The 576,716-nt window shown below is 43.4% G+C and overlaps 1 protein-coding gene and 1 long non-coding RNA gene across 8 annotated transcripts; both read right to left on the bottom strand.

Moving 5' to 3' along the window:
- Positions 1-114,647: 114,647 nt before the first annotated feature.
- Positions 114,648-539,727, bottom strand: pde4ba (phosphodiesterase 4B, cAMP-specific a). Of its 6 annotated transcripts, XM_051932712.1 has the most exons (16): positions 539,622-539,727; positions 523,749-523,987; positions 330,659-330,853; positions 330,087-330,123; positions 298,561-298,631; positions 294,692-294,741; positions 151,052-151,164; positions 123,929-124,022; positions 120,740-120,918; positions 120,339-120,437; positions 118,058-118,222; positions 117,136-117,235; positions 116,566-116,720; positions 115,985-116,107; positions 115,522-115,704; positions 114,648-115,261 (listed from the first exon to the last, which is right to left on the bottom strand). In XM_051932712.1, the coding sequence occupies exons 1-16, from the start codon at positions 539,661-539,663 to the stop codon at positions 114,884-114,886; spliced, it is 2,223 nt and encodes a 740-aa protein (XP_051788672.1). In that variant the 5' UTR covers positions 539,664-539,727; the 3' UTR covers positions 114,648-114,883. The 6 variants fall into 6 exon arrangements, with proteins under 6 accessions (XP_051788672.1, XP_028666799.1, XP_051788673.1 ...); XM_028810966.2 differs by lacking the exons at positions 523,749-523,987; positions 539,622-539,727 and adding an exon at positions 477,333-477,997; XM_051932713.1 differs by lacking the exons at positions 523,749-523,987; positions 539,622-539,727 and adding an exon at positions 364,043-364,203.
- Positions 401,434-402,983, bottom strand: LOC127529393 (uncharacterized). Of its 2 annotated transcripts, none has more exons than XR_007936072.1 (4): positions 402,874-402,983; positions 402,101-402,199; positions 401,746-401,794; positions 401,434-401,541 (listed from the first exon to the last, which is right to left on the bottom strand). It is a non-coding gene; the product is annotated as an uncharacterized LOC127529393 (long non-coding RNA). The 2 variants fall into 2 exon arrangements; XR_007936071.1 differs by lacking the exon at positions 402,874-402,983 and adding an exon at positions 402,678-402,831.
- Positions 539,728-576,716: the final 36,989 nt, after the last annotated feature.

Below are 576,716 nucleotides of genomic sequence, written 5' to 3'. Positions count from 1 at the left end.
AATGACATACCTGTGGAAGCATGGAGGTGTTTAGGAGAGATAGCAGTGGAGTTTTTAACCAGATTGTTTAATGGAATCTTGGAAAGTGAGAGGATGCCTGAGGAGTGGAGAAGAAGTGTGCTGTTGCCAATATTTAAGAATAAGGGGGATGTGCAGGACTGCAGTAACTACAGGGGAATAAAATTGATGAGCCACAGAATGAAGTTATGGGAAAGAGTAGTGGAAGCTCAGTTAAGAAGTGAGGTGATGATTAGTGAGCAACAGTATGGTTTCATGCCAAGAAAGAGCACCACAGATGTGATGTTTGCTCTGAGGATGTTGATGAAGAAGTTTAGAGAAGGCCAGTAGGAGTTGCATTGCGTCTTTGTGGACCTGGAGAAAGCATATGACCGGGTGCCTCAAGAGGAGCTGTGGTATTGTATGAGGAAATCGGGAGTGGCAGAGAAGTACGTAAGAGTTGTACAGGATATGTACAAGGGAAGTGTGACAGTGGTGAGGTCTGCGGTAGGAGTGACGGAGGTGGGATTACATCAGGGATCGGCTCTGAGCCCTTTCTTATTGTTAATGGTGATGGACAGGTTGACAGACGAGATTAGACAGGAGTCCCCGTGGACTGTGATGTTTGCTGATGACATTGTGATCTGTAGCGATAGTAGGGAGCAGGTTGAGGAGACCCTGGAGAGGTGGAGATCTGCTCTAGAGAGGAGAGGAATGAAGGTCAGTAGGACCACCAAGACAGAATACATGTGTGTAAATGAGAGGGAGGTCAGTGGAATGGTGAGGATGCAGGGAGTAGAGTTGGTGAAGATGAGATGGATGAGTTTAAATACTTTGAGTTTCAATACTTTGGATCAACAATACAGAGTAATGGGGATTGTGGATGAGAAGTGAAAAAGAGAGTGCAGGCAGGGTGCAGTGGGTGGAGAAGAGTGTCAGGAGTGATTTGTGACAGACGGTATCAGCAAGAGTGAAAGGGAAGGTCTAAAGGACGGTAGTGAGACCAGCTATGTTATATGGGTTGGAGACGGTGGCACTGACCAGAAAGCAGGAGACAGAGCTGGAGGTAGCAGAGTTAAAGATGCTAAGATTTTCATTGGAGGTGACGAGGATGGACAGGACTAGAAATGAGGACATTAGAGGGTCAGCTCAGGTGGGATGGTTGGCAGACAAAGTCAGAGAGGCGAGATTGTGTTGGTTTGGACATGCAAAGAGGAGACATGCTGAGTGTATTGGGAGAAGGATGCTAAGGATAGAGCTGCCAGGGAAGAGGAAAAGAGGAAGGCCTAAGAGAAGGTTTATGGATGTGGTGAGAGAGGACATGCAGGTGATGGGTGTAACAGAACAAGATGGAGAAGACAAAGATATGGAAGAAGATGATCCGCTGTGGCAACCCCTAACGGGAGCAGCTGAAAGAAGAAGACATTACTTTCCCTCTCATTGGAGTTTCATTCAATGCATCAGTTCATTGAAAGGGATCCTCGGGTTAAGATGAACGTTTTACTTACCATATTGCTTGGAGGAAGTGTCGCTGTGCCCAACGGAAGCACTCGCACAAGGTCGCTGTATAATTTAATAGAGGCCTCGCAGGGGTATGTCATACGGCACAACTGGAATGTGTCCGCCTCAGCCGTGACTGGATGACTGTAGCGCTCCCCAGTATTAAAGCAATTCCTGCCTGTAGGGGTCATCTTTCTGTCTTTCAACTGAGTAGAGAGGGAGGTAGTAACACTGCAGGGCATTTTGGAGTGCAATCGTTGATAACAGCTTGTGCCTATTTTTGTGTGTATATACATATAAGTGTATGTATGTATGTATGTATGTTTGTATGTACAGTATATCACATATTCCTTGTACTACTTTTTTTGTGGTAAGGATACGTCTTCTATTCACTTGTGCAAATTCTCATGTCAATCTGGAAGTAAATCAAAACAAAACCAACCATGTAGCCTGAAATGTTTGCTGGGATTTGGTCTGTCGGGATGAACATGCAATCCACCCACCCACCCCCTCGAGGGAATGAAAGGTTTTCTAGTGCTGAGCTCTCGCACACAGCTGCTCTTCTTTTAAAATGGACTATTTCACAATATTATTATTTTTTTTTTGTTCTAAAATGACATGTAGAATCTCACCCCACCTCTCAAGTCAGTGGGGTAACCGAAGTTCTATACTACTTGAAATTGGGGGGAAAAAAAATCAAATTCTCACTTAGAGGCTCCCCTCCTTATCGTGGTGGAGGGGTTTGCGTGTCCCAATGATCCTAGGAGCTCTGTTGCCCGGGGCTTTATGCACCTGGTAGGGTCACCCAAGGCAAACTGGTCCTAGATGAGGGATGAGACAAAGTGCGGTTCAAAAGACCTTCTATGATGAATAAAAAATTTGGACGGCATTTTCCCTCGCCCAGACGCAGGTCACCGGGGCCCCCCTCTGGAGACGGGCCTGGAGGTGGGGCTCGATGGCGAGCGCCTGTTGGCCGGGCTTGCACCCATGGGGCTTGGCCGGGCTCAGCCCGAAGAGGCAACGTGGGTCCCCCTTCCCATGGGCTCACCACCTATGGGAGTAGCCGAGGAGATGGGTGCAGTGTGTGTTGGGTGGTGGCCGGAGGCGGGGACCTTGGCGGTCCGATCCTCAGCTACAGAAGCTGGCTCTTGGGACGTAGAATGTCACCTCTCTGAAGGGGAAGGAGCCTGAGCTAGTGCACGAGGTCGAGAGGTTCCGGCTAGATATAGTCGGGCTCACCTCGACGCACAGCTTGGACTCTGGAACCAATCTCCTTGAGAGGGGCTGGACTCTCTACCACTCTGGAGTTGCCCCCAGTGAGAGGGTCCGAGCAGGTGTGGGCATACTTATTGCCCCCCAACTTGGAGCTTGTATATTGGGGTTTACCCCGGTGGATGAGAGGGTAGCCTCCCTCCGCCTTCGGGTGGGGAGACGGGTCCTAACTGTTGTTTGTGCGTATGCACCGAACAGCAGTTCTGAGTACCCACCCTTTTTGGAGTCCCTGGAGGGGGTGCTAGAGGGCATACCTTCTGGGGACTCCCTCGTACTGTTCGGAGACATCAATGCTCACGTGGGCAATGACAGTGAGACCTGGAAGGGTGTGATTGGGAGGAATAGCCCCCCCGATCTGAACCCGAGTGGTGTTTTGTTATTGGACTTCTGTGCTCATCATGGATTGTTCATAATGAACACCATGTTCAAGCATAGGGGTGTTCATATGTGCACTTGGCAACAGGATATAACTTTTTTTTTCATAACTTTTATGGACAGAATTTCTAGGCGCAGCCAGGGTGTTGAGGGGGTCTGGTTTGGTGGACTCAGGATTGGGTCACTGCTTTTTGCAGATGATGTTGTCCTGTTTGCTCCATCAGGCCGTGATCTTCAGCTCTCTCTGGATCGGTCCGCAGCTGAGTGTGAAGCGGCTGGGATGGGAATCAGCACCTCCAAATCCGAGACCATAGTCCTCAGCCGGAGAAGGGTGGAGTGCCCTCTCAGGGTTGGGAGCGAGATCCTGCCTCAAATGGAGGAGTTCAAGTATCTCGGGGTCTTGTTCACGAGTGAGGGAAGAATGGAGCGTGAGATCGACAGGCGGATCGGTGCGGCGTCCACAGTAATGCGGGCTCTGCATCGGCCTGTCGTGGTGAAAAAGGAGCTGAGCCGCAAGGCAAAGCTCTCAATTTACTAGTTGATCTATGTTCCTACCCTCACCTATGGTCATGAGCTATGGATAGTGACCGAAAGAACGAGATCGTGAATACAAGCGGCTGAAATGAGTTTCCTCCACAGGGTGTCTGGGCTCTCCCTTAAAGATAGGGTGAGAAGCTTAGTCATCCGGGAGGGGCTCAGAGTAGAGCCGCTGCTCCTCCCTCCGCATCGAGAGGAATCAGATGAGGTGGCTCGGGCATCTGATCAGGATGCCTTCTGGACGCCTCCCTGGTGAGGTGTTCCGGGCACGTCCAACCGGGAGGAGGCCCCGGGGAAGACCCAGGACACGCTGGAGGGACTATGTCTCCCGGCTGGCCTGGGAACGCCTTGGGATTCCCCCGGAAGAGCTAGAAGAAGTGGCCGGGGAGAAGGAAGTCTGGGCATCTCTGCTCAAGCTGCTGCCCCCGCGACCCGACCTCGGATAAGCAGAAGAGGATGGATGGATGGATAGAGGATCTGTTCAAAACATTTTCAAAACAGGGCAGGATCTAATCAATAACATTTTAGAATAAGCTTCCATTTTGGGAAAAAGGATACACTTCTTTTCTCTCTCCTTTTATAGAGTAGCTGCAATTGCTGGCTCCTCTCTCTTTCTCTTGGGTAAGGGTCGAATCTTGCTTTGATTTGTTAAATTTGACTTGATTGTGTGGAATGTTATCTGCCATGGCTTCCAAAATCAATGATATTGGTAAGGTTTTAAGCTTTTCCTCCATGCCCCATAGACAGGGGTCACCAGCTCTGGTCCTGGAGGACCACCGTGGCTGCAGGTTTTCATTCTAACCCTTTTCTTAATGAGTGACTTGTTTTTGCTGCTAATTCACTTCTTTTGAATTCATTTTAATTGACTTGCTCCTGAAGACTCAGACCCCTTAATTGTTTCTTGTTCCTTAATTAGCAGCCAAATAATAATGAGATATAAAATGAGCCAAAATAACTGGCGCCCATCATACAATATCTGAAAATAAAGAAAGGTGAAGGGCTCAGGAATGTTGATCTTCTCGGCTCCACAAAACATTTGAAGAGTGCTCTTAGCAAATAGAAAATCAACGATTTCCCAAATGTCTGTTAATGCACCACGAGAGCAGCAACATTCATCCATCCATTATCCAACCCGCTATATCCTAACTAAAGGGTTACGGGGGTCTGCTAGAGCCAATCCCAGCCAACACAGGGTGCAAGGCAGGAAACACACCCCGGGCAGGGAGTCAGCCCACCACAGGACACACACACACACACACACCAAGCACACACTAGGGACAATTTAGAATCACCAATGCAACTAACCTGCATGTCTTTGGACTGTGGGAGGAAACTGGAGCACCCAGAGGAAACCCACGCAGACACGGAGAGAACATGCAAACTCCACGCAGGGAGAACCCGAGAAGCGAGCCCAGAGCAGCAACAAAGCCACAAAATTAAAGAACGGGTTTAATTAATGACAAGAATCGGCACCTCATTAAGCAGCTGGTTGGAGTGAAATTGGTTGGAGTTTGAGGCGCTGACTTAGTTGGTCTTCACTTGGCTCACTCACTTCACGTTTCACTTCTGTTTGGGTGCCATTTAAAGAAAGAAATGAAGCAATTCAGGGGAACAATTAAGAAATACAGGCAATCAAATCTTAAAAAAGCAATTCAATTAAAATGAATTCACAAGAAGTTAATTAGAAGCACAAACAGGGCACTCATTAAAAAAAAAAAAGGGTTAGAATGAAAACCTACAGCCACGGTGGTCCTCCAGGACCGGAGTTGGTGACTCCTGGACAATAATGTAGAGCACCAATGTAGAAAAGAGGTTTTTCTTTTTTGTAATTTATGGAAAACACTTATGTTTAGGATACAATTTTGCATGGGAAATACATATACAGTGGAACTTCGGTTTGCGAGCGTAATTCGTTCTGGAAACGTGCTCGCAGTCCAAAGCACTCGTATATCAAAGTGAATTTCCCCATAAGAAATACTGGAAACTCAGATGATTTGTTCCACAACCCAAAACTATTCATATAAAAATGATTAATACAAAATATAAAGTAAAAATACATAAAACAAATTAACCTGCACTTTACCTTTGAAAAGAATCATGGCTGGTGTGAGTGAGTTTCTAAACTCTTGTGGGATTCCACCCAATGGGACGACACGCAGAAGAGCGTCCCAAAGCAATCGCAGTCTCCCAGCGCTGTAGCAGTTCGCCGTAAATGCGAATCTGAAAAGATCGCGGACATGCAATAAGCGCCTACCGTCGATGGGTGATACAAGGAACAAGGAACATTATAAATGAGCAGGGCACAGTATTACTTGGCCACGACCCTGTCTGACTGCTGTGTCTGTGTATAGGAGAGCAGCAGATCCCGCTACAGTAAATAACTGCGCTGTTGCTGTTTCAAGCTGAATAAAGTTGGTCTTGCTAAAGTACTGAGACTCAGCTTCGTGTTTTGGGGTGCAAGACGGGGACTCGCATGTCACAACACACACACACACACAGTCACAATGCTGTAGTAAACATTATGCGTTCGTACAGATGTTGACTATGAGTGAGGCACGCCGACTCAGACGGAGAATAGGAGACGATTACCCACAATCCCGCAGCGAGAGAGAGAGAAGAACCATCAGCTCAGTTGTGATCACATGACGGTCAGCAGACAAAGCGTATACATACTACTCGTTTATCAAGTCAAAATTTATTAAAAACTTTAGCTCGTCTTGCAAAACACTCGTAAACCAAGTTACTCGCAAACCGAGGTTCCACTGTATAATGTGTTTGTGAAGAAATAAGTTTGGTATTTTTCAAGTCAAACTTCTCCTTTAAGGGTATTGGATTCCATAAATAAATCTAAGGTATTAGATGTGCTATTGAAAGCATCAGCTTTATCCTTCCATGGCTTTAGTAGATTCACAAGGTAGACCTCTCCACCTTTTCGGCACTCTAACGGTGTAATCTGCTAAACCCTTGTGCTCTTTTATCTCATAAGGTTTCTGCCAGTGAGCCAGAAATTTGAAATGGGACAGGGATAGCAGTACCATCATGTGGTCCCCTGCCTAGAATTCCCGGAGGGTTGTTCTGCAGTCTTACAGGCTTTTTGGGCTGTGTTTAATATGGTTCTGGTCAATGGGCCGTATTTTATTAAATTGTTTGCACAACTGCTCGACATACTCAAGTATATTTGTTGCCCGATTAATCCTGGTTTCCCAATCCTCTTTAACCAGGTCCAAATTACCCCCCGGCTGTCTCTCGCAGAGCAGCTCAAACAGAGAAAACTAAGTAGAGAGTTTTGGGGCACACATACAGGCAAAAAGAGTGAGAGGGCTTAGTTGATGCTGGTCTCTCCCGTCTTTGTGGACAACCTTTAACATCTGTTTTAGTGTTTGCTTGAAGCGCTCAGCCAGCCCGTCCATTTTGTAGGTGATAAATGTGTTCTACATGGGGATGAGAGTTCTTCAAAAAAATTTTGGAGGTGAGAGCAGTTCAATGATCTGTCACCATCTCCTTAGGGATTCCCACCCAGAAAAACACCCCTAGGAGTTCTTGAGAGATAACATTTGTGTTAGCCGCTGGGATGGCCTCAGGGTATCAGGTAGTAATAATCCTTAAGGACAAGAATATATTTGTGGCCCCATGCAGAGGGCCCTAGTGGCCCCTGACACTCAAAAGGCATGTCTATGATGGGTAAGGGAACGAGGGGGGCTCTTTCATGATGTGGAATTTGGTGTAACTGACACACAGGACATGAGGCTCGAAAGTGTTAGACTTCCTCCACAACACCAGGGCCAATAGAATCTCAGTTTGATTCTGCCCAGTATCTTCTCAAAGCCTAAGTGGGTTCCTATAAGATTCGCATGTGCAGGAGCTGGTGTAACTCTCCTTGGTGATCCGTCACACGATACAACAGAAAAGTGGCATCGCTGTGGTCTGGAGTTATTGGTGGGTGTTCCATTAACTCAAGCAATCACATTTCTGACATACTTAAGGGGATCTTTGTTCCATTGTTCCCATTTATATAGCCAGAGGTGTGTTGTATTAGAATTGAAGTGCATCTAGTGGATCTGGCAGCTGATCCTCAATATGATCTTAAAGGTCACCACCATGCTGTCAGGTCGATCATCTTGGACCAGAGTTGTGGTGACCCTGTCACATTGTGTTGTTATGCCTTTCGTGACCCTTTTGGCCGCACAGCATTCCACCCATGGAGTGGGAGTTGTTTGGCTAAAACCGACTTCTTCTTTGCTGCTTTGTTACAAACATAGTCACACCTACTGCTGTTATTTTGTGACCAGTCTCGCTTTATTAGTAATTTATAAGGAGGACTGGGCAACACTACCATGGGGAGCACCTTTTTGGTGACTCTGAACTGCTCGTCTCCATGAAGTCTGGTCTTTTGGTGAGCGTAAATACTGTTGTGGTAAGACAAGCTGGCCAGCAATAATGATTGTGTTGCTGTCAGAACCAAAAAGAGCCATTGCCCATTTCTGGCTACGTTTCATATGTAAAGGTGTCCTTGCCTATCCATACTGCATTGACTCATCTGTGAGGGCAGTTGATCAAGTAATGTCAAAGTCCTCCACTCTGGAAGCAGCAAGGTTGGGGCAGAGAAAAGTCCTTGCATCAGGTAAGGACGTCTGTCTCTTCAAGTTAGTTTCAGAGGGAAGTGTCGGAGAGCTCTTGTGTTTTTCCACTTGTCTGGTTTATTTGTCCCCATGGTGGTCCAGTGTTGTTCTGTAATTCTGACCAGTTTTTCCACATCTGGCAGCATATTAACCTGGTAAGAGTATGTGGGGAGTGCATTTATGAGAAACTCGCAGGCCGCACCTTTGAGCTAGACTTTTCTCGGAGTCGCCGTGTGGCATAGCGCCTTAGCGCTACACCAAAGTAGAAGCAGTCAAGAGAAGCCTAACCATTTGTAGCCAGCATATTCAAATGTGAATATGAGTTAAAACGGTGCACTTAACTTTTGTTTTTTTTTATCTTTGCAGGATAGGGGAGTAGTGCACAAGATGTACTGAGAGCATCACCAGGTGGTCCTGGAAAAAAAGCATTTCGGGGTGGTCAGCCTTAACATGAGACGGGAGGTAAGTGCAACAGTCACCTCGGCACAGTAGCTGTCATGAAGCTGAGAGAAACGTAAAAAGTAAGTGCAGGGGCCCGGTGTGTCATTTTTCAGCCAACATATTCCCCCGGCCGGTGTTCAAAGTTGTGCTTCTTGTTGGATTCCTGTTATTTTATGTCATTCACTCCTGTTCCAACCTGCTATATCCTAACACAGGGTCACGGGGGTCCGCTGGAGCCAATCCCCTCCAGCACAGGGCGCAAGGCAGGAACAAATCCCGGGCAGGGCACCAGCACACATACACACACCCACCACCAAGCACACACTAGGGACAATTTAGGATCGCCAATGCACCTAACCTGCATGTCTTTGGACTGTGGGAGGAAACCCACGCAGACACGGGAAGAACATGCAAACTCCACGCAGGGAAAACACGGAAAGCGAAACCCAAGTCTCCTAACTGCGAGGCAGCAGCATTACCCACTGCGCCACCATGCCGCCCTCATTTATTTGTTTTGATGTTTATTTTGTTTATTATGTACATTGTACTTCGTGTCCTTGGTTATGTCCCTTGTGTTTTGTGGGTGGTTCCCCAAGGGGCGGGGCCACCTGCCAATCGCCACAAGGAATGGCCCTCCAGGCTATTTAAGGGAGGGCCTCCCATGGTTCCTGGTGGTTCATTTAACATGCTGGAGTGGAGAGTGTTGTGGTGAGTTACTGTGCTTTTGCTTTGCTTTGTGTTTTCTGGATTTTCGACCCTGTGCTTTATTTTGACTTCACCTCTTGGATTATTGTATAAGTGACTGTGTAACTGAGTTTCTGAATCTCTGCTCCGTCTTAAATTTTTGGATACTGTACTGGGACTCTGTTTTCTGTGTTTACCCTTTCTTTTCAGGCAACTCTTTTTGTGATCTTCGGAGCTTTGTGCCTGCAAGAAGCTTTTGTGGAAATAAACCTTTATTTTTATCAAGATTTGTCTCCTCCGTTTGACTTTCTAGCTGAGGTATTTTGACAGTGTTTTCCCCTTCTAGTGGGCCATACTGGAAGTGTTTTTGCAGCTGTGTTTTTTGAACTCTGTCAGTTCATGACATGCTGGAGAAACAAGCCGCCATGATACGAATGCAGTGTAGTACTGCAGATATGGAGAGAGTGCGTGCGTGAATAAGACTAAGCTTTATAGTGGTTTTGGGGAGGTCAACAAGACATAGACGCAGCCAGCATGCTGCATGAAACAGGATAGGGTGATACCCTAAAGCGTCACTCGCTATTGGTCATTAAGGACACCCCTCACATTTTTGTAAATATTTTATTATATCTTTTCATGGGACAACACTGAAGATACGACACTTTGATACAATGTAAAGTAGTCTGTGTCCAGCTTGTATAACAGTGTAAATTTTCTGTCCTCTCAAAATAACTCAACACACAGCCATTAATTTCTAAACCGCTGGCAACAAAAGTGAGTTTACCCCTAAGTGAAAAATGTCCAAATTGTGCCCAATTAGCCATTTTCCCTCCCCAGTGTCATATGACTCGTTAGTGTTACAAGGTCTCAGGTGTGTTAAGTTTGGTGTTATCGCTGTCACACTCTCTCTCTCATACTGGTCACTGGAAGTTCAACGTGGCACCTCATGACAAAGAACTCTCTGAGGATCTGAAAAAAAGAATTGTTGCTCTACATAAAGATGGCCTCGGCTATAAGAAGATTGGCAACACCCTGAATCTGAGCTGCAGCACAGTGGCCAAGACCATACAGCGGTTTAACAGGACAGGTTCCACTCAGAGCAGGCCTCGCCATGGTCAGCCATGGAAGTTGAGTGCACGTGCTCAGCGTCATATCCAGAGGTTGTTTTTTGAAAATAGACGTATGAGTGCTGACAGCATTGCTGCAGAGGTCAGCCTGTCAGTGCTCAGACCGTACGCCCGCCGCTCACTGCATCAAATTGGTCTGCATGGCTGTCATCCCAGAAGGAAGCCTCTTCTAAAGATGATGTACAAGAAAGCCCGCAAAAACAGTTTGCTGAAGACAAGCAGACTAAGGACATGGATTACTGGAACCATGTCCTGTGGTCTGATGAGACCAAGATAAACTTACTTGGTTCAGATGGTGTCAAGCGTGTGTGGCGGCAACCAGGTGAGGAGTACAAAGACAAGTGTGTCTTGCCTACAGTCAAGCATGGTGGTGGGAGTGTCATGGTTTGGGACCGCATGACTACTGCCGGCACTGGGGAGCTACAGTTCATTGAGGGAACCATGAATGTCAACATGTACTGTGACATACTGAAGCAGGGCATGATCCCCTCCCTTTGGAAACTGAACATGAAAACGACCCCAAACACACCTCCACGACGACCACTGCCTTGCTAAAGAAACTGAGGGTAAAGGTGCTGGACATGTCTCCAGACCTAAACTCTGTTGAGCATCTGTGGGGCATCCTCAGACGGAAGGTGAAGGAACGCAAGGTCTCTAACATCCACCAGCTCCTTGATGTCATCATGGAGGAGTGGAAGAGGATTCCAGTGGCAACCTGTGAAGCTCTAGTGAACTCCACAGCCAAGAGAGTTAAGGCAGTGCTGGAAAATAATGGTGGCCACACAAAAGAGATCCCTCTTGTATATAAAGTGGTGGGAGTCGGCAAAGAGAGTGAAAGATGAACCAGGGAGTTTGTGCTGGCAAAGCCTGCAAAAAACGTTTTAAATATTTTTTTTATTATTATACTTTTGGAAGAAGGTTTTCTTGCAGCGGATTAAGGAAGAAACTTTTGCATTTTTTTTTTTCAATGCTTTAGTCCAGAACTTGTACATATTGTAAATAGCATCACAGTTTTACTGCCTCGTGTATTTATTGGATTTATTTTTAACCAAGTAGTTGTGGACATCAATTTTGGTTTGCTTTTACATGATACCCAACTTTTAATGTGCACTGGAACAATCGTTTTTGTAATAAAAGGTGTAACTTTTGTATTTTCAAGAGTCTATCTTGCCTTTATCTCACATATCTCTGATTTCAACTCGGTTATGAACTACTAAGGGGTCCCATTACCAAGGAATTTCCTTCTTGACCACAGAGTAATCAGATGACATTTGTTAATCAAGATCATAATAAGTTCTCCGATCTTCTCCCGTTTAAAGGGGCAAGGATTTGCGCAGACTGTCGGTGGCCAGCCCTAATGGTCTGCAGTGTGCCTGAACACGAGCAGGTAAGATTCAGTATCATCGCCCCTTTTTAATGGAACAATCACCTGTGACCGCCCAAGAGTTTTCCCAGGTTGATGGTTCTTTGAGCAGTATGTCTTGCTTCTGCTTCCACAAAATCTGTGTGGTGGTCCATCAGTTGAACCTGTAGTAGCTGGACTTTTGCCACCTGGTCTTGTACAGTCATTCCGAGGTTCATTGGTCATCTTCTCCCACAAATCCTGCTGACTACGCCACTGTAAAGAAAATGCATACAAGAAAATGATGGGGGAGTCATGGGCGGGGGAGTGAATCCGTTTAATTACTGATCTCTGAAAAAGCAAAACAAATAATAGTGATAGCAGTGCCATAATCGTGTCACTCAGTCACTGTCTGGTATTAGAGACAGAAGGAATTGCTTTCAGAGGCTCAGAGCTCCACATTCCTCCTTAGTGGGTCCTTGAGTGAACCCCAGCCTTGGCTGGAACTGGTGTGAGTGGGAAAGAGTGTGACTTTGACGGTCAGGGAACAAAAGTTAAGGGCAGTATCACGCTCAAGTTCCTTCCCATATTGACCCAGCACAAGCCTGTAAATCCCTCCCTTTTCCCCCATGTCTGATAGTCCTCCTTAATAAAAGGACAAGTGTCTGTGTGTGTGTGTGTGTGTGTGTGTGTGTGCATGCGTGTGTGTATGTGTGTCTGTCCAATTGCTGTGTCTCAGTTATATGCCATTTGGTATGGGACTTGAAAAAGCAGTGCTAGAGTTTGGGATGCACCATTTGTTGGAAAGAAAAATGTAATGTATTTTATTGTTAGATGCATTTCAAAATACATGTACAGTGAACCCTCGTTTATCACGGTTAATCCGTTCCAGACTCTACCGCGATAAATGAATTTTCGAGAAGTAGGATTCTTTATTTATAAATCAAATATTTTCACAGAGTATAGAAAACCTGTTTCCGACCTCCTAAATACGTTTTTAAACATTATTAGAGCCCTCTAGACATGAAATAACACCCTTTAGTCACCATTACACTCGTATTACCCAATATATTAGACAAAATAAGAGAAAATAAGACATATTAGACGTTACAAATATCATATTATTATTATTGTACTGTACATTTAATTACACACACACAGTTGTTACACACAACCACTAACCTATGAAGGCACAAACTCAGTAGGAGAGTCTTCAGGTGGTGCAGTATCTTCATCAGGTGCGTCGTTGTCTTCTTCTGCTGAAGGAGTACTAGGAGTAGGCAATGGGTGTCTGGATGCGCGGCTGAAGAACATCTTGATAGGCAGTTACTGGTGCTGTCTTTTCATATGCGTGAGGAGGCTTTTGTAGGGTATTGCCATCTTTGATCATATCCAAGAGCTTCACCTTCTCCTGGATGGTAAGCATCTTCCTCCGGCGCTTAGTTTCATTGTCAGAAGGCTTAGAAAAAGCAGCACGTTTACGAGCCATTGTGGGGCTTAGAGAAAAGTTCTCAGAAAGCGCACGCGTAGTGACATAAGCGTGTATGAGAAAAAATCGCGATAGAGTGAAGCCGCGAAAGTCGAAGCGTGATATAGCGAGGGATCACTGTACATTCCAATAGATGGTGCATTGCAAACATTACTGCTGAATATGCTGAGGTCTATGTTGCTTAGGTTCTTAGACAGGTAGCATATACATAGCAAGAGAGTGAAAAACCAGATAAGAGGTCACACAAAGTGTTAGGGTCTCAGCGGATGCCGCATTTAAATATGAACATATGAAGGACAACAGAAAAGCCTGTCCATGACTGAACACATAGAGTTCCAGTTCATTGGAAGGGGCGGGGCTTGAGGCATCACAACAGAAGTGACTTCACGCATCATCTGGAGACTTCCAGGAACAGAAATGGAATGTGTGTTAGTGACATCACAATACTATTAGTCTTCCCCTCGTGTTTCCCTTTATCATCCCTTTAGGCGGAGTGGTGGCTCTGAGGCTAGGGATCTGCACTGGCAATCTGAAGGTTGTCGGTTCGAATCCCGTAAATACCAGTAGGGACACTGCTCTGTTGGGCCCTTGAGCAAGGCCCTTAACCTGCAATTGCTGAGCACTTCGAGTAGTGAGAAAAGCGCTATATAAATGTATAGAATTTTTAATATTATAATCATTTATAGCACACAAAGGGAATGCGGTTAACACCCCGACTGGCAATGAAACTGTCACACACTGATAGAGTTGTAATTCTAAAGGAGTTGTTTATTTGCTGGTTGGTCCATGTCCACTTGTTTATGTAGGAAAAAATGCGGCAGAAAATGAAAACCAGTATTACAGAACATAAAACAAACATGCGGTCCCACGATATCCAATGTTCAGTCTCCCCACATTTTACAGGTGAACAGTACATGTTTAAAGTACACAGTTTTTGAAGCTGTACATCTGTTTCCAAGAAGGGGACATTTCAATCCTCAATTATTACAGTGTGCATCGTACTGAATCTTTAACCTGAACTCTTATAGTCCACATGGTTGAAATGAACTCTGGGAATTGTGCTTCTGCTTATAAAGCTCCTAACTGTACTGTACAAACTTTCATCTTTGTTCCCGCACGCATTTTGGTTACCAGGATGTTGGTCGGTGTACCGGACAGGTAAACAGCATTTTATCTTCTGTAAGTTCTCACGAGGAAAGAAGGGCATCCTGCCCGGGATGGAGGATAATTTCTTGCCTGGATGGAATGCCAAAATGGAAGGACAGACAAGCTTGACAGCTAGGTGAGGAAACAACTTCATGCACCGGCCGGAGTAAGATAATTGATGGATCAGCACAGGGGTGGGCAATGTCGGTCCTGGAGGGACGCAGTGGCTACAGGTTTTCATTTCAACCCAATTGTTTCATAAGAAACCAACCTTATTTAATGTTATGGCTTGTTAGTCTGCAATGCTAGACTCTTATATCATAGATTTTTTTCCTTTGCAAGGATGTCATCCAAATGATTTGAAGCCTAAAACGTTTGATTTTCAGTCTGTCACATTTTTCTATTATGTGTTTTATTAAATCAAACAGTGTATGATGAACACACAGGTATATAAATGGAAACAAGCTAGATGGAGAACTGCTGGTTGCTTTGTCATTTACATCTTATTGTTAATAAGGAGCCATTAAAACAGTGAATGCAGCTATTTAAGATTGAAATAAGCCGTTAAGGGTTGGGAACCTTAATAAGCGAGACCACTCAAAGGAAGCATCAAAATGTCACTGTAAGCAATAAGAGCTTCATCAGCAATAATTGACTTCTCATAAAGAAACTGGGTTGGAACAAAAACCTGCAGCCACTGCGGCTTTCCAGGACCGACATTGCCCACCCCTGGACCAGCAGAAGCTGGGAGCAGTTGCATACCCCATATGGTGGGTGGCAATGGTCCTCTTGTAGCATCCCAGTTTGGACACTTGCAGAGGTACTTGAGAGTTGGAGTCCAGCAGGGCAACCCTTTTGGGGTCCTTGGGTGCCTGTAGAGTGCGCTGTTGCTTTCCATGTGAAGTGGAGGTGCTTCCAACAGCACTGGATGCAAAAAACTCGTCCGGCTTGAAATTGAGCCCGCTGCCTCACATCAGGGAGTCACAGTCTGGCAGTGGGCAACACTCGCTGGAGGCAGGAGGAGGAAGACATGTATTTGCTTTGGGAGTGTTTTGGCCTGCAGTGGTGTTCAAAAGTGTTGCTGAAAAATTTAAAAAAGAAAAAAAAATTATTTGAACCCGGACCTGTGTTGGGTAACCTTGGATCTGAGGTGTTTGGGGTTCCGTGGCCCCCTCTTGTGTTCACACTGATTATTTTCTCATTTGGCTCCTATGATTACTATGTGAGATCTCTGTTTATTTATTTCACTGCTAACACATTGCATTGTTCCACTCACCTGTACTGGGAATGGTGTTGAGGTCTTTTCTAGTGTCTTCACGTAAGCACCTGAACGTATGAGGCCCTCCTGTGTTTCTTGTCTCAGGTTACCAGACTTCTCCTTTTTGCAGATAATGTGAGGGTAACTGTTACAGACATCTTCTGAGAAAATGTTGAGGGCTGCACTACAAAGGAAAAGCATATTAGGGAGCTTTTAATGTCATATGTGTCCTCTGCTTGTTATTTGACATTTATATGACGTTGTGTGCCTGAACAGCCTGTTTTGATAAACTTTATTCGGCCCACTTTAAACCTTGAGGAAGGGGGTTTCCCCTGAAACGTGTAGGTTGTTTTCTGTTCTCTGTTTTCCTCTTCTCGTTGTGGGCTTTACTGTGTGAGAAGATTAGCATCTCTAGTGACTTCATGTGGGTGTTATTAAAAAGAATTTGTTTTAATGTCAGTTACACCCGCTTTCACATTTTTTTATGTAGCTTCCTTTATATAACCCGTTGACTTGTTTTTGGTTTCCTTACTATGATATTGATTTCCCTTGGTTTGATTATGTTGTTTATGATTTTTTTGCTTTAATATGTGTCACATTTTCTCAGGGTGGGCCATAAGTTTCCATACATATGGTTTTTAACATTTTATTTTTTATACTTCAGATACCCTTAACATGCATTTGAATAAAGAGCAACGAATTCAAATCATACTGATGGCCCACTTGATTTTTATCTTTGGTGGCATTTAAAGGCCATGGTGTATCAGGAAAAGATACGAAGCATAAATCATCTTAGGGAACGTATCACCAATACCATTACAAGCATAACTCCAGCTTTGCTAATACATGTTCATCAGCAGTGGCAGACACATATTGAAATGTGTTTTCAAAACAACGGCAGTCATGTAGAGTATATTATATAAATAAAAATGGTTTTTCATAAAAAAATGTTTATTTTCCTATGTATGGAAACTTATGGCCCACCCTATATATATCTTCTTCTTCTTGTTCTTCTTTCAGCTGCTCCTGTTAGTGGTTGCCACAGTGGATCATCTTCTTCCATATCTTTTTGTATTGTTGTCCGCATATTGATTTTGCAAAATTTTACACCGGATGCCCTTCCTGACGTAACCCTCCCCATTTATCCGGGCATGGGACCGGCACGAAGAAACACACTGGTTTGTGCATCCCTATATATATATATATATATATATATATATATATATATATATAAAATAAAAAAAAATCTTGGGTCGAGACGTGATCTTCTCGGACAGACACTTTGCCGTCACGCGAGACTAGACTTTACAACCTTTGGAAACGAGACCCGTTATCAGGCATGCGCAACCTTTCCGCTATTGACGGCCGCACTACAGACTTTTTACTTTAATAACGGCCGCACTACAGACTTTTTACTTTAATAACGGCCGCCAGTAAGTCCAAGTAAACTTAATAATGTTTTATGATTTATGTAAAAATTTACAGATTACACATTAAAACAGAGTATGATATATCTGATAATATTCAATTTACTGGTCTACATATGTAAAAAAATGTCTACGAAACGTCATATAGGACAAAAAACCTTTACAGCAATTGTTTCAGGAAGTTTGGAAAACATCGCCATTAATGGCTTCCTTGCTCTTGCATGTTTGCAGACAGACTTGCAAAGTCAGGGGACTCGCTGGAGACCATTAGCCGTATTCCAGACTCTAGATTGCTGTCTACCAATCGGGTTCGGTACTTGTTTTTCAGATATTTCATTCTGGAAAATGCTGCTTCGCACAAATAAGTGCTTCCGAAAAGAACGAGAATGTTCCTGGCCAGTTCTCGTAGTTGTGGGTATTCTACTGCTGATTTCCACGTATCCAGCAGGTCGCTTTCTTCCGTAAACTTTTTCACAAGCTGCTCATTGTTCTTCAACTCTACTAGCTCCATTTGTAGATGTAACGGTGCACTCTCTGTCTCCACCAGATGAGGAGAAGCAACGAGTCTTATTGTTGCTGAAATCTTTTCGAAATCTTGAAAACGGTTAGCGAATTCCTGCAACAGCCCGTCTAAAGTGCCCGAAAAACGGACGGTAGGAATTTGGTCAGGCTTTCGGCGTCACCATACCGACCCGGCCGACAAAGATTCCGCGGCGTTGAGACCCCTTACTCGCTGGAGTCCAGAGACCCTACACCTGCACGGCCGCCATTACGTACACTTTAATATACACGTCCACGGCCGCCAAAGTCCTTGCTCACGGCCGCATGCGGCCATACGGCCGCAGGTTGCGCACAGCTGCGTTAGATGGTGACTTTTGCACGTCATGCCCTACTTACAAACAATTTAAAACAAGATCACGGACTTCCAACCCCTCAGATGTTGGAATGCTTTTGGCAGACACACTTCATGTGCTCCCAGCTCTTAAAAATGTTACACGTTCTAGATGACATGTCAACGACTAAGTGAAGAAGAAAGAGCAGCGCATCATAAAGAGACACGAAAGCGTTGGAGAGAAAAGAAGGCAAAAAAGAACAATAATAATCTATGTGCAAATTCAGAAAATAAGGAAAGTAATAATCAGCCCGGACCAAGTGGAATTGAAAACCTTGTAGGTCTAAACGGGGTCAGAAATAAGACTTCATAAAGACGTTCAAAAACGTTGGCGCGATACACATGCAGAGCAAGTTAAAGAATTTGAAAGTAGGAAAATTCGAAAGTATCAAAAAAAAGATAATAAAGATCGCATTAGCACAAACAAACGGAAATTTTAACTCAGTGAAATAACGGAACAGCAAAAAGAAATCAAATATATGGGTATAGGTGATATGTCAGAAGCATATAGATATTGTTCGGCTTTAAACTTTAAGTTGGAGACTTGTAAATCGTCTAATTCGTGTTGCCATCAGGGAAAAGTAGTGTTGCCCCCCAATGAAGAGGCCTATCCCTGAGAATTAAAAAATGTGTTATTTGGTGAAAGTGAAATCCACAAACATTACAGGCAAAATATCCGAGTCTACAATAAACTTCGCGTTTGCATCATTCAATGCCCAAAACATAGATTTACACCATAATGGACCATACGCTATGAAAATCTCTGATCCTACAACAATTAAAGCTACGACAAGTTTAATTTCAAAGAAACCACAATTCGGACAGGTGTATATTTATGATCACGGAGAAGTGATGCAACATAGAATTGAAAGAATATGTAACAATTCCCATGAAAATAACAATCTCTTCAAATTGTATATCCAGATAACCAAACCCGGGAATCACACTGGTACTGTGAGTGCTGTGCAGAGTGGAGGCAGAACCTCTATGGCGGAGTGGTGGCTGTGAGGCTAGGGCTCTACACTGGCAATTAGAAGGTTGCCGGTTTGAATCCCGTAAATGACAAAAAGGGACTCTGCTTTGTGTTGGCCCTTGAGCAAGGCCCTTAACCTGCAATTGCTGAGTGCTTTGAGTAGTGAAAAAAGCACTATATAAATGCAAAGAATTTTTTTTGTGTGTTTTTCCCTGTTGATTCTGGGGTTCGTCAGGGGTGTGTTCTGCTCCTACTCTGTTCAATGCTTGTATGGACTGGGTGTTGGGCAGGGTCGTGGGGTCCAGCAGCTGTGGGGCATCTGTTGGTGAAGAAAGATTCACGGATCTTGACTTTGCTGATGATGCTGTGATCTTTGCGGAGTCAATGCAGCCTCTTATCGGGGCTCTCGAGAGGCTGAGCGAGGAGTCTGAATGTCTGGGCTTGTGAGTGTCCTGATAAAAACCAAGATCAGGCCTTCAATGACCTCTTGGGCACGGCCATCAGCAGTGTGTCTGTCTGCGGAAAGAGTGTCGACCTTGTCGAGAGGTTTACTTACCTCAGCAGTGACATTCATGTCTCTGGTGACTCGTCCTATGAAGTCAGTAGACGGATTGGGAGAGCATGGGGGGTCATGAGGTCTCTGGAAAGGGGTGTGTGGTGCTCCCGATATCTATGTAAAAGGACGAAGGTCCAAGTCTTTAGAGTCCTGGTGCTTCCTGTCTTGCTATATGGTTGTAAGACATGGACGCTATCCAGTGACCTGAGACAAAGACTGGACACCTTCGGTACTGTGTCTCTTCGGAGAATCCTTGGGTTCCATTGGTTTGACTTTGTGTTGCTTATGGAGTCCCAAATGAGGCACATTACCCCTGCATTGTGAGGCAGCGTCAGCTACGGCACTACGGCCATGTGGTGTGTTTCCCAGAGGGTGATCCAGCTTGTAAGATCTTCATTGCTGGGGACCAAAGTCGTTGGACCAGGCCAAGGGGTCACCCATTTAACACCTGGCTGCAACAGATAGAGGGTAATTTCTGGAGGGTGGGACTGGACCGTGTGTCTGCCTTGGGGTTTGCAGACTGGAATCCCAAGTTGTTTCATCATATAGTGGGTGCGGCAACGCACTGTACCAGTGCATGCTCCCCAACTTGACTCGACTTGAAATCTGGGAGTGGGTGAGCGAAGCGAACAGGGGGCAGAACCCCCTAGTATATTATTTATATATTGTGATATTTGCCCGGACACCACCAGTCGGAGACCACATCTTTATACAAAATACTTGTTTTATTTTCCTTTTCCACAACACAACACAGTCCCGCACAACTCACAGTGCCTCTAGCCTCAGTCACCCTTCTCCTGGGCCTTCTCTCTCCTCGTCACTGGGCCACCTGTCCTCTCTCTCCAGGAGCTTTGTCCTGCTCCTGCTCCCGACTCCAGCTTGGTGATTGGAGGGAGGCAGCCCCTCTTATCCTCACCCGGATGAGCTCCAGGTGCTCTACCTGACGTCACATCCTGGTGTGGCGGAAGCGTCAGGAGAGCACCCGGAAGCACTCTGGGTGACCCTGGAAGGATCGTCCTCCATGGGTGTGGCGGAAGTAAATAAGTCCCGGGCTCCATGAGGCTCGGGGCGCCCCCTGGCGGTGGATACGGGCCTCCACGGACTTGAGCCTCCCTGCTCCCCTTCCGTGGCCCTCTTCTGCTCCAGGGCGGTTGCCCGGAGGACAAATATGCCACCTCTCAGTCCCTCCAGGTGTCCCGGCTGGGTCTGACCCCCAGCCATGTACGACAATATATATATATATATATATATATATATATATATATATATATATATATATATATATATATATATGGTTGAAATAGTTTACTGTCAAATAAATGCAAAGAGTACACGACACGTGTTTCGCCCTCATTCTGGGCTCATCAGGCGTACACACTCCACTGCACTCCCTCTCGGGAATTGAACCTCGGACGTCAGCGTCAGAGGTGATGCCCCTAACGTTGCGCCACGGCGTGTGGTTCGTTTATTTGACAGCATGTAGATCAGGGTAATTACATTCACGGCATTCGTAGTCTGTGTCACAATCTGATTGTATGGGTGGTTACCTACCAGGTAACACTTGTGGTTGGCCAGCAATCTGCTATATATATATATATATATATATATATATATATATATATATATATATATATATATATATATATATATATATATATTGTGGCAAGCAGCTCGGGGCGGTACCTAGCCGGGATGTCCGGAAGGACCGCTCCTGCGGACCATGAGAGGGCAGCCGCCCTGGTTGGTATGGGGACCACGGGAACAGAGCATGGAAGCTCAACCCTATAGGGGTCTGTGGTCACCGCCAGGGGGCACCCAGATGCCTGAAAAGCCCAGGACGTCAGCACTTTTGCCACACCTGGAGGTGCTGGTGGAAGGATTACCAGGGACACCCGGAGCGCTTCCGGGTGCTCGTGTGGCACTTCTGCCACACCAGGAAGTGCCGCAGGAAGCTCATTGGGAGGCACCTGGAGCACATCCGGGTGGACATAAAAGGGACAGCCTCTCTCCATTCGTCAGCTGGAGTCAGGTGGAAGAGGACAGAGCTCGGAGGAGAGGAGTGGAGGCGATGAAGAGAGAGGCATTGTGAGAGTCCGGACTTGAGGGTGTGTGGTGCAGGGGCAAGGGTTGTGCGTGTGATACTTGTACATAGTTGTAAATATGAATAAACCATGTGTGGTGTTGAGACCTTCGGTGTTTGCCTGTCTGTGTCCGGGCTGGTTCCCACAATATATGTACAGTACTGTGCAAATGTTTTAGGCAGGTGTGAAAAAATGCTGTAAACAAAGAATGCTTTCAGAAATATAAATAATGATTGTTTATTGTTATCAATTTACAAAATGCAAAGTGAGTGAACAAAAGAAAACTCTAAATCAAATCAATATTTGGTGTTACTACCTTTTGCCTTCAAACCAGCATCAGTTCTTATAGGTACACTTGCACAAAGTCAGGGATTTTGTAGGATTCTAGTCAGGTGTCTGATCAACCAATTCTACCAAACAGGTGCTAATGATCATCAATGTCACACGTAGGTTGAAACACAGTCATTAACTGAAACAGAAACAGCTGTGTAGGAGGCTTAAAACTGGGTGAGGAACAGCCAAACTCTGCTACCAAGGTGAGGTTGTGGAAGACAGTTTCATGTCATGGCAAGATTGAGCACAGCAACAAGACACAAGGTAGTTCTACTGCATCAGCAAGGTCTCTCCCAGACAAAGATTTCAAAGCAGACTGGGGTTTCAAGATGTGCTGTTCAAGCTCTTTTGAAGAAGCACAAAGAAACGGGCAACGTTGAGGATCGTAGACGCAGTGGTCGGCCAAGGAAACTTAGTGCAGCAGATGAAAGACACATCAAGCTTATTACTCTTCGAAATTGGAAGATGTGCAGCAGTGCCATCAGCTCAGAACTGGCAGAAACCAGTGGGACCCAGGTACACCCATCTACTGTAGTAGATGTCTGGCCAGAAGTGGTCTTCATGGAAGAGTTGCAGCCAAAAAGCCATACCTCCGACATGGAAACAAGGCCAAGCGACTCAAGTATGCACGAAAACATAGTAACTGGAATGCAGAAAAATGGCAGCAGGTGCTCTAGACTCATGAGTCAAAATTTGAAATATTTGGCTGTAGCAGAAGGCAGTTTGTTCATCGAAGGGCTGGAGAGCGGTACACTAATGAGTGTCTGCAGGCAACAGTGAAGCATGGTGGAGGTTCCTTCAATGTTTGGGGCTGCATTTCTGCAAATGGAGTTGGAGATTTGGTCAGGATTAATGGTGTTCTCAATGCTAAGAAATACAGACAGATACTTATCCATCATGCAATACCATCAGGGAGGCGTATGATTGGACCCAAATTTATTCTGCAGCAGGACAATGACCCCAAACATACAGCCAAAGTCATTAAGAACTATCTTCAGCGTAAAAGAAGAACAAAAAGCCCTGGAAGTGATGGTATGGCCCCCACAGAGCCCTGATCTCAACATCATGGAGTGTGTCTGGGATTACATGAAGAGACAGAAGGATGTGAGGAAGCCTACATCCACAGAAGATTTGGGGTTAGTTCTCAAAGATGTTTGGAACAGCCTACCAGCCGAGTTCCTTCAAAAACTGTGTGCAAGTGTACCTAGAAGAATTGATGCTGTTTTGAAGGCAAAGGGTGATCACACTAAATATTGATTTGATTTAGATTTCTCTTTTGTTCATTCACTGCATTTTGTTGATTGATGAAAATAAATGATTAACACTTCCATTTTTGAAAGCATTCTTTGTTTACAGCATTTTTTCACACCTGCCTAAAACTTTTGCTCAGTAATGTATATAATATATATATAAAAGCGTGTTCCTCTTCCTGAAGTCTTTTACTTTTTGTAGGTCACAAAGTTAACCAGTAGAGGGCAGCAGTCCACATGACATTTCTGCTCTTTGAAAGTCTTTTTTTTTTTTTTTTTTTTTATTCACTGCCTAACAATGCGACTCCTCATAATAATCAACAAAATATTGAATTCTTAAACCAGGGCCTAAATTCTTACCAAAACTCTTCTTTTACTTCATTGTATTTCCAAGCTGAGGTTACATGAGAGAGACAAAATGAAGGCATAACTTGAAGCAGAGCTAATTGCAGATGCGTTTGTCCTTTCAGCCTCATGAGACCTTGAACAGTAAAAGTGTAATAAAACAGTAAAATGTTTTTTTAAAACATTTTATTTTCCTCCCGGGCAACGCTGGGAGTTTCAGCTAGTTACAACTATAAAGCACAAAATAATTGATGGAATAAGTGCTGACCTCCTTCAAGTCCGTATCCTGTAGATGGCAGCCATGACAGTCTTGTCCTTTGCATGCACAGCTCTCTTGATCAGCTTTGCACGTCTGGACTCTGCTGTTTCTCCCCATTCTTCTTTCCAGATCTGCTCAAGCTCTGTCGTGTTGCACGTTGATCGCGATTGGTCAGCTTTTGTGAAATTCAGCCACAAACTCTCAGTTGGATCGATATTTGCGCTCATATATGTCAAGCGACTCAGTGTAAGAAGAGAGTCTTAACTGACTTAAAAGTCTCAGTCTGTAGCTTTTGCAGTATTATTGATTTGGGTAGGTCACAGCCAAGCATTTCTCAAATTCTGTATCAAATTTTGCACGCCCTCACGATGTATGAGGTAGCTCACACTGATTTACATTTCTCCACCACTCCACATGAGGTACTGCAATGTTAAAGCAAGCTGCAGGGCAGGGACATGAAGATCAAGTGTGGAGGAGCACACAGATGTGAATCTCAAGCAAATTTCACAGCATTAACACACAGGCGCTCATGGATGCAAACTGTACTGCAGTAGGTCCGCATATTACCCTGAACATGGGCGGGGCCGGATGTGTGATTGACAGAGAAATGTCACACAGGTACACTGAGCCTTGCATTACATGGAAGCCCCTGGAGCGCTTGGTTTACACTTTACAATGAGGAAGACTCCCGGGGCATTAGATATAGAGTTCCTCCAAATAATTGGGGGGGGGGGGGGGGGGTGGGGTCACAGGGTTGGACACAGATACGGTGATAATCAAAAGAGTGAACACAGCTTTAGAAACGGCACAAGAAGAGCGGTGGCTAGTTTTAGTAATTGTTGTTTTATGAGGTGTTTCCTGTGGCCATAACAGCAGTAAGGTGGCCATGCTGAAAGCAGCACTATGGATCATTCATTGTTATAAAACGTTCTTAAGTTTCAGCTTTACTGTCCTTTGGCGTGCGTGTCTCGGCCGCCCCATCATGTTGCTCATTGCAGTTTTTTCTTGATGGTGTTCCAAAGTGGCAACAATTATGTGCAGCTTAGAGCAATTTGCTTCCTATGTTTTCCTGCTCCTTCTTTTATTATCTATATATATAATTCTCTAAGCCGCCGCCAGAGCGGGCAAGACATCTATGAAAGCACGCAGGAAGGAGCCACGCCCACCAACTCTAAGACCATTGGATACGACGAAAACTCACAGAACCACGGCCACCAACTCGGACGCGACGCCTCATGAAGAAGAGAGAACACACTGGTGAGCTCGGGAATCACAAAGGGACTGGTGGGCTGAGGAAGACCTCCACTGCTGATGATGGAAGAATCCTCACTATGGTAAAGAAAAAAAATACACAGTCTTCAGGGGGCTGATATGTGTGTGTTGATGTGCGTGTGTGTGTGTGTGTGCTTGTGTGGGTGTGTGTGTGTCAGAGACGACTATATGCAGAAGACATCATGAACAGAAACACAGAGGCTAGAGGAGTCGCTAAAATGCCAATACCATAAGGTGACCAGAATTTTTTGGGCCAATCCGGGGACATGGGGGGGAGAGGGGGGGGGCTAGAATCTACAGATCACGATTAGGGACTCTAAACACTACAGAGTACAAAGCGAAAGCTTCTCACGTGATTTCTCGCCAAAGTTGCAAGATGCGGTAAAGCATAACCTCCGTCAAAACACCGCACACGTGCGCCGAGTTAAAATTATCGTGGTGATGAGATACATTCAAAAAAGTGAACCAACTGAAACCGGGGACGAAATCTTAAACCGGGGACATGTTTCTGAGTGAGGACAGTTGTCCGAAAAAGGGGACTGTCCCCGGAAAACAGGGATGGATGGTCACCTTAAATACCACAAAAGTCTACATAGGATTTACAGATGGGCGAAGCTTTTTGTAACCTTAAACAAATTTCCACGCCATGTTTGCGTTTCATAAATCCCGACTTTTGGATAAGAAATGGCTTATACAGGTTTCTGACTGCAAGCAAATGTTTTACATGAGGCCCCCGGACATTCACATTCTTGTTTTGTAGCTTGGTCTTCATGCTTTAGTTTGTTGTCTTGCTGGAAAACAAATCTTCTCCCAAGGTGTCGGTGTCTTGCAGACGCCATCAGGGTTACCTCCAGGATTTTTCCATATTTGCATCTGGTAGGCATTCACGAGCCTTACCAGAACCTGCCACAGAGAAGCGTCACCACGGTCCGATGCTGCCACCACCATGCTTCACAGTAGGGATGGTGCGTTTATGATGATGTGCAGTGTTCAAACATGGTGTTTAGTCTGTTGGCCAAAAGTCTCAATTTTAGTCTTATCAGACAACAGAACTTCTTCCAGCTCTCCCATGCAACTTCCGGAAATCTCTAGCTGACATGTCCTGTGCATTTTTTTTCCTCTTTGGCATTCTTCCATTCAGCTGCAACAGGTGAAGCACAGTTGTTGTCTGTCTAATCTGAGGTATTGTAGCTTGCCACTCTTTCAGAGTTTTCAGAGGTCTCTTGTTGGCCTCCCTCCATCCTCTTATTCAGTGTTTGTGGACGGCCTGCTTTAGATTTTCAGACTCTTTCCATTTCTTCATGACTGATTTAACTGGATATTCCATTCAGTGACTTGGGTATTTTCTTGTCTCCTTACCCTGACTTGTGCTTTTCATGGAGTTCCTCGGAGCGTTCTTGTGTCTCCATTGTGTAGGATAGCCCACCGTACTGACTCACAACACGTTGGTGGTTCATTCAGGTGACAGTCAAGAGAAACTCCCAGACAGATGACCTCCATTGTACTACTCATGTGACATGTAAAACCAAGTGGCTGTGCTAGTGATGACTTAGGGGTGTCAGGTTGACAAATGAGGTCACACAGGAGTCTTTGTGGACTGTGATGTTCGTGGATGACATTGTGATCTGTAGTGGAAGTAGACAGCAGGTTGAGACGAACCTGTGGAGTTGCGCACTGGAGAGAAGGGGAATGAAAGACAGTAGGAGTGAGACGAGTGCATGTGCGCGAATGAGAGAAGAGGTGGTGGAAGGGTGCGACTGCAAGGAGCAGAGGTGGTGACAAATTTAAATACTTGAGTTCAACAGTCCAAAGCAATGGAGAGTACGGCATAGTGGTGAAGAAGAGAGTGCAGGCAGGGTGGACTGTGTGGAGAAGGGTGGCAGGAGTGATTTGTGGTAGAAGAGAACCTGAAAGGGAGGGTCTACAGGATGGTAGTGAGACCAGCTATGGTGTATGTTTGGAGATGGTGGCCCTGAGGAAAAGACAGGCAGAGCTGGAAGTGACAGTGATGAAGATGTTCAGAGTAGCGAGGGTAGGCAGGGTCAGAAATGTGAGTATATCAGAGGGTCAACAAAGGTACGAGAATTTGGTGACCAAGTGACAGAGCCATGATTGAGATGGTTTGGCCGTCCTCCTTGAGGAGGAGAAATGAGGGGTACATTAGGAAAAGAATCCTGAGGATGGAACTTCCAGACAAGAGGAAGGCCAGGAGAGAAGGTTAATGGATGTTGTGAAGGGAGGACATGAAGGCAGTTGGTGTGGCAGAAAATGATGTCAAAGACAGGGAGAGATGGAGATGGATGATCCACTGTGACCGGTTTCCGGTGTCCTTTAAGTGGTGGTTTGCGCCACCACCACCTAATCAAAGCACTGTGATGTTCCAACATTGATGGATTAAAAGCCATAAGTCTGCATGACCATCATCATCAAGTCCTTCCGTGAGAACCCTAATTACAAAGAGGACTATTTCATTTATGTTAGGTAGAATGCCTAGAGGGGACTGGGTGGTCTCGTGGCCTGAACCCCTGCAGATTTTATTTTTTTCTCCAGCCGTCTGGAGTTTTTTTTTTTTGTTTATTCTGTCCTCCCTGGCCATCGGACCTTACTCTTTTTCTATGTTAACTAATGTTGTCTTATTTTAATTTCTTATTTTGTCTTTTATTTTTCTTTTCTTCATTATGTAAAGCACTTTGAGCTACTTTTTTGTATGAAAATGTGCTATATAAATAAATGTTGTTGTTTTGACGACCCCTAAATGGGAGCAGCCAATTGAAGAAGATATTAAAGGGAGTGAATACTCGTACAATCAATTATTGTAATGGCTAACACGGTACATCACCCTACCACTACAGACGTATTTTATATTTAAATTCATTTAGACCTCTTAAAGATTTTTTTTTTATCTGTTGCCTATTGTCAAATACGCCAAATTAAATCCGTTGGGATTCAGTGCTATGTAACAGTCATCCATCCATCCATTATCCAACCCGCTATATCCTAACTACAGGGTCACGGGGGTCTGCTGGAGCCAATCCCAGCCAACACAGGGCACAAGGCAGGAAACAAACCCCGGGCAGGGCGCCAGCCCACCGCAGGGCACACACACCAAGCACACACTAGGGACAATTTAGGACCGCCATGGCATCTAACCGACATGTCTTTGGACTGTGGGAGGAAGCCCACTATATAACAATCAAATGTGAAGAAGTCCAAGGGGTGAATACATTTATCAAGTCAAGTCAAAATGTATTTATAGAGCACATTAATAGCCACAGAAGTGGTTTCCAAGGTACATGAAAATAAATAAAATCAAAGACTGATAAATAAAAACAAACAGTTGACAAATAACAATTACCAGTACATAAAAACACATCCTGAGGGACTAAAAGCTAGGGAGAAAAAGTGTGTTTTCAGCAAAGATTTAAAAACGGACTTAGATGGAGTAACTCTTCCCTGAAGTGGTGGGCTGCTGCAGAGCCAGGGAGCCATCACTGCAAAAGGACAATAATAATAATAACAGTACAATTTATTTATATAGTGCCTTTCCCATGCTCAAGGTCACCGCATGTCTTGTGGAAGCTGGCCTGGACACAGACAGGCGGACACCGATGGTTCACCCAACACACGTTTATTATACATATTTACAACCATAAAGTGCACACATCCCCAAAACTCCCCCAAAGTCCAGGCCTCAACAACGCCTTTTACTCTTCAGGCCACCTCCTTTCCTGTCCTCCTGAGCTCTGTCTTTCTCCGCTCCCAACTCAAGCCATGGAATGGAGGGAGGTGGCCCCTTTTATCCCCACCCGGATGTGCTCCAGGTGCCTCCGGATAATCTTCCGCCGGCACTCCCAAGTGTGGCGGAAGTACCGGCTGTACACCCAGAAGCACTCCGGGTGTGCCTGGTCGTCTTCCCACCAGCACTTCCGGGTGTGGCCGCCCCCTGGCGGTGACCATAGGCCTCTATAGGGTTGAGCTTCTAAGCTCTGTTCCCGTGGTCCCCAAAACCCCCAGCCGCTTGCCACAGTCGTTAAGCCTCGATTGTAGTAAGGCTATTAACTACTGGTCAGATGATGTCAGGGATCGAGAAGGGGCATAAGAGACAAGGACATCAGACAGATAAGCTGGGGTAGGGCCAGAACATTTAAAAATGTAGAAGTGTGCAATAAAATTTTAAAGTCAGTTCTAAGACTGAGTGGAAGCCAATGAAGTGAAGCCAAAATAGGAGTGTTGTGCTCACGCTTAGGAGACCCCGTTAAGAGCCCTGTAGCAGAGTGCTGGACCAACTGCAGGCAAGTTTGACTGACCCCACTGGACGATGAGTTACAATAGTCAGGATGGGATGAAACAAGAGCAGGAACAGCGCTTTCCAAATCGGCAAAACAAAGAAAAGGCTGAATTTTTGAAATGACTCTTAACAACAGCATGACGACATTTATTTCAGTAGCACATTTTCAGACAAACCATGTTGCTCAAAGTGCTTTACAAAATGAAATAAAAAGAAGTTAATATGTAAAACAAGATTATGCAATAAAATTATACAGTATGTAACAAAGAAAATGATAAGGGGCAAAGGAGGATAAAAAACAAAAAACCTGCAAGGGTTCCAAGGCCAAAACACCACCCGCCCAAAAACTGGCCATTCTACCTAACATAGATGGTCTGAATCAGTCCTTATGGTTTTCAGGCTTCCCATGGAAGAAATACAGTAGGTGATGATGGTCATGTGGACCTCTAGGACACCCGCCATTCAATCCATAAACACAGGGGGCAGCATGGTACCTTGATCAGGGGGTGGTGGCACAGATTGCCCCGACAGAAGAAAAGGAAAAGACAGAGAAAAGTGGAGATTAGTACGGAATTGCAGGACCCAGAGAAAAAGGATAATTCAGTGCCCTTATAGACTAACAGGGATACAACTAAAATGTAGCTACGCAAAATCCATTTTAAAATACAGGTAAAATTCCGTTACAACGAATATCCCTACAACAAAATTTTCATTACAACCAAGTATTTTTATGGTCCCAACAGTTTCCTCATATGACACGAGTCTATAGAAATCTCGTTACTACAATGTAACGGCCGACTTCCTACTCAGCTGGCAGCCGCACTACCAAGACCTGTGGCCTGGATGAATTACTGAGAATAATCTATCAATACCAAGCCATACCTCTAACAAATAATAATTTTCCCTCCTCCCCATTTGACGGTTAAAGACTAGTAAATGAAAGCAAATAAGTAAAAATAAGTGTGGAATATATTAAATACAATACAATGACAAAAATACAAGAATATAAATCCGCAATGTAAAATATACCTACTTATATATATATATATATATATACAGTGCATCCGGAAAGTATTCACAGTGCATCACTTTTTCCACATTTTGTTATGTTACAGCCTTATTCCAAAATGGATTAAATTCATTTTTTTCATAAAATTTCTAAATACAACACCTCATAATGACAACGTGAAAAAAGTTTACTTGAAGTTTTTGCAAATTTATTAAAAATAAAAAAATTGAGAAAGCACATGTACATAAGTATTCACAGCCTTTGCCATGAAGCTCAAAATTGAGCTAAGGTGCATCCTGTTTCCCCTGATCATCCTTGATATGTTTCTGCAGCTTCATTGGAGTCCACCTGTGGTAAATTCAGTTGATTGGACATGATTTGGAAAGGCACACACCTGTCTATATAAGGTCCCACAGTTGACAGTTCATGTCAGAGCACAAACCAAGCATGAAGTCAAAGGAATTGTCTGTACACCTCCGAGACAGGATTGTCTCGAGGCACAAATCTGGGGAAGGTTACAGAAAATGTTCTGCTACTTTGAAGGTCCCAATGAGCAAAGTGGCCTCCATCATCCGTAAGTGGAAGAAGTTTGAAACCACCAGGACTCTTCCTAGAGCTGGCCGGCCATCTAAACTGAGCGATTGGGGGAGAATGGCCTTAGTCAGGGAGGTGACCAAGAACCCGATGGTCACTCTGTCAGAGCTCCAGAGGTCCTCTGTGGAGAGAGGAGAACCTTCCAGAAGGACAACCGTCTCTGCAGCAATCCACCAATCAGGCCTGTATGGTAGAGTGGGCAGACGGAAGCCACTCCTTAGTACAAGGCAGCCTGCCTGGAGTTTGCCAAAAGGCACCTGAAGGACTCTCAGACCATGAGAAAGAAAATTCTCTGGTCTGATGAGACAAAGATTGAACTCTTTGGTGTGAATGCCAGGTGTCACGTTTGGAGGAAACCTGGCACCATCCCTACAGTGAAGCATGGTGGTGGCAGCATCATGCTGTGGGGATGTTTTTCAGTGGCAGGAACTGGGAGACTAGTCAGGATAAAGGGAAAGATGACTGCAGCAATGTACAGAGACATCCTGGATGAAAATCTGCTCCAGAGCGCTCTTGACCTCAGACTGGGGCGACGGTTCATCTTTCAGCAGGACAACAACCCTAAGCACACAGCCAAGATATCAAAGGAGTGGTTTCAGGACAACTCTGTGAATGTCCTTGAGTGGCCCAGCCAGAGCCCAGACTTGAATCCGATTGAACATCTCTGGAGAGATCTTAAAATGGCTGTGCACCGACGCTTCCCATCCAACCTGATGGAGCTTGAGAGGTGCTGCAAAGAGGAATGGGCGAAACTGGCCAAGGATAGGTGTGCCAAGCTTGTGGCATCATATTCAAAAAGACTTCAAAGTATTGAGCAAAGGCTGTGAATACTTATGTACATGGGATTTCTCAGTTATTTTATTTTTAATAAATTTGCAAAAATCTCAAGTAAACTTTTTTCACGTTGTCATTATGGGGTGTTCTGTGTAGAATTCTGAGGAAAAAAATGAATTTAATCCATTTTGGAATAAGGTGTAACATAACAAAAGGTGGAAAAATTGATGCGCTGTGAATACAGTCCGGATGCACTGTATATATATATATATATATATATATATATATATATATATATATATATCCCTCCACCAAAGCAGCTAAGTGAAACAACACCTGTACAATAACAAAACCTCCCTTGTCCCTGCAAACGTATAACAAACGCAACACACAAATAATAGTGATGTATGAGTACTGGATGACAATGAACATGAAAGTGAGTCCAGGTAAAATCACTGTCCAGAATACGGATGACTGATCAAAATGGATGTGTTTGAATCTCCCGATAAAACAGAACGACCTCACCGTGCTTTCTCGGCGGATGGTGGAGTATAATGTCCAATCCCGGGGTCTCTTGACGATGATGGTGTTGATGATTTTGGCGGAGTGAGAATCAAACTGGAACCAGGCACGATGAAGAAAATAGCAGAATGATGTTGATTGATTGTCGGTACTTGGAATCTCCGTCTCTTTCCCTGTCTTCTCTTTTTTCCCTCCTGCTGGTTTTAAATAATGATGAGCCGGATGTAACTGTTAAAATCCCGGTCCTGACGTGTCCACGGGGCCCCTGCTTCCCTGCAACACCCTTCCCCGTTTCTTATTATGGGGACGACATTTAAACAAACACACATTAGTTTAAACGGGGTGCTGAGACCAGACGTGACTGGGTGCAACACAATGAACAACAATACCTGTGGCCCCGCTACAACGAAGTACATTCAGCAGATACTTTCATCACAACGAAGTGCCCAAAAGTCCTTGAAATGCCTGAATGAATCATCCACAGAGCAGTTAGTTCTTCGAACTTTCCTTTTCTGTTTTTGTTTTCGGTGGTTTTCAGTGATACCTTTCGCTTATCGCTCGTCAACGTTTAAAAAACATCCATTGGAATTTAACTCATTGTCACCCTCCTATAGAAACGGCAGACATGAATAAACGATAACAGTTCATATTAGAAAATAAAAACTTTATATTTTTGCAGCTTTCGATTGCGGCAAAAAGAAAAAAGATGTTGCCAGTGAATTCGGAATTTCGCCATCGACACTGTCAACTTTCTTGAAAGGCCGAGCAAAAAAAGAAGAATCTGGGGTTGCAAATGTATGCGAACTGCTGCATTAGAAGACGTCGTAAAAGCTGTTTTTATGTGGTTCAGTAATGCTCGTTCAAGAAACATTCCTATTAATGCGCCACTCATTCAAGAAAATGTGAGGTTTCTAAACTCTCTTGAGACCTCCGTCAACGGGACAACACGCCGAAGAGCCTCCCGAAGTGCGATCACCGTGTCTGTGGGAGACAGTTCATCCATTGCCGGGGCAACAGCAGGCTCACAGCTGTGATGCGGCTCTTCACCGAAGCAAACAGAAAAGATCTCGATGGGTGATGCAAGGAACATTGTAAATGCAGGGAACAGGATTACTTGGCCACTAACCTGGCCACAACCCTGCCTGATGCTGTGTCTGTTTATAGGAGAGCGGCAGATCCCACTACAATTAATAACCGTGCTGGTCCTGTTTCAAGCTGAATAAAGCTGGTTTTGCTAAAGTACTCAGCCTTGTGTTTTGGGGTGTAAGTTAGGGACTTATAGTGCGACCCAAATCTTTTAGGATTTGCTTCTGTGGCGCCTCACTGCAGCGCTGTGAGCCTGCTGTTGCCCTGCCCCAGCAACAGACAATCTTACACAGCGTGACCGCGCTTCGGGACGCACTTCAGCGTGTCATCCCGTTGGGTGGAGGGTGGGGCCCAATGGAGTTCAGAAACCTCACAGTATGAAGAAAAAGAAAAGGATGATTCGGCATCTGATTGATAACTGTGCTGCCCACAGCATGCTTCCACATTTAGATAATGTTTACGTTGAATTCCTCCCACCCAATTGCCCAGCAGTGCTTGAGCCATTGGATTTAGGCATCATTCACACCCTGAAAGCATATTATCACAAGGAAATGCTGAGAAAAATTCTCGTCAGCATAACTTATAGACAGGAGGAGATTAAAATTAACGTGAAAGAAGCTATTGAAATGATTGCAAACGCCTGGACGCAAGTTAAGAAAAGCACTATAATGACAAATACAGAATCTCATTACAACGATATTTTTTAGGTCCCTGGCAGTTCATTGTAACAGAATTTTACCTGTAATGTGTTTTTAGCAGTTTTTTAAACTGTTCTAGAGTATTAGCCTGGCGAATTTCTATTGGTAAAGTATTCCAAATTTTAGGTGCGTAACAGCAAAAAGCCGCCTCACCACTTCTTCTTTTCAGGCTGGCTTTTGGAATTACAAGCAGACCTTCATTTGAAGAGCTGAGGTTACGACTTGAAGTGTAATGGGACAGACATTCCAAAATAAAGGACGGGGCGAGATTATTTAAGGCTTTGTATACCATTAATAGTATTTTAAAGTCCATTCTAAATGACACAGGTAACCAATGTAACGATGCTAGGACTGGTGTGATGTGCTTAGATTTTCTTTTTCTAGTTAAGATTCTTGCTGCTTCTTTCTGCATTAATTGTAACTGACTGATGTCTTTCGTAGTGCATTGCAGTTGTCTAGTCAACTGAAAACTAAAGTGTGAGCTCATTTTCTCAATATCTTGTAAAGTTAACTGGAGAAAGCAGCTTCTTACAACAGAGTTTATCCGCTTACCTTAGGATAACACCCAGACTTTTTGCAGATGTCTTGTAATCTTTCACTAGTGGGCCTAAGTTAGTGTCAAGCACACCAAACTCCCTGGATGGACTAAACAGCACAATCTCAGTTTTACTTTGATTTAAGTCAAGAAAATTTGACAACGTCAAACTCTTTAAATCATCTAAGCAGACCAGAAGAGACCCCAGTGAGTTGTTTCTAAGTGGTATATAAATAGTTTAAAGAAACATTTTGCTTATGAAAAACAGAGCCAAGAGAAAGCATGTATGATGAAAACAGAGTTGGCCCAAGTACAGAACTTAGTGGCATCCCATATTTTAGTTGAGTATGGGAAGATGACAACTCACCCAAATTAACTTTAAAAAAAAAAAAAAAAAACTCACAAAAATATGAACAAAAGCAATTTAGAGCAGTAACTTGAATGCCAATGACGTTCTCCAGACGATAAAATAAAGCATTGTGATCAATGGTGTCAAGAGGTGCAGTCATATCTAAAAGTACAACAGGTGACCCAGAATCAGAAGACAATAAAATATCATAAAGAGCTGGTTCAGTGCGGTAATGTTGTTTAAAACAAGTCAGGCCAGGTTTGGGGGGCATGCACTGGTGCAGCACAATGCGTACCCATCAATCAACAAAACGGCTGAGGATCCCAGTTGGCAACCCCCCAGGCAGACACGCAGTCCAGTAAATGACATGACTATCTGTCTGCCGCAGCCAGATATTACGTGGGCGTCCCCTTGGCCTGGTCCAGTCCTTTGGGTCCTTAACAATGAGGGTCCTGTGAGCCGGATCACCCTCTGGGAATCGCACCATATGGCCATAGTGCCGTAAGTGACGTTCCTTCACAATGCAGGTAATGCGCCTCATTCAGGACTCCATGAGCAACACAAAGTCAAACCAGCGGTACCCAAAGATTCTCCAAAGAGACCCACATGAAGGAGTCCAGTCTTCATCTCAGGTCACTGGATAGCGTCCATGTCTTGCAACTATATAGCAAGACAGGAAGCACCAGGACTCTAAAGACCTGGACCTTCTCCCTTTTGCAGTGATATCAGGAGCACCACACACCCCTTACCATCTACTGACTTCATAGGAGGAGTCACCTGAGACATGAATGTCAGTGTCGAGGTAAGTAAACCTCTCGGCGAGGTCGACACTCTCACCGCAGACAGACACACTGCTGATGGTTGTACCCAAGAGGTCATTAAAGGCCTGGATCTTGAGTTTTTATCAGGACCCTCGCACACTCAGACTGGAGAGTCTGAGAGTTTAAACCCATATTTCATGTATGTGATTATCCTAAAAATACCGGCTCTATTTGCTTCTATCAGCATGTTGAGTGTGTTGAGCTGTATCTGGTGGTGTTCTCCTTCAGGCTCGTGACACACCTACACACTCATTCAGTTAGACAAGCAGCCCCTTGCACCACAGGCAAGTTCCAGGATGCCCTTCCATTTCTCCCTGTCCCTTTGATGGGTGCAACTTCAGATCTCAAGGACGATTTCACCCCCGCATCTCCTGAGGCACCACAACAAGGCCTTCACAGGGAGGATGAAACTGAAGGCAAGCTGGAGCAGGCGTCCCAGCGTGGCTAAGGGGAATGGCGGGGAGCAGCAGCAGCAGCAGCAGCAGCAGCATGGGCCTCGTCAAAGAAGAAAAAAGAAAACAAAAAGCCAAGTGTGAAAGGAGCGGAGATGTCGGTATCGGGTGGGGCGCTGAGCTGCGTAAACATTTCCAGGACTCTTTTGTTAAACAATTTATATTATGATGGAGTGCCGATGTGCCACTCGGCCCAAAAGTTAGACTTCCACACACCAAATTGCACGTACGCTTGCCTCACCCGCTATCAGCGCCATCTCAGAGGGAAGTGTCTGTTTTCATTTCATCCTTGAGTCATAACAAACATTTATCTGCACATTTAAGTTTATCCGGGGAGCCAGTGGCACACACACACACACACACATAGAAAAGAAGCTGGGAAGGCATCTTTGTTAAAAGCGTTTCCCACACTGCGTGCTCACTCACACCACACTCCTCCAGTTCCGACGTCACTGTCCTTCCCGCTTCTTACTCTCCAGTTGTAGGGAGGACAACTCCAGATAGACAGGGAGCAGGAGCGCTGCTGTGAGTGATTTCTTGCCAGTGAGACCTTTGTGCCCGGCAGTGTTTTAAACTTTAGACAGTAACAAAGGCCAGAACTCGCAAACAGTCCAGGACTAAAGCCCTTCCACAGTCTAAGGGACAGCAAGGTGACGAGCACATTCTGATTTCTGGACTTTTGAGCTTTAGATAACCTCTTAGTTAAGCTCTACAGTTTCTTTTGACTTCCACACTTTGACTTTATGTTCTTAAGCATCAATCTTAGTTAATTGCAAAAAAGGACATAGTGAGGGTATCAGAAGTAAACTGGATCCCTTGGGCTTAAAAGTCAAGTCGGAGGTAAAGAATTTAGGGGTATCTAATGACTCTTTACCTAAACATTAAATCACATTAATCAGATTACTAGGACTCTATTTTTTCACTATATTCAAGAAATATAACTAAAGCTAGACATCCTATAACTTTACAAGACGCTGAAAAATTCACGCTTTTGTTTTCAGTCGACTAGATTACTGCAATGCACTCCTTACAGGACTACCTGAGAAAAGACATCAGTCAGTTGCAGTGAGTGCAGAATGCAGCAGCAAGAAGCTTAACTAGAAAAAGAAAATCTGAGCCCATCACACCAGTCCTAGCATCATTACATTGGTTACCCGTGTAATTTAGAACTGACTTTAAAATACTGCTAATGGTTTATAAAGTCTTAAATAATCTCACCCTGCCCTTTATTTTGGAATTTCTCTCCCGTGTGGCGGGACGCCCCTTTGACACTGGATCCAGGGGAGCAGCCATGGGATGCACACTACGTCCCCCGGAACACGTGGTGGCAGCCCTCCTGGGTTACATTGGGGCCGCAGGCATGGGACTTCAGGGCTCAGCCCTATTGGGCTCCGTGGCCACCACCAGGATGAGCTGCATGGCTTATCGAGCCCATGTGGGCTGGAATGCAGCCACACCCAGAAGTGCAGCCTGAATTAGGTTAATATCACCTGAAGCACTTCCGGTGGGCTATAAGAAAAGCCTGCAGCCTCTACTCGAGGCACCAGAGTCGGGAGGAGGAGAATGAAGCTGCCTGGGAGGAGTGGAGGAAGAAGAATATTTTTGACTTGTTTTGTGTGGTGCTTTGTGGGACTGTGCTGTAGCTGAGGGATACGGGGAAGACATGACCCCCAAGCGGAAGAAAATAAATCTTTTGGTTTTATTTTTACCCGTGCGGTCCGTTGTCCGTCGGGTCGGGCGCCAATATAGCACCTTTCACACCCGTTACACTCCAAGTCGTAACATCAGCTCTTCAAATGAAGGTCTGCTTATAATTCCAAGAGCCAACCTGTAAAGAAGTGGTGAGGCGGCCTTTTGCTGTAATCACCTAAAATGTGGAATACTTTACCAATAAAAATTTGCCAAGCTAATGCTGTAGAACAGTTTAAAAAAACTGCTTAAAACACATTCTTTTAAAATGGATTTTTCGTAGATACATTTTAGGTGTATCCCTGTTAGTCTGTACGGGCATTGAATTATCATTCTCCTCTGGGTCCTGCAATTCCTTGCTAATCTCTACTATTCCCTGCTGTCTTTTCCAGATCTTCTGTTGGGGCGAGCTGCACCACCACCCCCTGATCAAGGTGCCACGCTGCCCCCTGTGTTTACAGATTGAACGACAGGTGTCTCAATTCAGACCATTTATGTTAGGTAGAATGGTCAGTGGGGGCTGGGTGGTCTTTTGGCCTTGGAATCCTTGCAGATTTTGTTTTTGTTTCTCCAACCTAACGGGAGATTTTTTTTTCTGTCCTCCTGGCCATCCAACCCTTACCTTTATCTTTGTTACATACTGAATAATATTATTGCCTAACCTTGTTTTTTATTTTTTATATTAACTTTAATTTCATTGTGTATAGCACTTTGTGCTACATTGTTTATATAATAATGTGCAGTAACACTTTACATTAAGTGTCCATAATTACACTGTAACTACTATGTAATTACCTGTATAAGTACAGTGTAACTACGAGTTATTACACTGTACTTACTGTGTAATACAAAGTAACGCTATAGTTAATTACTCAGTTGTCATTGTTATTCCACAGTTTCTATAATTACAATGTAACAATTTATCACTGATCCAAAAACAAATGTACGTACATAGTTACATTGTATCTATACTTTCAAAATGTAATAAAAACATCAGGGTATGTAATACAACTATGTAACAGATGTTCCATGGTCTGAAGTTGCCCATGGACCTACAGGTATGTTCATATATTCAATCTCTTTTTGCTTGTACCTTTTTGTCAATATCGCATTGAATTCTGATTGCGTGTTTGGAATTACAGCGTGACAATGCAACATATAACTGCCCAAGAGTGAATATCGTTTCTTTCTCTCTACAAGAAATGTGTCTGACAATAGCATTCACACAAATGAGAAACGATTTCTCTCGCGGAATTTCACTTTTACCAAACAACAAATCTTTTAATTCTCACGGATACGCCTCTTCATTGGGAACAAACACTACTTTTTATTTCCCACGAATTATGCGACTTATCCGACTTAAAGTTTAAATCCGAACAATATATTTGATCTCTTTTTGCTGTAATAATTTGCGTTTGTTTGCACTAATGCGATCTTTACTATAATTTTTTTGAGACTTTCGAATGTCAGTACTTTCATTATCTCTAACCTGCTCTGCATGTGTACCACGCCAATGTTTTTGAATTCTTTACGACGTTCTACTTTGTTATCTACTCTTTGTCTTTTATTTCCGGCCCCGGGCCTGGTTAACTCTCTTGGCACAAAGTCTCATCTCGCGGGACGTGAAAGTGTCTCTCTGAGAAAGTCACATCTCGTCGCCTTCCAACCTTCCAAGATTTTTTTTTATAATAGAGAGATGTTTATTATAGAGCTGCTGATTAATCACTGTTAACATGTGCAGTTGACATATTTAAAAATGTAATTGCAAAACTTTTTAATATAACCTCAAAATGCATTAATTTAATCCAGTCAATTTGGCCAAGCTTCATACTTAATGAAATGGCACAAAGTGAATTAGTCTATTATTAATCTATTCATTAATTATTAATGTCATTTGATCATTTCCTGCGTTACTTCTTGGTAATGGTCATCAGCCTTACACACCAGTAGACTCTACTTTTCTCCTTATAATATGAGATTGTCCCATATTAGAACATAAAACACAGTGCACCATATTGAATCAGTAAGGGACACGATTAGACCCGTAGTTTCATGCACATCGTTTCTTCCTTTTAATTTTCACTAATGTCCTCAACTGTGTGATTTACTCTTACATTGAAAGAATTCTGATGGATCTACTTTAGTGATGGCTTTGAAGATTTTTGAAGACCTGGATTAAGTCCCCCTACAGCATTCTATACTTGAGACTACACAGTTTTAACTCTCCGAGTCTGTCACAGTAGGCCATGTTCTTAAGTCCCATGATGCACTTGGTTGCTGTCCTCTGCACATCTTCAAGTGCTGCTATGTCTTTTTTTTTAGTATGGTAATCAGAACTCCTCACAACAGTCCCGATGTGGTCTCACTAGTGTATCACATAGTCTGAGCAAAATGTCCCTCAATTTACTGTACATTAAACTGTTTTATGGTCGTCCTTAATTTTTAGAGTATATGCGGGCACTGTGGCATAGTGGTTGAGGCCTTGGACTTGTGGGTTCAAATCCCGCCAGTGACACTCTGTGACCCTGAGCAAGTCACTCCATCTGTCTGTGCTCCAATCAGATAAACTAAAGAAGTGGAGCCAATTGTGCCAAAATGTTACAAGTCGCCTTGGGTAAAGGTGTCCGCCAAATAAGAAAATGTATGTATGTGGGGTTGCACAGTGCCAGTGGAAAGCCACAGTGGCTGCAGGTTTTCATTCTACCATTTTCTTAATTAGTGGCTAGTTTTTGCAACTAATTAACTTTATTTAATGTATTTCCTATTTAAGACTCAGACTCTTTAAATCCGGGCTGAGCAACGTCGGTCCTGGTGGGTCACAGTGGCTTCTGGTTTTTGTTCTAATTCATTTGCTTTATGAGAAATCATTCATTGCTGATGAAGCACTTATTGCTCAAGTGAAATTCTTCTGCTTTATTTTTTTGGTCTCGTTTGTTAAGATTTTAAAACCCTTAATTGCTCATTTTAGTCTCAAACAGCCATACTCATTGTTTAAACTGCTTCTTATTAGCAATAAAATGCAAAGGAACCAGCAGTTCTCCATCTAACTTGTCCACCCGTGTGTATTCATCATTCATTATTTGGTTTAATTAAGCACTGAGAAGGAAGCTGAAGAGAAAGTGAAGAACTGAAAGTTGCTCATTCGTTTTAGGCTTCAAATCACTTGGATGATACGTGGATCATTAGAAAGATCTACGATTTAAGAATGAGCTGACATGGTACAGTTAAAATACTAACAAGCCATGAAATTAAATAAGATCTCTTATTGGTGAGGTTTGCCGTCTAATTAAGCAACTGGGTTGGGACAAAAACCTGCAGCCACTGTGGCCCTCCAAGATCGGAGTTGGCCACCCCTGATATATACAGAAGCTCTTCAAACTACAGGGAATAACATGAGAAGAATTAAAATCAACCCAGTTATACAAGCGGAGTTAATGAGTTTCATTTTCGTAGCTCACTAATGTTGCAGACAGACAAGCATTGCGCGCAGAGTGATGACGTGTGTCATCTTCATCCTTGCCATTATGCTGCGTTTACTAGGGAATCCATTCCCAGGAGCCCGGGATTCCCGGACATTTCCCATTCCCAGAAATGAAACTGCTGGAATTCCCGGCTGAACGGGAACAGCCAAGCTCGCATATATAGCGTGTAAAAATCGATCAAGAAATAACAGTGTTATAGTTGAAAATAATTAAGTGGCACGGTTTTTTGGCCCATGGTGTAGTGTGTTGCTCATTAATTCAGTCAACAACAGACCAGCAGCAGTCAGTCTCCCGGCTCCCACTAAGACTAAGCACAGTGGACTGGGAGGTGTCTGCACTCTGCAGCTCATGAATGCCGGGACGGGGCAGAGTTCATTGACGTCTGTGCTGTTGACAGCTTTGAACAGCAACTTGAAATTGCAATGCGTCGGTCTGTTGCATCCGCATTATCTGTGACAAGAAACTGGATGCATCAGTAAAAGCTGAAAAGGCGGTGTTTCAGAGTAATGGCAAGCGTGGGTGTTGTTTAGAACAAGTGTATCGGTATCTGATGACTGTGCCGCCTACTTCAGTGGAGGCAGAGCGTGCTTTCTCAGCGGCTGGCGTACTCTGCATGAAGGTGCGCTCTCGACTGGACAACCGCACGCTTGACACGTTGTGCTTTCTACGCTCTTATTACCGCAACTAACTAGATACATGTACTTATATGACGGCATGAACTGCTTGTAGTTAAGGTTAGTCTTTTATTGGTGTCAACATATTGCAGTAGTTTTATTAAAAATAAGTGTCGCTCGCTCGAAAACCGTTCACATGTGAGATGCCCGTGCACTGTGTCATTCCCGGGAGCTCGGGATTCCCGGGAATGACATGTGGGATTCCCGGGAATGGATAAAGCCGTCCAGGAATGGATTCCCTAGCGTTTACACATTGACGGCGAAAAAAACCAAAAAAAGCCACTCTCATCATTCAGTATAGCAGATCAAGTCGCTATACGTGCAGAGATTTCTGCTAATCCAAGGCCAACTGTCCAACATAAGAGTCTGTTGAGGTATAGTCTGAGCGGGAGGCGCTGTGTCATTGGGTCAGCCTCGTCCGTGGAGATGAATATGTTTGAAGTCACCAATGGAGGATTATCTGACCTGAAACAGCATGGTGCAGGTGCTACTCTTGTCCAAGCAGGTGTCTGAGTGAGGTATAAGGAATCGAGCGATTCCACTCTGACTTCTCTGACGCAGATATGGTATGCTGTTGTTACTGAATTAATTGTATGTCATTGAGTGTAGCTTACTGTACATTATAATCTGCATTAGCTGTTCTTAAATAAATTAGGCGATAATAACTTGAATCCTCCTGATCACACATTTTTATATAATGGGATTATATTTGCTAGCCTCCAGTTTTTAGGAGTTACCCCAAGGTGCAGAGATTTTCACAAAATGAGTGCCAAGGATTTCTACCTGTACTCACTGACATCCTTAAGCACTGAAGGAAAAATGAATTGTTAGATTTCAGACAATTTGATCCAAGCAGTACTACTTCAAAGAATTTTGATTGTTGACTGTACACATATACACTCACCAGCCACTTTATTAGGTACACCTTGCTAGTACCCGGTTGGACCCCCTTTTGCCTTCAGAACTGCCATAATTTCTTCATGGCACAGATTCAGCAAGGTGCTGGAAACATTCCTCAGGGACTTTGCTCCACATTGACATGATAGCATCACACAGTTCCTGCAGATTTGTCAGCTGCACATCCATGATGCGAATCTCCCGTTCCACCACATCCCAGAGGTGCTCTGTTAGATTGAGATCTGGTGACTGTGGAGGCCATTTGAGTCCAGTGACCTCATTGTCATGTTTCAACAAACCAGTTGGAGATGATCTGAGCTTTGTGACATGGTGTGTTATCCTGCTGGAAGGAGCCATCAGAAGATGGCAGTCATAAAGGGATGGACATGGTCAGTGACAGTACTCAGGTGGGCTGTGGCATTTAAGCGATACTCAGTTGGTACTGAGAGGCCCAAAGTGTGCCAAGAAAATATCACAGACACCATGACACCATCCATCACCGTTGATACGAGGCAGGATGGATCCCTGCTGCCATGTTGTTGACACCAAATTCTGACGCTACCATCTGAATGTCACAGCAGAAATTGAGACTCATCAGACCAAATGATACTGTTTCAATCTTCTGTTGTCCAATTTTGGTGAGCCCGTGTGAATTGTAGACTCCGTTGCCTGTTCTTAGCTGACAGGAGTGTCACCCACTGTGGTCTCCTGCTGCTGTAGCCCACCTGCTTCAACGATCAACGTGTTGTGTGTTCAGAGCTGCTCTTCTGCACACCTCGGTTGTAACGAGTGCTTATTTGAGTTCCTTTTGCCTTTCCATCAGTTCAGACCAGTCTGGTCATTCTCCTCTGACCTCGGGCATCAACAAGGCACTTACGCCCAGAGAACTGCCGCTCACTGATATTTTCCGTTTTTCAGACCATTCTCTGTAAATCCTAGAGATGGTTGTGTGTGATCATCTGATCAGCAGTTTCTGAAATACTCAGACCAGTCTGTCTGACACCAACAGTCATGCCACATTCAAAGTCCCCTTTCTTCTTCATTCTGATGCTCAGTTTGAACTTCAGCAGGTTGAAATGCACTGAGTTGCTGCCATGTGATTGGCTTATTTAGATATTTGCGTTAAGCAGTTGAACAGGTGTACCTAATGAAGTGGCCGGTGAGCGAGTGTGTGAGTCTATATACACACACACACAAACACAGGCGGGGGGGGGGGGGGGGGGGTTGAGAGGACCCTGTGAATCAAAATCAATTGAAATTTCAAGACTCCCATCTCTACTTTAAAGACAGCATTTCGTTTTTCTGCACCAATTTCACTCTTCAGTCCATTTGGACTTGAAATGAACCTCACACTACGGATTGTTAAAACTGTACACTCCAACTTCACAAAGTACTCATCGCACTTGCTGACTCTGAATCAATTTGAGTGAGTCTTCAGTTTTCCCAGAAACCTCTCTATAGGTGATGATCTGCCTTTACAATTCCTGGCCTATGGGGGGCGCTCTCTCTACAGGAGGCTTCATTGGCTCATTATATTCAGATATTTCTCAAAGCCCTGTCCCTTTTCGGCCCTCTGTATGTTTGTGATGCGTGGTTCTGCTGTGCTGTGTTCTCATCTCATTGTTTTTCATCATGTTTTTTTGTTTGGTTCTCTGCTGTGTCCTAAAGTATTTTGATAGTTTGTTATGAATTCTGTCCTGTACTTCATTCTTGTGTGATTTGCAAATTGTTTTCTGGTGATGCTCACTGCGGAAAAGAAGCTGCATAAAATGTGGGTGTCTATAAACAGTGTTCACCCCCTTGGGACTTTCACATTTTGTTATTTAACATTGAATCGGTGGCACAGTGGTAGAGCTGCTGCCTTGCAGTTAGAAGACCAGGGTTCATGTCCCGGATTCTCCCTGCATGGAGTCTGCATGTTCTCCTTGTGTCTGCGTGGACTTCCTCCCACAGTCCAAAACCGGCCAGTTAGGCAGATTAGTGATGCTAAATTGGCCCGTGTGTATGTGTGTGTGGTGGGTATAGTGTGTGAGTGTGTTCACCCTGTGATGCACTGGCGCCCTGTCCAGATGTTGCTCCTGCTGTGCGCTCTGTGCATGCTGGGATTGGTTCCTCAGAATTAAGCAGGCTTTGAAAATGACATGGCATAACGATGGGTTAGATTTGGCTTTTTTAAAACTAATCAACTGACAAAGACTTTAATGTCAAAGTAAAAACGGATTGCGTCAGAGTGAACTTAATTACAAATATAAAAGTACTTAATCACTGATCTTGTAAGTAGTCACCCCCTTCAGGTCAGTGTTTAGTGGATGGCAGTCTTGATTGAGTGACTGTGCTCAGGTCTGCCTATCAGCTCTCTCATTTTTTCTCATTCTTCTTTGCTAAACTGCTCACCTCTGTCAAGTGTCATGGAGATCCTTTGTCAAGTCCAGCCACAAATCCAGATTTGGACTCCAGGACATTCACATTGTTGTTTTGAAGCCATTCCTGTGTAGCTTTGGCTTTAGGGTTGAGCTCATTGTCTTGCTCGAAAACAAATCTTCTCTCCAGGATTTCCCCATATTTTGCTGCATTCATTTTACCTTCAGAAGCACTTCCATGGTCTGCTGCAGAGGGGCGTCTCCAAAGCCGGATGCCACCACCACCATGCTTCATGGTGGGGATGATGTATTTTTGATAAAGCGCAGTGTTCAAACATGGTGTTTAGTCCGAGGTCCTCATCACACCATAGAACCTTCTTCTGGCTGACGTCAGAGTCTCCCATGTGTCTCCAGCTGACAAGTCGTGTGCATTCATTCTCAATAACAATGGCTTTCTACTTCCCAACAAGTGAGGCACCTGCCAGCAGTTGCTGTATGCGCAGTACGGCATAGCCAGTCTCAGGCACTGTAGCTTGTAACTCCTTCAGAGGTCTCTTGATTGCCTCCTTTACTCGTCTTCTTCAGTTTTTTGTGAACTCCTTCACTCTTTCCATTTCTTCATGACTGATGTAACTGAAATCCAAGAATATTCCCTTGTCTCCATCTCCCGAGTTTTGCTTTTCACGGAGTTCCTTAACACGTTCTTTTGTCTTCATCGTGTAGGTTAGCCCTCCATACTGACTCAACACAAGCTGGCCCTTCCACATTCAGGTGCATTTCGATGATCATCAAGTGGCACCACCATACTGGTGGTCTCCATTGAACTAACTCTGGGACTTCTAAAGCCTGGGGGCTGCCCCAGTGAGGATTTAGGGGTGTTGTATTAAAGGGGGGGGGGGGTTAATTAGTTTCTGTTGTGTATTTTTAAAGAATTTAGACCACTTTCCAGAGATCTGTTTTCACTTTGACCTTAAAACCTTTTCCTGCTGCGGTGTCAAAAAAAGCCAAATGGATTCCACTAGGATTCAAGGGTGTATAACAAGAAAATGTGGAGACGTCCAAGGTGGGGGTGAAGACCCTTTGTAAACCCTGCATTCATTTCTTGAGAGCTAAAGGGTCAATAACTCCAAGTCAGGGCACCCCCCCCCCTTCAGGTCAGCCTTAACTTGAACCCTGCACTTTGGCTGATTTAAACTTCTTTTTTATTTTTATTTTTTTAATGTAAGTAAACCAAATCCCATTTTTTTGTGTACCTTTCATTTTGGACGTTTTTCCACACATTAAGATGGATTTGTAATCAGAGATAAAGCAGGCTGACATTGTGGAGCAGCTCATGAGTGGCTGAGACGCCCCTTCCTGTTGGCTGGCTGTTATCAAGATGAGGAAGAACTCGAGCCAAGGCCAGCGACGCCTGGGATGGCACGTAACCTGCCTGAGGCGAGCAGGACACGGTGCGCTGCTACAAGTCCATGTGCGGAGCCAGACGCTTGTCAGCAACTTATTTAAAGACCTGGAAAAGACACAGAGGAACTGGGCATCCCAGCAAAGGTCAGTTTGTGTGGCGGCTCACGGCTGCCAGGGCTTGAGATTGGAGGCACATGCACTGCGGGCCTTTACTTCACAGGGGGCTCCACAGAGCTTATCAGAGGGGCTTTGTTGAATAAAAGTGCTTGTGGTAAGTTCTAACAATGAAAAGAGGACAACAAGCAATGGAATACTGGACAGTGATGTCTAGTGGCTGCAATGTCCACCTCTGGTATACTGTTAAAGGAATGGCACTGGTGGTGGACAAGGTGCCAGACCCAGTACAGACTGGAGGGATTATACAGTCAAGTGAAACAGTAAATACATCCCATGGAAACTGCATGAAATATCTGAAAAGGCAAACAGTAGATCTTCAAGCCATCAGTGCCCAAAATAAAAAAGGTGATATACTTGAATACAGACACAATGAAAATGTGGCTTCTCACTGATTTACTCGGCAAAAATGTCAATAGGTGGAATGGTCTACTGGGGAAAAGCAAGCCCACCCTTGTCCTCAGAAGCAGGCGTTGCCCCCTTTAGCTTAAGTGACTGCTTGTCAGCGTTTTACATGACTGACCACCAATCTCTGACATCGACTCGGTGACATTTTCATCCACTCCTCCATGTAAAATTCCATCAGTTGCAAGTTGGTTGTGGATTTTCTTGCATGTCCTGCCCACTTCCTATCCCCAAACAACCTTTCACTAGGATTCAAATCAGGGCTTTGACAAGGCCAGGCCATAAACCTCTGTTTCTTCTTTTTCACCCCCTCCTTGGTGGCTTTTTGTTAGTGGGCTCCAGGAGCCTCATCTCCTTGAAAGGTTCATTTGTGATTCAACTGGCAGGCTTCGGCCTACACAGACTTAAAACAGACAGACTGGTCGTGTATAACACATTTGTGTCATTTTGTCCATGGGATTGCTTTGTCAATGATGATTTGAGGGCACTAACAGCAGCAAAGGGGGTGTGGAGCCTCTAATGGACCCACAAAACCAAGCCAGGACCTTCCGTCGCCTGTTTAGAACAAACCTCACTCTAGACAGCAAATCTGCCTATATAGTGCCTTTCACATCTATCTATCTATCTATCTATCTATCTATCTATCTATCTATCTATCTATCTATCTATCTATCTATATCTATTATATAATGCTTTTCACATCTATTTATTATATAGTGCCTTTCACATCTGTCTATCTGTTATATAGTGCCTTTCACATCTATCTATCTATCTATCTATTATATAATGCTTTTCACATCTATTTCTTATATAGTGCCTTTCACATCTATCTATCTATTATATAGTACTTTCACATCTATCTCTTATATAGTGCCTTTCACTATTTATCTATTATATATTGTGCCTTTCACATCTGTCTATCTATCTATCTTGTATTATATAGTGTCTTACTATTATATAGTGCCTTTCACATCTATCTATTATATAGTGCCTTTCACATCTAGCTATCGATCTGCAGTATGTAGCTATCTGTCTATCTGTTGTATAGTGCCTTTCTCTATCTATCTATCTGTCTGTCTGTCTGTCTGTCTGTCTGTCTGTCTGTCTGTCTGTCTTTGTATTATATAGTGCCATTCACATCTACCTATCTATCTATCTATTTATTATATAGTGCCTTTCACATCTATCTGTCTATTATATAGTGCCTTTCACATCTACAGTATCTATCTATCTATCTATTATATAGTGCCTTTCATATCTACCTATCTATTTCTATTTATTATATAGTGCCTTCCACATCTAGCTATCGATCTATCTAGCTATCTATCTATCTTCTATATAGTACCTTTCTCTGTCTGTCTGTCATTCTGTTTTATAGTGCCTTTCACATCTATCTATCTATTACATAGTGCCTTTCACATTTATCTATCCATCTATCTATTATATAGTGCCTTTCACATCTATCTATCTATCTATCTATCTATCTATCTATCTATCTATCTATCTATCTATCTATCTATCTATCTATCTATCTATCTATCTATCTATCATGTTTTACCCTGCAGGTCACTGTGACGGTCACAGTTTAATATTTAGGCAGGCAGAAGTGGGCTCCTGAGCTGAAAGTGAAGAGGCAGAGCTAATAAGCCAATGAAGAGGGAGGAGCCCGAACTTCAATTGTATCCTTGGGTAATCTTGAAGGGGTATTTGTGTGAGTGTGAGTCAGGGGACTGGGGACTCATTGTGTGCCTTACGGAGTCACAACCACTAACACCATCCACCCTATGAGGGTCAAGTTCTGGTCATTGTTAATAAATGATTGCAGAAGTGCTAATGCAGTTTCAAAGGGTGCTCTAATAGATAATAAGTCCTTACACGTGACTAATTAAACATAACCTTTGTTATTTGACCATTTGAACACTGAAGGAATGTCTGCTTTATTATTCCCTATGTGAATAATAAATTAAAAATAAGTCATTTCAAATATATCAATATCTTGGCTGTATTTTAAAATCAATTTAATGGTGTCTAATTTCTGTCATACATTTCTGGGTGTTTCTCAGCTTTTGACTGGTAATGTATTTCAAATATGTGTGTTATTTTGTCCATGGGACTGGCCTGTCTCTGAGATGATTTGAGTGCACAAACTGTAGAAATAGGGGTCTCAAAGCTAGGCCCTGACCTTCCCTATCCTGTATTGAACAGGCCTCACTCTAGGTAGCCTAGCCCCAAACTCAACTGGCAGGCTTCAGCTTATACAAACCCAAAATAGAGGATGTGGCATCAAAAGTTCAAAATATCAGAAAAGTTTTCAACACAATATACAAACCTGCCTCACAAGGAAAAAGGACCATGAAAAACTGTTGCTTGGGGAGAAGTTCAATATAATATTTTTATAAATACTGATTAGGAATGAGACAAAACGCTTAACCCATGATACAATGCATACATTTGCATCTGTGAAACTAATGAAATAAAAGTGAGGGTGGCATTTGAAAGGCTGGCTTCTGCCCTGGGATATGTGGCACAGTGCAATGACGTATTGCTTGGTTTTTCCTTCTCCTCCTCCCTGCCTGGCGCAGAATGTGATATTATAAGTAGACATCTGTCACTTTAGCATGTTCAGTTAGCCATTCTTTCAGTATCGCATGTCACTTGCTGCTCTTTCTTATTTTAATCTGAACATAAACACAAAGTAACAGCAAAGTCGGCAAAAAAAAAAAAAAAAGGAATATCTCCGCTTTAAGGGAGCCCACCGTGAACGTGGTCTTCTCAAAGCACATGGGCCATCTGCGAAAGGAGCAGAGGACCTCCGAGGAACATGGAGGGCAGCTTCACAAGCAGCTGTGAGACACAAGATTAACTAGCTAGTGATGAGTGACGAAGAAGGGAAAAAAAAACTTTACAGGGAATCGGACACCCATCTGAAAATGATCCTCCGCCCGCTTACAGGCTGAGTAATGATGGAAACATTTCACTAGCAATGTGAGCGCCGGGCAGCAGTGAGACCAAAGACGTGAAGCCTTAGGGCAAAGGAAGGCCGAGAATGAATGAGGAGCGGATCCATAAATCAGGCGCTGACGTAAAACACGGAGGGGATTCTCTTTCCTCGGGGTTTAGTGGGCTAAGAGGCTCATGTTTGGCTTTTTCATTAAAGTCACAGGGCTGAGTGATGCACCATCCTATTCTGTGCAGCCGTGCATTTTTATTTAGTGAAGTGATAATATGACATGCATGTAGTCCAATTCAGGGAATTTTTGGGTGTGTCAGCCCACCCAGGCAGCATTAGCAATGGAGAGAAAAAATCCTGTGACGAGACAGATATGGCAGGATCTAATCAATAACATTATAGGATAAGCTTCAATATCGGGGAAAAGGATACCATTCCTTCCTTGCTGCTGTTAGAGATGTGCTCTCGGTGTTGGCTCTTCTCTCTTTCCCTTGGGTGGATTGAATTTTGGTTTGTTTAGTTTGCCTTGATTGTATGGAATGTTAATTGTCTTTAATTAAAATCAATAAAAATGAAAGAAAAACCTGTCAAAAGAGTTACTTTAAGTAAAGTTAACTGCCATTAAGTAGAGATTTGCACAAAAGGAGTGCAACCATCGAGGGATAAGGGAAAAACAGGAACTGCTGTCGTATTTATAATATCACATCGTGATGTAATCTGCTTGACGATAGCACCTGCCAGACGAACAAATAAATTTAACTGGAAAGGCATCAAAATAAACTTTATTAAACATAATCTCTCTCTCTCTCTCTCTCTCTCTCTCTCTCTCATATATATATATATATATATATATATATATATCCATCCATCCATTATCCAACCTGCTACGTCCTAACTACAGGGTCACGGGGGTCTGCTGGAGCCAATCCCAGCCAACTTAGGGCACAAGGCAGGAAACAAACCGAGGGCAGGGCGCCAGCCCACCACAGATATACTGTATAATATATATATACACATATACATACAGTCATATGAAAAAGTTTGGGACTCCCTCTCAGCCTGCATAATAATGGACTCTCCTTTCAACAAAAAAGATAACAGTGGTATGTCTTTCATTTCTTAGGAACATCTGAGTACTGCGGTGTTTTCTGAACAAAGATTTTTCGTGAAGCAGTATTTAGTTCTAGGAAATTAAATCAAATGTGAAAAACTGGCTGTGCACAAATGTGGGTCCCCTTGTCATTTTGCTGATTTGAATGTCTGTCACTGCTCAATGCTGATTACTCACAACACCAAATTGGTTGGATGAGCTCATTAAGCCTTGACCTTCATAGACAGGTGTGTCCAATCATGAGATATAAAGGTATTTAAGGTGGTCAATTACAAGTTGTGCTTCCTTCCCTTTGACTCTCCTCTGAAAAGTGACAGCATGGGATCCTCAAAGCAACTCTCCAAAGATCTGAAAACAAAGATTGTTGAGTCTCCTGGTTTAGAGGAAGGCTACAAAAAGCCATCTCAGAGGTTTAAACTGTCAGTTTCAATTGTAAGGAATGGAATCAGGAAATGGAAGGCCACAGGCACAGTTGCTGTTAAATTCAACAGATCTGGCAGGCCAAGAAAAATACAGGAGCGGCATTTGAGCAGGATTGTGAGAATGGTGACAGACAACCCACAGATCACCTCCACAGACCTGCAAGAACATCTTGCTGCAGATGGTGTATCTGTACATTGTTCTACAATTCAGCGCAATTTGCACAAAGAACATCTGTATGGCAGGGTGATGAGAAAGAAGCCCTTTCTGCACTCACGCCACAAACAGAGTCGCTTGTTGTATGCCAATGCTCATTTAGACAAGCCAGATTCATTTTGGAACAAAGTGCTGATGAGACAAAAATTGAGTTATTTGGTCATAACAAAAAGCGCTTTGCATGGCGGAAGAAGAACACCGCATTCCAAGAAAAACACCTGCTACCTCCTGTCAAATTTGGTGGAGGTTCCATCATGCTGTGGGGCTGTGTGGCTAGTTCAGGGACTGGGGCCTTTGTCAAAGTCGAGGGTCAGATGAATTCAACCCAATATCAACAAATTCTTCAGGATAATGTTCAAGCATCAGTCACAAAATTGAAGTTATGCAGGGGTTGGATATTCCAACAAGACAATGAGCCAAAACACAGTTCGAAATCTACAAAGGCATTCATGCAGAGGGAGAAGTACAATGTTCTAGAATGGCCATCACAGTCCCCTGACTTGAATATCCTCGAAAATCTATGGGATGATTTGCAGCAGGCTGTCCATCAAATTGAACTGAACTGGAGAGATTTTGTATGAAGACTGGTCAGAAATACCTCCATCCAGAATCAGACACTCAAAGGCTATAGGAGGACAGCGTCTAGAGGATGTTAGATTAGCAAAAGGAGGCTCAACTAAGTATTGATGTCATGTCTCTGTTTACACACCTGTCTAATTTTGTTATGATGCATATTGCATATTTTCTGTATTTTCTGTTAATCCAATAAATTTAATGTCACTGCTGAAATACTACTGTGTCCATAAGGCATGTCATATATCAAAACGAAGTTGCTACTTTGAAAGGTCAGCCAATGATAAACAAAAATCCAAAGAATTAAGAGGGGTTCCCAAACTTTTTCATATGACTGTATGTATGTATGTATATATATATATATATATATATATATATATATATATATATATACACACACATATATATATATATATATATATATATATATATATATATATATATATATATATATATATATACACACATATAAAATCCTAAGCCTAAAAGTACAACGATTTTCTGCAAACATTTTATGTCATTTTTTTGTCATGCTTTAATTTGGGCTTATTTTAAAACCTACATATATAGGTTTGGTTTCATTCTTTTCAGAATTTGTCGAACTTTAATGTGATGTTGTTAGATTTTCAGATTCTTATTCCGTTTTTAAATTATAAACTAATAAATATCAAGAACTCACGTCCTGTGTGATAAGACTTTGTGCCAAGAGATTTAACTATGCCCAGGGCCGGAAATAAAAGAGAAAGAGTAGGACAGCTGCTGTACAGGCTTTTAAATGTTTGAAGTGTCGTGTTGCAGCAGCAGCTGATCGAGCAAATAGGAGGTAAAAAAAAATAAAAACTGTAGTTGTTCCCCATTGTATCACCGTTTAAGAGGGGGTTTTGGAGGAGCGACCGCATCTCCTTGGGGTGCATTCAGCCCCACTCTTCACAACTCATGCAGCAGAGGCTCAAAGAGGCTGGAGCATAACACAGGCCATGGGGGTTGGCGAGCAAAGTGAGCAGGGGAGAACCCCCTAGTGTATATATGTATGTATTTATGTATAGTGGAGGACGGCCGGGGTTGATGCCTGGCCAGGACGCCCCTTTGGTATATGTTCAGGAGGAGCAGCCATGGACTTTGCAATACCTCCCTCTGGACGCTAGATGGCAACCCCCCTGGGTTGGATTGGTGCCTCGGTTTCCCGCAGGGCTCCATGGGAATTGGAGTTTGGTGCAGCCCTGTTGGGTCCTGCAGGCACTGCCAGGGGGTGCTGCAGCTAGGACTCCTGAGCCCTTATGGGCAGTGTATTCGCCACACCCAGAAGTGCAGCCGGAACTCGGCAATCAACCACCTGGAGGACTTCCGGGTGCCTGATAAGAGGGGCCAGCAGCCACCACTTGGAGAGCCTGAGTCAGGAGGAGGAGGACTACGCTTGCCGGGAGCAGTGGTGGTGCAAAGAAGTACTGTGTGGGTTTTGTTTGGTGTGCTTGGGACTGTGTTGTGCCTGTGGGTCACGGGGAAGACGTGCCCCACAGGTGAAGAAAAATAAGTTTCTTGAGTTTTATTCGTGCCTCCAGTGTCAGTCTGTGTCGGGTCGGCGCCTATAAAGCACCTTTGTTACAGTATATATATATATATATATATATATATATATATATAATATACAGTGCATCCGGAAAGTATTCACAGCACATCACTTTTTCCACATTTTGTTATGTCACAGCCTTATTCCAAAATGGATTAAATTCATTTTTTCCCTCAGAATTCTACACACAACACCCCATAATGACAACGTGAAAAAAGTTTACTTGAGGTTTTTGCAAATTTATTAAAAATAAACAAATTGAGAAAGCACATGTACATAAGTATTCACAGCCTTTGCCATGAAGCTCAAAATTGAGCTCAGGTGCATCCTGTTTCCCCTGATCATCCTTGAGATGTTTCTGCAGCTTCATTGGAGTCCACCTGTGGTAAATTCAGTTGACTGGACATGATTTGGAAAGGCACACACCTGTCTATATAAGGTCCCACAGTTGACAGTTCATGTCAGAGCACAAACCAAGCATGAAGTCAAAGGAATTGTCTGTAGACCTCCGAGACAGGATTGTCTCGAGGCACAAATCTGGGGAAGGTTACAGAAAAATTTCTGCTGCTTTGAAGGTCCCAAGGAGCACAGTGGCCTCCATCATCCGTAAGTGGAAGAATTTCAAAACCACCAGGACTCTGGCCGTCCATCTAAACTGAGCGATCGGGGGAGAAGGGCCTTAGTCAGGGAGGTGACCAAGAACCCGATGGTCACTCTGTCAGAGCTCCAGAGGTCCTCTGTGGAGAGAGGAGAACCTTCCAGAAGGACAACCATCTCTGCAGCAATCCACCAATCAGGCCTGTATGGTAGAGTGGCCAGACGGAAGCCACTCCTTAGTAAAGGCACATGGCAGCCCGCCTGGAGTTTGCCAAAAGGCACCTGAAGGACTCTCAGACCATGAGAAAGAAAATTCTCTGGTCTGATGAGACAAAGATTGAGCTCTTTGGTGTGAATGCCAGGCGTCACATTTGGAGGAAACCTGGCACCATCCTTACTGTGAAGCATGGTGGTGGCAGCATCATGCTGTGGGGATGTTTTTCAGCGGCAGGAACTGGGAGACTAGTCAGGATAAAGGGAAAGATGACTGCAGCAATGTACAGAGACATCCTGGATGAAAACCTGCTCCAGAGTGCTCTTGACCTCAGACTGGGGCGACGGTTCATCTTTCAGCAGGACAATGACCCTAAGCACACAGCCAAGATATCAAAGGAGTGGCTTCAGGACAACTCTGTGAATGTCCTTGAGTGGCCCAGCCAGAGCCCAGACTTGAATCCGATTGAACATCTCTGGAGAGATCTTAAAATGGCTGTGCACCGACGCTTCCCATCCAACCTGATGGAGCTTGAGAGGTTCTGCAAAGAGGAATGGGCGAAACTGGCCAAGGATAGGTGTGCCAAACTTGTGGCATCATATTCAAAAAGACTCAAGGCTGTAATTGCTGCTAAAGGTGCATCGACAAAGTATTGAGCAAAGGCTGTGAATACTTATGGACATGGGATTTCTCAGTTTTTTTATTTTTAATAAATTTGCAAAAATCTCAAGTAAACTTTTTTCACGTTGTCATTATGGGGTGTTGTGTGTAGAATTCTGAGGAAAAAATGAATTTAATCCATTTTGGAATAAGGCTGTAACATAACAAAATGTGGAAAAAGTGATGTGCTGTGAATACTTTCTGGATGCACTGTATACGTGCAGGAGAGCGAGATGTTGCCGAAGACTCCCAACCTTTAGATTTCAGCGGTCTTGGTTACAGATTTAGAGTTGGGGTGGGAGGCACAGAATTATGACCATTAGGAGGATGTGAATAAATACAAAACTACAAAACAGACATAAAGATTGGGAGCACAATATAAACTTCTGAAGCAGCCCCCTCGTGATGGCACTGCTGTTTTTAATGCTAGCGATTTTGCTATGGAAGCACAACTGAATGCGGATAATGTTATGCTGTTATAATGGAGGAATATTTAGGACAAAAATAAATCAGCAAAATAAATCAAACAACTGTCAAATATGACACTAAATACATAATAACATTAAATACAGGAGTCTGCATGTTTCCCCGGTGTATGTGGGGGTTTCCTTCCACAGTCCAAAGACAGGCAGATGAGGTGCTTTGGTGGTACTAAATTGGCTGTGTATGTTCGCGTGTCTGTGTGCGCATTAGTGCGTCTGTGTGCATATGTGTGTGTTCGCGCATGTGTGTGCGTAGGAGTGTGTTTGCACGTCTGTGTGCGCGTGTGTGTGCTTGTGGGTGTGTGCATGTTCACGTGTCTGTGTGTGTGTGTTTGCACGTTTGAGTGTGTTTGTGCAAGTGTGTGCGTCTGTGTTCTCGTGTGTGTGTGCATATGAGTGTGTTCGCGCATGTGTGTGCGTATGAGTGTGTTTACGCGTCTGTGTGCGTGTGTGTGCGTGTTCACGGGTCTGTGTGTGCGTGTTCGCACGTATGAGTGTGTTTGCGCGTGTGTGTGCGTATGAGTGTGTTTGCGCGTGTGTGCGTGTTCGCCTGTCTGTGTGGATGTGTGCGTATGAGTGTGTTTGCACGTGTACGCGTGTGTGTTCGCCCTGCGATGGACTGGCGCCCTATGCTGGTTGGGATAGGCTCTGGCACACCCTGGCGTCCCTGTTCAGGACTAAGAGAGAGAGAGGGGTTGGGGGCATGCGCTAACAGAAGGTGTTGCTGCTCCCACCACAGTACAAACCACCTGGATTGGGTTTGAAAATGACAGACTGACATAAAGGAATAAGGAACAAAAGGCATATTTCAAGACCCATTGAATTATCTATACTTGCATTTCTTGTTATTATTTATTAATTGCCAAATTTCACAATACTTTTATTTATTTATATGCGTATTTATCCATTCATCCATCCAGTGTCTAAATCCACATTATCTTGAGCAGAGGCAGAGTCACAGGGATGCTGGAGTCTTTCCCATAAAGCTTGTTTCCTTTTCTTTTCCTTTTTTCTTTTCTTTCCTTTTCTTTTTTCTTTACCTTTTCTTTTGTCTGTGCCAATTAAATATCACATAAATCTCATTCATCAGATTACAGTATGCCAACTTTGCCTGTCAGTTTGACACATGTGACCATGCTGGGCCGAGAAAAACCTCAACTGAAATTTTAAAAAGTCACCCATCTTGTCATCATCTTATTAAAATTAGGGTGGTCAAGTGCCATTTAACCCTTTTACAATGGCAACTGAATTTCACAGTGAAACCTATTCATTGGATATGCCAAGTTTGCCAGCCAGTTTGACCCATGAACTCACGTTGGGCCAAGCAAATCTCAACTGCAACATTAAAAAGGAATTTTGTCACAAAACTATGAAAATAAGGATGGCAAAATGCTGCACCCGGGCGGCACAGTGGGTAGCGCTGCTGCCTCGCAGTTAGGAGACCCAGGTTCGTTTCCCGGGTCCTCCCTGCATGGAGTTTGCATGTTCTCCCCGTGTCTGCGTGGGTTTCCTCCGGGTGCTCTGGTTTCCTCCCACCGTCATGACATGCAGGTTAGGTGCATTGGTGGTCCTAAATCGTCCCTAGTGTGTGCTTGGTGTGTGTGTGCCCTGCGGTGGGCTGGCGCCCTGCTCAGGATTTGTTTCCTGCCTTGCGCCCTGTGCTGTCTCCAGCAGAACTCCGTGACCCTGTGTTAGGATATGGTGGGTTGGATAATGGATGGATGGAAAATGCTGCACCACCCTCTTCAGTGCCTGTTAAATATCAACGTTAATCATTAGAAATGGGAATGGGACAAATTTGCCAGTCAATTTGAGTCAGGTAGTCACATGGGTCTGTGCAAAACTCGACTGCAACTTCACAAAGGCATCTGCATTTTTTCAAAACTGTGACAACTATGGCGGTCCAATGCCATTTAACCTTTTACAGTGCCCATTAAACATCACGGTTAATTTCCTTCATTGTTAAGTTTGCCAGTCAGTCTGACCCATGTAACTGCACTGGGACAGCAGAATTCAACTGTACTTGATTACATCTCGCCTGAAGAAGGGGCCTCGAAAGCTGGCATATTGTAATCTTTTTAGTTAGCCGATAAAAGGTGTCATTCTGCTTGACTTTTAACTGTACTTTAACAAAGGTATTCACTTTTCTCTGAAAATCAGAGTGGGTCAATGGCACCTAACCCAGTATAATGCCAGTCGAACATCACATTGAAATCTGTTAGATACATGGGAATATGACAAATTTGCCAGTCCACTTAACCTGTGTACCCAAAGTTCAACTGCAATTTAAAATAGGCATTTTTCTTTTCTCAAAACTAGTGTAGCCCAATGCTATCTAACCCTCTGCAGTGCCCATTAAGCATCTCATTCCATTCACTAGATATGGGAATGTGCCAACATTGCCTGTCAATTTGACCCATGCACCCAACTCGGATAAAACAAAGGCATCTGACTTGTCACAAAGCCGTGAAAGTGAGGGCTGCCCAATATCACCTAACACTTTACTGTGCCCATTACACATCAGAGTACATCTTCCTCATTAGATATGACAGGGTGCCAAGTTTGTTATTGAGCTGGGCAAAACTGAGCTGCCATTTAACAAAGGCACCTGTCTTGTCATAAAACTTTGAAAATCAACTTGGTCCAACTTGATTTAACCCCTCTGTATCCGATCAGGTAGAAAATGTGGAAAACTGATTTCTTCCTTTCAAATAAAGGGTCCATTTTAGTGACGCACGTTAATAGCCTTTAATGCTGCAGAATATTTCGACTGGCTCTTAACATTGAATAAGTAAGTGCTTTGCACAAGTTGTGTGAATAAGAAACTGGCTGGAAGCGAGTAACTTCAGGCACGCGTGAAACGGTCGCGTTCTCCCCATATTTCCGTGGGCTTTACGCCAGACCTCCCGAAGAATCCCATGTGAAGTAAAGAAGAGGGTCCAATGGCACACCCTGGTGATGGATTAGCATCACAGCCAGGGTTGATCGCCCACAGATGTTCACTAAAATGCTGTTAGGGAAAACTTCGGTTCCCAAGACCTCCAGTTAGATCACAAACACGCAACACAGAAGCGGCAATTGAACCGACAACCAAAACTTTAGCCTGTACATATGGAGAAGGATCGCTGTGAAACAGAACTCCATGCTTCTACCTTTGTGACACATGTGTACTAACAAAAATTGATTGTTTCTTTTTCGATAGAGAATTCCTTGTGCTTCCAATGACGTATTTTTGATAGTTTGTTCACGCTTCAGAATTGTACTTGTAACTTTCAGAAACCTGCGGTGGGCTGGCGCCCTGCCCTGGTTTGTTTCCTGCCTTGTGCCCTGTGCTGGCTGGGATTGGCTCCAGCAGACTCCCGTGACCCTGTAGTTAGGATATAGCGGGTTGGTAAGTGGATGGATTGGTGAATAACTGTGTGTGTGTGCGTGTGTGTGTGTGTGTGTGTGTGTGTGTGTGTGTGTCCTGTGGTGGGCTGGCGCCCTGCCCAGGGTTTGTTCCTACCTTGTGCCCTGTGTTGGCTGGGATTGGCTCCAGCAGACCCCCATGATCCTGTGTTAGAATATAGCGGGTTGGTAAATGGATGGATGGATGAATAGCAGTGTGTGTGTGCTTGGTGTGTGGGTGTGTGTCCTGTGGTGGGCTGGCGCCCTGCCTGGGGATTTGTTCCTGCCTTGTGCCCTGTGTTGGCTGGGATTGGCTCCAGCAGACCCCTGTGTTAGGATATAGTGGGTTGGTAAGTTGATGGATGGATGAATAACGGTGTGTGTGTGTGTGTGTCCTGTGGTGGGCTGGCGCCCTGCCAGGGGATTGGCACAGTGGGTAGCACTGCTGCCTCGCAGTTAGGAGACCTGGGTTTGCTTCCCGGGTCCTCCCTGCGTGGAGTTTGCATGTTCTCCCCGTGTTTCCTCCGGGTGCTCCGGTTTCCTCCCACAGTCCAAAGACATGCAGGTTAGGTGGATTGGCGATCCTAAATTGTCCCTAGTGTGTGCTTGGTGTGTGCCCTGTGGTGGGATGGCGCCCTGCCCGGGGATTTGTTCCTGCCTTGCGCCCTGTGTTGGCTGGGATTGGCACCAGCAAACCCCCGTGGCCCTGTGTTAGGATATAGTGGGTTGGACAATGACTGACTGACTGACTTTCAGAAACACAAGCTTAATTTTGAAATTTTGAAAGCAAAATTTTCAGAAGTGCAAGCATAATTGAAACGTGTGAAATGTACTAGGGGGTACTTAAAAGTAACCGGAATTGAAAAAAGAAAAATTGTTTTGTTAATTTTTACTTCCTGAAACTTTAGTCTCCTTCAATGTACTCCATGTGAATGAATGCACTTGTCCCAACGGTTTTCCCACTGGTGGAAACACTTTTAGAATTGCTGAAGAGGAACGTTGTCCAAGGCCTGCAGCGATTTTTCTTTGACTTCCTCCACGGTACAAAAATGCTTTCCTTTTAGTTCTTTTTCATATGCGAGAACAAGAAGAAGTTACACAGAGCAAAAGTTCAGGCGAGTAGGGAGGGTGGTAAGAACTCCCAGACACACAAGTCAATTCAGAAATCTCTTCAATACTCCGACACCGATCTTCGTAAATTGCATTGTGAATTTTTTCAAGATTTTCGTCATTCGTAATTGTGGAAGGTCGGCCGGATCTTGGTTGGTCTTCAAGTGACATTTCCCCTCGTCTGAAACGTGATAACCACTCGTAGACCTGTGTTTTACTTAAAGCTTCTTCTTTAAAAGCAGTTTCAAGCATCACTACAGTTTCAGCAGCTGTTTTCCTCTAAGAGAAAATAAAATTTAAGGCTGAATCGCCGTTCTTTATGATCACCCATCACAAAACAATCGCAGAAACTTTTAATAAGCACCAAGAAAAACCAACACGGAGTGCCGTAGGAACAACACAGAGCGACGGCATTTGGCAGACTGGCACAGAATACTGTAAGTATGTTACATGTAGCAGTGAAATTCAGAATTAAGTTGAGATTGTGTGCCAGGTACATATTCCGGTTATTTTTGGGTACCAACTCGTAAATTTGAGTTAAATTATTATGAGTTATTTTTGACATCGATATGGGGGGCATAGAGGGCCACAAGTTTTATGATGCTTATGTATGTTTCTGTATGTTTCCTATGATGTCATTAAGATGGTCCTGTGGATACCATCAGTCTGACTGTTCTGCTCTGGCAAGGTGGGCAGAACAAGAGACAGATCAGGGGACATAGACATTGTCAAGAAACGAAGAAAGGGTCAAAAACCAGGAAATGACGTTCAAAGCCTGGGTCAAAGTCAGAAACCAGGACATGATATTCATAATCCAGAGATTCTAGGGAAAGCACAAGCACCGTGATCGTGTGGTGTAGCGGGTCCACAGCTCAACTCAACATTGCCACTTTTTAAATAAATAATTGCCGCACTCACGGCTTAGAGAGGGGGTATGGTAGTGCGGCCGGAAGTGGTTTCCTAGGAGCTGCATGATGCGGATGGTCCTCGCTTAAGTGCACAGGTGAGGAGTCATCCACATCCATAATTGGTGCCGGAAGCTGCTAATTACCACATTTGATCCACATCCCCGTAATAAATAGAAGCGTGAGGCGGCTAGGAGGAGGAAAAGGAAAAGACAAATGGAAGTTGCAGGAGAACTAGGCTCGAAGCAAGTAGGGAAAGCTGGTGCAGGAGAGTGAAATGTATGCAGGCAGCTGGGAGAGGCGAGCCCGAGCGGGGTGTTTGGCTGGCACCCGAGGGCCGACAGTACTGGTCGCTCCTGCTGAGCGCATGTTGGGAGCAGGAGTGACCGTGAGAAGGTTGGCTCATCACACCGAAGGCAGCGGGAGTCTGAGATTTGGAGTAGAATCCCCAGCATGAGCGTCCTGGCTGTTGGGGGAAGCCAAGTCTCTCGGTCTGGCAGGGGCTGAACGAAGCCAGGGATCAGGAGGCCACCAGACCAGTCCAGTAGAAGAAGGTCAGCTGCATGTAGGGTGACTCCCCTGGTGCACAGCCTGGATGGGAGAAGCAGGGGAGTCGCCAGTAAAAGAAGGAACCGTGCTTTGTGTTTTTAAAGAGACTGCTTCCAGCCATTCTTTTAACCTCATTGTTTTTTGAAGGTTTTTTTTTCTATTGGATTTTAACCTCCTTGATTTCACCTCTGTTTCGATGGATTATTTATTTAATGACATATTTTTGAGACACTGCACTTCTTTATTTGAACACTGTTTTGTTTGTTGATTTTTTGCACCATCCCCTTGCTTAGTTGTGCCTCACTGTCTAGCTCACGGGTGTGTAACTCCAGTCCTGGAGGGCCGCAGTGGCTGCAGGTTTTCATTCTAACCATCTTCTTCATTAATGACCAGTTTTTTGCTGCTAATTAACTTCTTTTGCCTTAATTTTAATTAACTTGACTCAGCCCCCATAGTTGTTTCTTTTTCCTTAATTAGCAGCAAAACAATAATGAGACACAAAACGAGCTGCCCACATGACCAGCTATCCACAATATCTGAAAATAAAGAAAGGTGAAGGTCTCAGTAAGACTGATCTCTCAGATCACCAAAATATTTTGACGGTGTTCTTAGAAAAAACAGAAAATCAACAATTTTGGAAATGTCTGCTGTGGCAGAATGAGAGCAGCAACAAGCCATGGAATTAAATAATGGGTTTAATTAACAGCAAGAATCAGCTTCTCATTAAGAAACTGGTTGGAGTGAAATTGGTTGGAGTTTGAAGACCCAATTTAGCTGGTCAACTGTTGGCTTGTTTCACATCTCATTTTTGTTTGGCTGTCATTTAATGAAGAAAAGAATCAATTCAGAGGGCTGAATCCTTAAAAACAGGGCGATTAAAATGAAGGGCAAAGGAGTTAATTAGCAGTAAAAACTGGTCACTGATTAGGAAAAGGGTAAGAATGAAAACCCGCAGCCACTGTGGCCCTCCAGGCCCGGAGTTCGACACCCCTGGTCTAGCTCATCAGTGACATTACCGACGGTGTCGGGTTCAGAGCTCCCAGAAGCTGCATGGGATCATGGAGTAGAATCCGCATCATCACAGATAGGTTTGAGATGTGTCCACAATGTTGGACAAAGTGACTGTCGAGTGCAGGGGTGGCGAACTCCAGGCCTGGTGGGCCGCAGTGGCTGCAGGTTTTCATTCTAACCCTTTTCCTAATCAGTGACCAGTTTTCACTGCTAATTCACTTTTTCCCCATCACTTTAATAACCCCGTTAGAAGAGATCAGCCCTCTGAATTGATTCCTTTCTTCATTAAATAACAGCCAAGCGGAAATGAGATGTGAAACGAGCTAACAGATGACCAGCTAAACTGGGGCTTCAAACTCCAACCAATTTCACTCCAATCCCTTTCTTAATGAGAAGCCAATTCTTGCTGTTAATTAAACCCGTTATTTAATTCCATGGCTTGTTGCTGCTCTCATTCTGCCACAGCACACATTTCCAAAACTGTTGTTTTTCTGTTCTTTTTTAAGAGCACCGTCAAAATGTTTTGGTGACCTGAGAGACCAACCTTACCAAGACCATCACCTCTCTTTAATTTCAGATATTGTGTGATGGGCACAGGGGAGCTGGTCATGTGGTGGCTTGTTTTGTGTCTCATTATTGTTTGGCCGCTAATTAAAGAAAAAGAAACAACTATGGGGCCTGAGTCAAGTTAATTAAAAGACGTAATCAGCAGCAAAAACTGCTCACTAATTAAGAAGATGGTAAGAATGAAAACCTGCAGCCACTGCGGCACTCGAGGCCTGGAGTTCGCCACCCCTGATCTAGCGAGATGTCTGCTTAAAGAGTATCATAGTAGTGATGTCACATGATGCGACTTTGGGGGGCACAGCCTAGCAATGGGTGCGACCTAAAATGGCAGCACCCACAGAACAAGGACAAAATGGCATCTAACACATAAAAGGTGCCATAAAACAGTAACTCGAAACATGAGGTTATTCTTAAGAAAATGAAAGTGCGATTAGATTTCTTTATTTCAAAACCAAAATAAAAACTGGAATAAAATTAAAGAAAAATGTTTTCAGCCAAAAACAAAAATTTTAAAAACAAAAGCAAATTTAACAGAGACAATTGCCATCTCATGAGGCAACTAACGAGGCATTGCATAAACAGAAAAGCAAACTGACAACTAAAATCAAAAAACAGTCTGAATTCATGTAAGCCACATGCGTATGTGTGTTTGAAATGGGCACATTTATTTTTTTGTAACCTTCTGGGAGTGGCGGTTAGAGATCTGGGACCACCAGTAAAAAAATCAAAAATATTATCCTACTTGTGATCAACAACCCCAAAGTAGCATAAAATGACACTCCACTTGCCTGAATTACTGATCCCCAATTCTTCATAGGTTTGTGAAAAGGAGGAACATCGACCCCTCATATCCCATTAAGGGGTGAACCCCCTGGTGTCGGTTGATGTGGGGCCTGCACAGCTTCAAGTCCTCCTGATCATTTTTGGCTGAAGACACCAAATGGTTTACTCTTTAGCCTAAGGGCCCTGCACAAAACACGGTCCAAAAATTGCCTTTTTGGGTATAGAGGACCAAAATTAATGGGGAACCCCAAAAAGCTCAATGTCTAGCATAAGTAGACATCAAGACGAGTTGAGCAGTATGTTGTGGGGGTTTTCTTGTACCGGTGAGTCAGGAGGTAGGAGTAATTCTTACAAACACAATAAACATTTTAATTTCAAAACAAACTTCAGAAATGGATTCCTCAAGTGTCAAAACAACAAACTACACAAAAGCACACATATAAATCAAAGTAAAATTGGACTACACTTGGTTTGTGCTAATTTCTGGATTGGTCCCTGTCAGCAATGTTTTGTACACTTACTGACCAATTTGTTTTCATTTGGCTATCTGGACTCCTTCATGTGTGTCTCTTCAGAGAATCCTTGGGTACCACTGGTTTGACTTTGTGTTGCTCATGGAGTCCCGAATGAGGCACATTACCTGCATTGTGAGGAGGCGTCAGTTACGGCACTACTGCCATGTGGTGTGTTTCCCCGAGGGTGATCCAGCTTCTGGGGCGCAGTGGTGGCTCTGAGGCTAAGGATCTGTGCTGGCATCCAGAAGGTTGTCTGTTCGAATCCTCGTCACTGCCAAAAGACACCCTACTCTGCTGGGCCCTTGAGCAAGACCCTTAACCTGTAATTGCTCCAGGGGCGCTGTACAATGGCTGACCCTGCGCTCTGACCCCAAGGGGTATGCGAAAACTAACAAATTCCTAATACAAGAAATTGTATAAGGCGAAATAAAGAACAAAAAAAAGGCCAAGGGGTCGCCCACATAACACCTGGCTGCGGCAGATAGAGGGTCATTTCCAGAGGGTGGGACTGGACCGCGTGCCTGCCTGGCAGGTTGCCAACCGGGATCCCGAGTTGTTTCGTCGTATAGTGGATGTGGTAACACACTGTACCAGTGCATGCTCCCCAACATGACTTGACTTGCTTCTTGCTTAGTTTTTGCAAACAAAATATATCTCTCTATTATAAAAAAAAATCATGCGACGAAATGTGATCTTTTGAAGAGAGACACAGAGACACTTTCACGTCCCATTAGATGGTCAAGTCACATCATACTTACAACCTTTGGAAGCAAGTTCCATGGTGCACATGCAGAGCGGGTTCGAGATAATGGAAGTAGGAAATTTCAAAAGTCTCAAGCAAAAAAAAAAGAGAGTAAAGTTCGCATTAGCGCAAACAAATGGAAGATATTACTCGGTGAAATAACAGAAAAGCGAAAAGAGATCGAATAGTGTTTGAGGATGTCTTGGGGAGAAGAGAGACAAGGCAGTGAGACAAATGGACAGCTGCTGTACAGGCTTTTAAACGTTCGAAGCGCTGCACGAGATGAAGATCACGCGGCAGCAGCAACAAGCCAGTAGCTAATCGAGCAAAGAGGAGGTTAAAAAAAAAAACTATTTGTTTTCCATTATATCACCGATAAAGAGGGGTTTTGGAGGAGCGGACGCGTCTCCTTGGGGTGCGTTCAACCCTCCTTTATGCAACAGTGCATAGCGCTGGCGGTGGGTTTTTGGCGCACGAAGCCCCCTAGTATTATTATAAGAATCTGTTTTTGTTTGTTGGGCCAGGGGTTTCACAGTTCCCCTCTCCCTTTTGAGGTTTATTGGTGTTGGCTCTGTTTGAGTGAAGATGCTTGAGATTAACCGTAGTGCTTGCAGATTCAAGGTTGTCCTCTTCCCACATCCTTCAATGCCAAACGCTCTGCTCCAGATGTTGGAAGCCCCACCCATGGCCAGCTTGTTCAGTGTGAGACCCATGCTCAGTTTGCACTAGTGAACCTTAGTTGCATTTTTCTTGCCCAGTCAGTACAGGCCGATCTTTGAGTTTCATAGGCTCTCCTAAATGGTGTTCTGTCCGAGGTTGGTTCCTGCGTTGTGAATGACGCTGATAGAGTAGGCTTTGGCCAGTCACGACCCTGAATTGGATAGAGCAAAGCCTGTAGACCATTCCATCTCTTGGTATTTTTGCTGAGTAAATGTTTGAGAAGGTAAATTTTTGTTGTGTTTGTATTCAAGTATATCACCTTTACTGCAGGCATTGTTTGCATGAAGAAAAAAAGCAAAGGACTTCCATGGGGTGTATTTACTTTTTCACATGACTGTAACTCATTGTGACAACAGCAACAACATCCGAGCCAATGGTGACTACTAGGCAGTGATCAGGACTTCCTGGGATTTGGCTTTGCTATCTAGGACGACGTGCACCTCATGACACTTCAGCTCCATCTGTGCAAAAGTCGGAGAACATTGCCAGTATCTTCAATCAACATGCAGTAGCCAAAGAAAGGAAGCGGATCAAGCCCTGGAGCAACATGAGACTCCCATTGGCAGTAAAGGTGTGGGAAAGGACCACCCTGAATGGGCGAACACTCGGGCTAATCTCAAGCATCTTCATCTGGAGCTGCGCTTCCCAAATTGGCTGCTGCTTCCTGCTGATGTCATCACTTCTGAGATTGGCTTGTGCCCGCCGGTGTCGACAGTCCCACGTGGTGCACTTGAGTTAAGTACTTTCCCATGATAAACACAGAAAAAAATGTAATCAAGTGGAAGCCTAAATAAATAAAATGTCAGGATATTAATAACTGTGTGGAGTGTCTGCACACACGTAGCTTACTGCACACTCGAGCCTAACAGAGGCAGACTAAAATTAGAATCTCCTTTAGAGGTTTTCAGAGCTGAATTGCTCCCCTCGTTTTGGAGTGACCAGTGACCTTCTCACTGCAACAGTCCACCTGCAGGGGTGAATCAACCATCACAGTTCACTTTCTAATCCACCACCAGCACCTAGAAATATGAATCTATTATTGTGGGGAAGCCAGGGGGCTGATGTCCTCTACAAAAGCTCTACAGGTTCTGGTGAGGTGGGAGGTCACTTGGACCAGTAAACTCTCCATGTGAAGGACAAGATCATCTGAGCAAGCATGCTGGGTCTAAATCAGGGGGAACATAGAAGGGGGTTTAAGAAGTGGCCAGAGGAGACACGTGTCCATCTGCAGCTCTCATGTGGTTATGACTGAGACATCTAGCATTTTTTTCCCTTGTAATAATTTTTTATAAGCAACTCACTAATATTTTTGCTTACTTGAAACTTTGCAGGTTATGGATTCTTCATTATTTGGTTTGTTATTGATGTTTGCAAATGTTTTTATTTTACTATTCAGTGTGACAGCATTTTTTTTCTGTGATGGGCACCACCATATTAGCATGCCGTGGCCTAGACCAGTTTTCCCCAATCGTTGTGGTGTCATGACCCAGTTTTTCACATTATGCCCCTCCGCGATTTAGCGTCATCATCTGAGTGAGGGGAGTGGGGTGGTCCCCCTTGGTGAATCAAACTTGATAGTCAAAACGTGGTACTGCATGAGATTTTGGCTGGTGTGCCAGGGCTTTGGGATTTTTTAATCTGGGGTCACCAACATGATCATTTAAACACTGGCACAATGGTTCTCTCTCTGTTTAAGATAGCGGATATCCTAAAAAAATTAGTGTCTGTGACTGAAGTGAATTCTGTCTTTGAAGCCTTCAGCTACAGTATTCCCCTGTGACTTTGATTTTGGTTAACATTTAGGCTTTGCTACCAGAATTAACAGACCCTTCGGCTTCCAAACTGTATTTTTTTGCCTTAAAGACTTTAACGCATTGACTGCTGAACCATTTATTACCAGGATACCGCCTTATAGGTCTTGAGGGACGCCTCACTCCTGGACAAACTGGTGAGGAAGGCAGGCTCTATTGTAGGCACGGAGCTGGACAGTTTGACATCTATGACAGAGCGACGGGCGCTGAGCAGGCTCCTGTCAATCATGGAGAATCCACTGCATCCACTGAACAGGATCATCTCCAGACAGAGGAGCAGCTTCAGCCACAGACTGCTATCACTGTCCTGCTCCACTGACAGACTGAGGAGATCGTTCCTCCCCCACACTATGCGACTCTTACCTGCCTCGCACTCTCTACCTTGCATTTTTTAACTTGCACTGCGTTTTTATCACTCTTTAATTAATATTGTTTTTATCAGTATGCTGCTGCAGGAGATCTATCTATCTATCTATCTATCTATCTATCTATCTATCTATCTATCTATCTATCTATCTATCTATCTATCTATCTATCTATCTATCTATCTATCATATAGTGCCTTTCATATCTATCTATCTATCTATCTATCTACTCTGCTGGGCCCTTGAGCAAGACCCTTAAGCTGTAATTGCGCCAGGGGCGCTGTACAATGGCTGACCCTGCGCTCTGACCCCAAGGGGTTTGCGAAAACTAACAAATTCCTAATACAAGAAATTGTATAAGGCGAAATAAAGAACAAAAACAAAACACCTCATCCCCAACATGGAGAAAACAATCCACCCTTTTCCAGCTGAGAACCATGGCATCAGACTTGGAGGTGCTGATCCTCATTCCGGCCGCTTCACACTCAGCTGCAAACCATCCTAGTGTGTGTCTAATGTCACAGCCCGATGAAGCCAACAGGACCACATCATCTGCAAAAAAGGAGAGATGCGATTCTGAGGTCTCTGACCTGGACAACCTCCGCTCCTTGTCTGCATGTAGATGTTCTCTTCATAATAATTATAAAGAGAATCAGTGACAAAGAGCAGCCCCGACAGTGTCCCACACTCACCGGGGACAAGTGTGACTTACTGCCAGCAATGCAAACCAATGTGAATCTGGTCGTACAGGGACTGAATAGCTCATAACAGGGGGCCCAGTAGCTCGTTCTCTCGAAGACCCCCCACTCAGGACACCCGACATGCCGTTTCCAAGTCCACAAAACATATGCCAACTGGTTGGGGATACTGTCACGAATCTCGCAATTCTTTACACTTCTACCCTCAAGCATGATTTCTGTTAAACCTCCAGCTTGGGGGTCTACACCTAAATTGAAACCATTCCTAAATTTCTTTTACAGTCACAACTTGGTGGCATTTCCGACATGAAAATTGTAGTGAGGCCATCCCAGAAGTTTCCTGTATATCTGCAAACGTCTCTCACGTAAACGTGAATGTACCTAAGTAACAATGTCTGCCCCTGTTTTGCTAGTGCAAGTTGATACATTTTTAACGTCACAAACAGTGGGATTCTGGTCGCAGTGCTAAGAACTATGTGGCCTGGCATTTGACAGTCACTATGATATCGGCAAACAATTAAAAAGCAATTCTCTGTATACAAGCCTCATCTTTCCAACTGGAATGTCAGGCTGCTGGTTGTTATGCCCGGTGGGCACGAGATTTCACAGTGCAACTGGAAGAAACGGATGCCGTCAAAAAGCCGAAATGAGGGTCACAACCAGGAGAACAACTGTCAGTAACCAAAGCAAAAATTCGCGGGACGAAATCAAAATCAAGAAGGATGGCAGAGAGTTCGATAACCAGAGAAACGAAACAAAAATGTTTTTATTGAAAGGTTTGAAGGGTTTTGGGTGGGGCTGCGTATCAGCAATGATTTCCCGTTTTGATTCACGATGCCCCGATTCGATGTCGATTTTATCTTGCACTAAGATTTTTAAAGTGCTGGCATTTTAGAGATTACTTAATGATGCATAGAGAACATTAATATAATGTGACAAATTTCAGTAACACTTGAAGGGTCTCTACATAGTGACTTTATAACATATGTATAAGCATGGAATGACATTTAAGAAGCAATACAGTACACCCCCAAAATTCGCTGGGGTTACATTCCTAGAGCACCCGCGAATTGTGAAAAACCACGACTTTTGGATGTGGTTAAAAAAAATGCCTTTTAAATGCCTATTTTTATAGTTTAAACCCTAAATACAGTATGCCCCCAAAGCACTTTAATTTCGTTGCAAACTCAGCTTAATACATTAATACCTTACCTAAAAAATTACCTTAATACATTACCTAAAAACAGAATGTAAAGTTAAACCGTCTACTGTACATTACTGTACTGCTATGTCTCCCGCAGTGCTAGAATGTAAAATACAGATATTACCGCTATATGTACTGTAATTCATGCAAGAACGTTTGCTTTGGTATGCGCTGTCATTTTCTTTGTTATAAGTAAAGTAAATACATAATAATTTCATTTAATTAAAATACAGTAAAATGTACGGGTACTCACCAATGATGAATGATATTGATGATGATGAAGTAGTTGTGCAGTACGATGCACAGGATTTAAAACTCCTCGGGTGGCACCTGTTCTTCAGGCGCTTCAGGAGGTGTCGTATCTTTGGACGGGTCTTCTTCTGGTGGGGTTTCGTGCTGACTTTTCTTTATAGGTTTCAGGACCATTGTGATGGGAAGTTGCTGTCGTTGTTTCTTCATGGTGGCGAGGAGCGTTTTATATGTCTGAATGGCAGCATTGATGCCATTATTAACTGTGAGAGCCCGAACCATATAGGGATCCCATGCTTCAATCATCCCTTGTAAATCGCTTCCCATCCCTTACTGGCTTGAAAATCTTCAGGCTCTGGTGCTGTTGATGGTCCACGTTGCAGTTCTTCAGTACCTTCTAAATTGTCTCCTATAGTGAACTGCTGGTACAATTTCCGTGCTTTCTCATGGATGATGTTACCATCCAAAGGGATGTTTTTCTTCCTGCAGTCGGTGATCCACAATGCCAAGGCAGATTCCATCCTGACGATATTTTTATTCTTTACGGTCATTACCTTTTTGGCACTATCACAGAACGGTACTCCGGATTGCTGCCTCGTTCTTCTTTATGTAGCGTGCTTTCATTAATGCCATAGTGGCGCGCTACTGCAGCATAACTTTTTAGTTCCCTGAGCAAATCCAGTAGTTCGACCTTCTCCTGGAGTGTTTTACACTTCTTCTGGCGCTTAGGCTCAGAGCCAGATGTCTTAGAAGGTGCACGGCGTTTCTGCGACATCTTGTGCGTTTAAGAATAACAAAATGAAAACAATAACAAAATGGAAAACACGAGGACACTCAGCTGGAGACGCGTCACAGGGCAGCAGTCAATCAGCAGCAAGGAGAAATGAATAACGCTCTCGGATTGGCTACTTTCACCATCCCAAACCGCGTTTCCCACAGCGGTTGCTTCCTGTTAAAAAAAAATTGTGGAGGATATAGATAGATAGATACTTTATTATATATATTTGTGCTAACAATTAATAGTTAGGTTCTAAGGAAAAATCCACAAATGACTGAGTCCGCGAACCCTGAACCGCGACTTTGCGAGGGTCTCCTATACCTAGTAATGAACATCAGTATTTGCAAGATGTGGAACAAAATATTATTTGCATTTTTTAAAACGAAAAAAAATTTTTTTTGCTGCACTGCACACATACAAAATTCACCATAATTTAACTAAATTATTTAACGCCACATGAGAGTCCACACATATTATTGGGGTGGGGGGGGGGGCGCCTTGTTTTAATACAATGCAATGGTGTATACTTTATTAAACATCAATATCATCTTGTGAATAACATTGTAAAATAATCGTGTATTGCTTCATAACTCTTTTAGGGCTTGATTATCTTTTTCTTTTCTCTATTTCATATTTTATTACTTTATTATACTACTGGGGGGCGAGCCCCCCTGGTGCCTTCAGCGCCCAACCCCCAGTTGTGGCCAGTCTGCCGCTCGTGTTGTGAAGAGAGGGGCTGAATGCACCCCAAGGAGACGCGGTCGCTCTTCTGAAACCCCCTCTTAAACAGTGATACAATGGGAAACAAATACACCTCCTCTTTGCTCGATCAGCTACTGGCTTGCTGCTGCTGCTGCAGTGTGATCTGCACGGTGATTCGAACATTTAAAAGTCTGTACAGCAGCTGTCCTACTCTTTGTCTTTTATTTCCAGCCCTGGGCGTAGTTAAATCTCTTGGCACAAAGTCTCATCTCGCGGGACGTGAGTTCTTGATATTTTTTAGTTTATGATTTAAAAATGGAATAAGAATCTGAAAATCTAACAACATCACATTAAAGTTCGATAAATTTTTAAACGAATGATACCAAACAAATATATGTAGGTTTTAAAATAAGCCCGATTTAAAGCGTGAAAAAAACCCTGACATAAAAAGTCACATAAAATCATTGCACTTTTATGCTTAGGATTTTAGATATATATATAGATTAGATTTAACATATCTCTAAATATGAAATATCCAATGTTTGTCTGTCCCCTTTTCACGAGAGAACTACTTAACAGATTTAGATTGGGTTTTTTTCTAGAATTTGCTTGAACATTCCGGTTGATTTTGCAACTTCTCTCATTGTGGGTGACTATCATAGTTCGCTTGTGGCAGCAATTTATTCTCGCGATTCCGAGAGAGAGGGGGTGGGTCGAGGGGAGGGGGATGTGTGACCTCAGGAGTAGGAAGCCAGTCGGGGCCCTCCTCACTCACGTGCCAGCCTCCGTTCAAGTTGCCACGTGTTGGAGCGCACCTTACCTCCGCTTAGCTAGTGATACCTGTTTGTTCAGCAGACATTATCATCTAGAGATTCTTAAGGAGTAACGTTTGACATTCTAGAGAGACAGAGATCAGAGCTACGTGTGTTTTAGAGGGGAGCTGCTCATTTGCTGAGATGTCACAGCCACGTGTTTTTCTCCCCACGCGGGGGACGGTCTCCGTCAGAGGTGAACACGATCAGATACAGTGCCAGCGTTTGACATTAGTGTGTACCTACCTTCCACTTGGTCAGAGATACCTTGTCAACTTTTTACATTTTTGGCAAAGAGATCACAGCTACATTCTCACCCCTTATCGGAAAAGCAAAATTATTATATATCAAGAGGCCCTCGGATACAAAAGCTATCAATATAAATTCTTCTCAATACAAATTATCATTATTATTATTATTATTTTTTTTATTGATTTTTAAAGTTTGTCCTGTTTCACTGTTACACGGGAGCAGGGAACAGCTTATAGTTTTCTAAAAAGCACACAAAGGAATGGCTTTACACATAAATCAACATAAAATACTTATTTATGACAAATGTCACTCTCTTCTATGCCCCATCAGCCTCTACAGTGTGTAAATTCACATACTTATTACATATCTGTTTGTCTCATCACTCATAAGAAAGACATTTTCTGGGGAAAAAAGCAGCTACCTGTATTTCATTTTCGATGTCCACATCGCTAGCATCCAAATAAGTCAGAGTCCGATTCAGCAATAACACAAAAAATAATTAAATTCTGCTGTGGCGGAAGTGCTGCAGTCCATAGCTCGGGAACCATTCAGGCACCCCCTGGTGGCTACCATGCACCCCCACAGGGATGAGCCTCCCAGCTCTGTATCTGTGGCCCTGATGGAATCCAGAAGGGCTGCCCTCCTGCATCCAGGGGAATACATTGCTCCTCTCCCAGTCCTTCCCTGCTCCAGGCATCCCGGTTGGGCAAGGTCCCTGGTTGTCAGCCACAGTACATACTGCGGATTCAAACAGTGCGTCGGTAAAGAACCGCTGGATAAAAGCAAAGCCGTATGTGAGCTGTGTAACTCAGAAGTTAAGTATTGTTGTAATACAAAAATATTTCCATAGAAAGCCTTAACAAGCACTTTAACGACATTGCTGGATCAGGCACCCAAAGCAAAGATGAACAAAAATCCCCATATAGTAATTGAGCAGGCTAGAGTTTCACAAGATTAATGTTGAGACTTTAAGAAATAATATTGAATCGTTTCAAATTAACGATTAATCAGGAAATCGATATTTTTCCCCAGGCTTAGTTTTGGAATCTGTGCAGTCAGATAATGAAGTAATGACCTTTCATCCCTTTCCGTCGATATTTAGAGGGCCACAACCACTGAGGACACGGCCATTTCAGGATCATCCTGGCAACAGGAATCAATAGTAGCGCCGTAAAAACGATACAAGGAAAAAATCGAAATCATAACCAGAAGTTTTATTCAAGAATAAATGAAGGTAATGGATTCCTTGGGTTAAAAAGCCCACAGAGGCAAAAGTTAACATGGATAACCCCTAGGCGAGAGGATATTCAGAATAGGAGACCTTGACACTGCTGAAGTGGAAGGAGCACACATTGACTTTCAAATTTACCTTGGTCCTCCTCAGTGGTGGGGGAAATCAAGACGCAACAAATCTTGTGATCTTGTGTTGTTTTATGATTTTTTGAGGGGGAGGACAGAGGTTGCCTCAATGATTCCATGTCTTGGGTTGACTGCCTTGCCCATTGTCTGTATGAACTCTTCATGTCTTCTCCATGTATGCATGGGGTTTCCTCCTGGGACTCCAATTTTGCTCCTGCGTCCATAAAGATGTGAATGTTGGGTTGGCTAAAGATTCCAAGGAGTCACTTTGTATGTTGGCCCTGCAATGGTGCTGCCAGGAACGGCTCTTACCCTCTGCCACCCCGAATTGAATTATGCAGGGACCAGCGGGTGACCCTGCTGGGATGGGTCCTGTTCCCTTACTTGCCCAACAGGCCACGGGAAAAGGAGGACAACTGGGAGCGGTGATATCCCCCTGCTATACTAGGACGGGGGTGCCGGAAGATGCTGCAGCAGTAGCTACAAAGGGGTTTGGCGTCCCAGCAAACCCAGACGGACACCTGGATTAGGCTTGTGTACCAGGAACACCTAGGCAGTGGGTGACCGCCTGCTTTGGACAGAGCATTCCTCCATACACCAGGTGGCAGCATCCCATTTGGAGGGCCCCAGTATGGACGCCCACAGGATGGCATGGGAGTTGTGGTCCAAGTTGCCTGTCCTGCTGGGTTCTGTAGGGGAAATACTGATGGCACAAGGGCTGTTTGGGGTCCCGCCAGACATGGAAGCGCTTCCTGGGGGTGAGAAATTGAGTGCCGGAAGTACTCCCTGGTCTGAATTTGAAAGTGAGCCCACCTCCCGACTCAGCAGTCAGAGTCAAGACTTGGTCAGAGTTGGAGTCTGACGTGGAGAAGGGAGTGGAAGAGAGAAAAGAAAGTGTGGTACAGAAGGTGCTGTTGCCATTAAAACACTTTGATTGGACTTGGACTGTTGTGTTGCAATTGTGTCTGGGGTTTGGAGAGCACTGAAACGCCCTCTGGAGGCCACAGTGGGTTTTAGAATTTTATGTTATGTAGGCGTTTTGTTTTTTGTCTTTTTCTTTCTTATTCTTATTTACTATACTTGGCAGCAGCATCTTGAATTAATTGAAAGTTCCATAAAGAACGATTTGAACAGCCAGTGAACGCCACAGTGTTGTAATCAATACCACTAGAAATAAATGCATGAGCTAATTTATGAGTAATCTGCATATTTAGAAAAAAACCTGTCTTAGGCAGTTTTGTAACGTGTGTTTTAGTGTCAAAGATAACACCTAAATGACACACTGATTCAGTAAAACTAACGGTGAGTCCAACTGAGTTGAAATGGGAGAGAACGTTGTTACAATCTGTGTCATTCTCTCCAAAAAATAACAATTCTGCCTTTTTTTGTACTCTCAGAGACCTCTAAATCTCATCCATGTATTCCTTTACTTCAGTGACACAACTAATTAAGGATACCATCAGAGAAACATCATTTGTTTTAAAGGGAAGGTGTAGCTGGACCTCATCTACATACGAGTAGAAATGAATGTTTGGTCTTCTAATGACATCCCCTAACTGAAGCATGTAAAGTGAAAAGAGTAAAGGTCTGAGTACTGAGCCCTGCGGGACACCATATTTAACTTCTGAGTGTAATGTTGGAGTCTTGTCAGCACATTTCTGTACGTACTGAAATCGATTGGATAAATAAGAACTAAACCACGCAAGGATGGTGCCTGAGACCCCAACGTTACTTTCGAGCCTAAGTAATGAAATTAAATAATTAATGGTGTCAAACACTGAGCTTGAATCTAAGAACATCATTACTGTGGAATTTCTCTCATCAGAGGGCATCAGAATGACATTTACGACATGGGTTAGTGCCGTTTCTTTACTGTGAGAAAGCCTGACTGGAATTTCTCAAATAAATTGTGATGTGAGACTGGTGACTATTTTTTCAAGAATTTTAGAGAGAAAAGATACATTTGGGGCGGCACGGTGGCGCAGTGGTAGCGCTGCTGCCTCGCAGTTAGAATACCCGAGTTCACTTCCCGGGTCCTCCCTATGGGGAGTTTGCATGTTCTCCCCGTGTCTGCGTGGGTTTCCTCCCACAGTCCAAAGACATGCAGGTTAGGTGCACTGGTGATTCTAAATTGTCCCTAGTGTGTGTGTGTGTGTGTGTGCGCCCTGCGGTGGGCTGGCACCCTCCCCGGGGTTTGTTTCCTGCCTTGCGCCCTGTGTTGGCTGGGATTGGTTCCAACAGACCCCCATGACCCTTAGTATATAGCGGGTTAGATGATGGACGGATGAAGATAAATTTGAAAATGGGTCTATAATTATTAAACGTATGTGGGTCTGGCTCGGAGAGTGGCTGAACCAGGCCAGGGTGAGACACACACCCACATACACGTAACACCTGGCTGCGGCAGATAGAGGGTCATTTCCGGAGGGTGGGACTGGACCGCGTGTTCCAAGATACTTCGTCATGTGGTGGATGTGCCAACGCACTGTACCAGTGCACATTCCCCAACCTGACCTATAGCAGCCCAACTTGAATTAACTACAAATCCCAGCAGCCCCAGTAGTACTTTACTATTGGTCAGCTTCGGGTATCGCTGCTCGGGTTGTCAGGGCAAATAAAGTATGGCACAGACTTTAAAGGTGTGTCAGAAGAAGCCAGTAAGTAAAGGTAGATCGTCCATCTTTGGTGTTTCCACACTTCAGCCCACCTCTGGATTACAAGTCACCAATTGGATTTCAGTCTCTTCCAAGATTGATTTGCTTGTTCGTTTGATTTCATCTGGGTTGTTAAACGTCATTGTGCGAGGAGTGCTCCCTCCCAACTTCTATAGCTCTTCATGCAGCAACTGGAACACAATAGGAGGAAACCTTGGGAAGCTGTCCACTAGGAATTTCAGTTTTAACTTCAGTCACCTGGGCAGCACGGTGGCGCAGTGGTAGCACTGCTGCCTTGCAGTTAGGAGACCTGGGTTCACTTCCCGGGTCCTCCCTGCATGGAGTTTGCATGTTGTCCCCGTGTCTGTGTGGGTTTCCTCCGGGTGCTCTGGTTTCCTCCCACAGTCCAAAGACATGCAGGTTAGGTGCATTGGCGATCCTAAATTGTCCTTGGTGTGAGTGTGTGCTCTGCGGTGGGCTGGTGCCACAAATCCTTTAAAATAATAGAGTATGTTTGTGAACACATGGGAAATTAAATGTGCACTCACAGTCAAGTACACAATAGCAATTATATCTATTTTTAATATAATCACAATCCACCTTAATGAAAACATAAGTGTCTGTGTATCTGTGTGTCCATCCAGTTATGTTTCTGTCATTCCAACAGTTGGTGCAGCACAAACATTAACACTGATTTTACGAATCCCATACCACATGGCATATAACAGAGACCTATGCATTGCATTGGTCATTCCAACAGTTGGTGCATCACAAACATTTGTAGTAATTGAATGCATTGCATTTGTCATGCCAACAAATGGTGCATCGCAAGCATTAACACTGCTTTTACAAATCCCATACCAAATGGCATATAACAGAGACCTATGCATTGCATTGGCCATTCCAACAGTTGGTGCATCTCAAACATTTGTAGTAATTGAATGCATTGCATTTGTCATTCCAACAAATGGTGCATCATAAGCATTAACACTGCTTTTACTAATCCCATACTAAATGGCATATAACAGAGACCTATCCATTGCATTGGTCATTCCAACCGTTGGTGCATCGCAAACATTTGTAGTAATTGAATGCATTGCATTTGTCATTCCAACAGTTGGTGTAGCACAAACATTAACACTGCTTTTACGAATCCCATACCAAATGGCATATAACAGAGACCTATGAATTGCATTGGTCATTCGAACAACTGGTGAATAACAAACATTTATAGTAATAAAATGTATTGCATTTATCATTCCAACAGATGGTGCATTACAAACATTTGTAGTAATTCATGGCAAATGGCATATAACAGAGACCTATGCATTGCATTGGTCATTCAAACAGCTGGTGCATCACAAACCTTTATAGTAATAAAATGTATTGCATTTGTCCTGTGGTGGGCTGGTGCCCTGCCCAGGGATTTGTTCCTGCCTTGCGCCCTGTGCTGGCTGGGATTGGCTCCAGCAGACCCCTCTGTTAGGATATAGCGGGTTGGAGAATGACTGACTGACTTCAGTCATCATATGCTTTTGCTGTACTGGACTGTGTTTGGTTTGTCACCGTGAGGGTTTATCGTTAACCGTTTTGTGCTTAGTGCTTCATTGGATTTCGTTTGTCTTGTCTTTAGTAATTATCGCCATCAGGGTAAATGAGGAGGGACTTTGCCTGTGCATTAGTCGTCTAGTAATTATTTTGTTTTTCATTCTTTTGTTTAATATATACTTTATTATGGATTCATTGTGTGTGTGTGTGTGTGTGTGTATACCTGGATAAGGCTGGTGTTCTTCCTGGGGCACCCATAATAAAATAAACAAATCACTATTTTCTGAAGGTGTGTGTCTTAGCTTTTCACTTTTTGCTACAGTACATTATATATAGAGAGCTTTGTGTCAAAGTAGTATTAATAGAAAAGAAGTAGGTGTGAAGTCAGTTATTCAGCCTTTTGCAGTGAGTAATACATGAATGAGTCTCATCTGTAGCACCGGTGGCATAATGGGGTCTTTTTCTTTTCTTATCGGCAGGTATTAAATTAAAGTAATCCTCCTATACTTGTATGCCTTATCCCTCCATTTAGAGTACATGTCATATGTGCACACACCTGTGAAGTGACTGAATTTGTACGAAGTTTCACGCCTAGCAGTACAGGTGATGGATGCCAAACATGGGTGGGCATCCCATCTGGGATGAGTCTAGGTTCCTTACCTGGCCAGGAATCCAACTTTTTAGATGAACAAGTAGAATGGCAAGGAATGTCCTACCTTGGCCAGGTGGCTGGCAGGAGATGCCCATGTGGAGTGGGTACGATGGTTGGACTGAAGAACCTTCCCTAGCCAGGAAGTAGGCACAATGGACAGCGAAGTGGAGGCAATCTTCTCTGACCATTTACTCCCAGGGCCATCTTAATAGCTTCATAGGCCCCTGAGCAATGCAGTGCACTGGGACCCCTGTTTGGATTACAAAACTGAAACATAATAATAATAAATGAATTTATATAGTGCCTTTCCCATGCTTAAGGTATCAGAAACATATGGGCCTCTATGCTCTTGGAGCCCCTGGCCAATGGCCATTGTGCCCATAAGTTAAGATTGCCCTCCACCTGATACGGCAGAGGACAGCATTCCTGGGCTTTGATACTGTGAAAGAAAAATTAACTGCTTGCACGCTACTTAGGGTTAATAGCTGACAAAGCCATTTTGCTGTAACGGCAGGTTATTCATACAAGCATCTGTCATAGGAAAATTTCCAGTTTCTTAGGAACGCGTCTATTTGACACAAGAGAGCTGACGTTTCCTTCTTTAGGGTCTTTCTGATCAGTGAAAAAAATAAGAACAGATGGCCCATTAGCGTACTAAAATAAAATGCTTAAGCAAACGATATTATGCTTATTTTTAAGAAATAAGGGGAAGGAGGAGGAAGAAGAAATTATAAAAAGCCAATAGAAAAAAAATGTAACTTTGCTCTTCTGCCTTGCAATGTAGAATCCAGGTACTCTCATCTGTGACTGAATAAAAATCGAATTGATTGCTCTTGTCCTGTCTTCCTCTGGGTTTTTTTCTTCCACAATACCCATTCAGACACCCGCATGGGGATGCTGGGAATTGTAGTCCCGTGGAGCAGCCCTGTTGGGTTCTATAGATGTTGCCAGGTACTTACTTCTAAGGGGAGTTCTAATCCCTACTTTGTGGGATGTCCGCTTGACCCGGAGGTGTTGTCTGCCTGCATTGCCCTGACACGTTTAACCAACTGTCCTCACAGGTGGCGCAGTGGTAGTGCTGCTGCTTTGCAGTAAGGAGACTGTGGAAGATTGTGGGTTCGCTTCCCGGTTCCTCCCTGTGTGGATAGCGCTTTGAGTACTGAGAAAAGCGCTATATAAATGTAATGAATTATTATTATTATTAATGAATTATTATTAACTGAGTGTTAATCTTCCAGCGCAGTCATGTTTGCCCCTTTTTCTGTCAGCCAATAGCATGTTGCCAGAGGGAGCCCTTGTTTTCCATTCTGTTTAGTACATAAAACACGAGACATCAGACAGACGAGCTACACGTATATGTGTGAGGTTCAAAACACATGTGCGCCTTATTTCTTGTTGCTACATTCCGGGTCTAGCATAAAAAAGCCGCTCTTCCTTACTCAGGCGAGTTGGAGTTGGGGGTGGAGGACAAATACAGCTGGGAATGAATGAAGAGGAGGAGAGAAAAAGAAAGAAAAGTCACTGTGGCTGTGCTTGTGCAACATTTGAAAAGAATCCTGTTAGAAGTACAGTGGAACCTCGGTTTGCGAGTAACTTGGTTTACGAGTGTTTTGCAAGACGAGCTAAAATTTGTAATAAATTTTGACCTGATAAACGAGCGAGGTCTAGCAATACGAGTAGTATGTATACGGTTTGTCTGCTGAGTGTCATGTGATCACAACTGAGCTGATGGTTCTTCTCTCTCTCTCGCTGCGGGATTGTGGGTAATCATCTCCTATTCTCCGTCTGAGTCGGCGTGCCTCACTCATATAGTCCACATCCGTACGAGCGTATACTGTTTATTACAGCATTGTGACTGTGTGTGCATGCGCGCTGTGACGTGCAAGTCCCCATCTTGCACCCCAAAACACGAAGCTGAGTCTCAGTATTTCAGCAACACCAACTTTATTCAGCTTGAAACAGCAACAGTGCGGTTATTTATTGTAGCGGGATCTGCCGCTCTCCTATACACAGACACAGCAGTCAGGCAGGGTCGTAATACTGTGCCCTGCGCATTTATAATGTTCAGTGTTCCTTGTATCACCCATCGACGGCAGGTGCTTATAGCATGTCCGCGATCTTTTCGGATTCGCTTTTACAGCGAACTGCTACAGCGCTGGGAGACTGCGATTGCTTTGGGACGCTCTTCCGCGTGTCGTCCTGTTGGATGAAATCCCACAAGAATTTAGAAACTCACTCACACCAGCCATGATTCTTTTCAAAGTGCAGGTTAATTTGTTTTATGTATTTTTACTTTATATTTTGTATTAATCATTTTTATATGAATAGTTTTGGGTTGTGGAACGAATCATCTGAGTTTTCATTATTTCTTATGGGGAAATTCACTTTGATATACGAGTGCTTTGGACTGTGAGCACGTTTCCGGAACGAACAAACGAACCGAGGTTCCACAATAATTGATTGTAATAAACCTTGCATTTGAAACTGTGGCTGTGTGGTTGTGTTTGGGGTTTGTAGCTCTGTGGTACCCCCTTGCAGGACACAACCCATGTAGAAGTTGCTATATGCACACGCATGTCCTCGGTGTGTCTGCGCCTGTACATTGTGGCAGATGGCCAGGACCCATGCTCAGTCGGGACGCCCCTTTGACACTGGATTCGGGGATAGCAGCCATGGGATGCACACTTCGTCCCCCGGAACACTTGGTGACAGCCCCCCTGGGTTGCATCGGGGCCGATATTTTGGAACACCGGAGCTCATTCCTGTTGGGCTCCGTGGACACCGCCAGGAGGAGCTGCATGGCCTAATGAGCCCGTCTGGGCGGGAGCGCAGCCACACCCAGAAGTAGGTCAATGAGCACCTGCAGCACTCCCAGGTGGGCTATAAGAGGAGCCTGCAGCCACTACTCTGGGCACCAGAGTCGGGAGGAGAAGGACGAAGCTGCTTGGGAGGAGTCGTGGAGGAAGAAGAGTGTGCTGTGGTGACTTTCTTTAGGGGGTGTTTTTGGGCCTGTGGAGGACGGAGAAGACGTGCCCCATGGCTGAAGAAAAAATAAAAACCTTTTTGTTAGTTTTTATATGTAAACCCTGCTGTCAGTCTGTGTCGGATTGACACCTATATAGCGCCTTTGCCACAACATGTGTACCCTTGTGCACACACACACACACATACGTGTTCAGCCACATGTCCTTTGTTAGTTTAGAGAAAGCCACTTCTCTTTTTTTTTTCTTTTCTTAAACACTCAGGTTTGCCTCACGTTCCTCATTTCTCATCGGAATTTCCTTTAACTGCGACAAGCGTTAGGTTTTAGAATGCCGACACTTGTCATCTTCAGAGGATTTATTTATTTATTTATTTTCTTTTGTTTCTTGGCATATTTAAAAATAGCGTGTTTGTGGATCCGTTCCAGAGAGATGCAGATGAGCCTTTCGGTGGTTGCTATAGCAACGCTCCAGCCTGTACCTCGGCTCCCGAGGAAGCTGGGAGGCGAATTTGACAGAAATGCCACGGAATTCCATGAAGATGTGATTAACTCATTTGGCGGTTTGCTGACAGCCTTCCTTATCAGCTGCACTCTCGCGGTCTTTTCTTTAGCCAGCATCAAAGATTACATCACTGCAGGGAACCTTCCGGATCTATATTTACTGTATATAGCGCCATTTACAAAGCTATTCAAAGTCGGAGGGAATCAGGCTGTAAAGGGTCAAGAAGCAAGGATGCACTGTATATAAAATTCTTTTCGTGTTTGAAACGGAAATTACGTATGACCACGCGATATGGAAATTACGTATGACCACAGAACATATTATAATACAGAAACCAATCACTTCGTTTGTGGACGCCATTTTTATATCGTCTTTAAGAATTGTTATTATTTGTGTGAGAGTTATTTTACTGATATTAAAAAGAAGTAAACACAAACACGCCGATCTATCCCATAGAAGTGCGCCCCGCGTCGCCCTATCCCAGCCCTCCTCTCTGGACTTACAGTGCTGTGCCGTCCGCTGCCAGGCTTGTTCTGACAGAGAAGTCTTATTTATTTGTCCACGTGACTGTCACGGAAACTGCCACACTGTAACTTTTTTTTAGTTGGCAGTACTTGATAGTAGAAGAGATGAGGAAAACAGCTTTGCGTCTTTCTACTTTTTAATTGCGCCGAGCTGTAAAGAACGTGAAGACGAGACCACCTTCAGCGGCGAGGGGTCGTGAGAACAAAGTGGACGCTGGGAGACGCGGAATGTCGGGCTGCTCCGCCGGGTCGAGAGCTTCACAGTTTCAGGCAGTGTCCTCTCTTCTCGCACTGTTTGTGACACTTCAAGTGCCCCGTTGGCTCCTGGGAGAGTGGAAAACTTTGCGAATGAGTGTAATCGGTGCCATCGAAGCAGGACTCTGTTAATTGCCCTGCACGACTACTTACTGTCCCTTAAGGTGAGTTCAGGTCACTAAAACCCCAAAACATTCAAGGTTGCTTTTGTGATCAGTTATTTTAAGAAGTAAATCACAGGCACGTAGTGCAAGGTTGTCAGGCAGAAATTTGGACAATCACATAGAAAATGTAATTTCTATACCACAGTGGTTGTGTAGCGCCTTTCACAAAGGATCTACTACCGAGAGATGATCCAAATACACTTTAGCTGCTGTTAGTACTATTTACCTGTTGTGTTATAGCGCCTTTAAAATGTAGTTTACCCGAAACAACTCCAGTAGTGCTCAATGTATCTTTACTTCTTAAAATGTTAATGTTTTACTGTTTAATAACTTACAGACTACATTTTATTTTTTTCCCTTGCACTCAGTGAGCAAAGCCACTGGGTAATCAGCTAGTTTAATTATAAAAAAGTAAACACAAATTGTAATAAATGTTTAGAATAGTTTTTAATCAGCTCTTCTCTGAGGTACACCATATGGTTGAAAAATGGCCAATTTTCCGAACTAGTTAACTATGATGACTGACTGTTTCAAATTAAATATTTGTTGATGTTTTCATACATTGTAATTTATTCAAGTCAAAGTAATTTATATTCTTTTTACGCTTATTAAGAACCAGCAATAATCTTTAATTTGAAAAAAATTTAACAACAAACATCACGAAAATCACAAACAATGTATTGATGGGAATAATTAGTGAAACGGATGAGCCTGTTGTCCGCTCCATATCTTTTCAAATCTCGGAGTCACACTTTCCTGCTCTACGTTGATTTTCGCATGGTGTTCGCATAAATATGATGTCTCAAAAGGAATTAAGTTTGGCTGAGCTTTACAACTTAGCAGCGGTCAGTAAGTCAGTAAGATCCATGCTGCCAACTTTTACCTTGAGCGTATTGTCACAAGGCAGTTCAATAAGATTTTCTTCTTCTGCAGAAGTAAATTCAGATCCATGCGCATCTACGATTGTTGCCTGACGTCAGGATAAGTTTATTCAGATCTGTTCTCAAAACGATAGTATTCGGTCTCGTCAGTGGCGCATCATTTATTATGAATAAACTGATCATAGCACCGGAGGAGCACTTAACTTAGAAAAAGGGTTGGATGTTGGTATTATAACGGTGGTTTTATTATTTCTATATATTTGGAATTATTTTTGGATTTGTTATGGTTGCAAAAGCTGTCTAACATTGGAATATTTTGCGACACACAGTTTGGGAACTGCTGGCCTGGACAATCTTGGTGACCTTACCACAATGGAGAGGAAAACCATAAGCCAGTGATGTCCACCTGATATAACTGCAATTTAAAATCCATTCACTTATGTCTTTGAGGCTGGACATCACAGGACCAACATACGAAATGTAGGTGTGTGGAATTAAACTACAAGTCCCATTAAACTCGTTGGCTATCAGCGGTGCCCTAGCGATTCTTGGTGTAGATAGTGGAGAGGAAAAGCCATCAGCCATTGATGACAAAGTGAAAGTTCAGTAACAAATAGGGCCTATGGGAGGCATCCTTTCATGGCACTGTATGGAAGCACTACACTGTCCTACGGTTGGAGGTTAGGTCTGCTGAGGGACTTGGATGGGCAAACTGAGAGTTTCAGCCCAGCTGTAGTCGAGCACTTCAACTAAAGGTCAGGAATGATGAGTGACATGGAACCACGCTAAGGTTCACATGCAGCTGTTCACGAGAACTGCATTGTATTTACCATTTGAAAGTGGACATATTGAGTGACCCACATCCACACAGAAAACTTTGCACCAAAGAGAAGATGAGCACTATGCTAACCTACCACGAGTGGGCAGACATATTAAGTGAACTAAGGGCAACACTCAAACAGAAAGCTTCATGACAAGTTGAAGATCAGCACTTCACTGCTCTACCACTAGAGGGCGGACATATTGAGTGCTACACTCCAAGCTGAAGACAAGCACTACCTTGTCCTGCCACTAGAGGCCAGACGTATTGCATGACCTGGGCCACTCTGAGAGCTTCAAACCAAGCTGAAGATGAGCGCTACATTGGCCTGCAACCAGAGAGTGGACGTATTGTTTGACTTCACACTGAGAGCTTCACGCTGAACTGAAGATGAGCACTATGCTATCTGACCACAAGAGGGCGGACATATTGAATCACTCAATATTGAGAGTTTCATGTCAAGGTGAAGATGAGCGCTACACTGTCTTACCACTAGAGAGCGGACATATTGAGTAAATTCATTCTATGAGCTTCACGCTGAGTTGTCGATGAACACTACACTCCCCTACCAGTAGAGAGTAGACATATTGAATGATTTAATATTGAGAGCTTCATGTCAAGGTGCAGATGAGCATTACACTGTCCTACCACTAGAGGGTGGCCATATTGAGTGACCCTGGGGCCACTGTGAGAGCTTCATGACAAGCTGAAGATAAGCACTACACTGTTCTACCACTAGAGGGCGGATATATTGAGTAAATTCATTCTTTGAGCTTCACGCTGAGCTGACAATGAACACTAAACTCCCTTACCACTAGAGAGTAGACATATTGAATGACTCTATATTGAGAGTTTCACGTCAAGGTGAAAATGAGCGCTGCACTGTCCTACAACTAGAGAGCAGACATATTGAGTAAATTCATTCTATGAGCTTCACTCTGAGCTGTCGATGAACACTACACTCCCTTACCACTAGAGAGTAGACATATTGAATGACTCTATATTGAGAGTTTCACGTCAAGGTGAAAATGAGCGCTGCACTGTCCTACAACTAGAGAGCAGACATATTGAGTAAATTCATTCTATGAGCTTCACGCTGAGCTGTCGATGAGCACTACACTCCCTTACCACTAGAGAGTAGACATATTGAATGACTCTATATTGAGAGTTTCACGTCAAGGTGAAGATGAGCGCTGTACTATCCTACCACTGGAGAGCAGACATATTGAGTAAATTCATTCTATGAGCTTCACTCTGAGTTGTCGATGAACACTACACTCCCCTACCACTAGAGAGTAGACATATTGAATGACTCTATATTGAGAGTTTCACGTCAAGGTGAAGATGAGCTCTACACTGTCCTACCACTAGAGAGCAGACATATTGAGTAAATTCATTCTATGAGCTTCACGCTGAGCTGTCGATGAGCACTACACTCCCTTACCACTAGAGAGTAGACGTATTGAATGATTTAATATTGAGATCTTCATGTCAAGGTGCAGATAAGCATTACACTGTCCTACCACTAGAGGGTGGACATATTGAGTGACCCTGGGGCCACTGTGAGAGCTTCATGCCGAGCTGAAGATGAGCACTAAACTGTCCTGAAACTAAATGGCAAGTGTACTGAGCAACTCTGAGACAGACTGAGAGTTTCTTGACAAACTCCAAAACGGAAACCGTTCAGCATCTTGTATGCTACATCACTCATCGTGGGCAGCAGTGCTTTGCAATGGAAGGCTCCACCAAGTCATATGTAGCTTTCAAAAATGTGCATTTCAAACAGAGTCAAAAAGAGACTCTACAATGTTAGGATTGTGGAAGTGTATTTAATTAAAGGAAACTCTTAAACCCCGTTGAGAGTTAACTGCCTACACATCTCAAGTGAGGTCATGCCACCCTTAGTTAACAATCTAATTCAGGGATTGGAGGAACTGCAGTCTATACCATCAGCAGCGGGTGCAACGCAGGAACCAACGCGGACCATCACAGGGCCTACTCACACACAACGCCCAGACAGTGGGCAAGTTTAGAGTCATCAGCATAAAAATAACTTCCATGTGTTACTTGGTAAGCTGCAGGAAACTTGACGTACTAAATGCTAAAATTAAAATTTGCCAGCGTCACGTACAATATTTGCACTTTTCCCAAACCCGCAGCTGGCATTCGCTCCATGCTGATTATTTTCACCCTTTCCACATTGGGAGCAGCTGCTCTTCACTTGACACCTTGGCACTATATATGCTGGAAAAATGCAGCGATGGTGAAGACTAATATAGTGCCTTTCACAGTGAACGCATTAAAGATCAGACAAGACTAAAATAAAAAGCAATGCGTGGTTTAAAAACAAAAATAGGTTACAGTAGCAACAAAAAAAGATTTCAATTAGTCACTCTTTACAACAAAAACTGGAGACGTGCCAGAATGGCTGAAAAATACGTCACTCCACACCAAGTGAATTATTGGAGCCCATAAAGTAAAGGAGGGCACAATTGGAGGTATTTAGTTTTCAGTAAATCTTCTTATATAATACGCTACCGTGGCTGTCCATTTGAACTATTGACCTGAAATTTGGTACACATATACTACGTGACATCTACTATCCGCTTTCGGGGTGATGATTGACCTCCAAGGTTATTCCTCTTTTTATTTTTATTTTATTTGATTGTAGAATCAACTCTCAGCCGCGGCCTGCAAGGCAGCCGTGCGGCTCATGTGTACGGGCGCTGTTCTCATCTCTACTACCTTCGCCGTCACTTCCCCTACCTCTTCATGTCTTAAATCATTCTTGAGGCAGTTTGAAGACTTAAGTTCCAGCTTAAGTGAAAAATTAAGAAAAACGTAGTAAGTAATTACAACACAAACACTGACTTAATCAGTTTTAACACAAAAAGATGCCAACGAAAGAAGAGAAGAAGCGGGCCACTAGGGTGAAGAACAGAAGAGATGTTCAGAAAGCAGCAAGCAGGAACTATGAATGCTCAAGTCAAGTGTAACGTGCATTGCACTGTTACTGGTCTTTATATATATATATATATATATATATATATATATATATATATATATATATATATATAATGTTTATGGGGTGTATCGAGCAAAGTGTTCCCTGGTGACGTCCGCTGATCTCTTTCTGTTTCAGCCCCCTCCTTTCCTGCACAGCGTCTCCACTACACTCTAACCCACCGACATTACATATCCCATCCTCGCCACCAAATGTACCGTATATTGTAGACTCACAGCACAAAGCATCTCAGTTGTAAGACTTCCGCAGTGGTAAACTGCTGGTGGTCAGTGGTGAACCTGCAACATCTGGCTCAGAAGTAGTCTCTGTACAGTGTGAGCTAATAGGAGCAACTGCTTTAGTCAGCCATGTAGAGACCCTCACTGAATATTGTGAGCAGAGCATTTCCTGGTGATTGCAGTTGATCGTGCTCTCTTTCTCTGTGTCAGCCCCAACTTTCTCTGTGCAGCGGCTCCACTACAGTACATTACAAATCCCATCCTCACCACTGTGGACGAAGACTCAGACAAGACAGCAGGTGGGGTTATATAGCAGCTTTATTCTTCAGAGTCACAGTGAGCAGAGTTTCAGAAAGCAGGCAATCAATATTACTTGACAGCGTCAGGGCTCTTCTGAACCCCGTCTGTCGGGTGGGGCAAAGTTTTATACCCCTAGAACGCGTGATTTAATATCATTCCAGTCATCTCTCAAGGTTGAAGTTTTAAGCAGCTTCATTTCTAAAACAATGATCTGCTTAGCCCTCTCAAAGTACACCGTGTCCTTGACTGAAGTTTTTAAGCTTTGCAGCAAAGATATTGGTGGCTTGCAGCTGCAAAGAGAAAAATAATAAAGTAGGCAGGCGCAGGCTTTTCATGATTAGAGGAAACGGGATAAGTCAGACTCATGTTTGGAATGCTTAGACCTTGAGTCCCTTGGACAAATATTTTTCTGTTTGCTCATCAAAGCATGCTTTTACATAATGTATGATTTCGTAAAGCTTACTTCTGCTTAACTTCTCAGACATGGATTAGTACAAGGGAACGAAGAGAACATTCATCTTCCACACCACCAAATGTATATTGTGGACTCACAACACGAAGCATCTCAGTTGGAATATTTGCACAGTGGTAAACTGCCGGTGGTCAGTCGTGAACCTGCAACATCTGGCTCAGAAGTGGTCTTTTTACGGTGTGACCTAACAGGAGAAACTCCTTCAGTCAGCCATGCAGTGACCCTCACTGAATATCGCAAGCAGAGTGTTTCCTGGTGATGGCCATTGAAGTCTCTCTCTGACTTTGCCAGCCCCCACCTTTTCTGTACAGCATCACCTTGTCCTGCTTCCACCCGACTCCAGCTTCGAATGAAGGGAGGCGGCCCCTTTTATCCATACCCAGATGTGTTCCAGGTGTACACCGGCAATCCCGCGGACACGCCCCAGTGTGGCGGAAATGCCGGCTGTCCTCCCGGAAGCACTCCAGGTGTTCCCTCTCTTCTTCCCCCCAGTACTTCCGCCACACCAGGATCCTTCAGGCAGGGGGACGCCCCCTGGCGGTGACCACGGGCCCCTACAGGGTTGGGCTTCCAAGCCCTGTACCCGTGGCCCCCAATACAACCAGGGTGGGCACCCCCTCGCGGTCTGGAGGGAGGAATGAGCCCTCCTCCTGTCTTCCTGGGCGTCCCATCCGGGTGCCACAATATATATATACACATCTATGTTTTCATTAAATGTTTTCAAACACAGTACCATGGAGAAATTATTTTTCATTGTCCCCTTACTGAGACAAGTATACTTTTTATTTGTTTTCTTCTCTGAAGGTCCGGATTATAGTAGCCACTGAGAACCTGCTTAGGTTTGGTTGCACACGTTGCCCTGCCTCCCTCATAGTCAGGCCATGCACCAGAACATGATCTATGACAGTTGCTCGAATGTCATTTGAAATTACAGATCTTTTTCTTGGTCTTAGTCTTTGCCCACCACTTCTGACACGGACTCCTCTTCCTCTTGTATTGTATTGCTCCATTGTTGGATCCACTCCTGCCATTTGCATTTCACTAGGCGTATCTACTGTTTACTAATTGGGTTCACTGATTGGACACACGTGTTTTCAACTTTGAGTGGTAGTGTGTAAATGATGAAAACACTGTGTTAGTTGTGTGCACCATTCTGGGTACAAGTGCACCACACTGCTAAATGTGTTTTGTGTTTGAGAATGTGTTTAGAGTTTTGGTAAATGGGAGATTATTCAGATTTCCAAAATGTGTCCTAACCAGATAAATAGTGTTTAAGATTTTGACAACTGGGGGATTGATTTGATGAAAGAGTTTTGGTAGTTGACAGTTTAGTTTTTACAATGGGATTTAGTGTTTTAGCAATTCAGAAAAACTGTAATACGTTTTCCTTAAGCTGGCACTCAAGTCTTCAATCTGCCTCAAGAATGATTTAAGATATGAAGAAGTAGGGGAAGTGACGGCGAAGGTGGTAGGCATGAGAACGGCGCCCATACATATGTGCCACACGGCCACCCTGCTGGCCGCTGCCGAGAGTTGATTCTGCAATAAAATAAAATAAAAATAACCCTAACCCTAACCTTGGAGGTCAATCATCACCCCGAAAGCAGACAGTAGACATCACGTAGTATACAGTGCATCCGGAAAGTATTCACAGCACATCACTTTTTCCACATTTTGTTATGTTACAGCCTTATTCCAAAATGGATTAAATTCATTTTTTTCCTCAGAATTCTACAAACAACACCCCATAATGACAACGTGAAAAAAGTTCACTTGAGGTTTTTGCAAATTTATTAAAAATAAAACAACTGAGAAATCCCATGTACATAAGTATTCACAGCCTTTGCTCAATACTTTGTCGATGCACCTTTAGCAGCAATTACAGCCTCAAGTCTTGTTGAATATGATGCCACAAGCTTGGCACACCTATCCTTGGCCAGTTTCGCCCATTCCTCTTTGCAGCACCTCTCAAGCTCCATCAGGTTGGATGGGAAGCGTCGGTGCACAGCCATTTTAAGATCTCTCCAGAGATGTTCAATCGGATTCAAGTCTGGGCTCTGGCTGGGCCACTCAAGGACATTCACAGAGTTGTCCTGAAGCCACTCCTTTGATATCTTGGCTGTGTGCTTAGGGTCGTTGTCCTGCTGAAAGATGAACCGTCGCCCCAGTCTGAGGTCAAGAGCGCTCTGGAGCAGGTTTTCATCCAGGATGTCTCTGTACATTGCTGCAGTCATCTTTCCCTTTATCCTGACTAGTCTCCCAGTCCCTGCCGCTGAAAAACATCCCCACAACATGATGCTGCCACCACCACGCTTCACTGTAGGGATGGTATTGGCCTGGTGATGAGCGGTGCCTGGTGTCCTCCAAATGTGACGACTGGAATTCATACCAAAGAGTTCAATCTTTGCCTCATCAGACCAGAGAATTTTCTTTCTCATGGTCTGAGAGTCCTTCAGGTGCTTTTTGGCAAACTCCAGGCGGGCTGCCATGTGCCTTTTACTAAGGAGTGGCTTCCGTCTGGCCACTCTATCATACAGGCCTGATTGGTGGATTGCTGCAGAGATGGTTGTCCTTCTGGAAGGTTCTCCTCTCTCCACAGAGGACTTCTGGAGCTCTGACAGAGTGACCATCGGGTTCTTGGTCACCTCCCTGACTAAGACCCGTCTCCCCCAATCGCTTAGTTTAGATGGCCGGCCAGCTCTAGGAAGAGTCCTGGTGGCTTCGCACTTCTTCCATTTACAGATGATGGAGGCCATTGTGCTCATTGGGACCTTCAAAGCAGCAGAAATTTTTCTATAACCTTCCCCAGATTTGTACCTCGAGACAATCCATGTCTCGGAGGTCTACAGACAATTCCTTTGACTTCATGCCTGGTTTGTGCTCTGACATGAACTGTCAACTGTGGGACCTTATATAGACAGGTGTGTGCCTTTCCAAATCATGTCCAGTCAACTGAATTTACCACAGGTGGACTCCAATGAAGCTGCAGAAACATCTCAAGGATGATCAGGGGAAACAGGATGCACCTGAGCTCAATTTTGAGCTTCATGGCAAAGGCTGTGAATACTTATGTACATGTGCTTTCTCAATTTTTTTATTTTTAATAAATTTGCAAAAATCTCAAGTAAACTTTTTTCATGTTGTCATTATGGGGTGCGGTGTGTAGAATTCTGATGAAAAAAATGAATTTAATCCATTTTGGAAAAAGGCTGTGACATAACAAAATGTGGAAAAAGTGATGCGCTGGGAACACTTTCTGGATGCACTGTACGTGTACCAAACTTCAGGTCAATAGGTCAAACGGTTTGCGAGCTACAGGTGATTTAAAATCCTAGACAGACAAACGGGCAGCCACGCTAGTGTATTATAGAAGAAGATGGCTGGCACACAGTGTGGTGTACTGGTTAAGGCTTTGGACTGACGATGACAAAGGATAAAATCAAATAAATTGCCACAGGCAGAAAACGCATGAAAGGTACAGGAGTGCTGAAGGACCTTAGCGATTTCACAGTATATAAAAAGCTACTGTCACCTCACTACGTCTCCATCACAATGTTAATAGATTTTAATGTGACGTAGTTGTTAAGCTTTGTGGACTTCCAAAATCCTGAGTCCCACTAGTGACCATCAGCAAGTCAACAAAAGAGAGGTAACCAGTTGTATCTGAAACGTTGCATGTCCCCTTGGATAAAGGCGTCAGTTAAATGATAATAATAACGATCTCCACGTTCTCAAACCTGCCTCATCTACGGCACGTCAATGTCAATGCTTGTCAGCAGCACTGGATGAGAATAAACGCGGGAGCAGCTGTGACTCAATGCTGATCTGCCATTCTCATAAAACAAGTTTTTATATGAGACAGCCCTGCTTGTGGGTGGTTGAGGGTCTCTACCCCCCCCCCCTTTCTATTTTCTTCTAAATATCTCAGGATCGTGCGGCTTCATTGTTATAAGACCCTCTTGTGTGGCCGTCACCTTTCAAATCAGCAGCCCTTATTTACCCAGCGCAAAAATAGACCAAGGAAAAAGATCAGGGATTATTGACTGTCATAATTTATAGAGCCCAACACTTTTTCTAAAGGTGCCTCAAATCAAGTTACTCCAAAGGAATGGCTGCCCCGGAGCAACTATCCGTCATGTGATACTCTTGTGAGGTCTACGGGCGTCTCACAGAGTCCAGCAGCCACCCCCTCGCTCGTCTTTTCAAAGTGGCATACCGTACAGCAGAGGAGACGGTAATCGCATTATCTCCGGAGTCTATCTGAGAACCCCATCTAGTGGCCCACCTGTGGTTTGGGTTGCGTGATTGGGGTTTGGCAGGCCCCGTCGCCTTTGACTGTTTTGTAAACAAACTCCTCATCTCCTGGCAACGAGCAATTTGCAGCCAAGGTGGAAAAGTATGCCTGACTCCTCGGTGGGGGAGGGGCCGTTGGGAAACCGGTGCTAGGCGGTTCATTGGGGGTGGGGGGGCAGCTACTGACATGCCACGTTCTGAAGGGGATGAGTTGACACTGGCAGCCCGTATAGCACGCCACTCATTTTGTCAACCTGCAATGTTTTTTTGCTTAAAAAAAAAAAAAAATAAGCAGAAATTCTCGTACGATGGGAGCACGCAATTCCACAGTCGGGCGCCCGCTTCATTTGATTACTCAGTCATCTGTTTTTATCAGTTCTCTAAATTTACCTGCTCAGTCCATTCTAGAGGTATGGATGGCCTGATCAATCAACAAAGTATTGGCTACTAGGCAGAAGCCGACTGTTGGGAATGTGCCAGTCTATCGCTGGGCACCGACACATCCACTGGTGCCCATGAACTGCCCATCTTTGGACCGTGGGAGGAAAAACTGGACAAGGGAAAAGACCACCCATATGAACAGAAGGAGAAAGTACAAACTTTACACAGAGAGCAATCAGGCCAGGCCTGGAGTTCTGCATTCTGAAGCTACTATGCCACCATGCCAGCTGACACTGGAGTCGAGTTTTTCTTTTGGGCTTTTGATTTTTCTATCTTTTCAGTCCAAGGACAAGCTGACACATCCAAAGCCGTGTGTAACTGTGATCATCCAGTCTCTAGTTAATATGAAGGCTGCTACTTCAGCTACGAAGACATTGCCAGTGATACCTTCTGGTTCTTTGAGTTATTTAGGTAGATGCCAGAAGAAACGCCAGGCGGTGTTGTCATCAGGAGTGCCCAGCTGGACATGAGGTGGGCTTTCTGACAGTGTCTAACGGCCGAGCTTCAGCAAAGGCAGTAATAGAAGTTCATCAGGCCTTTGTAAGATTTAGGGGTCAATATGCGGACAACAATTTTGGATGATCCACTGTGGCAACCCCTAACAGGAGCAGCCGGAAGAAGAAGTTGACACAACATTTTCATCATCTAAGCATTGGTACAGAAGCTACAAAACGGCAAATCAAGTGTTAGGTTATATCATAAAAGCTGTTGAATCTAAATTGAGGGACGTTCTGCTCAGACTATATAATGCACTAGTGAGGCCACATCTGGAGTGTTCTGGTCACCACAGTGCAACAATGCAGCACTTGAAGGTGTGCTGAAGAGAACAATGAGGTGCATCATGGGACGCAAGGACATGTCCTACTGTGACAGACTCAGAGAATGAAACCTGTTCAGTCTCAAGCAGAGGAGACGGCATGAAGACCTAATGAAGGGCTTTGAAATCCTCAAAGTCACTGATTAAAGTTGATCCAGCAACATTCTACCATTTTAAGGGTGAATCACATACTCAAAGACATCAGGAGGAATTAACAGGAAGGGCATTTAAGACTGAAGCCATTAAGGACTTCTTTGTAAAGAGTTGTGGGACCAGACTACTGAGATGTGGAGATGAAGCAGAAACCGTGATGACCTTTAAGAAGGACCTGAAGGAGATATCAGAGCAGCTTAGCTATCAGCTAAACAAACAGGCCCGATGGACTGAATGGTCTCCTCTCATTTGTCAAATTTCAAGATGAGCTTATGAGACGAGTTGGCCTATCTGACACCGACAAAAGATAGAACGAAATAAATTGCCACAGGCAGAAAACACACTAAGAGTACAGGAGTGCTGAAGGACCTTCTCTGGATAGAAACGCCTGCTGTTGCCATCACAATGTTAATGGATTGTAGTGTGGCACAGCGGTTAAGGAGTTGGACTTGTGGGTTCAAATCCTGCCGCTGACTCTGTGTGACTCTGAACAAGTCACATGACCTGCCTGTGATCCAACTGGAAAAACAAAAGAAGTGGAGCCAATTGTATCTCAAATGTGGTAAGTCGTCTGAGATAAACGTGTCAGGTAATAATAAAGATAACAATCTTCACATTCTCATACCTTCTAAATATAAATCGAGAGACACCATCGTACACTGGTGAGACCACATCTGGAGAGTTCTGTGCAGTTCTGGACACCACAATGCCAACTTGAAGCTGTGCAGAGGAAAGCGCCCAAGTGCATCATGGGATCTGAGGGCGTGTCCTATTGTGACAGACTCGGAGAATTAAACCTGTTCAGTGTTAAGCAGAGGAGACTGCATGGGGACCTAATGAAGGTCTTCAAAATCCTCAAAGGCAACGATGAAGCCGATCCAGCAGAATTCTTTCAACATAATCAGGTACTCAAGGACATCAGTGGACATTAACCAGAAGTGCATTTAGGACTGAAGCCAGGAAGGACTTCTTTACGTAAAGAGCTGTGGGCCTCTGGAGCAAATTAGAAACATGGAGTTGAAGCAGAAACCTTGAGAACCTTTAAGAAGAATCTGGAGAAGATATTTGGATAGCTTATCTATTAGATATGTAAGTGGATTTGATGTACTGAATGGTCTCCTGTCGTTTGTCATATTTGAAGATGAGCTGGGCACGTATGCCAGTGAACAGACTTCTGGTGAGGCACACAATGGGACTCAGTGAGAAGGAGGAAGCAGAACCACCATGCATTAGACATCAAAGAATCGTAGCTTCCACACAAGCCAGGAGGTGCACCTGTTGTGAGGTTCAGCCTGCACCAATCTGAATCTTCTTCAATTGTCGACGAATTCATCTTTCATGTGAATTCACATCCAGAGAAACTGTAGGGGGTGGTGGTGGTGGTGAACCCGTGAAGTACTTTACTACAATCATACGGGCCATTCAGTCTAACATGCAGTGGATTCAGAAGGTCTTCACAAGCCCTTTGCGTTCTGCACACGTTGTTGTGTTCTAGATTTCATTTTGACATTTTTACCCTTCCATCTTCACTCAATAATCCATAATGACAACCAGAAAACATGTTTTCAGGGTTGTAAATGTATTAAAAATCAAAAACTGAACTTTCTCATTTAGAAAAGTTTTCAATCTCATTTTCCACATTGCATGCGACTGTGATTTGACACTGAGAAGTCCTGAGATAACAGAGAGCAAGAACTTCCAAACTCTTCCTACTCAACTTGTTCATTCCTTGGTGCTTACACCTAAATACAGTATATGAAGACACTTGTGAGGTCCTCTGTTCCTTCTCGGCCGCTCATGTCTGCTGATGAATGGCGTCTGGTGATGCCACCTCTGCATGGTATCACATCTCAGTCCAGACTCTTGTCATTGGAACTCCTGGCTGTTGGAATGGGCTGCCAACTGACTCCCTCAATGTGTGTAAGAAGGTGTTTGAAGACCCTCGTGTTTGGTGAATTTCTGTTGTCTGATGGGAGCTGTTAGGTTTTGATTATCTAGGAATTGTAAGTCGCTTGTATAGTTGCACCCAAACCCCATTACAAATTAGGGTTATTAGGAAAATGTGCAAACTTTCAGCTGTTTGCAATAAACAAATCAAACGAGAACAATTTAAATAGCTAAATACAACTAGCTGAACAGAATAGGAACAAGAACAGACCCCTGATGGACCCCAGAATCCATTGGTTGAAAAAGGCAGAGGGTCTGCCTCCACTCTGCACAGCACTCACAGTACCACTGGACAGGCCAGCTATGATATACAGCAACTTTTAAGGGGATCCCGTGAAGTCTCAGGATGTCCCACAGACAGCTCAATCAACTGATTTGAATGCTTTATGAAAATCGAAACTCTGCTGATATTCGTGTTTGCGTTCCATGAGAACCCTCAGTGCCAGGATGTGGTCAATGGTAGACTTTTTAGTCATAAAACCAAGCAACTCTGATCACTGATCCTATTGAGGATGACCCATCATGGACTTTACCCGGCACCAAGAGAAGTGTTACCCCGCTGTAAGTGCCGCAATCCAGGTGATCACTCTTTCCTTTCCAGTTAGAGCTGACCAGTCCCATTGTCCAGTCAGTTGGGATGACGCTCGTCTCCCAAATGGAGGCAAAGATTGCTTGCAATGCCAGGAGGACAGCCTTACCACCAGCCTGGAGAAGTTCACCCTGGATACCACAGATCCCTGCAGCCTTCCCTACCCTCTGCTCATTCACCACCTGTGGAAAATCTCAGTGAAAAATCCTACCCTGTTCGATATTTGCATGGACTGGGTGTTGGGCAGGGTAGTGGGGTCCAGCGGCCATGGCCATCCGTTGGTGAAGAGAAATTCACTGATCTTGACTTTCCTGATGATGCTGTGATCTTCACTTGGGGCTCTCAAGAGACTAAGCGAGGAGTCTGAGTGTCTGGGCTTGTGAGAGTCCTGATAAAAACCAAAATCCAGACCTTTAACGACCTCTTGGGCACGGCCATCAGCAGAGAGAGTGTCGACCTTGTCGAGAGGTTTACTTACCTCGGCAGTGACATTCATGTCTCTGGCGACTCTTCCTATGAAGTCAGTAGACGGATTGGGAGAGCATGGGGGGGTCATGAAGTCGCTGGAAAGGGGTGTGTGGCACTCACGATATCTCTGCAAAAGGACGAAGGTCTAAGTCTTTAAAATCCTGGTGCTGTCTTGCTATATGGTTGTGAGACATGGACGCTATCCAGTGACTTGAGACGAAGACTGGACTCCTTCATGTGTGTCTCTTCAGAGAATCCTTGGGTCCCGCTGGTTTGACTTTGTGTTGCTCATGGAGTCCCGAATGAGGCACATTACCTGCATTGTGAGGGAGCACTACGGCCATGTGGCGTGATTCTCCGAGGGTGATCCGGCTCACAGGACCCTCATTGTCGAGGACCCGAGTGTCTGGACCAGGCCAAGGGGCTGCTCATGTAACACCTGGCTGCAGCAGATAGATGGTCATTTCCAGGGGGTAGGACTGGACCGCCTATCTGCCTGTTGGTGGTTGCCAACTGGGATCCCAAACTGTATTGTCATGTGATGGGTGCTGTACCAGTGCATGCTTCTAAAAACTTCTCCAGTATAGTGTGGGCATGTGGTACATCAAGGTTAATGTCAGGCAGTTCGTCATAGACACACCTGAAGCTGCCCAGATGTTGGGGCTGTTTATTGCCAGGGCAATTGCAGACCACGCTCTTCCACTGGATTTCCTTGATCGGTACAAAGGCAGGGTAGACTGTGATCATGTACGGGCTGCTCTTGACTGTGCTGCAGTGCTTCTTTCAATAAAGCATGGAATTATGCAACTGGATAACGTATGGGGTGTGGGTGGTGGACAACGACATCTAATTAAGGAGATGAATCTGTTACTGAAAGATTACCTGGTATCTGGTGATGTATCAGAAGCAGAGCGCTGTCGGCGAGACCTTGAAGAGCCGCACTTTCATCATGAGCTTGTCTATGAGGCTGTGGTGATGGTACTGGAATCCAGTGGTGATACAGCCATACAAATGATGGTTAAGCTACTTTAGGTGTTTTGGAACACTTGACCAGATGAACAGAGGCTTCCAGCGTGTCTATGACAAACTGCCTGACATTAACCTTGATGTACCACATGCCCACACTATACTGGAGAAGTTTGTAGACCTATGTTTCCAGGAAGCAGTTATAACCAAACAGCTCAGAGATACTTGCCCTTAAAGAGGACGTAAGCGGTTTGTGAGCGAGGGAGATGGAGGTTAAAAACACAAGAAAAAAAGTTTCTAAAAACAACGAGGTTAAAACCATACAGAAAACTGTCCTTTTAAAAATCCGGTGCATCCTTCTTTCTCTGGCGGCTCCCCTGCTTCCCCTGTCTGGGCTTCTCAACAGGGAGTCACCTTACTTGTAGCTGTCCTTCAATCTCCCTGCTACAGCTGTTCAGACTGCCTTACTGACCACTGGCTCCGGTAGGCCCCACCGAACAGCGACTTGGGATTCCCCAACGACCAGGGCTCTCACGCTGGGGACACCACGTCCCAAGTCCTGACTCCTGCGGCCTTCTACGCGGAGAGTCATCCGCCGTTCATCACTGGTCACTCCCGCTACATGATCACTCAGCGGGAGCGACCACTACTACTACTCCTGGGGTGTAGATTATTGAAAAGTGGGCCCCTGGGCACACATTTAGAACACTTAGAATTGTTACTAGATGAATTACGCACATTTCACACAGGCTGTTATGGACATAAAGAGGTACAAATATTCTATAAAGACAAATATGGAAACCATATTTTACATTGATATTGTAGTATGACTGTGGTGGGCTGGCGCCCTGCCTGGGGTTTGTTTCCTGCCTTGCACCCTGTGTTGGCTGGGATTGGCTCCAGCAGACCCCCATGACCCTGTAGTTAAGATATAGCGGGTTGGATAATGGATGGATGGATGGATGGATGGATACTGAATCATGTATATTTAACTGAATGCCATGGAAAAAGACAAGCAACACATGGAAATGTTTATAAAACGTAATGTCCGTAATCCAACCAAAATACATTTAACCCTTAATCCACAGTAAAGGACGCAAAGTTCCTAATTACGAAATCGCTTGACCGCCGGTTCAGAAAGTGTGCATTGAAAGATGCCACCAACTTCTTCCATGCCGTAATCCTTCAGAACGTCGTGAGGGTATCTACAAGGTGACCTCCAGATTTGAGATGAGATCTCTCACAACATGAACTGTGCAGAACTACAGTAATCCCTCGCTATATCGCGCTTCGACTTTTGCAGCTTCACTCTAGAGCGGATTTTATATGTAAGCATATCTAAATATATAACGCGGGTTTCTGCGGACAATGGGTCTTTTTACTTCTGGTAATAATAATAATAATAATAAATTTTATTTATATTGCACTTTATATTTTACATGCTTCCTCAGTTGGTTTGCCCAGTTGATTTCATACAAGGGACGCTATTGGCGGATGGCTGAGAAGCTACCCAATCAGAGCGTGCTGTTAAGTTCCTGTGTGCTGATTGGCTCAGCGACGGAGCGCCGAATTCAATTTCCGTTGCGTTAACCAGGAAGTCTCGTCTCGCTCATTCAGCTTCAATGTGTTTCGCTGTGTAAAGAGTTAACTTTTGTGCTCTTTTGAGTTTATCTTTGTGCATAGTCAAGCCCTTCATTATGGCTCCAAAATGATCTGTTCCTGCTCCTGCTTCAGGGGCCGTGCCCAAGCGCCAACGATTGTCGAAAAGGTAAAAGGTTTGGATATGTTTTATTTAAAAAGGAGGAAAAGAATATAAGATCTACCGCCGCAGTGTCCTTTAACCAGGGCACAAAACGAGTTGTAAGTGGACGTAATAAGGCGGTAAGGTTTCTAAGAGTGTGGGAAGGGTTTATAAAGCCTTAAAATATATATAAATAATCAAATAAATATAAGGTCGCTACTTTGCGGATTTTCACCTATCGCGGGGGGCTCTGGAACATAACCCCCACGATAGGTGAGGGATGACTGTACTGTGAATTGATTGCTGCAATGAGACATTCTTTACCAATATTGTCCCACCTCTGACTGAGTGTTTTAAACGCTTTGGTGATGTTGGATTAACTGGGTAATTAGGATAAGCTGGGCACAATAACGTAATTGGGAAATGAGTCACGGGGCGGCACGGTGGCGCAGTGGGTAGCGCTGCTGCCTCGCAGTTGGGAGACCTGGGGACCTGGGTTCACTTCCCAGGTCCTCCCTGCGTGGAGTTTGCATGTTCTCCCCATGTCTGCGTGGGTTTCCTCCGGGCGCTCCGGTTTACTCCCACAGTCCAAAGACACGCAGGTTCGGTGGATTGGCGATTCTAAATTGTCCCTAGTGTGTGCTTGGTGTGTGGGTGTGTTTGTGTGTGTCCTGCGGTGGGTTGGCACCCTGCCCGGGATTGGTTCCTGCCTTGTGCCCTGTGTTGGCTGGGATTGGCTCCAGCCGACTCCCGTGACCCTGTGTTCGGATTCAGCGGGTTGGATAATGGATGGATGGATGGATGGAAATGAGTCACAGCCATGCAGATCTAGACCCTCTCAGGCCCCAGGGTGTCTCACACATATTTTACACTCTATGAACATAACATAAAAATAAAACAAGCAGGGTAGTCTCCCTCATTCATCAGTCGCTCATACATTAGGTCACGGGTGTCGAACTCCGATCCTGGAGGGCCGCAGTGCCTGCAGGTTTTCATTCTAACCATCTTCTTCATTAGTGACCAGTTTTTGCTGCTAATTAACATTTGCCTTTATTTTAATTAACTTGACTCCGCCCCCTTAGTTGTCTCTTTTTCCTTAATTAGCTGCCAATCAATAATGAGACACAAAACAAACTGCCACGTCACACAATATCTGAAAATAAAGAAAGGTGATGGTCTCGGTAAGGTCACCCGAACATTTTGACGGTGTTCTTAGAAGAAAATCAGAAAAATTGACAGTTTTGGAAATGTCTGCTGTGGCAGAATGAGAGCAGCGACAAGCCAATTAACAGCAAGAATCAGCTTCTCATTAAGAGAGTGGTTGAAGTTTGAAATCCCAATTTAGCTGGTCAGCTCGTTTCACATTTCATTTTTGATTGGCTGTCATTTAATGAAGAAAAGAATCAACTCAGAGGACTGAATCCTTAAAAACAGGGCTACGAAAATGAAGGGAACAGAAGTGAATTAGCAGTGAAAACTGGTCACTGATTAGGAAACGGGTTAGAATGAAAACCTGCAGCCACTGCGGCCCTCCAGGATCGGATTTCGACACCCCTGCGTTAGATAAAGGGGGGAGATATAAAGTATGAGTAACTGCATGTGAGGAAGAGCATGACGTACCACCGTAACAGATAGATGCTGCTATTAGATTTTTCTCGCATACGTCAAAGCCCCAGAGTGAGCATGCAGGTCACCCTGCCAGGCGTACAAAACACGTTCAGCACGTCTGGAGATAACTTTGTGAATTGGGCTTGACTGTGGGTGGGAACAATTAGACGGCTCACCGAGTGTCACATTTCTAAGCCAATCCCAGTGCATCATGAAGGCGGAGCTCAAAGTAGGGGATGTGACATGGACTGCAAAGATCAGAGGTGGCCTGACAAACAACAAGCTTCTGATTATGATGAAACGTCTCCTGTCTCCTATAAAGACCCTGTCGTTCATTGTAATGGATGGCATGCAGGGACTGGCATCCCGATCGGCATGGAACAAGGCTGGGAGGCCAGTATAATGCAAATACAGGGGTGGACCTTTTATTCAGGTTGTTTTCTTCCCCACAATGCAAAGTTTTTGGGTTACGGTTACCTCTATGGGTACCCACAGGGCATGTTGGGAACTGTAGTTCTGTGGAACAGCCCTGTTGGGTTCTGTGGATGCCACTAGCGGGCGTTGAAGGGATAACGGGCCCTGCTTTTTTGGGGCTTCAGCCTAACCCGGAAGTGCTCCTGAGCGACACTCTCCTGACACCGGAAGTGCTCTCTCGGGATCTGTATAAAAAGAGCAGCCCTGCTTCAGAACATGGAGCCAGGAGTGGTGGCTCTGAGACTAAGGATCTGCGCCGGTATCCGGAAGGTTGTCAGTTTGGATCCCTGTTACTGCCAAAAAGAGAGTCTACTTTGCTGGGCCCTTGAGCAAGGCCCTTAACCAGCAATTGCTCCTGGGGTATGCGAAAACTAACAAAATTCCTAATACAGTGATCCCCCACTATATCGCAGTTCAGCTATCGCACCCCCGCTATATCGTGGATTTTCCTGTGGAACATCTAACATTTAAGGAATACAGTAAATCATTAAATATATGTACATTGTACACTACGATAGACAGAGTTTTGTGTTACAGTACCCAGATGATTTCTTACAAGGCCCGTTATTGGCTGAAAGAGGAGACTCAACCAATCAGAGTGGGATTTTCATTCTCTTGGGCTCTGATTGGCTGCTGCTAACATGGTGTAATCTTGCAAGAACAGTGAGCGTGGGTCCCCGACGAATCTCAGTTCTACGTATCACGTACCGCGTAGATGATTGGGATCCCGAAATGCCTTGTTCCTTACCCCAACAAACAAAGAAGACTCGCCTACGCCTTCAGCGGAATTGCCATCCAGCAGCAGGAAGATAAACCGCCTGAAGGCGAACTTTGGAAGAGCTGGAAATGCTCTGGTCTGCTGTGCAGTACGTATTCATCACCTACTTCATCATCATCATTCAAGTTATTAAGTTTATCTTCACTGGTGAGTACCCATACTGAGCTTCAAATGTTTTTATTTTTACATATTCCATTACGTATACAAAGTGAGAGAGATGTGTACAGTGATCCCTCGCTATAGCGCGCTTCGCCTTTCGCGGCTTCACTCTATCGCGGATTTTATATGTAAGCATATTTAAATATATATCACATATTTTTTGCTGGTTCGCGGATTTCTGAGGACAATGGGTCTTTTAATTTCTGGTACATGCTTCCTCAGTTGGTTTGCCCAGTTGATTTCATACAAGGGACGCTATTGGCAGATGGCTGAGAAGCTACCCAACTTACTTTTCTCTGTGTCTCTTGCGCTGACTTTCTCTGATCCTGCCGTAGGGGGATTGAGCAGGGGGGCTGTTCGCACACCTAGACGATACGACGCTCGTCTAAAAATGCTGAAAGATTATCTTCACGTTGCTACCTTCTGTGTGTAGCTGCTTAGTGAAGCGACATGCTGCACGGTGCTTCGCATACTTAAAAGCTCAAAGGGCACGTATTGATTTTTCACTGTTTGTTTTCCTCTGTCTCTCTCTCTCTCTCTCTCTCTTCCTGCTCCTGACGAGGGGGTGTGAGCTGCCGCCTTCAACAGCTTTGTGCCGCAGTGCTTCACATACTTAAAAGCCAAACAGCCCTATTGATTTGTTTGCTTTTCTCTATCTCTCTGACAGTCACTGCTCCTGACGCGCACTCCTTTGAAGAGGAAGATATGTTTGCATTCTTTTAATTGTGAGACAGAACTGTCATCTCTGTCTTGTCATGGAGCACAGTTTAAACTTTTGAAAAAGAGACAAATGTTTGTTTGCAGTGTTTGAATAACGTTCCTGTCTCTCTACAACCTCCTGTGTGTCTGCACAAATCTGTGACCCAAGCATGACAATATAAAAATAATCATATAAACATATGGTTTCTACTTCGCGGATTTTCTTATTTCGCGGGTGGCTCTGGAACGCAACCCCCGCGATGGAGGAGGGATTACTGTATATATACAGATACGTTACATATTATGATGATGATGATGATTATTATGTTACTCATATCCTTAGCACGTCATCCACATATCATATGTGTTTACAAAGTGTATTTTAATAAGTTTACATGTGTTTAAAGTGTGTGGGAGGGGTATTTTAAGGCTTAAACTATAAAGAATTGTTTATTTATATGGTCTTTCTATATCGTGGATTTTCACCTATCGCTGATGAGTCTGGAATGTAACTTCCGCGATAGGCGGGGGATCACTGTATAAGAAATTAGATAAGGCAAAAAAAAACAAAAATTAGACAAAGCTGGACTGGAGGAGCGGAGGAGAGAAGGAAAAGAAACAGAAGAATTATTGTGCGTTTAGTTTGTGCCCTTTTGAAACCTTTGTATAAGATACAGTCATATGAAAAAGTCTGGGAACCCCTCTTAATTCTTTGGATTTTTGTTTCTCATTGGCTGAGCTTTCAAAGTAGCAACTTCCTTTTAATATATGACATGCCTTATGGACACAGTAGGATTTCAGCAGTGACATTAAGTTTATTAGATTAACAGAAAATATGCAATATGCATCATAACAAAATTAGACAGGTGCATAAACAGAGATATGACATCAATACTTAGTTGAGCCTCCTTTTGCTAATCTAACAGCCTCTAGACACTGTCCTCCTATAGCCTTTGATGAGTTTATGGATTCTGGATGGAGGTATTTCTGACCATTCTTCATACAAAATCTCTCCAGTTCAGTTCAATTTGATGGACAGCCTGCTTCAAATCATCCCATAGATTTTCGATGATATTCAAGTCAGGGGACTGTGACGGCCATTCCAGAACATTGTACTTCTCCCTCTGCATGAATGCCTTTGTAGATTTCGAACTGTGTTTTGGGTCATTGTCTTGTTGGAATATCCAACCCCTGCGTAACTTCAACTTTGTAACTAATGCTTGAACATTATCCTGAAGAATTTGTTGATATTGGTTTGAATTCATCTGACCCTCGACTTTAACAAGGGCCCCAGTCCCTGAACTAGCCACACAGCCCCAGAGCATGATGGAACCTCCACCAGATTTAACAGTAGGTAGCAGGTGTTTTTCTTGGAATGTGGTGTTCTTCTTCCACCATGCAAAACGCTTTTTGTTATGACCAAATAACTCAATTTTTGACTCATCAGCACTTTGTTCCAGAATGAATCTGGCTTGTCCAAGTGAGCATTTGCATACAACAAGCGACTCTGTTTGTGGCGTGAGTGCAGAAAGGGCTTCTTTCTCATCACCCTGCCATACAGATGTTCTTTGTGCAAATTGTGCTGAATTGTAGAACGATGTTCAGATACACCATCTGCAGCAAGATGTTCTTGCAGGTCTTTGGAGGTGATCTGTGGTTGTCTGTCACCATTCTCACAATCCTGCACATATGCCACTCCTGTATTTTTCTTGGCCTGCCAGACCTGCTGGGTTTAACAGCAACTGTGCCTGTGGCCTTCCATTTCCTGATTCCATTCCTTACAGTTGAGACTGACAGTTTAAACCTCTGAGATGACTTTTTGTAGCCTTCCTCTAAACCAGGAGACTCAACAATCTTTGTTTTCAGATCTTTGGAGAGTTGCTTTGAGGATCCCATGCTGTCACTCTTCAGAGGAGAGTCGAAGGGAAGCATAACTTGTAATTGATCACCTTAAATACCTTTATATCTCATGATTGGACACACCTGTCTATGAAGTTCAAGGCTTAGCGAGCTCATCCAACCAATTTTTGGTGTTGTAAGTAATCAGCATTGAGCAGTGACAGGATTTCAAATCAACACAATGACAAGGGGACCCACATTTGTGTACAGCCAGTTTTTCACATTTGATTTAATTTCATACAACTAAATACTGCTTCACTAAAAATCTTTGTTCGGAAAACACCGCAGTACTCAGATGTTCCTAGGAAATGAAAGACATACCACTGTTATCTTTATTGTTGAAAGGAGAGTCCATTATTATGCAGGCTGAGAGGGGCTCCCAAACTTTTTCATATCACTGTAATTCTATAAAAGACTGTAAAAGATTACACTTTTTGGTTAAACTGGAATTTGTGTCCGTGTAATTGTGTCAGGAGTTTGGGGAGCTGCAACGCCCCCTTGTGGTCACAACATATTAATGTGTGGCGCGTGTGTGGAGAGCACATTGCAAGTTTTAAAAATAAACGTAACGTTATTCAAGGGAAAACCCCTTTCTGTAGCCTCAGATTACACATTGGCACGCGACGGCATCAATGGGCGAGTGGCAAACGTGAACGATGTGTCGTCGCAGGTGCTGTGTGTACTTGCTGTTGTTTTACGGTTACGACGACAGTGAAGGAGTCGATCTAAGCTTCAAACAACTGCCAGCTATGCTTGTGAAAATATGAACTGCAAAATCTGAAGTAAACGGTGTGTCTCTCTACCTGAAAAGGCCCAGAGAGCGGATCAAGAGGAGCCACAGGAGACGCAGAGTTCAGGGCTCAACAAATCTGGCATGTGAATTTCCCCTTGGGATTAATAAAGTTTCTATCTATCTATCTATCTATCTATCTATCTATCTATCTATCTATCTATCTATCTATCTATCTATCTATCTATCTATCTATCTATCTATCTATCTATCTGCCCAACGACACACCAGTTGATGCACACATGAGGCAGCATGACATCCATCTTCTGACCGCATGTCCAAATAACTAATGAACGAAATCAAACAGGGCTGTCTGATTTTTTTTTTTTAAACATTTTGTTAATTTTTATTAAAATCAAATGACATTCCATACAAGCAAGTCAAGTTTAACAATCCACTGGACTTGAAGGGTTTGACTAGGAAGGCCATATTGCTACCCTCACTTTGTGACAACAGGATCATCGCCAGATATAAAACACCAGTAACGGCGCCCTGCATGATAACGTGCGGTGAATACACTTGACGTGAGCGTTCCTAATTTTCCTCCTCTTTCTCTGTATGTTTACCATTCGTTTGCTCAGAGGTTGATGCTCTTGCTGTTTCCTGAGCAGCTCTTCTTCTTTTCTCCACCCTAGTGGCCTGCTTCTTCTCTTCTTTCGTCAGCATCTTTTCGCGTTAAAACTGATTAAGTCAGTGTTTGTGTTGCAATTACTTAGTACATTTTCTTTAATTTTTCACTTAAGCTGGCACTTCAATCTGTCTCAAGAATGATTTAAGATATGAAGAGGTAGGGATGAGAACGGCGCCCGTATGCATGAGCCGCCCTCCTGGCCGCTGTCGAGAGTTGATTCTACAATAGAATAAAAATAAAAAGAGGAATAACCTTGGAGGTCAATCATCACCCCGAAAGTGGACAATAGACATCACATAGTATATGTCTACCAAATTCCAGGTCAATACGTCAAACGGGCAACAGGTGATTTAAACTCCCGGACAGACAAACGGACAGCCACGGTAGCGTATTATAGAAGAAGATCAGATACCTGCTGACTTAACAGAGGTGACTTAGGATTCTTCCAGTTGAGCAGGACAAGTCTCCGTCCGTGCCAATAGTGTAGTTGTCCTTCTCCACTTTAAGCCCCTCTGTGAGCCCACCACACACAGGTGAGATTGGGACCCCAAGGCTGTCTGATAGGAATGCAAAGATTTTGGTCCAGAATGATGATAATGTGGTGCAGGCCCAGAACATGTGGGCCAGTGAGGCTAGAGCTCGATTGCAACGTTCGCAGGTTGGATTTTGCCCTGGACAATTTGAAGCGAGACAGATGTGCTCGATGTATAATTTTGAGTTGAATAATTGTATACTTTGCACATATGGAGCTGGAGTGGATGCTCTGCATGGCTGCCTTCCACTCCTTTTCTGAGATGTCCTCTTGGATCTTTGAAAGGGAGGGACAGTAAAATATTTTTATATATTGCAGAAATGCTGGCAGAGTCCTCAAGACTGATCAAAATTTCTTCCGGTATAGAGGTAGGTGGGAGGTGAGGGAAATCGGGCCGGTTCTGTTTAACTAAATTTCTAATTTGAAGGTAGTGAAAGAAATGTGTTGCTGGAAAGTTAAATTTGGAATGTAGTTGTTCGTAGGATGCAAAGACATTGTCTGTGTACAGATCCATCCATCCATCCATTATCCACGGGTCACGGGGGTCTGCTGGAGCCAATCCCAGCCAACACAGGGTGCAAGGCCAGGAAACAAACCCCGGGCAGGGCGCCAGCCCACCGCAGATGTACAGGTCTCTAAGTGATTTAATCCCAAATGTTTTCCAGACATTAAAAACTGCTTATGTTTGAGAGGGTGGGCAAAGGTGGTCATCGTGCAGAGGTGCCACAGATAAGAGCTTCATTATCTTAAAATGCTTCCTACATTGGTTCCATATTCTGAGTGAGTGAAGCACAATTGGTATATTGGCGATAACTTGGACTTATGGGGGCACAAAGCAGGGAATATAGAGAAGTCCTGCAGGCCTGTCTAACTGGAAATGCAAACATGCCATGAGAGAATGGCCCCAGTATTTTAAGACGTTGTGAATCCGTAGACCACCGTGCGTCTCTAAACTCTGCCATATGGTGATGTGGTGGTTAAAATGACAGAAAGATAACACAGCAGAGAGAAGCCCTGCTCAGACTGTGCTGGTCTGTGTGTCTGTCTCACCCCACTGTCATTACATTTCAGCTCCAATTGGGCTCCCGAATATTATTTTATTTTATTTAAGACTTTTTTTGCTCTCTCCCTGAACCCAGACAGTTTAGCACACAGACTGAAGGAATTGGAGGGGGCCGAGTATTTTAGGAAGAAGCCCCATGAGTCAGACTTTCCTAGAAGCAGATTTCACCGCCATTCACAACTCACTTTTTAATGGGTTGTCCCCCGGTGTGTGTGTGTGTGTGTGTTCTCCTTTGACAACCCTGATGGTAGATCTGCCCTGATCTACCGTCTGCTGGGACAAGAGGGGCCGGCGGGAATCAGAGCCAGTGTAAGCGGCACAGGACGTCTGTTGTTTTGTGTGTCTGTGTCCACACGTCTGTATCATCTGCCTTGGACGATCGCCTCTTCCTGGATCACCGCCTGGATAGATGTACGGACTGGTCTTGTGCCTGCCTGCCGTGTGAGTCGGATTCACCGTCGCCATTGTTGGAGGGAGCCCACACCACCCTTCGCCACATCAGGAATGCTGGTAGGACTGTTCATACGTTTCTTCCAGGAAGTTATTCGCAGGATCGTTTTATTTTCCTTCATTCCCCCAACACCTGTTCCCGCTGCTTTTGGTCAGTTTATGGACTTGGTTGTTAGTGTTTATTGTCAGGTGTTCACAGTTGTGTTATCGCCGTAGGGGAGCAGGGACGGTTGTCTGTTTATATTTTTTTGTTTCATTTAATATACAGCTTTATTAGATTATATCCTGTTATTTCGTGTCTCTGTGTGTGAGTCGGGCCAAGGCTGGGTGCGTTCCTGGGGTCCTCATCAAACACATAAATAAACCAGTCCCTACGATGGTGTGAATCTGAGCAGCTCCAGACCACTAAGTGTTCGGAGATGGTTAGCCAATGAGAGACTCGGGATGATTAGATAGATAGATAGATAGATAGATAGATAGATAGATAGATAGATAGATAGATAGATAGATAGATAGATAGATAGATAGATAGATGATTAGGGGGCCAGAATGACTAGGCCGTGGTGGGCAATTTAGCCAGGACATCGGGATACACCCTACTCTTTAAGAAAGATGACCACAGAGAGTCAGGACGTCAGTTTTACGTCTCATTTGAAGGATGGCACCATATTTACAGCACACTGGGGCATTGGGATCGACATTCAGACCACTGCTGGCCTCACCAACACCTCTTCTAGCAGCAACCCAAGCTTTTCCTAGAAGGTCTCCCATCCAAGTACAGTGGAACCTCGGTTCACGAACGTCTCGGTACACGTACAAATCGGTTTACGACCAAAAAGTTCGCCAGTCTTTTGCCTCGGTTCACGACCACACACTCGGTATACGAACAAGCCAGGTACCCTTTTGGTTTGTACATGTTCAGTCTCTCCCTGTGCAGCGAGCAAGAGCGATAGAGCGAAAGCGCGCGACACACACACAGGCAGCGTGAGAGAGAGGCGCACGCACACACACAGGAGCGCACTACAGAGACACACACACAGGCGCTCCAGGCTCGCAAAAGAGAGACGCACGCACACACACACAGGCGCGCGCGCGAGAGAGTGAGCGAGAGAGGGAAGGACGCGTAAGGTAGAGAAGGCTTGTTTTTGTTTTCACTTCTGTTTATTTGTTTTCACATCTGTTTACAGTGATCAGTTCGTAGTGTGCATTATTGCAATGTTACTTTTCTTGGGGGTTTATTAAATTACGGATTTTTTCAAATGTTCATTTTTTTCCCTGTGCTTAAAACTCATTAAAAAAAAAATGTGTTTTTAGCGAGCGGTTCCTAGCACTATAGCACGAACTATTGCAGTGTTAGTTTTCTCTGTTGTTCAAGGTTTTCTCAGTGTTATTCAATGTTTTTACATTTAGTTTACTATTACACTGTGCATTCTATGGTTTAATTAACTATATTTGTGCTTAAAAATTAAAATATATATATATTTACATACAGTTCGTACGGTCTGGAATGGATTAATTGTATTTACATACAGTCCTATGGGGGAAATTGCTTCAGTTCACGACCAACTCAGTTTATGACCAGAGTTTTGGAACGAATTATGGTCGTGAACCGAGGTTCCACTGTACTGGCCGGGGCTGAACATGTTTAGCTTCAGGTGGATGACCTCTTCTGAGGTGCATGTGGTATGGCCGCTAGTTAAAGGAGCTTTATTTATTTTGTTTTTATCGGAAGAGATTTTTTAACAGTTTTCCTCTTTCCCTTTTTTGATATTTGCTTGCTAAAAGCCCTTTCCCCCATTATTGGGCCTAAGCAGGCCTGAAGCCTGCCTGTTGAGTTTGGGGCTTGGCTTCCAGTGGTGAAGGCCTGTTCTGGCAGGTGGCTTTGAGGCCTGCAATTTTGTTTTTCTTTTCACTTCATGGTGGAAGGACTCGATACACATATTGTCACAATAACACCTGATGGTAATCTTCACTGGCCGTCTTCCTTCTTCTCCAAACCTGCCAAATACTTTATCTGTTCATCATGCCCAGTCCCCTGCTGCAGCAGAACCAATGCACCAAACGAATGAAAAGAGCAGACAAAGGCAGTATATTCATGCTTTCATTTAATCACTTCATAGAAAAGTAGTTTAAGATTTTCTGGACACAATATACAATACTATACCATACATTGTGTGAAACGTCTGAAAAAACATTAAAATATCCACCTGGAACAACGCAGTGTTAAACAGACATACAAACCCATTGGTCATGCAGATAGTGCTATTCTGACTAACCATTTGGACAGAAATTGGACCAAAAGCTTTAACACAGATTACATTGTTATACTGACATTCCCGAATTTTCAAAACTGCTAACAAGTTTGGTCAGAAAAAGAGTTCACATTAGCACAATAATTACAGAAGATCACATTTTTGTAGTCCATATCAATTCACATTGGTGTTTAGAGAAACGGAAACATGCCGTCAGTGTCATCTTTAATCGCCGTAACGCAACGTGTCGGCAGCCGAGAATTGCTTTCTAGAATCTCTAAAGCCAGTTGGATATGTGAAGATCGTGTTGTGTATTCGGAATTGAGAATCGCTCCGAGTTTTGTTCAACACGGCAGGCTAGTAGTAAATTTAATATGAAGTCAGATTACACGAGTCTCCCCTCGATTTCGCCGGTAGTCAGCTTTCGTTAAACGTTTCAGGACATTTTGCAGATCCGTAACCTGTCTGAGCATTTCATGGGTTCCGTATGTCTCTTTCAGCAACTGTTCAGGTTCCTTAATATTAATATTGTGCAGTTAAAAAAACAACAAAAAAAAAAGAATCCTTGCTGAAAACATGACTCTAACCCCGAGTCTTCTACAGATAAACGCTGCCCGTTACAGGCAGTGTGTAAATGCATATAAATTAAAATTAATTTACAATTACATTATTTACACAAAGTAATAAATACACTGTTATAAACAGCAATGGACAAACACAAGCTCAGGTGCAGTGCTACACAAAGGATGGCACGATTATTAATTGTATGCTTCAAAAGGTTAAAACATACTAAAACCAACCAATAGGAGACAGGCTTGTGTATCAGTGTGCTGGGGGCTTGTAAGGTTCGTGTGTTCATCCCCACCGCAACGCTCATTTGATAGTGGGACGTATTGCCGCTGTAGGACACCCTGCTCTCACGGCGAGTGCGCAGTGCCCTGTACCATGACATATTCCGAAGACTAACGTACGGTAGGAGTGTGCTGGTACGCGCTCACGTTTAGTGTTCAAGGCCAAAGGACCGACGACAAGGCCAGACACTCACTCTCTCCTTTGGCTTGTCGGTACTTTGCACCGTAAAGCTTCAAGCAACATTTCAAGAAAGTCTTTTTATCTTTTTTTGTGTTACTGGAGTTAAAGGGGGAAATTAGTCACATGTGGACCTGCCACACGGGAGGTTTAGAAATCGGGAGTTCACTGATGCGTGAAATTAAAAAAAGAATATTTATACTGTGTATACATTGAGAAACGGATCAGGAGGTGGACCTGGACCTCCCAGGAGAATCCAGCTCCAGCGCCGTAATCGTTGATTTGCGATATTGTACTGACACAAGGAATGGCCATCTTAAAACCATCGGCTGAAATGATGATAGCCAGTGAAATCAAAACGTTTGCCATGGTGAAAATTTCACATACCCGTAATTTAAGTGTTAGATTTACATGGCAAAAATAATAATAATAATAATAAATCTAGGTTGGAACAAACAGAATTCAGTACTTATCGAAGGCTTGGTTCTAATTTTAGAATTAAAGGTAACATGCCCCACGCCACCCCACCTGAGATAAGGCAGAGTTCAGGAAATGGATGGAAGGATCGCTCTTTTCAAAGTCCCAGTTTGAGAAGTGTCTGGGCCCCGTGATATCTCCTGATGGCAACAAGTCAGTGCCTAGGACAAAAAAAAAAAAAAAAGGGATCTCCAAAACGATGTCATCAGTGAGATGTTGCCTACGCCAGGGATGAGGAGTTAAAGGTACGATCAAGAACATGGAAGTTGCTTTCTGACTGGAATAAACAGTACACTGTGAAAGTTTGTCCGTGTCATCTGTACTCGGGTATTGCCCAACATGAGGAAGGAAGACATTTCTCTTAGTCTAAGAAGAAGAAGAAGAAAAAAAAACTACTGCTTTTGAACTATGTTTTCGATATTAAATTTCAGTTTCAATATTAAATTGTATTTAATAAATAAAAAAAAAAAAATGTAAAAAGACAACTTTGTAAAAAAGGCACACAAGTCCTCAGACAGATGTTACAGAAAAAGTAAATGGTTCATTTTACAAATCCCTCCATTTCAGTAGTTCATACTCGACCTTGGAACATTCTATTACAAAAAGATCTGTCACTTAGTAGAAAATCTCTCAGTAGTGTCAGCAATCCCATGCTGCATCAGTAAACATTTCGAGTTGGCCCCAGCTCTTCCATTGTTATTTTTTTTTTTTTAAAAACGCTAATGAGTCAAGTTCCGATTTTCAGCAGAAAATTCCTGAGAGCTCCTTCTCCTACTCTTTTCACTTCAGCCAAACCCTCAACTCCCAATGCAAGGGTGCGAGGAAACCTCTCCCTGCTAAAGTTAGCCTCAGGCTTTACAACCCAGTGTGCAAGGCTGCTCCTTCATTCAATCAGCGAACACAACGCCAATCATCAATATCCTCCTGCATCACTATGTGTCCACGGGTGACGCGTCTTCTGTCACGATTTTGATTAGGGTCCCTTCCAGTTGTTCCTCCAAGAGCGTGTACTCATTGGACTCCATTTGGGACCCGGCATTGCTGACACTATCCTGCCCTTGACAGTCTTCCTCTCGTTCAGCTCCCTCAGAGTCTTCCTCCTCTAGTGTGAGTTCAAACTGAAATTTTTCTCCGGTGCCATGATTGTCTTTGTCTTGCTCGTAAAATGGGGGCGACGGGCTCTGTGGGATCATACTCTGATACCAGTTTCTGTTGTCCTCTAACGTGTCCAAGATGTCCTGTGCATCCGGGTGGACCAGATCTGCCCAGGTCTCCCACAGTGGGTGGACGATATAGTCAATGAATCCCACCTGTAAAGAGCAGAGTTACATGAGTACTGGTCCAAAAACTGAGCTTTATGCTTCAGTCTCTTAAAGTGACTGAATGAAAAATGACGTAGGCTAAGGAAACACCACAGAAATACAGATGGATTTGGCCAATAGCAGTAGCTTTTACAAATATTACTGAAGGTGACGGCTGAACAGATCTGAACGATAATTTCAACTTAGGATGCAAGCAATGGACTTCTTGTGAAAGAATGAAACGAGGGGTCAGGATGCTTCAAACGTACCTGTGACTTTTCAACCGAGGCAGTGTGTTTATCACACATCGGGCTGATTTCCATCCCTCTCTCCCTCTCTTTATCTCCCTGGTGGAAGAACTCCTCCATGATCCTGTCTGTCCACTGGCGGTAGAGCTCCAGAGACTTGGTTGGATTGCTCAGGTCGGCACAATGCACCATGTTGCGAAGAACCTGTCAAGACAAGGAATATGACTTTGAGGAGACTGTATGGTGTGTTCCATCTCATACACCAACCTACATAGGGTTAGGGTGGCAAAGCTGCAGCATCTACATGTTGCCACTCCCATTTGTGTCAGCCTCAATTAACCACACTCTTATTTTAAAGTAAGCTACAGGATTACTTAGAGACTGAAGACACAGAAGTTCAGCTGATGCTTTTCTCAAGCAACTAAAGTAACACGACTCAATCAAAGAGTCAAAGCAAGCTGTAAAACAAATCGGCACTGCCTACCTGGATCCTATCTGTGTAGTTATCGAGCAGCAGTACTCCTGAACTTGTCACCTTTTTGGTCTCCACCATGGTCTTCAAGTCTGCCAGCAGGCTCATGTGTTTGGACATATCAGTTGCCAAAACCTGTCATAGATAAGAGAGACATTTAGGGGACTGGGAATATTTCATGTATTTTGAGATATTAACAGAATCTTCAGTTTTCTAATAAAAGTGTGTTACCCAGTTTTGATGCCCAGCTTGTCCCCTGAACACATACAATAGCCTGAACTGGTAAGGGAGGCTGTACACACCATCCCTCTACACTAATATAAGTATAAATCAGGACTACTTTCAAATGTGCCACCCTGTTCTATATATATATATATATATAGTATATATATACTGTATGTTCCAGTGTCTGTTTCCACAAAGTAAACAGCAAATGTCAGGATTGCTGAGATGGACCCGCCTCAGTCTCTTTGCTGTTAAAAGCTGCCCTCCTACATACCAACTGAATTACTTGTGGAAACAAGAAGGAGCAAAGGGGTGGAGATCAGAAAAGAAAAGTAAGGGAATGCCCTCCGAAATACGCTGACACGCACCATGTCAATGACCATTTTCCTCAGTGACTGCCGCTGCTTCTTGCTGAGGTTCTGGAAGATGTCACAGTTTTCTTCCTGCAGCAGTTTGAAGCCCACAGCCAGGTGGTGGTTTTCCAGGACAGACTCATCATTGTACATGAGGGCCAGCTCGGAGTCTGCAACAGAAGGAACACTGTTTCAAAGATCTAAATACATTTCTCGGGTTTCACTGAAACACATTTCATCAGAGGTTCTGCCCCAGTGCTACTGGAATAGGCTGCTGTTCCAACACAACCCCTAAATTGTGTAAGTGAGCTAGGAAATGAGTAGATGGCAGGAGTATTACAAGATTATTTAAGCAATCAACTCTTGAGACAAGCAGCCAAGAAAACAAAGAGTGTGAACCTTTGTGGGCAACATGGGTTTACTGTTGCTCCACTACTTGTCACACAACAATCAGCAATAGGTATGGTCCCATATTTATGGTCTCAAATATCAAAAAAGCACTGGACTGCAAGCAGGAGGAGGTAACCACACTGCACTCAATGTTCTCTTTGGTCTAAGTGAATTTGAAGGACAGATGCTACTTACTGGTGTTGATTAAGAACTGATTAGAGACACCTGGGTGATCCACATCATGGATGGCAGCAGCAAATAGTGCAGCAAGAATCTCCAGGTCAGTGAAGACGGCCTGTAGAGACAAAAGTTCAAAAAGATTAATTATGTCATTCGCAAAGTGATGGGACGGTTCGGAATGTGCATTTACAGTATCTGCTCTGAACTTTAAATTTGGAGTGCTTCCATTTATTAGAAACATAGGGGCACCTTTCAGAATAGTGTTAATGAGAAAAATCCAGCATGAACCAGTGAAGCAGCAGACGGCTGCTGGGTATTTTTTTTTTTTAACATAATTGCCTGCATTCCTTCTAATTTAATTTTTAAGACCTGCAGCTCATTCTAAAAAGGAACCATGTTGTCCATTTAGGAGAAGTCTTTCATATCTCTAGTATGTGAGGTAACAGGGACAGCACCAAACCCCAAGAGGGCAAAGGTGAGCATATCAATCCTGAGGTACACTATGACTGCAAAGGTCAAGGCACGCAAGAGTGCTAGTGTTATACAGTAACTGATCATCTGGATAAGACATGATTACATGCTTAAAGCAGGCACGTAGCGTGCTTAGAGTTGGGAAGATTATGTGGGAGAGGCTGAATGTTTAGCCCTAGGCCACTTAGCCATTCCCATTTGATTGTCAAAAGCAGGCAAATTTGTTTTGCCTTCACAAAAATATTTGGATTATTATGTCAGTGAAGCCGCTTACGAGAAATCCATATGCCAGCCCAATCATTTCAAAAAGCATGAACTCAGACTAACAAATGAATCAGCATTCAGGGCAGGAGATGTTCTTCTCCGTTGGGTAAAATGGAGGCATATCCTAAACTAAACTGCTTTAAAACAGCCAGTGAGATAAGAGATTCACACTAACAGCTCGTGTCACAAGAGGTTCACTCACGTCTAGGGCTGGAGTTGACAGAAGAATGTGGGTTGACTGGGCCACGTCAGCAGCATGAAGACTATTGTGATAGGCCACATCAGAGTGATAGTGATCCTCCAAGGTCATCATGTAGGTAACAAGTGTGTCAACAGGAATCTTGAAGGTCTTCAGTAGGTCTCTCTCCTGTTGAAACAGAAGTCTTAATTAGTATAAACCATATAAACTCAAATTATGAACATTTTACTTTTTTTTATTATATTTGCTCATTTTGTTTCTACCTCATTCTCATCATGCCCAGTGGCATGGAGTCTTTGGTTTGAATCCTGAGTTTGTTTCGCTGTCTGTGTGAAGTTTCTTTTCACATTCCCAGTGACAAGTTCATTTATAATGGTCTCATATTATATACATTACAGTACTTTTTGAGGAATGAGACCCATGATGGGAGTTTGAGCTTCACAGAAAAATTCTAAATGCAGCAGCATATAATGTATCTGAATGTGACACCATTATTATACACTAGAATAATGATCTCACATCAAATACATTATAGGCAGCTCAGTTACAAACCGTTACATCAAACTGGCCCAGTATGAATAAGTGCGTCCCGCAATGGCGTAGTACCCTATTCGTGGTTGGTTACAGGCAACAACGACAATGAATTGGAAAAGTGGGTCATAATGGATGGATGCATGGATGCTGTGTTCTCCATTGGGATGTGTGTGTGTTTGTGAGATTGTCCTGTGATGGGCTGGTGCATCCTAATTTGAATTCAATACCCAGAAGCTGATTCATGTGATCTATCACAATAAATACTGACTCTGCCCCCACCCCACATCCATAAAGTGATACATGTGATTATGAGAATGTTTCATCATGTAATCATAAACACTTAGTGGAGACTGGGGGGGGGGGGGGGGGGGGGGGGTGCATTTAAGACTAAAGCTGGGCACTGCTTCTTCACATACAGTAGTGGGGAGTGAGAACAAACTACCAAGTTGTGAAGTGGAAGAGGAAACTTTGACATCTCTTAAGAAGTATCTGAATGAAGACATTGGGACAACTTAGATGTCAGAAAACCTAACAGGCTTGATGGACTGAATGGCTTCCTTCTAACCCTTTTTAAACTTTTCATATTCTTAATTGTGAAAATGAATTAAGATGGACAGATGACTGTGTGTATGAATGTGACTCATTTCTGCCATATATCCCCAATACTGGCCCTCTGTGACCCAGAAATGTTATAAGCACACTACAAGAAAATGGATGAATGAATATTTTGTCGATACTATACAGTGATCCCGCTGGACTGTTAATGATGCTATATGAATTAATGTTTCCCCCTCGATTATTTAGCTTGAAAGGCAATCACGTTTTGCTTTTCAGTCACAATATCTTTTAAATATATTTTTAGCACCATTGTCTGTACTCATTATGAGACATAAAGAATTGAATATCTGCTAATTAAATATCAGCCAAATCTGCTAATGTGTTGAAGCACACTGGCCATATTTAGCCAGGCTTGTCAACACATAGAGAGAAGCTTTAAAAAAGAAACACATTTCCTCAGATACAAGAAGCCTTGATTGGGAATTGAGTGAAAGAGAGCAAAACCCAAAGCTGTGTCACGGGGTGAAATCTGCAAGGCTGGGTGCCTTGTGGAGACGTACAAATGTACGCAACGTAACATTATTTAACCTGCCTAATCCTAATTCAGGATCAATGTGTAGGGAATTGGGTACTAGATGGTTAGTCAGTCCACCATAAGGCCTACTCATGTAAATGTGGGTCCAATTTACAATTATTGATTAAACTGGACTGCGGTGGGTTGGCATCCTGCCCGGGATTGGTTCCTGCCTTGTGCCCTGTGTTGGCAGAGATTGGCTCCAGCAGACCCCCGTGACCCTGTGTTCGGATTCAGCGGGTTGGAGAATGGATGGATGGATTAAACTGGAGTGCCTGGAAGTTGAAACTATATGGACATAAGAAGACTGTGCTATCAACCTTCTTGACCCCATTCATGGCTAAGGTGGGTCAAAGCTTATTCCAGTAGCACTGGACACAAGGAAGGAGCCAACCCTGGTTGGTGTACCCGTCCACTGCAGAGCAAACTCACACTCCCGCTGTGCAAATTTAGAGCTGCCAGTTAATATAACACACACACATCTTTGATTACGCGGTCACTTGGCGAACAAACAGACTCCACAGAGGCAGCAAGTGTCCACAGGATTCAATCCCAGGACAACCCAGTATTGCCTAACTCCTGCTACCCAACATACAAACGATGAGATTTAATACTAACCTGAAAGATTGCATGCATTATGCATGTGAGAGGTCTGTGATGTGAATATTCGGACACTTTAAAAATATTCAGGCCCCATTTATTTAGGTCCTCCAGTTCCTGTAAAACAAGAAAGATTTTTGTAATCAAACTACAAAATCAGAATGTAAACAGCATGGCTCTAAAAACCCCATCTCGAGTCTGTCTTTATTCAGATCTGACGCAATGCTGTCCGTCAGACCCGAGCATCTGAGGAGTAAGCACTTTATTTATTTATTTTTTTTTTTACAGCGTTCCCCCATGACAGAAGTAACATGATTCTTGCAAGTCTGCGCTTGTGAAGGGGTGAGGCTCACAAATCTTGCATTCCTGTAACCCCTTCGCCTACAGCTGAGGATGGAGCTGGGAGTCAAAGAGCTTACCTTGGAGAGGAACTCTTCGTTCTCAGTTTTGACCCCGAATCTTGAAATGCTCGTGTTGTTTAGACTGGAGCTGTGAGTCAATTTCTTCACGCCACTGATCTGAGACATCAGCTGCTGCTTCTTCTTCTTTTCCCGGCATTTTGATGTGGGGGATGGGATTTCCACATCGTTCTGTTTGTCTGTTAAAATAAATGAGGAAAAAACGTTAAAAGAGTTCAACTGACTATTGCAACTGTCATTGAAAAGCTGGTGAAGGTTCGTAGCACCGAGTGTCACAGAAGTTAACAGCCGGACATTGGTCACCTCGGCATTGCTCACTCTTTTGCTACCATTCACATATATATATGACGTGGGTATGCCAGTGTCTGCACTTAGAAGACAACTGTTTAGATGACCTCCAGCCCAAGCAAATGAAAATTTAAAACAACGAGCATTTAACACAAACAGTGTACAATGCCCTCCTTTTTCTTTAAAAACCTGCTACTTGCAGATTTTCAGGAAGTTTTGCCTTTCTTCAAAGCTCTCACTGACCCTCTTCTTTGTTACCATTAAAACAAGTGCAACAAAGGCCTTTTGTTCAAGCCCAGCTTTTGCCGTTGTTTTGACATCTCGAATTTCGTCATCTGACGTCAATGACTTTTTTTTTCTTTGCATAGGAAAACCCCCAGGTGACAAAAACAAAATCACCCCTACCCTGGGACTCAACGGAGGACAAGGCCTTTCTTTGTCCCCGTCAATCTGGACAATCCTTTGATATTAATCTGGGCCTGCTCAAGAGTCAAGTGTTTATATGGGCTGTAAATCCCATAATAATCGAGCCTTGAGAGCGAACGCTCTGCAGTAATTGGAATAATTAAATCACATGCTTTTCATGTTACCTTGATATGGCAGGTCAGGCGAGGAGAGCAAATTTAAGACGTCTGCAGCCCCTTGAGATGGACTGACGAAAGTTATTGCAGCAGATGGCTCTCTGGGTCAGTGCGTATCAATTAATATTGTAGGAAATATTTCAGTTATTATTATACAGCATATTTGAGTGATGGCACCTTACAAGATTGGGATACATTACAGATATTGTTATTGCTGCACAGAAAGATTAAGTTACTTGTTGCATGATGCCACATTGGGTTGCAAACTATGACATCCCAGTTGCCATTTCATTATTGTATAACTTAATATGGACTTTTCAAAGCTGCTTAAACCAATTAAGGGTTGCAGAGCGGGGTGCAGGAGGCTGTCCTGGCAGCTATGAAGCACCCTTGTACCCATTAGTATTATCTCCATAATAATTCAAGTCATAGACTTAATATCGCCTGAGTTATTTATTTACGCTTCAGCTTAATTAATGAATGCAGACAAAAAAAAGTAATTGAGTCAAAAGACGGCAGCGCCTGGAGCAGCACATGAAAGGAGGCAATTATTTCAAAGCATGCTGTCAATCTGACGTTAACCAGGCTTCTCCTAACTGTCAATGGTTTCAGATTCAGGGCTTTTCCCATAAAATTTAAAGTCGTTTTCAATTATTGTGTGATTCTAAATGTTTTTGGACAAATCTTCACAAAATCCTTGAAAGATCAGCACTATGTAGCGAGGTGAATCCACTGGGTGTTTTACGTACGTACTTTCTCGAACATGCCTAATCAAATCCAGGCATCGTTGAGTTCAAGGCTCAGGACAGAGTGCTAGGCTGTCGCAGAGACACACACACACATTCAAAACTGGGCCAGTTTAGTCTTTTGTGAGGGTGTGAGGCTGCAAACAGCCTGCAAGGCTGCAAGATTTGAACCTGGTATGCTGGATCCATGAGGCAGGCCATGTTAACCACTATTGGGTATTACATTCAATTAAAATACCGTGGAAGGGCAAAAGAATCTCAACTTGTCACAAGGGGGTAATGTAGCTAATCTAAAAATCATTGAATACACAGTGAGTAGTATGTGGCTAGCCATAAATTGTTTTTTGATTTTAAGATTTTTGAAATGTTCAGCTTAACTTCATAAAATGCTGAAAGAAATTCCTATCTGCTTCTTCCAGCCAGTGCACACTCCCAATGCATGAGGATATGTATATGAAAAACAAAAAAGCCAAGCAAGCTGTCACAGTTAGCAGTCTCTTGAGTGACTCACCACCAAGGCAGCTGCTTCCTTTTCCACGAGGGGTACCACCGAGCTGTAAATCCATATTTCATGATTCCCACCCCCTCTCCCCGTTGACAAGAGAATAACCTATAGGAGTGATATTCTTGCCGACCAGATTGAACTGGATCAAGAATGTGGGTGCAGATGCTTCCGCCGCATCTCAAGGAGAAACTCACGACTTGCTGGGCTTAATTAATTCTTGACTCAACTAAAAGGCTTCTGGGGGATTAAAGTTTGTCTATCATCGCTCACCTGAATGCAAAAAAAAATACATTAAGGGAAGTGATCACCATGTAGGGAAAGAAGCTGTAAAACAAAACGGCAATATGGCTGGCTCCTTTTTATGTGATACTGGGCAAGTCTTCCCAGACAGGACTAATTGACAGTGCTTGTCCAGAAGCCTTATTTATGTGTGCACTACCCTAGCTCAGCTATGAACATAATTTAAGGAACAAAAATGAGTGGAAGCATTAAAACCACAAATTTAGCAATTCATGGGCGGAAGAACTGGAAATACCACTGCTTCAAATCCACAACGTGCTTGAACTTGCAAGTAGACAAAAAGCTTTTCCGCTAGGCTGACCCAATCCACTAAGAGGTAAAAAATCAATCAAAGCTCCCGTTCCCCCCAAAACCCTCAATGAGCCTAATCCCACCACAGCACATTTACATTTTGACATGCATTGAATAGGCTGTATTTAAGATGCCTGAGTATCTTGCACTCCTCTGCATGTTAATGGTGACCCAAGAGCAGCCTCTCTGTGTTGGGCCATTGCTAGGATAATTCTTCAGTGAGGAAACTCAGAATGGTGCAGCGGAGCGCAGCACAGCCCTCGCTTTTCTTTTCTGCAACATTACGTTATTTCATCAATCATGCTCTGAGCATATTACTTGAGAGCTGCTGGAAACTGCAGGGATCTCTGGACTCTTAGGACAGCAACTCAGAAAGGCTGTTGCAAATCAGACCTTCATCATTTTTTTATTAAACTGGCTATATTAGATAATAATGTCAGGAAAATAGATGGGGGGAAAAAATGCTAAAGGTTATTACCTAAGAAGGTGTTAGAGATGTACTCCGAGACTTGATTGCCAGAACGGCTCATTTCTGACAGGTGTGTCAGTTCCCGGTTCAGCATTCTCTTGAACTGTAGGATACAAAAAATAAAAAAGTGGAAACATGAATGTCATATTTCTTTAACACACAATATCCAAACAAAATACACTCATACCTGGCTACTCAAGAGGTTTCACCAGAAATAATTTAGCTGGAAAAGTGGGGGAGAGTTTGCCCCTATGATAGGCTGGTATCAATTCCTGTGTTTGGAAAAAGTGATTTGATGGCAATCAACATATACCATGAGAATGTCGCTCACTGGTGACTCTCTGAACTCTCTGCTGTGTTTCATGAGTTTACTGCCGACCCATCTAAGGTTTGTGCCTGCCACTTGTGAGTTAGCATTGGTATGGATGTGCATAACAGTGGGCTTAATGGATAGATAATATAATACTTCAACTTCCCGGTTTACTCCTCCGTAAGTGTCAGGACAGGATTTGACACCTTGTGAGCCTGCACTGGGTTTACATAATGAATCTATAATGTATTTTAATAAAACATTTTTAAGCCCACTTAAATCCAGTTTAGAATCATGTCAGAGGTCAGAGTTTATCTGAGCAGCATGAGTGCCAGCCCATCACAGGGCTGCACGCACACCCCCTCTACTCACATGGGGCCAATTTAGGATTGTCGATTAATTTAACATGCACATCTTTGCCATGTGGGACGAAAACCAGAATAACCAAATTAAAACCCAATCAAACATACAAACTCCAAACAGACAGGGATCAGGTGTGGGATTCATACCCAGGACGCTATATCTGGGCGGCAACTGCACCATCCGTAGTTCCATTATTAATATGATATAATGCACATACATTTTCAAAACTGCACAATCAAATTCAGGGCTGTGGGGGAGCCCAGAGCCTATCCCAGCAACACTGAGCACAAGGTGGGGAAGAACGTGGACAGCCTGCTAAGTCCACTGCAGGACCGACTCATACACCCACTTCTTCTTCTTTCGGCTGCTCCCATTAGGGGTTGCCACAGCGGATCATCTTGTTCCATACCAACTCATACACCCACATGGGGGGCAATTTAGAGTCACCAATTCATATAACGTTTGGGGATGTGGAAAAAAAAACTTGCATCAAAACAGGGAGAACATGCAAATTTCACATGGACAATGACTTGGTGAGGATCTGGAACCCAGGATGCTGAACCTGTGAGGCTGCAGCTCTAAACACTGTGCCAGCAATAATAATATTATGTTAATAATAAAATACATTACAGTATGCTGTATAAGGTGCTTCACGGTCAATGCTGAGTTTGTATGTTTTCCCTGTGTACTTTTCTCTTAATGTTTTGGTTGTCCTTCCAAATTCCAGATGGATCCATGACTGTTCCCCTGAAACTCTTCTAATGTACCAATACCGGTGTCCTACTATGAATGAATGTGGATGTGTGAGTGTGCAAAGTGATGAACTGCTGCTCCATCCAGGTTTGGCACCTTGCATGCACAAAATGCCACTGGTCTATTGGAAGGTTCAGATGCCTACAACTCCAAAATTGAAATCACACAGTTAAGAAAATGTATGGAGAATACAGTATGGGAATTCTATGTTTCTTCCACATTTCAAAAACTGGGAGCGCTGGTTAATTTGTGACTCTAAAGTGGAAACATATAATTAAATGTAAAGTGAGTGCATCCTGCAATGGAGTGATGAGTTCAGACATGAGTTGTGCCTGATGCTTTTGGAATATGCACTGGTCGCACATGACCCTAGAATTACATAAAGCGTACTCAGAAAAAAGAAGGATGACATACTGTAACATAACATGACATAACATTATAATAGAACAGAATACAACTGCATGGAGCCTCAGCCAGGGCTGATTCCTGCCTTGCGCCCGATGCTGCCAGCAACGGCTCAGGCCTCTTCTGACCCTGAATTAGACTAAGTTGGTTTGTTTAAATATAGGAATCCCAGTTTCTTCTGCCACTCCAATGACATGTGTATTTGGTGAACTGGTACAGTGTTGGGGGTGTGTGCGCAGCATGCATAGCAGTAGGATAAGCTTTGGCTCGCTCATGAGCCTGTAATGCAAAGAGTGGATGGATAATAACAACATGGTTTCCCCACTACAGTCCAAAGATGAATCTTCTGATGACTCTAAATCACCCAAGTGAGAGTGTCTGCACCCTGTGATAGACTGGCATCCCATCTAGTGTTAGTTTTTGCCTTGCAATCGAAGCCACCAAATTAGGCTTCAGTTCCCTGCAAGCCTGCAATGGACAAAAAAAAATCAGATTGGCACACGGAGGTCTGCCAGTGGCCAACACCAAATGTGCACAGTCCAGTTGTGTAGTGGCTTGACTTTAATTCAACCAACCATTGCTTGTCTATTGCTCCGAGGTGATTTAGAATGTTAAGTTTGCTTTGGCTCGTCCATAGAATAACAGGAATGACGGCAAGAATAAATTTCTCATTTTTACACAAAATAACTTAAACTGACACAAACGGCTTCTGTTTCCAAATGAATTTCTAGACAGTTGCTTTTTCACGTATCCTTTTGCACATATGAAATACTATTACAAAAAAAAGAGAATTTGATTAGACTGCTGTTGCATATTTTTTAAATGCTACATCAACACAAAATGTCAATTTCACAAAACCAACGCCAATACATGCATTTTATTTTCAACAGCTGACCACCATATACAAGACACCCATGGAAGGTATTTAAAATGGTGAGTTGTGAAGTCCCACTGTGCCAAGTTGTCGACATCATCTCTGCATTTTGCACAGCCAGATACATTTTTTTTCCCCAAGCCAAACCAGACAGAATAAAAAAAGGGCCACAAGAGAAGCCTGAAACATCCGCCGTTACCCACCTTGATGTAACCCCAAGACACGGAGAGTAAATAGTTTGCCTCAGGCATTTTGGACCCCGTCGTAGCACAGCTTAAACCAGACGAAGAGGTGGTCGAAGGAATCCCACTACAAGCAATCCCGCAGTACCCTCACGTTAATGGCAGCAAGATCCCCCGAATCCAAGAACCATTCCAGTATCTGCAAGCAGGAAGAGCCACATTCTGCACTCCATCTTTGTTGTACAGTACGCACTCACTGAGTGGCAGAAGATAATGAAAGCGGAGGTCGGATTAGAAAGCCAGAATCCATGCATGCATAGGCAGCTGGCGAGCAGCAGCAGCAGCACAAGAGCTGATGAATTATGAAAAGCCTCCTTCAATGCTTTGTTGGCTCAAGGGGGTCCCCACTTCAGATTAGACTTGCTCAGAAGAATTCTACTGGAAAGAAATGCTCATCCTAGCCTAGCTGCATCAGCAATAGAATGCGGACACACATGATTTGACAGAAAATGGAGGAAGCCCTCTTCTTACATGTGATACATAAATTCAGGAGGTCCCCCTTTAGTTCACATTAGTACTGCAGCTCTAGGTATTAATGAAATATTGCGGGCGGTGGGAAGGGGGGGGGGTTTGAGGGGGACGGGGAGGAGTTTTCCTTTTCACGCAACAATGCTTGCTTGCTTGCTTTCTTTTTTTTTAATCTAATTAGTGAAATTGCATCTTGCCTCTCACTTTCAGCACTGCAGTGCCCAACAACTTGTCTCTTTGCTGCAGTACTTCAAGACACACTAAACTATAAGAGCAGCAAGGGATTCAAATTTTCTATAACCCTTCATCCCTCCTGCAAAAAAAAACAAAAAAAAAAACTGCAAAATGGAAATTCAGCTCATATCCACATGGGACAATATTTCTAAGGCTGACATCACTGTTTTATTCATGAGGAAATGTCTATGGCAGAGAAGGACGTGAAAACTGCAGGTTATTTATCCATTGACTGTAGCTTCGGGTGCAAGAAGTTGTCAAAAACAATATTTTTAATAATAATAACTATCAGTCCATCTGTACAAGAGATCTGGAGAGATGTCGGCTACAAGCCATTCACAATTTCCAATTAATTGCAGCCCCAGATTTGCAGAGCGTCAGCAAATCTGAAGCAATCCTGATACAAAAAAAAAAAAAAAAGCACAGACTCTGGCTCTTTTCACTGTAATGCGCCTTCAAGTAATTGCTTCTTTTTTTTTTTTTAATAACTCACGATGGCATCACCGAGGCGTTTTTATCCACTGGCGAGAAACCCCAGTTTGAGCCAGTCATACAGCCAATCAAATGAATACTGAAACGCCATGGCAACAGCATCACATGGCTTCTCTGGGCTGCTACTGCGAGGTTTCCCTTCGAATCATATCACCGATAAGCAGTGCATGCCCGAGCTGGGGGCGCAGTCACATGCTTAACATGAATTCCCTCTGGCTCTGGATGCAGTGCGGCTTCTCTAAAAGGCCATTACAGGAGGCCGATGTTGATTTCTATCTGCTTTACCCTTAATGCTGCCAGTGAAGGCTGTAGCTAGCATGGCATAAGACACAAGGAAAGTAAAAGGGGCTTTGTGAATGACATGCTTTTACTGGTATATAGCATCCCCCTTAATACTTCCACTTTCAACATTCATTAACCTTGAAGTCAATAAGTACTATATGAATCTCTACTAAAGGATACCTTATTCAGATTGGTCAGTTTTGGCCAAAGGGCGGTAAACAAGACATCAAGGAGCTTGGAGGCACAAGCATATCAGCGTGTGGATGTGCTTGGCATGGCAAACAGGGAGATCAAAGGTGCCCTCAAAAGTTTCTCTGCTGATCCTTTTATACTGTGAACATTTTTTCTTTCCATTTTCCATTCCTAATACTGTATGTTCTGCAAGAAGCCACTATAGAACAGTGTGCAAGACAACCTTTACTTTTTGTAGTTCCTTTCTACACCAGTGAATTAATGGCAGTATGAGTGACGCTGTCAGGGCCAGAATGATTTAGGGTAGTAGCTTTGAGATTACAGCACCTTTCCACGGTGAAGACATGTCTTTAGTTTGGGCCAGATTTGTCAGTTGGAGTTACAGCTATTAGGGTATAAGCCTACCCCACAGCATTTTACACGCAGTCTTACTCGGATCGAAGAACTGGGTTTCCCTTGGGGTTCTGCGTGAGTCATACATGTATGTCTGACGGTGGGGGGGAATCCTCCTAGGGGTTTTCTGTAAATTGTACATGTACGTCAGATTAAAAGGTGCGCACCAGAGATAAGGGGCTTAGGCCTCTAAGCCCTCCGCTCCAATGATACCACTGGTTGGAGCACAGCCCAGTGAAGTGATTCACTTACTGTCACACTGTGTGGCAATACAGTCGTGACACTTGCATAGTGTTTACTGCCTTTGTATAGTCAATACCATACCGAAGTGCCTGAACTGGTATCTTTATTAATTATGTATAGTACCTGTAGTGGAAATCGAGACAAGGTAAACTGCATGTTAATTATAGTACAACTCAACAAGAATACGACAACATATTTGGAAATGTGTTAAGGGTAAATTTTGCATAAATATTTGGAAGTTTTCTTAACATAGAGAACCAAAGATGCATAGAATAAGTTACCAAATAGTGTGGTAGACAGTCAGACTGTAGGAACATTCAAAACTCAACTTGATGATATTTTAGAGGAATAATATGGATAAGACTGGTGATGTTGGTTGGGCTGAATGGCCTGTTCTCATCAAACATTTTCTAATGGTCTAATGTAAATCACCTGCATTTACACTGTGAGACAGTAGTAAGGACTGAAGCGATGGCCTTTTGACTGTATCTAGTGCCTTGCAACAGTCAAAATGCTTGAAGTGGCATCCTTGTAATTTTACAACTGCCTCATTATATAGTGGACACGATTCCCAGGTGGTCCTTATAAGACAATAGGGTCGAAATTTATACAATGACAGATGCCTCTTTTGAGGAGACCACGATCGGGTTTGAACTGGCCGGACTATTATTTTATATAAGAAACGCAATCCCAAGATGCAGCACATTTCCAGTACAGTACACACGTCCTGCTATTTATGCAGTTGGCGCACCAGCAAGTTTAGTGACTGGCTCATAGTGACATGGTTTATACGTGAAAGGGACAAACTGTGATTTTATATAGCACTTTTCAACTATGAAACATCGTATGATGTTGGAAACAGCAGTCTTGTAAATTTATTAATTCCTTTTTTGTAGTACACACAACCCCACAGTGCTTTTGATGCACATTATCCCTATAATTTACCAAAAACAGATGCAGTGGAAGAAGTGTCTTACTAAAGAGTTCTACATGGCTGGAATTGAACTAAGAACTTTGTGGATTACAGATCCATGTTGAAGCACCTCAGTCCATGTTATACAATCATTTATTGGCAGGGATTTAACTGGCTGCTTTGTGGTTAATGGTCCAGTTTAGATATGAAGGGGAAGTGCACTTAGGACTTAAGCCAGGAAACACTTCTTTACTTACTCAAAGAGTTGTGGGAATGTGGAACTAACTAGCTACGCATGCAGCTGAAGCAGATACCTTGACAACCTTTAAGTACATAATATCTGGATGAGAAGTCAGGACAGCTAAACAAATGGGCCTGAACTGAACAAACTCCTCACGTTTGTCAAGTATATGTTCTTATGCTCAATATCTTAGTCACTGGTCCAACAAATGCAGCAGTTGCCAAACAAACCCCTTGTGGCAATTCAGCTGATCATCTTACCTCTTAACAATTCTTACAGGTGGCGCAGTGGTAGTGCTGCTGCTTTGCAGTAAGGAGACTGTGGAAAATTGTGGGTTTGCTTCCCAGTTCCTCCCTGTGTGGATAGCACTTTGAGTACTGAGAAAAGCGCTATATAAATGTAATGAATTATTATTGTTATTATATTTCAATAATGGCCTACTTCTAAATCCAAGTGAACTACATGTGTGTCACCAGCCAGTTTTAATACTTTTTTTTTTTTAACGATATTGTGTTCTACCCTTCATCCCTGGAATCAGGCACACTTCGGAATGAACAGGCAGGCGGCAGAAGCTAATGAAGACAATGTTGATAAAGGATCTCTGTAAGCAGCAGCTGCATGGCTGCCAGGCTCTCCGAAAGCCTTGAGCGAGACTCTATACTTTGTGCCCTTTTGTGCGCACCAGTGAACACGACTGTGTGAATCTCCTGTTTTACGGAGGCCAGTTTAAGTCATCTTGACAGCTTGGACTGCAGCAAAATTGTCTCCATTCAAACAGCAAATGCAGAGCGAATTTCATTCAGAAAAGCGTCGTTGTGCTACCCGCCGACTTTAGCACCCGCAAAGCTGCGTTTATCCTTGGATGATCGAATCGGGTGCTTCTGATTATTCTCATTTTGGCCATGAGCTTCTTCAAAAAAACCCGGAAAAGTGAGCGTGAATGAATTGAAAATGTGACGCGCGTCGTCACGATACACGAAGTATGAACAACCATGGATAAAGTAAAGATGAACAAATGAAGGAAATTGCAGGGAAAACTGCAACTGACCCGAAAGACTTAAGGCGCCTGTATACGCTTACATGACGCGGTGCCCTTTTAACAGGCGCGATATTTCTTTGGAGAATAAAACACCCTTATTTCTCAGGGCAATCCCGTGTATCCCAATTTTAAAAAAAAATCTCTGTCGCGTATTTTAACATAACTGAACACTTGAATACACATATACAGTAAAGTCAAACCTGCGTCATCCAATTCATGAACTCCACCAGCACCCGAGTTCAAAGTAAGGCACACATGACTAAATGTCTCATTCATATATGAGCCACTTGTTGGAGGTGGTGCGACTTGTGGGCCATTAATCGGCCCGCCACATTAAATGACCAATCACTGCAGCGCTATTCAAAACAGACAGAAGGTCTGGCCAATGAGGCTGACGGCGATGTTAACGCGCGCACTGGCAAACTAACGGCGGTATGTGCTGTAGGCACGAAACGAAGAACTTTCTCGAGTGTAAAATAAAACCCCTCGCGCAGCGAAGAAACAGTCCAGCATCTGCAATTACGAAAGGAAAAATAATATATATTGTTTTTGTAAGTTATAATGCATCTGTCAGTGATGTTGTTAGTAAGTTTGCTGTGTGGCTTGTGTATTAATTTTTTAACTTGTGGCTAGTGGTCAGTGCCCTGTTTACATTGTCGCCTCTGGTTGACGTACATAACATCTTAAAAGTATGGTCTGAGTAGCCGTAAGAACTAGTCGGTCATCTGTGTTAAGGTGAATAAACTTTAAATGAAAAAAAAAAGATTTTAAGGGCATGCTGATGCTCTGACTCCCTTAAACAACGTACAGTGTGAATTTCCCATTGGGATTAATAAAGTATCTATCTATCTATCTATCTATCTATCTATCTATCTATCTATCTATCTATCTATCTATCTATCAGTAATGATGATGTTTCGTGCGGGAAATTTATAGTTATAGCTGTGACTTGGCAAGGCAATAAATGTTGTTTTTGCCCACACATACATATACAATATAAAAAAATGTAATTACACGTACGAATCTTTGTAGACAAACCTACCGACACTCAGACGAGCACGAGTCTGGTCATCTATAGTACTTGTGTTCTGTACGAGTACACTGCGCAGTGTTCATTAATACCACTTAACTCTTTATTTTATATGGGTCCATTTGAGGCACTCACTTTTCTGCCATAATTAACTATTTTGGCTCTTGAACATTTTTACAGTACCTGGGCTCTTGTAGTTGTCACCTCATCAGGTTCCTCCAGTCATAATATGATGGATTTTGATTACCAATGCAGCCCTTTCATTCAGTAAGTGTGGAGGAAAGCATCGCTCATTTCAGATTTTACAGTGACCTCTGCTGTTATGTACACATTTTACCAGAAGGCAATCTAAAACCATTTCGGCTTTAAACATATAATAATGCCACAAGCCTTTTTTTAAGTGTTTACCACGTCAGACAATATTGTCATTTTAAACACCATGACAGCACTCTTTGTGACTTCTGTAACCAAAAACATTAAGCTACAAAAGTTCTTAAGAGGATATACATATTTGACAAGAGATATCAGTTTATGTGGGTTGGAAACCAGATGGTTAGTTAACTGATCATTACAAACTTGCCGAGTTTGAATAGTATGTGTGAGGTTTGCCTTAGTGTGCCCTGTGATGGACTGGCATTCTGTCAAGGGTTTTTTACTGGCCCATTGCTGCTAAGATTTGGATTCAGCCTGACTAAAAAATGTTACATTATTTTCAGTTATGCACTGTTTCTGTGTGGTATCTGGAAAATAATCCCTGATAATTTAAAGTTTTCACTTTGAACATTACCATTAGGGAACATGCCAAACCCTAAAGAGCTGATACACACACTTCTTTATAAAGTGAGAAAAAAACACGATAGAAAGATTCATGTTTGTAGCCACAGAAGGAGGCAAGTAATCAATCCCACAAAGCGGGGGCCGAAGGCACAAGCATGTTTACCTTTAGTACTTACAGCGGAGCAAAACACAATCCTGATTTTCAGGTCTGGGGCCCACGTTGAGTAATTACTGCAAATGTTGGGCCAACAAGTGGACAGCATATGAATTAGTCAGGGTCATAAACGTGAGTCACCGTGCTTACTTGAAGGAATCAGACAAAATACGTACGTAAGTAGAAGGATCAAAACATGCCATCACTGTACAAAGAGTCATACTGGGCTAATTACCCAAGTGCTCTTTAACTTCCTGTGAAGAAAGCAAACCAACTGACTGACGCAGTCGTTCAAAGCTTTCCTGTAAATGCCATTGTACACTCTGTCAGAAAATGTACCTAGAAGTGGAAAAATCATACATCCCCTCATACAAGTTTCAGTTCCCTTCTTTCCTCTTAACTGCAGTAACATGATTTGAGACACACTAATGCTTATGAGGTGCACTGTACATAACTGATAGATAAACTTGTACACAATACAGATATTGATGAAGAGCATTATATGAGAAATATAGATAAAAGACACTATATATATATATAGGACAGATATATACCATTTATGATATATGAAAGGCCTCATGATAGATAGATAGATAGATAGATAGATAGATAGATAGATAGATAGATAGATAGATAGATAGATAGATAGATAGGCAGTCTGTATATAAGACAGGGAGGACAGATATAATGGATGATGTATATAAGTGAAAGACACTACAGTATATATGATAGGCAGACAAAATATAAGAGGGAGAGATGAAAGGCACTATATTTGATAATCCGACTCCCTTTATCAATGGTTTACAGGTTCAGTATTGGAGGATTATCATGACTACACCTTTTTTATTCCAACCAGTTTTACAATTAGAAATATTTGTGTTTTTCCCAAACGAATAAATATGAATGCACAATATATGACAGATAGATATATAAAAGGCACTATATATTAAGAACAAATGCACAATGTTATATAGATAGACAGGTGAAAAGCACTATATTTAATAATCAGGTACTTTATATGATAGGTGAAAGGCAACGCATGGATAAATGAAAGACACTAAGTATAACAGAAAAGTTGCCGTGTAAGAAGACAGAACGCAGTATTTCAAGTCAAGAAATATTTCATTTCAGCTGGATTCACGTCTGAATGAGACCACTAAGTGTTACACAAGCCGTTAACAAATGCACCACATTTCTACTGCTGCGCTTTATAGATGTCTGTGTGGCTACCACAGTTTACTGCAGAGTTGCACACATTTCATTGCTCCCAGTTATCAGTTGCTCAGCTTTATTTTCCATAAATGGATCTGCAGAACATGCTGTCTGATGATTTTAACGCAACTGTACAAGGCGACTAGCTGATCTCTCTTGTTGCCAGATTGTTTTATGGCTCTTCTCAGTCCAGACGGTTTTCCATCATTCACTTCCTTACAACTCATCAGCCACTTGCTTTAAAACTTTGCTAATGTGAATAATAAATCATCCAAGAGGAACAATATGAGGCACTAAAATTTCGATTCTCTCATTAAGGCCCTCATTTTCCTATGTCAATGCGTAAAAAGTTTACAGTGCACCCATGTGCTCCTTTTTTCCTTAAAGCCGAGTTCAACATTTCTCCTCATTCAATGTTCTTGTTTTATCCCGTTGTTCCCTAAAACCACATTTCTCCCCTGTCTTCAGGCACAGGCTGTCCAGCTATGATTGTACAATAGTAGACGTCAGAAGATATAACGTGCCTGAGATGTTCTGTAATCAATTCTGAATCCTGTATAGGAGGCATACAGCAATAGCAGACACAACTGTACAATACTGGAACGTTTGAGGATATTTAAAATAAAAAAATGTGCCATTTTCCAGTCAGACTTGACCCCAGTATCCTTCTACTGGCAGGCTGACATTTTTCAGTTGCCCAATTTTCTTCTCAAATTTGACGAAACGGGATTAGTCTGCTTCACTCCAAAGGGAAACTGGCAAAGGGTCTCACAGGAGCAGTAGAGCACAAACACACTGGGCTTTTCTTTACCTGACTGACCACACAGTCTCCACTCTATCTCAGGCATTGAGTACATATTTTGGTTGCTTAATCTGTGCTGGACCAGTCCAGTCTTAACAAATTGCACTGTCAAACAAAGCCATGAATATCTGACCCTGCACAGAGACATGGAACGTTTGGAACTACTTTGCCATGTTGAATCAAGTCAGCATGCTGGCGCTTCATTATTACTTTGAGCGGACTTGTGTAAACACTTAGTCAACTGCTGTGTTATTAACATTGCTCTCAATGACTTATTCTTTTCATGCGTAAAGCATGGCATTTAAGACCTGCTAAAAAAACCCTGCCATGGTGAGCGATGAAAACATCTTTATGCTGGCATGATTGTGTAACGTTTATCTGATGATATGTGTGGATATGTATATACTGTACATGTATAAGTTTTAGTACTTTGCGGTTATCATAATGTAATCAGTGCAGACACACTTCACAGAGAACACTATACTTGAATAAATTCAATTGAAACTTTCTCTTAATTGCCTCTTTTTCAGAACCAATCTATAATTGCTGCTCTTTCAATGTGATCCTGATCATAAAGTTTCAGTGCCATCCTCTAACAACACTAGGTCAATCGCTTCACAAGATTCTTTTCTTTTTACATTTATTTAGTACAAGAAAAACTAAAACAAACTTAGAGACATAATCACGAGGAAAAAAAATCAGCAAAGAAGTACGTACCCTCTTCCACAACTTAACAATCCACAACTTTTTTTGCTTCTTCTGAAAGCAGCAGAGTTCCATGTCTTAGCCTGCTTGTGTCCAGGTCCAACTTAGGAGCTTAGCAGACAGGGACAGCTGTTGAAGTACAGCTCTCGGGTGATTTGTAACAATCTGACGGAAATCAGGAAATGCGATAGCACTAATGACTCACATGCACTTACGGTGCACACGTTTAAATATTCAGTGCTAGGGCCTTGGCATCAGATGTCACTCTCGCTGCGCCTCACCTCTCAGAGTAGATGGGTCCTGCCTTGCTGTTTACTGGCAGAAGGCTGTTTCGCTATAGGTTTTCTGGAAAGGTGAAACTCCCACATTGCAAAAAAGTTTTGTTTTGAGGCCTCAGGCATTTTTACCAAACAGGAAATGCAATGAGGAAACAGAAAGAAATGACCCGATGTCATTAAAAATGTGAAAACAGCTGCAGACGAGCAGGTAGACATCCAATGGACAATTTGGAGGATTTTTTTTTATCTTATTAAAGCATAATGAAATAAAAAATAACTAATTATGTTTCCCTTTTTTAACTACTGATATTGCACAGTTCAGTTTTTTTTTTTAAATTTTGATAGTGTATTATAAACTTGTTACCCCTAAAAAGTACCTTGTGATAGTGAGTGCTGTTAATGGTGCAATATTAAAAAATAAAAAATGCCTAGCACCCTGCTTCCTTTATAATAAAGCTGTGATATTAGCAGTAAAATATTTCAGGCCATAATTTTATTATATGGAATGAAATCAAAGAATTACATGTTGTAGGGAATGGATAGATAGATAGATAGATAGATAGATAGATAGATAGATAGATAGATAGACAGACAGACAGACAGACAGACAGACAGACAGACAGACAGACAGACAGACAGACAGATAGATAGATAGATAGATAGATAGATAGATAGATAGATAGATAGATAGATAGATAGATAGATAGATAGATACTTTATTAATCCCAAGGGGAAATTCACATACTCCAGCAGCAGCATACTGATAAAAAAAATATTAAAGAGTGATAACAATGCAGGTATACAGACAGACAATAACTTTGAATAATGTTAACGTTTACCCCCGGACCCCCCCGGGGTGGAATTGAAGAGTCTCATAGTGTGGGGAATAATATATGGAATATATATATATACATATATATGGAATAATAGAGTTCTTCCGCAGTCATACTGTAGTTGTGGTGCAATAAAAGAATAAGTATTTGCAATTAATGTAAATTCCTTCAAATGCATTTACAGTGTAAACTGCCAAGCTTCATTTGTCAGTCAGTCAGTCATTCTCCAACCCGCTATATCCTTCATTCAAGCTTCATTTGGACTGGGTGATTTGTTTGTTTGAGAAAAGTCGTCTCAGTGTTCTTGTACACACACACACACACACACACATATCACTTTGAAACTGGCCAACAATCAGTCTATTGAAAACACAAAGTCAACATTTTGACCCCATCACAATACTCTGTATAATGTACCAGCTGTATATGCAGTAGATACATTATATACAGGGGTGGGCAAAAGTAGGTTTACAGTGGTTTGTATGGAAAAAAGACATGCAGGATGTGATTATTACAATAGCTTTATTAACTTTACTAACTCAAAAGAATGGCACAGTGCTCTTAGGTACTATCTCTTATAGTATGCTCAAATTGCCTGCCTCGCATACTCACAACTGTAACCTAGGTTTGCCCACCCCTGTATATATACCTTTGTCGATCATATATAGTGCCTTTTATCTATATGTCTAATATAATGCACTTCATCAGTATCTGTATTGTGCATATGTTTATTTGTCTGTTATGTATAGTGTACCTCATAAGCATTAGTCAGTGTGTCTCAAATCATATTACTGCAGTTAAGAGGAAAGAAGGGAACTTTATTAACTCAAAAGAATGGCACAGTGCACAGGTACAACCTCATAAGTGCTCAAATTGCCAGCCTTCATTATTTACACATTCTTGTAGTCTACTTGTGTGTTTCACATACTTACAACTGTAAACCTACTTTTGCCTGCACCATGTCCCTAGACCAAAATTTAGCAGTTTTATTTAAAATCAATGGGCTTCTAGCATTTATGGTGCTAACAATTTTGAATTCTTTCACTCAGAATAATTCACATCCACAGGCATCAGAACCTTAGAACATTAGAACACTCTAGACGAAAACAGACTATTCAACCCAACAAAGCTTTCCAGTCCTATCCACTTAATTCTTGTAAACAAAAAACATCAAGTTTTGAAAGTCAATAAAATCCTACTATCTATAGCACTACTTGGTCACTTATTCCAAGTGTCTATGGTTGTCTGTCTAAAGAAAAACTTCCTAATGTTTGTACAAAATTTCCCCTTAACAAGTTTCGAACTGTGTCCCTGTGTTCTTGATGAACTCATTTTAAAATAACAGTCTCGATCCACTGGATTGATTCCCTTCATAATTTTAAACACTTCAGTCTGGTCTCCTCTTAATCTTCTTTTGCTTAAACTGTAAAGGCTCAGCTCTTTTTTAATCTTTCCTCATAACTCATCCCCTGTAGTCTCTGAATCAGCCCAGTTGCTCCTCTCTGGACCTTTTCTAGCGCTGCTATGTCCTTTTTGTAGCCTGGAGGCCAAAACTGCACACAGCACTCAAGATGAGGCCTCACCAGTGTGCTATAAATGCAGATAGCCATTACTATTAATTTTGTCAGGTAATGTTCAGAGAAGCCTAAGATGTGTAAACCTGTTGAGTTAAAATTATGGCTCCATTAAAACACATTTTATTAATTTACTAGACAAAGAGCCCGTTTTGACAACGTAAGATGAAACAGGCAAAGAGTTTGTGTCAGCAGTGTATGAAGAACAAATGATAAGTAACGAAGAAGTTGTTTTGTAATGATTGTAGTCCGCTTTACTCATTACTGTACAGGCTTATACTGTTAGTTGATGAATTTTCCAGGCCTATAGTATAATATTGAATGATGAATGTTCCAGTACAATATGGAATAGTAATAAGTATAAGCACCACAAACCTGATATAAGTGTATTGAATGAATGCGTAATTGAATCAGAATGCGTAATTAGGCCTCGAGCTGTAGTCAAAATCGCCTTTCAGGCCTCTAGAGCTTTAATCAAAGTCGCCTTTCTCTTTGAATTTTTGCGGCCGTAAATCCGCCACCTGCCGCGATGTTGGGGTTGAATGTTGGTGTTGTAAGGTTTTTCAGGCAGCTGCGTAGAAGGCGACTGTGCATTCGGCTTCGGACGGACGTGAGTGAGTGAGTGAAGAGGCAGGCGAATTATGTATTAAGATATGCCTATGGGAGATGCACTGTAGTTAGTACTGTAGGCTAAAGTCAACTGGACTGACTTTGCTCAGATGCAATAGGCTTCTGGTGTTTTACACTGCTAATAACTGTGCCACTTTTCACTGTGACTGATTGATTTCATTTTCGAGTTATTGTGCCACACACAAGTAACACTCCGAAAGTGGTAAAGTTATGTTCAGGGATACCTAAAGACATTTAAATCTGTTAAAAATCTGAAGTCAAAATGTTGACCTTGTCACAAGACTTTCCCCCAAATATAACTTTTGTATACAAAGTGAAAGTAATAATGATCAATTTATGGATTGAGAGAAAAAAGGTAGTAAATTAAAAGGTATGCACATTCATAAAAAACAAAATCTATATTTGTCTGTAAAATATGTAAATCAATATTTTTGGTTCACTCACACAAACTTGCTGATCATTTAGAGATAAGAATTAACTTAATTTTTTATGTGTGAGGAAGGCACAAACCTGCAAGAATACTACAAGAATGTGCAAATCGCACTTGGACAGTGGGCCAAGCAGGGAGTCAGACCCAATCAATAGTGGTAGGAAACAACATCAATAACCACTCTGCCACCAGACCACCTGCACTGATAATATAAAAGTAACAGCATTCACAAACACGCTTGATCCAAGTCAGCATCAATGAGGGTTTGAGCCTGTCCTAGAAGAATCAGGTGCACCATGTAGCCACTACTGGAAAAAGTGCTAGCCCAGGGGTGGACAATGTTAGTCCTGCAGGGCCACAGTGGCTGCAGGTTTTTGTTCCAACCCAGTTTCTTAATGAGAAATCAATTATTGCTTAAGTGATATTTTGATGCTTCATTTTAGTGGACATGCTTGTTAAGGTTCCCCACCCTTAATTCTTATTTCAATCTTAAACAGCTGCATTCACTGTTTTAATGGCTCCTTATTAGCAACAATATGTAAATGACAAAGCAGCCGGCAGTTCTCCATCTAGCTTGTTTCCATTTACATCTATATATGTTCATCATACAGTGTTTGATTTAATAAAAAAAACTTATTAGGAAAATGTGACAGACTGAAAATGATACGTTTTATGCTTCAACTTAATTGGATGACATCCATGGAAAGGAAAAAAATCTACGAACCTTACATTGCAGACTAGCAAGCCATAAAATTAAATAAGACCTGAGACTGGCAAGAACTGGTTTCTAATTAAGCAGTTGGGTTGGAATGAAAACCTGCAGCCACTGTGGCTCTCCAGGACCGACATTGCCCACCCCTGTGCTAGCCCATAGCTGTCAAAGTAAATAACTGAAAGTTAATAATTATAATGAGATTCTGCAATTGTGATGTCACCCCCAGAGAACAAAAAATGCAAACCAGTACAATGTATTATACCATTGTGCAATATTTGGTTCACCCAGCATTAATGGACAGTAGTCAGAGTGCCCCAGCCATTTGTAAGGTGGGGTTTAAAGACTGCTCCCAGTCACAGACCCTCTGATTCTTGAGTTTGGGTTGGGGTTGGGCTGGGGCAAGGATTTACAGCAGGAGGTGAACAGGCTTAGTGTGTCTGGAGAGGGTGGTGGTTAAGGAATTCATTTTTGAGCTACTGTGAGGTAGACAAGAGGGTAAAGAGGAATCGAGATCTGCTCAAAGAAGATTTACTTTATGCATTACTACTCTCTTTATACCCATCAGTTCCTAGTGTTCAGTTTTTGTGTTTATGGAGCTAGGAGACTGGTACAACATCATCACAGCCTTCTACCACAATCCATTTCATGCTCCCTTCCCTTTGGTGTTTATTAAGTATTTTAAGGGTATCAATTGATTGCTTTGAATGACTGAACTGTGAACTTGTGACGGTGTGTTTTGTGAAAGGAGCTACAGTATCTACAATGTAAAAAGTTACTGTTTGTTTGGAGTTGGTGGGGTGTAACCTTCATGCATACTTCTTGCCTGGGATTTGAATCCAGAGCTCTTCAACCCACTGAACAGCCATACATTTTAATAGCTTGTTTTTAACGGTGATTTAATGTTAAGTGGGATATGCGTCACCCACCTCTGACCCTAATCAGATAAAGCAAGTTTGAGAATTTAATGTTATTAAGACCTCAGTTCATTTGTAAGCACCTTCTATTCACGTCTGTCTAGATTTTCTCCAGGTGCACCAGTTTGTCTGCACAACATGTAGTCAGAGTGAGAGAATGTGGGTTCATAGCCACGTTTGTGCAGGAATATCATTTATAAAATGGATTTGGAAATGAGAGTTACTATGCATATATCTAAAAAACTGGAAAATATGTCACTAAAACTAAAATCTTATTTATAAAATATGGTATACACACTTTTGAACACAATTTACCTTGTTTAACTCACAATCATCTTGTAAATGTGCCTACGTGAATGCACCTCAAACCCCGCCTGGCTGCCACCTTGAAACAACCAACAACTGCGCTCATCAACCTCGTACATGAGCAATCGCAGACCTTCATTGGCTGGTATAGCAGCCTGCCCACCTGAGGCATTCTGCTGTCACGTAGAGCACCATCAGCAAGTAATCTTCCAATGCTGCTTTGACCCAAAATAATAATGGGTTGACCCAGGCCACTGAATCATGGCATTTGTCTGTCACATCTTGGGATTACAGGTGTATGGTGTGGGAGTAGGATGCTGTTTTACTGGCTGAGTACCAGAAGTAAATGGTTGTGCACAACCCAAGCCTGCCTGCTCAAAGAAGAACTCCCAGGAAACCTTATCACTTCCCTATCCCTGCACAATATTAACATGCTAGTAATTAAAAAATATCCCAGATTTATATACAGCGAGCGGCAGACTTGATACAACAAAGGAGATGCCCCCAGTGTTACATAAAACTTGCGGTGCACTCAAAACGCCCATTCTCCTCCAGCCATCTAGATACTGTATAATAAAGTGCTCACAATAGACCCACCACCACTCAAACTTGTGTGTAAAACTGGGCCCACGGCTAAGAAAATCGAGAACCACTGCATTAATGGAAAGTCACTACTTATGGTTAAAGAAGTCCCTAAAAAGCCCATTGCCTTTGTGTATGAATATTTACATAGTCTTCAAGCAGAACCAAATAAGCCATGTTGTGTCAAACCGCTAGGCTATGAATAAGCTGTAGGGCATGATATTTATAACTTTCTGTATGCAGGGAGTGAGTCACACCTGGGTTTTTACTCCACCTCGGTTTCTTATCCTTAGAGGTGACAGCTGGTAGCCGATATAAACTGGCAAAAAAACAACCAAAAAAAAAATCTTCTGTGCAAATACGCAGTATTGGTCCTCTTAAATTAGAGTCGATACATCATATTCATCATTTTTGAGGTTTAATGTTTATCATGTCAATGCACATTAAAATAACAGCTCAGTGATATGAAGTATTGTGGACGTGAGCTGTTATTTAGCTGGTTTGGCTTAATTTCCCTACTTGACCAAGGGTGTTGTCATTTTCCAGGTTACATACAAATTGTTGCATACAGATTGGTCAAATACACCTGAATTCTCCTGTCACGTTTTGCCTCGTTTTTTTTAATAAATCCCGACTTTTGTGTGAAAAGCAGTTGGCTCCACATTTCAAACCATTTTTTTTTTTGTGTGTGTGCAAATCCAAGGTTTGGCACTTGTTGTCAGTGTTATCTATGAAATCGGGTTGGAAAATGTTGGGATGATGTTCTAAAATTCCCTCTTCTTGTATAATAAGCTTATACTGTGTTAGTATTTCACAATTTTTTACCACTTTACGTCTGCTAAAAATGCCCTGTGTGCTGCAGTCTAATAATACTTGACTGCCTAATAGCTGGACATTATTCAGAGGCCTAAGGAGCAAGATATTCAGCTTTCAGGCATTGTATCAAAGACTCAGGGGCTTGGGTCAAAATGGCACCACACTTAAAATATCCAAAATTAGGAGCAAGCAGCATTAAAATGTGCTACTACTGGAAAGTAACAGTCAGCTAAGGAATCGTGAGCTATGTAGCTGTGCCTAAAGGGCTTTCATTTTAATTTACTTTCCAGCATGTCACAACGAGATCAGAAGTCAAAAAGGCATTTCGTTTCTAAAGTCAATTATCAGGGAAGTTAAATCAAAGAAACATGCCCGATCGTATCTCCTAAAAAAATAGCTTCACGACAGCAAACAAAACACTGTATCCACAGAAAACACACAGAAAATGGCAAACACAGTTTAGTACCTATCTGCTACTTTTAGAGAGTCATCTCCAGAAACAGTTTTAAACGAAATTTAAATATAATTCTTGAAAAGAAGACAACAACTTAAAAAGATTAACTTCATTAATGTACACTGAAGACTTTCTGAAGGTCCTCTTTAATCCAGTGGAAGTTGATTATTGTCTGCCAAAAATCACATTATTGCAGGTTAGAAGTTTAAACGTGAAGTATTCTAAACATTTACTAAGGTTAGATTACACAATTGGAGCATGAACATAATGAATTTTGGTAGTTGTGAACGATAAAGTTTAGCAGGTTCTGCTGCATACCAGTTTGGTAGAGTACAGTACACAGCTAGGGACATTTTAACAGTTTAATCCGAGAGTCTGTTGATAGCCTGCCAGAAACAAGACTGTCCAAGAATTCTTAAAATCAAGTTAGTCCAGTGACTTTTCTGCTAAAAAATGTTATTATGTTTGCTTACATATACAATGCCATGACCAGCTAATCAAATACAAGTTATATTATATAAAAGAAAAGACAAAAGGTATTTTAAATTAGGGATATATATATGGGTGGGCAAAAGTAGGTTTACTGTTGTTCATATGGAACAAGACGTGCAAGATATGATTATTACAATAGCTTTATTATCTTTATTAAATCAAAAGAATGTCACAATGGCACAGTGCACTTAGGTACAATCTTGTTAGTGCTCACATTGCCAGCCTCACATACACACGACTGTAAAACTACTTTTGCCCTCCCCTGTGTATATATATATATATATATATATCCATCCATCCATCCATTTTCTAACCCGCTGAATCCGAACACAGGGTCACGGGGGTCTGCTGGAGCCAATCCCAGCCAACACAGGGCACAAGGCAGGAACCAATCCCGGGCAGGGTGCCAACCCACCGCAGGACACACACAAACACACCCACACACCAGGGCCAATTTAGATTCGTCAATCCACCTAACCTGCATATATATATATACTGTATATATATATATATATACACACACATTTGCATTAACAAGCAGCCGTACCTAATAAATTGTTCACCAAGTGTATGCACTTATAGATTAGATTAGATATTCTTTATTAAAGCCCTAGGGGAAATTCAAATGCATACTGCAGTAAAAAAAAAAATATATTTATATATACAGTATATATAAAATACATAGATATCTGCTCAAAGAACAAAATAAGACAATAGAATTAGAACATAATGCAACAAATGTTGTGCTAAAAATAACTAGTAAATTGAAGTCTGTTCGATTTTCTTATGACTTCTGGCTGGATTGAAGGAAGGGACATTGGGAGGAAAAATTGGAGATTCTAATGGCAGTAGGCAGAGAGGATCCCTTGTAACAGGCGACATGATGGTAAAGTGGTCGGTGGTCTTACCATAAGGTTCGATGAGACCGGGTTGGAATCCTGGCCTGTTTAGTACCCGTGTGGCACTTGCATGTTCTCCCTGTGTCCATATTTTATTTTCTCTGAGTACTGTATCTTTTCTCTCATATTCATGAGATGTGTAAGAATAAGTTCATTGGGCATTTTATTTTTTCCTGGTGTATTGTACATGAATGTGCCCTGTGATACAGTGGCTTCCCATGCGGGCACATTTCCCACTTTAAGTACAATACTGCTTTTGAAGATTGGATTAAGTGTGTCCAGTAAATGGATGGGTGGCCATCAAGGTGGTAGTTGCATTAACTGCCAAGTTTAAAGTGATTTGTGTGACTGAGCGTGTACTGTGATACACTGGGATCGGGTGGTTTCTGCCTTGTGCACAATCCTTTGGAATATGACCACAAGTAAGTGATTCAAGATGAGCTAATTCAGTGTTAAAATTGTACTTTATGAGTCTCAAACACAATTCTCCCAAACTACTCTTGCATAATCAGTTTTCTCTCTTCAGCCCTCTGGCTCCGAGTGTCTCTTTCCATACATTTTCTGCACCTGGAAATATTGCTACAGTCTCTCCTTTTTCTGTCAGTTTTCATGTTTATCTGTCTCTTCACTCCAGAATCTCCTACTGTTTATCAGTAGGCATTTTATGACCCCCTGCCCCTCAAAAACTCCATACAGTTCCTAGTGAAAGCAATAAGCAGAGGAACTGAAAGTGTTGTTTGTAAAAATGAATTATAAAACAATCTGAGGGGTGCCATTTCCCATGCATTAACAGTGTTTCACTCTCGACTTCTTGAGTATTTCATACAAATGCTATTCTGGTCTCACTAACATCAGTTTCTGCACTTTACGAAATTAATAGTACATGTGTTAGATAATGTTTCAAAAGTGTTTGTTCTTTTTACAAAACCCCATCGCATAAAGAGCTCAGAGGCAACGATGGTCCCTTTCAGTGTCACAATTTACGAAGTTTTATAGCTTTATGCTTAATTTTCTACAGTATAGCTCTCAACATTTTCTCTATATACAAAAAGAAAAGCATGAGTCTCAAAGACCTCGGCATGCTCTTTTGTGGAGTGTCCAGCATATTAAACTGAAGTCCAAAGAGGGTGAAAGTGCAATAACCTGGGTACATTTTGTGCCCCCATATGGTGTGTATTTTTAAATGCAGCATGTACGGTCTCATATCCTATGCATTTTAGTTCTGTGTGTCTTGTCTGTTGCTGAATTGTTATTATCGCAGATTTATTTGTGAGGAGCAAAGCCACTGCACTTTAGCTATATGGCAAAACTTGAATGAAAGGACACTCAGTCTTTTATTTTTATCATATCTAGTAGAGAAATGGTTTTCTGCACTTAAGAATATTTGTAAAAGCAGTTGATCCAAAAGCACTGTTTAAACTCTAATGAAGTAAACTAATGTCAAGGTGAAACAATCTTCTTTGCAGGTTAAGGACATTAAACATGATACAGTATGTCAGTGCAGCCTCGGTCTCTACCATTAACTCACTAAGTGGCACTGGGGAGTCACATCATAAGTAAGTTCTCATAATGTAATATATATAAATGATTACACTGGACGTGTAAAGCATTTAATAAGTGCAAATATCCTATAGGCAGCGCAGCAGCTAGTGGTTAAAGTATTCCAGCTCCGTCTTTACCACTAGCACACTGAATTACCCTGACAGAGTCAATTTATTTACAAGTGCTTACAATGTAAAATGTGGAAATGATTATAGCATACCTATAAAGCATCTAATTACAAGGCATTTTAGTCGATAATTGATTGAAATGCAACCCACAAGGTTGCCATCTCAACTCTCAAAAGTAACGTACTTAATGGCCCTGAAGACTCACTTCATCTGTAAGCACCTACAATGTAAAGAATATGGAAATAACTGCAGTGTTCCCTCTAGGGGTTAATGCTCCGAACTGCAAACACCTTGGGATGGTGATTAACACATAAAAGTGCTGATCTACTAAGCACAAGATTACCAGTTTAAACTCCCTACTGACACTAAGGAAGTCCCTTCACACATCACGGGTGTAAAAGTGAAGAAGTAAATGTATTATACTTGTAGAGTGCACATCTTGTGATGATGTGAACATTCTACTGCACTGCAAATCTATACGTGGTCAGTTTGATGTCTATTACTTACTCATTATGTGACTCAAACCAAATCTGCCAATGTTCAATCTCTAGAAACATGAAACAAACTACTGTCCCTGTAAAGCAGTTTTTGACGGTGCAGACAGCATGGCCTCGGGCAGTGCACTTGACTGTAATCTTCTAGGGTTTCCAGTTCAGTTCTAACTATACTGCAAGATCCTCACCAAGTCACTAAATCTGCCATTGTAATAAAATGCAAACAATTGGACTGCATCTTGTGATGGAGGTAATATCTTAACATGGAGCATGGTCTTGTGAATAAAGCAATTGGATTATATTTCATCCCTATCTGACCCCAACTTACGATATGACACCACAAAAACCATGAAAATCACTTAACCTGACGATACTCACTTTCTAAAAATCTGAGGAAACAACAGACATACCTGAAAAGTGTCTTACAAAGCAAAGTACTGGACAATAATCCTTTAAGGTTGCAATTCAGGTGACATGAATATATACAAAAATACAAAAATGTGAACCAGTGATACTTTACATGTGTGATTTTTAAAATAAAAAATTCTTAGTTAAATATGTAAATGTTTATGTAAATATTGTAAATGTAGATTCACATTTACTCAGCTAAAATCACTCCTAAAATCACACACACACACAAAACAAAAAAAAACAAACATTTCCAGTCTTTCTCCTCTTTGGTGCCATTGTAGCCTTTCTGAGACAGCATCAGGAAAAGAGCAAGGAAGTTTGAATCACTCTCGTCAGCCGTTAGCTGGCTTGGTTGTTGGAGACATTCAGCCATGTCAGGAAGCCGGCTACAGTACAGAACAGGAACATCAGGTACCTGTGGCTACAGCTGTCTAACTGTAAAACACGAGGGGGCCATTTGATCCACTTCCCTTGTTTATGCTTAATATGAGCATACTGGTATCCTGAACACCAGTATGCATTATGAAACTGTTTTATTTCCCCCCCAAGTATAAAACTGTGATTGGATAAAACAAATGATCCACGCAAGAAGCTGTCACATAATTGGGCATCAGTTTAGGAACTATTGACCTAATACATTTTATTTTTGATCAATATAATCCTTTTATTATCCCATTTTTCAACATGTTTTCTTTTACTAACATCATAATTTTGTGATGTAAAAGATCTGCCTGACTTTGACAGTGTGAGCAGTACTCCAAGAATTACACTATATCGAATTTGACAAAACGTGCCATGCTCCCACACTGCACTGTATTGTGGTCTACTGAGAACAGTGCAATATTGAACTGGAAAATGAGAATAGTGCTATTGGCCACTCTACTGTACCGGTCACACAAAACGTATAATCTATAGAAATTAACAGTGAGATCAGTGCTTTACACCAGCCTGTACGTATACTGAGAAGTGAGTGTTATTGAGTGAGAATGTGAGCAGTGCACTATTGTGAACTTGACAACAAGACGAGTGCTTTATGCATGTTTGCTGAGGTAGGCTGTATATTGAATTTGATAGTTTGAGCACTGCTCTCAGCTGATCACCAAAGAAATGCACTGTACTGAATTTGAAAACTTAATAGACCCATTAGTGCATCACCTGATAAGTGTGAGTGACTTGGAATTAGACACTGAGAGAAAATCACACCAAACTGAATATAAAAATCTAAGCAGTGCCACCTGTGTTACACTCTCAGGGGCCAACTTAGAAATGAAAAAATCTGAGTAATGCCATAAGCCATTCTATTAGGAAGTGTGCTATGCTGAATATGACAATTTGAGCTCTGCTTTCAGTCAGTCACATGAAAAGTGTACTTTACAGAACTTGACAATGAGACCGGTGATGTAAATCGATTTAATAAGAAGTGTACTATATTGAATATGACAGTCTGCTATCAGTCTGTCTACCTAAGAATGCACTATATTGAATATAGAAACGTTCGCAGTGCACTTTACTCACCTTTACAATGAAACAGTGCTATAAGTGGGTCTATAGAGGTATGCACTATACATTGAACATGACAATTTGAGCTGTGCTCTCAGTCCATCAGGTGAGCACAGCACTATACAGATTTTGAAGATGTAAGCATCCCTCTAAATACGTCAACTGTGAAGTGCACGGCATTGAACGTAATAGTGAGACTAGTGCTTTTAGTTAGGTATAAAGAAATATGCAATGGTGAATACGACAGCACATTATTTTGAATCTACAAAATGCGCTATGCCCTATGGTCATCTTGAGGAGAAATGCACTGTGTTGAACACTTGACAGACTGGGCATGTAACTCAACCTGTCCAATAAGAGCTGTGACACTTGTATGATATATTTAACAATATCAGCTATGTTCCATGTTACATTTAAGAAAGAGGCCAGTGTTATAAGTTGGCATACTAAGAAGCGCACTATATTGAGTTTAACAAAGTGTGCAGGTCTGCTGAGAAGTGTACAACATTGAATTTAGCTTTAAGGCAAATACTCTCAGCAGGTTTACATAGTGCAGTACGTTGAATTTGTCAATAAGACATTTGGTCTTAGCCCTTGCAGTTGAATTTGACAAAGCTGTGAAGAGGTCAGCGGAGAAGTGTGCAGTATTGAACTTGACCATGTGAGCTGTGCCTGGACTGTTCACAAGTGTAGAACACTGACAGTGAGGCCAGTGTTGTATGCCAGGGTAGCGAGTAGTGCGCTATACTGAACTGGAGAATCTGAGCAGCACTCTCAGCTGTTCTGCTGAGAGGAAAACTATTCAGGATCAAAATAAACTAACATAAAATGCAGTCATTGCTGTATTTTAAGCATTGGGAGCTGTTCACGCTGCTCCAGCTCTAAGTGAAGTGCACCAAGTTGTTCTCCTGTTTCATCAGTTCTGTCACGGGTAGCATGTTTCATTTTGTATAATAAAAGATCCTGATTTCAACAAAGTGTTCAACTCTTTGGTGAATGAATTCTGTTTTAATGATGATTTGAGTGGTGGTAATGGTGGCAAAGAAAGTAGGGCTACTGCCACCCAACTCCAAAGACCTGAATTCAATGTCGGGCTGAGTTCTTTTCTGTGTGTAGTTTTGTACTTTCTGCTAGACGTACTCACTGAAGTTTTACTCTTAAACTGACCTTAATATTTTTTTTTATTCTTCTATGACGACTGTGCTAATTCTAATTCGAACATATTGCCATCTCAGCTTGTTCATCCAATTCACTGTACTGTTCTGTTGTTCTTTACTTATGTATACTGTATCCTTTATCTGCACCAGACATTTAAAAACTCTTTTTTTACTGTTTACTTTGAAATGTATCCTTGTTTGCTTTGTAAATTGCCTAGTCATGGAGTTAAATAAAATAAAGACTGATTATTAGGCGTTTCTATTGGCGCTCCCATTTTCCTCACATGGGACCGGCACACTCTGACCAAACTATATGCCTCACACTCCTTCCCGTTTAAGCACAGGTATTCTGTTCATCCATAGCTGCAGTATCCTTTAAAAATGTGCAGAGAGACTAAGCCTATTCTAAACACATTAGGTGCAATGATAGGATAAACCATGGACGGGGACGCCAGTCCTTCACAGAGCGGATTTATACTAACTCAATGTACATGGATTTCTTTCAGATAGTGTAATACCTGCAACACAGTTACTCCATAATATTAGATACATTTCACAAAACTCACATTACTTTGGAAAAAAAACTGTAAAGTTATATACATAAAAACATTCTGAAATATGCTTAATCTAATTGAGGATTGTGGAAGAACCTATAGTGGCAGCACTGGGTGCGAGGCTTAAAGCAATCCTGGACAGGTCAGCAGTCTACTGAGGCTGAACAAGTCGATACAAAATAATACATTAGTACTTAAAGATGAGCTCTATATTTAGGTTTTGGTACAATAAATGACAAACTCACCCATTCATAATGCAAACAAGAGTGTACTTTACAGCGACATGTCGATGCCCTTACCTTATTGGATGCCATCTCACTGACAGAACGATAAGTCTGTATCGTTTCAAGCTGGTCCAAACACCAGTCCAGTTCTTCCATCGTTTCCATTGCTAGCTTTTGATACGATTCCTCTGCAAACAAGCACATGGACATGTATTTAGGCTCAAGCTGCTCCATGGTGTCCATGGGAGTATCAGCAGTGCAGCCATGACCCACACTGTTAAAGTTCACACAGTGTTCCTTCATCATGAGTTTAGCGTATCCCCTTCGTCTCACTCTGGCAGAAAATAAATGTAAAGATTCCCTCCTCCCCAGAGTTGGTAATCCTGCCCCCTGGATGCAGTCAGCTTTGATGTCAATAACAGCTCAGCAGATCTTCCTTTCAGAGGAAACTAGTAGGAGGACGTCTGTCTGTGCCAGCGTCATTAAGATAAACACAGTTATGAGGTGAAGAGATTCTTGAGAAGAATAATACTTGTCCTGTTGTGTTGAAATATCAAAACAAAAAGTACTGTAAAACTTAAAAAAAATTAAAACCCACAAGGGCCATCTGTCCTCAGATATCCCTACGTTTTATTCTTTTTATTTCTCTTTTAGACAGTTGAACCTCTGTTCAACAGGTATGTGCCAAACTTTTTCTGACACCAGTGTCTGAAATTGCAGCCCCTGACAAGTTCACTTGAGGGGCAATGGTTTTCACTTGTGTGTTATAAATGATTCCCCTCTGATCTGGCAACAATCAAAGAATGGCCGTGTTTGCCGTCTGACATGAGTGTATAACTTTATTCCCTGGAACAGGAGAGTCATGCTCTGGCTTCTTCGCCAAGTATATCTAAAACTCCCCTTCATTCCCAGCCAAAGCAGGATAAAATCCCGGAATGGATTCTAAAGCAAATCAGGGCAGGGAATACTTCAGAGGAGATCCACATAATGGGGTACTGATTTAGGCGCAGGCCTTTATACAAATATGCCTGCAAAAGCTACTGACTATTTGAATTTTTAGGAGGATATTTCTGATAGTTATACGGAAGACAAAATAAACTTTTTTTTTTTTTGTAATAAATTCAGGATGAAAAATTCACTTTAAAGAATAAATCCATCAGACCATAACTTAGCACCTCTTATGGGCTTTAAAACTCTGAAAAAGAGCTAAACAGAGCCTAAAAAAATAAAGAAGTAACTTAAATAAAACGAGGTGAAAAGCAAGTCAAAAATGCAAATAAACATAAGACAAATAAGCCAGACCTGGCTGCATTGATATGTAGTGGGGTGCATTACGGATTTCCTCACCTCCAAATTCCCAACGAAACACCCAGATTTTTACCTCCTGTACCTTAATGTAGCTTCCTGCCAGCTGGGTATTCACCTTAGCCCACCTTTTCACTGCCAGTGCCTTTTATTTTCCTCAGGGGTGAGCTGGTTTTTGACGTGTGTGTGTGTGTGTTAGATTACTAAGAGATAGGCCCCCATATGAGTAAGTGAGCCCTGAATTGCCCTTTGCTTTGTGCCCAATGTGGCATGGATAGGTTTCTGCTCCTTAGGACCCAGAAGTGGATAAAGTGGCATAAAAACAGAGAGTGATGTTGGAACTTATTACAACTGTCTGTGGTAAGAAGTGGGAGTCCATATTTCTCTACAGTGGTTCTGTTTGATGACTTCTCTAAATGTCACCCATGATGAACTCCTTTTTTGTCATGCTGTTAACTGCAGGATACACTCCCCCTGGCAGTACCCGGTTCACCCCTGTCTGCTCCCCCTTCAGGTCATCCTAGTGCCTGACTAACTAATGCACTTGGCACATGACTCTCTGTAAATCCACTTGACAATGAGTTACTGTTGAATTTCACACAGTTAATTTTTTCAACAAGCATCTTGTCACACAAGTAATGATTAATGTTAGGGATGCCTTACGTTTCTTTATTGTCTTTTGTCTCACCCACATGCCATGCAAGGAAGAAAGACTTGATTTCATTTTTTTCACACAAAACGTTTCCTTTGAAGAATGAGTACGTCATACTAATAACTGGTAGACCACAAATACACACAGAGCTGAAATGCTCCGGATATTAACCACATTATAAAGTGGCCAGGCAACTCAGTTATTTAAATTACAGTTTTATGGCTGCTGTCTCCCTCCCTCCCAAATTGTAATAAACAGGCCTTATTGGTGCTGAGTGCTGTTTAAGTTCTGATAAAATGAATATAAACGAGGTCTCACGTGTTTAAAAAAAAAGTCAGCCGCTTCAATATCAGTGACAGCATACAGAAAGACATTCATATATTCACATGCACGTCAAGCACAGATCTGGTCAGATGACACCATCATGGCCTAATTTTATTAATGATTACAATGATGCGGTCTACACAGTGTGACACTGTGGCATTCCCATAAACCTTATATTAAAATAAATGTGTACCAGTTAAGAATGATGAACTGCACACTTACCAACTATCTTATGCTAAATCATCCCATTTCTAAACATTAAATCCAGCAAAGGTACTAAGTTATTATTTATGTAAGTACAGTGTAATTAGGTATTAATACCTCAAACCTACGATATTTCACAACATGACTAAATGGTGCAGTGTAGTGCAAGTAGGCGTTAATGCCATGTACATATATAAACATTATTACAGATAATTACTACAGATAATCTACAGTGTAATACATTCAGAACTACTTATGTTAGTACCATGCAGATAAGCATTATTATCATTGCTGAGGCTACACACTAAGTATTGCACACGGTAATACTGTAATGCCCTATATAAGTACTTTCTATGTAATTACACTCAATGTGAAGTGTTTTTCAGAATCGTCCTAACATGAATGGATTAGATTAATCCAGTAATACATTGTAGTTAGTGATCAGTCAGTGATTCTCACAAAATTGAATTTGCAGTAAAACTTAAGAGTTTCACTTTGCAAGAAAAAACTTTCCAAAACAAATAGTACTTTGTGGCCAATGAAATATGAGCCATCGACCCAGGAAGAAAGGTGTTTAGTCCCTATCTGGAAGTGTTTTCTTGTGTTAATTCTGCATGTGTCTACACTCTTTTCCAGTCACATGTGAACAATTTGTCAGGCATTTTAGAACATTAGAACACTCTAGACGAGAACAGGCCATTCAGCCCAACAAAGCGCACCAGTCCTTTCCACTTATTTCTTCCAAGAAAACATCAAGTCGAGTTTTGAAAGACCCTAACGTCTTACTGTCTACCACACTACTTGGTAGCTTATTCCAAGTTTCTATCGTTCTTTGTGTAAAGAAAAACTTTCTAATGTTTGTGCGAAATTTCCCCTTAACAAGTTTCCAACTGTGTCCCCGTGTTCTTGATGAACTCATTTTAAAATAACCGTCTCGATCCACTGCACTAATTCCCTTCATAATTTTAAACACTTCAATCATGTCACCTCTTAATCTTCTTTTGCTTAAACTGCACACAGGACTCAAGATGAGGCCTCACCAGTGTGTTATAAAGGTTGAGCAGAACCTCCTTGGACTTGTACTCCACACATCAAGGCGCATTATATCCTAACATTCTGTTAGCCTTCTTAATGGCTTCTGAACACTGTCAGGAAGTCGATAGCTTAGAGTCCACTATGACTCCTAAATCCTTCTCATAAGGTGTACTCTCGATTTTCCGACTGCCCATTGTGTATTCAAACCTAACATTTTTACTTCCAATGTGTAATACTTTACATTTACTGACATTAAATTTCATCTGCCACAAATCAGCCCAAGCCTGTATGCTATCCAGGTCCTTCTGTAATGATATAACGGATTCCAAATTATCTGCTAATCCACCTATCTTGGTATCATCTGCAAACTTAACCAGCTTGTTACTTATATTACTATCTAAATCATTTATATATATTAAAAATAGCAGCGGCCCAAGCACCATTCTTAATATCAGCCAGTTCTGATGAGGTTCCCCGCACCATCATCCTCTGCTTCCTGTGTCTGAGCCAATTCTGCACCCATCTACAAACATCACCCTGAACTCCCACCTCTTTTAATTTGATGCCCAACCTCTCATGTGGCACCTTATCAAATGCTTTCTGAAAGTCCAGATAAATAATATCATAAGCTCCACTTTGATCGTATCCTTTTGTTGCCTCCTCATAGAATTCCAGCATGTTAGTAAAACACGACCTCCCTTTTCTGAACCTATGCTGACTGCTTAGAATAACTCCTGTTCTTGCCAGGTGTTGCTCGATCTTTTGATCTTTTTCGATTTTGTTGAGCATATGTGTGTTGTGGTTGTTCTGGTAGTGTGATGGCAATCACAATCTTAAAGATACGTATGTCAGACAGAAGCACTATACTCAGTGTGTCCCTCTATGGCACTTGAACCATGCATATCCTCAGCTTCATCTGCATGAATAAGGAAAATGGAAGGAGGAGTTCCTGGGAGATGACAAGCAGAGAGTTTCCATGTAGTGTGCTTTCTTCATAAGATCATAGGCTCATAATGTATAATTGTAGTAATGTGTGCAGTGGTATGTTTTGATACACCTTCATGCAGAATTCATGCAGCATATCTCATTTTTATTTTCTCGCATATGAAGTATAGTGAAAGTATTGTAATCGTCCAAAAACTCAATGTCGAAATTTTGATGAATCTCAATGTTTTAGTCCACCCTGAGTCCGAAATACCATTTTTGGAATTATGTCTGTGTGTCTGTCTGTGTGTGTGTGTGTAAACACGATAACCTGAGTACGCTTTCACTTCGGTCAACCAAATTTTGCACATAAGTATTAGGTAGAAAACGTAGATTTCTATCAACTTTCTTGGACTATTTCCGTTAACCGGAAGTGGTACTCCACCTTTTATTCATGCAACTGCAGAGTCTGATTTATTCAACTTTACTTTTACAATAATTGTTCAATATATTATTAATTTGATTTGTTGTTGATGGTTCTTTAATGTACATTATATAAAAATATAATCATTGCCTTGTGGTTTACTCCTCAAATATCCATCCCCATATCTGAGTAAATGAGAAAGTCTAGGGGTGACCACTCCCGATTTTTTAAAAATGCGCTGTGTTCTTCTGTGATACTGTGAAGAAGAGCCATACTGTAAAATATAGTTGATTTTAATGGTGTGTTACAGATTACCTTCAAAATGCAGTTGTAAACAAACATGCAGAATTGAGAATCTGGAGTCTCTTTCACTTACAGTATGTCTATTTGTACTTAAAGAAAAAACACAGGAGGACACAAAGGATTTGTGAAAGCAGGCCCAGTGTTGACCATATTATAACAGTGTTTGAAAAAAAAATCATACTCAACTTTTTACATTTAATATTATAACAAGTCGCAACACATCTCCAGGAGAATGGGTTTAAATCGTGGACTTGACTCTGTGCCTGTGGAGTGTCTGCACATTCTCTCTTTATGTGGGTGGGTTTTCCTTTTCATGTCCCAAAGTCTTTTAACTGGCCAATCTAAATTATCTCAAAATAGTTGAGTGTAGCTTGGTGTGCTTGTAATGGAATGTCATCCTATCCAGAATTTGTCCCTGTCTTGTGCCAGTGTTGTCAAGATAGGTTTCAGAACCCTAACATTGAATCTGGTGAATAGATCAATAGATTATACTAGGTTGGTAGTCCAGTTGATCCAATTGACAAAGGTCTCCTAAGGCCACAGAAATGAACAAAGAGCCTATCAAGGCCCTTGAAAGACACAGGTGAGTAGAAAGAAATCATAGAAACAGCATGAGCATACAGAGTCGTTTTTGGAGATGGTAAACCTTGAGTTGGCACTACCCTAGAAGGAGATCCTTCAAGGTGCAAAAAATTGAGCAGCTGTGGTTTGCTGGAAGTACTGGTTACTATTACTCGACTGCTGAAGGCCTGTGCGTTGGGGGTGGGGAGTCCTCTACAGTGCATCTTCAACCTGAGCCTGGAACAGGGGAGAGTCCCGAGGCTTTGGAAAACATCTTCCATCACCCCAGTCCCAAAGGTATCACGTCCAGGTGAGCTGAATGACTTCCGGCCTGTCGCTCTGATGCCACATTTGATGAAGACCATGGAGAGGCTGCTGCTTCACCACCTGAGGCCACAGGTCCGCCACACCCTCGATCCTCTACAGTTTGCATACCAGGAGAAGGTGGGAGCGTAGGATGCCATCATCTATATGCTACACCAATCCCTCTCCCACTTGGACAGAGGCAGTGGTGCTATAAGAATTATGTTTCTGGACTTCTCTAGCGCCTTCAACACCATCCAACCTCTGCTCCTTAGGGACAAGCTGACAGAGATGGGAGTAGATTCATACCTGGTGGCATGGATCGTGGACTATCAAAGACAGACCTCAGTATGTGCGTCTCGGGAACTGCAGGTCTGACATTGTGGTCAGCAACACAGGAGCGCCGCAGGGGACCGTACTTTCTCCGGTCCTGTTCAGCCTATATACATCGGACTTCCAATACAACTCGGAGTCCTGCCATGTGCAAAAGTTTGCTAACAACACTGCTATCATGGGCTGCATCAGGAGTGGGCAGGAGGAGGAGTATAGGAACCTAATCAAGGACTTTGTTAAATGGTGCGACTCAAACCACCTACACCTGAACACCAGCAAAACCAAGGAGCTGGTGGTGGATTTTAGGAGGCCCAGGCCCCTCATGGACCCTGTGATTATCAGAGGTGACTGTGTGCAGAGGGTGCAGACCTATAAATACCTGGGAGTGCAGCTGGATGATAAACTGGACTGGACTGCCAATACTGATGCTCTGTGCAAGAGAAGACAGAGCCGACTATACTTTCTTTAGAAGGCTGGCGTCCTTCAACTTCTGCAATAAGATGCTGCAGATGTTCTATCAGACTGTTGTGGCGAGCGCCCTCTTCTATGCGGTGGTGTGCTGGGGAGGCAGCGTAAAGAAGAGGGACGCCTCACGCCTGGACAAACTGGTAAGGAAGGCAGGCTCTACTGTAGGCATGGAGCTAGACAGTTTGACATCTGTGGCAGAGTGACGGGCGCTGAGCAGACTCCTGTCAATCATGGAGAATCCACTGCATCCACTTAACAGGATCATCTCCAGACAGAGGAGCAGCTTCAGCGACAGACTGCTGTCACTGTCCTGCTCCACTGACAGACTGAGGAGATCGTTCCTCCTCCACACTATGTGACTCTTCAATTCCACCTGGGAGTGTAAACGTTAACATTATACAAAGTTACTGTCTGTTATACCTGCATTGTTATCACTCTTTAATTTAATATTGTTTTTTATTAGTATGCTGCTGCTGGAGTATGTGAATTTCCCCTTGGGATTAATAAAGCTATCTATCTATCTATCTATCTATCTATCTATCTATCTATCTATCTATCTATCTATCTATCTATCTATCTATCTATCTATCTATCTATCTATCTAATATTGTAGACTGGCAAACAAGATCAATTATAAGTGATGAACCATCTAAATAAAAAACAGTGTTCATAGGTGTGGCAGTTATTCAAGGCCACCACAGGATTTGATAACTTTAATTCCCAAAAACTCTATAGAGTCATCAGTTATTTTAGGGGTGACTCTGAGATGAAAACCACCATCTACCAGGCCAAAATAGAACTAGAAATAGGAGATAAGTTATAGCAAAGGCTCAGCTGTGGGTGTGTGCCGTACTGTAAATCCGAAGCTCCAATCAAGACGTAAGATATTCCTGTGGGTATAGACATAAAGGACCAAGTCATGTATGAACAAAAGCTGGAATTAATATCCTGGAAGTTTCCACTATTACTTAAGATTCACTGACATTAATGAAAGTGAAACAATCATAAGTAATGATGTAAATATGGAGGAGATCAGAAAAAAGGTTTTATTTACTAAGAAGAGTAGAACTTGGTTGTTTTCAGATTTAGCTACTGAAAAAAATGTCTGAACATTGGATGAACTGTGAAGTCCAGCAGTCTTTGTGTATTTCAGCCAAGGAGTAGACTGTCATTTGATTTTCAGTAGTATGGGATAGTGGGGCAAAAGGGCTCAACTCCTAGGTGAGAATGAGAACCTTAAGTCTGCCAGTGATGGATTACTTTTTATGCAACTTGTAAAAAGTTGTGCAAAGAAAGGAGACCCTCTACATCCCCGGAGAAAGTTAACTTGGTAATGTTCTGGACTGTCTAAACGAAAATGACTAGGGAGAGTGCATATAAGAAGAACCTGGGTTGAAGTGTTTTTGGGAAGAAGGAGGACTACCCACCCTACATAACAAACTAGTACAGACCCAGTGGGGCAGCCAGATGTCATTGAACTCTGTTATCTCATTGAGGACTTGTCGTCTTCCTTTGCTTATTATTATTATTAAGGTGTGTTCAGATGAATAATAATCATTATTCCAAGCAGGATTATATGGTAAGTGGTATTCTTCTGCTGTACTTTTGGAATATATTGAGTCAAACATAGTATCATACCACTTCTAAATACATTTCTAAAGTTTTTTATTTCCAACTTTCCAACAATGCTCATAATTCTCAGGGTGCATTAGATGATGACAGAAGTCAAACAACTGCTTTCTATGCTCATCACTCCAAGCATATTTTCTAAATATATACAATATTAAAGTACAAAGCAATTGTATTCAAGGATTATGGTCCCCTAGTGGCTTGGATTTTGGATTGTAAGGCACAAAGTCTGGTTCAAGTTACCAACACTGACAATTAACTGACCAGTAGATACCGTATATCAAAAATGACTACACTTTAGACAGAAAGGCATTCTAGTCACTAAACACAGTAATATGAAAAGGCACATTAGGAATACGGTTACTCAGCCAGTCATTCAACCAGTCGGTGTTTACCTTGTAGAAATATGAAAATGGATTTACTATTCTTTTTAGTCACTTCTATTACTGTGGCCTTCTAGTGGATGAAGACAGTAGTTCAAAAGCTTTTAGTTCAAGCCTCACCTCTGACCTGGTCATTTAACCTACTAGTGCACCCTCTGAAGAATTGCAGACAAACTGTACTGTTCTCTTCAAACAGTATAACAGTTGTGACGAGAATAAGCCGTTCAGCCCAATACACTCGTCTGTTCGGTTCACTTGGATTGTCCAAAATAAAATCAATTTCAGATTTGAAACTCCTGCTCTCCACCACACCATGTGATAATTTATTTTTTGTGTCCAAGGTTCTTTGCGTTAAGAAAAACTTTGTAATATTTTTGTGCAAAGCATGCCCTTAAGAAGTTTTGAAACATGGACCCTCCATTCTTGTTGCAGAATGTATTTTAAAGTAACAGTTGAGATCCACTGTACTAATTCCTTTAATAATTTTAAACAGTTTGGTCAAGTTCCCTCTTAATCTCCTCTTGCTTCAACCAAAAACCTTGCTTCAACTCCTTCAATCTCTCCTCATAGCTCATACTTCTCAGTCCCCTAATCAGCCTAGACTTTGTACTATGGACTTTCTCAAGTGTTGCTATGTCTGGAGACCAAAGCCAAAGACTGTACTCCAGGTGAGGATTAACCAGTGAGTTATAAAGCTTCAGCATTACCTTCTTTGACTTGTACTCTACACATCAGGGTGCTATATAACCTAACATCCTATTAGCCTTCTTAATCACTTCTGTGCTCTGTCTAGATGTAGAAAGTGATGAGTCCACTATGACTTCCAAGTCCTTCACATAAGGTGTACTTTCAAGTTTCAGACCACTCACTGTCTATTCAAATTTAACTTTTCAACTTCCTATTTGTAATGCTTCACATTTACTTACATTAAATGTCACCAGCCACAATTCTACCCAAGCCTGTATGCTGTCTAAATCTTTCTGTAACGATTTAGCTGATTCTCCATTGCCTTCACTTCCTCTTGGTTAAGCATCATCATCAAACTTAACCAGCTTATTGATTATATTCTTGTTCAGACTGTTTATGTACATTAAAATGAGCAGCTGCCACAGCACTGATCCCTGAGGGACACCGCCTAATTCTGAAAAAGTTCCCCTCGCCGTAACCCTTTGTTTCCTGTGTTTGAGCCAACTGTGTACCCACCTACACACCATGCCCAGCCTTTACACTTCTTTTAGTTTGTGCACTAACCTTTCATGTGGTACCTTATCAAAACCCTTCTGAAAGTCAAGATTAATAATATCATCACAAGTGGCTATAAACTGTAATTCGAAATTTTACAGGATGAGACTCCCACTAAGTAAGTCACTTAACCTGTCAATGCTCAGTTGTTGAAATACAAAAATAATGGCCCTTGTTAGTCACTGTAGACAGCATGTCCCTTTAGTGGCTACAGACTATAGTTCCAAGACTATAATCATAAAAAATAATATCAGAGCCTGAATTTCATTTGCGATAGGCAGGCATAATGACAAATTAGGGGGACTTAGAGGGGATTTATACATTGGCTTGATAAAAATATAGACACACACACACATATATATATACTGTATATATACACACACACATATATATATATATATATATATATATATATATATATATATATATATATATATATATATACACACATATACTGTATATATATACAGTTAGGTCCATAAATATTTGGACAGAGACAACTGTTTTCTAATTTTGGTTCTGTACATTACCACAATGAATTTTAAATGAAACAACTCAGATGCAGTTGAAGTGCAGACTTTCAGCTTTAATTCAGTGGGGTGAACAAAATGATTCCATAAAAATGTGAGGCAACTAAAGCATTTTTTTAACACAATCCCTTCATTTCAGGGGCTCAAAAGTAATTGGACAATTGACTCAAAGGCTATTTCATGGGCAGGTGTGAGCAAGTCCGTTATGTCATTATCAATTAAGCAGATAAAAGGCCTGGAGTTGATCTGAGGTGTCGTGCTTGCTTGTGGAAGATTTTGCCATGAACAGACAACATGCGGTCAAAGGAGCTCTCCATGCAGGTGAAAGAAGACATCCTTAAGCTGCGAAAACAGAAAACACCCATCCGAGAAATTGCTGCAATATTATGAGTGGCAAAATCTACAGTTTGGTACATCCTGAGAAAGAAAGCAAGCACTGGTGAACTCAGCAACGCAAAAAGACCTGGACATCCACGGAAGACAACAGTGGTGGATGATCGCAGAATCATTTCCATGGTGAAGAGAAACCCCTTCACCACAGCCATCCAAGTGAACAACACTCTCCAGGGGGTAGGCATAACGATATCCGAGTCTACCATAAAGAGAAGACTGCATGAAAGTAAATACAGAGGGTGCACTGCAAGGTGCAAGCCACTCATAGGCCTCAAGAATAGAAAGGCTAGATTGGACTTTGCTAAAGAACATCTCAAAAAGCCAGCACAGTTCTGGAAAAACATTCTTTGGACAGATGAAACCAAGATCAACCTCTACCAGAATGATGGCAAGAAAAAAGTATGGAGAAGGCGTGGAACAGCTCATTATCCAAAGCATACCACATCATCTGTAAAACATGGTGTGATGGCTTGGGCATGCATGGCTGCCAGTGGCACTGGGACACTCGTGTTTATTGATGATGTGACACAGGACAGAAGCAGCCGAATGAATTCTGAGGTGTTCAGAGACATACTGTCTGCTCAAATCCAGCTCAATGCATTCAAATTGATTGGGCGGCGTTTCATGATACAGATGGACAATGACCCAAAACATACAGCCAAAGCAACCCAGGAGTTTATTAAAGCAAAGAAGTGGAAAATTCTTGAATGGCCAAGTCAGTCACCTGATCTTAACCCAATTGAGCAGGCATTTCACTTGTTGAAGACTAAACTTCAGACAGAAAGGCCCACAAACAAACAGCAACTGAAAGCCGCTGCAGTAACGGCCTGGCAGAGCATTAAAAAGGAGGAAACCCAGCATCTGGTGATGTCCATGCGTTCAAGACTTCAGGCTGTCATTGCCAGCAAAGGGTTTTCAACCAAGTATTAGAAATGAACATTTTATTTCCAGTTATTTAATTTGTCCAATTACTTTTGAGCCCCTGAAATGAAGGGATTGTGTTCAAAAAATGCTTTAGTTGCCTCACATTTTTATGCAATCATTTTGTTCACCCCACTGAATTAAAGCTGAAAGTCTGCACTTCAACTGCATCTGAGTTGTTTCATTTAAAATTCATTGTGGTAATGTACAGAACCAAAATGAGAAAAAAGTTGTCTCTCTCCAAATATTTATGGACCTAACTGTATATACACACATATACATATATATATATATATATATATATATATATATATATATATACTGTATATATATATATACACATATACACACACACATATATATATATATATATATATACTGTATATATATATATATACACATATACACACACATATACATATATATGTATGTATATGTGTGTGTGTATATATATATATATATATATATACGTATATGTGTATATATATATATATATATATATATATATATATATATATATATATATATGTGTGTGTGTGTGTATACACACACATATATATATATACACACACACACACATATACACATATACACACAGATATACATATAGATTCTGTACATATATATATATATGATAATGATGAACTACCTGATTTATCTGACCATATGTGCATACTAAATTTATTCACTGACAATTTCTGCTCAGTAAATGAATAACAAAAACTGCTTAAAATCAAAGGTAAAAATACAAATTCAATCATTATTATATGAATGTCACATGAATCAGTGAATGCTAAGTTAATTTATTATCTTTTCATTTACACAGAGATGCCATTGTAACAACTCCAATTTCAAATCAATTTCTCATGTTTGTGATTTTTGCTATTGTGAGATTTACAGTATGTTTGCATCAATATATGAAGGAGATATTAACTTTTTAATAACACTTACGGAAGAGCAACATTCAATGGAGGGGTCCATTTTATTCACATTTCACAATAGTCAGAACTCCCAATGCTTTATTTTCTCAAATCTCTCCATCTTTTTTCATAGTTGTTACAACTTTAAGGACTACTCCATTATTACAGCACTGCTGTGCTGTTGTTTTCAAGGTGGCTCACGTAACTTATGATCCAGAATTAGCTTTTGAACTGGACCGACTGTAATGGCAGTTGTTAGTCATAACTGGAGACTAACTCCGATTTGTTCCCACTCCATTTAAGTACAGTATACATCTTATAAGCTTTCACCACATTCATCACATTTTATTTGTTATATTAATGAGTTTCATTTTGGCTTAAGTATCTCAATAAAAAGTGGAAGGCAGGTCTGTGAGCAACATGTCTGTGCCTTCATTGTAGAAATACCACCCAGTAGCTCCTATTGTACAAAATGACCAGTTTCCATTTGTTTTGCTGTAGTTTTTTCATCCCAGGTTTGTCATTTTCCCTAATTAATACCATTTGTACCTTTAACTGAAGACTGTCCAGCGAAAGAGGGTACTGAATGCCCTAAATGTTACTGTAGACTGTAGACTTTTGTCCCACTGCTAGCTATCAATATGGTAAGAATTAGATCAATGCCAGCACATTATTTAATTTCAAAGTATTTATGAAAAGGTACCCATTAATGCTTTACTCTTTCTACCATACATACTTCCTACAGTATAACTAACCTTAACTTTGCAAGTGTTCAAATACAAATGACAAACAGACTTACTGCAAACTTACTTCAGAGAGAAAGCATCCAAATGCGAGGCGTCTTCCTGCCAGGTAGGTCCTGCCAGGCCGAGGCCTCATTAAAGTTGTCTTTTTTTCCACTATGCACTGATAAAGAGTACTAGAGGAAGACATCCTTAGATACTGTAAGTGCACAAGAAAAGTGTACTGGAACATGCAGCCTGCTAAAATACAGAAGGTCCTGACCTACAACCCGTCTTGCGTCACTTTTGTCTGAATTGGCCATGCATGTATATTCCTGAATGTACTGTACTATAAATTAGACATCCGTTCTGTTTGAGAAAGTGGCATAAAAACCTGACTTTACACATGTCACAAATCCTCAGATGTGACTACAAAGGATAGTGTGAGGAACTGAGACAAAATGAAGCGCAACACCAGCAGCTTAAGCAAAACAATGATTTTACTTTTAACTCTTTCATTTTGGTGTGGGGTTTTGATGAGGGCTCTGCATCGGTCTGTCGTGGTGAAAAAGGAGCTGAGCCGTAAGGCAAAGCTCTCAATTTACCAGTCGATTTACGTTCCTACCCTCACCTATGGTCATGAACTATGGGTAGTGACCGAAAGAACGAGATCGCGAATACAAGTGGCTGAAATGAGTTTCCTCCGCATGGTGTCTGGGCTTTCCCTTAAAGATAGAGTGAGAAGCTCAGTCATCCGGGAGGAGCTCAGAGTAGAGCCGCTGCTCCTCCGCATCGAGAGGAATCAGATGAGGTGGCTCGGGCATCTGATCAGGATGCCTCCTGGACGCCTCCCTGGTGAGGTGTTCCGGGCACGTCTAACCGGGAGGAGGCCCCGGGGAAGACCCAGGACATGCTGGAGGGACTATGTCTCTCGACTGGCCTGGGAACGCCTTGGGATTCTCCCGGAAGAGCTAGAAGTGGCCGGGGAGAAGGAAGTCTGGGCATCTCTGCTCAAGCTGCTGCCCCCGCAACCCGACCTCGGATAAGCAGAAGAGGATGGATGGATGGATTTTGGTGTCGGGTAAATGAACAGACTAATTTTTGGTCCTGCAGTGGGAGAGTCCACAATTCCTGAATATGCTGTTCTCCACAAAGGAGATGACAGGACAACAAAGATCTGCCACTGCTGACCATGAACAGTAAAGTTTAAAAGTCACCCTGCACAACTCCTTCAGTCATCTGTCATCTGTTCTCTGGTCGATCTGTGAGGGCGCCACCCATCATAACCTTCCAATCGACTCTGAAGACCTGCCCTTCTCTTATGCCTTCTATACCTGCTATTCCACCGCAGCGACTCCAACTGTATTCTTGTGCTGCCCCTTCTCTTCTTGTTTTGGGTTCCCAAAGTTTCATTTTATTCTTGATGTCAGTTTCTTATTTCCAAAGTCTGGTTCTATCAACTTGACACTAGCTGTGTTACATCCTTTCTTGCTCTTTAAAGTTATCTGTGGTGGTACATGCAGTTAATGGCACTATATAAAATAAAGACTGAGTCATTTATAAATAACGTGAGTAAAATATGACGGATTAATAGTTACCACTAGGAAAGTGGGTTTGACTGCTGTCGCAGTTACTGGTTTCTCTGCATGCTCTGTTGTTGCGGTCACTGTAGTACTCTAGCTGGATGGTAGCTTAGTGGTAAATACAGCTGCCTTGCAGCTCCAGGCAACCTGGCCACTGTTTATGCAGAATTATAACATTCTCTCTGTATTCATAATAATAAATTGAACAGACATGAATGTACCCTGCAATGAACTGACACCTGATTCACCATTTACTCCTGCTTGTGGCTGATGATACTGCTGTCGCCTCCAACAGCTCTGAGTCACTCCTGTAGGATTCTGGGAAAATGGCACATAGGCATGAGACATGATTTTTGTTGTATCGAATTTCTTGATGCAAAATGCTGTCAATATGAAATGTGGCCCGGTACTGTGTATTATATGGCATTACCACATGACTAAAATGAAAAGGCAAACAAAGACGTCTCTCGTATTTAAAAATCTGATTGAAAAACGAGAGCTAACTATGTATAGCATGGCAAAGTGACTGCTCTTTGGCAGAACTGTTCTTCTGTATGATGGTGTGACGTTTTGTCAGTTGTTTCTATATTTCCCTAACCCTGGCATGTAAATCTCAGGGTCACTCTGACTCTGAAACTGTGAATTTGTGAATATATACACAAGCTTATTTGGAACATTTTCGAGTTATGTTACAACTCTTTCCATTTTCTTACAGCCTGAGTTCTGGCAGGGCAATTGACTCACTCAGGGTCAGTCTAAACCAGCGTTGGATCTTAACCTGTAGAAACTGTGATTTTTATAGTTCATTTAATTGTTTTTATATTTCTACAGTTTAAAGCCTTAACAAATGAGTTGTCTCTCTCAGGGTCGCACTGCAGATTAGTCTGCCAATCAAAATGTATTTCATATAGCTCCATTGACAACACTCATCACCGCAGGCACTTTACATGGCTAACAAGATTAAAATATAAAATTCAACTTAATATTTGAACAATTTAGCACTAGGTACAAACACACGCTTAGGGGACACAAGAATTACACCTCTGCTACACACCAGGAGGAGGAATCTGAAAGGGCTATTGTGTAAAATCAGGTCTAACGATGGAGACAGACGAAATATCATGAGGGACTGCTGCAGTGAAGTGACGTTACAGAACAAAACGAGTGAACAGTTCAGAAAGGAACAAAACAGGGAACACTGAAAAAAATGAAATGTGTGCTTTTGTGGTTTTATGCTCTTATACCATGAGCACAGGCAGGTGTGGAAGAAAAATTAGACTTAGGGGGGTCACATAGTCATTGCTGCGGTGGGTTGGCACCCTGCCCGGGATTGGTTCCTGCCTTGTGCCCTGTGTTGGCTGGGATTGGCTCCAGCAGACCCCCGTGACCCTGTGTTCGGATTCAGCGGGTTGGAAAATGGATGGATGGACATAGTCATTGAGGAATAATATAGTTACTGCGTTTTGTGTTCTGATATACTTTCCACATTAAAATATAGCATCTAACTTAGAGGTGGCATAAAGGGTTAATAAATGTCAAAATCTTGTTCAAGTGTATCGAGATACCAGATAAAAGTAAAGTGAACAATAAAGAACAAGATGGTTCTGGGTGATGATTCAAGAAGTTGGGTGACTATCATGTATCCAGACATCACACACACAGGAACTCAACAAGTATTGAAAAGTGTTGTAAGGACCAAGAATGTACTAGAAATGAGACTTTTATTCAGACATGTTATATGGGTGTGTAAGCCAACGAGAGTAAATGTCAGGTGATGTGTGTGCGTTAATTCAACACTGTTATGTAAATTCAGTTGTTTATTAATATGGACCTCTGCTCTTATTCTGCTGACACCTCTGCTCGGGGAACTTGTACCTTAGTAGATTGCTGTACTGGGTGCTCCCTCTTCATGAAGAGACCATTTGGGACACAATGGACAAGCTTCCTCCTGCCTAGTTCTTTGGTTTGATTAAGTATTTAAATACTCAAAGAGGTCCTAGTTTAGGACATTTCTTTTTTTAATATATATATTCCCAAATTTAATTTCTACCACACACAGATGACAGAATTCTTTCAGGGTCACACTCTGTATCAGTGAGGACTACATCTGAGACCTTGGTGTTATATACGACCTTACCATGGTTAACACTATGAAGGTGTGTTTTTTTTACAGTAACAGTACAACTGCTTCCATATTTCTGCAATTTAGAAACTTGAAGCCTTTGTAAAAAGCATTAATAACAATGACTGCAATGAGACAGAGACTTTATTTCTCAGTCCCTCCCCATTAAACTTTATTTTATTGATTTTAAGGTTTCATTACATATTAGTAAAATATGACAGGGTGCCTTGAGAGGAGCTGTGGTATTGTATGAGGAAGTCAGGAGTGGCAGAGAAGTACGTAAGAGTTGTACATGATATGTACGAGAGAAGTGTGACAGTGGTGAGGTCTGCAGTAGGAGTGACGGAGGTGGGATTACATCAGGGATCAGCTCTGAGCCCTGTCTTATTTACAATGGTGATGGACAGGTTGACAGACACGATTAGACAGGAGTCCCTGTGGACTATGATGTTTGCTGATGACATTATGATCTGTAGTGAGAGTAGGATGCAGGTTAAGGAGACCCTGGAGAGGTGGAGATCTGCTCTAGAGAGGAGAGGAATGAAGGTCAGTAAAAACAAGACACAATACATGTGTGTAAATGAGAGGGAGGTCAGTGGAATGGTGAGGATGCAGGGAGTAGAGTTGGTGAAGGTGGATGAGTTTAAATACTTGGGATCAACAGTACAGAGTAATGGGGATTGTGGAAGAGAAGTCAAAAAGAGAGTGCAGGCAGGGTGGAGTGGGTGGAGAAGAGTGTCAGGAGTGATTTGTGACAGACGAGTGTCAGCAAGAGTGAAAGGGAAGGTCTACAGGGCGGTAGTGAGACCAGCTATGTTATATGGGTTGAAGACCAGAAAGCAGGAGACAGAGCTGGAGGTGGCAGAGTTAAAGATGCTAAGATTTGCATTGGGGGTGAAGAGGATGGACAGGATTAGAAATGAGGACATTAGAGGGTCGGCTCAGGTGGGATGAATGGGAGACAAAGTCAGAGAGGCGAGATTGCGTTGGTTTGGACATGTGCAGAGGAGAGATGCTGGGTATATTGGGAGAAGGATGCTAAGGATAGAGCTGCCAGGGAAGAGGAAAAGAGGAAGACATAAGAGAAGGTTTATGGATGTAGTGAGAGAGGACATGCAGGTGATGGGTGTGACAGAGCAAGATGACGAGGACACAAAGATATGGAAGAAGATGATCTGCTGTGGCAACCGCTAACGGGAGCAGACAAAAGAAGAAGAAGAAGACTACATATTGTATTAGTAAGACTTTCACTGCTACAATATTCCAAATACTAGTAGAAAATTCACAACGTCTTTACCACATCAGACACCTCAGGAGTTTTCGGCTGCCCTCCCAAAGACTCAAGAACATCTATAAACCCACCATCCAAAGTATCCTGACAGGAAGTATCACTGCCTGGTTTGGGATCAGCACATTGCAGCACCACAAAGCTCTGTAGAGTACGGTACGTTTAGCTGAACATATCACGAGGTGTGCACTCTCAAACGTCCAGGGAGCTACACCAAATGATATCTGGCCGCGGCAAAGAAAATGATCAGTGATGCCAGCCATCCCAGCAAACGGTGTCTTCTCCATGCTGGGGTCAGTTAAATGGTACCAAGTCCAGTTCAGAGAAACTGAGGAGTAGCTTCTGTTCACAGTCCATCCGCATTGTGAATAAGGGAAGTGTCTAGAACTACATGATGGCCTACTGTTAACTCTCTTAAATGATATATTTAGTTATTATTTATCACATATCTAATAATCCTATTAATGATCTTTCTAAAGTCTTGTATTATTGCTCTTGTCCTTTTATTTTCTTTACTGAAAGACACAGTGCTGAGCAACTAAGCATTTCACTACAAATTGTACTCTATGTGCAATCTGTATGTGACAAATAAAAATGTCATTTGACTTGATATCTTTCTTCCTATCTGTTATTTTTACTCTGTAGCGCATATTTCAAATTGATTGTAACACACATGCTTCAGGCAGAGATTCATTTGTGCCGGAGCGGACCTCTGATTTTGAGTCGGGTCCCCCAAACCCGAGCTCCAGGACCGCAGTATATACATAAAATGTTTGCTTTTAATTTTTAAGTAAAGCTTAAATCCAGATTTACTGGATCTAGGCTGAGTGACTTGTTTTTCTCGTCATACACATTTCATTGTATGTTGACCCTGTGTTAACCTACATATGACAAATAAACCTAAACCATTCAAGTTTCCTACACACATTTTATTTTAAAATTGATAAAAGTAGCCGAGTTACTGTCATGCCTGTCGCTTTTTGATTGGCTGATGTTAAAATGAAGAATGTGTACCAACATTAGAAGCAGCACAAATCGACAGTAAATTGTCAGATCAGTGTAGTTAAAAATAAAAACCAAGAAACACGCTGGCTCTGGTGCAGTGGGTGTGGATGCTGATATGGAGACTAAGACATAAAAGGAACAGGAGGGAGGCAATGGGGGGGGTGAAGATGCACCAGACGAGGATGAGGAGAGCGAGAATTGAGATACTAGTGTGCTGCGCAGAGTGTGGGCAGTGGAACAATTCAAGATTGCATGACATCCAAGTGAAGTACTAATTTAATGTGTGTGAGTGTAAGTGCATGAACATCATTGAGTTGACGTATTTATTAGGCCGATGACAAGATTCTGAGCTAACAGAGCTGAAGGCCGGAGTCCACATTGCCGTCGCACCCCCATTCTGCTTTTGGGTAGTCACTTTGAGCTCCACCATCACATCATTTACAAATTCGGCATTCACTTTAGATAAATGAACCAAAGACATCTCTTCATGTGTTAAAATATCAGTGTAATTTGCACATTGAAATTGTAATTTTCAATATTTTAACGTCAAGATTTTGGACAGCATAGCAACAAAATGGTGTCTGCTGCCTCATGGACAGGGCCATCTTAATGCATGGGTACGCTGGGCAGTTGCCTGGGGGCCACAAGCTAATCTATGTATGTTGTGACTTGCCGAGTGGTTGTATACAGTGCATCGGGAAAGTATTCACAGCGCATCACTTTATATATACACATATCTACAGTATATACAGTGCATCCAGAAAGTATTCACAGCAAATCACTTTTTCCACATTTTGTTATGTTACAGTCTTATTCCAAAATGGATTAAATTCATTTTTTCCCTCAGAATTCTACGCACAACACCCCATAATGACAACGTGAAAAAGTTTACTTGAGGTTTTGGCAAATTTATTAAAAATAAAAAAACTGAGAAATCCCATGTACATAAGTATTCACAGCCTTTGCTCAATACTTTGTTGATGCACCTTTGGCAGCAATTCCAGCCTCAAGTCTTTTTGAATATGATGCCACAAGCTTGGCACACCTATCCTTGGCCAGTTTCGCCCATTCCTCTTTGCAGCACCTCTCAAGCTCCATCAGGTTGGATGGGAAGCGTCGGTGCACAGCCATTTTAAGATCTCTCCAGAGATGTTCAATCGGATTCAAGTCTGGGCTCTGGCTGGGCCACTCAAGGACATTCACAGAGTTGTCCTGAAGCCACTCCTTTGATATCTTGGCTGTGTGCTTAGGGTCGTTGTCCTGCTGAAAGATGAACCGTCGCCCCAGTCTGAGGTCAAGAGCGCTCTGGAGCAGGTTTTCATCCAGGATGTCTCTGTACATTGCTGCAGTCATCTTTCCCTTTATCCTGACTAGACTCCTAGTCCCTCCCGCTGAAAAACATCCCCACAGCATGATGCTGCCACCACCATGCTTCACTGTAGCGATGGTATTGGCCTGGTGATGAGTGGTGCCAGGTTTCCACCAAACGTGACGCCTGGCATTCACACCAAAGAGTTCAATCTTTGTCTCATCAGACCAGAGAATTTTCTTTCTCATGGTCTGAGAGTCCTTCAGGTGCCTTTTGGCAAACTCCAGGTGGGCTGCCATGTGCCTTTTATTAAGGAGTGGCTTCCGTCTGGCCACTCTACCATACAGGCCTGATTGGTGGATTGCTGCAGAGATGGTTGTCCTTCTGGAAGGTTCTCCTCTCTCCACAGAGGACCTCTGGAGCTCTGACAGAGTGACCATCGGGTTCTTGGTCACCTCCCTGACTAAGGCCCTTCTCCCCCGATCGCTTAGTTTAGATGGCCGGCCAGCTCTAGGAAGAGTCCTGGTGGTTTTGAACTTCTTCCACTTACGGATGATGGAGGCCGCTGTGCTCCTTGGGATCTTCAAAGCAGCAGAAATTTTTCTGTAACCTTCCCCAGACTTGTGCCTCGAGACAATCCTGTCTCGGAGGTCTACAGACAATTCCTTTGACTTCATGCTTGGTTTGTGCTCTGACATGAACTGTCAACTGTGGGACCTTCTAGTGACAGGTGTGTGCCTTTCCAAATCATGTCCAGTCAACTGAATTTACCACAGGTGGACTCCAATGAAGCTGCAGAAACATCTCAAGGATGATCAGGGGAAACAGGAGGCACCTGAGCTCAATTTTGAGCTTCATGGCAAAGGCTGTGAATACTTATGTACATGTGCTTTCTCAATTTTTTTATTTTTAATAAATTTGCAAAAATCTCAAGTAAACGTTTTTCACGTTGTCATTATGGGGTGTTGTGTGTAGAATTCTGAGGAAAAAAATGAATTTAATCCATTTTGGAATAAGGCTGTAACATAACAGAATGTGGAAACAGTGATGCGCTGGGAATACTTTCCAGATACACTGTATGTTGGGGTCCCGGTGCACTGCTTTGCCTGGTGGCCTACAATGCTTTTAAGATGGCCCTGCTCATAGATCCACCATTCTGAATTCCAATGTGTGGATTCTGCATGTTCTCCCCGTGTCTGCATGATTTTTTCAGCCACATCCCTACAGACCCATGAATTGGTTTAGTTACTGGCTCTGAAGTGTGCTCATGAACTGGTGTCCTTTCCAGGGTTGGTTCCTGCTTTGCCTGATAAAGCCCAGAATTGGATTAGCCAAGTTAAAATTGTGTGGATTTATGAAACTGCTATAAAAGTAAAGCCGGCAAGCATAGGAAAGACCATAACTCAAAAAGCCTCATGGCTGCTGTCTCACTTGACCACATGTGGGAGGTTTTAAGCATTTAAACTTTTACTACAAACTTCACTTTTTGTCTTTTTAGTTTCTGACTTTCAAATATTTATGTTACTTCCCTAAAAATGCAATGCAAAAAAAAACAAAACAGATGTTATCAAAAACTAAAAAAGACTAAAAAAAAAAGTTCACAACTCCTGCCAAAAGACACAAGCGCTTTACTTTATCGTTTACAGGCAAAGCCATAAAAGTGAGAAAGTTAGCAATGCATTTCTTATAAAAAATGAAAGCACACGTTCATACAGATAAAAGAAAAAGGGTCAAGTGTGGGCCTTGTCATGGCTGCCACCAGATACAGACTACCACCACCCCGAGTATCCACGATTCCAAATGACCAAGTGTGCTCAACTGTGCAGAATTCAAGAGTAAGAAATACCTCACTGCATCAAACGAGCGGCTGTCTGCGTGCTGCATTGTTAAAAAGTACAATCAACTCCCTGTTAAGGAGCAAAGTCACTCAGGGGCCTGTGGGGCTCATAATCGGGCCTCAGTACACGGCTACTGTTGTGGACATAGCTCTGATTCAGACAGTTAGCTCAGAATTCAGGAAGTGTGGGCAAACAAAGATAAAAAACAAAACAGAATGGTAATGTTGGTTAAGAAAGTTAGGTGAGAATGCCACCTTCAGCATTAGCATGAACAAGAGCGGGATTGTGTGTCGAGAAACAAAAGAGGTAAAATTATTAGAACGCAAGTGTGGTTGAACGTTCAAGGAAGTACTGTGGGCACATTTTTCCTTTTTACAGTATGGTTCAGTAAAGTCAAAGTATCAGCCCATGTTAAAATGTTCTTTTAATTAGAGTGGCACAGAAACGGGGATGAAATTCCAGCCTAGTAACTGTGTGCATGGAGTATACATGTTTCCCCCTCTGTGCTTGGGGTCCTTGACAGCCGACATTCTTTAAAAAAAAACTTTAAAGATTGTCTTTAAATGATTAGTTTGGTATTCTTCAGGTCAAAGTTATCCCTCACAAACATTTTATATATATACTAGCCATGTGCGCCCAACTACGTTGCGCGTGTTAAAGTTGTCTGTGAAGGGCTCCCTGTTTAAACGTGGTTGCCAGTCGTGAACTGGGCCCTTCATTACACAGCATTATAATTTTTTATAAGGGAAACAAAATTACAAAACAAAACCCTTGGACATTGATTTGATAGTAAAGGCCTACTCGGAATCACTGTCCGAGTAGTAATTATGTGGTGGTGGAGGAGCATTTCTGCTTCTCTCCGTTCACAGTCCGTCTCGTTTTCACGACGCTGTCGTTTCCTCTCACGATCTCTTCTCAACCTTTCTCCAATCTCGCAGGTTGCTTTGTGGCAATCCAAAGAGTAAGGAAGAACCAATGCTTCTTTCTTGAAGTCCAAACGCCGACTGATGGAAAATCACAGAAGTGTGTCCGACTTATATACTCTGACTGCCGACTCCAAGAAGCGGGTGAACATTCGATTTGGACAAAGTGCTGCCAACGACGGTGGATAGAAACAGAAAAAAACACTGTAACTTCTTGGTACATTTTAATATAACCAAACTTAGTTTTCTAATTTCTATATTGTTCCCAAAACACAGAACTTGGGAAATAACACATCACTTAATTAGCCCAGGAGTCCAATTAAAAACAGAAGCTGGTTGGAACAAAAACAGCCACAGGGGGTCCCCAGGACCGAGTTTGGGAAACACTGCATTAGATAATGTCTGTCTGTCTGTCTAGTATATACTGCCTTTCATATCTATCTATCTATCTATCTATTAGATAATGCCTGCCTGCCTGCCTGTCTGTCTGCCTGTCTGTCTGTCTGTCTGTCTGTCTGTCTGTCTGTCTGTCTGTCTGTCTATCTATCTATCTATCTATCTATCTGTTATATGTTGCCTCTCACATTTATCTATCTATTACAGTAATCCCTCCTCCATCGCGGGGGTTGCGTTCCAGAGCCACCCGCGAAATAAGAAAATCCGCGAAGTAGAAACCATATGTTTATATGGTTATTTTTATATTGTCATGCTTGGGTCACAGATTTGCGCAGAAACACAGGAGGTTGTAGAGAGATAGGAACGTTATTCAAACACTGCAAACAAACATTTGTCTCTTTTTCAAAAGTTTAAACTGTGCTCCATGACAAGACAGAGATGACAGTTCCGTCTCACAATTAAAAGAATGCAAACATATCTTCCTCTTCAAAGGAGTGCGTGTCAGGAGCAGAAAGACACAGGAAAGCAAACAAATCAATAGGGCTGTTTGGCTTTTAAGTATGCGAAGCACCGCGGCACAAAGCTGTTGAAGGCGGCAGCTCACACCCCCTCGTCAGAAGCAGACAAAGTGAGACAGAATTTGTTTTTCAATCAAAAATCAATACGTGCCCTTCGAGCTTTTAAGTATGCAAAGCTCCGTGCAGCATGTCCTTCAGGAAGCAGCTGCACAAAAGATCACAACATGAAGATAATCTTTCAGCATTTTTAGACGAGCGTCCGTATCGTCTAGGTGTGCGAACAGCCCCCCTGCTCACACCCCCTACGTCAGGATCAGAGAAAGTCAGCGCAAGAGACAGAGAAAAGTAAGCCGGGTAGCTTCTCAGCCATCTGCCAATAGCGTCCCTTATATGAAATCAACTGGGCAAACCAACTGAGGAAGCATGTACCAGAAATTAAAAGACCCATTGTCCGCAGAAATCCGCGAAGCAGCGAAAAATCCGCGATATATATTTAAATATGCTTACATATAAAATCCGCGATAGAGTGAAGCCGCGAAAGGCGAAGCGCGATATAGCGAGGGATTACTGTAATCATAAACTGCCTTACATAGCTATCTGTCTATTATATATTATATAGTCCTTTTCCTATCTATCTATCTATCTATCTATCTATCTATCTATCTATCTATCTATCTATCTATCTATCATACTGTGCCTTTCCTGTCTATCTCTCTGTCTCTCTGGTATATAGTGCCTTTCATGTCTATCTATGATAGATTGCCTTTCTTGTCATCTGTATCATTTTAGCTGGGTATTGTTCACAGCACTATGTGTGTGTACTCAGTGAAGAGTGCTAAACAAAAAATAAGTTGTATTATCTCTATTTATGATATAGTACCTTTCCTGTCTGTCTGTCTGTCTGTGTATCTATTATATAGTGCCTTTCCCAACTAACATCTGTCAACAGCTTTTACCCCTTAGTTGTCTGAACTCTGGCCTCTGTGCTGCCCTCCTGCCCACAGATTTGCTCCTTGAAGTTCATTTATATACAGTATATTGTTGCACCTGCTACTGCTGTTGTCTTTTATTATTAGTTGTTGGATTATCTATTACTGTCTATTTCAAGTTATTACTATCCATTCATTTACCATGTATTTATTTATTTATTTTTAGTAGAGTATAGTTCTTTACCTGTCTTGCCCTTGTGTCTTTGAATTGAGGTGGTTTTGGTGAGACATGTTTGCCTTGGAATTGCCTACTTCAGTATAAGACCTGTGAATCCTTCATAGTCACAAGTCATTTTACCAGCATATCAAAGGCAACACTGCAGATGAATAACCAGGTAACTGATGTGTCATTAGGACCAAAAGAAGCCATTGGTAAGGCCTTATTACATAACAGTATACAAGCGATAGATAGACGCATTATAGTTAGGACCCAAACTAAAGTGCTGCCAAATCTTCTGTCTTGGCTAATGATAAGAGAGCTGTCCCAATGAGGCGTTGTAAAGACTGTCGGTATGGAGGAGCCCCACAGCGTTTCTTGACATACCTCTCTTGTATAACTTGTTGTCAAGTAAGTCCTCAATGCTAGTCTGTCATGGAGTCATGTGTAGCATTGCTCATATATTTCCCCCTTGGGACCAACAAAGTTCTGCCTGTCTATCTCTTTGTCTTCATTCCCTGCTCCACTACTACCATTCATGAATGGAGAGTGTGTCCCATAATCGATCCTGCCTTCTTAATCAGCTTGTTAATTTAGTGGGCCTCTCTTAAAGTTACCGGCCCAGTACACAACACACTAGAAATCATAGAGATATAAACCACATTAAAGGAAACGAAGAGTCTTATCTTCTGTAGTTCCTCTGTATTACTAGACCAGATAGTTGACCACAGACCAGTACTATTATTTACATTTCAGGATGGTCACACTAGTCAGAACATTAGAACAATCTAGATGAGAACAGGCCATTCAGCCCAACAAAGCTCACCAGTCCTCCTCACTTAATTCTTCTAAAATAAAATCAAGTTCTGAAAGTCCCTAAAATCCTACTGTGTACCACACTACTTGGCCGCTTATTCCAAGTGCATTGTGGTTCTCTGTGTAAAGAAAAACTCCCTCATTTCTGTATGAAATTTACCTTTAACAGGTTTCCAACTGTGTCCCCTTGTTCTTGATGAACTAATTCCCTTCTTAATTTTAAACACTTCAGTCAGGTCTCCTCTTAATCTTCTTTTGCTTAAACTGTAAAGGCTCAGCTCTTTTCATCTCATCCCCTGTAGCCCTCTGAATCAGCCTTGTCGCTCTTCTCTGGACCTTCTCTAGTGCTGCTATTTCCTTTTTGTAGCCTGGAGACCCAAACTGCACCCAGTACTCCAGATGAGGCCTCACCAGTGTGTTATAAATCTTGAGCAGAACCTCCTTGGACTTGTACTCCACACATCAAGGCGCTATATAACCTGACATTCTGTTAGCCTTCTTAATGGCTTCTGTCTGGCACTTGATCGTGTCGAGTCCACTATGACTCCTAAATCCTTCTCATAAGCTGGACTCTCGATTTTCAGACCTCCTGTTGTGTATTCAAACCTCACATTTTTACTTCCTACCTGTAATTCTTTACATTTCCTGACATTAAATTTCATCTGCCCGAGCCTGTCTGCTGTCCAAGTCCCTCTGTAACGATATAATGGATTCCAAATTATTTGCCAGTGCACCTGTCTTGGTATCATCTGCAAACTTCACCAGCTAGTTGTCCAAGTAATGCCGGGGTGAGTCAGATCTGATCCTGGGAGGCCTGCAGACTTTTGTCCTAATACATTTTTGGCTTCTTGTATCACTCTGCTCTATCAACTGTCTTCTCGTCCATTTATTACTCTTCTGGAAAAGTCAATAAAATGCTACTTTTATTATGCTACTTTACAAAAAACAGCCACTTAGTGATAAACACGTATACTGCTAAAAATGGCACAGATGTACCTGACTAGCTTTGATCTCCTTTGTTTTTTGCTGCTCATAGTGAATTGCCTTCTGGTTAATAAAAGAAAACAATAACAAAATAAATAAAACTTCAAAATTCTTCAAATTCTTGACAAGCAAGTGAATTAAAATGAAACAAAACAAAACACACGTGCTCTAAGTCATGGCAGCAGCAGCGAGAGTCTTTCTGAATTTTAGTATTATTCGAAAAAATGAAGCGAGCCGTCTGATTTAACGAGGAGTTGATTTAACAACAAAACTGACATTAAATTTTGAAGCTTGAATAGAACGAAAGACTGCAGGCACGGCGGCCCCTCAGCACCAGGGGCCTCATGTATAAACGGTGCGTATGTACAAAAATGTTGCGTAAGCCCATTTCCACGTTCAAATCGCGATGTATAAAACCTAAACTTGGCGTAAAGCCGCGCACATTTCCACGGTAGCTCCCTGGCATACGCAAGCTCTCTGCTTGGCGAATGCACAGATTTATGCATGTGGATTTTTTTGTGCGTAAGCACATTTCCGCTTTTGTGCTTTCGTCATGTTATAGTGTGAGTTCTACGCACGGCGTTATGCATGAGGCCCCTGGACTGCCCACCCTAAGCTATCCAGTAGAGTAACAACTGTTGTCTCCTTCTATGGTTCTCAATGAATGTTTTCACTGCCAGTGATCCACTGGGTCAGAACAGAGTTGTAATAAAGTTGGGGATTACTCTGAGATGGCGTTTCCTATAGAACTGTTCTATAGAAAGTCAAGGTTGTTGTTTTAAACTTCAAACAGAAGTGACAGAAATTATCTTATTGGAGAAAAAACAGAATTAAACCAGGTTACCACATTATTAAGTAACCTTGCAGGTGTGAGTCCCGTAAACGGCAGAAGTGACTCTACTGTCAAGGCCCTTAACCTGCAGTTGCTCCATCCTGGGTATGACGTTAACCAGCATCCAGCCCTTTCCAACTTGCAGGGAAAACTCAGGGGTTGGTGACAGGATTGGCACTCCAGCCACCATAAAAAGCAGTGGCGGACCGTGCATTTCACACTTAGGCCTTCAGTAGTGCTCCGTCTGAATCAACCCGCCCCTCAAAAACTAATTTATGGTTATAAAAACCATCTTAATATGCAGAAATACAGTATAAAGAGCCGTTGCATCGCAGATTGATAACTCCTGTAGCCACAATAAATGCCTTTATTGAACAGACAAACCAGGGATGAACAAGTTCCTTTCTACTGCAGCTACAGCCCGTGACACACATAAAAAACATCAATAATAACTCATAAACTTGCAATATTATTTAGGAAAATCACAACATTTTACTCACCAAAAATTTGGATTATTTGTAAACAAAATCCATCTTCCTCTCTTTCCTCAAAAACAATTCATTTACTCTGTCGTACAGACTATCTGTGTGCTTCAGTTCCATCAAGAAGTCCCTTTCTGTCGCCATCGAAGCTAATGCTGAAAGTCGAACCTCACCTGTCGTATTTCTGCCATAAGTTTTAATTCGCTTTAGGGCTGAAAATGTCCGCTCGACAGAAGCAGTGGACACGGGAATGCTCACCGCCAAACATACCAATGTGTACAGCTGCCCCATGATGCTCTCATTCAGATTTTTCTATTACACCATCCTATCCAATCAATGGGTCTGAATACGGTGACGTTGCTGTACATCTGCTAGAGGGCCCTAGTGACACCAACTCAAAATCTGATTGGTTGAAGCAACAGTTTAATCAACATTTATTTTGTGTTAGAGGGCCTGCAGAACGGATTATGAAGGCCTCCTGGCAGACTTCTTTGACTTTGACCCTGCCTGGCAACAAATGATGGCTGAAATGTGATTGGTTAAATGCTTTAATACGAAAATACATGTCTGGAAGCAGCACAGCCATCGGAAAAGCTATGAAAGGAAGCGGACAGACTATTTGGAATTATTTAGTAAGTATTCATGGACAAAATATAATTAACATCAGTTTGTGATTCAGATATTTTTTTAGGCCAGCAGAGAAGGCCTTGCAGGTCCTTTTTTATTAAAAAGCCAGTGTGGTGCTGAGGTGTCACCCGCTGCACTCGGGTCCCAGTCCAAGTGGTTCGTCGTGTGGTGGGTGCAGCAACACGCTATTGGCGCATGTATCCAACCTCAACATTTCAGTATAACTGCCTACTTGCTAAGGCTAATCCTTTATTTTATATAGCGCCCCTCACAGTGTGCTTTACAAGGCAAAAAGCACTTTAAAGGAACCAATAAAAGTGCAGTTTAGTATCAATCAATGAGTACTAAGAAAAAGAAAACAACCGCTGGGAATCACAGACACTCTGAGTGGACCAAACTACGTGTTCCTTCATCTTGGGAGCCAGTTAACTGTGAATTACCTGGTGGGTCACCGGGGGGGTGGGCAGGGCGGCTCACACAGTCGTAAGCAGCACAGATAAATGGCTGTCACTGTGCCTCTGTGTTAAATACAAATCGACTGCTGCCAAGACACTGCAGCTTAGTGGCTGAGGGATAAGACTGGAAGGTGCTGGGATGTCACTTCTATCCCATTATAGACCCACTGTGTGACACTTTTGACAATTAAAAGAAAAAAAATATTACAAGTACTCCCGTGTTATTGCACATTTTCCAATTAAAATTTGATCACAAAAAAATGTGCAAATAAAAAGCTCATATTTGAGTGATTCTAGTTATCCCATGAGGCTTGCAAAAATTACTATGCAATGAAACACTACCTTAGAAATATGCCACGTGAAGTTTTATGAAAACTTTACACCCCAGTTTACGTACAGGAACTGCGTAAAGGAAACCACAGCACTGACTTACTGTGAAGTGACGCTTCAGATAAGGGCACTGCGGCCATGTCAAATCTGATAGGACCGAAAGGCCACTTTCAAACATTATGGTGCGGGCTGCCTCACGACTCAGAGGAACACAGGTTTCTTCACGGTTGACTGGGGATCGAATGTGCAGGTTCTCCGTGTGTCCACGTGGATGACCTTTCACATCAGGGAGACTTGTATGTAAAGCTCGCAGGCTTGTCCTCTTTAGAATGGGTATGCCCTGCAATGAGTGGCGTCACATTGAGGGTTGGTGCATTTAATAATAATAGTGCATTTTATATATATATATATATATATATATATTGCACCTTAGAAAAATGTACTTGGACACTTCACATTAGCAAAAATAAAAAGCGTTTTACCTGACAACAATTTGTTATGCTCCGGGTTGGCTGCAGCTGCCATACTTCTTTGAACCCAGGACTGTCTGTAGTAATAACTGAGGATTAGCCAGGCAATGGGGATACAACCAGACGACAGTATGGTCCAAAGTGCTTGGTGCTTTTATTAATAACTGCAAACAATTTCAAAGGTGCAAACAGTGTAGTGCAATCCATCCAATTTAATTAAAAATCACAATAAAACTGCGGTAACATCCACTAGTAGAAATCCATCTGAGCCCCAGTGTTTCTACTCTTAAATCCGACATTTCATCTGCTTACCCTTTGGGGTCTCTGTTACCAGAGCAAATGTTCACCAACAACTGCTGCTAACCTTCACACGGGCTTAAACCACCAACCTAGGGATTCTGTGGGGTGCCACGCACAACCCAACTTTCCCAAAACCTTCTTGAAGCATCTGTGGAATCCCTCGGAGATTGTCCTCGCTCCTGCACAATCAACCCCTTTGCACGCCTGCCCCGCACTCCACTCATTTCGGGTCATTTTCCCGACTGCCTGCTTCCTCTTCTATCTTCACTGGCTCTGCTCGGATTCTGCCATTTATTTTCACTTTTGTTTTCTTCTTCATTTAACTTGCGATCCCCTCTCTCAGTCTTTGTCGTTCTCTTCTAACTGTTTCTCCCGTTTCCTGCTGAGGCTCCTCTTTATACTACAAAGGATGCAGGTGCCCTAGCACTGTTTATAGACCGCAGAGCGCTAATTAGATAGATAGATAGATAGATAGATAGATAGATAGATAGATAGATAGATAGATAGATAGATAGATAGATAGATAGATAGATAGATAGATGTGACGTGGTCTGCAGCATTTTATCCTTTGTGTTTTGTGGGTGGAACCCAAGGAGTTAGGTCCACCGTGGCATCACCCCGTGGCACCACCCTTGACCTTTCTATTCTAGTCCTGCAGAGACTCCTTGGGAGTTGTGGAGCTCAGATCAAGTCGTTTTGTTTTTTTTAAATTATCTTTGGATTTCTGGCTTCTGATTGGGTGGACTTGTTTGCCTTGGGCCTTTTTAGCCATACCTTTTTAAATTATTTTTCTATTGTCCTTGTCAATCATTGCTTGTTGTTGTTCTTTTTCTTTGTTAAAGAATTTTTTTTTAAATATAAGGAGCATGGGCAGCATGGTGGCGCAGTGGTAGCACTGTTGCCTCGCAGTTAGGACACCCAGGTTCGTTTCCCAGGTCCTCCCTGCGTGGAGTTTGCATGTTCTCCCCGTGTCTGTATGGGTTTCCTCCCACAATCCAAAGACATGCAGGTTAGGTGCATTGACGATCCTAAATTGTCCCTAGTGTGTGCTTGGTGTGTGGATATGTGTGCCCTGCAGTGGTCTGGCGCCCTGCCCAGGGTTTGTTTCCTGCCTTGTGCCCTGTGGTGGCTGGGATTGGCTCCAGCAGACCCCCGTGACCCTGTAGTTAGGATATAGCGGGTTGGAAATTGGATGGATGGATATAAGGAGCATTGCCTGGAAGGCCAGAGGTTTACGGTTATCGCCTCTCCTAAAGAAGATTTTTTGAGCATTTTGAGTCTGGCTGATCTTTAAAAGACAGGCCTCATTTTTGTGCCTGTGAAGACAGGAAGACCTGCCTTTTGTGTTTGATAATTCTGGTCCGCTCTCTGTGTATTTTGTCGCCTGCTGACCCCTTTTTGACCTTCTTAATGTTGCAATATCACAACACACTTAAATGAAGAATGGCGTCACTACCACTCTGACTATGGCTCTGGTTCGGAAAGGATAAAAACCTGCGTCCTCCTCCTCCTCAGTGTGCCTGCCTTTCATACATTGCCAGTAACATATATACCACACAAATTATCAAACATTAAAACAGATTCATTTCAATAATTAACATAAACCCATCATGGCAATACAGCGTCAAATGACATTCTAAACAAGGTACAGTAATCCCCCGCGCTATGGCGGTTCAGCTATCGCGCCCCCGCTATATCGTGGAAAAATTCAATAAGTACATCCTACCTGTAGTGTACTTTGCAGCCAATTCATAACAAAGCATACGGTTTTCAGCAGACAAAGAGTTTCGTGTTACAGCACCCAGATGATTTCTTATAAAGCCCGTCATTGGCTGAAAGAGGAGACTCAACCAATCAGAATGGATTTTATTATCTTGGGCTCCTATTGACTGCTGCTAACGTGGTTTAATCTCGCAAGAACAGCGAGCGAGGGTCCCTGACGTATCGCATACCTTGCTTGTGGTCCGACTTTTCTGAGCAAACTTTTGTGAACTTTTCGTTTTGTTTTAAGCCCTACGATGGCTCCCAAGCGTCCTGCATCTTGTAAGCCTTCTGGTAGCAGTGAGCCTAAGCGCCAGAGGAAGACCTGGACCGTTCAGGAGAAGGTAAAACTGATGAGGATTATTATTATGTTACTCATATCTTTAGCCCGACATCTGTGTATCATATGTGTATCCAAAGTGTGTTTTAATTAGTTTACTTGTGTTTAATAATAATAATAATACATTTTATTTATATAGCGCCTTTCCCATGCTCAAGGCACTTAACATAAAGTGTGTGGGAGGCGTATTTTAAAGCTCAAACTATAAAAAAAAATGTGGTCTTTCTATAGCGCGGATTTTCACCCATCGCGGGTGGGTCTGGAACGTAACTTCTGTGATAGGCGGGGGATCACTGTACAGCCAAGTCAATGACGGAGGAGAGGAAAACACAAACCCCAGCCGGCAGCACTCCTTCCGTGACCCTCCTTCAAGTGTTTTATTTACGCATCCATTTTTTAATCCAGGGTAGGAGCCAACCCCGAATGGGATGCCAGTCTCTCACTGGGCACACTCACACACCGGGAAATGCACGTGACTGCAGTCAGGTTGTCACGTGGCCGATTACCCATTTACTGGTTTCAGTGGTGCTTTAGGGCACCGCGCGTCCTGCTGGGTCAGGATTCCTGTGACAACCTGGAGGTCAAGCCAGTTACTGCTGGGTTAACACTAGAATTACCAGAGCCTACGAAAAAACTCGTAGATCCGGTCCACCTTAAATCTGTTCGCACCTCTCCCTCAGCGTCTTTTGTCCTGTAAATGTGCCGATTAAATACAGTGTGTTTAGAAAAGAAACAAAAATTTTCAAATTTTGTTGCTATGAAAAAAAAAAATTCTGTATTTACTCAGTTGAGAAGAAAAATTTAAAATACACAAAAACACAATCACCGAGCAGGTTAAAGGATCACCCCTTCCTAAAAAAATATGTGTAAACTCAGGGAGGTGTAACTAATCTCCTTCTTGTCCATTGCACACTAAGCTAATTATTCTCATTCTGAATAGATCGGCATACAGATGGCTATTCCAGTGCTTGAAAGCAAACCATCAAGTGTGGGTGGCAAGGCACTGGCAAAAGATCTCAGGGATAAAGTTGTGCACAGGCATAAGTCAGGAGATGGATACGAAAAAATCTCAAAGGCTTTATCAACCCCTAGGTTCACAGTAAAGTCCGTAACCCGCCATATTCACTACCCCCTAGTGGAGAACTCGAAATAAAATCATCTTTCTGCGAAAGTCGGCAAGTCAGGAGGCACTTTGGGATTCTAGTTCGGTTTCTTCTGTTTTTGTTGTGTTTCTTGCTCACAATAATCCTGCAGGACTTTGTCCATATCAAACAGGTGAAAAAATATATATTTAAGACATAAAAAGCACACACCCAAGCAGTTTAAATCAATTAAGATTTGTGATTCTCAGGCCCAATTAACCTAACATGCACCTCTTTGTAAAACATCACACCTAAAAGTAGACAACATGCAGACTACGATCAGGCCAGGACTCGCACTAACTTCTGTGCCACCATGCCCCTCCACTGTAGAAGATTGCGTAACATACAGCTAAGTATACTTGAATTATGCTAAAAAAATGAAACCATTTAATGGCGCTTGAAGCACCACAGTGAGAACGACCTGGAGACCGTATGACTGGTGTGTCGTATGTCATATCTCAGCTGGACTGGACCCCCCTATTCTTTATATTTGTAAAGCACTCATCGTTTATTTTTTGTTTTTAACACACAGCTTTATTTTTCAAGCCTCAAACTTAAAATGTGGCACCCAAGTATGAGGGGGAGTCAAGCTAAAGTTAGAAAATGGGATTTATCAGAAAATGGAATGAATCTTCACAAAACTGATGTTTCGATGCACTTGTGCCACCTGCCTGGCAGTGCCCAGATTCCAGCAGAATGAAAGGTTTTGTCTCGTCCTCACAAACCACTCATCTCACTTCACGTCATCCCCGATGTTTATGTAACAGTCCAAAAAAGGTGGAAATCACACGGTGCCAAATCTGGCGCACGAGGAGGATGTGGCGATACCTCAAATTTCAGTTTCCCCGGACAAGCCTTGGTGTTCTTAGCTGTGTGTGCCATTGTCTTGCAGGAAAAGGACTCCTTGAGACAGCCGTCCCCGCCGCTTGGATCAAATAGCGGGCTTCACATTGGTCTCCAGCAAGTCACAGTAACTTGCACTACATGTGGTGACATGTAGTGTACGACAATAACATGAGTGGTGGCGAGGACAAAACCAAACCTTTTATTCTGCTGGAATACGGGCACTGCCAGGCAGGTGGCGCAAGTGCATTGAGAAGGGTGGAGACGACATTGAGAAACCACATGATCAGTTTTGTTAAGGTTTGTTCCATTTTCTAACTTTAGCTTGACTCCCCCTCGTACTTCTCACCGTTTAGGTGGCAGAGAGCTTATTGACAGAGGAATAGCACCACACTGGGTGTGATGGTGGCATGGTACGGTCAGCATGTTTGCCTTTCAACCAAACAATCCAAGTTTGATTCCCATCTGTTCCATTGGACTTTTTCTTTTAATCCAGCATTTCCTTTGCTTTTTTTGTCTTGGCCATTGGGCCGTCCAGGTAAGGCCATATTGTCTCAGAAGTTATTTGTTACAGTCTCCTTCCACCAGAAGATAAAGCCAACAATGTGGTATAAGGAAGCATCCCAATAGTTACTGTGTATACTTGCGGATAAGTCGGGACTTGATTTCATTGTATAATTTCTGGTATTTTATAATGTCAGTCGTATAAGTCGAATGCGGAAAACTCACGCTGTTGTTCCAAGGGATTACGATACACTAACGCCCACCCGAGAGAGGAAACACGGAGCACACGGCCTTCATTTTCTATGTGCGTGCAATGCGCTGTATCAGTGTGTGCTCCTAACCTCTCTCTGTCTCTCTATTGTGCCTACGTGACCACACGGTGATACCCAAACTATTCTGAAGTGACGTTTGTATCTCATACAACTTTATCGTAAGAGCATCCCTTATCTACGATGGAGTGTTCGATCAGAAGAAAATATGAAGCTGCTTTTAAATTAAACGTCGTTGAAGTAGCGAAAGAAATTGGTAACTGCGCTGCTGCAACAAAATCCGATGCGTCTGAGAAACTGATGAGAGATTGGAGGAGGCAAGAAGATGTCGCGTTTTTGAACAGGCGTATAAGTCGGGGTCTGATTTTATGATCGATTTTTCAGGTTTCAAGACTTGACTTTTACGTGAGCATATACGGTACGTACTACATGTAATGCGTCTGAGGGTACTGAAGTTTAGTAATACAGAAAATGCAATGAGTTTAACCTTTCCACTTTCTACCATAGGTAATGGCAGATCACTCAGATCACAAGAGTTCACATAGCTGGCAGTGCTAAAATCACTTAGTAACAAAGGCAAAGATGGAGCAGCGGTGAATCTCTGCTCTTCTTTGCTACATGCTCAGGACACTATCAGATGAGAAGAATCTACCAGTATGGCCCCAGCTCTGGTGACGGGAAGGTGCAGGACAGCGCAGAACGACAATTCTAACACTGAAAACCAGCTCTACTTACTGTTCTGCAAGTGCAAAACCTGCTGATTTACAAAGTTAATTCTGGTTTACCTCAAGCCCCTGACGCATTACACGTTATCAGAGCCATCAGATGAAGCAGACCCTGACAGGTCTGCCTCGGCCTTTTTTTTTTTTTTTTAAATAACACCTCACTGTTTCCTTTTTCTTAATAAAAGATTGCGGTAACTAAGAATTTTTTGTTAAATTGCACTCTTACTTCGGGGAACAAGCTCTGCTAGATCAAATAGATACTGGACAACAACATCTTGCTTTCAAAAGAATAATTTCCCAGCATTGCTGGAGGGTGGCCATGTAGCCGTCTTGGCACACACGTGATTCTTAAAGGTAGAAGAATGTAGCGATGCAAGTGCAGGAACGAAGAGCAGTCACCCCAGTGGCAGTGTGGCGTGACTAACAGCTTACATTATAATAAGAATGTAGGAACTATTACTAGCTCTTAACACGCAGGCCTAAATCTCAAAGTCAGCTACATGCAAAGGCGAGTTGACGCGTGCCACCTGAAGAGCTGCATTTGTTGTACGCCAAGCGCGCCCGCCCTCTCTCACCCAGCACAGCTCTATGGTTTCCACTCTATTTATTCTCTCCATGCACACTAAAATGCTCTGTTCTTATTCTCAAGCTGAAACATTTCCCATGACCATCCACACTGCTATTTGTTTCCTTCTTAAAACACCACAGAAGAGTTTAGCCCATCAACCCTCAATAGGCCTAACTTTGTTGGTATGTTGTTAGTTGAATCATTACAGAGGGACTTGGACATCACACACTCTTCAGCAGATTTGTGAAATTTAATGTCCGTAAATGTATTACACATCTTTCTCTCTCTATATGTATGTATATATATATATATATTCATAGCATTTGTAGTCTGAATCACAATCTGATGTGAATTTCCCCTTGGGATTAATAAAGTATCTATCTATCTATCTATCTATCTATCTATCTATCTATCTATCTATCTATCTATCTATCTATCTATCTATCTATCTATCTATCTATCTATCTATTATATAGTGCCTTTCCTATCTATCTATCTATCTATCTATCTGATTGTGTGGGTGGTTACCTACCAGGTAATGCATGTGGTTGGTCTGCCATTTGACAAACATCTGCCACGGTGCCCTTTCAGTTGCGTGAAGCAGATCATGTTATATAGTTCACTGTCAAATAAAGCAAAGAGTATGCGACACGTGTTTCGCCCTCATTTGGGCTCCTGGTAGGTTACCACCCACACAATTCAGGTCGTCGAGACTCAGTCTACGAATGCAATTAATGTAATTACTCCGGACCTACAGGCTGTCAAATAAACGAACCACACACCGTGGCGCAGTGTAAAGGGGCTTCATCTCTGACGCTGATGTCTGAGGTTCAATTCCCCGAGAGGGGAGCAGTAGAGTGTGTACGCCTGATGAGCCTAAAATTAGGGTGAAACACGTGTCACGTACTCTTTGCATTTTTTGACAGTAAACTATGTCGCATTCTATGATTTGCTTCTCACAACTGAGAGGGCACCATGGCGGATGTTTGCCGAATGGCAGACCAACCACAAGCGTTACCTGGTAGGTAACCACCCACACAATTCAGGTCGTCGAGACTCAGACTACGAATGCAATGAATATACTGTATATATATATATATATATATATATATATATATATATATATATATATATGGAAGAGAAGGTCTGTGATACGGTTTGCATATTTGCAGTTGGGGATCCACAAAGGGAGAAAAAACGAATCACGTATCATAAAATAGTTTTTATTCCTGAGCTTTCAACCCCTATCAGGGGTCTTCATCAGAGGATAATGCTTAGACTTACAAGAATCAAAGGCAATATATAGCAACACATTCGGGGGGGTGGGTGGGTGGAGGTGACTAAGTCTGTATGATCAAAAGGGGGGGGGGGATGACCAAGTGGGGCATCAAAATAGCACATAAACCCACCAACAATCTGCGCATGGTCCTGTTTAATGCTAAAAACAAGAAATCGACAGCCGAAACACGAAACGCAGTTTATAGTATTCCATGCAATTCTTGCTCAGCTGTATACATAGGACAAACGTCAAAAAGAATCTCAACACGTGTACAGGAACATCGCAACGCTGTCAGAAGAAAGGACGCACTATCTTTGATATATGCACATACTAAATCGACAGGACAAACATTCAACTGGGACAACGTGAAAGTAAAATTTAAGGCCAGTACAAAAAGCGCCAGAGAGTTGGCCGAGTCTTGGCTATCAGATGAAAATGCCATCAACAGACACTTGGACATAAACCCAGCATATGCCAACTTAAGAAGGACATATGCACTTTAATTTAACGATAAACCCCCCCCCCCTTTTGATCATACGGACTTAGTCACCTTCACCCCCCCCCTATATATTGCCTTTGATTCTTGTAAGTCTAAGCATTATCCTCTGATGAAGACCCCTGATAGGGGTTGAAAGCTCAGGAATAAAAACTATTTTATGATACGTGATTCGTTTTTTCTCCCTTTGTGGATCCCCAACTGCAAATATATATATATATATATATATATATATATATATATATATATATATGTGTGGGTATATACTAGCTGTGTAAGCCCATGCTGTAAAAAGCCCAGGGTCCTAGAAACTACTGAAATCGTCAGGAAAAAAAATTGAAATGACACAGATCAATACTCAACAACTGCCTTGCCCTGAAAAATGGACGAATTTGGTAAGTTATTAAGCTTTTCCCCCCATGCCCCATAGCCTTCACTGTAATGAAATTATTGTTTTAAATGTACAGAAAATGCTTAACTTTAGAGCACAAATTTGTGTGGGGCAAATGCATATATAGCATGTTTGTGAAGAAATAACTTTAGTGACTTCTGCTTTAATGGCTCAGTCCCCACCATGAACTTGCTGTGTCACCCTGCACAGGTCTCTGAACCTACCATGGCAGCAGATGTGGAAGCATGAACACCATTGTCATGAAATGAATGGCAGCTGGTAATTTCAATTTTTTAACTGCACAATGCAATGCAATTATGTGTTATTATTCTAATCTAATTTAATTTTTTTGTTCTTTTCTTGTAATGAATTCTCTGACATCGTGTAAAGCACTTTGAGCTGCATCGTTTGTATGAAATAAATATTGTAAAATGCACACAAGCCATGCTGCTGACTCACCGAGTGACCCTGAGCAAATCACTTTACCTGTCAGTGCTAAAAGTAAAACAATGGAAACCACTTTACTGAAGATAAGGTCACTTACTGTGTTACCCACAGTGCTCTAGGGCGCCCCCAGTGGCCATGGTATGGTACTGTGATCTATAAAGCTAACAGTTCATTCCACTATGCAACACTGAGTCTCTTCTTCTTCTTTCAGCTGCTCCTGTTAGGGGTTGCCACAGCAGATCATCTTCTTCCATATCTTTCTGTCCTCTCCATCTTGCTCTGTTACACCCATCACCTGCATGTCCTCTCTCAGCACATCCATAAACCTTCTCTTAGGCCTTCCTCTTGCCTGGCAGCTCTATCCTTAACATCCTTATCCCAATATACCCAGCATATGTCTCCTCTGCACATCTCCAAACCAACACAATCTCTCCTCTCTGACTTTGTCTCCCAACCTGAGCTGACCCACTAATGTCCTTATTTCTAATCCTGTCCATCCTCGTCACACCCAGTGCAAATCTTTAACTCTGCCACCTCCAGCTCTGTCTCCAGCTTTCTGGTCAGTGCCACCGTCTCCGACCCATATAACATAGCTGGTCTCACTACCGTCCTGTAGATCTTCCCTTTCACTCTTGCTGATACCCGTCTGTCACAAATCACTCCTGACACTCTTCTCCATTCCACCCTGCCTGCACTCTCTTCTTCACCTCTCTTCCACAATCCCCATTACTCTGTACTGTGAGCAATTTAGTTAAATGGCAACAGCTTGGCAATATGGATGCCACTATGGTCCAAATTTAATTTTGGTACATAATTTGTTGGTGCTATTAGGAGAGAAGAGAGATGAGGAGCATGCACTGCAAGTTGGTGCTACGTTACGACAAATCTATCCTGAGATTTATAAGCTAAGGAAGACAGACGTTTCATGGCTACTCACCAATCATGGTGCCAGAGAGTTGTTGAGTGGTATTTTGCTTATACTCTGTACACGGGTCACTGAGGCTGACTGCAAACCTTTAATAATTTGTATGTGAATTTCCCCTTGGGATTAATAAAGTATCTATCTATCTATCTATCTATCTATCTATCTATCTATCTATCTATCTATCTATCTATCTATCTATCTATCTATCTATCTATCTATCTATCTATCTATCTATCTAATGACAGCTTCATGTTTTAATCACAGCTGGGTGGTTTGGTCTCCATTGTGGCTCAAGTGTGTGCTGTAAGTGAGAAGATAACCAGTCCAGGCCACTCTTTCTGACCCTCTCAGTCGCTCTGAGCACGTCCCATAACCTGTCATGGAGGATCGACAGGTTCAGAGCTGGTGCATGATGGGTCAGAAGCAGGGGCCTTGTGGTTTTGTGCTGAGGTTGCCACCATCATGGTGCAAGTGTCTCTGTGTTTTTTTTAAACATGAGCACAGGCAAGTTATCAGGGCTGAAGTTGAAATGGCCACCTTGTGGTTTACAGTGTGTCGTCTCACTAGCCAACCCAGAAGAAATCCTGTTTCGATTATTTACATGAACACTCTGACCCACTAGGAGGTTACATGACTCGTTCAGAACTTCAAAGTCTGACTCAGCCGCCTTGTGGTTTCATGAAGAGCGTCCCACGGCAAAGTCAATTCCATGGCGCTTTATACATACAGTAGTTTCTGTACGGTGGTTTCTAGATTTGTACAGTGAACACAGGCAAGTTAAGTAACTTGTACAGTGATTCAGTGATGGGACTGAACCAAGAACTTTGTGGTTGATAGCTTAAAACCTTGACCGCAGGGAATGAGGTAATAAGACAGCATAGTTATTAGCTGATGAATAAAGCCGAATAGAGAGAAAGTCCTCCTCTGGTGCGTACACCTGCACAGCATTAGGAGAAATGAGCGCTTGCCATGTCAGTTTGATTAATCCTCCCAAGATCTTCCTGCAGATCTGCTCCAGGTTTTCAATATCCTCAAAGGGCATTTCAACAGACAGCATGCATCGAATGCCATTCTTTAAAGTTTCTGTTCCGCGTTCAAAGAGCTCAACTGGTATGCAGTCACTCGATAGCCAAAGTGTGCGAATAACGAGAAACAGCAGAAATGCTGCTGCACAACATGTGTGGAATCTAGCAGACAATATGGAGAGAATTTGTAGCCCCAGGGTCCAATGGACACGTTGGTTTTCTCACATTAACATACGGGATACAGTCTGTAAGGTAAATGAAATGAGCGAGTCACTTCTGATGGCACAGTAACTGGCTAGCAATCAGGCCGTGTGGCCTTGTGGTTAAGGAGCTGGGCTGGCCATTTGAAGTTCTCACAACTGTGTTGCCGACTCCAGTCCTGGAGGACCACCGTTGCTGCAGGTTTTCATTCCAACCCTTTTCTTAATTGACTTGCTCTTGAAGACTCAGACCCCTTCATTGTTTCTTGTTCCTTAATTTGCAGCCAAACAATAATGAGATACAAAACGAGCCAAAACAACTGGTGTCCATCAGACAATATCTGAAAATAAAGAAAGGTGAAGGAATGTTGATCTGCTCAGGCCCCCAGTGCTCTTAGAAACGAGAAAATCAACAATTTCAGAAATGTTTAAAGCATCACGAGAGCAACAACAAGCCACAGAATTAAAGAACGGGTTTAATTAACGACAAGAACTGGCGCCTCATTAAGTAGCTGGTTGGAGTGAAGTTGGTTGGAGTTTGAGGCCCTGACTGAGTTGGTCTTCTGTTGGCTCACTTACTTCACGTTTTATTTCTATTTGGTTGCCATTTAAGGAAAGAAATGAGGCAATTCAGAGGAACAAATCTTCCATCCATCCATTATCCAACCTGCTATATCCTAACTACAGGGTCACGGGGGTCTGCTGGAGCCAATCCCAGCCAACACAGGGCGCAAGGCAGGAATAAACTCTGGGCACGGTGCAAGTTTCTTATTGAAGCCCGAAAGGGAGAGGCCAAAAAGACCAGATCAACCAAACGATTCACTCACTGAAGATGATCCAGATGTTAAAACTTGTGCAGTCAACGTGACAAAAATAGAGGAAGCAATCGAGCCCATCAACAAACTGATCACCTATTTTTCAGATTGGCATCGCTTGAAGAAAGCAGTGGCTTGGTTCCTCAAGTTTAAAGACTTAATGCTGAACTTAAGAAATGAAAGAAAAACGTTTCAATTAGAAGTCAGTCAGACTAAAAGTGATCCAGAAGAACAAAAATCACTCATTGCAAAGCACATGAAAAAATATAAACTGACTTTAAAAACAAGTCCAATTTCTCTAGACGATTTAGTTAAAGCCGAAACGGAGCTTATCCGTCTCAGTCAACAGCAAGAATTTCCAGAAGAATTAAAGGCTTTAAAGAAAAAGACTTGTGTAAAAAAGAACAGTCAAATCTATAAACTTGACCCGATCATACAAGATGGAATACTGAGAGTTGGAGGAAGACTCTGCAAAGGTGCAATGCCCGAAGAAGCTAAACATCCTGCAATTCTACACAAGCATTCACATGTTGCTTCTCTCACATTGCAGCACATTCATAAACGAATTGGACATTGTGGGCGCAACTACGTGCTCGCACAGCTACGCCAGAAATACTGGATACCTCATGCAAACTCAGCTATAAGAAAAATAATTTCAAAGTGCACAACGTGCAGAAAATACAATGCGAAAGTAGGTGAGCAAAAAATGGCAGATTTACCGGAAGATCGCCTAGCACCAAACCAACCACCGTTTACAAATGTTGGAGTCGATTATTTCGGCCCCTTCATAGTCAAAAGAGGAAGAAGCCTAGTTAAGAGGTACGGAGTAATCTTCACATGTTTAACGACCAGAGCTGCGCACATAGCTTAGACACTGATTCTTGTATCCAAGCCATACTCAGGCTTGCAGGGCACACAACTAGGGACAATTTGGAATCTTCAATCCACCTAACCTGCTTGTCTTTGGACTGTGGGAGGAAATCCACGCAGACACGGGGAGAACATGCAAACTCCACGCAAACTAACTGCAAGGCCGCAGCACTACCCACTGCACCACCGTGCCGCCCCGAGGAACAAATCTTAAAAAAGCAATTCAATTTAAATGAATTCACAAGAGGGCAGCATGGTGGCGCAGTGGGTAGCGCTGCTGCCTCGCAGTAAGGAGACCCAGGTTTGTCCAAAGGCTTTATCAACCCCTAGGCTCACAGTAAAGTCCGTAACCCGCCATATTCACTACCCCCTGGTGGAGAACTCGAAATAAAATCATCTTTCTGTGAAAGTCGGCAAGTCAGGAGGCACTTTGGGATTCTAGTTCGGTTTCTTCTGTTTTTGTTGTGTTTCTTGCTCACAATAATCCTGCAGGACCTTGTCCATATCAAACAGGAGAAAAAATATATATTTAAGACATAAAAAGCACACACCCAAGCAGTTTAAATCAATTAAGATTTGTGATTCTCAGGCCAGACCTGGGGACCTGGGTTCGCTTCCTGGGTCCTCCCTGCGTGGAGTTTGCATGTTCTCCCCGTGTCTGCGTGGGTTTCATCCCACAGTCCAAAGACATGCAGGTCAGGTGGATTGGCGTTTCTAAATTGTCCCTAGTGTGTGGGGTTGTGTGTGTGTCCTGCGGTGCGCTGGCGCCCTGCCCAGGATTGTTTCCTGCCTTGCGCCCTGTGTTGGCTGGGATTGGCTCCAGCAGACCCCCGTGACCCTGTAGTTAGGATATAGCGGGTTGGATAATGGATGGATGGATGGACACCATATATGATTCACTCTCTAACCAACACTTTAAAGATAACTAATTCTGCCCTGTGGTTTAAATTTATAGTGACTTTGGAATGAACTATAACCAATTTCTATCAGTTTGTATCTTTTCCTACTCAAGGAAATAACAAGCCGGATGTGTTCTATTTAAATGTTAAAGATGCCTTTAAGTGTAAACTACTGGCACCTTTAGGCAGACCTGACCACGACCTGATCCATCTTATTCCCAGTTATAAGCCTGTTATTAGACAGCAACCTGCTACCACCAGAAAAGTGAGGAAGTGCAGCCTGGAGGCTGAAATGGCTCTGAACGACTGCTTCCAAATTACAGATTGGTAAATGATGTGTGAGTCGCATGGGGAAAATATTGAGGGACTCTGTTACTGCATTCACAGACAATGTTAACTTTTGCATCAACATTGTGGTATCCTCGATAAGTCATTGAGCAGTAAGGAGCTAAAGGGTCTCCTGAATGAGAAAAAGAGAGCATTGACATCTGGTGACAAAGAGGCTCTGAAGGACATACAACAGGCGCTAAATAAAAAGCTGAGTGAAGGAAAGGAAGCTTACACAGCTAAAATAGAAAACAACAAGTAAGCCCGCGATTCGCTAGTGAATCAGAAATCCAAGAATGGCAATCAGTTTCTGTTCTGTCCGATATCTGGATGGATGACATATCATGGAGGGTGGGTGCGTCTGGGGAAATGTCATTTAATTACATAAGCATATCTGTACTAAAGCGGTCTCGTCTTGTGGAGACGTGATTCCGTTGCCTTTGCTGACACCGACTGCTGGCAGAGTGGAGCACAGCAAGTTCAGCCCTGCGCCCATATCCGGTTTACGCCGTGTAGTTTGAACGTCTGGGGATTCCGTACTGTAATACTGTCATGTGATTCACATGTGTGCTGAATCCTCTCGTTTTTGTTTTCTCTGTGGCGGGCTCGTTGCAGTGAGGCAGTGTACATGCACCTCGATGCGCCCTGCGTCCATATCCGGTTTACAACCTTCGGTTAGTAATATGGATCACTCAGAATAAAATAAAGGATGCCTGGAAAAAACTGAGCATAATTACTGGACTCAGGTAATCCAGGGCCCAGGTGCTATAATGCAATGTACTTACTTAGAAGGCTGGTGTCCTTCAACATCTGTAATAAGATGCTGCAGATGTTCTATCAGACGGTTGTGGCGAGCGCCCTCTTCTACGCGGTGGTGTGCTGGGGAGGCAGCATAAAGAAGAGGGACGCCTCACGCCTGGACAAACTGGTGAGGAAGGCAGGCTCTATTGTAGGCACGGAGCTGGATAGTTTGACATCTGTGGCAGAGTGACGGGCACTGAGCAGACTCCTGTCAATCATGGAGAATCTACTGCATCCACTAAATAGTATCATCTTCAGACAGAAGAGCAGCTTCAATGGCAGACTGCTGTCACCGTCCTGCTCCACTGACAGACTGAGGAGATCATTCCTCCCCCAAACTATGCGACTCTTCAGTCCCACCCGGGGGGGTAAACGTTAACATTTAACATTATACAAAGTTATTGTCTGTTTTTCACCTGCATTATTATCATTCTTTAATTTAATATTATTTATTGTATCAGTATGCTGCCGCTGGAGAATGTGAATTTCCCATTGGGATTAATAAAGTATCTATCTATCTATCTATCTATCTATCTATCTATCTATCTATCTATCTATAAGGGAACGTGGACAAAGCTAATGCCCTGAACAAATGTTTTAACAGATTTTCCCTCCCAGTGCCAATTGTGACCAGCCCTCCCACACAACCCCTATAAAGCACAAAAGATACACAGTTGTAATTCAGATATTTTAGTAGACGGGAGCTCAGCTTTGGCCAAATTGGGGCACCAGAGAATACTGTACCCCTTTCAGGTTCAGGCATTTGACCATCTCCCATATTCTGTATGAGACCAACTGAAAAATAATAATAATAAAATCCATCCATCCATCCATTTTCCAACCCGCTGAATCCGAACACAGGGTCGTGGGGGTCTGCTGGAGCCAATCCCAGCCAACACAGGGCACAAGGCAGGAACCAAACCCGGGCAGGGTGCCAACCCACCGCAGGACACACACAAACACACCCACACACCAAGCACACACTAGGGCCAATTTAGAATCACCAATCCACCTAACCTGCATGTCTTTGGACTGTGGGAGGAAACCCACGCAGACACGGGGAGAACATGCAAACTCCACGCAGGGAGGACCCAGGAAGTGAACCCAGGTCTCCTAACTGTGAGGCAGCAGCGCTACCACTGCGCCACCGTGCCGCCCATCCATTATCCAACCCACTAAATCCTAACTACAGGGTCACGGGGGTCTGCTGGAGCCAATCCCAGCCAACACAGGGCGCAAGGCAGGAAACAATCCCCAGGCAGGGTGCCAGCCCACCACATGGCACACACACACACACAACAAGCACACACTAGGGACAATTTCAGATTGCCAGTCCACCTAACCTGCATGTCTTTGGACTGTGGGAGGAAACCCACGCAGACACGGGGAGAACATGCAAACACCTTACTGCGAGGCAGCAGTGCTACCCACTGCGCCACCGTGCCGCCCCGAGGAACAAACCTTAAAAAAGCAATTCAATTCAAATGAATTCACAAGAAGTTAATTAGCTGCACAAACAGGGCACTGATTACAAAAAAAAAAGGGTTAGAATGAAAATCTGTAGCCAGGGTGGTCCTCCAGGATCGGAGTTGGCGACCCCTGGCTTAAACTGCCTGTCCGCCTCGCCAGTTCATGACAAAGAAAGAGCGGCGCCTTTGAATGGTGTTCAGCCTCGAAAAGGGCTGCCTAAAGTGTCCAGAAGGTCTGCTTGCTTCTCAGCCGTTCCCCTTGATTTACACATTTGTCCTTCAGATCCGTGGATGTGCCAGAAATTTCAGCAAAAAAAAAAGGCCAAGCCAGATGGAGAAACAGAATCCTCCGGATTACCTCACCCTGTAAACAACTGACACTGCAAGGAATCCCTCAGCACATTTATGGCATTTTATGATCACAGCTTCTGATTCTGGCGGCCAGTGAAAGGTCAGCTGCCATAAGCCAGCAGCTACTGTGGATACCCCTGAAATCGAGTGATTTACTTTTAGGTTAGCAGCTTCCCAGAGTCAACTGCCCCATTCAAGGGTGACTGACATTTTCTTTAATAACTGGAGCCGTTTGAAATGACGCGTCTCCTGACCCTTCCTGAGGATGTGCTGATCTGGTGCTGAGGGTTTCCTTGCACCATCAGTTGTTCACAAAGTGGAGAGTATTTTCTCCTGCTTGTATGGTTTTGACTTTTTCATTTAAATTAATGGCACATTCACCAGCACATTCAGGTGGGTTTGAAGGACATGGAGGAAACCTGTAATTCAAGTGGACAGAACCTTTTCTGAGAGTCAGCCTTTTAAACTTTACGCGGTGCAGGGCTTGTGCTGAGCTCAAATCAGAAATGGCAGAGCCGGCATGCTGCTAGCACTGAAATACCACAACTCCACAGGAATGGCTGGAAAGCACATCTGTTGGTATGTGTTAACACAATCACTCCTGAAAGAGGGCAACAATCTGGGATGAAGGGGGCCGTGAAAAAACATTACTGTCTGAGGGGGCTCTGACAAACCTATCAAACTGAGCTTTGGAATATTTGGGAATGCAAACTGAATTGAACAACTCAATTGAAAGTGACTGCCAGCAAGTTTAATTGCAACAAATATTCATTTTTAACCTGCTTCATTCATCACAGGTGCCAGCAGGACCTCTGGACAGGACACCAGTTTGTTATTCACTGAATCTAAAGTCTGCCATACAGGACGTGGGAGACAAGCAGAACAACAAGGGAAGAAAATCACAGGAGGTGAAAATACAAGTTCTTTACCCTGACCAGGCTAGTGAATGAACTCCAATCTCTCACGTAGTCAGGTCAGAGTACTAACCGCTGTACCATGTGACGTCAAACGTATGGAACTGATGCCAAGTGCGACAACACTTGTGTGTAAGCATTGAGACAGAGTACAAGAGTGGGCAACAGGTAGGCACAGAATGGAGGACAAAGCAAAACAGAAGCCATTTAAAAGAAAAGAACCAGCAGTGTCTTTAATAGATAGATAGATAATAGATAGATGTGAAAGGCACTATATAATAGATAATAGATAGATAATAGATAGATAGATGTGAAAGGCACTATATAATAGATAGATAGATAGTAGATAGATGTGAAAGGCACTATATAATAGATAATAGATAGATAGATGTGAAAGGCACTATATAATAGATAGATAATAGATAGATAGATAGATGTGAAAGGCACTATATAATAGATAGATAGATAGATGTGAAAGGCACTATATAATAGATAATAGATAGATAGAGGGCGGCACGGTGGCGCAGTGGGTAGCGCTGCTGCCTCGCAGTTGGGAGACCTGGGTTCGCTTCCCGGGTCCTCCCTGCGTGGAGTTTGTATGTTCTCCCCGTGTCTGCGTGGGTTTCCTCCCACAGTCCAAAAACATGCAGGTTAGGTGGATTGGCGATTCTAAATTGGCCCTAGTGTGTGCTTGGTGTGTGGGTGTGTTTGTGTGTGTCCTGTGGTGGGTTGGCACCCTGCCCAGGATTGTTTCCTGCCTTGTGCCCTGTGTTGGCTGGGATTGGCTCCAGCGGACCCCTGTGACCCTGTGTTCGGATTCAGCAGGTTGGAAAATGGATGGATGGATGGATAGATAGATAGATGTGAAAGGCACTATATAATAGATAGATAATAGATAGATAGATGTGAAAGGCACTATATAATAGATAGATAGATAGTAGATAGATAGATGTGAAGGGCACTATATAATAGATAGATAGATAATAGATAGATAGATGTGAAAGGCACTATATGATAGATAGATAGATAGATAGATAGATAGATAGATAGATAGATAGATAGATAGATAGATAGATAGATAGATAGATATGAAAGGCACTATAGATAGATAGATAGATAGATAGATAGATAGATAGATAGATAGATGTGAAAGGCACTATATAATACATGATAGATAGATAGATAGATAGATAGATAGATAGATAGATAGATAGATAGATAGATAGATAGATAGATAGATAGATAGATATGAAAGGCACTACAGATAGATAGATAGATAGATAGATAGATAGATAGATAGATAGATAGATAGATGTGAAAGGCACTATATAATACATGATAGATAGATAGATAGATAGATAGATAGATAGATAGATAGATAGATAGATAGATAGATATGAAAGGCACTACAGATAGATAGAGGCCTACTGTATATACAAGACACACAGATAGTGATTGATTTATTTGTCCCCCAAGGGAAAATGAACAATTCACAGGATCTCAATAAAACAGAAGTAGCACAACTAACCCTAACCCTCCACTAATACACACAAGAACGTCCGGTTTGGCTAATGCCCAGCAGATCTGCCCAGTTTTGATACAGGATTATAGTTAAAGACATTTCATGTTTAAAGAGAGCAGGTCGAGCTTGTTGTTTTCTTGACAGGAACTTGACACCTAGCAATGGAAGTTTTATTTTTTGTAGTAACATCCATTACATTTTCTATAACACTGTGATAGCCAGCATGTGGTGGAGAGAAGCTCCAAATTAACAAGCTGATTAGGAAGGCAAGCTCAGCAATAGGACACATTCTGGACCCCATGGAGGTAGCATTGGAGGAGAGAAGGAAAACAAAACCGATGGCCACTATGAATAACACAGTGCATCCTCTCTCTGGCACACTAATATTGAGATGTTTTAGGCAAAGTATTATTCGGCAGAAGTGTGTTTTTCATACTTATGGCAACATGTCTTTATAATGCCTTAATGTGACTACTTGTCTTGTCTTTAGCCATGTCAGAAATTTGTGTTTCTTTTTTATAAATCTTGTGTGTGACGGAGGGGAGTTCTTATTTGTTATAATATGTGTATATTTCTTATGCTTCTGTAAAAGCTAAACTTTCCCCTTAGCACAAATAAAGTCCCTTCCTTCCATCCATCTATCTATCAGCAGGTCAGGGCCAGGGTGTCATCATTTTTTACCGAGTGAACTCCTCTTTCCTTTGAGATGGTGGCCAGGGGCCCTTTTTCTTGCCTGGTCAGGATGGCACACTTTTTACATCACACCTAACACTATGTGCCTGTGGTCTGGTGACTAAAGTGCCAGTCCACCCTGCTAAATCGTAGTGTGGCTCAAAGTCATTTCTCGGGTGCAGCTTTTTGGAGAAGTTCTGTATTTCTTGTTGCTTTTCTTTTTTTTGTTACTGAACAGACTTAGTAGTTACTGGTCTTACTTAACATTAGATTTGTTCTAGCCTTTGGCCAAATTCCCCCTTTCTCTTTCTTTCTTTCTTTCTTTCTTTCTTTCTTTCTTTCTTTCTTTCTTTCTTTCTTTCTTTCTTTCTTTCTCTCTTTCCACTATAAACATATGGCATACTATACCATGGAAGGTCTTTTGAATAAAGTGTAATGTAAATGAACTTGTTCTGTTGTAGTTTATATTCTTATTCTGACCCCACAGGCCAAGCTGGGCAGCTAAACCAGCTAAACACGTGGCACTGTCAAACCTATTTAATTAAATTCAGGATCGCTGGGGCTGACGTTTGTCAGCACTGGGCACAAACCTGGACAGAATGCCAATGGGCACGCACACTCATTCCCACAGGGACGATTTCGAGGTAATGCAACACACATGTGTTTGGGACAGAAAAGGAAAACCGGTGCCACGCATACTGTACATGGGGAGAGCACTCAAACTCCGCACAGAAGTGGTATTCGGGGCTGGGACGCTGGGCCCAGTGTGCTAAAACTGTGCCACCCTGCTGCTTGAAATCAAACGGACCTGAAAACCACAACAGCAAACTCTTCTCTCTGCTAGATTTAAACAAAGTAATGAAAAAGCAAAAATGCAACAACTAATGTACTTTATTTTCTGAGGTGAAATCCCAACACGTGATGTGGAAGGTGATTTCTGGACTATAACCCTTTTGTGCTGAGTATTTGTGTAAGTGTAAGTGGGCGCATACTTGTTTTTAGTATGAATATTTTCTCTGCCTTGCCCGCTCCAAGTTTTGTGGTTGAAAAGTGCAGCTGGGAGGATCAGCTATTCAACTTAATGGCTCCAGTGACGTCAATTGCATAATTCAGATACTTACTAGGATGCTTACTTACAGCTTGCAGAAACCATACTTGAGGAACACAGAGAAGAAGTGAAGTGGAGTCGACATGAAGGGAATGGACTGCGGCTGCACAGAGCCTACAGACGGGACACTTGCAGATAAGTGTAAGTAAGAGCACATGAAGCACAGATGGGTTTGAAAATGAGATCAGCGCTCCATTTGCAGGCCAACTCCAGTGAGCACTTGTCTACAGTGTGCTGATGAACGTTTCAGGGTTTTTTTTGGGGTATCCCTCAGGATCTCAGCCTTTAGGATTAAACCCCCCACAGCAGGCAGGTCACTGCACCCCCCACCCTGTCGTTGAGTTCACCTGTTTGACTCTCGCATCTCACCATCCAGCTGAATGGACCTTTGTAGTGATTTGTTTAGGGGAGACTTTAGCCTGGGATGTGAGCTTGATGTTCTAGAAATCGCATCCATTAGGTTATTTGGCACCAAACATCCAACCCATACCACCTTGGAGGTAGAATGCACTCGTGGGTCTCCTGACCTTGTTTTGTTCGGTTGTTCTTTGGTATATATTAATTAATTAAAGGGGTTTGTGTTTCGTCTGGGGAAGACCCAGGACACGCTGGAGGGACTATGTCTCCTGGCTGGCCTGGGAACGCCTTGGGATTCCCCCAGAAGAGCTAGAAGAAGTGGCCGGGGAGAGGGAAGTCTGGGCATCTCTGCTCAAGCTGCTGCCCCCGCGACCCGACCTCAGATAAGCGGAAAAGGATGGATGGATGGATGGTTTGTGTTTTATTTGTTGGTGTATTTTAGGGTTAGGGTTAATGTTCCAAACCTATAAGGGCACAACAAAGTTGACCCCAGTGCCAGCAGGAACATAATGGTGTGAGGGCAACCCTATGGGTAGATAGGGCACTGTGTTAGAGCATGCACTGGAAATGAAATCACGCAGAGCGCCAAGGTGGCAAAGTAACAACGAGGCACCATGGGAAGCAGAGGAATGTCGTCCAGGAACGCAGCAAAGGCTAGAGGTGCATGGAGTGCCACACAGAGAGGCACAGGGAGAGACGTTGAATGATTGTTTGCAGGCCACATCAAGTTGCAGACGTGATTGGCTGTGTATTTATTAAACTAATATTCCGTATTTACTCTCCAAGTTACAGTCTCCAGCAAGTACAGTGCCTTTAAGACCGCCTTGGACGTTGCACATTTTATTGTTATATGACACTGATTCACAGTGAATTTAATTTGGTTATTTGACACTGATCAATCACAAGTGCTCTGGATTAATTACTAATATAAAACACAAAATAACGGATGGCACAGTGGTAGTGCTGCTGCCTTGCAGTAAGGAGACCCGGGTTCGCTTCCCAGTCCTCTCTGCGTGGAGTTTGCATGTTCTCCCCGTGTCTGTGTGGGTTTCCTCCCACAGTCCAAAGACATGCAGGTTAGGTGCATTGGCGATCCGAAATTGTCCCTAGTGTGTGTAGCAATCATTTCTATTTTTAATATAATCACAACAAGGCAATCCACCTTAATGAAAACACAAGTGTCTGTGTATCTGTGTGTCCATCCAGTTATTATGTTTCTGTCATTCCAACAGTTGGTGCATCACAAACATTAACACTGCTTTGACGAATCCCATACCAAATGGCATATAACAGAGACCTATGCATTGCATTGGTCATTCCAACAGTTGGTGCATCACAAACATTTGTAGTAATTGAATGCATTGCATTTATCATTCCAACAGATGGTGCATTGCAAGGATTAACACTGCTTTTACGAATCCCATACCAAATGGCATATAACAGAGACCTATGCATTGCATTGGTCATTCCAACAGTTGGTGCATCACAAACATTTGTAGTAATTGAATGCATTGCATTTATCATTCCAACAGATGGTGCTTCGCAAGGATTAACACTGCTTTTACGAATCCCATACCAAATGGCATATAACAGAGACCTATGCATTGCATTGGTCATTCCAACAGTTGGTGCATCACAAACATTTGTAGTAATTGAATGCATTGCATTTATCATTCCAACAGATGGTGCATTGCAAGGATTAACACTGCTTTTACGAATCCCATACCAAATGGCATATAACAGAGACCTATGCATTGCATTGGTCATTCGAACAGCTGGTACAACACAAACATTTATAGTAATAAAATGTATTGCATTTGTCCTGCGGTGGGCTGGTGCCCTGCCCAGGGATTTGATCCTGCCTTGCACCCTGTGTTGGCTGGGATTGGCTCCAGCAGACCCCCATGACCCTGTAGTTAGGATATAACAGGTTGGATAATGGATGGGTGGATGGATGGAACACAAAATAACTGATGGCGTACGAATTGTAGTGAAAAACCTTTATGTAGCATTTTTAGTCTATTAAGCTTTTCAGTCATATCACTGTTTGTCTAAATTGCTCTGAGCAGGGCGAGTTCATTTTAGTGTGCAGGCCTTCAAGGTCGCCCTGGTCTTGGAGTGATGTATCACGTGTCTCTCTAGGTAGTCATATATGGACCTGTTTATATTAGAATAACATGTTGTCAGCTACGTGCTAAATATGTTTTGTATATTCATACATTATAAAGCCTTTGTCTAAGAAAGGACTGGCAGCATCCCATGTGATTACAATGCAGAAAGCATACAGCAGAGTGCCCCAAAGATGTCTTTGTTAAATACGTTTCTTATATTGTTATATTGCTGAAGAAGGTCTGGAAGTTGAACAGTTGTTTCCCTGTCAGTGTCCACCTCCTTTAATATGGCACCCCTATATCATCACTGGTGCCGTCCATTGGTTGTACAAGTCACATGGCTCTGAGGCTAGGGATCTGCACTGGCCATCAGAAGGTTGCCGGTTCGAATCCCGTAAATGCCAGTAGAGACTCTGCTCTGTTGGGCCCTTGAGCAACGCCCTTAACCTGCAATTGCTGAGCGCTTTGAGCAGTGAGAAAAGCGCTATATAAATGCAAAGAATTATTATGATTCAGTTCAATGGTGATCACCTATCTGGGGTTTCAGTTGACTGTAGTCCTGTACCTGGAAGGGGCCACGCAACTCCATGAAAAGGTGATTGAAAAGCACAAGTCAGGAAATGGAGACAATAAATCATCAAAGTCGTGTGTGTTATGTGAATATCCAGTCAAATCAGTCTTTAAGAAATGGAAAGAGTACGGCACAGGCTGTACATAATAAGAATTCTTTGCATTTATATAGCGCTTTTTTGCAGCAGCATAGCTATGCCTCTTAATACCAACGGAGCATCATTTGAATGCCTATCTAAGGATTACTGTTGACCGGGTACATCCCTGGCAGCAATGTATGCTTTTTTTCAAATGGATAATAATAATTCTTTACATTTATATAGCGCTTTTCTCACTACTCAAAGCGCTCAGCAATTGCAGGCCTTGCTCAAGGGCCCAACAGAGCAGAGTCCTTCCGATGGCCAGTGCAGATCCCTAGCCTCAGAGCCACCACTCCACTCTAAATCTGCCTAGAGCAGGTTGTCCTGAAAGAATGGGTGATCACAAAGAAGAAGAACAAGTGAGGCTTGCTACCAAGAGAACTCTGAAGGAGTTACCAGCTACAATGGATGACATTGGAGAGACAGTGCAGACGATATCTTTTGCCTGGGTGCTTTACCAGTCAGCTTTCAACGCACAGTAGAACATCTCAGTAGAAGACACATGGGAGACTCTGACATCAGCTGGAAGAAGGTTCTAAGGACACCAAAACTGAGCTTTATGGCCATCAGACCAAACTCCAAGCTAAACACTGTTCATTATCAAAGACACCCCGTCAATGGTGCTACTCTAGAGCAGGTCCTGGAAGACGTATGCGGGTAGCGGGTAAAAGGAATGCAGCAAAATAAGGTGATCTCCTGGAGGAAAACCTAATGAAGTCTGTCAGGACCTTAGATTCGTTTTTTCTAGCAAGACAACAATCCCAAGTACAAAGCCAAAGCTGCACAGAAATGCCTTCTAAACAACAACGTTAATGTCCTGGAATGGCCAAGTCAGAGTCCACATCTCGGTCCTGTTGAGAATTTGTGGCTTCACTCACAATCCCCATGAGGCTTGACAGAGCTTGAGCAGTTTTGAAGAATGGGGAAAAAATGGTAGCATCCAGATGTGCAAAGCCGATAGAGAGAGAGAGAGAGAGAGACCTGAGCACACAGACTCAAGGCCGTCATGGCTGCCATCTACTAAATACAGGGCTATTCAAAATGAAAGAGCGAGAGTTCAAAAATTTTATTTCAAACAAACTGTATAACACATTCTGCAAAATCACTGGATACAGAGAAGTTCCAAGTTTGGTCCTATGGTCCTTGAGGTTGCATGCACTCAACATGAGCACCACGTCTAGCGTGACAAACATCAAAACCATAGACCATTTCTTGCCACATACGAGTCAACTGGTCTCTAGTTACTGAATTCACGGCTTCCTCAATTCGATGTTGCAAATCTTGGAGATTAGCGGGCATAGGTGGAAGAAACACTCTCATGGATAAAAATCGCAGGGGTTAAGGTCTGGAGACCTGGAGATCTTCTTGTCCACCTCTTCCAATCTATCATCCTGGAATGGTGTCATTCAGGTAACTACATCTTGCATGAAGGTCCGGCGTTACCTGAACGACACCATTCCAGGACGATGGATTGAAAGGTTCCACCTATGCCCGCTAATCTTCAAGATTTGTGACAGGACAGGACCAGGATTGTCCAGGAGGACAAATGGGAGTGAGGACTCGGGTTAAAATTAGTGTTAGGGTGACAGACCTGATCTCAGTATGAGGAGGTCTGCACCAGGGATCTTCTTTAAGTCCTTATCTCCTAGATCTGGTTATGGATGTGTTGAGTCGTGGGATAAAAGACTAATCCCCCTGGTGCAGGCTTTGTGCTGATGACACTGTGTTGTGTAGCACCAGAAAGGAGGAAGTTGGAAGAATGGAGAAGAGCTTTCTTTGGAAGATAAGACGACTGAAGATGAATAGGAAGAAGACAGAATACCTGAGGTTTAATGATAACCAGGATTCAGAAGGTAGCCTACTGAAAAGAGTGGATTAGTTGAAATATCTGGGATCAGTGGTAGCCCAAGATGGAGATTCTGAAGCAGAGATAACCCATAGAGGTACCAGGAGTATTGTGTGATCGAGGAATTAAGGCGAAGATTAAAGGTCAGGTTTATAAGACAGCAGAAAGTCCAGCAATGACATATGGAGCTGAGACATGGCCAGTAAAGAGAAGCACACGAGAAGAAGTTAGATGTGGCCGAAATGAGACTGTTGAGATGGATATGCGAAGTTACAAAAAAGGACAGAATAAGAAATGAGACAATCAGAGGTACAACAAAAGTAGGAGAGACATCTAAGAAAAGAGAGGAAAGTAGGATGAAGTGGTATGGACATGTGAGGAGGTGAGACAATGACTATGTGGGCAGAAGAGAGATGGGAATGGAAGTACAGGCCAAAGTGGAGGTGGATGGATTAAGTAAAAGAAGATCTGAAGGAAAAGGGTCTGACTGGCGAGGAGGTGCAGGAATGAGCTGTATGGTGAAGGTTGGTCAAGCACATCGACCCCACACATAGTTGGGAAAAGATGAAGTGGAAGAAGAAGAAGGACTGCTTCTGAACTGCAGTGGAAAATAGCTGCCACTGCTTACAGGAGTAATCGGGGGCCGCCATGTCAATGATGCGATTGCTACTGTAATCGATGAGGTACGGACGTCACACACCTGGATTATCTGAAAACTACAACCAGTGTGCAATGCCTCCATTAACGTCTAAGACATAAGCACACCAGTACCTTCTAGCGCTCCTGTTTAAAGGGCGCTCAGTTACGGATGTCTTGGCCTCAGCTCATACCGGCAGGACTTGCCTTTCAGATCTGTGTTTTGAAAGACTGCTTCTTATGGGATATATATATATAATAAAAGCTTCACATGTTTCAAAGAATAAATATTAACACATAGTCCTGATATGTTGGAAAACTTGAGCTGGTATTTTTGCTTTTATTGACTTGGTAAAACTTAATTTAAATACAAAAAGTAGAAGCTTTAGTCACATAACCTTGAAAAGTTCAGCATTACATAATAATAATAACAGTGCCAATTTTGCGTTAGTTTCGCATAATATACAAAAATGAGGACACCTTTGTATGCCGGAGTTCAGCAGTGCTCATTTAACACCATTAGCGAAAAATATGTGCCTTACGTTTATGTACTAACTCTGCTACCCGTTTAAGACAGGTTGAAATCAATCAAAGCAGACCTCACTGTTAATGTTTGGAGTGCACCATGCAATGTATACATCTCTGTTATGTGCCATTTGGTATGGGATTCGTAAAAGCAGTGTTAATGGTTGTGATGCACCATCTGTTGGTAATGACAAAACACAATGCATTCAGTTACTACAAATGTTTGTGATGCGCCAGCTGTTGGAATGACAAATGCAATACAGTCAGTCAGTCAGTCATTTTCCAAATCCGCTATATCCTAACACAGGGTCAAGGGGGTCTGCTGGAGCCAATCGCAGCCAACACAGGGCGCAAGGCAGGAACAAATTCCTGGGCAGGGCATCAGCCCACCGCAGGACAAATGCAATACATTTTACTACTATAAATGTTTGTAATGCACCAGCTGTTCGAATGGCCAATGCAATGTATAGGTCTCTGTTATATGCCATTTGGTATGGGATTTGTAAAAGCAGTGTTAATCCTTGCGATGCACCATCTGTTGGAATGACAAATGCAATGCATTCAATTACTACAAATGTTTGTGATGCACCAACTGTTGGAATGACTAATGCAATGCATAGGTCTCTGTTATATGCCATTTAGTATGGGATTCATAAAAGCAGTGTTAATGTTTGTGATGCACCAACTGTTGGAATGACAGAAACATAACAACTGGATGGACACACACTTATGTTTTCATTAAGGTGATTGCCTTGTTGTGATTATATTAATCATTTAATCATATAAACATTTAATTTCCTATGTGTCCACAAACATACTCTATTATTTTAAAGGATTTACTTGCTGGATATTTTTGGTTTCATACTTATTTGTAAAGTAAGAAAAGCTAAAATAATATGTAATAAAATACAGTACTTAATAAAAAGTAAATGAATACCTTTTATTACTTTATTAAAAATTTTATTTAAAAGTAGCTTACTCATCACAGTTGACACAACATTTTCAGTGACCAGGTGGCATTCAAATTTACTGTTGTAACTACACAGTACAGTAAGTGTCTTATGTGCGTGCAGACGAGTGACAGTAGCAAAATATCAGCAATGAATAAGAAGCCACGAATACAGTGTCATATCATAATTTAACATATACGGTACAAGCCGATATGTATACAAGAAACAATCCCAAAGCTAACAGCATGAATGGCTTTAAGTTGCCTTATGGCCTCTCCTACAGTCTAGTGGTTCAACGGTCATAAAGGCGACCGTGTTGTGTTGTGATACAACAATATTCAAAAGCAATTAAAAAGGCAAATAAAATGTTTGGTTATTTGTAAAAGACATGCTGCATGTCGATTAGCACTGCAAGTAAGAATTTCACTGTACTCTGTCCATGTGACAATAGTGACACGGATAGAAATGAAGGCATGTCCTCCTTAGAAACACACAGACGCTGAGCAGAGGGCACCAAATCACCCAGAACTGAAGGGCATGGCCTGCTGTCACAGGGTGATGGAACTGAGCAGAGCAGGCTGTGTGTCGGCCTAATTGAGGTCTGCGTAACGTTAAGAGGCATTGATAAAATCAATTGATCAGAGAGAACTGCACACTCGAGGCCCCTTTTAAAAAGGGGACGTACATTCAAATTGGATGCAGGAAAGCACATCTTCACACAGGGAGTTGTGGGAATCTGGAATAAGCTACTGAGTCGTGGAGTCAAAGCAGACGCCTTGACAAACATTTCAAAAGTATCTGCATGGGCTCTTGGAACGACGTAGCCATTAGCTAACCAAACAAGCAACAGAATGGACTGAATGGCCTCCGCTTGTTTGTCCAACTCCTCATGTTGTTAAATCAGGTAACAGAAGTAACATTTTGTGCACTGCACACATTTCATTAACAGCCAGTAAAGTCGTGTAGCCGAGTCGCAGACGTCTCCTTGGACTAACCAGACTGGCAGCTCACCAAGCTTTCTGCGGGTAAGAAGCATTCAGATTTCAGAAGCTTGACGCAAATACAGAAAGCCCAGTCTCCCCCACACAGGCTCTTCACGTACGCACATGGGTGACACACGTGGCTGGGAAGTGAGGCATCTAAAGACAGGCAGCTAATAGGATTTGATTTGTTTGGGTTACTTCATTAAATTCATTCTGTTTTGCTGTATGTGGCATCTTTTTATTACATTCCCATTAATACATGCATATTATCAGTGACTGGTGTCGTCCTCTGTCAGATGTCACGCGTCCCAATGTCTCTCACTGCTCTGCCAATCCCTTTACGTCTCTGGAGTTATTCATTCTGCTCTATCGATGTGTAAGTGCTCTGACACCAGTTAGTGATAATGATGAGTGTGAAAGTATTAATGGTGAATTAATGTAACCGATACAACATTTACATGTACTCATGACAAAAATAAACTGAGCTGAATACGCACTTCAAGTGTTCGATTCCCTGGGTAGCAACATGTAAAATACAGCAACAGGAAAAATAAAAATAACAATTTAGCGGACGTAATAATACACGTAATAAATCTTGTGACTAAACTAGCAAGTGTTGAATACAATTAAAAAGAGCGCACCACTCATTTCGCTGGCAGAGCTGAGCACTGAGCCATCATGCCACTTTTCTTTTTTAATTTGAATTTACAAATTCAGAGTGAATTTACCCGAAACGGGTTTACTTTTGAGCTACAACTAAATCAAAGTACTGTTTAAGTGGACAAACTCCTTTGTGCCCCGAGAGTGTTTTCAACGTGCCTACAGCTGGTTTGAGTGAGTGCAGGTATGTATGTGCTGTTCTTCACCTTTGCCGATCACACCTGCGACACCAAGTCTTAGTCAGATGGAGCTGGACGTGTGCCACTTGAAACCATTTGTCGCTACAGAAGGAAGATTACTGTTCAGTGACTCAGTGGCGTTAATTCCAAATTCTTTACTGGCCGAGAAAAGGTAAGTTTGGCAAGAAGCGCTGAAGTAAACAGCACAATGGGTACGGTGTCATATCTCAGCAGTTGACAAGCAGGATTATCGTTTGACGTGGTGCCATGTTTGTGTGAACCAACAGACGTCACCGCGTGTCATTTTACATACTTAACATTTTCAGGAATGTGGGCTCATCAAAAATAGATGGCTGGGATATCAAAATGTAATGGGAACTTCTTTAAATATGGAACAAAATTTTTTTTTTTTTTAATATAATGGGTAGAAACTTTCTTACTGGGGTCAATGTGAATGCCACCTGGAGCAGTGCTGGTGCTGCAGCTTCAATCTGCTACCCTACTTACAAGCTCTGGAGTTTGAAAGGCATCTTCTCCTTCACGTAAATCAAGTGCATGCAGCTCTGTGCCCATTCTGGGCTTTATGGCGTGGCACTTTTTTGCTGAACAGATCCCACCAGACTGCCTGGGGACCCCCATGGACCTAATAATGCCCAGTTAGCAATCACTGTGATGACAGCATTGTGCAAGGGAGTTGAGCAAATAAATGTGAGTGTCCATACATTTTATAAACTTCACACACCAATCTGCAAAGCAGGGAAATCTATCCCAGCCATCTCATTGATTCACTATTATTATCAGATATGAAAGGCACTATATGATAGATAGATAGATAGATAGATAGATAGATAGATAGATAGATAGATAGATAGATAGATAGATAGATAGATAGATAGATATGAAAGGCACTATATGATAGATAGATAGATAGATAGATAGATAGATAGATAGATAGATAGATAGATAGATAGATAGATAGATAGATAGATAGATAGATAGATAGATAGATATATGAAAGGCACTATATGATAGATAGATAGATAGATAGATAGATAGATAGATAGATAGATAGATAGATAGATAGATAGATAGATAGATAGATATGAAAGGCACTATATGATAGATAGATATATGTGAATAAAGCAATGGTGACGAAAATCGAAAAACCATAAAAGGAGTTGAGCACTTGTCACTCACAGGGCGGCCCGCTTTCTATCGGCACTTTTAACCTTTGATAGACTCTGCCTTTTGCTGATATTTTTAAGATTTGGTTTCTATTTCTAATTTTTTTGTTTTCATCCATCAATTTTTTAAATGACAAACTCATTTTCTTTGTTTCTTATTTGTGGTGTTTCCATACACTTAAATGGTAATAAAATATTTCAGACCATGTCGTCCGCCATTTTGTATTTTCAGGATCACCTGATAGCTATGAAAGGCACTATGTGATAGATAGATAGATAGATAGATAGATAGATAGATAGATAGATAGATAGATAGATAGATAGATAGATAGATAGATAGATAGATAGATAGATAGATATGTAAGGCACTATATAATACATGATGATAGATAGATAGATACTTTATTAATCCCAAGGGTAAATTCACATATTCCAGCAGCAGCATACTGATAAAGAACAATACTAAATTAAAGAGTGATAACAATGCAGGTACAGTAACTTTGTATAATGTTAACGTTTACCCCCCGGGTGGAATTGAAGAGTCACATAGTGTGGTGTATGAACGATCTCCTCAGTCTGTCAGTGGAGCAGGACGGTGACAGCAGTCTGTCTCTGAAGCTGTCTGGAGATGATCCTGTTCAGTGGATGCAGTGGATTCTCCATGATTGACAGGAGTCTGCTCAGCGCCCGTCGCTCTGCCACAGATGTCAAACTGTCCAGCTCCATGCCTACAATAGAGCCTGCCGTCCTCACCAGTTTGTCCAGGCGTGAGGCGTCCCTCTTCTTTATGCTGCCTCCCCAGCACACCACTGCGTAGAAGAGGGCGCTCGCCACAACAGTCTGGTAGAACATCTGCAGCATCTTATTGCAGATGTTGAAGGATGCCAGTCTTCTAAGGAAGTATAGTCGGCTCTGTCCTCTCTTACACAGAGCATCAGTATTGGCAGTCCAGTCCAATTTATCATTCAGCTGCACTCCCAGGTATTTATAGGTCTGCACCCTCTGCACACAGTCACCTCTGATGATCACAGGGTCCATGAGGGGCCTGGTCCTCCTAAAATCCACCACCAGCTCCTTGGTTTTGCTGGTGTTCAGGTGTAGGTGGTTTGAGTTGCACCATTTAACAAAGTCCTTGATGAGGTCCCTGTACTCCTCCTCCTGCCCACTCCTGATGCAGCCCATGATAGCAGTGTTGTCAGCGAACTTTTGCATGTGGCAGGACTCCGTGCCAATGGTGCCAAAGGAAAGAAAGCACCCTTGTGTCATACAGCAGTGATTAGGAGGGTCCATCAAGGCAGAGAGTGATAAATGGAGAACATGGTAGGGTGGTTGGGCAGAAGACTAGTTGTGCCCATTGTTGTGACATCTGCCCTGGAAATAAATACCCTGAAGATAGTGGGAGTAAAGGCATTCAGGTGCAGTGGGCCAGAGGGGCAGCTCTGTCCAACTGGCAAAATGGGGCAGGCTGAGAGATAAGAAGAGTCAGAGTGAGAGAGTTCACTAACATCTTGACAGGTGGCACAGTGCTAGTGCTGCTGTTTTGCTTTCCCGGGTCCTCCCTGTGTGGAGAGCACTTTGAGCAGTGAGAAAAAGCGTTATATTAATGTAAAGAATTATTAGTATTAAAGAATGAACAGACCGCACTTTTAACTACAGGTCAAGCCTCAGGGATTGCGAGACGTTCAGTCCACCATGATTTCATTAACTTATTCTTGGAATTGGTTTGGTAATGAAGACCTGAAGGAGTGTTGAAGGTCCTTCCTGCCGTGATTCTAGTGACTCTGGAACTGAAGATTAGCTGAGCAAAGAGTCACTGGCAAAAAGAGCAAAGAAGGCAGATGTGAGTGAAATACGTGGATATGAGCCAACGTCGTCTTCTTCTCTCAGCTGCTCCCGCTAGGGGTTGCCACAGCGGATCATCTTCTTCCATATCTTTCTGTCCTCTGTCTCTCGTTCTGTTAACGTGGATATGAGCGAACCACCCGACTTGATAGCCATGAGGGCAATGAAATGTATGTTGAGGCCCGGTAGAGCTGCAAGACGTTTCATGTTATTGTTCACCATCTGTGCTTTGGATTCTCCTGTCATTCCTCCTTCTTTGTTGAATTTTGCTTTGACCGAAGCCTTATTCTGGTACTCGGTGACCTCCGCGGTAATCCATTCTATGTTGGTAAAACTGCCGGCAGTCCCACAAGAACATTACTGAAATGGTTCCTTTTAATGCACATGTCAGATACTAACATGGCGCACACACACACACACACACACATATGTGACCAAATTCACAGATACCACTTAACCTGACCTGCATGACTTTGGAAGGAAAACAGGAGTAGCTGGTGTCCCTTGAAGACTTACCACCGTGCCACCATCACACTGCCCACACCACAAGGGAAAAAAAACATTTAAAAAATGAAAAAGTTATTGACTATCAAGTGTATAAAGGTCAGCTATGTATTGGCCCTGTGATGGACTTGTGCCGTTGGCTTGAAGATGAATGGATGAATTAAATTGACCGTTGTGGATTTTTTACATTCTCTTAAGCTTCCTGTGGGTTTTCTCCAGGAAGTCTGCTTTTCCTCCCATATCCCAATGACATGCCGATTACGTTAATTGGTGGCTAAAAAAAATGGCCCATTGAGAAATACTGAGTGTGTGTGAGTGTGTGTGTGTGTGTGTTGTCTTCTCATAGACTGAAATCCCCTCCAGGGTTGCTGCCTGCTACCTTGTGCTCAGTGCATTTTTGAAAAGGCTATGGTCCCTTGTGATCCAAAATTGGACTAAATGGGTCTGACAGTGTCAAATTATCTTATATTACACATTCAGTGTTCACATAATTAGTTACACCTATCAGATACTGGATGAGGCCCCCGCCCTGTCCAGACCAGCCAGAATATTAGGAGGCCCAGACTTGGCAAGGTGCTGGAAACATTTCTTAGAGATACTTGTCCACACTCACTCATTGGCATCAGACAGTTCCTGCACATTTTTTGGGCCCCACATTTATGCTGGGAATCCCCCCCAACCCCACCCACCCCCCGCCCCCCGTCCATTCAAACTCATTGTGAAAGCTCTGCAACAGATTGAGATGTGGGGAGTGTACAGGCCACTGGAATAAACTGATGTCCCTGTCGTGTAGGTAGAACACGCTTGAGATGACATACGTGTTTTCGGACATGGCTCTGAGGCTAGGGATCTGCACTGACAATCGGAAGGTTGCCGGTTCGAATCCCGTAAATGCCAATAGGGACTCTGCTCTGTCGGGCCCTTGAGCTAGGCCCTTAACCTGCAATCGCTGAGCGCTTTGAGTAGTGAGGAAAGCGCTATATAAATGCAAAACTGAAAAAAAGCATACATTGCTGCCAGGGATGTACCCAGTCAACAGTAATCCTTAGATAGGCATTCAAATGATGCTCCGTTGGTATTAAGAGGCATAGCTATGCTGCTGCAAGCATTATTACAAGAACAAGAAAACACGAACACATCACTCCAGTTCTTAAATCCTTACACTGGCTCCCAGTTAACTTTACGGCAGATTTCAAAATCCTCCTTTTAACATATAAAGCATTAAATGGCCGAGGGCCGGCTTACTTCTCTGCACTTATCATGACTTACAAAGCTGAGCGCACATTAAGATCTCAAGATGCCGGTCTGCTTATGATTCCAAGGATTAATAAAATAACAGTGGGGGGTCGAGCTTTTAGTTACAGGGCCCCTAAACTGTGGAATGGTCTGCCTGCTACTATAAGAGATGCCCCTTCGGTCTCAGCTTTTAAATCCCAGCTGAAGACTCACTACTTCAGTTTAGCACACCCTGACTAGAGCTGCTGATTAACTGTACAGACTGCATCTCTGTTGTTAGTCATTAGCACTAAAACATAAGTAACATGAGAGTTAGAATTGGATACTAACCCTCACCTATTCTGTTCCTCTTCTCGGTACTCAAATGTGGCACTTGGTGCCACAGCCCACCTGCCAAGTTGTTTTGCCTGCCTAAGGAAAAGTCATCCCTGATGGAGGATTGCAGGAATCATGGGAAGGAGGGGTCCTTTCATCGGATTGGCTGGCCCAGCACTGGCGAAATGGGGGACGGCAGCTTGATGAATGAGGTCTCCAGGACTCTAAACCAATCCAAATCATATTATGGGATATCATCTACTGATGAATTCTGCTCCGTATTTGTAACATTTTTATTTTTATGCTGTATTGACGATTTGTTCTGTTCTGTGTATTGTATTGTATTGTATTGTCTTGTATTGACCCCCTTCTTTTTGACACCCACTGCATGTCCAACCTACCTGGAAAGGGGTCTCTCTTTGAACTGCCTTTCCCGAGGTTTCTTCCATTTTTTCCCTTCAAGCGTTTTTCCTTGTCATCTTAAGAGAGGCAGGGCCTGTTAAAGCCCATTGTGGCACTTCTTGTGTGATTTTAGGCTATACAAAAATAAATTGTATTGTATTGTGTGCCAATAAAACATTTACACATCGTTACACTACAACCAGCAGCCTGTACCACTGGCACAAAGTTGCCCGTGTCCTAACGTGTGTGTGTTCCAGCAGAAACAAAGATTTGTCAGACCAAGCAGCATGTTTCCAATCTTTAGTTGTCCTACTTTTTTAATTAAGTGCCCACTGTAACCTTCTAAGTTGGGCAACCCAGCATGGTGGTCTTCTGCCAGAGCCCAACAAAGCCTGATGTGTTAGGTTTCAGGGATGCTCTTCTGCAGCCCACTGTGATAGAGAGCGGCTATTTGAGTATTCCTGGCCTATCTGTCCGGTCAAATGCGTTTCCACTCTCCTCTCCCTTTTCCCATTAACTGTGTTTTTGCAAACAAAACTGCTGTTTATGGGATGTTTTTGTATGTCCCACATTCTCTGTAGATAGATAGATAGATAGATAGATAGATAGATAGATAGATAGATAGATAGATAGATAGATAGATAGATAGATAGATAGATAGATAGATAGATAGATAGATAGGAAAGGCACTATATAATACATGATAGATAGATAGATAGATAGATAGATAGATAGATAGATAGATAGATAGATAGATAGATAGATAGATAGATAGATAGATAGATAGATAGATAGATAGATAGAAAGGAAAGGCACTATATAATACATGATAGATAGATAGATAGATAGATAGATAGATAGATAGATAGATAGATAGATAGATAGATAGATAGATAGATAGATAGATAAGGCACTATATAATAGATAGATAGATAGATAGATAGATAGATAGATAGATAGATAGATAGATAGATAGATAGGAAAGGCACTATATAATACATGATAGATAGATAGATAGATAGATAGATAGATAGATAGATAGATAGATAGATAGATAGATAGATAGATAGATAGATAGATAAGGCACTATATAATAGATTGATGTAACAGGCACTATATTATAGATAGATAGATAGATAGATAGATAGATAGATAGATAGATAGATAGATAGATAGATAGATAGATAGATAGATAGATAGATAGATAGATAATGCAAATGTATATTTCTGCAACTATTATAAAAGCAACTAAATTATAGTAAGTCACAGTTTATATTAAGGGTAAGAAAAATTATTGAAAAACGCAATTCAGCAAAATAAGCAAATCTGTGAAGACTTGGAGTGAGAAGCGGGGCTCTGGACATCAGGGTTACCACAGATCTGTTTTCAGATTTGACGTGTAAATGACACCATATCCTTTGTTTGAAAAAAATGCTCCTGGTTTTAACAGCTCCGTCACATTAAATCTAAAGTGTATTCCTAAAAGAAACTGGAGAAGGTCATATTTGTATCACAGTTCATTTTCATTTAGGATATCAGAATAGATGACGTGCTGAAGGGCCAGAGATCCACAGTATGGTTCAAGACGCAAGCTGTAGAATGTCTGCAGAGAAATCCTTTCTGTGTGAGGTCACTTTAACGCATTGGCAATGCCATGTACGGTACACCAGGTAATGACATCAAGGCAGTTCACAGGTAATGCCTGAACTGAGAGTGTCTTTATTAAAATAAACTATATAACCAAATACATTGAAATGTGTAAAACCTTCAAGTACCAAATAGCCGGGATGCCTGGAAGGACCGAGTGACAGTTTATTACGTCCCCCAGGCCACGTGGAGGCAACCACCCTGGATAAGGAAGGGAATACGGGGACTGAGCCAGGAGGCTCAAACCGATGGGGCCCTGTGGCCACCACCAGGGGGCGCCCCAAGCGTCGTGGAGCCCGGGAGACCTGCACTTCCATCACACCTGGGAAGCTGGATGAAGGACCTTCCAGGGACGCCCAGAGTGCTTCCGGGTGCATGGGCAGCACTTCCACCACACCAGGAAGTGCTGCCAGAAGAACTTTATCGAGCAGCTGGAGCACATCTGGGTGGAAATATAAGGGGCCATCTTCCTACAGTCGGGGAGCGGGAACAGAACAAAGAGAGGAAAGGCGGCCCACGGACATTAAGAGAGAGACGCCCGTGAGGAGGGTGATTGGTGCTGGGAGCACTGTGTGCTGTGTGGACTTTATTTACTGGAAAATTAACGTGCTGGTGTTAGTCTGAAGATGTTTGGATCCGAGCTCACATAATATAATGAACAGCAATAGCACAAAAAACCTGAAAAAAAAAGAGTACCAACTCCTGGGGACACCCAAGGTTGTGAGTGCCATCTATCTATCTATCTATCTATCTATCTATCTATCTATCTATCTATCTATCTATCTATCTATCTATCTATCTATCTACATCAGAATAATCGATGGCAGGCTGCTACTGTGTACTACTCACTACTGCACGACGACTGCCTGGCTTACTTCATCTTATGCCACTCCACCTCTCCTTCAAGCGCTTGGCTTCTCACTTTGTGTGCCACCCCTTGATGTTCACTCCACTCTGCCACAAAGTGGGCACTTCACCCCAACAGAACACTCAAAGCCAGCATTTTATACAAGGATTGAAATTCTTCTCTGGGGCAACTGGGCAAGCCCTCCCCCTAGTGGTTCATGGATGTATTACACCTTCAGTTGCCAGATGTTTCTGAACAGCTGGGGCAAAATGATAATAAATAGCCTCCATAACCTGAGAGTCCTTTTTAAACTCGTATGTCAGTGACAGCAGGCTCTGTAAGAAGCTCACAGATAAATGCCGTTACCAGTTACATAATGAGTGCAGTACACATAAAGACACGGATAGGAAACACCAAGCAATTTCAAATTGGAAAGTGGAGCCTAATAAGATCTGTCCATTAGTTAATGTGTCTCTTTTGTGACACTCCATGGCAGCAACTTGAGCCCACAAAACATAAGCCCTCCTGATAAACATGTATGCAGTGACGTTGAGATGACAATCAGACCAAAAGACACAGGTTACCTTGAATGAACCAGGAGATGACTGAAATCAAAGGGGCATAACCAGAAGTACGCTCAACAGACAGGCTGAGGTGATCAGCGGGAATCAAAAGAACCAGCAGACAAAAACCAACACGCTAAGCAAATACGCACTCAAGAGAAACCAGGAAGGGAATTCGAAAGTCTTCTGGGTAGTGCCATTTAGCGCCCTTTATGCTGGTAAGATTACCAAAGGCAGGGCACAGCAGAGATGTGGTCAGGGACAGGCAACTGGATGGAAGTACCGGAACAGAGATAAGAGAAGCCGTCGACAGAATCAAGAAATGCAAACGCTAGACAACAAAGTAAAGAAACAAAGCAAAAGATCCTAACACCCACTTGACTACCCAGGACTATTCTAAAAGGAACATGAAGTCGTTTGCAATGAAAGAAAACAAAAACTTGGATGGCAGACTAAGTACACTGTCTTGCCTTTAATGCACGGCACTGGGGACATCAGGTGTAAGCTGATGCTGTCATGTGACTGACTGGCAAACGCTTCAACTGTGGTAAACAAAATGGTGACTCCCATGAAGCAAGTTCAAGACAATGGCAGAAATATATAAGAAGCACTTCCAAACATGAGACGTCTTCCAAGGTAATTATGACAATTTAGAGCAGCTGCACTCCAGATGTTGAGGCACAATACGAGAAACGTGCGGCCGTTCATTAAAGACGCTTGTGTGAGCAAAGGAAAAAAGAAAATCATCAACAGGTATTGAGGGAGAAAATATTGTTTCTTTAAAAGCCAACAAACAAAAAATGACTAACAGCACCATATTCAAGTAAGCTGCTGTCTTCAGCAGATCTAAGATGTGGTGTACTGTCAGTAAACAACCTACAGCAGGGACCATCAACTCGACACCCACCGGCTACTTGCGGCCCGACAAAGCCGCGCAAAGGCCTGCAAAGTATTCATTATTTAATTGATGAATAAAGAAGATGTACCACGGTGGGTTGGCACCCTGCCCGGGATTGGTTCCTGCCTTGTGCCCGGTGTTGGCTGGGATTGGCTCCAGTGGACCCCCGTTACCCTGTGTTCTGATTCAGTGGGTTGGAAAATGGATGGATGGATGGATGGAAGAAGATGTAAAGAGGGGAAAATGCACTATGCTATTTAGAATATTTTATTTCGAATATTGAAGCCATTCCAAAAATAACCTATTAAAATAATTTCATTAGGTTTACATACCAAAAAGAGGTTCTGAAGAGTCAGAAATCTGTCAGCATATTACGAAACCCGTCTGTCATGAATGGAATGTGACTTGTGCCATGTTATCATGCAAGAGTGCAAACAAACTCATAACTCTCATTTAACATTTTGTTTAATTTATTTATCATTCTTTTGTCTGATAATTCACTCTTTTCCACATGCACAATAACAAACAAAACTGCGGTCAAAGGAAAAAAAGAAATTTGGTTTAATTAATATCACATAAAAAAACAAAAGAGCACAGCAAATTTCTGCCTTGTGTGACAACAGAAAATGGATATGAATTAATGAAACAGACATTTCTTCATCCATCCATCCATCATCCAATCTGCTCTAACTAACTACAGGGTCACGGGGCTCTGCTGGAGCCAACCCAGTCAACACAGGGCGCAAGGCAGGAAAAGAACCTCCTCAGAGGTGATAGATAGATAGATAGATAGATAGATAGATAGATAGATAGATAGATAGATAGATAGATAGATAGATAGATAGATAGATAGATAGGAAAGGCACTATATAATACATGATAGATAGATAGATAGATAGATAGATAGATAGATAGATAGATAGATAGATAGATAGATAGATAGATAGATAGATAGATAGATAGATAGATAGATAGATAGATAGATAGATAGATAGATAGGAAAGGCACTATATAATACATGATAGATAGATAGATAGATAGATAGATAGATAGATAGATAGATAGATAGATAGATAGATAGATAAAGGCACTATATAATACATGATAGATAGATAGATAGATAGATAGATAGATAGATAGATAGATAGATAGATAGATAGATAGATAGATAGATAGATAGGAAAGGCACTATATAATACATGATAGATAGATAGATAGATAGATAGATAGATAGATAGATAGATAGATAGATAGATAGATAGGAAAGGCACTATATAATACATGATAGATAGATAGATAGATAGATAGATAGATAGATAGATAGATAGATAGATAGATAGATAGATAGATAGATAGATAGATAGATAGATAGATAGGAAAGGCACTATATAATACATGATAGATAGATAGATAGATAGATAGATAGATAGATAGATAGATAGATAGATAGATAGATAGATAGATAGGAAAGGCACTATATAATACATGATAGATAGATAGATAGATAGATAGATAGATAGATAGATAGATAGATAGATAGATAGATAGATAGGAAAGGCACTATATAATACATGATAGATAGATAGATAGATAGATAGATACAGTGGTGTGAAAAACTATTTGCCCCCTTCCTGATTTCTTATTCTTTTGCATGTTTGTCACACAAAATGTTTCTGATCATCAAACACATTTAGCCATTAGTCAAATATAACACAAGTAAACACAAAATGCAGTTTTTAAATGATGGTTTTTATTATTTAGGGAGAAAAAAAATCCAAACCTACATGGCCCTGTGTGAAAAAGTAATTGCCCCCTTGTTAAAAAATAACCTAACTGTGGTGTATCACACCTGAGTTCAATTTCCGTAGCCACCCCCCAGGCCTGATTACTGCCACACCTGTTTCAATCAAGAAATCACTTAAATAGGAGCTGCCTGACACAGAGAAGTAGACCAAAAGCACCTCAAAAGCTAGACATCATGCCAAGATCCAAAGAAATTCAGGAACAAATGAGAACAGAAGTAATTGAGATCTATCAGTCTGGTAAAGGTTATAAAGCCATTTCTAAAGCTTTGGGACTCCAGCGAACCACAGTGAGAGCCATTATCCACAAATGGCAAAAACATGGAACAGTGGTGAACCTTCCCAGGAGTGGCCGGCCAACCAAAATTACCCCAAGAGCGCAGAGACGACTCATCCGAGAGGTCACAAAAGACCCCAGGACAACGTCTAAAGAACTGCAGGCCTCACTTGCCTCAATTAAGGTCAGTGTTCACGACTCCACCATAAGAAAGAGACTGGGCAAAAACGGCCTGCATGGCAGATTTCCAAGACGCAAACCACTGTTAAGCAAAAAGAACATTAGGGCTCGTCTCAATTTTGCTAAGAAACATCTCAATGATTGCCAAAACTTTTGGAAAAATACCTTGTGGACTGATGAGTCAAAAGTTGAACTTTTTGGAAGGCAAATGTCCCGTTACATCTGGCGTAAAAGGAACACAGCATTTCAGAAAAAGAACATCATACCAACAGTAAAATATGGTGGTGGTAGTGTGATGGTCTGGGGTTGTTTTGCTGCTTCAGGACCTGGAAGGCTTGCTGTGATAGATGGAACCATGAATTCTACTGTCTACCAAAAAATCCTGAAGGAGAATGTCCGGCCATCTGTTCGTCAACTCAAGCTGAAGCGATCTTGGGTGCTGCAACAGGACAATGACCCAGAACACACCAGCAAATCCACCTCTGAATGGCTGAAGAAAAACAAAATGAAGACTTTGGAGTGGCCTAGTCAAAGTCCTGACCTAAATCCAATTGAGATGCTATGGCATGACCTTAAAAAGGCGGTTCATGCTAGAAAACCCTCAAATAAAGCTGAATTACAACAATTTTGCAAAGATGAGTGGGCCAAAATTCCTCCAGAGCGCTGTAAAAGACTCATTGCAAGTTATCGCAAACGCTTGATTGCAGTTATTGCTGCTAAGGGTGGCCCAACCAGTTATTAGGTTCAGGGGGCAATTACTTTTTCACACAGGGCCATGTAGGTTTGGATTTTTTTTTCTCCCTAAATAATAAAAACCACCATTTACAAACTGCATTTTGTGTTTACTTGTGTTATATTTGACTAATGGTTAAATGTGTTTGATGATCAGAAACATTTTGTGTGACAAACATGCAAAAGAATAAGAAATCAGGAAGGGGGCAAATAGTTTTTCACACCACTGTAGATAGATAGATAGATAGATAGATAGGAAAGGCACTATATAATACATGATAGATAGATAGATAGATAGATAGATAGATAGATAGATAGATAGATAGATAGATAGATAGATAGATAGATAGGAAAGGCACTATATAATACATGATAGATAGATAGATAGATAGATAGATAGATAGATAGATAGATAGATAGATAGATAGATAGATAGATAGATAGATAGATAGATAGATAGGAAAGGCACTATATAATACATGATAGATAGATAGATAGATAGATAGATAGATAGATAGATAGATAGATAGATAGATAGATAGATAGATAGATAGATAGATAGATAGATAGATAGATAGGAAAGGCACTATATAATACATGATAGATAGATAGATAGATAGATAGATAGATAGATAGATAGATAGATAGATAGATAGATAGATAGATAGATAGATAGGAAAGGCACTATATAATACATGATAGATAGATAGATAGATAGATAGATAGATAGATAGATAGATAGATAGATAGATAGATAGATAGATAGATAGATAGGAAAGGCACTATATAATACATGATAGATAGATAGATAGATAGATAGATAGATAGATAGATAGATAGATAGATAGATAGATAGATAGGAAAGGCACTATATAATACATGATAGATAGATAGATAGATAGATAGATAGATAGATAGATAGATAGATAGGAAAGGCACTATATAATACATGATAGATAGATAGATAGATAGATAGATAGATAGATAGATAGATAGATAGATAGATAGATAGATAGATAGATAGGAAAGGCACTATATAATACATGATAGATAGATAGATAGATAGATAGATAGATAGATAGATAGATAGATAGATAGATAGATAGATAGGAAAGGCACTATATAATACATGATAGATAGATAGATAGATAGATAGATAGATAGATAGATAGATAGATAGATAGATAGATAGATAGATAGATAGATAGGAAAGGCACTATATAATACATGATAGATAGATAGATAGATAGATAGATAGATAGATAGATAGATAGATAGATAGATAGATAGATAGATAGATAGATAGATAGATAGATAGGAAAGGCACTATATAATACATGATAGATAGATAGATAGATAGATAGATAGATAGATAGATAGATAGATAGATAGGAAAGGCACTATATAATACATGATAGATAGATAGATAGATAGATAGATAGATAGATAGATAGATAGATAGATAGATAGATAGATAGATAGGAAAGGCACTATATAATACATGATAGATAGATAGATAGATAGATAGATAGATAGATAGATAGATAGATAGATAGATAGATAGGAAAGGCACTATATAATACATGATAGATAGATAGATAGATAGATAGATAGATAGATAGATAGATAGGAAAGGCACTATATAATACATGATAGATAGATAGATAGATAGATAGATAGATAGATAGATAGATAGATAGATAGATAGATAGATAGATAGATAGATAGATAGGAAAGGCACTATATAATACATGATAGATAGATAGATAGATAGATAGATAGATAGATAGATAGATAGATAGATAGATAGATAGATAGATAGGAAAGGCACTATATAATACATGATAGATAGATAGATAGATAGATAGATAGATAGATAGATAGATAGATAGATAGATAGATAGATAGATAGATAGATAGATAGATAGGAAAGGCACTATATAATACATGATAGATAGATAGATAGATAGATAGATAGATAGATAGATAGATAGATAGATAGATAGATAGATAGATAGGAAAGGCACTATATAATACATGATAGATAGATAGATAGATAGATAGATAGATAGATAGATAGATAGATAGATAGATAGATAGATAGATAGATAGATAGATAGATAGATAGATAGGAAAGGCACTATATAATACATGATAGATAGATAGATAGATAGATAGATAGATAGATAGATAGATAGATAGATAGATAGATAGATAGATAGATAGGAAAGGCACTATATAATACATGATAGATAGATAGATAGATAGATAGATAGATAGATAGATAGATAGATAGATAGATAGATAGATAGATAGATAGATAGATAGATAGATAGATAGGAAAGGCACTATATAATACATGATAGATAGATAGATAGATAGATAGATAGATAGATAGATAGATAGATAGATAGATAGATAGATAGATAGATAGATAGGAAAGGCACTATATAATACATGATAGATAGATAGATAGATAGATAGATAGATAGATAGATAGATAGATAGATAGATAGATAGATAGATAGATAGATAGATAGATAGATAGATAGATAGTGATTCACTCTCATAATATCTAACTGTGAGCAGACGACCCTAACAGTTCTATCCTTTCTCCACATGGTATCCCTGCAGGGTGCCACACTTCTTCTATCGTTCCATTAACTCTGTGGCTCTTCCTGATCTCAGGTCTGCTCTGCTTCTTTAACTTCAGTCTGCAGCTCCACAGATAGTCATGTGATGCTAGATCAGGGCTGTAAGCCGGTGGATGCAGAAGATGTTGAAGATGCAGCTGTTGCATTACCTCCACCGTTGTGGCCAGTGCATGAGGATGTGCATTGTCACGAAGCAGTAAGACTGTTTTTGACAGCATTGCTCTTTTTTTGCCGCCAATGGCAGGTTTCTCTCGCTCTGCCCAAAGCTCACTACAGTGCATTGTTCAACAGTGGTGCAGTCCTGCAGTGAAGCATCCATGTTCGTTTGACCTTGGCTTCAACTAGAGTGACTATCAGCAGAGTGCCGCGTTGTGCGTGTTCCAACTACCCATAAGCCATCACAAATAGGCTGCATTCTGTTGCAGTTACTGCGTCATTTTCAAATTGCCTTTACTTTTTGATATACAGCAGAGTCTCACTTATCTGACCTTCGCTTATCTGACGTCCCACTGCAAAAAAAACCCCAAAAAAATGCATCAATCGGCAACAAGAACTGCAAGTTGTGAGCGTGAGCGTAGTCTATTTTTTGTTGCTAAGCTCATTTTTTCAGTTCATTTTTTCTGTTGTTTTGTTGTAAAACATGATTATTAGGTTCATAATGTGTAAAATTGTAACATAGTTTGATGTTAAATAGGCTTTTTCTTAACACCACCCATTATCCGACATTTTCACTTATCCGACGTTCTGCCGGCCCGTTTATGTTGGATAAGCGAAACTCTACTGTACCTTCATATTTTAAAATTTGGGGAAATTTAGCTGTATTTTTACAGAAGCTCAAGCTACAATTAGTATAACAAGAAACACCTCAGGCTTATCCTGTTGTCTCAGACTTGTCGTGAACATGGAGGTATTCGTACTTGGATTTGTTTCCGGCTTGGCCAATTGTTTAGCCAAATATGGTTAGATGGATATGATCCACAGCAGGATCAGCTCAGTAAGCTAAGCAAGAGGAGTCTGAGCACCATCTTCTGTCTCAGAACTGGTCACTGCTGCCTCAATAAACACCTCAAGAGGTTGGCTGTCAAAGATTTGTCAAGGTGTGAGTGTGGCTCAGTGGAATAGACCCTCAAGAGCAGACCATGAGGAACCATTTTTAGCCAGATGGTACCTCTTTACCAAGCTCAGGAGGCCCTCTAATGAACTACGATTGACGAAGAAGGTTAGTGGCCTTCTTTAAGTTTTTGTTTTTTTCTTTCTCCTGCTCTAAGCTCACTGTGCTTAACTTCTTTATGCACTTTCACTTGTTAGAGTGTCACCATTAATTGTGTGTCTTTTTTGGAATTATTATTATTCTCCACTTCTTTGTAATCATTTATTTTCGTTATCTCTCATGGGTGTCATTAACCAGGAGAACTGACCGTGCTCACGCTCAGCACTGCATCTGGTCACTGTGAACACAAGGCTTGTTCTGGACAAGAGCGTTCGTGAGAACATTAGACTTGGCAACTTCTTGTGACTTTGATTTTTGGTCCGTGTCTTTGTCTGATTTATTAAACTGTTGAGAATTCAAGTGTACGGCCCCTGCTGGTTAGACGTCTGTTCACTTGACCTGTCCTTAAAAGCCCAACATTTTCATCTCTTCCTTCGTCACTACAACAATTGCGTCTTCATTTGTTTCAAATGACAGTAAGCACATCAACTACAACCTTTCTGTTAAAAGTGCACTTTTGTTATTAGAGCTTTGCATAGTACAAATTTATTTAATAGACTGAAAAACGTTTTGACTGACTAGATATTAAGTATACAGTAATCCCTCCTCCATCGCGGGGGTTGCGTTCCAGAGCCACCCGCGAAATAGGAAAATCCGCGAAGTAGAAACCATATGTTTATATGGTTATTTTTATATTGTCATGCTTGGATCACAGATTTGCGCAGAAACACAGGAGGTTGTAGAGAGACAGGAACGTTATTCAAACACTGCAAACAAACATTTGTCTCTTTTTCAAAAGTTTAAACTGTGCTCCATGACAAGACAGAGATGACAGTTCTGTCTCACAATTAAAAGAATGCAAACATATCTTCCTTTTCAAAGGAGTGCAAAGCAAGCAGTCAAAAAAAAAATCAATACGGCTTTTTGGCTTTTAAGTATGCGAAGCACCGCCGGTACAAAGCTGTTGAAGGCGGCAGCTCACACCCCCTCTGTCAGGAGCAGGAAGAGAGAGAGAGAGAGCCACAGAAAATCAATACGTGCCCTTTGAGCTTTTAAGTATTCGAAGCTCCATGCAGCATGTCCTTCAGGAAGCAGCTGCACACAGCCCCCCTGCTCACACCCCCCTACGTCAGCGCAAGAGAGAGAGAAAGTAAGCCGGGTAGCTTCTCAGCCATCTGCCAATGAAATCAACTGGGCAAACCAACTGAGGAAGCATGTACCAGAAATTAAAAGACCTATTGTCCGCAGAAACCCGCGAAGCAGCGAAAAATCCGCGATATATATTTAAATATGCTTACATATAAAATCCGCGATGGAGTGAAGCCGCGAAAGGCGAAGCGCGATATAGCGAGGGATCACTGTACTGTCCATTTCTGTGTAGATCATCTTCTTCTATAATACGCTACCCTGGCTGTCCATTTGTCTGTCCAGGATTTTAAATCACCTGTCGCTTGCAAACCGTTTGACCGACTGACCTGAAATTTGGTGCACATATACTACGTAACGTCTACTATCCTGTGGTGCACATATACTACGTGACGTCTACTATCCTGTGGTACACATATACTACGTAACGTCTACTATCCTGTGGTGCACATATACTACGTGACGTCTACTATCCTGTGGTACACATATACTACGTGACTTCTACTATCCTGTGGTACACATATACTACGTGACGTCTACTATCCTGTGGTACACATATACTACGTGACTTCTACTATCCTGTGGTACACATATACTACGTGACGTCTACTATCCTGTGGTACACATATACTACGTGACTTCTACTATCCTGTGGTACACATATACTACGTGACGTCTACTATCCTGTGGTACACATATACTACGTGACGTCTACTATCCTGTGGTACACATATACTACGTGACGTCTACTATCCTGTGGTACACATATACTACGTGACTTCTACTATCCTGTGGTACACATATACTACGTGACTTCTACTATCCTGTGGTGCACATATACAACGTGACGTCTACTATCCTGTGGTGCACATATACAACGTGACGTCTACTATCCTGTGGTGCACATATACTACGTGACGTCTACTATCCTGTGGTGCACATATACTACGTGACGTCTACTATCCTGTGGTGCACATATACAACGTGACGTCTACTATCCTGTGGTACACACATACTACGTGACGTCTACTATCCTGTGGTACACATATACTACGTGACTTCTACTATCCTGTGGTACACATAAACTACGTGACGTCTACTATCCTGTGGTACACATATACTACGTGACGTCTACTATCCTGTGGTACACATATACTACGTGACGTCTACTATCCTGTGGTACACATATACTACGTGACTTCTACTATCCTGTGGTACACATATACTACGTGACGTCTACTATCCTGTGGTACACATATACTACGTGACGTCTACTACCCTGTGGTACACATATACTACGTGACTTCTACTATCCTGTGGTACACGTAAATTACGTGACGTCTACTATCCTGTGGTACACGTATACTACGTGACGTCTACTATCCTGTGCTACACACATACTACGTGACGTCTACTATCCTGTGGTACACACATACTACGTGACGTCTACTATCCTGTGGTACACACATACTACGTGACGTCTACTATCCTGTGGTGCACATATACAACGTGACGTCTACTATCCTGTGGTGCACATATACAACGTGACGTCTACTATCCTGTGGTGCACATATACAACGTGACGTCTACTATCCTGTGGTGCACATATACTACGTGACGTCTACTATCCTGTGGTGCACATATACTACGTGACGTCTACTATCCTGTAGTACACATATACTACGTGACGTCTACTATCCTGTGGTACACATATACTACATGACGTCTACTATCCTGTGGTGCACATATACAACGTGACGTCTACTATCCTGTAGTACACATATACTACGTGACGTCTACTATCCTGTGGTACACATATACTACGTGACTTCTACTATCCTGTGGTACACATACAGTGGTGTGAAAAACTATTTGCCCCCTTCCTGATTTCTTATTCTTTTGCATGTTTGTCACACAAAATGTTTCTGATCATCAAACACATTTAACCATTAGTCAAATATAACACAAGTAAACACAAAATGCAGTTTGTAAATGGTGGTTTTTATTATTTAGGGAGAAAAAAAAATCCAAACCTACATGGCCCTGTGTGAAAAAGTAATTGCCCCCTGAACCTAATAACTGGTTGGGCCACCCTTAGCAGCAATAACTGCAATCAAGCGTTTGCGATAACTTGCAATGAGTCTTTCACAGCGCTCTGGAGGAATTTTGGCCCACTCATCTTTGCAAAATTGTTGTAATTCAGCTTTATTTGAGGGTTTTCTAGCATGAACCGCCTTTTTAAGGTCATGCCATAGCATCTCAATTGGATTCAGGTCAGGACTTTGACTAGGCCACTCCAAAGTCTTCATTTTGTTTTTCTTCAGCCATTCAGAGGTGGATTTGCTGGTGTGTTTTGGGTCATTGTCCTGTTGCAGCACCCAAGATCGCTTCAGCTTGAGTTGACGAACAGATGGCCGGACATTCTCCTTCAGGATTTTTTGGTAGACAGTAGAATTCATGGTTCCATCTATCACAGCAAGCCTTCCAGGTCCTGAAGCAGCAAAACAACCTCAGACCATCACACTACCACCACCATATTTTACTGTTGGTATGATGTTCTTTTTCTGAAATGCTGTGTTCCTTTTACGCCAGATGTAACGGGACATTTGCCTTCCAAAAAGTTCAACTTTTGTCTCATCAGTCCACAAGGTATTTTCCCAAAAGTCTTGGCAATCATTGAGATGTTTCTTAGCAAAATTGAGACAAGCCCTAATGTTCTTTTTGCTTAACAGTGGTTTGCATCTTGGAAATCTGCCATGCAGGCCGTTTTTGCCCAGTCTCTTTCTTATGGTGGAGTCGTGAACACTGACCTTAATTGAGGCAAGTGAGGCCTGCAGTTCTTTAGACGTTGTCCTGGGGTCTTTTGTGACCTCTCGGATGAGTCGTCTCTGCGCTCTTGGGGTAATTTTGGTCGGCCGGCCACTCCTGGGAAGGTTCACCACTGTTCCATGTTTTTGCCATTTGTGGATAATGGCTCTCACTGTGGTTCGCTGGAGTCCCAAAGCTTTAGAAATGGCTTTATAACCTTTACCAGACTGATAGATCTCAATTACTTCTGTTCTCATTTGTTCCTGAATTTCTTTGGATCTTGGCATGATGTCTAGCTTTTGAGGTGCTTTTGGTCTACTTCTCTGTGTCAGGCAGCTCCTATTTAAGCGATTTCTTGATTGAAACAGGTGTGGCAGTAATCAGGCCTGGGGGTGGCTACGGAAATTGAACTCAGGTGTGATACACCACAGTTAGGTTATTTTTTAACAAGGGGGCAATTACTTTTTCACACAGGGCCATGTAGGTTTGGATTTTTTTTCTCCCTAAATAATAAACACCATCATTTAAAAACTGCATTTTGTGTTTACTTGTGTTATATTTGACTGATGGTTAAATGTGTTTGATGATCAGAAACATTTTGTGTGACAAACATGCAAAAGAATAAGAAATCAGGAAGGGGGCAAATAGTTTTTCACACCACTGTATACTACGTGACGTCTACTATCCTGTGGTACACATAAACTACGTGACGTCTACTATCCTGTGGTACACATATACTACGTGACTTCTACTATCCTGTGGTACACATATACTACGTGACGTCTACTATCCTGTGGTACACATATACTACGTGACTTCTACTATCCTGTGGTACACATAAACTACGTGACGTCTACTATCCTGTGGTACACATATACTACGTGACGTCTACTATCCTGTGGTACACATATACTACGTGACGTCTACTATCCTGTGGTATACATATACTACGTGACGTCTACTATCCTGTGGTACACATATACTACGTGACGTCTACTATCCTGTGGTACACATATACTACGTGACATCTACTATCCTGCGGTACACATATACTACGTGACGTCTACTATTCTGTGGTACACATAAACTACGTGACTTCTACTATCCTGTGGTGCACATATACTACGTGACGTCTACTATCCTGTGGTACACATATACTACGTGACGTCTACTATCCTGTGGTACACATATACTACGTGACATCTACTATCCTGCGGTACACATATACTACGTGACGTCTACTATTCTGTGGTACACATAAACTACGTGACTTCTACTATCCTGTGGTACTCATAAACTACGTGACTTCTACTATCCTGTGGTGCACATATACTACGTGACGTCTACTATTCTGTGGTACACATAAACTACGTGACTTCTACTATCCTGTGGTGCACATATACTACATGATGTGTACAGGGGGTTACACTGTCAGCTCAGATTCAGACAAATGGCCGCACAAGTGGTAGGAGAACACTTCACAGTACAGATGGTCAATGAGCCAAAACATACTGGGACAGCAAACCAAGTGCTTTTCAACACAAAGTAGTGGAATATTCTTCAGTGGCCAAATCAGCCCACTGACCTCAACCCCACTGGACCTGACTGTAGCTGTAAACAGGTGTGACCATTTAATGATGAAACAACTGAAAAAAAATTATCTATTTTTATCGTTCACATGTTATTACTTTTGTACATTACAAGAAAAAGGTCATATTGTCTGTCCATAATTTGCTTTTCTGTTTGATTAAACAAAACATTGAAAAAACCAAAAGAACCTTCCAAAAAGTAACGTCTCAAGTGTAACCTGACGTCTGCAGCACTGTGAAGTGGCACTGGATCAGTAATAAGAATTTGACTTTGGTGCCGAGACCAGCTGTTGGACCTCAGTACCAAAACAGTTCCAAAGCACATAGCATTTAACTCCAAAACCCAATTACTCCCCTCCCCAGTGCAGCCCGCCATTGCGCCACACTACGTCCTTCATCCACTTTTTGAAGCCGTGAAGTCCCATTTGTGTCAAAGCAATTGGGTTTAAGGACTGGTTGTGTCCATGTTTGGGGGCTTTTGGTTATATATTAAGTGCCAGTCATGTCAAGGGAGGGGGGTGAGCAGGGGGTTTAGGTGTTTGCTCGTGAAGTTCAGTTGTGAAGTGCTAACTGTGTTCAAACCCGTGGTGTTCCCCTGTGAAGTTCTGACCGCATCAAAGCAAACTGAAGATTTCTTTCATTCCATACCCAACTCCAATAAACTAATTAGAGCTGACCAACTTTGAAATTTCCAGCTATGAAAAAGCTAAACGTAAAGTACGGAATCAGAGCCCACATTTACTGAAAGAACACCAGTTCATAAGTAGCCAGTGGTGTTTCATTGTTCCCTCAGAAATCTTCCACAAAGGAATGAAACCCAAGAAGTCCAGATGTGTTTAACACAAAGTCAAGGCAGGGGTCACTCTGACCGCAAGCACACACCACTGTTGAAACCTAAAGCTTTCATAAAGCATTGATTAAAAAACAATGTGCTTTAGGGAGCTGGGGGCCGGACAGCTGCAGAAAATGGGACCAAATCTCATAATTGGGATTTTATTATTCCCCAAATTGCATTATATTGGAAAATGTTCAGCATAATGAAACAACAATAAGGTTAGAATTTAGTAAATAACTGAAGTGATAACAGTGATTTTCCGCCCACGTTCCAAAGATGTGTATGTTAGGCTAGTGGCAACTCCAAACTGGTCTCATATGAGTGACTGTGTGGATGAGTGTGACTGATGCTTGGGCACCCTGTTTGTGCCCACTGCTATCAGGACAGGCACCAGCTGCACATGATACTGAAATGGGCCACAGAAAGGATTAGAAATGAAAGACAGCGCCATACGCCTTCTTTTACAGAGCTAGTTCTATACACACATTCAGTTAAGTAACAGGAGAATCTACTGAATGGAATAAAATGAAAAACAACAACATGCCACATTATCACTGCTCACTGTCCTACGTTTCTAGGCAGGCAGTGTGGCATTATGGATATGTAGCTGGGCTGTGAACCCTAAGGCCTCCAACTAGATGTGTGACCCTGAGCTTTTGCTCAAACTGCTTATGTGGCGGAGTGGTGGCTCTGAGGCTAGGGATCTGCACTGGCAATCGGAAGGTTGCCGGTCTGAAACCCACCCATTATCCAACCCGCTATATCCTACCACAAGGTCACAGGGGTCTGCTAGAGCCAATCCCATTCAACACAGGGCGCAAGGCAGGAAGCAAACCCCGGGCAGGGCGTCAGCCCACTGTAGGGCACACACACACCAAGCACTCACTAGGGACAGTTTAGAATCGCCAATGCACCTAACCTGCATGTCTTAGGAATGTGGGAGGAAACCGGAGCACCCGGTTCAAATCCCGTAAAAGCCAAAACAGACTCTGCTCTGTTAGGCCCTTGAGCAAAGCCCTTAACCTGCAATTGCTGAGCGCTTTGAGTAGTGAGAAAAGTGCTAAATAAATGCAAAGAATTATTATTATTATATGTATGTTGGCACCTGTACTTAAGTGCTTTGGAATAAGGTGACCAGAATTTTTTGGGCCAATCCGGGGACAGGTTCGCTTCCCAGGTCCTCCCTGCGTGGAGTTTGCATGTTCTCCCCGTGTCTGCGTGGGTTTCCTCCCACAGTCCAAAAACATGCAGGTTAGGTGGATTGGTGATTCTAAATTGGCCCTAGTGTGTGCTTGGTGTGTGGGTGGGTGTGTTTGTGTGTGTCCTGCGGTGGGTTGGCACCCTGCCTGGGACTGGTTCCTGCCTTGTGCCCTGTGTTGGCTGGGATTGGCTCCAGCAGACCCCTGTGACCCTGTGTTCGGATTCAGCGGGTTGGAAAATGGATGGATGGATGGATCCAGGGACAATTTGGGGATTTAGAATGTACAGATCATGAGTAGGGACTCTAAACACTACAGAGTACAAAGCGAAAGCTTATCACGTGATTTCTCGCCAAAGTTGCAGGATGCGGTAAAGCATAACCTCCGTCAAAACACCGCGCATGCGCGCCGAGTTCAAACTATCGTGGTGATGAGATACATTCAAAAAAGTGAACCAGCTGAAAGCGGGGACATGTTTCTGAGTGGGACAGTTGTCCGGAAAAAGGGGACTGTCCCCGGAAAACGTGGACGGATGGTCACCTTATTTGGAATGACTATACCATGTTAGGTGGATTGGCAGATAATCGAGAATCCGTTGAATCAGTACAAAGGGAGTTGTACAGCAGACAGGACTGGGCAGATTTGTGGCAGATGAAATTTAATGTCAGTAAATGTAAAGAACTACACATAGGAAGTAAAAATACACAATGGGAGCTTTAAGAATTGAAAGTACTTCTTATAAGAAAGATTTAGGAGTCGTAGTGGACTTGTTGCTATTAACTTCCTGACAGTGCCATTAAGAAGGCTAACAGACTGTCAGGTTATATAGCGCCTTGATGTGTGGAGTACAAGTCCAAGGAGGTTCTGCTCAAGCTTTATAACACACTGGTGAGGCCTCATCTGGAGTACTGGGTGCAGTTTGGGTCTCCAGGCTCCAAAAAGGACATAACAGCACAAGAGAAGGTCCAGAGAAGAGTGACTGGGCTGATTCAGGGGCTACAGGGGATGAGTTATGAGGAAAGATTAAAAGAGTTGAGCCGTTACAGTTTAAGGAAAAGGAGATATGGATGAAGAGAAATAGTCCAGTGACTGTCACTTTAAAATGAGTTCATCAAGAACACAAGGGCATAGTTGGAAACTTGTGAAGGGTGAATTTCTCACAAACATTAGGAGGATTTTCTTCAGCCAGAGAACCACAGATACTTGAAATAAGTGACCAAGTACAGTAGCATGGTAGACAGAAGTACTTTAGGGGCCTTCATAACTCAACTTGATGTTACTTTAGAAGAATTAAGTGAATAGAACTGGAGAGCTTTTTTGGGCTGAATGGCCTGTTCTCGTTTAAATCTTTCTAATATTGCGAAGGCGTACAGTATAGAAAACGACTGTATAATGCCAGGCATACTCTGTGTGATTTTGGTACAATTTAAGCCAATCTGCAGACCGATTTTCTGAGCCTGGGTGAATTTCAGCTTCCTCGGCCATTGTTCCATGTACAGTATGAGAGGGGCTGCGATACCCAATTTTCATGTTATAATTGGGCTGTCGTACAATCGGTAAGATTTCTGTCATGTCAGAAATGCCAGTTGGCTCCCTTGTAGTGTGGCCAGTCTCGCGAGCCGATTTTCTGATGTCATTATAAAGTTTAATTGATCATCGATCACAGGAAATTGCACTTTGGGTATTGCCGTTGTCACGCTCATTTTCACATTTTTGATATCAAAAATCTAAATATGGCAACACACATTCAGCAAAATGGCCAAAGACAAAAGCATCTTAAGAAACCTTTACTGGAAGAACCTGACATAAGCACACACGATTGTAAATGACGTAGGCACCTCCATACCTCTTAGTTCTCTCTGTTAAATAGTGTGAAGGACAGCCGGGTCCCATGACCGGCAGGGATGCCCCTGCTGCATCTGTTCTGGGGGGGGCAGCCATGGACACTTCAATACCTCCCCCGGGACACTTGGTGGCAGCCTCCCTGGTGGACGATGATTCCCCAACCTGGCACATGGCTCCATGGGAGATGGAGTCCTCCACAGCCTGGTTGGGGGCTCGGATGGCCGCTAGGGGGAGCTGCATGGAGTCTGCAGCCCAGCTGGTCGAATCTTCAGCCCCACCCAGAAATGCAATTAGGACCAGGTGGTCAAGCACCTGGAACGCTTCCGGGTGGGCTATAAAAAGGGCCAGCCACCACCACTCGGGGAGCCAGGGTCGGGAGGAGGAGGAGGATGACTACGCTTGCAGAGGAGTGGTGGGAGAGGAGAAAGAATTGTTGGTGTGTGGAAAAGAGTGCTTGTGGGTCACGGGGAAGACGTGCGCCCACAGGTGAAGAAGAAAATAAAAGGCCTTTTCCACAATAGACAGAGCGTATTATCCGGGCCTCAGCTATCCGCATATCCAGTTACGCCTTTTTCTTTTCTGTGTACTTTCAGGAGCGCAGTACGGCACGAGTCAGGAGCGCAGTACGACACGAGTCAGGAGCGCAGCTCTTTTCTATGTTGACATTTTCAGAGCCCCGTGGCCATCATATTGTTCTGAATGGGTACAACTGTCAGCCGGGGCCATCATGTACATAAATAGTCTGAGTACCCACTTTGTGGCATGTCATTCGGACTGAACGTGTTCGTACATACTGGACATGAGCACATACACAGAGACTGGCGACTCTGCCATGTGGTATGAGTAGTCGCTTGCCCACGTTTTCTAAAAAGCGCACATTGTGTACTCGGCAAAAAAACAAGCATTACTCAGTTCTTAATAGTTCTCTTTCTCATACACACGTTAAGCTTGTTTGTGGAATTTGAGAAAGCATATGACAAGGTGCCAAGAGTTGAGTTATGCTGCTGTATGAGGAAGTCAGGAGTAGCAGAGAAGTACGTGAGGGTGGTGCAGGAGACGCACCAGGTCAGTGTGACGGTGGCGAGGTGTGTGCTGGGAATGACTGCCTGCTTCCAGGGGAGAGTGACACTGCATGAGGGATCGGCTCTGAGCCCTTTCCTGTTTGCAATGGTGAGGAACAGGTTGACAGATGAGGTCACACAGGAACCTTTACTGGAAGAACCTGACATAAGCACACACAGTGGTAAATGACATAGGCTCCATACCTCTTAGTTCTCTCTGTTAAATAGACAGAGCGTATTATGCGGGCCTCAGCTATCCGCATATCCAGTTACGCCTTTTTCTTCTCTGTGTACTTTCAGGAGCGCAGTACGGCACGAGTCAGCAGCGAAGTACGACACGAGTCAGGAGCGCAGTACGACACGAGTCAGGAGCGCAGTACGGCACGAGTCAGGAGCGCAGTACGGCACGAGTCAGGAGCGCAGTACGGCACGAGTCAGGAGCGCAGTACGGCCCGAGTCAGGAGCGCAGTACGGCCCGAGTCAGGAGCGCAGTACGGCCCGAGTCAGGAGCGCAGTACGGCACGAGTCAGGAGCGCAGTACGGCACGAGTCAGGAGCGCAGTACGACACGAGTCAGGAGCGCAGTACGACACGAGTCAGGAGCGCAGTACGACACGAGTCAGGAGCGCAGTACGGCCCAAGTCAGGAGCGCAGTACGACACGAGTCAGGAGCGCAGTACGACACGAGTCAGGAGCGCAGTACGGCCCGAGTCAGGAGCGCAGTACGGCCCGAGTCAGGAGCGCAGTACGACACGAGTCAGGAGCGCAGTACGGCCCGAGTCAGGAGCGCAGTACGACACGAGTCAGGAGCGCAGTACGACACGAGTCAGGAGCGCAGTACGGCACGAGTCAGGAGCGCAGTACGGCACGAGTCAGGAGCGCAGTACGGCCCGAGTCAGGAGCGCAGTACGACACGAGTCAGGAGCGCAGTACGGCACGAGTCAGGAGCGCAGTACGGCACGAGTCAGGAGCGCAGTACGGCACGAGTCAGGAGCGCAGTACGGCACGAGTCAGGAGCGCAGTACGGCACGAGTCAGGAGCGCAGTACGGCACGAGTCAGGAGCGCAGTACGGCACGAGTCAGGAGCGCAGTACGGCACGAGTCAGGAGCGCAGTACGACACGAGTCAGGAGCGCAGTACGGCACGAGTCAGGCGCGCAGTACGGCACGAGTCAGGAGCGCAGTACGACACGAGTCAGGAGCGCAGTACGGCACGAGTCAGGAGCGCAGTACGACACGAGTCAGGAGCGCAGTACGGCCCGAGTCAGGAGCGCAGTACGACACGAGTCAGGAGCGCAGTACGGCACGAGTCAGGAGCGCAGTACGACACGAGTCAGGAGCGCAGTACGGCACGAGTCAGGAGCGCAGTACGGCACGAGTCAGGAGCGCAGTACGGCACGAGTCAGGAGCGCAGTACGACACGAGTCAGGAGCGCAGTACGGCACGAGTCAGGAGCGCAGTACGGCACGAGTCAGGAGCGCAGTACGACACGAGTCAGGAGCGCAGTACGACACGAGTCAGGAGCGCAGCTCTTTTCCATGTTGACATTTTGAGAGCCCCGTGGCCATCACGTTTTTTCTGAGTGAGTAAAACTGTCAGCCGGGGCCATCATGTATATTGTGACACCCGCGCGTGCATGGGAGGCAGCTAAAGGGTCTAAATGAGAGTAATTCAGGTGGTGGCGGAGTGCACTCTTTTTCCTCACTTTCCTGCAGACCGTTCACGGGAAATTCCGCCTGACCCCGATGATGTCACTTCCGGTTCCGGGTCCTTGGATGATGTCACTTCCAGTACAGAACCCATGAAAGAAAAGAGCCTTCCGGTTCCGGACCTTTTGATGACGTCACGTCCGGGGTCAGAGCCTATGGAAGAGGCCCCTTCCACTTCCGCCCTTGATGACGTCATTTGCCTTTCTGGCCTTTAAAGCCGCCACGTTCAACTAACTCATCAGTATGATCTGCGCACATCAGGGCTATAAATGTATCCATTTGAAGCCTGGGAATATGATACGTGTCTCTGCTCCAAACCTTTTTTATGACTCGTCTCTGGTTTGTGTGACAATATGTATAGTCTGAGTGCCCACATTGTAGCATGTCATTCGGACTGAACGTTGTTCATGAGCACATACGCGACTGGCGACTCTGTAGTTGCTTGCTCACGTTTTTACTCAAAAGCATGGCAAAAAAAAAATGCATTAATTACCGTATATACTCGCATTTAAGTTCTCCGGCGGATAAGTCAGGGCTTGATTTTACCGTATAATTTCTGATATTTTATAATGTCGGTCGTATAAGTTGAATGTGGAAAACTCACACTATTGGTCCAAGAGATTATGATACGCTAACAGCCACCTGAGAGAGGAAACACGGAGCACAAGGACTTTTTATCTCTGTGTATTGTGCCTACATGACCACACGGTGATACCCGAACTATTCCGAAGTGACGTTTGCACTGATTTGTGTTTTTTGTATCTCACACACCTTTATCGTAAGAGCCTCCCTTATCTACGATGGAGCGTTCGATCAGAAGAAAATATGAAGCTGGTTTTAAATTAAAAGTCATTGAAGTGACGAAAGAAATTGGTATCTGCGCTGCTGCAACAAAATTCAATGTGTCTGAGAAACTGATGCGAGATTGGAGGAGGCAAGAAGACGTAAAAGTTAAGTGTTGTATTTTTGAACGGGTGTATAAGTCGGGGTCTGATTTTATGATCGATTTTTCGTGGTTTCAATACCCAAATAAACATCAAGTCGAGTTTTGAAAGTCCCTAACGTCTTACTGTCTACCCTTCTTTGTGTAAAGAAAAACTTCCTAATGTTTGTGCGAAATTTACCTTCACAAGTTTCCAACTGTGTCCCGTGTTCTTGATGAACTCATTTTAAAATAACAGTCTCGATCCACTGAACTAATTCCCTTCATAATTTTAAACACTTCAGTCAGGTCTCCTCTCAATCTTCTTTTGCTTAAACTGTAAAGGCTCAGCTCTTTTAATCTTTCCTCATAACATTTACATTTCAGGATGGTCACACTAGTCAGCACATTAGAACAATCTAGATGAGAACAGGCCATTCAGCCCAACAAAGCTCACCAGTCCTCCTCACTTAATTCTTCTAAAATAAAATCAAGTTCTGAAAGTCCCTAAAATCCTACTGTGTACCACACTACTTGGCCGCTTATTCCAAGTGCATTTTGGTTCTCTGTGTAAAGAAAAACTCTCATTTCTGTGTGAAATTTACCTTTAACAGGTTTCCAACTGTGTCCCCTTGTTCCTGATGAACTAATTCCCTTCTTAGTTTTAAACACTTCAATCATGTCACCTCTTAATCTTCTTTTGTTTAAATTGTAAAGTCTTCCCTCATAACTCACCCCCTGTAGCCCCTGAATCAGCCCAGTTGCTCCTCTCTGGACCTTCTCTAGTGCTGCTATGTCCTTTTTGTAGCCTGAAGATCAAAACTGCACCCAGTACTCCAGCTGAGGCCTCACCAGTGTGCTATAAAGACTTGAGCAGAACCCGACTTATATGCGAGTACATACGGTAGTTCTTAACAGTAATGACTCTGAAAAAGCCCCCAGGATGCCCCATCTGACAGGTGAAGTTAATAATTAATTACATTCGCTTAGCGCTTTTCCCCCCAAATCAAAGCGCAAAGATGGACTTTGTAGACAAAGACCCTTCATCAGCCAGCTCTCCATTCATCCAGATGTGAAAATGCAGAACACGCCTTACATACTTTAGCCCTAGAAGTCAAATATTAACTAATAAGTCCACCGTCTGCCTGTATACACTGCATCTGGAAAGTATTCACAGTGAATCACTTTTTCCACATTTTGTTATGTCACAGCCTTATTCCAAAATGGATTAAATTCATTTTTTTTCCTCAGAATTCTACACACAACACCCCATAATGACAACGTGAAAAAAGTTTACTTGAGGTTTTTGGAGAAAAGCCAAGCAAAATGACACCTTTTATTGGCTAACTAGAAAGATTACAATATGCAAGCTTTCGAGGCAACTCAGGCCCCTTCTTCAGGCCTGAAGAAGGGGCCTGAGTTGCCTCGAAAGCTTGCATATTGTAATCTTTCTAGTTAGCCAATAAAAGGTGTCATTTTGCTTGGCTTTTCTCTACATTCATAATGGCTAACACGGTACAACACCCTAGTACTTGAGGTTTTTGCAAATTTATTAAAAGTAAAAAAAATTGAGAAAGCACATGTACATAAGTATTCACAGCCTTTGCCATGAAGCTCAAAATTGAGCTCAGGTGCATCCTGTTTCCCCTGATCATCCTTGAGATGTTTCTGCAGCTTCATTGGAGTCCACCTGTGGTAAATTCAGTTGACTGGACATGATTTGGAAAGGCACACACCTGTCTATAGAAGGTCCCACAGTTGACAGTTCATGTCAGAGCACAAACCAAGCATGAAGTCAAAGGAATTGTCTGTAGACCTCCGAGACAGGATTGTCTCAAGGCACAAATCTGGGGAAGGTTACAGAAAAATTTCTTCTGCTTTGAAGGTCCCAATGAGCACAGTGGCCTCCATCATCCGTAAGTGGAAGAAGTTCGAAACCCCCAGGATTCTCCTAGAGCTGGCCGGCCGTCAAAACTGAGCGATCGTGGGAGAAGGGCCTTAGTCAGGGAGGTGACCAAGAACCCGATGGTCACTCTGTCAGAGCTCCAGAGGTCCTCTGTGGAGAGAGGAGAACCTTCCAGAAGGACAACCATCTCTGCAGCAATCCACCAATCAGGCCTGTATGGTAGAGTGGCCAGACGGAAGCCACTCCTTAGTAAAAGGCACATGGCAGCCCGCCTGGAGTTTGCCAAAAGGCACCTGAAGGACTCTCAGACCATGAGAAAGAAAATTCTCTGGTCTGATGAGACAAAGATTGAACTCTTTGGTGTGAATGCCAGGCGTCACATTTGGAGGAAACCATGCACCGCTCATCACCAGGCCAATACCATCCCTACAGTGAAGCATGGTGGTGGCAGCATCATGCTGTGGGGATGTTTTTCAGTGGCAGGGACTGGGAGACTAGTCAGGATAAAGGGAAAGATGACTGCAGCAATGTACAGAGACATCCTGGATGAAAACCTGCTCCAGAGCGCTCTTGACCTCAGACTGGGGCGACGGTTCATCTTTCAGCAGGACAACGACCCTAAGCACACAGCCAAGATATCAAAGGAGTGGCTTCAGGACAACTCTGTGAATGTCCTTGAGTGGCCCAGCCAGAGCCCAGACTTGAATCCGATTGAACATCTCTGGAGAGATCTTAAAATGGCTGTGCACCGACGCTTCCCATCCAACCTGATGGAGCTTGAGAGGTGCTGCAAAGAGGAATGGGCGAAACTGGCCAAGGATAGGTGTGCCAAGCTTGTGGCATCATATTCAAAAAGACTTGAGGGTGTAATTGCTGCCAAAGGGGCATCGACAAAGTATTGAGCTAAGGCTGTGAATACTTATGTACATGGGATTTCTCAGTTGTTTTATTTTTAATAAATTTGCAAAAACCTCAAGTGAACTTTTTCACGTTGTCATTATGGGGTGTTGTGTGTAGAATTCTGAGGAAAAAAATGAATTTAATCCATTTTGGAATAAGGCTGTAACATAACAAAATGTGGAAAAAGTGATGCGCTGTGAATACTTTCCAGATGCACTGTATGTGACGTGGTCTGCAGTATTTTATCCTTTGTGTTTTGTGGGTGGAACCCAAGGAGTTAGGTCCAGCGTGGCATCACCCCGTGGCACCACCCTTGACCTTTCTGTTCTAGTCCTGCAGAGACTCCTTGGCAGTTGTGGAGCTCAGATCAAGTCGTTTTGGTTTTTTTTTTAATTATCTTTGGATTTCTGGCTTCTGATTGGGTGGACTTGTTTGCCTTGGGCCTTTTTAGCCATACCTTTTTAAATTATTTTTCTATTGTCCTTGTCAATCATTGCTTGTTGTTGTTCATTTTCTTTGTTAAAGAATTTTTTTTTAAATATAAGGAGCATGGGCAGCATGGTGGCGCAGTGGTAGCACTGCTGCCTTGCAGTTAGGACACCCAGGTTCGTTTCCCAGGTCCTCCCTGCGTGGAGTTTGCATGTTCTCCCCGTGTCTGCATGGGTTTCCTCCCACAATCCAAAGACATGCAGGTTAGGTGCATTGGCGATCCTAAATTGTCCCTAGAGTGTGCTTGGTGTGTAGGTATGCGTGCCCTGCAGTGGTCTGGCGCCCTGCCCAGGGTTTGTTTCCTGCCTTGTGCCCTGTGGTGGCTGAGATTGGCTCCAGCAGACCCCCGTGACCCTGTAGTTAGGATATAGCGGGTTGGATAATGGATGGATGGATATAAGGAGCATTGCCTGGAAGGCCAGAGGTTTACGGTTATCACCTCTCCTAAAGATTTTTTGAGCATTTTGAGTCTGGCTGAACTTTAAAAGACAGGCCTCATTTTTGTGCCTGTGAAGACAGGAAGACCTGCCTTTTGTGTTTGATAATTCTGGTCCGCTCTCTGCGTATTTTGTCACCTGCTGACCCTTTTTTGACCTTCTTAATGTTGCAATATCACAACACACTTAAATGAAGAATGGCGTCACTACCACTCTGACTATGGCTCTGGTTCGGAAGGATAAAAACCTGCGTCCTCCTCCTCCTCAGTGTGCCTTCGTTTCATACATTGCTGGTAACATATATACCACACAAATTATCAAACATTAAAACAGATTCATTTCAATAATTAACATAAACCCATCATGGCAATACAGCGTCAAATGACATTCTAAACAAGGTACAGTAATCCCCTCGCACCCCTGCTATATCGTGGAAAAATTCAATAAGTACATCCTACCTGTAGTGTACTTTGCAGCCAATTCATAACAAAGCATACGGTTTTCAGCAGACAAAGAGTTTCGTGTTACAGCACCCAGATGATTTCTTACAAAGCCCGTCATTGGCTGAAAGAGGAGACTCAACCAATCAGAATGGATTTTATTATCTTGGGCTCCTATTGACTGCTGCTAACGTGGTTTAATCTCGCAAGAACAGCGAGCGAGGGTCCCTGACGTATCGCATACCTTGCTTGTGGTCCGACTTTTCTGAGCAAACTTTTGTGAACTTTTCGTTTTGTTTTAAGCCCTACGATGGCTCCCAAGTGTCCTGCATCTCGTAAGCCTTCTGGTAGCAGTGAGCCTAAGCGCCAGAGGAAGACCTTGACTGTTCAGGAGAAGGTAAAACTGATGAGGATTATTATTATGTTACTCATATCTTTAGCCCGACATCTGTGTATCATATGTGTATCCAAAGTGTGTTTTAATTAGTTTACTTGTGTTTAAAGTGTGTGGGAGGCGTATTTTAAGGCTCAAACTATAAAAAAAAATGTGGTCTTTCTATAGCGCGGATTTTCACCCATCGCGGGTGGGTCTGGAACGTAACTTCTGTGATAGGTGGGGGAACACTGTACAGCCAAGTCAATGACGGAGGAGAGGAAAACACAAACCCATCATATTCAACAAGACTTGAGGCTGGAATTGCTGCCAAAGGTGCATCGACAAAGTATTGAGCAAAGGCTGTGAATACTTATGTACATGGGATTTCTCCATTTTTAAATTTTTAATAAATTTGCAAAAACCTCAAGTAAACTTTTTTCACGTTGTCATTATGGGGTGTTGTGTGTAGAATTCTGAGGAAAAAAATGAATTTAATCCATTTTGGAATAAGGCTGTAACATAACAAAATGTGGAAAAAGTGATGATCTGGGAATACTTTCTGGATGCACTGTATATGTCCGTTTTCTTTTTCCTGAAGTCCACAAGGAGCTCGTTGTGGACTTCAGGAATGGACATCAAACCATTCTGTGTGGAGAGGGTGTCATGGAAGACCTGTCCTGGGGTGTGAACACAGCAGAGCTGGTGAAGAAGGCTCAGCAGAGAGTCCTCAGGGAAAATAACATCCCCCCAAATACTGCTGGTGTCCTACCATGGCTGCTCTGTGGAGAGTATCCTGTGCCACTGCTGCTCTTTACCCTCTCTGGATGAACTGCACAGCTCTCGCTGCCTCAGGAAAGTGGAAAACATCTTAAAAGACTCCTGACACCCCGCTCATGACATCAACACAAAGACTAAGAGACTGAAGGGCAGTTTCTACCCTGTTGCTATCAGGGCACTGAATGCCACCTCATCACCTCCAATGCAACAGTGCAATAGATGGCATCTTGTGCATTTGTGTTCATGTGCAATTAAGGACTTATGTTGAATGTTTGTGTTCTACCTTATTTCTTCTTATCCTTTATTTAATTATATTTTATTTATACTTTGACACCAAAGAGACTTCACCTAATTTCGTTGTATTTGTTCCAATGACAATAAAGATATTCTGATTCTATAGTTTGAGGTTGGTTATGACCCTGTGTGTCTGTCGCTCCCAAAACAGGTCAGCCTCCTCCAGCTCATCAGAGGTGAGCACAAGAACCGTGTCCTCAAAACAAGCACCAAGAAATACAATATTGACACCACCTCTGGACGGCTGTAGATGCAGTAAGAAGCTGTGGAATGATGACATCTCTTCAACATGAAGATCACATTGGGGAGAAACAACTGAAGTACCTCATCATCTCACCCAGCAAACATTCGCCCAACTCACGCCACGCTTTATGGATCTCAAATCAGCACAACAGTGCTGGACAGTGGAACAGTTCGATCGATGAGCGCTTCTCCTTCTCAATCTTCTTTTTACCGTGAAGCTGCCGCCACAGCAATGCCAAAGACTTTCAACCAGTAAAACAGTCAGCCTCAAGTGCAAGTAAAAGTCAAGCTTGGACCACACCGTGTCATTAGTATGAGGTGATCTAATGTTGTTGAGCTACTCGTTCGACGCCCAAGCAAAAGGCATTCCTACACACCCAACTGCACGGCAATTTACAAGGAAGGTCTTGTAATTACAAGACGGAAAAGAAACACAAATTACTGTAAAACTAGGCTGCAGCTTATGGTAAACAGGAGACTTTTTTTAAAAAGACTGCCTCAAGTACTGCAAAGCGGGTTTAATTAAATATGAATCAGGCACAAATACCTAAAGGTTCAATAAACAGCCGTAGAAACCTTAAAAACTTGAAGTCTGCGTCTAGGCCTTGTGTTATTTGCACAGGTGCCTTATGGATCTGACATTCGAGGTTCAAATCCCTTGCCCTGGTGTTGTCTATTTGAGGTCTGTACATTCTCCGTGAGCCCGTGTGGGGTTTCCCTTGCTGTACTCCATTTTTACATTTACAATTCCTGGCTTAGCAGACACTTTTATCAGAAGTGACTTACAAAAGAGGTTAACATAATCGAGTAAACAGCAGTCTGTTTAGGCACATGTGTTAGGCCAGGTTTATACTTCACACGACGCGACGCATGCTGCAGCGGACACTCCTGCTACGCAAGCGTTGTAGTGTTTATGCATGCGCGCGTACTTTACGTAAATCTGGAGGAATCCACTAGGTGGCAGTGTGAGATATCATCACGGTGAGAACAGGTTCGGCTTCTCTGTGTTGTGAATTGCCTAGAACAGCCATTAAATTGCGATGACACCTTACCGCAATATCTCTGAAAAGGATGTTTATTGATCAAATCCAAGGATGTGTCCATTCCAGCAAGCATTGGGCACGAGTGAGAAACAATCTCTGGACGAGACCTCGGCTCATCGCAAGGTGAATACAAGCACACACACACACTCGCGTCATTTTAACGGCACCAAATCTGCACATCTTTGGAAGGAAACTGGAGCACACTGAGGAAACCCAGCAGGAAAACATGGAAACTCCAGGCAGGGAATATCAGCGACGTGACTCTTGTTTGCTTCATCAGGCCGTGATCTTCAGCTCTCTCTGGATCGGTTTGCAGCTGAGTGTGAAGCGGCTGGGATGGGAATGAGAACCTCCAAATCCAAGACCATGGTCCTCAGCCGGAAAAGGGTGGAGTGCCCTCTCAGGGTTGGTGGCGAGATCCTGCCTCAAGTGGAGGAGTTCAAGTATCTCGGGGTCTTGTTCACGAGTGAGGGAAGAATGGAGCGTGAGATCGACAGGCGGATCGGTGCGGCATCCGCAGTAATGCGGGCTCTGCATCGGTCTGTCGTGGTGGAAAAGGAGCTGAGCTGTAAGGCAAAGCTCTCAATTTACCAGTCGATCTACGTTCCTACCCTCACCTATGGTCATGAGCTATGGGTAGTGACCGAAAGAACGAGATCGAGAATACAAGCGGGTGAAATGAGTTTCCTCCGCAGGGTGTCTGGGCTTTCCCTTAAAGATAGGGTGAGAAGCTCAGTCATCCGGGAGGGGCTCAGAGTAGAGCCGCTGCTCCTCCGCATCGAGAGGAATCAGATGAGGTGGCTCGGGCATCTGATCAGGATGCCTCCTGGACGCCTCCCTGGTGAGGTGTTCTGAGCACGTCTAACCGGGAGGAGGCCCCGGGGAAGACCCAGGACACGCTGGAGGGACTATGTCTCTCGGCTAGCCTGGAAACGCCTTGGGATTCTCCCAGAAGAGCTAGAAGAAGTGGCCGGGGAGAGGGAAGTCTGGGCATCTCTGCTCAAGCTGCTGCCCCCGCGACCCGACCTCGGATAAGTGGAAGAGGATGGATGGATGGACTCCCTGCAAGACAGCAGCGCTAACGCTCCGCCACTGTGTCACCCCATGTGTGTAATTATTAACAGTATTCATTATTTAAACGAAATTACCTATTTATCTGTAATATGTAATATACATACTTTAATGCATTTCATCATGAAAGTGATATCAAGTATAAAATCAAAGGATGTGCAGAGAGTTAGAATATCATACATTTAATGTGCTCAGTGTGGTGATCTATTGCTGGAGATCCGCTGCTGTCAGGACCGGAGGAAGCCCTAGAAAAAAAGGATGGCACAGAAGACGGTATGTGAGACTTGTAAAACGTATCGTGTCATTACGATCGGGAATATGTGACGCTTGAATATAAAAGCACCACGAATACATCTGTATGTCTGCATTTTGCTTCACCACATCGAACCATTTATCAAATATCAAAGCGCGCACACCGATCTCGTAGGATCCGCAAAGCGGCTTTCTGTCACATGGAGACTCTGACGTCACATTCCAAGTTTTATCACACTGGTACTGCAACTCGCGCACACGTCGCATTAATTTCTGAGGACCTGCTCAGAGGACGCGTCCAAAGAACGCATGGCAGCCATGATGCGGGTGCGTATGCGCAATGAGCGTGAAGTATTAACGAGCCCTTACAGGACAAGGGTACAACACTGAGCATGGCATGTGAAGAGCGACTTACACTTCCTAGATTATTAAAATCTAACAGCTATTATCAGTTAGACAGAAATGTACAGATCACAAGTGTCTTCTTGAATGCATTGAGGGTGTCAGAATCTCAAATGGAGGGTCGGCAGCTGGGAGCTACACATGAAAAGACTCTGGACTGAGATTTGATGACATTACCAGACACCTTCAGGTGAGTGCTTGAAAAGGAGAACAGGACCTCCCAATCATCTAGGTGCTGACCCACCGACCACTCTGTAGGTGAGCATCAAGAAACAACATAGTAATCTGAAAAGAGCAGCGACATCTGGAATCCTCTGCATTGGCTTGATAACAACACGCCAGTCTCCCAGCCAGCACAGTGCTGCAGTAGTCCAGATGTGACAAGACCCAAGCCTGGACCAGGAGTTGTGCTGCATACACTCCGTCAGATGCTTTCTGATATTGTTGATGATGTATAGAGTGAATCTGTAGGACACTTGTAACATGGCCAGTGAAGGACAGCTGGTCATCAATCACCACGCCATGGTTACATACGCACTTGGCATGTAGATAGATAGATAGATAGATAGATAGATAGATAGATAGATAGATAGATAGATAGATAGATAGATAGATAGATAGATAGATAGATAGATAGATAGATAGATAGATAGATAGATAGATAGATAGATAATGTAAGGCACTATATAATACATGATGATAGATAGATAGATAGATAGATAGATAGATAGATAGATAGATAGATAGATAGATAGATAGATAGATAGATAGATAGATAGATAGATAGATATGTAAGGCACTATATAATACATGATGATAGATAGATAGATAGATAGATAGATAGATAGATAGATAGATAGATAGATAGATAGATAGATAGATAGATAGATAGATAGATAGATAGATAGATAGATAGATAGATACTTTATTAATCCCCAAGGGGAAATTCACATGTGTCAGTGGTAATAAGCTGTGCTGAACAGAAATGGAGCGCTGAGCAGAAGGACAAGCTGGCATAATAAGATGATCCATCTTTGCCAGGTTGAGCTGGAGATGGGTTTTCCTTCAATATCACTGAGACACACAGCTAGTACTGTGTGGTCCTCAGGTGGGAACGACACATAGAGCTGCGTATCAGTGGCATAGCACTATTAAGTGAAACCATAGGACACGATTGATACGACGTAGTGAGAGAGGAGAGGTCCAGAACCAATCTTTGGGGTACCCATGTGCTTGCCTGGTGCATCCTTGACATCTCTTCTCAACAGGATACACAACAAGTAGGACTCAGACCACCTGAAGGCAGTCCCAGAGACAAGGTCAAGAAACTGGTGGTTGAATTGCAGAGGAGAGATCTAGCAGGATGAGGATATATCCCTTAAAGATGTAGGTAGAGTTCAGGTGAACTGTTGACTATAAATTGGCTCAGTGTGGATGTGTGCCCTGCGAAGGTCTGGTGCCCATTCCATGGTGTGTTTCATTATTAGCCGAGTCTTAATTGCCTCAGTGTGCCCAGTTCAGTTTGTTGATCTTGTACTGGACTGGCACTGTCTCTAGGGCATGTTCGGTTACCTGGTGGCCATAAGTCTACTCCATAGAGGTCTGTGTGTGATGGACTGGCACCTTGACCAGGGTGTCTTTGTTTAATGGGTGACTTTAAATCATCCCTGTGTGAGTGAGCATGGGTGTGTGTGTGTGTGGAGGTCTTCTATGATCGGCCATGCTCCATCTAGGGTGTGCCCAGTGTTGTTTGGATGGGTTCCAGAGCCACACAACCTTAGAATTGAGTGGGCTTAAGAATGTATGTAATTATAATACAAAAAACGAATGCAATTTATCTGAATGCGCCACTCCATTTTAACTGCCACAACCTCAAAGATGTGCAGTTTAGATTAACTTGTGAGTCTACAGTCTTGTGGATGTGTGCCAAGTGGCGGACTCTAGTGATGTGGTATCCGCCGATATTGCAGCATTTTATTCATATTGCCATTAACATTTGTGAAAACCCTGAATTCTGCGTTGGCTGACCATGCCAGGTATTTCCTGACACAAACTCAATTGATGGCTTGTCACCACAGGCAAGTCCTTGTGTTCATACGTCCGAGACTACACTGCAAGTTGAACCTAATCCCGAAATGCGTATTTGCTGCACGGTCCCGAAATGACGCGTGAATTTTTATGACATTCTTTTCCTTTTCCTCGCTCTAGTACCAGCCAGCTCTTTAATGTTCTTCTATATTTTCCAATCCAAATGCCTCCTTTATCCATTCAGCGTTTGCCTCTGAGTTTATTTATTTTAACAGGGTAGGTATGAAGGGGAAAAAAAATAACTGAGCCTTGCCATGAATATGCTTTTCATTTTTATTTGCTTTGAGTTAAGACTCGGCATGAACTGTGTCACAAACAAGTTTGTACGTTCAGGTTATTGGCCAGGAAGTTGTTTGTCTCCATACGGTTCCAGGATGTAAATAATATAAATGAACGGACTTGGAGGGTGGCATGGTGGCACAGTGGTAGCACTGCTGCCTCGCAGTTAGGAGATGTGGGTTCACTTCCCGGGTCCTCCCCGCGTGGCGTTTGCATGTTCTCCCCTTGTCTGTGTGGGTTTCCTCCCACAGTCCAAAGACATGCAGGTTAGGTGCACTGGCAATTTTAAATTGTCCCTAGTGGGTGTGTGTGCCCTGCGGTGGGCTGGCACCCTGCCCGGGGTTTGTTTCCTGCCTTGCGCCCTGTGTTTGCTGGGATTGGCTCCAGCAGACCCCCGTGACCCTGCAGTTAGGATATAGTGGGCTGGATAATGGACGGATGGATGGGACTTAGAACTTGATAGATCGTTTGTAAAAAAAAAATAAAAAAATATTTGGTTTTATAAAAATGTTGGTGCTGAAATCAAGGAGGTGCCACGGGACCTGCGCTGGCCCTTCACATTTGTTCACATACTATACACGAGATGCTGGGTTTCCGGTGCTCAGCCACATCCCGGCTTTGACGTTTTCATTATTGTGCCACCCTGTGGTTACAGCCGCATTCACCTGCAAACTCCACTGCCTCTCCAAGACCACATTGTCTTCTTGCATGAACACTCAGCTTTTGTGGACAGCCTGCTCAGGGCTGATTTCCGACTTGTGGCGGACGGCCGGCAGCTTATCCCGGCCAAGACGCCCCTGAAGTGGAAGGATGGGGGAAGGCAGCTTTTTCAGGACACTGCCTTCGACCAAAACGCTAGATGGCAGCGGTGTCCCGGATTCCCGCAGGGCATCCTGGGGATTTGGAGTCCGGTTTTATCAGCCCTGTTGGGTACTGTGGGTGCTGCCAGGAGGAGCTATGAAAGGACCTGGGGGGTCATGCTTCTCTTGCAGCCCGGAAGTGCTTAGAAGTCATGAGGACGATTGGTTTCGTCCGTTTATAGGAGATGGACGTCTGAAGCAGAGCTCCGCTAGCAGCGGCTTTATTTTCCCACGTATTTCATATTATTTAGAGGTATCCTGTATTTAACCCGACCAAGGAACTTCCACTACAATATACAAGCATGAGTAACAAGAAGAAAAGTCAGAAAGAACCGGAAAAGAAACTTAAAGCTGCTTCAAAGTCTGGACAGACTTCCGGCCTGAGTGCAAGTGCAAGGTATGGCCTCACGGAGACTGACCTGGAACAGGCAGAAGAGTGCGCAGAATTCCTGGGACCCCGCTCCATTGTATCGTCTCCAGTCGAGAGTGAAAATGGGAGCGAAGGTGCAAGTGATACAGGTCGCGAGGGATCGCCGATTTCTGAGGATCATTCGAGACTAGAAAGGGCTCTGCAGGACGTGCTCTCATCTACTCATCGCGAGCCTGTAACAGGAGCTGCATTTTCACTCGCGGAGCACGAAAGCCGAAGCGAACTGTCCGAACTGAAAGAGATGATCGCTACACTGGCCACTGCCATGGTTACGGCCATGAATGAGCTTAAGAAAGATAACACAAATGATCTTAAGAAGGTGACCATTGAGCTCAAGAAGGATAACAAAGGTAAGGAAACGCGTCTATTTAAACGTTTTGACGTGAACTTTAAAGGCATGTTGGAGAAATTAGTGGAACACATCGAAGAAACTAATTCCAAACTGAAAATGCTTGATGACCATATTAATGACGTTTCAGATCAGCTGGAAAACGTTAAGCAGGGACTCACGGCTCGAGTTGAAACAGCGGAACAACTGGCATCTAACGCCGATGAAAAAGCCACAGCTGCAAACTCCGAATGCAAAATACTTGGAGACAGACTTGCAGCCCTGGAGGATGGGTGTAGAAGAAATAATATAAGAATTGAGGGTATACCTGAGAAACGAGAAAGCTCAAGCTCAAGCCCAGTGAAATTTGCAGTAGAATTACTGTCTAAAATAATTGGAGATGACTTTAAACTCGACATTGAGATAGCCACGGCTTATCGCACAAACATACCAAGTGCCTTCAATCCTAGGTCTTTTATTGTCCACTTCGAGCGACTACAATGTAAGCTTGATGTGATGGCACTTCTCAGACGCAAGCAAGAGATTATATTCGAAAATAATCTTATTCGGATTTTTCCCGACTTCTCACCATCAACAGCTGCAAAACGCAGATCCTACATCGACATTAAAAAGTTGCTACGGAAAGCCGATATCAAATACAGCCTCTTGTATCCCGCCAAACTGAAAGTGGAAGTTCAAGATCGACATTATATTTTCCTAAGCAAAGAAGACGCTGAAAAGGAACTAAAGAAGCTGTTTCCAACACTTTTTTGAAAGTTAATAAGGAGCCGTATTCTATCAAGGCACGGGAAGGACCTATGATCTGCTCTCTGGATCCATGTTTAAAGAGACTGGTATTATAATTATACATCCCTTTTTTTTCCTTTTTTCCTTTTCTTTATCTGGACTTTATATGTTTATGTTTTAATCAGAGTTGTAGAGTTATAGACGTGAGTGTGAAAATGTGGAAGTAATTAAAGTAGGATTCGGTTTTTTTTCTTCTTTCTTTTTTATTTTACTATACCTTAAAGTAGACTGTTTAACTTCATACCCTTGGTTTATTGCTTGTTCTACTATTTATATAATTACCATTATACTATTACAGTAGGAATTACCAGGTTTATCCTAGACTAGTTTTTAAAATCATTCTCAGGGTTGTTTCTTTTTTTTTTTTTTTTTTAATCTTAATATCTTAACTTAAAAGCGGTGAAGATTGTTTCAAGCTTAAATATTGTTAATAAGAACATCTTTTGCAGATAGTATTAAGAATTTAACTGCAAAAGATATCTCTGTTTTAATTCTGTAACGCCGCTGCAGGGTGGGGTTTGTTCTGTTTTGGACGTGCTCTGTCTCTTCGTATGTCAGAGGACTGGGACATCGCGAAGTGGGATCTAGCCTCATGTGGGGAGGCAAAAATCTAAAGGGGGGAGAGAAGGAGAGCAGGTTATATCTAATCTATTCTTGTAATTCTTATAATTATAAATATCAATGCAACAATAGGCTAAAATGCAATAACTCATGGGGAATCTTGAAACTAAGATTAAAACTGCCATATTACCAATTAAAACTATAAAATGACATTAAAAACTCAGAATCAATGTCTCCATGATGGGACAGTTAACTTTGTGAGCTGGAATGTTAAAGGCCTGAATCACGAATTAAAGAGAAAGAAAGTATGCTCTCACCTAACAGGCTTAAACGCTAAAATAGTATTTCTACAGGAGACCCACTTACTAACCAAGGATCAGTTCAGATTACAAAAAGACTGGACTGGCCAAATGTTCCATTCTAGCTTTATAAAGAAAACTAGAGGGGTGGGAATTCTCATACACAGAACAGTTCCATTTGTAGCATCAGAGGTAGTGTCGGACCCTGAAGGGAGATATGTGATGGTCATGGGCAACTTATGTAACAGTAAAATGATTTTGATAAATGTTTATGCACCCAATGTTGATGATAAGGAATTCATGCAAAATCTATTTGCATCCATTCCCAATGTGAACACTCATAAAATTATAATGGCTGGGGACTTTAATTGTGTTTTAAATCCACTCTTAGATAGGACTCCTGTGACAGGGGGGACGACATCTAATACTGCAAAGATAATTACACAGTTTTTGAATGATCACAACTTATCAGACCCCTGGAGGTTTCTTAACCCAAACTCAAGAACATATTCGTTCTACTCACCAGTGCATTATAGCTACTCAAGAATTGATTATTTTTTTATAGATAATAATTTCCTGCCTACAATTAAATCATGCAAATATGACACAATTGTTATCTCCGACCATGCCCCTCTAGTCTTGGTGCTAAAAATCAATAAGCCCCTCATACTCACCTCGCAGATGCCGTCTTAACCCTCTTTTATTGGCAGACGAGAACTGCACAGAATTTATATCCAAACAAATCAGCTTCTTCCTAGAGACAAACACGTCCACAGAGGTTTCTGCAGGAACACTCTGGGAAACTCTAAAGGCCTTCTTAAGAGGACAGATTATTTCATATCTTTCCCACAGAAATAAATTAGAAACCAAGAAAGTGTCAGAGCTAAGAAATGAAATTACTAGAATAGATGAAGAACAAGCCAGGCGTCCAAATGAAGTTCTCCACAGGAAAAGGCAGGCCCTGCATACAGAACTTAACATCTTAACAACTAAAGAAACTGAACAACTTATTTATAAGTCTAGACAGCATTACTATGAACACGGAGAAAAAGCTAATAAGCTTTTAGCTCAACAAATTCATAAACAAGAAGTTCACAATGCAATAACAGTAATCACCAAAAAGAATGGAGAAGAAATCATCGACCATAATAAAAAAATGCACACATTTAGAGATTACTATAAGTCTTTATATTCCACTGAGCCCAAAGAAGACAACACACAATCTAATGCATTTCTGGATACTTCACAGATACCACAAATAGATGCTTTAAGTGCTGAGGAACTGGATAAACCTCTAACGCTAACAGAATTACTAGACGCTATAAAGTCACTACAAAGCGGGAAATCATCAGGCCCTGATGGTTACCCCGTAGAATTTTATAAGAAATTCTCCACTCAGCTAGCTCCCCTCTTATTGGCAACATTTACAGAAGCTAGAGACAACCAAATACTACCTCAAACATTTCGACAAGCATTAATCACCATCTTTCCTAAACAAAATAAGGACTTGTTACAATGTGCATCATACAGACCAATTTCACTCCTGAATAATGATGTTAAGATACTCACAAAAATCCTAGCTAGAAGGATGGAGAAAGTGCTGCCATCGGTAATATCACAAGATCAAACTGGATTTATTAAAGGCTGACACCTATCTTCAAACCTCCTACGCTTGTTTAATGTTATATATTCACCAGCAAAATCAAACACCCCAGAGATATTACTATCATTAGACGCAGAAAAAGCATTTGATATGATTGAATGGAATTACCTTTTCACTGCATTGGAGAAATTTGGGTTTGGCCCGAATATTTGTGCTTGGATCAAACTACTGTGTACCAATCCAGAAGCTTCAGTTTGTATTAATAACATTTGCTCAGACTACTTTAAAACTAGAACGTGGTACCAGACAAGGATGTCCCTCGTCGCCACTGTTGTTTGCAATCGCTATTGAACCACTGGCGGTTCACTGCCGAAACTCTTATCAGATAAAGGGGATTGTCAGAGAAGGACTGGAACAGAAAATTTCTCTATATGCAGATGATATGGTTTTATATATATATATCAGACCCAGAAAACACTGTCCCCGCTGTTTTAACAGCACTAACAGAATTTCAAAAGATATCTGGCCTTAGAATTAATCTGAATAAAAGTATACTCTTTCCAGTGAATTCACAAGCATATAATATTAGATTAGACACCCTACCTTTTACCATAGCAGATCAGTTTAAATACCTAGGGGTAAATATCACAAGTAAACATAAAGCTCTTTATCAACAAAATTTTGGCGTCTGTATGGAAAAAATTAAGCAAGACTTGCATAGATGGTCAACCCTTCATCTTACTCTAGCCGGAAGAATTAACATTGTTAAGATGAATATCCTTCCTAAACTTCTCTTTTTATTTCAAAACATTCCAATATATATCAATAAATCGTTTTTTAAACAGTTAGATTCAATAATAACCTCATTCATTTGGAACTCAAAACACCCATGTATCCGAAGAGCAACCCTACAAAGACCTCAGGCAGAAGGTGGCATGGCTTTACCTAATTTTCAGTTTTATTACTGGGCAGCAAACATACAAGCAATAAAAACCTGGACACAAATAAATGAACATACACAGGCTTGGTCCACAATAGAAGTAAAATCCTGTAGTACTTCTTTATATTCCCTGCTCTGCTCTCCAATAAATGAAAGTTATCGCAAATATACTAATAACCCAATTGTGCTTTACTCACTCAGAATATGGAACCAAATTAGGAAGCATTTTAAGATGAAAAATCTTTTGTCAGTGGCACCTCTGCAAGAGAACCACCTCTTTCAACCTTCGCAAGTATATCCAGTTTTTAATACCTGGAAAAGTTTTGGGATTAAAATGCTCAGAGATCTTTATATAGACAACATATTTACATCTTTTGAACAATTACGTTCAAAATTCAACCTCCCAGCTACACATTTCTTTTACTATCTTCAAATTAGAAATTTTGTTAAACAGAAATTGCCCGATTTCCCCCACCTTGCACCCTCCACAATGCTGGAAAAAATACTGCTCAATTCCGAGGAAACAAACACTATTTCCGCAATATATAAAATCTTATTAGAGTCCCTACCTTTCAAAAATCCAAGAGGACATTGGGAAGAAGATCTCTTAATCAATATATCAGAAAAGGAGTGGAAGGTAGCAAAGCAGAGAATTCACTCGAGTTCTATATGCGCAAAGCATAGAATTATTCAACTAAAAATTATATATCGAGCTCATCTGTCTCGCTTAAAACTGTCCAAAATGTTTCCAGGCCAGGATCCGACCTGCGAGCGCTGCAACCAAGCTCCTGCCTCACTGGGTCACATGTTCTGGGCCTGCACCAAACTAACATCATTTTGGACAAAAATTTTTAAGTGCCTCTCAGACAGCCTTAGTATCACAATCCCTCCTAACCCACTAACAGCTGTGTTTGGTGTCCTTCCAGATGGACTTGAATTGGAGAAGGACAGCAAACGGTGATTGCATTCACTACACTCTTGGCACGCAGACTTATTCTGTTAAATTGGAAGAATCCTAATTCTCCTCTTATAAGTCAGTGGGAAACCGATGTTTTATATTATTTGAAATTGGAAAAAATCTAATTTTCAGTTAGAGGATCTGTACAAAAATTTTTCAAAACATGGCAGGATTTAATCATTAATTATTTTAGAATAAGAGAAATAACTATTATTGCATTTAACTCCCTTCTCCATCTCTTATTTATATAGATATTTACTTCTCCCTTTCTTTTGTCTAATGTTGCCTTATTAAAAAGCCTTAAGCAATTTTCCTTTAGCTAAGCTCTCCTTCTCAGGGGTGGGGTTTGATTTGTCTTCAAATTTGTTGGGTTATAAATTGATCTGTTTGTATGGAATGATTACAATGAAAATTAATAAAATAAAAATATTAAGAAGTCACGAGGACGAAAGCCCCACGGTACTTTCGGGCTGATTAAAGACTTGGGATTGTCCATCTGACCCGGAAGTGCTGATAAGGAAGAGTAGGAGCACTTCTGGGTCAAGAACTATATAACGGACTGATGGAGACCCGGCAAGCGAGCCGGAGTTGGGAGGAGGGTGACAGAGCTTGCCAGGAGGTGTAGTGGAGAGAAGAATTGTGTTTTTGTTTTCATTTAATTGTGTTTTTTGTGGCTGTGGTGCTTTGAAGGCACATTATAAGGAGGCAAAAGAAATTAAAATACTTCTTGGTGGTTTTACCCTGTGTCCTGCATACTGTCTGTTGGGAAAAAGGTGGGCAACAGTGCCACCTAGTGTCCATTTGCTTACAGGCTGTGCCATACTCTCCATTTCTTCAAGTCACTGGATATGCAGTGACGTTTTCTTGCCTCCATCCCTTGATTTGTGCTTTCATAGAGTAGCTAGCTTGGCCAGTTCTTTTGTCTTTGCCAACCATACTGACTTCCCACAAGCTGGCCCTTCCATATGTAGTAAGTGAAATCCCAAACTGTTGATCTCCGTTGAACTAGTCATGTGACTTCTAAAACCAATGGGCTGCACCAGTGAGGGTTTAGGTGAGGGCAGTGAATCCCAAAGATTTGCGGGTTTAGTGACTCCAGATTGGCTCAGTGTGTGAGTGAGCCCTGCGTTAATCTTGTGCTACCATGATAGGCTCTGGCCTCCCAAGAACCAAGTTGGATTAGGCAGGTTTGACAATGTTAAGTTGCTTTGGTTTTGCCAAAGACATACATTTTTAAGTTGGCTGAGGTCTCTAAACTTGCCTGGTGTGAGTGAGGTGGCACTGCAACAGACTGGCACCTCCAACCAGGTTTGGTTCCTGCCTTACACTTAACACTGCCACCACAGGCTCTAATCTCGTGACTCTGAAATGGAGAAAATAGAAACAGATGATGAAAGGATGGTGGGGACCAGGGCTGTGGAGTCAGAGTCGGAGACGATTTTGGGTACCTGGTGCCTGCAAAAATGTACCGACTCCAACTCCTAATAAATTTAAATTGTAATGAGAAAAAATACAGCAAGTTCAAATATCCCATTTCACAAACAATAGTCCTAATTAAGTACTTCTCTGATGTAAGAATAAAGCCCAGTGCATAGTTGTGTTACTACTAGTGTGAAGTTCAGACGAGCTATTATACAACCTTACATTTGCATATTGTAATCTGAATTATGGAACTTTACAAAAAGTGTTTTCATTTTATTTCAGATATGATGTGTTTAACAAGTTAATCTGAGTGTAAACAAGTGTAAGATCTCACACACATTAAGATCTCAAGATGACAGTCTGCTTATGGTTCCAAGGATTAATAAAATAACAGTGGGAGGTCGAGCTTTTAGTTACAAGGCCCCTAAACTGTGGAGTGGCCTGCCTGCTACTATAAGAGATGCCCCTTCGGTCTCAGCTTTTAAATCCCGGCTGAAGACTCACTACTTCAGTTTAGCACACCCTGACTAGAGCTGCTGATTAACTGTACAGACTGCATCTCTGTTGTTAGTCATTAGCACTAAAACATAAGTAACATGAGAGTTATAATTTGTTACTAACCCTCACCTATTCTGTTTCTCTTCTCGGTACTCAAAAGTGGCACTTGGTGCCACCAGCCTACTGCCAAGTTGTTTTGCCTGCCTAAGGTATGATGGAGGATCGCAAGAATCGTGGGAAAGAGGGGTCCTGGCATCAGATTGGCTGGCCCTGCGCTGTTTCACCCATGGAATGGCCAAATGGGGGAGGCAGCTTGATGGATGAGGTCTCTAGGACTCTGAATAAATCCAAATCATATTATGGGATATCATCTACTGTTAAATTCTGGTCCGTACTTGTAAAATGTTTATTTTTATACTGTATTGGGGATTTGATCTGTTACGTGTATTGTGTTGTATTGATCCGCTTCTTTCGACCCCCTTCTTTTTGCTGCTTCGCAGTTAGGAGACCCAGGTTCACTTCCCAGGTCCTCCCTGCGTGGAGTTTGCATGTTCTCTCCGTGTCTGCGTGGGTTTCCTCCCACAGTCCAAAGACATGCAGGTTAGGTGCATTGGCGATCCGAAATTGTCCCTAGTGTGTGCTTGGTGTGTGTGTGCCCTGCAGTGGGCTGGCGCCCTGCCCGGGGTTTGTTTCCTGCCTTGCGCCCTGTGTTGGCTGGGATTGGCTCCAGCAGACCCCCCGTGACCCTGTAGTTAGGATATAGCGGGTTGGATAATGGATGGATGGATGGATGGATAAAGACTGATGGACTCTCACGCTTAAAAAAGCGCATACATTTGTATTACTCTTTAATTGGTTGAGAGCGTCAGAGTTAAAACGTATTCTGTAAGGTGTCTGGTCTGAAAGGCACTATATAATAAAGACTGGCTGGAACCTGTAAGTATTTAGACAAGTTAATGAGAAAAACGAATGTGTACCCCTATTTGAGGTGTCAGTCAATCGAGTTTGTAAACTTCCCAGTACGCACGGTGCTATATGACAATGACTAACTGGCTGTCACATTTAAAAAAGTGCACACCTCATGTTTTACTCATTAACTGGTTTAGAGCATCAGAGTTTAAATCGTATTCTGTAAGGTGTCTGGACTGAAAGGCACTATATAGAGGGGTCTTTTTATCGGATTGGCTGGCCCAGCGCTGACTCAGCTGTGGAATAGTTTGATGGCTGAGGTCTCCATTACTCTGAAGAAATCCAAATCATATTATGGGATATCATCTACTGTGAAATTCTGGTCCGTACTTGTAATATTTTTATTTTTATACTGTATAAGGTAGATAGATAGATAGATAGATAGATAGATAGATAGATAGATAGATAGATAGATAGATAGATAGATACTTTATTAATCCCAAGGGGAAATTGAGGATTTGTTCTGTTCTGTGTATTGTATTGTATTGACCCCCTTTTTCTTTTTGACACCCACTGCACACCCAACCTACCAGGACAGGGGTCTCTCTTTGAACTGCCTTTCCCGAGGTTTCTTCCATTTTTTTCCCCTACAAGGGTTTTTTTGGGAGTTTTTCCTTGTCTTCTTAGAGAGTCAAGGCTGGGGGGGGGGCTGTCAAAGCCCATTACAGCACTTCTTGTGTGATTTTGAGCTATACGAAAATAAACTGTATTGTATTATGTTGTAATGATGTAGGTGGAGGTGTGTGCTATGGCCTGATGTATGTTCAGGGGTTCTTGTCTTTTGTTTAAACTGGCCAATATGGTAGAGAGTCAGCTTCCTAGCCAGTAGTTCTGTGGTTAAATGACGTGTATGTTGCCTTCCTTCAATCAACATGGAAAATATATTAGCATATAAAATACAGAGGAGTCGGAGTCAGAAGTACTGGAAAGTAAGGAGTCGGAGGATTTACTGTATCTACCGACTCCACAGCCCTGGTGGGGACAGATAAAGTATGGCCTACTCATACCACAGCACTACTACAATACCTAACAAAGTAAAGCCAAGCAGCTAACCACTGGGTGTTAAGACCACAGCACTTTATAAATAACGCCTTCTGAATTTCTGAGACAATGTGACAGTTTATTGAGAATCGGACTAAAGTGAAAACATCTCTTCTGACAAATCGGACACATTCAAGCATGTCAGTGTTGGTTATGGCTCGAGTTGTCCCACCATCTGACAGGTCAATTACACGACAGGCACTGTTTCTAGAGGGTCCCTAATTGAAAGCCTTTACCGTTCAGCTACATGCCATGTCACCCATTGATGACACTTGTGTTTCAGCTGTCACTTTGATCTGCACCGTAACAGCTGTTTCTGTATTTTTTTGAAACCGGTGAAATGACTCCCTCTGGGCCTGTGGACGCACAGTCCACCATAATGGCTTCCAGTTAAGTCAAAATTCTCCTTTTGAGACTGGAGGTTGCACATGGCCTAGGCCTTCACTGGAATTCAAACAACGTATTACTCTGGCATGTCCACAATGATTATAAGATGGAGGCCTGGCTTAAACTCCCAGGACAGATGAAAGTTTAGCCACTGGGCCCCCAAGCCCTGGAGTGATCTATTCACCGGACCCCCTTGGCCTCAGGGTTTAAATCAAGGCAGAAGACTTGAGTTTTGAGCCTAGTGCACTCAGGTGAAGGGTAGCCAGTGCGGCTCTCTGTATTGTGATAAGCATCGGGATCGGATGTCTTTACCGTCTGTCCTGTTGTGTTTCATCTTGCTGTTCCATTGAGTAAGTTCTCTCTGCCGACCTTAAGTAGGACATCGGAGGGGTTGGGTGACATTAGTGGTTTAGACTTGTGCTGTATTAGACCAACATCATGCTAACAGGGGCGGCTCTAGGCTCGTGGTGGCCCTGGGCAGAGAAAGAATTGGAGGCCCCTTCGCCCACCATTGTCAATATGGTATCTTATGCACGGTGGATGGCCACGTCCATTGAGGACACTGCATAGCTGCCTCGTGCTCATGACACGCTTCTATATACTCGTGTCCGTAACTTGAAAACCAAGTGGCGGCCCACGATATTCTCATTATGGCAGAACATTATAATACTACATATAGCTTACTGCTCCGACTCTAGCGACATTAGTAAATACAGCGTACTAATTAACAAGAAACACAATGCCGTCAGCTGTTTCGTTATTTTCGCTTTCTGTTTTAAATTCAATATATATTGGCGTGGCGGCCCCTGGGATTTGGCGGACCTGTGCAGGTGCACAATTTGCACAGGCCTAAGGCCGCCCTGATGCTAAGCTCGCATCCTACAGAGACTGGACAGACGTGTGTCCTGTTATATTTCAGCCACCGTTCCTCCATCGACTGGGGGTCTGTCTTTTTTGTTTAAGCCATGATCTGGTATGATTGTGGGTCCTCAAACACCACCATTGTTAGGCCCACTTCCAGCGTTGCTACGGGCATGGCCTTTGAGGTTGTGGCCCTCACGTAATTGATGAGGACGGGATAAAAGGACGACAAAGAGTTCAAACTAGATACCAAAACTCTAAAGCAGGGGTATCCAACTCCGGTCCTGGTGGGCTGCAGTGGCTGCAGGTTTTCATTCTAACCATCTTCTTAATTAGTGGGCTGTTTTTGTTGCTGATTGACTTGTTTTGCCTTTGTTTTAAATTGACGTGACTCAGACCCCTTAGTTGTTACTTTTTCTTTAATGAGCAGCCAAACATTAATATGACACGAAACAAGGACGCCACACGACCAGCCAACCTGAAAATAAAGAAAGGTGAAAGTCTCTGTCATGTTGGTCTGCTCAGGTCAACAAAACATCTTGACGGTGGTCTTAGAAAAAAACAGAAAATCAACAATGCTGTGGCAGAATGAGAGCAGCAATAAGTCCTGATATTCAGTAAATTTAATCAACAGCAAGAATTGGTTTCTCATTAAGAAACTGGTTGGAGTGAAGTTGGCTGGAGTTTGACGTTCCAGTTTAGCGGCTCATCTGTTGGCTCGATTCACGTCTTATTTCTGTTTGGCTGCCATTTAATAAAGACATGAATCAACTCAGAGGACTGAATCCTTAAAAACAGAGCCAGTAAAATGAAGGGAACAGAAGTGAATTAGCAGTGAAAACTGATCACTGATTAGGAAAAGGGTTAGAATGAAAACCTGCAGCCACTGCGGCCCTCCAGGACCAGAATTGGACACCCCTGCTCTAAAGAACTCAAAGTTTTTCATTGTACTCTTTTCTCTTGTGTACTTTCGGTTTTGACCCTGTTGTTCTAGCGACCACAATTATTGTCTCTCATACTGGGCTTTGATTTTGTTTTGTTTTCTACCTTTGCTTTGTTTATTTTATGTGCATTTTCCAGTTCTGCTCAAAACGTTTATCTGCAAGTTCACTGACAGAACAGTTCAGGTTTTATTCTTTTGTTTCTATTAATATTGTTAGTCATTTAGTTTCCGTGTATTGTGAATGCATGTACACCTCAGGATTTCCTTCAGGGCTTAAGTAAGGCAAGCATTACCACCTTGGACCCAGAGGGGGCGCTGTCGCTACCTGTCTTTTCTCTTCCATCTACTGTATGAGAAGAACTCTGGTGCTGGCAGTTGACCCCACCCATGGAGCCCAGAGATGGCCCCGCCCCTTCCTGTTAGGCGTGGCTAAAAGGAGGTGGGCCAGGAGTAACAGGTCTCACTTTGACTCTAAACCTGCACCTAGAAGGGGCTCCCAAGCTACCTGAAGTGATATCAGTCAGTCAGTCATTTTACCAACCTGCTATATCATAACACAGGGTCACAGGGGTGTGCAGGAGCCAATCCCAGCCAACACAGGGCATAAGGCAGGCACAAATCCTGGGCAGGGTGCCAGCCCACCTCAGGGCACACACACACACACACACACTTGGGACAATTTAGGATCCACCTAACCTGCATGTCTTTGGACTGTGGGAGGAAACCCACGCAGACACGGGGAGAACATGCAAACTCCGCACAGGGAGGACCTGGGAAGCGAACCCGGGTCTCCTAACTGTGCCACCCCTGAAGTGATATTATTACTCTAAAGTTCATTTGGTAGTAAAATTTGAGGCTGGATTGGCCATATTTATTTTTGTTGGCTTCTAATAATACTTTTAATTTGTTAACATTGTAACAATTTGTCCTGACTTGGGACTATCGCTACCGCTAACCTGTCCTGAGTGGCGGCAGATGATAAAAAGATAGGCCAATATCACACAGCAACAAATCCCCCGTATATCCCTTATTCTACAAGGTTCAGTCACCCCTGATGCCAGCGCATTTATAGTCCACAAAAAAAAACAAATGGTCAATGTCTATAATCACATGAGGAATATAATACATCAAAAAAAAAATACAATCCCTTGCATATGCCCCCCCACCCTAAATAACCCTTATATGTGGTGCTACAAATATAAATACATATATATACACAATAAGAATATTCCTTCTCCCAGTTCCCCTTCCAGAGCTTCTAAATAAGTCCACAGTCCTGACCCCCGATGCCGGCAGTTGAAATGAAGAGTTCTAGCAATCGCGGACTCCTAGCAGCAATCAAATCTTCGCCATTAAAGATATACAGTCAGTCTTGAGCCATGATACAGAACAGCAAGTCCTTTGATATAGCTCACCCGAGTCCGTAGGAAACAGCGGAACGTTCAATTCCCCGGTCAAAAAGAATTACTTCCACACAAGCGACAGGACCGTAGAAGCTCGTGGACTTCATCACATGGCCCATGCAGTAGCTGATCGGTTTTTTTCGATGTTTTCCCTCGTCTTCTTGGCTCTCGTCTCTCTTTTTAAACGGTGCGCTTTATGCAAATCACTCCCCGAGAAACAAAGGAAACCGGAAGTCCCACCTCTGGGGCACCACTGTCAATAAAATATAAAATATAATATAAAATTCTATTAATAACCTACAAAGCTTTAAATGGCCTTGCTCCGGACTACATCAGTGACCTTCTCCATCCACTGAGGTCCTCTCATTCTGGTAATCTAACCTGCACTCCATGGGTGACAGCAGGGCCTTCAGCTCCATAGCACCCAGACTCTGGAATGACATCCCGAGATTAAAGAGATCAGCTGACTCCATTCATTCTTTTACAAAACAACTTCAAACTCCTCTGTTTAGGAAGGCGTCGAACTTAACTTAACACTCGGCCCCTTCTCTCAGCTTACCTCTCTGTCCAGGAGCTCAGGATAATTTCTGTGTCTGTTAAATCACAAATGAGGTTATTTGTCAGGTTTTTATTTAGTATTTTACTCTGCTTTATTGTCTGTTATTCTTTTTAATCCTTTGTTATCTGTTTCATTGTTCTATTCAGGAAAACATCTGTATCCAATGTTACATACTGTATACCCTGCTGTTTTTTTCTAAGACTCTATGAAGCACCTTGAGCATGGGAAAGGCGCTATATATAAATAAAATGTATTACAGTAATCCCTCGCTATATCGCACTTCGACTTTCGCAGCTTCACTCTATCGCGGATTTTATATGTAAGCATATCTAAATATATAACGCAGATTTTTCGCTGCTTCGCGGGTTTCTGCGGACAATGGGTCTTTTTACCTCTGGTACATGCTTCCTCAGTTGGTTTGCTCAGTTGATATCATACAAGGGACGCTATTGGCGGATGACTGAGAAGCTACCCAATCAGAGCACGCAGTTAAGTTCCTATGTGCTGATTGGCTCAGCGACGGAGTGCTGCATTAACCAGGAAGTCTCATCTCACTCATTCAGCATTAACGTGCTCCTGCTACTGCTTCAGGGGCCGTGTCCAAGCACCAACAGAAGATGCAAATGATTGCAGAAAAGGTAAAAGTTTTGGATATGTTGAAGGAAGGGAACAGCTACACCGCTGCAGGACACCATTACGGCATCAATGAGTCCACGATTCTTTTTATTTAAAAAGGAGGAAAAGCATATAAGATCTACGGCCGCAGTGTCCTTTAACCAGGGCGCAAAACGAGTTGCAAGTGGACGTTGTAAGGCAGTAGTCTGGATGGAATCTGCTTTAGGGATTTGGATTGAAGAGTGATGGAAGGAGAACAACGGCGGTGCTACACAGTCGTCTGAAGAGGCTCCTTTAGAAGAGCTGTAACGCTATCCTTTGTTGTGCAGTAAAATTAAACTCATCGTTATCGGACAAGTCGTCATGTCATTGTTGGTGAGTAACCATAATTAATTATCTACGTACAGTACTTATTACATGTACATAGTTTAGTGTCACTGTACACACATTTTACTGTATACAATTTTTCTTGCATTGTACGTATTTATTGCTGGTGGCCTGTCTGTCGTAATGGCTGTAACATATGTGATATCGGAGACGCTCGATATCTTTAAAATAATATTTAGGTTTTATTGTATATAAACTGTGTTTACATACATAATTTCAACGAATCTTACCTAATATCTAAGAGAATACAAAGGGTTTATGCTGTATAATTGTGCGGGAAATGTTTATAATATTGTGGGAGAGTTTATAAGGGCTTAAAATATATAAAAAGAACCATATGAACATATGGTTTCTACTTCGCGGATTTTCACCTTTCGCGGGGGGTTCTGGAACGCAACCCCTGCGATGGAGGAGGAATTACTGTATTATTATTATTAATCTCAGGCAGTAAGAACGATTCCCACAACACCCGATCGACAGCAGAAAAACAAATTCTATTTATGTGGCAGCGCTACAACATTAAACAGTATTGCCCAGGTGCCTCCCCAACGTCTTTTTGTGGGCTCTTGCTGGCTCTAACACTCTGTATCTGCGGTTATGTTCCGTTGTGTCATGTGGGTGATTCCGCAAGAGGCGGGGCCACCTGCCTGTCAATGCAAGGGACTACCGGCTGAAGAAAATCCACAGTCCCTTGCGGTTCATTGACTATGCTTGGTGGGTTTGGCGAGTTAGTGATGTATCAAGCTTTTATGTATTTCCTGAATTTTTGACCATTTTGCTGTTTTTTTACACTCTCTACTGGATTGCATTCTGGGATTTGGATTGTCTTTGTTATTTGCAGGCGACTCCTATCCTTTTCTGTGCTTCACAGCTCCATTGATAAAAAGAATCCTTTTTTTTTTTCTTTTTATTATTTATAAAGATCCCGAACTTGTCGTTTCCTGACTAGCCTGGGTTTGACGGTTCTTCCTCTCCCGCTGGGCATTTGTGAGGTTTTTTGGGACTCTGTTTGCTAAGTTCTTTCCAAGTTCATAACATGTCCAGGATCACGCTGACTCTGATTTGCCTTTCCCTTAGGCAGGGGCTTTTTATGTTCAGTCCTGGAGCCCCCCGTGGGTGTAAGTTTCTGTTCCAACTAACATCCCAATGAGTGAGTCACATTTAATTTTAGTTGATCTCATTATTTATTTAGCTGACTTCTTAAATGTAGGGCTGGGAGCTGGCACTGATACAGTGTTAAATGTACATTTTTTAATTGAAATGGAAATTTAAAATTATAATTTGGAAAATGTAAATTTGTTACTTGAATTAATTGTAAAGTTTTTAACTTTATAGATTTGCTGGCCATTTTTCCTTTTCTCATTTTTTAATACAGAAAAGTGCAGTAGTGTGAAATTTACATTTATAAGAAATGACTATACAGGTGCTGAATTTGGGACTTTCATTAGTTGTCAGTTATAATCATCAACATTAAAAGAAATAAACATTTGAAATACATCAGTCTGTGTGTAATGAATGAATCTAATATACAAGTTTCACTTTTTGAATGGAATTACTGAAATAAATCAACTTTGTCATGATATTCTAATTTTATGACCAGCACCTGTACATACAGTCATATGAAAAAGTTTGGGAGCCCCTCTCAGCCTGTATAATAATGGACTCTCCTTTCAACAATAAAGATAACAGTGGTATGTCTTTCATTTCCTAGGAACATCTGAGTACTGCGGTGTTTTCCGAACAAAGATTTTTAGTGAAGCAGTATTTAGTTGTATGAAATTAAATCAAATGTGAAAAAATGGCTGTGCACAAATGTGGGTCCCCTTGTAATTTTGCTGATTTGAATGCCTGTCACTGCTCAATGCTGATTACTTACAACACCAAATTGGTTGGATGAGCTCGCTAAGCCTTGAACTTCATAGACAGGTTATGAAATATAAAGGTATTTAAGGTGATCAATTGCAAGTTGTGCTTCCCTTTGACTCTCCTCTGAAGAGGGACAGCATGGGATCCTCAAAGCAACTCTCCAAAGATCTGAAAACAAAGATTGTTCAGTCTCCTGGTTTAGGTGAAGGCTACAAAAAGCCATCTCAGAGGTTTAAACTGTCAGTGTCAACTGTAAGGAATGGAATCAGGAAATGGAAGGCCACAGGCACAGTTGCTGTTAAACCCAGCAGGTCTGGCAGGCCAAGAAAAATACAGGAGCGGCATATGAGCAGGATTGTGAGAATGGTTACAGACAACCCACAGATCACCTCCAAAGACCTGCAAGAACATCTTGCTGCAGATAGTGTATCTGTACATCGTTCTACAATTCAGCGCAATTTGCACAAAGAACATCTGTATGGCAGGGTGATGAGAAAGAAGCCCTTTCTGCACTCACGCCACAAACAGAGTCGCTTGTTGTATGCAAATGCTCATTTAGACAAGCCAGATTCATTTTGGAACAAAGTGCTTTGGACTGATGAGACAAAAATTGACTTATTTGGTCATAACAAAAAGCACTCTGCAAGGTGGAAGAAGAACACCACATTTGAAGAAAAACACCTGTTACCTACTGTCAAATTTGGTGGAGGTTCCATCATGCTCTGGGGCTGTGTGGCCAGTTCAGGGACTGGGGCCCTTGTTAAAGTCGAGGGTCAGATGAATTCAAACCAATATCAACAAATTCTTCAGGATAATGTTCAAGCATCAGTCAGAAAGTTGAAGTTACACAGGGGTTGGATATTCCAACAAAACAATGACCCAAAACACAGTTCGAAATCTACAAAGGCATTCATGCAAAGGGAGAAGTACAATGTTCTGGAATGGCCGTCACAGTCCCCTGACTTGAATATCATCGAAAATCTATGGGATGATTTGAAGCAGGCTGTCCATCAAACAGTGGAATCTCGGTTTGCGAGTAACTTGGTTTACGAGTATTTTGCAAGACAAGCTAAAATTTTTAATAAATTTTGACTTGATAAACAAGCAAGGTCTTGCAATACGAGTAGTATGTATACGGTTTGTCTGCTGAGTGTCATGTGATCACAACTGAGCTGACGGTTCTTCTCTGTCTCTCGCTGCGGGATTGTGGGTAATCGTCTCCTATTCTCTGTCTGAGTCGGCGTGCCTCACTCATATAGTCAACATCCATACGAGCGTATACTGTTTACTACAGCATTGTGTGTGTGTGTGTGTGCTGTGACGTGCGAGTCCCCGTCTTGCACCCCAAAACACGAAGTGGAGTCTCAGTACTTTAGCAACACCAGCTTTATTCAGCTTGAAACAGCAACAGCGCGGTTATTTATTGTAGCGGGATCTGCCGCTCTCCTATACACAGACACAGCAGTCAGGCAGGGCCATTTATAATGTTCCTTGTTCCTTGTATCACCCATCGACGGCAGGCGCTTATAGCATGTCTGCGATCTTTTCGAATTCGCTTTTACGGCGAACTGCTACAGCGCTGGTAGACTGCGATTGCTTTGGGACGCTCTTCCGCGTGTCATCCCATTGGGTGGAATCCCACAAGAGTTTAGAAACTCACTCACACCAGCCATGATTCTCTTCAAAGGTAAAGTGCAGGTTAATTTGTTTTATGTATTTTTACTTTATATTTTGTATTAATCATATTTATATGAATAGTTTTGGGTTGTGGAACAAATCATCTGAATTTCCATTATTTCTTATGGGGAAATTCACTTTGATATACGAGTGCTTTGGACTGTGAGCACATTTCCGGAACGAATTATGCTCGCAAACCGAGGTTCCACTGTACTTTGTGAAGTTTTTCTTTAAACAGAGAACCGTAGACACCTGGAAAAAGTGACCAAGAAGTGTGGTAGACAGGAGGACTTTAGGGACCTTCAAAACTCGACCTGATGTTATTTTGGAAAAATTAAGTGAATAGGACTGGTGGGCTTTGTTTGGATGAATGGCCTGTTCTCGTCTACATTATTCTGATGTTCAAAAAACAGAAGTAAATCAAAACAAAACCAACCAAGTTTACTGTAATTTGGTCTATCAAGAGGAAACCAGGCCCCTGGAGGTGAAAGGTACTTGTGTAGGAAGACCAAGTGGTGAGCTATCACGCACAGCTGGCTTCTTTTACAATGGCTGAATCTCATAATACTGGTGTTTTTGCGTTCATAAACGACATGTATCAACTAGTTTACAATGTGTGTGTGTAATCACAAGATCTGGATTAATTGTCTTGGCTTGAAAAATGGACGTACTGTATTTGATAAGTTAATTTGAGCTTTTCTCTCGTGCTGCATACCCTCCATTGTAAATCGCCAGTGCATGCAAAATATTTCTTTAAATTTATAGAAAGTGATTAACTTTAGAACACTACTTTGTGTGGCAAATGCATATATAGTGTGTTGGTGAAGAAACTGCTTGGACTTGAAGAATACTCAACTTCTCCTTTCATGCTTTGGACTTGAAATCCACTTTCACATCCCACCGCTGACACCATGCGACTGTTGTTCCAATTGGGAAAACAAAAGAAATGCAACCAATTGTATCCCAAGTGCTGTAAGTCGCCTTGGATAAAGGCATCGGCCAAGTAATGATAATAAAAATCATTGGACTCCTCCACTACTTAAGCAAGCTGTCATTTCCCAGATTCTGTGTCTTCTCGTACCATTCCAGAAATTACAAACTGGTTATCATTTAACTACTATTTCACACTGTAATTAAAAGAAGAAATTGGTGGGCCACAGGGGGGACTCCACTTAGTAACCTTCACCCTGATGATCTCTGCTCACCAGAGGTTTACTTCACAAGGGATCTCCGTAGCCTTGAACTTTGCCTTCCAGCCCTGTGCTGCTGTCTGAGGTGCACACTCACTCGTGCCGAGTCCATTTACACACCACAGTCAGGGAGGGATAACCAGGACTCTGGATTTCTCGATGAGTTAAACGTAAGGTGTGTCTGAGCTTTCGTTCCCACCATTTCACTTTTTTTATCCGATCGGCCAGCTTTGTGCTACGCATTTTAAAATGGCACGGCCTCTCGTGATGGGCCCCTTTTGGGAGCTCTTCTTATTTCTATTCCTTCTTGCGTAAGTGAATGACAGAAGTCATGATTTCATCTTTCCTCCTGTTTTTTTGGCTTTCATATCGACTTTGCTGCTGCCACCACCCAGCCATACGACTCAAAGAGTCAAACTGGTGACATGAGGCCTAGAGAAAGAAAGCAGAATGTGCATCATGGAAACTTGCTGTTTTCATAATATTTTATTCATAAATGTTTTCCATCTGTATTTCATGGCAAATACTTCACTCCTGGCAGCCAGCTGCATCACCAGAGAATTTATATGAAACCACCTGTTTTTTTTTTTTCCCCTAGTGTTCCATTTAAAAGAAATAAATAATTGCATAATTACTCAGGAAGGAGCATTTAGGGACACCAGCTCTCTATGAAAGATGTCACTTCATGGGAAGAGCCCGGCAGCATGGGAAACAAAAAAAACAGTGGGCCGGTAAACGTTAGGGCCTGAGAAGGGCCACCGACCTGAACTCACTGAATTCTCTGTACTCTACTGCGGGTTAGATTTGAAACAAGTAAGCCCGCGATTTGCCGGCGAATCGTAAATCCAAGAATGGCAATCAGTTTCTGCGTGATGAAATATCATGGAGGGTATATGCGGTGGTGTGGGCGGTCGCATCCGGGCGGCTGTACAACCTGGCGTGCACACTTCACCTCAGGTTTAGTTCACAGGTCGTAGGCATGGTAAAGTTTCCATTTAATTCGATAACCCTATTTGAACTAAAGCGCTTTCTTTGTGTGGGCACCTTCGTTCATTAAGTCTAGTTTACAGGTGGTGTTCACCTGGCTGTGTTGTTAGGTAGATGTTTATCCATTGTGAAGGATTGCCGGCTTTCTACTCCGTCCCTCACCCCCAGGCCGCCAGGAGGAGCTCTCCCAGCAGCGTGGACATGCCCCGAATTCCAGCAGGGCATCATGGACTCTGTAGTTTATATGCACAGCCCTGCTGGATACCATGGGGGCCACCAGGAGTCGCTGTAGGGAGGCTGTCGGACTCTTCCGTGCCCTATAACCCGGAGGTACGTCATGATCACATGACAGGAAACGACGTGCCTCCGGGGTGAAGAAGAGTTTTTATATGACCCGGAAGTGTTCCTAGTCACGTGGACAGAGAGGGCGAAACACCTCCGGATCAAGGACTATAAAAGGACTATGGGAAATCCCAGACGTGGAGCTGAGCTGGGTGGAAGGGTGGCAACGCGTCTGGGAGTGAGGAGGATTATTGTTATTATTGATTATTGATTTATTATTTGAGTATTGTGGAGTGGAGGGTGCTTTGTGCACATAATTGTCTAAATAAATATTATATTTGGACTTTTACCTGGTGTCTGACGTCTAGTCTGAGGGTTCAAGGGGTCACGGAGACCTTTAATCTATCACACCATACAGGCTCGTTTTTGTATTTCCGTTACTTGAGGTGTTTCGTTTTGGAGCCGTGACTTCTTCGCTTGTGGTGTTTGTGAAGAGCGTGGTAGGTGCCTTTGTTTATTGTTTGTATCCCAAACATGCCACACAGACTGCTGGCACATACATACTACTGACTCTGGGAGGCCGCTGCATTTGACTGTGGCTTGTGGTGTTTGGGCGCCACCTACTGACTTCTGGGAAGCCGCTGCGTTTGACTCTGGGGCGCCGCGGCTCGCTGCGCATGCGTGTCGGTGCCTCCGTGCATAAATTAAAACTGTGGATTAGTAATGTAGATAATATGGCAGCTTTTAGGTAGGGTTGATACAAGTCTGAGTGTAATGGAATTACAGTTAGGTCCATAAATATTTGGACAGAGACAACGGTTCTGTACATTACCACAATGAATTTTAAATGAAACAACTCAAATGCAGTTGAAGTGCAGACTTTCAGCTTTAATTCAGTGGGGTGAACAAAACGATTACATAAAAATGTGAGGCAACTAAAACATTTTTTTGAACACAATCCCTTCATTTCAGGGGCTCAAAAGTAATTGGACAATTGACTCAAAGGCTATTTCATGGGCAGGTAAATTCTCATTTACAGAGAATGGTCTGAAAATGGGAAAATATCAGCGAGTGGCCACTTTATTAGGTACACCTTGCTTGTGAGTGGGGCGGCACGGTGGCGCAGTGGGTAGCGCTGCTGCCTCGCAGTTGGGAGACCTGGGTTCGCTTCCCGGGTCCTCCCTGCGTGGAGTTTGCATGTTCTCCCCGTGTCTGCGTGGGTTTCCTCCCACAGTCCAAAGACATGCAGGTTAGGTGGACTGGCGATTCTAAATTGGCCTTAGTGTGTGCTTGGTGTGTGGGTGTGTTTGTGTGTGTCCTGCGGTGGGTTGGCACCCTGCCCAGGACTGGTTCCTGCCTTGTGCCCTGTGTTGGCTGGGATTGGCTCCAGCAGACCCCCGTGACCCTGTGTTCGGATTCAGCGGGTTGGAAAATGGATGGATGGATGGATGCTTGTGAGTGTATAATGCACAACTGACTATCACATAGGTTTCTAAGACTTTAGGTCCCACAGAGGCGTGATTTACAATTGTACTCCATGGGAAAGGGTTGCCTACAGTTTATGAAGAGTCTTGTGATGGGTTGCTAAGAGGACGGGGACCGGGACCCCCCCCCCAAAGAAAGGCAACTCCAGGTCTCAAAGACCGAGTGGCAGAAAAAGAAGTGTACCAGTCAATCTATCATAATACTTGGTAGTTTATTCCATGTATCTTTTTGTGAAGGAAAACTTTCTAACATTTGAGAGAAATGTACACTTAACCTGCTTCCTTCTGGTACCCCTCTGTCTTCATTTTGATGAACTCATTTTGAAGTAAGTGCCACACACACAGCCTACTGATTCCATTTATAATATTAAAATCTTTATGATGTCTCTTTGCTCATCCCCCTCGTCTGTCGTCTCTGGACCTTCTTGTCATATGGAGATCAGAGCTGCCCAGAGTACAGCACATGTACTGCACGCCTGCTGTATCCCTCCGTAATGTTTGTTAAACTCCTTCCTTGAGTCTTTTATTTTGTTACTAAAGGAATACGCCATCCAAAAATATATGTGTTTTTGATCTATTATTGACTTTCTATTTACCTTTTTTTTATAGTAATGGCCAATATAAAAATTTTACTCTAACGTTTTTTTTTGGAGAATGGAGCTAACAAAGCTGCGGTGGGTTGGCACCCTGCCCAGGATTGGTTCCTGCCTTGTGCCCTGTGTTGGCTGGGATTGGCTCCAGCAGACCCCCGTGACCCTGTGTTCGGATTCAGCGGGTTGGAAAATGGATGGATGGATGGAGCTAACAAAGTTCCTGACACAACAGCCTTCTATGACTGACTGGCAATTGATCCAGCATCAGTTCTTGTTCTGCTCCAGTGCCACTGCGATAGACTCTGGCCCCTCGCTGACCCCCGAGTTGGATTAAGCAGCTTTTTAAGAGTGAACACATGGATGAAATAAATGAGTCACCTTCAATAAGTCATTCACCATCTTGAGCTCCGCCAATTCGCTTGGACATCAGACACCAGTAACACTCCATCATCTCCCCACAGCCTGAAGGCCACGTTGCCATTTATTTTGGAAACACTCAGCAATTGCTAACATAATTCCAACAGGTGCTGGGCATAAACACCCAGCTGGTTTAGCGGCGTACACTCTTAACTGTGTTTACAGCAGTGACCCACCAGCGATTACGGAAAATATCCTGAGAGTGAGTGGCAAGATGGAAAATACCACACAGTTTATCCAGGGCTAGCCCCGCAATATCTGGCAGGGAGCAATTCCAGCAATGATTCCACAGTGGACTGGAGGAAAAACAGTAATGCTGCTTTACCGTTACTCTAAAAGCCAGCCCAAGATGGTGGGGCTCTCGTAACGTTACACTTCAGCATTTTTAAATGGTTGGAATATGGAAGTCAGCTGGAGCACTCGGCAAACAGATTACATCTTTTACTGTAAATATCCAATGAAACTTTTCCGGTCCAACAGACATCTGTTTATTTATTTAAGTGCCCGTTCAAATAGGTGCTATATAAACGAGACTGACTGTGGCATAGAGACTTGAGAAAGTGTTCGTACGGCTGTTGGCCACACTGTTGTGATTGGTGCTTCCTCCACTCCCGAACAAGCATGTGCGGCTTCGCTGGGATGCTCAATCTTGGCTTGGCAGCCCTTGAAAATGGAGCTCCCGTTGAACGCTACCGCCAAGTGCGAAGTTCGCGCAGGAGACCGTCAATTTCCGACGAAACAGTCGCGAAGGTTGAGGAAAACATGCGTAAAGATCGGCGTTTGGAACCTCATCACCCACCCACCCTACAGTCCAGACTTGGCACCCAGTGACTACCACCTGTTCCCTAAGTTGAAAGAACATTTGTCTGGAAGGCGATTCTGCTCCGACGAAGAGGTGAAAGATGAAGTTCAACGCTTCCTGAAGGACATGGCGGCGAGCTGGTATGACATGGGCATTCTAAAACTACCACAGCGTCTACAAAAATGCATTGATCAAAATGGCGATTATGTAGAAAAATAAATAAGTCTTTATTTTCTATGATGTTTACATCATTTTAAAGGTTAAACGGTTGTTTGGCTTTCTAAAAAAATAGGAGACCTTAGTTTTGGGATTGCCCTCATATTATGGGATATCATCTACTGTTAAATTCTGCCCCATACTTGTAATATTTTTATTTTTATACTGTATTGAGGATTTTTTCTGTTCTGTGTATTGTATTGTATTGCCCCCCTTTTTCTTTTTGACACCCACTGCACGCCCAACCTACCTGGACAAGGGTCTCTCTTTGAACTGCCTTTCCTGAGGTTTCTTCCATTTTTTTCCCTTCAAGGGTTTTTTCTTTGTCTTCTTAGAGCGTCAAGGCTGGGGGGCTGTCAAGAGGCAGGGCCTGTTAAAGCCCATTGCAGCACTCCTTGTGTGATTTTGGGCTACAGAAAAATAAATTGTATTTCATATAATCAAGACCTGTGGTTGGCTGGCGCCCTGCCCTCGGTTTGTTTCCTGCCTTGCGCCCTGTGTTGGCTGGGATTGGCCCCAGCAGACCCCCGTGACCCTGTAGTTAGGATATAGCGGGTTGGATAATAGATGGATGGATGGATGGATGGATAATCAAGGCCAATTGACTCTCACGTTTAAAAAAGTGAACACGCTTGTTGTACTCATTAAGTGGTCTGCAGTAGAGCGTCACAGTTAAAATGTATTCTGTGGAGTGCCTAGAATGAAAGGCACTATATGTGTACAATTTTTTAATGTGTCAGTCAGTGGATTTTGTAAACTTCCAAATAAGAAAGGTGCTCTATGATCTTGACTATTGATCATAAACTCTCATTAACTAGTATAGAACACTGGCGTTAAAATGTATTCTCTGGGGTGTCTGGTCTGAAAGGCACTATACAATAAAGAGCGATTGACTCTCACATTTAAAACAGTCAAATCATTTGTTGCACTCATTAAATGGTGTAGATACTTAAGATCACAATAGCTTTTGATAGACACTATATATACTGTATATACTCACGTTTAAGTTCTCCCGCGGATAAGTCTGGACTTGATTTTACCGTATAATTTCCGGTATTTTATAATGTCGGTCGTATAAGTCAAATGTGGAAAACTCACACTTTTGGTCCAAGAGATTACGATATGCTGATGCCCACCTGAGAGAATAACCACGGGGCACACGACCTTTTTATTTCTATGTCTTGTGCCTACGTGACCACACGGTGATACCCAAACTATTCCGAACTGACGTTTGCACCGATTTGTGTTTTTTGTATCTCATACACCGTTATTGTAAGAGCATCCCTTATCCACGATGGAGCGGTCAATCAGAAGAAAATATGAAGCTGGTTTTACATTAAACGTCATTGAAGTGGCTAAAGAAATTGGTAACTGTCCTGCTGCACCAACATTCGATGTGTCTGAGAAACTGATGAGAGACTGGCGGAGGCAAGAAGACGTAAAAAAAAAAAAAAAAAATGAAGTGTTGCATTTTTGAACAGGCGTGCAAGACAGGGTCTGATTTTTCGGGTTATATACATGAGTATATACGGTATATCTATAGACTAGCTGTCCCCCATGGCTCTGCCCGCGTAGTAGTGAAACAGGACAAACCTTCAAAATCAATTAACAAACAGGTATCGCTAGCTAAGCAGAGACAAGGTCCGCTCCAACATGTGGCGACAGGTTGAGCGACTCAAACGGAGGTGGCGCGTGAGTGAGGAGGTCATGGGCCCCGCCCGGCTCCCCACTCCTGACGTCACGCTTCACCCTCCCCACATCCCGCAGCCTCTCTCTCGGATTAGCGCAAATAAATCAGTCCTGCAGGCGAACTATGATACCCAGCTCGATGAGAGAAGTCGCAAAATCAACTGGAATGTTCATGCAAATTCTAGAAAAAACCCGATCTAAATCCGTTAAGTAGTTCTCTCATGAAAAGCGGACAGACGTACAGACAAACAGACGTTGTATTTTATATAAATACTAGTCATTTAGCCCGTTACAATAACGGGCGCTAGAACAGTAGTGCATAAACATTAGTAGGAACAGTCTATATTAAATGGCAAGGGACTTTGACCTCATTCTTTTTGTTGGTTGTATTTTTCTTTCTTTCAGCCTTTCTTTTGTTGATGTTTACTTGCTGAGCTGACCGTTCTTCGTGGGCTCCCACCGTGTATTGTGTGTCTTTAATTTTCTGGGATAGTAATACTGACTTGTACATCCGCTGGCTTGTACGTCCGTAATATACCTTTAATTTTCTCTGGCGGTAATACAGGCGTGCGCGTCGGTAATATGCCTTTAATCTCCTCTGACAGTAATACTGGCTTGTATGTGGCTGTAATATGAGTCACTGTATTTTGTACCTTTAATTTCCTCTCGCAGTAATACTGGTTTGTATTTCCGTAAAACGCCTCTAACTTTCTCTGACAGTAATATCGCACATTGTACCGTGCCCCGCGCATGCGCACTTCACCAGAAGACACACACACACGGATACCTGGACACACACAGAGGATGTATATATAGTTTTACTGTCAAATAATGCAAAGAGTACGCGACACGTGTTTTGCCCTAATTGTGGGCTTATCAGGCGTACACACTCACTACATCCCCTCTCGGGAATCAAACCTCGGACATCAGCATCAGAGGCGAAGCCCCTTTACACTGCGCCACGGCGTGTGGTTCGTTCATTTGACAGCATGTAGATCGGGGTAATTACATTCATGGCATTCGTAGTCTGAATCACAATCTGATTGTATGGGTAACGCTTGTGGTTGGTCAGCAAGTTGGCTAACATCCACCACGGTGCCCTCTCAGTTGTGAGAAGCAGATGAGCCCAGAATTAAGGCGAAACACGTGTCGCGTACTCTTTGCATTATTCGACAGTAAAACTATTTCAACCATTCTATGATCTGCTTCTCGCAACTGAAAGAGGACACCGTGGCGGATGTTAGCAGACTTGCTGACCAACCACAAGCGTTACCTGGTAGGTAACCACCCATACAATCAGACGCTTGTGGTTGGCCAGCAAGTCTGCTAACATCCGCCACGGTGCCCTCAGTTGTGAGAAGCAGATCATTGAATGGTTGAAATAGTTTACTGTCAAATAATGCAAAGAGTACGCGACACGTGTTTCGCCTTAATTCTGGGCTCATCAGGCGTACACACTCTACCGCACTCCCTCTCGGGTGTGACACAGACTACGAATGCCGTGAATGTAATTACCCCAATCTACATGCTGTCAAATGAACGAACCACACGCCGTGGCACAACGTTAGGGGCATCGCCTCTGGCGCTGACGTCCGAGGTTCGATTCCCGAGAGGGAGTGCAGTGGAGTGTGTACGCCTGATGAGCCCAGAATGAGGGCGAAACACGTGTCGCGTACTCTTTGCATTATTTGACAGTAAACTATTTCACCCATATATATATATATATATATTATATATATATATATATATATACACAGTATATATAAGTGTATATATAAAGTGATTGACTGTCACATTTTAAAAGTCAGTATGTCTGACAGACCCATTAACTGGTCCAGACACCTTATGGCGCTGAAGTGCAGCTCTAAATCGGAGTCACCTGCCAACTAGGCAGGCACAGACTTGGCACTTTTGTGACTTGTCACCATTCTGCAGGCCTTAATTTAGGAAAAAACAAAGTGTGCTTCTGTACATTGACTGCACCGTTGCAGAAAAACAGGAAAAATCTGCCTTCTTTTCCTGTTCTTTCTTTCTGTCTGGACGACACAGGGGACAAGGCACAAAACCCCTACAGGAAGCAATTCCTTTCCTCTCCTGATTGTCTTTATTATGTTAAGAAAGAAACGGGAGTTTTTGGTTACATCATCACGCAAATCGCGCATCGCTCCTGAAGAATGCCTCTTTTGTTTTTGACCGTCTAGTTTAGTTTTTCATGCACAGAGTAAGAAGTAAAGAATGTGTTTTATGCAATGAGTTGTTTAATAGCAGGGTGTTTAGCTTTGCTAGGCAGGTGGCGGTGCCAAATACCTCACTGGTGTGCCACCCAAACAAGACAGACCGCATAATTGGTTTTATTAAACAGACAAAAATAAGGCTGATGATGCAGCCGGACCACGGACTTGCAGATTGCTGTGGGTGAGGAGTATAAACTTGTAGTAACACTTTATATAAAATAGTATTAACCTAATCTCTGATCTTAGGGCAGGGTGGCCTCACTGGTCAAACCCCATGACTGCTTGTCCAATTATGTCTTTAATAATAATAATTAATTACATTTATGGGGCTAGGGATCTGCACTGGCAATCGGAAGGTTACGAATCCCGTAAATGCCAATGCAATTGCTGAGCACTTTGAGTAGTGAAAAAAGCGCTAAATAAATGCAAAGAATTATTATAGTGCTTTTCTATCTACACAAAGTGCTTAGACAGTGGGGCGCCACCTCAACCACACCAATGTGTAGCACCCACCTGGGTGATGTGACGGCAGTCATTATTGCTGTTAGGTGGTGAAGTGGTAGGATAGCCAGCCAATTAGAGACAGGGGATGATTAGGGGGGCAGAATGTCTAGGCTGCGGTGGACAGTTTAGCCAGGACTTTGGGATAACCCCAACTCTTTGATGACTACAGAGAGTCTGGACTTCAGTTTTTACATCTCACCCGAAGAACGGAGCCATATTTACGTCACGAGTGTCACTGCACTTGGACACTGGGATCCACACACTGACCACAGGGTAAGCGCCCCCTGCTGGTTGACTTTCTGTGTGTCCCTAAGCAGGTTACTTCACTCGCCTGCCTTCAAAAATCCATAGAGGCAATCCCATTGAGTCTGGAAGTCGCACTGGAGTAACGGCATCAGTCACACATACAGTACGATAATCCGAGGCCGGTCTACAGCCCCATCATTCACCTGTCCTTCCCTTTTATTGACTGCTCAATGACTGGCTGAACTCTGGACTAAAGCTTTCTTTATGTTATATACGGCTACTGCAACCGTTTAATCATAAAGGCACTATATGGTTCCATTTTTTATCATGTCTTCCTTATTCCAGCTTCTCTGTCTGTAAAGGGCTCCTTAACTTGCACCGTTATATTTCAGCTAATTTGGGAAGAGATCAATGAGCCGAATAAAGAAAAGACGCGCAACTTAAGGGAAACTCCGCGCTGCTTTAGAAGGTGGCCACCCCTTTAGCCATTTTATGAAGTTGCTTTCTCTGTTACCAAGTCAGATAGAAGCAAATCTTAAATTTCATATAGTGCCTTTCCATGTGAGGGTCCTTAGCTGTCACACACTTACATTCATACACTTTTGTATAATTAGAGTGCAGGCTGATCAAGTGACACACACAAAGTGCAAAGCATCACCTGTTAAGTGGGGACCGAGCCTGGATGGGATGCCGGACCACTTAAACCCCAACAGGACCGTTTCAGGTCACTAGTTAACCTGTCTTTGGGCTGTCGGAGGCAAGATGGTGCAAACGCTGCATGGCCAGGCCAGGAGTTGGACGCATGTCGCTAGAGCCGGGAGGCAGCACTACCGCCATGTAAATGTGACGTATCCGACTCACTTGAAAAATACATTTTTTTCCTATTAACTCATCTCAACTTTTTCAGCAGGATGCAACACTCCGTCCATCTGTGTTTACAGGAAGTCAACAAATTACTCAGGGAATGCTACTGACGTAGGTTGGACATAATGATTCCCCGAATGCGGGAGCTCAGGCAGGAAAACAAACTTCAGCTTGGGCTTTTTCTTTTTCTTCTTCTTTTTGAAATGGACAAATAACAATGGCTTCTTAATGGCAGATGTTCAGTGAATGGAGCGCCAAACAAGTCAATGAACGTCACTGTCGGGGCAGATGATAGCCAAGGTGAGAAGTGAAGGAATGAAGTCGAAAGCCACCTTGTGGCTACAGAAAGTGTCACGAGAAACGCTAAATGGAGACACGCAGGTCGGATGACAAAGCATACAATCAAATAAATGGTCAGGGGGACAAAGGAGAAGGCCCGAATCCGCAGGCGATAGGCAGATAGTAGCACGCCATATATATGAGGGATGTTCAAAAAGTTTCCGCACTTTTATATTTTTGTTGGAAAAGGTGGGAGGAGTCTGAGTGTGTCATGTGACTTGCTCTGCCTGGCAAGCAGGCTGCTCTTGAAGTTTAGTATAAGAGTTGTCACCCTGTGGTGAAGATGGCTGCGAAACTTAGAAATTGCACCCAAAGAGGAACGGCGTTCTGTCGTACGCTTTTTGTGGGCAGAAGGTGTGCCGGGAGCACAATGTCATCTCCGCATGTGTGCTCAGTATTCTGTCTCGTCGTCTACGAGGGGATTGAAATGTTTGAGAATGGCCGTGCTAGTGTGACGGATGCACAGCTCTTCGGATGTCCAGCTACAGCCACGACCTTGAGGAATGAAGAAAGAACCCTGGAACTGATTCACGAAAATAGAAGAATGAGGTTGAAGAAGGCTGAATGGGAGTGTTGGACCTGCCTGTGCCAGGTGGGTACCAAAGCAACTGACACAGGAGGCGACTTTGTAGAAAAGATTTGAAATTCTGAATAAATAGAGTTTAAAAAAGTGCAGAAACTTTCTAAACGTCCCTCATATATATACATATATATATATATGTCATTTTTCATTTTTGTATACATCCCTATGATAAAGTTTAATTGATAAGGTGCACACAATAAGACATTACCAACATCCATCCATCCATTTTCCAACCCGCTGAATCCGAACACAGGGTCACGGGGGTCTGCTGGAGCCAATCCCAGCCAACACAGAGCACAAGGCAGGAACCAATCCTGGGCAGGGTGCCAACCCACCACAGGGCACACAGAAACACACCAAGCACACACTAGGGCCAATTTAGAATCGCCAATCCACCTAATTACCAACATTAAATACCCAAATATATTGTACATTATTATACTTGTGCTCTCTCTCGAATGAATGAACGGACAGGAATCTGAAGTTTCAGCTTAACCCACAAGGGATGATGGAGCAATGAAAAATAATGATTATTGTTATTTATTGTGCTTGGTGTGTGGGTGTGTTTGTGTGTGTCCTGTGGTGGGTTGGCACCCTGCCCAGGATTGGTTCCTGCCTTGTGCCCTGTGTTGGCTGGGATTGGCTCCAGCAGACCCCTGTGACCCTGTGTTTGGATTCAGCGGGTTGGACAATGGATGGATGGATGTATTATTATTAATAATAATTGTATAATGTATAATATTATATAATTAAATATGTTATAATATAGTATACATAATTAATAATAATGATAATTTTCTTATTATTATTATTATTACATAATAATTTTATTTTTTTTATTATATAATTACTAGGGGGTTCGCCCCCTGCTCGCTTTGCTCGCCAATCCCCACCGTCCTGCGCTATGCGCCAAACACGTCACGTCTCTGCCACTTGCATTGTGAAGAGGGGGAGCTGAATGCACCCCAGGGAGATGCAGTCGCTCCTCTGAAACCCCCTCTTAAACGGTGATACAATAGGAAACAAATACAGTTGGTGTTTTTTTACCTCCTCTTTGCTCGATCAGCTGCTGGATTACTGCTGCTGCTGCGGTGTGATCTGCACGGCGTTTCGAACATTTTAAAGCCTGTACAGCAGCTCTCCTACTCTTTGTCTTTTATTTCTGGCCCTGGGCGTAGTTAAATCTCTTGGCACAAAGTCTCGTCTCGCGGGATGCGAGTTCTTGATATTTTTTAGTTTCTAATTTAAAAATGAAATAAGAATCTGAAAATCAAACACCATCACATTAAAGTTTGACAAATTCTGAAAAGAATGATACCAAATATATATATGTAGGTTTTAAAATAAGCCCGATTTAAAGCATGACATAAAATCGTTGCACTTTTAGGCTTAGGATTTTATATACAGTAATGAAAGTAGATGTCTATCCATCCATCCATTTTCCAACCCACTGAATCCGAACACAGGGTCACGGGGGTCTGCTGGAGCCAATCCCAGCCAACACAGGGCACAAGGCAGGAACCAATCCCGGACAGGGTGCCAACCCACCGCAGGAGTAGATATACAGTATATAATAAAATATAGTATGATTAATGATTAATTATAATAATTTTGTATTCATCTTATAATAATAATTAATAAGTCTTTACATTTATATAGCTTATTATTATTATTATATAATAATGCTATTATTATGATTTTTATTATTTTTTACAATGAACCCCGGTCTCCTTGCTGTAAGGCAGCCTCACTACCACTGCGCCACTGTGCTGCCCCCATTACATCTTTACATTTACTTCTAAAACATATGTGTTTTAGAAGTATGGTGGACAGCTTCTGCGTTCCTCACTGTTTTCCTCATTGGCTTCTCTTAGGCTCTGAAGAACTGCCAGCAGAGCCGGCCTTAGGGCAAAGCGAACGAAGTGACCTCTTCGGGCCCACAGCTGGAGGAGACCCACTGCGCCCAAGGTTTTTTTTTTTCCTGTGATGCGACACTGCTGCGGAGGGCCCAATGGAGCAACAGACTCCTTCACTCCAACCTCTATTACTAATTTTTTTATATATATAATTCACGGGCAACATATTCCATCACCTAATTCCTCCACGTGGACATCTCCACTCGGCACTCCAATCTTCATTACGCTTCACTCAGGCCCGCGCGCCTGTTGCCGCCTCCATGGCTCATCTGTGCCTCTGTCCTCAGTAGGCGGCCACTTACGCTTCAGTCAGGGCCACTCCGCCGCACTGCATTCTCGACAGAGCATAAAAGGGGCCCATCTAGCTGCAGGGGTCGGGCCCCGTAATCAGTTTGCTTCAGGCCCGAAATTGTCTAGGGCCGGCTCTGCTACCAGCATCACCACATGTACTTTGGCCCTCCGTGGCCATTACTAACAGAATAAGGGGTTATTCTCACAACAATGCTGAATGTGAGAACGCTAAAGGCTGCTTTATACTGAACTCTACAAAAATGCCATCAGACACACAGACGCGCCCCTGTACGCTGTGGACGCACGCTGGCTTTTCGCTATGCACAGCATATGGAATACAGTGATCATTTATTTCTGGAATTAATTAAAGTTCTTCAGTGCAAATAAGCAGCATTGGCCCTCTTAAAAGGGAAGTAAAGTGCCGTCTGTACATCATATTCATCATTTTTAAGGTTTAATATGTTTTTCACGCTGCAGTGGGCTGGCACACTGCCCGGGGTTTGTTTCCTGCCTTGCGCCCTGTGTTGGCTGGGATTGGCTCCAGCAGACCCCCGTGACCCTGTAGTTAGGATAAAGCAGGTTGGATAATGGATGGATGTTTTTCACGTCAACACACATCAAAATAACGGATCGGCATGTGAATTATTATACACGTGAGACGTCATCAGTGACGTGCGGTGAGGTTCGTGGCTGGTGACTTCTTCAGAGTCAGATTTACAAATATATGAATCCAAAAGAGCAGCTTATTCACTATTCAGTTATATGTTTCATATCTCATCAGCGTTCTTTACTCACACATTGGTAAGGCGCATATTTGGCTAAGAAAGAACGTTACATTTATAACAGCGAGAGAGAGAGCGCATTTACTCCTCACCCTCCATGAGTTCTAAATTTGACGTTGCAATTCCACAATTCACACTCATTCGATACAAATGAAAGTATTGAGAGGTGTACAAAAAAAAACAGATTTCAATTTTGACCTTAATTGAAATATTTAGTTGTTTATAAAAGCGTTTAATTCTGATGCTTTAATCAATTTTAATACAGACTGTTCAACAAAATGTTAACAAGACAAACAAAAGAATATTTTATTCTTCGACTTTCTGATCTCGCTGACTTATCGGCGCCTCTGCGTAGAAGAACAGCAGCGACAAGCACCTGTTGGGCTCACATGCGCCCCCTTCAGGACGGCACAGTACTGTCTGCCTCACTCATCGTGTGCCTTTTCACTGCGGTTTTATGTCCGATCAGCCTGACTAAATATGTCACACACATTCATTAAAGATATTAGCCAGACTGTGGAAAGTCAGGGTGTATAATAAACTTGTCTGCAGACATTAGATTGGCGACATACAGAGAGACAGCAACAGGCACGCACCAACTGCAGGCGTCAACCACGTGTGTGAGGGAGAGCGCAGTCTGAGGGGAGGTGAGGCTCGTTGCTGCCGCACCTCACGTTTCTTTTCTGTATCTGAACAGGAAATGTGCAAAGTCAGCGATTTTGACTATAAAAATGATTAAAGTTATTAGAATCATACAGAAAATTAATTTATAGCACAGACCAGTGGACAAAGTTATTTTATGTTATCATTATTAGTCTTTTTACTTTTACACGTCCCTGGTCGTCATTTAGCTGGCTTGGCCGCATTTCCCTGCTTGACCATTTCCCAATTTCACCAAAATGTTGCGTACGCATGGGTCAGAGTTCCTGTAACTATACCCTTGATATTCCCCCGTCGTGTTTACTTTTATAAATCCTAAAGTTTGTGTGGAAATTTGAATACACACATTTGGAGCTTCTCGTACCCAAGCTTTATAAATGAGGCCTCTGGGTAGGTTAGCAGCAGATGAAATTCAGTGTCGATAACCGTAAAGCACTGGAAGTAAAACGGTTGGATTTGAATACACAACGGCAAGTTTAGTGTTTTTAACACAATTTTAAAGAAATTAAGAGCCTCATTGATTATATGTGTGGAAAATAAGATTTAAAAAAAAACAAATAAGGTGCCTGTATTGAGGATTATGGAGCAGCACATCCAGCAGGTGGTAGTCCAGGCCTGGATCTTCAGAGCCCCAACCTGGAAAGGCAGCAGTCAGCCACTTGGGCAACCTGACCGACAGCTTGGTGCTACCCTCTGCCCGAACTGCTTGGTTCAGGAGGATCGGAAACCTTTATTGTGGCCCACCAAATTATTTTTTTTGTGTGGGCATTAAAACCCATTGGATACCCTCCTACTGTATGTCTCTGTGAATCCATGTGATGAACACATTTCCATCCAGATGTTTTTTTAGTTCAAGTAGACAGCCATGAAGTTCATTCAAGATGGTAGGGAGTAGCACCAGATGCTAAAACAAGAACCAGCCCTGGACAGGGTGCCAGCCCAATGTAAGGTTCCACTCGTTCACATTGGGAAGATTTGGGGTCACCAATCAAACTAACCTGGCGAAATGGAGCCAGGTGGGCACGCTGGGCTTCTGGGGCTGTCAACTGCCAGTGCTGACTATCACGCTACCCCTCAATGGGCTCAGTTGACTACATCTCTCTTTTATGTTTCAAATGTTGTGATCAAGTCTAAGTTAATTCAATTAGTAATATCTGAAAACAGAATGAAAATAGGCTGGAAGCACTTGAACCCTTTGTCCTCATAGTTAAAAGCAGGCCGTGACCACCGCTTTATGCATATAAAAACACTCTTCAGAGAAAACATGTTGGCAAAAACAGGAAGTAGAGATTAGCAAGAGCAAACATTACGGCTGTCTATTTTAACTGCGGCATCAAATGGAAATGAAAAAACATGTAGGCAGTGATGAGCAATAGTGGAGACGATACGATTTAGTGGCTGAATAAACATGTTAGTGCTGAGCTGAAAGATCCATTCAGTGAGCAGTCTCACCGACAGCACCTGCCTGGGGCTCTCTGACTCACGGGCACAGATTTGGGGCAGGCAGGCAGGCAGGATTAACAAAGGGCCGCAGAGAAGAAAGGCTGCTTTAAAGAAATGTGTAGCCGGGGATGTTAAAACTGGCTGGTAGATGAACAGAGAGTGAAAGGCACTATATACAATAGAGGGGGGGGGGGGGGGAAGGAAAGATACTACAGTATATGATAGATAGATAGATAGATAGATAGATAGATAGATAGATAGATAGATAGATAGATAGATAATTGAAAGGCACTATATAATAGATAGATAGATAGATAGATAGATAGATAGATAGATAGATAGATAGATAGATAGATAGATAGATAGATAGATAGATAGATAGATATGTAAGGCACTATATAATACATGATGATAGATAGATAGATAGATAGATAGATAGATAGATAGATAGATAGATAGATAGATAGATAGATAGATAGATAGATAGATAGATAGATAGATAGATAGATAGATAGATAGATAGATAGATATGTAAGGCACTATATAATACATGATGATAGATAGATAGATAGATAGATAGATAGATAGATAGATAGATAGATAGATAGATAGATAGATAGATAGATAGATAGATAGATAGATAGATAGATAGATAGATAGATAGATAGATAGATATGTAAGGCACTATATAACACATGATGATAGATAGATAGATAGTCGAGACAGGTCTTATCCTGTCCAAGATGGAGGTGTAGTTGAGTGCAGCTGTGGCACAAACTGAGCGGGACAGGCAGGAACCTGTCTCAGGCAAACATATGGCAGCTCGTTGTGTGAACGTATACCATGCATATACCACAAAGATGAGTTTGTCTGCTTGGGTCGAATGAGTGAGGTGCATGCATAAAATTGAAAAGTGTGCGCATGCGCCATCTCACCAAGTCCAAGTCACACTTGTATAAGCTTCTGTATCTTCCGTAGAATTCACACCAACTCCCGTGGCAGTGGTTGAGCGTAAGCAGAGCGGACTGCTCTACACACACACAGGTCTTTCATTTATATATGTCTAATATTAAGGTGGTATGTAATAGATAGGTATGAAAAGTACTGTATAAGTGATGTGAAAGGTGCCATAAAATACTAAAGATAGATATAAAAGGCACTATATGAGGGATGGGTGTATATCTTGGAGGACCACCGTGGCTGGTCAACCCCTGGTCTATATTATGCACTAGCAATGCCCAATATGATAGCATGATATAAAACACTATATCATATTAGAAAGGTACAATATAATAAATAGATAGGAAAGGCACTTTAAAGCCCAACATACTGTAACATACAGATATGAAACACTTTATGATAGACAGAGGGAATAGCTATGAAACTGCGCTGTAGCTTATGACAGACAGAAAGACAGATTTGTGAGGTGATGTACTGTATTATAAATGGACAGAAACAAAGACAGGCAGATTGTGCAAGGCATTAAATACTATAAAGTAAGAAGACAGATGTAGTTTATTGACCGGTAAGAAGACCCTTACTCACTCCAGCCACAACACAGAGCCTAACGTCACAGTGCAAAAGAGTGAAACACCAGCCCAGAGCTTGGGTTCAAGGCCGTGCAGGTGCCAGGGCTTGCCGTGCCGTGCTGTCGACTGGCTGGCCTTTAAACGTTGCCCTGCAATGGCTTGCCGTCCAGCGTCCCCACAAATAGTGTGACAGGTGTGTCTGGTCGAGAGAGAAGGCGCTGCTAGTGTCCTCGGTTTGTTAAGTCTTAATTAAAGTGCTCTCGGGCCCGTGTGCTCCATATGTTGTCAAAAGCCAGCCGCTGTGTGCCATGATGTGCCCACTGTGGGAAACCGGAATGGGAGGCATTTGTCTTTAATCTTGTGCATTATGATGTGTTCCTATGAAGCCGCCAGGATGAAAGTGAGGTGTGCATTGTGGTCTTCTGAGCCCCCCGACAGGCCCCAAGCAGAGCCGAAAGGTTACCTGTTCAGTCTTTTGACACCCTTGTCTAGAAGATTTGGCTTTGTTTCACATTTTTTATCATGATTTAGAACAAGTGCATAACTAAATGTGTATTTAGAGGAAGCTTAATTATTGTTAAAAGATGATTGTTTTGAAATAACTCAGTTCTCAGTAGCTGTCACATTTCTTAGGCAGAAATTTGAGCCCCTTATCTGTGCTCCTTCAGATTCCACTCTTAATTTAATTTATTTATTTTTTTTATGTTTGCCCAAGCTGGCCACAAAGCGAATCTGCCTAAATGAATAACTGGCAGCGATAAATTGCTGGCTGGAGGGCACCACCGGTTTATGGGCGCTCACCTGCCACTGACTGATATAATGAAATGGATGCAAAGAAAACACGCCTCATTCAATAAATGGAAAGAAATCATTTGTTAAAAACTTGTGGGTTGTTTTGGTACGACGCCGTTGGCCTGTGTGCCCTGCTCATATCAGCACTTTACAGGACCAGACAGAGCCGCCATATAAGCAAGGCGAGCTTTTCCTCTTTTCTTAACATCTCAGCGTATTTTTATGATCGACTCTCAGACGATTTCCTAACACCCACTTTAGGACTCTGAAAGTCAAAATAAACGCCGGCCCAGTAAAGCTGTAATTAACCGCAAAGGTTTAGATGGCTAATTTAGAAAAAGGTTACAAGTTCAAGAATGGCGTAAGTCACGTAGCACCAGAGCATTCAATGCCCAGCTGTCATCGAGATCGTTAAAAATTGGGGACGCCGACAAGAACGCTAGCCGAAAACACTTCCTCGAGTCAGACATATCTCTGACTGCTGGTAAAGACAGTGAGCGGCCCTCCAGACATCACAGAAGAGCCCTCCAAGAGGGTCCTGAAAAGCACGGGGTTTAAAATAACTTTAGAAATTGACTTTAATTGACTGAGAATTTAAGGAAGGTGGACGTCTTCTCAGATAGACATCTATAATTGCCGCTGTGGCCCACCCTCTTTGTGAATTTCCCCTTGGGATTAATAAAGAATCTATCTATCTATCTATCTATCTATCTATCTATCTATCTATCTATCTATCTATCTATCTATCTATCTATCTATCTATCTATCTATCTATCTATCATATAGTGCCTTTCATATCTATCTATCTATCTATCTATCTATCTATCTATCTATCTATCTATCTATCTATCTATCTATCTATCTATCTATCTATCCATCTATCTATCTATCTATCTATCTACCCAGATTCTGTTCACTTTCCCTGACTTTATCCACTCCAGACACAGTCACTGGATCGAGTCTCGACACCTAAAATGTCCAATTTCTGACTTTATTTATTTTTTAGCGTGGAGTTATCATCTACTGATGAATTTTCAACTTAGGATAACACATAAAACTGAGGTCCTGTAAATGTAACCTTCAACTTTATTGCCATACACTATATCACCAAAAGTATTGGGATGCCTGCCTTTCCCCACACATGAACTTTAATGACATCGCATTCTTTTTTTTTTTTATAAATTTTATTTATTAATTTTATTGTAATCATTCCATACAAATAGATCAATTTATAACAAAAAAAATTGAAAAAAATTGATTGATCAATTCAATTTTTCAATTTTTTTTTTTGTTATAAATCGCATTCTTAATACATAGGCTTTAATATGAAGTCGACCCACCCTAACAGCTTCAGCTCTCCTGAGAAGGCTCTCCACGAGGTGTAGCAGTGTATTTATGGGACTTTGTGACCAGGAGAGCATTTGTTGGACGAGAAGGCCTTGCTCGCTCACAAGTCTCCACTCTAATTCATTCCAAAGGTGTTCTGTCGGGTTGTGGTCAGGGCTCTCTCTGTGCAGGCCAGTCAAGTTCCTCCACACCAAACTCGCTCATCCATTTCTTTATAGACCTTGCTTTATGCACTGGTGTGTGTGTGTGCAGTCATGTTGCCATCCTCAAACTGTTCCCACAAAGTTGGGAGCATGAAATTGTCCAAAATGGCTCCATATGCTAAAGCACTGAGAGTTCCTTTCACTGGAACTAATGGGCCAACCCCTGAAGAACAACCCCACACCATAATCCCCCCTCCACCAAACTTTACATTTGGCACAGTGCAGTCAGGCGAGTACCACCAAACCCACACTCGTCCTTTGGATTGCGTGATTCGTCTGCACTGCTTGAGAGTCCAGTGGTGGGCTGTTGTGATGTGAGATTTTGCATACAAGTTGATAAATATTTTGTATGTCTTTATTAGTAATTTAGGCAAACAATGTAATATTAGTGTTACATTAGTGAGAAGTATTAATGTATACCCCTGCCTTTTAGGAATGGGTCTGTTTGAATTTTACGACAGAGTTGGGGGGGTAAGTGCCTTAAACAAGTTTGGCCAATGTTTCTCTGAAGTCTCTCAGTCAACCCCCATAGGAAAGTCAGGCTGCCTAACTGGCAAACTTTAGCTCAACAAATGGTTTTGGGGGCAGGTGTGAAGGTGTTCTATTCCGCCACTGGTCTGAAGTATGGCTGTTTGGAACTGGCTTTAAATACCATGACGTCCTATTGGCTGTAGGGGTTGGACAGAACATCTATAAATTTGCTCACTCTTACCAAACTGATGCATGAACTGAAAAGGACAACACAATGAACAGCACAGCTCGGCAGCCATATTGAGACGGGCATGCGGCCTGCTCTGAAGAAAGCTGACCACCAATGATGCCTTAACTAGAGACATTTACAGTAACTAACAAGTTGGTGTGCCGCCTGAACTACACATCACCATTTATCAGGTTGTATGGTTGCCAATATTCTAACGTACTTTGCATATCGTTATTATTTATGAATATTACCAATAATACATTATTTAAATTGTAACTAAACTCCTGCTTGTCTTTTAGTATACCTAATTGCCTGAGGTTATAGATGTAGAAGGGAAGGTGGGGAGAAGTTACAGTATATACTATAATACCTTATAAACAGTGCTAAGTCTATGGGATTAGAGGCATTCTGATAAAGGCTACATATTAATAATACAAAAGGGGAAAGTAGAGCAAAATATTACTGTACCAAGACAAAACACGGGCGGTGGGCTTTACACCACTGCATCCGACGCTTTCCATTGCACTTGGTGATGTCTGGCTTGGCTGCGGCTGCTCGGCCGTGGAGACCCATTCCATGAAGCTCTCCCTCTACGCTGCATTGTTCTTGAGCTTTTGGAGGTCTGTAGCTATTGACTCTTTGCATAAACTGAATGTCATTGTCAATAAAAGCCTTTTGAAACTTGTGAAATGCTTGTCATTCTACTTCAGTATACCATAGAAACATCTTACAAAAAGATCTCAAAACACTGAAGCAGCAAACTTTGTGAACACCGATACTTGGGTCATTCTCAAAACTTTTGGCCGTGACTGTAAATGTAATGTAATGTTACGGGCCTTAATCCGTTTCTCACAGTTCAATTATATACCATGTTTGTACACCAAAGAACACAACATTATATAAAAGAAGGGAGAGGACTAATCACATTGGCCCCCAATACACACACAAGTAATAAAATAACAGGGACCCCAAAATAGTCATAGTGCTTCAAAAAGTACACCTAACAACAGGACAGCACTGAAATATAAAACAGTAGAAAAACACAACCCATCAGACAAGTCAAGTGTGGCAATGTGCGCCACCCTGGCAAGGAGTGCAGAATATCCTGCGTGCTCCTCGTAACGACAGCTCTCCCAAAAAAATAAGATGGCAGAAAAGAAACCACATGAGGCGGCGCAGGACATACCTGGCAGGCTGACCCTGGTGATGGGAGGCTGACTTGTCGCCGGTGATCTCCTGGAAGAACAAGAATAAAACAAAAAAAAACATACAAGTGAGGTGACAAGGCAGCGTTTTGATTTGTATATAATGGCGGCCACCAAGTTCAGCCCTTTGCGACCCCTGTGAACCCTAACCCTAACCCTGTGGCTGCAGGCTTTTATTCCTACTGATTTCCCAGTCGGTGTGTTATCCACACTTGGTGACTGATCTCATTATTTAGTAAGCTGGCCTTTTTACATTCTTATATACGAAGATAATAATATCTCCAAAAATATGATTTGGAGATTTTGATGAATCTCAACATTTTAGACCTCCCCGAGTCATGTCTGCGTGTCTGTCTGTGTCTGTGTGTGTGTATGTAAACACAATAACTTTAGTGGAGTGGCGGAGTGGTGGCTCTGAGGCTAGGGATCTGCATTGCCAATCGGAAGGTTGCCGGTTCAAATCCCGTAAATGCCAATAGGGACTCTGCTCTGTTAGGCCCTTCAGTATGGCCCTTAACCTGCAATCGTTGAGCGCTTTGAGTAAAGAGAAAAGCGCTATATAAATGCAAAGAATTATTATTATTAACCAAATTTTGCATACAAGTCTTAGGTACAAAACGTAGATTTCTATCAACGCTTGGGCTATTTCTGCTAACCAGAAGTGCAGTCCGATTTATTCAACTTTCTTCTTCTATAACACTGGTCAACAAGCATTTTGCTACTGGGATTCTTTCATCTGTACTTTAACAAACTTCACTTGCTGACTCCAAATCTGAAAACCGTTTTCGTCCAGCACGTCCCATTTTTTAGTTATGATGTTCCAGGTCTTGGACAACTAGGGTGACTGGACAGTAAAGGTGATGCGTTTCAGCATTTCAGAAATAAGTTTGGTCTCGAGAGAACGGAAACCAAAATTAAGGAAGGTGTTTTTGTTGGCCCTGAAATCCGTAATCTGATGCTTGACGATGAGTTTAAAAGGAAACTGAAGCCCACTGAATCAGCACCCTCATTCGTGTACGTTGTCCAGAATTTTCTTGACAGTCACAGAGCAGAGAATTATACTGAGCTTGTGGAGAACCTGCTGAAAGTATATTAGCTTACGGGAGCCAGAATGTCACTGAAGACGCATTTTTTACATTCTCATCTTGACTTTTTTCCAAAAAATCTAAGCGAAGTCAGAGATGAGTATGGGGAAAGATTTCATCAAGATATAAAGGTGATGGAAAAATGATATCGGGGAAAATTCACTCTAAGCATGATGGGTGACTACTGTTGGTTCTGGCAAAGAGAGACAGATGTGTAGTACAAGCGCAAAAGTGAGTGCCTCCAACATTGTTGGACACGCTGACCTCACTTTTATATTGAGGTAAATTGACATAAATATTCTTTAACGTGTCTCTGGTATCGTCTTCTGGTTTGTTTTCAGAATAAACACATTTAAATAATTTTGGTTGGACATAGTCCAAACTCCACATATCGTGTTGATATATTACTGTATATTGATATTCAAAAGTATCAAAATGTCAATGATGTGTATTTCAAAAACCTGACGTGCTAGCTTAATTCCGATTTCATATATGAAATCAGTGTAAAAAAAACTTAATAAAGAGCTGATCTGAAGTTCCCAGAAGCAAACAAAAAATATTTTTTTGTAGACCAGCGTAATACGCTACCATGGCTGTCTGTTTGTCTGTCCGGGATTTTAAATCACCTGTCGCTTGCAAACTGTTTGACGTATTGACCTGAAATTTGGTACACATATACTACGTGACGTCTACTGTCCGCTTTCGTGGTGATGATTGACCTCCAAGGTTATTCCTCATTTTATTTTATTGTAGAATCAACTCTCGGCTGCAGCCAGCAGGGTGGCCGTTCAGCACGTGTACGAGTGCCGTTCTCATCCCTACCACCTTCACCTTCACTTCCCCTACCTCTTCATATCTTAAATCATTCTTGAGGCAGATTGAAGACTTAAGTGCCAGCTCAAGGTGAAAAATTTAGGAAAACGTACTAAATAATTGCAACAAATCAGTTTTAACAGGAAAAGATGCTGACAAAAGAAGAGAAGAAGCGGGCCGCTAGGGAGGAGAGAAGAAGAGCTGAGGAAACAGCAAGAGCATCAACCTCTGAGCAAATGAATGGTAAACATACAGAGAAAGAGTAGGAAAACTAGGAACTATAAACTATAACGATAAACTAGGAACTTCTCTATAGATAGATAGATAGATAGATAGATAGATAGATAGATAGATAGATAGATAGATAGATAGATAGATAGATAGATAGATAGATAGATAGATAGATATGAAAGGCACAATGAAATAGATAGATGTATACGGCTTGGTGGCACCCCCTGGTGGTTACAGTAGATAGACAGCTATAAAAGGCACTATATAACAGAATGATAGATGGATAGATAAGGCAATAGATAGATAGATAGATAGATAGATAGATAGATAGATAGATAGATAGATAGATAGATAGATAGATGTGAAAGGCACTATATAATAGATAGATGTATAGGGCTCTGTGGCACCCCCTGGTGGTTACAGTAGATAGGCAGCTATAAAAGGCACTATATAACAGATAGATAGATAGATAGATAGATAGATAGATAGATGTGAAAGGCACTATATAATAGATAGATGTATAGGGCTCTGTGGCACCCCCTGGTGGTTACAGTAGATAGGCAGCTATAAAAGGCACTATATAACAGATAGATAGATAGATAGATAGATAGATAGATAGATAGATAGATAGATAGATAGATGTGAAAGGCACTATATAATAGATAGATGTATAGGGCTCTGTGGCACCCTCTGGTGGTTACAGTAGATAGGCAGCTATAAAAGGCACTATATAACAGATAGATAGATAGATAGATAGATAGATAGATAGATAGATAGATAGATAGATAGATAGATAGATAGATAGATAGATATGAAATGCACTATGTAATAGATAAGATGTATAGGGCTCGGTGGCAACCCCTGGTGGTTACAGTAGATAGACAGCTATAAAAGGCACTATATAACAGATAGATAGATAGATAGATAGATAGATAGATAGATAGATAGATAGATAGATAGATAGATAGATAGATAGATAGATAGATAGATAGATATGAAATGCACTATGTAATAGATAAGATGTATAGGGCTCGGTGGCAACCCCTGGTGGTTACAGTAGATAGACAGCTATAAAAGGCACTATATAACAGATAGATTGATGTAGCAGCTAATAAAACTCATTTAAATTGACATCAGGCCTTGTCCATTCTGTAGGTGAGACTAAAATCAGGCTATCAGTCCAGGCAATGGCCACTTTGAAGAAATGCAGCCACCTTTACGCTGCAGCCACCTGACTGGCTCCCTTGCTCTGACTTCATTAGACATGTGTCCTGAATGGCACAAAGCCAGCCATTTCCAGCAGACCTCCATAGAAGTCGGTCACCGTCCTGTTTGACTAAACTACTGAAATGTCTGCGTTTCAGCCGAGTCTGCCATGCTAGCCTGGAGCAAAAACTCCAGAAAAAGAAACAAGGCTGCTCTCTTGTGGTAAACTTGAGAAACTGCAGACCAGTTTATTATAATGGACAGGCTGCCTCCATTGATGTATTAAGCATGCACAGGCTGATGATTGGCCTGCTGGACTTTACTTTATTTAAAGTACCTCCATAGTGTTAATAGGGCCAAAAACCACAATGTTGAAAAGACTAAGAATGTCATTTGTGTTAGAGACAGTGCTGCCTGATTTAGACAAAGAGCCATTCAAATTATTGAAATGCCTCATTTCCATGAGCTACCTGCTATCTCACTTCACATTGTGTATGTCAAATGGAGGAACTTACTTGTTAGGGGCTCCATGTAAGTTGGTCAGAACGGTGAAGTTGTTCCTTACGCTGCGCAGACTTGCAAGTACCTAGAACAAAAAAAAAAAGGCACACTGGTCAATGTGATGCCATGATTGAGTGGCAGCCTTCCATAACATTCTGCTATTGTGCAACTTTAAAACCAGCAGGTGGATGTTCTTCTTTGACGATGTCTTAGATAACATGTGTAAACCCGACCTGTTAGGGGGCACAGAGGCTGTGCCAGCAGCATCAAACACAAAGTAGGGGCCAACCCTGGAATGAATGCCAGTGATCCTGAACTGGACAAAATGGGTCTTGGCATGGAAGGATGATTATTACCTCAGGTTACAATCATTAATAAAACAATCGTGCCACATTCAGTGGACATACAGGTCACCATCATGTCACCAGTCAGTGCTGTTTAAGAGTTTCTGGTAAATAAAAGACAAAAGATACGGACATGACATAACAACATAATGTATACCGGACTAAGAGAACATTCAGGCCCCTTCATTCTCCTCACACTTCATTGTATCGTGAATTTGAAACGGATACATTTTGCCATTTTTACCCATCAGTCTACACTCAGTAACCCACAATGACAAAGTGAAAACGTGTTTTCAGAAAGGTTTGCATGTGTATTAAAATGTAAACGTATTGACATATTAAAAACTGAAATCCCCCACTCATAAAAGTACTCAGACCTTTAATTCAGTACTTTGAAGAATTCCAGTTTCTTTCCCGTCTTTTTGGACCGGCTCTACAAGCTTTGCACACCTGGATTTGACCAGTTTATCCCATTCTATCTGGTTGATCGCCCACGTGACACATTCATTATAATAGCTGAAAAATGTTTATTGAACAGTAGATATCATCATCATCATCAATTATGAAAAGGGGAAGAGTGCTACAGATAAAGGCGTCGTGTGTCAGCCTGGGTGTTCAATTGTTGTTTCTCTTATTTCAGAATGATACATGTTCACGATTTTATGTCATTTCTGTTATGTTTATAACTTATCATTTATGTCCTATAACTTTAAATGTGCTACCATTTCAAGCACTTTATGGGTGCGGTCTAAGGAGGCGGGGCCACCGTGACATCACTCTTGTTGGGACCGCCTTCTGACTTTCTAGTCTCAGTCAGACACGAGAGTTAGAACTCGAGCACCGGGTTTGTATTGGAGTTTAAGGTGTGTATTTCTTGATTCTTTTTTGTTTTTTGGGAATTTTTTTGTGCTCGTATTTATTGGATTCTGAATTTATAATAATAATAATGATTAATTATATTTATGTAGTGCTTTTCTCACTACTCAAAGTGCTTAAACAGAGGGGGACCACGTCAACCACCACTAATGTGCAGCATCCACCTGGACGATGCGACGGCAGCCATTTTTGCACCAGTACGCTCGCCGGCTGCTAGTGTCCTTTTACTGCTGCGCTCCATTGAGAGTGTCCCATCATCCTGGCATATCAACGTGGTACACCGCCAGCTCATTGGCAGACAAGAGAGCCTTTCAGAGGATCATAAACTCTGATTGGCTGTACACTGCCCTCTTTGGATGAACCCTTCAGCTCTCGCTGCCAACATCATGAAAGACCCTTTCCACCCTGGACATCACCTGGTGGAGTTGCTGCCCTCTGGTAGGCGGTTCAGGTCCATCCAATCGCGGACAAACAGATTTAAGAACCAAGAGCCATAAACACTTACAGTGACCGACAATAACCAATGTAACAACAGTCACTCTTGTACTACAAGTTTACATTCTTTGCAAGTTAGATTATTTATCTATTTCTATTATCGCACTCAGTTCATAGTGTGCATTCTACCTAAGTGCAATATTTAGTCATTCTATTGTATTGTATTATAATGTAATTACTGTCATATGAAAAAGTTTGGGAACCCCTCTCAGCCTGTATAATAATTGACTCTCCTTTCAACAACAAAGATAACAGTGGTATGTCTTTCATTTCCTATGAACATCTGAGTACTGCGGTGTTTTCTGAACAAAGATTTTTAGTGAAGCAGAATTTAGTTGTATGAAATGTGAAAAACTGGCTGTACACAAATGTGGGTCCCCTTGTCATTGTGCTGATTTGAATGCCTGTCACTGCTCAGTGCTGATTACTTACAACACCAAAATGGTTGGATGAGCTCGTTAAGCCTTGAACTTCATAGACAGGTGTGTCCAATCATGAGATATAAAGGTATTTAAGGTGGTCAATTACACGTTGTGCTTCCTTCCCTTTGACTCTCCTCTGAAGAGTGACAGCATGGGATCCTCAAAACAATTCTCCAAAGATCTGAAAACAAAGATTGTTCAGTCTCCTGGTTTAGGGGAAGGCTACAAAAAGCCATCTCAGAGGTTTAAACTGTCAGTCTCAACTGTAAGGAATGGAATCAGGAAATGGAAGGCCACAGGCACAGTTGGTGTTAAACCTAGCAGGTCTGGCAGGCCAAGAAAAATACAGGAGCGGCATATGGGCAGGATTGTGAGAATGGTGACAGACAACACACAGATCACCTCCAAAGACCTGCAAGAACATCTTGCTGCAGATGGTGTATCTGTACATCGTTCTACAATTCAGCACAATTTGCACAAAGAACATCTGTATGGCAGGGTGATGAGAAAGAAGCCCTTTCTGCACTCACGCCACAAACAGAGTCGCTTGTTGTATGCAAATTCTCATTTAGACAAGCCAGATTCATTTTGGAACAAAGTGCTTTGGACTGATGAGACAAAAATTGAGTTATTTGGTCATAACAAAAAGCTTTGCATGGTGGGAGAAGAACACCGCATTCCAAGAAAAACACCTGCTACCTACTGTTAAATCTGGTGGAGGTTCCATCATGCTGTGTGGCAAGTTCAGGGACTGGGGCCCTTGTTAAAGTCGAGGGTCCGATGAATTCAACCCAATATCAACAAATTCTTCAGGATAATGTTCAAGCATCAGTCACAAAGTTGAAGTTACGCAGGGGTTGGATATTCCAACAAGACAATGACCCAAAACACAGTTCGAAATCTACAAAGGCATTCATGCAGAGGGAGAAGTACAATGTTCTGGAATGGCCGTCACAGTCCCCTGACTTGAATATCATCGAAAATCTATGGGATGATTTGAAGCAGGCTGTCCATCAAATTGAACTGAACTGGAGAGATTTTGTATGAAGAATGGTCAACAATACCTCCATCCAGAATCCAGACGCTCATCAAAGGCTATAGGAGGACAGCGTCTAGAGGCTGTTAGATTTACAAAAGGAGGCTCAAGTATTGATGTCATATCTCTGTTGGGGTGCCCAAATTTATGCACCAGTCTAATTTTGTTATGATGCATATTGCGTATTTTCTGTTAATCCAATAAACTTAATGTCACTGCTGAAATCCTACTGTGTCCATAAGGCATGTCAGATATTAAAAGGAAGTTGCTACTTTGACAGCTCAGGCAATGAGAAACAAAAATCCAAAGAATTAAGAGGGGTTCCCAGACTTTTTCATATGACTGTATGTCCATTATAGGTGAATGCATCTTTAGGATTGCTGCAATTTTGTTGTACTAAGTGCAATGACAATGAAAGGAATCTGAATCGGTGAGAGGATGATTAGCGGGCCACAATGACTAGGCCGGGGAGGGCAGTTTAGCCAGGACAGTGGGATGCACCCTACTATTTTCGAAGGGTATCTTTAATGACCACACAGAGAGTGAGGACCTTGGTTTTACATCTCATCTAAAAGACAGCACCATTTTTACAGCACGGTGTCCCCGTCACTGCACTGGAGCATTGGGGTCCACATTCAGACCCCAGGGTAAGCGCCCCCTGCTGGCCTCACCAACACCTCTTCCAGCAGCAACCCCAGCTTCCCATCCAAATACTGGCCGGGCCTGGACATGCCGAGCTTCAGGTGGGTGACCTCTTCTGAAGTGCATGTGGTGTGGCTGTACTGGGACTCGTTCACCACATTGTGTTTTAGGCAAGTCCTTTTTTGCTCTTTGGAGCATTTTGCCCTGTTTTGTAATTTCCAGTAATAAATCTTTGTTGAACTGATCTCTACAAACTATAGAGTCTGAGTGTCTCTCCCTTGTGAGCTATCTCTTGTTACACTTTGGGACTGTTTCTGTTGTTTGAACTCTCAAGGCCGGCTCCACATTTGGCCAAAGCCTGCAGGTAGCAGTGGGGTACTCGATGTCTTTCAGGGGGCTTTGTCTGGGCGGACTAGTGAAGGTCCTGGACTGCCATGTGGCTCTATCATCGTGTTCCCGTCTCCTTGTCATAACAAAATGTATGTCATGTCACAACACCATCATAAACATTTTAGGTTTTTGGATTAGTAGCCTTAGTGCTAATTGAGGACAGGGCCAGCGGCGATTGACATTATCTATATATGTAATATTCACTAAGCTGCCGCCAGCGCAAGCAAGACACCCATGGAAGCACGCAGGACGGAGCCACGCCCACCAACTCTAAGACCATTGGATGCAACGACAACTCGCAGAGCCACGCCCACCAACTCGGACGCAGCAACTCACAAAACAGGGCGTCATTCGTGTTTGTCTCTGCTACACTCCACATGCACCTCTGAGCCACGTTGACTTTTCATTATTCTTTTCGGATACGACGCACGACTGCCATCGCAAACTGTTTTACACTCCATGGTCTTAGAGTTGGTGGGCGGGTCTCCGTGAGTTGCTCTTGCGATCGGGCACATGACCAGGTGGTGTGTATACTTCGAGTGCGAGGGTGGACGCAGCAGGACCATCTAAGAAGAGGCATGTTTGTCGCGGATGTGAAACGCTGTATGCAGCGTGTAAAACAGTTTGTCGCGGATGTGAATCGCTGTATGCAGCGTGTAAAACAGTTTGCGAGAGGTATCCCATGGTCTTAGAGTTGGTGGGCAGGTCTCCGTGAGTTGCTCTTGCGACCGGGCACATGACCAGGCAGTGTGTATGCTTTGAGTGCGAGGGTAGACGTGACAGGACCATCTAGGAAAAATCATGTTTGTCGCGGATGTGTATCACTGTATGCAGCGTGTAAAACAGTTTGTTTGTCGCGGATGTGAATCGCTGAATGAGCGTGCGACGGCGGTCCTCCAATTGTCAGTCACGGACAACTGTATGTTGCCCTCTCCAGAGTTCCATCTTTTCATTCACCTACAGTCGTATCCTCAAACCCACCCCATTTGGACAACTGTGTCTTTCAGGAAGTGTTCACTCATCAATACATAATTATGCGGCGTATGCTACGCCACGGGTTGGCTAGTCGAATATAATACAGCTGGAGTTCCTCCTACAGGGAGATTTATTCGAATATTCTGTTGTAACTCCTGTTAGGATGAAGCAATCTGAACCAAATAAATCCTCTCTATACCTTGACGTTTGTGTAATCGATTGCATGACATGCGATGCTGGAAGTCATTTACATTTTCTGCCAGACACATTTCGACGTGGCGCTCCATGTTCCTGATCGTATTGGCTGGCGTCTTGGTGGGGTGGGGGGGGAATAGCAGCAATTTCACATTGGATATTTTCCTTCAAATCTTCCACAGTGTTGCTCCAATAGACTTTTCTTTTGAGCAGACCCCAAAGGAAGAAGTCTGGTGGTGTCAGATCCAGTGACCATGGTGGCCAAAGCCCCTTTGAAATGGCCCTGTTGCTGAAGAAGGACTCAGTTTCTGCCATGCTCCTTGCCGATGTGTGACACTTTGCTCCAACTTGCTAGAAGTAACCTTCCGTTAACTCACAATCATCCAGTCGATTCTGACATCGCTTAAATGAATTGGTGACCCAATAGGTTTGCACCATGAAGACACGCTGCTCAATACTGTACACCACCATCCTGATGAGGTGAAGGGGTACGGGCAGTAGGCACCCAGAAGTTCAAAAACGGAGGTTAAACATCACAGCGGCTGTCTGGTGCCTACCTCATCGCTCCGACGCAGGGGCATCCCGGCTTGTTCGAAGCTCCATATACTGAGGAGCACATTGCACGTTGTTTCGTTCAGATTGCTTCGTCCTAGCGAGAGTTACTACAGAATATTCGGGGCCTCTTTCGAGTGAATCTCCCTGTATCATCATCAGCAGGCTGTCGTCAAAAGGCTGACCTATAAAATGATTTGTGTGTATTTTTCCATTAATTCAGCAGAAGGAATCCTCCATTTTTGATTTTAATGGCTGTAAGTATAGAGCTAATTTAGCTCTAATTCAAAACCAGGGATCTGAGAGTTGCTTCAGAGTTCTTGCTCTCATCAGCATCAGCCGTGTGGTTTCTAGATAAATGACGCATGATGAAGTCACACAAGGCAAGGAGGCTCAGGTTTTAGAGCCGCGTTTGAGGTCTTCTAAGAAACAGCTCTGTTGTTCAGTCAACTACAACATATCCGACCGCAAGCTCCTGCAAAGCATAGTGAAGACAGCAGAGAACATTACTGGGGTGCCTCTCCCTTCACTACAGGACATATTTTACAAACGCTGTGTCCGCAAGGCCTGCAGCATTGTGCAGGACCCCTTACACCCCTCACATGGACTTTTCACACTTCTGCCATCCAAGAGAAGATTCTGCAGCACCAGAGCCAGATCCTTCCAGGCTGCAGGAGACTTTTTAATAATAATAATAATAATAATAATACATTTGGGCGGCACGGTGGCGCAGTGGTAGTGCTGCTGCCTCACAGTAAGGAGACCTGGGTTCACTTCCCGGGTCCTCCCTGTGTGGAGTTTGCATGTTCTCCCCGTGTCTGCTCCGGTTTACTCCCACAGTCCAAAGACATGCAGGTCAGGTGCATTGGCAATCCTACATTGTCCCAAGTGTGTGCTTGGTGTGTGTGTGTGCCCTGCCCGGGGTTTGTTCCTGCCTTGCACCCTGTGGTGGCTGGGATTGGCTCCAGCAGTCCCCCGTGACCCTGCATTAGGATAATGGATGGATGGATGATACATTTTATTTATATAGCGCCTTTCCCATGCTCAAGGTGCTTCACAGAGTCTTAGACAAAACAGTAGGGTATATGTAACATTGGATACACATGTTTTCCTGAATAGAACAATGAAACAGATAACAAAGTATTAAATAGAATAAAGAACAATAAACCAGAGTAAAATACTAAATTCAATACTAAAATATAAATCTGACAAATAACCTAATTTGTGATATAACAGACACAGAAATTATCCTGAGCATCTTGACAGAGAAGTAAACTGAGAGAAGGGTAATAAAGTCAAGTAGAGCTAAAAGCCTTCCTGAACAGATGAGTTTTGAGTTGTTTTTTAAAAGAATTCATGGAGTCAGCTGACCTGATTAATTTCGGTAGGTCATTCCAGAGTCTGGGCGCTATACAGCTGAAGGCCCTGCTGTCACCCATGGAGTGTAGATTAGCGAGGGGCACAACAAGATGGCCAGAATCAGAGGACCTTAGCGGGCGGACAGGCACATAGTGATGGAGAAGGTCACTGATGTAGTTTGGCGCGAGGTTATTTAAAGCTTTGTAGGTTATTAGTAGGATTTTATATTCAATTCTGTAGGACACAGGGAGCCAGTGGAGACGGAGCAGGATGGGTGTGATGTGCTTGCTGCTGCTGGTCCGTGTCAGGACTCTTACAGCTGAGTTTTGAATAAGCTGGAGCTGTGATAGAAGATTAGAAGGGGCACCTGCCAGTAGGGAATTACAATAATCAATGCGGGATGTGATAAAAGCATGGACAAGTTTCTCAGCATTAGAGAAGGAGAGGAAGGAGCGAACACGTGATATGTTATGGAGGTGAAAGTAAGAAAGTTTCTTAATGTGATTTATGTGGGCGGAATAAGAAAGGGAGGAATCAAAAATGACACCAAGATTTTTTACAGTAGAGGCAGGTCTGATGAGATCACCGCCAAGACAGACTGGGAAGGAGCTCATTTTATTAAGTTGCATTTTAGTCCCAATTTGCAGGAGTTCAGTTTTATTGTAATTTAATTTTAAAGAGCTCTGCTCCATCCAGGTTTTAATTTCACTAAGGCAGGTTGTGAGCTGAGAAAGCTCTGATGAAGTTCCACTTTTAACATTGAAGTAGAGTTGAGTATCATCTGCATAAAAATGATAACCCAGTCCATAGCTACAGATAATATGGCCAAGGGGAAGCATATAAATACAGAAAAGCAGAGGACCAAGGACAGAGCCTTGAGGGACTCCTTGTGTGACTGGCGCTGAGCTGGATCTGCTGTTGCCAAGACTAACAAACTCTTGCCTATCAGTCAGATAGGACTTGAACCACTGGAGGACAGTGCCAGAGATACCCAGCATGTTCTCCATTCTGGACAATAGGATGTCATGTCTGACCTGAGTGTCAAATGCTGCACTGAGGTCTAACAGAATTAATATGGTAGTTTGTCCAGAGTCTGCTTCCATAAGCAAATCATTGGTTACCCGTAGCAGAGCAGTTTCACAGCTGTGCCGCGCCCTGAAACCAGACTGAAAGAGTTCCATCAAATTATTAGAGGTTAGGTAATTGGTGAGTTGGGAAGCTACAACACGCTCAAGAACTTTTGACAGGAAAGGTAAGTGGGAAACAGGCCGGAAATTGTTAAGATTGTCAGCATCAAGACCAGACTTTTTTAACACTGGGGTTACAGAAGCAATTTTAAAAGTGAGCGGCACAGAGCCAGTGTCAAGGGATGAGTTTATTATTGTTGTAACAGTCGGGATTATGGCGTGAAGGCAGGATTTAAGTAGTGTGGTGGGGATGGGGGTCAAGTACACAAGTAGTCGGCCTCATCTTACAAAGCAGGTTATTAACAAACGCAGAGGTGACTGGTGAGAACTTAGAGAAGGAGCTGGATAGAGTGGGAAAACAGGGAGAGATATAAACAGATGATATATTTATGTTAGTTGAATTATTTAGATCTTTAATTTTGTTACGGAAAAAGTGGAGGAATTCCTCACAGACTTCAGTAGAAGAGGTAGTTGGACCAAATGCGGGTTCGAGTAGTTTATTAACTACAGAGAACAAAACCCTTGGGTTATCATGGCCACTTTTTATTGTTCTGCCATAATGGGTGTTCTTGGCAGCAGTTGGTGCTTCTCTGTAAGCTCTTTGGTGGTCAGAGAAAGCCTGGATGTGGACGGTGAGGCCAGTCTTACGTGACATTCTCACAAGGCATCGGCCAGCTGCTTTCATAGATCGCAATTCTGAGTTATACCAAGGAGCTGAGCGTTTAAAGGAAACCTCCTTATGTTTTAAAGGAGCTGTTTTATCTAATGCTGAGTGAAGGGCTGAGTTATAGTGGTGAACAACACTATCTAGTGTTGATGGAATAGGTGAAGACAGTAAAAGATCAGAAATGGATCCAGAAAGGATAGAGGGACAGATATTTTTAAGGTTTCGGAAAGAAATTTGTTGTTTATAAGTAAGAGGAGGGAAAGGCAGTGAAACAGTGAAAAATACTGCTTTATGGTCAGAGAGTCCCAAATCAGTGCTGTAAATGTTGGCAACAGATAGTCCAGAAGTGCAGATCAGGTCCCCAATATATGACCACCAGAGTGTGTTGGAAAATCAACATGTTGTGTCAAGTCAAAGCAGTCCAGTAAGGACAGGAATTCATTTCTCAGTTTAGATGTGGGGGTGTCAATATGGATGTTGAAATTGCAGAGAAGAATGACTTAATACACGTCAATATTGCTGCTACTTCTTTGTCTTGTCTTTGCACAATGTCTTGTCTTGTTTGTGTTTTAAGTTTAAATTTTAATTCTATTTTTAATTTATTATTTGCACGTCATGTTGTTACACTGTGGACCCTGAGCTTCGCAATTTCGTCTATCTGTATACAGTAATCCCTCGCTATATCGCGCTTTGACTTTCGCGACTTCACTCTATCGTGGATTTTATATGTAAGCATATTTAAATATTAGATTTTTTGCTGGTTTGCGGATTTCTGCAGACAATAGGTCTTTTAATTTCTCGTACATGCTTCCTCAGTTGGTTTGCCCAGTTGATTTCATACAAGGGACGCTATTGGCAGATGGCTGAGAAGCTACCCAATCAGAGCGCGTATTACGTATTAAATAAAACTCCTCAAATATATTGTGAGCACGGGGGCTGTTCGCACCCCTAGAAGATACGGCTGCTCCTCAAAAAACGCTGAAAGATTACCTTCACATTGTTCCTTTCCTTGCTGGGCTTACTTGTGGCTGCTTTGTTGCGCGATATGCTTCCCGCAGGGTGCTTCACATACTTAAAAGCCCAAACACCACCTATCGGTTTTTGATTGTTTGCTTTTCTCTCTCTGTCTCACTCTGACATTCTCTGCTCCTGTTGCGCACTCCTTTGAAGAGGAAGATATGTTTGCATTGGAACTGTCATCTCTGTCTTGTCATGGAGCACAGTTTAAACTTTTGAAAAAGAGACAAATGTTTGTTTGCTGTGTTTGAATAACGTTCCTGTCTCTCTACAACCTCCTGTGTTTCTGTGCAAATCTGTGACCCAAGCGTGACAATATAAAAATAACCATATAAACATATGGTTTCTACTTCATGGATTTTCACCTAGCACGGGGGGCTCTGGAACGTAACCCCCACGATAGGTGAGGGATGACTGTACAGTGATCCCTCGCTATATCACGCTTCGACTTTCGCTGCTTCACTCTATTATGATTTTTTCTCATACACGCTTACGTCACTACGTATGCGCTTTCTGAGAACTTTTATTTAAGCCCCACGATGGCTCCTAAACGTGCTGCTTTTTCTAAGCCTTCTGACAATGAAACTAAGCGCCGGAGGAAGATGCTTACCATCCAGGAGAAGGTGAAACTCTTGGATATGATCAAAGATGGCAATACCCTACAAAAGCCTCCTCACGCATATGAAAAGACAGCACAAGCAACTGCCTATCAAGATGTTCTTCAGCCGCGCACCCAGACACCCACTGCCTACACCTAGTACTCCTTCAGCAGAAGAAGACAACGACGCACCTGCTGAAGATACTGCACCACCTGAAGACTCTCCTACTGAGCTCGTGCCTTCATAGGTTAGTGGTTGTGTGTAAGAACTGTGTGTGTGTGTGTAATTAAATGTACAATAATAATAATAATATGATATTTGTAACGTCTAATATGTCTTATTTTCTCTTATTTTGTCTAATATATTGGGTAATACAAGTGTAATGGTGACTAAAGGGTATTATTTAATGTCTAAAGGGCTCTAATAATGTTAAAAAACGTATTTAGAAGGTCGTAAACAGGTTTTCTATACTCTAACTGCGAAAATATTCGATTTATAAATAAAGAATCCTACTTCACGAAAATTCATTTATCGCAGTAGAGTCTGGAACGGATTAACCGTGATAAACGAGGGTTCACTGTACTCTTATATGGTTGAGATGACAATGACTTTATTTATTTCCTGTTTTTTACGTGCATTCGCGCATAAAGCAAGAAGCACCTACTGTGGTAGCCGCGATTGCCTCTCTGCCTGTGTGACAAAACTTAGCTCTTAAAACTGAGGAACCTTCTGTGTGACTTCAACTATGGATCAGTTTATTGTTTCAAATTTTGTTTGACGAGGCCACTTCAACTTATATATTTGCACATTTTCCTCTTTTTCCTGTCAAACAGCCAATGAGATGGCAATACGATTGAAATGGTTGGACAGGCGGCAGAGCGCGGGCCACTGGCACACCAGCTCACTGCTCCTTTTGCCGGAGGTAAATTAACCATAAAAATGAAAAATGAAAGCCCATAACTAGATATGAATCTAAGAGGAAAGGAACTACCCAAGAGTCACTCTGTACACACAGTAAGCAAATATGTCAGCAGTATTCACGCCACACGAAGAAGAACCTCACGGCTGCGTTACTGTGTACAGTAAACTGGTCAGAATGGTGAAGCGACGCCAATTTGAGAGTTATTTCCTGTTTGAGCCACGGGGTTTACTGTGTGACGACATATTGGGCTTACAGTGTGACACTTAAACAGTTCCTTCACTCTTAGAAAGTGACTTTGTATTCCCTCCGGTGGCAGGAGCAGCGAGCTGGTGTACCAGAGGCCTCTCCAACCATCCCGCTAACTTGTGTTACTGTCAGGAGTTGCTGTTGGCCGAGAAAATGCAGAAAATATACAAGTGTGTAAGTCAAAGTGACCGCTGTCGAGGTAAGTTTGAAACGGCAAACTAATCTATGATCGAAAAAAGGACACTGGTCAACATGATGTCACGATTATTAGATTTCTTTACAATTTTATAGCTTTTCTCTCACTACTCAAAGCGCTTTACCACTTCTTTAAAATTTTTTGCCTTATACAATTTCTTGTATTAGGAATTTGTTAGTTTTTGCATACACCTTGGGGTCAGAGCGCAGGGTCAGCCATTGTACAACGCCCCTGGAGCAATTACAGGTTAAGGGTCTTGCTCAAGGGCCCAGCAGAGTAGGATCTCTTTTGGCAGTGACGGGGATTTGAACCGGCAACCTTCTGGATACCAGCACAGATCCTTAGCCTCAGAGCCACCACTCCGCCCCAACTTCAACCACCACTAAGGTTCAACATCCACCTGGGTGATGTGACGGCAGCCATTATTGCACCAGTACGCTCACCACACATTAGCTGTTAGGTGGTGAAATGGTGAGAGAGATAGCCAATTAGAAAACAGAGGATCATTAGGGGGCCAGAGTGACTAGGCCTTGGTGGGCAATTGAGCCAGGACATCGGGATACACCCTATTGTTTAAGAAAGATGTCCAGGGATCTTCAATGATCCACAGAGAGCCAGGACCTTAGTTTTATGTCTCATCTGAAGGACGGTGCCATTTTTACAGCACTGTGTCCCTGTCACTGCACTGGGGCATTGGGGTTCACATTCAGACCCCCTGCTGACCTCACCAACACCTCTTCCAGCAGCAACCCAAGCTTTCCTAGATGGTCTCCCATCCAAGTACTGGCCGGGTTTGAACATGTTTAGCTTTCTGGGGGATGACCTGCTCTGAAGCACATGTGGTATGGCTGCCAGCTAACTGGCATCTCAGGAGTAGTCTGGTGAGCGTGTGTGCATTGGCATCAAGGGTTGTTCTACTTCTCCATGACTGTGTATTGGATTCATTAAGTTCAGATTGTATCGAAATCACAGGAGTATTCATGTCTGAACAAATACGTGAGTACAACTGCCGGCTGATAGAGCCGATTGTCAGTTAGCTATCGGGACAGTAATAGATATCTGCGTGTACACAGATGGGTGACTGAAATTTGGGAGCAACGTATTCATATTAAATTTTGTGTGAAAATCAGCAAATGCACTACTGAAACGTTGCAAGTGGCCTATGGTGAAGATGCCATGAAAAAGTCGAGTGTGTTTTGAGTGGCATTTTAGGTTCAAAGATGGGCAAGAAGATGTGACGGAGCATGCGATGGAAATCCCCGGGTTCACCACTCCCTTAAAAACAGCACCCATGTTGCGCTCACAGTTTAAGACCAGACTGGTGGGTTTCTTCAATCACAAGGGAATAGTCCGCCAAGAATGTATCGAACTGGGACAACTTAGAGGTACTGAAGAGATTACGGAACTCTGTTTGAATTGTGGCCTGACAAGCGGATCGTTGCGCCAAGTCACACCGCGCTCACTGTCAGAGACTTTCTGGCTAAAAAAGCGATTCCCCAATTAGGTCCTCCGGCCTGTTCACCTGACTTACTGTAGCCCCCTGTGATTTCCGGCTACTTCCAAAATTAAAAGCTGCGCTGAAAGGACAAACATTTCCTAATATAACAGAATGTGAGACAGCTGCTCAACAGTATTTTCCGGAAAATGAGTTCCAGGCCTGCTTCCAGACATGGGGACGCCGTGTAAGTCAGTGTGGAGAAGCACAAGGGGAGTACGACAGTCGAAGGGGTCAACAGCCACTAGTGTACACTTCCACATGCATTCTGGGAATTAAATTGTCACGCCTCATATTTTGTCAGCCAAACAGCCGTTTATACTGCAAAATAAGTTCACCAGTTCTGCTACTGCTACTACATACAGTGTGGCCTAACGAACGGCGCTGAACTGTAAATCTAACGTGTGCCAGCTCAGTGCCCTCCTTCACACTGTTATCCCCCTAAAAGACTCTGTCAGCCAGATATCTTTTTAATGGTGAAGATGGCAGGGATGCCAAGTCAGGGCCCTCATTCCAAATTCCACCATAAACGGGGGTCCACTAAACTTGCCAATGCTCAGGCTGAACAAACAAAATGGAAAGATGTGCAAGACAAGGGTGAAGGGACCCAACACAAAATGGCAAAGGCTGGGTATCTACACCTCCCCAACTGACTTCTTAATAAAAATAATAAAAACAATAATAATCACATTTTATTTATATAGCACCTTTCCCATGCTCAAGGTGCTTACTTACTGGTGAAGCCTTTACTAACCGGTGAGATGTGACGAAATGGAAATAATTGCACTTTTATTTTTTAACTCACTTAGCTCAGAGTATCACTAAACAAATAAATGTGAATAGGCAGCGTTTGGTGTCACATGTGTGTGATGTGAGCAGCACAGCAAGCGGCATCTGACTTTCCAAAAATAAGAACTCATGCAGTTTACTGATAAGCACCTAAAAATAAAGTAGCGACTCGCCGCCACATTAAAGCAGGGTGGCAGGGCACTCGATGAGACGCCCGGTCTGTTAAACCCATGAAGGAGGTGTGTTCACTTCTTATGGGAGCAGGAGCCCACCTGAGCAGCACTGGACATAAGGGAGGAACCAGTCCAGGACAGGGTCCACAGACACACCTACAGTGTGGAAAATTAACCTAAAGGGTCTGTCTGTGGAAGGAGCGATGAAGAGAACACACACACACAGTGAGAACATGCAAACACGATACAGGGCTAGGATTTGAAGCCAAGACTCACCGACGTGCTGCCCTAGCAAGGATAACAGGTCAGAAATTCAAAAATTAGACTGGTGCAGCTCAGCTCCTGTGTGTTTATGGCTCCTTGTGGGCTCCCAAGCCCCTTGTTTTTATTATATAGCGCTCTGTCTGCACCCACCCTCAAAGTTACTTAAAACCTTCAGTAGTGGGATGTTAGCCACCTCAGTGTGTCTTCTTCTCTTTAATGCCTACAAGAGCTAAGGCTGGCCTCCTGGTTTTTACCCAGACAGACAGACAGACAGATAGATAGATAGATAGATAGATAGATAGATAGATAGATAGATAGATAGATAGATAGATAGATAGATAGATAGATAGATAGATAGATAGATAGATAGATAGATAGATGGATAGATAGGAAAGGGACTATATAATAGATAGATAGATAGATAGATAGATAGATAGATAGATAGATAGATAGATAGATAGATAGATAGATAGATAGATAGATAGATAGATAGATAGATAGATAGATAGAAAGATAGATAGATAGATATGAAAGGCACTATATAATAGATAGATAGATAGATAGATAGATAGATAGATAGATAGATAGATAGATAGATAGATAGATAGATAGATAGATATGAAAGGACCTATATAATAGATAGATAGATAGATAGATAGATAGATAGATAGATAGATAGATAGATAGATAGATAGATAGATAGATAGATATGAAAGGCACTATATAATAGATAGATAGATAGATAGATAGATAGATAGATAGATAGATAGATAGATAGATAGATAGATAGATAGATAGATAGATAGATATGAAAGGCACTATATAATAGATAGATAGATAGATAGATAGATAGATAGATAGATAGATAGATAGATAGATAGATAGATAGATAGATATATGAAAGGCACTATATGATAGATAGATAGATAGATAGATAGATAGATAGATAGATAGATAGATAGATAGATAGATAGATAGATAGAAAGATAGATAGATAGATAGATAGATAGATAGATAGATAGATAGATAGATAGATAGATAGATAGATAGATAGATAGATAGATAGATAGATAGATAGATAGATAGATAGATAGATAGATAGATAGAGTAATACCTAGCTATATCACGCTTCACCTTTCGCGGCTTCACTCCATCGCGGATTTTATATGTAAGCATATTTAAATATATATTGCTGATTTTTCGCTGCTTCGCAGGTTTCTCCGGACAATGGGTCTTTTAATTTCTGATACACGCTTCCTCAGTTGGTTTGCCCAGTTGATTTCATACAAGGGACGCTATTGGCAGATGGCTGAGAAGCTACCCGGCTTACTTTTCTCTTTCTCTCTCTTGTGCTTTCTCTGATCCTGACGTAGGGGGATTGAGCAGGGGGGCTGTTCGCACACCTAGACGATACGGACGCTCGTCTAAAAATGCTGAAAGATTATCTTCACGTTACTATCTTTTGTGCAGCTGCTTCCTGAAACGACATGCTGCACGGTGCTTCGCATACTTAAAAGCTCGAAGGGCACGTATTGATTTTTTTATCTGTCTCTCTCTCTCTCTCTCTCTCTGCTCCTGACGGAGGGGGTGTGAGCTGCCGCCTTCAACAGCTTTGTGCCGCGGTGCTTCGCATACTTAAAAGCCAAACAGCCCTATTGATTTGTTTGCTCCTTTGAAGAGGAAGATATGTTTGCATTCTTTTAATTGTGAGACTGAACTGTCATCTCTGTCTTGTCATGGAGCACAGTTTAAACTTTTGAAAAAGAGACAAATGTTTGTTTGCAGTGTTTGAATAACGTTCCTGTCTCTCTACAACCTCCTGTGTTTCTGCGCAAATCTGTGACCCAAGCATGACAATATAAAAATAACCATATAAACATATGGTTTCTACTTCGCGGATTTTCTTATTTCGCGGGTGGCTCTGGAACGCAACCCCCGCGATGGAGGAGGGATGACTGTACTTTATTAATCCCAATGGGAAATTCACATTCTTCAGCAGCAGCATACTGATACAATAAATAATATTAAATTAAAGAATGATAATAATGCAGGTGAAAAACAGACAATAACTTTGTATAATGTTAAATGTTCACGTTTACCCACCCCGGGTGGAATTAAAGAGTCGCATAGTTTGGGGGAGAAACGATCTCCTCAGTCTGTCAGTGGAGCAGGACGGTGACAGCAGTCTGTCACTGAAGCTGCTCCTCTGTCTGGAGATGATCCTGCTCAGTGGATGCAGTGGATTCTCCATAATTGACAGGAGCCTGCTGAGCGCCCTTTGCTCTACCACAGATGATAAACTGTCCAGCTCCATGCCTACAATAGAGCCTGCCTTCCTCACCAGTTTGTCCAGGCGTGAGGCGTCTTTCCTCTTAATGCTGCCTCCCCAGCACACCACCGCGTAGAAGAGGGCGCTCGCCACAACCGTCTGATAGAACATCTGAGCATCTTATTGCAGATGTTGAAGGACGCCAGCCTTCTAAGGTAGTATAACCGGCTCTGTCCTTTCTACCACAGAGCATCAGTATTGGCAGTCCAGTCCAATTTCTCATCCAGCTGCACTCCCAGGTATTTATAGGTCTGCACCCTCTGCACACAGTCACCTCTGATGATCACGGGGTCCATGAGGGGCCTGGTCCTCCTAAAATCCACCACCAGCTCCTTGGTTTTGCTGGTGTCCAGGTGTGGGTGGTTTGAGTTGCACCATTTAACAAAGTCCTTGATTAGGTTCCTATACTCCTCCTCCTGCCCACTCCTGATGCAGCCCATGATAGCAGTGTCGTCAGCGAACTTTTGCACGTGGCAGGACTCTGAGTTGTATTGGAAGTCTGATGTATATAGGCTGAACAGGACCGGAGAAAGTACAGTCCCCTGTGGCGCTCCTGTGCTGCTGACCACAAAATTGGTGAGTTTGGCAACCATTTAAGGATGAGTGGGCCAGAATTACTGCAGCCACAGTCCATTCCCCTGGTTTGTGCAAGAACTCCAGCTGCTTCACAGTCAGTTTAGATCTCTTTCTGGAGGGTTCTAGAAGTGTGTCAATGGTAAGACTAAAGGAATCAGTCTGGTGTAGGAAGGTCAAGAGAGCATAACAGTGGGGCCAGTAAAGGACGAGGAAGCCCAACTAGATAGCTACTTCTCCAGTCACAGTATGGTGTCGCAGGCAGGCAGTATGGAGTTCGGGCAAAGGTACTGGACTCCGAAGTCCAAGGTCACCACTAAATGGTCCTCACCGTGTGACCCTGAGCAAGTCCACAAAGTAAGTGTGAACAGCTGTAACGTTTCTTGATCTCACAAGTCGCCTTGATAAAGGTGTCAGACAAACGTGCTGTAATGATAATCTACTCTCTATATATATAAAATCCTAAGCCGAAAAGTGCAACAATTTCATGTGACGTTTTTAAATCGGGCTTATTTTAAAACCTACATATATTTGTTTGGTATCATTCTTTTCAAAATTTATCAAACTTTAATGGGATGTTGTTAGATTTTCAGATTCTTATTCCATTTTTAAATTATAAGCTAAAAAATATCAAGAACTCACCTCCCTCGAGACGAGAGTTTGTGGCGCTACACCAGGGCCGGAAATAAAAGACAAAGAGTAGGACGGCTGCTGTACGGGCTTTTAAACGTTCGAAGCGCCGCGCGAGATGAAGATCACACGGCACGGCAGCAGCAGCTGATCGAGCAAAGAGGAGGTAAAAAATCTGTATTTGTTTCCCATTGTATCACCGTTTAAGAGGGGGTTTCGGAGGAGCGACCGCGTCTCCTTGGGGTGCATTCAGCTCCCCCTCTTCACAACACGAGCGGCAGAGACGTGTGTAGCGTGTAGTGTGGCTGGCATGTAGCGCAGGCGAGGGGGGTTGGCAAGCGAAGCAAGCAGGGGGTAAGCCCACTAGTAATAATTATATCTAAAAAAAGGAAGCAAAAGAGAGTTCCTCTACTCCAGGGATGAATTTACGGGCCCACAGATCAGATTAAAAACACATCGAAAGAGACCCCCTCTGATACCCGGAGTACAACAGACAGCCTGAGGTGCCCTGAAGGACACAAATTCAAGAAATTCTGAAAGAGAATGAAACCTCGGTGTAGGGGATGCCCCCTAGTGGCCACACCATTAATCACAGGCAGAACAACACTGGTGATTAATTCCACTACAGGATTAAAGTAGACGTGGTGGGCACTCGTTTAATTGCTGGTACTTCTGGTTTTCATATGTCACACTTTGGATTTGCTGGCCATGTCCTCCACATTTCACATTCAGCTCAGCTGCTGACGTTACCTTGCATAAAATGTCACTACAAACATTGGGACATTGCTTGTATTTTGTTAAATTGATTACACAAGTGGACAGATTGTAAATGCATATGGTGGCTTTGGCCACCTCGTAGTCCAAGTACAGCATTTGGTAGCCCAGCTTTATATACTGGGTAGAGGGTTACTTGCAATGTTTATTTGTAAAGATTTGTTGAATGTGAATGCACAGCACTCTGCCACCTAAAACAACATAAACACAATTGGCATCGTGAAACAAAATATTTTAGTAAATATACGATTATTAAGGGATTATGTCATGAACAGGAATAGTGCATTGATCTTGCACCCATCTAAAACGGCTTGACATCTAAATAATAGTGTTAATGTTGACAGTGCACCATGCAATGTATACGACTCTGTGATACACCATTTAGTATGGGATTTGGAAAAGCAGTGCTAATGTTTCTGATGTGCCATCTGTTGGAATCACAAATGGACTGAATGTATTACTAAAAATGTTTGCGATGTGCCATTTTTGTTTTGCAATGACAGAGCCAAAGCAACTGGATGGACACGCAGACAGACACATAGACACCCAGCCTCTTATTAAAGTGGATTCACTAATTTTGTTTTCAGACCTAATTTAGATTCCACCAAGTTAATTTCTCAGTCAAAAACCTCATCGGAGGGCGGCACGATGGCGCAGTGGTAGTGCTGCTGCCTCGCAGTTAGGAGACCTGGGTTCGCTTCCCAGGTCCTCCCTGTGTGGAGTTTGTATGTTCTCCCCATGTCTGCGTGGGTTTCCTCCGGGCGCTCCGGTTTCCTTCCACAGTCCAAAGACATGCAGGTTAGGTGGATTGGCGATTCTAAATTAGCCATAGGGTGTGCTTGGTGTGTGGGTGAGTTTGTGTGTGTCCTGCGGTGGGATGGCACCCTGCCCGGGATTGGTTCCTGCCTTGTGCCCTGTGTTGGCTGGGATTGGCTCCAGCAGACCCCCGTGACCCTGTGTTCAGATTCAGCGGGTTGGAAAATGGATGGATGGATAGTAGTGAAACGTTTGCATATTCTAGCAAAAAAAAAAAAAGAACATATGAGGATAAAAGGACAGATAAGTTGGAAGACTGGTTGTGAAAAGTTTGCATATTGTATTAAAAAAGAATCCAGGAACAAGGAAAGAGGAGATAAACTGGCAAAACAGACGTTTGTATAAAAACAACGTGCATAAGAAGAAACCCCTAGTGAAAAGTGAAGAGATAGCCTAACGAAAAAGAATGTCTAGAAGATGGCATCTTCATGCTAGAAGAGAGAGCGTTCGAAACAGATGGATCAGTCGGCACTTTGACCAGATGTGGAGACATAAAGCAGGGAAGTGCCACGTCTGTCATGACAGCAAAGACAGAAACTATTATGCTTTCTAGGTCGCCAAAAAGGACTCCCCTTTCCTAATTTAAAAGAAATACTTAGTAAGGTCATAAAGAACTTTTAAATTCTGCATTGAATATTCAAACATACAGAGATTTATTATCATTGTCATTTGATGTCTGTAGTAGTCAGGTGTTGTACCGTGTTAGCCATTATGGATGCAATGGGAAGTGAAGCAGAATGTCGCCTTTTATTGGCTAACTGAACAGATTACAAGACGCAAGCTTTCGAGGGCACTCAGGCCCCTGCTTGTACTGTAATCTGTTCAGTTAGCCAATAAAAGGTGACATTAATTAATTCTGCTTAATTAATAATCTATCTATCTATCCATCCTGCCTACAATTAAAACATATCTATATATCTATCTAATCCTGCCTACTATACTAAAATCTATCAATCTATCTATCCATCCTGCCTACTATACTACAATTAAAACATATCTATCTATCTATCTATCTATCTATCTATCTATCTATCTATCTATCTATCTATCTATCTATCTATCTATCTATCTATCTAATCCTGCCTACTATACTAAAATCTATCTATCTATCCATCCATCCTGCCTACTATACTACAATTAAAACATATCTATCTATCTAATCCTGCCTACTATACTAAAATCTATCTATCTATCTATCTATCTATCTATCTATCTATCTATCTATCTATCTATCTATCTATCTATCTATCTATCTATCTATCTATCTATCTATCTATCTATCCTGCCTACTATACTACAATTAAAACATATCTATCTATCTATCTATCTATCTATCTATCTATCTATCTATCTATCTATCTATCTATCTATCTATCTATCTATCTAATCCTGCCTACTATACTAAAATCTATCTATCTATCTATCTATCTATCTATCTATCTATCTATCTATCTATCTATCTATCTATCCATCCATCCTGCCTACTATACTACAATTAAAACATATCTATCTATCTAATCCTGCCTACTATACTAAAATCTATCTATCTATCTATCTATCTATCTATCTATCTATCTATCTATCTATCTATCTATCTATCTATCCATCTATCATCCTGCCTACTATACTACAATTAAAACATATCTATCTATCTAATCCTGCCTACTATACTAAAATCTATCTATCTATCTATCTATCTATCTATCTATCTATCTATCTATCTATCTATCTATCTATCTATCTATCTATCACTTCTCATTGCATTGCAAATTAAAATATGCAGAAAGCTAGAATCTCCGTCCAGCAGATGGCAGCATTGGACCACTGGTAGTGATGTGCGCAGAAGGTGAGGCGCCACTCAGAGGTCCTCTCCAGGTGACTTGTGGCTTCACGATTTTCAGCTGGCTTTCTGGCTGCTGCTCAGGTTTGGGTTTCTTCTCTCTCTGGGTTTTTTTCTGGTTTTCTATTAAGTTCAGCACTCAGGTTCTCCCTCCGAGTTCTAATGCTGCCTCATTTCTTTCCTATTTAGCTTTGTTCTCACGTCGTGGGAGTTTCTAGAGTTACCATTTGTGACGTGTGATATTCCTACAACATTCAGTTCACATCATTTTCTGGCCGTTTTGGGAAAACCAAAAGTCACGTTCAGTCTGAATGAAGGGAAATTAAAGATTAGCTCTATCCATCCATCCATTTTCCAACCCGCTGAATCCGAACACAGGGTCACAGGGGTCTGCTGGAGCCAATCCCAGCCAACACAGGGCACAAGGCAGGGAACCAATCCTGGGCAGGGTGCCAACCCACTGCAGGACACACACACTAGGGCCAATATAGGATTGCCAAAGCACCCTAACCTGCATGTCTTTGGACTGTGAGAGGAAACCGGAGCACTGGAGAAAATCCACACAGACAAGGGGAGAACACGCAAACTCCACGCAAGGAGGGCCCGGGAAACAAACCTGAGTCTCCTAACTGCGAGGCAGCAGCGCTACCACTGCGCCACCCAAGATTAGCTCTATTTTTTTTTTTTTTGTGAAAATAAAAACAAACTAAATATGTTTGGGTGTGTCCTGCTACTCCAGATATCACATTGTGACCATAAAGATGCCATGTCTGGCTGACTCGGTGGTTAAATCCTTTAGGTGTGTTTGCATACCTCCAGTCACTCTTCAGGGAGTGTGTGTAGAGGTGGTCCACTCCTACAAGTACTTGGGGGTCCACAGCAATGACAGGTTGGACTGGTATTAGGAAAAATGGAGGAACTAGAGAAGGAAGGGCAGAGCCAGCTCTTTATCCTTAGGAGACGGCGCTCCTTTAATGTGGGACGTGACATCCTTCACATCTTATACAGTCGTGGCCAAACGTTTTGAGAATGACACCAATAAAGTTTGCTGCCTCAGTTGTTATGATGGCCATTTGCATCTACTCCAGAATGTTCTAAAGAGCAATCAAATGACTTGCAATTAATTGCATAGTGTCTCTTTGCCATGAAAATTAACTTAATCCCACAAAATCCATTTCCGCTGCACGTGAGCCCTGCCACACAAGGACCTGCTGACGTCATTTCAGTGTTCCTCTCGTTAGCACAGGTGAGAGTGTCGACAGGACAAGGCTGGAGATCACTCTGTCATGCTGATGGAGTTAGAACAGAGAGGTTCAATTGACGTGAAGAAGGCTTGAGGGCACCCAAGAAAGTCCAGCAAGCACCAGGACCGTCTCCTAAAGTTGATTCAGCTGCGGGCACCACCAGTGCACAGGAATGGCAGCAGGAAGGTGTGAGTGAGGTGAAGACTTTTGGAGGATGGCCTGGTGGGTGTCAAGAAGGACAGCAAAGAAGATAAGAAAAACATCAGGGACAGACTGATATTCTGCAAAAGGTACGGAGATTGGACTGCTGGGGTCAAGTCATTTTCTCTGATGAATCCCCTTTATGATTGTTTGGGGCATCCACAAAAAAGAAAAGGTGTGCGGCGCTGCCATCAGTCCTGCGTCATGCCAACAGTAAAGCATCCTGAGACCATTCATGTCAGCCAAGGCAGTGGGCTCACTCACACTTTGGCCTAAGAACACAGCCATGAATAAAGAATGGGACCAAACATCCTCTGAAAGCAACTTCTCCCAACCGTCCAAGGACAGTTTGGTGACCAACAATGAACAATCCAGCATGATGGAGCACCAGGCCAGAAGGCAAAAGTGACAACTAAGTGGCTCAGGGAACCAAACATCAATATTTGGGGTCCATGGCCAGACCTTAATCCCATTGAGAACTTGTGGTCAGGAGGCGGGTGGACAAACAAAAAGCATCGATTATGCAAGAATGGGCAGCTGCCATCAGTCAGGATTGGGCCCAGAAGACGATTGTCAGCCTGCCAAGGCGAATTCTTGAAAAAGAAAGAAGGGCCAACACTGGAAATATGGACTCTGCATATAAACTTCATGTCATTGTCAATAACAGGCTTTGAAACTTCTGAAATGCACAATGTACATCTGACAAAAAGATCTAAGAACAATGAAGCAGCCAACTCTGTGAACACCGATACTTGGGTCATTCTCCAAACTTTTGGCCGCGACTGTACAACTCTGTGAAGGGCCAGTGCGGTGTGCTGGGCTGGTGACATCACTTCAAGAGAGGCCCACCGAATTAACAAGCTCATTAAAAGTGCAGGCTCAGTTATGGGACACACTCTGGGCGCCCTGAAGGTCGTAGCAAACGTGAATATTAAAACAAAACTGAACACCATTATGAACAACGTGGCACATCCTCTTAACATTGAGGACTTTCAGCCAATGAATCATTCAGCAGAAGTGTGTCAAGAAACACGGCTGGGGGTCCATCACACCAACAGCAACACCTCACTGGGACTGGGACCGTGACTGGGACTTTTCTTTCTTTTGAATTTTTCTTTCTTTATAGTCATGAACACTTCTCGGTCTATCATAAAATGAGAAGGCGCCTACTGTTGTCACCGTGCTGGCTGGTCTGTCTGTCTGCATGAAGTCCATCACCTCCTAGTGGGCCGAGTTCAGTGGACTTTGACGCTTTTGTGTTCTTCAAGGGTATTTGTCAGGAAGTGCAGCAACTCCAATAGAGCACACTGTGCACATTATTTAAAAAGCATTGCCAAATTTTTTAAATCGTCCTCCTTCAAACAGACATCTCAATTACTTTTTCCTTTACTTCACCTTTCCTTCTGCCACTCTTCACTAGAGCCACTCCTGATAGAGAAACAAATCCCCAGTGCGAGGTCGGAGGATTTGCACCCAGTCAGGAACTCATCGCCACGTCACGCCAACTATGCCAAAGGTTTTATCTCTCCATCAGGTACTTTCAAAAATATTTTGTTTAAGAAAATATGAACTACAATTAGCCACAGATCCTCTACGACCAACAACTAACAATAGGACCAAAAAAAAGGAAGTTTCTCATCCCCTGATTTGGCACATGGTGGCTATGCAAACTATTTAAGGCACCACAAGCCTCTCTCTTTTGTGCTCAGTTTCTGACTGTTTAATATTATAAAGCTGCCAAACCGCCACTTTTGTGACCTTCCGATTATTTTTTGAAACTTTGACAGTTTTAGCCTCATTTCTGGGCCAGTGTAGGTCAAAGCCTGCCTTTTAAGTTGGGGTTACACTGCTTTGGGGAAGGCCAAACCCGGATTACCACATTGACTGCTGGGCCGCTTATATCCAGGACGCTGCAGTAGAAGTCAATGCACACGTTATAAATAGCAAACTCTCTTAAATTTTGTAAAAAGTGCATGAAATGTAATAGAAAGCAATGGTTTTAATATAAATAATAACTGTCGACAATGTAAAGAAATTGTTAGTTGAGCAGCAGCAGCACAACTAAACCTCTCCATCTGAATGAGAGACCTTGAAGCCTGGCACCACAGAGGGCAGATGCAGAGGCACACGTGCCACAAACACTTGCTGCACACAACACATTTGGTAGCTGGTGTCGGTTTGTGCTGGGTGGACACTAGTGCTGTCCTGGCAGTCGTGACAAGTCCAACACTTTGTGATGAAGACATGCCTTTGGGGTAGCTATCCGAGTCACTGCCAGAGTCTGCAGGTTCCACATCCATCCAGCTGATTGTCACTATCCCAGTCATCATCATTGTCATCAAAGTATTCATCTTGCAACAAAACATCAGCAGCTTTATACCTTTTTTGCAACAGCACAACTACAGACTGTCTGTTTATAGCTCTACTTTCTGCAAGCTGTTGCTTCTAAATAAATAAATAATTAGACGGCTATCCACTAGATGGCAGCACTATAGTCGACAACTGAGACGCCTCAGCAAAGCTTGGCAGCAAACTGACTGCGTCAAGAGTGGCAGCATACTGAGAAAGCAGTTATGTGATTCAATGAGATATGAATTAACTCGTACCTCACTTTCAAAGTGCGAAGGGCCAATGTGGCCATTTTGTGAGTTTTTGGAGGCCTGCTCCCCTTTCATGGTTAGGTTTCTAGGGAATTAATTTTATATTTTCTAATTCTTGAAAAGTCCTTCTGTCGCCACTGTTTTGACAAGCATCATTGGAACTGCTTTCTGGACTGCTAGGGGTATGGCGACTGGGGTCGTAACCCACAGGTAATCAGCATGATGGGATGAAAGGTCCACTGGGGGTTTAGTAGCCAGGTGTACTTTTTCAGTCATGTCTGATTTAATGACAGCCTATGGCTCTGACCAGCGTCGTTAGTTGACTTCATCATTAAGCGCATTGACATAAATGAAGGGGTTGAGGGTGTGTATCTATCTGCTATATAGTGCATTTCCTATCTATCTATCTATCTATCTATCTTTCTATCTATCTATCTATCTATATCTTTCTCTCTATCTATCTATCATATAGTGCATTTCATATCTATCTCTCTATCTATCTTATAGTACCTTTCCTATCTATCTATCATATAGTGCCTTTCATATCTATCTATCATACTATATAGTGCCTTTCATATCTATGTATCTATCTATCATATAGTGCCTTTCATATCTATCTATCATATAGTGCCTTTCATATCTATCTATCTATCTATCTTATAGTACCTTTCCTATCTATCTATCATATAGTGCCTTTCCGTAGTGGGTAGTGCTGCTACCTCGCAGTAGAGAGACCCAGGTTCACTTCCCGGGTCCTCCCTGTGTGGAGTTTGCATCTTGTCCCCGTGTCTGCGTGGGTTTCCTCCCACAGTCCAAAGACATGCAGGATAGGTGCACTGACAAACCTAAACTGTCCCTATGTATGTGCTTGGTGTGTGTGTGTGTGTGTGTGTGCGCACCCTGCCCAGGGTTTGTTTCCTGCCTTGCGCCCTGTGTTGGCTGGGATTGGCTCCAGCAGACCCCCATGACCCTGTAGTTAGGATATAGCGGGATGGATAATGGATGGATGGATAGTGCCTTTCCTATCTATCTGTCTACCTATCATATAGTGCCTTTCATATCTATCTATCTATCTATCTATCTATCTATCTATCTATCTATCTATCTATCTATCTATCATATAATGCCTTTCATATCTATCTATCTATTTATTATATAGTGCCTTTCATATCTATCTATCATATAGTGCCTTTCATATCTATCTATCTATCATATAGTGCCTTTCACATCTATCTATCTATCTATCTATTTATCTATCTATCTATCTATCATATAGTGCCTTTCACATCTATCTATCTATCTATCTATCATATAGTGCCTTTCATATCTATCTATCTATCTATATCTATCTCACTATCATACAGTGCCTTTCCTATCTATCTATCTATCATATAGTGCCTTTCATATCTATCTATCTATTTATTATATAGTGCCGTTCATATCTATCTATTATATAGTGCCTTTCATATCTATCTATCTATTTATTATATAGTGCCTTTCATATCTATCTATCTATCATATAGTGCCTTTCATATCTATCTATCTATCTATCTATCTATCTATCTATCTATCTATCATATAGTGCCTTTCATATCTATCTATCATATAGTGCCTTTCATATCTATCTATCTATCTGTCTATGGAAGCTCCATTGTCGCGCACTTCTCCAGGTTTAGTTCAGTAGATAAATCACCTCTCTGTTTCCCAGCTGGACATCCCCTTTTCGTGGTTCGTGTGGCTTGAATCCACAACAGTTTTACTCAGCTACATCTTACTTGTATTGTTCTGCTTCCCTTTGTGATTTTTTTCCCTTTTTTTTTTTGTAAGTTACGTTGGCCTTATGAGTACAGTATATACTCGCGGATAAGTCCTCCCTCAGATAAGTCGGGACTTGATTTTATCTTATAATTTCTGGTATTTTATAATGTCAGTCGTATAAGTCGAATGCGGAAAACTCACTCTGTTGGTCCAACAGATTATGATACGCTAACACCCACCTGAGAGAGAACCACGGGGCACACGGCCTTTTTTTCTATGTGGTGCAGCAATGCGCTGTATCAGCGTGCGCTCCTAACCTCTCTGTCTCTCTATTGTGCCTATGTGACCACACGGTGATACCCAAAGTATTCTGAAGCAACATTTGCATTGATTTTTGTATCTCACACCCTCGTACACCTTTATCATAAGAGCATCCCTTATCTACGATGGAGCATTCAATCAGAAGAAAATATGGAGCTGGCTTTAAATTAAAAGTCGTTGAAGTAGCGAAAGAAATTGGTAACTGCGCTGCTGCAACAAAATTCAATGCGCCTGAGAAACTGGTGAGAGATTGGAGGAGGCAAGAAGATGGAAAAAAAAAAAACAAACAGTTAAGTGTCACATTTTTGAACGGGCGCATACTGTAAGTCGGGTCTGACTTTATGATCGATTTTTCAGGTTTCAAGACCCGACTTATACGCGAGTATATACGGTATTCTTATTTGGGTTTCCTGGCCTTCACTTTTGGATTTTCGTTCTCGGGTTTGGTCTTTTGGAATGTGCACTTGGTTTTGTTTATTTTTGGATTTTCTGTTTTTGCTTTTGTGATGTTGTCAAATATTTTGGTTTTCTTTGTTTACTTAGTATTTACTTTTGCAGAGCAATATGGAGCTCTACCGAGACAAAACAGCGGCCATTAAAGATCCCTTTGTAAAGAGTAGGGTGTATCCCGATGGCCTAGCCCACCGTGTCCTAGTCATTCTGGCCCCCCTAATGCTCCTCTGCCTCTAATTGTCTCCCTCTCTGTCTTTCACCACTTTATTACCTAACAGCTCATGTGTGGTGAGTGCACCGCCACAAAAATGGCTGCCGTCACATCACCCAGGTGGATGGTGCCCATTAGTGATGGTTCTTGAAGTGGCTCCCCACTCACCATGTAAAGTGCTAAATAAATGTAAAGAATTATTATTATTATTATTTTTTAGATAGATAGATAGATAGATAGATAGATAGATAGATAGATAGATAGATAGATAGATAGATAGATAGATAGATAGATAGATAGATAGATAGATAGATAGATAGATAGATAGATAGATAGATAGATGTGTGTTTCGGCTCATATATTAATAACATTTCCAAACTCACTTAATCCAAGTAGAGCATTCTGGGGGATGGAGCCTACTGTGTTAGTACTGAGCTTGAGGCAGGAAGAAGAAAAGCGTAAGGTAAGGGTAAGGGGGCCTGACAGTCTGAGGGTTTGGGTTAGTTATGCCAGGACCAAATGGAAAAAGGAAAAGAAGAGCAGGGGATTGTTGGCTAAACTCACCGCACAACCGAAATGAATGTGTGCGCCCACCGGTGCTGTTCATTGGTTGTCAGTATGAGGCAGGCTCACAATATACTTAGGAAATGTGCCGAAATTACATATAATTGGTCATGCAGGCCATTCCTAGTTGTGTAATCCAACATCCTCAAGGCGTGCCGTCAACGTGAAGTGTGACAGAGCAGCCATCTCAGCTCAGAAGTCCTTTCTGCTCTGTAATGCGCAAGCCGCTGATTTGAGCCGTTACACTGGCGGTTGTCTCTCTCCCTGGACGAGTAGTGTTACTGTGAACCCCTACATACTCAGGGCAGGGGAAGGGGCGAATAACAGAGAACATGCGTTACGTAAGCAGAAGCCACTGCAAGGCAAGCTAGCTGACAGTCCACCTTCAGCTCACCTCGGTAAGTCGCTGCCTCCTGCCATTACATGTGAAAACGCGAGGGAGACAAACCTGAGCAACTTGTCAGCGATGACAGTCGTAATATCAAAGCTGGAGGCCTTCAACACCGTGGCCACAGAAGCAGCAGTACCCCTGCATAATTAGGAGACCCCCTCTCTGTTTGGCTTTAAATCCACAACACAAATACTTCTTCCTCTTCTTTCGGCTGCTCCCGTTAGGGATTGCCACAGCGGATCATCTTCTTCCATATCTTTGTCTTCTCCATCTTGTTCTGTTACACCCATCACCTGCATGTCCTCTCTCACCACATCCATAAACCTTCTCTTAGGCCTTCCTCTTCTCTTCTTCCCTGGCAGCTCTATCCTTAGCATCCTTCTCCCAATATACCCAGCATCTCTCCTCTGCACATGTCCAAACCAACACAATCTCGCCTCTCTGACTTTGTCTCCCAACCGTCCAACTTGAGTTGACCCTCTAATGTCCTCATTTCTAATCCTGTCCATCCTCGTCACACCCAATGCCAATCTTAGCATCTTTAACTCTGCCACCTCCAGCTCTGTCTCCTGCTTTCTGGTCAGTGCCACAATCTCCAACCCATATAACACAGCTGGTCTCACTACCGTCCTGTAGATCTTCCCTTTCACTCTTGCTGATACCGTCTGTCACAAATCACTTCTGACACTCTTCTCCACCCACTGCACCCTGCCTGCACTCTCTTTTTCACTTCTCTTCCACAATCCCCATTACTTTGTACTGTTGATCCAAAGTATTTAAACTCATCCACCTTCGCCAACTCTACTCCCTGCATGCTCACCATTCCACTGACCTCCCTCTCATTTACACACATGTATTCTGTTTTGTTCCTACTGACCTTCATTCCTCTCCTCTCTAGAGCAGATCTCCACCTCTCCAGGGTCTCCTCAACCTGCTCCCTACTATCGCTGGGACTCCTTTCAAATCTCGTCTGTCAACCTGTCCATCACCATTAACAATAAGAAAGGGTTCAGAGCCAATCCCTGATGTAATCCCACCTCCGTCACTCCTACCGCAGACCTCACCACTGTCACACTTCCCTCGTACATATCCTGTACAACTCTTACGTACTTCTCTGCCACTCCCGACTTCCTCATACAGTACCACAGCTCCTCTCGAGGCACCCTGTCATATACTTTCTCCAGGTCCACAAAGACGCAATGCAACTCCTTCTGGCCTTCTCTAAACTTCTCCATCAACATCCTCAGAGCGAACATCACATCTGTGGTACTCTTTCCTGTCATGACACCATCCTGCTGCTCACTAATCATCACCTCACTTCTTAACTGAGCTTCCACTACTCTTTCCCATAACTTCATGCTGTGGCTCATCAATTTTATCCCCCTGTAGTTACTGCAGTCCTGCACATCCCCCTTATTCTTAAATATTGACACCAGTACACTTCTTCTCCACTCCTCAGGCATCCTCTCACTTTCCAAGATTCCATTAAACAATCTGGTTAAAAACTCCACTGCCATCTCTCCTAAACACCTCCATGCTTCCACAGGTATGTCATCTGAACCTGCGGCCTTTCCGTTCTTCATCCTCTTCCTCGCTGTCCTTACTTCTTCCTTGCTAATCCGTTGCACTTCCTGATTCACAATCTGCACATCATCCAACCTCTTCTCTCTCTCGTTCTTTTCATTCATCAGCCTCTCAAACTACTCTTTCCACAATACAAATACTAAACACAAAGATTCTAAACAAATGATAAGAAAGAAACCAGAAAGGAGATTACAATAATTGATATTAAATGACCCCAAAAAGCAGGGACAAAGCCCCCGACAGAGCTGTGAGGCCACCACCTTGTGTTCACCGGCAGGCCCATGTTCTACAGCAGCAGTGTGGACACGTGATGGGAGTCATCAGGCATCCTGCAGCGCAGTCGTGTCACTACGCAAGTGACACAGGAAACACAGACAATCACAGGATGTCAGCATCAAAGAGGGACTTACCTGAGCAAAAGGCGTCACGATCAGGTCGTCCCCGTGCCTGAAAACAGAACAAAGAAGGGCATTTCAAAAATGGCTTCATGTTTCCAATATCGACCGCTGGCATCTCCAAATGTGCTGTGGCACCGCTTATGAACTTGACAAGATCCTTCAAACAAAGCTCATTGCCTGGTTACCTTCCATCCACCTCTCTGTTTCCAAAGACAGGGCTGTGGGGGCACCAGGTACGACATGGATGGAGTGCCAGTCTGGAGCAGGGCAGACTCATGTACAGTCACTCCGGACCAGGAAATCAGGACCACCCAGAAGAAAACCTAGCCGGATACGGGGAGAGTATGCAGAGTGAAGGAGGACAGTGGCCCCGGTGGGGTTGTGAACTGGCATCTGAAGACCACCTGATTGAGATATCAGCTGACCAGACAAGCGATAAATGCACTGAATGGTCTCCTCTCGTTTGCCCCTTCACACTCACCCAGGGGGGTATCTACAAGCTCCTAGCGCCACCCACCCTAGTCGTGTTTAGTACAGTGCCCGCCCCCTCACCCAGAGGCCAACTCCGCTTTTTCAACACTTACACTTCACTTGCAATCGAGGAGTTCCTCGACATGGACTTGGGCGACAAGTCATAGTCACTGTCGGATCTGTACAGGAAGGACTCTCGGCGCTGGCTGTGCCCAGGGAAGTTGGTGTGCAGGACGAGGCCGGAGCCGGGACTCGCCTGAGGGTCCAGAGGGCTGCGGCTCGGAGATGGGCCATTTTCAACATCGAAGCTGAAAGACAGAAGGAGAAGAATTTGGTGAGGCTTAGCTGGAAATGAGTGAAACCCTGAGGATGATTTTAAATAAATAAATAATAGTGAAAATTATCCCATAAAAATTCCACATTTTAAACAATACATTAAACATTTTTGTATACAGCCATTTACTGTACTGCTTTTCTATACACTATGAGCATTATTAAGATGATGTAATTATTAACATAATTATTTATACAACATACACAGCATGTCTCCATCTATTCGTTTTTTTAAACCCACTCTCTCTTTTACAGAATCACAGGAAACCAGCATCTCTCCCAGTGCCATCAAGCAAAAAAGGAAGGAACCAGTCCTGGAGGGGGCACCAGTGCGAAGCAGTAGGTTTATATTTGTTAGACTCGCTAAGATTAAGCTGCAACTGAAGACCCCTGGAACAGCCATCAAGAGTGAGTGACATAACCTTGAGTGTCTTGTTCTTGGTGGACTGTGGAGAAAAACAGCAACATTGGCAGAGGGTGACAGAGACACCATTACGATATGGGAAGAGCACGAGATCAGCCATGTTGTGTCCTTGGTGCATGTTTGTTGTTTTACTAGGCGTTATGTGCAGCGGGAAGCCATGACGAGGATGTTAGGCTTTTACAGAACAGATATTATGGTTTATTACTGCTTAGAAAATGACCTGGTCTAAGCAGAGCAGTTTGCTTATAGCTGAATGAGTTCACGTGTTACCCAGTACCTCCCTCCCGTCCCACCTCCTCAAACGGACATTGCCTTTGTACTTCGGAATCAATGTAGACCTCAGTGTTAACGTTTGCTGGGCACCATACAATGCATTTGTCTCTGTTAAATGTCATTTGGTATAAAAGTCATTAAAGTAGCATTAATGTTTGTGATGTTTGACATTTTGTTAAAGTACAAATAGATTTTCTTGTTTTATTATTTTATTTTTACTCTGTAGCACTTTGAGATTGCTAAAAGCGCATTATAAGTAAAATGTATTATTATTATTATTATTATTATTGATGTGCCATCTGTTGAATGACAAATGCAATGCAGATGTCCCTGTTACGTGCTGTTTGGAAGGAGATTGGTAAAAGCAGGGTTAATGTTTGTGAGGTGCCATCTGTTGGAATGACAAATGCAATGCAGATGTCTCTGTTATGTGCCATTTGGAAGGGGATTGGTAAAAGCAGGGTTAATGTTTGTGAGCTGCCATCTGTTGGAATGACAAATTCAATGCCGATGTCTCCGTTATGTGCTGTTTGGAAGGGGATTGGTAAAAGCAGGGTTAATGTTTGTGAGGTGGCATCTGTTGGAATGACAAATGCAATGCATATGTCTCTTATGTGCCGTTTGGAAGGAGATTGGTAAAAGCAGGGTTAATGTTTGTGGGGCACCATCTGTTGGAATGACAAATGCAATGCAGATGTCTCTGTTATGTGCCATTTGGAAGGGGATTGGTAAAAGCAGGGTTAATGTTTGTGAGGTGGCATCTGTTGGAATGACAAATGCAATGCCCATGTCTCTGTTGTGTGCTGTTTGGAAGGAGATTGGTAAGAACAGGGTTAATGTTTGTGAGGTGCCATCTGTTGGAATGACAAATGCAATGCCGATGTCTCTGTTATGTGCTGTTTGGAAGGGGATTGGTAAAAACAGTGTTAATGTTTGTGAGGTGCCATCTGTTGGAATGACAAATGCAATGCCCATGTCTCTGTTATGTGCTGTTTGGAAGGGGATTGGTAAGAACAGGGTTAATGTTTGTGAGGTGCCATCTGTTGGAATGACAAATGCAATGCCGATGTCTCTGTTATGTGCTGTTTGGAAGGGGATTGGTAAAAACAGTGTTAATGTTTGTGAGGTGCCATCTGTTGGAATGACAAATGCAATGCCCATGTCTCTGTTATGTGCTGTTTGGAAGGAGATTGGTAAGAACAGGGTTAATGTTTGTGAGGTGCCATCTGTTGGAATGACAAATGCAATGCCGATGTCTCTGTTATGTGCTGTTTGGAAGGGGATTGGTAAAAACAGTGTTAATGTTTGTGAGGTGCCATCTGTTGGAATGACAAATGCAATGCCCATGTCTCTGTTATGTGCTGTTTGGAAGGAGATTGGTAAGAACAGGGTTAATGTTTGTGAGGTGGCATCTGTTGGAATGACAAATGCAATGCAGATGTCTCTGTTATGTGCTATATGGAAGGAGATTGGTAAAAGCAGGGTTAATGTTTGTGAATGACAAATGCAACACATATGTTTCTGTTATATGCTGTTTGGTAGGAGGTTTGTAAAAGCAGCCTTAATGTTTGGGAGAATAAAATGCGTTTGTGCAAATGTTTGAGATACACCATCTGTTGGAATGACAAATGAAATTGCATTTTATTACAAAAAATGTTTGTGATGTGCCATCTGTTGGAATGATAGAGACATAGGAAACTAGACAGACACACAGACACTTATCCTTTGATTAAGGTGAATATGTACTGTACATACTGTGTGCTAAAATGATATTGTAAATAAATATATTACTATTAAAAACAAGGTGGAATGATGGGGTGGTGTGTAGCGTTACCACCTTACACATCCAAATACAAACACAAATTCCACACCCAGTCTTTATCCTTAAGGAGTTGGCATTCCTCCCCCCCCCCCAATCCCCCCCCCCCAATATGTCTTTGTTTCTCCCACTTCCCCAAAGACGGCTGTGCGTCAGGTGATTGTGGGTACGTCAGCTAGTCGGCCCCGTGACGGACTAGCACCCTGCCTTTGGGCCCATGTTGCCCAGCCCAGACGGAGTAAGGGAGCTGCAGGCTCTTTTGTTTCTCATACAAGTAAACGCTCCGAGTACTGCATGCTGTTATTCTTTCCCCTCTGGGTTTTCCCTGATCCATGGAGGCGTATCTCTCTCTATTGACCAGTGGCCCTTGTCCTCTCACTCTTTAGTGTTGTCTATGGAGGGTTCCTGCCTTGACATGAAAGTTCTTCAAGTGTATTTACCGTCATCACTTACACCCTACCTCTTTACCAAATAAATCAGAATTCCAGGGCAATGGCACTATATGGCAGCTCGACCTTGAAGACTGCAGCCAGTCAGTCTGTGAATGCAATGCAAACACCGGTGGTGTAATTTGATATTCTGCTGATATGACACACCTGCATATTTACTAACGCAGGGATGATGTGGGCGCCCACTTGATGTAACACACACACACACACACACACACACACACACACACACACACACACACACACACACACGGCCACTGACAATCAATAAAATACCCAGAAGCCTTAGGTGGATAAACAGGTGTCTTGGCCGGATGTGTTTTCAGTGCCTTTCCTGACCGAGCTCCTATTCGTACTCCTGCAGGGCACCTTGGGACATGTAGTCTTGTAGTCCAGGGGTACCCAATGCGTTGATCGCGATAGATTGGTAGATCAGAAAGGTAGTGCGGGTAGATCGCGTTGCATTCAAAAAAATTTTTTAAACATTAGTCTGTCATATATCCTCCTTATGGCATTGGCCACTTGATTGACATACAGGGCGGCCAGTCTGAGATCTCTTTTCTTCTAACACTAGTAGTCATCCTGCACACACGATCAAACGCACGAGCTACTGCAAAACTCCGGCTGTGATCTAGTTAGCCTTCCAATTTATATCGACTAAAGAAGGGATTTAAAAAAAAATTAGTTTGGGGAGGGTATGGGCTGGATGTGGAATTGGAAGAGGATTTATTTTCTCACAATGTCACAATCAAAGTGCGTTTGTCTGATCTGTCAATAAATCATTGCTATTCCAAAGAAGGAAAATGTGGAAAGGCACTTTCATACTGTTCATAAAAACTACGACACTGACTTCCTTCCGAAAAGCGATCTGAGAAAGAGAAAGGAGAGGGAACTAAAATTGCAGTTAATCGCACAGCCGTCATTTTTCACTCGGCTGAATTCAAATGTAAAGGCAGAAACACCGAAGCGTCATTAAGCATAAGAAGTGTGCCATAAAGGTTATTCAGTTATGTAAGGTACGACAACATATATTTTATGTATAAAGTATACTCTCTCTCTCTCTCTCTCTCTCTCTCTCTCTCTCTCTCTCTCTCTCTCTATATATATATATATATATATATATATATATATATATACACACTGTAAATAGATAGATAGATAGATAGATAGATAGATAGATAGATAGATAGATAGATAGATAGATAGATAGATAGACAGATAGATACTTTATTAATCCCAAGGGGAAATTCACATATATATCATATGTGAATTATATAATACATCATATATATACTGTATATATATATATATATATATATATATATGTATATAGTTTACTGTCAAATAATGCAAAGAGTACGCGATTATTTGACAGTAAACTATTTTCAACCATTCTATGATCTGCTTCTCACAACTGAGGGCACCGTGGCGGATGTTAGCTGACTTGCTGGCCAACCACAAGCGTTACCTGGTAGGTAACCACCCATACAATCAGATTGTGACACACACTACGAATGCCGTGAATATATGTATATATATACTGTATGTATATATATATATATATATATATATATATATATATATAGCATTTTTAATGTAGGTAGACCATTTTGTCCTGGTCATTTTAAAAGTGGCTCGCAAGCTGAAAAAGTGTGGGCACCCCAGATGCAGACCAACCCTGTCGAGGTGTGTGGGTGCCACCAGAGGGAGCTATAAGAAAGGTACACACCTCAAAGAAGTGCTGCCAGGCTGTAGTCATTTGACTCTGGAAGTACTCCTGGGTCCTGAAATAAAATAAACCACCAGCCTCATCCAGGTGAGCCAAGTACGGGTAGGAGGTGGACAAAGATAATCTGGAGGAGAGACGGAGGAAAGTCTGCTCAAGGGGGATTAAAACCTGGATAAGGGATTGGATTGAATAAAACCACGTGACTATGTGACTGCACTTGTATTCTGACTTTAAGGAGCTGCTGTGCCCTCCAGTGGCCACAATATGTCTCTATTCTAAACGAAAATCTAGAGACGAGACGAGACTATTGCCAACACATTTTCTCAAGTCCCGTCCTCCTCTCAACCATTTCTGGTTAACGGCCCGCGCTCCTCTCACCTCTCATTCGTGTGAGTGCTTTTATCAGACACAGTAACTGCGCTCTCAGCTCTTATGAATTTTTCATTTTCCTCACTTTAAGTTCCCAATTATGATCAAATCTTATTGAAGAATTTCATCACAAATGGTTACCAACAGAAGAAATGAGTACACGGGCAATCCTAGCACTGAGAAACGATGAAGTCAAACGAATTAATGCAAAAATTGCTGATCGGTTACACATCAAATTGGTTAAATGCATATCAGTAGACTGTGCTGAAACAGTTGGTGGTGATGGTGCAGGAGATGAAAACATCAACTTACAATATCATGAACAATATCTACAACCATTAACACCGTCTGGTCTTCCACCGGCCAAATTACCGTTGAAAGATCGTAATATTATTGCGTATTTTATGTCTGAGTGATGGGCTGTGCAATAAGACAAGATTAGTTATATTCAAAATTGGTCAAACAATTCTGACACGTAAAATTTTAACAGACGACAAGAAAGGTAATGGAGTACATCTAACATGAGACACCACAGGAGATCTTGACATGCCATTCGTATTAAAACGTTTACAGTTTCCCGTTAGAATAGCTTTTGCAAAGACAATTAACAAATCACAGAGACAAACATTCGAAAAAGTCATTTTATTTATTAGAGAGAAAGAAACAAAATTCACTCACAGGCAGTTATACGTGGCGTTGTCACGATGAAAGTCCAAACACAGAATCAAAATTCATTGCAATATTTACAAAAATGTAATTCCAAATATTGTTTTTAGTGAAGTTTTACAGTAAAAGTGTAAGTTTAAAAAGTACCTGCGTGTTAATTTCAAAGCCAAACAGAATGAAAACGTATAACGCAACAAACAGCTCTAACGCAACATGAAACATAATTTTCTTTCAATTTATTACATTTTACTATTATTAGTTACTCGCTGTAATGTAAAATAGTTAGTTTTATTATGCATATGTAACAATTCCCATGAAAATAACAATCTGCTTAAATTGTACACCCGCTTCCCCATACGCGAGTGGCAGATATATATATATATATATATATATATATATATATATATATATATGTTATCGATATCTGCCAAATAATACAAAGAGTACACAGCACGTGTTTCACCCTATTTGGGACTTTGCGTTCCCTCAGATGTGAGCGGCCGAGGAGAAGCCTCAGATGTGGCGCCATGGCGGCTGGTTTGCTTACTTGACAGCGTGTAGATGGGTGTATTATTTCCATAGTTCTGAATCACAATCTGATGATTAATTGGGTGGGCACCTACCAGGTAATGCTTGTGGCTGGTCAGTCAGTTGGCAAACATCTGCCACACGCTCTCATATATAAATATATACATTATAATATATATATATCTCAGGCAGGGCTCTTCCCATGGCTGGGGTTCAAATGCTTATTTTGCGTCATTATGGTACATTTGTCATTTATGAGGGACGTTCAAAAAGTTTCCACAATTTTTTTGAACTCAATTTATTAAGAATTTCAAAAACAAATGACATCACTTGTCTACACAGTCGCCTTTTCCCAGTCACATGACACTCTCAGACTCCTCCTGCCTTGAAAATATAAAAAGTGTGGAAACTTCTTGAACGTCCCTCGTATTTCTATGTGCTGCTCTTTCTTTAGTTTACGACTTACGGTCTTCTTTATGTTTTATACATCTGTATCTAAGCCTGTGTTATGTATGCTCCATGTGATTTGTGGGGGTCCCCTAAGACGCGGGGCCACCTTCCAATCACAGCCAGTAGCTGCACTCCACCCGATACATCCAGAGGGTCTCCCACCATTCTTGGTGGTGCTTTTGGAAGGCACTTGGGGGTGTTGGTGAGTTTCCTCTGTGCTTATTGTAAATTATTGGATTTTTTGTTTTGGGACTTTGCTTACGTCGGATTGCCTTCAACTCCATTTTGTGCCTTTGTGCTTCATTGGTATTGAAGAGCCTTTCTTAAGAAGAATAAATCTCATATTTTATAATATGGGTGTCATGGGTTTTGATGGGATTTCCCCCCTCTAGTGGGCATTTTTGGAAATGCTGTTGTGGTTTACATGATTTAGGAGTCCACAGTTCATGACAGGAAGCCCTTAAATGGCCGGGATACCTCACCAGATCTCTACATCAGCTACTGTATGTCCTCCAGTTTACTAGCAGCCAGCAGACGAGTTCTTCAGTTTTATGCTACATTTACCTGCTACTGGACCAGCAGATTGTGAGCCAGAAAACCGATAGGAACAGCCAATGGAGTCGGACAATTCAGGGAACACAAAGCTACCCAAACACTCCGAGTTGTGCCGTAACGCTGACTTTTCACTTTACCTTGACTTAGTCAATAAAATGCCTTGAACTGCATCTGAAGTGAAGTGAACCACATTTAATATGTTTAATTGGCTGTTTATTTTCACAGAAAAAATATATAGTGGAACCTCGGTTCACGAACGTCTCGGAACATGTACAACTCGGTTTACGACCAAAAAGGTCGCCAAACTTTTGCCTCGGTTCACGACCACACACTCGGTATACGAACACGCCAGGTTCCCTTTCGGTTTGTACATGTTCAGTCTCTCCCTGGGCATTTCCTGTGCAGCAAGCAAGAGAGAGAGAGAGAGAGAGCGACACACACACGAGAGAGACAAGAGAGAGAGCGACACACAGGCACGAGAGAGAGAGCTGGACGCATAAGGTAGGAAGGCAGTTAAAGAATGCACTGGGCTTGACTTTGTTTTCACTTCTGTTTACAGCGATCGGTTCATAGCGTGCATTGTTGCAAAGTTACTTTTCTTGGTGATTTATTAAATTACGGATTTTTCAAATGTTCATTTTTTCCCTGTGCTTAAAACTCATTAAAAAAAAAAGTGTTTTTAGCCAGCGGTTCCTAGCGCTATAGCACAAACTATTGCAGTGTTAGTTTTCTCTGTTGTTCAAGGTTTTCTCAGTGTTATTTAATGTTTTTACATTTAGTTTACTATTACGCTGTGCATTCTATGGTTTAATTAACTATATTTGTACTTAAAAACTTTAAAAAATATATATATAATTACATACAGTTCATATGGTCTGGAACGGATTAATTGTATTTACATACAATCCTATGGGGGAAATTACTTCGGTTCACGACCAAATCAGTTTACAACCAGAGTTTTGGAACAAATTATGATCGTGAACCGAGGTTCCACTGTATAGTTTTTTTCTTTTTTCAGACTAAGTAACCAATCAACAGACAGCTCACATTTATCCAAAGAGTCCAACTGGAACAGCCTAAAACCAGAAGGAGAAACGTCACAAGTCGGAACTCCAAAAACTTCCACTAACATACCAACACAGCTGAGGCTGCTGGGAAATGTTGTGTTTGCAAGAGTCTCTGCAGGAACAAAGACGGGCGAGATGTGCCACACACCAGACACACAGTCTCTCCAAATTAGCCTTTTAAGGAACTCCAAACTCCTCAGTCGGGCAAGCAGACAAGAAACAGAGCCAAGGAGCGAGGAAGAGGAGGGCCAAGTCCCAGAGAAGGAAGGCTGCCAGGTACAGAGGACTGCAGTGTGTAAGGTTTAGTGCTCTGGAAGAGCTTGGCACACAATGAGGGTTATCAAGTCCCCTTGGTTGGGTGATTGTGAATGTTCTGGTGATATCCTCCTGTGTGTTATGGCGCTGATTCAATCAACAGCCTTCTTATCTTTATTGAACTATAGTGGGGTCTCATTGAGTTTGGGGGGCCACTCTACATCACCCCCTTCTGGCAATAGATAGATATGAAAGGCACTATATACCAGATAGACAGATAGATAGATAGATAGATAGATAGATAGATAGATAGATAGATAGATAGATAGATGTGAAAGGCACTATATACTAGATAGATAGATAGATAGATAGATAGATAGATAGATAGATAGATAGATAGATAGATAGATAGATAGATAGATAGATAGATAGATAGATAGATAGATGTGAAAGGCACTATATACTAGATAGATAGATAGATAGATAGATAGATAGATAGATAGATAGATAGATAGATAGATAGATAGATAGATAGATAGATAGATAGATAGATAGATGTGAAAGGCACTATATACTAGATAGATAGATAGATAGATAGATAGATAGATAGATAGATAGATAGATAGATAGATAGATAGATAGATAGATAGATAGATAGATAGATAGATAGATGTGAAAGGCACTATATACTAGATAGATAGATAGATAGATAGATAGATAGATAGATAGATAGATAGATAGATAGATAGATAGATAGATAGATAGATAGATGTGAAAGGCACTATATACTAGATAGATAGATAGATAGATAGATAGATAGATAGATAGATAGATAGATAGATAGATAGATAGATAGATGTGAAAGGCACTATATACTAGATAGATAGATAGATAGATAGATAGATAGATAGATAGATAGATAGATAGATAGATAGATAGATAGATAGATAGATGTGAAAGGCACTATATAATAGATAGATAGATAGATAGATAGATAGATAGATAGATAGATAGATAGATAGATAGATAGATAGATAGATAGATAGATAGATAGATGTGAAAGGCACTATATACTAGATAGATAGATAGATAGATAGATAGATAGATAGATAGATAGATAGATAGATAGATAGATAGATGTGAAAGGCACTATATAATAGATAGATAGATAGATAGATAGATAGATAGATAGATAGATAGATAGATAGATAGATGTGAAAGGCACTATATACTAGATAGATAGATAGATAGATAGATAGATAGATAGATAGATAGATAGATAGATAGATAGATAGATGTGAAAGGCACTATATGATATAGATAGATAGATATGAAAGGCACTATATAACTAATACATAGATAGATAGATAGATAGATAGATAGATAGATAGATAGATAGATAGATAGATAGATAGATGTGAAAGGCACTATATGATATAGATAGATAGATATGAAAGGCACTATATAACTAATAGATAGATAGATAGGGTGGTCTAGGTAAGATTTCGCCCCCTATAGGTGGTGCAGTGTGAAGTTCTGTATGTGCTGTTCAGATGTCATCCTCCATTGTGTTCTTGCTCTCCTCCATCGATGCCATTCCTGTCCTCTTATTGGTCTATTCTGCTGTCATCGTCGTCACGTCACAGGGGGTTTCATTAGGTTTTGGTGTCTCTCTTTAAGACAAATCTCCACAACGTATGAAGGTCAGTGGAGTGGACGCCCCCTTCGGGTCACGCGACTTAAACAGGAATTAAATAAGGGCCAGAAAAAGGGAAGAGAAGTTGGCCTGCGGTCACGTACAGGAAGCCATGGCAGACATGTCATGTGGGAATGGAGGGGGACATTCGACGGTCCGATGACTGGGTTACGGTTTTGCTTCTTCAGTTGCCACAGGGTGTGATTTTAGAAAGGGGGTCCTTCTGGTAAATCAAGTAAAGCCCCAGGCCTGGAAGCGGTCAGTCCACGAGGACAGAAAGTCTGTGCTAAGCTGTGTCACCTGTGGCTTCATCACGTATCACTCAGTTCCATCTCTTTGGCTATTGACTACAGAACAGAGGCCCCTAACTCCCAGATAATGAAGACCTTTGACAGGCTGGTCCCAGGACCGTGCCAGTCATCTTGTGAAGGACCACCTGAGGGAAGGCTAATCACAGAGTGGCCATTTTAGATGATGCGGTGTGTGTGTGTGTGTCTTTATTAAAGTTTTTCTCTCTAATGCTTACAGCTGACCAAATCCTTCCTTTGTGTGACTCAGGGGTGAGCGGCCCTCTGAAGTGACACCGTAAGAGGACACTTGGTTACAACACACAGTGACAGTGGAACAGAAGCCATCTCCATAGTGGCCAGAGCCACAGACGCTGACGAGAATCCCAGGAGGACGCGGACCGTCAGGACGTGCGAGTGACGACAAATTAACGGCCGCCTCGGCGTGAGTGACAAGCTTAGGGGAACGGTGGCACCTGAGCCTGTCAGGTAAAGCCACACAACTCTCTAAAGCGATTCCATTGAAAGCACTGCAGGCTTATCAGCAGCGCCACATTGTTAAAGACGTCGTGGGCTGGCGTGAGCTCTCCAGAGCTGGCAGCGGCTGCTTTACTTACCTAAAGGGGTGGGCAAAGTAAACGGAGTTACTGAACACTCAGAACGCTGGCAGGGTGACAAGAGTGGCTGAAGAATGTAAACAGGGTGGCTTGGAACGCCTAATAAATCAAACGGAGTAAAGTCACAATGAAGGAGACCACGATGGCCGCGTGTCAGGGGGGTTTGGCCCGGGAGGGCAGGAATAACTCACTGGAGCAAAGTTACGCATTATGGATCTACACGGAAAGAGAGGGGCACGAGTCCAGTGACAAATGAAGTAGACGACAGGGGCCATTTACAATCTGGCAGGGTTGGAAGGGCAGAACCCGTCCTGGCAGCAGTGGGCACAGGCCAAAAGGTTGGCCAGTCCTTCGAAGAGCACCCTCACTCACACCAGACCGATTTAGACAGGACTTTGGCACCGAACACTGCACCGCCATGATGTCCAGTTCAAATTGGTGTGTGTCCACAGTACAAAGACATTCTCAGCCACGTGCCCACCACAGCTCAGTGACCGCAGGACAATCCATACAGTGGCACACATTAGATACGATATCAGACTTTAAAAGAACACGCTGTACCCTGAGCTAGCTGGGATCGGCTCCGGCGGACCCCCCTGACCCAGTTAAGGACTCAGCAGGTTAGAAAATGACCGACTGACCACCAGGTCTGCTCATGCAGTTGGCAGAATGAGTGGAGGGTGAAAAACTGACCATTAGGCTACTGGGGCCAGTGGGTAAAGGTTCAGAACTGAGGAGAGACAAAGAAATGTGACAAGCATGGGGGGTCCGATGTCTTTAATAAGACCACCAGCCTCTTGACGGCAGTGTGTGTGCTACACGTGTCCTGGATGAGAATATCCAGTGAAAATGCAGTGTCCTGCAAGCCTGGGCTGCCTTTGAGGAGGTGAGCCGAGACACGTCTGGGGGCTTCCCTCAGACATCTGGGGGGCTGGAGGCGTTGGGGAGTCTATTTGACAAATAAATAGATGTGTAAGGCACTATATGATATACCACAAGTACCACTACATTCTTAAAGGCATACAGCACCCCTCTAAGGGGAACACCACTGGGCAATGGATAAAGAAATATGAAAGGTGCTATATAAGAGAACGAGATATAAGTGACACTGTACAAAAATATATATATATATATCTATAATGTGCTATGTAAGAGAGAGATGAATCTGAAAGGTGCTATATAGTAGACATACATGGCACTATATACTAGATACACAGATAAAAACAAAGTGCAATATAATAGACTTATAAACTCAATATGTAACTGACAGCTTGATAGATAATAAAGAAATTACATCATAGACAGATGTGTGGGGTGTTATAGAAGAGACAGACAAAGGTATGAGGGGCGCTATATGACTGATATATTGACAATACTATTATAAAATAGATAAATATGAAAGGCATTATGATTGATGATACATCAGAAAGGCACTATGTGAGTGATGGATAGTAAACACTGCATAATGTTTAGATATGAAAAATATTATACTGTATAAGAGAGACAGATACTGAAAGGTGCTAAATAATGGATGTACTAAGATAGGAAAGGCACTATATGAGTAACAGATTAGGAAGGCATTATGTGATAGATAGATATGGAGGGCACTATGTTATAATAAATAGACTGATCCAAAAGGCACTCGATTATAGATAAGAAAGAAAGAAGATACAGCATATAAATAGTAGTCTGACAAACAGGAAAGGCTCTGTGTAACAGATAGATAGATAGATAGATAGATAGATAGATAGATAGATAGATAGATAGATAGATAGATAGATAGATAGATAGATAGATAGATATGAAAGGCACTATATAATAAATAGATGTGAAAGGCACCATATAATAGATAGATAGATAGATAGATAGATAGATAGATAGATAGATAGATAGATAGATAGATAGATAGATAGATAGATAGATGTGAAAGGCACTATATAATAAATAGATAGATGTGAAAGTCACTATATAATAGATAGATAGATAGATAGATAGATAGATAGATAGATAGATAGATAGATAGATAGATAGATATGAAAGGCACTATATAATAAATAGATGTGAAAGGCACCATATAATAGATAGATAGATAGATAGATAGATAGATAGATAGATAGATAGATAGATAGATAGATAGATAGATAGATGTGAAAGGCACTATATAATAAATAGATAGATGTGAAAGTCACTATATAATAGATAGATAGATAGATAGATAGATAGATAGATAGATAGATAGATAGATAGATAGATAGATAGATAGATATGAAAAGCACTATATAATAAATAGATAGATGTGAAAGGCACTATATAATAAATAGATAGATAGATAGATAGATAGATAGATAGATAGATAGATAGATAGATAGATAGATAGATAGATATGAAAAGCACTATATAATAAATAGATAGATGTGAAAGGCACTATATAATAAATAGATAGATAGATAGATAGATAGATAGATAGATAGATAGATAGATAGATAGATAGATAGATAGATATGAAAAGCACTATATAATAAATAGATAGATAGATAGATAGATAGATAGATGTGAAAGGCACTGTATAATAGATAGATAGATAGATGTGAAAGGCACTGTATAATAGATAGATAGATAGATAGATAGATAGATAGATAGATAGATAGATAGATAGATAGATAGATAGATAGATAGATGTGAAAGGCACTATATAATAAATAGATGTGAAAGTCACTATATAATAGATAGATAGATAGATAGATAGATAGATAGATAGATAGATAGATAGATAGATAGATAGATAGATAGATAGATAGATGTGAAAGGCACTGTATAATAGATAGATAGATAGATAGATAGATAGATAGATAGATAGATAGATAGATAGATAGATGTGAAAGGAACTATATAATAAATAGATGTGAAAGGCACTATATAATAGATAGATAGATATAGATATGAAAAGCACTATATACTAAATAGATAGATGTGAAAGGCACTATATAATAGATAGATAGATGTGAAAGGCACTATATAACAGACAGACAGACAGCTATGAAGGACTTTCTTGACTCTCACGAGGAGCTTCTCTTGCTCCAGCAGCAGCGCAGATCTTTACCTCTTAGCTCAAATCAGCCCAAGTAAAGCCTGCCGTAGTAACAAGTTAAAGACTCCGAATGAAGGAGTAACTTTATAAAGTGCCTTTCCACATTAAGCAGCACATCACAATGCTATAGAATGCAGACAGCAGCCGATGTGTGTCTGCTAAACACACCTTACAAGTACCGCACACAAACTCTGCTCTGTATAGCGCCTTTCTGTACTAAACACCATGACAACTGACAAACTTGAATGCTGTGCCTTCCTGTGGTGGCCACGTGTGGATTCTCTGCGTGTCTTTACTGAGCAGCACCACCAGACAGTAAGTCCTTACACAAACACTTATACACTTCAGGAAGTTTTATTACTAATAGCTTTTACTTGACTTGCCATCCTCATTTACAGACCACCACACTAAGCATTCATAATTGAAATGTTTTTCTATGGTGACCTCCATCTGGACACGTTTGCTTTACCAGTACAACTGACAGCAGATATCTTCATATAGCGCCTTTCAGCGGTGACCCTCTGGACTTGACAGCATTTAGAGCAAATTCCCGCTACTACACACTGCGCCGCTCCACACCCAAGTTTGCAGCACAAGCTCCAGAAATCTTTGCACTTGACGAGCACGGCAGACCGATCCTAAACAACAAGCAGATCTTTGCATATAGCACCTTTCCACGGTGACCATCATCTCAAGGTGGCAGTGACTTGGTGAGGGTGGGTAAAAGACGCACAAAGGGTTGTAATAAAGGAGTTCATTGCAGACGTCAAACTGGCTTCCTTGTCCTCTTACATTCTAGCACCTTAACCACCAAGCCACTCCGTATACCAACAACGAGACAAGTGCCATGTGGCAGAGCCTGTTCCTGGGCACCTTACCAGGTCAGAGAGAGTCTGCATCAGCCAGTGTGTCCAGAGCCCATCCACTGGGCCACTCGACCCAAAACTAAAAGCCCAACATGTGAGCCAAGATTCACAGCAGTGGGCATCCGGGGGTCTCATGCTTTATTTGGGCAGAATTTTCTACGAAACTTTGACTAGGCACATCTTCCAAGACCACCCCCCCAAAGTCGGCCCAGGGTGACAGCTGCGGAGCAGAGGACACCACACTTTGTTTGACCCGCTCTCACTTATCGGTGAGGAGGAATGTCCTGGCCGAGTTCCACTGAGCCCCCTCGAGGTGGAGCCCCGCCGCTTCTTTAATTTCTATATAGTGCCTTTCCACGGACCCTCCAAGCCCTCCCACTTTGCTCCGATGCTCACCCATCTGAATGGCCACACCGCACACGCTGCAGGACATGAAGTTTAACGCTTCCTGTAGTGCCAGATCTGGAAAAGCCATAAAAGTGAATCCACCTTGTGGCACTGACCTGAGGCACTTGCCTTGGGTCCTCTTAACTTCCTCCTCGCTGAAGTCAAAGTGCACCCTGCTCCTTGGACACGGAGACCTCCGGATCATCGTAAAAAAAAAAGTTTTTCTCGTACTGGCGGAGCAGCACGAGATAACTGACACACACACACGCACGCACGCGCGCGCGCGCGCGCGCACGCAGGCACCCGATCCTCTTAAAGAGAGAGAGATTTCCTCCTTGAGGGTTCCCTTTTGCCCAGCGCCGCCGGGTCTTCCACAAAGCCAGGAGTGGAGTTTGCAGAACGGGTGACGTCTGCCCGGGCTGATGGCGCCTTTGCTCTGTGAGGGCTTCTGACAAAAACTCGACGGGCCGGCAGATTTGAGAGTCAAGTAAAGAGGAAGCGGCCGTGTGCGGAAACAGAAGCTGTGTAGTTCACTCGCACTGTATTTTTAGATCTGGACGTGTTGTCTTCTCAAGTCATGGAGGTGCTGCTCATGACCTTCCAAAGCCCTCATAATTCAGTTGTGGCCTATCTCAGCTGGCAGGAACCAACCCTGGATGAGGCCACTCACACAGAGACACGCCCACGGGGGGTTAATTCAGAGTCAACCGGGGCGGTCTGCGGTCTCTGACCCACTTGAGGTGGACATGCCAGCAGGGCACAGCATGACCTACTGTGCCACTCAGTATCAACACATGACAGTCAACTATGTAATAAAAAGACATGGATCTGCATACCTGTGTGTCCATCTCAATGCCATGTCTCTGTCATTCCAACAGATGGTGCATCACAAATATTTGAAATAATGACGCATTTCATTTGTCATTCCAACAGATGGCATATCAAAGACATAAATCCAAACCACCTACCAAAAGGCCTCACAAACATTTGCAGTAATAAAATGCATTTCATTTGCCTTTCCAACAGATGGTGCCTCACAGGCATAAACACAAATCCCATACCAAATGGCATACAACAGAGACATAGGCATTGCATTTTACTACTACAAATCCCATACCAAATGGCATACAACAGAGACATAGGGCATTGCATTGCATTTTACTACTACAAATCCCATTCCAAATGGCATACAACAGAGACATAGGGCATTGCATTGCATTTTACTACTACAAATCCCATACCAAATGGCATACAACAGAGACATAGGGCATTGCATTGTATTTTACTACTACAAATCCCATACCAAATGGCATACAACAGAGACATAGGGCATTGCATTGTATTTTACTACTACAAATCCCATACCAAATGGCATACAACAGAGACATAGGCATTGCATTGCATTTTATTACTACAAATCCCATACCAAATGGCATACAACAGAGACATAGGCATTGCATTTTATTACTACAGATGTTTGAGATGCGCCACCAGTTGTAATGCAAAATGCATACCACATGTGTCACAAAATAAATTCCAATACATGAAGCACTGCACGTGTTAACGCTGAGGTCCATGTGGATTACTTCAGTTTCAGTACAGCAAGTAATGTGCATTTGAGTTAACAACTTTATTCAAGATAAAACAAATCAGCTTATTATTATTATTTTAATATTGTATAAAGGTGCTAGCCAAAAATACTTTATTGCATGTTTGGTTAATACCTTTATTTAATTAATAATAATAATTTGTTATTATTCAGTCTGAGTAATGCTACAATTACTATAGTAAAATACTTATAATAAAGTACATTTGGCTAACAACTTTATAAAAGATAAAAAATAATCAAATTATTATTGCTATAATTCAATCAAACTAATAATAGCAATGCTATTGTGTAACACCCTCAGTCAGTAACTCTATTAAAGTTTATTTTTATGATAATCCAAATTAATCCACCATGTCTGCCATCGTCCCCAGTGAGGTACAGAAGCCAGCGTATCCCGTGACTTGTCATACACCGTTGACAAAGGTGCCAGCTAAATACTTGACGCTCAGTCCCTGCTGCAGTCGACCGGCATGCCATGGTGGGTCCCTGGCTTGCACCGATTCTGCCGGAGGGGTCTCGGAGTTTTGACGCCTGTGTGGTGGCAGCGCTCAGATAAACAAGTGCGCGGGTTTCATGTCACAAGCCCAAACAGCAGGACTCCGTGACTCCGTTCATGAAGCTGTGCCACTCAGCTGAATGCTCTTCAGTTGCGGCCTGTCTCAGCTGGCAAGAACCAAGCCCGGATGAGGCCACTTGCACAGAGACATGCCCACAAAGGGTCGCTTCACAGTCCACCGGGCGGCCTGAGAACCCTGACCCACTTGAGGAGAGAACATACCAGCAGGGTACAGCAAGACCCACTGTGCCACTCAGTATCAACCCATGACAGGAACAAGGCAGGTTCAGGCAGCAGTGTGGCATAATAGTTAAGGCTTCGGACTTCAAAATCCTGAGGTTGTGGGTTCAAATCTCACTACTGACACCATGTGGCCACACACTAGTCACTTCACCTGCCTGTGTTTCAGGCGGAAAAAAACATCTTAAATGGTGTAAGGTCAGCCAAATATTAAGTAACAGGCCAGTATGGGGTCACCCTGGCAGCACTGGGTACAAGGCGGGTAGGTACAAGATTTGGGGATTTGTGTCAATCCACTTACTCACTTACTGCTTAGCCTAACAAGTAGGAGGAAAGCCAAATACCCGGCGTGCCACCCACCCCAAACACTGGAACAGCAGGCACAGTCAGTCCACAGTGAGATCTGGCATGGTCCTCAAATCCAGGATGGTGGAACACCAACTAGTGGGCACCTCGTTAGGACATTAGGGACAAATGTGATGAGAGCAGGCCGTTCAGTGACATTTATTTTATCCAAAACGACTTATAAAAGAGGTCATCGTAATCGAGTAAACGTGGGGGTCTGTTTAGGAACAAGTGTGACAAGATGAGGGTACAAAATCGATGCTCACAAGTGAAGATTCAGAGCAGAACACAAGCGAGTTACAAATTCTAGCAGATGATGGAAATTCACCAAACAAGGGGGTCTTCAGATGCCTTCTTAAACACGTTGAGAGAGTCAGAGGTTCAAATGGAGGTGGGCAGGTCGGTCCACCAGCCAGGAGCGACACACGAGCAGAGTCTGGACTAACATTTTTGGTGGCATCACCAGACGCTGTTCATCAGCAGACCTGAGTGGTCGAGAAGGAGCAGAGGACCTCACAGGGGTCTCCACATATAAAGGTACTGACCCACTGACTACTTATGACTGACTACAGGGAGACAACGCAGAGATCTGAAAAGAGGAAGTGACGTGTGTCCATACCAGACGTGCCACCTCATTTTGAATCATCTGCAGTAGCTTGGTGACACAGGCCGGTAGCAGTCCAGAAGTCTCGGGACCAAAGCCCGACGAGCTCACCGGCCCAGCTCTCAATGAATTGAGATTTGAAGGTCTCTGTGCTCCTTTGTTTTATTTCCACTGGTGTGTGTGTGTGTGTGTGTGTGTGTGTGTGTGTGTGTGTGTGTGTGTGTCGTCCCTCCAATATAAATATCATATGAGACAAACAAGTTCATTCCGCCGCTCCTTAAGCCCCTCACGGGGTGTCAGACAGCAGCCAGCCCTGGACACTCACTCACTTCAGATCCATGACCTCGGCAGCCATTGCGAACACCAAAAACCACAAAGAGCAGGAAGTGGAATGAAGTCATTCAAACGGTGATCGGGACTTTCAAATGAAACACGAAAACAGTCAGACATGCCCGGCGGAAAAGGGAAGTGAGGACAATGAGGGGTGACATGGAAGACGAGCAGGCAACAGAAAAGGCCGTTCATTCAGAGACTCCTGGCCTGGTCTTACGGAGGGCCCTCTGAGCCTCTGCTTGCCAAGGTATTTTTGACATGCTGGGGATGGCGAGGGCGGCCATCTGCACGGTGTCGGGTATCCACTTACCTCCTTATAGGGGAGCCCATGGAAATGACTGGCAGCGGGACTGGGACTGGGCTACACTCGACATTTGACACACAGCCCACAGTCCAATACACAGCTAAGCACAGGAGACGGCCCGATCCCAGCACATTCATGGCAACGGAGTGTCACCAGCCTGCTGTCACACAGGCCAGACACCAAAGCACAAAAGCATGAGGGGTGACAACACGGCCGAACACCACAACCCCGTCACCACCACGGATCTGGTGTGGACGGGCAAGTGTGGCTCAGCGGGTATGGGACTGGATCTAGGACTCCCAAGGATGCCGGTGCAATGCCCACCTGTCACTTACTGGGTGACTTGCCCAAGCTGCAAATATGAAAATGTCTGAAAACAGCTGACCTCATCAGTCGAGCGGCATAAATCACAGAAAAGAGGATTTATGGATGTGGAAGATGAAAAATATTCACTGAGAACCGTACAGCATAGAGACGCGAGCTGCCATCAGAGGACACTTGGTGAGCTCCTTAACGCGGACCACCTGCCCAGCCAGAGGACGGTCACAGGAAGATACAGAATGGGCTCCGGAGACATCACTCAAATATACAAGTGCTATCACAATACAGAAATAATACAATACTGCGTAAAAAAATAATAAGAATAATGTTACATCTGTTAAATATAAGGGAATAATTATTATTATATAAAGGTGGCAACCAAATGTACAATGACACCTCTACACAAGATAAAAAATAAAGTAAACATTATTATTATTAACCAAAATAAAGTAGTACTAGGGTGCTGTACCGTGTTAGCCATTATGAATGTAGAGAAAAGCCAAGCAAAATGACACCTTTTATTGGCTAACTAGAAAGATTACAATATGCAAGCTTTCGAGGCAACTCAGGCCCCTTCTTCAGGCTTCTTCATGATTACATCTTGCCTGAAGAAGGGGCCTGAGTTGCCTCGAAAGCTTGCATATTGTAATCTTTCTAGTTAGCCAATAAAAGGTGTCATTTTGCTTGGCTTTTCCCAAAATAAAGTACTAATACTATTGTATAAGGACAGCATTATCAAATATTAATAACTATAACAATGTATGTTGGGCTAACATTACCTTTATACAACATAAAAATAATAAAATTATCATAATTATCATTATTATTATATGAGATAAAGATGTTAATCAAATGCACACTATTGTTCAAGTTCATATCTTTATGTAATAATAATAATTTATTAGTAGTGCTGTAGCAGCAGTAATAGTATTCAGCCACAATAATAATAACACTATTACTATAGTAATAAGACATCAATCAACTGTGTAATAATACTTATAATCCACCTTAATAAAAAGACAAGAGTCTGTGAGTCCGTCCTGTTTCTATGTCTCTGTCATTCCAACAGATGGCACATTACAAACCTTTGTTATAACACATTCCATTTGTCATTCCAACAGATGGTGCATCACAGACATAAACACTAACCCCATACCAAAAAGCCTCACAAACATTTGTAGTAATAAAATGCATTTCATTTGCCTTTCCAACAGATGGCGCACCACAGGCATAAACACAAATCCATCCATCCATTTTCCAACCCGCTGAATCCGAACACAGGGTCACGGGAGTCTGCTGGAGCCAATCCCAGCCAACACAGGGCACAAGGCAGGAAACAATCCTGGGCAGGGTGCCAACCCACCGCAGGACACACACAAACACACCAAGCACAAAATCCCATACTAAATGGCATACAACAGAGACATAGGCATTGCATTGCATTTTTTTTAACTACAGATGTTTGAGACGTGCCACCTGTTGAAATGCAAAATGCATACCACGTGTCAGAAAATAAATTCCAATACATGATGCACTGCAAGTGTTAACGCTGAAGTCCACGTTGATTACTTCAATTTCAATTTGCCTTGTAGAACAGCTAGTAATGTGCATTTGGGTTAACAACTTTATTCAAGATAAAAAAATCAACGTATTATTATTTTAATATTGTATAAAGGTGCTAGCCAAAAATACTTTATTGTACGTTTGGTTAATCGTCCTGCCATTGTCCCCAGTGAGGTCCAGAAGCCAGCGTATCCTGTGACTTGTCAGACACCATTGACAAAGGTGCCGGCTAAATGCTTGACGTGACACAGTCCCTGCTGCAGTCGACTGGCGTGCCAAGGTGGGTTCCTGGCTTGCACCGACTCTGCCGAGAGGGGTCTCGGAGTTTTGACACCTGTGTGGCAGCAGTGTTCAGATAAACAAGTGCACGGGTTGCACATCATGACCCCAAACAGCAGGACACCTCGACTCCGTTCACGAAACTGTGCCACTGAACTGAATGCTCTTCTTCCTTCCTTTCTATTTGATGTCGCAATCCCCTAAAGTGAGAAGCAGCTCATGCTGCAGGATTTCAAGTCCACCACTAGATGTCAGTGTAGACCAATATCTGTCCCTCAGCCTCTGCCAGGCCACCTCGTCATCTGGCTGATGACTTCATCCAAAGTGACTCACAAGTTCACAATACGTTACGACTGCTAGGTGCCTTAGCCACTACCCCCAGACTGTTCATATATGACGGACCCTCGTTCAAATGCTGTCTTATAATGCTGGGGGCTCTCTGAAGCCCCCCCTCCTACACCTTGTGTTGCTCTGGCAGTTTTGCTGACATTTCACAATTCCAAGTGTAATTAGGACTGGAGAATATAAAGTGTGTGGCGGTCACCTGGTGGTCCTGCTCTCGTTAGAAGCTGCTCATCTAAACGCATAACCACACCACCGCCTCAGAAAAAACGCATCAGACAGTCACAGCAGCTCAAATGTCGTAAAACCCCAGACATTAATAAATAATAATACATTTTATCTATATAGTGCCTTCCCTTTGCTCAAGGATAAGCCCCCGAAACCCAGAACTGGATGAAACCTGCTCAGAAATGGATAGATAGATAGATAGATAGATAGATAGATAGATAGATAGATAGATAGATAGATAGATAGATAGATAGATAGACATGAGTTGTCTAACGGCTGTTAGGCTGGAGGACGGGGTGTGGGTGTTCTCCCTGTGTCTCAGATATCTGCAGGTAAGTGTAACTGGTGTCTCTGCATCGGCCCCGCAGAATGGCATGGCCTGTCAAACTTTACAGAAGCTCAAATGTGGGTGTGTGTGTGTACTAGTGTGTATATATATATATATATATATATATATATATATATATATATATATATATATATATATATATATATATATATATGTCTGAATCGCAATCTGATTATTTGGATGCAATGTAATACTCCAATCTTCACCCTGTCAAGTAGGTGCACCAGCCAGCGTGGCACAACATCAGACGCTTTGCCCGAGGTGCTGACATCTGAGGTTTGATCCCCGTAAGGAGAAGCTAAAGTGTGCAAACCTGACGAGCCCCAATTAGAGTAAAACACGTGCCATGTGCTCTTTGTATTATTTGGCAGGTACAGTACTGTATCATATATATATATATATATATATATATATATATATATGGTGAAGGCTAGGGGGCGCCACAGAGCCCCAAACATGAACACTCAAAACAATCCTGGGATCAAATAAAAAGGGTTTGATTACAAAAATACCTTCGTATGACAATTATACAAGCTGTCTCTTCTTCTCCTTCTCTTACTCTCTCTCTTCTTCTTTCTCTCTCTCTACTGCTACTCCTCCAGGTGAGTGTTGCCCATCTCCGCTCCCGGCTCAGACTCCTGCCAGCTCTTTAAATTTTTGGGTATCCCACCAGGATGGACATCATAAGGAGTCCTGACCAGGTATTGCCCCCATTTAGTCCATCCTTCCATTACGGCATTCTGGCCGGGTAAGGATTCCACCCATCTCTGTCCTGGGTAAGATGCCCAACTGTCCTCTGGGGTATCTGCTATATATATTGTCACACACATGCACATGGGAGGCAGTCTGAGGGCTTAACGAAGGGTAAGAAGTAGAGTCAGGGCTTGATGAACTGCACTAATGCCTCTTCTCCCTCTTCCACAGAACACCAGAAGAGAAACCCAGGCTAGAGCTCCGCCCACTTCCATTCCCAGACCACGCCTCTTTAGACGTCACTACCACCTAACCACGCCTCTTCCTGCCCAGCCTCTTTAAAAACCTGAGCCCTTCATCAGGCAGTCAGTCAGTCTTAGTCTTGACTTTGTCCTTCATGACTACTCACTTCGGGCTTTTTAATATATGGGGTGGACCCCTCAAACCTTCTGTTTGTCCTTGCGTCTTTCATAATATATATGATCACAGTATCTGCCAAATAATATAGAGAGACACGACACATGGGGGCTGGTCAGGTGTACGCACATTCTGTAACTCCTTATGGGGATTGAACCTCAGACCTCAGCACCTCGGGTAAAGCACAATAGATAATAATAATTCACTACATTTATATAGCGCTTTTCTCAGTACTCAAAGCGCTATCCACACAGGGAGGAACTGGGAAGCGAACCCACAATCTTTCCAACAGTCTCCTTACCACTACCACTGCGCCACCTGTGAGGTAGATAGATAGATAGATAGATAGATAGATAGATAGATAGATAGATAGATAGATAGATAGATAGATAGATAGATAGATAGATAGATAGATAGATATGAAAGGCACTATATGATAGATAGATAGATAGATAGATAGATAGATAGATAGATAGATAGATAGATAGATAGATAGATAGATAGATGTGAAAGGCACTATATGATAGATAGATAGATAGATAGATAGATAGATAGATAGATAGATAGATAGATAGATAGATAGATAGATGTGAAAGGCACTATATGATAGATAGATAGATAGATAGATAGATAGATAGATAGATAGATAGATAGATAGATAGATAGATAGATAGATAGATAGATGTGAAAGGCACTATATGATAGATAGATAGATAGATAGATAGATAGATAGATAGATAGATAGATAGATAGATAGATAGATAGATAGATAGATATGAAAGGCACTATATGATAGATAGATAGATAGATAGATAGATAGATAGATAGATAGATAGATAGATAGATATGAAAGGCACTATATGATAGATAGATAGATAGATAGATAGATAGATAGATAGATAGATGTGAAAGGCACTATATGATAGATAGATAGATAGATAGATAGATAGATAGATAGATAGATAGATAGATAGATAGATAGATGTGAAAGGCACTATATGATAGATAGATAGATAGATAGATAGATAGATAGATAGATAGATAGATAGATAGATAGATAGATAGATGTGAAAGGCACTATATGATAGATAGATAGATAGATAGATAGATAGATAGATAGATAGATAGATAGATAGATAGATAGATAGATAGATAGATAGATGTGAAAGGCACTATATGATAGATAGATAGATAGATAGATAGATAGATAGATAGATAGATAGATAGATAGATAGATAGATAGATAGATAGATGTGAAAGGCACTATATGATAGATAGATAGATAGATAGATAGATAGATAGATAGATAGATAGATAGATAGATAGATAGATATGAAAGGCACTATATGATAGATAGATAGATAGATAGATAGATAGATAGATAGATAGATAGATAGATAGATAGATAGATAGATAGATAGATAGATATGAAAGGCACTATATGATAGATAGATAGATAGATAGATAGATAGATAGATAGATAGATAGATAGATAGATATGAAAGGCACTATATGATAGATAGATAGATAGATAGATAGATAGATAGATAGATAGATAGATAGATAGATAGATAGATAGATAGATAGATAGATAGATAGATAGATAGATAGATAGATATGAAAGGCACTATATGATAGATAAATACAAAGTGTACAAACCACACAGCCCAGAAAGAAGCAGAGGCGTCCATTAGAACTTCTTGTTCCAGCATGCATTCTCTAAGCCCACCGCTCACCATTCTTGTGGTACAAGGAGCCCACCGGTCCACTAGATGGCACACTCACTCACTCACTCCCACCGAGCCATATTAGCAGGTCAGAGAAAAGCCACATGGACATGGGAAGAGTGGGCAAGTGTCACAGACACAACCCACAAGAGTGTCATTGGGCCTGAAGAACCACGATAACCAGGAAATATTCTCAAAATCAGCAATGAAAAGAGAGGTTATTGGCACTGGACAAACAACCAAGCGCCAGCACTCACTGGGCTATGCCAGCCTGAGGATGAGTGAGCCACATCAAGAGATACTTAGTCATATGACGGCACCAGCCAATGAGAACGCTAGGATGTACTGATTATAAACGTAACGGGTTACCATGGTGACTAGAAGCATATGGACAGGAGGAAAGGAAGGAGAGAGAGAGAGAGGTGGGCTTCAATTACCATAGCAACTGGCACGGAAGAAAAAAAAATTAGGAATTTTAGACCAATGAGGATCACCAAAAATGGCTGCAAAAACAGCTACCATTACAAAAGGGAGCATGGTGGAGCAGTGGTTAGTGCTGCTGCTTCATGGACCCAGTGTCCTGTCCCTGTATAGGTGCAGTGGTCTCCCCACCACATCCCTAAAGATGAGCCCGTCAGGCTGTGAAGGTGCACTTGATCGGACCTCATAACGGACTTCACCACATCAGGGCTGCAACCTGCTTTGTGCTCAGTGCTGCCAGCCCACCGCAACTCTGGACTGGTTTAAGCCTGTCTGGGAATGTTATGTAGCTGTTATAAATGATAAGAACTGCAATGATGATTACTGACTGCAGACCACCAGGAGATGAATAACACGGAGACAAGTAAGGCCTGCGGAGTAAACTGAGGTCAGCTGCAAATGGCGCATGAATTTTACTGAGAAACCAAACAAGAGAAACACGGAGAGCTTTGGGAGCAAAAACGGACAACGACCTTCACCACAACGGGGCTTGGGCACGGGGCAATCACACGGCTGTGATGGACAGATAAGGCAATATAAGCAGACAGACAGATAGAAAGGAACTATATGAAGATAGATAGATAGATAGATAGATAGATAGATAGATAGATAGATAGATAGATAGATAGATAGATAGATAGATAGATAGATAGATAGATAGATAGATAGATAGAGAACTGAAAGACACTATATAACAGATAGATAGATAGATAGATAGATAGATAGATAGATAGATAGATAGATAGATAGATAGATAGATAGATAGAGGCAGTACATCATAGATAACGTGAAGCGCACTATATTGGGAATTCCCTGAGGGGATGAAGTATGTATCTATCTATCTATCTATCTATCTATCTAGTATATAGTGCCTTTCGTATCTATCTATCTACCTATTATATAGTGTCTTTCATATCTATCTATATAGTGCCTTTCATATCTATCTATATAGTATATAGTGCCTTTCACATCTATTTAGTATATAGTACCTTTCACATCTATCTATCTATCTATTATATAGTGCACTTTCACATCTATCTATCTAGTATATAGTGCCTTTCACATCTATTTAGTATATAGTGCCTTTCACATCTATCTATCTATCTATCTATCTATCATATAGTGCCTTTCATATCTATCTATATATCTATCTATCATATAGTGCCTTTCATACCTATCTATCTATCTATCTAGTATATAGTGCCTTTCATATCTATCTGTCTATTATATGGTATATAGTGCATTTCACATCTATCTATCTATCTATCTATCTAGTATATAGTGCCTTTCACATCTATCTATCTATTATATAGTGCCTTTCACATCTATCTACTATATAGTGCCTTTCATATCTATCTATCTATCTATCTATCTATCTATCTATCTATCTATCTAGTATATAGTGCATTTCACATCTATCTATCTATTATATAGTGCCTTTCACATCTATATACTATATAGTGCCTTTCATATCTATCTATCTATCTATCTACTATATAGTGCCTTTCACATCTATCTAAACCAGAATGGCACTATATAACAGACAGAAATAGTCCTTAAACACATCATATGTTAGACACTGTCATACTGTAGTGAGAGTGAATAGCAGTATATTAGACTGATAGAAAGGCGCTATATATTTGATAGATGTAAGAAGCTCTATACACTATAATTAGTAGACACAGATGATACACAGATAGATAATGGGACACACTATTTAAACATATAAGAATATGCAGGCATGAAAGGCGCTATATAACAAACGGACAGGTGGGTGGACATGAAAGGCGCTATATAACAGGTCCTTTCTCTTCCTGCCCTCCCTAGTGGTCTGAGCACAGTGTCGGACTCGCTGCCACACCATTAGTGAGTTTAGCTCATTTCATCAATACTTAAAGGCTCTGCCACTCCTACCGCTTCCTTGTTTGTAAATATTTATTATTTTATTTAATTACTCTTTGTAATTCTCATTAATTTTTATTTGTAAAACACTTTAGAGATGCGTGTTTTATCCAGAAATGTGCTGTAGAGGTAAATGTTGTAACACTGACATGGTGGGCCACAGACCCAGCGCCCCGGGCCCTGTGTGAGCGGCCTGGCAGCCTGTCCTGGGATGATTCCTGCCCTGGTGACGTTGGTGTGTGTTAGGTGAGCTGGTGACTTTAACTGGCTCTCCCCATACGACTGGCGGCCTGCCTGGCGTTATCTCTTGCCCTGGTGACGTTGCCGTGTTCTCCCTGTGTCTGTGTGGATTGTCCCCAAGGTGCAGCGTTTTTCTAAAGCACGTCACACTCACTTGGCTGGTGGCCTGTCCACGGTTTTCTGCAGCCTGGGTGACATTTGCTTCGTTCTCCCTGTGTCCCTTCTTTTTGTTTAGCCGGTGACTTTAAACTGCCCCTGTATTAGTGGAGTAGACTGGCAAGCCATGCAGGGGTGGCGTCCTGAGTTGTGCCCAGGGCTCCCCGCATGTCCTCTCTGTGTGGATTTCCCACCAGGTGCTCCAGTTTTGTGTGTGGTGAGCTGGTGTCCCTAATGTGGCCACAGCGTCACTTCCGGTGTCCGTGAGGATCTTCCACAGCTGCCCCAGTTTTCTGAAGACACGCTGGTGTGTCGGGTTGATATCTGTGTGCCACACAAAAGGCATGAGGGTCCACTGGGGCCTCCAAACCCACATGAGTGGGTGAGTGTGCCCTGTGACTGACAGTCTCTGCATGGTATCTGCCGCTGCCAAGGAGGGCTCCAAACCCCCCAGAGTGGATGAAATGGTCCGTGAACTGCTGCTGCACTTGACGTCATTGACGATAATCTTCAGAGGAGCAGCTTGGCAGCCACACAATCCCACCGGCTCCTGGTCTTTGTCTTCTGTTAAGTCGCCATATTCATGGCACATGAGAGTCCCCCTCTCTCATCTCAGGCTTAACACCAATGTGGAGGACAAAGGAAATGCGGATTTCCTAAATCTTCGTGGCACAAAGGCAGCGGGTGCCCACGCCACATTTTTCATGAATATTTCAAGCAAGCAGGATTACGTTCCCCCCTTGCAAATGTTATTGTTCTCTTTACTCATCCTCGCCTTTCTGCTCCCCCGTTCCATTTTCTTTTTTATTTCCTCCTTTTCCCTGATGAAGTGACGTCAATGGAGCGATGCGGGGGGCCGCAGGGACCGTGCCAGCTGCGCTCGCTTCTCTCAGCAGGATGACCTTATCAATTAATCCCGGCCATTAAAAAAACCCCGCAGACTTTTATCAATTGGCGCTCCAAAGCTCACGCCAATCGCATCCCAAACACCAGGGAAGTTAAACACGTTGTGGTGGCAAGTGTGCCAGTCTTAGCATTGGCACAGCGGGTACTTGAATCAAGCCGCACGGGCGCTGAACACAGGAGTAAACATGAAGGGCGCCTGGCGTTTAAAGCACGGCGGCCCGTTTGTCATGCCAACGTGGCCTACTTCTGCCTGAGCCGCTGCGGCCCCTCTTTATGTTCTGTGAGATCACCGAGGACAAAGTCGATGAGGACGGGGTGCCATACGTGACTGCGGTAACCTCCTACGTGTGGCCTCCCTGTACTGAAATGCAGGATCCCCCCTGCCTTGGGGGTCCATCCAAAAGAAAAACTGCTGAGACTATTCGACAGGAACCTGAGAGGCAGTCCCCAAGAAGGGCAAGGCACTATATAAATAAGTATAAGTATTTGGGTGAGCCTCATTTTATACAACCTCACATCCCGGGGGGTCAGAGTCCGGAGGGTGGGGGGGTGCAAGGATCTGTCTGCTCCACAAGGCTGGACAAAGATGGCCGCCCTGTCAGGATGATGTATTCGATTTCTCCAGCCATCCCAGTTAAGGGGTCAGAGATATGCAGGTGGATGAGCCTGTGGGGTCCTGATGATGGACTATCTGTCAGGCAGACCACCATCTGTGAGACTCGAGGACTGTGTGAGTAACACTGGAGCAGCACAAGGAACAGGCCTGTCACCTTTACTCTTCACTCTGTGACACCTCAGACTACAAATATAACAGAAGGTCAGGACACTTGTGGAAATTCTCAGATGATTCTGCACTAATGTGGTCTACTGATAAGGGGGATGAGACAGAGGAGAGGAGTCAGAGGGGAACTTGGAGAATTGACTGCAACTCAACATCAGCAAAACCAAAGAACTGCTGATTGACTTTCACCTCACCAATGAGCCTCTGCATCCGGTCACTAGTTAGGGAGTGGATGTCGAGGGGGTCCACGACTACAAGTACTTGGGGGGCCACATCAATGACAGGTTGGACTGGCTTTGTAACACAGAGGAACTATAGAAGAAAGGGGCAGGGCAGGCTCTTTATCTTTAGGAGACGCCGTTCCCTTAATGTGGTTTAGTGACATCCTTCACATCTTCTACAACTCTGTGAATCCAGTGTGATGTGCTGGGCTGGTGACATTACTTCAGGTGAGGACCACCGAATCAACAGGCTAATTAAAAAGGCAGGATCAGTTATGGGACACACTCTGGACCCCCTGGAGGAGGGAATGAAAACAAAACTGAGTGCCATTATGAGCAACGCGGCACATCATCGCTGTGACACAACAACACTGAGGACTTTCAGACAACGAATCACAAAGCAGAAGTGTGTCATGAAACACTACGGGGTGGTCCGTCATACCAACAGCAGTACACTTCTATAGCACTTCACTGGGACTCAGACTGCTATTATCTCTCTGTCATTCCAACAGATGGAGCATCACAAATATTAACACTGCTTTTACCAAATGGCATATAAACAGACATCTGCATCACATTTGTTAAAGTATATAAATGCAAAGAATTATTATTGCTATTATTATTCCAACATATGGTGTATTACAAATGCATTTTATCACTGAAAGTGTTTGTGATGCGCCATCTGTTGGAATAACAAATGTAATACATTTGTCAATTTATATGCCATTTGGTATGGGATTCGTAAAAGCAGTGTTAATGTTTGTGATATGCCATTTGTTGGAATCACAGATGCAATGTATTTTATTACTACAAATGTTTGTGATGCACCATCTGAATTTCCCCTTGGGATTAATCTATCTATCTATCTATCTATCTATCTATCTATCTATCTATCTATCTATCTATCTATCTATCTATCTATCTATCTATCTATCTATCATATAGTGCCTATCTATCTATCTATCTATTGGAATAACAGAGAGATCACAACTGGATGGACACAGATACACACACACTTATCCTTTCATTAAGATGGATAACATAATATAGCGCCCTGTCCCTGCATACCACCAGTCTTGCTCCTACTGCTGCTGGTCAGTTCTGTTTGTAATCCTCTGAATTGCATTAAGTGGCTTTGACAAGATTTTAATATGACAAAGGTGACGCAGTGCTAAACTGGTCAGCACAATGAGTCACTGATACAGCATTCAGGGTCCAGCCCCCCCATATGTGAAGTTTATGTGTTCTCACTGTGAGTGACCCTCCCCCCATATCCTCGAGACTTGCATTACTGTGACATAAACTGGTGACTTGAAACTGGCCCAGTGTGGGTGGCCCTTGTAACAGGTTGCTGTTCAATTCAGGGTTGCTTCAGTGGGCTTGAACTAACTAACCAGGTTTATAATTTAACTAAGACAGACTGAAATCTGAAAAATCGATGTAGACCTCAGTGTTAACGTTTGCCTTGCACCATCCATTAGAATGTATTTGGGTAATACATGTAGTAGTAAAATGTATTGTATTTGTCATTCCAACAGATGGAGCATCACAAACATTTGTAGTAATAAAATGCATAGTAATTAATACAGATGCCTGTGATGCACCATCTGTTGGAATGACAGCTCTGTTATATTCAATTTGGTATGAAGGTCGTAAAAGCAGTGTTATTGTTTGTGATGCTCCCGACACACAGACTCTGGTCCCTGCTCCCCTTTATACTGAGCAGGTGACCAGCAGGGTGCCATGTGTAATGCGGTGGGCCGGCCAGTCATTCTTTTATATCCATTGCAGTCCCTTGTCCTTTCATTATGCACATACCCCCTCCCACTCCCCCCACCCCAGCCTAGATTTGGGTGGTGATAATCTGACTACACTGGCAGGACTACAATAATTAGTGCCAGGACTGTCTTAAGAACAATAACAAAACAATGCATGTGTCTAAACTCGGAACGGAGCAAAAAAAATGCATTGCATTTGTCATTCCAACAGACGGTGCATCATAAACATTTGTAGTAATGAAATGCATTGCATTTGTCATTCCAACAGATGGCACATCATAAACATTTGTAGTAATGAAGCGCATTGCATTTGTCATTCCAACAGATGGCACATCATAAACATTTGCAGTAATAAAATGCATTACATTTCTCATTCCATCAGACGGTGCATCAAATATTTGTAGTAATAAAATGCATTGCATTTGTCATCCCAACAGATGGCGTATCATAAACAATTGTAGTAATAAAATGCATTACTACAAATTTTTGTAATGCACCATCTGTTGGAATGAAAAATGTCATGCCTATGTCTCTGTTATATGCCATTTGATATGGGATTTGTAAAAGCAATGTTAATATTTGTTATGCGCCATCTGTTGCAGTTTCAGAGACATAGCAACTGGATGGACACACAGACACCTGTCTTTGTGTTAAGGTGGATGCGGCACCCTACATTGGACCGGTGTAACTAAACAGCAGACCACTCTCCCAGTGTATAAAGGGGTGCCCTGTGTAATAGGGTGGGCCGGTCAGTATTGCTTTTGTATTGACTGCAGTCCTTTGTTCTTTCATTATGTTAGCGCCCCCTTATGCTGATAATTTGACTACACCGGCAGGACTTCAATAATCAGTGCCAGGGCAGCACTCGGCTGGACTCCTGGCTCAAATGCCACAAGAGTGTGTGCGCGTGCCCTGCAGACCGGGTCTCCTTCTCAACTGTGGCAGCTATTAAAAGACGCCTTCCCGAATCGGGCTGTTGTGCTTCTTTGTCATTGCAGGTCCGAATCAGTGCTGCTCCTCAACACCAGCAATGAAAGCTGACCACCCAGTCCAGGAGACGTACCACGACGAGTTACAGTCGGTCAGCTTACTCTCTGAACAGACTAATATAGCGCCTTTACAATTGTGAAAACAAGGCCCTCTAACACAGCACTCTACAGACATACAGCTAGAGGTCAGGGCGGGTAACGGGGTCTCTCAAGGTGACACTCTGGGGGCCTTCTGGTTAAAAGCTAACGCCCGCTGGGGTCCGTCGCTATACCTACCATATCCAGGAGTGACGCCTGTATGTGAACCCGTGTCCGTTCATCACGATGAGTCCAAAGCCTGGCCTGCTTCTTATCTCAACACTTTCAGCTGCTGCCCTCTAAATGCCATTTCCCTTGATCCGACTAGTGGGCTCAACGTGCCGTCACGAGGGCTCGCCGGTCCACCCCGATGGCGCCGTTATCTTCACAATTCGAAGACGTACTGAGGTGCTGGGGGGCTCCACATAGCAATGTTCTGTTTCAGCTTTTATTTGCTTTCGTTAGAAATGTCTTTTCCTTCAGATGGGTGAGAGTCACGACAGGGCAGCATAACGGCCCACCTAGGAGGCTGACGAGGGTCTGGGACCAAAAGCAAAGCCACAGAAAGGCGACGTGATGAGCTGCTGCGACTCGACTTGACCAAAGTGACAAAGCCTGCAGGAATCCAGCACACCAGTCCAGCCCCACGCCTCCTTTCCTGTGCCCGTTTCCGATGGGCGCCGTCGGGGTCCGATGGCCAATCCGAGGGGTCAGTTCACAAACAGCCTGTGGCCGTGGTGGAGTTTGCTCAGCCAGCTCCTGTCCCTCCTGCTTGAGCAGTCATATGAACGTGGCTTGTAACTTAAAACCCTGCAATCAAGTTTCTAAAACGGGACACCCATGAAGGCAAAGGCGTAAACAGCCCATCCAGAGACGCCCGCCATGGAGGAGCGGAGTCGCAGTAAACAAACGGCTCCGGGAGAATAAAGCGGGACCACTGTGGAAACAACAGCCCAAGGGGCACCAAGGGGGCTGCAGCCAGCACCATCGCTAGCACACGCTGGGCCTGACATTCACTTGTGGACAAGGGGCAGCAGCCTCACCATGTGGGCAGGCCCTGCTTCACGTCTCCAGTGTCCCAGGTTCAAATCTCAGCACTGTCACTGTCTCTTTGGAGCTTGAATGTGCCCTCCTTGTCTGTCTGGGTCCTCTTTGGGATTTGTGGGAGGAAAACCAGAGAGATGTGTGTGTTTAGTAATCTGGACACTCTAAACTGGCCATGTGGGGCAGCTGCCTGCAAAAGCCTGGCATTGGCTCCTGCTGTGCACCTGAAGCTGCTTCAGTGGGCTTCGTTCTCCCTGACCCTGCATTGTACCAAGCAGTTGTATCATATTATCCAAACCTGCTTTATCCTGAGCAGGGTCATGAGGAGGCTGCAGCCTATCCAAGCAGGAATAGACTCCGGACAGTGTGCCAGTACATTGCAGAGACACCATGCTAACTCATCAGTGGGCAATTTAGCAATGCCAGTCCACCAAACCTGCCTGTGTTTGGACTGTGGGAGGAAAATGGAGCGGCCGCATAATATAACAGAATATAGCGCCCCGCATTGGACGGCAGACTGCTCTACCACAGTTTAAAGGGGAGCAGAGTGTCCTGTGTAATAGGCTGGGCTGGTCAGTAGTGCTTTTGTCCTTTCATTATGTTAGCATCTGCCACCCTCACCCCCTTCAAAGGGTGTGAAAATCTGACCACATTGGCAGGACTTCAATTATTAATTCCAGGACAGTCTTAAGATGGCCAGCACTCAGCTGGACTCCTGCCCCACATGTCAGAACATTGTATGCATCTAAAATCTGGACCATGTGATAAAATGCATTGCATTTGTCATTCCAACAGATGGCACATCACAAACATTTGTAGTAATAAAATGCATTGCATTTGTCATTACAAAAGATGGTGCACAGCAAACATTTGTAGTAGTAAAATGCATTGTATTTGTCATTCCAACAGATGGCACACAACAAACATTTCTAGTAATAAAATGCATTGCAATGGTCATTTCCAACGGATGGCGCACAACAAACATTTCTATAAATAAAATGCATTGCAATTGTCATTTCCAACGGATGGCGCACAACAAACATTTCTAGTAATAAAATGCATTGCAATTGTCATTTCCAACAGATGGCCCACCACAAACATTTGTAGTAATAAAATGCATTGCATTTGTCATTCCAACAGATGGCGCACAACAAACATTTGCAATAATAAAATGCATTGCATTTGTCATTTCCAACGGATGGCGCACCACAAACATTTGTAGTAATAAAATGCATTGCATTTGTCATTCCAACGGATGGCACACAACAAACGTTTGTAATAATAAAATGCATTGCATTTTTCATTTCCAATGGATGGCGCACCACAAACATTTGTAGTAATAAAATGCACTGCATTTGTCATTCCAACAGATGGCCCACCACAAACATTTGTAATAATAAAATGCATTGCATTTGTTATTTCCAATGGATGACGCACCACAAACATTTGTAGTAATAAAATGCATTGCATTTGTCATTCCAACAGATGACACACAACAAACATTTGTAATAATAAAATGCATTGCATTTGTTATTTCCAACAGAGGGCGCACCACAAACATTTGTAGAAATAAAATGTATTATCTAAGCCTGGCCTGTTTGTTATTGCAACACTTTCAGCTACTGTCCTCTCAATGCCAATTCACTCGATGTGATAATAAAAGGCATGACTAAAACATTTTGTGGTGTGCCATCTGTTGGAATGGCAAAGACTTAGCAACCGGACAAACACAGAGACACCCTGCTGCCCAGATGCCCAGTATAAAGTGGTATAATACGGTGGGCCAGCCAGTTATGCTTTTGTATTAACTGCAGTCCTTTCTGTACTTTCTTGATGTTAGTGCCCTCTTCTGGTGATATTCTGACTACGCCAAAAGAGCAGCAAGTCTCATCAACAAACTGACAAAGGACAATCACAAGAATGGCTGCAAACCATTGCCATCAAAGAGGGTGCTGAAGTTGTGGACCTGCAAGTGCGGAGCAGTCGTGGGCATAAACGCTGCCCAATGGAGTGCCCTCTAAAGGTTGTTTATTTTCATTAACATTCTGCGTGTTTGTTTGTCATACACAGGATAAAGAGTAAAACTAACCCACTGAACAGCGTGAATCTCTTAGGTTTGTTTTGAGGACCACCCTAACATCATATGATACATAAATCAATTCTCAAGCCCTCCAAACTCTTGGGGTGGAGCAATACTAGGCACAGGACAAGAAAAAAAAAGAATAAACCAACCACGCAAACCCCACGCTATGCCCACCTCGTGTAGATGACGTCAACTTGGAGTGGCCAGTCAGTGTGACACCTTTGGGGACGCGGTTGGGGACACTGAGTGGGTGCAAGATTTGAATCCATGAGGTCAAAGCAGTCGCCGCTGCACCACCATGACGCTTTTTCATAATACGACACATGTCATCTTAATAATAATAATACATTTTATTTACATAGTGCCTTTCCCATTCATATTGCACTTATTTGAAAGGAAGGGAAAAAATGGAGTAACCCAAAGAAAACCTGCCCCGCAAATGTGTGCGGCACCCGATTCAAAGCTGGGATGCTGGATCTGTGAGGTGGCGAGCCAACTGCTGTGCCACTGTGCTGCCCGTATCATTACAACACCAAACAATAACACTGCTGTGTCCACTTCATCCATTGCAGGGTTTTGTGAGTTTAAGCCTATCTGAGCAGCACCGGGCACACTGCAGGAACAGCCTGGGCAGTGCCAGTCCGTCACAAGGCCCACACTCACACCACTGAACCCGGCGTCTGTGCATTGGAGAGAAGTTGAAGGGAACCCCACATGAGCACAGAGAGGGCATTCAAACTCCACACAGGCCATGGGCAGGACTCAAAGCCAGCATGGTGAGTCTCAGGGTCAGCAGTGCTAAGCGCTGTGCCACCCTGCTGCCCTGCCACCTGCACCTGTAAGGGAATGTCGACGGCCATCTTTGAGATTCAGGCCGCCTTCCTCAAAAGCGGTAAAAGGAAACTGCTGAACTGTTGGCCTGTGCGTGCCAGACACCTCCGAGGGAGACCATCAAGATGCGAGAGACCACCGAGAGAATCGCGAGGAAGACATTTGTTAAACGAGCTCCTGACGAGAATCCCCCCAAAGAGGAAGGAGAGCGCAGTGAGCACCGGAGCCACCACACACACACACACACACACACAGAGTGGCCCCCTCTATCTCTCACACACACACATAGACACACGCTTGCGCAGGCACTTTGTTTCCATGACAACGGTGTTTGGCCTCCCTGAAGGTTTGCTAAGCGGCCTTAGGCTGGAGACCAGACAGCTCGGTTAGCTCTGTGAACAATTCACAGACAAGTTAGCAGGCCTGAAGGGGCCACACTGGCACAGGAGGTGGGCACAGGCCCAGGCGATGCCCACGTTCCATTCCGCTGTCCTTGTAGGGGCCATTCATACCGTTAGTGCCAGTCAGCTATCATCGTTCAGTGAAGGTGGACTGCGGCCATGCAGAACAAAGCAGGGTCTTCAGCGAGCTCAGAAGGGTGTAAGAAGCAGTGCCCCCCGAGGTTCAGATACACCCACCGGGAGTTCCCTTTGTACTGCCATTTTAATGACTCCCTGTGTCTCTGAGCAGAAGGTGCCCGTACCCCGTTAAATGAGGGGCTCTTGGGGACGCCATAGCTGTTCATACAGTAACATCAAATGACATTCGCAAACCCTCTTCATCCAATTCAGGGTCACGAGGGCAGCAGTGGGCACAAAACCCAAAGAACCCCAACACATGCTGGTGGTCCTGCCGGCAGAGAGTTGAGGGGCCGAAAGCCTGGACGAGGTAGCGTGCTGTCAAGTACGGTCTGATCTTAGATCCTCAAACACAGAGAGAGCGTTGCAAGGTGGTCCATGAAGGACAGCTGGTCAGCAGCATACCGACTTGGTGGGCATCAGTCATAGTGAGCCGAGCTGAGCAGAGACGTCTGGTCCAGGAGGTGCACTGCAGGCTCAGTCAGGTACGGTCTGATCTTATACAGGGTAACCCTCAAAGACTGAGAGAGCCTTGCAAGGTGGTCCCTGAAGGACAGCTGGTCATCGACCACCACCCAAAAGGTTGCATACCAACTTGGCGGGCATTCGCGATAACGAGCCGAGCTGAAAAGAGATGGGGTGCTGGACTGACAGACTTGCTGTTTCACATGAAGCTCCATCTATGCCAAGTGTCTTCCCTACCAGAGGTGCTTCAGAAGGTTTGTCACCAGACGAGTGGCATGTGCCCGCCTCGGCTGACTGAACAACAGACGTGCCACTGCATTTTGTGGCTTGATACTCAATAGTTGTGCAGATATGACAGAACCAAACCCTGGACCAGGAGGTGCCCTGGACACTCAGTCAGATACATCCTGATCTTATAGAGATTGAGAGAGCAGTGAAGCACAGGACAGTTGGTAATCAATCACCACCCTAGGGTCGTGTGCCCACCTGGTGGGCATTAGCAATAGTGAGCCAAGCTCAGCAGAGACCTCTGGACCAGGGGTTGTGCTGCAGGCTCTGTCAAAGGGACTCTCAAAGACTGAGGGACTGTTTGAAGATGTTCCCTGAAGGACAGTTCGTCAACGATGATCACCCAAAGGTGGCATTCAGACTTGGGGGCTGCTAGGAATGCTGGTCTGAGCTAAGCAGAGACATCTGGGCCAGGAGCTATCTGAGAGAGCCTGCAGCACATGTTCTGATCTTCTACAGACTGAGAGCGCAGTGAAGCTCAGGACAGCTGGTCATTGATCACCACCCCAGGGTCGTGTGCCCACCTGGCGGGCATTTGTGATAATGAGCTGAGCTGAACAGAGACGTCTGAACCAGGAGGTGCACTGCAGGCTCAGTCAGGTACGGTCTGATCTTATACAGAGTGACCCTCAAAGACTGACAGAGCGTTGCAAGGTGGTCCCTGAAGGACAGCTGGTCATCGACCATCACCAAAAATGTTGCATACCAACTTGGCAGGCATTTGCCATAACGAGCCGAGCTGAACAGAGATGGGGTGCTGGACTGACAGACTTGCTGGATCACATGAAGCTCCGTCTATGCCAAGTGTCTTCCCTATCAGAGGTGCTTCAGAAGGTCTGTCACCAGACGAGTGGCATGTGCCCGCCTCAGCTGCTTGAACAACAGACGTGCCACTGCATTTTACAGCTTGGTGACCCCACCAGTACTCAGGAGATGTGCAGATGTGACAGGACCAAAGCCTGGAGCAGGAGGTGCCCTGGACACTTAGTCAGATACGTCCTGATCTTGTACAGGCTGAGTGAGCAGTGAAGCACAGGACAGCTGGTCATCAATCAGCACCCCAGGGTCGTGTGCCCACCTGGTGGGCATTAGCGATAGTGAGCCAAGCTGAACAGAGATGGGGGTGCTGGACTGACAGACTCACACGACGCTTCGTCTTTGCCAGGTTGAGCTGCTCCTTCATCCAGGCTGCCACACCAGTGAGATGTACTGAAACAGCAGCTGCCACCACCTGGTCCTCTGGCGGTAAGGAGTCTCTGAGCCCCCCAGTCCCGCGTTGGTCTTTTCTTTTGTAAGGTGGCCCCCAGAGCTGCTCCCCAGTTGGTCTCACTAGCGCCCCCTTTTTAGTCTGACCTGCCTTGCATGAACACTGAGAATGTGCTGTCAACATAACCCCCCCCCCCTCCCTCTACTACTGGCCTGGGGGGTGTCACCGAGGCCGGGGTGACTTTCAAAGACCATACTTGAGCCTCACTGGCAAAAAGAAAGCAGAGGGGGTAGCAGTGAGGTCACGCACAGCGTAACGGAACCGTGGTGGTCTACAAACGTTTCACGTCATCACTGCATGCTTGGAATATCAAGCTCGTGCTTAGGGGTCCTCGTAATTTATTCCTGGCTATTTCTGTCACCTCCCTGATGACTCCGTCTGCTTTGCTGTCGCACCGTTGTCACAGCACACACAGTGACGGGTGACGTGGCAGTGGCCGGCTTTTCTAAGAGTGAGGGGTGACACACGTCACCTCATCTGGTATTTGAATTGACTTTAACAAAGGAGTACATTCTAAGGGGCTTCCCATGATCCTTTGCTGGTTCACTCAATCTCAAACAATCAGAAACTAACGGGTACCTGTAGCAGCGGACCCCCTCGACATCCCCTCCCTGACCAGCGGCTGGACACAGAGGCAGCTCTTTGGTTTTGCTGATGTGAAGTTGCAGACAATTCCCCAAGACCCCCACCACCCTGCCCTCTTTTTATTATTAGGGTGGTCTTACTCCTTTACTCTGTGTCTCTTATTGCGTATTATTACGGTGGGCTGCCGTGGTCGTGATGTACGCTGCAGTTACTCAGTCAGGCCAAGTGTCATCGCCGTGTCCCAAGTGGGTGATGACTTTACACCGAGCCCCCTTTCGTTGTGCACGTAGACCACCGCTACTCCATACGACTCACCTCATCTTGAACCGTAACTGCAGTGACTTCACTGACTGCGTAGCGATGTCTTGACGTCTCCCTGCTCTGTCATCAGAGACACAAAGGTGGACGTTCTGCAGACAGACACAAAGACGCGTACGAGACCCTCATATGTGAGGGCATCTGGGTGGCACTTGTCTGACAGTAAGCAGCTGGGTGACAGCCAATAAGGAACAGGGCGCGGGTCAGTGACAGGAAGTCACACAGCCACCCAAACTAGCGGCACTTTGTAAAGCCCTTCATGTTGTGGCAGCAGATGTCACGTGAACTCCAGACTGACTGTCACTGTGGTGTGACATGTGACCCGCCATCATGCCCTCATATACTGGCAGTGATTAGGGACCCTGGAAACATCTCAATGGCTCCATATATAAAAAGTGCAGGGATGTCTGACAGCGGGTGACAGTGGGCCAGGCGGCTTTGGGGGTGGAGGGGAGACAGGTGCCAACCTTGAACAGGGTGCCAGTCGGCTGCTGAGTGACTCACAGGGGGCAGTTTCCAGTTCACCTGACGCACACTCCTTTGGCCTGGCGAGACCACATGGTCAATGGCTCTGTGCCGACCCTCACCCCACTGCTGTTACTGTTTATGACCAGGTGGTTTGTGTGCCCCCCAAGACCCTCGCAGAAGTCATCAGACTGCTGAGATTCCAAACAAGGAGGGGGCACCTTCATTAACACGTCAAATATGGGCGCCTGTTCCGTCATGGGCATCGCAAGCAGAAGCCGATCTCAGGTTATCCTAAAATTTAACAGGAGCTCAAGCCAAGGTGTCTAAGCTGGACTGGCAGCCCTCCTCGGGCGCCCTGGCAGCACTGGGTGGTGGACGTGCGGCTCAGCGGGCTCCTCTGACTGAAGGTTTGTCCTAAAGGTGGCGCTGGCATTGCTGGCACAAATAACCTGGCACATAAATTATTCAAAACACTCCAATATGTCTGCGGATGCTCGGCCTGAGCCCACAGGATGATGGAGAAATTTCTTATATTTTGGTCACCAAGAGCTCTACCCAAGGCCTAGCTGGCATCAGACATCAGAGAAGGGTCAGCTGCCAGTCATCAGTGTGCCCACTCAATGCAAAAATCCAAATCAGGAGAATAAAATGTCTGCGATGTAATTGGTGGGCATGGCACCAGTGACCAGACAGAGGGGGTCACCGAGGGTGGCACCTTAGTAGATGGCTCAGTCCTTACACATCTGTTAGGGGATACCACCTCTGCACCCTGGCATCCCTGGGGCATCACTGCCAAACATCCATTTTCTAACTCTGTTATCGAGACTGGAATGGAGCTGATCCTAGCAGTGCTGGGTACAAGGCAGGACCTGAACAGGGTGCCAGTCCATCCAAGAGGCACAACGGGACGCTCTCATACCCGCATAGTCCCCATTTTGGGTAGGACCAGATCAGCGTAGGAAACAACCCTGCTTGGGGTGCCAGTCCATCAGAGGGCAAGTGTAATGCACATCACATGAGAATTTCATACTTATGTAAACCCCATTTAGGGGGCACAACCTGGTAGCACGACATGGAAGCTGGGGTGGCAGCCCACTGGCAGTCAGGTGGAACATAAGGCCCTCATACCCGCTAATCCCATTCAGAATGGGAGAACCTATCTAGGCAGCTTCATGTGGGACGACGGAACCAACACTGGGTGGGGTGCCAGTCCAAGAGCTGGCGAGGTTCATGATATAAGTATAATCACTTTTAGGGTGCAGTGGGGGTCGGGGTGGGGGAGAAGGGGAAACTGCAGTTGGATGGAGGAAGTTAACTTCTGGAAGTCCTATGCCAACTCCCCCTTTGGCACCCTACAATATCACAGACCCAGCCTCAAGTCCGCAGCGGTGTTCTTTCTTCTTCATTTCTCTAATTCACATGACCAGCCCTCTTCATCTTGACTCAACCTTTCTATAGGACCACCAGAGCAGAGATGGGGGGGCATTTCTATATGACAATCAACACCACACATATCTGTGAGTGTCGGGGCACCCGTGCCACCTTTTCTTGTTTACATGCCATCCCTGAGAAGCCGGGATTACATCAACAGTGAATCGGCTGTCAAATTTCACACACGTCACTTTGGATGGGCATCATGCCAAGCCCCCCAGATACACGCTGAACATTCGTGCAACAGCTGTGCGTACCCGCCTGACTGGACGAGTTCGGGCACAGCGCCGTCTTTTGTGTACAAGGCTGCAGGAGGTGATTGGCGGGCTATATGAGCAGCCCATCCGCCTGCCCACCCGCCCACCTGCCAGGCTTCCGAAGGTCAGAGCAGGTGAAGCGTGTCGCCGCCGGCGGGGATGACGGCTCCTGCCGGTTTTGTTTAAGGCTTTGTTTGCCACTCGGCCCGCTGACGGCGTCAGTTACGAATGAATGGGCACGCCAGAGGCCCCCCCCCCCACCGTTGCTACGCGCCGCCGAGGTGTGCAGTCTCACGTTGCTCATTATCAATCAGCATTCTTTTACATCGGCTGCTCCCGTCCCCATTGAGTATGCAGCCATTGTTCTGGCGATGGCAACCTCTGTGTTTGGGGGAGTTGTTAGTAGCAACCAAAAACAGTCCAGGGGGTCAAACAGCGAGGTCCTGTGAAGGACACGGCGCAGGTGAGGAACAGTAGGAAGAGGAAGAGGAAGAATGGCTGACAAATGGCTGGCCAAGCAAGGACTTGAACCCGGGACTCTGGAGCGGAGAGGCAGGACCACCAGTCAGTAGAGAACATAAGCAGCTGGACAAACGTGACAAGACCACTCCGCCCATTGGCTCGTCTGTCTGTCTAATAGCTGAAGACCACTCCGCCCATTGGCTTGTCTGTTTGACTAATAGCTGAAGACCACTCAGCCCATTGGCTCGTCTGTTTGACTAATAGCTGAAGACCACTCAGCCCATTGGCTCGTCTGTCTGTCTAATAGCTGAAGACCACTCGCCCATTGGCTCGTCTGTATGACTAATAGCTGAAGACCACTCAGCCCATTGGCTCGTCTGTATGACTAATAGCTGAAGACCACTCCACCCATTGGCTTGTCTGTCTAATAGCTGAAGACCACTCCGCCCATTGGCTCGTCTGTATGACTAATAGCTGAAGACCACTCAGCCCATTGGCTTGTCTGTTTGACTAATAGCTGAAGACCACTCAGCCCATTGGCTCGTCTGTCTGTCTAATAGCTGAAGACCACTCCGCCCATTGGCTTGTCTGTTTGACTAATAGCTGAAGACCACTCAGCCCATTGGCTCGTCTGTCTGACTAACAACTGAAGACCACTCAGCCCATTGGCTCGTCTGTCTGACTAACAACTGAAGACCACTCAGCCCATTGGCTCGTCTGTCTGACTAACAACTGAAGACCACTCAGCCCATTGGCTCATCTGTCTGTCTAATAGCTGAAGACCACTCCGCCCATTGGCTTGTCTGTTTGACTAATAGCTGAAGACCACTCAGCCCATTGGCTCGTCTGTCTGACTAACAACTGAAGACCACTCAGCCCATTGGCTCGTCTGTCTGACTAACAACTGAAGACCACTCCGCCCATTGGCTTGTCTGTTTGACTAATAGCTGAAGACCACTCCGCCCATTGGCTCGTCTGTATGACTAATAGCTGAAGACCACTCCGCCCATTGGCTCGTCTGTTTGACTAACAACTGAAGACCACTCCGCCCATTGGCTCGTCTGTCTGTCTAATAGCTGAAGACCACTCAGCCCATTGGCTCGTCTGTTTGACTAATAGCTGAAGACCACTCAGCCCATTGGCTCGTCTGTTTGACTAATAGCTGAAGACCACTCCGCCCATTGGCTCGTCTGTATGACTAATAGCTGAAGACCACTCCGCCCATTGGCTTGTCTGTCTGACTAACAACTGAAGATCACTCAGCCCATTGGCTCGTCTGTCTGACTAACAGCTGAAGACCACTCAGCCCATTGGCTCGTCTGTTTGACAAACAACTGAAGACCACTCAGCCCATTGGCTCGTCTGTTTGACTAATAGCAATGAACTGCCATTTAAATAGGCTGAAGGGCCGGCCCTGGTGGTGATTGGCAGGTGACCCCGCCCCTTGAGGAGCCTCCCACAAAAACACAAGAGAAAGTTATCTAAGCCACGCCCCTTTCCCAACACACATTAAAAACAAAAGAAACAGAACTTGAACAGAAATAAAAGACACAAATCAAGCAAAACAGACAAGAAGCACCAGCTGGCTGAGACATGACATCCACACTGGCGCTTTTCATGATTCTTTAACTGTTTTTGGTGAGCTCTGTGCCACATGCTTGGGCTCTGAAAGGCACATTATAAAGAAAATGTATGATTATTATTAATATGATGAATATTATTATGATTATTATTATTACTATTACTGATATTAAAATCATTAATATGAATATTATTATGATGACTATTACTGATATTAATATTATTATTACTATTATTGACATTAATATTATTATTATTATTACCATTATTATTATTAAATTGTTCCCTAGCAATTCGTAACAGAGATGGGCACAGCAGCAAATGAGACAACAACCCGGTTTAATTGTCCCAAGTGCACAGCATACGTTTATTAAACTGAATATCCAACCCCTAAAGTGCAGCGCAGATAGAATACTAAACTCAATCAATAATCCAATTAAAACTCAACATGGAGGTTAAAAATGAACATTAAAATCTTTACAATCCCTTTCCAGAAGGCTCTAAGACAGCAGGTCTGACAAGACCCCCCTGACCCCCCCCCCCATCTTTGTCTCCCCAGCTCACCCAAAGCGGGTCGCCTTCTCCCGACTCCCGTCACGTCTGTTCTCGTTGACACCAGGCCGACCCACCGTCCTCTGCCGTTCTCTCTCACCCTCCGCCAGCACTTCCCGGATCCATGGGAGGATCAATCCAAGCCCCCCGTTCCTACACAGCTGTTCAGCGGGGACCCCCCTTGGAGTGCCATTCACTTCCCTCTCTCATGGGATGTGACCACTCTGCCTCTTCCCATTTTGCCGTGTCGTTTCTCCAGTCACTGATCTCCCCTTGTTCTGCTCGGACCCTCTCTTTAAATGTCTGATGGGTGGCGAGGGGCTAACGAGGCAGTCGGCCGAACTGCACGTGTCTGCATGTGAATGTGCAATCAGCCGCTCACCTCATCAATGGTCCTGAGCCACTCTGCTCCACCAGCTGCACAGAGCCCCCCCAGTCGCTATGAAACTCACTTCATGGCAGTAAGCAAAGTGGGATAAGAACTCTCGAACTCTGGACTCTGAAGTCCAAAGCCTTCACCACTACGCCACTCTGCCCAGTGGCAGGACTTTGCTCCAGACTCTTTGTGCAACTAATTTTCTATTACAGCTCAACATTTTCAAGCCTGTTTAAACCAGTTTGTCTCATTGGATACAAAACAACCCACCCTGGGCGGACAGGGTGCCAATCTGTCACAGGGCACACTCACTCACAAAGTGCCACTCAATCATCCTACATGCTTTTGGGATGTTGAAATGTTTGAAAGCAATTTAAAAAAAAAAAAGCCCAGCCATCCAATGTCCCAACCCCCTTATCTGACTGGGCAGCACTAGATGTAAGGGTTATGGACAGACACTTCCAAAAAATGCTTACTAGAGGGGGAAATCCTGTCAAAAAACCCTGGCTAGATACAAAAAGGGCCACGTTATATAATAAAATATTTATGACCACAAAAACACTCTGCAAGTACATGAGGCTCCGTAGAGCACACAAGGCAAAAAGCAGTCACCAGCAAAGGCAGTCCAAGGAGAACAAACATCCCAAAATACAAAATCTAATGGCAACGTCAAAAAACAGAAAACATGTGCGACATTCACCGACTCCCTCAGAGCAATCTGATTGGTCAATCTGGCTTTAGTGTGATTGGTCAGTCTGGCTTTAGTGTGATTGGTCAGTTTGGCTTTGGTGTGATTGGTCAGTTTGACTTTAATGTGATTGGTCAGTTTGGCTTTGGTGTGACTGGTCAGTTTGGCTTTAGTGTAATTAGTTAATTTGACTTAGTGTGATTGGTCAGTTTGGCTTTGGTGTGATTGGTCAGTTTGACTTTAATGTGATTGGTCAGTTTGGCTTTGGTGTGATTGGTCAGTTTGACTTTAGTATGATTAGTCAGTTTGGCTTTGGTGTGATTGGTCAGTTTGACTTTAATGTGATTGGTCAGTTTGGCTTTGGTGTGATTGGTCAGTTTGACTTTGGTGAGATTGGTCAGTTTGACTTTGGTGTGATTGGTCAGTTTGACTTTAATGTGATTGGTCAGTTTGGCTTTGGTGTGATTGGTCAGTTTGACTTTAGTATGATTAGTCAGTTTTGCTTTGGTGTGATTGGTCAGTTTGACTTTAATGTGATTGGTCAGTTTGGCTTTGGTGTGATTGGTCAGTTTGACTTTAGTGTGATTGGTCAGTTTGGCTTTGGTGTGATTGGTCAGTTTGGCTTTGGTGTAATTGGTTAATTTGACTTTAGTGTGATTGGTCAGTTTGACTTTAGTGTGATTGGTCAGTTTGGCTTTGGTGTGATTGGTCAGTTTGGCTTTGGTGTAATTGGTTAATTTGACTTTAGTGTGATTGGTCAGTTTGACTTTAGTGTGATTGGTCAGTTTGGCTTTGGTGTGATTGGTCAGTTTGGCTTTGGTGTAATTGGTTAATTTGACTTTAGTGTGATTGGTCAGTTTGACTTTAGTGTGATTGGTCAGTTTGGCTTTGGTGTGATTGGTCAATTTCACTTTAGTGTGACTGGTCAGTTTGGCTTTGGTGTGATTGGTCAGTTTGACTTTAGTGTGATTGGTCAGTTTGGCTTTAGTGTGATTGGTTAATTTGACTTTAGTGTGATTGGTCAGTTTGGCTTTAGTGTGATTGGTCAGTTTGGCTTTAGTGTGATTGGTCAGTTTGGCTTTAGTGTGATTGGTCAGTTTGGCTTTGGTGTAATTGGTTAATTTGACTTTAGTGTGATTGGTCAGTTTGGCTTTAGTGTGATTGGTCAGTTTGGCTTTAGTGTGATTGGTCAGTTTGGCTTTGGTGTGATTGGTCCATTTCACTTTAGTGTGACTGGTCAGTTTGGCTTTGGTGAGATTGGTCAGTTTGACTTTGGTGTGATTGGTCAGTTTCACTTTAGTGTGATTGGTCAGTTTGGCTTTGGTGTAATTGGTTAATTTGACTTTAGTGTGATTGGTCAGTTTGACTTTAGTGTGATTGGCCAGTTTGACGTTGGTGACACAAATAAAGAGGACGTGCGAGTGCGAAGCACACCGAGTCCCCAGAGCATGCAAGATAAACCGCCAGGAACTGTGGGAGACCCTCTGGTTTTATAGAGGGGATTGGTGATTGGCAGGTGGCCCCGCCCCCTGAGGAACCACCCACTAAACACATGGAACAGAACTCCGGCAGCTTAAATCCTCAGACAAAACCAAACATAAAGACAGACACACGTAATCAACACAAGTAAAAGAACCAAAGATGAATACAAGAGACATGAAGCCTGAATTAGGACCTCAGACAGGAACAACAAAAAAAATAAATAAATAAATAAAAGGCCAAGGAGACCCTCGAGTTGAAGAGACCCTTGAGTTGAGGTGGTGCATTGAGAACTCCTCTCTTATTATGTGAACACGTCGTTAGCACACACTTGGCTGAGTCTTCATGCCAGTAACGCGTTTCTTCATCTGTGCAGTGTGACCCGCTAACAAAATGTCACTTTGGTGCGGCTGAGGTGGCCTGACGGTGACAGGTGCCGCCTGATGCTGCATATTTAGTGTAAGACGTGTGACTTGTCATTCTCCCAGTTTAACGTGACTGGCACACTGGCCTGTTGAAAGGTCACAGGAGCATCCTAACAACAAGATGACCCCCTTCACCTAACAATGGAAGGGGCCTACTGGGAGGTCCGTGGCGCGTCATTAGACAAGTTATTAATTAGGACGAGACCTAAAGCAAACATGTAAACCAGTAATATCGGACCACTGGCCCAGTCTGTGTGTCACAGTGTGGGAGTGAAAACGCACTCTGAGACCTGAGTGGTGTCACACATGTGCCCATGGGAGGCGGCTAAAGGGCTCGTAAAGAGTCGGACCGGGGGTGGCAGAGTACACGGACCCTTTCTCTTGTTTCCCCCCGCAGACAAAATGCAGGAATGTCCGCCTGGTCCCTTTAAACGTCACTTCCGGTCCGGTGCCTGGGCATCTATAACAGTTAGGTGGGGACCATCCTTAGACGGGGGGGTGCCGGTCTCGTTCACACGCGTATTTGGAAAGGTGGCATGAAACAGGAGTGGCAGACATGAGGAGAACGTGTGAGGGGCCGGGCCAGGACCACTCCGAGCTGCTTTGGTAACTTAAGTCAGGCCTGGGGAGGGCGCAGGGTGATGAGATCTTTAGCTCAAAGCCTGTACCCGCTTTGTCCAATTCAGGAGGGAGGCAGAGGGCAGATGTGACCCTCAAATCAGTCGGGCCTGTGATTTACTGTCCAGAGGTGGCACAGAGGTAACAGAAGGACAGGCCACGAGGAGACGAGGTTAAATGCTAAGTGACATTAATCTTTGGTGAGGGGCGGAAAGGCTTCAAGGCAGAGGAGATTGAACAAGGCTGGCATGGCGTTGCCAGCCTGCTACTGTAATCGGATCGCGGGCACTAAGGTTACACGGGAGACGACTGAACAACAACACACAGGACAGGCCACAACATGCGAGGCGCACTCCTCTGTCACTCACGAAAAGGCCCAAGTGTTATGACAAGGCTGGCGGTGGCATTTATACCCTGGTCCAATTCAAGGGGGCATGGCATGTTGAGCCCAGCTTGAGGCTTCTTGAACTGACTCTTTGGCTCATTTCAGTGTCCCTGCAGTGGGCACTCTTGGGGGTACCTCAGCTAGTCATACAATAAATCTCAACAGATGCACATTTCTTTAAAGCTGGCATGGTGGCCCATTGGCTGGTGCTGTCACCTCATGGGTCCACCCCCCCTCATCCATCTATCTGTTGTTCTCCCTGAGTGGGGGTGTCCTGCATTTCCCTTTCACATTCCCAATTCCGGTGAACTGGCCTGGTGTGAGTGGGTGGGCCCTGCGACAGGCTGACCCTCCATCTAGATGGACTCTAAATCAGCTCATGCATGGGTGAAGGTGCCCACCCTGACACCCTGTGCTGTTGGAATGTTCTGTAATCTTCAAAAAATGGTGCCCAGCCCCTAAAAAGCCTCACTGCCCTTTGATCCGTCACAGTTTTGAAATGGCCTCCAAAGGGGGGCCGTAATGTTTAATGGACACGCCTTCTGTGTACAGCAGTAAACGCAAGTGCCATCTCCAAGTGCCTCAGTCACACCTCCCTGCTGCCCACTCCAACAGCACGGCCCGGTCCTGGGCTTTTATTACTTCAGAGGTTTACAGCCCACTAGGCACATAAAGGGGGTCTCAAAAGTAGGCAATCACTTTGTCAAGCGCTCGCTTCAGAGAGATGGCAACCCAATAGTCGACCTCGAGGGATGCATACGGCGCCGGCTCATTGGACCACCCTGAGGCTAAAGGGACGGGACGCAGTTAGGACAGCAACCCTGGCGAGTCGGAGACATCAGCAAAGTCAGATGGGCTCGGGCCGGCCGGGGCTGCTGCTGCCAGCTGAAGTCCATCGTGGCACACATTAGGCCGTCGGAATGCCACAGTGAACCCGAGCACCGCTAATGAACACGGGTCGCAGTCCGGACTTTGTGAACGGATGAGGTGTCACAGCATGTCACCTCAGGCAGACTCTTTCATCGTGACGGTGACGTCAGTGAACACGTTTGTGCACTGCAGGGCTGCGGCATTCATGAGCACAAATGAACCATCGTGGCACTGAGTGCCAGCTGGGAAAGTCATTGTGGTGGGCACTGCAGGGCGTCTGTGCAGAACTCGGTCCATTTGTCTGTCTGTCTATGATATAGTGCCTTTCAAATCTATCTATCTCTCTGTTATATAGTGCCTTTCATATCCCTCTATCAGTTATATTGTGCCTTTCTATCTATCTATCTATCTATCCACCATATAGTGCCTTTCACATCTATCTATCTATCTATCTATCTATCTATCATGCCTTTCACATCTATCTGTTATATAGTGCCTTTCATATCCCTCTATCAGATATATCGTGTCTTTCTATCTATCTATCAATCGATCATATAGTGCCTTTCACTTCCCTCTATTTCTCTATTATATAGTGCCTTTCACATCCCTCTATCCATCTATCATATAGTGCCTTTCACTTCCCTCTATTTCTCTATTATATAGTGCCTTTCACATCCCTCTATCTATCTATCATATAGTGCCTTTCACTTCTATCTATCTATCTATTTCTCTATTATATAGTGCCTTTCATATCCTTCTATCAGTTATATCGTGCCTTTCTATCTATCTATGTATCTATCTATCAATCAATCAATCATATAGTGCCTTTCACATCCCTCTATCCATCTATCATATAGTGCCTTTTACTTCTATCTATTTCTCTATTATATAGTGCCTTTCATATCCCTCTATCAGTTATATCGTGCCTTTCTATCTATCTATCTATCTATCAATCATATAGTGCCTTTCACTTCTATCTATCTATTTCTCTATTATATAGTGCCTTTCATATCCCTATATCAGTTATATACTGTAGTGCCTTTCTATCTATCTATCTATCTATTATATAGTGCCTTTCACATCCCTCTATCCATCTATTATATAGTGCCTTTCACTTTTATCTATCTATCTATCTGAACACGTCTATGAATGAGAAGCTTCACCTTTCGATTTTTAATAAACTGTCATCGTGATGTGGCGCCCTGTCCGGGGTCTGCCAGCGGGACGTCGTCATTCCGGGTGACTGAGTGTCGACTGACTGACATTTCAAATGTAATCCACACCAGAATGAAGTGTGCAGGTAGTGAAGAGGTCTGAAGACTTTGCCCTCCTACATACTGCAGACCCCACCCTCACCGTCAGTGAGACTGGAAGGCATGGCGTGTGCCACCGCTGAGCGATGGGGACTCGTTCACCAAGTCAGAATGAGCTGCCCGGGGGTGCACTCAGGGACCCCCGCTAGACCCCATTTCTTCCCTGCTCCTGCCTGTGCGCTGTTTTTTCCCAACTCTGACTGCAGCTGCGGACCCTTCAGTACCTCGGCGCCTTTCATGGCTCACGTGTGACACGTTTGCCGTGTTTCAAACATCAGAGCCTCCTGCACGGTGGTCTTTACAGACGAAGGCTCGTTCATTAACATTAACTTTGAATTTGTCAAAAAAAAAGAAAAAGCAGCAGATCAATGAAAATCAAAGTGTCTTTAAAACTCATTATGATCAGATGACTGCGTCTGTGAAAGGCCCCTCGAGCGAGCGAGCCCACCCGTAATTAAACGCAGCTCTCTTCCTGTCCTTGTGCAAAAGAAAACCGAGAGCTTCCTGTCAGCCTGCGCCACTTGTTGGCTTTGAGCAAAGTGCACCATCTGTGCCCGCCATTCACATCCCGCAGCTCCCGCGTCTCAGCGCCTCGTCCTCGTGAATGGCGCCAAATTACGGTCGAATTTAAGACGGCTGCTTCTGGTGTGTGATTAGCTTATTATCTGGGAAGAAAGTGAAGCTCTGAAAGACAAAGGTGCAAATGGCACCCACAGTGACTGCGCTCTGCCACTTCCTAACGCTCCTGTCCCTCTGAAAGATCCCGGCCTGCTCGTCACACAAATCATCTTCACATTTTCCTAACGTATGCCATTTAATTGCACCCGCCTAATGTTGCGATTTCCTCTCATATTACAAATTATACATTGTGAGTACCCAGGAGGATGGACGCAGGGCCCTCTTAATGTGTGGGCACACTGGGCAGTTGCCCGGGGGCCCCATGCTAATCTATGTATGTTGGGACTTGCTGATTTGTTGTGTAGGTAGGTAGGGGTGGGGGGGGCCGCAGTGTACTGCTTTGCCTGGGTGGACTCTAATGCTGTTAAGACGGCCCTGGACGGACGGGCATCCCCGCCAGGTAGCCATAATAGAAGGACTGCCATTTTGTGGGCACTACCCAGCTGGAACACCATGTAATTCCCATTTGGGTTGCTGGAAGAAAGAATGGACCTGTGAGAGCTGAGCTGGAAGGTGGGAGCTGTTCATACTCCACGTGAGTAAGTGGTCCCAGTCTGGACACCTGCAGGGCTGCCTGGGAATTGGAGTCCAGAAGCTCTGCCCTGTTGGGGTTCCTGGGTGTCGAATTAGGGGACGTACAAGCCACAACGTGCCACCAGAAGTACCCCCGGGTCCGGCTTAAAAGGAGCCCACCACCGACCGCACCTCAGCGAGTCAGAGTCACTGGAGGAGTACATGATAGCCCACCATGGCAGGAGGGGCCGCCGTCACTGACTTTCTCTTCTCCTTCTCTCCCCTCGGCTCCGAGAAAACGGCCAATGAGGGCAGCTAATTCAAGAACGCACCAACTGGCCTGCCAGGGGGATGAGTCTACAGTTGACCCCGCGAGACGGACCACCAGAGTGAAGTGCCGTTGACAGAAACTTTCTGGATGCTTTTTCTGACGGCCCGGTTGGCTTCCCAAATATTCCCAACGTTGTCCGTCCTGCCTCACCGCTCCAGGCCAGCCCCGGTCAGCACCATTAAGTGATTAAACACACTGAATTGAACGAGAGTGACACTGGTGACATGTTTAATCAAAATCACTGACACAGGGAGCAAAACTTTTCAAATAATGCATTGTGAGGAGTTCTCAAAGCTACTGTACGTAAGCCAGCTGAGTGTCACAGGGGCCCAGACTTCCCTCCAGTGGCTTTGGGCACGAAGTTGAAGGAGACCCACGGTGGGCCACCAGTCCATCACAGTTCACAGCCAATGAATGAGTCCCAGGAGGTTCTGCTCGAGCTTTATAACACACTGGTGAGGCCTCATCTGGAGTACTGGGGGCAGTTTGGGTCTCCAGGCTACAAAAAGGACATAACAGCACTAGAGAAGGTCCAGAGAAGAGCGACGAGGCTGATTGAGGGGCTACAGGGGGTGAGTTATGAGGAAAGATTAAAAGACCTGAGCCTTTAAGAGGAGACCTGACTGAAGTGTTTAAAATTATGAAGGGAATCAGTCGAGTGGATCGAGACGGTGACTTTAAAATGAGTTTATCAAGAACACGGGGACACAGCTGGAAACTTGTGAAGGGGAAATTTCACACCAACATTAGGAAGTTCTTCTTTACACAAAGAACGATAGACACTTGGAATAAGCGACCAAGGAGTGTGGTAGACAGGAGGACTTGAGGGACTTTCAAAATTCGACTAGATGTTATTTTAGTGGGCAGGACTGATGGGGGCGGCATGGTGGCAGAGTGGGTAGTGCTGCTGCCTCGCAGTAAGGTTCGCTTCCCGGGTCCTCCCTGCGTGGAGTTTGCATGTTCTCCCCGTGTCTGCGTGGGTTTCCTCCGACAGTCCAAAGACATGCAGGTTAGGTGCACTGGCGATCCTAAATTGTCCCAAGTGTGTGCTTGGTGTGTGGGTGTGTCTGCACCCTGCCCAGGTTTTGTTTCCTGCCTTGCACCCTGTGCTGGCTGGGATTGGCTCCAGCAGACCCCCGTGACCCTGTAGTTAGGATATAGCGGGTTGGATGATGGATGGATGGAAACGTATCTCATTATTATATAAAAAATCCTGCAATGAGATGACACTTTTTGGAAGATTTTTTCAAGTTAGGAGACCAGGGTTTGCTTCCCGGGTCCTCCCTGCGTGGAGTTTGCATGTTCTCCCCGTGTCTGCGTGGGTTTCCTCCGACAATCCAAAGACATGCAAGTCAGGTGCACTGGCGATCCTAAATTGTCCCTAGTTGGGGGTGTGTGTGTGTGTGTGTGTGGGTGCCCTGCGGTGGGCTGGCACCCTGCCCAGGTTTTGTTTCCTGCCTTGCACCCTGTGTTGGCTGGGATTGGCTCCAGCAGACCCCTGTGACCCTATACTTAGGATATAGCGGGTTGGATAATGGATGGATGGACAGGTGGGCTTTGTTGGGCTCAATGGCCTATCCTCATCCAGACTGTTCTGATGTTCTTCTGTATTTCTGACATTTGAGGTATCGCATGTCACAAGGCTTCTCAACGGCCCCCCATACTTAAAGTGCCTGCTGGGACTGCACTGCTGTCGTCAGTCTCTGAGAGACCCTCCAGGCACCAAACCAAACCATCTGAGCTTCGCCCTGCAGGTTTGCCTCACTGAGGAGGTCCAAACATCACAAGTTCTTCCTTTTCCTCCGTCACACAGGGAGGGAGCGGCACCAGGCAGGGCTCTCTCTAAATGACACGCTCGCCCTTGTTTGCGGCACAATAGACAGCCACGGAATAAAGCAGTGGAATGAAGGAGACGGCGGCTCCCCTTCGGCCCCCCGGCAGTCGCACGCTTTGATCCGTTACAACTGCGAGCCAAGTGACCGCTGTGTGGAGAGAGAGAGAGAGAGCTGGGCCTGCACAACAGGGGAGCGGAAACAGGAAAACAGCGGGGGGGTCCGCTGTGCTGACCCCTTAAAAGTAGGCACCGTATTAGTGTTGTGCTCAAAGCCCTGAGAGTGAAGGAATGAGAGGTTTGAACGGAATGATCTCCATACTGGCCTACCCACTCCAATTCAAGATCACTCTTACGTTTTTAATGTTTATGTCCTGTTTTATTTCATTTTTGAATTATTGTTTTTCATGACATTTTTAATATTTTTATGCTTACTAGAAAACACGCAGACCACCAGTTCTCTCAGGATCAAGGCTCCAGTAGCTCATGAGCACCACACACCACATAAGCTTGAAACTTCTTGGATGTCCATTATGGCGGATGGCCGGGACCCCTCCACACTGGAAGGACCGGGGGAGCCAGCCAGCCTATCCAGAGCACTAGATGGCAGCCCCCGGAACCCCCCCCCCCCCCCACCCCCCAGGCTGCAGTGGTGCCTCGGACTCCCGCAGGTTTTCATGGGAGTTGGAGTTTGGTGCAGCCCTGTTGGGATCCGTGGGCACCACCAGGGGGTGCTGTAGCTGCTGCTGAGCCCTGGAGAGCAGCTCTACTGCCACAGCCAGAAGTGCTGCCGGAAGTCGGTCATCAAACCCCTGGAGCACTTCTGGGTGGGCTATAAAAGGAGCCAGCAGACACTACTCGGCGAGCCAGAGTCGGGAGGAGAAGAGAAGGAAGAGGAAAGAATCGAATTGAACTGCGTTGTGGAGAACAGGGAAGACGTTGCTCACAAGGGAAAAAGAAAAAGAAAATGACGTGTACTTTGAACTGTCCTGGAGGAGAAAAAATAGAAAGACGGAAGGTAAAAAAAAGTCCTTTTGAAAACATAAAAACCATCTTTAAAAAGACCTGACCCACATACTGTATGTCAAAAGGCAGGCAGGGATGGGCTGGGGACCTCGGGATCCGCCCCCTAGGCGGTACTTTAACCTGCTATTCGCTCCTGGCTCCTCCCATTTGCGTCGGTTGCTAGGCTGCACCGATTACACGGCAGTCACATGATGGGAGGGGCAGGGGAAATCAAAAGTTGGGCAGCACAAAGCTGCACAAGGCTAGAGCCACGCCTCCATCCTGTGATTGGTAGGTAATTAGCCCTGCATAGCGACAGTCATAAATAGGCGGGGACAGAGGCAAATGGCTAGCAAATGGAAGGTCCAGTGGGCGGATCTGTCTTGCTGAAATGCCACACGCTGTGACAAGAGTGCCGTGTACGTCATCCTGTAGGTGCTGCCCACCAAACCCGGCTTTGGAGCTTTGTCTTTTTACATTTTATTGTGTCCTACGTCTGTCTGTGTTGGGTTGATGTGGCAGTGTGGTGTGGTCCACACCTTCTTCTTCTTCTTCTTCCTTCTATCACATAATCAGCGTCTCCAACTTGCTTCACGCTCAGCAGATGTCGCGATTCTGTTACTTTCTGCCATGTCACCTTCTCGGTCAGTTTGCCTATCCAAACCCCAATAACTTTGTTTGCTTCATCGGCTTGTATCACATCATCAGCTTCCCATTAAGAGCAAGTTCAAGGTTTGAGCCTCAGGAATGACATGACAGATGGACACAGCTCTTGACATTTTTATATACAAACAGGTAGGCGTTGATGTATGGCCAACTGAGTTGAGGCAATTTTTACTTACTGTCGCGGGTCACAGGATAACAATTAGCTTAGTGACATGGTGTGTTATCCTGCTGGAAGGAGCCATCAGAGGGTGGGAACACTGTGGTCATAAAGGGATGGACATAGTCAGTGACAATACTCAGGTAGGCAGTGTCATTTAAACGAGGCTCAGTTGGTACTAAGGGGCCCAAAGTGTGCCAAGAAAATATCACAGACACCATCACAGCACCAGCAGCAGCCTGAACTGTTGATACAAGGCAGGATGGACCCCTGCTGTCATGTCGTTGACACCAAATTCTGACCCCACCATCTGAATGTCACAGCAGAAATCGAGACTCATCAGATCAGGTGACGTTTTTCCAGTCTTGTGTTGTCTAACATTGGTGAGCACTTTGTGTGAATTGTGGCCTCAGTCGCCTGTTCTTAGCTGACAGGATTGTCACCCGCTGTGGTCTCCTGATGCTGTTGCCCACCTGCTTCACGGTTTGACGTGTTGTGTGTTCAGAGCTGCTCTTCTGCACACCTCGGGTGTAACGAGTGCTTATTTGAGTTTCTGTTGCCTTTCTATCAGTCTGGCCATTCTCCTCTGAACTGTCGCTCACTGATATTTTCCATTTTTCAGACCCTTCTCTGTACCCCCTAGAGATGGTTGTGGGTAAAAATCCCAGTAGATCAGCAGCTTGTGAAATACTCAGAGCAGCCCGTCTGGCACCAACAGCCATGTCACGTTCAGAGTCACTTCGGTCCTCTTTCTTCTCCATTCTTGATGCTCAGTTTGAACTTCAGCAGGTGGTCTTGACGAGGTCGACAGGCCGAAATGCATTGAGTTGCTGCCATGTGATTGGCTGATTAGCTATTTGAGTTAACGAGCAGTTGAACAGGCGCACCTAATAAAGTGGCCGGTGAGGGTATTTATTCACGAACATCACATAGACGACAACTGGGCTTGTGATTCAAACACCAGAATGGAGGATCCATGAAGTGCTGTGCCAATCCCTGTGCTGCTCCATTATGGTGGTCATTGTTTGCCTCATTGTGCTCCGTGGCTGGCGCTGCTGTCCCAGCTGGGTCACTGCCAGCGTGGAGTTTGCTGTTCCCTCACCTCCTAAAGATGGTGATATGTGCAGGTGGATGCCCTGTCACTGGTGCCCAGTGGTTCCTAACACCTCACGACCCGGAAAACTGACAGACAGATTTTTAATAGCTGGCAGCACACGGGGGTCCGTACCTGATATTCCCCTCATTTTTACTAAATTTGTACCCGGCCCTCCAGTGAGGTCTCCATTCCTCTTAGTGCACTTGTGTTAGTCAGGGCACACCGATGCCCATCTACGGGTCAGTGCCCCTCCTGCAGAGATGATCACCTATGAAAGCCCCCTGTCTGGAGCTCACATTTCTAAAACTGCACACAAGCGACTTTCCAAGGCGTGTGTGTGTGTGTGTGTGTGTGTGTGTGTGTGTATCCATCTGTTCCTCTGAATTTATATTAACCTGTCTTTTGTGCTTAGAAAAGATAAAAACTTCATTTTTTTATGATTCCACCGGGTTGAATTAACCTACAAATGCATGATGGACTTTGTTTGTAAAAATAACATGTTGATCCGCCAACGCATTCCATGCTATTCTTGTCTGCTCTGCCTTTGACACCCACTCAGGGCCACCAGGTTTCATCTCAGACAGACTGCAGAATGGCATCTTCTGGCAAATGCCCACACAATGCTACAGTATGAGGACAGTGGAGGAGAAAAATAGAAAGACGGAAAGTAAAAAAACTCCTTTTGAAAACATGAAAACCATCTTTATAAAGATCTGACCCAAATGTCAAATGGCAGGCAGGGACGGGCTGGGGACCTCGGGGTACTTTAACCTGTTATTCGCTCCTGGCTCCGCCCATTTGCGGCAGTTGCTAGGCTGCACTGACTACACGGCAGTAACATGATGGGAGGGGCAGGGGAAATAAAAAGTTGGGCAGCACAGCAGCACAATGCTACAGCCACGCCTCCATCCTGTGATTGGTAGGTAATTAGCGCTACATAGCAACAGTCATAGATAGGCGGGGCCAGAGGCAAATAGCTAACAAATGAAAGGTCCAGGGGGCGGGTCTGTCTCTCTGAAATGCCACACGCCGTGACAAGAGCTCCGTGTACGTCATCCCGTAGGTGAGAGCGTCAAGTGCTGCCCACCAAACCCGGCTTTGGAGCTTTGTCTTTTTACATTTTATTTTTTAAATAAAAGTCCTCAGAATATCCACAAGGTGCTGAGAGGATGGTCGGAGAGCGGCTCATGAGGGTCCCGGTGTCTACATGTGTTTTTGACGGTGTACCCCGCGGCTACTAAAGGCAGTGAAGTTGCTTAGGTGGGCCAGTGTGATGAGATCTGCCAGCTGTGAAGTAAAACAATAAATACGCCTGCTTGTTTAGGGGCCTGAGCCGGGCCCACTTTGTAGCGTGTCCCACTATACTCGATCACGTACGCAGTTTACGTATTGACGCATCCAAAGTGACTTACAACATTTGAGATACAAGTGGTGACATTTCCAATGTGTTTCCAGCTGGGTCACACAGTGACAGTAGCAGGATTTGAGCCCACCAACTCGGGGTCTGACATCCAAAACCTTAACCAGCACAGCACACCACACTGCCTCCCTACTGCATGCTATACAGGTACGTGTAACTAACACGCTACATACATGTACTGCGTATACACACACCGTGTCTTCAGAAAGGCTTCGGACTCCTTCACTTTTTTCACGTTTTGTTAGGTTGCAGCCTTGTGCTAAAATTGTTTAAATTAATTTTTTACCAACCCATACTCAATTCCCCCGAAATTATTAAGCAAAAACAGAAGTTTTGAACTCTTTCACATTTAATTAAAAAAAAAAAAACAACTGAAATATCCCATTGACCAAAGCATGTGGACCCCTTAACTCAGTACTCTGATGAAGCCCCTTTGGCAGCCATTCCAGCCTGCAATCTTCTTGGGTTTGGCACTACAAGCTTTTGGGGACCTTCTGCCGTTCTTCTCTGCAGATCCCCTCAAGCTCCCTCGGGATGGATGGAGACCATCAGTGGGCCACTGTCTTCAGGTCTCTCCATTCCCAGAGTTGTCCCTGTGCCAGTCCTGCACTCTCTTTGCTTTTGTGCTCAGGTTCTGTAAGTGCCAGGTGGGATTATCTGGCATCCCGTCCGAGGGGTAAAGTGTCTCCTCATTAGGAAGGGAAGCTGGAGTGGAAAGAGAAGACTGGACTGGAGTGACAGCCAGACTCAAAACTGATCCCTTAACCAGAAAGGAGGCCAGAATACAGGAAGGACTGGGGGGAGGGGCAGCCTTTACACAGTATACCCCCCCCTTACACACACTAGGGGGCAGCACTCCTATGTCGCTAACCCCCTTTATCTGCCCGTGGGGTGTGCTGGAAATCACAGTCCCAGGGGGCAGACCTGCCGCGTGCCATGGTTACCACCAGGGAGAGCTACAGGGATGAGCTAATAATCATAATATTAATATTAATAATCATACATTTTATTTATATAGCGCCTTTCCCATGCTCCAGGTGCTTAACTTACGCCTCACTCAGAACTTCCTCCTCTGAACTTTGCTGAAAAAGGACTGCAAAGGGAGCTCTCTGCCTCACCTTGGGGAGTCAGAGTCGGGAGGAAGAGGGCAACAGTGAGGAAGAAGAGGAAGATGAAGAGATTCACCATCCCTATGTTATGTTGTGCTGTGATAGTGTGTGTGTGTGTGACTGAGTGTGTGTATGCGCAGCTTTCCTAATCGACTGAACTGACCATCATTGGACGCCAAACATCTTGCTGGTAATCAACAGAAAGCAAAAACTCGTGCCATGTGGACATTTCAGCTTTTTATTTTTAATACATTTGCCATAATTTCAAAAATCCTGCTTTTGCTTCATCAAAAGGAGACTTTGTGAAAACAAAAATTGAAAAAAGTGAAGGGCAAAGCAGAAATCAGCCTTGGACTGGGCGCCAGTGCATTACTGGGAATCTCCATAAGCATTTACTGACAATTAAACTCAATTCATTCACTTCACAGTCATGGTGCCACAGCTTATGCCAGCAGCATCGAGTGCAGGGCATGAACCAACTCGGGCTGAGGTGCCAGTGCATTAGTGGGAATCTGAATTTCCATAATGGGCGGCACGGTGGCGCAGTGGGTAGCGCTGCTGCCTCGCAGTTGGGAGACCTGGGGACCCGGGTTCGCTTCCCGGGTCCTCCCTGCGTGGAGTTTGCATGTTCTCCCTGTCTGCGTGGGTTTCCTCCGGGCGCTCCGGTTTCCTCCCACAGTCCAAAGACATGCAGGTTAGGTGGATTGGCGATTCTAAATTGGCCCTAGTGTGTTTGTGTGTGTCCTGCGGTGGGTTGGCACCCTGCCCAGGATTGTTTCCTGCCTTGTGCCCTGTGTTGGCTGGGATTGGCTCCAGCAGACCCCCGTGACCCTGTGTTCGGATTCAGCGGGTTGGAAAATGGATGGATGGTTGGATGAATTTCCATAATGGCTTACCTACATTTAAACTCGACAATTTGATTGCATAGTCATGATGCCATAGGTTATGCCAGCAGCATTGAGTGGAGGGTATAAACCAACTCTGGCCGGGGTGCCAATGCCTCACTGGGACTTTTAATTTCCACATTATTAATCTTTACCCTTACAGTGTATCTGTGTTTAAGCTCAATAAATTCATTTCACAGTCTTGGTGCCACAGCTTATGCCAGCAGCATCGGGTGCAGGGCATGAACCATCTCTGGCCTGGGTGCCAGTGCATTACCGAGAATCTGAATTTCCAAAATTGTTTACCTACATTTAAACTTGACTACTTCATTTAACAGTAATGGTGCCATAGCTTTGGATGCAGGGTATGAACCAATTCCAGTCTGGGTGCCACTGCCTCACTGGGAATCTGAATTTCCAGATAATAAAAACCATCCACCCATTTGGAAGCCCAGTTAATTCAATTCAAAAATCACAAGGGCCTATCCAGATAGCCTTGGGCACAAGACAGAAAGCAATGCTGGACTGGGCACAGTGAAGGGCACACTAGCATACACTCTCATGCCCATTCATACAGCACCCTGGAAATGTGAACATTTTTACTTCATAAACACGAAAATCAAAGAGCCGATGGCACCAAGAAGCGTGTGATGGCATCTTCGCCTCTGAAATGGCCATCCAAAGCAAATCAAATAAAAGCAACACGGCTACACAAAGTCGATTGGCGATGTGACTGCTAACCTGACTGACTGCCATCCTGTCTTAGCTTGAAAATGTAAACGCGCAGGAGGGCAGACCCAAAAAGCAAGTGCCCGCTGTCACTGGCCATCACCCGGGTAATGTGCTATTGTCACTTTCGAGGGGCTCACAATGGCTGGCAGGCAGCGCGTCCAAACGCAGCAAATTAAAGGTGGCTGTTGCCCTGGCAACTGTAGCTATGGAAGCCTCTGTTTGGGGCCGAGGCCTTGCCGAGGGTAACGCTGCCAAGGAAGAGCAAAGGGCACCTCTGAACTACTGCTTACCGCCCTGGGATTGTGTTTGTAAAGGATAGTAAACTGGACGGTGCCACGTCATCTCCTCCTTAATCCTGGTGGGCACAACACAAGTTACTCAAAGATATACGGCTGGAGAATTGGTGGTCCATCATAGGACAGCAGGCTTACAATAGCAGTAGAGGGCCTACACTTTAACCATCCTTCCAATTTCAAACCAGATTAGTCCAGTTCAGGGTGGTAAGGACCACAGCACTTGGCATTAAGTGGGCACCAAGCCCATATGTGACCACCATATCTGAACAAGAAGTCGTGAGCTGTGACAGTCCTCACAATTATGTGACCACAGACTGCTTACAGTGATGTGTGACCACTCTGGTGACATGTGACCTGCCACAGAGCACCTCTGAGGTGGAGGGCACAGCAACACGGGATTTCTCTTTTGAATTTGGGTTTTGGTCAACGAGTGCTAAGAGATCAAGCAGGTAAGATTTTCATTGACCCGAGTGCACATGACAAGAACCTTGACTTGATATGGGACCTCCCATAGTCAGACCACTGATACATGACCTTACGGTAATAAGTGACATCTGGCGGGGCACAGGAAGGAAACGTGAGCTTAGAGTGTCAGGCTAGTGCCTCCAACCGAGCATGGTGACATGTCACCTTAGATGATCAGACCACAACTTCTAATGGAGCAGGACGCTCTCATGGAGGATCACGAAATGTGACCTCTGATGGTCAGACCAGCAACATGTGACCTCTGATGGTAACAAGTGACATCTGATGAAGCACAACAAATAAAATGTAACCTTGGACGGTGAAACTCGTGTCCTCTGAAACAGAACAGTGTCGCTCTCATGGAGGATCATGATATGTGACCTCTGATGGTCAGACCAGCAACATGTGACCTTACGGTAACAAGTGTCCTCTGATGAGGTACAATAATGAAACGTGGCCTTGGACAGTGAGGCTCCTGGTGTCCTGTGACTGAGCCCAGTGACCCGTACTAACCAGTCCAGTGACACACACCTTCTCCTGCTGGTCAGACCGCTGATTCCGTCTCGACCAGTCAGGTCTGGTGATGCCACCTCTGTGTGCTATCAGATCTCAGAGCGGTGTGATGCTCCATGTTGGCGTTTGAGATTCGGACCCCCTCGTCGTGTCTAGGAAGTGTTCTTGTGTCCTGACTGATACTACTTGTTCTGGTTCTCTAATCTAGGAATCGTCACTCGCTTGTATTCTTCTTGTGAGCTCATCAGCTTTGTACCCTTTGCTCTGTCACACTTGCTCCCAAACTGCCCCCCACTGACTGATGTTTACTTGATTACATTGACGTGTTTTGTAAGTCGCTTTGGATAAAAGTGCCTGCTAAACCAATAAATGTCAGTGATGATGGAACACAATTGTAGTGCGTGACACGTGACAGAGGTGAGTGACGGGTCTCACTTCAGATGGCGCACTGCGGCACATGACCTCTGATGGTCAGCTGATGGACGCCTGCCACGTGACCCCCGATGGTCCCACCTGTGATATGCGAGCTCTGATCAAGCAAAGCGATGGCACCCAGTAATACGTGATGTCTTATCAATGGGAACCTCAGGCTGCTGCTCTGTTCTAAATGAAGAATAAGGATAAGAAAAAGAGGAGCTAATAAAAAAAATTTAAAAACGAGAATAAATCGAGGGAAAAAAGGACTGACGGTGAAACTGGAGGGGCACGGGGGGCACCAGGTCTGGAAACCACTGCAATAGATAAATGTGAAGAGACTGACAGACAGATGTGAAAGGTGCTATATAATAGATAAGATAAATAAATAGATGTGAAAGGAACTATATAACAGATAGATAGATAGATAGATAGATAGATAGATAGATAGATAGATAGATAGATAGATAGATAGATAGATAGATAGATAGATAGATAGATAGATAGATAGATATGAAAGGCACTATATGATAGACGGACAGACGTGAAACTCTCTCACCTGGGCAGTATCACAGGTCGTAAGGTCCCAGGACAGCAGGTGGCACAGCGAGGGGTGTAAACTGCTCTCCCAGTCTAAGCCACTGAACTACATCTCTGTTATCGTAATGATGAATTTATCATTTTACCATCTTCATGTCCTAACTGTCTAGTGTGAGTTCAGCCATGATGACGGTTAGCTTTATATAGCGTGAAGGCTGTGGGCAGAAAGGGCTCCAGCAGTGCCCTCCAGCACATGGGAGTGGAAGGAGCGAGTGGGCTTTGGGTGCCCCAGGACCACACGTCACAAATGGGGTGCTGCTGGGTCAGTATGGACCCTAAGGGGTGTTTCCAGCACCTTGTTGTATCAATGCCACAAAGAACCGAGGTGGTTCTGGAGGAAAAGGAAGATCGTAGCAAGTAGGCGGGATGTCCACAGAGTGTATATGGAGGATGACCTCCATATAGATATGGAGCCATCATTATTTTATTTTTATATATTATATTTTTATATATTCTGTATATAAAGTGCTGTGTGTTATGGCGGTGACAGCAGATGCCAGAAGAGGGATGCACCTCTCAGGACACCCCACTACAGTGCATCCGGAAAGTATTCACAGCGCATCACTTTTTCCACATTTTGTTATGTTACAGGTTTTTATTAAAAATAAACAAATTGACAAATCACATGTACATAAGTATTCACAGCCTTTGCTCAATACTTTGTCGATGCACCTTTGGCAGCAATTACAGCCTCAAGTCTTTTTGAATATGATGCCACAAGCTTGGCACACCTATCCTTGGCCAGTTTCGCCCATTCCTCTTTGCAGCACCTCTCAAGCTCCATCAGGTTGGATGGGAAGCATCGGTGCACAGCCATTTTAAGATCTCTCCAGAGATGTTCAATCGGATTCAAGTCTGGGCTCTGGCTGGGCCACTCAAGGACATTCACAGAGTTGTCCTGAAGCCACTCCTTTGATATCTTGGCTGTGTCCTTAGGGTCGTTGTCCTGCTGAAAGATGAACTGTCGCCCCAGTCTGAGGTCAAGAGCGCTCTGGAGCAGGTTTTCATCCAGGATGTCTCTGTACATTGCTGCAGTCATCTTTCCCTTTATCCTGACTAGTCTCCCAGTCCCTGCTGCTGAAAAACATCCCCACAGCATGATGCTGCCACCACCATGCTTCACTGTAGGGATGGTATTGGCCTGGTGATGAGCGGTGCCTGGTTTCCTCCAAATGTGACGCCTGGCATTCACACCAAAGAGTTCAATCTTTGTCTCTTCAGACCAGAGAATTTTCTTTCTCATGGTCTGAGAGTCCTTCAGGTGCCTTTTGGCAAACTCCAGGCGGGCTGCCATGTGCCTTTTACTAAGGAGTGGCTTCCGTCTGGCCACTCTACCATACAGGCCTGATTGGTGGATTGCTGCAGAGATGGTTGTCCTTCTGGAAGGTTCTCCTCTCTCCACAGGGCTCTGACAGAGTGACCATCGGGTTCTTGGTCACCTCCCTGACTAAGGCCCTTCTCCCCTGATTGCTCAGTTTAGATGGCTGGCCAGCTCTAGGAAGAGTCCTGGTGGTTTCGAACTTCTTCCACTTACGGATGATGGAGGCCACTGTGCTCATTGGGACCTTCAAAGCAGCAGACATTTTTCTGTAACCTTCCCTAGATTTGTACCTCGAGACAATCCTGTCTCGGATGTCTACAGACAATTCCTTTGACTTCATGCTTGGTTTGTGCTCTGACATGAACTGTCAACTGTGGGACCTTCTATAGACAGGTGTGTGCCTTTCCAAATCATGTCCAGTCAACTGAATTTACCACAGGTGGACTCCAATGAAGCTGTAGAAACATCTCAAGGATGATCAGGGGAAACAGGATGCACCTGAGCTCAATTTTGAGCTTCATGGCAAAGGCTGTGAATACTTATATACATGTGCTTTCTGAATTTTTTTATTTTTAATAAATTTGCAAAAACCTCAAGTAAACTTTCTTCACGTTGTCATTATGGGGTGTTGTGTATAGAATTCTGAGGAAAAAAATTTATTTAATCCATTTTGGAATAAGGCTGTAACATAACAAAATGTGGAAAAAGTGATGCGCTGTGAATACTTTCCGGATGCACTGTATATCTCTGCTTCCGTAACTCTTTCCAGTGCTCAATGGCAGCCACCTCTGCACGGGCACAGCATGCCAGTGGCCGTGAGTTTTGTCCTCAATGTGCTTTACTGCCAGGCCATGTTACCTGAACTCACTGCTGCCCACTGGTGGTGAAAGCACATTACACACTCAAAGTGGCAGGTTGTTCCCAAGATTCCCAGGTGGGATTTACTGTCAGAAGAAGATTCTGGGTTAAATGGTACTGTGATTGCCCAGAATATTTCATGAGCGGTGACAGCGGTGATGACGCCCCCCACCCAAACCCAATGACACTGTTGTAGCACAGCAAATCAAAGCTGGAGCTGTCAAACATACCAAAGTAACAAATGTGGAAGGTTAAGGCTCATTTGATTTTGTTTTTTTTGTTTTTTTATAATTATGCAATAAATATTAAGATTTTTCTGATTGACGGCTGAACAGAGGCCCGTTCTGAGGAGGATTGACTGAAAATGAAGAAAACAAGAGCAAACAGGCAAGAATCAAAGAGAAGCAGGAGAAGAGACAAAAGAGCAGAACAGAGCACATCACCAGTGACGGGCACGACAAGAGGAAAATTAGATCGCGTTTCAAGATGCGTGGGCACCGTGTTTTGGAAGGAAGACAATAAAACAGATTTACTGAGGGAACAAAGGGGGCCGCAATGATACAAAAAAAAAGAATGAAACCGAGAGGCAGCGAGGAGCCGCCACATGATGTTCAGGTTTTCTCTTAAACAAATTCTAACTGCGGAAAAGTCAGCCGTGAGTGAGGGTTAGAAGGAAAGAGGGCAGTGGAGGGCGACGTTATCAAATGATAATCATGGAGGGCAGTGAGGAGGAGGAGGAGTGAAAGAGCCCATGTCCGTCCCTCCTGGCGGACACAGCGGGAATGACGGGCTTTATCTTCAGCTCTAATCTGACATGATTGTTTGGCCCCTCTGTGGTTGGTACCCACCTGAGATACACTCCCACCCTCGCAAACCTGAACTGGAGGGATGAATTGATAATCAGTAGGTGGCATGGAAATAGACTTGTGGATTTGACGAGTCGCTTTCACCTCTGTATGGAGTGTGCATCTTCTTGCCACTTTTCAGGTGGCCCTTTACTGGTTTGTCCCCCACATCCCAAAGATGTGCAGTCTGCTCTGAATCAATGCGGGGGTATCAAGGTGTGTGTCTTGTACCCGTTACTTCAGGATGTCCACTGATGAGCTACAACGTTAAGACCACCTTCTGCTGCTTCACCGTGTGTTGACTCAACAGACCTCTGAAAGTGCCTGGTGGTCTCCAGCACTACAATCCTATAAGTTGTGAGGTTGAGCCTCCACGGACGGGACATGTTGTTCCGACACATCATACGGATACTTAAGTGGATTGAGATCTGGGGAATTCTGAAGACTGGGATCTTCATCGTGTACCTCAAACCCAAATGAATCATGTGCTGCGACAAGGCGTCAAATCTTGACAACCCAGGGACTCTGTTTGTGGACTTCAACTCCGCATTCAATTCAACAATCCTGGAAGTCCACCCCATGAAACTCGCCCAGCTTTCCGTCCCTGCCTCCACCTATCAGGACCAATAGGAAACAGCAGATGAAACTGGGGAAATTGGCATCTAGCAATTGGACGATCAACAGGTGCCCCCCAGGGATGTGTGCTCTGCCCACTGCTCCTTTCCCTCTTACACTAATGACAGTACCTCTAAGGACCCCTCTTGTCACATTTGTTAAATATGCGGACAACGCAACCATCAGTGGGCTCATCAGGAATGGCGACGAGACGGGAGGTTGAGCAGGTGGCCCTTAGGTGCAGTCGGAACAATCCGTAACTAAACCCTCTTAAACTATGGAGATGGCAGTGGGCTTTAGGAGCGGTCCCACAATATTAGCTCCCCTCTCTATACCTAATACACCTGTGACAGGTTTGGAAACCGTCACTTTTCTGGGATCCTTAGTCTCCCGGGACTTGAAATGGGTGACCAACGTAGGGTCCATCATAAAAAAAATCGCGAGTGGTCTCCCCTCGACTTTCTCGTATACCCAGATATGGGGGATGGATATTTGAGGAGTAAACTGCAAGACAATGATTATATTTTTATATTATGTACATTACAACAACAAGTCAAATCAAATCAATAATATATTGGACGATTATTATAAAAGTAAAGTAGAATAAATCAGACTCTGCAGCTGCATGAATAAAAAGTAAAGTACCACTGCCGGTTAGCGGAAATAGCCCAAGAGTTGATAGAAATCTACATTTTGTACCTAATACTTGTATGCAAAATTTGATTGACCGAAGTGAAAGCGAACTCAAGTTATCGTGTTTACACACACACACACACAGATATAATGCCAGGGAGGTCTAAAACATTGAGATTCATCAAAATTTTAAAATCAAATTTTTGGACAATTACAATACTTTCCCTATGAGAAAGTAAATCAGACTCAAGGAGGTCTAAAATGTCGAGATTCATCAAAATCTAGAAATCGAATTTTTGAACGATTCCAAAATGATATACACAAGAAAGTAAATCGGACTCAGGGAGGTCTACAGTGTCGAGATTCATTAGAATCTCGAAATTAAATTTTTGAACAATTCCAAAACTGTATACGAGAAAGTAAATTGGACTCAGGGAGGTCTACAATGTGGAGATTCATCAAAATCTCGAAATAAAATTTTTGGACGATTTCAATACTTTGTATACGAGAAAGTAAATCAGACTCAGGGAGGTCTAAAATGTCGAGATTCATTAAAATCTCAAAATCAAATTTTTGGACGATTCCAATACTTTGTATACGAGAAAGTAAATCAGACTCAGGGAGGTCTAAAATGTCGAGATTCATTAAAATCTCAAAATCAAATTTTTGGACGATTCCAATACTTTCCCTATACTTCGTATACAAGAAAGTAAAAAGGCACAATAGTGAATGTACTTTCTGCGACAGCTGAGGAACATCAGCCTTCCACAGGAGCTGCTGATTCAGGCCTACACAGCAGTCATGGAGTCTGTAACAGTGTGGTCCAGATCAGTGACTAAACGCAACAAAAACAAGCTACAACAAATAACCAGGTCTGCTGAAAATATCATTGGTGCCAGTCTGCCCACCGTACAGGGCCTAGACACTTCTAGAGTCATGAAACGGGCTGGGAAAATTATCCCTGACCCCTCATATCCGGGTATTTGGTAAGTTGTTTAAGCATCTTATTTTCCGGTAGTGCTCCATGCCCCATAGCCTCCAATAAAAAATGCGTGTGGGTGAGATATCTCTCTATAATAATAAAAAAATCCTGCGACGAGACGTAACTTTTTCAGAGAGACACTTTCATGCCCTGCGTGCCAAGAGATTTAACCAGGCCTGGGGCTGGAAATAAAAGACAAAGAGTAGATGACAAAGTAGAACGTCGTAAAGAATTCTTTATCCAGGCGCTTTACAGTATTTGCCATGGGGAGGTGGCAGGGCATGGGAGGGAGCCTTGCAGTTTGTGCGTGCAGGGGTACTGCAGCAGCTCTGTGACGCAGCCCTCCAGTTCACATAACACATCCTCAAGTGATCATCTTCTTCTTCTTCAGTTCTTCAGCTGGTGTGGTCGCACTTCTCTTCTCGTCTCCTGTTCTTCACTTCTAAGCCCTTCAGATGCTCTGATCAGTTTTCCAGTTTCTGGCAACTTGTAGCGTGACAAGGAAAGCCAAGGGTACTTAAGCAAGAGAGATGTGAGCGATGTTTAAATATGCCACTGTGACTTGGGGTAGACTGCCAGCTGCCCGTCTTTATTTTAACTCCTCTCTTACGTATCGTTCCATGGATGCTTGGGCTTTAACTGTTTCTGGCTCCTGAGGCTTATGAGCCTGTCATACCCTTTTTAAAATGTAACGCCCAACTTGGATTTGTACTAATTGTGACCCGAAATATAAGACAACATGACATAACATTCTCAATCCTGGTCCGGGGGGCACAGGGGCTGAAGGGCATTCTGGTGGTATGGACAGGGCGCCACCTCATTCCCACAATTTGGAATCGCCAGTTAACCTGACCTGTATGGCTTTGGGGACATGGGGGGATACATGCAAACTCCACGTTGGACCCCCGGCCGACCGGACGCAGGACTCAAAGCCAGCATGCTGGATTCATGAGGCAGCAGTGGTCTGGTGCTCTACAGTGGAATATGTAGGATCTAAAGTAGAATTGTGAACTGTCAGAACAAAAATGGACGTGTTTTGGAGTTTGAGGTACTGTATCTGCACTTATTAACACTGAAATCTTCAATCACATTTTGTCTAACTATAGTTAATAAAGTTCAGTGCACTTTAACTAGTTACAGTAAATACACAGCAAAGTTAACGTCAGTTGATAATGGAGGAGAGAAAAACAAAACCTCCAGCATCCCTGGAGAAAAGAAACCACTGGGGGTCGACGGTCAGTTACAACAGACAAAGACAAGAAAAGAAACCTCCGGGGGGCTCCATGATCTGATATAACAGACAACGATAAGAAAGGAAACCTCTGGTGGTCCACGGTCAGATAGAATAGACAACGATAAGAAAGGAAACCTCTGGGGGGGGGGGGTCCATGATCTGATATAACAGACAACGATAAGAAAGGAAACATCTGTGGGGGTCCATGGTCAGTTAGAATAGACAACACTAAGAAAGGAAACCTCTGGGGGCCGACATTCAGTTAGAACAAAGATAAGAAACGAAACCTCTGGGGGGGGTCCATGATCTGATATAACAGACAACAATAAGAAAGGAAACCTCTGGTGGTCCACGGTCAGATAGAATAGACAACGATAAGAAAGGAAACCTCTGGGGGGGTGGGTCCATCATCTGATATAACAGACAACGATAAGAAAGGAAACATCTGTGGGGGTCCATGGTCAGTTAGAATAGACAACACTAAGAAAGGAAACCTCTGGGGGCCGACATTCAGTTAGAACAGACAAAGATAAGAAACGAAACCTCTGGGGGGGGGTCCATGATCTGATATAACAGACAACGATAAGAAAGGAAACCTCTGGTGGTCCACGGTCAGATAAAATAGACAACGATAAGAAATGAAACCTCTGGGGGCCGACATTCAGTTAGAACAGACAAAGATAAGAAACAAAACCTCTGGGGGGTCCATGACCTGATATAACAGACAACGATAAGAAAGGAAACCTCTGGTGGTCCACGGTCAGATAGAATAGACAACGATAAGAAAGGAAACCTCTGGGGGGGTCCATGGTCAGTTAGAATAGACAACACTAAGAAAGGAAGCCTCTGGGGGCCGACATTCAGTTAGAACAGACAAAGATAAGAAACAAAACCTCTGGGGGGGTCCATGATCTGATATAACAGACAACAATAAGAAAGGAAACCTCCAGGGGTCCACGGTCAGTTAGAACAGACAACAACAAGAAAATAAACCTCCGGTGCTCCATGATCTGATATAACAGACAACGATAAGAAACAAAACCACTGGTGGTCCACAGTTAATAATAACAGATAAAGTCAAAAGACAAAATCAAGAAAGCAAACCTCTGAGGGTCTTTGGTCGGCTAAACTGCAAAGTCAGGACAAAGTCAAACACTCTCAAGAATAAGAAATCTCTGGGGGTCCACGGTCAGTTAGAACTGATGAAAATAAGAAAAGAAACCTCCAGTGCTCCATGATCTGATATAACAGACAACGATAAGAAAGGAAACCTCTGGTGGTCCACGGTCAGATAGAATAGACAACGATAAGAAATGAAACCTCTGGGGGTCGACAGTCAGTTAGAACAGACAAAGATAAGAAACAAAACCTCTGGGGGTCCATGATCTGATATAACAGACAAAGATAAGAAACAAAACCTCTGGGGGTCCATGATCTGATATAAAAGACAAATATAAGAAAATAAACCTCTAGAGGTCCACGGTCAGCTAGAATAGACAAAGATAAGAAAGGAAACCTCTGGGGGGTCTATGATCTGATATAACAGACAACGATAAGAAACAAAACCACTGGTGGTCCACAGTTAATAATAACAGATAAAGTCAAAAGACAAAATCAAGAAAGCAAACCTCTGAGGGTCTTTGGTCGGCTACACTGCAAAGTCAGGACCAAGTCAAACACTCTCAAGAATAAGAAATCTCTGGGGGTCCACAGTCAGTTAGAACAGACAACGATAAGAAAATAAACCAAAAAAAAAAATCAAATACGGTCATGAATAAGAAATCTCTGGGGGTCTGCAGTTAATTACAGTGCCGAGTCAGGCACAGACGTGAAGACCTCGGGCAGCTGACCACCCGCTCCCTGCTGGGTAGGCCAATGAGACCACAGAATCGTTTCATCTTTGAATTTCTCTTTCTGTGGGGGTCTTGGACTTGCTCTTGAGACCCCCCAACTTAAACATAATAAAGTGATTAGGGGTCCGTCTGTAATCTGTGTGCAGTCGCTGCGCAGTAGGAGCACCTTGAGGAGTCCTTCAGGGTTCACTAATCACAATGGCCTCACACACACACTCCCACCTGGAAGTCAAATCTGGACAAGTCCCACTAGGACTGTAAATGTCAAAAAGAGGAAATCTGTCAGACCCCCGAAATGTTAGAATGGCTTCACCTTAGATGAAGACACTGCTCCACATTTTACTGCTTTGTGGACCCCATTTTCCATTATCCCCCCCCCCCCCAACCGCGGACCCCCTCTGGTATTTGCCGCATTTGTGTCACTCGTCCCGATACACCAGGACTCGTCCATTTCTCCGTCCTGCCAGTCCAACAGTCGAACACCAAAGATTTTAGGCTAAATTCCGGCCCTGCTCCTCACTGGCTATCGAGTGACATGTCTGGCTAATTAGTCAGACGTGATAAAGGGGGGCTTGTGTAAATAAGAGCTGACATCCAGAGCACCACCACCACGGTGATTACGGCTGATCTGCTGGATCAGTAATGAGCTGGCACTATATTTTGTTGTTAAAACCGCTCGGTGAAATGGAAAATCGATGAGAATATTAATAGGCCTTCACTCCGTTTACTGCTAAACCTTTTCCTTCCGTCAAGACCCCATCAGCTGTTAATATCCACAATTTCACTTTATTATGGCCTGCAACAGATGAACAACTGAAGGAGATCGGGACAGTCACCTGACAGGAGTGGCCATTACTCAAATGGGGTCTCTGAAGTCGCTCCTCTGTCAGCCCAGCAGCCCTGAAAAGGTTCGTGAACCCTTTGGCATTCCGAAGATTTCGGCCGTAATGAGTCCAATCAACGAGGAGACAGCAGGTGGAGACGAACCTGGAGAGCTGGAGGTGTGCGTGATGGAGAGACAGAACAGGAGTGAGAGTCGGCAGGAGTGAGACGGAGTGCGCGTGTGTGTGAATGAGAGGGGAGGTGGTGAAGACAGATGAATTTAAACACTGAGGTTCAACGGAGAGTGCGGCACAGGGGGGTGACGAAGGGGGGGACTGGGTGGAGAAAAGTGACAGGAGTGATTTGTGATGGAAGAGTGAAAGGGAGGGTCTATGGGACAGTAGTGAGGCCTGCTATGCTGTGTGGCACTGATGAGAAGACAGGAGGCAGAGCTGAAGATGGGGACAGAGATGAACGTATTAGAGGGACAACACAGGTGTGACAGTCTGGTGACCAAGTGACAGAGGGGAGATTGAGATGGTTTGCGCAAATGAGGAGGAGAAATGAGGGGAACACCAGGAAAAGAGTGCTGAGGATGGAACTGCCAGGCAAGAGGAAAAGAGGAAGGCCATAGAGAAGGTTTATGGAGGGAAGAACATGAAGGCAGTCGGTGGGGCAGAAAATGATCTAAAAGACAGGGATAGATGGAGACGGATGATCTGCTGTGACCCCTAAATGGGAGAATCAGACAACGGCGACCATGGACTGCTGTGCAGCTCAAGTCCTGTATATGGCAAGAACGGGCAAAAAGTCCACTTGAAAGATGGCAGCAATTAGCTTCTTCAGTTCCCAAACAATTAAGAAGTGCACCCATGGACCCCAGCAGAGCTGTGCTGCCGGACTACAACTCCTGGCATTCCCTGCTAGTTTCTGAAAACACTTTCAACTTTGTCATCATGGGGTACTAAATGTAGAATTACGGGCAAAAAGGGCAAATTTATCCATTTAAAATTAAATCCACAACACGATAAAGTTTGCAGAAAGAAAAGGGATCTGAATACCCTTGGAATTCACTCTGTGTGTGTGTGTGAGTGTGAATGAGGGAGTGAGTGTGTTCAGATAGATAGATAGATAGATAGATAGATAGATAGATAGATAGATAGATAGATAGATAGATAGATAGATAGATAGATAGATAGATAGATAGATAGATATGAAAGGCACTATATGATATAGATAGATAGATAGATAGATAGATAGATAGATAGATAGATAGATAGATAGATAGATAGATAGATAGATAGATAGATAGATAGATAGATAGATAGATATGAAAGGCACTATATGATATAGATAGATAGATAGATAGATAGATAGATAGATAGATAGATAGATAGATAGATAGATAGATAGATAGATAGATAGATAGATAGATAGATAGATATGAAAGGCACTATATGATATAGATAGATAGATAGATAGATAGATAGATAGATAGATAGATAGATAGATAGATAGATAGATAGATAGATAGATAGATATGAAAGGCACTATATGATAGATAGATAGATAGATAGATAGATAGATAGATAGATAGATAGATAGATAGATAGATAGATAGATAGATAGATAGATAGATAGATAGATATGAAAGGCACTATATGATAGATAGATAGATAGATAGATAGATAGATAGATAGATAGATAGATAGATAGATAGATAGATAGATAGATAGATAGATAGATGAAGTGAAAGGCACTATATAATAGACAGATAGGTGTGTCTGCGCACTTTCAGAGTGACGCCCGTCTGTGAACATCTAAACTTGAAGTTTTGTTCCCCAGCACTTTACTGTTCAGTTTTCTTTCAGTTAAATTCTAAAACTGACGTAAGGCACATGAAGGTCTGCCCATCCCACTATGTGGTGACAACTGATTTCAGGTTACAGGACTTTCACAGACTCATCTGTCCATTTTTGTCAGTTCTTTATCCATGCCAGGATGAAGAGCTGCTGGTGCCGAGCCTGGCAGCCTTCAAAGCGCGCCAGTCCATCACAGGGCACACTTGAACGGCGTCACAATTCCGCTTTGACTTTTCTGAAGTCGTCACATGGAATGTTCTGAAGAATATGAAGAGTGCAGAGCAGCAGTTAGCGCTACTGGCTGACAGGTTCAGGATCCAAATCCTGTGTGTGTGGTGGTCTCGCTGTGTGTGTGCATGAGTGTGTGTGTGTGTGTGTGTGTGCTTCTTCTCATTCAGCTTCCAATGTCCTTTTTATGCCAAAGATGCAGGTGACAATAAACTGGCCCCAGTGTGGCAGTGTGCCCTCTGCTATGCTGAATGCTTTTTTGTGTCATGGGGAAGGCACTATATAAATAAAATGTAATATTATTATTATTATGTGTCCTATGTTGTCTAGCCCCTGTCACCATGAAACTGGACCCTACAGCCTCACTACTACCCTTCCACCCAGAGCTGGCCTCTGCTTTGCCCCCTTTGTTGCCCGCACAGACCCCAAAGAAGGCGGTCGTCCATTTCCTCACAGAGACGTCTCAGGTAGACCCTCAGGTGTCCCTGAATAGTCAGCCTGTGTGCCACGTTGCTTTGGTGGGCTCCATTTCCCACGTAAGCCGCTCTGCTTTATGACAGTAGGCAGCAGGGGACACTTCATGGTTCACCAGTAACAGCTTGTCATTGGCATCTGCACAATAAAAAGTAACAGCAATTAGCAAAGGGGGCAGCACTTCCAAAGTGTCAGTCGGCAGCTGTCACAAGGCACGGTCACTTATGGTCAGCCTGCCGTCTCTTCCATTTTTGTCAGCGCTTGATTTATTTGTACTGCAGGCCTCAATTAGGGGGACATTATTTGAAAGAGTGGACACCGCAGAAGAGAAACGCAAATGTCAGTTCACGATGGGCCACGTCGTGTCATGTAGACAATCGCTTATGTGTGCCCGAATGCCATCACACTGGCAGCAGGCGACTTGTGGGCTTTGATTGGAATGTGATGAAGCTGTCCAGTACAGCCCGGATTAGGAACTTGTCACCTTTTTACTTTTCTTTTTTGTGGAATATATATATATATATTTTTTATATTTTGTACATTCATAATGGGCGGCATGGTGGCGCAGTGGCAGACCTGCTGCCTCACAGTAAGGAGGCCGGGGTTCAAATCTCAGCAGCTATCAATGTCCTGCCTGGAGGAACATTTAATAACTAAATAGACAGATCTATTTATGAAATATTCCTTCATAGCCCCTCTTTAAATGTTGTAACCACCAGGGGGCGCCAGAGAACCCCAAACCACAGACACACATTAAATCAATACAGTAAAGGGTTAATATTGTTACAGAGACCCTCTTCTCTGTAACAAGCCACAATTATAAAATTAATGAATAACAAACCAGTGAATCTTTCCTCCTTTCGTCCTCCAGCCCAGTGTTGCCCACCGCCTCGGACTCCAAGAGCAGGCGCTCCTTTTAAGGTGACCCCGGGAGTACTTCCAGTGACGTTACGTGGCCAGTTGGAAGCACTTCAGGGCTACAAGAAAACCAGGGAGGTCTCCCCCCGTCATCTCTGGGAAACCTACAGGGCAGCAATTCTGGACCCTAACTCCCATGCGGGTATCTACACTGGGACCCCACATGGGGACACTGACACTTAGAATGGTGGGGGATGAATTGCTCCCCCTGCCGGTTCCTGACGTCTTTGAGCATCCCAATCAGGACGGTAATCATAAGGCATCCCGGCCGGGTATTGCCCCCCACTAATTCCATCCTTCTGTCAGGGAATTCCAGATGGGTAAGGAATTTGCCTCCATCCTGGGCAGGATGCCCACTCATCCTCTGGGGCATCGACAATGTGCATATATGACTTATGAGAACTGTACAGCGCCATCTGTTGGTACACCACATAATGGCACATGCAGCCAGCTAGCGAATTCAAATCTTGTGCGGGCTACATATTAATAATAATAATAATAGATTTTATTTCTATAGCACTTTTCCCATGCCCAACACCCTTCGAGGCACTGGCCACTGCAGCAGCTTTATAATAAAGCAAGCCAAGCACATGACACCTTTGTCACAAATCGTCACAAAGGTCATGCAGGGTAAACTGGACATGGGAGTGACACATCCGTCAGTAGGCCATCTGGAGCCAACAAGTGACAGCAGACAGCCCTCCTCTTTAAAGGACTCAGAAGAACACGCGGCACTTGGTAACGCCGTCACTGTGCTGAAGGACACGGAGGTGCCAAAGAGTGACAACGCTTACAGGCCATCATCTGGCAAATACAGAGAAGTTGACAAAAGAGGAAAATGTGCCGCTCTGGGAAAGAACTGCGCCAATCGGTAAACAGAAACATCTCGCCTCTCAAGCATAACACATAAGAGTGTCTTTGCGGCCCTTCGTCATCTCAAGGGGTCATGGGGGGGGGGGGGGGGCACGGAGCTTCTAAACAAGCACTGGATTTAGAAAGCAGGGTTTTATGACAAGAAGCCACTACAAAAGGCGACTTTAGATCAGCACGATATGGCAGGGTAGTGGATTAACAGTCGAGTCACGCTGGTCATAAAAATCCAAGCCCCGGGGGTCTCGGAGACAAGTGTGCTGTTGTAACTATGGTGGCAGTTGGCACCTCTGGTCTGAGTGCAAATGGCAACTTCCTAATCAGACAAGGCACCTCCACTCTCACACGCAGGAGTAAGGGGGGGAGCAGAAGAAATAAACCTCGGGCAGGACGGGCCCAATTTCATCAGACCACTTAGACCACCAGCAGAACAGCTGGTTTAGGGTTACTTTCTGTTTTTTTGGCGTTTTTGTTATTTTTTTTTTACGTGATTTTTTTTTTTTATACTTTTATGGCAGTGCTGCTGCCTCACAGTCAGGAGACCCAGGTTCGCATCCGGGGTCCTCCCTGCGTGGAGTTTGCATGTTCTCCCCGTGTCTGCGTGGGCTTCCTCCGGGAGCTCTAGTTTGCTCCCACAGTCCAAAGACAGGCAGGTTAGGCGAACTGGCAACGCTAAATGGGCCCCTGTGAGGCACCTTGCACCTGATGCTTACTAGGGTATGCTCCAGACGCCCCCCAACCATCCAGAGACCCCGGTTAGAAACTGACTTGACATTGCTGATATGCCTGTCACTTCAGATGACTGATGTCTGTGCATTTCATCAGCCTTCCTAATCACTCCTAACTTCAGCAGAATGGAGCTGACGTCACCCACTAGGAGCTGCCACAAGATGGCGCTCAGGCACAGAACGGCGCGCACACATCCTGGGAAGTGGACGAATGTTTTTGGGAATGCTGGACCAACAACAAACTCATAAAAAGATATCAATGTGACAGAGATGGAATAATATTCATAGCAAATCATGTATATCACATGAGTGTGCCATCTACGTGACGAAGCCATGCGCCGTCTGTTGAAATGAAAGTGTTTGTAACGCTACCTTTTCTTTTGGCTAAAGGGAAGATGCAGCTTTGCAATAGCGATGAGCAACCAACCTCTCAAATTTTACAAAAAGTTGAACGGCCTTACCAAGCGTGTGGTAATATGCAGATTGAGACCACCGCTCCACGTGAGGTGACGTTAAAGCAAGCTGCGCTCGTGCAAATCGCCAATTTTCCTGGGGTTGTCGGCGTGATTGAAGAGGAGGAGGAGCACACGTACAGTATGTGAATCCCAAGCGATATGACGGTGTCAACACACAAGCTGTACTACAGTAGCCAGCATGTCACCCTCGGGATAGGCGGGGCTGGATGGCTGATTGACAGGTACACTCAGCTCTCCATGCCACAAAACTGCTGGAAAGTTCCCGGGACACTGGGCAAGATAAGGGGGGGGGATCACAGAGAGGGCACGACACGCAACTCTGGAAGATGATGGAAAACACCGGAACAGAGGAACAGAGGAAGAGCCACGGCCTGGTTCAGTAGAACTGTCACCTTATGAGGTGTCACCCGTGGCCTGAACAGCAGGCAGGTGATTCTCCTGAAAGTACGGCTGTGGATCAGTCATTGTTACGTAAATAAAGGCGGCCATTCTCAGGCCTAACTCTCATCGGTGTGTGTGTGTGTGTCTGTGTCTCGACCTCTCCATCTTCTTGATGTTGTTGACAAGTGGCCCGGTGCGACGCATGACTCTAGGGTACATCAGGAGAGTGGCACAGACTTTCTACTTCAGGGGTGGGCAACGTCGGTCCTGCAGGGCCACAATGGCGGAAGGTTTTCATTCTAACCATTTTCTTAACTACTAAGTATTAGTTTGCTACTAATTAATTAATTAATTGATTAATGCATTGATTCTAATACTAATTAATTAACTTGCTGTTTAAGACTCAGGCACTTTAACTCAGGGGTTGGCAGCGTCAGTCCTGGTGGGCCGCAGTGGCTATAGGTTTTCATTTTAACCATTTTCTTAACTATTAACCAGTTTTGCTACTAATTAATGAATTAATTGATTAATTAATTGATTTTAATACTAATTAATTTGCTATTTGAGAGTCAGGACCTTTAACTCAGGGGTAGTCAATGTCGGTCCTGGTGGGCTGCAGTGGCTGCAGGTTTTCATTCTATCCATTTTCTTAATTAGTAACTAGTTGTACTATTGATTAATTAATTGGTAAATGAACTGATCTTAGTACTAATTAATTAATTAACTTGCTATTTAAGACTCAGGCCCTTTAACTCAAGGATGGGCATCATCGGTCCTGGTGGGCTGCAGTGGCTGCAGGTTTTCATTCTAACCATCCATCCATCCATTTTCCAACCCGCTGAATCCGAACACAGGGTCACGGGGGTCTGCTGGAGCCAATCCCAGCCAACACAGGGCACAAGGCAGGAACCAATCCCGGGCAGGGTGCCAACCCACCGCAGGACACACACAAACACACCCACACACCAAGCACACACTAGGGCCAATTTAGAATCACCAATCCACCTAACCTGCATGTCTTTGGATTATGGGAGGAAACCCACGCAGACACGGGGGGAACATGCAAACTCCACGCAGGGAGGACCAGGGAAGCGAACCCAGGACCCCAGGTATCCCAACTGCGAGGCAGCAGCGCTACCCACTGCGCCACCGTGCCGCCCTTTCATTCTAACCATTTTCTTAATTAGTAACTAGTTGTACTATTGATTAATTAATTGGTAAATGAATTGATCTTAGTACTAATTAATTAATTAACTTGCTATTTAAGACTCAGGCCCTTTAACTCAAGGGTGGGCATCGTCGGTCCTGGTGGGTCGCAGTGGCTGCAGGTTTTCATTCTAACCATTTTCTTAATTAGTTTTACTATTGATTAATTAATTGGTTAATGAATTGATCTTAATATTAATTAATTAATTAATTAATTAATTAATTAACTAACTTGCTATTTAAGACTCAGGCCATTTAACTCAAGGGTGGGCATCATCGGTCCTGGTGGGCTGCAGTGGCTGCAGGTTTTCATTCTAACCATTTTCTTAATTAGTAACTAGTTTTACTATTGATTAATTAATTGGTTAATGAAATGATCTTAATACTAATTAATTATTAATTGATTAATTAATTAATTAATTAATTTGCTATTTAAGACTCAGGCCCTTTAACTCAAGGGTGAGCATCGTCGGTCCTGGTGGGCTGCAGTGGCTGCAGGTTTTAATTCTAACCATTTTCTTAATTAGTAACTAGTTTTTGCTACTAATAGATTAATTAATTGTTGTTGCAATGTAAGGTTCTTCTATTATAGATAGGATGTCATCCAAGTGATTTGAACCCTAAAACAGATCATTTTCAGTCGGTCACATTCTTCTCTTAAGTGTTTTATTAAATCAAACAGTGCAGGATGAACATACACAGAGATGTAAATGGAAACAAGTGAGATAGAGAACCGCGGTCTCTTTAGTCATTCGCATCTCACTGCTAATAAGAAGCCATTACAGACAGTGCAGCCAGCTGTTTAAGACTGAAATAAGAATTAAGGGTTCAAAACCTTAACAAGCGAGACCACTAAAATGAAACATCAAAATGCCACTTGAGCCATTAGAGCATCATCAGCAATAACTGACTTCTCATTAATGCATTGGGCTGGAACAAAAACCTGCAGCCACGGCGGGCCACCAGGACCGACGCTGCCCACCCCTGTTCTGCTTCAACGCAATCATGTCCCTTTAAATATTATTATTATTATTATTATTATTATTATTATCATTATTACCATCTTTGTGATGAAACCTTGAAGTTAGCATCAGAAAAAAGACAAAAGGCTCAGGGTGCCCTAAGACGGTGACCGTCTGAAGAGTGAACTGCCACTCCCGGCTGGCAGCAAGTGCAGAACGCTTCACAGCTGCTTCTCACGTCCAACTCTGAGGCAGGACAAAGTCTTCGCCAAGTCGCACTTTGAGTGCAATTCCTAACTCTTGATAAATGTGGTGTCACACATAGAGGGACGGTTCAACCTCCTTAGCGTTTCTTTCACACAAAAAAAACATGTAAAAAGCGTTGCATTTTTGGTTTGAAAAACAACATTTTTATTAAATCTCACCTTTCAACTGTAAAACGTACAAAACACTAAAAGCACAAGTCAGGAGTGTAGAAAGTATCATAATAGCAATAATATAAAATGAATAATAATGATGATGATGCTAATACCAGACATCAGCAGCAGCTTCCGTTTCCCATCTGTTTGAATGGGAAAACTGCTGCGGCGTGCGGTCGTGTACCCGACTCTCGGTTCGTCTCAACAAGAATTCTTTCGCTCGTGTCGTCATCAAGAAATAACTTTAAGAAAGTAAGAGGATCTTGGCTGTCAATGTTTACTCGTGGCTGCCTCACAAAATCAAAACGAGGTGGTGCTGGTTTATTTGAAGCAGGGTCAGTAGAGACCCCAATGCGAGCGTCACTTTCCGATTCATCCGAATCAGTTTCAGTTGTCACTGCCTGAGGACAGATTCACTTCGTCATCACTGCTGATGACAGGCTCCTCAACATCGCTGCTCATATCACTGTCGAGACCGTGCAACACCTGGGCTGCGTTTCTTATCAGACACCATTATGAGGCTAGGAGATGGCGTGTCTACACCGGGCCTGACGTTCACGTAAGACACACCAATACCACTGCCCGCGTAACACTTGGCACTAACGCCGTTGGCACTTTTACAGCCTGAGTAATCCTCACGTCTGACGCTTACGCGAGCTTCGTCTATGCCTTTGCCCGAGTGACACTCAGGTCTTACGTTAAGGAGGCTAAGGGCTCTGGTGACGGTAATTCTCCAAAGCAATGGGATAACACAGGAGGAGACTTCTGTGCCTACAGATTGGACGACTGCCAGTCCCTGTGACACCACTTCCTGGGTTGTCGTCTCCTGGCTCCGCCCCCTCTTAAGGGGCAGCCCCGCCATCTTTGCCTCAGTCAACAATCCAACTCCTGTCTGAAAAGAACCTCCAAGCCTTTTGCTTCCTCTCCTCGATGGGGCCATCGAATATACAGGGTTGGCTTTCGAGATGCCCCAACTCTTTCTGACGGGCCATTTTATTTATTTTTTTTGTTAAAACGCCTTTTCGTTTTCTCCCTTCTGAAAACCGGAAGATTGACTGCCTTTCCACTGCCAACGTCACTTCCGATATTCCGTCCCCCGGGATCTGCCTCTTCCCGCCGGAATCTCTCATAGCATAGAAGGAAGAACCGCCATCTTTGGTAGTTGTAATCAAACTCCCCTCTTTACACTTTCACCCGCGTGTTTTTCTCTTTCATTCATTCATTTTCTCTTCCTCAGATATCAGTTGTACGACGATTGCCTCCGGATGGCCCAACACTTCTTACTGTCTCTGCTTGTTTACACTAAGCAGAGCCCTAAATCAGAGCTGCGGTCACAGAGTGCGTTGCTCCATTGCAATTTCACGTCAACTTCAGTAAAACGGCAGCGCATGTCAGGATAACTCCCACCTTGAAGCTGTCAGACAGAGTACCGGCGTCCCACCACCCGCAGCTCTGCCTGCTCCCTCGCAAAGCAAAACTCTGAGACCCTGAGCAGAATAAAACTGGCCGAGCGGAGGACACGGAACACGTAACGCCCTGCACGTCCACCCACTGCCTTCTTGGATCTGACATGTCAGGAGCAGCAGGTAGGGGGTCTTCGGCTTGATGCATGTGCTGCTATTTATTAGAGAGAACTCAAATGGCTTCACTCTGTGGATCTAAGAGATGTAAGCAAAAAAAAAAGAAATGTTTGTTTGTACATGTTCCGTTTATGATGTGGTGTTACTATAGCGACTGCTCTTTGTCTCCAAGACCGCCATTGATTATTACGCATTTGCATTGTTTCCATGGTAAAATTATTTGGTTTGGACAAATTCACTGCTAAGCCGAGTGTTAAAGCCCGAGCCTCGTTTGTGCTTTGTGGCCGACGGCAATTCAACCGGCCAATCTACTCTGTCAATTAGCTCGTTCATTTCTACTTTATAATGAGAACCAACTTTTCTTTAAATAGCTTTTGGAAGTGCAATAAACAGCTGGTCTCCTACTGCATGACATTCGAGCAGTCTGGACGACAGCAGGCCATTGAGCCCAACAAAGCTCACCAGTCCTGTCCACATCAAGTCGAGTTTTGAAAGTCCCTCAAGTCGTCCTGTCCACCACACTACTTGGCCTCTTATTCCAGGTGTCTGTGGTCCAAATGTTTGTGTGAAATTTCCCCTTCACAAGTTTCCAGCTGTGTCCCCGTGTTCTTGATGAACTCATTTTAAAGTCACCGTCTCGATCCACTGGACTAATCCATCCATCCATCCATTTTCCAACCCGCTGAATCCAAACACAGGGTCACGGGGGTCTGCTGGAGTCAATCCCAGCCAACACAGGGCACAAGGCAGGAACCAATCCCGGGCAGGGTGCCAACCCACCGCAGGACACACACAAACACACCCACACACCAAGGCCAATTTAGAATCACCAATCCACCTAACCTGCATGTCTTTGGACTGTGGGAGGAAACCGGAGCGCCCGGAGGAAACCCACGCAGACACGGGGAGAACATGCAAACTCCACGCAGGGAGGACCCGGGAAGCGAACCCAGGTCTCCTTACTGCGAGGCAGCAGCGCTACCCACTGCACCACCGTGCTGCCACCCACTAGACTAATTCCCTTCCTAATTGTAAACACTTCAGTCAGGTCTCCTCTTAAAGGCTCAGCTCTTTTAATCTTTCCTCATAACTCATCCCCTGTAGCCCCTGAATCAGCCTCGTCGCTGAGGTTGTGGGTTCAAATCCTGCTGTGACCACGAGCCTGTCATTTTACCTGCCTGTGCTCCAATTTAACCCCTTCTCAAGGATGTCTACTGCTAAACAAAAAACAGAAATAAAAACCCCAGGGAGAGGCCTGTCCTGATTCACAAATAGAATGGAAGGTGATAGGTGAACACAGAGCAAAACTAACAGGGGGGGGACTGCAATTACCTCACCTTAGGGCAGGGGGAGCGACAAATCCATAGAGGTATACACTCACCGGCCACTTTATTAGGTACGCCTGTTCAACGGCTCGTTAACTCAAATATCTAATCAGCCAATCACACGGCAGCAACTCAATGCATTTCGGCCTGTCGACCTCGTCAAGACCACCTGCTGAAGTTCAAACTGAGCATCAGAATGGAGAAGAAAGAGGACCGAAGTGACTCTGAACATGACATGGCTGTTGGTGCCAGACGGGCTGCTCTGAGTATTTCACAAACTGCTGATCTGCTGGGATTTTCACACACAACCATCTCTAGGGGGTACAGAGAAGGGTCTGAAAAAGGGAAAATATCAGTGAGCAGCAGTTCAGAGGAGAATGGCCAGACTGATAGAAAGGCAACAGAAACTCAAATAAGCACTCGTTACAACTGAGGTGTGCAGAAGAGCAGCTCTGAACACACAACACGTCAAACCGTGAAGCAGGTGGGCAACAGCAGCAGGAGACCACACCAGGTGACACTCCAGTCAGCTAAGAACAGGCGACTGAGGCCACAATTCACATGGGCTCACCAACATTAGACAACAGAAAATTGGAAATAATGTCGCCTGGTCTGATGAGTCTCAATTTATGCAGATGGTGGGGTCAGAATTGGGGGTCAACAACATGACAGCAGGGTTCCATGCTGCCTTGTATCAACAGTTCAGGCTGCTGCTGGTGCTGTAATGGTGTCTGTGATATTTTCTTGGCACACTTTGTGCCTACCGGAATATTGTCGCTGACCATGTTCATCCCTTTATGACCACCATCTTCTGATGGCTCCTTCCAGTAGGATAACACATCATGTCACAAAGCTCAGATCATCTCACACTGGTTTCTTGAACATGACACCATAGTCACCAGACCTCAATCCAAGAGAGCACCTCTGGGATGTGATGGAACGGGAGATTCACATCATGGATGTGCAGCCAACAACTCCATGATGCTATCACGTCAATATGGAGCAACATCACTGAGGAATGTTTCTAGCACCTTATTGAATCTGTGCCATCAAGAAATTAGGGCAGTTCTGAAGGCAAAATGGGGTCCAACCGGGTACTAGCAGGGTGTACCTAAATAAAGTGGCCGGTGAGTGTCCGTCCCAATTCCCAGTGTTAAATCATCCTAACCATGAGTCTCCTTGGATTTTAAGGAATTATCAATCTAACTGGTGACTCTGAACTGGCCCCTTGAGAGTGCAAGCTGGTTTTTGTGATGCAGAGCTCACCCCCCCCACGTCCCTTCCTTGTTCCTGATGTTGTTGGGATTGGCTGTTCGGCCTCAAGACCCTGTTCTGGACTGAGCAGGTTTGACAATGGATGGATGGACAGTCTGTAATAAAAATGGGGGCTCAGTGAATCCGTCCAACATTAAACAACATTAAGATCCTTCCTCCAGTCGAAGTTAAAACGCTAAATGAGTGACATGTGCTTGTCGCAGTGAATGAAGCCGTGAACTCTCTGCCAACACTTCCTTCTCAGTGATCCCTTTGAAATGTGCGGCTGTGACTGAAGCAGCTGCAGTGTTACTACATCTTAGAACATCCAGTTCTGCGAAGACCGAGGGCGACTCAAGGAGCTGAAAAGACGACGCATCCCGGTAACCGCAAGGAAAGTCTGGCAAGGCGAACAGAGAGAGAATCCTGGAAGCGCCCGCGTGGGCACTTGGCGTCCCATCCAGGGTCGGCTCCTGCCTTGCTAAGCTCTGACGTCACGTCAGCTTCAGCAAGTGGAGCGCCGCGTGGGGACAGCTCGGTTAATTTACTCCATGTGAAGCACGTAAGGGGCGCACAAACAGGAGGTTCACGCGGGTCACTTGGAGCCCGAAGGATTACGAGCAGATGTGTTGGGTTGTGCTTTAGTGTTTCTGGAAACATTTCCTTGCTTCTTTTATTAATTTTTTTCCCCCACATGCTTTTGATCACATCTTGAATGACGTTCACCAGAACTAGCACTGTGCCGGGTTTCCAATTGTGGCATCGCGTCAACTGACTACCTGCTAGGCCGTGGGATACACTTGACACTCACAGCGCGCACGTATTATGGCTGCCACCCGCTTTCCCCTTTGACACGTCCTCTGAGTGCATCCATCATAAATTAACAAGACGTGTGGGCAAGATGCAGTACCAGCAAACATTTGGGGCGGGGGGGGGCGTAATGTAATCAAGTTTCAGTACGCGATGTTGGCATCGTTATTTACTATCATCATCTCCATTGTGACAAACGTGCCCGGCAGAACAGCGGGCATCAAATCGCCAGCTCTGTGAAAGTGGATGTGGAAACGTGAAAGATGACATGGAAGCGAATTCGAGACCAATACGTCCGTGCGAAACGGAAAATGTCAGAGAAAAGAAGTGGGGCTTCAGCCCCTGCAAGATAACGCACTGCAGCACCTACAAGATCGCTCTGCCTGCTTCAATGTTTGATGACTGCGGTGAAGCAAATAATCAAAATTGGCAAATGAAATGCTAACATATGAGAAAATTTGTGGTGCTTTTCTTCATCGATTCCTTGCACAGCATCGATACACTTAAAGGTCTCGCTTGCCATCTTCTGTGTCGCTGTTATTGTCATGTTTTGCACCTTCGCTACAGCATCTCGCACTGCCACCTGGTGGATCGTTCCAGATTTACATAAAGGACGCACTCTGCTTGTGTAGCGGCAGCATCCTCAAGCGTACGTGTCACGTATATCCCGGCCCTTCGCTATCAAGCTGGCAGTTACGCTGTTCTCTTGTCTTGAAAAAAAATGTTAGGTTGTTTCAGAATTTCCAGAATTAATGGAATACTCTACCAAAAATATATTTTTTAATATGTAACTTACTAATTTAATTTAATATGTATTGTAGTTTGTAGTGATCAGGTCAGGTCAGGTCAGGTCGGGGAGCATGAACTGGTACAGCACATCGCCGCATCCACCACACGACAAAAAAGCTTGGGATCCCAGTTGGCAACAACCTCAAGCAGAGACACCGTTCATTTAAACCCCCCCCGGAAATGACCCTCTAGCTGCCGCAGCCATGTGTTACGTGAGTGTCCCCTTAGATAGATAGATAGATAGATAGATAGATAGATAGATAGATAGATAGATAGATAGATAGATAGATAGATAGATAGATAGATAGATAGATAGATAGATAGATAGATAGATAGATAGATAGATAGATAGATACTTTATTAATCCCAATGGGAAATTCACATACTCCAGCAGTAGCATACTGATTAAAAAAAAGAAAAGCAATATTAAAGAGTGATAACAATCTCTATATATAATCTTCATTTGGATCTTGATCTTTGTTTGTCCGCGAATGAATTAGCAGAAGAAGCACTAGATGGCAGTAGAGAGACAGCTAAAACATAGGCATTGCATTAAGAATCTCCTCCAGGCTTATACTACTGAAGACTGTAGTACTCCAGTCACACCTCAAAACACAGACATTCAAACTAAACAAATTGTTGTGCATTAAATTAACTAATCTTTATATATAATCTTCATTTGGATCTTGATCTTTGTTTGTCCGCGAATTCATGTTCCCCTGACACTGCCTTGGTTGTTACTTTTCTTTATAAACACTGTCGATACCACTCTTTGTGTTTAGATCTGGCGTCGACACCTGCTTCGTTGTCGAGACTGTGGTTTTTTCTGTTTCTATCGACTGTCGTTGGAAGCACTTCGTCCAAATCGAATGTTCACCCGCTTCTTGGAGTCGGCAGTCAGAGTATATAAGTCGGACACACTTCTGTGATTTTCCATCAGTCGGCGTTTGGAGTTCAAGAAAGAAGCATTGGTTCTTCCTTACTCTTTGGATTGCCACAAAGCAACCTGCGAGATTGGAGAAAGGTTGAGAAGAGATCGTGAGAGGAAACGACAGCGTCATGAAAATGAGACGGACTGTGAACGGAGAGAAGCAGAAATGCTCCTCCACCACCACATAATTACTATTCGGACAGTGATTCCCAGTAGGCCGTCCCTATCAAATCAATGTCCAAGGGTTTTGTTTTGTAATTTTGTTTACCTTATAAAAAATCATAATGCTGTGTGACGAAGGGCGCAGTTCATGACTGGCAGCCACGTTTAAACAGGGAGCCCTTCACAGACAACTTTAACACGCGCAACGTGGTTGGGTGCACATGGCTAGTATATATTTATAGGTGTACTGCATAGGGAGGGAGAGGGTAACCGTATCTTAAATGTTCAAAGGAGCCATATTTGTGGCTGTGCACTTTTACCTGTGTGCCCTTGGATGCACCTTACCGTTTTATTTTAAATATAATTTTGTTTGCTTGGCAAGGTATATTGTGAGGGTGCTATATAAGACTTACTAATCCTCTATACTCCCTGTGCATACTTTAAAAAACAAACGTTCACCGCGTCTGCTTATCCAATTTAGTTTTGCAGCAGGCCTGTGTCAATACCAGCAGCATTGAGATGAAGACTGGAGACATTACAGGGCACACTTTTACACACACACACCAAGAGCCAACTGAGAGCTGTCATGGGATGCAGAAGGAAAGCTGGCGCAGGCACAAAGACGTGCAAACCTCACACATGCAGTGACCGAGCCACAAGGACCGTCTACAGCATCGTCACGTCACCCCAAGTCTACGAACACAAAAACAGAATGAAAAGGCAGCGTTACGTGTTCTCAGACACTCATCAGAAAGGCCGGAGTTACAACGGGATTAATGAAAATAGAGCTTGAAAGAATCTCAAGTGAGACGGCCTCGACTCCCACATCAAAAAAAAAAAAACTGCACTGCTGGGAGAAGAAAATATTCCTAAATGTTTTTTCCCAAAGGACATCCATCACTGATAAGGCCAAGTCAGAAATAGGCCAGCACAACACTGCCTGATAATAAAAGGCTCCAAAGATTATTTTTGGTTTTGTAAAAACTATATTCATTGAGATGACTACTGCAATTCAGAGCAGACTTTATGGGGGGGGGGCAAAATATCCTGTTCCAAAAACAGGAAAACGAGCGAAAAAAGGCAAAAAGACCACCAGACGCTTCTCCGGAAATGCTGCTCGGAATTTCTTGTTCCACAGTTGCTTATTTAGCAGGATTCTGTTTCCACTGCAGGCTCTTTCTTGTTCATTCTTTGTATCTTACGGCGACTTCATACAATGCGTTTCCTCTACTGTGCATTTACTCTTTGTTTACTGATAAAAAATGAGAAAAAGGAGAAGGCGACGAAACTTAAAATGTACTTTGAGCATTGAGTTCATGGGAAATTAAAGAAAAGAGCTGAGGACGTACAAAAGCTACACTGGAGAGCAAAACGTTCAAATTAAAACCCTCCATAAGCTGTACACGCACACCCACACACTGTACATAGTATGTCTGTACTGTAGTTATATACTGATACATACAGATAGATATAAATAAATATACACATGCATGCGTGTCTGTGTATATTTTTTATATACAGTGTACTGTATATCTCTCTAAAAAAAAATTTTAAATCCTGGGACAAGACGTGAATTTTTCAGAAAAACACTTTCACGTCCCGCAAAACAAGACTTTCTGCCAAGAGATTTAACCAGGCCCGAGGCCGGAAATAAAAGACAAAGAGTAGATGACAAAGTAGAACATCGTAAAGAATTCAAAAACGTTGGTGCGATACACATATAGAGCGGGTTAGAGATTATGGAAGTACGAAAATTCAAAAGTCTCCAAAAAAGGATAGTAAAGATCTCATTAACGCAACCAAATGGAAACAGAAGAGCGAAAAGAGATTGAATATATGGACATAAGTGATATGACACAAGTATGTAGATATTGTTTGGGTTTAAACTTTAACTCTCGTATCCACGAGAATTAAAAGTTTTGTTGTTTGCGAGCGGCAGAGACACGAAGTTGCTGGCATATAGCGCTTAGGGGGGTTGGCAAGCAAAGCGAGCAGGGGGACAAAGCCCCCTAGTACTGCCTAAAAAAATGAAAGGAACACGCAATCATCCCAGTTTAACACTAAGTCATTGAAGCTTCAGGGATGTCAGTCTGTCCAGTTAGGACTCATAAGTGATTGTGGATCAGTGTCACCTGCTTGGGGGCAAATGAAAGTGACATCAGTGACCTGGAGAGGCAACAGCAAGACAACCCCCAAAAAGGGAATGGTGGCCACCGACAGTTGCTCTCTCCTTATCCTTCCTGACTGATTCTCCAATAGTTTTGTGCTTTGTGTCCTTGTCACTACTGGTAGCATCAGACAGCACCTACAGCTGATTCAGGTGGCACAGCCAGTCCAGCTACTCCAGGATGGAACATTCATACGTGCAGACGTAAAAAGGTTTGTTGTGTCTCCCAGCACAGTCTGAACAGCAAGAGGAGATACCAGGAGACAGGCTGTCACACGAGGAGAGCTGGACAGGGCTGGAGAAGGGCATCAAGCCATGGGCAGGACTGGTATCTGCACCTTTGTGTGAGGAGGAACAGGAGGAGCGCTCACTGCCAGTGACACCACCAATGACCTGCAGCTGGCTACTGGTGTGCCTGACCAAACTGTCACAAACAGACTCCATGAGGGTGGCATTACAGCCTGATGTCCTCAAGGATATGCCTCCCCAGACCATCACTGACCCACCATCAAACTGGTCACGCGGGACGATGTTGCAGGCTGCCTAACGTTCACCATGGCATCTCCAGACTCTGTCACGTCTGTCACGTGCGCTCAGGGTGACTCTGCTCTCATCTGTGAGATGTGCCAATGGCGGAGCTGCCAATTGTGGTACTCTCTAGCAAATGCCAATCAAGTGGTATGGTGATGGGCTGTGAGCACAGGTCCCAATAGAGGATGTTGTCTGTGTCCACCCACAGGAAAAAAAAAAAAGAGTATATTCTTTAAAAACATACACACAACACTTATCAATAATGACATTAAAACAATAAGCACGTGGAAAACAAAAACGAAACAGAAACAGCAATACAGAAGGAAAATAAAAAGGCGGGATGTTTTGACTAGGAGTCCCCAAAGCTCGTAACTCTCAAAAAGACTTCCACTGGGGGGGATTTCCAGTGAAACCCCGGCCAGCTATAAGGAATGTTTACAAAATAAAAAAACGATTCTCACAAAATGACAGTGTGAAGAACACAAAAGGGCATCAAGGAGAGGCCAGCAAAGGCGATCCAAGGAGAACAAAATCCCAACTGAATCGACAACAACGGTTTATTTCTTTGATAGCCTGTGACGGACAAACCGGCGCCCCACCTGAAATGGACCCCACTCTCTTACCTGGCCAGGGGGCTTTCATAATGGAAGGCCAGGGAGGGAGTGATATCTCCTTTTTATGCCAGGATGTTACAGGGGCCACACACTGAGGGGGCGACCGTATAACCACTGAGCAGCATCTGGAATGGACGCAGGAACCTGGAGGGTCCTCAAAGTGGTCGACTGCTTGCTACGGACAAACACAACCCCCCCCAGTACACTGGGTGACGGCACCCCGTCTGGATAGACACCCGCAGAGCAGAATGGGAGTTGTGGTCCCATAGGCCTGCCCGTTAGATTGATAGATAGATAGATAGATAGATAGATAGATAGATAGATAGATAGATAGATAGATAGATAGATAGATAGATAGATAGATAGATAGATAGATAGATAGATAGATAGATAGATAGATACTTTATTAATCCCAAGGGGAAATTCACAGGTTCTTAGATACCAATGTTACAAGGACCACGGTGGTCCTGCCAGACCTGAAAGGGCTTCCCTTGGGCAACAGACTGGGCACCAGTAGATTAAAAGGAGGAGTAGGTGGAGGAAAAGAAAATGAGGAAAGAGAAGAGAAAGAGTTGCGCTGAAGATGTTGCTTAAATTACACTTTCATTAAACTGGGACTGTCGTGGTGCAACTGTGTCTGGGGGTCTGAGGTGCTGGTATGCCCCCCCTAGTGAACCACAAGTCCAAAATTGCACATGCAATGTCCTCCATGAGCTTTTTGTTATTGTTATATACCAAGACAAAAAAAAAAAAAACTATAAGGGAAGAGGAACGGAAGAAATCTTGGGAAAGGCAATTCAGAGAGAGACCAGGCTGGGCATGCAACGGGGGACACAAAACAGAAGACAAGCAATCCTCTTCACAGAGCTCGACGGCCAATTTATCACGGCCACCTCAGGAATATAACACATTGTTCTTGCACACCAAGTGCGGGCGCAGAGCGACGTGACAACTCTCAAGACAGAATTCAAGAAGAGAGGACACCACTCACTACATTCAGAACGATCACAGATGAAGATACGGATTTGTTCAAATACATCCAAAAACTAAGTAGGAGCTAATTAACATAAAGGAAGAGCAACAAGACAAGGTCAAACAAAAAAACAGAGCAGAAGTTCAAAATTGCAGAAAATCACGAGAAGCATAATAAGCACAGCAGAGCTACAGTAAACTGGACTGGTGTGACACCATAGTGGCACTGGACAAGAAGGACCAGAGCAGACTGGACATCCTGAGGAGACTCTCAGGCCTTCTGATGTGTGTAGCAAACTGCTGGAAACGTTCTACCAGTCCAGAGTAGCCAGTGTGGTGGTCCTGTGCACTTCACTGGGCCAAACCTGGACATACAGGAGGCTGTTGTGTTAAAGAGGATGGTGGCAATGCCCTCCAGGTGGCGCTCTCTCTCTCTCTGTGCACTTTTAGCCACAGGCTCATTCCACCACGTCTCTGGGGGTCTTTTCTGCTCAATGCTTCCACCTGACTGACTTGTTAAGTTTATTTTGAAATCTCTGCACCATACACAGTTATGTATATATATTTATTTTGATTTTCATATCGATTGACTGATTGGCTGTATTATCTGTATTCTTATGTTTCTGTTGCTGTTTGCTTCTGAATGTCCCCTTTAGGATTAATAAAGTTTATCTAATCTGATATCTAATATCTAATATTCAATTCCCTAGCTGATGCGGATGAAGCTTTTCATCCAGAAGAGGACGAGACGTTCTGTCCTCGTGCATTTATCTCTGCAAGTCTAAAATTGAACTTTTCACCATTTCACAACCTCTGTATTATTATTATTATTATGGGTTTTTTTTTTTTTTTGCCATTACGCGTTAAAGAATAAAACAAACCGGTGGAGGTCCCAATAACACAAGCCGCCGCGAACACAGCGGCATCATTTTTTTTAGCTTGTCGCCTGTGAAAACACAATGTTCTGTGCCTGGTCACGTCTTCCGGAGCAGAAAGCAAGTAATTATTATCATCACTTAACAATTAACTTCACACACCACAAATAACACAAGCGCTGCCATTTCCAACTAATGAATTCTCCTCTGCTATAATGCCTTCACGCTCAAACGGAGCCGTGCTTTCTCCGCGTATTTCGGCTCGGCCTGTCATGAGACTAACGTATCAAATAAAGAATCATTTCGGCTGGCTGCGCTTGGACTCGCTAGCCGTTTGCGCCCCGGTCACATAGCCCGTCACGTACGGATCACAAGAGCAGCTGGTGCCACTCAGGTTTTCTGTCACTAATTGGAAGGTGCCAGACGGGATGGCAACTGCAAGTGTGATTGACACCGAAAAAGGACACCGGTGACGATTTCCGAGTTAACAGGAAAACAATTTAGACGGTCAAAGATGTCTGGAGGCACTAAAGAAAAATAAATCTTTCGATGAAGACCCCACTAAGGTGTGTTTCGCATAAGGATGTCGAGATTGTTCCAATGTTCATGTTAACGATTGTGACGAGAACGAGGTACCGCGAGACCAGTGACGTGCGGTGAGGTTCATGGCTGGTGACTCCTTTCAGAGTCAGATTTACAAATATATGAACCCAAAAGAGTAGCTTATTGACCATTCAACTGGCAACACGCACATTAACTACTGGTTATATGTTTCATATCTCATCAGCGTTCTTAAAACACACTTCGGTAAGGCGCATATTTGGCTAAGAAAGAACGTTACATTCTAACAGCAAGAGGGAGAGCAGAGAGAGCACATTTGCTCCTCACCCTCCATGTGTTCTAAATTTCCCGTTGCAATTCCACAATTCATACTCATTCAATACAAATGAATGTTTAGAGTGGTGTACAAAAAAAAACGGATTTCAGTTTTGCTTTTTAAAGCTTTTAATTCTGATACTTTAATCACTTTTAATACAGACTGTTCAAATAAAGTCAGTCAGTCATTTTCCAACCCGCTATATCCTAACACAGGGTCACGGGGGTCTGCTGGAGCCAATCCCAGCCAACACAGGGCGCAAGGCAGGGACAAATCCCGGATATAACAAGAAAAACAAAAGAATATTTTATTTAAGGTCAAAATTCAGTTTTTAAATATTGGGTTGTTGTTTTTTTAGTCTGATTTTTTTTATAACATTGAAAACCGTTTATGGTCTTACCTTTAATTGTAAATGAACTCCATGCACCTATCCTTCTCCACGAAAATCTCCGTCAATTGCTTGTAAAAGTCCCTCCTTACTTTCCTTTAGTTTTAAAAATATTAACTTTCTATTTTGGAAGTCAGTCGGAAAAATAAAAAATAAACGGACTGCTGCAGTGCTCTTGACTTTCTGATCTCGCTGACTTATCGGCGCCTCTGCGTAGAAGAACAGCAGCTACAGGCACCTGTTGGGCTCACATGCGCCCCCTTCAGGGTGGCACAGTACTGTCTGCCTCACTCATCTTGTGCCTTTTCACTGCGGTTTTATGTCCGATCAGTAAGACTAAATATGTCACACACATTCATTAAAGATATTAGTCAGACTGTGGAAAGTCAGGGTGTATAATAAACATGTCTGCAGACATTAGATTGGCGACATACAGAGAGACAGTGACAGGCACACGCCAACTGCACGCGTGAACCCCGTGTGTGAGGGAAAGCGCAGTTCGAGGGGAGGTGAGGCTCGTCGCTGTCGCACCTCGCGTTTCTCCCCTGTATTTGAACAGAAAATGCACAAAGTCAGCGATTTTGAGAATAAAAATGATCAAAGTTATTGGAATCATACGGGAAACAAATCTATAGCACAGACCAGTGGACACATTGATTTTGTTATCATTATTAGTTTTTTTACTTTTCATAATGGCCTCCCCTGACCGCACATCCCTGAGTGAGACCCCTGTTCACGAGCGCCTCTCTCCCAGAGTTATCCAGTATATGAGCATTTAATTTTCCTCCATACACGAGTAGTTTGTGAATTTCCCCTTGGGATTAATAAAGTATCTATCGATCTATCTATCTATTATATAGTGCCTTTCATATCTATCTATGTATTATATAGTGCCTTTCATATCTATCTATGTATTATATAGTGCCTTTCATATCTATTATATAGTGCCTTTCATATCTACAGTATCTATCTATCTATCATATAGTGCCTTTCATATCTATCTATCTATCTATCTATCTATCTATGTATTATATAGTGCCTTTCATATCTATCTATCATATAGTGCCTTTCATATCTACAGTATCTATCTATCTATCTATCAATTTATCATATAGTGCCTTTCATATCTATCTATCTATGTATTATATAGTGCCTTTCATATCTATCTATCATATAGTGCCTTTCATATCTACAGTATCTATCTATCTATCAATTTATCATATAGTGCCTTTCATATCTATCTAGTTACTTGCATTTTCAAACGTAATCAGACATCTATGGTTTACATGGCGTATTTTAGACAAAGCAATCCTGAGTCAGTCCTTTGCCGAATTAACACGCAAGTTATTTCACTGCGAACATTTTAGCAGTTGTTTTGTGCATTTTACTGTTGAGTTACAAAAGTGTACAACTGGCATGGGGCCAAAGAAAGAATTAAAGGCTGCATCCATGAAGAAAATCGTGAAAATAACCACAGAACTGAAAAAAGAGATCATCAAAACACTGTAAATGTTATTTTTTCCTCCATTTCTTGTTTATTGATATGTATGGCTGTACCCCTGCACAAACTCTTAATCTTACCTTGTATGTAACTTTATTATCTTTATACATAAAATAAATAAATAAAAATGCATTTATTGACCCACCATATAAAATGCATGTTTATCAACAGTTCTGGGTGGTGGAATGGATAAATTAAATTTGCATTATTTCTTAAAGGAAAATTTGATTTGGAACACAAGCATTTCTGTTCACGAGTCACTTTCTGGAACAGATTAATCTCGTGAACTGAGGTTCAACAATATAAAAATGGTGGCTTTCACACTGTACGTGATCTCTTGGTATTATAATGACACGCAGGGTGCCAACGACTATTGTGAGCACTGGGGACAGTTAAAGGGCCTGCAGTGGCTGCAATTCTACCGCCGCTCCAGAGGGTGGCGATGTGTCCTAATACCTCTCTCTCTGCACTCCAGTTGATTGACAGCTAGGGTACCTCTGACGTCACTTCCCGCGTCCGCCAACCTGGACCCGCCCTCTTCCAGCCAGAAGGGCCCAAAACCAGATGCTCTGCCATCTTGGAACACTTCACGTCTCTAGAGACGACTCCACGAGATTTTGTGTGTGTGTTTTTTTTTAAATCTCGCTGCGTCCAAGTCTATGGGGTAACCATCTTGCCCCCCTCCCCCAACTCTTTATCATCGTCCTCTCTTTGTGTGGCGTTGGTGGTAGGATTGGCACTCCAGCCACCCGTTAAAACACCTCGCACTGTTCCAGTGTGTTGCTGAGGTGTCACTCACTGCATTCAGGTCCCAACCAGGAGGTTTGTCGTGTGGTGGGAGCAGCAACGCGTTATCAGCGTATGATCCCAACCTCTCTCTTTGTGTGACAGCATGAAAGAACTGCCGACTTGGAGATCCAAAGGATGTTTTCATCCACCAAGAAATAATGTGAAGTGTGAATGCCATTGGTAACAACATCAATGAGACAATGGAAGCCGCAGCCAGGTGACCATTAAAATGGTGTTGCGTAAAAAACGAAAACTGAGACATGAACAAAGATGGACTAAGAAATTACAAAGCAAAACATGACAATGATAACAAAAATGGAATGCTCACTTCACATTCCTGTTATGTTATAAAGCTTGACCAGAACCTCATTGTGCTCCACACATCAAGGTGCTATATAATCTGACATTCTGTTAGCCTTCTTAATGGCTCCTGCCCAGCAGTTGATCGTGTCGAGTCCACCACTGCTTCTCCTTTTGTCTGCTCCTGTTAGGGGTCACCACAGCAGATCATCTTCTTCCATATCTTTCAGTGTACATCTTGTTCTGTTACACCCATCACCTGCATGTCCTCTCTCACCACATCCATAAACCTTCAGTTAGGCCTTCCTCTGTTCCTCTATCCTTAGCATTCTTCTCCCAATATACCCAGCATCTCTCCTCTGCACATGTCCAAACCAACACAATCTCTCCTCTCTGACTTTGTCTCCCAACCGTCCAACTTCAGCTGACCCTCTAATGTCCTCATTTCTAATCCTATCCATCCTTGTCACACCCAATGCAAATCTTAGCATCTTTAACTCTGCCACCTCCAGCTCTGTCTCCTGCTTTCTGGTCAGTGCCACCGTTTCCAACCCATATAACACAGCTGGTCTCACTACCGTCCTGTAGACCTTCCCTTTCACTCTTGCCGATACTCGTCTGTCACAAATCACTCCTGACACTCTTCTCCATTCCACCCTGCCTGCACTCTCTTCTTCACTTCTTTTCCACAATCCCCATTACTCTGTACTGTTGATCCCAAGTATTTAAACTCATCCACCTTCATCAACTCTACTCCCTTCATCCTCACCATTCCATTGACCTCCCTCTCATTCACACACATGTATTCTGTCTTGGTGGTCCTACTGACCTTCATTCCTCTCCTCTCTAGAGCATATCTCCACCTCTCCAGGGTCTCCTCAACCTGCTCCCTACTATCACTACAGATCACAATGTCATCAGCAAACATCACAGTCCACGGGGACTCCTGTCTAATCTCGTCTGTCAACCTGTCCATCACCATTAACAATAAGAAAGGGCTCAGAGCCGATCGCTGATGTAATCCCACCTCCATCACTCCTACTGCAGACCTCACCACTGTCACACTTCTCTCGTACATATCCTGTACAACTCTTACGTACTTCTCTGCCACTCCCGACTTCCTCATACAATACCACAGCTCCTCTCAGTCACCCTGTCATGTGCTTTCTCCAGGTCCACAAAGACGCAATGCAACTCTCTTCTTTAAACTCCTCCATCAACATCCTCAGGTTAAACATCACAATCCTTTTCAATTTCAATTTTCAAGCCTCCCATTTTTACTTCTTACGTGTAATTATTTGAATTTACTGACATTAAATGCCATCTGCCACAGACCTGCCCGCGTCTGTCTGCTGTCAACGTCCCCCTCTGATGATTCAATTAATTTGCGATGACCTGCAGATCCTCCTAGCCTGGCATCATCTCCAATCTTAACCGCTGTTGGCCGAATGTAAAATATTGCAGTACAGGCCATATGTCGTATCGTGGACAAGGGGTTGCATCGGGTGGGTTTAATCCAAACACCAGGACAGATACGGGGACTACAATTCCCATCAGGCAGCAGGAGTCCACTGGGGCAGATGGGCGGAGATCATCATCATCAGCACACACACACACACACACTTATCTTCTGGCTAAAGTGGGATCTCGTCTAAGACCACAGGTGCTGTGTTTTCTTCTCACACTAATCTGGATATCAATGTCTTTGTCTCACTGGATTACAGTTTTTGATTCAACGGGAGGCTTTCTTTAGCCATTTTGAATTTCTCAAAGACGTGTTTTCTGCGTTTAGTTTAGCTTGTCGTATATAAATAAATGAAATAAATGATCCTGTCACGGCCTCTCTAGGCCTCCTGTACTTTTATAGTCCATGAGTAAGGTTGGCTTCAGCAGACCAAGATGAGCAACAAAGAAAAACTCCACATGGAGGGGTCCACGACTGCAGTAAATGATAAGCTCCCTCGGCCCCCCTAACTTAGTGTACAGTCACACTGTTCTTGACAAAGTCTTCCTCTCTGTGAGGCCCACTCCCACCCGATTCCCCCTTACTGTGGCCCTCTGATCCCTCACTGCCAGGCAGGTCATCTCAGTGTCCATCACCGGTGACTGGAAACTCTCAGAGAGCTTTGGAAAGGTAACCTTTGGCTGCTTTTAACGGTGTGAGCCGATTACGCAGCGCCTGCCTCAGCTGCTGTGCATGAAGTCCGCGGCCGGCTGCCTTGTAAAGACCTTTACTCTGAGAGAAGAACATGTGCTCAGTGTCTGGTCATCGGGTGTATGAGCATGTCATGGAGCGAGCGCCGCGTCACTTAGAGGACGACAAGCACACCACGGCCGCCCTCGCTCCATAACACTGTCAAGCCAGCCTGCCTGAAGTACAAAGGCCCCAGCTAGAGACCACCCAACAAAGAGAAGGCTTAATCAAAACAGCCCACCCAGTCCACTTTATAAGAGACTGAGCTCGGCATCAAATGAGCAAGGAATTGGAGTCAGCAGCAACAGAGGAGCGGGACTAAAATGATACAAATGAAAAAAAACAATATATATACTGTATAAATTAAAAAAGAATAAACTAGGAAGGGAAAAAGAACAATAAACTGATCATCTCTTCTGAGAGCTGAGGGACAAAAAATATCCAGGAAGCAACAACAATCTGATGAGCGAATCAAACGAAACATCAAACACCGATTAACTGAGAAGAAACACTGAAAGACTGAAACTGGGCTGCGATTATTAAGGAAACGTCAGGAAAGTAACATGAAAAATGAAACAAATACAAAAACAGAATTAGAGGAGAAACAGAGAAATGTGACTCGATAGACACATACAGCAGATCTGCAAACAGAATGTCCATCGATTATATAGTGCCTTTCACTTCTAGCTATCTATCATATAGTGACTTACACATCCATCTATCTATTACATATAGTGACTTCTACCAATCTATCAATCTGTTATATGGTGACCTTCATATCTATCTGTCTATCATGTATTATATAGCACCTTTCACATCTATCTATCATATAGTGCTTCACACATCTGTTATATATAGTGACTTTCCTATCAATCTATTGTATAGTTCCTTTCACATCCATCTATCTTTCTATCATATAGTGCCTTACACATCTATAAATCTATTATACAGTGACCTTCATCTCTATCTATTATATAGTGCCTCTCCTATCTATTTATCTATCTATCAATCTATTACATAGTGTCTTATCTATCTATCTATTATATATAGTGACTAACCAATCTATCAATCTATTATACGGTGACCTTCATATCTATCTATCTATCTATCTATCTGTCATCTATCATATAGTGCCTTACACATCTGTCTATTATAAATAGTGCCTTTCCTATCTCTCTATCTATATAGTGACTTACCAGTCTATCAATCTGTTATATAGTACCTTTCCTATCTATCTATCATATAGTGTTTCACACATCTATTATATATAGTGCCTTTCCTATCCATCTATCTATTATATAGCAACTTTCCTATCTTTCTATCTATCTATCAATCATATAATGTCTTATCTATTATATATAGTGACTTACCAATCTATCAATCTGTTATATGGTGACCTTCATATCTATCTATCTATCATGTATTATATAGCGCCTTTCACATCTATCTATCATATAGTGCTTCACACATCTGTTACATATAGTGACTTTCCTATCAATCTATTGTATGGTTCCTTTCACATCCATCTATCTTTCTATCATATAGTGCCTTACACATCTATCAATCTATTATACAGTGACCTTCATATCTATCTATCTATCTATTATCTATCATATAGTGCCTTACACATCTGTCTATTATAAATAGTGCCTTTCCTATCTCTCTATCTATATAGTGACTTACTAGTCTATCAATCTGTTATATAGTACCTTTCCTATCTATCTATCATATAGTGCTTCACACATCAATTATATATAGTGCCTTTCCTATCCATCTATCTATTATATAGCAACTTTCCTATCTTTCTATCTATCTATCAATCATATAGTGTCTTATCTATTATATATAGTGACTTACTAATCTATCAATCTATTATACAGTGACCTTCATATCTATCTATCGATCGATCTATCTATCATGTATTATATAGTGACTTTCCTATTGATAGATAGATCGATCGATAGATAGATAGATAGATAGATAGATAGATAGATAGATAGATAGATAGATAGATAGATAGATAGATAGATAGATAGATAGATATGAAAGGCACTATATAATACATAGATAGGTATATAGATTGATCTTTTTTGTCTCGGGGGGTAATTCAGCTTTATTCTGAAGCTCAACAACTATTAGAACAAACAGCAACAGCCCCCTCCCTCAAACTCACATGAAGAATTACTAAAAAGAAAGAAAACACCAGACTTGGCTAAAGATGACTCAGCAGTGACAGTCACAGTCACAGTCAGGCACTATAAAGGTGACAAATAAGGTGCCACAGCACTAGCAGCTGTGCAGAAGAGAACAGCCACGTGCCCCCTGCCACTAAATGGCCAGCCCCACCGCGACAGGCTGAGGTGATGCAACGTCTTTAGTCGTCAGCAGAGAAGAGTGCATGAGGGGCACATCGGGGTCTTTACAATTGTCCAAGGCCCTGTTCCAGTTATGGAGACTACGAGGGACTTCATTTATCGAGTGCTTCATGCTGTGGCGTTGCTGTACATTGACAGCCCATTGAGAGATCTGTTGGCAGGTTTGTTGTGTGGCGAGTGCCGCTGAGTCCTCGGTTCAAACTGCGGCCTGGACCCTGTCTATTTGTGCCCGTATGGGTCCCTAAGACGTACACGCTGAGTTACTGAGTGACTCAGCACTGGACCCCCAGGCATGTGTGTCCTGAATTGGACTGGTGTCCCGTCCAGGGCTACTGTTTTTATAAAGTTAAGTGCCTTAAAAAGAACATTTTGGACTGTAAAGCCTCTGCTTTGATTGGGGGTTGATGTAGCAGGGGAACTGAAAAGATGTAACGTTTCGGAGTCACTTCAGACGCTGACTTGACGGGGGCGTTTGCTGAATAAAGAGGAATCCACAGATTAATCCAAGCACATCTCAAGCAAATTTCTCCACAGTGAAAATGCCCTTTACAACAAAAGCACTGCACTCCTGCCAAGCCTGACATCAATTACTGCGAGTCTGACTGCTATTATTGTCTGAAAGTGTTCAATTCTATACCTCTTGAGCCCAGAGATGGCACAATCACCTCCTTTCAGGACCCCTGAAGTACCCTGTGAGAATAAATGGATGAATGGGTGGCTCTTTAAAATGCAATCTAAAGTAAAGTGATAGCTGCTATCTGAAACAGTGACAAGTGCGTCTTCTGAACCGACAGACTGAAAGACCTCAGTGGCTATCCACCTGTCACCAGGGTGCCACCTAGGACCTTTTCTCATGCTGCTATGTCCTTTTTGGAGACCAAAACTGCACACAGTACTCCAGATGAGGCCTCACCAGTGTGTTATAAATCTTGAGCAGAACCTCCTTGCCCTTGTACTCCACACATCAAGGCGCTTTATAACCTGACATTCTGTTAGCCTTCTTAATAATAATAATAATAATAATTAATAATTCTTTGCATTTATATGGCAGTTTCTGAACACTGGAAGTTGATAGTGTCGAGACCACGACAACTCCTAAATCCTTTTCAAAAGGTGGGCTTTCCATTTTCAGACCTCCCATTGTGTATTCAAATTCATATTGTGTTTTCAGACCTTATATTGTGCATTTTTACTTCCTACGTGTAATCCTTTACATTTACTGACATTAAGCCACAAATCTGCCCAAACCCGTCTACTGTCCAAGTCCCTCTGTGCTGATTTAACTGTGCTGATTCTGTTAATCCACCTGCCTTGGTATCATCTGTAAACTTAACCAGCTTGTTACTTATATTACTATCTAAATCATTTATATATATATTATAGGGGTCCTAGCACTGACCCCTGCTGGTCACCACTCTTAACATCAGCCAGTTCTGATGAGGTTCCTCGTACCATCACCCTCTGCTTCCTGTGTCTGAGCCAATTCTGCCCCCATCTACACACCACACCCTGAACTCCCACTTCTTTTAGTTTGATGCCCACCTCTCATGTGGCACCTTATCAAATGCTTTCTGAAAGTCCAGATACAGTGCATCCGGAAAGTATTCACAGCGCATCACTTTTTCCACATTTTATTATGTTACAGCCTTATTCCAAAATGGATTAAATTCATTTTTTTCCTCAGACTTCTACACACAACAACCCATAATGACAATGTGAAAAAAGTTTACTTGAGGTTTTTGCAAATTTATTAAAAATAAAAAAACTGAGAAAGCACATGTACATAAGTATTCACAGCCTTTGCTCAATAATTTGTCGATGCACCTTTGGCAGCAATTACAGCCTCAAGTCTTGTTGAATATGATGCCACAAGCTTGGCACACCTATCCTTGGCCAGTTTTGCCCATTCCTCTTTGCAGCACCTCTCAAGCTCCATCAGGTTGGATGGGAAGCGTCGGTGCACAGCCATTTTAAGATCTCTCCAGAGATGTTCAATCGGATTCAAGTCTGGGCTCTGGCTGGGCCACTCAAGGACATTCACAGAGTTGTCCTGAAGCCACTCCTTTGATATCTTGGCTGTGTGCTTAGGGTCGTTGTCCTGCTGAAAGATGAACCGTCGCCCCAGTCTGAGGTCAAGAGCGCTCTGGAGCAGGTTTTCATCCAGGATGTCCCTGTACATTGCTGCAGTCATCTTTCCCTTTATCCTGACTAGTCTTACAGTCCCCGCCACTGAAAAACATCCCCACAGGATGATGCTGCCACCACCATGCTTCACTGTAGCGATGGTATTGGCCTGGTGATGAGTGGTGCCTGGTTTCCTCCAAACGTGATGCCTGGCATTCACACCAAAGAGTTCAATCTTTGTCTCATCAGACCAGAGAATCTTCTTTCTCATGGTCTGAGAGTCCTTCAGGTGCCTTTTGGCAAACTCCAGGCGGGCTGCCATGTGCTTTTTACTAAGGAGTGGCTTCCGTCTGGCCACTCTACCATACAGGCCTGATTGGTGGATTGCTGCAGAGATGGTTGTCCTTCTGGAAGGTTCTCCTCTCTCCACAGAGGACCTCTGGAGCTCTGACAGAGTGACCATCGGGTTCTTGGTCACCTCCCTGACTAAGGCCCTTCTCCTCCGATCGCTCAGTTTAGATGGCCAGCCAGCTCTAGGAAGAGTCCTGGTGGTTTCGAACTTCTTCCACTTATGGATGATGGAGGCCACTGTGCTCATTGGGACCTTCAAAGCAGCAGAAATGTTTCTGTAACCTTCCCCAGATTTGTGCCTCGAGACAATCCTGTCTCGGAGGTCTACAGACAATTCCTTTGACTTCATGCTTGGTTTGTGCTCTGACATGAACTGTCAACTGTGGGACCTTCTATAGACAGGTGTGTGCCTTTCCAAATCATGTCCAGTCAACTGAATTTACCACAGGTGGACTCCAATGAAGCTGCAGAAACATCTCAAGATGATCAGGGGGAACAGGATGCACCTTAGCTCAATTTTGAGCTTCATGGCAAAGGCTGTGAATACTTATGTACGTGTGCTTTCTCAGTTTTTTTATTTTTAATAAATTTTCAAAAATCTCAAGTAAACTTTTTCACGTTGTCATTATGGGGTGTTGTGTGTAGAATTCTGAGGAAAAAAATGAATTTAATCCATTTTGGAATAAGGCTGTAACATAACAAAATGTGGAAAAAGTGATGTGCCGTGAATACTTTCCGGATGCACTGTAAATAATCTCATCTGCTCCACTGTGGTCGTATCCTTTTGTTGCCTCCTCATAGAATTCCAGCCTGTTAGTAAAACACGACCTCCCTCTTCTGACTCCATGCTGACTGTTCCTAATAACTCCTGTCCTTGCCTGGTTTTGCTCAATCTTATCCTTAATAATTCCTTCCATTAATTTTCCTGTAATGCATGTTAAGCTTACTGGCCTATAGTTGCTTGGATCTGCCTGGTTACCCTTTTTATATAATGGGATGACATTTGACTTTTTCCAGTCCTTCAGAATCTCTCCAGTGCACAGTGACTTCCTAAAAATGTGCGTCAAGGGGTTTATATCTGCACTCGCTAACCTCCTTAAGAATTTGAGGGTAAACATTATCTGGTCCTGGTGATTTGTTTGATTTCATCTTATTTAATCTCAGCAGCTCATCTCCCTCCACAATTTCCAAATCTCTCAGTACCTCCTTAGTAGTCCCTGTTACCTCTGGGAGGTCATCCACTTGCTCAGTTGTGAACACCTCAGAAAAATGTAAGTTTGGAGCATCCGTTATTTCACTGTCTGTATCTTTTAATTCCTCTTTACTATTCCTGATGCACTTCACCTCCTCCTTGGCTGTTCTGTTAATGCTAAAATACTGAAAGAATCGCTTAGGGTCGTCTTTCGCCTTATCTGCTATATTCCTCTCCAACTGTCTTTTGCCTCCTTGATGTCCTTCTTAATGGTTGCCCTCATGTTCTCATACACTCTACGTTTCTCTTTAGAGTTATTAGTCTTATACGCTTTATTTGTCTGTTTTTTCCTTTGCAGCTTCTTTTTAAACTCTTGATTAATCCACTGTGGAGTTTTTTTATCTTTAATTTCCTGTTAATTGCAATTTTAGGTATCTATCTGTCCTGCATTACATGCAAAACATTTTTAAACCTGTCCCACTGCTCCTCGACTGTCTCCACACTTAACAGCTTATCCCAGTCCACCCTCGTTAGAATGTGTCGCATCTGCTCAAGATTAGCCCTACCAAAGTTCAACTTAACACTTTTAGTCTTTGCATCTGCACTCTTGCAAAATACTGTGAAGTGTATTCTATTATGGTCACCTGACCCTAGTGGTTCAATCACCTCTACACCCTCAGTTCTATCCTGATTATTACAGAATACTTAATCCAGACAGGCTTCACTCCGTGTTGGTGCTTTAACATGCTGTGTTAAAAAACAGTCACTGATTATTCCTAAAAACTCCTGCTCTTGTGTTCCTCCACCTGCAAGGTTATCCCAGTTAATATTTGGATAATTAAAGTCCCCCATGACTATAATATCTCCCTGTAAACTTGACTTTTTAATATTACAAAAAAGATGTGTGCATTGGGTGGTCTACAACACCCTCCTAAACGAAGGCCTCTTTCTCTAATGCTCTCCAGGTGAAGCCATACGTCCTCACTAAGATGGGGCTCATCGTCCAGCTGAAGAGGACTTGCATTTCGATTCTGTTTGGCATAAACAGCAACCCCACCTCCTTTTCTGTTCTGTCTATCCTCCCTCAACAATGTGTATCCCTCTGTGTTTACACTCATCCCCATCTTTAGCCAGGTTTCCGTTATTGCTACTATAATATCATAATTATGCTCTGCTACGTACAGCTCCAGCTCACTTGTCTTGTTTTTGATACTTCTAGCATTACGGCGAGCTATTTTTTAAGTGTTGCTCCTTCTACATGTAAATGTTGGGTTAGAATTGACGTTACTATTTACACCTGCCAAAGCACAAAGTACAGAAGTAAGTTCTACTGCTTGGACAGGTTAGTAGCGAAGGCACAGGACTCGACTTCACTTCAGGACTTTAAAGCACAATGGCATCACCTCCTGCTCAGTGATCAATAAAGCCCCCCGATAGGGCAATGAAAGGACTCCAAGCTGCCATGTCCGGAATAAAGAAAATCAATTTGACAGACCAGAGCTAGACGACAAACTACACAACCTGCTCGTCACGCTGTGTCCACAGTGAAGATGGCCTGTGAAAAGTCGTCACACCCCCGTGGAAGTTTTCACATTTTGTTGGACTTCATTACTGACACTCAAGTCAAGTCAACTTGGGGAGCATGCATTGGTACAGTGCATTGCCGCACCCACCACACAACAAAACAGCTCGGGATCCTGGTTGGCAACCCCCCAGGCAGACACACGGTCCAGTCCCACCCTTCAGAAATGACCATCTATGTGCCACAGTCAGGAGTTACATGGGCGTCCCCTTGGCCTGGTCCAGCCACTAGGGTCCCCAACAATGAGGATCTTATGAGCTGGATCACCCTCGGGGAAACGCGCCACATGGCCATAGTGCCATAACTGACGCTCCCTCACAATGCAGGTAGTGTGCCTCATTTGGGACTCCATGAGCAACACAAAGTCAAACCAGCAGTACCCAAGGATTCTCTGAAGAGACACACATGAAGGAGTCCAGTCTTCGTCTGAAGTCACTGGATAGAGTCCATGTCTCACAACCATTTCTGGCACTGGGCAACAGAAAAAGAAAAGACTCTTTAAGGTCGACGTGAAAACTGATCTCTGCAAAGCGGTCAAAATGAGTTGCAAGTATAAATCACCAAGTCACTGACTGCTAAGTAGTCACCTCCGTCAAGTCAGTGTGTAGCAGACGACAGCAACCTCAGGTCTCCATGGTGACGGACGGGTGGCCCCGCCTCTTGGAGAACCGCCCACAAGACACACGGCAACAACGACAATAACGACAACGACGACGTTTCTTTCTGTAGCACATTTTCATACCAGGAACTGAGCTCACAGTGCTTTACGCAACATAAAGGAGGAGTTACAAGAGAAAACAAAAAAGAGCAAGTTAAAAATAAATAATTACAGTATATAAAACTAAATAAAATAATAATTTATATAGAATCAATATGCTTTGACAGAACACAGATACACGTACCAGGGGTAGAATCCTAATCTGAAGAGACTGAGATAAGGCTGACCTAACATAACACAGGCACAGAAAACAAAAGTAACAACAAAAATAAGCACACGGACCGGCGGGGGGCTGGGACTTTTTCAGGACATTTTCTCCCCCAGACCAACAGAGAGCAGCCCCCTTGACTTGCACCACCAGGGGGCGCCTGGACGTTTGCTGGGCCCTGTTTGGTGCTGCCGGAAGAAGATTGCTGGACCCCTGGTGTCCTATAAAAGGGGGCCAGTTGCCAGCATTCAATGGCCAAAGTCGGGAGGAAGAAGGACAAATCCTGTATGGAGGACTGGGGGCGGAAGGACATGGCATTATTTGTATTGTGCTGAGAAGTGAGGAGCAAGTTAAAAAGCACTTCCCTGCTGAGGAATCGTGTGGCGTCTCATGTGGCGTCTCGTGTCTCTGCCCGTCTGTGCCGAGTTAGGGCGGCTGGACGTGCTGGGGCTTCACAGCAGATAAAACAAGGAATTGAATGCCAGTCTGGGTAGGAACCCTGGGTAAAACATAACAAGGGGTGCCAGTTTTCCCCCTCTTAATCCCAAACTGAGGCCCGGTGTGACAGACTGAGCTCACTCCAGGGTGGCACCCAGTGCTGAACAAGCCCACCAATGTTGTGCTGTACCGTCATTGGTGTTCACAGAACTCGAAAGTATGATTTAAAAAATTAATAATGTGCTTATTACCAGTTGTGAGAAGAAAATGCACACAAACGCTTACAGAATAACAATGGCGGGCAGGGTGGAGTAGTGGGTAGGACTTTGGACTTCAAAACCTGAGGCAGTGGGTCCAAAACCTGCAACAGACCCTGTGTGACCCTCAGTAAGTCACTTCACCCGCCTGTAGTCCCATTGGAAAAACAAAAGAAATGCAAAGTATTGTATTTTAAATGTCGTACGCTGCCTTGGATAAAGGCGCCGGCCAAATAATCAGTAATAATAAGAATTCCGCACATCGGTGTGGGGGCGTGAGTCCCTCCCATAGACCCCCAAACACACACAGCGCCAGGCTATGTGGCGACTCTACGTGGGTCTCCTCCTCGCTCCCAGTTCTACCGGGGTGGGATCTGCGTGCCCCCTAATGTCTCCACCGGGGCAGAAGCGAGCTTTCCGTTTCATCAGAATTCTAAAACACAATTTCAGAAATCTGATTGACAGATCAAGGAGATTTTAATTAGTGCATTTTTACCAATTATAGAACGTGCCTAATAAACAGTAATTGGCAAATTGAAAGCGTGTGGCTCCCATGCATAATGCAACGCTTACGCACTACAGATGGGACGCTGTTGACACCGAAAAATGCGTCTGTTACATTGAGACGGGAGCAAAAACTAATTTGCCAAAGAAGCAGCAGACGTACTGAAAACGTGAAAAAGTTGCTCTTTATGTTAAAAGAGTATCCCACCCATTTAAATAGCAGAGCTAACCTACCGGGGGGGCTTTGCTGTCATTTACCTTTTTTTTTTTTTTTGCCCTCGACTTTCTCCTAGGCAACCGTTCCTACGGAGACAAAGATTAAGCAATCAAATAATCCCAGGGAGGAAAAGCCAAGATGCCATTAAAGCATCCCAACCTGAAGGCTGTCTGTTCAGCTCTGCTGACGTCTGGACGGTGCTCCCTACTATTCAGAAGACCACCAACCTGTGTTTTTTTTCGTATCTGCCGTTTTTTTTCTTCAATCACCTCAAAAGGAGAGCACCATGAGGTTAACTGGCGCTCCACGATGAACTGGCGGCCCGTCCAGGTTGGTGCCCGCCTTACTGTATGCCTGATGCCGCTATGATCGATCGCACACAACGTAGTTTAGCCAGTTTAGTGTCACCAGTTAGCTGCATGGCTTTGAGATGGGAGGACAACTGGAGTAACTGGACCAAAACAAAGAAAACACACAGACATTTGCAGAGTCAGTGGAGGCTCTGATGGGGGCTCTCGAGAGGCTTAGTGTCTGAGTGTGCGAGGGTCCTGATAAAAACCAAAGATACAGGCATTTAATGACATCTCTTCCTCCAGACATCCTCTGCTTTATTTTGCCGTTTTTACGAATGAAGTTTCTGTTTCTTGAAAACCCTGAATGAATCTGTGCAACTGTGTGACCCAAGCGTGACAATATTGTTAGCTGTTGTTCAGCGTTGGTCACCATGGGCACCTCTTCCGTCAGGAACTTTGTTATCTCCATTCTGTATGAAAACATGAGATTCGAGATTTTTGTCGGTCATCACTACAACATCAATGGGGGCTCTCGAGAGAGACTGAGCGAGGAGTCTGAGTGTCTGGGCTTGCAAGTGTCCTGATATAAACTTGAGATCCAGGCCTTTATGACCTCTTGGGCACAGCCGTCAGCAGTGTGTCTGTCTGCAGAGGGAGTGTCGACTGCGTCGAGATGTTTACTGACATCGGCAGTGACAGTTATGTCTCTGGTGACTCTTCCTATGAAGTCAGTAGATGGACTGGGAGAGCATGGGGGGTCATGAGGTTGCTGGAAAGGGTTGTGTGGAGCTCCTGATATCTCTGCAGAAGGACAATGGTCTAAGTCTTTAGAGTCCTGGTGCTCCCTGTTTGTGAGACATGGATGCTATCCAGGCCCGGCCTTAGGCATAGGCGAAGTAGGCGACCACCTAGGACCCCGGCGTCCAGGGGGCCCCGAAATGTCTCCCTGGTCTAATTTTCACGCATTTCGCAGAGCTTCCAGGGGGCCCCTGGACCCCCCTTTCGCCTAGGGCCCCATAATACCTAAGACCGGGCCTGTGCTATCCAGTGACCCGAGATGAAGACTGGACTCCTTGTGTCTCTTTGTAGAATCCTTGGGTACCGCTGATTTGACTTTGTGTTGCTCATGGAGTCCCGAATGAGGCACATGACCTGCATTGTGAGGGAACATCAGTGACGGCACTAGGGCCATGTGGCGCGATTCTCATTGTTGAGGACCTGTGTGGCTGGACCAGGCCAAGGGGATGCCCACGTAACACATGGCTGTGAAAGACAGAGGGTGGGACAGGACCGTGTATCTGCCTAGGAGGTTGCCAAGCAGGATCCGGAGCTGTTTTGTCATGTGGTGGGTAGATGCTAATCAACCTGAACATGCACCTGAACCTGACCTGACCTGTAGCTTTGACAGACATGCAAAAGATAAGAAAAGGAAGAAGCGCTGCAGAACACGGCAGAAATCATCCCCCTTTATAGAATTACACAGAGTGGGAGAGTGCTGTGAGGGGTTTACTTACCTCGGCGGTGACATTCATGTCTCTAGTGACTCTTCCTATGAGGTCAGTAGACGGATTAGGAGAGCATGGGGGTCATGAGTTCACCTTTAAGGGGTGTGTGGCGCTCCCGATATCTCATTAAAAGGACATAGGTCTAAATCTTTAGAGTCCTGGTGCTCCCTGTTTGTGAGACATGGATGCTATCCAGTGACCTGAGACAAAGACTGGACTCCCTTGGTACTGTGTCTCTTCGGAGAATCCTTGAGTACCGCTGGTTTGACTTTGTCTTGCTCATGGAGTCCTGACTGAGGCACATTATCTGCATTGTGAGGGGGCGTCAGTTACGGCACTACGACCACGTGGCATGATTCCAGCTCATTGTTGAGGACCCAGGTGGCTGGACCAGGTCAAGGAGACACCCATGTAACACCTGGCTGCGGCAGATAGAGGGTCATTTCCAGGTAGGGGGTTTGAATGGACCGTGTGTGTGTGTCTGCCTGGGGAGTTACCAACTGGGATCCCGAGCATTTTCCTCATTGTCGAGGACCCGAGTGGCTAGAATTGTGATACGGTCAATAAAAAGTGAGATATTCCAAGGTGTGTGAACATTTTTGAAAAAATAAATCAACTTGTACCCTGCATAAAGCAGACGTCTTAAACGATATGTCAAACTGATGGCCTGTTTATAAAATCTGTGGTGGGCTTATAAAGTGAGTTTTAAAGAAGTCACCCTAAGTGCATGGAAACTCTGACTTCAGCTGCATGAATGTTGTACTCATGTTGTCATATTGTATATTTTTTACTTGTTTTCTCGTATTCCTGTCATCATTTTATAGGGAGATTATTTTATGGAGGATTGCACCTTGAGTCCCATTTCACCGTGTACAACGACAATAAAGGAATTCAATTCATTGAACTGTAGACAGATTTCCAAAAAAAAAATGGCTGATGGCATAAACCAGGGGTCTCAAACTCCGGTCCTGGAGGGCCCCCAGTGGCTGCAGGTTTTCATTCTAACCCTGTTCTTAATGAGTGCCCTGTTTGTGCTGCTAACTCACTTCGTTTGAAGTAATTTTAATCGACTTGCTCTTGAAGACTCAGACCCCTCTGTTGTGATGTGAGATTTTACATATAACTTGATAAATATTTTGTAAGTCTTTATTTGTAATTTTACGACTGACATTCTTTGAATTTTATGACAGAGTTGGGAGGGGATGTGCCTTAAACCAGTTTGGTGAGTGTTTCTCTGTAAAGTCTTTCAACTACCCCCCCACCCCTGTAAGGAAGCCAGGTTACTTTAAAATATGGTCTTGGGGGGGTGACAGGTTTCAAGATGTTGTATTCCCCCATTGGTCTGAAGTATGGCTGTTTGGAATTGGCTTGGATCAGAAGCTTTTAAGTACCATGATGTCCTATTGGCTCTAGGAGTTGGACAGAACATCTATAAATGTACGTGCTTAACCTCACAATCTCTCTCTTGCTACCCTGTGATGATGAAGAAGTATGTTTCTCTTACTGATCTGATGAAGAAGACCATCACACCATGAACTGAAAGGACAACACAATGGAAAGCACAGCTCGGCTTCAGCCATATTGAACAGACAAGTGGCTGAAAGCTGAGCACCAATGATGCCTTAACTAGAGACATCCATATTACTAACCGAGAATGATAAACCGGATATGGACGCAGGTACATGGCATGCCCATGGACGCAGGAGACATAGTGTGCAGGCGCCGATAGCGAGCGAAGTCTGATCCACCGAGAACGAAGGAGTCACAGCTCAATAATGAAGGAGCTCAACTGAGCACAGACAATACGGAACCCTAACCGTCCACACTACACAGCATAGTCAAACCCGACATAGTACGGAAGGTGCGTGCGCCTACAACGCGCGTCTAACACACCGCAGGCAGACCCCCGAGATGTTACAGACGCCCCAGAGATACGGACTCCACAGCATATGTGAATCACATTACAGTAATACAATAATATGAGTGCTCACAGACAAAACAAACACAACAGGCTTCGGTGTCCCGCCCCACAATCAAACCGGAGAGAGTACGGCGTCCCCAAACGTCCACAAAACACAGCGTAGTCAAACCCGAGATAGTACGGAGCGCGCATGCGCCTACAATGACTACCACATGAAACACACACACGGCACCGGAGGTATAATATTAGCTCAACTAACGTAAATAAGCGCCTACAACGCGTCACAGCTCAAAAACAAAGGAGCTCAACTAACGTAAATAAGAAATGAGGCAACGCGCCCATAGGTAACGACACAGCCACACAAAAAAGAGGATTCAGCCCCCCGCCCCAGAGTGAGTCCACAAAGATCCACCATACACAGCATAATAGTACGGAAGGCGCGAGTTAGTATGAAATCCGAAGGCGCCTACAACGCGTAATAAGAATAAACGAACGCTCCGTATTGAACGTTCGTCATCCTCACACGTCCAAACTATACAGCATTTGTCAATCACATTACAGTGATGCATTATTAACAGTACAACTACAGAAAATGCTCCGTATTAACAGTAAGTGCAATTATTCATTCTGTATTACTAACGGTAAACAACGGAGAACTAATGGAGTCAAACTCATTCAAGGACAACACACCATCTTTACTACAAATGTTGTTCATGAAGACATATTCCAATAGATCTTTGTAATGTGCCATGCTATGGGTTCTTTACTTCCTATGTGCGTCATCTACACCTTTACACTCCGATCTATCTCATACATACATCAATGTATTTCAGGATACCCAACGCCAGGGGTTGGCGAGCGAAGCAAGCAGGGCGCGGAGCCCCCTAGTTTTAAATAACTACAAGTCTGTGTGCCGCCTGAACTACATATCACCATTTAATCAGGTTGTATGGTTGCCAATATTCAAATGTACTTTGCATATTGTTATTATTTATGAATATTACCAATAATACATTGTTGTATGTGTAACTTAATTACTGCTTGTCTTTTTACTACGTCTAATTGCCTGTGGTTATAGATATAGAAGGGAAGGTGGGGATAAGTTATATACAATAATACCTTATAAACAGTGGTAAGTCTTTGAGATTAAGCATCTGACAAAGGTTAAATATTAATAATACAATAGGGGAAAGTAGAGCAATATATTATTCTACCAAGACAAAACACCCTCAATTGTTTCTTTTTCCTTAATTAGCAGCCAAAAAATAATGAGATACAAAATGAGCCAAAACAACTGGTGTCCATCACAGAATATCTGAAAATAAAGATGAAGGTCTGAGGAATGTCGATCTGCTCAGGTCCCCAGTGCGCTTAGAAAAGAGAAAATCAACAATTTCAGAAATGTCTGACATTGCACAATGAGAGCACCAACAAGCCATGGAATTAAAGAACGGGTTTACTTAACAACAAGACTCGGCAACTCATTAAGCAACTGGTTGGAGTGAAATTGGTTGGAGTTTGAGGCCCTGACTGAGTTGGCCTTCTGCTGGCTCACTCACTTCACATTTCTTTTCTCTCTGAGGAAAGCAATGAAGCAATTCAGGGGAACAAATCGTAAAAAACAAGTCAATTAAAACAAATTCAAAAGAAGTGAATTAGCAGCAAAAACAGATCACTAATTAAGAAAAGGGTTAGAATGAAAAGCTGCAGCCACTGGCGGCCCTCCAGGACCGGAGTTGGGGACCCCTGGCGTAGAAGGAGCACACGGAAACACAGCAGGATGACTGACTGAGGCCCGCATCTTTCTGCTCCTGTAAACTTGCTCCCTCCATTGTTCTTGCCAGATAAGCCATGAGATACGGGCAACCAAAAACAAACTGAAAATCTGCGGAATAACATATAATTAAAGACGTGTGTCACACCATGCGTTGGCATAACACAACTGAGATGTATAGACCAACGCCACAATGCAAGCCGTCGTCAGTGCCCCAGGGCCAATTAACCTAAATGGAATGTGGTCGATCTGGACAGTAGTGGCACGCAATTTAGACGTCATCTGTGACAGCAGCGACCCATCTTTTAAAAACACACAGCCTAAGACCTGCTTTCTCCAGCTTCAGAACACAAGAAGATGAAGACTTGTTTCTGGATATGAAGGATATGGAGGAATTCACTCAGGCAGGCTGACTGCATCAACGTGATCTTCACAGGCAGTTCTACAATCTCAATACCAGTGGTCCCCAACCTCCTCTATGCTCCCCTAGAAAATGTTTATGTGAATGTTAAAGTGATGCCATACTTGAAGATGAAGAAGTCAAATTTTTGAACCACGTAGAGTACTGCGAGTGAACAAAATGAACTAACAAAGATAAGCGTTTAACTGAAATTGAAATGGTGCCGTTTACTTTATAAAATCTCAATAATCTTGTAAATGTGTCCCCCGTGAAGCTTACACACTCAATGGACGATCTAGGGGGTTGGGGTATCCCCCCCAATGCATCAAGCGTCATGAAGAAATGACACACGATCAACAATCAGGGGGTATGGGGAGGTTGGAGACCCCCATGAAGCAACAGGCGCCAGCACGCCACTAAGCATTAAAACACAGTCGATGAGTTTTGTACCCCCCTGCCAACACCTGCACTGCAGTTCAAATTGCTGCGCTACCGCCAGGGCCGCCAGCGGGAGAAATGGACTGAGTGTAAGCAGCGGGTGTTGCATCCAATTCAGGCCCCCTTGTCCTGCCCTCCGCAGAAATGTCGAGCGAACCTTCAAAATCACGATCAGGGCTTGCACAGAAACCGATACTTGACCTCACCCTTTTCTATGGTGAGGCCCAAATTCCATTCATTTAAAATAAGTTACTCGTGTTTACCAACGCTCCGCCCGCAAGCAAGTATGCGCATTATAGCAACTTATGTGCAGGTGACAAGTGCGGGCGTGATGCTCGAACCCTTTCAATTCATACAACAGGAGCACTTGCTAATAAATGACCTACAAAAGACAGCACACTACAAGACACCGATTGCACCCTGATGAAGTCGGTCCACGCACCCCACTCAGTTTTAGTGAATTGCAACGCAGCCTTCTGCTTTGTGGCACCCTCTGAAATGTTATTTTGCACTTTTGATTAATGACAAATGCTGCTATAAGAATCATTACAAGAACTACAAAGTACAACCACATAACTTCTGTCCTCAAGTCCTTACACTGGCGACCAGTTCAAATTTAGGCTGATTTCAAGATCCTCATTATGTCATATAAAGCCTAACATAGCTCGCCAGTTCTCTCCAATTAATTCTTCTGAAGTAACGTCAAGTCGGGTTCTGAAGGTCCCTAAAGTCCTCCTGTCTAGCACACTACTTGGTCTCTTATTCCAGGTGTCTGTGGTTCTCTGTGTGAAGACAAACTTCCTAAAGTTTGTGTGAAATTTACCCTTAACAAGTTTCCAACTGTGTCCCCATGCTCTTGATGAGCTCAATTTAAAGTCACCGTCTCAACCCTTTGGACTAATTCCTTTTGTAATTTCACTTCACTTATTTCACCTCTTGATCTCCGTTTTCTTAAACACAAAAGGTTCAATGTCTCCACACAGCTCATACCTCTCAGTCCTCTAGTTAGTCTTCTCTGGACTTTCTCTAGTGCTGCTATGTCTTTTTGTCTCGATCCACTGAACTGATTCCCTTCATAATTTTAAACACTTCAGTCATGTCACCTCTTAATCTTGTTTTGTTTAAACTGTAAAGGCTCAGCTCTTTTAATCTTTCCTCATAACTCATCCCCTGTAGCCTCTGAATCAGCCTAGTTGCTCTTCTCTGGACCTTCTCTAGTGCTGCTATGTCCTTTTTGTAGCCTGGAGACCAAAACTGCACACAGAACTTCAGAGTGCTGGAGATCTCAGCCAACAATTAAGATAAAAAAAAACAATCACAATTACAAAATTGACAAAAATACAAGTATAATAACTTGTTAATATGATTCATGTCTTTATTGGTTGTAGCAGAATATAAAAGAGCGTCTGAGGAGACACTTGTGTGCTTATTTATTTCATTTTCGTATACAAGGTGATCACAGATCTAGTCAATACACACGTATAGCGGAAAGCAGAGCATATGTACCCTGTGGTAAGACAGCCCCCGGACACAGACGGACGGACACCGAATGTCCCAAAAACACACACGTTTATTGCCTTCTATATAATAAAAATGCAGAGGGTGCAGACCTATAAATACCTGGGAGTGCAGCTGGATGATAAATTGGACTGGACTGCCAATACTGATGCTCTGTGCAAGAAAGGACAGAGCCAGCTATACTTCCTTAGAAGGCTGGCGTCCTTCAACATCTGCCAAAAGATGCTGCAGATGTTCTATCAGACGGTTGTGGCGAGCGCCCTCTTCTACGCGGTGGTGTGCTGGGGAGGCAGCATAAAGAAGAGAGACGCCTCACGACTGGACAAACTGCTGAGGAAAGCAGGCTCTATTTTTGGCACGGAGCTGGACAGTTTGACATCCGTGGCAGAGCGAAGGGCGCTGAGCAGACTCCTATCAATCATGGAGAATCCACTGCATCCACTAAACAGGATCATCTCCAGACAGAGGAGCAGCTTCAGCGACGGACTGCTGTCACCGTCCTGCTCCACTGACAGACTGAGGAGATGGTTCCTCCACCACAGTATGCGACTCGTCAATTCCACCCGAGGGGGTAAACGTTAACATTATACAAAGTTATTGTCTGTATACCTGCATTGTTATTACTCTTTAATTTAATATTTTCTTTATCAGTATGCTGCTGCTGGAATATATGTGAATTTCCCCCTTGGGATTAATAAAGTATCTATCTATCTATCTATCTATCTATCTATCTATCTACTCTATCTATCTATCTTTCTATCTATCTATTCTATATTGCCTTTCCTATCTATCTATCATATCTATATAATATACAGCACCACAATGCTTAAATCAGCCAATCTCAGTCCCTTCTGTCCTTCAGTCTCTCGTACTTCTGCTGCCTTTACTCCTCTCCTCCCAAGCTGTCTTCTTCCTCTCGACTCTGGCCCGTATCATGAAGTGAGGCGGCCCCTTTTATAATAACCCGAATGTGCTCCGGGTGCTCTGTGACAATCTTCCAATGGCACTTCCTCGTGTGGCGGAAGTGCCGCATGAGCACCCGGAAGCTCTCCGGGTATCCCTGGAATTCCTTCCAGCAGCACTTCCAAGTTGTCGTCCAGGGTTCCATAATCATCTGGGTGCCCCCTGGCCCCAACAGGGATGAGCTTCCAAGCTCTGATCCCGTGGCCCCCATGCAGACCAGGGCGGATGCCCTCTCGTGACCCAGAGGAGGTATTGTCCCCCTTCCCGGTCCTTTTGGGCGTCCCGGCTGGGCAGGATCCCCAGTGGTCCGCCACAACCCTCACAGACAAAACTCACCCCACTACATTCAGAATTCCCGCTTTGGGTTCAACGATCTGAAGATTAAAAGTAACCAGTCCCCTAATTCTCCTCCTCTTCCTCCATTCTGACTGTTTGTAATCTTCTAACCAAGATTTGCAATAAGAAACATCCAACGGCCTAAAATGGGGGTCACATAGTTCAAATTCTTGTCAGCCTTTAGTCAAGTCTTAATGCTGGTTTATTTTTTTACATATAATAGATGTGATCAGATGGTCACACTAAGCATTATGCTCACTGCGGGATTTCATTTATTTGTTCCAAGCTCAAGAACGATGCTGCAGTTCTATGTGGATGTGTTTTTAACGTGACGTCTTTGTCTCCATTTAAAACCTGCTGACAAGCCAAATTTCCCTCTTGGGACAATAAAATTGAATTGAACTGAATTGCATTATGCTATCCTGAAGTGTGAAAAGAAAAAAAAACGGCGGCTTCACAAGACCCCCCTACCTCCCCGACTCAGTTAAGGGGTTCAACCTGGCCAGTTGCTTGAATACCTTGGTTAACAGTCCAACCCGATTGAGAACAGTCAGCAAGGCCATTTTAAAGTAAACTCCTAAACACCACCTTCATGTTCATCAGTCCATAAAGAATGACAACGCCACTGTAAGCCCTCACCCCGGACCCCACTCAACCACATATAGAGCTCTACTGTCCAAATAGGGAGCGGCATGGTGGTGCAATGGTGGCGCTGCTACCTTGCAGTAAGGAGACCAGGGTTTGTGTCCCCTCTGCGTGGAGTTTGTATGTCCTCCCCATGTCTGCATTACTTTGCTCCCACAGTCCAAAGACATAGCAGGTTAGGTGAACTGACGATCCTAAATTGGCCCGTGTGTGTGTTTTGGGGTCTTTGTTCCTGCCTTGCGCCCTATGCTAGCTGTGATAAGCTCCAGTAGACCCCACAACCCTGTGAGGGTTAGAAAATGACTGACTGATGGTCCAAAAGGCACAGGCCAGGGTCAGGCGGGCACAGTCGATTAGAGCTGCCAATTAGCTGGGCATGTGGCATCTCCTATTTGTGTACTGTTGACTAACAAACACAATTATTGTGTTGCAGCCCGGGGTTCATTCCCTGGATTGTATTTATTTTCCTTTTTTTATGTGTTTATGAGGGGCTGTCAAAAAGTTCAGGAAATTGTGATATACCTTGAGAGTGAGAGCTCAGATTACGCACACATCATAGTTTGGGGGGAGCGCAGCACGTCTATAGACCAGTTACAACAGGTCTGGACTGGTTTCGGCTTAGGATTGTTTTAATAACCGCACTTGCCGCTAGCGTATCTGAAGCCGATTTCCCCCAATTTGCACATGAACTCAATGTTAACGTGTTGCTCAAACTGACACATTACACCGAATGACTATACACACACGTCTAACTCAAACGGTAATTAAAATAATACCACACGCCAAAACCAATCCAGACCCTTACCCTAATTCTAACCTTTATGTTAATGATTTTATTAAAATAATTTCTCTCCTTTAAAAGCAGGCTGAAGCCTGGCTGTAGTAGTTTATTTTTGGAGTTGGCTGCCTGGGGGGAGGCCATCTCTAAGCAGGCCTGACAGTCTGGAAGCCTCTCACCCTTTCACAAGGTTTGTGCCGCCTTTCCGTTAGAGCAGGGGAGATAAACTCCGATCCTGGAGGGCCACAGTGGCTAACCATCTGCTTAATTCATTTGCTGCTGATTAGCTTCTTTTGCCTTAATTGTAATTATTTTGACTCAGGGCCCTTAGTTTTTCATGTTTGATTAAATAACAGCCAAACAGTAAGTAACAGTAACGCCATGACTACCACGCGTTCCCAGCGTTCATTTGACGCGTCCTCTGAGCAGGTCCTCAGAAATTAACGTAATGCATGCGCGAGTTGCAGTACCCAGCAAAAAGTCGGGGGGCGCAGTGTGCTAAAAGTTGGAACGTGACGTCAGAGTCTCAGTTTACTATCCACATGTGACAGAAAGCTGCTTTGAGGATCCTACGGGATCGATGTGCGCGCTTCGATGTTTGATGAATGGTTCGATGTGGTGAAGCAAATGCCAACATACAAATGCATTTGTGGTGTTTTTATATTCAAGTGTCGCATATTCCCGATCGTAATGACACGATTCATTTTAAAAGTCTCACATACCGTCTTCTGTGCCGTCTTTTTTTTCTGGGGCTTTCTCCTGTGAATTCTCTTGTGAATTTCCCATTGGGATTAATAAAGTATCTATCTATCTATCTATCTATCTATCCTTCTATCTATCTATCTATCTATCTATCTATCCTGACCTGACAGCAGCGGCAAACAGCAATAGATCACCACACAGAACATATTAACTTTATGATATTCCAACTCTCCGCACATTTAGAATCCTTACATTTATAGTTGATATCACCTTCATGATGAAATGCATTAAAGTACGTATGTTACATTTTGCAGATAAATTGTTAATTTCGTTTAAATAATGAATACTGTTAATAATTACACACATGGGGGTGACACGGTGGCGGAGCGGTAGCACTGCTCTCTCACAGGGAGTCACGTCTCTGCTGTTCCCTGCCTGGACTTTACATGTTTTTCCTGCTGGGTCTCCACAGTGGGCTCCTGTGTCCTTCCAAAGATATGCAGATTTGGTGACACTTAAATGACACCAGCGTGTATGTGTGTGCTGGTATTCACCTTGCGATGAGCTGATGCCTGTCCAGGGATTGTTTCAGCCTCGTGCCCAATGCTAACTGGAATGGACACATCCCTGGATTGATGGATTTAATCAATAAACATCCTTTTCAGAGATATTGCGGTAAGGTGTCATCAGAATTTAATGGCTGTTCCAGGCAATTCACAACACAGCGAAGCCGAACCTGTTCTCACCGTGATGATATCTCGCACTGCCACCTGGTGGATTCCTCCAGATTTACGTAAAGTACGCACAGGAGTATAAACAGTAAAATGCTTGTGTAGCAGGAGAATCCGCTGGAGCATGCGTCACGTCGCGTGAAGTATAAACCTGGCCTAACGAGACACAAAATGAGCCACCACATGACCAGCTCAACTGTGCCCACCACACAGTATCTGAAAATAAAAAAAGGTGATGGTCTCAGTATGGCCGATCTCTCAGGTCACCAAAACATTTTGAAGGTGGTCTTAGAAAATGAACAGTTTTGGAAACGTCTGCTGTAGCAGAATGAGAGCAGCAACCAGCCATGGAATTGGACAACGGGTTTAATTAACAGTAAGAATCAGATTCTCTTTAAGAAACTGGTTGGAGTTTGACGCCCCAGTTTAGCTGGTCATCTGTTGGCTCGTTTTCACATCTCATTTCTGCTTGGCTGTTATTTAATGAAGAAAGGAATCAATTCAGAGGGCTGAACTCTCCTAACAGGGCTATTAAAGTGATGGGGAAAAAGTGAATTAGCAGTGAAAAACTGGTCACTGATTAGGAAAAAGGGTTAGAATGAAAACCTGCAGCCACTGCGGCCCTCCCTGCGTTAGAGCAATTCAATAGTTACAAACCGTTACTAAACCTCCTCTGTGTCACTTGGTGCCACATATCGAGTGCCAACACTCATGGAAAGGTCATCTGAGATACTGGGAGGCTTACGGTTAATGGATGGAAAGACTCTGTCGTCACATCGGACGGCCCAGCTCAGACTCTACTCTAGAGTGGATGTCATGTTTCACCGAGGGTTCCTCCCCTGGCTGGGGTTCCATTCCTTGTTGTCTTTTTTACTGTTTCTCTTGGTTGTTATCTGCTGTGTTTCCTGTGCCCATGTCACGTGCCTTGTGTCTACTGGGTGGTTCCCCAAGAGGCGGAGCCACCTGCCCCTCAGCCCTGTAAAGGTCAGGGGTATCCCACAGTTCCCGGCAGTTCACTGGAATGCGCTTGGGAGCTTGTGGTGGGTTATTGTGTTTCTTCTAAGCTTTGGATTACTGGAGTTTTTGACCTTCTGCTATGATTTTTTTTATTTTTTTGGACTTTTGGTATCAGTGAGAGTGAAAGGGAAGGTCTACAGGACGGTAGTGAGTCCAGCTAGGTTTTATGGGTTGGAGACGGTGACACTGACCAGAAAGCAGGAGACAGAGCTGGAGGTGGCAGAATTAAAGATGCTAAGATTGGCATTGGGTGTGACGAGGATGGACAGGATTAGAAATGAGGACATTAGAGGGTCAGCTCAAGTTGGACGGTTGAGAGACAAAGTCAGAGAGGTGAGATTGTGTTGGTTTGGACATGTGCAGAAGAGAGATGCTGATGGGAGAAGGGTGCTAAGGATAGAGCTGCCAGGTAAGAGGAGAAGAGGAAGGCCTAAGAGGAGGTTTCTGGATGTGGTGAGAGAGGACATGCAGGTGATGGGGGTGACAGAGCAAGGTGACGAGGACAGAAAGATATGGAAGAAGATGATCCGATGTGGTGACCCCTAATAGGAGCAGCCGAAGAAGGAGGACCACTGGAATTCGGTACTGGGACTTGGCTCTTTTGGAATTGTCTTGTGAATCTTAAATTGCAAGTCATTTAAAATGAACGCAATGGATGCCTGTTGCAATGGCAGGGTGGATGGAAGGCGGCTATGTTTTCACATTTATCCATCATGACCAGTTGGATGGGCTAGCGAGCCCCCAATCCCCAAACACAGACGACCCAACGCATCTCCAGGTTCAAATAAATGATTCTTTAACCCAAACAGCTCCAAATAACAACTAAACCTGCCAATCCAAAGACTATGAGTGCTTGGTTGCTTTCTTTCTCCTTTTCTCTTTCCGATAAGCTTTGCCCGCTGCCTCCCGTCTCTGACTCCCTGAGCCAAGGGCAGTGGGCTCCTTTTAAGGTGGACCCAGCAGCAAGCAGTGATGTGGCACGGCCTGTTAGAAGTACTTCCGGGTTATAAGGAAGCCAGGGACCCTCTATCGTCCCCCAGGGATGCCTACAAGGCTGCACTTCCGAACTCCCAACTCCCATGCAGCCCTGCGGGTGCCCAGACTGGGACTCTACATAAGGGACATTGCCACCTAGTATAATGGGGGATGAACTGCTCTCCCAGTAGTCTTTGGGCATCCCAATCAAGACGGAAATCATAAGGTGCCCCAGCTGGGTAATGCCCCCACCCCCCAATTTATTCCAACCTTCCACTATGGCATCCTGGCTGGATAAGGAATTCACCTCCATCTTGAGTGGGACGCCCATCCATCATCTGGGGCATCCACATCGTATTTTAGTGTGGAAAGATGCAGGAATGAAAACCTGCACCCACTGCGGCCCCCCCAGATTCGACAACCCGCTTCAGAGCAAAAGGACATCAGAAAACAGCCAAAACCTGGGCAATGAATGGGATTCCCAAAGAATGGGAGCTAGCGCTGTGCCACCCTGGCATGAAAATGGAAGACCAATGCAAGAATAATTGAGAAAGAGAGAGGAAGGGAGACAGTGGGTCTCTGTAAAGAGGTTTCTTCCTTCTTGTGCGGGCACATAAACAGACTGTGCCATGGCACGTGGCGTCACACTGTCAGGGAGCACCTCAACGGAAACGGACTGCTGGGAAGGATCCACGGGCACATGGGCCGAGAGGTTAGCGTGGGAGGTAAAGACACCATTGTGTCAGCGGGGCCGCCGGGGGCATCTGCAGGAAGCCGACCTCAGGATACCATCAGTATGCCATCGCGGACGCTGCTTTCCACGTCAAGGTCAACAGCCAGGGATGTGAATGAAAGAAAACAGGAAGCTGTTTGTACAAATCCTTCAAGCAAAGGCTGGAATGACGTGGAGCACAACCAGTGAGGCCGCTGGCAACACAAATGTCAAAACAACACAATCAAGACGCACAGCACAGGCAACGTGCCAATGGCAAACATTCAACGCCCTCAGCCTGGCGCACGTCAGGTCAGGCTGGCCGAGATGAGTGGAGGACATTTAGGCCCCGTCTGTGCTTTCAATGTGAAAAGGAAGTAACGACACCAACGGGCACAGATGGCATAAGAGACCAAGTAGTGTGGTGGACAGGAGGACTTTAGGGACCTTCAGAACTTGACTTGATGTTATTTTAGGAGAATGAAGTAGACAGGACTGGTGAGCTTTGTCAGGGTCAATGGCCTGTTCTCTGTTCTCATCCAGATTGTCCACTCCACTCCACCTCCATGCTGTGTTTGTGAACTTGTACAATTTTTCCAGTAAAGGTCTGATTGAAATGTTTTTGCATTTATTATTTGTATATTAAAAATGACAGCAGCCCAGCACTTACACGAAGTATGTGGTCATCAGTCAGATCAGCACACAGCCATGCAGTCTCCATTGACCGAGGAGCCCAGTGGCGTTAAACGTGACACTTGTCTCTGGAAGCAACATCAGCACAAGAACTGTGCGTCAGGAGTGTCATGAAAGGGGCTTCCATGGCCAAGCAGTTGCACATAAGGTGAAGGGTCAGCTGGAGCATGGAAAAGCGACCCACCAATGGCCTCTGGAGGGGGAGATCGGCAGACGGATCAAAGCAACGTCCGCAGCCATTTAGACATAACGGAGAGAGAATGGAGCTGAGAGGGAAAAGCTCTGAGTTTACCAGCTGATCTCCTGTGAACAGCCAAATTTCCCCCTGGGGAAAAATAAAGGAAGGAATCAAGGAAATGTGATCATTCTATCTTTTATATAGTGCCTTTCCAATCTATCTATAGTAAGTGCCATATGGGACGGCCGGGCATCCCGACCAGGACAGGGGAGGGCTCCTTACCCAGACGGGAGGCTCCTGGAGGACAGACAGACCAAGGGAGAGAATGGTGCCTGACCCGAAAAGGTCTTCTCGGGAGGATGAATGGACATCCCAAGCAGGAAAAAAGATTCCTTACCCAGCTGGGAAACCCCAGGCAGATGCACAGGCATCCCGACTAGACATATTTCTAGGACCTTCCCTGGCCGGAATGAATGGGAAAGACAGGGAAGAATTGTCTCTTTGTGGTGTTTATTCCCCCAAATTGCCAGAAGGCAGCAGCCCTCATTACCGGTACCCATTCGGGGACCAGCAAGGAATGATGGGAATTGTAGTCCGGCAGTGCGACCCTGCTGGGGTCTGCAGAGGGCCGCAAGAGATATACTCCTGGCTATGTGTGACTTCTGTGTGACCCAGAAGAGCTCTCAGCGGGCAACAGCCCTGGCACCGGAAGTACTCCTGGGCCCTCCTTTGTCCAAGCGAGTCAGAGCTGTGAGGGAGGAAGGAAGGCAAAACTTGACTGGAGGAGGGCAGCACAGTGGAGAGAGGAGAGGTGACTGTGGAAAGAGACGACAACAACTTGTTTTGTGCTTAATACTGAGATATTGAGGGCAGCACGGTGGTGCAGTGGGTAGCACTGCTGCCTCGCAGTTAGGAGACCTGGGTTCACTTCCTGGGTCCTCCTGAGTGTGCATGTTCTCCTCGTGTCTGCAGACATGCAGGTTAAGTGCATTGACGATCCTAAATTGTCACTAGTGTATGCTTGGTGTGTGTGTGTGTGTGTGTGTGTGTGTGCGCCCTGCCCGGGGTTTGTTCCTGCCTTGTGCCCTGTGTTGGCTGGGATTGGCTCCAGCAGACCCCCGTTACCCTGTGTTAGGATATACTGTAGCATGTTGGAAAATGACTGACTGACTGACTGAGATATTGTGTAATAAAACACACTTTACAGTATTTGAACCTGGAACTGTCTTTTCTATTTGTCTGTTATATAGTGCCTTCCACATCTCTCGACCTCTCTATCTATTATATAGTCCCTTTTACATCTATCATCTATCTACCTGGCGGCATGGTGGCACAGTGGGTAGCGCTGCTGCCTCACAGTAAGGAGACCTGGGTTCACTTCCCGGGTTCTCCCTGCGTGGAGTTTGCATGTTCTCCCTGTGTCTGCGTGGGTTTCCTCCCACAGTCCAAAGACATGCAGGTTAGGTGAATTGGCGATCCTAAATTGTCCCTATTGTGTGCTTGGTGTGTGTGCCCTGTGGTGAGCTGGCGCCCTGCCCGGGGTTTGTTCCTGCCTTGCGCCCTGTGTTGGCTGGGATTGGCTCCAGCAGACCCCTGTGACCCTGTGTTAGGATATAGCGGGTTTGATAATGGATGGATGGATCTATCTACCTATTTGTTATATAGTGCCTTCCACATCTCTCTAGCAATCATATAGTGCCTTCCATATCTATCTATCTATCTATCTATCTATCTATCTGTTATATAATGCCTACCCCAGCTGTGTGGGCTCTACCTTAGAGAGGGGGTGCGGATGGTGGTCAGGGTCCAGTCTGAATGGTCTGATCTTTGAAGCTGCAGGTTCTCAAACTTGTTTTTCTTTCAACACAATTTGTTCTTTTTTGTGCCTTTCAGACCCACAGTCCTCATGGAGCGTCATCTCAGGGGGAGATGGTGGTTTCCATTTGAAAATCGTCGCTGCTGGACATTGGGGGGGTTTCATTTGGAGAATCGGCCATGTGATGGTCATTCCTGCCCTTTGGACGCGGGTCGTAGCAGAGCAATGGTGGCTGCTTTAGCTGCCTACGGCACCCAATGCATCAGCCATTCATCTGTGATTCACGACTACGTGCCACCCAAACTTCGACAGCACATGATGAGCCGTAGTTTAAGATCTTGTGTTCTAAGATAAGGCAATGTCACTGCCTGTGACTTCAGACGTTAGAGGAGGTGCAGAGGGGCACAAACGCTGCCATCCAAAGTGCAGAACTCATAATTGTCCTGCCCGTCCATTCTGTCACCCAGATATCCAGCACACTGATGTGCCTATCTAAGGGGTGAATCCATCCAATTCTGGGTGGGTCTGCCACCCCATCGCATGGCACTCACCCACCTGCACCTTCAGAAATCACCAACGCCACGTCATTTAGATGTAGGAGGAAAACCCACACAGACGTACAAAATCCACAGGGGCAGAGAGGTGGTGGGTGTTCAGACCCGAAGAGTCCGTAGCTAACCCCTGTGCCACCATGCTGCCTCAAAGTTAAGATCTACAGAAAGCAACAGAGGCACATTAGCACCCATCCCTGCCATTGCCCGCTTTTGTTTACTGTGGCACAATGGAAAGAGTGAGACTGCTGGAATATTTGAAGTGGAAGACAAGCCAACACCTAAAAGCAAACATACAAAGCCAGTCTGACCAGCCTAGCGGCTTCTTCATACTCTGAAGAGTAATAATAACAATAATTCAAATGTTCAGTCAGTAGCTGCAGAAGAACATCGATGCACACGGCAACTCACTGGGAACATTTCAAGCATATTGTAGCGAAAAAAGAAAATGAATCGCACAGTCCATCGCTTTTGCTTTTGTTTTCTTGATTTCATTTTATATTTGAAATAAATAAGTAAGTTTCATTTGTGGGGTGCTTTATGATGGCTTCTCTCTCCACCTGTGGCCTTAATAAAATTTGTGAATTTCCCATTGGGATTAATAAAGTATCTATCTATCTAACTATCTATCTAATCCCAACAATAATCACTAGAAAGTCAGGCAGTGAGGCGGCGCAGTGGTTAGTGCTGCTGCCTCACTGCTGCTTACAAAATGGAGTCCCGGGCACAGGGTAACATTGTGGGTCGGGGGGGAAGCTGTTGGCAAGTTTGGTGTACGACTTTGAAGATTTGCGTGCTATGATTATTTTTCATACACCCAGGAAGAGAGACGCAGCTTGGGAAAAGAAGGGCGCTCTGTGCTTCAGATTAATCATATTCGGAGATTTTCAAAGTGGCAGCCACCCTGTCACAGCTCCTCCAGACGTGCGTGTAACTGAAATGAAGGATCTACACGTACCCTTAGCGCCATATCCCTTAAAACGACGGTAACAACGAGTGCAGTGTGTATGGGAGACCACTCAGGGGCTCAATTAAGTGGGATAACCCGCCGAGCCAGGGGCTGGCGCTGTGCTCTGATCCGTCCTCTCTTCTGAGTGACCACCGACGTCATTCCCAGTTTACGCTCTCCTGGACCCCCATTAAACCCACCATATACACCACGACTCGTCATTCCCCCCTCAGGGCTGTTCTGTTGAACTCGCATCTGTAAGACTCTTTCATTTTTATTTGCCAGACTTCTTTTTAGGTCATTCACGAGTGCTGTCTGTGTGGAGTTGGTATCTTCTCCTGGTATCCCTTTGGGTTTCTCCTTAAAAGCCTCAGGCCGGCTACCATTACACACAAATTGAAAACACACAACGATAAGCTCACATTTCGATCATTTGTGTCCATATACTGGAAGTCGTATAGTAGAAGCATTGGGGGGGAGGGGCGGGGGGTGTTATTCAGGGTTTTGGGGGGCTCCAGTTCACTGACCCTCTGCTTTTAACGGATGATATGATCCAGTGGGCTGTGACCTTAGACATGCACTGGGGTGGTCTGCAGTGTGAAGCGGCCAGGATGAGGCTCAGCACCTCAGAGCCTGAGGTCACGGTTCCCAGCTGGACCAGGGTGGAGTGCCCGCTCTGGATTGGACACGAGGTGCTGTCTCAAGCTGAAGAGTCTCAGTATCTCCAGGTCTTGTTCACCAACGAGGGAAGTAGAAGACCGAGAGGCGGTTTGGAGTGGCATCAGCACTTAGGCAGATGTTATACCAGTCAGTCGTGATGAGCTGAACGTAAAGCTGTCGATTATCAAAGGATAAGTGTCAGTGTGTCCGTCCAGTTGCTGTATGTCTCCATCAAGATAGCACATCACAAAATACATTACTACAAAGGCTTTTGATGCACCATCTGTTGGAATGATAAATGCAATCCATGTGTCTCTGTAATATACCATTTGCTATGGGAGTCATAAAAGCAGTGCTAGCATTTATGATGCGCCATCTGTTGGAAAGACATATGCAATACATTTTATTACTAAAAATGTTTGTGACGTGCTATCTTGGCAGACACACTGACACTTATCCTTTGATTAAGGTGAACGAGGTACTCCCATTACAGCACTACCTACAGCACAGGACGTCGTCACACTCTTGTGAAACACTCCTCAGGCAAACACTCTTCATCTTTCCTTAACAAAGGATGCCTGGCCTCTGTCTGTAAAGCACAAAGCCAAAATGAAGCTCTGGTGTCCCAATAACATTACGATGCCAATCAGATGATTAAGTCCTCAATGCCCCAGGAGGGTCCTATAATATTGTTAAATAAATGACAACCCAACTTCCAAAAAGGGGCACATCCTGTACAGCAGCGTCTTCACAAAGCATTCAGACCCCTTCATTCCCCCCCCCCCCCCCCCATTTTCTTATGTTGCAGGCTTGCGCTAAAATCATTTCAATTCACTCTGTCTTTCATCGAGCCACACTCAATAGCCAAGAAGGATAAACTTGAAAACGGGATGGTAGAGAGATCTGCACATTTATTAAGAATGAAAAACAAAAATAACACCCTGGCAAAAGTCAGTTTATGCAACGGAGCCCGGAAAAGTGATAGCGCCTTACACAACATAAAGGACTAGCGGGGACGACGGGTGGTCGCTCAGGCTGGAAAAAACTGAAACAGTGTCCATCTGTTATTATGATTCGAATAGTGTTCAAAAGTCAAACTGCTATTATTAACGAATAACGGATTATAGTTGCTACGAATCATTAAGAGTGCTTTATGATACACGATTACGACCAAGAACGTATACATGCTTTGCTGATCCTTCTGAACGGGTGACGTATATCTGGTCGTGTGAACAGCTCGGCTCTTTGAGGTAAACTCCAGTAACTTGAGGTGATTGTCCCTGCGCTTTGTTTATGGACATCGCAAATACAAGACGTACAGGAAGTTGAATTTGTTTGAGATTCGAAAAGGAGTTCATTGGAAATCCAAGGTATACGTGGAATAAAAACGTCCTCTCCCTTTCCAATTCCGGTTAAAACAGTAGCCTCGATCATGTGTGGATGACATGATATTGTCGTCACATTTCTCACAACCTTGACATATTGGCAGGCTCTATTGTTGGCATGGAGCTGGACAGTTTGACATCCGTGGCAGAGCGACGGGCGCTGAGCAGGCTGCTGTCTATCATGGAGAATCCACTGCATCCACTAAACAGTGTCATCTCCAGACGGAGGAGCATCTTCAGCGACAGACTGCTGTCACCGTCCTGCTCCACTGACAGACTGAGGAGATAGCTCCTCCCTCACACACTATGCGACTCTTCAATTCCACCCGGGGGGGGGGGGTAAACGTTAACATTATACAAAGTTATTGTCTGTCTGTATACCTGCATTGTTATCACTCTTTAATTTAATATTGTTTTTTGTATCAGTAAGATGCTGCTGGAGTATGTGAATTTCCCCTTGGGATTAATAAAGTATCTATCTATCTATCTATCTATCTATCTATCTATCTATCTATCTATCTATCTATCTATCTATCTATTATATAGTGCCTTTCCTATCTACCTATCTATCTATCTATCTATCTATCTATCTATCTTTCCTATCTATCTATCATTTTATCTATCTATCTATCTATCTATCATTTTAGAATTTACCATTTTACTGTTTTCCTTCATTTTTCGAATCATGTTCACACATTTCATATTTTTTATTATTCCCTAAACCCGTAGCTTTTGGATGTTTACTCTTCCTCTCACTTGGTGACTGGGTTGTGATGGACAAACTTTCTTGCTTATTTATTTGACTAGCCGTCACCTGCAGTTCCGCCTGTGTAATAGAGAAACAGGACAGTGACGAAGGCCCTGCCCGGCTCCCCACTCCTGATGTCACGCTTCCCCTGCCACTCGGCCCACAACCTCTGTCTCGGATTAGCGGAATAAATCGATCCTGCAAGTGAAGTATGATTCTTAGCGCAATTAGAGAAGTCGCAAAATCAATCAGAATGTTCAAGCAAATTTAGAAACAAAAAGATCTAAATCCATTAAGTAGTTTTGTCATTCGCTAACAAAGGGAAGGTAAGGTAAACTCCAAAACACAGAGGCAGACCGGCTCCCCACTCCTGACGTCACGCTTCCCCCAGCCACTTGGCCCACAGCCTCTGTCTCAGATTTGCACAAACATATCGCTCCTGCAAACGAACTATGATTCTTAGCACAATGAGAGAAGTCACAAAATCAACTGGAATGTTCAAGAAAATTCTAGAAAAACTCCCAATCTAAATCAGTGAAGTAGTTCTCTCGTTCACTAGCTCAGCGAATGTAAGATGCACCCCGATGCTGGCATGAGAGTGAGGAGGGTCCTGCTCCCCTTCCCTCAGCCCGCTACGTGTCTCTCGGATTCATACAAATACATCGCTACTGCAAGTGAACTATGATTCTTAGCACAATGACAGAAGTCGCAAAATCAACCAGAATGTTCAAGCAAATTCTAGAAAAACTCCCAATCTAAATCTGTTAAGTAGTTCTCTCGTTCGCTAGCTCAGCGAATGTAAGATACGCCCTGATGCTGGCATGTGAGTGAGGAGGGCCCTGCTCCCCTTCCTTCAGCCCGCTGCGTGTCTCTCGGATTCATACAATTACATCAGTACCACAAGTGAACTATGATTCTTAGCACAATGAGAGAAGTCGCAAAATCAACCGGAACGTTCCAGTAAATTATAGAAAAAAAAAAAAACAATCTAAATCCGTGAAGTTTTCTCGTTTGCTAGCTAAGCAGAGGCAAGGTAAACTCCAAAAACGCAGCGGTAGACTACTGACGTCATGTGTCCACCCTCCCCTTGGCCCTCAGCCTCTGTCTCAGATTTGTGCGAATATATCACTCCTGCAAATGAACTTTGATTCTTAGTGCGATAAGAGAATTTGCAAAATCAACCAGAATGTTCAAGCAAATTCTAGAAAAAAAGCCCAATCTAGATTCCGTGAAGTAATTCTCTCGTTCGCTAGCTAAGCGGATGTAAGATACGCCCCGAGGCTGATGTGAGAGTGAGGAGGGCCCCGCTCCCCACCCCTCGGCCCTCTGCGTGTCTCTCGGATTCGTGCAAATAAATCGGAACTGCAACCAAACTGTGATACACAGTGCGATGAGAAAAGTTGCAAAATCAACCGGAATGTTCCAGCAAATTCCAGAAAAAAAAAATCCGATCTAAATCCGTGAAGTAGTTCTCTTGTGAAAAGCAAACAGACAGACAGATGTTACATTTTATATATATATATATATATATATATATATATATGGAAGAGAAGGTCTGTGATACGGTTTGCATATTTGCAGTTGGAGATCCACGAAGGGAGAAAAAACGAATCACGTATCATAAAATAGTTTTATTCCTGAGCTTTCAACCCCTATCAGGGGTCTTCATCAGAGGATAATGCTTAGACTTACAAGAATCAAAGGCAATATATAGCAACACATTGGACACTTGGACATAAACCCAGCATATGCCAACTTAAGAAGGACATATAAACAATGATTAAACTATACACCCCCCCCCCCCCCGATCATACTGACTTAGTCACCGCCACCCCCCCCCCCATTCCCCCCCCCCACATACTGAATGTGTTGCTATATATTGCCTTTGATTCTTGTAAGTCTAAGCATTATCCTCTGATGAAGACCCCTGATAGGGGTTGAAAGCTCAGGAATAAAACTATTTTATGATACGTGATTCGTTTTTTCTCCCTTCGTGGATCTCCAACTGCAAATATATATATATATATATATATATATATATATATATGAAACAAAACCTTAAAATTGCACGTAATAAAAAGAAAGTAAAGCGCTGTGGCAGCGCACTTCATGGTGACGGTTTTGAAATCGAGGGAGCAGCGAAGCCCCACAGTGCTTAAGAGCATAGAGGCCACCCAGAATGAACAGCGCAGGACTCAAGTGGCCCGCAGGTACAAATAATTGGCGACCCCTGTCTTGATGCTTTAAACGTTTAACTGCGTACAAAAAAAACGTTTTAACCCGTTAAAAAAAACAAAAAATCAGATGTCTACTTTAACCACAGCAGTTTATAGGTGTACACTGATTAATCAGACATCTATAAACGAACGACCTGTGTGTGTGTGTGGAGCAGCCCGCTCTGTTCACGCTCAACCACAGCCACTAGATGGCGCATGCGTGCACTTGTAGATTTTTTTTCCGCCGCTTGTATGTACTTCTCACGACAAAGAGAAGGGTCTCACTGCAGCCTGCAATGCCTGTGCCCTACTTACTGTAGGTCAGGTGAAGCCCACAACGTCAGTCACGAAACGCCCTTTGAGTCAGATAACCTCCCTCAACCCTAATCTTAACCAGAGTGGCACGGGGCCCTAATGTTACCCGTAGTCTAACATGATGGGTGTTTCATAATGTTGGGGCATTACCTGACTGAGCTGCGGTCTGCAATTACACTCTGTTGACTACGGGAGACCGGTGTGCTACAAACGCAACCGCGCAACAACAACATTGTGCTAATGACACAGATGAAGAGACACAACGTCGAAATGAAGAAAAGGCTGCGGCTCAACAACGTGCAAGTGAAACACCTCAGCAATGAAGGGAAAGGCTTGAAGCTTTCACTAAAAACGTTGTCTATCGGGAGGTATTTTCTCGAGACAATGATTAATAGGACTCATATGCCAGTGATATAGCTAAGATCTGGCATCGCCAGTGTCTTCTTACGAAAGCCAGGGGGGCAGCAAACACAGGTGGGTCCACGTCCTCTGCCCAGGGTAATTCTTAAGAGTCAGCTGATGTCTCTCCAAGTTCACAAATACACTAAAACTGCTAGGGGGTCTGCGGGTTGAATTTTGTCCCAACGACCACACGCAGCTAGTGTTTCCACAATTCAGAAATAAGATACCATAAAAAATGGGGCTGCAACCCTCGCCATGCCCACTGGTGAACTACGAGGCTCGACTGTTAAAAGTCAAAACGACAATCCTGAAGCAGGCTGTATGCCATCAAGCAGGAGAACTGAAACCATTTTAAAAATGTCACAATCAGTACTGATCGATATTTTGATACTTTTGACAACCCGAGAGGCGTCAGACCCCAAAACTATAATGGAATGTGCAAACACACACCAGCAATTAGTTTGGGAAAAGCACACAATAAATGGAAAGGAAAACAGTCCAACTACACTCAAGAATAAACAGGCCAGGCCAGTGACGGGCTGGTGGCCGCCCGTGCTTTGTCCCTGCTCCGGCTGGCACCCCAGTGACTCTGAATTAGATCGAGCGTCGATGAGCCCATTATGCGTTACGTTAAGGGAATCATCAGAATATTTCAAGCGGTATTAAAATTCCATTAACGTGGGAATGCAAATAAACACACAGAGAGATGAGCAGCGCAAGAGCCAAGACAAATCAACCTGCTTGTTGTCCTTGCTAAACACGCGTCATCTGCTTGTTTTAATCACTCCGTCTCAGTGAAGAGCCGTCTCGCCAGTGGAGTCCGCCATGCCGCCTCACTGAAGCCGGCCGACATTACTTCTTCAATAGGGCATTGAAAGGTATTTGTTTTGAATTAAAACATTCAGAGACCTATTTAGTGGATTGTGGGAGGTCAGTAGCCCACACCAGCAGCTCCGTCACACTCAGTCCCCACCATACACACACACACACACTCACTCACTCGCAGAGCTAGTGAGCCATTTTGGAATTACTTCCATGAGTGTTCACGTCAGGGATAGATGCAAATATTTTTTCGAAGAAAGTTCTATCATCTGCGTTGGGTGCATAGTTATTCATCAAAATCATTTTAGTATTATAAAAATTGCCCGTCACCATGACATATCGCCCTTCAGAATCAGATATTACATCTGCCACTACAAATGGGACAGTTCTGTGTATTACGATTCCCACACCGCTGCTTTTCTTTGTATAGCTAGAGTGAAAAATTTGGCCAGACCACTCTCTTTGCAAAAGAAACTGGTCCTTGCCTAACAAGTGAGTCCCCTGCAAAAATACTATCTTGGCATTTAGACTTATTAAGTGACAGAGTACTTTCTTTCTCTTTATTTAATGATTGAGACCCTTGACATTCCAGTTCACAAAGTTCACTATTTAGTCATGGAAATATTTCTTCTGAACTTTTATTGACATTTTGTAGTCTTAGGTTAAGGCAGTACACTGTACATACCATAGCTTTGACATAGATTTCATATTATTGCCAAGTGACACAGCTGGGGCCCATGTTGTGACAGTAAAACAGAAACATACGTAGGCATCAGAAACATTGTTAGACCCCTATGCTCCTGAGGGCCCCGGCCAGTGCCCTTTGTGCCCATACGTTAAGATGGCCCTGGCTTAGAGACACCCTCCGTATGCAGATTTTGGACTTGGTAACCATAAGATGTCAAAATGTGTGGATTCTCAGTATTGTATCTGACCCTCCATGGAGTAGCGTGCTGAGCCCTCTCCTGTACTCTTTCTTCACCAGATAGATAGATAGATAGATAGATAGATAGATAGATAGATAGATAGATAGATAGATAGATAGATAGATAGATAGATAGATAGATAGATAGATAGATAGATAGATAGATAGATAGATAGATAGATAGATAGATAGATAGAGGCAGCCCTTTAGGTGTGAACAAGTTCTTTTCTCGCCAGCATTCATAACCCAATTCTGCATTTCCAGTACCTGTACGTCTGAACTTGCACTATAAATGTCTGTTAATGGAAATATCTGAATAAAATGCAAAGTGTTGTATTACTCATTTTGTAGAAAAGTATTTCAGGTTTATTAATACAATTACAGTTGGGTATTTGTGGCCTGCCTGCAGGGGGTGTCAGTGAGCTCCAAATCCCAGACACAGTTACATGAGCACAGTTCCGAGTTCACATCAATTATATTTATTTCTTTCACAAATTAACTTTCAATCCACAATCCACAACTCTTCCTCTTCCATTCCTCCCAGGTGAGGTTCACCCAACTCCTCTCCCGACTCCACCCCCCAGCTCCTTTTCAACCAGGACCCAGGAGTACTTCCAGTGGAAGATGCGTCACCTTGGAAGCACTTCTGGGTGAGGCAGAACTTCACCCTGACAGGGGAGTCTGCCTATAATGGCACCTGAGGACCCCAACAGGGCTGCCCACCAGAACTACAACTCCCCTGCAGGCTTGGTGTCCACATGGATGTTGCTACTCAGTGCACTGGGGGACACACGTGGTCTTAGGTGTTGTGTTCCACCCCAGCTGATATCCAAATTCACATTTTAGGTGGGTTTAGTTCACATTTGATTCTTTGAACTATGTTAATGTGATTTTTCTCGATTGTTTGCATTATTTTTTGGTTTTTGAGTATTACTGGGTATATAAGCTGCCCGGGTTATGTTCTGTGTGTTTTGCGGGTGGTCCCCCAATTGCCACAGGGATCTGCCCTTTGCCCTATAAATCCAGAGGGTCTCCCACAGTTCCTGGAGGTTCATGTGTGAATTTCCCCTTGGGATTAATAAAGTATCTATCTATCTATTTCGAACATCCTAGAGAGAGTTTTTTGGTGAGTTTCTGTGCTTTTGTCCTTTTTGTGAGATTTTGGACATTTTGCTCTGTTTTTGGGTGATTCTTTGATTTGCTGTATTACAACTTGTTTGCTTCCAATTGCCTTTGTGCTCCAGGCAGCTTCATGGCTTTTGTTTGCTGAAGAATAAATCAAGTATTTTTTACAGCCCCTATATTTGTTTTATTACTAGCCCCGTTTTTGACGGTTTTACCCCTTGTCACGTGTGTGCGCATAGGGGACAGCTGAAGGGCTTTAGTGGCTGTAATTCCACTGCCACCCCAGGGGTTGGCGCTTTGTCTTAACATCTTTCTCCTCCTGCAGACTGGGTGATTGACAGTTAGAGCACCTCTGACATCACTTCCTGTGTGCATCCACCTGGACCCGCCTCTTCCTGTCAGGACTACTCAAAGCCGGAAGCGCCACCATTCTTGCCAGTGCCGTTTTGAACTTGTGTCTGCAGAGACGACTTCGCAATAATTTTGTGTGTTTCTTTTTTTTTTTTTGCTGCATCTAATTATATGGGGTGGCTGTCTTGGCACCCCAACTCTTTATCGTTTTACCCTCTTTCTTTTACACCCTTTAGTGGGCACTGTTTGAGACTTGGGTGCTTTGCAAACCCTAGTTCACAACACTAGGAGGCAGTGTCCATCTGTGCTTCTATTATGACAACCTCCTGACCGGGAACATCATCACTAAACATCCTGGATCAGGACGCCCATTTATGTGGATGGACAGGAATCATCCATCCCAGCCCAGATGCCATCTATGCCATACTTGAAATCACAGAGTACAAATAATTCAAAATATGCCACCGTACGTCTGCCTCCTGCAGCGTTTGATAATGGCGCAGTGCCTCATAAGGGTATAACGATGGCGGGAAAAGCCACCACAAGCTGACAAGTGATTGTCTTTGTTGAGGTATAGCTCAGATGGCCACCTCTGGCCTACCAGGAGCTGCACCCCCTCAGACGAAATGGTGACAAGGTGTACTTAGGATGCATCGGTTCTGCCACCCCTCAGCTAAACAGCCAGCGGCGGACCCCTCTGCTTGTCTGGTGGAGAGGAGGCCCCCTCAGAACTCAACTTGATGTTACTTGGAAGAGCTGAGTCGGATTGGACCTGTGAGCTTTGTCAGGCTGAAGGCCCTCTTCTCGTCGGGACTGTTCTAAAGGTCTTTGTGATGGGGTCACTCAGGGCATCACCACCCCTGCCAGGCACAGCTGGAATGCCAACTTGGGATACTGGGGACGACAAGCATTGGTTGATACCACTCAAGTAAACGGCCAGCAGCAGATAAAAACAGTCTACCTGAAAACAATTTGGAAATCCACGTATCCAGAATGTCTGCTCTCCCAGATTCCACATTACCACCCACAATAACAACAAATCCCAAGTCAAAGTGGGCAGGATGTGTTTTTTTTTTTTAATACGTAATTCAACAACAGCACCACCATTACTTTCAATTTTGAAAATGTTATATAAAAAGGAAACCCTTGCCGTTCACATATGCATCACTACACAACACTTTTTATGCCTTGGCAATTTCTTTCTGTTCCTAGAACTGCATGCTAGAGCTTTAGAGCTGCTCCTCGTATGTTGTCATCTATTTTTTATTATGCCTCCATAGTGAATAACAAGAACTGCTGTCCACATGGCTCTTACTCAAAATTCTTCATTAAAAAAAAAAAAAAGAACAGCAAATGGACCAGGAGTCGAGTTTTCGGGATTGTGCCCATCATGTCCATGCCTGACAACCGGCACAGTAGGATGCCACTCCTAAAATTAAAGATTGTGTGCCCACCAGCGTTCACCCACACTGAAAATGCGATGCTCAGCACATGTTTCCTCTGCCACTGTTGATAATGCCTACTTAGTCTTCACTACACGTGTCCACCTCCCAGCAGGCATTACAACCTACTCTCCTCACCTTTGCAGTGCTGGGGTGGGTTAACCCACACGTTGGCAGCCAGGCTGGGCTATGCATGGAGGTCCTGGTATCCCTAATCCCGGCAGCATTATTTGGTTTCTTGGTTGAACTGCCATAACAGTAAATGTTAGGTCATTCTGGGCCCGGCCTCTCCAAACATTAGCTCTAATTGACCTTTGTGCCCTGAACTTGATGGGTCATTTTGATAGCAGCCAGGCTGGGCTATGCATGGAGGTCCTGGTATCCCTAATCCCGGCAGCATTATTTGGTTTCTTGGTTGAACTGCCATAACAGTAAATGTTAGGTCATTCTGGGCCCGGCCTCTCCAAACATTAGCTCTAATTGACCTTTGTGCCCTGAACTTGATGGGTCATTTTGATAGCAGCCTGGCTGGGCTATGCATGGAGGTCTTGGTGTACCTAATGCAGGCAGTATTACCTTAGATTTGGTTGAACTACCATGACAGTCAGTTCTTGGTCATTTTGGGCCTGATCTCTCCAACTTCTGGCTCTAATTGATATTCTTGGTCTGAACCTGACAGGGCTTATATGGGTCATGTTTTGCAGGCTAGGGTATTTGTGGAGGTCCTGGTATCCCTAATCCAGGTAGCATTGTCTTTGTTTGTGGTCAAACCATCATGACAGTCAATTCTGGGTCATTCTAGGCCTAGACTCTTAAAATGTCGGCTCCATGTGACCTCCTTGGTCTGAACTTGACAGGGCTACAGGGGTCATTGTGTTAGCTACCTGGAGGTCTTAGTCTATCTAATGTGGGCAGCATTATCTTGGGTTTTAGGTTGAACCATTACGACAGTTAACTTTAGGTCATTCTGGGCCTGGTCTCTCCAAATGTTGGCTCTAACTGATATCCTTGGTCTGAACTTGACATGGCTAATAGGGGCCATGTTGCTGTCAGCCAGGCCAGGCTTTTTATGGAGGTCCTGGTATCCCTAATCCAGGCAAGATTATCTTGGTTTTGGGTTGAACTCCCATGACAGTCCGTTCTTGGAACTTCTCAGCCTGATCTTTCCAAATTCTGGCTGCACGTAACTTCCTTGGTCTGAACCTGACAGGGCTACATGGGTCATTTTCCTAACAGCCAAGGACTGGGTATGGATGTGGGTCCTGGTATACCCAGTTCAGGTAACATTACAGTATCTTGCCTCTTGTTTGAATCATCACGACAGACAACTCTCTACTTGACCCTCCACTTAGAAGAAGGCTAAAGCGCAGCAGCGGCATGAGGTTCATGATAACATAACTCAAAGAGCTACCCCAAGGTCATGATACAGGATATGTATGGTCCAGGAGTGACCCCTGTTGCTTGACAGGACAGCCTGGTCAAGCCCGCTTTGCCTATTATTAATTACTATTTTATTATTTATTATACTCCTGACACATTTATCCACGGCGACATACAACATCTCAGACACAATTGGTTAAATGTCTTTGACTGTTTGCCTATTGGCTCAAAAGCAGGTGAAATGACATGCTTGTGGTCACACGGCATCAGTAGCAGGATTTGTACCAAGGCCCACAGCCGCTACTCCAGTCAGTTACTAGAGTGACCATTGTTAGGATGAGTACATGAATGAAATGTGGTGGACAAGCCGGGATGGAGAGTCTCAAGGATGCCAGTCAAGTCCATGCTTGTGCTCGAGTTTTATAAAGTGAAGTGGATTCAGTTCCACCAAGTGTGCACCTCGCCATGGCGTTTCTTATAGAATGGCGCTTTATAAAACCTGTACTGCTCACGTGACACACAAGCTGTGAAATCCCAGGTTGTATCTGTTTGAACTTCATCTTTGCTGCCTGAAATGACCTTAATGATGGTGCGAACTACCGGGGGCATACAGCTCCCCAAACCCGGACACAGACAGGCCACAGAGACCCAAGTCCAAGACAACACACGTTTATTTCCCACTCCCCACTACACAGTATCAGCAGTGATGCTCAGTCCCTTCTTCTTTCTCTCTTTCTCTGCTGCCTCCACTCCTCTCCCAGCATGCTTTGTCCTCCACCTCCCAACTCAGACTCCCCAAATGGAGTGAGGCGGCTCCTCTTATTCAGGTCCTGGGAGAGCTCCAGGTGGCTCATCAGTTTTACCTGCAATCACTCCCAGGTGTGCTGGAAGTCCACTGTAGGGATTTGCAGCCCCCACCTGGAGGCCCCCTCAGGGCTGCACCAAACTCCAACTCCCAGCATGCCATGCAGGAATCCATGGTACCACAGCCTCTAGCGTCCTAGAGGAGGTAGTGCCTCAGCAATGCTCTCTCCTCCCCAGTCCTTCCATTTTGTCAGCGTCCCGTAATGGCCAAGGCCGCCTGTCACAATGTTTTGTTTTTTTTTTAAACCAGCATGTCAAACCAAAATTAAGTCTCTTCATCCAGGGGCCTTGGAATGGCCGGTGACAGCAAAATGGTTACACTTTTCTTGTGAAAAAACAGATTTAAAGGAAATCAGACCCAAATGAGTAATTGTAAAAATGAAGCTTGGGGCAGTAAATGCCCGCTGCTGTTAGTGCACAGATGTCTGTCGAGGTGCTGTACATGATATGCACAGACAGTGCTTTCAACAAGTCAAGAGGTGAGACATTCCACCAGTTCGGCATTGACAGTCATCTAAGGCTGTGACAGTGGAAACGGAAAAATAAATAAATAAAAAATAAAGTGTAAAGACGACGCGCTCTCTCCCTGCTATGAGCAACAAAGCCAACTACCGGCCAACAAGCTCTACGCTCAGACACCGCGCCTGCCCCACCAGCCACTTGAGACCAACAAAGAACTGGCCGCCTATTAAAGACCCCCTTTGACAGAAATCAAGACCCTTCATTAAGTGAGCCTGTCCCAATCCAGGGCACAGGACTCGCCAGGGTTATTCTTAACAACAAATAGCCAATTCCAAAACTACAGGCCTGCGCGTCACCAGCCCCTTCCTTCTAAGGCCTGAGTGGGAGTTTTCTTGCCTGCTTTGAAACCTCCAAAGATCACAGCACACAATTAGCACGGCGTACGCAGCAACAGGAGGGTCTCCTCATCAAACGGCCTTCTGTCACCAGAAAACAGGCGGCAGGCCGCTCGAAATACGATCAAGTAACACGTTTTACACCGTGGCCGAGCGTGATCAGACATTGCTCACCGTACCCCGGAGGCCCGCTCACACGCGCAGACTGCTCAAGTGAGATTATAATTGGCCAAATCTGTGCTGCGGGAAAACACAGCACTTTGTTATGCGGTGACAGAGCCATTACTCATTAGGATGAAAAACAAGTGTGCTCTCTAACTTTGCAGACGAGTCTACCGGAGCAGCATCAGGAGCTTGAAAGAGACACCCGGGCCAACACCCGAAAACGGCATTATATCATTAGAGAACCATTTGGCACAAGGGAAAATGTCACCACGGACATTGAAAGAGAGGACAGATCCCCTCGGCATGTTATTGCTGCCCTCCTTTACCTTTAGCTTCGTATCACTTGACCATTCACTGCAGATGTAAGCCTGCAGGGTAGCAGAAATGCAGGAATACTCAGCCATGAAAAGACCTGACCTGAAAATGACGAGCACCTCGTCCCAGTACTCTGCCTGTCTACGTAGGCGGGGATTAATGCTCGGTAAATGGGGGCCGATATTATATTATATATGTGCGATTATAGAAATAAATAAGTACATATAAAGAGTGTACACGTGTGTGTGTGTGTCTGTTTATGCAACAAATGCAACGTAACACCCAACTGTATGTGCGGATAAAACCTGCGCATACACATATATTAGCAATCCCCATATACAGAAATATTCGCATATACTGCATATAGATGTACAATATCTATACTGTGTACATATATATCTCATATACAACATGAACTTCTATATTGTGTGTATATATATATCATATACATGACATATAGCATCTACACTAAATAAATATACATATCGTACACATGATATATAACATAAACATCTATACTGTATAAATATGTATACCCCATACAACATGAACCTCTATACTGTGTATATATCATATACTTGACATATAACACAAACATCTAAATAAATATACATATTGTACACATGATATACAACATAAACATCTAGACTGTATAAATATCCATATATATATATATATATATATATATATAATATCATATACGTGATATACAACATAAATCTATGTCATATACATGATATATAACAAACATCTATACTGTGTATATATAAAATATCACATACGTGATATACAACATAAATCTATGTCATATATATGATATATAACATAAACATCTATACTGTATAAATATATATATCCCATACAATATGAACCTCTATACTGTGTATATACTGTATATCATATACATGACATATAGCACAAAAATCTACCCTAAATAAATATACGTATTGTATACATGATATATAACATAAACATCTATACTGTGAATATACATATAAATCATATACTCGATATACAACACAAACATCTATACTGTATAAATATATATACAGTATATATAATATCATATATGTGATAGACAACATAAATCTACACTGTGTAAACATATATATGTCATATAACATATATACCGTCTAAATATATATATATCATATACAAGATATTCAACATGATATACACACTGCCTTGTACTGTGCATACACATACACACTGTGCACAAAAACACACACTTACTGTATACGTACACAGTATATACACACATACATTCAGTATATAAACAAACATACATAGACTCCTATAAACACACGGATGTGTATGAATGTCCATGCACAGACATATATACAGTATATACATTTATAATTATGTAGATATATTTAATTATATAAACAAGCACACCCTCCTATACACACTCAAGTATTTATACACAAACACACACACGCATATATCATATATGTATATACAATACACAGTATGTATGTATCTTTGCACACACACACACACACACACATACAGTGTTTACATTCCTATTCATGCAGATGCATCTAGTTAAATAAACAAACACACACTGCTGTATCGACACAGACGTATTTATACACACACATGCATGTTATATATATATATATATATATATATATATATATATATATATATAGTATGTATGTATGTATGTATATCCACACATATACCGTATGTACAGTATATCCTGTTTAACACCAATGTTTCCTATAAATGAACACACCCTCCTATATACGTGTATTGACACAAACACTTTGATGCCCACACTCACACCCGTGTGTAGGAATGAACACACAAACTCACTTGTGCACAAATGTGTGCCCGTGCCATATTTCGATATCTTTCTCGATGCTTGCACACAGCCATACACCTGTACACACATAGTTATTCTTTCCTACAGAGAGCATCGAGCCATGAAATAAACAGCTACGGTCAAGCAAAAGATTTTGGAAGTGTCTGCTCATTCAGATCATGAAGAGACGGAGGCTACACTTTGTAGTATTTTGCGTCAGACTGATCCAACAGGGAGTGACATGGACGCCGACATGAGGTGCATATGACTCGTGTGCCGGGCCTGCCGTTCCTTTGTGTTTTTTTTTTCTTTCTCACTTGTTACCCCAGCTCACTTATTTGAATACTTGACCCAAGTGATGTGAGCGTCACTCTGATTTGATAACCGCCGTACCCAAAAACCCGCCCAGACTGGGCCAGAAATTTTGTGAAGCGGTGCATTGATAAACAATGTGATGTCATCTGAAAGTTATTAGACGCGTATGAGGCCAGTGAAGACGATAGAAACAGGAATTCATTACGCAGCCCCTAAAAGAAGGCTCTTCAGCACTGGGCCTGCCTGCCTGCCTAATTGCTCTCTTGGATTTTGGATTACAAAATTCTAAACAACACACAGCTGCTTTTTTTTCCTTTATGACACTGCATGTATTACTAAAACAACCGACTGTCATGCAATGCATGGTGTTCATTTACTGACAAGGTTGTTTTATTTAACAAAACTGTGCATGAAATAACATTTCATTCATGCATTAGACATATCAAAATGTTTTCCATTAATCTAAAAACTGCTACGCAAATGCAAATTTATGAAACTTGTCGGCATGGATATTTGATATTTGCAAAACAAAAACTTTAACCTTCAAGTGCTGAGCTGTGAGAGGCAAAAGCTTTACAGGGCTTGGGGAATGTGCAGCACTTCATGGGGGGGGGGGGGTTAAAAAAATAAGTAATGGGAATAAAAATTAGTTCATGTAATGTGAAATAGAAGGCAGAATACACAAAGAAAGAATATATACATAGACACACACAAGCATATCAGTATATTCACACACACGTGCATATATACAGTACTTATACATATCTATGCACATGGATATGAGTTTACAGCATGTCTATATACACTGTTTATATGTATTTATTTATTAAGGAAAAACAAATTATACTTATTGCTATATTATACACATACTGTACAAAATGCATATAAACAGTATATAAGATAGTCATCTGCACACATACATGCACATAAAGTATATACACACACATCATTTATGCATATAAATGTATATATATAAACACATCTATCCAAACACATAAATATATATTTATACTGTGCGTAAATACATACTGTCTAATACATTAACACATAAATATTAAGCACACACATATATACATAGATATATACCTATACAGAGACACGCACATACGTTTTATATATATACATAACTATATATATATATATATATATACATATATACATACACACACAGCTATACACACATATATTAAAATATATACATACATACATACATACTTACATATATACGTGTGAATATACATATATATATATAAAAACACAAACACACATACCCACATATATACACACACACACATATATTGGCACACACACATACATACATATATATGCATACTGTATATACACACACACACAGCTATACACATATATATATAAATATATGCATATATACATACACACATACCTACATATACACATATATACATATACACACAAACACACACCTATGCACATATATACAAATATATATGTATACTCACACACACGCATACCTATATATACTGTATATATTTACACATATATAGGCACACACACACACACATACATACATATACAATATATATATATATACATACTGTATATACACATACAGACATTCACAAAGACACACACACACACGTATCTCCTATGCGTTTGAAAGCCTTTAAAGTGCAATGCCAGCCAAGTCCTCGCATGCGCCTCCCGCTCGACCCCCGAAGTCCGCGCACACCTTACCATGTATGAGCCACGGTGAAGCGTCTCCGCTGACGGATGCTTTTGTTAACCAGCAACTTTCGGAAGAGGCGAGGCGAATTCCTCGGAGAGCTACGGGGTGAGATTTTCGGAGACGTGCTCCTCTTCCCTGACAGTTTCGGGGGCTCCAGTTCCAAATGCATATGCTCCTTGAAAGTTCGAATGCAGGATTCAGCATCCGGAGCCATGAGCTCATTCGAAGTGGGTTCTCGTGCGGTCATTTCTGTGAGGGTAATCGAAACGTTTACCCCACCAAAAATGTTATGCCATTCAAAACGAGGAAAAACAACACAGTGCAAAAGAAATTCAAGAGCTTAAAAAAAAGTCAAGTGCTAGAAGACCCCGGTGAGCATGCAGAGAGCGGCAGATGCTCCGGAGACGCACACCTCCTGCCGAACTGCTCCTCTGTGCTCTTTCTGTGTCAGCAGCCGCCTGGCGGGGATGGTGCGCCTGCAAAGTACACACCAACATTCAGCCAGTCCATTCAGCTGAAGAAACCTCCCTTACAAAATATTCATGAGTGTCTCCGATGAATCCTTTTGTAATGAGTTTCTCCTTTGACAGCTCATTAACAGAGGCCCCAGTTTATTTAACACCCAGCTAAATCGGATTCCAAGCCGTAATGTAGTCCAAGAGAATAAACAGTAGAAAACAAGCGGCAATAAAAAAAAAGGAAGAAAAAAAAAACGCTCATTCAGAGTCCTGTTTCGGCACTCCGTGCATTCAGACAGAGGGCTGGCTCCTCCCACTTCGTGCCATTGGCCGGCGCTCGCTTTGACGGCAGAAGCCTCTGCGCGCGAGGATCTCTTCAACGACGCTGCCACACAATTGGGCTCAGTGTGGCTCTGTCACTGCAGATGAATTCGGGGAACTTGCGACCTTTTAACTGACATTCGATCAGAAGAAGAAAACTGATGGAAGGACATTTGTTAAGGAACACAAAACCAAAGAGAAATGAATTACTGCCTGAACAGTAAGGAAGGAACTTGTGAATGTGAGCAAGACGGACAAATGGTGGGCCAACATGCGATCGGCCAGGAAATCAATGCAGCTGCCCGTTCACGTTGAAATCGTTCAAAAAAAGCGACTAATAAATACCTCCGGATTATGACAACAGACACAAATCCTGTCATTAACCCGAAGAAATACGATTATTGAAGAAGAAATCATATCATCGGAATCATATTTCCTTTGCAGAAAATTCTCACGTAGCACCTTCTGGAGGGTGCAATCACAACTTCTTGGTAGTAAAAAAATTAATTATTTGTATAAAAATGGCCAAACTACAGTAACAGAAGGCAAGTGGAAATTAAACTGAAAAAAAAAAACAAGAAGGAAGGCAAAAGCCCCCCAAGTAGGCATCGGTTGGGGGCAAGTACGAGGATGGCAGAGCAAAAGCTGACCAACTTATGCAAAGAGTTGGGGTTTATTCATAAAAAGCACACTTCCCCATAGAAGGCCAGCACAGAAATACCACACGGGGACTAAAATGATAAGAGCTGGAGGAAAAACAGCTACAGTGTCATATACTGTGTTCAAAAACATACACATCCGAATACAGTCATGTGAAAAAGAAAGTGCACCCTCTTCAGATACTAAGGTTTTACTTAACAGGACATAATAAAAAATCATCAAGTCCTTAGCAGGTCTTAAAATTAGGTAAATACAACCTCAGATGAACAATAATGTGTGACATATTACATTGTGTCGTTATTTAGTTAACAAAAGCTAAGCCAAAATGCAGAAGCAGTGTGTGAAAGATTATGTGCACCCTCACTGCTTCCATAGCAATTAAGAGGGTAAGCAGCAGCCTGGTGCTGCTCATCAGCAAATGTGACCACCTCAATAAAAGCAGATGTTCCAACAGTTTGCTGATCTGGAGCATTCAGGTGTGTATTAACACAATGCCAAGGAGGAAAGACATCAGCAGTGAAGCTGTTGCTGCCCATCATTCTCGGAAGGGTTATAAGGCCATTGCCAAACATTATTAAGTCCATCATTCTACAGTGAGAAAGTGGAAAACATTCAAGATGGTTGCTAATCTTCCCAGGAGTGGACATCCCAGCAGATTCAGACCATGCAATGCTCAGAGAAATTTTGTAAAAAACAAAAAAAAAAAACAAAAAAACAAAAGCTCCATGCATCAGGCCTCAGTTAGCATGTTAAATGTTAAAGTTCATGACAGTATAATTAGAAGGATACTGAACAAGTATGGCTTGTTTGGAAGGGTTGCCAGGAGAAAGCCTCTTCTCTCTAAAACAAGCATAGCAGCACAGCTTAGGTTTGCAAAGCTGCATCTGAAGAAACCACAAGACTTCTTGAATAATGTTCTTTGGACAGATGAGACCAAAGTGGAGATGTTTGGCCATAAGGCACAGCGCCACCTCTGCCGAAAACCACACACAGCATATCAGCACAAACACCTCAGACCAACTGTAAGCTGTAGTGGAGGGCAGGTGATGTGGGCTCGTTTGGCAGCCACAGGACCTGCGCACCTTGCAGTCATTGAGTCGACCATGAACTCCACTGTATACCAAAGTACTGGAGAGTCAAATGTGAGGCCATGTGTCTGACAGCTAAAGCTTGGCCAAAATTGGGTCTTCATCCCAATAACAGCACCATATCTACAACTCAAAAAGTAAAGAATCAAGGTGGTGCAATGGTGCAGTCAACGTCCGGGCCTCAACCCCATTGACATGCTGTGGCAGGACCTTAGGAGAGCGAATGTTCACAAACCTCAGTGAACTGAAGCAACACTGTAAACAAGAGTGGGCCAAAGTTACTGCACAACGATGTGAGAGACTGGCAAAGTCGTACGGGAAACAATTACTTCAAGATATTGCTGCTAAAGGAGCTTCTATGAGTTACTGAATCAGGGGCTGGACTTGGTTTTTATCACAGATGGCTTCCATTTTCCATTTTGGCTTCATTTTTGTAAGACAGGGTGGAATCTGTTATGTGTTGTTTTACACCTGAGGTTACATTTAAATAATATTATAACCTGCTAAGGACTAGATGGTTTGATTATGTGCTGATACATAAAACCATAGAACTGTAAGAGGGTGGACTTTCATTATCACATGACCATACATGGAAGGCATTTTGAGAGATGCTACAATAGTCATACTTGCATAGACAGATGTGAAAGGCACTATATAATAGATAGATCAATGTGAAAGGCATTATAAGATAGACAGACAGACAGATAGAAAAGGCACTATATAATAGATGTGAAAGGAGCTATATAATAAATAGATAAATGTGAAAGGCCTTATATAATTGATAGATAGATAGATAGATAGATAGATAGATAGATAGATAGATAGATAGATAGATAGATAGATAGATAGATAGATGAGAAAGGCGCTATATAATTGGTGGACATTAAAGACTGTGTCCCTGTGGAATTACAGTTTATAGGGAGTTTATTGTTACTGAGCTGCCCACTTGCCCCCTTTTCTCCCAAGTCATTTGTTGTTTGCATTTCCACTTTTTATTAGAGTTTGCATCATTTATTTTTTTTGCATGTTCACCTTGTCTCTGTCTTTTCATTACTTCTGTTTGCGTTTGCAATATTTTGTTTGATTTTCATCCTTTTGCCCTTTGGGGTCACTCTATTTAGCATAATGAGAATGTACCATTAGGATCAACGCCTTTAGGTGACACCCGCTCACTGAATGTACGGGACAGCAGGGCGACGTCGAGGTGACAGTCTGACCAAATAACACAATCCTCAAAAGAGGGCTGATGGCGCATTTCCCATTTCTGCCCCTCTGTGTAACCCTCAACGAGTTCCCAAACCGGTGCCAGGATATTTTAATAATAATGATAATACATTTTATTTATATAGCGCCTTTCCCATGCTCTAGAGTCTAGACACTTAAGTCTTACAATTACACGCAGTGACTGTAAGACATTCTCACCCCTTGGAAGTTGTCACATTCCATTGTTCTGCCACATTGAATCACAGTCGATTTCTCTGGGTGTTTCTTGAGATCAATGATTTTGTGTTTTATATTTGAAATTAATTTAGGTCACTTTGCAGAAATTGGGCTTCACTTTGACATCTTTTTCTGTTGGTCAGGGTTAAAAAAGCCCAATAAATCCACTAGGATTCAATGTTAGATAACAATAAAACTTAAATACTTTTAATAGGCTAAATACTGCAAAAGGACAAGAATAAATATATTGTGCAATCTGACAAATATCATTAAATAATAGCAATAAAGTGGTCTGTGAGTATAAAGCATCATGTCACAAAATGTTTGTATTTTGCTGCTTACCTCTTTATGTGTTGATTTTTTGAAATCTCAATGAAGTAAGCCCACGTCGAGAGGGCGGGCTCTAGCGACTACTGCATTTTGATTGGTGCTCCTTCTTGCAGAAGCAGAGCGAGTGGCTGGCACAGTGCATACAGTATGTCTCTGTAATATGCCATTTGGTATGGGTTTTGTAAAAGAAGTTTTGATCTTTGTGATGCACCATCTGTTGAAACGACAAATGCTATGCATTTTAATGCTGCAGATGTTTGTGATGCACCATTTCTTGGAATCACAAATGCAATACACTTTAGCAGTATAGATGTTTGTGATGTGCGACCTGTTGGAATGAAAGAGACATAGCAACCGGGCAGACACACAGAGAGCCACATAGACACTTCTTTGGTTAAGTTAGGTTTGTACACTTTTTGCTCTGTGGCCTGTATCTGTGATGATAGACATCTGATTGTTGATTCCCAAGCCAAAGGTGAATTCAAACAACCACTTCACATTGATTCTCTTGTCTACCATGGATGCCAGTGGTCACATCAATGGTCACTCATAGACCACGTGGGTCACTCGGCTCTGCTTGCCTGGGAAGTCCTGTGGCTCATTGCGCCATTGGTCTAAACTGCTGCCACAAGGGGGCGGGATTCTCTGAATTACTCAGCTAATCAGTAAGCCCTCCTACAGAGAATGGTGAATCACAAAAGTTTAAATTTCAGGGCTTACTTCATGTTGCGTATGACATCATTAAATAAATACTTTCATAAATTCATACAGAAATAAATAACAAAACTAATAATAATAATAATTCATTACATTTATATAGCGCTTTTCTCATTTTGTGACATTTTTATTTTAAAATTATCCAGAGTATTTTCCCATACTAACCTCTCTGTCATCTTTATAAGAAAAAAATACAAGGAAATAAATGTCCTATAGACGTGCACATGTCAAGTGCCATAGGATGGTATTGGCAACTGAGAGGCACCATATCAAAATCAATGTGATTTCCTTGGACTTTTTTGCCCTTCAGTTACTCTTTCACCACGATGAACCCCAAGGGGGCTGTTATTTGGTTATGCACTCCATTTGTCAGACTGCAATATCAAATTCCAGGCTAAGGGTGAAGGGAGGTGAGATGTGAACGCTGTCAAAATCTGCAGCAGTTAAATAACTGAGTTCTCACTGTGAGGCAGGATGGCAGGGGGGCTGGACCACCATAAAGGGCATGAGCAGCTTCTAGGTCATTAGTCTGAATGAAAAGGCAGCACACGCTTCACATGGAGTGCAACACTGCTGATCCGTGTTAACAACTTTTCAGATTCATTTAAACACATATGCTTTTTTATTAGGGTGCAGAGTACTTATTTTATTGTGAGGGAGAAGGCCATTAATCTATCAGCACAGATACAGGCCGCAGAGCAAAAAGTGTACAGTTCTAACTTAACCAAAGAAGTGTCTATGTGGCTATCTGTGTATCTGCCCGGTTGCTATGTCTCTTTCATTCCAACAGGTGGCACATCACAAACATCTATAGTGCTAAAGTGTATTGCATTTGTCATTCCAAGAAATGGTGCATCACAAACATCTGCAGCATTAAAATGCATAGCATTTGTCATTTCAACAGATGGTGCATCACAAAGATCAAAACTTCTTTTACAAAACCCATACCAAATGGCATATTACAGAGACATACTGTATGCATTGCGCTTGTCATTCCAACAGATGGTGCATCACAAAAATGAGCACTGCTTTTACAATACCCAAACCAAATGGCATATAACAGAGACAGATGCACGGCATTTGTCATTCCAACAGAGGGTGCATCACACACATCTGTAGTATTAAAATGCATAGCATTTGTCATTCCAACAGATGGTGCATCACAAACATTAGCACTTCTTTTACAACACCCATACCAAATGGCATATAACAGAGACATGTGCATTGCATTTGTCATTCCAACAGATGGTGCATCACAAACATTAGCATTACTCTTACAAATCCCATATCAACTTGCATATAACAGAGACAAATGCATGGCATTTGTCATTCCAGCAAATGGTGCATCACAAACATCTGTAGTATTAAAATGCATAACCTTTGTCATTCCAACAGATGATACATCACAAACATTAGCACTGCTTTTACAAATCCCATACCAAATGGCATGTAACAGACAATCCCATTGCATGATGCGCTGCAAGTGTTAACACTGATGTCTATGTTGATTACTTGAAGTGATGAACTGAAACAGAAATTTCTGTGTAGAAGGAATAAAACTGGGCAGGGACCACCAGACTCAAAAAAGGGAAGTTGACAGAAAATGTGGTGGCTTCACCTGCACATCTTACACCATAGAAAAAGCCCCCAAACTTTTTTTTCTGTGTTTTGCCTCCTTATTACAATGTGGCCAAAATCATAAAAAAGATGATCAGGGAACTCTTCGACAGACATGATGGCCCCCACACAGCTCTGATCTCAATGTCGTAGAGCCGGCCTGGAAAAACAAGTAAGAGAGCCAAAGTCTGCAGTGGAGCTGGGCCAAGGGGACAAGTGGCATGTGGGGACCTGTAGAAACTGCATGACAGTGGTGGAGCTGAGAGAAGACAAAGGGTGGGCACACCAAATCTTCATTTCATGGAGTGTTTTTTTTTTACTTCGCTTTCTAGGAAGTTTATTGATTATTAAAAACTATTTATGACATTATTTTTGAAAGCATTCCCGCGTTGCAGCTTTTTTTCACAAGTGCCTGTATAATCAATTACACTCCATTAATGAATTCCCTTAAAACAGAGACAACACGTTCAGCCTGCATAACCGAAAATGAGGGCAAAGTCAGCATCCCCAGAAGATACCTCACAGTAAGGAAGGCCATTAATAAACACGGCTGGCATTTCTGCCTTCTCCTGTTCATCCACAGAACTGTGAGGTAAGCACAGCAGCATTAAATCATCCAGACGGGATTTGGAGGCTCACGCCGCAGCCTGATATGAACGCACCAGGTAATCAAGGAAGGTTGGCACCGGGCACAGGGCACAGGCAGGAAGTCTGACTTTATACGGAGTGAGACATTCATTTAGAAAGAGCTTCAATTAGGAGACGCTTACAGGTAATGGCAGCAGAAACCCTGGAGGCTGACCCTGCAGGCTCGTCGATAACAAAGGGTTTGACCAAAGCGGGACTCTAATCAAATTGTCAATTACACCTGATGAACGATAAAGAGCACACTAATGTGTGGCCGCGCAGTGGTCAGACAGTAAATAAGAAGGAGAAATGACTGACCTTACTGACCTGACCAAGGCCATATGTCAAATGAATATCAGCCGAGGCCTTAAGCTAAGGTGCCATTTTTGAGAGCGGGACTAAGTGTCCTGTTCAGGGTCACACAGAGATTCAAAGTGGACTCAAGTCCAGAGCCTTATAGTCACTACAGCACACTGGTGGTCAACCTCAGGACCACTTAACAGGGTCCCGCACAGGTCTGCCCATACAAGCCAGATGACAAGGGTGTGTGTGGGTAAAAAACATTAATGGGACAGCAAAGAAGAAGAACAATTACAACGTTAAGAATAGGAAGAACCTGCAGTGGGTGGTTTAGCGGCCCACCAAAAATCAATGTAATTACATAATCCATTTAAATATATCTATGATCTACATATTGTCATGTGCAGTCTTGTACCCAAACAAAATCAAGTTAAACAAGAAGTTTAATAGATTAGCATGTTGGGGAAGCTCGGTGGCACAATGGTTAGCGCTGCTGCCACAAACATCCATGGCTTGTGTGTAAATGTGCAGCCTGTGTGGAGTTTGCAGGTTCTCACATCACAAAGACGTCTGTTAAGTTTCATTTGAGACGTTAAATATAAGCTTCTGTGTCTGGTCACCATTCAAAGAGTGGATGTGGAGGGGGTGCATTACAAGTACTTGGGGGTCCATATCAATGCCAATTTGGACCGATTTCATAACACAGAGATGCTAAATAAGAAAGGGCAGAGCAGGCTCTTTTCCCATAGGAGATGGTGTTCCTTTAATGTGAGTAGTGACATCCTTCACATCTTCTATAATCTGATGGCCAGGGGGATTTTCTACACTGTGGTGTGGTGGGCTGGTGACATCACTTCAAGAGAGGCCCACCGAATTAAGAAGCTAATTAAAAGGGGAGTGGAGGAGAGAATGAAAACAAAACTGAGTGCCATTATGAACAACGCTCCACATCCTCTATGTGACACCCCAACACTGAGGACAACAGATTGTTCACTAAAAGTGTGTCAAGAAACTCTATTGGGGGTCCTTTATACATATAGTCAAATGTTTTCTTTCTTTTCATTTTATTCCTTTTCAATTGTTCTGGTGTGTGATATATATATATCCATCCATCCATCCATTTTCCAACCCGTTGAATCCAAACACAGGGTCACGGGGGTCTGCTGGAGCCAATCCCAGCCAACACAGGGCACAAGGCAGGAACCAATCCCGGGCAGGGCGCCAACCCACAGCAGGACACACAAACACACCCACAAACCAAGCACACACTAGGGCTAAATTAGAATCACCAATCCACCTAACCTGCATGTCTTTGGACTGTGGGAGGAAACCGGAGCACCCGGAGGAAACCCACGCAGACACGGGGAGAACATGCAAACTCCACGCAGGGAGGACCCGGGAAGCGAACTCGGGTCTCCTATATTCATTTATTTATTCAACTATCTATCTATTATATAGTGCCTTTCACATCTATCTAGTGTTTTTCACATCTATCTATCATACAGTGCCTTTCCTACCTATCTATCTATCTATCTATCTTTCATATAGTGCCGTTCACATCTATCTATTATATAGTGCCTTTTCTATCTATCTATCATATAGTGCCTTCACATTTTTCTTTCTATCTATCATATAGTTCCTTCACATTTATCTTATAGTGCCTTTCACATTTATCTATTATATAGTGCCTTTCATATCAATCTATCATAGAGTGCCTTTCATATCTATCGATCTTTCTTATAGTGCCTTTCACATCTATCTATCTATCTTATAGTGCCTTTCATATCTATCTATCTATCTGTCATATAGTGCCTTTCACATCTATCTATCTGTCATATAGTGCCGTTCACATCTATCTATCTATCTATCCTATAGTGCCTTTCCTATCTATCTTATAGTGCCTTTCATATCTATCTATCTATCTATCTATCTGTCATATAATTCCTTTCATATCTATCTTATAGTTCCTTTCATATCTATCTATCTATCTATCTATCTATCTATCTATCTATCTATCTATCTATCTATCATATAGTGCCTTTCCTATCTATCTATCTATCTATCTATCTATCTATCTATCATATAGTGCCTTTCCTATCTATCTATCTATCTATCATATAGTGCCTTTCCTATCTATCTATCTATCTATCTATCTATCTATCTATCTATCTATCTATCTATCTAATTAGCTTCTGTAAAAAGTCAAATTTCTCACAGGGGACAAATAAAATTCTCTCACCCTGTCTATCTATTTATACACCTTCATGAATTACATCCTAAGGATAATTTATTAAAATAGTGCCATATTCAAAATGCTGGTAAAAAATGTACCCAATGGGCATTGATGAGTGACATTGTGCGAGCACACAGGCACAGACGTGTTTCCTGGCAGTGCCATATTACTCTGAAAGCACTGAAGTAATGACGTTAGGAGCTTTAAAGCCAGGAGGCACGTCAACACCAGTACTTGCTATTTACCTGAAACCATTCAAGAATTTGACTGAGAAAGCCCCAAACTCCTTTCCAGGTTGCCTAACGGCCACAGGACATACAGATCACCGTCTGTGAGCGTGACAGGACACGACTGAAACTCGATCCATTTGCAGAGCTCACAACTCGGTGAAGAACAGACCTGCAGCTCTTACAGGCTTTAACAGAGAGCTCGCCCGAGTCTTTTCACGACTTATTTCTACAGATCACTCAGATCTGACTACCTCCATTATCGGCGTTCTGCAATGAGGCCTTTACTGTAATATTGAAGGAGGGAAGAGCAGATAAAGACCCAGAAAGTGCGACAAAGTGGAGGACTGGGCTGCAGTCACACATACCGTATGTAGCATCACGCAGGACCAACCAGTGAGTCGCTTCATCTGAACATCTGAGTATTGTTTGTTCAGTTAAGGCTCTGTAAAATGACCACTGGCTTCTCCCACTACCGCCAGTATGACAATATGGACATACTGCCCTCTTCACAGTGCCACATAAACTGTGCCCTGTTTTTTGCTCTGTGTGCCTTGCACTGAACCAGCAGGCATTACAAAAGGAGGAACACCCAGCTGGTGGTGAATTGTCATTTTCTGATACCCCAAAGGCTTGAAACTAGCCCAATGTTGTACTGCCAGTGCAGTACCCTGAGCAGCTAGTAATGAGGAAGACTCCAGTGATGAAATGCAAGTTTTATACGAGTAATTGATGTGAAAACCACCAATGCTAGCCAGACTCTCAGCTCAAATGAGAAAACACACTAAATCACTCATAAAATATCTCAGATGTTAAGGGACCAGCGGCGCTGGCTTATAAAGCATCACACGGGTGACGTCACCCAATGGTACAGCGACTTAAGACTTTGAACTTGAACCCTGAGGTGTCTGGTTCAGATCCCCAGAGTGTGTCACTTAATCAAGCTTTAAAGTGTCTTTGCAGGCAGCGTTTATCCTGTCGCCGTGCTCTGTGCGCTCACATACAGTACATACTGTACATATCCTCTCTTCTACAATACATACATACTGCAGCTCATTTTCATTTCCTAGTATTTGTCATTGTGTTCATAAGAATGACTTCTGAACGCTTTGAAATCTACACTCCTGACTCACCAGTGCATGAAAACCCTGAGATGTGATAAACCATTTGGTGCGTCTTGATGTCTGCTTGAGCAGGATATCGAGCTTTTTGAGGTTTAGATTTATGTCACTTTCAGGCCATGTTTTTGGAGCACACTCCGTGCAGGCAGTTAAGGGGACAGCTGAAGGACTCTGGTGACTTTAGTTCCCTGCCACTCCAGGAGTTGGCACTGTGTTGTAAAGTCTCTACTCTCCCTCCCTCTGCAGACCAGATGATTGACAGCTGTAACACCTCTGACATCACTTCCAGTGTCCATCCGCTCTGGACCCGCCTCTTCCTGCCAGAAGATCTGCCGTCTTCAGACAGTTCGCTTTGGAACGTCACAGTTACTGCTTGTTTTCTTTTGCATTGCTGCTTTCCGGGGTGGTGCCCCGACTCTTCACCATGTTCTATCTGTTCTCCTACAACCCTTATGATAAAGAGTCAACCAATTGGTGTCACCAGCAAAAAAGATCAGAAGGCCCTGAACTCATACAGGCTACATGAAACTGAACCCCTAATGTGACACGAGGGGTCAAAGTCACAAAGCATTGACAAAAGGATTAGTAATATGTAGAGTGTCACTTTATGTTATTTCAATGTTACTCATCACAAATCTGATCATAATTTGGATATTTGATTCTTTACTGGTTGGTCTCCGCCCCCAGAAGGTTACAAATGACAAATTTCAAACATAGGCATGTTGGGTATCGTTTCAGACTACTCGAGGTCACTGATTCCAAATGTGATGTTATTTTTGATTTGTGATCAACTTTACTAGAAACTTATGCCCCTATGGACCACTATCGTTGGGACAAAATACAACCTGCCTGAAGAAGGGGGCCTGAGATGCTCCAAAAACCTGCTTATTGTAATCTGTTCAGTTGGCCAAAATTACAGTCAGTAATATTTAGATGTATATGGGGATGGACATTTGAGGAGTAAACTGCAAGGCAATGATTATACTTTTATATTATGTACATTAAAGAACCATAAAGTTGAATAAATTGTACCACTGCTGGTTAGTGGAAACAGCTCAAAAGTTGATAGCAATCTATGTTTTGTATCTAATACTTGTATGCAAAATTTGGTTGACCTAAAGTGAAAGCATACTCAAGTTACCATGTTTAAATACTGTCACGCACGCGCGATTAGGGAGCCGCGGAACGACCTAAACTGTTGCGCGAAAGCATATACCAGACGGGAATGGCGGAGTACTAACCTTTCTCTCTTTATCTCCAACAGAAAGAAAGACACAACACCGCCATGAACCTGCTGAACATGGATTCTCAACACGCCACTTCCGCCTTCCCTCTGTCTCACCCCAATGACGTCAGCAGTCCCATCATCCATCTCGGTTCCTTCCCAGCAGCGCTTCATCCATTTCCGGTCCCTCCCTCATAAATGTTCCCACCCGTCCGCCATGATGGCGAACGGTGTTATGAAAGTTGTACTGTTTATTCGACTTATTGCACTTTTCCCACAGTATATGGGGCCGGAAAACCCCAAACCTTTTTCTGATTTCTTGTGTCTTTTTTACAATACCTTATATACTTGTGTATAAGTCGGGTCTTGAAACCTGAAAAATCGATCATAAAATCAGACCCCGACTTATACGCCCGTTCAAAAATGCGACACTTAATTCTTCTTCTTGCTTCCTTCAATCTCTCACCAGTTTCTCAGACACATCGAATTTTGTTGCGGCAGCACAGTTACCAATTTCTTTCACTACTTCAACGACTTTTAATTTAAAACCAGCTTCATATTTTCTTCTGATCGAACGCTCCGTTGTAGATATGGAATGCTCCTACGATAAAGGTGTATGAGGGTGTGAGATACAAAAAACACACAACCGTCATTTCGGAATAGTTCAGGTATTACCGCATGGTCACGTAGGCACAATACATAGGAAAAAAAAGAGGCCATGTGCTCCATGGTTACTCTCTCAGATGGACATTAGCATATCGTAATCTCTTGGACCAATAGTGTGAGTTTTCCTTATTTGACTTATACGACCGACATTATAAAATACCAGAAATAATACGGTAAAATCAAGCCCCGACTTATCTGCGGGAGAACTTATCCACGAGTATATACGGTACATACACACATATACTCTCACACACACACACACACACACACACACACACACACACAGACATAATTCCAAAAATGGTATTTTCAGACACAGGGAGATCTAAAATGTCGAGATTCACCAAAATCTCGAGGTTGAATTTTTGGACGACTCCAATATTTTCCTTATACCTCATATACAAGAAAGTAAAAAAGAATTTTATAAATAACTAAAAAAAGAGGCAGCAACAAAAAGGAGCAAAACAGGTTTACCAAACGACATCAAGCAGAAACAACCCCTTTAAGCAAATGCAGAGGTCAAAAGCCAAAGCACAGAAATCAAAAATGAGAATGAGAAGTGCAACGTCGAACCTGCTGGCTCCACACAAAGGCAGCAGGGCAGATAGCAAAAGTAGTTTAAGTATGTGGTTGACGTAAAACATAAACACCAGAACAATAAAAATTTTAATATTACACAAATATATGTGTGTAAATAATAACAAAATGATTAAATAAACAACAAATAAACTTGAGCCAGCACTTGCAGTGGCAACAAAAAGCACAAAAAAAGATGTGGGCAGACCCACAGAGAAGTCAGCTGATGTCACCCGGAAGTGTTCAAAGGCCGTCTCTGTGCATCTGAATAAAGGAGGAGCTCACGCTGCAAGAAGGTGGCTTCAGAGCCGGATGGTGCTGTGGAGCAGCTCACCACCAAGAGCTATTGTACCATAATGCATATTTTCAACATGTGATGCTCTATGGTGGGAGCCCATGGCAATTCACTTGGCGACGAGGATGGGATTTACACTCTGGACAGGTGGCGTGTACCGGTGACGCAACACAGAGATGGTGGGGACTGACACAGAGGGACATCAGCTGACGATCACCACAGCAGGCTCTGCTGGTAACGATCAGAGACGAGCTCTGTGTGGATGACTAAAGGGTATCTCCCATTAGCTCACACTGCAAGGGGGCCGCTGTTGATCCAGACATTGTGGGTTTACAGCTAACCACCGGCAGCTATCACAGTGCCAACCTTCAAACTGTGATGCTCTGTGGTGGGAGCCCACAGCGATTCACTTGGCAACAAGGATGGGATTTGCACTTTGTACAGGTGGAGTGGTGACACAACACAGAGATGGTGGGGACTGACACAGAGGGACATCAGCTGATGTCACCATGGAGAGTGTTCAGAGATGGGCTCTATGTAGCTGACTAAAGGGTCTCTCCTATTATCTTACGCTGCAAGGGGGCCGAAGCTGAGCCAGACATTGTGGGTTTGCTACTGACCCCCAGTAGTTCATTATGGTGCAAATGTGCAAACCGAGATGCCTCGTGGTTTGAGCTCATGGCAACTCAACACAATTATGTCAGATGACTTTCTGATAATATTTTTGGTCTTAATGAGTGTACAAAGATGCTCCAGGACCACAGGAAAGGAGCTCAACTGTAAGTGACAGGCACCCTGGCAGTGCTGCGTTAACCTCAGACAAAGGAACGTCACTACGGACACTGGAAGGACCTGCCACCTTCACACAGACAACGAGTCGGCGCAGGATCTGAACTCAGGAGGTGGGATCTGCAAGGCAGTCATGCAACCCACCGTGCCACCGTGCCACCCCTCCTCTCACAGTTCACTTGTTCAAAACCAAATGAAATTCTCACTCACGTTGTCCAGTCTATGCCTTGGCAGATCAATGAAACACATTTTGGAGACTCAGCGAAAACTGAAAATCAAGTCAATATTTACTCCACTCAATACCGCACTAATTGGCTGGATTTATATAACGATAAATTATGAAGAAACAAAACAGCTAAAACCTAATTGCATCGTAAAAACTGAAGAGAAAGTTTGCAGTGTACATTACTGAGGGCTCTCCAGTTCACACATCCCTCGATGTCTTCGGCTCTTCACCACCTTTTCAGATGCTGACACACTCAGTTTATCCAGTCATTCTTACAATAGTCCCACCATTATCACACTTGTGTCTGCATGGCAGTGCCTTCAGGTGGCACCTTCTCTAGTTCTGTTCATTTTACAGACTGTGGCACCCAAAAAGGGAAAATGCCTAATTTGTAAAAGAACACAATGTATGATCCCCTCATTTCAATAAAATAGTTAGAACAAGCTGAAGGGTTTTATATGTGAAAGAAATAAATTGAATTTACTCTGCTGAAGCGAGCATAATGGCAGTCATTAGCTTGACTCCGTTAAAGTGCCTGCACAGCACTGGCTAACAATGAGAGGGCATGCAGACCACCCTCTTATTGAAAAGATACCACCTGAATGAACAGAAACAAAAGGGGCAGCACTGGGGAGTGGGCAGCGACTGGCATCTGGTAAAGGGAAAATGAAGAGAGTAACACCAGCGAGGGTGCCTTCTCAGACACCAAGATGGGTCCAAGGGGAAAGAAAAAGGAAAAGGGTCTCGTGTCGACATTCGTATGTTAGAATACGACTTCTGGACTTGGCGGGACTCCTTTTGTAAACTTCTTCATCTTAATTACATCAGGGACATACAGTATTAATCTGTCTAAATGTCCACCTTTCGACAAAGTACTGTCTATTTACTGCCTTTCTTATCTATCTATCTTTCTGTCTATTATATAGTGCCCTTCATATCTTTCTATTATATAGCTCCTTTCGTATCTATCTATCTATCTATCTATCTATCTATCTATCTATCTATCTATCTAACTATCTGTCTATTATATAGCATCTTTCACATCTATCATAGTACCTTTGTTATCTATCAATTATATAGTGCCTTTCTTATTTATCTATCCATCTGTCTATTATATAGTGCCTTTCACATCTATTATATAGTGCCTTTCTTATCTATCTATCTATCTATCTGCCTATTATATAGCACCTTTCACATCTATCTATCATTATATAGTGCCTTTTTTATCTATCTATCTATCTATTTATTATATAGCACATTTTACATCTATCTATCTATCATATAGTGCCTTTCTTATCTATCTATCTGCCTATTATATAGCGCATTTCATATCAATCTATTATATAGTGCCTTTCTTATCTATCATGTATGACCAGGCGCCTCCTCACCTAATGACTACACCAGTGGTACTTGCAACTCACATCATGAAGACCTTTGAGAGGCTGGTCCTGAACTATATGAGTCCTCTTGTGGTAGACCGCCTGGAGTCACTGCAGTCTACCTATTGAACAAAGACTGGAGTGGAAGATGCAATTATCTGTCTGCTCAACAAGGCTGGAGAAAGTTGGCAGCATTGTGAGGATTCTATTCTATACCATCCAGGCATCCCTGTTGAGGGGTCAACTTGGAGATATGCAGGTGGATGAGCCTGTGGGGTCCTGGATGATGGACTATCTGTCAGGCAGACCACCATCTGTGAGACTCAAGGACTGTGTGAGCAACACTGGAGCACCACAAGTCAGAAGTTTTCTTTCTTTTTTGTCATTCTAGTGTGTGTTCAGATCATAGTGTATCTATCTATCTATCATATAGTGCCTTTCATATCTATCTATCTGTTATACAGTGCCTTTCATATCTTTCTATCTATTATATAGTGCCTTTCATATCTATCTATCATGTATTATACAGTTCCTTTCCTATCTATCTATCAGTCATGTAGTATACAGGGACTGTACTTTCTCCGGTCCTGTTCAGCCTATATACATCGGACTTCCAATACAACTCGGAGTCCTGCCATGTGCAAAAGTTCGCTGATGACACTGCTATCGTGGGCTGTATCAGGAATGGGCTTGAGGAGGAGTATAGGGACCTAATCAATGACTTTGTTAAATGGTCCAAATCAAACCACCTACACCTGAACACCAGCAAAACCAAGGAGCTGGTGGTGGATTTTAGGAGGCCCAGACCCCTCATAGACCCAGTGATCATCAAAGGTGACTGTGTGCAGATGGTGCAGACCTATAAATACCTGGGAGTGCAGCTGGATGATACATTAGACTGGACTGCCAATACTGATGCACTGTGCAAGAAAGGACAAAGCCGGTTATACTTCCTTAGAAGGCTGGCTTCCTTCAACATCTGCAATAAGATGCTGCAGATGTTCTATCAAACAGTTGTGGCGAGCGCCCTCTTCTACGCAGTGGTGTGCTGGAGAGGCAGCATTAAGAGGAAAGACGCCTCACGCCTGGACAAACTGGTGAGGAAGGCAGGCTCTATTGTTGGCATGGAGCTGGACAGTTTAACATCTGTGGCAGAGCGAAGGGCGCTCAGCAGGCTCCTATCAATTATGGAGAACCCACTGCATCCACTAAATAATGTCATCTCCAGACAGAAGAGCAGCTTCAGCGACAGACTGCTGTCACTGTCCTGCTCCACAGACAGATTGAGGAGATCGTTCCTCCCCCAAACTATGCGACTCTTTAATTCCACCAGGGGGGGTAAACGTTAATATTTAACATTATACATAGTTATTGTCTGTTTTTTTTTTTCACCTATATTATTATCATTCTTTAATTTAATATTATTTATTGTATCAGTATGCTGCTGCTGAAGAATGTGAATTTCCCATCGGGATTAATAAAGTATCTATCTATCTATCTATCTATCTATCTATCTATCTACAGCGTCCATTCTTACACTATCTATCTATCTATTATACAGTGCCTTTCATACCTATCTATCTATCTATCTATCTATATATCTATCTATCTATCTATCTATCTGTTATACAGTGCCTTTCCTATCTATCTATCTATCTATCAATCACGTATTATACAGTGCCTTTCCTATCTATCTATCTATTCTGTCTTGATTATGGCGCATATTGTAATGCTGTGATTTCCCCCTGGAATCCAAAGAGTATCTGCCTATTAATCTACCTACCTGCTATATAGTGCCTTTCACACTCATCTATACTTGTTATATTTCATATGTATCTACCTAACAGAGTTGCTATCTATCACTTACTTGTGTTTCATATTTCTCTATATATATGTTATATCGTGCCTTTCGAATATCTACCACGTTTCACATCTATCACACAGTGCCTTCATATCTAATTACATTGTTCAATGTTTTCATTCCTATTTGTTACATAGAGTCCTTCATATACATTTATTATTGAGTTTTGCTATCCAGCTGCCCAATACTTCTTTTCGTGTTTGTTCCTTAGTGCTTTTAGATTGAACTTTATTTGTCCCCAAGGTGAAATTTCACTTTTGACAGAAGCTCTCTGGTAACGCTTCAGTTTCAGGTACTGCAGAAAAGCCTCGATTACTCACTTACTGTTATGTAACGATACAGTGACAGACAAGCACCTCTTTTCTTCTTAATAACACTTACAAAGCCTCAATTAACTGTTTATTCATTTCTGCAATATGGGCTTTTAAAAGAACGTCACTTTGGAGTGGTCTAAGGGGGCCTAACTGAGATCTGCTTCTCTCGCTATGGCTTATTGGAGTATTAGACCTGTGAGCTGTTCGCTCTGACAATTCATTTTGCCATCATGTCAATATGCCACACTGCACAGAGGTGAATGCCTACTTTACTGACGCTTTGTAAATGTTAGCAAGGCCAAAAAACTGCCTTTGTTGAGGTCTTGTTACATAACAGTACATGAGTAATAGGAGCATTTGTGCAGTACCTAAACTAAAGTGCTACCAGCTCTGAAAATAAATAAACACATAAACAGATAAATAAATATATACGCACACTCCAGAGTGACTACAAATAAAGAAAACATCTGCCCTGACAGTCCCAGTCCTAGTCCCAGTGACGCGCTATACAGGTATACTGCCATTGGTGTAAAGGACCACCAAGTAGTGCTTCTTGACACAACCCTATTATAGATTTCTTTTTATATAAATCATAATGCTACACAGCGCCATTCGTATATACATTATATAGCTGCTTCATATCTAACATGTAGTGTCTTTCACAGCCACCTAGTCATTACGCAGTGCCTCATAATGTATATCTATCAGTTATAGACAGCCTTTCATATCTAACCGTCCATCTCTTAAACGTAGTCTTTCATATCTGATGTATAGTGCTCTTCACAAATTTTATATATTATCATATCGATGTACACTATATTGGCAAAAGTACTGGGACCCCCCCCCTCCAAATCATTTACTTCTGGTGTTCCAGTCACTTCCATGGCCACAGGTGTATAAACTCAAGCACCTCGGCATGCAGACTGCTGGCTTCTACAAACATTTGTGACAGAGTGGGTCGCTCTCAGGAACTCAATGAACTCAAGCCTGGTGCTGTGATAGATAGATAGATAGATAGATAGATAGATAGATAGATAGATAGATAGATAGATAGATAGATAGATAGATAGATAGATAGATAGATAGATAGATAGATAGATAGATAGATAGATAGATAGATAGATACTTTATTAATCCCAATGGGAAAGGGTGCCACCTGTGCAATCCAAGTCCATTCGCTACTAAATATTCCACGGTCCACTGTTAGTGGTATTATAACAAAGTGGAAGCAATTGAGAACAACAGCATCTCGAAGTGGAAGGCCACGTAAAATCACAGAGTGGGGACAGCGCATGCTGAGGTGTGCAGTGTGTGAAGAGTCAATAGCTACAGACCTCCAAAAGCTCAAGAACAGTGCAGCATAGAGAGAGAGCTTCATGGAATGGGTCTCCACGGCCGAGCAGCCGCAGCCAAGCCAGGCATCACCAAGTGCAATGCAAAGCGTCAGATGCAGTAGTGTAAAGCCCACCACCCGTCACTGGACTCTTGAGCAATGCAGACGTGTCCTCTGGAGTGATGAATCATGCAATCCAATGGACGAGTCTGGGTTTGGTGGTACTCGCCTGACTGCACTGTGCCAAGTGTAAAGTTCGGTGGAGGGGGGATTATGGTGTGGGGTTGTTTTTCAGGGGTTGGCCCATTAGTTCTGGTGAAAGGAACTCTTAATGCTTCAGCCTACGGAGCCATTTTGGACAATTTCATGCTCCCAACTTTGTGGGAACAGTTTGGGGATGGCAACATGACTGCACACACACACACTAGTGCACAAAGCAACGTCTATAAAGAAATGGATGAGCGAGTTTGGTGTGGAGGAACTTGACTGGCCTGCACAGAGAGAGCCCTGACCTCAACCCGACAGAACACCTTTGGAATGAATTAGAGTGGAGACTTGTGAGCGAGCCAGGCCTTCTCGTCCAACAAATGCTCTCCTGGTCACAAAGTCCCATAAACACACTGCTACACCTCATGGAGAGCCTTCTCAGGAGAGCTGAAGCTGTTAGAGCTGCAAAGGGTGGGCAGACACCATATTAAAGCTCATGTATTAAGAGTGGGATGTCATTAAAGTGCAGGTGTCCCAATACTTTTGGCAATATAGTGTATATGCTATAAAGTGCTTTTCATAACTATTATATACTGTAGCAGCTTCTTATCTAGTATGTAATGTCATTTATACCCATCTATTTATTATATAGTGCCTTATAGTTATAGATTGTTTTTTGATTATCTGCTATGTAGTGTGCCCTTAATATTTATAATAAAGTGCCTTTCATAACTATCAGTTAGTGATAGCCTTTCATATCTAACTATCCAATTGTCAAATATTTCTTTCATATCAATCAGTTATATAGTTATATCAAATATATATATATATATATATATATATATATATATATATATATATATATATATATATATATATATATATATACTGTATATTGTTTTTTATGTCCATCTGTCTAATATACACCCAGGCACCCAGGTTCCACAACCTGCTTGTGAATGATGTTATCCCAGAACTGCAGAACAGACAGAACATTGACCATATGTGGTGGCAACAGGACGGGGCTCCACCTTACTTTGCGATAAACATGAGGAACTTCTTTGACCAACAGTTTCCAAACTGGTGGTTAGGACGTCGAGGGCCTGTTGAATGGCCTCCATGGTCGCCTGACCTTACCCCAGCAGATTTTTTTCTTTGGGGATATCTTAAGGACAAGGTCCACGTGCATCCTATTGACAGTTTGGAGGATCTGTGCCTGGCAATTGTTGAGGAGTTCGGGAAAGTTCCTTTGCAAATGTGCCGAGACACATGTGATGATGTAGCCAGAAGACTCCGAGCCTGTATCCAACTGAATGGAGGACAAGTGGGACATTACATGGAAAATCAGTGAATTGATTCAATGTAAGTCCATTTTCGTTTTATTACAAGATATTTCAAACAATTCTTTTGTCTTGCATTGTTTTCCTGCATTGCATTAAAAGATGCATAATTAGATCTGGACCACCCTTTATTTACAAACCATCTGTTGTACAGTATAGCACCTTTCATGCCTATCGTACAGTGCATGGCACATCCATCTGTCACATTGTGCCTCTCATATCTTTCTATATGCTATGCAGCACCTTTCCTATCTTTATATAGCATCTTCATATCTATTTGTTATATAATACTGATTTAGATATTGCATAGTGTCTTAAATTTCTATCAATAATAGGTTGCCTTCTCATACTTAACTATCTTACTGTTAAATATTGACTTTCATATCTATTATATAGCACCTTTCATATTGTACATATCTATCTGGACAACAGAGTGATTTCCCATCTATTACGTTGTGCCTTTAAAGAAATATACATCTCTCTTTTATAAAATGAAATCCTGGGACGAGATTTTCTCAAGTCCCGCCCTCCTCTCACCAATTTCCGGTTAACAGCCCATGCCCGCGGTCCTCTCACCTCTCATTCGTGTGAATGCTTTTGTCAGACACAGTTACTGCTCTCTTAGCTCTTATAAGTTTTGACGTTTTCCTCACTTTAAGTTCCCAATAAAAGAAGATGTATTATGTCCAAATCTTATTGAAGAATTTCATCCCGAAGGGTTGTCAACAGAAGAAATGAGTACACGGGCAATCCTAGCACCAAGAAATGATAAAATCAAAGAATTAACGTGAAAATTGTCGATTGGTTACACAGCAAATTGTTTACATGCGTATCAGTAGACTCTGCTAAAACAGTTGGTGGTGATGGTGCGGAAGATGAAAACATCAACTTACAATATCACGAAGAATATCTACAACCGTTAACACCGTCTGGTCTTCCACCGGCTGAATTACTGTTAAAAGGAGGATGTATTGTAATGTTATTGCGTAATTTATGTCTGAGTGATGGGCAGTGCAATAGGACAAGATTAGTTGTATTCACAATTGGTCAAACAATTCTGACACGTAAACACATGACGACAAGAAAGGTAATGGAGTACATCTTCAGGGGATAACATGAGACACCAAAGGAGAGCTTGATATGCCATTCGTATTAAAACATTTATAGTTTCCCGTTACAAAAGCTTTTACTATGACAATTAACAAATCACAGAGACAAACATTCGAAAAAGTCGGTTTATTTATTAGAGAGAAAGAAACAGAATTCATTCACGGGCAGTTATACATTGTTTTGTCACGATGTAAGTCCAAACACGGAATCAAAATTCAATGCAATATTGACGAAAAGTTAATTCCAAAAATGGTTTTTACTGAAGTTTTACAGTAAAAGTGTAAGTTTAAAAAGTATCTGCGTTTTTAATTTCAAAGCCAAACAGAACAAAATCGTATAACGCAACGAATATCTCTAACGCAACATGAAACATCATTTTCTTTCAATTTATTACGTTTTCCTATTTTTTAATATGGTTAATTACTCGCTGTAATGTAAAATAGTTAGGTCTATTATGCATATGTAACAATTCTCATGAAAATAACTATCTGTTTAAATTGTACACACGCTTCCCCACACACGAGTGGCAGAGCTATGAAGTGGCTAGGATGTAGCGCCCACCCGGGGGTAGGTGAGCAAAGCGAGCAGGGGGCAGAGCCCCCTAGTGTGTGTGTATATATATATATATATATATATATATATATATATATATATATAAATATATATATATATATATATATATATTATCTATATATATATAATTCACTAAGTCCATGGCAAGCAAGACGCATGCAAGACAGAGCCACGCCTGCCAACTCACAGAGCCCCGCCCACCAACAATTCAGTAAGCAGCCGACCATGGCAAGCAAGACAGAGACCATGGGATACGCACGACAGAGCCACGCCCGCCAACTCACAGAGCCCCGCCAACCAACTCTAAGACCATGGGATACGCACGACAGAGCCCAGCCCGCCAACTCTAACCCTCCTCCCGAGTCCACCCTCGCTCTCGAGGCACGCAGCACCTCACCAAACACCGCCTCAGTCGCTTTCGTCTCTGCTACATTCCACATGCACCTCTGAGCCACGTTGACTTTTCATTGTTCTTTTCGGTTCCAGCTGCTTTCCTATATATAATCCACCAAGTCGCCCGACCATGGGATACACACGCATGCAAGACAGAGCCCCGTCCGCCAACTCTAACCCTCCTTTCGCGTCCATCCTCGCTCTCGAGGCATGCACACTGCCTGCTCATGTGCGAGCACGTAAGACCTCACCAAACACCGCCTCAGTCGCTTTCGTCTCTGCTACAGTCCACATGCACCTCTGAGCCACGTTGACTTTTCATTGTTCTTTTCGGTTCCGGCTGCTTTTCTATATATAATCCACCAAGTCGCCCGACCATGGGATATGCACGCACGCACGACAGAGCCCCGCCCGCCAACTCTAGCACTTACTGTCACCGGTTGCATTAACAAGCAACCTTTGTGGCATCACATGCATGTACTTACACTGACAACAAATATGACAGCTCTTCCTCACGAACAAGATTTCACAAGACGGGAAAAACGGAACACCTGCAACATTACCTTCACATTGTTTTCCTTTTATTTCTGATCCCGTTCAACAACTACAGTATGTGGCGACATCGACTTCTCAACTGTGACTCCGGAACAACTCAGTACGCGAGCTATATTAAGTGTCACCAACAAAGACTCACTACACCTTAATGAACAGGTACTGAAACTTATCCGTACCGATGAAGTAACTTTCACCAGCGTTGACTCCATCGTCACAGACGATCCCGCACATCAACTTTCATTCCCTGAAGAATTTCTTAGCAGTCTTACTCCCACTGGCATGCCGCCGCATAAACTCAAACTTAAAATTGGTTCAGTTGTCATGCTTCTCATAAACCTCATGCCAGCAAGAAGTCTCTGTAAAGGCACTAGACTGACTGTTACCTCACTGCTACCTCACAAACTGTCCTTATTCCCGGATTTCCCTGACCCCATCAGATTCAAATTTGCCTTTTACTTTTACACGCAGACAATTTCCTGTTAGATTGGCCTTTACAATGACAATTAATAAGGCACTGGGCCAAACAGTTTTCAGTCACGGACAATTGTAAGTTGCTCTCTGCAGAGTTCCATCTTTTCATTCACTCACAGTCGTATCCTCAAACACACCCCATGTGGACAAATATAATATATATGTATATATATATATATATATATGTATATATATATATATATATATATATATATATATATATATATATATATATATATATATATATATATATATGAATAAAATATACTAAATAAAACATATACACACATATAAATCCATTCCAAGTGTAGAGTATGTATTTACTGTTTATATATATCTATATACACACACACAGTATACATATGTAGATATATTGGCTACCTTATACATCAGCTATGTGGTGCCTTCCCAGTCCATATATCTTTTCTTGTATAAATATTTGAAAGCACAGGATGTTGCCTCAATTTATATTCCAATGCCAAACCTTACTAAATGGTGGATGTCAGTTTAACAACCGTACGCCGCCACCACCACAAAGCAGGCAAAGAAATAAAAAATAATCAAAACCATGAATGTGCTAAGGAATTTCTTTATGAAATACAATTTCTCGCTGTGAAAGTGCAAGCTCAGCAGTTGGCATTTACAGGGTGAAATCCTAAGTAGAAGAAAACAGATGCATTGGAAAAACAAATTGACAGTCAGATGGTCTGATATCTGCGGTGGGTCGCGTGTTCCTTGGATACGGCAGTAAGTTTTCACTTGCAATGATCAGACAAAATAAAAAGGTAAAGGACAGGCAGTGTGGCCGAGCGGTTAGGGGCCTGGACTACCGGTCAGGAGGCTGCCAGTTCAATACCTGCCACTGACCCGCTGGTGTGGGTGAGTCTGAGTGAGTTGGATTAATGTGCCAGGGTGATATCACACTTTATTTCATCATGGGGTGGAGATAATTATAGAAAGACAACACCACATCTTCAAACTAATTTAAGGTTGAGGGAGTCAGCACCTATCCCAGAGCTTTTTTTGATTTGATCTACTTTGTTAATCCCTGAGGGGAAAATTATCTTTTCACATGACCTTTGGGGGTCAGAGTGCAGGGTCAGCCATTGTGCTGCACCCCTGGAGCAATTTTCAGGTTAAGGGCCTTGCTCAGTGGCCGTACAGAGTTGAATCCCCTCTGGATTTGAACCAGCAACCTTAGAGGAGTCCCCTTGTGTGCTCACATGGGACAGGTATAAAATGGTTAACTGACCAAACATGCATGTCTACTGAGTACAAGGAGAAACAACCACAGGCACATGCATGGGGAGAAGGTGTAGACGTCATGAAGGCAGAGGCGGGAGGCCACATCATATTCCGTCTTATATGCCTGTCTGCCCTGAGATTCCGTATGCTGCTATTTAGAATGGGTCACACTTGGCGACGTTATTTGTGATTTCTGCCAGACAGGATGTGTTTTTTATCTGTGTGCGGTCAGACCAATCAATACCGTGGCCGTTGTCATACTTGGCTTGTTTTATTAATGGGGACCCTTGGTGTGGAGAGAGTAAGCAAGTTCAGGTTCAAGTTCTAATAAATTGTTGTGTGTGTACAGTGCAATAACATTTTTACAATCTTGCAGTGTGAGGGGGGGGGGTCATCAAATCTGTTATATACAGTCGTGGCCCAAAGTTTGGAGAATGACCCAAGGTTTGCTTTTCACAAAGCTGGCTGCTTCAGTGTTTTTAGATCTTTTTCTCAGATGTTTCTCTGGTATACTGAAGTAGAATTACAAGCATTTCAGAAGTTTTACATGCTTTTATTGACAATGACGTGAAGTTTATGTTAATATCTGCAGTGTTGGCCCTTCTTTCTTTTTCAATTCGTCGTGGCATGCAGTCAATCAACTTCTGGGCCAAATCCTGACTGATGGCAGCAGCAGCACATTCATGCATCATCAATGCTTGGAGTTTGTCAGAATGTGTGGGTTACTGTTTGTCCAGCCGCCTCTTGAGGATTGAGCACAAGTACAGTTGCGGCCAAAAGTTTGGAGAATGACCCAAGTATCGGTGTTCGCAAAGTTTGCTGCTTCAGTGTTTTTAGATCTTTTTGTCAGATGTTTCTCTGGTATACTGAAGTAGAATTGCAAGCACTTCATAGGTTTCAAAGGCTTTTATTGACAATGACATGAAGTTTATGCACAGAGTCCATATTTGCTGTGTTGGCCTTTCTTTCTTTTTCAAGCCCTCTGCAATTCACCCTGGCATGTTGGCTATCAACTTCTGGGCCCAATCCTGACTGATGGCAGCTGCCCATTCTTGCATCATCAATGCTTGGAGTTTGTCAGAGTTGGTGGGTTTTTGTTTGTGCAGTCGCCTCTTGAACACAAGTTCTCAATGGGATTAAGGTCTGGGGAGTTTCCTGGCCATGGACCCCAAATTTCGATGTTTTGTTCCCCAAGCCACTTAGTGGTCACTTTTGCCTTCTGCCCTGGTGCTCCATCGTGCTGGATTGTTCATTGTTGGTCACCAAACTGTTCTTGGATGGTTGGGAGAAGTTGCTCTTGGAGGATGTTTTGGTCCCATTCTTTATTCATGGCTGTGTTCTTAGGCACCACCAGTGCTCAGGAATGGCAGTAGGCAGGTGTGAGTGAGGTGAAGACTTTTGGAGGATGGCCTGGTAGGTGTCAAGAAGGGCAGCAAAGAAGCCAAGAAAAACATCAGGAACAGACTGATATTCTGCAAAAGGTACAGGGATTGGACTGCTGAGGACTGCTGGGGTCAAGTCATTTTCTCTGATGAATCCCTTTTCCAATTGTTTGGGGCATCCAGAAAAAAGAAAAGGTGAAGAGCGTTGCCATCAGTCCTGTGTCATGCCGAGAGTAAAGCATCCTGAGACCATTCATGTCAGCCAAGGCAGTGGGCTCACTTACACTTTTGCCTAAGAACACAGCCATGAATAAAGAATGGGACCAAAACATCCTCCGAGAGCAACTTCTCCCAACCATCCAAGAACACTTTGGTGACCAACAATGAACAATCTAGCATGACGGAGCACCGGGCCATAAGGCAAAAGTGATAACTAAGGGATCAAAACATCAAAATTTTGGGTCCATGGCCAGGAAACTCCCCAGACCTAAATCCCATTGAGAACTTGTGGTCAAGAGGCGACTGGACAAACAAAAACCCACCAACTCTGACAAACTCCAAGCATTGATGATGCAAGAATGGGCAGCTGCCATCAGTCAGTATTGGGCCCAGAAGTTGATAGCCAACATGCCAGGGTGAATTGCAGAGGGCTTGAAAAAGAAAGAAAGGCCAACACAGCAAATATGGACTCTGTGCATAAACTTCATGTCATTGTCAATAAAAGCCTTTGAAACCTATGAAGTGCTTGCAATTCTACTTCAGTATACCAGAGAAACATCTGACAAAAAGATCTAAAAACACTGAAGCAGCAAACTTTGTGAACACCGATACTTGGGTCATTCTCCAAACTTTTGGCCGCAACTGTACATTCTGGATGTCACATGGGAAAGACCAACAGCCAATGAAAGGCCTCGGCATCATCTATGGTGCTGTGAAATTGTAACTGATAAGTACGTACAATTCTAGTCACTTTACACTTTGTCAATACCTACACTTTTTTAATATACTTGTCATATGTGTGTTTGTACCTTATTAGCTTCCTTAAGAATAGTGTTGATCAGTGAAATACGCCGAAGTGTTTGTTGCAGTGAACGTGCCGTATTCATCAGTGATCTTGTTCGATGAGTATTTTCCTGGGAATTCACCTGGCAGCCAGCTTAGGCAAACACTTTTTTTGTCCCAGCACCCCATGATGCTTTGCATGGCCAACGTGACATTCATAGAGCTGTAGAAAACTCATGTCATGTAACCTAAATGCAGAAAAACTGTTTCCATTGCAGTTTTACAAATTATTGCTTTGTTGAATTGCCTGAAAAACCACCTCAAGTGAGCATATAAACTTTTTTCTGCAAATGGGGAGTGTTTTTGAAGTTCACCTGTTTCCATTACCGGTTATTTTGCTCCGCGATTTCAAATTGCGCATTAAGTAAGTTAATGGCAATGTGGCTGCAGACACTTAGGAGACCACTGCACCCATTCAGTTCCTCTTTCCTTACTGATGTCAATGCATTTCACAGAGTTCGGTGAAGTAACTGAACATTTTCGTGATTTCGCCAAACTTGCAGTGAAGTGAACTCCGCTGTGTTCACGCATCACTACGTAAGAATATGATTTTTTTTTTTGCCAATTTCCTGCTGTCTCTCTATTATATAAAAAAATCCTGGGACTAGACAAGACTTTTTTCAAGAGATTTTTTCAAGTCCTGCGAGACGAGACTTTGGCCATGAGATTTTTTTTAAGTCACGCCCTCCTCTCAACATATTCAGCCACGCCCACGGTACTGTTATCAACAGAAAAAATGAGTACACGGGCAATCCTAGCACTGAGAAACGATGAACAAACGAATTAACGCGAAAATTGTCGATCGGTTACACGGCCAATTGGTTAAATGCGTATCAATAGACTCTGCTGAAACAGTTGGTGGTGATGGTGCAGAAGATGAAAACATGAACTTACAATATACCATAGAATATCTACAACCGTTAACACCGTCTGGTCTTCCACTGGCCAAATTACTGTTGAAAGAAGGATGTGCCCAAGAAAGGTAATGTGGTACATCTTCAGGGGTTAACATGAGACACCAAAGGAGATCTTGACATGCCATTCGTATTTAAATGTTAACAGTTTCCTGTTAGAATAGCTGTTGCTATGACAATTAACAAATCACAGGGACAAACATTCGAAAAAGTCGTTTAATTTAATAGAGAGAAAGAAACGAAATTCACTCACGGGCAGTTATACATTGCATTGTCACAATGTAACTCCAAACACGGATTCAAAATTCAATGTGATATTGGCGAAAAGTTAATTCAAAAATAGTTTTTACTGAAGTTTTACAGTAAAAAAGTTTAAAAAGTATCTGCGTGTTAATTTCAAAGCCAAACAGAACAAAATCGTATTACGCAATGAATACTTCTCATGTAACATGAAACAATTTTCTTTCAATTACGTTTTACTATTTTTTACTATGGTTTATTACTCGCTGTAATGTAAAATAGTTATATTATGCATATGTAACAATTCCCATGAAAATAACAATCTGTTTAGCAGCAGAGCACATAGCGTCCGCACAGGTTTGGCGAACGAAGCGAGCAGCGGGCAAAGCCCCCTAGTATTAATAAAGTTTCAAACTATCTATGGTTTTTTAGGCAAACCAGTACACATGAGGGTTTGGATTACAACTCTGGCACCATTTTCTCAGGGTCATTTTCTTAATGTGTGGCAGTGCGGTGCTGGAGCCTAAGCAGAGGCAGCCAATCCTGGCAGCAATATGGCTTCGGAAAAAAAAAAAAAAAACATAAAAATCAAATGAACCCCAGGTAGAAGCTTGGTTATCAGTCAGGTGACACAAACTCATGCTGATTCACATCAGGACAAACTAACAGTGCCACTTAACCTGTGGACATTGAGGGGAAACCTGGCATCCCAGTTGGAAATCCACACAAATGCAGGACAACATGCACTGCAGATTCCATATGGCATATGGCGCACAACAGCTGGGAAAGCACCCGCAGATGCGAGTGTGTGAGGAGACGGCGCTGCCAGGGCCTTCAAAGTGCATTTCCTCATTTGTGCCTGGCTTAGCCTGCCAGCTTGATGCACTTTGGACAGAATGAGGCCCGGCGTGCCACTTAAACCTCAGTTCATTATTGTTCAGGGCAGGCCGAGGCTCACAGTTTACACAGCATCATGACGTAACCTACTGAAGCCCCCAATTCTAATTCAGGGTCACGCTAGTCCATAGCAGAACTCGCATCACGCCTTGCCTTAGAGAGTGAGATGCCAACACTTTTTAGGAGAGACAACTGAGAGACAAGCGTAATCAAATACCAGTCCAAAGTCGCAACCAGGGCTGGCCTTGAGGCCTAAACTCTAACAAAAAAGTCAAAGTCTGGAAGTTAGAAAGAAATGTCAACAAGTCAAAGAAATCTAACCTAGAAACGCAAACCAGACCCACGTGATCTCACCTAATTACGTGATCTGTGTGCCAGCCTTTATACGGATGCACTGATGATGTCACCCGCAGTGCTTCCTTTATCCTTCTAAGGAAGGTTACCATGACAACAACCAACGTGAACGTAATTAATTCAGTAATTTCATTCTTTTTAGCGCTGTCCTAACGTACTCAAAGCACTTTACATAGGTAGTGGGCAGCCACTTCAACCACCAACACCACCACCACCACCACTACTGCCTGGATGATGCAACCACAGCCGTTCTTGCGCCACATTAACTATTAAGTGGTGAAGGGGTGAGCGTGACAGCTGGCCAGTGTAAGAGACGGATGGTAACTCAACCCAGCCGGGACGCCCCAGATAAGGAAGGATGGGGGAAGGCAGCTTTTTTAGGGTACTGCCTCCCCCAAGACACTAGAAGGCAGCTCCCCTGGTTTAGTGGTGCCCCAGATTCCCACAGGGCATCATGGGACTTGGAGTTCTGTATCTCAGCCCTTTTGGGTGCCGCCAAGGGGATGCTGTGAACAAACCATGGTCTTAGTGCTTTTAACTTGTGTCCTCAGTGTCTGTCTGTTGGGTTTGAGGAGCGACAGTGCTTTGAGAAGCAGTGCTCCATTTTGGGCATACGCAGGACTGAAAGTTTGTCTTCTGAGTCAGCCTGGGGCAGCGTCTGCTTATAGAGGTCTGTGCCCAGCAGGGGGTGCTGGCTTCCTGGGAATGTGTTATTTTTCAAAAATGCAGGCCATACTTAAACCTGTATATATACCCCTTCAGAAACCACTGCAGAAACATTAAGACAAGAGAAACACAATACAAAAGGATATGTATACACACTCACCGGCCACTTTATTAGGTTCACCTTGCCAATACCCGGTTGGACCCTCTTTTGCCTACAAAACTGCCATAATTCTTCATGGCACAGATCAAACAAGATGCTGGAAACATTCCTCAGGGACTTTGCTCCATACTGACATGATAACATCACACAGTTGCTGCAGATTTGTCAGCTGCACATCCATGATGCGAATCTCCCGTTCTAGCACATCCCAAAGGTGCTCTGCTGGATTGAGATCTGGTGACTGTGGAGGCCATTTGAGTCCAGTGAGCTCATCGTCATGTTCAATAAACCAGTGTGAAATGATCTGAGCTTTGTGACATGGCACGCCACTCTGCTACAAGGAGCCATCAGAAGATGGGGACACTGCAGTCATAAAGGCATGGACATGGTCAGTGACAATACTCAGGTGGGCTGTGGCATGTAAATGATGCTCAGTTGGTACTAAGAGGCCCAAAGTGTGCCAAGAAAATATCACAGACACCATTACAGCACTGCCAGCAGCCTGAACCGTTGATACAAGGCAGGATGGATCCCTCCTTTCATATTTGTGACACCAAATTCTGACCCCACCATCTACAGAAAATCGAGACTCATCAGACCAGGTGACATTTTTCCAATCTTCTGTTGTCTAATTTTGGTGAGCTTTGTGAATTGTAGCCTCAGTTGCCTGTTCTTATCTGACAGGAGTGTCACCCGCTGTGGTCTCCTGCTACTGTAGCCCACCTCCTTCACGGTTTGACGCATTGTGTGTTCAGAGCTGCTCTTCTGCACACCTCGGGTGTAACGAGTGCTTATTTGAGTTCCTGTTGAATCAGCTCAGATCAGTCTGGCCAATTCTCCTCTGAACTGCCGCTCACTGATATTTTCCCTTTTCTGACCATTCTCTGCACCCCCTAGAGATGGTTGTGTGTGAAAATCCCAGTAGATCAGCCGTTTCTGAAATACTCAGACCAGCCTGTCTGGCACCAACAGCCATGCCACGTTCAAAGTCACTTGAATTACACCTTTCTTCACCATTCTGATGCTAAGTTTGAACTTCACCATGTGGTCTTGATGAGGTCTACAGACCGAAATGCATTGAGCTGCTGCCATGTGATTGGCTGATTAAATATTTGTGCCAACAAGCAGTTGAACAGGCGTACCTGATAAAGTGGCCAGTGAGTGTATATTGACCTTGCTTTAAAACTCAGCTTTTTCTCCCAATAAACACTGTAGTATAATCATTGGAAGAGTACAATCATCATCCAGTTCCAGTTTGGCAGAGCTTAGGAGGCATTCTTCAGGCTTCTGGGTAGAAGAAATCTGACACCCCATAAACACCCACAAATTTTGCATATTCAGTGAGCCATTTGTGAAAATGACCAGGTATGGGTAACCACCAGCTGAGCTATTTAAATGAGTGGTACAGTATATGGACGGTACTCATCACGTCTCATCAAGGGGTCAAATTGGGCCAATGAGACACAAGACAAGGGGATGGCGTCGAGTATTTAAGCTTTTTCTCCTCTCTCTACACCGCATAAATCAATCACTTCCGGCCCCCTGAAGACATCACTGCCGGCACCCTCAGATGACCTCACACCACACCCTTCCTCTTCCTCCCCTATAAAAGCCTTCTGTCTTCACTTCCCTTTCAGTCCCACTTTTGGAACTCTATGAAGATGAGTCATATGAGATTCACGATATACGGGGTGGATCCCAGAATCTTGTTTGGCTTTGTCATGTGCTTTCCTACACTCAGCATGTCCTCTTGACTATCTGTGAGCCCTAATCACTTACGCCAGTCTGAAAGGATCATCCTAACTAAAATTGCATGTATGCTAACAGTCCAAAGATATGCAGGTTAGGTGCATTGGCAATCCTAAATTGTCCCTAGTGTGTGTTTGGTGTGTGCTCTGGGCGCCCTGCCCGGGGATTTGTTCCTGCCTTGTGCCCTGTGTTGGCTGGGATTGGCTCTAGCAGACCCCCATGACCCTGTGTTAGGATATAGCAGGTTGGACAATGACGGACTGACTGACTGGCTAACATGATTAGGCCTACAAATCACAATGATCATTTTTCAGGTCTGGTTACAAGGTCCTCGTCTGGAGGCCTTCACTCACAAACTCCGTGCCGATTCCCTCCGGCTAACAAGCAGCTTTATCTTCCCATCCTGGAGTTACTTCCATCTTTCTAATACATCTGTGGCAGTCTGTTCAGAGCTCTCCCATGACCACTCCAGGTGTCACAGCACTCCTGGGCCCCCAATACACATTTAAAGAACCAGGAACACTTAGAGTTTCTGATCCCATCTTTTCACCAAAAGAACAGCAGAACTGCACCTACAGACTCTGCCCATCTGGTGTAATTACTGCTGGGGCACTAAAGCCCTCTGCTTACCCCCTTCAGGGGGTGCTCACACTGTGAAAGCTCTGAGGCACACAGCTCCTTTAGCTACTGCCCACTCACTGTCGCAGGTTTGCACACATCATCACCGGTCCATCTCCTACTCCACTGCCAGTTCGACTCCGTCAAAATATTTATCCAGTAAAATCTCGCCTGTAATGCGCACCCGTGTATGATGCACAGGTTGATTTAGCCCACAATTTTCAGGTAAAAAAGAAACAAAGAAATAATGAGCCCCCTTACGTTTTCAAGATTTTAGGGTGGATGTTGACTTTTGTTGACAGGAGAGGTGAAGGCGATAATCAGCGGTAAATGTTAAAAAAACTCGGCATTACGACAGAGGTGGGCTCTCCTCGCTTGAGGAAACGTTAGAGATCGTTGATTTCTGACGACTGATCCTTGAACGTGCGTGAGAACTGAAGGGCAAAAACTGCAGCGGCAAAAAATGGCAACGACATCAGGCAAGAGAGAGAGAAGCGAATGCGCAAAGCAAAATACTCGGCGGACAGTGTGTTGCATATTTTGAATTGGACTCTGACATATCGGACTTCGATTTTGGTGGCGATCGAGATCGAAAATGAAAGTGAGGCTCCTTCATCTGGGAGGACCGCCACTTACAACGACATGAGGTACAAACCAGATTGAGTTTCACTGCGACCGCCCTCGCTGCTGATGCCACCCCTGTCCAGCCTCAGATATGGTGAACACGCAGCGAGAGTGGCCACAGAACCAGCAACAGACATTTTAGGTTGATTTATGTGAACTTTTCAGAAAACAGCCCGGTAGCCACTCGCCACTCCTGTCGTGCAATCAGTGCCACAGCAGCCAGAGTGGGCTAACACACGACAAAAGGGCATTGCATGCAGCAACTGACGTTTTATGTTGATTTATGTGAGAAATCATTGCTTTAAAATTATGTCTCGTGTATCATGCTCACCAATGTTTTTAGTGAACTAAAATGAGTAAAAATCTTGTGACACTACACATGAAGTTTTACAGTACTACGGGGCTTTGCCTCCTACTTGCTTCGCTTGCCCACCCCCTCCCCCCCGGGGCACACTGCGCGCCAGCCACTTTGCGTCTCTGCAGCTTGCTCACACTGAGGAGATGCGGTCGGATCAGCTGCTGACTTGCTGCTGCCAAACTGCATGTTCTGCTTGTCGCGCTGCACGTCAATCTTTTAAAAGCCTGTGCAGCAGCTGTCCTTCTGTCTCGCGGGACATTAAAGTGTCTCAGGGAAAGTCACGTATCATCTCCTTCCAAGATTTTTTTGTTATAATAGATAAAACATTCATTTTGTACTTTATGTTCTACATTTAGTAGTAGCCTTGAATGAGTTCTCCTCATTGGCAGACTGAACATCACTCTGGTGACACAGGCCGGGACTTCCCAGAAAGGCATGGAGTAAAATACCAAAACATGTCCATCACTCCATCAACCTGCATATCTCGGACAGCATCATGGGACAGCTGGAGTGAATCCCAACAATCACCAGGTGCAAAGCAGGGACAACACCTGGACAGGGCGCCAGTTCATCACAGGGTGAACACACACACACACACACGCGCGCACACACACACACATACACACAATTTAATGCCAGCTCACATCATTTTGTATCAAATTTATAGCCAGCAGCCACACCACATACGCTTCAGAGCAGGTCATCCACCTGAAGCTCAGTGTGTTCAGCCCTGGCCAGTACTTGGATGGGAGACCATCTAGGAAAAGCTGGGGTTGCTGCTGGAAGAGGTGTTGGGGAGGACAGCAGGGGGGTGCTTAACACTAGAATTACCAGAGTCTACGAAAAAACTCGTAGATCCGGCCCACCTTAAAACCGTTCTCACCTCTCCTTTGTCTTCTAAATGTGCCGATTAAGACGAGCAGCAAGCAGCCAGCTATTCCATCCCCCACCGTAGCTGAACGACCACTAAGTTTTCCCAGCTCATGCCTTGTTTGATTATCTGGGAGAAGTGCTGGAGTTTTAGAGTGGAAATAATAGATCGTTATTTGGAACACACGCAGTTCATGTGTGTTCCGTTTCTACAGTAATCTGTTTAAACACATTTTTAAAACAGAAACGTTTTTCATATTTTAGTAGTAAATGACAAAATGTAGGCATAACCTATATAATGTATGAAGCCTGAAGTCCAAGGATCAAGTAAACACTTTGACAAAAGGTTCAAGGATGATAGCACCAGCTTCCGTGGCATAGCGGTAAGACTTGTTGACTTGTAATCAAGAGTCCCCGGTTCGATCCCCACTCACTCCTATATTTGCCATTTTCAGTAGTAAGCTGCTCTTTTTGTTAATATTATACAGTACATACATACACTTGGTTTGCGTCTGTACTTGCGCTGTTTCTTATAGTCAGATGGGGGGGAATGTTAGAGCGCGTGAGCTTATTCAGTGCTGCAGGATCAACACACATGTTCATCTTTTTTTTCTTTCAGTAACAGCGCCAACATAAATCCACACCCGATCTGACGCTGTTCGTTTTCAAATAACATTGAATTAGTGCGATGATGTTTTCACATATATTGTCTCTTTCTTTCAGGTGTGTAATAGAAACCACAGCATAGAGAGAAGCGTGTACATTGTAACAGGTACACATGTTATAAATGTAGGAAAGACTATCCTTGCGTGTGTGTGTGAACAGTTAACATTTGAATCTGATGATTGCAGATAGCGCTGAATTTACTGCTCTGTACTATTCTGTCCTCTGCATGTCCTGGAGTACAAAAGAAACAGCATACAGCAACATGTGGGAACTGGCAAGATCGGGGAAAAAAACACACAGTCACTGACTACAGACCGCAAGATGTTATGCGAATGAATATGAATAATATGAATAATGTTGCATCCGTCTGCGGTGGGTTGGCACCCTGCCTGGGATTGGTTCCCTGCCTTGTGCCCTGTGTTGGCTGGGATTGGCTCCAGCGGACCCCCGTGACCCTGTTTGGATTCAGCGGGTTGGAAAATGGATGGATGGATGGATGTTGCATCCGTGCCACAAAGTTTTCCGAAATGTACTATACAGGTCATAAAACAAATAATTCCAAATATCATATATAACCACGTCTGTGTTTTTTTGACATTATACACCATAAGGTGCACACTAACTCAGCATGAGCAGGAACACTCAATAAAACTAAATAAAAAAAAAAAATCAAGTGACGGTGAGATACGAAGAAGGCAGATTTGCCAGCGTTTGTGTGTCAGCTTTAATCCCTCCAGATGAGAGAATGTCCAGTTCCATTGTCTGAAAACACCACTCACATCTCCAGTTATTCTGTTTCAAATAAAAAATAACAGCGTCAGATCCCTGGGTGGGGGGGGGGGCCGGTAGTATGTATCGTGATTGTGATTTAGAGAGAAGTAAAAAAAACGGTAACTTTTACAAGTCCTATAAATGCACACCATGTGTTACAGACGCAAACCAAATGTATGTGTGTACTGTATAACATTAACAAAAGGAGCTGCTCACTACTGAAAACGGCAAATATAGGAGTGAGTGGGGATCAAACCGGGGACTCTTGATTACAAGTCAACAAGTCTTACCGCTACGCCACGGAAGCTGTTGCTATCATCCTTGAACCTTTTGTCAAAGTGTTTACTTGATCTTTGGACTTCAGGCTTCATACATTATATAGTTTATGCCTACATTTTGTCATTTACTACTAAAATATGAAAAACGTTTCTGTTTTAAAAATGTGTTTACACAGATTACTGTAGAAACGGAACACACATGAACTGCGTGTGTTCCAAACAGCGATCTATTATTTCCACTCTAAAACTCTAGCACTTCAGTCACTCCCAGATAATCAAACAAGGCATGAGCTGGGAAAACTTAGTGAACATTCTGCGGCGGTGGGGGATGGAATAGCCGGCTGCTCGCTGCTCGTGTTAATCAGCACATTGAGAAGACAAAAGAGAGCTGAGAACGGTTTTATGGTGGGCCGGATCTACGAGTTTTTTCGTAGACTCTGGTAATTCTAATGCTAACCAGTGGTCTGAATCTGGACCCCCAATGCTCCAGTGCTGTGACAAGGACACTGTGCTGTAGATAGATAGATAGATAGATAGATAGATAGATAGATAGATAGATAGATAGATAGATAGATAGATAGATAGATAGATAGATAGATAGATAGATAGATAGATAGATAGATAGATAGATAGATAGATAGATAGATAGATAGATAGATAGATAGATAGATACTTTATTAATCCCAAGGGGAAATTCACATACTCCAGCAGCAGCATACTGATACAAAAAACAATATTAAATTAACAAGTAAAATATGTCACTGTCCTTCGAATGAGATGTAAAACTGAGGTCCTGACTCTCTGTGGTCATAAAAGATCCCTGGGTATCCTTCATAAAGAGTAGGGAGTATCCCGATGACCAGGATAAATAGCCCACCATGGTCTAGTCATTCTGGCCCCTCTAATCGCCCCCTGTCTCTAATTGGCTGTCTCTCTCACTAATTCACAGCTAATCTGTGGTGAGCGTACTGGCACAAACATGGCTACCGTTACTTCATCCAGGTGGATGCTCTACATTAATGGTGGTTCAAGTGAAAAGCGCTTTGAGTAGTGAGAAAAAATTATTATTATTATAAAAAATGACACACTGGTTATCAGAACAGTGGAACAATAGTAAAATAATAAAGATAAAAAGTAAGATTAAAAAAGACTAATTTCACTGCTACACCAATATGTCACCTTTCCTCCACTTATTGATTAGACTCTAATATACAGAAAGCAGCCGACTCAAGCTAGCACCTGCATTCGGAAAAATGTCAAGTTATGGCTTCTGTGTTGAAAGAGCACCCTCTGCTGGTAGGCCTGCAGAACTGAAGCAAGAATAATGTTTTTCTAATCACCTGGCACATTTTGGGCACACCTGTTGCTACCATGCTGGAAGGTCTTTGGCAATCTGAACAGGGTACTCCATTTACAACATGGATATTTTTTTATGGGGTAGCTTATTAAGAGACAATGCCATTTATGTTTTTTTTCTGTATTAAGAAGGTATTTTAAAGAAAAACAAAAGGTTTTATTAAATGAGGTGTGTCAGGCAATGCCAGTCTCCCCAAATAAAGGGTAAAGCTATGATGAAAACTTATACTTTATCACACCATTAAATGTTCATCACCTGTTGACACCAGGCTGGTGAGGCAGTGAAATGGCACTGATTTACTGCGTCCAAAAGGCAGACAGACTGGGAAATGATATGCGAGTCAATGGGCTTGATATCGAGTCACTGCATCCCTCATTATATTATCTTCTGTGCTGACACTATTGTATCCTCAGGCATAGCATGCAGCTTTCTAAAAAAGGTAGCCCTGGATTAGTAAAGAGCTTTCAAATCCGGTGGCTCTGAGAGATTACAACAAGAAAAATCTGAAAGAGAAATGAAGGAATTTTACAAAGCGAAAACAGAAAACAAACTCACTCTGAAAAACTCAAAACTGAGGCAATCCAGGAGAAGGGAATGTGGACCAGGCAAACACCCTGAACCAACCTTTGAATAGACATGAATTCCAATGGCCAGTCCTATACACCATCAATAAATACTGAGTCAACAACTCCTACCACTTCACTTATTATGGCCAGTGATGAGTCCACCTCTGAGGATCAGTAGGGGAGTCTGTGACTGACGAGCAAGTGAGGAGACCCCACGGAGACGACCCTCGAGTACGTAAGGGCCCTGCTCCCCCGTCACTCACTTTGGCTGTGGTGTCACACGCTTTGTGGTGTCCTCTGCTGTCTGTTCAGTCTGTCACTAAGGCGATAGATAGATAGATAGATAGATAGATAGATAGATAGATAGATAGATAGATAGATAGATAGATAGATAGATAGATAGATAGATAGATAGATAGATAGATAGATAAGGCACCATATAATAGATAGATAATGTGATGGACGGCCAGCAGCTCAACCCAGCTGACACACCCAGGACACTAAGTGGAGACTTCCCTGCAGTATATCGGTGCCTCAGATCCCCGTAGGACACTGTGGGAGATGTTCAGATTCACAGCCTTGCTGGGTACCGTGGGTGAAGAAAATGCAACTCTCCATCTGACCCAGAAGTGCTGATGAGCCACATGGACGGAAGGATGGAAGCACTTCCGGATAAAGGAATATATAAAGGACTGATCGAAACCCAGCAGGCGAGCTAGAGTTGGGAGGAAGTGTGACAGAGCTGCTGGGAGGAGAGGAGGAGAATTAATGTGTGTATTGTATTGATTTATTGTGCGTTTGGTAGGTGTGGTGCTTTGGAGTCACTATCATAGAGAAAGAATTAAAACGTCTGCTTAGTGCTTTTAAACTTGTGTCCAGAGAATCTGTCTGTTGGGTTTCACGGGGCAACAGCGCCCTCAAGTGTCCACAATAGATAGATAGATAGATAGATAGATAGATAGATAGATAGATAGATAGATAGATAGATAGATAGATAGATAGATAGATAGATAGATAGATAGAGACCTTTAGGTGTGAACAAGTTCTTTTTTTGCCAACATTCATACCCCAATTCTGCATTTCCAGTACCTGTACGTCTGAACTTGCACTATAAATGTCTGTTAATGGAAATATCTGAATAAAATGCAAAGTGTTGTATTACTTATTTTGCATTAAGTAAATAGTAAATAGTAAAAAGTACAAATGTCTCAGTTGTTAAAGTGTTAGAAGGTAGAGTGGTGCGCAGGTCACTTGTATTACCAACAGCGTTATAAAATCTCATGAACAGATGATCTTCTGAAGTGTTCTGTTCTACAGCACTGTTTGCTGCTGCGTTTACTTCTCTCACCCACCAAAATGTTTTGCACAACACCCACAAATTATTCAACAGACCACTGGGTCTCCTCTTTTAAAGCTAAATGCCCCCACCCCCCCACCGGTCACAAAGGTACTATCTGTCAATCCCGTCCTTCCTTCAAGATGACAGAATAAGCTGACTGAGTGGCCATCATTCCAACAAGTCCATCATGAAGCCCGTGTCCTTCACTTATCACAAAGACTAATCACCGGTGAAAAGGCACCCAGAGGCGACTCCTCTGCTGTCTCGTATCCTCACGTCAAGAGCTGAGTCACAAACCGAGGGTCTCTGACAGAGTAACAAGCAGCTTATCTGGTTAAGCTAAAGGGAAATGAGCGAGCAGGCTTAGGGCTTGTACAGCCACTGTGAGGGTCTCAAATTAGACAGAATAATGTCTCCATGTCTCTCTCTCTTCTTGGGCTTGCTGGCCCCTCATGACATCCACTCCAAGACAGCAGATTATCAGCCGAGAGAAAAGACTGAAGAAGTTTCAGATATTATGGGCTGTCACACTACAGCAGGGTCTTTCTTCAGCCCTCCCAGCCCCTGGAAATAATGAGGGTGTCAGAAATAAACTGAATCCCTCAGCATTAAAAGTCAAGGCAGAAGTCGAGAATTTGCTGCAATCCTGGACTCTGACCTGAACTTTAAATCACACATTAATCAGAAAACTAGGATTGCATTTTTCCATTTAAGAACCACTGCACAAGTTAGACCTCTTATGTAACAGTCAAAGATTCTAAGAAATTCGTTCACTCTTTGGTTTTTAGTCGACTAGATTACCGTAATGCCCTCGTGACTGGGCTACCTTAGTAAGACGTGAATCAATAGCACCACAATTCAGCAAAAAGAGAACATCTGAGCGCATCACACCAATCTTAGCGTCGTTACACTGGTTACCCATGTCCTTTTGAATTAACTTTAAAATACTGTACAAAGTCTTAATCTCACTCCTTCCTATATATTTTCCTCTAGCGTTCCCAGTTGTAACCTTAAATCACCTAATGGTGGTCTGCTTATTATTCCAAGAGCCAAACATAAAACAAGTGAAGTGGTGAGGCAGCCGCCTGCAGTTATGCACTAAAAATCTGGAATATGTTGCCAATCGACATACGCCAGGCTAACGCTGTCGAGCATTTTAAAAACCTCCTAAAAGCATACTTCTTTAACTTGGCCTTCTCGTAACTACATTTTAGTTCTACCCTTGATAAACGAGATATGTACAGAATTATCACAATCATCCACAAACCTGCAATCTTCATTAATCTTTACTTTTCTGTTTTCTTTTCCAGTTCTTCTGTGGTGGCATTCTGTGGCACCGTTACCACCACCACCACCTGATTGAAGTCCTGCACAGCCCCCTGTGAGGTCTGATTGATTGAATGAAAGTGGATACCCCAACACATCTCTGGACATTTTCTAGCACTGCTATGTCCTTTTTTTTTCTATAGCCCAGAGAGCAAAACTGCATTCTGGGAAAGCTGAAAGACAAAGCAGGGTTTCAAGTATTCGCTGCAGTTAGAATGTGCAGCTGGTTGACTTTTACATGAATTGTGATGCCCGGGCGCGAACAGCCACCCTAACCCTGACACAGACAGGCGGGTCCACACAGCACATGGTTTTATTGACTCCACAGCACAAGGTAAAGCACACTGCGCTAATCATCAACACAGTCCCTTCACCTTCAGTCCTACACAACAGGCTTTCTCCTCTTTCTCCTAACCTGGATGCTGGCGTCTCTGGCCCCTTTTTAGAGGGCACCTGAAAGGACCCCTGGTGCCCAGCAGCACTTCTGCCACACCAGAAATAGGACCTTGCAAATGTTCAGGCGCCCCCTTGTGGTGGCCACAGGCCCCAGCAAAGTTGAGCTTTCATGCTTATACTGTAACTCCTGGCCCTGCTGGAAGCCAAGGGGGCTGCCCTCTGTCGGTCCGTGGGAGAAACGGGTCATGAAAATAATCCCACCCACCGGTCCTTCCATGGTCAGGGCATCCACAGAATGTAAACTTGAGCCCATGATAGCAACTTAGTGGCATTCCTGTGTTTGAGAAACTGGAAAGCGTTGCAGCGTGCGCGCGGCTCAACTGCAATTACAGACACTTGAATTGAGACTCTCTCTGCTGCTTTGGAAAAACCAAATGGGACCCTTTTTTTTCACAGAGCTCTCTCTTGTCCGCTTAACACCTGCAAAAGAGAATAAATCTTTCTTTTCGTTTTTGATTAAGGAGATGTAACTTGCACTTCAAGTAAAGAAGCCATCTGGGAACTGTCATCTGGGACTGAATGAAGACGACATACGGACCAACCCGGGTTGTTGAATTCTTTGTACTGCTTATATTTGCTGTTGCTTTTGAATCAGACAAATCTCTATATATAGAAAATCCAATATTCTGTCTGTCCTCTTTTCACAAAAGAACAGCTTAACAGATTTTGATTGGGTTTTTTTTCTAGAACTTCCTTGAACAATCCGGTTGATTTTGCGACTTCTCTCATCGCGCTATGTATCATAGTTCGCTTGCAGGAGCGATTTATTTGTGCAAATCCGAGAGAGACGCAGTGGGCCAAGGGTAGGGGGACGGGGCCCTCCTCACTCATGGGACAGCCTTGGGGTGTATCTTGCATCTGCTTAGCTAGCGAACGAGAGAACTACTTCACGGATTTAGATCAGGTTTTTTTCTAGAATTTGCTTTCCAGTTGATTTTGTGACTTCTGTCATCGTGCTAAGTAACATAGTTTGCTTGCGAGAGGGGATATATTCATGCTAATCCAAGAGACGGGCTGCAGGCCAAGGGGAGGGGGAAGCATGATGTCAGGAGTGGGGAGCCAGGCGATGCCCCGTCACTGTCCTGTTTCACTACTACGTTGGCGGAGCCACAGGGGATGGCTAGTAAAATTAATAAGTGGAAACGTAAATTAGTGTCACTGTCTGATTGCTACTAGCTGATTGTTCACTCCTTGTCTAATTCAAGGGGACACCTTTGTGAAGTCTTCTGTTAGTGGTAAACTGGGTTGAAGTGAAGGAATGAAAGTAAGAGAGACCTCCAGTCCGCAAGTAGCTTGTCATTGAGGTCCCGAGGGTTACACATGTGGGTTACAATGTGGACTGGGACACAGGTAAGAGGTTACAGTCGTACAGCTGGGTTTTGACATTTCTTCCTGTCCCCCATTAACACATTGACTGCTGGACCATTTATTACCCAGATGGTGCAGTACAGGTCTGTGAATCTATGAGAAGTAGTGAACTCTACCAAAACAATATAAAGTATTAGAAAGGAACGATTTATTACTCTGTCAATGATGTAAAGAAACTGTTAATTACTTTATTTTCACCAGCCACGTGTAAAAGTCTCCATTTGAATGAGAGTCCTTGAATGGCGGTACCACGCTGACTGCAGGCTTGTGAGCACATGTGCTGTAAACATAACGCACTTGTTTGTGCTGTCCATGCTTGTTGCACACAACACATCTGGTAGCTGGATGGCAGAATGTCCATGTTGTGCTGTCCTGACAGTCGTGACGAGACAGACGCCTTGTGATAAAGAAACGCATCTGGGGCAGCGATCCGCATCCATACCACAGCCTACAGATTCCACATTAACCAATCCATTGTTACTATCTCAGTCACCGTCATTATCATCAAAATATTCACCTCGTAATAAATCTAGTTGTCTTAAAAAAATCAGCAGCTTTATACTGTTTTTGCAATGACATAACTACAGACTCTCTGTTTATAACACTATTTTGCGCAAGCTGTTGCCACCAAAAAAAAACAAATGATGGCCTCTAGATGGCAGCACTGCAGTTGGTAACTTAGAGGATCGTCAGGAAGCTAGTAGTTGTATACTGAGGTACGAGTTTTCTCTTCTGTCGCGTCTTGACAAGCTCGATAAGATATAACTTACACCTCGCATTATACTGAGGTACGAGTTTTCTCGAATGTCACTTCCTGACAGGCTCAATGAGATTCCAGTTAACCCATACCTCCTATTACCTGCATGCTGAGGTACGAGTTTTCTTGTATGTCGCGCCTTGACCAGCTCAATGAGATACGAGTTAACTTATACAGCACATTATACTGAGATACACGTTTGCTCATATGTTGCACAATGACAGAATCAATGACATACTAGATTACTCATACCTTGCATTACTTGTACACTGAAGTACGAGTTTTCTTGTATATCGTGTGTTGACAGGCTCAATGAAATGCGAGCTAACTTATAATTCACATTACACTGAGGTACGAGTTTTCTCGGATGTCACTTGACAGGCTCAACGAGATACTAGTTAACTCATACCTCCTATTACCTGTATGCTGAGGTATGAGTTTTCTTGTATGTCAGTTCTCGACAGGCTCAATGAGATACGAGTTAACTTAAACGTCACATAATACTGAGGTATGAGTTTTCTCATATGTCACGTCTTCACAGGCTCAATGAGATAGATACGAGTTAACTTATACGGCACATCACAGTGAGGTACGAGTTTTCTCATATGTTACTTCTTGACAGGCTCAATGAAATACAAGTTAACTTGTACTTCACGTTACCTGTATGCTGAGGTATGACTTTTCTTGTATGTCGCTTCTTGACCAGCTCAATGAGATACTAGTTAACTCATACCTCCTATTACCTGTATATTGAAGTACGAGTTTTCTCGTATGTCACTTCTTGACAGGTCCAATGAGATACGAGTTAACTTGTATTTCACGTTACCTGTATGCTGAGGTACGGGTTTTCTCGTATGTCACGTCTCAATGAGATACAACATAACTCGTGCCTCACAAAAAAGAGGTTAGTTGGGAGCTTCATGTTGGGCGCATGCAACAGGTGATCTGATGACATGATAAAACAGTCACTTGTATTGAATATCCGGACCAAGCCAGCTTCGTCCTTTCTGCGCCACTGGATGTTTGTGGCCTCTGTGAGCTGGCCTCACAGCACCTTCGTTATGGTGCGACACCCCAGTCAAGCCACCTCCTGCCACAATTCCCCTAGTGGTTTATGCCATAGGTGGACGCTTAATGGTAGCCAAGCATCATTTATGAGTGAAAGTCAATCAATCAATAATCAATAATCACTCATACAGCAGGTGTAATCACATGAGTCATACTTTAAGATAATATGCTGTGCCCACACCCATACCTTCTTTCCACATTAACAGCACTTCACACAACTAGAAGTAGGCCACGTCTGCCTGTTTTATCAATTCTGAAGTGGTCAAAGGCTCATAATCCCCCCGGCCCAGCTGACTTGACCCCCCCTCCTCTCCACCCCCGCCAACCCTTCCCAGCGCTCACTTCCTGCCTGTCACGACCCACAAGAAGACAAAGCTCCACACTCCACCGTCGTGCCTAAAGGTGGCGCCCTTGAGCTCCTTGCTTGCGTCTACCTGCTAGCCCCACCATAGCCTGCATTAAATATCTTATTACCCATCAGGCACCTTTAACCTTTAAGTTCTCTTTGTGATTTATCTTTACACTGCATTAAGTTCAAAATCAGAACAAATTAAAAATTAATTTATGATCATCCGCCCCTGGCCAGACACAGATCTAAGAGTCACTCACGTTCAAGGCTTTACCTGCAGGTTCTTTCGTCTTCCCCGACCATTTAAAGAATCAGCAGTATGAACAGAGCTTCTACATTTGAAATATTTTCCTAAATGATATAAATTCTAATCCAAAATTAATAAATACAAAATACGACTGGGTGGAAGCGTAAGACCACCAATGGAAAACAACCCTGATGAACTTGTACAGCAAAAGAGAAAGAAGCGAACATACATTTAGAGAGAGAGAGAGACGGATGACTGTCTGTGTTAATAAAGAAAAGGCCTTACATTTCAGGGTCCATGTCTGTGATGTTGATGCGGGGCGGAATGCTGAACGGAAGCGTTGTAGGCCGGGCCACAAAGTCATCGTCTGGCGTTCGTGCCCTTTCGGCTTGTCTCCAAGACAGGGGAGGTAGTTGAAGGTTGCCAGAATGGCGGCGCCTGCCCCTCCAAAGGTCGACACCCAGAGTACTTCCCAGAGAAGTGAACGATTTGCTCAGGCCACAGTCAGCGGGGTCTTTACTTCCCTGCAAATGACACAAAAGACAAATCAGGCCACTGCAATTCGCTTGATTATCTATCCACAAAGATGAGCACACAGTGAAGGCACCAACTCAGGGGGCAACAAAGTGACAGTCCGGCCAACGCAGGGTCCACTCACATGGGGTCAGTTTAAAAACTGGCAGTTAAACCAAATAGGCACACTCACACAGACACAATGAGGACTTGTAAACCTCACATAGACACAATGAGGACTTGCAAACTTCACACAGACACAATGAGGAGTTGCAAACCTCATACATGCACAATGAGGACTTTCAAACCCCACACAGACACAATGAGGACTTGTAAACCTCACATAGACACAATGAGGACTTGCAAACCCCACACAACGAGGAGTTGCAAACCTCACACATGCACAATGAGGACTTTCAAACCTCACCCAGACACAATGAGGACTTGCAAACCCCACACAACAAGGAGTTGCAAACCTCACACATGCACAATGAGGACTTTCAAACCTCACCCAGACACAATGAGGACTTGTAAACCTCACACAGACACAATGAGGACTTTCAAACCCCACACAGACACAATGAGAACTTGTAAACCCCACACAGATGCTGACCAGTGAACTGATGATGAGGCACTGCTGGTCTTCACCGAGGTTTGTCAGATTCAGTCCGCATTCAGTTTGTTTCCTGTGTCTTTACATGTATTCATTATGTAACCAGTAACATCAGTGCTACTTCAAGTGTAAATGTATGACTGAACATCTGATGAGCTACCTGGGCGTTTCCATGTGAAGCTTCAAGTGCCATGGCAGGATGTCAAGAAAACGTGCAGGTACTCACAGGTATGCTTTGAAAAGGTGGCCATACTCTAGAGAGCTCCTTCACTCATTGCGTTTACTGTATATAACTAGGAGTCTCAAAAAGTCTCAAAAGCACTTCTAATAATGACCACTAGAGGGGGATATACAGCCAAACCCCGGCAAACATGGAAACTCCATAAAAAAATAACAAGGTTTTATTCTTCACCAGCACACAGTGTCACACAGCGAAGCTCCGAAGAGCTCAGTGGCAAAATGGAGTTGCCTAAAAACACATGGCAGTCCAGAGCAAACAGCCCCATTACAGAAATCCCACAGAGGCCACAAAATTCAAAACTATCAAAGCACAGAGAAGGTACATGTGGCCATACTGAATACACACATACCAGAGACACAGTGCCCACCATAATGTTTGGGACCAAGACACGTTTCTCCTTGATTTGCCCCCTCTGCTCCCCAGTTTAAAATTACAAATCAAACAACATTGGACATTGTGATTAAAGTGGACATCGCAGACCCTCATTTAAGGGGATTTGCAGACATTTCAGTTACTCCAACACTTCTTCTTCTACACGGTCCTCCCATTTCAGGGCACCATTATGTTTGGCACAAAGCAATGGCAGGTCTTTTAAAGCCGCCATATTTAGCTCTTTGTCGCACTTGTGTGTAATGACTGCTTGAAGTCTGTGATTCAAAGATATCAGCAGGTGCTGAGGGACTTCTCTGGTGATGCTCTGCCAGGCCTCTAATGCTGACATCTTCAGCTCCTGCTTGTTTTGGGGGCTTGTCCCCTTACGTTTTCTCTTCAGCATATGGAAGGCCTGCTCAGCTGGATTTCACTCGGGTGATTGGCTTGGCAATTCAAGAATTTCCCATTTTTAGCTTTGATAAACTTCTATGTGGCCTCAGCAGTGTGTTTGGATCATTAGCTTGCTGTAATATGAAGCGCCGTCCAGTGAGTTTGGGGGCTTCTACTGGAACTTGAGCAGATGAGATGTTTCCACACATCTCAGAATGCATCGAGTGACTGCCGTCAGCAGTTCTATCATCAATGAAGAGAAGTGGGCCAGGACGTGTGGCAGCCATACATGCCCAAGCACCGCCATGGTTAATAGATGAAGTCTTCTCCTTTGGATCTCGGACAGTTCCTTTTGGTCTCCACACTCTGCTCAGGTTCATCTTTGTCTCATTTGTCTACAAGACCTTTTCCCAGAATTCTGCAGGCTCTTTGAACTCCTTTTTCACAAACTGCAATCTGGCCATCCTGTTTTTGTAGTTTCCATCTTGCAGTGTGTCCTCCTCTGTGTTTCTGTTCATGAAGTCTTCTGCTGATAGTCGTCTCTGACACACACACACACACATTGGACCCCTGAAGACTGTGTATGATCTGTTGTACAGGCTTTTGGGGGCTTTTACTTCACCATAGTGAGGATTCTTCTGTCATCAGCAGTGGAGGTCTTCTTCCTCGACCTACCAGTCCCTTTGTGATTCCTGAGCTCATCAGTGTGTGCTTTCTTTCTTCATGATATCCCAGACAGTTGATGTTGGTCATCCTATGGTTCTGTTGAGGTCTCTAATGGTTTTATTCTTGTTTTTCATCCTCCTAATGGCTTCTTTGACTTTCATTGGCACAGCTCTGGTCCTCATGTCAAGCACTGACAACTACAGACTCCAGAGGGTAGAAACAAGCTGTGGTGTCTTATGAAGTAATGAAACCCACCTGAGGAATCACAAAACACCAGGGACGCCAATTGTCAAACATTATGGTGCCCTGAAATGGGGGGACCGCATAGAAAAAGTGGTGTGTGACTAAAGTGCCTACAAATCCCTTTAAATGAAAGCCTGCAATGTGCCCTTCAATAGCGATGTCTGAGTTGTTTGATTTGTAATTTTAAACTTTGGAGCGGAGGGGGACATCAAGGACAAAATGTGTCTTTGTGTCACACATTATGGAGGGGTCTGTAAATATTCTTCTTCTATCGGCTGCTCCTGTTAGGGGTTGCCACAGTGGATCATCTTCTTCCATATCTTTCTGTCCTGTGCATAAAAGTTGATTAATAAAATGAAAAAAAAAAACTAAAATTACTGATGCAAATGAAGAAAAATGTCCCTTCAGGGATTAACTAAATATATCAAAAAATAAAATGATGTGAAGAATGCACAAAGTCAAATAGAACACACTGGTAAAATAAATCAGAATGATTGCTCTGCTCACCCCTTTCCAATATAAGGCGCAGACTGAGAGGGGTGGCTCTGGAGCCGAGGGGCTGCACCGAGATCTGGAGGGCTGCCGCTTCAAATCCCATTGACTGCCTGAAGTCATCGTCCCCCGTTGGGCCCTTGAGCTGTAAACTGCTCCGGGGGTCCCTGCACTCGGACCCCATGTGGAAAGTCAGTTTCTCCTCAGAGATTTAACAGAGTACACCAAAATCCAAAATAAAAATATATATATATATATGGTCAAGTGGAGCACAACCAGAATAAAGACCCCACTGAAGTGCACCTTTGATCTTATGGTGTGACTTGTCATCTCTCCATTTTGCCAGCTGTGGCTCTGGTGGTCTTACTGCTCAGGCAGACCACTGTATTACTCTTTGTTCAATCAAAGACACCGACACTCCACCAAGCAGGCCTGTAAACCCAATTTAACAAGCAGCCAGTGGTCCACTAGAGGGCAGCCTTTCCATTGCTAAGCAGACTCCAGGTGTGTGTGAGGTTTGATTTTGATTTTTTTAATAAAGAGGCCATTCCATTTTAAGAGTCTCAATCATTCAACTCTCACACATCTTTCTCTAAATAAATAAATAAATAACCATTCAGACCCATTCCACTGCACACTTGGTAAATTTGAAACATTTCAGGATCCAGCATCCGACTCTGACAATAATGCACGGATAACACAAACAAAGTCCCAATTAGACTGCTTAATGAATACATAAAAAGCGAGACCCTGGGGTCTCAAAGGGAGACCACTAGAGCAGCACTGCTTTATTTCTTTCCCCATTGAAGTGGTCCTCTTTTGTGCCCCTGCTTCCTCAGATTCAAAATGATCTGCAGCTTCATTATCTGGTGCTTCATTTATTTGTGTTTTTCGTGGAGTTTTCTTGTTCAAGATATTCAAAAAACAAAATACACAAAATGGAATACAGCTACAACAGAAATGACCGAAATTAGACTGCAAGGTCACAAAAAACAACGACATTTACAGTGCATCCGGAAAGTATTCACAGCGCATCACTTTTTCCATTTTTCCACATTTTGTTATGTCACAGCCTTATTCCAAAATGAATTAAATTCATTTTTTTCATCAGAATTCTACACACAACACCCCATAATGAAAAAGGTTTACTTGAGGTTTTTGCAAATTTACTAAAAATAAAAAAATTGAGAAAGCACATGTACATAAGTATTCACAGCCTTTGCCATGAAGCTCAAAATTGAGCTCAGGTGCATCCTGTTTCCCCTGATCATCCTTGAGATGTTTCTGCAGCTTCATTGGAGTCCACCTGTGGTAAATTCAGTTGACTGGATATGATTTGGAAAGGCACACACCTGTCTATATAAGGTCCCACAGTTGACAGTTCATGTCAGAGCACAAACCAAGCATGAAGTCAAAGGAATTGTCTGTAGACCTCCGAGACAGGATTGTCTTGAGGCACAAATCTGGGGAAGGTTACAGAAAAATTTCTGCTGCTTTGAAGGTCCCAATGAGCACAGTGGCCTCCATCATCCGTAAGTCGAAGAAGTTCAAAACCACCAGGACTCTTCCTAGAGCTGGCTGGCCATCTAAACTGAGCGATCAAGGGAGAAGGGCCTTAGTCAGGGAGGTGACCAAGAACCCGAGCTCCAGAGGTCCTCTGTGGAGAGAGGAGAACCTTCCAGAAGGACAACCACCTCTGCAGCAATCCACCAATCAGGCCTGTATGGTAGAGTGGCCAGACAGAAGCCACTCCTTAGTAAAAGGCACATGGCAGCCCAACTGGAGTTTGCCAAAAGGCACCTGAAGGACTCTCAGACCATGAGAAAGAAAATTCTCTGGTCTGATGAGACAAAGATTGAACTCTTTGGTGTGAATGCCAGGCGTCACGTTTGGAGGAAACCAGGCACCGCTCATCACCAGGCCAATACCATCTCTACAGTGAAACATGGTGGTGGCAGCATCATGCTGTGGGGATGTTTTTCAGCGGCAGGGACTGGGAGACTAGTCAGGATAAAGGGAAAGATGACTGCAGCAATGTACAGAGACATCCTGGATGAAAACCTGCTCCAGAGCGCTCTTGACCTCAGACTGGGGTGACGATTCATCTTTCAGCAGGACAATGACCCTAAGCACACAGCCAAGATACCAAAGGAGTGGCTTCAGGACAACTCTGTCAATGTCCTTGAGTGGCCCAGCCAGAGCCCAGACTTGAATCCGATTGAACATCTCTGGAGAGATCTTAAAATGGCTGTGCAACGACGCTTCCCATCCAACCTGATGGAGCTTGAGAGGTGCTGCAAAGAGGAATGGGCGAAACTGGCCAAGGATAGGTGTGCCAAGCTTGTGGCATCATATTCAAAAAGACTTAAGGCTGGAATAAGGCTGTAACATAACAAAATGTGGAAAAAGTGATGGGCTGTGAATACTTTCTGGATGCACTGTATATACTGTAGCAATGAACTACCAGTTTCATGAAATGGGTTTCCATGACAGAGCAGCTACTCGTAGGCCTAAGATCACAGCACGCCATCCCAAGTGGAGTGGAGTTAAGCAGGCCACCACTGGGTGTCCCTACTGGGATGGGTCCTGCTCCCTTACCTGGCCTGGAAGCCGGGGGGATACAAAGCACTTCAATGCCGCAGAAGTTTCCTATTCTGTGATATCATCTACTGTTGAATTCTGCTCTGTACTTGTCATATTTCCATTGCAATGTATTGTATTGAGGATTCCTTGTGTTCTGTTCTGTGCATTGTATTGGCCTCCTTTTTTTGACACCCACTGCACGACCAACTTACCTGGAATGGGGTCTCCCTTTGAATTGCCTTTTCCAAGGGTTTAGCCATTTTGTTTTTCTCTAAGAGGGTTTTTTGGGAGATTTTCCTTGTCTTCTTAGAGCAGTGATTCTTAAACCTTTTTTGAGACACAGACCCCTTTAAGAATCTCATAAAATCTAAGGATCCTATTCCCCAGAAATATTCACATAAACACAACTTTATATTCAATGAATATACATGTACTTTATTTATTGAGATTTGATTGTCTCATATCAAATATGACACACAAATTATTAATAAACTTTACAAGTAAACAATCTAAAAAAACAATGGAAAAAGTAACAGCCACTCATTGTAATTCTGAAGCATAATCCTCTTGTGGAAATTAAAACAGATCTACTACTACATCTACTCTAAATCAACAGTACCGCTGTAGGCTGTATAGTGAATATAAATGTTAATTGTTATCGGAACCCCTGAAACCCATCCATGGACCTCCTAAGGGTCCACGGACCTCAGGTTACCCCTGTCTTAGAGAGTTAAGGCTGGGGGGCTGTCAAAAGGCAGGGCCTGTCAAAGCCCCTTGCGGCAGTCCTGGTGTGATTTTGGGCTCTACAAAAATAATTCGTATTGTTTCTTTGTAGCCGTCCTCAGACGTGAGCCTCAACACAATCCTGACGCTAAGCTCTGCAGGCAATTCCTTCGACCTCATGGCTTGGGTTTTGTCAACTGTGGGACCTTCTGTAGGCAGCCATGTGCAATCAATGGAAGTGACCACAGGTGGACTCCAAACAAGGTGTAGAAACATCTCAACAGAATGGAACACACCCAAGACAAACTTCACGTGTCAGAGCAAAGGGCCAGAATACCTGAATCAATGGGATAGCTCTGGTTTTTTTTTTTTTAAACTTTTAACAAATGTGCAAAAAATCCTAAACTGCTGTTTTTGCCATTCTGTGTGTTGCGTTTCTCGCCTGGCTGGGGTTCACAGAGGTATTTCTGTGTTGCCTGATTTTGTATCATTTATTTGAATGAACGTTTCTTTTGGTTTATTATGTATATTATTCTTTGTGTCCCATGTGTGTTGTGGGTGGTTCCCCAGGGGGCGGGGCCACCTGCCAATCATCACCAGGAACCACCCTCCACCCTATTTATGGGAGTTCCTGGCTGTTCATTTTGAACGTGCTGGGGTGCCGAGAGTGTCTTGTGTTTACTGTGCATGTGCTATCACCTTTGTGATTTCTGGATGTTTGTCGACTATGATTTTGGATTCTGTATTGGGACTTTGGTTACTGTGGATCACCTTGCCTTCTCAGGCAATTCCTAAGAATAGTAGTATAGGAACCTAATCAAGGACTTTGTTAAATGGTGCGACTCAAACCACCTACAACTGAACACCAGCAAAACCAAGGAGCTGGTGGTGGATTTTAGGAGGCCCAGGCCCCTCATGGACCCCGTGATCATCAGAGGTGACTGTGTGCAGAGGGTGCAGACCTATAAATACCTGGGAGTGCAGCTGGATGATAAATTGGACTGGACTGCCAATACTGATGCTCTGTGCAAGAGAGGACAGAGCCGACTATACTTCCTTAGAAGGCTGGCATCCTTCAACATCTGCAATAAGATGCTGCAGATGTTCTATTAGATGATTGTGACGAGCGCCCTTTTCTATGCGCTGGTATGCTGGGGAGGCAGCATAAAGAAGAGGGACGCCTCACACCTGGACAAACTGGTGAGGAAGGCCGGCTCTATTGTAGTCACGGAGCTGGACAGTTTGACATCTGTGGCAGAGCGACGGGCACTGAGCAGACTCCTGTCAATCATGGAGAATCCACTGCATCCACTGAACAGGATCATCTCCAGACAGAGGAGCAGCTTCAGCGACAGACTGCTGTCACCGTCCTGCTCCACTGACAGACTGAGGAGATCGTTCCTCCCCCACACTATGCAACTCTTCAATTCCACCCGGGGGGAAAAACGTTAACATTATAGAAAGTTATTGTGTGTTATACCTGCTTTGTTATCACTCTTTAATATTTTCTTTATCAGTATGCTGCTACTGTAGTATGTGGATTTCCCCTTGGGATTAATAAAGTATCTATCTATCTTTCTGTTCACAGGAATAATATAATCCTTAATATAAACCTTTTGATTTTTTGAATTGTTGGGTAGAGGGGTCCTTTCATCGGATTGGCTGAACCAGCACTGACTCAGCCGTGGAATGGCCAATAGGGGGAGGCAGTTTGATGGCCAAGGTCTCCAGGACTCTGAACAAATCGAAATCATATTCTGTGATATCATCTACTGTTGAACTCTGCTCGCTACTTGTCATATTTCTACTGCACTATTATACTGTATTGAGGATTTGTTCTGTTCTGTTCTGTGTATTGTATTGTATTGTATTGTATTGACCCCATTCTTTTTGACACCCACTGCACACCCAACCTACCTGGACAGGGGTCTCTCTTTGAACTGCCTTTCCTGAGGTTTCTTCCATTTTTTCTCTACAAGGTTTTTTTTTTTGGGAGTTTTTCTTTGTCTTCTTAGAGAGTCAAGGCTGGGGGGCTGTCAAGAGGCAGGGCCTGTTAAAGCCCATTGCAGCACTTCTTGTGTGATTTTGAGCTACAGAAAAATAAATTTTAAACTGTATTGTATTGAATTTTATAAAGATTTTTCAATGTGCCTTTTTGTATCAAGGCAGTGTTTTGACAGTACCCCCCCCCCCCCCCCCCTTAAAGGGCAACCTATGAAAGTGCTATTGGGCCTCCCCAGTCATGACAGAGTGTGTTGTTGTTTGATGAGGGGGAAAAATGGATTGAAATGATCTCGGCACACGGCTGCCAGCTAACGAAATGTGAACACACTCTGTGAAGACCCTGCACCCCGACATCAACCCCACCAAGCTCTACAGACGACATGCTCGCCTCTGCACAGGCTCCACACCTTCACCACGTCATCTCTCACATAGAAGTTTGTCCTCCAACTCGACTGGCTTCAACTTTCTAGCACATTCTAAGCAGGCCTTCTTCTAGTTTTTGGGTGCCGATGAGAATTTGCATGTTTGCATTACGGCCGTTAGAATTTGGCTAACAATAGACTGTGATACAGTCACCCCTGCACTGTGGAGGTGGCTGCCAATTTCAGCGACACTTGTCTCAGAGATTTGCTTCACAGCTCTGATCATTTCTCTACCATCAAAGTCTTTTTCCTCAGCTAACCTGGCCCTCAACGTTTGCCAAGTACATCTGCGCTTTCTTTCTTTTTCTCAAGAAATACCAAATATGTCTACTTCAGTATTCCCACTGCTTGCTCTTCCTTTATGGGCAGGCTGGGCTCTCATCTTCATGTCAGTTTAGGTTTCCTACTTCCAAAGGGACTTAAAAGGGAATACTTGAATAAGAAATGTTGGATTATGTGTTCACAACACGTAAGAGGGAAGAAACATCACATCCAAGTTATTTTAACAACACTAAAGAGAGGGCAGAAATAAAGCGACATCTGCACCATAGTCACCTTTTCATCTCAATAGTGTGAACATTTAACAATAAACACAGATTTGATTTTTACTGCCCCAGTACAACTAATGAAGGGTGTGGAGCCGGATTAAGAACTTTACAGGGCCTAAGCACTTACAGTCATATGAAAAAGTTTGGGAACCCCTCTTAATTCTTTGGATTTTTGTTTCTCAATGGCTAAGCTTTCAAAGTAGCAACTTCCTTTTAATATATGACATGCCTTATGGACACAGTAGGATTTCAGCAGTGACATTAAGTTTATTGGATTAACAGAAAATATGCAATATGCATCATAACAAAACTAGACAGGTGCATAAATTTGGGCACCCAACAGAGATATGACATCAATACTTAGTTGAGCTTCCTTTTGCTAATCTAACAGCCTCTAGACACTGTCCTCCTATAGCCTCTGATGAGTGTCTGGATTCTGGATGGAGGTATTTCTGACCATTCTTCATACAAAATCTCTCCAGTTCAGTTCAATTTGATGGCTGCTGAGCATGGACAGCCTGCTTCAAATCATCCCATAGATTTTCGATGATATTCAAGTCAGGGGACTGTGACGGCCATTCCAGAACATTGTACTTCTCCCTCTGCATGAATGCCTTTGTAGATTTCGAACTGTGTTTTGGGTCATTGTCTTGTTGGAATATCCAACCCCTGCGTAACTTCAACTTTCTGACTGATGCTTGAACATTATCCTGAAGAATTTGTTGATACTGGGTTGAATTCATCGGACCCTTGACTTTAACAAGGGCCCCAGTCCCTGAACTAGCCACACAGCCCCATAGCATGATGGAACCTCCACCAAATTTGACAGTAGATAGCAGGTGTTTTTCTTGGAATGCGGTGTTCTTCTTCCGCCATGCAAAGCGCTTTTTGTTCTGACCAAATAACTCCATTTTTGTCTCATCAGTCCAAAGCACTTTGTTCCAAAATGAATCTGGCTTGTCTAAATGAGCATTGGCATACAACAAGCGACTCTGTTTGTGGTGTGAGTGCAGAAAGGGCTTCTTTCTCATCACCCTGCCATACAGATGTTCTTTGTGCAAATTGTGCTGAATTGTAGAACGATGTTCAGATATACCATCTGCAGCAAGATGTTCTTGCAGGTCTTTGGAGGTGATCTGTGGGTTGTCTGTCACCATTCTCACAATCCTGCACTTATGCCACTCCTGTATTTTTCTTGGCCTGCCAGACCTGCTGGGTTTAACACCAACTGTGCCTGTGGCCTTCCATTTCCTGATTCCATTCCTTACAATTGAAACTGACAATTTAAACCTCTGAGATGGCTTTTTGTAGCCTTAGCCCTAAACCAGGAGACTGAACAATCTTTGTTTTCAGATCTTTTGAGAGTTGCTTTGAGGATCCCATGCTGTCACTCTTAAGAGGAGAGTCAAAGGGAAGCACAACTTGTAACTGACCACCTTAAATACCTTTATATCTCATGACTGGACACACCTGTCTAGGAAGTTCAAGGCCTAACGAGCTCATCCAACCAATTTGGTGTTGTAAGTAATCAGCATTGAGCAGTGACAGGCATTCAATCAGCAAAATGACAAGGGGACCCACATTTGTGCACAGCAAGTTTTTCACATTTGATTTAATTTCATACAACTAAATACTGCGTCACTAAAAATCTTTGTTCGAAAACACCGCAGTACTCAGATGTTCCTAGGATATTAAAGACATACTACTGTTATCTTTATTGTTGAAAGGAGAGTCACTTATTATGCAGGCTGAGAGGGGTTCCCAAACTTTTTCATATGACTGTAAAAGATTTTGGTGGCCCCAAATGTATCTAAGCACCGCATGCATTTACAGTAATAAGCGGAATCTCTGTGTGTAAATTCAAAACATATGGCATTAAAAATATTTAGTTTCCATATAAAGTTACCATACACAATGTGCATGGTACTGGCATGCTGTGTATTATCATACATGTACAATTATCATACATCCGGCAATGCTGCACTGCACTCGCTCTCGGTGGATGATTGACCAGTACACCAACATGACCAAGACCAGAACAATTACGTGAACCTCGCTAGACCGTGGGGCAGAACTCTGATTTTGCTGTATTCCCTAAACTATAATAAATCATTAACCTCATTCATTACTATTTTATTCATGGACTGAGCCATTGATACGACGGATCTCGACATCGGTGTGTAGTTTTGTAGGAGTGTAGGCCAGTTCGGGATTTGCAGGTTTTGCTGTATGTAAAAACACCACTGGCTAGCTGTCTTGCTGCTTCTTTCCTTTGCATCCTCCTTGCTTCCAGCTGTTTGCAGTTTCAATAGATCTGTGGCCCGCCGGATTTTTACAGCTCTCCCTGAACACGCAAGGTGTGTGTTTGTGTGCTGGCAGCGGAATACAAATTAAAAAAGAACTTATTTTCAGGCCATGCGTACCGCCTGCAGTACACCATCCGTCAGTCCGTCCATTCATCTTCCTTCAAACCCGCTTAATCTAATTAACAGTCACAGAGGGCTGATGGGATCACATGGCAGGCAACCCACCATGTTAGGCTGAATATTATTTATCAGAAAGTCAGAAATGAAATGTGGTAAATCAAACACTGACACTCTGAAATAATGAGGTCTTACCAAATGCACAGCCCTCCGACACCCCACTGGACGTTCCTTGCTGCCATTTGATTGATTTGCGTTTCTCAAGCAAGCCGCACAGGCAAATATTTATTCACAGACAAAGAGGCATTGAACACATATAAATGATGTCAGTTATAAATCCAGACTTACTTCAAAATGCAACTGTATTTCTTAACCGCCAGGCCGTCTTGACGTAGGAAAGCAGGAGATGAGAGTCCTGTGGCAGCAGCAGAGAAGAGCCAAGGTGGAGGACCCCCCCCCCCCCCCCAACACTGATATGACCAGAGCAGTCCATCAGACTGGTCTAAGAGTTACAGGTGGACACCAACGCGAACACACGAGTTTAATAACAGCAGATATACAGCTAATGGCGCAGACAGCGTTAACAAACACATAACTTAATAATGAGGGCACACATAAGAAATTCAGGTGTGGACTCCTGAGGGACACACAGTACAGCAAACACAAATCACTCCACTATGTGTGTGTGTGTGTGTGTGTCATGTCGAGTGGCGTGACAAATCAGCGGCACAGGGAGAGAATGAAAACATCGTGACAGCGGCGAGAGGCCTTCTCAATATTTACAACACACAAGTCATGGCCTTCAGAGCAAGCGCATCAAATATTTACCTGAAATCGTCAAAGGAATTTTGTCAACTTCTGCTGTTCAGCTGGTACCATAGGGGGGTCAAACATTATTATAGTGCAGCATGTACAATAATTAAGAATCCACTTCATTTATTAGAATAAAGGGCTCAGTTCAGGCCTAAATGGAGGTGTGGGTGAAAAATGAAATTAAGGGGTCACATTCAGGGGTAACACACACTCACTGGCCACTTTATTAGCTACACTCTGCCAGTACCCGGATGGACTCCCTTTTGCCTTCAGAACTGCCGTAATTCTGCGTGGCATCGACTCAACAAGGTGCTGGAAACATTCCTCAGGGATTTTGGTCCATATTGACATGATAGCATCACACAGTTGCTGCAGATTTGTCAGCTGCAGATCCATGATGCGAATCTCCCATTCCACCACATCCCAGTGGTGCTCTGTTAGATTGAGATCTGGGAGGCCATTTGAGTCCAGTGAACTCATTGTCATGTTTGAGATGATTTGAGCTTTGTGACGTGGTGTGTCATTCTGATGCAAGGAGCCATCAGAACATGGGGACACTGTGGTCATAATGGGATGGACATGGTTAGTGACAATACTCAGGTAAACTGTGGCATTTAAATGATGGTCAGTTAGTAAAAAGGGGCCCAAAGTGTGCCAGGAAAATATCTCCCACATCATTAAACCACCACCAGCAGCAGGCTAAACCCAACCATCTGAATGTCACCGCAGAAATCGAGACTCATCAGACCAGGCAACGTTTCCCAATCTTCTGTTGTCCAATTTTGGTGAGTCCATATGAATTGTAGACTCAGTTGCCTATTTTTAGCTGACAGGAGTGTCACCCACTGTGGCCTCCTGCTGCTGTAGCCCACCTGCTTCAAGGTTTGACGTGTTGTGTGTTCAGAGCTGCTCTTCTGCACACCTCAGTTGTAACGAGTGCTTATTTGAGTTCCTGTTGCCTTTCTATCAGCTTAGACCAGTCTGGCCATTCTCCTCTAACCTCTGGCATCAACAAGGCACTTACACCCAGAGAATGATATTACTGATATTATCCCCTTTTTCAGACCATTCTCGGTGAACCCTACAGATGGTTGTGTGTGAAAATCCCAGTAGATCAGCTAGAGCTCTGAGCCTGCACTCCGTCAGTGCATTGACTTGGACACTGTCACACATGTGCGCCTGGGGGTCACCAACTGTCATCAACTGTTATTTCTTTTCCACCAGCAGCTCTGAGAAGATAACCAGTGAGGGAATCCGACCCCGCCCACAGCAGCCAAAGAAGGCTCCGCCCCTTCTGATTGAGACATGATATAAAGCAGGGGTCACCAAGTCTGGTCCTGGAGGACCACCGTGGCTGCAGGTTTTCATTCTAACCCTTTTCTGAATGAGTGACCTGTTTTTGCTGCTAATTCACTTCTTTTGAACTAATTTTAATTGACTTGTTCTAAGACTCAGTACCCCTTAATTGTTTCTTTTTCCTTAATTAGCAGCCAAACAATAATGAGATACAAAATGAGCCAAAACAACTGGTGACCATCACACAATATCTGAAAATAAAGAAAGGTGAAGTTCTCAGGAATATCGATCTGCTCAGGTCCCCAAAACATTTTAAAAGTGCTCTTAGAAACAGAAAATCAACAATTTCTAAAATGTCTGCTAATGCAGCACGAGAGCAGCAACAAGCCACGAAATTGAAAAATGGGTTTAATTAACGACAAGAATCGCAGCCTCATTAAGCACCTGGTTGGAGTGAAACTGGTTGGAGTTTGAGGCCCTGACTGAGTTGGTCTTCTGTCGGCTCACTCACTTCACATTTCATTTCTGTTTGGGTGCCATTTAAGGAAAGAAATGAAGCAATTCAGAGGAACGATGAAGAAATTCAGGGGAACAAATCTTAAAAAAGCAATTCAATTAAAATGAATTCACAAGAAGTTAATTAGCAGCACAAACAGGACACTCATTAAAAAAGGGTTAGAATGAAAACCTGCAGCCACGGGGGTCCTCCAGGACTGGACTTGGCAACCCCTGATATAAAGGGAAGAGCCCAGAAGGAGGCATCTCACTTCGGACCCGAACCGGGTAGAGGACAGAGCTCCTATGTGACATAAACTGTTACCCGGAGGCTCAAATGGCACTGGAACCTTTTTCTTTTTTTAGTTTCTATTAATGGGGTGGCCCAGCTGGCACCCCAACTGTTCCCTGAGGACTCCTCGCATTCTTCAGGTGGTTACCACATCGAGATAAGGTGAGTTATGGCAGAATCCTGGTTCATTGAAACTTCCCTTACCCAAACACCAATCTTCATCACCGGAGACTGTGATGCTGAGCGTAGGGATGTACGTTCAGTTCATCAACATAAATGTGGCAACTTATGAAATATTGAGACAAATTATTTCAATTAGGAGACGGACAAATGCAATCGCCTGAGCACTTGCCTCAGAAAATGTATCTTTGTGGATACGTCCACCACTTTCTACTCGTGTCTGCTGGATGCGCGTGTGCAAAGTAGATATTGGTGGGAGAGAGGGGGCTTACTGACCACGAATGGAATGAAAACTTCAAGATGTCACAAAGTGCATTTGTAAAATTATGCTGTAAGCTGAGCGATGTGATGAGTCCGGCGCAACGGACATGCGCAGATCACAAAATCCTTAACTGTATCCTGGTTAACGGCTTCTATGGCCAAATAACCGGGTTACTCGTGGAGAAATCTGTATCTGTTAGCCTGGTTTCTCGAAGACCAATAAATCATTTGAGAAACTGGGTTTCTGTGAATAACTGGATTAATAAAGCGAATAAACTGAAATGAATGAAAAATGGAAGGCGCAAGAACAGCGCAGGCCAAGACAGAGAAAAAGAAAGAGAGAGCCTGACAATACAGTTAGAAACCCTTGGGCCGATGGAGACCTCCATTAGCATGACTGGATAAACTCTGGCTTACCTGCCTCAGTGGCCCCGAGTTAGTGGCCAGCCTCTCCATGGGGTTGGTGTGAAACTGAGGGAGGTGGGACACTTGTGACAGTGGCTGCCTTCATAAGAAATGAACATAAACAATGGGGGTTTGGGGAAATGTGAAGATCGATACACTTAGGAGAGAGACGGGGGTACTCACATCTTCAGGGGACACCGCAAGTACACTTCTGCTTTTTCTCATCCTGGACACGAACCAGAGGTTAATCCTCCCACCCAGGTAAATCCAGACTGCTTCAGCAAAGCCAGACCTTAACATTGATGGGACAGAAAAAAAAGAAAAATATACAAGTTAGAGGTAAATTCAATTAAATATATATATCCATATAGTAGTAGTGAAAGAGGGCAAACTTGTTAATCAACAAACAAACAGGTATCGCTAGCTAAGCAGAGGCAAGGTACACTCCAACACGTGGCAAGAGGAAGACCGACTCGTATGGAGGGTGGCACGTGAGTGAGGTAGGCCCCGTCCCTCGCCTGGCTCCCCACTTCTGACTTCACGCTTCCCCCCTCTCCTTGGCCTGTAGCCTCTCTCTTGGATTCGCGCAAATAAATCTCTCCTGCAAGCGAACTCTGATTCTTAGTGCAATGAGATAGCTTTCATATATCTGAGGGCCTCTTACTATACAAATATTTTTGGTTTTGTTATCGGGGCAAGAATGTAGCTGTGATCTCTGTGCCACAAATGTAAAAAATTGGCAAGGAATCTCTGGCCAAGTGGAAGGTAGGTGCACTCCAATGTCAAACGTTGCCACTGTATCTGATCGTGTTCAGCTCTGACGGGAGAGCGCACCATGGGTGGGTAGTAAAGCCAGTGACCGTGATATCTCTGCCAATCAGCAGATCCCCCTCTAAAACACACGTAGCTCTGATCTCTGTCTCTCAAAAACGTTAAACGTTACTCCTTAACAATCTGTAGATGATAATGTCTGCTGAACAAACAGTCATTGCTAGTTAAGAGGAGGCGAGGTACACTCCAATATGTGGCGAGAGGTAGAGCGACTCGAACAGAGGCTGGCGCGTGAGTGAGGAGACCCCATCCAGCTCCCTCTCTCTGGGATTCGTGTAAATAAATCGGTGCCGCAAGCAAACTATGATTCTTAGTGCAATGTGCAAAATCAACCGGAATGTTCAAGCAAATTATAGAAAAAATCCCGATCTAAATCCATAAAGTAGTTCTCTTGTGAAAAGTGGACAGATAGACAAACAGACAGACATTGGATTTTACAGACCCCCGTGACCCTGTAGTTAGGATATAGCGGGTTAGGTAATGGATGGATGGATATATATATATATATATATATATACATACATACATATATGAAAAATTTTTATAGTAACAAAGTCTTTAGAACGATATGAAAGAAAACATCAGAAGGCCCTCTGATGAGAAGTGGCCATTCAGCCCAACAAACCTTGCCAGTCCTCTCCACCTAGTTTTGTGTTCACTCGTGTTGCTCATTTATTCCATGTGTTTGTGGCTATAATAATTTTCAAACCAGCTGTGTGAAATCTGCCAATAATGTCCTTGTTTTCTTGTTGAACTCAGTAACAGTTGGGATCCACTGGACTATTTCTCATTGTCATGCCACCACTTATTTAGGGCCACTTGAGATATAGTTTGTCTCTCGACTAGGGTAGCGCAGTACACTGTGTAATGGATGGCATGAGGGACGTCTCCCTGCCAGGATGGACTCCCTTTTCTTAGCTGGCTGGAAGGTCAAGGTGGCAAGGGACAGAAACAGTGGCAGACAGATAGATACATAGTTATGAAAGTATAGACAGATAATAATAATAATAATTCATTACATATATATATATATATATATATATATATATATAGCTCTTTTCTCGTGACTCAAAGCACTTTACATAGAGTTTGGGCAGCCACTTCATCACCTCTAGAACGCTCACTACACATTCATTATTGGCTGGTGAAGGGTGACAGAGACAGCCAGTTAGAGACAGGCAATGGTTTAGGGGCCAGAATGGATGAGGCTGTGATGGGCAATTTAAACAGGGCATCAGGATACACCCTGCTCTTTGCAAAAGATGCCCAGGGATCTTTAATGACCACAGAGAATCAGGACCTCAGTTTTATATTTAATCTAAAGGACGGCGCCATTTTTACAGTGCAGTGTCCCAGTCTCTGCTCTGGGACATTTGGAACGACATTCAGACCACAGGGAAAGCGCCCCCTGCTGGTCTCACCAACACCTCTTCCAGAAGTAACCTAGAGGGTCTCCAATCCAATTACTTGCCGGGCCTGAACATGCATGTGGTAGGGCTGATGATAGATAGATAGATAGATAGATAGATAGATAGATAGATAGATAGATAGATAGATAGATAGATAGATAGATAGATAGATAGATAGATAGATTATATGACAGACGGACAGACAGATATATCATATTTTAATAAGAAATGCACTTCATAAGAGACAGGACAGACAAAGAGATGTTGAAGGCCCAGTACAACAGGCACTGCCATGTTACAGTAGCCAATGCACAAAATCAATGCAGCATGTAATCAAGATTTGCCAAAAGTTTAATAGGCCTACTGTACAGTGTTACTTGAAATGAGCACACTGTTTTAAAATGAGAAAAAACAATATTCCTGATAAAGTGTCTCCCTGCTGACAGTATGAAGGACACAGCAAATACAAATTGTCAGCACTGACAGACCCAAGCAGGAGCCGAGAATTCAGGGTTTTATTTCGGTGTTTTTTTTACTCAATAAGTGCCTAAGGCAAGGAACAATACATAAAAATACACAAGAATCTAAGAGACAATAAATAACAGATATCAATAAAAATAGAATAAACAACAAATGAAGGTTACATAAAAGACCATGTACTTTTAAGCTTAATCAAATAAAATGGCCAGAGGTGGAGGTCTGCCAGGCGCATAGAGCTCCACTTGATACACGAAGATCGATCCAAACTGATTTGCCATCAGACACTCTGAGAGCTCAGGACGGCGGCTTCATCTGACTGTGCTGGTCAACTGAGGCCCAAGGCAGATGAGCTGAAGGTGGGCTAATTTTAGACGGGGGCCTCGAGCAGATGTGTGTGTTTGAGTTATAATCTGACAAGGTATTAAAAACAGCCATATCTACAGCATAAAACTATAAAGACTGTGGCCTGTAGGGGGCGTCTTGCAACCCCAAACAACCAGTCCGGGAGTCCAAAATGACAAAGCAAAACCAAGGCTTTAATAACAAAATCTCAGTATGTCATACAGGGCAGGCAATAAAGTACAAGAGGATATTAATAAACATCTCTGCCCCCAGAGCCTAACTAAACAATGGTAACATGTTTCCCCTGCTCACCTTCCACTATTTGGGTCTCTCCTTCCCTTCCTTTGTCACCAGTTGCCTCCCAACACTAAACTCTTCAATCACAGGCAGCAAGACCCTTTTATACTGTGCCCCAACCGGCATTGATCTCTGGTGTTGTACGAGTCCCCCGAGTGGCACCAGAGGTTTCCTGCATGTCAGCTGCACTACAGAGGTGTACTGAAGAGATTATTTATCCCCCTCAAGTACACCCGTGAGGCCACAACACAGTCCCGCACTCTGCTGGTCAATAAGAGTAACTTCAAAAAGACCTAAAAAGAACAGAAGAAAATAAACAGAGGAATGATGGGCAGAACTGTCAAAATGGTGGGTCAGCCTCACAGAGAGCAGAAACTCTTAAATGAATTGAGGACATCGAGGAAAATGGCAGAGAGGACACCGTAGATTTGAGGTCAAGACAAATGGAGCCATAGATGTTCAGTTTAGAGTACCATCTGGAAAATGAGCTTCCAGGACTGGTGTCCCATATTTAATCATTTGCCGGTTGGGTCTGGTACCTTAGAATTTAAATTGGCCTATTAAGAGACAGGGGATGATTGGGGGGCCTGAATGACTAGGTCAGGGGTGCCCACACTTTTTTGGCTTGCGAGCTATACTTTTAAAATGACCAGGTCAAAATGATCTACCTACATTAAAAATTCTTATACAGTCGACCCTTGATATACAACCGGCCTGACATGCGAACAACTTGCTTTACGACCAAAATTTTTGTTTTGAATTATGACCAGCATCTTGCGTTACGACCCGAATGCGGTCACGTGTATCCGCTTGTGTGATTGTAAACAAACAGCCGAGAGCGTTCGTAAGTGTCAGTCGGAGCCCAGATACATGTGTTTGTGGACGTAATTTCGGTCAGTGCAGTGATTTATATAATTTATTTTGATAATTGCTAAGGAAGGAAGAGAAGGTAACGAAAGTAAAGAAAGCGATCACAATCGAAACGAAGAAGGAAATTGTGCGCAAATATGAGAGTGGTGTTCGTGTGACCGATCTCGCTAATATGTACAGCATGTCGAAATCCACCATCTCGACAATTTTACAAAGAAAAGATTTATATAAGGAGGCTCCTTCCAAACAATAACCACCTTTCATTTCATTCTCCTTCTCCTCCTCCCTTCCTGCAGCCCAAAGATGTCAAATTAAATGGTGAGTACAGTATGAAACTGTTGTTTCTGGTAGGCTAGGCACTTTTTATAATTTTTTGGTTAGTACATTAGAAAAATTATTGGTGTTTTGGTAAATTATGCACATTATACAATACTTTTTTATTATGAAAAGGTTAAGTAAGTGTTGCAGTGGGAGTTTGGAACGCATTATGGGTATTTCCATTATGTTTTATGGGAAAAATAGTCTTGACTTACAACCAACTTGAGTTACAACCAGCCCTCGTGAACGAATTGAGTTCGTAAGTCAAGGGTCCACTGTATATTGAGGAGACTGAGGAGATCGTTCCTCCCCCAAACTATGTGACTCTTCAATTCCACCCTTTGGGGTAAACATTAACATTATACAAAGTTACTGTCTGTCTGTTATACCTGCATTGTTATCAACCTTTAATTTAATATTGTTCTTTATCAGTATGCTGCTGCTGGAGTATGTGAATTTCCCCTTGGGATTAATAATCTATCTATCTATCTATTTATATTCTTTGTGATATTGCAAGTCGATGTTTTCATCTTCCGCACCATCACCACCAACTGTTTTAGCAGAGTCTACTGATACGCATTTAAACAATTTGCTGTGTAACCAATCGACAATTTTCGTGTTTATTTGTTTGACTTCCTCGTTTCTCGGTGCTAGGACTGCCCGTGTACTCATTTCTTCTGGTGATAACCCTTTGGGATGAAATTCTTCAATTAAAATTTGGACATAATACGTCTTCTTTTATTGGGAACTTAAAGTAAGGAAAACATAAAAATTTATCAGAGCTGACAGCGTATGAACTGTGTCTGTCAAAATCATTCACAAAGAATGAGAGGTGAGAGGAGCACGGGCGCGAGCCGTTAACCTTAAATGGTTGAAAGGAGGGTGAGACTTAAGAAAATCTCTTGACAATAGTCTCGTCTCTATAATTCATTTTATAATTGAGAGATCTGTTATGTACATTTTTGTGTCCTTTTGTCCTTGGTTATGCCCCTTGTGTTTTGTGGGTGGGGCCACCTGCCAATCACCACTAGGAACAGCCCTCCATCCTGTTTAAGGACAGGCCTCCCATGATTCCTGGCGGTGCACTGAGCACGCGGGAGTGGAGAGTGTTGTGATGAGTTACTGTGCGTTTGCTTTGCTTCATGTTTTCTGGATTTTCAAACCCTGTGCTTTATTTTTGATAATATTTCTGATTTTTTTGGACCTCTGCTCTGTTCTGACTTTTGTATTAGGACTGAGTTATTTGATATTTTTTTTAACCTCTGCTCAGTTTCGACCGCTGCCTTTGGATTCTGTTTTTGGGACTTAGTTGGCTGTGTCCTCGTGCTCTTCGGAGCGTTGTGCTTGCATTGCCATTTTTGTGATAGTAAACCTTTTATTTAAGCTTCGTCTCGGCCCTTTGTTTCTAGTCACGGTATTTTTGACAGTGTTTAACCCCTCTAGTGGGCACCTTTGAATTTTTGTTGCAGCTGTGTTCTTTTGAACTCCGGTAACTTCACGACAAGTAACATCTAAGGAACTACACTAAATGGCCAAAAGCAGGTGGAGACCCCCCAAAATGACTGAGCTTCACTGTTACCAGGTGCATCAAGTCAGCACACGGCCATGCAGTCTCCATGAACAGTTGAGTGGGTCGCACTGAAGAGTTCAGGGGACTTTCAATGTGGAGGCCACCATTTGGTACAAGTCAGTATGTCAAATTTCAACTCCAGTCACCCGTACGTGCCATTATTGTGAAGTGGAGACTCTGAGGACTGACCACAGATCAGAGTGGTAGACCACGCAAACCCAAAGCCCTGGGTCACCAAATGCTGAAGCTCAAACCTCATTAAAAAGATACCAAAAAAAATAGCATCTCTCCACTATGGCATCCCTCAAACTGCCCCTGGAAGCAACAACAGCCCAAGAACTGTGGATCAGGAGCTTCACAAGATGGGTTTCCATGGCCGAGCAGTGCACACAAGCCTAAGATCACAACGCACAGTGACAAGCGACTCCGAAATAATGGTGTTTTCTGGAGTGACAAGTCACACTTGTCACTTCTGATGGGTGAACCAGAGTTTGGCGGGTGCCAGGAGGACGCTACCTTCGGAACTACATATTGGTATTTGGGTTGAAGGGGGATAATAGCTGAGTTTGGGCTAAGACCCCTGGTCCCAGTGATGGGTACTGTTGATGCGACTTCATACAAAGACATTTCAGATAAGTGGACCATTCCAACGTTGTGTCAACAGTTTAGGGAGGGCAGCATGACTGTGCCAGGTCTATAATGACATGGGGGGGGGGGGGACTCCATGAGCCCTGACCTCAATCCTGCTGCACACAACTGGGATGAGACAGAATGCCGACTGACAGCCAGGACTTCTCGACCCCCCACTCAGACGGCACGGGTAGTCTGCGGAGTCAGAGCGGTGGACACACGCAGGCCGAGCTTCTAAACTATGACCCCAATGTAGCCAATCTGAAGGCCCACCTATGCTATGAAGACGTCATGAAGAATGGTTGCACAAGACCAAACATTTTATCAGAGGGGCACAGAAAATCTTTGTGAATGTCCCAACAAGTGGATTAACAGTCATGGGTAATAATGATGACAAATAGTCGTGGACTTCATTTTTATAATCTTAGTGAGTTGGTGGCAGTTGTGGGGCGCTCCTCTGGACCCCCAGTCACATAGCCTGATATTCCCAGCGACTCACACAGACCAGTTGGCGACTGTCGTAAGGGTGGGCTCTATGTGTGCGAGAACTGATGAGCACTCAGCCAGATGTACAACGCATGTAGACATGAGGAAGAACGAACACGAGGGTTCTGGGCCTGGCGAACAGGGGAACGGCTCGTCTGTCTGATGTTACGTAATCTTATGTATCTCGACAGAACGGAAAAAGGAAACAAAGGGGGGAAAGTGACCACCGAACTCACCGTACCTGTGAAACCTTCACACAGGAACTGTCGGAGAGCCAGAGCTTCTCGTCTAGTGACAGCATCTGACTTCACAAACGCTCTTTTGGCTGAATGGGCACACACACAGACACACTCCATCTGCCATCTTGTGGAAGACTAGGGGCTCTTATAACCACAAATGGGGTGCTGACTCCAGATGAATGCCCACGGCTTTGGAGTGGCATTACATGCTGTAGGTGTGATGGTGAGGTGTCCACAAGACCAAAGGCGGAGGAAGTCAGCGTCGTCCACCAAGACCTGCACAGCGAAGTGTTAACCAGAGGACAGGCACGTAAAGTCTACACAAATGTGTCAGCTTCTAACATTATTGAGTTTTATAACAAGACGCTTTGCCTCATAAACCCTGACCGGAGTTTTAATACGGACCCTCCATCAAAGCGAGATATGAATCTGCACAACATCCACAGCAGTCATTTCCCTTCAGTTCGCCAGACTCGAATCAACAATTTACTTGGCCCTGCTGCCTGCTGATTGCAAGTCAGTTTTATTCATATTGCAGTTTAGAGATGTTCAACAGAAACGCATGCGAGAGCAAAGCGGCCATAAATGTCAATAAAGCACAACTGCTGCCTGATGATTCTCATCAAGTTACTGACAGATCGACACAAGTGAAGAATCGGCTTCTGTGCACATCTGTTCATAAAGTGTTCATTGTGTAATCAGGGCATCGTGTAACGGAGACACGACATGGGCAGCACGGCGGGGTGACGGGTAAGGCAGGAAAAACAAAATCAAACACCCGAGATGATGGAGCACCGAGTCCATTACAGGGTCCGCTTACACACAGAGGGGCTAACGCACACACACACACACACACACACTTATCTGTGGGATTTTAAAGATAAGCCTGGGGTATCTAAAGAAAAAAAAAAACAGCGATACAGGGAGAACATGCAGGAGGTGAACAGGCTGGGATTAACACACAGGGGGCTGTATCCACAAGGCGGCAGCACTCACCACTACTCCACCCATAAATAACATTTAATAATATAATAAGAAGAAGACATTACTCTGCAGAAGCTGCTCCACACAACCATAAAGGGTCTCGGTAAGCTGGACCCCCACACCTAGCAGCACTAAACTGGTGACACACTCCACCTCTCTCATACTAGGCTGATTAACCAGCCTGGAATAGGGATGGGGGTGCTTGGCAGAGAAAAGCTCACTCACACACAGAGAGAGAACGTGCAAACACCACACAGGCTCGGGGGACCAGGCCGGGATTTCAATCCCAGGAAGCAGAGTCCATGACGGTGCAGCTCTGCGCTCACCAAAAGCGCCAGTACGCTGCCTACGTTCAGCTGACGTTAAAATTAAGAAAAGGTCAGCACAAGCTGCACAAAATAACAAATCAAGACGTTCCCACTTGAAAGGCATGTTGGCTACACTTTGGATAAACCGCTTAATTAAATTAGAGCATGCCAGCTAACACATGGCACGTATGCCAGCACTGGCGTCAATAAACAAACAGGCATGAAAGGCCCAGCTGCTAAAAGCACAAGCTCGATTTCCATTAACTACTAGTATTCGATTATATAAGCATCAGATGAATAAAGACCCGCGTCAGTTAGGGTTAATATTCCGAGAATACTGCACATGGGAAAACACTTAGCACTCACATCACCACATTTACACAAGAAAACGAGTGTAAACGTACTACAGTATTAGATAGATAGATAGATAGATAGATAGATAGATAGATAGATAGATAGATAGATAGATAGATAGATAGATAGATAGATAGATAGATAGATAGATAGATAGATAGATATCTATTATATTATATTAGATTATATTCACACACACACACACACATATAGGCATTTATGTACAGTATTAATACATGTATATACACACATACAGCACATACATAACCCAGTTACATAATACCATCTACTGTGTCCAAGTATTAATGCATTCATAGATAGATAGATAGATAGATAGATAGATAGATAGATAGATAGATAGATAGATAGATAGATAGATAGATAGATAGATAGATAGACGCCATCCTGTTATACTACACTGAAACCCTCATTCTCACGCCCCCATCCAACCCCACCAGTCACCTCCCAACCGCACTCCCATCATAAGCCCTGTCAGGATGGCACCTGCTGTCCACTTGTTTTAGATAGATAGATAGATAGATAGATAGATAGATAGATAGAGCGATAGATAGATAGATAGCTAGATAGATAGATGGATAGGTAGATAGATAGATAGCTAGATGGATAGATACTTTATTAATCCCAATGGGAAATTCACATTCTTCAGCAGCAGCATACTGATACAATAAATAATATTAAATTAAAGAATGAAAACAATACAGGTGAAAAAAACAGACAATAACTATGTATAATGTTAAATATTAACGTTTACCCCCCCTGGTGGAATTAAAGAGTCGCATAGTTTGGGGGAGGAACGATCTCCTCAATCTGTCAGTGGAGCAGGACAGTGACAGCAGTCTGTCGCTGAAGCTGCTCTTCTGTCTGGAGATGATACTATTAAGTGGATGCAGTGGATTCTCCATGATTGATAGGAGCCTGCTGAGCGCCCTTCGCTCTGCCACAGATGTTAAACTGTCCAGCTCCATGCCAACAATAGAGCCTGCCTTCCTCACCAGTTTGTCCAGGCGTGAGGCGTCTTTCCTCTTAATGCTGCCTCCCCAGCACACCACTGCGTAGAAGAGGGCGCTCGCCACAACTGTTTGATAGAACATCTGCAGCATCTTATTGCAGATGTTGAAGGAAGCCAGCCTTCTAAGGAAGTATAACCGGCTTTGTCCTTTCTTGCACAGCGCATCAGTATTGGCAGTCCAGTCTAATTTATCATCCAGCTGCACTCCCAGATATTTATAGGTCTGCACCATCTGCACACAGTCACCTTTGATGATCACTGGGTCTATGAGGGGTCTGGGCCTCCTAAAATCCACCACCAGCTCCTTGGTTTTGCTGGTGTTCAGGTGTAGGTGGTTTGAGTCGGACCATTTAACAAAGTCCTTGATTAGGTTCCTATACTCCTCCTCCAGCCCATTCCTGATACAGCCCACGATAGCAGTGTCATCAGCGAACTTTTGCACATGGCAGGACTCCGAGTTGTATTGGAAGTCCGATGTATATAGGCTGAACAGGACCGGAGAAAGTACAGTCCCTTGTGGCGCTCCTGTGTTGCTGACCACAATGTCAGACGTGCAGTTCCCAAGACGCACATACTGAGGTCTGTCTTTAAGATAGTCCACGATCCATGCCACTAGGTATGAATCTAATCCCATCTCTGTCAGCTTGTCCCTAAGGAGCAGAGGTTGGATTGTGTTGAAGGCGCTAGAGAAGTCTAGAAACATAATTCTTACAGCACCACTGCCTCTGTCCAAGTGAGAGAGGGATCGGTGTAGCATATAGATGATGGCATCTTCCGCTCCCACCTTCTCCTGATATGCAAACTGCAGAGGGTCAAGGGCGTGTTGAACCTGTGGCCTAAGGTGGTGAAGCAGCAGCCTCTCCATGGTCTTCATCACATGTGATGTCAGAGCAACAGGCCGAAAGTCATTCAGCTCACTAGGACATGATACCTTTGGGACTGGGGTGATACAAGATGTTTTCCAAAGCCTCGGGACTCTCCCCTGTTCCAGGCTCAGGTTGAAGATGCGCTGTAGAGGACCCCCCAGCTCCGATGCACAGACCTTCAGCAGTCGTGGCTAAGTAGACTTCCTCTGTGGGCCAGGCAGCCATGCCACTTTAAATGGCAGGGCAGTGACACTCAATTAGCAAGTAGTAACGTGAATCAAATTGTAATACCATTCAAGGTTGGCAGCATGCGCTTTGCTACAGCCACCACATGGCGAATCATCTGGACTGGGATCCAAGTGCCGAGGGTGACACCTCAGCACCACATTGGAACAGCGGGTGGTTTCTTTTCTTTTTTTTCTTTTTTTTAAACAATGGCTGGGGTGCCAGTCCTACCACCAACCCCCACGTTATTCAAGAGCTGCACACAATTCAAAAAGGTCTCACCAATGCGCAATTTCCAATTTGTATAACTGCTGTAACTAGTAGGGGCCATCAGGTTCAAATAAAGAGTTTATTGACACAACTCCTGGGTGGCCCACAAAAATGTGGCTGTGTGCAAAGAGTGTACATGTACATGCTGAAACGGGCACAGAGATGTATCGACACACAAGGAGATCACTTTCAGAATCTTCTGTAAATGTGAGTACCAAATCTGATCATTTTTCTCTTTACCACATAATGCAGTGGTCTCAGTGGAGGTGGGCCACCCTGCACCTTCCAAAAGGCTTTGAAAGTACCAAACACTCAGATTCTTCTCCTTCTCTTTCCTTCCCTGTCCTTCCACTCCCCCCGTCTCCCACCAGACACCAACTCGCCTGGATGAGGTCGAGTGGAGATCCTTGCATATACTGGAAGCACTTCTGGATCAAAGTCCCACAAAGAAGGGATGATGGAACCCAACAGCACCCCCTGGAGGCCCCTACAGAACCTGACAAGGCTGGTCTACAAAACTGCAGTTCCCAGCACACCTTGCAAATGTCCACACAGGTAGCATCGCCACCTAATCTGTAGTCCTGCCCAGTTGTCTCCCATTGTCCTTCCATCACACTGGCGTCCCTGGCAGGTCTTGTTTCTCGGTCCAACCCTGCCAGGATGCCAGGGTGCCCACTGCCGCACTGGCCATGTTTTGCTGGTCACCTGGCCAAGGCAGGTCAATCTTTGCCTTTCTTCTCGTGCCTTCTGAAGGGCTGGCCTCCCATCCAGGTAAGAAACCTTGCATCATCCAGGCGGGGACCCTCGCCCATCACACTACATGGACTTTTTCCCACCAGCATGGTGGCACAGTGCTTAGTGTTTCTGACCTCCCTGCTTTCAATCCTGCACTCGGCTGCTGCTTATGTGGAACTTTCATGTTCTCCTTGCATACACATACGTATGTGCTGAGGCCTCAGAGAGAGACAACTCGGGGGCACACCAGGGTGGGTGGAAACTTGCACTGCCAGTCCAACAGAGTGCAGGAGCGGCAGCGTGAAGAGGCCTTGAGTTGGGCTACACAGTCACTAAAAAAGGGCGAGCTGAAGAGCCGATGCCAGCGACCCCACGTCCACCTGCCACCTGTGTCCACTCATGAAGGACGATGAAAGTGAGTGGAAGCCTCACCCTGGCACCAGCACATGGTGCTTTGTTACCAGCTGCTCTTAGGTGTCACAACACAACTTCTAGCAAGACAAAGTTTCAGCTATTTGATTATGACCATTCTAATTAGCGTATGAATAGATTTCTTTATCTCACCCTCCTATCTCGAGTGCATTCGTGATGTTTGTGTGTGTGCTGGCTGCCATAAGATGATGATTTCCCCTTGGGACAAATTGAGTATCTCACCATCTAACTATCATTGCCCTCTAATTGACTTTACTACCTGCTAAGTCGTGTGGCCATTTAGAATTGAAAAGCACCAAATGGACCCATCTTAACAGCGTTAAGGAGTCACGGAGCCCCTCCAAGGGCTCAGTCTTTAAAAAACATTGAGAGCATCTTAAAATTCTGCTGGTTACACAAACATGACAGCCGTAAACCTGAGCGGAATTTGAAGGAAAAAAAAAAAAAAACACAAAAACGTGTCAGTCTCACCAAATAAGGCTTTCTATTTAATTGCCTCCCACGTCGGCTGCCGCTATTGAGATTCTCCAGAACTGGAAAGCCGTCAACCCCCGTTAAAAAAAAAAAAAAAAAAATCACATAGAAGTACGGAAAATGGACACATTCATTGGGGGTCCCACCTGTCCCTAATATGCCGATTTCAAGGAATGCTGGGTAACCTGTAGGGGGCGCCACTGAGCCCCCAATCCTTCCAACACAAGTTGCCGCTACTTCTTTGTCTCGTCTTTGTACAAAGTCTTGTCTTGTTTGTGTTTTAATTTTAATTTGAAATCTTAATTTTAAATTTTAATTTTAATTCTAATTTTAATTTTTTATTTGCCTTTCATGTTGTTACACGGCGGCACGGTGGCGCAGTGGGTAGCGCTGCTGCCTCGCAGTCGGGAGATCTGAGGACCCGGGTTCGCTTCCCGGGTCCTCCCTGCGTGGAGTTTGCATGTTCTCCCCGTGTCTGCGTGGGTTTCCTCTGGGCGCTCCGGTTTCCTCCCACAGTCCAAAGACATGCAGGTTAGGTGGATTGGCGATTCTAAACTGGCCCTAGTGTGTGCTTGGTGTGTGGGTGTGTTTGTGTGTGTCCTGCGGTGGGTTGGCACCCTGCCCGGGACTGGTTCCTGCCTTGCGCCCTGTGTTGGCTGGGATTGGCTCCAGCAGACCCCCGTGACCCTGTGTTCAGATTCAGTGGGTTGGAAACTGGATGGATGGATGGATGTTGTTACACTGTGGACCCTGAGCTTCGCAATTTCGTCTATCTGTATACTTGTATATGGTTGAGATGACAATAAAGTTCGCTTTGACGTTGAAGTATCGCTCACCAACTATGGAGGAACCCAGTATGTCACATCTTTCAAGTTCTCTGCAAATTGAGATAATGATGTCGCCCCTCTAATTAACCATCTCCAGATTTCATTTTTCCTGAGCTTCACGTACACATTTGTTTTTTCTTTTTGTCACAAATCAACAACACCTGCCATTTATATCATGCTGTTGCAGGATTTAAATCACGTGACCGTAATCTGACGTTTTCATTGGTAGGCAGTCCTTCCTCATTGGTCAGTGGAGTTGCCAGATTTTTACACAAGAAAATGTGTGTAAACATACTACAGGATAGATAGATAGATAGATAGATAGATAGATAGATAGATAGATAGATAGATAGATAGATAGATAGATAGATAGAATTATATTATTTTAGATTATATACACACACACACACATATAGGCATTTATGTAGAGAGTATTAATACATGTATATACACACATACAGCACATACATAACCCAGTTACATAATACCACCTACTGTGTCCAAGTATTTATGCATTCATATATATCTAGATAGATAGATAGATAAATGCATTCCTGTTATGCTACAATGAAACCCTCATTCTCACGCCCCCATCCAACCCCACCAGTCACCTCCCAACCGCACTCCCATCATAAGCCCTGTCAGGATGGCACCTGCTGTCCACTTGTTTCAACTCCACGCTAAGTAGGCTTCCTCTGTGGGCCGGGTAGCCATGCCACTTTAAATGGCGGGGCAGTGACACTCGATTAGCAAGTAGTAACATGAATCAAACTGTAATACCATTCAAGGTTGGCAGCATGCGTGTTGCTACAGCCACCACACAGCGAATCATCTGGACTGGGATCCAAGTGCCGAGGGTGACACCTCAGTACCACATTGGAACAGCGGGTGGTTTCTTTTCTTTTTTTTTTTTTTTTTTTTAAACAATGGCTGGAGTGCCAGTCCTGCCACCAACCCCCACGTTATTCAAGAACTGCACACAATTCAAAAAGGTCTCACCAATTTCCAATTTGTCTAACTGCTGTGACCAGTAGGGGGTTATCGGGTTCAAATAAAGGGTTTATTGACACAACTACAGGGCGGCCCACAAAAATGTGGCCGTGTGCAAAGAGTGTACATGAACATGCTGAAACGGGCACAGAGATGTATCGACACACAAGGAGATCACTTTCAGCATCTTCTGTAAATGCGAGTACCAAATCTGAACATTTTTCTCTTTACCAAGTAATGCAGTGGTCTCGGTGGAGGTGGGCCACCCTGCACCTTTCATTTGTCTTGCAGTATGTCAAATATTGTTGTAAGGGATGGCCAGGATGCCCAGAGACTGGAAGGATGGGGGAAAGGCAGCTTCCCTATACTGTAGCGGTGCCCCAGATTCCCACAGGGCACCATGGGACATGGAGTTCGGTATCACAGCCCTGCTGGGTTACCGTGGGTCCCGCCAGTAGGACACTGTGAAAGGATATGGGAGGCAAGGTTCTCACCTAGCCCAGAAGTACTAGCAGGTCATGGGAACGGAGGCCCAGAAGTACTTCCTGGTTGATTAAAAACTTAAGTTCTCCATCTGAGCCCAGAAGTGCTGACAGGTCATGTGGACAGAAGAGTGGGTCGGACATTATATAAAGGACTGCTTCATACCCAGCAGGTGAGCCAGAGTCGGGAGGAGGGGGACACCGCTTGCTGGGAGGTGAGGAGGAGGAGGAGGAGAAGAGAGAGAGAAGTAGGATTGTGTATTGGGATTATTTGTCTTTTACTTTGGCTGTGGTGCTAAGAGAGCACTGAGCAAGAAGAAAAGAAATAAAAACATCTTCTTGGTGCTTTTACCTCGTGTCCTGCGAGTCTGTCTGTTGGGTCAGAGGAGCAACGGCGCCCTCTAGCGTTCACACTGTGTACATACTAGCTTCCTCCATCGTGTTATGACTGGACTGAAGACATATTTGGCCATCACCACCACATTAAAACATCAGGAAAGGCCTAGTAACTCCAAAAACTGAAAAAAAACTCAATTTTGAATTAAAATGGCACTTGCTAGGTTTTTCAATTGCACGTCAGATTGGTTCAACTGATGATTTATTTTAACAGATACCTGCTGTATGGGTGATGTACAAATATCACACAGGCACAACTCTTTCTTTTTACTGCTCCAGGCAGGCTTTGTCCACACCCATCCGACTCTGACTGAGGACAAGTGGGCATCTTTTTTTTTTTTGCCAGACCCTTGAGTACTACTACAAGTGGAGATTCCCTGCAGTGGGGATGATTTGTCCCTGCAGCTTCCCCTGGTGGCACCCATGGGGCCGTGCTTGTCAAGACTACAATTCCCAGCATGCCCCACAGGTACCCATGCAGGCACCGTAGTAGTCCACCTAATGTGTCGGGGGAGCAAATAATCTTAACTTGACACTTGGGTGGACACTTGAGTCGAGCTGCTCTCTGTGCCCACTCCAAACACGAGCCCCTCTGGCATGTTGTGTTTGTTTTGAGTGCCTGATGTTGTTTCATTTTGCTGTGAAGATGCAAGATAGCAGCTATGATGGTCATCAGGCATGGATAACCATGGGGCAGGCGTGCGACTGATCTCCAACTGTCCTTCCATTAAATTGTCCTCCCATCCCATGGCTGGTGACCATCACAGTGGGCAACAAAAACAAATGAACGTGTCAGAGGGGCCCGTGTTAGGAGCGGACACAGAGAGCAGCTCGACTCAAGAGCCCACCCAGGTGACCACATCATCATCATCCGCCGTCAAGTCATCATCTCCGACATACCCACAGAACAATCCGGATAATTCGCTCTTTGTCTTGGCGTGCACAGACATTTAAAGGTTCATTTCTGGAACGGCAGCATGCCAGTCCTAATGGACTCATCTCCAAGATGGGGGATTAGCGTTTCTCAAAGGTACATCATGAAGCAAATAAGCCGCTAATTACCACCGAGTGAGGAGTCAATGACGGACTTTACAGGCTCTGGCAAAACTCATTATACAAAAACACCAGGATGACATGTTTATTAAAATGGAAGCAAATTAAAAACAATTCTTTTTTTCCGACCCACAATAAAAGAATAACCAAACTGTGCCTAGTGATCACGACAGTTAGCTCTCTGCAATAAATAAATGCATATAACATAATGGAGCCTTATCTTTTTTTTTTTATAAATCACTGAACTTTTCAATGTAGCTAAAACAAATGAACACGCCCCCAACTTGCAGGGTCCGAAGCCCACTCTAATCATCCTGATAAACGTATTACACATTTAAAAGAACTTCCACCCACCATTGGGCCACCAGCTTGAGCCAATGCAGGGTCACAGAGACCTGAGCTCACCCTGGCAGCACCGGGGGGCCGCACCAATTAGAATTCATCTGAGGCTCTGGCAGCCTGGCTCTTTTTCAAGGCTCCCCTGCCACTGGTCCGATGATGGAATGCCAGCTCAAACTGCTATGATGGCGATGTCAGCAACGGAAGTCCAGCACACTCACCACCGATTCATAGTAAGTATGCAATGACAGCTTCTTCCTGTCGGGTGCCACAAGCAAAACTCATTATACACAAATACACGGCCGACACATTTAATTCAGTTTAAGGAAATTAAAATAATTGTTTATTCATGCCAGCTGTAAAAGAATAACAAAAATGTGTCTAGTGCCACCTGAAGCCATCTGAAACAAATAAAAACTTATAGGAGAGTGGAGCCATTACATTCTGTCTGCAAGTCACTGAAGTTCTGAATGCAACCAAAAACACACGACCACGACTTGCAGGGCCCATAGCCCACTCGAATCATTCTGATTAATGAATTACACATTTAAAAGAACGTCCACCCACCATTGGGTCACCAGCTTGAGCCAGTCGAGGGTCACAGAGGCCAGAATTCACCCTGGCAGCATGGGGGTCGCACCAGTTAGAGTTCATTTGAGGCTTTGGCAGCCTGGCTGTCTTTCAAGGCTCCCCTGCTGCTGGCGCAGAGATGGAATGCCAGTTCATACTGCTGGCGACTCACGACGGGGACATAACTCGTCAATGGCATTATGATGGCAATGTCAGCAACAGAAGTCCATAGCAGTCACCACCGATTCATAGTAAGTATGTGATGGCAACTTCTTCACTTCGGGCACCACAAGCAAAACTCATTATACACAAATACCCGGCTGACACATTGAATTCAATTTAAGGAAATTAAAATAATTGTTTATTCATGCCATCTGTAAAAGAATAATCAAACTGTGCCTAGTGATCACGACAGTTAGCTCTCTGCAAGAAATAAATGCTTATAATATAATGGAGCCTTATCTTTTATTTGTTATATAAATCACTGAACTTTTCACTGTGACTAAAACAAATGAACACGCCCCCAACTTGCAGGGTCCGAAGCCCACTCTAATCATTCTGATAAATTCATTTAAAAGAACTTCCACCCACCATTGGGCCACCAGCTTGAGCCAGTGCAGGGTCACAGAGACCTGAGCTCACCCTGGCAGCACCGGGGGGCCGCACCAATTAGAATTCATCTGAGGCTCTGGCAGCCTGGCTCTTTGTCAAGGCTCCCCTGCCACTGGTCCGATGATGGAATACCAGCTCAAACTGCTATGATGGCGATGTCAGCAACGGAAGTCCGTCGCAGTCACCACCAATTCATAGTGAGTATGTGATGGCAACTTCTTCACGTCGGGCGCCACAAGCAAAACTCATTATACACAAATACCCGGCTGACACATTGAATTCAATTTAAGGAAATTAAAATAATTGTTTATTCATGCCAGCTGTAAAAGAATAACAAAAATGTGTCTAGTGCCACCTGAAGCTATCAAACAAATACAAGCTTATAAGAGAGTGGAGGAGTCATAAGATTCTATCTGCAAATCACCAAACTTCTGAATGTAACAAAAACACACAACCCCGACTTGCAGGGCCCATAGCCCACTCTAGTGTTAATGCTAGTGATGCGCCATCTACTGGAATGACAAATGCAATGCATTTTAATCCTAAAAATATTTGTGATGCATAATCTGTTGGAAAGACAGAAACACAGCAACTGGACAGATCCCAAGCCCGAGAGACATGTATCATTTTATTAAGGGGGAGTCTTTGTTGCCCTTATAGCTATCTGGAGTTTGGTGGTATTGCCCCCTCTACTGGCCATTTCTTGGGACAGTGTGCATTGAAACTTATTAGGATTTACAGTATGTGCTATTCCCAAGTCCCAACATTATAACTTATTTAGTTTAATTGTTTTCTAATTGAGAATAATTAAACATTAAACATGTCGAGTTACAACATCTCAACATACGACGTTTCAAGTTTACAATGCTCACTCCCATAAAAAATTGAGACGTGTTTGGGCTTACGCCGTTAGCGTCATACTTACGGACTACGTGGGTGAACTCGTTTGGTTGTACGTGGCGTATGAATAAGGGAGTTGGCACACCAGCTTGGTTGTACGCAGCACAAGGGTTCTATTTGTGTTGCTTTGTTTGGCGACTTGTTGGCCCTGATCATGGCTCCTAAATGAAAGTCAGAGTCTTCAGAGGGTAGTGCAGATCCTGTACCCTCTCCATCAGCTGTAGTACAAGTAGAATCACCTCTAGCATCTCCTGCAGGTTCCTTAGGCAATCCTGATTCCCCTGACCCAGTATCTCCAGCATCTTCTGCAAGTTCTCCTGCCTCTCCAGCTTCCTCCTCCCAATAGGTCACTCTCTCCCACCTTGCAATGCCCCTTCCAGTGTACAAGCCAACCACCAGAATAAAGGGAAGGAATTTTTTTACACTGATATTTTGCCATTTTTACTGTTACTACAGTACAGTGTACAGTATATTTATATCCTTTTCCTTTTTCTGGGGCTTAGTTGTGTTTTTCTGTTCTAGATTATGATTTTACAATTGTGTTAGGATAGGCAAGTGACTTAGGCTGGGGTGTGTTTGGACTTACACCAAAATTTGGGTTACATCACTGTGGTAGGAGAATAAATAAGGAGAAAACAGAAATTTTAGTGATTGGCAAAAACGGATATAATGAGGTTATTAGAAATAAACTTGATGCATGATGATTAAAAGTCAAAGTCAAGTCAAGTTGGGGAGCATGCACTGGTACAGTGTGTTGCCGCACCCACTACACATCGAAACAGCTCAGGATCCCGTTTGGCAACCCCCCAGGCAGACACACGGTCCAGTCCCACCCTCCGGAAATGACCCTCTATCTGCCGCAGCCCGGTGTTACGTGGGCGACGCCTTCGTCTGGTCCAACCACTCAGGTCCCCAACAATGAGGATCTTATGAGCTGGATCACCCACAGGGAAACGCACCACATGGCCGTAGTTCCGTAGCTGACGCTCCCTCACAATGCAGGTAGTGTGCCTCATTTGGGACTCCATGAGCAACACAAAGTCAAACCAATGGTAGCCAAGGATTTTCCGGAGACACACAAGGAGTCCAGTCTTCGTCTCAGGTCACTGGATAGCGTCCACGTCTCACAACCATATAGCAAGACAGGAAGCACCAGGACTCTAAAGACTTGGACCTTCGTCCTTTTGTTTAGATATCAGGAGCGCCACACACCCCTTTCCAGTGACCTCATGACCCCCCCATGCTCTCCCAATCCGTCTACTGACTTCACAGGAAGAATCACCATAGACATGAATGTCACTGCCAACATAAGTAAACCTCTCAACAAGGTCAACACTCTCTCCGCACACAGACACACTGCTGATGGCCATGCCCACGAGGTCATTAAAGGCCTGGCTGTTGGTTTTTATCAGGACACTCGCAAGCCCAAACACTCACACTCCTCACTCAGTCTCTCGAGCTCCCCGTTCAGAGTCTCCATTGACTCCGCAAAGATCACAGCATCATCAGCAAAGTCAAGATCCGTGAATCTTTCTTCACCAACAGATGCCCCACAGCCACTGGACAACAAGACCCTGCCCAACACCCAGTCCATACAAGCATTGAACAGAGTAGGAGCAGAACACACCACTGACGAACCCCAGAATCAACTGGGAAAAACACAGATGGTCTGCCTCCATCCTGCACAGCACTAACAGTACCAGTGGACAGGCCGGCCATGATATCCAGCAACCTCGAGGGGATCCCACAGACCCTCAGGATGTCCCACAAAAGTCAAGAGGGAGGTAAATAGTTTAGGGGTAATTATTGACTCTGACCTAAATTTTAAATCACATATTAATCAAATCACTAGGACAGCATTTTTTCACGTACAGCAAAAGTTAGACCTCTTATAACTTTGCAAGATGCTGAGAAATTAGTTCACGCTTTTCTTTTTAGTCAGCTAGATTACTGTAACGCACTCCTCTCAGGACCACCCAAAAAACGACATCAATCGATTACAACGAGTGCAGAATGCAGTGGCTAGAATCTTAACTAGGAAAAGAAAATTCCGAGCACATCTCTCCAGTTTTGATGTCACTACATTGGTTACCTGTGTCATTTAGAATTGACTTTAAAATACTGCTGATGGTTTACAAAGCCTTCAATAATCTCACTCTCTCTATCGTATATTTCAGAATGTCTTTCACCTTACACTCCAAATTGTAACCTTAGATCATCAAATAAAGAGTCTGCTTAGAATTCCAAGAGCTAAACTTAAAAGAAGTGGTGAGGCGGCCTTCTGATGTTATACACCTAAAATCTGGAATAGCTGACCGATAGAAATTCACCAGGCACATTACAAACTGCTAAAACCTCATTACTTTAACATGGCTTTCTCAGAGCTTCATTTTAGTTTAATCTTGATACTCTGTATATTCAATTTATTATCATTATCATTCCTTGTGGCTCCATAATCCGTATCCTAACCCCTACTTTCTCTGTTCTTGTTCCAGTTTTCTGTGGTGCTGATCTGCGCCCGCACCACCTGAATACAGCACCGTGATATCCCTACATTGATGGATTAAAGGCCAGAGGTCCACATGACCATCATCATCAAGTTCTTCCATGTGAACCGTGAATACCATGAGGACTGATTAAGATCACGGATGTTAGGTAGAATGCCTAGAGGAGGCTGGGTGGTCTCATGGCCTTGGAGCCCCTACAGATTTTGTTTTTTTCTGTCCTCCCATCGGCCCTTACTTTTATTCTATACTACTTAGAATTGCCTAATTTTATTTTTATTTTTCTCTTTCTTCATCATGTAAAGCACTTTGAGCTCCATCATTTGAATGAAAACTAGACAAAGAGCCCGTTTCGACAACGTAAGATGAAACGGGCACGAGTGGAACAGTAGTAAGTATAAGCACCACAAACCTGATATAGGTGTATTGAATGAATGCGTAATTAGGCCTCGAGCTGTAGTCGAAATCACCATTCAGGCCTCTAGAGCTTTAATCGAAGTCGTCTTTCTCTTTGAATTTTTGCGGCCATAAATCCGCCGCCTGCCGCAATGTCGGTCTCGTAAGGTTTTTCGGGCAGCTGCTCAGAAGGCGACTGCCCATCACGGGACGGAAGGACAATCCCGACCGCTTTTATATAGTGAGATAGATGTGCTCTAGAAATAAGTGACCTCACAATCAGTCCTCATTGTATTCAGGGTTCACGTGGAAGAACTTGATGATGATGGTCATGTGGACCTCTGGCCTTTAATCCATCAATGTATGGACATCACGGTGCTTTGATCGGGTGGTGGTGGCGCAGATCAGCACCACAGAAAACCAGAAACAATCGACTTACTTATTGTCATTGATTTTGTTTATGACTTGTTGATGAGTAGCCCATATCTCCTGCTAGTGGTGTCAATTTTGTCAGTGAGCAATTGCAACTGTTGATCTGTCTCAGCGATGAGATGGATGTCGTCAGTAAATCTAAGGTTATTTACCATTTCACCATTGATCTTTACACCTGCCTCCATTCCTTCCATTACCTGCTGGATGACCGCTTCCAGTAGTAGGTTGAATAGGTATGAGGACACATTGCAGCCTTGTCTCACTCCTACTGTCACTCCACACAAACTGCACTAAATGATTTACTGTATAGGTCTTCTAGTAGTTGGATCAGATGTTCTGAGTATATGCCATAGCCCACGGGTGTCGAACTCCAGTCCTGGAGGGCCGCAGTGGCTACAAGTTTTCATTCTAACCATCTTCTTCATTAGTGACCAGTTTTTCCTGGTAATTAACTTCTTTTGTTTTAGTTTTAATTAACACGACTCGGGCCCTTTTGTTGTTTATTTCTCCTTAATGAGCAGCCAAACAATAAAGAGACACAAAACAAACCACCACATGAGCAGCTCACCTGTGCCCACCACACAATATCTGAAAATAAAGAAAAGTGAAGGTCTCAGTAAGGCTGATCTCTCGGGTCACCAGAACATTTTGATGATATTCTTAGAAAAAACAGAAAAATCAACAGTTTTGGAAATGTCTGCTGTGGCAGAATGTGAGTAGCAACAAGCCATGGAATGAAATAAAGGGTTTAAGTAACAGCAAGAATCGGCTTCTCATTAAGAGATTGGTTGGAGTTTGAAATCCCAGTTTAGCTGGTCATCTGCTGGTTCGTTTCACATCTCATTTCTGTTTGGCTGCCATTTAATGAAGAAAGGAATAAATTCAGAGGACTGAATCTTTAAAAACAGGGCTGTTAAAATAAAGGGAAAAGAAGTTAATTAGCAGTGAAAACTGGTCACTGATTAGGAAAAGGGTTAGAATGAAAACCTGCAACCACTGCGGCCCACCAGGCCCGGAGTTCGACACCCCTGCCATAGCCCCCCAACCCATACGCTGTCCAACGCCTGCTTGAAATCGATGAAATTATTATATAGTGTGCATTTTTCTGCTAGCTATCAGACCACAAATAGTTGGTCTAAAGTACTTCTTCCCATTCTGAATCCTGCTTGTTCTTCTGACCTAACATTCTCCACATGCTGCTGAAGTCGTTGCTGTAGCAATTTGGTGTAAACCTTTCCTGGTATGCTAAGTAGACTGAATCAGTCTACTTAGGAAAGTGGATATATGCGTGTAAATCAAGCACGACTAGATGTATAATAAGCTGGGATGCTTTTAGAAAGAAAAAAAAAAATGAACAGCTCTTTAAAAATGGCACGTGCTGATTCACGAGCTTGAAGAGCCCACGTTTAGTCATCCTGCTTCTGTGTGACTGTGGACCTTTGTCAGTGATGGATTTTTTTTTTAATGTATTTAGTCACAATCTAACTTAATCGGTTTTGAAACGTTCTCCTTCTCATTTTCCATTTCAGACATACACTCTCCGGCCGCTTTATTAGGTACACCTGCTCAACAGCTTGTGTGTTCAATGAAAATGAATTCAAAAGATGTGAATTAGCAGCAAAAACAGGCCACTCATTAAGAAAAGGGTTAGAAGGAAAACCTGCAAGCCACTGGGGGCCCTCTGGGACCAGAGTTTGAGACCACTGCTCTACAGCGCTGGCATGGAGTTTTATTCCGTTCCACAAGCATTACCTATGGAAACCGAGACAGGAGGTGCAATATCATTATTTTTTTTTAATTGTCTCCTCAAGATAACAGATGTGACGGGTGGCCGGGTCCCATGCCCAGCCGGGACACCCCTGCTGCATATCCATCCATCCATCCATTTTCCAACCCGCTGAATCCGAACACAGGGTCACAGGGGTCTGCCAGAGCCAATCCCTGCAAACACAGGGCACAATGCAGGAACCAATCCCGGGCAGGGTGCCAACCCACCGCAGGACACACACAAACACACCCACACACCAAGCACACACTAGGGCCAATTTAGAATCACCAATCCACCTAACCTGCATGTCTTTGGACTGTGGGAGGAAACCGGAGCGCCCGGAGGAAACCCACGCAGACACGGGGAGAACATGCAAACTCCACGCAGGGAGGACCTGGGAAGCGAACCCAGGTCTCCTAACTGCGAGGCAGCAGCACTACCACTGCGCCACCGTGCCGCCCTCTGCTGCATATAATAATAATTCTTTGCATTTATATAGCGCTTTTCTCACTACTCAAAGCGCACATCAATTGCAGGTTAAAGGCCTTGCTCAAGGGCCCAACAGAGCAGAGTCCCTATTGGCATTTACGGGATTTGAAACCGGCAACCTTTCGATTGCCAGTGCAGATCCCTAGCCTCAGAGCCACCACTCTGCCTGGGCATGGGCAGCTCAACACCTCCCGCGGGACGCTTGGTGGCAGCCTCCCTGGCTGATGGTGATTCCCCAACCTCCTGCAGGGCTCCATGGGAAATGGAGTCCTCCACAGCCTGGTTGGGAGCTGGGGTGGCCGCTAGATGGTGCTACCTGGAATCCACAGCCCGGCTGGACAAATCTTCAGCCCCACCCAGAAGTGCAATTGGGACCAGGTGGTCAAGCACCTGGAACACTTCCGGGTGGGCTATAAAAGGCACCAGCCACCACCACTCAGTAGCCAGAGTCAGGAGGAGAGGACGAAGCTTCAAGGGAGGAATGATGGTGCTTGTTTGGGACTGTGTATTGCCTGTGGAGTTCACGGGGAAGACGTGCCCCACAGGTGAAGAAAAATAAATCTTCATTTTGATTTTTATATGTGCCTCTGTGCGAGTCTGTTCTGGGACGGGCGCAAGAAGGCACTATTATTACACAGACTAATTTTACCGAGATCTTGAGAAAATGAACTTTGTTTTCTCGAGATAACGGAATAATTTTATCACAATCTTAACAAAAGAAAACTTAACCTTTGCCCCTGGCATCAGGCTCGCTTAGATTGCGATGCCTATACAGCCGATGCCATCTTTTTAAATGACGGACACTAACGTTATTATTTTCTAATCTAAGGCATAAACATATTTCAGCCTGCGTCAGCCCTTGATTGAACAAAAATGTGGCTTGCTGATCAATACAGTTCAGCTCTTCTGCCATTTCAAACAGGAAGTGGCTTCAATAAGCTAAACATTAAACGTTAGGTACAATTATTTCATAATTTCAAGAAAACAAGATCGTTTGTTTTATCGAGATCTCAGTAAAATGAGTCTGTTATCGCGAGGAAACAATTAAAAAAAGTAACGATATTGCACATCCTCTCTCGGCTTCCGTAGTTTCCAGCTAAATCTCACTTAACAGTGTGACAACCCATAAAAAAAAATATACATCCAGACTCCACTGGGATAAAACATTTTTACTAGAGCCACTTAAGCTCGTGGAAATGAAAGTGAATAGGAGATGTTATTTAATCACAGAAAAATCCTCAGAGCTTCAATTTTCCAGTCATTAAGGAAGGAAAGAGACGGGGGTTCCAGAGTTCAAGAACACTTGCTCATATTAGCGTGTGGTTTTGCAGAAGACGGCGGGTCACGGCAGACCGTAGAAGGAAAGGAATGGAAGCATAAAGATGCTGTCAGTCGAGCAGGAATCCAATGAATCACGTCGAGAGAGAATCTTCTCTGAGAAGGCCTCTGCAGTGAATGAGCTCCGTGTTTTACATTCGCACAGACACATGCAATGGGACCTCTGTACTCGACCGAAGCCCCAGAGGGCTCTCCGAGCACGAGTGGTCTCCTGCTGCTTCTACGCTTCTATTACAAAGATATTTTATACAAAAAAAAAAAAAAAAAAAGAGGTTTGCTTTTGAAAAAGAAATAAAAAACGACCCCGAGCCGCACACACACAGTATATAATAGATGAGCTTGTATCACACTGAAGGGGGCGACCTGTAATTTAGCAGACAGAAGCCAGAACTAATGCCATTTGTCACAATCCATTACCCTGCAAAGGGAGCAGAACACGACATGCGCCTCAAAATGATTAGATTTTGCACGTCCAGGTTTCACAGCCTAATCTAAAGCAAGGATTTGATTAAATACCGCAAAATGGATTAAAAACACAAATAAAAAAATGAATCGATATTTCACTGCCTGCTGTTCTCTAAACGTGTGTAGGCAATGGCAGCAATTTTTTTTTTCTTTTCTGTAGCAGATTTTCCAAACCCGCTTATCTAGGGAAGATGGAGCCTATCCCAGCAGGCATCAGGATTCCTGGATGATATGGCAGCCCATAGACACATCTGGGGGCCAATTGAGCATCGCCATGTGACGGTCCGGGTTGGCTCCATGCTGTCGCCTTTTGAACCCGAACCGTCGATAGGTCACAGACCGAGAGTGGAGCCAGGCAAACGAGGACACACACATCCAGCCAAGGGGCAGGTGCAAAAAGTGTCAATGCTTTCATTAGAATCAGTCAAAAAAATCAAACAGTTTTCAAATTAAAGTGCAGTCCACCCAAAATCTTCTAAAAATAAATAATATAATCTATAAAATCTGTTGCGACGCACCCGGCAGACAGTGGCCGGCTCGCTACCTCAACAACGAGTTTGCCGCCCCCACGCATCACGCCCGTCGGCCACTGACCGATCGCCGATCCGCCAGGTACTTGAATTCTGCCAATGACCTGGCCCACGTTCTCTTTGTCCTCTTTCCACCGAGACGATGTGATGCCAGTCGAGGATCCACAGACAGGACCAACCTGAGGAGGAGGATTATCAGTGTCTGAACTGCAGGAGGGAGCCGAGGCAGAATAACTAATGAAGTCACTGCCTGTGTGTTGTGCCTGTGCGTCACATTACGTTACATTTTTGACAGAGATCACAGCTACATTCTCGCCCCTGATAACAAAACCAAAAATATTGTATAGAAAGGGGCCCTCGGATATGAAAGCTATCAATATAAATTCTTCTCAATACAAATTATTACTTTTTTTTTTTAATTAGATTTTTAAAGTTTGTCCTGTTTCACTACAATGTGGGCAGAGCTGCGGGGGACAGCTGCTTAATAAATAAATCCAATTAAAAATGAGGTTAAAATTTAGAGACAGTTCTCTCTTCAAAATATGTGCCCCAATGCTCCCCCTTTAAAACCTGGCGTCTCCCCCACTCCTCCTGGCTGGACCTTACAGTCATCCTTCAATTCCCGGCTCAGGGTCTCCATTTCCAGACCCGCCATATCTATGAGGCACCACACTGAGCCACACACACGCCGCAAATCTGCAGGAGACACGGTATATCAGGTTCGCTCCTACTCCCTAGCATTGTTCAGCAGGAGTAGCCATCTTCAGCCATCTTCTCTCGTGACCAATGTCACACACGTGCACTTGGGGGGCAGTCGAAGGGTTCAAATTCGGGCACGGGGATGCAAGACCAGGGGTTGGTGTCGAGTATTAATGCCTTTCCTCATTTCTCCACAGAACTTCTGAAGGAAGAAAAAAAAAAACACCTAAACCAATCACGTCCGGCACCCTCAGATGACCTCACACCACTTCCTTCCTTCCTGCAAACAAGTTCTTCCTCTTCCTCTGCTATAAAAGCCTACTCCGAGATCAGTCCTGAGAGACTACTCTTCATATGGCACAACATACGGGGTGGATGATCCCCAACTCTTCTCGATTGGTTGTGTCCTTTATTACACCACCTACCTCCATTCTTCTTACGCATGGGCTCTCCTGATCCTGCCTCTTGGTCTTACTCATTTTCCTTTAACCTCCATCTTTCTTTCTCTTTTCATTCTCTATCGATCCTCGTCTTCCTCTGCCATGCAGGCTCCACTTATATTGGGCGCAAGTGTGACACGCCACTACCTCTGAGGTACAAATGAGGCACTTGACTGATCCGCTCACCTTTATACACATATGCGCAATCAGCCAAGCACCTCAATCACCCCTGGAGTGATGCGCATACGCACACACCTACACACCTGATGGGAGCCTGCACTTACCAGGACGCGATTATTTATTTAAAAGCCGGCACGACACCACGGACCACTTATCACAAACCTGCATGGAGGAAACTGGAGCACCTGGAGGAAACCCACACGGACACGGCAAGGACATACAACTGCCAAGCAGGGGTATGTGGTAAAGTGAGGTCCACGGCTGTTTTGAGTTTTTTCTTTAATAAATAATCGCTCCATTTGCATCTTCATGGGGGGGGGGGGGGCGTGTTATTGTGGCAAGCAGTTTCCATGTGTGATATGGGAGCGGACAGCCCTGCACTTAATGCACACGGAAACACAGAGACTTAACTTTTTACTTTCTCGTATACGAAGTATAGGGAAAGAATTGGAATTGTCTAAAAAATTCCATTTCGAGATTTTGATGAATCTCGATGTTTTAGACCTCCCTGAGTCCGAAAATACCATTATGTCTGTGTGTGTGTGAACACGATAACTTGAGTAAGCTTTCACTGGTCAACCAAATTTTGCATACAAGTATTAGGTACAAAACATAGATTTCTATTAACTTTTGGGCTATTTCTGCTAACCAGAAGTGGTACTTTACCTTTTATTAATGCTATTGCAGAGTCCAATTTATTCAACTTTACTTTTATAATAAATGTTCGCTAAATTATTAATTTGATTTGATTTGTGGTTGATGGTTCTTTCAGGTACGCAATATCTATCTATTATAAAAAGTAATCCTGTCCTGGAAAGCAAAAAGCAAGTCTATGATACGTGATCTTCTCGGAAGACATTTTAAAGACCCGCGAGATCAAAGACACTCCCAACTTACAATCTATCAAATAGGGCAATAGGCAGCAAAACATTCAGTCTTGTGAAGGATTTGAGCACACACAGATCCAGGGCTCTCAGCACATATAAAGCGTATAAGGACAGAACGTTATAAATGAAATGTCGACATCTAAGCGAAGAAGAAAGCAGCGCAGAGAAAAGAGACTCAAATGTGTTGGACAGAAAAAAAGAGCAAAAAAGAATAATTGAGGTGCAAATTCAGAAAATAAGTAATTAATAAAGTATCTATCTATCTATCTAATTATCAGCCCGGAACAAGTGGAATTGAAAAAAAAGCACGTCCAATCTGGCTCAGAATTAAATGACAATGAGTAAAAGACAAAGTAGAACTTCATAAAGACGTTCACAAACGTTGACGCTAAACACATGCAGAGCAGGTTAGAGACTATGACACCAGTGAAATTAGAAAGGCTCAAAAAAAAAAAAAACATTGGCGCCATACACATGTGGAGAAAGTTAAAGGATATGAAAGTAGGAAAATTAGTACCGGTAAATATAAAAAAAGAAAGTAAAGATCGCAGTAGCGCAAACAAACAAACTGCCTCATTTAACTATGCACCAGTCTAACTTTGGTTTTGCACAATAATTACTACACTATTGCACCTTAACACTTAATTCTACTTTATTCACATAATTTTACTTATTTATTATTTTCTACTATACTGTTATCTTTCAATCTATGACTTTTTGTTAATCTGATATTCTTCTAACTTTGCACAGTTTGTGATAAGCGGATCAGGATGCATTTCACTGCGTGTTGTCCTCTATAACTATGCATGTGACGAATGTTGAGAATTTCAAAAACAGAGTTTACCGCACATGCATTTATTGGTTACTTTGTTAATGTATATATATTTATCTGTCTGCTTATTTAAAAACCTAAATTTACCCCAGGAGTCAAAAACGTTCCGTCTAGCCCTTGTACAAAAGCTGGGGTATCACCTTGGTAACCCCATGTACTTTTGGAACTGTGAGAGGAAAATAGCAGGACTTTACAGACAGGAGTCCAATGCAAAACTTACTTTTTTATTTTGTAAAAAAAAATTATTAACTGCTGATGATGTAGATCGTTTTGTCTGTGCTGAAATTCCAAACAGAGAAACCTGTCCTGACCTCATTAAAAAGATTCAGCATATTGGGACTCGCAAGATTACAAAAATTGTTTTTACAGAAATTCTGAAATAAAAGTGAAGCTAATGAAATAGCAACAATTCAAAGAAAAAACAATCTTAAAAGTGTGTATTCAGAAAACCAAACACGGTGAGCGAAGCGAAGCGAAGCGAAGCGAGCAGGGGGCAAAGCCCCCTGGTAAAAATATAATCATTGCCTTGTGGTTTACTCCACAAATATCCATCCCCATATCTGAGTATGCGAGAAAGTTAAGGGGAGACCACTCACGATTATTATTAAGGCAGACAGTATGATCACTTATTACCAGTTTCGTATTCTTGTAATCTGTGTACATTGAAACATAGAATTTTACTTAATATTTTTAACCAATATATGATATAATTTTACAATGTAATACTAGTATATACTTAAGTGAATTTGTAACAATGAATTATTAAACATAAGGTGTCACACACGTGCGCCTGGGAGGCAGACTGAGGGCTTCACTGAGGGCGGAATGCTAACTAACATTTCCTCTCCCTCTCCTACTAGATTTCCTGAAGAGAAACCAACATAAAGTTCCTCCACTTCCTGCTTCCCTTTCCTGACCACGCCTCCTACCGAGGTCACTTCCGGCCTCAATTACTGAACCCCACCTCTTCCCTCGCAGCTACTATAAAAGTCCAGCACCTTTCCTCTTTAGTTGTCCCTTTTATTGGCTGTGGAACCAGAGATTATTCTGGAGCCATTTCTTTATTTTTCTGTGGTGTTGATCTGCACCATCACCACCTGATCAAAGCACCGTGCAGTCCCTACATTGATGGATCGAAGGCCAGAGGTCCACATGAGCATCATCGTGTAACTCTTCCACGTGGAGCCTGAAAACCATGAGGACTGATTGAGATCATTTATGTTAAGTAGAATGCCCAGTGGTCGCTGGGTGGTCTCAAGGCCTAGAACCCCTGCAGATTTTGTTTTTGTCTCCAGTCCTCTGGAGTTTTTTTTGTGTTTTTTCCTGACCTCCTGGCCATCTGACCTCATTTCATTCTTTGTTACTTAGTATTGCCTAATTTTCTTTTTTTCTTTCTTCATCCTGTTAAAACGTTCTATAGAAATAAATGGTGGTGTTGTTGTTGTTGAAATTGTGATTTTTATTGCATTTTACGCTGTACAATATAGGGGGTGGTTGCCCAAACCTTTTTCTGCTCTCTTTGTATCTTTATAAAGGATAAGAGTTCAATGTAACTAAGGGGTTACCTAAATGTTGTTTTACGCCAAGGCACGTGAAGCCATCTTGGAGGAGCCACCAAGACAGTTGCTAATGATAAAATGAAGTAGATGAGTAACAAACACCCCTCTAGAATATGGGAATGAACTAATGCGGTGCTAAAATCAATGGAGGGGTCTGCAGATCAGCCCTATTTAGAAGGCGAGAGAGTGAGAGAGTCAAAAGAAGCCACAAAGTACTGCTGGCACTCATTGATTGGATGAAGCTCTGCATATTATGTTTACTAAGAGTCAGATGTATTAGATGAGGTCAAAAACAGAAAAGCATAACAGCAGATGAATTGTTTTATTGATTGCTCACTCCATGGACTGAGACATTTGTGTAAATCTGCAGTAAAGAACCATTCTGCATGTTCATCTGGTCTCAATGAATGATTTCTTTGAATGGAGAGGAAAGTTTTTTCCACAACAAGAATAAACCATATTGAAATGGAATTATTTAAAATGCTAGCCATGGTACCTGACAAGGACAGGTAACAGAATAATTCAAAAAGTACCTGCTGTCTCTTGCCCTGCGTGCAACTTCGGCGCCTTTCCACTGTGATTGTGTGTGTCTCCCTCACGTCACCAGCACTCCCTCTGTCGAGCATGTTGCCCATAAAGCCTGCTTCTTGAACTCCGTCATTATTTTCGAGTTGCCTCTCTTGCCTCCTGTCCACTTTTATATTTGCCATCTTTGAAGGCGACTCTCTCGGGATGCGCCTTTACTCCTCCCCGAGCGTCTCCCACTCGTTATGTCACCAAAGCCAAACTCACCAATCAGACCAAAGCCAAACTGACCAATCCGAGTGCTCAGAGGGACTGGACACACCCAGACCGTAGTGTTTTTCTTCTATGTAGTTCATCTTTTGGTTATGTCAGCTCACACATGTCCCTAATTAAGCATTCGTATTTATAAAGTATTACCTTTTACAAAGATGAATTACTACCTTCTGAGTCATCCAGTTTGTGCGTTGGCAAGGCCTGCCCAAGGCTAAACCTTCTTCCCGTACAAGTGGAGAGCGACAGCATATCATCAGGCCTTATTGTGAATATTAAATGCAAATGGAATAAAAGAAACACAATCCATTCAGGGAGCTAACACTCACTTCAGCAAATTCTGATTATGAACAGGAAAAAAGGATCATAGAAATGAATCTTCAAGGATAATTTCTAACTATTTGTTGCTTTCTGGGAAAGTCACCTATCAACAGTCATAGTGGATGTGAATATATTTATTACGTAACGCTTTCTGTGTTATACTACACATGTTAGAGCCACGGTGAAATAGAAAGTAATCATATCCTTAATCGACACCTCGCCACTACCTTTACATTGGAATCTGCAAAGCGCCTTCAGGGTCGCACAGCACAGCGGCTCAGGGTTTAGTACTGCAGTCTCATGGCTCCTGGGTTCAAATCGTGGCCTGTTACTATTTGGAAGAAGTACTGTATGTGAAAGGTTACCATGAAAGTGTTCTTTCCCCAATAAATCATTTAGCACATCATAACAGACTGGATAGTATTCACTCAGAATACCAATATCAAAACAGTCTGGGGATCATCGTAGGTAAATATAAAGATGATCTTCAATACAGTTCTGGAAGTACCACAGATAAACACAGACCCGTTGTTAGCCGTCCTCTCTGAATTTAGCTGCATTCATAGCAACCTCAACTCTGACCAGTCTCCAGGGTCATCTTAACACATGGGCATGCTGGGGGTTTGTTGGTGTACCTAATCCATCGCTCCTGAGGCCGTAGCCCACTTTCCGGTATGTCACATTGTCATAGCTGGGAATTGGGCTTTTTGTATGTGTATGTGTATGTATGTAAATATATATGTATATATATGCGTGAGTATGTATGTATGTATGTGTATATATGTGTGTGTGTGTATATGTATATAAATATGTATGTATGTATGTATGTATGTGTATATATGTGTGTGTGTGTATATGTATATAAATATGTATGTATGTATGTATGTGTATGTATGCCCCATGCTAATCTATGTATGTTGTGACTTGCTGTCAATAAATAAATCCTATACTATACTAAACTATAAATACGTGTTATTGTGTTACAAGTGGACATTGGCATTCGCCTCTGATTTAGTGTCACGGTCACCTCTGCCACCTCACATGCATGTATGTGTTGTGAGGGATGGCCAGCAGTTCATCCCGGCCAACACCCCCAGGACACTAGAGGGAGTCCTCCCTGCAGCATAGAGGTGCCCCGAATTCCCACAGGGCTTTATGGAAAATGGAGTTTGGCTGCACAGCCCTGCCCTCCAGGGGACGCTGCAGGGAGGCACAACTGTGTTTATTATAGCCCAGAAGTACTACCTCATCACGGGGACGGAAGAAATGAAATACTTCCGGGCTGAAGGAAAAGAAGAGTTCATCTGACCCAGAAGTGAAGGACAGAAGAACTTCCGGGTCAAGGACTATAAAAGGATTGTGGGAAACCCAGCAGACTGAGCCGAGTTGGAAGGAAGGGTGACTGAGCTGCTGGGAGTGGAGGATTGTATATTGTGATTGATTATTGATTGTTTATGAGTATTGTGGAGTGGAGGGTGCTTTGTGCACTTATTTAAAATAATAAATTTAATATTTGGACTTTTATCTGGTGTCTGACGAGTGGTCTGAGGTTTCAAGGGGACAACAGCGCCCCCTATCTCTCACAGTGTACAGATCTCACGCACTACATAACGTAAAAGCATTCTTGTGAACGTCACATCAACTCGATTCTCTGCAAAGAAATTTCGCAAATGTTTGTGTTGAACTCTTAAATAATTCATAGTAATTTCATACTGTGCCATCACCGTCTGTATGGTTTTCCAACTGTGTATTATTTATATGTTGAAATTTTTGCGTTTTTCCAAGGCTCATTTGCATTGTTCAAACGTTTATGTTGATTAATCTTTGCTGTACAGCATGTTTTTTAATGTTTAAACACTGATTTTGTTGGAAGTACCGATACAATAAATACATGTTTAACTATATCGACCATTTATATTTTTATTCCTGTGAGTGATTGTGTAGATAGTGGTTTCAGTGCACTGCTTTGCCCTGGGACCTATAATGCTATTAAGACAGTGCTACCAGTCTCCCTGTCCCTGCTGCCGAGAAGCACCCCCATTGCATGATGCCACCACCACCAGGCTTGTGTGGGTCTTAGGAAGGTGATGAGCCACGCCTGGTCTTCGCCAGACACAGCGCTTCAAGTTCTGCCCAAAGTGCTCCATTTTTGTCTCATCAGACCAGAGAACCACTCAGCTCTCTGAGTACATTCATTGCTGTTTAGTAAACTCTAAGTGGGCCATCATACTCAAGTGTGTCACTTCCATCTTCGCCACCAGGTTGATGGAGTGCTGCTAAATATGGATGGTTGTCCTTTTGACAGGATCTCTCATCTTAGCAGATGTTCGAGTGACCACTGGGTTCTTGAGCAAAGCCCCTTCAGTTTGGCCAACTCTAGGAAGAGTCCTGATAATTCCAAACTTCTTCCACTGAAGGTAGCAAACAGCATACCGGGGGTTATTGAAATTGTACTTTGTACCAGCCACACATAAACACAAACACACACACCTGGACTACAATTTGTAAAAAAAAGAAAAAAGGGGAAGGGGATTAAATAATCGTATCAGTCAGCTAGCAAACATGAAACTCCTAAAGTGAAGTGGAGTACAAGCTGAGCCTCATGGGTAAAAACTGGTGGGAAAAAAAAAAGTCTGGTGACAGAATGGTGTGCAAGTGCTGCGGCGTAAAGTGGTGTAGACGTTGAGCCTCAAGAGTAATGGGGCCAAGAAACATTTAATTAATAGTGCCAAACTGGTGAGGATGAGTTGTGACAGAATGGCGCAGAAGTGGTGTAGTAGTTCATCCTCAAGGGTGATGGTGCCATGTTACTTCTAGTCAACAGTGCAAAAGTAGTGAAGGCGACCTTGTAGACCTAAAGCGGTGTAGAAGTTGAGACTCAAGAGTAATGGTGCCAGGTTACAAGTTGATGAAAATGCTTGGCTGGATAAGACAAGACTTACGTCAAATCATTTCTCCTGGTCTCTCCCTGTTATTGATTACGTAGCAAGACTGACACAAAATATTACAGCAATGTATGCCGGTCATGATCTAAATTGGCGCCAGCTCCAGGAATTGTCTAGTTGGTGTGCCTCCGTTTTTCTACCTGTCATTTTGGCAGCTGGCTTAAAAACTGGTGCATAATTTGCATAGTGTGCAGATCTACGCCAATAGAGATGGCTGAATGCATTGGACCCACTGGTTAGACAACCTCAAAGAATCAGCTGCTATGGTCACATTAAAAGAAGAGACTGCCCGAAGACAAAATTGGTAAAGAACAATGAGATGTAAAAACTTCAAAGGCATGGACAAAAATTTTAGTAAGTGGATAGACTAGAAGAAAAGTCATTCACAACAAAAAAACCAAAACCAGAAATGCCAATCCAAATTGTAGTTAAAAATAAACGTAGTAGAAAGTCAACGTAAAAATCCATAACCCTCAGTCCAATGGCATAGAAGTGGTGTAGCACTAAAGGGGAGTAGAAGTTCATCCTCAAGGGTGATGATGCCATGTTACTTCCCATTGGGATTAATAAAGTATCTATCTATCTATCTATCTATCTATCTACTTCTAGTCAAAAGTGCAAAAGTAGTGAAGGCGATCTTGTAGACCTACAGCGGTGTAGAAGTTGAGACTCAAGAGTAATGGTGCCAAGTTACATCTGGTCAATAGGGCAAAACTGGCGAGGATGAGTTATGACAGAATGGTGCCTAAGTGATGTAGATCTAAAGGGGTGTAGACGTTGAATCTCAAGAGTGATGGTGCCATGTTACTTCTAGTCAGTAGAGCAAAACTACTGGAAACGAGCGATGGCAGAATGGTGCAGCAGTTCAGCCTCAAGGAGTGATGGTGCCATGTTACTTCTAGTCAACAGTGCAAAACTGGTGAGGATGAGTTATGACAGAACAGTGTAGAAGTGGTGCAGTGTAAAATGGTGTAGAAGTTGAGCCTCAAGGGGTGGTGGTGCCATGTAACTTCTAGTCAATGGTGCAAAAGTAGTGAAGGCGAGCTTGTATGACCTTGTAGACCTAAAGTAAAGCGGTGTAGAAGTTGAGAATCAAGTGTAATGGTGCCATGTGACATCTAGCCAATAGGGCAAAACTACTGAAGATGAGCGATGACAGAATGGTGTAGAAGTTGTGCAGTGTAAAGTGGTGTAGAAGTTGAGCCTCAAGGGGTGACAGTATCATGTGAACAAGTCAACAGGGCAAAACTGGCAAGGATGAGTTATGACAGAATAATGCCAAAGTGATGTAGAACTAAGGGGTGTTGATCCTGAACCCAAAGAGTGATGGTGCCATGTTACTTCTAATCAACAGTGCAAAAGTAGTGAAGGCGAGCTTG

Source organism: Erpetoichthys calabaricus, chromosome 10, assembly GCF_900747795.2.
Source record: "Erpetoichthys calabaricus chromosome 10, fErpCal1.3, whole genome shotgun sequence".
In the NCBI taxonomy this organism is placed as follows: Eukaryota; Metazoa; Chordata; class Cladistia; order Polypteriformes; family Polypteridae; genus Erpetoichthys; species Erpetoichthys calabaricus.
Note: the sequence above shows the minus strand (reverse complement) of the source record. Positions and strands in the feature narration are given on the sequence as shown.

Coding starts and splice junctions, on each gene's coding strand:
- pde4ba (XM_051932712.1), bottom strand. CDS start 539,663: ATGAGAAAAAGCAGAAGTGTACTTGCGGTGTCCCCTGAAGAT. Junction 330,124..330,658: donor TCCTCGATTGCAAGTGAAGT/GTAAGTGTTGAA, acceptor TTCTGTTTTCAG/GCACGGGGACGACCTGATCG. Junction 116,721..117,135: donor TCAGTTCTTAATCAACACCA/GTAAGTAGCATC, acceptor CTTCTGTTGCAG/ACTCCGAGCTGGCCCTCATG.